The 576,716-nt window shown below is 45.8% G+C and overlaps 1 protein-coding gene, 1 long non-coding RNA gene and 1 other non-coding gene across 4 annotated transcripts; 1 reads left to right on the top strand and 2 right to left on the bottom strand.

The window, feature by feature from the left end:
- The first annotated feature begins 122,281 nt into the window (after nt 1–122,281).
- On the top strand, nt 122,282–381,604 carry GPS1 (G protein pathway suppressor 1). Of its 2 annotated transcripts, XM_085617564.1 has the most exons (15): nt 122,354–122,425; nt 170,343–170,543; nt 237,453–237,545; nt 237,888–238,069; nt 280,462–280,626; nt 281,502–281,637; nt 283,983–284,060; nt 284,224–284,284; nt 284,876–284,961; nt 286,904–286,998; nt 287,468–287,573; nt 332,709–332,789; nt 333,282–333,419; nt 378,971–379,105; nt 380,178–381,604. In XM_085617564.1, exons 1-15 carry the CDS (start codon nt 122,393–122,395, stop codon nt 380,250–380,252), a joined length of 1,665 nt encoding a protein of 554 aa, XP_085473690.1. In that variant the 5' UTR covers nt 122,354–122,392; the 3' UTR covers nt 380,253–381,604. The 2 variants fall into 2 exon arrangements, with proteins under 2 accessions (XP_085473691.1, XP_085473690.1); XM_085617565.1 differs by lacking the exon at nt 170,343–170,543 and having other exon boundaries at nt 122,282–122,425.
- Nucleotides 381,605–396,006: 14,402 nt separating this feature from the next.
- Nucleotides 396,007–504,379, bottom strand: LOC146810525 (uncharacterized). Its single transcript, XR_014966600.1, has 4 exons — nt 504,243–504,379; nt 463,121–463,238; nt 458,320–458,690; nt 396,007–404,029 (listed from the first exon to the last, which is right to left on the bottom strand). It is a non-coding gene; the product is annotated as an uncharacterized LOC146810525 (long non-coding RNA).
- A 38,450-nt stretch (nt 504,380–542,829) lies between these two features.
- Nucleotides 542,830–542,982, bottom strand: LOC146810526 (5.8S ribosomal RNA). The gene has a single exon (XR_014967050.1). It is a non-coding gene; the product is annotated as a 5.8S ribosomal RNA (ribosomal RNA).
- Between the last annotated feature and the right edge of the window lie 33,734 nt (nt 542,983–576,716).

Raw genomic sequence — 576,716 nt, forward strand, 5'->3', positions numbered from 1 at the left:
ATCTGTTTTGTACATTTCGGCCTGACCTGTGCAACTTCACTAAAATTACTTTCCCCATGCTGTACACGTGTACAACTGGCTGTACATCTTGACCTAAGAGCCTGATGGACTGAGGTAGAAAATGCTAATTGATCAGTGGTTGATGAAGTAACCTCCTCGTTCAAACAAGGGTCAAGGGTAGCCTGTGGCTGGGACCCTCTTCTAGGCACACTGTGTTTAGCTTGTAAACAGTTTTTATGGCCATTATCTCCTACTTTGATTCGGGGATCAACCAGAATTGAATATACTACTGTATAATTGTTACATAATGCTAATTGAACTCAAGTGAATGTAATTGTTGACCTTGATACTACTTATGTTTCACACAATGTAAAACTAGTAGAGATATATCTCGACAGTCAGTAAATGTCTGATTTCTCCACTGTGAAATGCTCTTCACTCAGAACAGCAGGCATAATCTATTATGCAGCAACACCACAAGATAATTAGTGCAAAAACTCCATAGTCTATGGGAAGACAGAAACTCCAGAGACAAAGATGCTCTGGTACTTGAAATCGCAGAATTCAGAAAGAATCAAACTCTGAATTGGTCATTATCTGGGGTAACACTTTGATCTGGAATAACATTCCACCAGACCTGAGGGAGCCCCTACCTACGTACAAGTAGCTTAAGAAAGGAATGAACAAAATACTAAATACCCTTGTTCCTCTGTTCACTCCTTGGGCACGCCTGCTTTGCAACTGGAGTTTTTATAGCTTAGCACTTAACTTTATCTTTAATTACTGTAGGAAGCTGGCTCTTTATATGATTACACCTAAGTGGTTATATCATGCAGAGTCCTGATTTCTCCCCAGAAGTGTACAGGGCTCAATGTAAACACATAGTGCTCTATTTGTGGTAGTGTGGTCAAGCAGCCTTAGACCTAACACACCCGAGTGTAAGACATTTGTTATGCCAACAGTGATTAATAAATGACACACGACTCAAAAAGGAGATCCACACCAATTTTATAAAAATAAGATTTATTTTAAGACCATGAAATATGTAAAAAGGTAAGTACATTTTTCCTAAGAAATACTTTTCTCTTTAAAAAGTGGACACAGTGCAATTTTAAGTTCAGCAGTGTTAACCTATAGGAGGAAAACAAGAATACAGTTTTGCAGGTAAGTATACAACTTACAGTCTTGTTTTTCAGGATAAAGACTCAGCACCAGGCGAGGTTCAAGTAAGTAGCTAATCTGCAACTCCAGTGGCACAGGAGTGGCTGGATGCAGGGTTAAAATTCAGAATCCGGCACCGATGTCATCCAATGGAGAAAAGGGGTAATCGAAGAGATACTGCTCACAGTTTAGTGATACAACGGTTTGCTAACCCAGTCTCTGGGGGTTAAGGTAAGCATGGGGGGGGGGCACAAGGCAGCACCAAACGTACACCCTCAGCAGCAAAGGGGTGGACAGGTGCAGAGTGCCAACACAGCGTCGGGCACCCAATGCAAATCAATGGGGGAGATCGGCTTTGAAGAAAGGTTGCAGGCTCAGGCCAGGAGGCCGGACGAAGAAAACCCTCAATTCTCTTGTAAGTAGAGGTACTAGGGAACATAGGAATACAGTTGGTCGTGCTCCCCAAGACCCAGGGGCTTCGGGTGCAGACGTATCCTTAGGCGTTGGTTAAAGTCATACCGGGCTGGTCGCGGTCAGGGGGAGGCTTTGATTTGAGGCTGCACGCGTCGAGGTGGAGTCTAGCAGTGGTCAGCCCATGGTGGACCCTTGCTTAGAAGCGCTGGAGAACCTTCACAGGACGGGTGGCCACTTGGACCCAAGCCGTGGGCGTCGTGTGCAGAGGTGGGTCCGGCAGTGGTTTTGCAGTTCCTCTGGACAGAGGTCTTTGTTCTTTAAAGTTGGTTTCTGCTGGACTGGTCCGCTGTCCATGGGAGATCTTCATCTTTATCGAAGGAAGGCAGTCCTCCCAAGGCTTTGGAAGTAACTGGGCTGTAGGGCGGGTTGTCTTTTCACGCAGGTTCGCCGAGTGCTGCAGACAGGCGGATAAGGCTGGAGCCAAGTCAGTTGGTGTCCCCAGTCTTCTCTGCTGGTGCGACGCTGTATTGTCCGGCTCTTCTCACGTTGTCAGGAATCTGGTTTCAGGGTCTGGGGGTGCCACCTAAATACTAGATTTAGGGGTGTTACAGAGGAGTGGCAGGTAAGGAAAAACTGGTCTCTCACCTGGGGTGTCCACTCCCACTTTTATGCCACCCTCCTGTGGGAGAGGGGCATAGCCCTAGCCCTGATTGGATATGTCCTACCATCGTTAAGATGGTGGGCACTGCAAAATGTGCTTCACTTTGCCTCCAGCATCTGAGGGGTGGAGTCGGCGTAGGGGAGCAATCCTCCTGTTCTCACTTAGGTTTTCCCACTGGTTCTCTCGCCAAAAGAGAGAGTTTGAACCGGGGGATGCCATCTGCTGGGTTCTATTCACAAAGGTGGCAAGGCTTTTGAAGCTTCCCTCTCGAGCACTGTGCTCATCCTGGCAGAGTAGGTGTGACACCTCTGCACAGGATGGGTTTTGTTTCTGGCCTCAGGGGTCCAAAAACATATCTGGCGGTGACAGGCTGTTAACCGTCAGGTTTCTTGCATTCGTTCCTTGCCTAATAACCCACTAAAAACTACCCTTCCCAGGATACATTGCGATGGTTATCGCATTGTGCGCCTTCCCATGCTGCACTGAAAAGGATCAGCTGATCATTCCCGCATATAAGCAGCCAGCCCACCTTTCACAGGTGCTTGGCTTTCTAATCCCGTTTGGACCACGCCCTGCTTTCCTTCTTTCCGAACTGGAGTTTCCTCCGCTGATCTGCCTTGAACACACGCCCGGCTTATCTGCATTGTGAAGTTTGGTTTCCTTCTTTACCTGAGGTGCAATACCGCGCTGAATTCGTCTCTTAAAGATCCTGTCATCCTTTTGCTGCAAAAGCCTCATATGAACCTTGTGACTTTAGCGCGAGGAAGCGCTGCTCATTCCCCCCCTTCTTTGTGTGCCTTTCACAAACCTCCGCGCTTGGCTGTGACCTCCTTTTGTTTGTTAAATCCTTCACGCACAAGTTAGTGCAAATGGACTTCCTCGTTACCCCGAACTTGAACTTGGGTTAAAATTATTGCTGCACCTTGACTGCCTGGAAGAGCGCAATTACTCTTTCTTTCATCCCGTACACAGGAAGCATTTTTTCGGGCTATCACGCAACTGTTATTTAACTCTGCTGCTTTGCTGGTTAGAACTGTGGCACTCACCTGCTCTGAAGCAAACACGGAAATCTTCGGAGTTTTGATCTCGACTGCCTCGAGGATCTGATAGACTGCCTCTGCTTGCACCAATCTGCCAGACACCATCTCCCTCCAGTGGAGAGAAGAGGAATATTTTTTCTTTGGATTTCATATTATCCTCTTGAATGCTTATCTTGGGACTGTGACGAAACAGACCTCGAGACTGGATCCTTTTATGTGTTACTAAGAGACCTATCTGCAACTCAGAGCTATCCTTGTGCAGTGAGTATGGGTTGGCATATAGTGTAATTCGATACCATCTGTTGTATAAGTAGATTGTGACCAGACTTACCTCATTGTAACCCCTTCTCTTTTTGTTTTCTTCTTTTTCCCTGTTTTCTGCAGTCATTTCGAACTTCCTGCCCTGAGACGTAATTTGGTGGTCCTTTAAGGTCTCTTCACTCCCTGAAAGCACCACGCAGCCTTCGGCGTGCCTACGTTACCTGGGCTGGTGGTGCCGTCGGTGAGTGAAGTGGCATCATCTTCGCTCCCGTGGATTTTGGAGATTCCGGAATCCCTTACAAAAAGCCAAGCCCACGAATTCATTATCCCCTGAGCGAAGATGAATACAGGCTCTTCATATGAGGCTCTTATGGGTGATTCCCTTGATAACCCAGACATCACCCTATCCGACCTAGCGGCTACGGTGGTTAATTTACAAACCGAGCTCAAATTAGTGAGGGGTGAGAACCAACGTTTAGTCACTGAATTAGAGACTTTGGAAACCCAAAAACAATTAGCGACTGCTTTGCCTGAGATACACACGAAGCACAAGCGTAGTTACATACAGCCAGGGTCTGAGTGGCAATGCAGCACTTTGAGCAGTACCCCTAGTGGAGAATGATGACCCTGTCCTGTATAACTTACCCCAGTTTAAAGAACGTATGAGAAGCCTTTTTGCGCGGCACTCGTACATGCAGGCTAGTGACAATGAGTTGCTTAATCTCCGACAAGGCTCAAAGGAGTTGTTAACGTATATTACCACCTTTAACAGATTGGTCACGGAAACCCAGTGGCCGGAAGAAAAGTGTACCTCATTATTTTATAGGGGATTAAGAGACGAGCTTAAAGACATCTTATCTCAGATAGTGAATCCACCAGATGAGTGTGCCGAATTTATGGATTTAGTGGTCAAATTAGACCATAGATTGACAGAAAGAAAAGGAGAAAAAAGTAAAGGAGAATACTCTAGTTTCTTTCTTTCTAGATCGGAAAAGAAAGAGCCTAAGGATGCAAGTGAGCCTATGCAAAAAGGCGCAGTAAGGGGTCCCTTATCTGTACAGAAGCGAGAGAAAAGACGAAAGATGAATCTTTGCCTTTATTGTGGTAAAGGGGGGCATTTCACCAAAGAGTGCCCCGTCAAACCTAAGGCTACCGTGAGAAGTACGTTAGTTAGTTCAGGGGCCGCTGTGTCAGCGGAAAACTGATAGGCTTGGAGAGTTTGGAGATTGCTCGTCCAAGTCCATTTCTGTCACAGATCTCCCAGTCTTTGGCCCACACTATACCTACCATATCCAAACATTTTACAATCAATGTGGTTTGTGTCTTACCCTCTCAACATAGAAAGACCATGTCTATATTAATAGATTCAGGGGCCACAGGGAATTTTCTAGACATTACCATAGCCAAGGCTCTTGGTTTGGAGTTCCTCCCCAAGCCACAACCCGAAAGAGTGAGAGCCGTAGATGGAACTGAGTTATCTTCAGGATTGATAGAGTATCACACTCCGGATTTAATTATGGTGTGTGATAATGGACATTCTGCGGTTATCTCGTTTGATTTGATTGATACCCCTACCTTTGGTGCCATACTTGGGGTGCCCTGGTTACAATTACATAATCCCCATATCGATTGGGTCACCAGGAAAGTCACCCTACGATCCCCACATTGCTTGATTGATTGATTGATTGGGGTACTTATAGAGCGCAACTATCACCCTACGGGCATCTTGGCGCTTGCATTGGGAACCCGTCCTGGTTTTTCCCTGTAAGATAACCCATACTGGGTATCCCCAAGGTGAAAGCCAGGCATCCCGCCGCGGGGGGCCGTTGTGGAGATTAAGCAGGCTTGTTGCCCAGAGCTGCATAGTGTGAACTCATGCTTAGAGTGGGCACCGAAGCGAGAATTATCGAGTCCGTGGACAATTGGGTTCTGGACCCTGCCGCGTCGGGAATCGAACCCAGGTCCCAGGCCTGATCTCTGCTTCAGGGTATACCTCCTCTAACCAGTGAGCTACACTTCTCCACTTGCTCCACTGTTATCAAGAAACCACATTTTGGCAAACCCCTTTAGCCTGCGCTCTTGCTAAGGCGGAGGCCGTATTATTGCCCTCTGAGTATCAAGACTTTATAGGGGTTTTTGATGAAGTGAAGGCTGTGGCCCCACCCCCACATAGACCCTATGATTGTCAGATTGACCTGATTCCGGGGGCAGAGCTACCTGTCAGCAGAGTCTACGCTCTAACGGAGCCAGAGACGAGATATTTGTATGATTATTATCAAGAAATGTTACGGAAAGGTTTCATCCGACATTCGACTTCCCCTGTTTCCTCTCCCATTTTTTTTTATTCCTAAGAAGGAAGAAGGGTTGAAAGCGTGCCTAGACTATCGCGCTCTGAACAAAGTCACGGTAAAAAACAAGTACCCTCTTCCACTCATCTCCAACCTTCTGGACCAGGTGCGTAAGGCTAAGATCTTTACGAAACTCGACCTATGAGGAGCATATCATTTGATTAGAGTAAAGGAAGGAGACGAGTGGAAGACGGCCTTCCGCACCAAGGTCGGATTGTATGAATACTGCGTAATGCCTTTTGGGTTATGCAACGCCCCTGCGGCGTTTCAGTTCTTTGTAAACGAAATACTCCGAGAGTATTTAGACATATTCTTCATTGTATACATTGACGATATCTTGATCTATTCTCAAACCGAGAATGAACATGTGAAGCATGTACGACTGATCTTACAACGTCTTCAAGAGCATCAGTTGTTTGCAAAACTTGACAAGTGTCTGTTTCATACCCAAAAAGTGGACTTTCTAGGGTTTGTTATATCCCCTGATGGTATCCATATGGATCCCACAAAAGTTTCTGCCATCACCAACTGGGCTAGCCATAAGACTGTGAAGGAAGTACAATCTCTTTTAGGGTTCGCTAATTTCTACAGGAGATTCATCCACCATTTCTCCGAATTAGTGACTCCCATAACCAGATTGTTAAAGAAAGGGGTGCTGTTTGAATGGGAGGACACTGCAGAAACTGCCTTCTGTGATTTAAAAAGGAGATTCACGTCAGCTCCTGTTATGCGACACGCAGACGAGACCCAGCCATACTTTGTAGAGGCCGATGCCTCTCAGTATGCTGTAGGAGGGGTACGATCTCAGAGAAACCCACAGTCAGGTTCCCTCCATCCGGTGGCTTATTTCTCCAAAACCCTAACACAAGCTGAACAGAACTATACTATAGGGGAAGAGAACTCTTAGCTATAAAGATGGCTTTTCAAGAGTGGCAACACTACCTGTTAGGGTCAACTCACACCGTCACGATCTACTCTGACCATAGAAACCTCCGATTCTTCCGGTCGGCCCGAGCTCTTACCCCCAGACAGATGAGGTGGGTGTCCTTTTTCTCAGAATACGATTTCGTTATTACGTTTCGGCCAGGAACGAAACATGGAAAAGCAGATGCCTTATCAAGATTGGGAAAGACTTACACACATACAGAGGAGACCCCTGTGCCCATCATACCCACAAACAAAATCGTAGCATTGGGAGAAAGACGAGACATTGGAGCTGATGCCTTTTTCTTGCAGTTGCAGCAAGAAAGTAATCTGATAGACCGAGACACTTGGTTGGCTGATCCTTTGCATACAATAGAAAACGGCTTGTTTTTCACTCCGATAGGTTATTTCTCCCTTCCAATGACCTCAGAAACCGGGTCATGAAATGGTGTCACACTTTACCCATGGCAGCACATCCTGGGGGTGAAAAAACCTTGTATCTTTTACAAAGATGGTTTTGGTGGAAAGGCATGTCACAGGACATCTCTAACTATGTAAAAGCTTGCCTTACGTGCGCCCGACAAAAATCTTTGCATTGTGCCCCTGCAGGCCTCTTACAGCCTTTGCCCATCCCTGAGTGCCCTTGGTCCTCTATCAGCTTGGACTTCATTACTGATTTACCTGTAAGTAAAGGATTCACTACTATGCTAGTGGTAGTGGATATGTTATCAAAGATGGCCCATTTCGTTCCCCTTAAAAAACTCCCTAAGGCCAAAGATCTCGCAGAAGTGTTCATAAGCAACATAGTACGATTGCATGGATTGCCATCGATGATTGTGTCAGACCGAGGGCCCCAGTTTGTATCTAAATTTTGGCAGGGCCTGTGCAAAGCTCTTCACATAGATCATAGGCTTTCGTCCGCATACCATCCACAAACGGATGGTCAGACCGAGAGGACCAACCAAACGCTTGAGCAGTTTCTCAGATGTATGATTGACTCCTCTATCAGTGATTGGAGTCAAGCTCTCCCTTTAGCGGAGTTTGCCTATAATAATTCTATGCACTCTGCTACCAAAATCTCCCCTTTCTATTTTGTTACTGGTTGCCATCCAAAACTACTTCCGTTGCACTTACCGCCCCACATGACACAGGTACCCACAGTTGCTGAACACCACAAGTTCCTCACGTCCATATGGGAAGGGACAAAACAAGAATTACAGGAAGCCAAACACTGTATGAAACTACAAGCTGACAAACATAGGCGCCCCTCTCCGACTTATGAGGTGGGTGATCAGGTATGGCTCTCCACAAAAAACCTCAAGATATCAGGCCCTCGTAAACTCCAACCCAGATACATGGGGCCTTTCCCTATAACCAAGATAATCAATCCTGTAGCTATGAAACTGCAACTACCTGAAGACATGACCATACACCCTGTTTTTCACACTTCTCTGCTCAAACCTTTTGTCCCTCCTTCTTGCCCTGAGCCCCCCCCCCTCCTCCCATCATCGTTGAAGGAGAACTGGAATACGAAGTAAGGCGTATAGTTGATTCCCGACGAAGACAGGGAAAAATGCAATATCTTGTAGATTGGGTGGGAAATGCCCCGGAAGATAGAACATGGGAACCTGCAGAGAATATTCATGCCCCTGTACTAGTGAGAAGATTCCATGCCTTACACCCATCTAAACCTAGACCCGTAACTAGGCCGTTAGGGGGGAGAACTGTTAACCGCCAGGTTTCTTACATTCGTTCCTTGCCCAATAACCCACTAAAAACTACCCTTCCCAGGATACATTGCGATGGTTATCGCATTGTGTGCCTTTCCATGCTGCACTGAAACGGATCAGCTGATCATTCCCGCATATAAGCAGCCAGCCCACCTTTCACAGGTGCTTGGCTTTCTAATCCCGTTTGGACCACGCCCTGCTTTCCTTCTTTCCGAACTGGAGTTCCCTCCGCTGATCTGCCTTGAACACACGCCCGGCTTATCTGCATTATGAAGTTTGGTTTCCTTCTTTACCTGAGGCGCAATACCGCGCTGAATTCGTCTCTTAAAGAGCCTGTCATCCTTTTGCTGCAAAAGCCTCATATGAACCTTGTGACTTTAGCGCGAGGAAGCGCTGCTCATTCCCCCCTTCTTTGTGTGCCTTTCACAAACCTCCGCGCTTGGCTGTGACCTCCTTTTGTTTGTTAAATCCTTCACGCACAAGTTAGTGCAAATGGACTTCCTCGTTACCCCGAACTTGAACTTGGGTTAAAATTATCGCTGCACCTTGACTGCCTGGAAGAGCGCAATTACTCTTTCTTTCATCCCGTACACAGGAAGCATTTGTTCGGGTCTATCACGCAACTATTATTTAACTCTGCTGCTTGCTGGTTAGAACTGTGGCACTCACCTGCTCTGAAGCAAACACGGAAATCTTCGGAGTTTTGATCTCGACTGCCTCGAGGATCTGATAGACTGCCTCTGCTTGCACCAATCTGCCAGACAACAGCTCCCTCCAGTGGAGAGAAGAGGAATATTTTTTCTTTGGATTTCATATTATCCTCTTGGATGCTTATCTTGGGACTGTGACGAAACAGACCTCGAGACTGGATCCTTTTATGTGTTACTAAGAGACCTATCTGCAACTCAGAGCTATCCTTGTGCAGTGAGTATGGGTTGGCATATAGTGTAATTTGATACCATCTGTTGTATAAGTAGATTGTGACCAGACTTACTTCTCTTTTTGTTTTCTTCTTTTTCCCTGTTTTCTGCAGTCATTTAGAACTTCCTGCCCTGAGACGTAATTTAGTGGTCCTTTAAGGTCTCTTCACTCCCTGAAAGCACCACGCAGCCTTCGGCGTGCCTACATTGCCTGGGCTGGTGGTGCCCTCGGTGAGTGAAGTGGCATCATCTTCGCTCCCGTGGATTTTGGAGATTCCGGAATCCCTGACACAGGCTGTCTAAAGCCAGTCAGAGACCACACCAGTGTTGATAGGTTTCTAGGGGACACCTCTGAGGTGCTCGCTAGGTATGTTTCAATAAATCCCACACTGGCATCAGTGTGGGTTTATTGAGAGGAGCTGTTTGGTACCAAACACTCCTGGGTTCAGTAAGGCCATCATTGTGTTGGGGAAATTGTGTTGTCGAGTTTCCAGCCCATGTACTCTCTATGGCTTCACTGGCACTTACAATATTAAAAATAGACTTAAATATTGTTGGGGCATATCTACTTGTCAAGAATTCCTGTCATGCGAGGGGAGGAAAACGGTAACCAGCGAAAACGGACCACATCTCCCAGGATGCTTAGCGGTTGAGAGGTTATGTAAACAGGAGAGCTGTTACATAACTCAAGGAAAACACGCCCTTATGTAAACAGGAGAGCTGTTACATAACTCAAGGAAAACACGCCCTTATGTAAACAGGAGAGCTGTTACATAACTCAAGGAAAACACGCCCTTATGTAAACAGGAGAGCTGTTACATAACTCAAGGAAAACACGCCCTTATGTAAACAGGAGAGCTGTTACATAACTCAAGGAAAACACGCCCTTATGTAAACAGGAGAGCTGTTACATAACTCAAGGGAAACACGCCCTTATGTAAACAGGAGAGCTGTTACATAACTCAAGGAAACACGCCCTTATGTAAACAGGAGAGCTGTTACATAACTCAAGGAAAACACGCCCTTATGTAAACAGGAGAGCTGTTACATAACTCAAGGAAAACACGCCCTATAAAGGGAGGAACCGGGAGGTACAACGCTGTCGGATATTGTGTTTACACCGACGTACCTGCTTAGTGAAGAGCAGTGTTCCGGAGTGGTGCTCCAGTAAGGCAAGAACGGAGGTAGGTCGAGTCGTTACTCCCTGGGCCGTGTCTTGCCCCATCGTCACCTGTGAAGGACCCGGAAGCTCTACCGGATAACCATTGAGCTTTGCTTTTGGACTCGGCTGAGTCAAAGCGCAGAGGCGCTTTTGCTGGTTGGAGTCGTAACTCCCAGCCCGACCAGAGATACAGGGACTGCCAGCTGTAAACGCACACCAGGAGGTGTTTGCCGCGTTACAGACTCGGAAGTCCACAGGATCGATCGAGCGGCTGCTCTCGGTTCAGTCTTCTTTGCTTGTGATTGGGGTATCGGTGACGCATCACCAGGAGGTGACTCCGCGTCCCGGTGCAGTCTGAGGAAGAGGTTGAGCGGCTGCTCCCTTCAGGTAGAGACCCCGGCTGGGTGTTTCCCTGACTCCTCGATTCTCCCCAACACTCTTCGTGCCCCTCACAGCCTACCGATTGGCATTGTCGGCCATTTCATTTCTGCCCTCTGTTGGCATACGCCGGGATCGGCGTATATGCAGAGGACGGTTAGGACCATCCGTGCTGTGGGCTGGTAACGTACTTAGCCTGGAGGATTCCAGTAACTATAACCTTTGTTTATTCCTTGTATTATTTTTGCCTTCATTAAAATAACTAAACCTTCACAAGTGGTTGCGTTCTCATTATCGTGTCTGTTAAACGATCCTGAGACGTTCAGGGCGTTACACTACTCATGCAGATATGCTGACAAGTGAGATTATCTGGCACATGCATGAAGGAAGGTTTTTGCGATTCTTTAATTGTGATTATTAAGGAATCGCAATTAAGTAATCGCAAAAGCCTATGCATGCAGGAATCGCTAAAAAAATTGCGATTCCTAAACATTCCTTAATCGCGAGTCGCAAATAAGGAATGCCTTTCCATTCATTCCTATGGGCCTACAGGCCCATAGGAATGAATGGGAATTGCATGTGGAATTTGCGAGTACCAAATAGGTACTCACAAGTTGCGCATGCAATTTCAAGGGTGCAAGGGTGCCAAAAGGACACCCTGTTGCACCTCTGAAATTGTAATGTGCACCCATGTTGCGCACACACATGCCCTAAGGGCATGTGTGTGTTTGTGTAACATGTAGCTTTTAAAAATCCACTTTAGTGCATTTTCCAATGTTTTTGCAAATTACCGACCAGTTTTCTTCTTCGGTAATTTGTGACCCCTAATAGCGAAATCGCTATTTTAAATTGCTTCTAGCATTGCATTTCAGGAATCGCAATTTGCGATTCCTTAAATGCAATCGCAATTTGCGGGTTTTGCATTTGGGATGATGCATCCCAAATGCAAAAATACCGGTCACAAAGGGGCATATTCTGAGATTCTGCCCGTTCGCGACCCGGGTTTAGTTTGATGCATGGGGCCCATAGTGCGTCCTGCCTTAGGGCTTGTATGGCTTGCTAGAGGGGTGACTTACCTATAGCTTAGACAGTGCTGCTTGGCATCATACACAGGCAGTGTGCCATGTCGACTTTGTCATTTTTCTCTGCACCAAGGCATGCAGGCAGCAGTGGCAGTTTGCATGGCCTTGCTGGGGGCGGTCACTATGTGACCCTTTTCAGTCCCAATGCCCTAGGTACAATGGTACCATTTACTAGGGACTTACAGGGGCCTGACGTTGCCAATCGTGGTACAGTTGTTAGTGAATGAGCTCTGGCACAGGGGACCTGGTTGTCAGGGACCCTGTGCAGTTTCAAAACTACAAAATTTTCCAGGCAAAAAGTGGGGGCTAACCATGTTAAAAGAGGCACTTTCTCACAATCACATTCTTTTATCTCTTTGAGAACAAAATATCCAATTTTGAACATGTATATATGTGTACATATACATTTTACTTCAATGCCATTTAGCCCATGTTTGGGACGAGTTGTATTTGTGGTGTTATTTTTAAAATCAACGCTTCAATTTGGCTCTGTTTTTATCAATTTAAACATTTAACGTTGCCTTTAATCTATAAATTACTCTTTATCCAGGGTAGAGCATTCTGGTGCCAACATGATGTTGTCCACTCTATAAATAAATAAGAAGTAAATATTCCCAATCCAGTTGCCTACTTAAGCAGTCAGCAAGATGCTAAAGAGGATGATGGGTGCACTGGAACATTTATTGAGGAGGAGGTGGGAAATCCTTCTCCATGCCTCCTGTTTGCTTTATGCATTTGCCACACAAGGGTGTTGACTAAGTCCTTTTTAATTTTTATTTGAGCAGGTTATCTGTAGCATCCTCACGTCAGTGAAGGGAGGTCAAGAGTTCAACCTGATGTCTGCCACATGTGATATGGATAACATGCCATGGTTAAGGAAGAACATGGCTCAGATTATTTAAAAGGCAAGAGGCAATCTTTAAATCCGCCAGGATCTTAAGTTAGATTGCTATAGCCACTACTGGGTATCAGACTGAGCAAAAAGTATGAAGTTTGTAGCATCCTGTGCATTTGAGGACAAGTGTGGTAGGCAATTGGTTAATTTTATGTGAAGTCAACTACTTGGTTGACCTAGGTGCTGCTCAGGAACTTCATAGCTGGTTACATGTGAATGGGATAAATCTGTACTACTGCAGAGTGGCGATGGCATCAATATTTTTTTCAAACGTCCATGATGAGTAAGTCAGTGAACCTATTGGCAAACTCATGCAAAGAAGAACCAAACCTCCTGGAAAGATGATCCGAAGTTGAATAATGGAGTAAACATCCATCCACATATAACCAGCCGCGGCTGCTGCAGGTAAGAGCGGTGGCGCGGTGGGGCCCGGTGGGGGGGAATTTTGATAGACGATGAGAAGGGAAAATTAATTATTTATGTAATTTCCCCTCGTCATCGTCTGTCAAAATCAAAAAACCCCCCCTCCCCCCCACCGGGCCCTGAGCAGCGGCCGCATACAACGTCTGTCCCGCAGGAAGAGTGCAGAACAGTCCTGATTCAGTTCTTGGGCCTGTAATCACTGACCCCAGAAAGAATAATTAACATTAAAATTGGGCCAGTTACATCTGGAGAGCAGAACTTACAGGATGTGAGATCAGGTCCAAGACTGCATTACGTCAGAGGAGGCCAATATTTTAGACCTGCAATTTGTAAATTTGTCACATGGTCTATGGATGAGTCTGGTTGTCATTTAACTAAAATCATGCCCACTTCATAGAAAGAGCAGACAACTTTGTGGATAAGTTAGAAGGTGCACAATTGCTAGGTACTTCTGAACTGTCCTTCTGGATACAGGCAGATCACCCTTTCTTTTAGTGCAGGGTTCTCTAAAGTCGGTCTTCGAGGGCCGGATCAATGGCAGATTTTTAGCATGCCCCCATTTAGATAAATGTAGTTATCCTAAAATCTGGCATGGATCCAGCCTCCCAGGACCGACTTTGGAGAACCCTGTTAGTGCATGATGAAAATGCTTGATGCCATTGGGTTTCTATCATTTCAGGGTAAAGCCCTTTGGTTTGAAGACTGTTTCTACCTCTTTCCAGGTGTTGATGGACTGTATTCTGCTGTATTATAGAATTTCTGTGTACCATAAACAGATGCTATGCATCCATTTGATTGTACCACCTTTCCAGCAAGTAGAGCCTTCAGAGACCAAACCTAACCATAAAGGCAAGAAAGTGAAATTAGTTAGTGATTGATATATTCTGACATCAGGTGGGAAGTGTGAAGGTCCTGCTGCTAGAGACCAAGGTCCAGCAACCAGAAAAGAAGTCCACAGGGAGTCCTAGATTAATCAGAGGTTATTGGGCCTTGACAGCTCATGCTAGTCGAGCACGAAGGACTACGAAACTGAACTCTTCTCCCTTACACCAGGAAGAGGAGGAAATCAAGCTTAAGAGTGAATTGATAGTACATTTGACTTGTGAGAGACTACAATTTGCTCTTGAGATTTTTCATGCATCTGCCATACATTTCTGAGGGGCAGTGTCATCTAGGGTCACCGATGGGAGATACCTTGGATGGTGATACGGGGTGGAGTACTACAAAAGAGTTATGAACAGGATCACTACTTTGTATACTGGAGTGAACTGTGTATAACTGAGTACTGCTGTGAGATTAAGAAGTACCTTTGTTTTTAAAACGACAAGCACTGGTGGGTGCATTTAAATTATTCTGTCTGTTGGTTGGTTGTTAAATTCTGAGCTTGTGCTCCCCTTACTACCTCCTTGAGAGCCAGTGAAAGCTGGCCCTCGCTACCCAGAGTCAAGTGTGAAACGGATTGCACTTGAAACAATTAGCATAGCCAAAGTAGGATCGGCCCAGGACACCAGTGGCAAATTACCTCATACTGTTAAGGTATCTTGTATAGCGCAGAATCACTCCAGAAGGAGTATCCCTGTGCTGCAGCGGTCCAGCATATTTTTTCTGCCACAGATAGACCTAGCTATAAGAACTGCTAAAATAGCCATGTTTCATGAAATTGTTTGAACGGATCAAGTTTCTGGCAGTGGCGAATGGCAAACAGAAGTTTGCTCCTGTACCTAGAGACCACATTTGAAAAAGAGCAACATCCACTCCTGACTCGATGATTTAGCGAGAGGTAGACATGAACAAATCAGAGGATTCGAGAATATTGCAAGGATGGTAGAAGTGACACCGCTGCCAAGGTAGTTAGAGTCTCCAGTGTACAGTGCTCTGTGACCTGGGCAAAGTAACTTAAAGGTAGCTCGCTTTTGGATATGCAGCCAGTGGAGAGTGTTCAATAGAGGCTGCCGTGTTCTGAATGAATTGAAGATGTGACAGAAGTGAGTCATTAATGCCACATTAAATACTTTGCCATAATCCAAGCGGTTGGTGATAAAGGCATGTGTAATGATCTTGCTGCATTAAAGATAGACCCACCTGAATATTTTCCTAAGTATGCATAGGATCTCGAAGCAGGACCCACATATCACAGTAATCTGAGTTTTCATGCTGAGCGTATTATCTAAGCGGATTCCCAGATTTCGTGCCTTCTGTTTTTTGGGAGTAGGAGCCACTACGAATTTGTGTTGCCTCCAGTCATCCGACCATATCTCTTTTGCTTTGCCAAACATGACAATCTGTCTTGTCCCAATTAAGTTTGAGACAGTTCTGTTTCATCCAGAGGGCTACTGAGCTCATAAATCCATAATATCTTACTCTAACAGCTTCATGATTTTTGGAGATGACTTCCACCAGCTGAGTGTCCTTAGCATAGGATAGTATCTCAAAACTATGGTTAGTGACAACCTTTGTCAGCTGTGCTGTATAAATGTTAAAGAGTTTGGGGCTCAGGGAAGATCGCTAGGGTAATCCACATGTGGTGTCAAAGGTCTTAGATTTATAGTGCGGCAGATAAATGGTGCTTGTGTTCTATGTGACAGAAAATCAGTGCACCAAGCCAAATCCCTTGAATATTTTCCAATTTCACACAGCCTCTTTAACAAGACGGAATGAATGGCCATATCAAAGACAGCTGAGCGGTCTAATAAGGCGCCTCCTGTCCTTACCTCCACTTAAAGAGACACCACCTTTTGCCTTTCTGTTGTCTTTTGTTTTTTACTTTGTGGCTATCTCAAATCTATGAAATAGTTACTCCACATTGCCCCCCTCCTGGCCTACTTTTCTGGATGATATAGAAGACATTTGTCATACATTTGGATTAGAGTGCTGCAACTCTGGTCAAACCCTACAAGGTCCTTGGGAGATATTTATTGGTAAGTGGAGTTTGTATTTATGCGTGACATGCACTATAAGTATAGCATATTGTTCCCAGTAGAATGAGGAATACTTAAATCTACTCTGATTCCCTTTCTCGTTTTGCTACAGTTTTGACGTCTGGTTCTTGGAGTAACTACTGCCCCCTAAGAGAAGACTGAAGCTGTCGAAGGTGGTGCTCGTCTCCTTATTTTCCTGAGCAGTGCTTTTAATGAATAGTACTTTCTCATTGGGGAACTGTTTTTGAGGAGTTTGGAGGAATTCTCTTCGTTTCCCGTGGAACCAGACCTGGTTTCAGGTTAGTGGAAGTCTTGTGCGTTATACTGGGGGTGTTCCTGAAGGAAGTGGCTTAGGTATTTCCCAACCGAGGGTGGTGGGAAAGGTTCGTGGTAGCCCAGATAGGTCCCGGTGTCGTGGGAAGGGTGTAGAGACACACGTCCTGTCTCCGCGGAGAAGGAGTGGGAATGGGCTGTGGCCCAAGATGCCCAAAACTCGGTCCCAGTGCCTGGGTGGTTCCATGAGGGAACACCAGGTCGGAAGCCTAGGCTGTACTAGAAGGCCATCCATTGTCGGGGATCCCCTAGTGTCTGGGGAACTGGATGGGACTGCTTTAACGAGCATCCCACTGGTATCAATGTCTGGCAGCACTGCTCCAGTTGGGAGGGTGCATAACTCCAGAGAAAAGGGTGAGGGGGGGACGCAGTCCCCCAGTGGAAGGACCAGTGGGTCAAGGGCTGCCCGCTCTGAGGTCAGAGTAGCCCAGGACTGACCCTGTTGAGGCCACGTCTGGCCTGGTGGGTCTTCATGCTCTGTCAGGTAGACAGGAGTCTGGGGACCTGCGCCAGGCAGACTCTCACACAGCTCATGAGGAGTGTGTTTCCCTTGGGGGGGGTGTACTCCCCCGGTAGTCCTGGGTTGCCAGGCACAGGTCCAGCCTAAGCGTCCAGCCCATGGGTTGGAGGACAAGGTTCAGGGTGTCACCCCTGACCTGGAGGAAGGGACGACTGCTAACAGTGCCCCTACCAGTTTGTTTTCTGGGGGTGCCGCTCCAGGTGGGAGGGTACAGAGCCCCAGGGAGGAGGACCGGGTGTGGGAGAGACCACCCCAATCCTGTGTCCAGCCTCAGGGTACAGGCCTTGGGCTGGGGGACCAGTTGCAGGATAGCACCCCTGAACTGGTGGGAGAATTGTGCAGAACACCTGCCACAGGTGCCCTGACAATTCCAGAGTCGAGGGAGACTGCTACTGGTGGGGGGATGCAGAGCCCCAGTGTTGTGTGGTGTCCTTTTAATTAGTAGTTAGTTTATTGGAATGCCCTGATGTCAGTAGCATGATGTAGGTCTGTTCCAGGTTGCTTAGTTACTGTGAAGAATGTTGGTTCTCACTTCGTGTTCTGTGCTGACCGGTGCTGGAGGGTCTCTGTTATCCGCACTGGTGGGTTTACTTATTTGCAACTAAAGAATAAAACTACTTTATTCAACCACGGTCTGGGACCCATCTTTACATTGGCGACGACTGGGATTGCACCCACCGTGAAGGAAGAAACTGAGGTCTCCTCTGCATTATTTATTTTTTTTCTCTCTAAGAAAAAAAAAGAACACTGAAGGCATCTGAAGCTGATTTGAGCCGCACTGAGGCTGCTGAGTTTTTCGAGTGAAAAGCGCTTCATTCTTGAATTATTTTTAACAGGTAAAAATTACCTTCAAGCTCTGAGTGACGGTTGATCTGCGGAGCCGTTTGTGCTCGAGCCTCCATTCTCTTTGGTGATGTCCGTCACGTCTTCCCTGCTTACGTCGGCTGTTCACGCGGAAAAAACAAGATCCACCGCCTGATGAAAGCATAGACGTAAGGTGACGTTCGTGGCGGCCATTTTGAATTGGGGAATTTTTTTTTTTTGAATGCTTCGTCCAAGCAGCGAGTTCGTAGCAGCTTGTCGAGTTAGAGGCTATTAAAGTACCTTTTCATCGTATCGGCAGCCACGCTAATTTTCTAAGCTTTTCACAAGTTTGATACCTTTCTGGTATATTTTCTCAACTGAATATTATTCTTTTGTCAAGATTTTACTGAAAGGTACTAGTACGATTCTATTTCATTATTATACATTTTTACGTATAATTTACTGTTGGCGTGCATACTTAACATTGATGTGAATTTTTGAACTTACTTTTTCATATATTGGAATTCGTTTTTTTTTGTTTGTTTTCTGGAATACACTCTGTGAAACTTTAATCTTCCCACTATGGCATCTTCTCAAATGTGTAATCAACCATCAATATTTTTGAGTGCTCCAGGAAATCCTACTTTGACTTGGAAGAAATGGTACAAAACTTTCGAAAATTATATTGTAGCCATTGATGGAAAAAAGTTTCCAGCTGATAGAAAACATGCGCTTCTTTTTACTTATTTAGGTCCAGCTGCCATTGAGATTTTTGAAAATCTAACTCCTATCGCAGCACCTGCAGGGGCAGGTGATTCTTGGGACATTTTCAAAGAAGCTGTCGCTAGGTTGGAAAAACAGTTTATTGAAGAACCTAGTATTTTAATTGAACGTCATGCTTTTAATAAGAGAAAGCAATTTGCTGATGAGACAGTGGAACAGTATGTAGCAGCCTTAAGAGTCCTGGCTGCAAATTGTGATTTTGGCGCAAGTGTTGATATTTGCATAAGAGATCAGTTTGTCTTTAATTGTGAATCGAAAAAGATACAAGAGAGATTATTGGCTTGTCGAAACCCCACACTATCTGAGGTTATTGATATTGCCAAAGGTATTGAAAGATCTATACGTTCATCTAAAGTATTATCTTCGGAAGAGAGTCCAGTCAATACTCCTGTGTGTGCCATTCAAGTTGGTAAAAAAGTGTTTAAGCCTAACATTGTGCCAAAGTCTAGTAAACCATGTTGTTATAGGTGTGGATCCAGGTTTCATCTTGCTAATAGTTTGGAGTGTCCTGCCATTAAAAGAAGATGCACCAAATGCAATAAGGTTGGTCACTTCCAAACTGTTTGCAAAAATGTAAGGACTGGTTCCTCTACCAGTAACACCAGTTTAACAGTAAACTCGGTAAATGAGGTTACTAATGATGTTGAAAATATGATCATCACTTTGTATGATCCCCTTTTTGATGTTAATATGATAAATGTTGGTTTTAAAGCACCTCTAGGAGAAGTTCTTATCGGTGATGTCATTCTTGAGGTAATGGCTGATTCTGGCTCTCCCATTACTGTCTTATCTGATTCTACCTTTGAAGAAAAATGGACAGGTATACGACTTTGTGCCACAGACGTCAACCCTAAAGCATTTGGTAATTTTGATATTGAAATGTTGGGTTATTTTGAAGAAAAACTTAATTTTCAGGGACACTGCATTTTCACGAAAATTTATGTTGCGGTCAATGGTAAGAATATTGTTGGATGGTTTGATCTGGGCAAATTAGGGATAATGTTATGTCCAGGTACTGATACTCCTATTAGATTACGTGATATTACTGTGAATCAGATTTCATCACATGATTGTAACACTGATAGTATTTTATCTAAACATACTGCTGTCTTTGCTGATAAAGTTGGTCAGGTGAAAGGTTTCATACATCACATTAAATTGAAAAAGAGTGCTATTCCTGTACAGCACAAAGTACGCATGGTACCTTTAGGGGTTCGTCAAAAACTCAAAGAGCATTTGGACAATCTTTGTTCTGAGGGCATTATTGAAACCACTAATAGTTCTGAGTGGATTTCGGCTATTGTGATCGCACTTAAAAAAAATGGTGATTTAAGGTTATGTATTGATTTGAGATCACTCAATAAGAACATAATTATTGACAGTCATCCGCTCCCAAGGATTCAAGAATTACTCATGGCTGTCAATAATGCTAAATATTTTTCCATCATTGATCTCAAATCTGCGTATCATCAAGTAATGCTGGATGAGGAATCAAAAGACTTGACTGCTTTCGTAACCCCTTTTGGAGTCTATAGATTTTTGCGTATGCCATTCGGACTAGCATCCGCTGCTAGTGTTTTTCAAAAATTAGTGGATGTATTGTTTCAAGATCTGGTAGGGGTACAGGCCTTTCAGGATGACATACTTATCTTTGCTAAGTCTCACGAAGAACACAATTCTTTATTAGGCAATGTCCTTACCAAATTAGAAGAAAGGGGGATGACTGTTAGCAAAGAAAAGTGCAAATTTTTTGTGAAAGAAATTGATTATTTAGGACACAAAATTTCAGGGGAGGGCATCTCTCCTAAAGTTGATTTGATCAGTGCTCTCAGCAATGCCAAAAAGCCGTATGATAAAGATTCTCTGAGATCTTTTTTAGGACTTGGGGAATATTATGCTAGGTTTGTACAGGGTTATGCTTTAGTTGTTGAGCCTTTGAGACAATTGCTTAGGAAAGGAGTGTCTTTTGTTTGGTCTGAAGATCATGACAAGGCTTTTGTAAAGGTTAAAGAGCTCATTTCTAGAGCTCCTGCTTTAAAAACGTTTGATCCCTGTGGAGAATCGGTAGTAACTGTTGATGCCAGTTCAATTGGTCTTGGGGCTGTTTTCACTCAATTTGTAGGTGGCAAGGAAAGAACCATTTCATTTATTTCTAGAGCCTTGAAAGGTGCTGAGCTTCATTACAGTACAATTGAAAGGGAGGCGCTTGCATGCGTGTGGGCTGTAGAAAAGTTCAAGAACTTTTTATGGGGAAAATCATTCAGGTTAATCACTGATCATAAACCTTTAGTGTTTATGATGGATGGTGTACGTTCTGGCAGTGCTTCTTCCAGACTCATTAGGCTTATTGCTAGGTTACAAGAATTTAACTTTAAGATTGAGCATATTTCTGGAGGGAAAAACATCACTGCAGACTGTTTGTCTAGATTGCCCGCTGAAAATGTCACTGAAGATTCCTTTGTGGATAATCATGAATGTGTAGTTGCTTTGGTGGATGTGTTTAACAGTTGTGAAGGAAAAATTTCTGAAGCTGATTGGGTCAAATTTTATAGTGAAGACATTTTGATTAACAAAGTCAAAGAATTTCTGATCCGTGGTTGGCCTCCTTTCAGGAATCTTGAAGCGGGGTTACACAGTTTTGCACAAATTTCAAGTGAACTTAGTGTTGAAAATGGATTTTTGGTCAGACATAGTGTGTTAGTTCCCCCTGTGGGTCTCAGGAATAAGCTAATAGAATTAGCTCAGCTTGGTCACAATGGTGTTTCTGGAACTAAGAGAGCTCTTAGACAACATTATTGGTGGCCAGGTATGGATGCTTCAGTGGAGAGATTTGTGGATACTTGTGCTGTTTGTGTTCGTTCTGATAAGCATTACAAGGTTTCCACTGAGCCTATTGGTTTACAAGAAATTCCTAAGGGACCTTGGCAGAAGGTATCCATTGACTTTTCAGGTCCTTATGACATCTTAGGTAGGCAACACAGATTTCTTATTGTGTTAATTGACAATTTTTCTAAATGGATTTACCACACTTTTGTGGAACATCCCAACACTGATGAAGTGATTATGTTTCTAGAAAAAGTTTTTATTGTTGAAGGTTTTCCTAGGATACTTATGTCTGACAATGGTGTCCAGTTTGTTTCATCTAAAATGGTTTCCTTCTTAAAAAAGTGTGGCATTAGAGCTGAGCGTGCTCCTTTATATTGTCCAAAAGCCAACGGTCAAGTGGAGAGGGCTAATAGATTTGTCAAGGATGGCATTCAATGTGCTTTGGAGAGTAAGAAGAATGTGTTTGATTTTCTTAATGAGAAGCTTTGGGCATATCATACCATGCCGCATTCAGTGACGGGAGTTTCTCCCTTTTATTTGATGAGAGGAAGAGGGTGTTGTACTCTAGTATCACCATCATTTGAATTCGATGTTCATAAGGATTTTGAGAAAACTCTTGATAAGGTGAAAGACAGTTTAGATGAGGCTGCATCTAAAAATAAGGTCTATCATGATGAAATACACAGGACCAAGTATAAGGACATTAGTGTTGGTGATTGGGTACGCATAATTAATCCTGGTCTGCCACGCAAAGGTTTGTCTAGATTTTCTGCTCCTGTGCAAGTAATTAAAGTCTCTGAAACTGCTGTTCTTTTACACGAAAGAGGGTGGTGGAATAAAAGTTCTATAATTCTTCTTAAACCTGGGCAAGAAAAGTTGTTTAATGCACCTGTCGCAGATGAGTCTTTTTGGGATGTAGGATCTTCCAACGATAAAGGTGCATGTGATTCTAATCTTAGATACTCTGTTGATAGTACACATGTAGCTAGTACTTCTTCTGATAATACTTCCAAGTCATGTTTTGATGTGTCTGTTTCTAATTCTGATGCTCACAATTTCTCTTCTTCTGAGGAGTTGATTCCTGAGAGGGCTTCTTTTGAGGTTCCTGTAAAAAGGATTGTGAAATTACCTAAAAAATTCGAAGATTTTGTTTTAAAATGATTTGTTTTTTTTGTTTTGGTTTATTGGTTTTATTGGGATTTATTTGTAAAAAAAAAAAAAAAAAAGGGGACATATTGTGTGGTGTCCTCTTAATTAGTAGTTAGTTTATTGGAATGCCCTGATGTCAGTAGCATGATGTAGGTCTGTTCCAGGTTGCTTAGTTACTGTGAAGAATGTTGGTTCTCACTTCGTGTTCTGTGCTGACCGGTGCTGGGGAGGGTCTCTGTTATCTGCACTGGTGGGTTTACTTATTTGCAACTAAAGAATAAAACTACTTTATTCAACCACGGTCTGGGACCCATCTTTACACCCAGGGAGTAGAAGAGGGTGTGGGAGAGCCCACCCCAGTCTCCTGTCCAGCCGCAGTATACAGACCCTGGGCTGGTGGGCCAGTTTCAGAATACCATACATGATCTGGCAGGCGGGAGAGTGGACAAAGGGTGCCAGGCACCTGGGGCTACCGCCCCCCACTTTCTGACGCCACAGAGGTTAGAGAGGCCTGAAAGGCATAAGGCCTGGCTCTCATCACTGACAGCTGTCAGTAGCCACTGTGGCCTGCTGTCCTGGTGGACAGAGTTGCCCCTGGGAGGGAGACAGGAGTCACACCCTGGGGGTGGACTGGGCAACACTACTGTGACATTCCCTGATGTGTCTGCCTGTTGGGACACATCTGTGAGCAAAGTATGTTTAGGCGCTGCACAGATGAGGTACACAGGTGAGGAGAAGGGTTCCCCATGGGTCAGCTAAGTGGGCCCGGAGAGTATGGATAGAGGGATCCAATTAGGTTCAGGACTGCGTAGAATGGGAATAAAACCCTGCTGTTGCGGGTCAGGTTCCATGTTCTATCGCCCCAAGCAGGGAAGCCCATCGAGGTATGGATTGGTCTACCCTGGCTTTAGGCTGGAAGGAGGTTGTGTTGCAGATGGCCTCTTTTTGCAGGGTTATCCTTAAACTTTTTGTATCTTCCTCCTATTTTTTCCTGACCTGCTGTTGCTGGTTTTAGGACTCTGGGCACTTTATCACTGCTGATCAGTTCTAAAGTGCATATGCTCTCTGGGTAAATTGTGTTATGGATTGGTATGTTCGTGATTGGCATATTTGATTTACTTGTCAGTCCCTAGTAAAGTGCACTGAGTGTGCCAGGGCCTGTAAATCAAATGCTACTAGTGGGCCTGCAGCATTGATTGTGCCACCCACATGAGTAGCCCTGAAAAGATAACACAGACCTGCCACTGCAGAGTCTGCGCGCAGTTTGTAACTCCGATATCGACTTGGCAAGTGCACTCACTTGCTAGGCCCTAGCCTTCCCTTTTCTTACATATAAGTCACCCCTAAGGTAGACCCAAGGTACCCCTGTGGGCAGGGTGAAGTGTATGTGAAAGGTAGGACATGCCCTGATGTGTGTGGCATGTCCTGATAGTGGAATACTGCCAATTTTGTTTTTCATTATTGAAAGGCTATCTGGCCCATAGGAAAGCATGGGAGTTAAGTTTTAACATCTTATAAATATAACTTCTGTCGTACTTTGGTATTCGGAACCGCGTAGGGGACAGGGCCCTCCCTCTGTCTCTTTTGGTATTAGCGAACCGCAAATGGTAAATGCGGCACGTACGAGTGCTTTATGTGCCGTTCTAGCTACGAATGCACTGTGTACACGTATTCTGCTCAACTACGCGGGTTCCATTTTGGAAGCAGTGGCCATCTTGTCATTGCCCTCACATAGGCTATGATGGAGTTAATACGGGCCTCACAGTACACGGGCTTTCCCTCTGACTTCTCTGTGACCTGGGCAGCTGGCTCTGCTGCCCCGGGTCAAACCGGTCTCACGAGCTCCCCTTCCTCCTTCCACCTGTGATTCGTATCAGGGCTTGACCCGTCATAAAACCCTTTCATTCTACACAATCCCCCGGCTAATCTCTCCCACACCTGCTTGTTCTTGCTTTATGACTTGTTTCCCAAAACAGGAGATGCTCATATTTATTGGGGGGTCTATTTACTTCAAACATGGGATCTGAACCTTCCTGTGTAAATCATTGTGGGCTGGCCGAACTGGAATGTGGGATGGTCATCATGACTCTGCTTTTTCGTTTGTAATGTATGCCTTTATATGACCATATCGTAAACCAAGGAATGTATGCCTGGAGCATGATATTTTGTACTTAAGGAGAAGTCCGTTCCTATGATTTTCAGCAGTCTCCTGAGAACATACACGCTGTTGTACTTCTAGGATATCTGTCATTGGTCTGCAGCCAATAAACGATTCTTTGACTTCACCCAGAAGACTCTGTGTTTCTGTAGGTCCGGAACAGGGTGAAACCCCGAAGTCATAGGGTGTGTGCCCCTGCACCGCTGGGTCTAAAATACCCAGTACTTCAGTTTGGCGCCCAACTCGGGCCGATTTCAGCGGTACCAGTCCAAGCCAGAGGTTCGTGAGGAGCTTCGTGTGGAAATTCCGGAGGAAGGCCGCCACTTCATCGACCCCTGCATGTCGACGTGGTCCGAAAGTCTTTTCTGCGAGGTTCTCCGCGTCCCGACGGCTACGAAGGACTGCTGCCCTGATTAATCGACCTGTTTTGGACCCTTGACGAGTTTGAGAGAGCGAAACAATCGAGAGAGTCTTCTGGTGACGTCATCGATCAGCAATATTCAGTTAAGTATAAGTGGAGCGTCTCCCATTTGTTTTGGTATCCCTCGGGATCGTTTGATTTGATTTGGTAATTGGTGATTTGGTGTTTGCAAACCCCAAAGCCAGAGGACTCGTGTATTCACGAGAATATCGTAATCGATAATCCTTTGACGTTTGGATCTAGACTAGTGAGCGAAGATGCCTGGTTCTGGACTATTTGGTAGATTATTCTGTTTGGGTTGTGGAAAAGATTTCCAGCTGGAAGAATCATGTCCGGTTCCTCCGGTTGGAACTCCAACTTATGAGCTCTATGTGAAACATGGCGTAGGCCCCATTGCATATAACGAAGTGTGGATCCACTACACCAGGAAAGACGGTGTTTTAAAATGGCCCCAAAATGGTAGTTTTGATACCGATATTTTAGATAACCTGGAAATTAAATTGTTTAAGAAGAAAGCCCGGCCGGCGATGTTTGACTCTTTCCGCTTATGGCGAAAGGAAGCCAAACAGAAGGAAATTAAGCTAGCGAAAAAGAATAAGAGAGAGAGAGGTATGTCAGTAATGCAAGCAGCTGTACAATTTAAAGATAATGAAGAGGAGCAAATGAATGAGCAATTGCACAGGCAGCGTAAGTTAGGGATTGACAAATGTTACCCAGCTTTGCCACATTCTAAGCAGGATGAGTCAGGAGAAAGATCCCTTAATGTCGCATTTGTTGAGTTCGCCACCCCCGTATGCTCAAACTGCCACGGCGCCTCCCCAGCTTGTAAATATGCCACCTCCAGTGCATATACTGCAAGCCTTGCCGCAACCGTCAGTTGCTTTGCAACCAGTTCCTATTCCTGTAGCGCAGTCTTCCCAAGCGCCTCCAGTAGTGCTTCCAACTACCCCCGCACTTCCTGCGACTTTGCTTAATCCAGTAACTGCCTCCCCTAACACTCTTCCTTCTACCACTCCAGTACCTGTCTCTACATCCTCTTTTCTTCCCTCTGTTTTTCCCCCTGTTCTCGCCTCAGCTTCTCCTTCAGCGCGACAGCGTTTAGCCAATGTGGTTACTACATTAATGTCGCCTCTCTTTGGGTCATCTGGTGCAACTCCTGGTGTACAGCGTAAGCAGTTGCGCAGCCAATTGCCTAACCCCGATGAGAAAAAGGTAATAGATCACATGGCGCGTAGATGGATCGTTTTTCCTTCACTGTATGATGTGGAATCGGTTGTTAACACTTTCCATCAATGGGATGCCCCGAAACAGAGATATGTATTCGAGAAAATGTGCGAAATTCTCTGTGAAGAATTGGAGGATAGTGGTAGAAATCCGAACCCGCAGGAATTGTGTAGAGTGAGGTTCGATTTTGGAACTGGTATAATTGTGGACCGCGAAGTAGATAAAGCAGTTGCGGTTGTATTGTCCTTAAGGAATGACGATTGCCAACAGTCATTGTTTGAACAAGAGGTCCTTGTGGGGAAAAAGGCAAAAGCGCGACAATACCCTATGAGAGAAGTTCCCCCGGTATGGAAAGAAGCAGTTGCAGCTGTCGGCAATAACCCCGCTGTGCCAGCGCATTTCCAACGTGTTTGGGTGCATGTTCCATGGAAGCGCTCTGAGGTGTTAGCACTTAAGCAGTCCTTGCCTGATCCCCGTAAAAACCCAGCAGGTTATTATAAAGAGTTGTCACAGACGGCAGGGTCATGCATTATGAATCTGGCCGACATAGACATGTTGTTTGGTAATGTTGTTCCACAGCCTCTATGGGGATCAATTCGTAATGTAGATCACAATGCAGAACTAGGGGATACCTGGGCTAACATTGTTGCTGCTGATGCTAGACAGACGGGTGGTGCGAAACCAGAACCTTTAGTAGCTGAATTGCCTGGTAGAATCATCACGTATATGAAGACAATAATGCCTGCGATGCGCGTAAATTGGGACAAGTTATCTGCATGTAAACAAAAGAAAGATGAGACAGTGTCGGACTTCTTTACTAGGTTTGAGGAAACGTTTATTGACCACAGTGGGCAAGATATGAGTACTGAGGGTGGCCAACGGTTGTTTGTGGATAAGTTTGTGCAGAATTTACTCCCTGACCTGTGTAAAAAGTTGAAAGATTCAGAGAGTTCTTGGGCTGTTTCTTCTTCAGCGCAAATACTGGCTACTGCACAGTATTATGAGAACAGAGATAAAGACGAGAAAGATAGAACGGAGAAGAAAACGAAGGAACTAAAGACAAAGGTCCTTTTACAGCAGGCCTATCCACCACGTGGAGGCCTTAATAATTATAGACAACCCCAAGGTGTCTATCACCAACCCCAACAATTTCAGACTAATCAGCAAATGAATGGGTATTATCAACCACGTGTCCCTGTAGGTCCCAACCAATGTTCATACTGCAAAGAGGAAGGTCATTATAAATATAGTTGCCCTAAATTAATGCAACGGAACGGTAATGCGTATGGCGCAAGAGGTAGAGGTGGTCAGCAAGCTCCTAGAGGCAGAGGGCGTGGGAGTGTTCCCCAAAACGCGCGTCCTCTTCCGCCCCAAAGCGCCATTAATAGTTTTGATCAGCAAGCTAATGCGACTAGTAATACGGCTCAGTATTACAATAATGATTATTATGCAGAAGATGGTGATGCAGAGAATAATGATTACTAGGATAGCCATAGACAGAGAGAGGGAGTTGTTTCAGTGCCAGTGGATCAGAGTGGACCGTATGTTGAGGTGACTACAGCAAATGTAACGGAGCCTTTTCTGCTAGACACTGGTGCTGCAAAGAGTTCAATCATGCATTCCAAACTCCCTGGCGCACCTTTGTCTGGCGATATAAATGTTTCAGTAGGTTTTTCTGGCGCCCCGGTTAGGAACCCGATTTCCAGTCCCATGTCACTTTCCGTTGGACCTTGCGAGCTGAAAGCGCCCCTGATCCTGACAACAGGTTGTGGTGAGAATTTGCTGGGATTAGATTTGTTGAAAAGATTGCATGCTACACTGTATTGTTCTCCTTCAGGAGTACAACTTACATTAGGCAAGCAAGTGGTTTCTCCAATGTATTTGTCTAAAAACACGATGCCACCTGAATTGTCATCCCTTCCGGATGTCCTTTGGGCTACTGGTCCCAATGATGTGGGCCTCTTGGAAATACCACCATATGTGGTGACTTTAAAGGCTAATGTCAGACTGCCACGTATTCCCCAGTACAAGATCTCTAATGAAGGGCAGAAAGCATTGTTAGACATTGTCAGCGACTTGATTAATAAGGGTGTGATTGAAGAGACAAGAGGCAACATTTGCAATAGTCCGATTTTACCTGTCTTAAAACGAACGGACCCTTCACAGCCACCTGTTTACAGATTTGTGATTGATCTTAGAGAGGTTAATAAGATTGTTGTGCCTCAGTTTCCGGTTGTCCCTGATATAACTGCCTTGTTAACGATGATTCCAGCCTCTGCTGCATGGTTTTCAGTGATCGATTTAAAGAATGCTTTCTTTAGTATCCCAATTGCAGAAGAGAGCAGAGACATTTTTGGTTTTAGTCTGGGAGGCCGAAGCTTCCGCTTCAAACGCGCTCCCCAAGGCTACTGCGAGAGTCCATCCATATACAGTCAAGCTTTGAAAGCGCAGCTTGATGCACTTGTTTTACCTAGTGGCGCTATCCTGATCCAGTACGTGGACGATTTACTGATCGCTGCGGATACTGAAAAGATCTGTAAAGGAGCCACATTGTCACTGTTGCGCCATTTATCCGCTTACCATCACAAAGTGTCTCTCTCTAAGCTGCAATATTGTCGACAAGAAGTGACCTACTTAGGTCATCTCTTATCGAAGGAGGGAAGGAGACTGACCCCAGAAAGAATTCAAGCCATTGCACAGTTGAGTGTGCCAAAGACACAGAGAGAAGTGCGTGCTTTCTTAGGAATCACCTCATACTGTAGGCATTGGATCCCTAGTTTTTCTTTGTTGGCAAAACCTTTATTAGCATTAACATGCAAAGACACACCGAATCCTATCCCATGGTCTGAAGAGTGTCAGAAAAGTTTTGTGGAATTACGCAATGCATTATGTTCAGCTCCTGTGTTGGGCACTCCTGACTATAGCAAGCCTTTTACATTGTATGTTCACGAGAAAGATGGATGTGCGTTGTCAGTGTTAACACAGCCTTTTGGCGACAGACCGCGCCCATGCGCGTATTTTTCATCCACCTTGGACCCTGTAGCGAGGGCATTGCCAAGCTGTCTGAGAGCGACAGCTGCTGCAGCGATGTCTATCCGACAATCTGCTGGTCTGGTAATGGACAATACATTGATTGTCATGGTTCCACACGCTGTAGACACATTATTAAATAGAACCAAGACACAACACTTGACTAGTGCGCGATTATCAGGGTATGAACTCACACTGTTAGCGAATCACATACACATAAAAAGATGCAATACGCTGAATCCAGCCACATTATTGCCGATTCCAGCAGACTCAGATGAGATTGAGCAACATGACTGTCTGTTCAGGACAGAAGAAGAGACGAAAGGGAGAGTAGATCTCAAGGATACTCCCCTGACTGAATGTGATGGCACTTTATGGGTAGATGGGTCATGTTTCAAGCTCCCTAATGGTGACACGACTGCTGCATATGCTATCACGACTTTACATACGGTCGTGGAAACTGCACGAGTGCCACATAATTCGGCCCAAGCAGCAGAATTGATCGCCCTCACGAGAGCATGTGTGTTGTCTGAAGGAATGAGAGTGAACATATACACAGATAGCCAGTACGCCTTTGGCGTGGCTCATAATTTTGGGCGTTTGTGGAAAGAGCGTGGGTTCCTGACGTCGCATGGAGCTAAAATTCAGAATGGCAAGTTGGTGAATGATCTCCTTGAGTCACTGACCCTACCTTTGCAAGTTGCGATCATGAAATGCAGTGCGCATAGGAAAGTCACAGATGATGTTGGACGTGGGAATGCGTTTGCTGATGAGACCGCGAGAGAGACAGCACAGAATGTGAAGACTAGAATGTATGTTGCAGGCCCCGCAAGATGGGTTAATGATGTGGGAATGTATGAGAACACAATAGAGAGTGTGAAGTCGCTTCAGGCTGAAGCTACAGAAGAAGAGTTAAGCAAGTGGAGAGAGAGTATAGGTAAGTTGGATGAGAATGGTTGTTGGATTGACCTGACAGAACATAGACGATGGTTGTTGCCTGATGCATATGTGCTTCCAGTGGTTACTATGGCACATGGAATGGCGCATATCAGTACGAAAGGTATCTGTAAGTTGTTGGCTCCAGTATGGCAGAATGTTGGGATTCCCAAGTGTGCAGAGAATGTGGTCAAGAATTGCATAGTATGCTTGAAGTACAACCCTGGTAGGGGAACCCCAACTCCGGCCGGTCACTTTGCACCCCCATCATGTCCATTCGAAGTTTTGCAGCTGGACTTTATTCACATGGAAAGATGCAACAACCTGAAATATGTATTGGTGGTTGTTTGTGCTTTTTCCAAATGGGTAGAGGCTTATCCTCTGAAAGATAACACTGCCCTATCCACAGCCAAAGCCCTTGTGAAGGAGTTTTTCCCTAGGTTTGGGATGCCGAGAATGGTATGGTGTGATAATGGTAGTGAGTTTGTGGGTAAAGTGATGAAGAATGTATGTGAAGGTTTAGGCATAAGGCAGAAATTCCACGCTGCAAATCACCCCCAATCAGCTGGACTAGTTGAACGCTACAATGGAGCCTTAAAGCTCAAGTTAGCCAAAATCCAGGCGAGCACTGGTCTTAAATGGCCTGACGCTCTGCCTCTAGCACTCTTGTCCACCAGAATGACGATACACTCACGAGTAGGACTTAGTCCTTATGAAGTAGTCTTTGGCCGCCCGGCCAACGTATGGGGTGTGCCAAGGCCTACTAAGTTCAGTGAGATTGAGCATCCAGTACTGCTCGATTACCTGTATGATTTGACTGTTAAACTGCGTGTTTTGCACCAACAGGTACATGATACTCTTCCCCAAGCCTCTGAACCTCCTGGACACCCCATCAACCCTGGCTCGTGGGTCCTGGTCCGGAATTTCCAGCGTAAGGGCAACGACGAACCTCGCTGGATCGGCCCCCATCTTGTTCTTCTTTCGACAAGATCAGCAGTGCGAGTGAAAGGGAAGAAGCACTGGATTCATGGTACTCACTGCAAGGTAGTTCCCTTGCCTCTGCCATATGACCAGTGGGTCAACGAGGGTATCGCCGACTCAGAGACAGACATTGTACCTCGCTTTGTACCATTCAGTGACGCACGCCTAAAAGACACAGCTTCAGTCCAAGAGAGTGACAATATTCTGCAGGAAGCTGTGCCGCCATCAAATCGACTGGACACCACTGAGCCTGAACTTTTGTTTCAAGACCAAACAGCACCTGGCCGTCTCCGCTATAACTTGAGACCTAGGCCCATGGACAAATAAAGATTTCCTCATTATTTCCCTTTTGACATTTTTTGCTCTCCCATCTGAAGGACTTTCTTGATTTTTGTTTTTCGAACCACCATCCGGGTTCTGCCGCAGGGTCGCGGTGCCAAGACTTTGGGGTACAGGCCGAAGACGCTAGGTCAACGGTTCTGGTTGGTCTAGGGCGTTTCCCTGGACTGACAGGCGTACTCCTTAGCAGAAGAAACTCATCCACCGCGAGCGGCCCGAGTAGAGGATGGAGTTTTGTAGGATGGAGAGACCGATTGAGGAAATGAACTCTCAAACAAGGATGTGTAGAATTGTAAAAAGTAAATGTTTTGTCTTTTTGTGCTTTGTTACACTGTGTAGTATCATGATGTTTATTGTAGGATGTGTGTTTTCTCTGCTCCAAAACCCATTGCACCCACTCAACAGCCTATATCTCTTTCTACTGCCTCCTCTCACTCTTTTCACCCTTTGCCTGAGCACGAACAGACCCGACGATCAGAGTTCGTAAATAACTCGTTTATCCAACTCTTGCACCAGCACCAACTGGTAATGAATACGACCAATTGCTGGGTCTGTGGGTTAATGCCCCATACCACTAACAAGGGTATTCCCTACCTGGTGCTACCGTACAGTTACAATGGATCGTCATGGGCATTCCAAACCATGTTTCTCTACGCCCTAGATACATACTCCCCTCGCCCACCGCGTTCCATCAGACCCATCACCAATAATAAGGCTTTGATGAAAGGAGTTGCCGATATGAGTAGGGATATTAATGCATACTCGTCCATTCCCAAAGAAGAGCTGAGACCTTATGTAGGATGGAACGCGACGGGGTATAGTATCAGTCTGGGTGAAAGACAGCGAAAAATCTCATCTCCAATCTGGGTCGTACCCCACATGGGTCGGTTCTGCTTACAGGGTAATGGTCAGAACCCTAGGGCTCAACTGGGAAGAAGTGACTGTACTGAAACGTACACTTTCCCGTCACAGTTTTCCCCTGCGTTTTTGGCTGCTAAGGGCACATATTTCATCTGTCATGACCGAGCATATACGTGGTTGCCCCCTGATTTCTCGGGCACATGTTATATTGCGAACTTGCTACCGCCGACATTTACTGCTGCCTCTGACTATCACAAGACCAGAGTTGTGAGAGGTGTGATTAGTAAAGAGGACACTGCCGGTCAGGAAGCAGGAGACTTTTTCCTGGGTTTCCTGCCGTTTTGGGGACCTATGGTCAATAGTAGGAACCTGAGACAGCTGACTCGTGTGGTTGAATCCACCGTCAATGTAACGGCTGGTGCCCTTAGTAATTTGACAGCTGAGCTCCAAGCGGATCGCCTTATGACTTTGCAGAACCGCATGGTCCTAGACGTTATTCTTGCAGACCGCGGTGGGGTATGCAAGGTCATCCAATCCAGTTGCTGCATTTTCATACCAGATAATGCTCCAACAGTGTATCAAGCCATCTCCAAACTCCATAAAATATCTGAAGCCATACACGTGGATAAGGGAGATTGGTCACTGATGGGATGGTTCTGGGAATTGATATCTGCCTGGGGTTGGAAAGTTCTGATGGTCGTTGGAATGATCTTAGCCATTCTTTTCCTGTTCTGTCTATGCATACAGTGTGCTCCTGCGATATGTGGCCTCTGTGCTACCTTATGTGTAAGGAAACCTGTATCGAGGGACGAGCTAAGTAATGGGATGATGCTACAGCAACATCTCCATGACTTCGTGAACATTGACCTAGACTCGGATTAAGATGAGTATAGTGATTGCCTATGTAAGGGCAAAAGGAGGGTCTGTCGTACTTTGGTATTCGGAACCGCGTAGGGGACAGGGCCCTCCCTCTGTCTCTTTTGGTATTAGCGAACCGCAAATGGTAAATGCGGCACGTACGAGTGCTTTATGTGCCGTTCTAGCTACGAATGCACTGTGTACACGTATTCTGCTCAACTACGCGGGTTCCATTTTGGAAGCAGTGGCCATCTTGTCATTGCCCTCACATAGGCTATGATGGAGTTAATACGGGCCTCACAGTACACGGGCTTTCCCTCTGACTTCTCTGTGACCTGGGCAGCTGGCTCTGCTGCCCCGGGTCAAACCGGTCTCACGAGCTCCCCTTCCTCCTTCCACCTGTGATTCGTATCAGGGCTTGACCCGTCATAAAACCCTTTCATTCTACACAATCCCCCGGCTAATCTCTCCCACACCTGCTTGTTCTTGCTTTATGACTTGTTTCCCAAAACAGGAGATGCTCATATTTATTGGGGGGTCTATTTACTTCAAACATGGGATCTGAACCTTCCTGTGTAAATCATTGTGGGCTGGCCGAACTGGAATGTGGGATGGTCATCATGACTCTGCTTTTTCGTTGTAGTGTATGCCTTTATATGACCATATCGTAAACCAAGGAATGTATGCCTGGAGCATGATATTTTGTACTTAAGGAGAAGTCCGTTCCTATGATTTTCAGCAGTCTCCTGAGAACATACACGCTGTTGTACTTCTAGGATATCTGTCATTGGTCTGCAGCCAATAAACGATTCTTTGACTTCACCCAGAAGACTCTGTGTTTCTGTAGGTCCGGAACAGGGTGAAACCCCGAAGTCATAGGGTGTGTGCCCCTGCACCGCTGGGTCTAAAATACCCAGTACTTCACTTCCCATTAGGACCAGATAGAAAAATAAAGTTAAGTATGCCTGAACTCAGAATCTAAAGATGCATCTTTTAGCAAAGGTGATTTTTCCATTCTGTGTTTGAAAATACCACTTTTAGAAAGTAGGTATTTTCTTGCTCAGCCATCCTGTGTGACTCTGATAGGATGTGCATTAATTGTCTGGCTTTGGAGTCACAGGGGTTAGGGAGGTGCATTCTCTCAGATGGCCACCGGGGGGTTGATGTGTGTCCTGCCTTTCCGGAATGAGTCCGGGCTGGGCTTAATAGACCTGGGGTACATTCAGAGTAGTGGGAGGATATTTCCCTTGCACCTGAATAGGCCCTGTCTGCCTGTGACAATGCTGTCTCCACCACCTGCCAGGAAACTGCACCAGAGATGAAGGAACTGGTTCTGGCTGGGCACAGACACTCTCTGACTGAGAGGACAAAGGATTTGGGGCTATAAAAAGTGGGGCCCAAACCCCTGAACTTTAGAACTCTTTTGGACCAAGAAGACTGCCAAGAAGAAGAGCTGGAGAAGCTGTGAGGAGGAACTGCCACTTTGCTCAGTGCTTTGCTGTGTTGGCCTGCAGTGGCTGCTTCTGTCTTGGGCAGTGAAAGGACTGGACTGAACTTTCTGCAATCTATTTTTTGGAGCTTCTCCAAGGGCTTGAGGTAGAGCTTGCCCCCTGTTCAAGAAGTCTCAGGAACAGCAAAGACTTCAAGTTCTTCTGCCCTCAGCACTGGGGACTGTGTGTTTTGTGCTGCAACAGAAGAAAAAGCAACCCGATGCCGTCTTTGATGCCGCTGCCGACTCCGTGTCCTGAAGGCACCGCAGAGGGCACCGAAGCGGCCTGCTGACGCCGCCACCGAGCTGCTGCTTGCACAGCGACCTGTGGGCACCACACTACGAATCACCTTGTTTCACAATGCCGCCTTGGAATCCCCGATGACGCTACTCTATGCTGAAATCGACACCGCTGTTTGCACCGTGGTTCGAGGGCACCGCTCGTAAAGTTACACGACGCACCGCCCATATCCAACACCGCAGCCTTGGCCGACCGACCCCGGTGCCATCGACTCCAAGTCGTCAGCCGACGACAGCACTTCAGCAACGACGACAACGCTGCCTCCACAGTGACCTGCCAGCACCGCGACGAGTACCGCATCAATTTGCACCGCCACCTGAGAGCATCGCACGCCACACCGCTACACTTCACACCGCAGCACCCGACGCCTGCTGATGATGGCGCTTCTGACTTCAGTTCGAACAGCATCGCGTGTGATTTCAAGGGCCCGACGACTCTTGCACCTACCTCCGGAACTGACGCCTGCGGATGCCGTGCTTTCGGAAGCTCAACGAGAGGTTGCCGGCGCCCTGCATTTCTAAAGGTACTATTTTGCCGGTCTTCCCGACACTGTAGCTGGCCCGCAACGCCGTGTCAGTCAGAACTATTTGGATTTGTTTGTTCACGACGCTGTGATAGCCCCGGACGGAGCTATCGACTTCAAGGAACTGTTTTTCAAGGTTATTTTGATAACTGAAGATTTCTAAGTACTGTATTGTGGATTTTTAGCATTTTTTGGTCCTATCTTAAGTATATAAAAATATTGGATATTTTTCAAAACTGGTGTGGGGTCCTTTTGTAGTGCTTACACTGTGTTACTGTTGGTTATGTGCAAATGCTTTACACACTGCCTCTAAGATAAGCCTGACTGCTCGTGCCAAGCTACCAAGGGGGTGAGCAGGGGTTATTTTAGGAGTGTAACTCCTGTATCCTGACTAGGAAGTAGGACAAAGGTACTTACCTCTGCCAACTAGAGAACCCCATTTCTTTTTTTTTTTTTTTTTTTTTTTTTTTTTTTAAAAACCTTTATTTTCAAAAGTCTGGACACAGCTATTCAGCCGACAACCCAGAGGTTCGGCAGCTTCGGTAAAGAGGAACAGAGATGCGTCCACAGTACAGTGAAGGAGGAGTGCAAAGATTCCATTTTTTAAATAAACACAAAACACACAACAACCCCCAGCAAGGCAAGAACACTGAATGCCCATGGTGATAGCCCCCCAGGTGAGGCAGGACGCCAATCATCTACCATTTACAGTACCGTGAAAAGAGGAAGAAGGGGGACAGCAGAGGCCAAAGAAGTCCTTTAACCATACTGAGCTGGAAAGAAGGTTAGGAGGAAAGCTGTTCCTCGGGGGGGATCCAGATCAGGGGCAAGACAAATTCCCCCCCTGTATTGGTTCCACCGCCCCCAGATGGCGTGCCACTTCCGAGGGCGGCCTCTAGCGCAGTATACCGTCTTCTCCCTTAGCATACTCCAGTCCATATTTTCTTTCCACGCGGTCAATGTGGGGGGGCCCACGGATCCCCACAATCGCGCTATATCTCTCTTAGCGACCATGTTGCCCAGAGTCACCCATTGGATCTGCGCCGCATTGTGATCCGTGGGCCCCCAGACATTCAGGAGACAACACCGCGCTTCCGGCTGCATAGCAATGCCCGTCACCTCCCCCAGCACTGCATGGACTCTCCGCCAGAATTCCGTGATGACACCACATTCCCAAATGATATGCAGGAAAGTACCCACCATACCACATCCCCTCCTGCATAGGCCGTCCTCCGAGAATCCCATGTGAACCAGCCTTGGCCCCGTCACGTACACTCGATGCAGTATTTTAAGCTGCACCAGCCTCAGACGCGACGGGATCGCAACCTCCTTAGGAGAGGAAACAGCAGACTGCCAATCCTCGTCATCCAACTCGAGGCCATCCCTAGACCACTGGTCCCTCAACCCCAGAAGCATATCCGCCCGGACGTTTATCAGTTTCTTATAGATGAGCGAGATCGTGCTCTCGGGCATATGACCATCAAGGACCCGGTCCTCCAAAGGAGAGGACTCCGGCACCTTCTCACCCTCTATGAGGACTGATCGGAGGGCGTGACGCACCTGAATATAGCGGAAAAACTCAGATGGTCCCAGCTCATACTCCTTCTGCAACTCTTCAAAGGACTTCACCCTCCCCTTAATCAGGACATCTCCGACCCTGGAGATGCCGATCAAGTCCCATTTGTCAAAGCCTTTTGTGTGCCAAAGCCTACCCAATCTCTCAGATTCAAACAGCGGGGTAGCGAGGGTGAGCCTATCCTTCCAGCCCAGCGAGTCAGTTGCCATCTTCCACACACGCACCGCCACACCAGTGGGCCCCGTGAGGGACGAGTCCAGGGACCGCGAATACAACGCCCTGTAATAGTTACCACCACGCAGCAACCACCTGTCCATGGCATACCCAGGGCTGAGGGCCGGGCCATAAAACCCATGATTAATCGCACTTAGCTGGGTGGCCCAATAGTACCGTCGGATGTCTGGAAGCGCAATACCCCCGTCGTACCATGGGAGCGTCAACTTTGCAATAGCTATTCGCGGCCGCCCGTCCCACAGCAACGCTCGTTGGAGGCCTTCGACCTCCCGAAAGTAACTGGCCGGTACCCAATCCAAAGTATTCTGCAGCGCGTAGAGGAACCGGGGAAGAGACATCATTTTGAACAGGGCCGCACGCCCAACGAGGGAGAGCGGCAGCCTCCGCCAGCCCTCCACATCCCGCCTCAGGCGCGCTAGGGGGGGGAGCAGGTTCCTCTCATATCGCACGGCAGAATCCATGGAGATAAAGATCCCCAGATACACGAAGCCCTGCTGAACAACCTGGATCGAACAAGTTCGAGGGATCGGTGGAACCTCGCCACTAAGAACATATAAATACGATTTACTCCAGTTGATAACGAGACCCGAGTTCCTACCGAAAGATGTGAGTACGTCACAGACCACTATAAGTGATTTCTTGGGTGAGGCAAGATACAACAGGATGTCATCAGCATAGAGCGATATACGGTCCTCGTGCTCAGGCGACCATCTAAGTCCCCGTATATCCGGGTGCCAGCGTATCCACGCAGCCAGCGGCTCAAGGGCGAGGGCGAACAGCAATGGCGACAGGGGACAACCTTGCCGAGTACCCCTCCCAAGCTGAAACGGAGTCGACGCCCGGCCATTTACCACCACACTCGCAAGAGGGCCCTCATACAGCAACCTCACCCAGCTCACAAAACCGTGGCCAAAGCCGAACTTGGTCAACACGGCCCACAAATATGCCCATTCCACCGTGTCAAAGGCCATCGTGGCATCGAGAGACGCCACAATAGCTGATTCACGCAGCGTGCCCGCCCTGGCGATTACACCATGAAGGCGCCGAAGATTTAACGCTGTGTTACGGTGCGGGATGAATCCGGATTGATCCGGATGGACCAAGTCACCGATTACCCTGATCAACCGGGCCGCCAGGATTTTAGCCAGAATTTTCGGCTCTGCGTTAAGGAGTGAGATAGGCCTATATGAAGCGCACTTATCTCGGGGTTTGCCCTCTTTGTGTATAACCACAATCGTCGCCAGTCGCTGATCCAACGGGAGGGCCCCACTCCCCCGCGCCTCCACGAACATGGCTCGCAGGTGAGGGGCAACCCTATCCGGAAATAGCTTGTACAGGTCGACCGGCAAGCCGTTCGGACCCGAGGCCTTGCCCGAGTTCAACGCGCGGATAGCCCCCGCCACCTCATCGACCGTTATGTCACCATCTAGATCGTCCCTATCTATATCAGAGAGACAGGGCAATGCAATATCACGCAGGAGGTCATGCGAGTCCTCGGGCGGCCTGTCCGACACTGAGGCATAAACCATACGGAAATAGTCCGAGAAACACTGCACAATCCTCTCAGGTTCCACAATCACCTCTCCCCCCTCTCCCGTCAACTCCGGCACTACTCTATTGACCCGTTCTTTTTTGTCCAGCCAAGCCAGGTGTTTCCCGGCCTTGTCACCAACATCATACAGACGGCCCTGCTGTTCCCTACCGAGGGTCTTAGCGGCATTCGTCACCAGGTCCTTATACTCGGATTGCTTCAAGCACAGCTCATGCAGTGAGGCCTCTGTAACCTCCTCCTCCAGCGCTCCCTCCAAAGCCGCGATCTCCTCCTCAACCTGCAAAACCTCGCCATCTCTCCGCCACTTGGCAGCCACTACAAGGGAGAGGGCTTCCCCTCGCAGCACGGTCTTAAATGCTTCCCACAGCGACACTGCCGAGTCCACGGATCCCTGATTGTCCTTGAAAAAATTATCTACTGTCTTTACCAGCGCGCTGCGCGTCTTGGGGTCTCGGAAATACCAAGGGTTGATAGGGGCCACCCTTCCCCCTCCCTCTCGACCCAGATCCAGCCTGACCCACACCGGCGAATGGTCAGATATGCCACGCACCATGTGCCTGGCCTCAGACACCAATGAGGCATGCGCAGCCAGAGTGAGTAAGTAGTCAATCCTAGAAAGGTTACCATGCGCCCCGGAGTGGAAAGTGTATTGGCTCTGTGTGGGGTGCCGGAGCCTCCAGCAGTCCATCAGGCCAAGCGTATCTAGAAAGTCTGGAAGCCACTTCTGAGCCCCCCCCGTGTCTCTGGGCGGGTATCAATCCAGCAGGCCGGAGCCAACAGCGTTGAAATCCCCTCCCACTACAAGCATACCCCCCGGGAGATCCAGCAGGGCCCTACCCAGATCTGTGAAAGTGGAGGCCTGCAGGGCCGGCGGGACATAAACCGAAACTAAAACCAAAGTTCTTCCTTCCCACCGCCCCGCCACCGCCACAAACCTCCCCCTATCATCAACAATGGTGGAGTCCACCTCAAATGGTAGCGAGGCTCTGACTAGGATGCCCACACCCCTGGACCCAGAGGAGAATCCCGAATGAGCTATGAATTTATAACCCTTCCTATTCAGGGCATAGCACGTATTACCTATAAGATGCGTCTCCTGCAGCAGGGCGACATCCGGCAATGACCGTTTCAAGAATTGCAAAACAATCCCACGCTTAATGCGATCCCCCAAACCATTCACATTCCAGCTTATAACACTTAAACCCCTACCCCCCATCCCCAAACGTAAAGAGGCCCACCCCACACCCGAAGAGCCCCCATGGAACAGTCCTGGAAATAATCACTATGCCTTGCTGAAACAAACCCCCCAACAACAACCCCAAAATCCCGAAACCCCCCCCCCACCCTGCACCCCTGCTGCAGCTTACAAAGCCCCCCCAACTTGCAGTGTGCCTGTCGCCCTACCAAACCCAAAATCTACAAAAAGTACCCTAAGGGAGGAAAGAGCTCCCCTCGTCCTCCCACAACCTCCGTGTTTACTGCAAGTCATTATCTAAAGTCAGTCCGAGTCAGTCCGGTTCCGAATACATCAACCTTGTTCATCCCGGCCACTGTCCCCGTCTACGGCAGTGTCCTCTTCCGTGCGTCGTCGAGGCAGAGCGTCCAGCCATTCATCCGCCATGGCAGGTGACTCAAAGAAGAATGTTCGGTCTTCAAACACCACACGTAGTCTGGCAGGGAAGAGCATGGCGTATTTCAGGTCCCTCTCCCGAAGCCTCCTCTTCACCCCCAGGAAGCCCTGCCGCTGCCTCTGTACCTGCTGGGTGAAGTCAGGATAGAAATTCACCGACGCGTTCTGGAAGGGGACCGGGCCCGTTACCCTCGAGGCCTGCAGGATGGCGTCCCGGTCTCGAAAATGAAAGAGCCGGGCGACGATCGGCCTCGCTGTGGCTCCCACCTTGGGCCGCCCACCAGGCACTCTATGGGCCCGCTCAACTGCGAAGAACTTCCCTAGACCCTTAGGCTGCAGATGATTGAGCACCAAGTCCTCCACTAGCAGGTCCACTGAGATCTCGTCCGAGGACTCCGGGACCCCGATAATGCGCACGTTGTTGCGCCTGGCCCGGCTCTCGAAATCCTCCAGCCGACGGGCTGCGAGATCATGCTCGGTCCGCAACTTACCGGACCTCGGTCTGCAGGTCCGAGACATCATCGGCGAGGCCCGTGGTCTTGATGTCCAGGGATTTGACCCGTTCATTTGTTTTGCCCAAGTCCGCGCGGATCAGATTAACATCCACCAAGATGATATCCACTTTGTGCGCCAGGGCATCAAACTGTCTCCCAATCGAGGTCTGCAGCCCGTCAAGTGCACCCATGACATCCTGCAGTGAGAGCTCCGGGGCCAAGGGTGAAGCAGTCTTCTGTGTATCCGGGGACTGGCTCGGTGCACCCGGTGACCCCTTCTGCTGGGCATAGCGGTCCATGTTATTGGCTTGAGTGTAGGCTCCCCGCCTGGTGGCCTTGGGCTTCGGGCGATCCACCTCTGCTTTGCCCGACATGGTGGGCTCGAGCAGGTCGGGTCAAACAGGACTGCCCTCTCTCAGCGAGAGAAAGCAAGAGTGCTCCGTCTTACGATGGGTCGCCAGTGTGGCATGCAGAGCGTCCAAATGATAATAAAGCAGACGCGAGCACTCCCTGGACTGGGCAGACAAAGGGCGAGAAAGTGAAAGTGAAAGGATAGGGACCTCCGTCCGGCAGTTCACACCTCGCCTGGCCGCTGTTGTTCAATTAGAGGTCGGGCATCCTGCCAACTCGAGCCCCCGGCATCCCTCGGAGATGGGCCTCAATCTTCCGCCATGCATAACTCCGGTTCCCGGTGGGCGATTCGACCTCGGGTGGCATCGATCGCCTCCCTGACAAGTCATCTACACGATGCCATGCATACAAACAGGATTATATACAGGATAGACGACGGAGGGCACGAGGGTCTCGGGAGCTCAAAGCTCACGCGGCCATCTTGGTCAAGCGCTAGGCTCCTCCCCCGAGAACCCCATTTCTAACAACTATCTTCTAAACAAAATTGAAAGCTTAAACTTTTAGTTTGGCCATTTGAATAATTTAGTTATCTCACTCAGCCTTGTCACCTAGGCAAAATCCTTGGGATTGATACTGGATTCCAAACTCAATTTTGACACTTGTATCATATCCATAAAAAACACCAATCATTAACTGGAATTTAGACAAAAATGTTAGATGTTTTCTCTCCAGAGCCCATCTAAAAACATAGTTGAAGCAATGGTCATCTCAGGAATACAACAATGCGCTACTCAATGGCTTCCTTAAGACCCAACATACGCCCATCAAAGCAGCCCTACACTCTGCTGCCCAGCTTGCCTCCAGAGCAAGGAAATTACATTACATTAAACCAGTCCTGGCAACATGAATTGGGTATCTAAAGAGTCATGCAGCACATACACACATTACATATCAAGTATTGCATATGGTCAATCTTGGAACACCAGAGTCACAACCCTACCATCTCTGGGGTAAACAGAGTCCAAATCATCGCTATGACTCATTGTTGCAAAGTGACCTTCTTTTGAACTCACCTGCTAGTAATCTTGAACTCGTACACTAGGACATTGCTATCCATTGCACATAGGAAAAGTCAAAGTATAGATTATACCTCACACATATAACGGTACACCTTTACCAGCTACAGACTTCATTCATAGACTTATTTTTATATTTAATAAAAATCAATCTAATGGTAAAGTCAGATTTTCATTAAAAATATAAGGGGAATGTATTTGTTTAATAGTTACATTTATCCTGCCTGATGCTGCTGGATGCTAATTCACATTAGCTCTCCCACAATTGCAAAGCCAGTGCTTGACTTAAATTTGGTGTAAAAGAGGCGTGAAAACTGCTCCTAGAGCAGAGATAAAGGCTTGATAGTGGGGAGGGGTTTTCTTCTATTTGTAGGAAGATCAGTTTGGGTGGGCCCAAGAACTTAGTAACTTCAAAAGGGCATACTCTGTTGTTAGAAAATGGTCAGTCGCATTTGTAAAACCCTAGATTATGTCCTCCTAGTCAGGCTGGTGCTAACTAGTGGGAGGAAAGCTACCCCTAGAACCATTTTTAAGAGACCATAGAGGAGGGGACGGCTCAGTATGCTGGCCACACCTGTACAAGCGAAAAATGGATTCTCCATCTTGGATTTTCAGAATGAGGGGCACTCTGGACTTGTTTGCAGTAAGGCAAACAGGAACTCTTGAAAAAGTGGGTCGGGTTGCCCTTGGGAAGTTTTAACTCATTAGCTAGGGAGTGCCATGGAGTCCCCCACCCACAGGCATGATAACCTTTCTGGACCTGTGGAAGAACAGAAGAGTGTAGGGACTGCTGTCTGTAAACCGTGAGGATCTCTGAAGTACTAGACCTGTTCCCCTTTATACCCAGGACAAGGAAGTGGACTCCAAGGGTCAGTTGGATTGCCCCCTGAATGACCAGTTACACAAAAAGCTGCAAAAGCCTTTTCCCTACAATTCCCGGCTGATCAGTGGCAATTGGACATTGGACTGGACTTTTCTGGTGGCCTTTGCCTGGCAGTCTGAATGTTTCTAGGTGGCCCCCTGAGGTCCTGGGGGGCTTAGAAGTGGACTACTGTGGTTGCTCGGGCACCAGGAAAAAATGTGAAAACTTTTGAAAACATTTGCTCTAGTGCACCACAGGCAAGGGACCTTACATGAAAAGTACCTGACCAGCAGTTCCTTGGCGTTAGATGGATTTTCAGATTTGTCCCCCTGAAAGGTTCCAGCATCTCTGAAAAACAACAAAGCCCCTTTCTGTTTTGGGACTTAGAAACTTTTTCGAGAAAAAATCTAAAAACATTCCAGGGCCTTTGCAGGGCCATCCTGCAGCAGTTATCCAACTGGCAGTTCTATGATAGCGGCTATAACTTCAGATTTGTCCCACAGGGAGTCAGCTTACAAAGTCCCTTTTTGCATTAGGACTTTGAAACTTTTTAAAACTTTTTGACTTCCAGACTTTGACAGTAGCCAATGCACATAGTGTGTCCTACCAGGTCTGCATCAAGGTCACCCACAAATTGCGCCTAGTTAATAGTCTACCACTTCCATAGACTATCATTCACGCTTTGTTCTTTTTGATGCTATTTTCATCTATCTATAAAAATCAATCTCTCCGGTTCCACTTATTTGATTTTTGTTGTTTTGGTTTTATTTTTCTCTTTATTTTTAAATTTATTGTGGAATTGTATTGTGTTTTGTGGGCCTTTTTCCTACTATATATGCACTGCTTAAATACTTTACACATTGTTTTTTGATTTAAGCCTGACTGCTTCGTGTCACGTTACTGGGGATTGGGCACACGTTTATTTTATGTAATCATGTTACCTATAGCAGGTGCTGGACTTATCCTTTGGGATTTTCTACACTCATAATCCCAATGTACAAGTAAAGATCTAGCATAAAAAGCACCTTAATTGACAGTCCCTGCAAAATATTCAACTCTGGTTAACAATGTGCTGAGACAGGCATGTCCCTCCTAAGGGCTGCTCTTGTACTTGCAGCTCATTCTTTCCTTATTGAGATGCAGGAGTAGAACAATAGTCATCTATTTGCTGTCTCGGGAACTGTCTTCAGTTCAGTACACTTCCACTGGCAACTTTTCTTGGGAATTACAGTGAAGCAGCCTCCGCTTCCTCACATGCAAAGTCCATCTAAAAGTCTTTAACTCTAAAATGCAGCTCACTAGGATAGGGGGTCTTTTCATATTTGTTTCCTTTGGCATTTTATTTTCAGGCTTCTGTCTTGTATCTGGGGTCCTTGCACTCACCATAAGGTAATGTGCAGTAAATGAGAACTGTTCACTGGTAGTGAAGAAGAAGGAGGTCTCTGAGTAAACAAAGGATTCTTTGTTCAGCTGCTGCCAGTACAATCAGTCAAGGATACATGATGGCAAAGACATCATTAAGAACATGGCAATTTCCAGTGCAGCTTGTCAGCCCAACTACTACTGCTTACATCACAAACATGCATTTCATAGACATGTCGCCACATACTATATCAGCATCACAAAACAGCACAGGAGTAACTCATAGAACAAGAGAATACATTAAATTGGACTACGGTATGTCAGGAGTGGTGCCTTTGGTAACAAATCTGTTGAGAGGATTTATCTTCCTGAGTCCTCCTCAGAAAAGGTTTCTTCAATGCTTGGATATACTAATAGTTTTGAGAGTTCTCCCAATGAGCGTTTGGAGGAGATATCCTTGATTGCCTTTTGCTAAGGTATTATTCTTGGTAGCAGTTACAACCATATGTAGTTAGAGGGGACAATGCAGCCCTCTTGTGTGTGCTGTCATATTTCGAGGTGCTTCCAGAGATGTTAATGTTAATATTGTGTCCAGAGTTCTTTCCCAAGATTTTGTCTTCCTTTGACCTGTCAACTTTTCCTCACCTTTTTCTTCAAGTTCTTCCCTTAACTTGTTTCTCCTTCTCACTCACCCGCACGTTGGTGGGAGACCATGCACAAATAGACAGTATACACCGCAACTACAAGTAGTGATTTAGGTCACTGTATGGCAGAAGCAAGACTTGGATTCTTTGCTTGGACACGCAAAGTTATATGTTTCCTTTAAAAGTATACGGTGAACGTTGTTTTTCGTTCACACAATAAGATGAAACAGGTCTGTTGTTAAGGTGAAGTCAATGAGTGGGGGGCGACCTGTTCTCTTTTACCCCCTAACCCCCCATTTGTGGATAATTCCTTTGACCTGGACCAAAAATTGCCTGGCTTTCTCTTCCTGTGGATCAGGAAGAGGGATTGCTCATGTTAGAAGCCAAAACGGCTGTGTTGAACTATTTATCTGATGACTCCTATCAGAAATATGGGAATCTGTCTATGGTTGGTCCGGCAAGGAAGAGGTACAAGCTTTCAAAGCAAACGGGTTGGCTCAGTGGTCTTTTGGCAACATCTGTGATATGGCAAGTGTTGAAGTTTCCACTGTGATGCAGGAACGATTGATATGAGAAATGCCTCTGTCTGGCATGAATTGTGGGTGTACACCTCGTGAATAGTGAAGGGCAGTTCCTTCAATGTCTCCTTTCATGTTTATGTCTCATTATCAATTGCAGAAGGTGGTTTTAGACTATGTTTGTGTCAACAACAGTTCTGTAAAGTACCAAACACTAATCTGTTTTTTACTCACTTCCCAATTCTCCACAATAAAAGCAATGAGTGTGTGTTCTTGACTGCCACCACCTTGGATTTGGAATACCACATAAAAAACGGTAGTAACAAAGGACTGAGATATGTAATGTTCAGATTACTTAATGGTAATCTTCATACCACCATGGATTATCTCACTAGTTACTGTGTGCACTGTCCAACCATCTGCTCCCAGGTGTATCCGGGTGCATCAGTTTCTGCGGGTTAGGAGGTTTGGGAAGCAGTTTAGAACAGGTGAGTAATCACTGTCGCCTGATAGGTCCATGGAAAGAAGGGGCCTGTAAAGTGTGAAAAGAGGAAAAGGGACAACTAAACTCTAAAAGGGGGCCCTATGTTTTGGTTCATGACTCCTCAAAGGTAATGTCTGCAACGAGAGAAAAAAGATTCAATGAAATTAAATATATTTTCCAGGTTCCTCTTTTTGGTCCCAGTGTTAATTAAATGAGGTGGACTCTGTCTGGGACAGAGAAACTCTATTAGCCAGGCTTCTACTTCCATCGAAAGTAGGATAAATCTACAGTTTGCCCAAGTTGTGGTCTTTTGTTTGCTACCAAGTACTGCTCCCTCACAGCCTGAGGACCAGCAGTTTATAGCCAGTTACTTGATTATCATTCGTTGGTGGATGTCCACCAACTGTATGAATTTAAACGCAGAATAAACAAAGTTGCTTCTGGTTTCTCCTCGGCCATCTTTCATGAACTCAGTTCTCTGGTCACAGTCACTGGGGACTCGTTCTAAACCTTCAGACTTAGTCTAAAATGTTGATATTCTGTTGGAAGATGCAAGAAAACCATTTTTCTTAAATTTGATTTGCTTTTGGCAACTGAGGATGCCCCAACCATTCCCTGATATCCCTTGCATTGTTGCGAATACTGGGTCTTCCCCCGGGTCTGGAGGGGTTGGATTTTTAACTCACGAGTGCAAGGACTTAGTTCAATGCACACAATGCGGATAAACAAATACCATTTGAACTACAGTCACACACATCCCACTGCGCATTTCTGCAAGGGTGGTGTTTAAGAGATTACTAACGGTCCCAAAAATGGTTCAGGGACACAGTGGTAATTCAAAGATCAATTCATTAATGAGTAACACTCAGGATCACTAGAAATGGTATATGCATTTTGACATTTTTAAAAATGTAATCAAGAATGACTGAATCTAGTGCACACAAAATTGTGTGGGTAACATCACAGAAGATAAAAATTAGAAAGAGCTAATTGTTTCATGGACAGTGAAAACAACAGAGAAAAACTGAAACATAGTTATCACCGCTTGTTTCCCCAACACCCTCGCTGTGCTATGTCCAGGACCTATGCTAGCTCTATCAGAATCATTAAATAATATGCCTACTCTTGAATTTCAGCTATGGTGCGCATGCCAGCAACAGCACGGTTTGTAGTCTGTTTGGAATAGCTTGCCAGCTATTTCATACACAAGGGAAGAAGATTTGTTCTTTGCAAGAACACAATCCAGGCACCAGTCAGTGAAAGCAAAATGCTTCACAGAGTCTGGGAGCAGTCCTGCTGGAGCGTTCTTCGGTTAGGGTGGAATTGAGCGCTGTGCCAATTATGATCTGCGCCTAGGTGATGTTTCACTCAATCAATGATCAATTCCTAGGGTTTATATAGGGTATTGAACACTTATTCTTATCTTTTAGTTTCAGAATCAAATGGGGATTTTAAGACACTAGATCTAACTGGACTAAACTAGTGGGAAATAAAATGTGTCGCCCATGTAAAAAGCCCGTAAGCATTTGCGTCATCTTCAGCTCATGTTTACTTAAGTGTCTATTTCCAAAACCTTGAGATGTAGCTATCGAGAGGATGTACTAGACTGGTGGTGCCGAATGGTGTCAGAATTCAGGCTAAAGGTGGTTTAGGCATGAACACCACTTTCAAATGTTCTGCGAAAGATCATAACAATGCTAATTGTGTACTAAAGTGCTGACAGGCTAACTAAAATAGAAACAGTAGCTAAAATGGAATCTGCCCTGCATCTGTTTAAGAACTTCAAGCTTTCTACTAAAATGACAGTAATTTAACCTATAAGCAAGTGCCTAAAGTAAATAAAATAACAGGGAACGTTCATAGTGTTTACGACATCTCTGGAAAAACCTCAAATCAGTCACTGAACGTGTTTGTGTATAAGCTTGATCATCATGACTTCATGACACATTTACAGAGCAGATGAATATGCTAGAGATGTGCACTTGATAGAATTACAGTCCATCACTTGTTGCATGTTTTCATAGCGAGAAGAAAGGGGTCTTTGGAAGAGATAGCATCACAACATTATCAAGCCTGTTCATCGCATAAGCATTAATGTGCTAATTTAATCAAGACTTGACCATGGAAATGCCATGACTCGAGCCACTCCAAATGCCTTGACCACCTGACAACAGCTGGTCCAAAGCGCATGTGTTGAGAATAACAAACATTACAACTATAGTAGCTCGGATGCATTGGTTCCCGGTCAAAAGCACATTTTATTTAAACCAATGACTATGAATTAACTATCAACGCTTACCAGGATTTCTGACCAACGCCATCTCTGTTCATTGTCCCTCTGGAAGTATATGCCCATCTCGTGCTTATTCCCTAACTACCCCAAAAAGCATTGTACACGTTTTCTGATAGATCTTTATCAATGGCAGCTGCAGAGGTATAGAACGCACTCCTCTATACTCTCTGTATGATTTCTAATATTACTTCATTATAACAATCTTTAAGAACTTACGTATTTTAATGTATTTTCAGCAGTGTCTGATAAATGAACCTTCTAACTGCATGATGCTTAGTCGAGCGAGCACTCTGTAAGTTTATTCTGTAGACCGCCGACCACATTTGAGGCAGGATAATTTGTTATTCTACCTCTAGCCCATCAATATGCAAGAAAAGTGTGTGTTCTGGAATATTTCCATAGTCTCCACAAGTATGGAGCGAGTTGGGGAGGGTAAATTTAGATCTGTTAGTGACATGCTTTTAATGTTTACAGGTGCTCATGTGTTTGCCTATGGAAAGCTGGGTAGCTTCAACTTATAACTTGTTGGAAGCTATAAGAAAAAATCTGATCCTCACTGGAAGAAGGGGGTTTCAATTTCTGCCAGACACCCTGAAGAGATTGCGGCAGCAAGACATTGATTACAGCGATAGGTGCCACTTTGGTTGAGTGGTGCTAGATAAGAGAAACAGCACTGCAGATTCGAAAGTTGAGGAAGAGGCAGTAAACGAAAAGACAAATCGTATTCTTTGCTCTCGTCACATTACTTGACAATACATGATGAATGTGTGGGTCCTCTCAAGACAACTGACAAAGATACCTAGCGATCAGTCTTACTTGAAACGAGGTAATCAAATAGGGCTTTTAGCAGATATTACATTTAAAGCTATCAGAACCTTAGCTTTTCTTGTTGGGTGCTTGCATCATGACCAGGAGATTGGTGTGTATCAGAAGCTGAAAAACAGAAGTGGGCCAGAGGCAGGAGCCATGGAGATATTCTTTCAGAGGTTATGACGGCTAAGCACAATATTTATAATGGCATTAAAGAAAGGGAGCATTCTTATGCAATTCAGGAAAACACTATGGCGGCATCCCCTTTATCCTTGCAAGTTTCCTTCAAACACAGGTGGATGTAAATAAGAGGTCATATAATGTCAGCAATCAAGCTAAGCCACAATAAAAATCCATGTCAACCCAGGTCTAGTTGATACCTGCGGGTTATTGTCTTGCGCAATATAAATTTTCTATCATCATCATCATCATAGTTGAATACAGTATCTCTGCCATTGTAGAATAAGAACCAGTACCAGGTGGAGGAAGGATATTCTACTGGTTGGAATGTGTTTGTGTATTCCAAAAGAGGTTTTGAAAGCACCATCTTTGGTTCACTTTGTTTTGAGCATCATCAAGCCATGCTACAGAATATTGTTTGACTTGCTGCTGCTGACCTATGGCACCATAAATATGCCTTTGCCGAGACCTACAAAGTAGAAGTCTCCCCTTTGGCAGAGGACGAACAAGTTGATTGAGAAACAGGCAACATGCTCAGTACCCAGTGGTAGAAGGCACTCCAAGTTTATTTATGCATAAAATGTGCCAGAGTTTTCAGGTTAATCATATATTGAACTGAGAAAGTATGAATAGACATTGAAATTCAAGATGGAGACTCACCAAACAAATATTCCCTTTATTGATGCATCTGACATTCACTCTCATTTCACATAATAAGTAAATACATCATTGTTCCAATCCATTCGTAACATCAGCCGTTCCTGCGATTTGTAGTGAAGGGAACCCACTGCCACTTTATAATGCTCCTTGTTGGCTTGAACAGAGCCCCCAGAGATTTCTGGGTGGTGCTGGCTGCAGTAGAGTTATGTTTGTGGTGCCCCAGGGGCTCTTGCAATTGCATTTTTTTATGTTTACATTTTATTTTTGCAAGAATGTCATTAGAAACGAAATACTTCTCATTGATGCTTACTCTGCGTCAACATTCGGCAGGCGTCAGCTAAAATGCAACGTATTACTTCAATCAGGAACCCCAACTACCCACCCTCCCTCACCCCCACCCCCCTCCCCTTCCCGGTGCCTGCGGCTCATGGCCTGGGACTTCCGCAATTGCATTTTTTGATGGCACATCTGCATCTTCATTAATCACTCAGCTCCCAGGATTCTGAAGCAATGATTCTGGTTACTGAGAAGTTCACATTTGAACGGTGCTATGTCACTTGCCTGCATTAGGGAATTTCAGTGAGCCCCATCCAGAGTTCGTCATCATGATTGAGGCCTTATTAAAGGATTGCACTCGGTGCCGGATGTAGAGGAAGTTCAGGATGATGGAAGAGAAAGTTGTTCAACGGAAAGATATTCACTTCTTCAGGTAGCAGGTGGAGAATAAGGTGGTTAAGAATAGACAGCATGATAACCCGGCCCTAAGTGAACTACCAGAGAGCAAGATCTCAACACCTGACATAGCTTTCATTCGTCATAGGCTAGGAGGCCGAAGAGAAACTTCTCTCCTTTGCATCAGTACAGTACAGGGTTGAGGGCAGTGCCCAAACGGGCAAACTAGATGTGTTTGTCTAAAGTTTGCCATTCTTCCACATGCTTTAAAGAGTCGGTGTGTAGGACCGTGCCTCATTGGCATTGTTAGACCCTCTCTTTTTGCCTGGTTTTGATGTCGTTTCTAATGTAGTGCACAGGGTCCCTGCCAACCAGGTGCCCTGTGCCAGTGTTCCTTCCCTAAAACAAACTCCCAATTGGTACTTCTGCCTCTAAGAGTCCCTAGTAACTGGTACTCTGCATACCTAGGGTCTGAGAGCTGAAGAGGGTTCCTTGGGAAACCCTCACTGAGACCATGCCACTGCCCTTGCAGCCTGCATGGCCCTGTGAGGGAGAAAACAACAAAGTCGACATGGTACCCTATCTGAGTGCCATGCCAGCTGACACTGCCTGGCAGCATAGGTAAGTCACCCCTATAACAGGCCTCACAGCCTTAAGGCAGGGTGTACCATACTACAGGTGAGCGCATATCTGAATTAGCAGATATGCCCCTACATTATTGTGCACCATTCCCCAATATTCTAAGTGCCAGTGAAGCCTTAGAGAGTACATGGGCTGAGAACTCGACAACTCAAGTTCCACAGCACCATGATGGCTTTAAAGACTATAGGAGTGTTTGCTACCTAAATACTGCTTTCCATAAATCCACACAGATGCCAGTGTGGTATTTATTGTACCATGTACCCAGAGGTGCCCTCTGAATCCCAACCTACCCTGGGGTGGTCTCTGGCCGTCTATAGGTAGCCAGTCACTACCTAACATGTTTCTCGACGCCTGGGTGGAGAGACCCTGCTCTCTGGCATCAGACACAATGCAAATCCTGGGCCGAGGTGTCATGCCCCTTCCCCCAGGAAGGGCCAGTGCTCGGAGAGGGCAGCTTCAAAGGCCTGCCGTCTTTGTAATGCGACCCCCAGCCTCTGCTGCTTGCAGAAAATGGCAGACCCTGGTTTACACCCCCACTTTGGGTGGGAAAATTTGAAAAGATAGGAGGTGTGCAAATCTGGCAATCCCACCCCTAAGGTGGGGGGAAGCGAGGTGAAGCACACTTTTCAGTCCCCACCATCTTAAGGATGAGGGACCCCTCAAATTAGGGCTAGGTATATGCCCCCTTCCACATGAGGGTGGCATAATAGAGGGTGTAGTCACCCCAGGTGAGGTGCCAATTGGCCCTACCTACTACTCACCTGAAATGCCTCCTAAATTTAGTATTTAGGTGGCTCTCCCAGACTTGGACCCCAGATCCGCGATGACCTAAGTAGCAAGAAGACACCCTGCAGCAGAAGCCAGAAGACGACAATGGCCTTGCCTTACTCACCTGTCTCCAGCTTCAACGAAACCTGCAACCTATTTTGTAGCACAATCTCTAAAACCCCTGGGAGGACTGTTGCCTTCAATAAAGACTCCAATCTCCTGAGGACAGCAGAAACCAACTCCAAAGACTCTGGATCCAGGCAGATCCGCGACGCCAGCCCACGGCCCAAGTCTGAGTGGCTCACCTGTGCAGGAAAATCTCCCCAGATATCCTGACCTCGTTTCCAGCACTGGCTGACCTCTCCTGCTCTCCACAATGGAACCTGCAGTGTGAATGCAGAGGCTCCCTCCCGACTGCGACCAACTCCGGTAAAAGATTCTGACGTCCAAAGGCACCCCTGCACCCGAAGCCCCTGGGCCTTGGTAAGCTAAACCAATGGTGCCCCTACTACCCTGTAAATCTCAACTTACCTCTGTTGTCATTGGTCTTCAACCTACAACCTCCGATGCCATGCCTGCAGCCTCTTTGCCATCAGGAATATCCCCATTGAAAAGCATTGGGCGCCTGATGTTGAATTTGCACCCTGCACCCGGCCGCCCCTGTGCTGTTGGTGGTGTACGTTTGGTGCTGCTTTGTGGCCCCCCCCCCCTGTGCTAGTGCTAACCCCCAAAGATTGGCCCCTTCAACCGAGTGTGGTTCCAGGCACTCCCTGTCTCTATTGGAAAGCATTGGGTCAAACTCTGATTTTGACCTGTGCAAATGGCTGCCCCTGTGCTGGTGGTGGTGCAGTTTTGGTACCTATCTGACACCTGGCCCTTGCTGACTTTTTGCTCCGAAGACTACAATTGTAAGTTTGATACTCACATGTTTAACTGCAATATTGTTTCACCATAGGATAACATTGAACAGTGTGAAAAAGTTTATGTGTCGATTTTTGAAAGTGAAAAATATTTATTATTAAAAACATACTTACCTTATTATGAAATCCAGGGTCTTCAAATAAAGTACAAACAACTAATAATTTTATAAAATTGCTCCGGATCTCCTTCTTGAGTTGTGTGTATTTTATTGAACATGTGTGAACAATAAATGACTCCTCTGTGTTAGGTCTAAGGCTGCTTGCCCACACTATCACTACCACTTTGGGGTTTGCATTGAGCCCTTGACACTTTTGAATCACTCCTGGACTCTGTGCACCTAGTGATAATATCGATCAATAAAGAAACCGTCGCACTCCTTTTAAGTAAATCAGTGGTTCAATCTTCTGCCTGCAAAGTAGATAAGGTAGGGTGCTGAAGATGATCACCTCCTGTTCACAGAGGTGAGAAACTGAACAGTATGTAGAATACCCTTCGACGGGAAGGGCTTAAATCTAAAGCACTCCAGAACTATGAAATCGTTTTCCGAAAGTTAATTCAAGCAAACAATTTGTAATCTTCAACCATAAAGGTTTTATTCGTAAGTTTTATTCCTTCATATGAAATAATGTGATCATGGTGTTTATGTATACCAAAAGTGAAGACTTTTCGAACAGATACAAGTATACAGGCGGGTCGCCAGATTCTAGATTAGTCCCTGATGCATTTCGGGCTGGGTGCCCTTCTTCAGGGGAAATGTTCTGTAGGCTGTGACCTGTGGTATCTAGTAAGCGTGCAGGTGATCCATGGACGCCATCTAGTGATAATACCATATGCAGAGCCAGCTCACTCCTTAGGTTCTTGTCAAGATCAAAGAGATTCCAGGAGGAGGAAGCAGAGGAGGTATTGGTGAACTGATTTTGACAAAGGTGACAATGCCATCACATATTATACTAAATGATAGAGGTCCCAATGTAGACAGTTAGGAAACAAAGGCAATATACCAAGAATTAGTAAAGATTATAGAGCAGTTGAGAAGACTTTCCACTGTTTGGTCCTATAATACGTATTCAAAGTTTTTATCAGTGGTGTTTATAAAGGAGGTTAGACCCTGTTCTCTGTCAAATAGATGCAGTCTTGCAGTATTTTCAAGATACATTGTCATCAGGTCTTATCTATAACCTCTCTGCAGCGGACATCACTTCTAGACATTAGAAACCCATAGAGTACCCACCCTATGGCTTTCTAACTTCTAGAAGTGATGAAGGGGTTAAGTTGTGTTCTGAGGTATTGTGCAGTCTTCCCAGTCCTCTGCATAGTCCTCAGTCCTCAAAGTGTGAACAATCATCCCTGTGAGGCTCTTGATGGTGCTTATCTCAAGTCCCTATTTGATGAATTTGTTTTATTTTGTGGAAATAACCTTTGCTAGACAACTGGGGAATCTAAGGGCCCTTTGGATTATGGAGTCATTTGTAGTAGGTCAACCTGAAGCCTAAATTCTGAGACTAAGGACGAGATTAATTCCTGAGGTATTTTCTGAGTACAATTCATTCCTGGCCATTTTTACTGCTTAATGTTCAGAATAGGCTAAATCCCATAGTTGCATTCACACATTTTCCAATCTGACTGTGTTTGTTTTGTTTACATGTCTTTATTGGTTTATCCAAAGGGGAAGACAAATCAAGACAAGGCAGGAGACAATCCTGAAGTATAAATCGTTTATTTTCTTTTTTATTTATTTATTGGTTTTCACCCCATTTCACCCCATTTTATATATGGCACATTCAGTAGCCAAATGTATGGTACAATCAACACCAAATATATATAACAGAGATACATTGCCCAGTTAGGGCTGGTTACACAAAAAAAGAGTTAATAATACGTTGATACATCACATTATTTCACAAATACGGCTGGTAGTATTAAATCATAACCCTCTATCCCCACCGGAAATGTAACATCAAAAAATATTTATACAAGACCAAGCATCGGATACTACTGAACAAGCTGTGGTTATACCATTCCTACGTTTACTGTATCGAATCTGTAACCGGAGCCTATATTTGAAATCCCAAGGCCCTTTTTTTCCTACCTTTTGTTTTATAAATTGAGGTTTCTAAATTATAAACGGCTAACAACCTTGACCGTTAGTGAACGTAGGAGGGTCAGGGCTGATCCATTCACTTGTTACACATAAGCGGACCAGAGCCATGGCAATGAACAAAATTGCAGTCATAGATCTCGACCTTGTATTTCCTGCCCTGTCAGATCCTACGCCCAAAATTACCAATTCCGCAGTAATACTTATCGACGTTCCTAATATAATAGCCAAAACATTTTCAATCTCTTGTAGGAAAAGACCTAATCCAGGACAGGAAAAAAACATATGAACTGAGTCTGCAGCTTGTAGTCCGCACCTATTGCATTTATCACCCCCTCAAACCCCCCCATTTAGCTATCCTCCCAGGAGTATAATAAAGATCAAAGATAGACATAAAATGCTGGCTCCGGAGTCTTCCTGTCATTAGAATCTGATTTGCCAAATCCAACGAATCCTCTATATTTATTCCATTGTTCCCCAGTTTTTTCTCCCACTTTAAATTCCAAGCGCCAATATCGTCCGGAAATACTTCCAATAGTTGCTGATGAATCTGTCCTATTGTGGATTTTTTCCCTATTTTTTTCAATCAAGGGAATTTTTTCTAGCCATAGTCCTGCACCTGTCCCAGTCCTCCCCAACAAGCTACAGATCTGTAGATATTTAAAAAAATCTTGTTTTAATAAACCAAATTTCTCCTGCAAATTTGTAAAGGATAGACGTTGGCCCTGGTCAAACAAGTCACCCAACAGAAAAAGTCCCTTTTACCCCCCTTTTTCCCCCATCTAAATGTCGCTTGATCCCAAAAAATTGGCGGTAAAAGGCCAGAGGCAGAAAATGAGGTATAGACATTTACATTTGTTATATTCATCTTTCGCCTAATTTGTTTCCAAACTAGATAGGCAGCCTTGAGTACCTTAAACTTAGTCTTTTTATAATAGCTGGGCTCTAGTATCCTTACCAAACAGCTATTAACCTCCTCCCCCAGCCCAAATTCATAAATGGTTGGACTACTAGCAAACGGTACCACAGCCTTAGCCCCAACTAAAAGTGGCCCCATCTGTTGCATCATAGATGCCCAATAATACAGCAAAAAGTGTGGGATACCCCAGCCTCCCCGTTGTCTCGGAAGAATCATCCGTTTGAACGCCCTTCTCGGCCTCCGATAGCCCCAAAGAAATCCAGGGCAGATCCACTCTATCTCTGTAAAACAAGACACAGAAAACTCAAGGGGGATTGTTCTATATAAATATAACAATTTGGGAAGGACCAGCATTTTTAAAACATTACAGCGCCTATGAAGAGAGAGATGTAGATGATCTAATCTTTCCAGATTTCTATTGACCTTATCCATCACAGGTATAATATTCAGGTCCGGAATTTGATCCACCACCGGTGTAATTTTAATTCCCAAATAAGTTGCTTCAGTAACAATTGGCAGATCTACCGGAGACTTACTATGAGAATGAAGCGTCTGGGTTTTATCTATGTTGAATTTATAACCTGAAAATCTACCAAACAGTTCTGCCAAGTTCCTAACTGCTGGGAGTGCCAAAGAGACATCACTAGTAAGCGCCACAATATCATCAGTAGAAGCCAATGTTCTATAGTCTGTACTATTAATTCTGACAGGTTTAATACTAGTGCTCAGATTCAGCTTATTCAGAAATACATCAATGTACAATGCAAACAGCAGGGGGGAGCAAGGCCACCCCTGCCTTGTGCCTCTGCTGATGGTGAATAATCTTGACTCCTGTCCAGAAATACGTATAGCCACTACTAGGCGTACATAAAGGGCCTTCACTGCTTGGATAAATTCTGAACAGAACCCCTTCTATTGCAGAACATACCATAAGAATCGCCAGGAGACCCTGTCGAACGCCTTTTCAGCGTCCAACAGGATCACCCCTAACGGATATTCTGTTGCCTAAGCCCAATTGAGAAGAGCAAATACGCGTCTCACATGATCTGCTGTATCCCTTCCTGGAATAAATCTGTGCTGCTGAGCTGAAACCAAAGGAGTAATAACTTTACCAAGCCAAACTTTTTGAAAAGATCTTGCTATTGGAATTGATGAGCGAAATAGGCCTGTACGAAGAAGGGTACAGCTCAGTCTTATCTTTTTAAAAAAAAAATATTATAATAGTTTTACGCCACGAGTCAGGGATAGATTCCTTTGAGCAGATTGGAATAATAACATAGGATCTTGATGAAATACCTTCCGCAATGTCTGAAAAAATTTCAAAGGGATGCCGTCCGGACCCACCGCTTTTCCAATAGCTAACAACATTATAGCTCCCTCCACTTCTTCCTAGGTAATCGGTGCTGCTAATATCTCATTCTGATCATGTGTGACCTTAGTTGTCTCTAATTCTGAACAGAATTCCTGCATTTGATCGTCTCCACCTATAGTCTCGCCCTCTGCATATAACTGATGATAATATCTACTGAACACATTCAGAATTTCCACTGGAGAGTCCTGTATCTGATCAAGATGATCCTTAATTCTATGAATTCGATTACCAACTTCCCTCAGATGTAATCGCTTTACTAATACCCTGCCTGTATTTTCTCCTATTTCAGGGCATATTTAGCAGCTATCTCCTCACCAAAATGCTTGTGGATTTTCATTTTTAAAACAGCAATTGCCTTTAAAGATTCCTCAATGCTAAAACTCCTTGTTATTTTCCCCTTGAGTTCTATCTCTAATAATCTTAGCTGTTCAATCCAGCTCTTAATCTCCCCAAGTATTCTCCTCTGATTAGCTATAGAATAACTCATGGTCTCCCCCTGTACCCCAACGTTAAAGGCCTCCTAAACCATAGAATCAGAGGCTGTATTTCTATTAATTTAAAAAAACTCTTCAATCCAACTACTCATGTGAGCACAGTATGCCTGATCCAGCAACAATTTCCTTTCAAAAGTCCAAGACTTATGTTTGCTCTAAGTGCTCATAGGTAATTCTAATATTACCGGGTTGTGGTCTGAAATAACCTTAGGTGTGATCTCAATCTTAACAGTCTCAACAATTTGAGTGGAGACAAAAAAATAGTCCAGACGCACTAATTTCTTGTGAGGAGCCGAATAAAAAGTAGCTCCTGGATCATCTCTTTTATGCCTATGCCACGCATCCACCAACCCAAGTTCCCTGACTAAGCCTTGAGTGGCTTTAAAGACTTTAATCTTTTTTACCCCATATGGTATATTACTAGTTATATCTAAATCGCTATCTAAATGTATATTAAAATCTCCACAAAGAATTAGAGGATAGGGCCATAATGCTAATTCAACACTCAGGTAATGCAGCACTTCCGGATCATCTAGATTAGAACCGTAAATAGAACAGACTGAAAAAGGGGAGTCGTTGATCATAATTTCCGCAATGACCCACCTCCCTAAAGTGTCCTCTTTTACCCGTTTACAGACTCCAAGGCTATGCTTTGCCCTTTGGTCATTGTGCCTTGCCTGGTACAAGCGAGCACTTCTAAGCCCAAATCCCTCAACCACCCACGATTGTTCCATGATATATGGGTCTCTTGTAAGCATAGCAGATCAATTTGCATGACCCGTAGGATTTGCATGACCCGTAAGATTTTAGCGGTCATACTTTTCTTTTTCCTATCATTCAGGCCACATATGTTCCATGAACATATACGAATTCTACCAGTCATCATCATATTTAAGATATTCCAACTAGAATCTGACCAGCCCAAACCCAAAACTAGATTTCATAGCGACAAAAAAATGAAATACATACCTTAACCTTAGGTAGCAACAAAGAACAATTTATTTTATTCATTTATAGAGCGCCAGAATCGACCCCCGAAGGGGTATCTCTGCGCTAGGACGGGCGGCATGTGGCGAACAGTCCATTGTAGATTAGAAACAGAAGAGAAAAGTCTTGAGCTGCTTCCTAAAATGGAGTTGGTCCGTACACTGTCTCAACTGTAAAAGTAGTGAATTCCAGTAGCGGGGGCCCAGATAAGAAAGGGACTTGCCCCCCAATCTGGTCTTTTTAATTCGAGGTACCTCAAGTAGGAATTTAGATTCTGAACGGAGAGACCTCCGAGGCTTGTAAAGAATTAATTTATCCACAAGGTAAGTAGAGCCAGAATTGACCAGGACCTTGTGTATAATACTAGAGATTGAGTAAGGGACTAACCCAATATACCCTTGAGGGCTTGGGCAGATAAAATTGAAAAGGTAAACTTGCCAAAAAGGGATTTTGTTTAAGATGTAGAAATTATTTTCAGATTTCAAAGAACTTAATCTATTGATGTTTTGAAATGAATTAACACCACTGTGAAATTAATCAACTTGTCCGATAATCAATCATTAACAACAACACACACGGGGATTTTTCTGTGATTGAAACACCAGAATCTTTATATATTCATCAAGGATAAAAAGGAGTACAGATGGAAACACAAGTTTGAGCAATATTTCATGAAAGCAGGGAACGATATTAAATCCACATTTCATCAAAAAACATCTATTCCAACTTGGTTTGAACAGGGACAAAACTCATTGTTGAGCAGATAGTCTACTGTGCATAACAAATATACTGGAAGTAGATGGTATAGTCGACGTTTCGGTCTTGGGAGGTGTCAATCCGTCAGACCATCTTCAGGACAATAATTGCATAAACAAGACTCCTAAATGAACATAACACAAACAGTTACAACCATGAAAACATATTTTGTGCTGTCAGACTTAAGTACATGATCTAAAATCTAAAATCCAACCCGTGTGTGAGAGAAGGAACTATACATGTGATTGTCTAGCAAACCCAGACTCTGTACAACTACTATTGTTAGCACAGTAATTATTATTAATTAATAGAAAATAATTACATTTTGGGATGAACAGTGTCATAAAACAGAATGTGCTTACTTTCTGAATCTTTTTAATGTTCCCACGCAACTTTAATTAAAATCGTGAAAATATTTTCTGTAGTACTGAAATAGAGAAAAGTAGAAACTTGGGGCCCGATTCACAGAACAAACTTAAGACTAAATCCTAAACTTAGTACCATTCTGGTATTCACAGAATGCACCTAGTACTTCTGGTATTCACAGAATGAACTTACTACTTTTGCTATTCACAGAATGAACTTAGTACTTTTGCTATTCACAGAATGGATTTACGACTCCTAAACTTACGTCCGCACTCGGGCCGGAAATTCCGGCCTGGAGGCGGAGCTTCCGGCCCGGAGGCGGGGCTTCCGGCCCGGAGGCGGAGCTTCCGGGCCGGAGGCGGAGCTTCCGGGCCGGAGGTGGGGATTCCGGCCGATTTAGCTATGGCCGAAATCTCCACCTCCGGGCCGGAAGCTCTGCCTCCGGGCCGGAAGCTCCGCCTCCGGCCCGGAAGCTCCGCCTCCGGCCCGGAAGCTCCGCCTCCGGCCCGGAATTTCCGGCCCGAGTGCGGACGTAAGTTTAGGAGTCGTAAATCCATTCTGTGAATAGCAAAAGTACTAAGTTCATTCTGTGAATAGCAAAAGTAGTAAGTTCATTCTGTGAATACCAGAAGTACTAGGTGCATTCTGTGAATACCAGAATGGTACTAAGTTTAGGATTTAGTCTTAAGTTTGTTCTGTGAATCGGGCCCTTAGTATTTGCTAACGGTAATTCATTGAGATTGCAAGGAGACTGAATCAAAATAGTATCCTACCGGATAGTCTTTGAAAATTTCGACTGTCTGTCGATTTTAGGATGAGAATTAATCTTCCTGTAGTTGTGTAGCTGTATAATAGAGCGAAAAGGAAGTGTTATACAGTGACTGTCCTCTATATTTATTGATATGGTCGTAGCTACACTGTTTGTCGATATAAAAAAAGAGATTAAATTGCTGATATCGACCATACATCGTAATGTGCACTGTTATAGTTCACTTATTATGCCTCTAATATATAACCGTGCATAGTGTTGTACCCTGTTCTGGTACCCGTTTTTATTATTGTAGAAAACACTAACTGAATAAAGTGTTAACCAAAAACACGTGGGTTTACATTAGTACTTGGAAACCTGGGAGACAAACATTAGTATGAGACTATTGCTGGTATTCATATAATTGGGACCATCAATGTTCGAGTCATCAATACATACTAGGTTATCTCAATAAAGGGGTTGACATTTCCCACCCCTGAATTCAAGCGTCAAACAAATATTCAAAAGCAACCTCGGTTAAAAGTGTTCTAGCTGGTCTTGGCAATCGAACAAACCAACTCGGGGATCGCAAAATTAATTTCACCCGTGCTGTAACAACGGCTAATCTAGAGAAAAGAAGCACATGGGTCAAGTTCTACTTACATTTCTGACGTCTGTGTAACGGTACGAAAGAGGGGGTCCGACCAAGTCAAAGGAGCCTAACTTTACTAACCGCCATTGTGTGCTTTTAAAGGCTGACCCTGACTAAGACGGGAAAGTGCAAACAGCTGATGCAGACGCGCATCGATGACTATAGCGTGGAAATGGAGCGGCCATCTTAAAGTGCCCTCTATGTAATGGTCTAATGTGTTATTACTGCAACGTTATTGTTGTATCGTCTCAAAGATGCGAACACAACCCCAGATTACGGAGCTATATCGTTGATAATCATGTGTCAATAAAGTTAAAAACACAAGATAAATCAGATCGTAGTTATAAGATGTTGGAAAACATACGGATTGAACTCTGTGTTTGATGATTGCGCTTGTGATTGTGAGCCAATACGTGGGGAAGCATCAGAATATTCTACATTTTAACAATGTCATTTCCCGTAGTGTATTTATCCATAATGAAAGATACAGTCGATATCTGAGCCAATATGTGGGGAAACATCAGAATATTCTACATTTTAACAATGTCATTTCCCATAATGTATTTATTCATAGTGAAAGATACAATCGATATCTATCAACATTACTTACACGGATTAACGATCGTGTATAACTTGCATGGATTGTGTATTACATTAGTGACATTTGAACAGACAATGTTTGCTAAGTTACTTTGAATTTCCTGCCTATATACATTCTACTTGAAAACAGATGCTTGTATCTAGTAAGTTACAGTGTTGCTATCTACTTGAATATGTATCGAGACATTACAGACCATATCTTGAAAAACAGTACCAATCGAACACAAAGACATCATGATTACTTGAACATCAGAGAAGTGTACAATGTATAAGCAAGAACTGAACTTCACATTATCATTTTAAAGGGCGAGACCAACTAATCCTGATCTATTTGTACGAGCAATAATGTATACAGTTCATGGTCTATCAAAGGAGTCCTATCAATACAAATCTAAAGAAGCGTTTTAAAGCCTCTCTAGACGCTGAAGAACAATGTGTATCTGTTTAGACATCTAGAGATTAAGAGAACCTATCTTATTAAGACTTCCAGAGATGAATATCAGCCATGCAGATAGTGTAGGATTCTCATATCAACGGCTTAAGCAGGCCAAAGAATGCCATTCAGTAGCTGAGTTCAAGCCATGTTTGATGTTATCAGTGCAACAAATCCAACGATTTTCCCTAAGGGTCAGTATGTTGTCCACATTGGTCTGTCTTATCGTGGGTTTGACCACTTCGATTACCCACCAAAGCATTTCTTTCTCGGTGTGTTTCATTTTCATATAATGCTCTACTAGTGGTGCATTCTCCACTTTGCATCTGATTCTGGATTGGTGTTGTAGAATCCGTTTTTTTACCATTTGTGTGGTCTTGCCTATATATCTCAAGTGACACGGGCATTCTATACAGTAGACCACGTTGCTGGTGTTGCAATTTGAGAAAGATTTGGCTTTGTGAGTCTCGCCCTGGAATTCAAAAGATTTGACAGTCTCTGTGCTTGGACATGCTGCACAGTTGCCACATTTATAGTGACCAATTACTGGTACTAGCTGTCGCATATCATCGACTATATTATGGTCTGATGTTCTATAGGCATGTACAAGCCGATCTTTAAGATTCGTGCCTCTTTTGAATGAGAACAGAGGTTCTCTTCCAAACTCAGGTAATGCAGCCAGAAGAGACCAATGTTTTTTCACGATTTTCTTTATTTTATTTGTAGCTGTGCCAAATGTAGTAACGCAGACATGTTCGGGGTCGTTATTTTTGGTTTTATCCTCCAATAGAACATTCCGGTCATTATACCAGGCCCTTTTGAGTGATTTTTTCAATAATTTGTTAGGGTAGCCACGTTGATGTAATTTTTCTTTAAGCTTCTTGGCTTCCAAAAAGTAGTCATCCCTCCTGGAACAATTTCTCCGAAGACGGAGGAATTGACCGAAAGGCAGGCCATCCTTGAGTGACTGTGGGTGGTGGCTATCATATTTCAAAAGGGTGTTACGAGCTGTTGGTTTCGTAAATAAAGTGGTATATAGTGTGTTGTCTGTACCTGCCTTGACTGTAATGTCAAGAAAGTTCATTTGTTTGTTATTGTATTCAATTGTAAATTTCAAATTGGGGTTACGAGAATTGATCCAGGTATGGAACTCAAGTAATAATTCTGTGGTGCCCTTCCAAATAAAGAACACGTCATCTATGTACCGTAGCCAGCATGAAATATTAGCTGTGTACGGATTGGTGGAATTTAAGACGTGTTTCTTTTCAAAATCAGATACATAGATATTTGCTATATCCGGTGCATACACAGCACCCATTGCAACTCCCTTCAGTTGTTGGAAGAACGATTTTTCAAAAAGAAAAAAGTTTTCACATAGGGATATCTTGATACATTCCATGATGAATTCTGTTGGGACCACATGTGGTCTAGGTCTATTCTCCAGTAAATTCTCGATAATCTCTAACACTTCTGTTTGCGGAATGTTCGTGTATAAACTCTCTATGTCCATAGAGACTAAGAGTTCTGAGAGAGGGTCAAAGGAGTGATTGTCGACTACATTGATCACTGCTGTGGTGTCTCTAATGTAGGTAGGGGTTTCCGTAGCAAAAGGACGAATGAAAAAGTCTGCATACTGAGCCAGAGATTTCAATATGGAGTTGCAACCGGAGACTATCGGTCTCCCGGGAGGCATCTCAACATTCTTGTGTATTTTCGGTAAAATATATATTACCGGTACTGTGGGGGATTTGTTAATTAAGAAGGATGCCTCTTTGGCACTGAGCCAGCCACCGTCGAAGCCTTTTTTACTAAGATCGCTGATGGATTTCTCGATGCGTGAAGTCGGATTGTGTGTTAGCTTCTTGTAGTGTGTCCCTACTGAAAGTTGTTTGGTCATTTCAGTATTGTAAGCTGTAAGATCCCATAGGACAATTCCACCGCCTTTGTCGGCTGGTTTTATAATTGTCTCAGTTAAAGATTGAAGATTTCTTAAAGCCTGATGTTCCTCATGAGTCAAATTAGGTCTGGTGTAAGTGGGCTTCTGGAAGAGATTATCTATCTCTGTTAAGATAGCATTTTCAAAAGTGATAACCTCTTTTGCTATCATCGTGTTGATCGGAAAAAAGGTCGACGGATGGTGTAAGCCTGTAGTATCTGAGTCACGTGCAATGATTTTGTTTGCAAAAAAATTCTTTAGTCTGACGGAGCGAAAAAATTTATAAAGCTCCAATTTGGTTTGAAACAGATTGTTTCTGTTCGTGGGTACGAAAGACAACCCTGTTGAAAGCACCGATATTTCAGCTTCGGAGAGTTTGTGTTTTGATAGATTAAAAATAGGAATGGTTTCATTTAAATTTACCATTCGTAGTACTGGTTCCGGGTTTGTCGGAAACCCGGTGTGTAGTGATTGCGGGACCAACCTCTCCTTGCACCCCGTTGTCTCCGCGTTTGGCCGGATCCTCTCCGGTCTTGCCCTAAAAAAGACTGCCTAGATGTTGAAGGCTGTTGGTCAAAAACTTGACGGTAGTTGTTTTCAGATGTCTGATCGCTATCCGTATCAGAATTAGTGTCTGAAAATGTCACTTTTTTACGTTGATCTTGCCTTGGGTTCTGAATTGAACCCTGCTGTTGATAGAAGTCTTTCTGAAGTTAAGGGTAAGTTCTCTCTTTGCTGTATCTTCTGATATCTTTGTGCAGTTTGTCCATTTTTTTGTGGGAGTTGAACTCTTCAAAATCTTTTATTGTTAATGCAATTTTGTCTAGTAGCGCTTTTGCATTAACTATGCTCGAATCAGTATTGATTTTATTCTCTAGATTCTCAATTTCTTTTGTAAGCTGCTTGATATGTTTGATGGCTGTCTCTATGCTGAGTACCATCCATGTACGTGAGCATTTGTTAGATGCAAAACTGAACCCAATCTTAAATTCTTCATCATCTACGAAGATGATTGGAATGTTTCTGATCTGCAAACCGCCAGGTATGATATTCGCATTTAAACAGTCTGTTAGGAATTTTGCATGCAGTTCTGTGCGGACCAGTTTCTTTTTAAGTCTCTCTAATTGATTTAAATCTGATTCATAAGGTAGCGACGCTACTGAGCCTTTGCTGCCTAGTAAGGATGGACCTGCAGCTATCTTGGAGACATATTCATCTGTGTAAGACAATGTCTCTGCTTCAGACATTGATAGCAGTGAGGTTGAATAATGGAGCCCCAAATGAAGGAAAAAGACAAAGGGGGAAGACCAGGCTGCACTTTAAGGTTCTTTCTAACAACCACTTCACGGAAGTGACCCAAAACAGACAATCGTCTGCGCAATAAAGAGATTGAGTAAGGGACTAACCCAATATACCCTTGAGGGCTTGGGCAGATAAAATTGAAAAGGTAAACTTGCCAACAAGGGATTTTGTTTAAGATGTAGAAATTATTTTCAGATTTCAAAGAACTTAATCTATTGATGTTTTGAAATGAATTAACACCACTGTGAAATTAATCAACTTGTCCGATAATCAATCATTAACAACAACACACACGGGGATTTTTCTGTGATTGAAACACCAGAATCTTTATATATTCATCAAGGATAAAAAGGAGTACAGATGGAAACACAAGTTTGAGCAATATTTCATGAAAGCAGGGAACGATATTAAATCCACATTTCATCAAAAAACATCTATTCCAACTTGGTTTGAACAGGGACAAAACTCATTGTTGAGCAGATAGTCTACTGTGCATAACAAATATACTGGAAGTAGATGGTATAGTCGACGTTTCGGTCTTGGGAGGTGTCAATCCGTCAGACCATCTTCAGGACAATAATTGCATAAACAAGACTCCTAAATGAACATAACACAAACAGTTACAACCATGAGAACATATTTTGTGCTGTCAGACTTAAGTACATGATCTAAAATCTAAAATCCAACCCGTGTGTGAGAGAAGGAACTATACATGTGATTGTCTAGCAAACCCAGACTCTGTACAACTACTATTGTTAGCACAGTAATTATTATTAATTAATAGAAAATAATTACATTTTGGGATGAACAGTGTCATAAAACAGAATGTGCTTACTTTCTGAATCTTTTTAATGTTCCCACGCAACTTTAATTAAAATCGTGAAAATATTTTCTGTAGTACTGAAATAGAGAAAAGTAGAAACTTAGTATTTGCTAACGGTAATTCATTGAGATTGCAAGGAGACTGAATCAAAATAGTATCCTACCGGATAGTCTTTGAAAATTTCGACTGTCTGTCGATTTTAGGATGAGAATTAATCTTCCTGTAGTTGTGTAGCTGTATAATAGAGCGAAAAGGAAGTGTTATACAGTGACTGTCCTCTATATTTATTGATATGGTCGTAGCTACACTGTTTGTCGATATAAAAAAAGAGATTAAATTGCTGATATCGACCATACATCGTAATGTGCACTGTTATAGTTCACTTATTATGCCTCTAATATATAACCGTGCATAGTGTTGTACCCTGTTCTGGTACCCGTTTTTATTATTGTAGAAAACACTAACTGAATAAAGTGTTAACCAAAAACACGTGGGTTTACATTAGTACTTGGAAACCTGGGAGACAAACATTAGTATGAGACTATTGCTGGTATTCATATAATTGGGACCATCAATGTTCGAGTCATCAATACATACTAGGTTATCTCAATAAAGGGGTTGACATTTCCCACCCCTGAATTCAAGCGTCAAACAAATATTCAAAAGCAACCTCGGTTAAAAGTGTTCTAGCTGGTCTTAGCAATCGAACAAACCAACTCGGGGATCGCAAAATTAATTTCACCCGTGCTGTAACAACGGCTAATCTAGAGAAAAGAAGCACATGGGTCAAGTTCTACTTACATTTCTGACGTCTGTGTAACGGTACGAAAGAGGGGGTCCGACCAAGTCAAAGGAGCCTAACTTTACTAACCGCCATTGTGTGCTTTTAAAGGCTGACCCTGACTAAGACGGGAAAGTGCAAACAGCTGATGCAGACGCGCATCGATGACTATAGCGTGGAAATGGAGCGGCCATCTTAAAGTGCCCTCTATGTAATGGTCTAATGTGTTATTACTGCAACGTTATTGTTGTATCGTCTCAAAGATGCGAACACAACCCCAGATTACGGAGCTATATCGTTGATAATCATGTGTCAATAAAGTTAATGACCCACCTCCCTAAAGTGTCCTCTTTTACCCGTTTACAGACTCCAAGGCTATGCTTTGCCCTTTGGTCATTGTGCCTTGCCTGGTACAAGCGAGCACTTCTAAGCCCAAATCCCTCAACCACCCACGATTGTTCCATGATATATGGGTTTCTTGTAAGCATAGCAGATCAATTTGCATGACCCGTAGGATTTGCATGACCCGTAAGATTTTAGCGGTCATACTTTTCTTTTTCCTATCATTCAGGCCACATATGTTCCATGAACATATACGAATTCTACCAGTCATCATCATATTTAAGATATTCCAACTAGAATCTGACCAGCCCAAACCCAAAACTAGATTTCATAGCGACAAAAAAATGAAATACATACCTTAACCTTAGATAGCAACAAAGAACAATTTATTTTATTCATTTATAGAGCGCCAGAATCGACCCCCGAAGGAGTATCTCTGCGCTAGGACGGGCGGCATGTGGCGAACAGTCCATTGTAGATTAGAAACAGAAGAGAAAAGTCTTGAGCTGCTTCCTAAAATGGAGTTGGTCCGTACACTGTCTCAACTGTAAAAGTAGTGAATTCCAGTAGCGGGGGCCCAGATAAGAAAGGGACTTGCCCCCCAATCTGGTCTTTTTAATTCGAGGTACCTCAAGTAGGAATTTAGATTCTGAACGGAGAGACCTCCGAGGCTTGTAAAGAATTAATTTATCCACAAGGTAAGTAGAGCCAGAATTGACCAGGGCCTTGTGTATAATACAGCAGACCTTGAACTTCACTCGCTCCCGTATAGGGAGCCAGTGAAGCTTGTAAAGCAAGGGACGGGAGGCAGTCCTTGGGGGAGCGTTGACGATCAGGCGTGCCGCTGTATTCTGGACAACCTGCAATCTGTCAAAGGCGGCCTTGTTAGCGGAGGCCAGCAGGCCATTGCAATAATCCAGACGGCTTAAAATAAGTGCCTGGGTCAGTGTTTTCCGGGTCAAGTCAGGGAGCAGAGGGAGGATGCGGCGCAACAGACCCAACACTTGAAAACATGAGCTAGCTGTCTGAGCAGCGTGCTCCTTCATAGTGAGGGTCTGTTCAATGCGAACACCAAGATTTTTGACGCAGGTTTTCGGAGTGGGGGGTGTACCCAAGTCAGTTGGCCACCAACTGGGGGCCCACAGGAATTGGGCCTCCCCGAAAAGCAAAATCTCTGTATTTCCCACATTCCACTGAAGGAGATTACTCCTCATCCATTGAGAAATAGTTCTCATTCCCGAAGAGAAGGTTTCCTGCACTGATGGAGTGAACTTTGCAAATGGAAAAAGCAGCTGAGTATCGTCAGCATAGGAGATGGGAGTAAACCCACAACTCCTTAACAGGTTGGCCAAGGGAGCCACGTAGATATTGAACAGAGTCGGGCTTAAATAAGACTCCTGAGGTACGCCCTTGGTCAATTCTGTAGGGGCTGAACGATACGGGCCGAGATTGACAGCCTGCGAACGAGAAGAAAGAAAACTCATCATCCACTGAAGAGCCAAATCTCTAAGTCCGATCTCCTCCAACCTCTTGAGCAATATTTGATGGGATACTGTGTTGAACGCGGCGGAAAGGTCCAACAGCACCAGAATTGTGGAATGGCCCCTATCGAGTAGGGCTGATTCTGTGCTGTGGTTAGGCTGAAAACCTGACTGAGAAGAGTCAAGGCTACCCGTCCGTTCGACATAGTTGGAGAGATGTGTGTTTATGTGCTTCTCTAAAAGCTTGCTCAGGAATAGGAGGAGGGAAATAGGACAGAGATTGGAAAACTCAGTCAGCGGGGCCTTGGTGTTCTTGCGGATAGGCATGACCTGTGCTGCTTTCCATTCTAAAGGAACATGGCCCTCTTTCAGGGAGAGATTGGGGAGATGCATAATGGAAGGGGACAGATGGCAAGCACGAGAGGTAATAATCTTAGCCGGAATGATTTCCCGGGGGGATCCTGATATTCCGATACGCATCAGTGACTCTACCTCTGCCTGTGTAACCGGGGGGAAACTCTCCAGTAGTTGAGTAACTATCTGCGCAGGCATCTCAGGTGGTGAGATGATTGTCGAATGCCTCCCTGACAGGACTATTTTATCATAGATAAGCTCTATTTTCTGTGTAAAGAAGGTTCCAATGTCATTGCACAATTTTTGCGTAGGAGCTACTGGGTTCTCACAGGCTATAGGATTAGTAAAAGTTTGGAGAATACGGAAAAGCACTTTAGGGCCATTATGAACCTGATCCAGTTGTAGTACAATATGGGCTTTACGTGCTGCCCTGATTTTCCCATGGTAGTTGGCCAGGGAGGCATAAAACCGACCTCTGTCTCTTTCATCATGAGTAAGGTGCCACCGTTTTTCACAATGAAAAGTAACAGTGCCAACCATATACCCCCTACTCCACCCCCAACCCTTGCCCGCCCAATCCCCCCTTACCCCCTCCACCCAAATGAGACATAAGGACCATAGTCCTTTGTGATGGGAAGTAGATAATCGCCCCCTCCATGCTCTCCCCCCCCCACCGCAGGAAAAAAGAAAAAGAGATGGGGTGCGAAAAAAAAGAGGCACAGCAAAAAGAAATAAAAAAATAAGTCCTTGATATCTATAGCAATAAGGCGCCTTATATTTCCCAGTCCTCATAAATGTTCGATCTTGTCCCAATATCTACCTCAAATTGAATTTAAGAACTCCTTTGCTAACATTTCTGAGACAAAAAATTGGTTCTGATCTTTATATATAATTTTCGATTTGGCTGGATTTAATAAAAAAATCTGTGCCCCCTTCGCCTGAAATAAAGGAATCAGTTGCCGAAGATGCCACCTTCTCTCAACTGTAGCCTGGCAAAAACAAAATATTTGCATCCCTTCCCCTCTCTCTTCCTGTCCGGTCTTGCCAAATCATAAATTGCTTCACGTAATAAAAATTATTAAAACAGATCAAAATTACTCTCTGTCTTTCAGTTGATTCCCCAGTTTTTTTCCGTTGGTTGAAAGGGAATCTATGGGCTCTTAACAGTTCAACTTTCCAGTCCCATTGTTGAAGCTCGGGGAAGGCTTCTGAAAAAACTTCTACTACGAATTGTCGAACGTCGTTACCCGCCACTCCTTCAGGCACTCCCAAAATCCGTAGATTGTTTCTTCTAGAGCGATTTTCCAACTCAACCAACTTGCAGGCTGTATCATCTTTCTGAGCATTCAAAGATCCAGTTATGACCTTCTGCTGAGCTAGCTCATCTTTCAAAACTGATATTCGAGCTTTGGCTTCCCCAAATCTGGTTGTAAACTCAGAGCAAGTCTTAGCAACTGTACTCACGACATTCTGCGATTTTCGTACCGCCCCCTGAGTCCGTAACCCTTCTGCCCTGGTCTCCTCTCAGTGAGCCATTATCCTCTGGTAAATGGTAGAAAGAGTGATTTCACCTTGCGGTGCCATGCTCACTCCGGCTGTCTCTCTAGATGATTCACAATGCCCCGCTTCATCAAACAATTTTGGCGAAAACGAATAGTCCCAGACCAGTGAGCCAACTGGACCCAGAGCTGAGTTTGCCAAAGATGCGGGTTGCTCCCTTTGTTTCCGAACAGTCCCATTGATTAAAGAGACCTCATCACCCGTCTCCTCTTCATCCAACTGCAGACTGCTCGTATCACTCCTATCCTCTGCCCATTCTCTCCCTGGACTCTCATCCCCAGAAGTTTTGGAGGTGTCCGACATGGAATAAAACGTATCCCCCAAATCTCCTTCATTAGCACCACCTATAGCTGACTGATCCATATTCTGTGAGTCCAAGTGAAGCATAAATCTAATCCGAAACAAAAAGCAAAGAAAAACTAGAACTCCGCCCTCCCCCTTAAGCCTTCTTCCTCCCCCACCACTCTCGGGATCCAGCAACACACCGCCCAATTCAAGCTCAAGGTATGCGTGTAAACACCAAAGTCACCTCTAAGGGGCAAGCAAGTGGAGTCTCCGCGAGTCGCAGAAGCCGCAAGTATTTAGGGCATGAAAGCTTACTGAATTCCGTGGTAATCAATTATAAAAACGGGCACCAAAGATCTGGGAACGAGGCACCCTGATTTGACAGGGAGAAAGAGATACGTTCCATACCCAGGATATACCAAAGTTGATGCAGCCATCCCACCTGAAAGGGGAGACGCCCAACACCCGGTGTAAAAGGATATTCTGAAGGGCTGCTACCAGTGCTAAGCCTATCTGGCGCCCCCTATGGGACTTAAGGTGGAATGTAAGAGCATTAAGTAAACCTAAGATGGTGTAAGCTGGGAATCGTGGCAGGTGTGTGTCGAGGTGAGCATCAATATCATACAGAACCTGCGCCAACTAGGGAACAACAGATGTGTCAGAGTACCAGGGGAGCCGCAATCGCGCCAATACAGGGTACTACGAGTGGGGTTCCGCCTGTGCAATCTGGGGGGAATGAGATACCAATAGGTGGCAATTTTAGTGGCTGTATCTATTGTTGCCACATTGCAGGCTGTATGGCGTGCACAATGGTAAATAGCCTCCCATTCCCGCTGTTCGAGGAAACGGCCCAGTTCGGATTCCCATCTGCTATGACCTGGGGATTTAATAACAGACAAGGAGGGGTGGAGGAGGCTGTATATTTCAGATATGAGGCGTGCATCTGAGGTTTTAGATAGCAGCCACCGCTTGAAGGTGGTAAAATGGCATTGAGCATGAGGCCGTATCGTAGGGTGCATCACCCAGTGTCTAATCTGATGATACCAGTAGCGTTCAGATTCAGAGATTCCCTGATGTAAACTGAGGTCCTCGATGAGGCTTAAGGGGCCCCTGTCCCCTGAATCTTGTTCTGTGGGATCATTATTCCTCACATCCCCATGCGAGGAGGAAAGGATACAGCTAAACCCCACCACCTAAGGTTGCCACTTGGACAGTTTTCTACCTGCATCACTAGTATCTTAATGTCCTGGCCCGTACAAAAATAAGCACAATCACCTAAAGCCAGAATTGTTACCCTTAATCTGTTCATCGTTGAAACAGAAAATATGATTAGAAAACACATTTAAATCTATTCTGGAGCTACGTTCATGATCCTTGACTAGTAATTAAAGTAAACAAAGGCAGAAAAGTCATGTTACAAATGAACATTTACTATTTTGTCTATTTAGTATAATGTCCGGGCCTTTGCAGGCTCTTAAAAAAACAACAAATTGCTTGTCTTTTTCTCTTGGAAGGATGGCAACGCCACCACCACCTTATCATGTTGTGGAATTATCACCCTGTTCAGAAACTGTCTGTGGAGATTTTCACATGGTTGCATCTTTTGTTTGGACTCTTTGGACTCCAAGTTCCCAGTAGGGGACCATCCTGCGTCCAACCCCTCCTCATGTTGGGAGTCTGGAGTACATGTTTTGATTGAGCAGAAGTTGTGCGCTTTCACACAAAAAAGTGCTGCCCTTCAAACAGCTGTTTTGTTTATTTATGCAGTTGCTTGAGCTTGAACTTTCAGGGGCTCACACCTGACAATGTAATGCTATCAAAGTGTCTTACATAACTAGATGGTGTTTTTCTCTGGCAGTAGCAAATGGTGGGTGTTAGAATCTGGGTTCTCTGGTTGGCACAGGTAGGTACTTGTGACAAGCAGGGAACCTTTCCTCTAGTCAGGGTAAGGGGTTACCCTCCTAAAATATGCTCACCCTCTAGGGAGCTTGGCGCGAGCAGACAAGGCTTATCTCAGAGCGTTATTTGTTAAGCATTTGTGAACACATACAGTAACCAAGTGACAACACTACAAATGGACACCACACAGGTTTTATATTAAAAATAAGGATTCTTTATATAGAGTTACCACAAGACCATTAAACGACAAAAATACACAATACTGTGACTTTAGATGGTAGAAGGTTGCTTAGTTCTCTTAAGTTCTTAAATGCGACACTTTAAGTCAATGTACCTTTTAGATGCGACACGCAGGGCAACGAAAGTGTTGCAACGATGATGCGATGAAGTTTTTGGTGCAAAGAAATAAAGACGTGAAGATCTTCCTGATGCGTTACGCTTCTCCGATGGTTGCGAGAAGCCTCGAGTCAATGCGTCAGCGGCATCACCCTTTACGCGATGCGACGACAGCGGCCTTGGCAGCGGCACTCTTCTCCGACGTTTGCGAGATGCTTTCGCTCGATGCGATGTTGCAGCGGCGACTCCCATTTACGCGATGCGACGACAGCAGCTCCGACGGCGGCACGCTTCTCCGTGGATGCGAGGCGCTTTTCTTGATGCGGTGCAATGCGACAGCTACGATGGCTGCGATGGCGACACGCTTCTTCCTCGATACAAGACTCTTCCCTTAATGCGGTGCGATGCGTCAGCTACGATGGCTGCGATGGCGACACGCTTCTTCAGCGTTGCGAGACACTTCCTGGATGATGCGAGACGCTTCCGCTCGATGCGATGCTGTAGCGGCGACACACTTTACGAGATGCGACGACAGCAGCTCCGATGGCGGCACGCTTCTCCTCCTTGAGTCGCGCTTCCAGCTCCTTGCGACACGCAGTCCCTCAGAAGGCCCAACAACAGCAGCAGGCACTTCCAAAGAACTTTGGGGAGCTGGGGGGTGAAGTCAGTTGTTCCTGAGACTTCAGCAGGAGGCAAGCTCTATTCCAAGCCCTTGGAGATCTGTTTAAGCACAAGTTGAAATAAAGTCTTTGTAGTCTTTCACATCTCCTTCAGCAGCGGGGCAACCACTGCAGGCCAATCCCCCAGGTCAAGGACAGTACTCCTCCTTACAGCTTTCCCAGTTCCTTCTCCTCAGGCAGAGGTTCCTCTTGTCAAGCAGGATCTAATTTCTTGGGAGCAGGGTCCCAATACTTATACCCCTAATTCCTTTGTTCCTCTGGGGTAGAGGGGCCTTTGCCCAGTCCAAACCAGTTCCTGAGCACTTTGTTGACATGACTCTGGCTTTCTATTCAGGATGCAGGGTAGAGACATCAGCCGCTCCACAGGAGGTGAAGCCAGCATTGTGGTGGCAGAGCACAGCCCTATTCAGAGTCCAGGTGCACTCCTCCCACCCATCTGGATGTCAATCTCTCTATTCACCACCAGGGTACCTAGCCCTGCCCCTCTGGGTTTCCCCAGCCCTGTCACTCACACAAACCAGACAGGCAGATACACATCATAGCAGAGGCGGGCTGAAATGGTTAGGCAAGCAAATACCAACTTTCTAAAAGTGATATTTGCAAACACAGAATATTAAAATAAACTTTACTAAAAGATGTGTTTTATTATTCTGAGTTCAGGCATACTAAACTCGAATTTCTACCATGTTCCCTGGGTCTGTTAGGATCATAGGATGTAACAATTCTAACAGCCCACTCTGGCCTATGGGAACAGGTAGCCTTGCAATAGTGAAAAACGAAAATGACTGTAATTCACTATTAGGACATGCCACACAGATCAGGGCTTGTCCTACCTTATGCTTACAATGCACCCTGCCCTTGGACCTACCATAGGGGTGACTAATATGAAGTTAAGGGAAGGTTTAGGGACTGGGAAGTGGGTGCACTTGCCCAGTCAGCATGACAGTACCAGACTGCACGCAGGTTCTCAGTCAGTCAGTCAGTCAGTCAGAATATCTTTATTCGACTTATTACAAGTCATACAAAGAACGCCTACTATACATCTATTTACATTTCCCACACAAAAAAACCTAATAAACAAACAGAAGAAAAATTTTAGACATGGATAAAATATTTCTATACAAATCTATCACGTAAACATGCTCAAACAACAAGAGAAGTTTTAAAGTAAGCTATGGCTAACAGGTTTCGCCCGCATTGCGGCTACCAGAAAGTTTGCCATACAAAAAGTAACATGTATGTTAGGTAGTAGTTGTAGAAAGAGCAGGGCTGGTCTTACTTGGACAAAACCAGCTTTTTTCAAAATAGGCAACAAATATTTCTTTCTCTGCTCATGGTATATACTACAAAACATAACAAAGTGCAGAGTATCCTGCACCGAAAAATTGTCGCAGCAGCACGGTGGGGCCTGCTCAGGCTTCTGCCAGGTCTTAAATGAACCTAGATAAAAATGTATCAAATTAAATCGGAACTTTGATAATAAAAACCTGTGATATGGGAATGTGACAAAGTTCAAGTAGGGGGCGAGTGAGGGTGTACAAACCAGGAGGTTATGTGCCCTTACTGCGGGTTTCAACACTTCGAGATCCTCCCTCCGTGCTTCCTGCCTATCCCTAAATAACTCTTTGATGGTTACTATGTCCTGTCTCCTAATATTTTCCGGAGATGAAAAAAGATCTGGGCGACCCAGATCTGCAAGGGTTTTAGCTACATATGCCAACCAAGGGATACTGGTGTATTTATCCAAGGATAAGACATCGTGCAAAATCTTGTGGTTCAGAGGTAGGTCATCATTTGTCCACAATTTCAGCCACAAAGTTAGCGGAGCAAGACTCAGGGTATCAGACAGATAGGGCAGACCCACCTCCTTATGGATGGAATACGTTGGGGTGGATTGCGGGACTGAGAGCAAGGATCTAATGAATCTATTTTCTGCTCTCTGAATTGGATCCAGGTTTACGTAACCCCACAGTTGGGAACCATAGGCCGCTATGGCCACTGGTTTGCTCTTGTAGATTTTCAGAAGGGCTTGCATGGGCCTAGCCCCTAGCTTCCCAGCAAAGCCCAAAACCGCTGAGGAGGATCTTATTACCGCCAATCTTTTTGCTCTTATCTGAGGGCCCCAAGTTCCTTTCTGGTCAAATATTACCCCCAAATATGGAAATGTGGACACGTTGGTGACAGGGACTCCCCTGCAAAAAAATGTTTTGTGTCTTTTTTTGTTGCATTCACGCCCCATGACCATCGTGTGTGATTTAGAGGCATTGACCTTAAGGTCCAGCATCTCCATGAAGCTACCAAAAGCGTCCAGGAGATGCTGTAGGCCTACCCCAGTGCGGGCTATCAGCACTGCATCGTCCGCATACAGGAGCGCTGGAATTTTGACATCTCCTGCATGCGGAACGTCGGCTGCCTGTCCCTGCAGGTGACTGCCCAGCCTGTTGATGTAGATGGTGAATAATACAGGGGCTAGAATACAGCCTTGCCGCACCCCCTTAAGGGATTTAAACAGGGGGGTACGTCTGCCATCATTTGTGACTCGGACAGCTGCAAAAAGCTCCTGGTGCAGTTTAGCCATAAACACAACCAAAGACTCATCAATGCCCATCTCCAACAATAACTGCCACAATTTCGACCTATTCACCAGATCAAAGGCAGAGGAGAGGTCCATAAATGCAAGGAACATGGAGCCCTCCTTTGCCACTGTATATTTAGAAATTAATAGATGTAAGTTTATACATTGTTCGATCGTCCCCTTTTTTTCTCTGAATCCATATTGTAGTTCAGACAACCCTCCACGGCTCTCAACGTTGTCATTAAGTCTGGCTAGAAGAACTCTGCCTAATATTTTTACCGTTGAGTCCAAAAGAGATATGGGCCTATAGGAGGCGGGATCATCTCGCTGGCCTTTATTTTTATAGATAGGGACTATGGTGGATGTGGCCCAAGAACTGGGTACATGGTTGTTGGCTGCGTTAAACACTTTCGACAATACCGCCGACCACAATTTGGGAGAGTACATGAAAAAATCAGCGGGAACACCGTCAGGGCCGGGAGCTTTATGTCTTGTTGTAGCCATCAGGGCTTTTTCTACTTCTTCGGGGTTGAAGACCAACGGGTCTGCCACTATAGCAGGTACTGAAACATCTGCAGTTCCTTTGGACCCGCCCTCATATACATTTTTGAAGTGGTTTAGCCATTTGTCGTCGGTGATCACACAGTCCATAAGAGCATTATTGTCTTCAGAAAATAACGGTTGTCTAATGATCTCCCAGAATCTTTTACTGTCCTTCAGTACTGCAGCTGAGAGGAGATTTTCCCATGCTTCGCGTTTAAGGGATTCTTTGCGGTTCTTAATGGCAACCTTGTAGCGTTTCCTTAATCTAACAATATCCTCCCCAGCCCTGGGAGAGGTTTTTAACGCTGTCAACAATGCTCTGTGCGCTTTTGAACAAGCAGAATCAAACCAACGTTTTGTTCCAGAAAATCCTTTTTTTGGCTTGACTAAAAGATCCTTAGCCACCTGGCCACAAATTTCCTCAAAAGCCTCTATAATTTCTTTACCTTGCGCCCCCGATTTTTGACAGATGGCCACTTTGTCCTTTATTTTTGGAAAATTTATTTCATAGAAATTATCCGGGATCACTTTGGCCCATTTCAGTCGTCTGTCTTGGTCGCAGGGTTTCAGGGGGTGTGCTGGTTTAAGTGCTTTTGGCGGTGCTCCCATCTGGCCACCCCAGGCCACTTCAAGTAGTACAGGGTTGTGGTCACTGTAGGGTATTATGACTGTACAATAGACCATAGACCATAGACCGGTTTAAAATACCTTGTGAAACAAAGATGTAGTCTATCACTGAGCCATGGTGACTGCCAATGTAGGTTGGCGCCCTAACGCCCTTATCGGGTTCATAAAGGTCATGGTTTGCTAATAATTCTTCTAACTCAAGCCCCTCTGTAGAGTGTTCAAAGTGGGGGCCCCGAGGGGCCTCCTCGCCCCCCTCAGTTACATTGTCACCTCTTCCCATACAACCCAGGTTACATAGATGAATATTAAAATCTCCTAATAGGATAAACTCATAAACTAAATAGATATTCTGAGACACTTTATTTAAGATATTATCTAGGTTAGCGACATTACTCCCACTGTGTTCGCTGTTCCTAGAGTTGTAAAAATTAATATATATCGTCCTACAATTGTTACTAGTCGTCCTTTCAACCATTAGGATGTTTACGGAATCTGTATTTATCTGCCTATAGGTGCCCTTCAGATCTAGAGAAAACATAATGGCCAAACCTCCTTTAGCTCTGCCCATGCGGCTAGAGACTGCAGGGATAGAGAAGCAGGTGAATCCATCCCACCAGAAATTAGCCGATATGTCCCACGTTTCTTGCAGGGCAATTATATGTTGCTTAGAAATAAAGCTCACACATGCTTTGTCCTGTCGTTTTGCAGATGAGCCAGCTATGTTCCATGTTATAATTTTACAGGCGTTGGTAGGTAACCTCAGCTCTTTTTCCCCCAACAAACACCCCTCAGCTAAGCTTAAGGATCTGACCGCCTTGTTCTGAGCTACCTCAGGTGCGTTCTGTGTTGGAACGATGTTCAGGGTTGACGCTATGCAACCCTCCCCCTGGTATGATAGCCCAGGGTTGTCCAACGGGACATAACTCTCAGGTGTTTCATAAAATGTAAGCAGGCGGAGACCGTCATTGGTGTAACACTGGCTAAGGTTTATTTCGGGTCTAGTTATGGACTCACTTGCTCGGACATTGCAAGGTTTAAGTCAATCGCAGTTGTTTAGATCCGCTAAGGGAGCATACCTATTCCCCAATCCGCCCCCCCAATCAAAAGGGGTAGCTGCCTGACCTTGACCCATAGCTGCGATGTTCCACATAGGTAAAGGGGTATTTGGGCGTATCGGAAAGTAATCGTTTCTCGCCCATGGTACAAACCTATTGATTCGCCCAATGGGATCTTGGCCCATCCAACCCGGGCCCCAACCATTAACGGCAGGGTCTGGTGGCATGGGAGGCCACAAATTTGACTCATGCGCGTGGTTAGATCTTCCGTGCTCAAAGTTAAATATAGGCCCAGGGCGCTCGTTGGGGAATCTATGTCTAAAACCGCCTTCCCAGTTTGGGGCGTTATTCGCTCTCCTAACTCTAGTAGGGTTAGAAAAGGTAGGGAGCTGAGCCTCACTATAGAAGAATTTTAGGGTGAGCGGGACTATAGAGCCGCTTCGCCTTTGGGGTGGGAAGATGTTATTCAAAATTTTTGGGAGGACCTCTGTGTTGGCAAAGTTTATAATCACACAGTCCCCCTTAAATTTTTTGGGATTGGACCCAATCCAAGGTACCCTCCTGGTCATAACAATATCCCTTGCTAAACTATCCATCCCTTGGGGGGCCATGGTCATGTTTGTAGTAAGCCAATGAAGAGCTTTATCCTTCAAGTCCTGTTTCGATTCTATTTTGTTTTGTGCTAAGACTGGGACATTTGCTAGTACTAGCACAACTGGGGAGGCTTCCAAAATAAATTGGGCTGATATATCCTCATGTATTGTCCCAATTATGTCCCCTGATGATGATGTCGGCGCGGCTCCGCCTGCTAGGTCCTGACTGGGAGCCGTTAATAGAGTTGAAACTACTGCTAAGGGCCCCTCTGGCAGTGTAGGCTGTGGGACACTCTCATTTGGTAGAGCCTCTACGGCTCCCGATGCCAATTTTGTGACAAGAGCAGATAGATTGGCCACCTCTACCACCAGATTACTTTGTGCACCCCCCGCCTTCTTAACCTCCGAAGTTAATTTATCCAGTTTACCAATCAAGGGCTTGATGATTGTCCTAATTTTTATATCAATCATATCTTGGATCCGATTAAAGAGTTCATCATCAACAATACGTCTGGATTCTGCATCGGCATCAAAGTCAATTTGTTGCCCTTCACGTCTTGGGGGTGGTGTAGCTGCCTTTTTCCTGCCTTGTTGTTTCCCCCCTCTCTTTGAGTGAGATTTTCTACAGGTTCTCACTGGCCGTGGAACGGGCTGCCCCGGTGACGGTACTTCCTCGATGGAAAATGACTGGTGATTATGCTCTGAGGTATTGCCGTTATTGGCCGACGAGTTAACCAAAACATGAGGATCTTCTGCATCGCTGGCCAAGTCTTGTGGGATATGAACTAGGCTATTCGACTGGGGAAGATCTGGCGGTGTGGTCAGTAACTCTGGAGTAGATGCCCTTGCGGGCGGGCTTTCTAACGGAAGAACTGGCGATTGGCTCAAGCCTAGCGATTGCCTCCTCTCATTGTTGATCTTATTGACTTTTTGAACCACATATGAGAGCATTGTGTTGAGGGGCTCCGTCGCAGCAGATGCGGGCTTTTTCCTTACCATAATGCCTACCTCTTACAAACGACCGAGCCAATTGACCAAGGTATGTGTCAGGATCCACAGGCAGATGGCAGAAGACCTGGGGGTAATGAGGGTTAATAGAGTTCTGTACCTTACTAATCCCAGACGGCGAACCTTAGGGGGGTGGCCTCGCCTCGCCTTCTCGTGCCTCTGAGGGCCACAGAGGGCCCGCCCTTTGCCCGGGCTTAGCCCCGGGCACTCCCGCGCGCTCCCGCGCAGCGAGGCACGTCACTTCTTGTAGGCGTTGGTTAGGAGGAACATGAGGGGCGGGGCGGTCAGGGAGAGCGGGCCAGGTGACTTGGCCTCGGGATCGCCGGGGCTCCTGGGAGAGTGAGTCCCGGTTCCCAGCGCTCGCAGCCCTGTCACTCGCGCACACACCCTGCAGGTAACAACACTCGGCTTGGCGACCTTGGCGATGCGGGACCCGCGAAGCGGGTTCCGCGAGGTGTTGACTGGGTCCTCCCTTCTGCAGCAGCGAATCCTCCTTCCAGGTAACAGCACAGCAAACTGTAGAACTGTAGAGCTTCCCCCACGCAGGTTCTGCAATGGCAGACCTTAGACACATTTTACTAGGCCGCTTCTGTGGGTGGCACAACCAGTGCTGCAAGCCCACCAGCAGCATTTGTATTTACAAGCCCTGGGCACTCCTGGTGCACTTTACTGGGGTCTGATAATAAACCAAATAAGCCAATCATGGAATCCAACAAACATATACATTTTACATTGGGAGCACTTGCACTGTGGCACTGGTTGGCAGTGGCACAGTGCTCTGAGCAGCTAACACCAGCAAAACACATGAGGCACAGCGACAAAAAGTGGAAGGGAGACTCACGCCAAGGTGCCAGGTCTAACACGTGTCCCCTCCAGCTGAAGAGTGGGGAGAACTACCCTACCCCAGGGAGTTCCTCATCACTAAGGCGGAAAAATCTGGACAGACCGTCAGCATTGGCGTGATCTGTACCAGGGCGATGTTCCACCGTGAAATCCATACCCTGTAGGGAAATGGACCACCTCAACAGCTTTGGATTCTCACCCCTCATATGCATCAACCATCTGAGGGGCCTGTGGTCTGTCTGAACCTGGACGTGAGACCCAAACAGGTAGGGTCTTAGCTTCTTCAGCGCCCAGACCACAGCAAATGCCTCACGCTCAATAGCACTCCATCTATGTTCCCGTGGAAGTAACCTCCTGCTAAGGAAGGCTACAGGTTGATCTTGGCCCTCCTCATTAATCTGTGAAAGAACAGCCCCCACAACATGCTCTGAAGCATCTGTCTGAACGATAAACTCTTTGGAGAAGTTGGGAGCCAAGAGCACGGGCGCCGTGCACATAGCAGCTTTCAGGGCCTCAAAAGCTTTCTGACAGGTGTCAGTCCAAATCACTTTCCTGGGTTGCTTCCTAGAAGTCAGCGCTGTCAAGGGGGCAACAATGTTGCCATACCCCTTGACAAACCTCCTGTAGTACCCGGTGAGACCTAGGAAGGCTCTCACCTCTGTCTGGGTTTTGGGCGACTCCCAATTCAGGATGGTTTCTAACTTGGGTTGAAGGAGCGCCACCTGGCCGCTCCCAACCTGGTGCCCCAAGTAAACCACGGAACCCTGCCCGATCTGGCACTTACTCGCCTTGATCGTGAGGCCTGCCCTCCGCAGTGCCATCAACACTTCCCCGAGGTGGCGCAGGTGTTCTTCCCAAGTGGAGCTGAACACTGCGATGTCATCCAGGTAGGCTGCACTGAACGAGTCCAGTCCAACCAACACCTGGTTGACCAACCTCTGGAAGGTGGCAGGGGCATTCTTCATCCCAAAGGGCATAACCCAGAACTGGTAGTGCCCATCTGGGGTGGAAAATGCTGACCTCTCTTTGGCCCACTCGGTCAAGGCGATCTGCCAGTACCCAGACGTTAAATCAAACGTGCTGAGGTAGTTGGCAGCCCCTAGCCGATCTATGAGCTCATCAGCTCTGGGGATGGGGTGTGCGTCAGTCCTGGTGACTGAACTGAGTCCCCTGTAGTCCACACAGAACCGGAGTTCGGGTGTGGCTCTCGGCGCTGCAGCCTTTGGGACCAAGACCACTGGGCTGGCCCAAGGACTGCTGGAGGACTCAATTACCCCGAGTGCAAACATCTTGGAGACCTCCTCCTTGATGCAGGCCCTCACCCTGTCAGTCACCCTGTAGGCCTTGTGCCTCACAGGTGTACTATCCCCAGTGTCCACATCATGGACGCACCAATCAGTGACACCGGGAACCAGGGAAAACAGATCAGAAAATTGTCCCAGCAGCTGGCGACAATCATTCTGTTGCTCAGGGGTCAGGGCGGAAGAGAGGATGACACCATCCACTGACCCATCTTGCTCCTGGGCTGACAGGAGGTCAGGAAGAGGCTCGGTCTCCTCTTCCATCCGAGCATCTGTTGCCAAGAGCATGCCCACTTGGGACCTCTCCAAGTGGGGCTTGAGGCGGTTGACATGAACGACCCTTAAGGGGTTCCTTGGAGACCGCAAGTCCACCAAATAGGTAACTGGACTCTTGCGCTCCACAACCTCAAAGGGACCGGTCCACTTATCCTGGAGCGCACAAGGCTCCACGGGGGCCAAGACCCATACCTTTTGTCCAGGCTGAAGCTCTACCAGAGTGGCATTCTGGTCGTACCACCGCTTCATCTCCTCCTGGCTGGCTTCCAGATTTGCCTCAGCAAGTTGCCTGAATCGCCTAGTCTGATTCCTGAAGGCCAGCATGTAGCTATATACATTCTGGGGAGGTTTCCTGGGAGATTGCTCCCAGCCTTCCTTGACCAGACTTAGAGGTCCTCTCACTGGGTGGCCATACAGGAGCTCAAAGGGGCTGAACCCTAGAGACTTCTGTGGCACCTCACGGTACGGTACGCAAAGAGAAGGCATGGCAAGAGCACGTCCCACTTACGCCTCATGGGTTCTTCCAGACCCATTATCATGCCCTTGAGGGTACGGTTGAATCTCTCAACCAATCCGTTTCCTTGGGGGTGGTAAGGTGTGGTGAACTTGTAGGTTACACCACACTCTTGCCAAAGGGATTTCATATACTTGGATATGAAATTGGTACCTCGGTCAGACACCACCTCTAGAGGGAATCCCACTCGGGAGAAAATTCCCATCAGTGCACGTCCCACCACGGGGGCCGTCACTGTCCTCAGAGGGATGGCTTCCGGGTACCGGGTGGCATGGTCCACCAGGACCAGGATAAACCTGTTGCCCATGGCTGTCCTGGGGTCCAGTGGCCCCACAATGTCAATCCCCACTCGCTGGAATGGGGTACCGACCACAAGGGAATGGCTGGAGTGGAGCCTTCTGCTTCCTTCCACTCTTTCCACTTGCCTGGCAAGTCTGACAGGTCCTGCAGTGAGTGTCTGAACTCCTGTGCATTTGAGGCCAATAAAAGTGGGTGACAAGCCTTTCAAAGGTCTTGTCCTGCCCCAAATGTCCTGCCAATGGCACATCGTGAGCCAGCCCCAGTAGGAAGGCTCTGAAGTCCTGGGGTACCACCAGCGCATGGGCTGACCCAGGCTCAGCAACCTTAGGCTCTGTATATAGGAGGTCGTTCTCCCAGTAAATGAAATGTGACCCAGACTGATCACCTGCGGCCTGGTCTGCAGCCTGCTGCCGCATACCCACGAGAGAAGGGCATTCTTTCTGTGCCTTACAAAAATCCTCCCTGGAGGGTCCTCCTTCCTGCTGCCAATGGGTCAGCTCAGGCAGGTCCCCCAGTTCAGCTATCTGTTCCCTGGTAGGCTCCAGGGCATCCCCCTCAAGGTCTGTCTCCTCCTGAGCCGTGGGAACTTCAGGGGCCGGTTTCCCGCGCCCCCTGCCTCTTCTCTCTAAGGCTGGTCCCTGGGCCTCCCTCTCAGGCTCCAGGACCTCTTGAGCACCTCTACTTGCTGCCATGGACCGTGTGGTGACACACGCCCAATCCGGCATACCCAACATCTCCAGGTGAGCACTCCGCTCCACCTTAGCCCAAGGTGAGCTCTCCAAGTCGTTCCCTAACAGACAGTCTACAGGCATGGCGAGCCTCACAGCTACCTGAAGAGTACCAGAGACCCCGCCCCCACTCAAAGGGAACCTAAGCCACCTTGCAGTGACTCTCTGTGTTGTCAGCGGCAACAACTGGATAGAATGCTCCTGGGACAACCTGCTCTTGAGACACCAGGTGACACTTGACAGCTGTCACACTGGCTCCTGTATCTCTGAGAGCTTCCACCCTACGGCCATTGATGGTCACCCACTGCCTGTATTTCTTAGTGTTATCAGGCAGCTGGGTTTGGGGGACCATCTCACAGTCTCCTAATGAGACAAGGGACATCTCTGCGGGACCCCACCCACCTTGGACTGCCATCTCCTCCCCCAAGGCTACACTAGCCACCTGCCGGGGTGGAGCACCAGTGGGTGCTGGTTTACCATACAAAGGACACTTTAAATCAGAGGCAAAATGCCCCATGTTACCACACTTGTAACATTTTATGGGCCCCTTTTGAACAGGTGGACCTGTCGGGGCCCCGGTCGGTTACTGGGGTGGGGGAGGCTGAGAACCTTTCCCTTGGGGATTACTTTGGGGCCTTCTTGGGAACTCCCTCTGTTTACCCTTGTCCCCCCCACTCTTCTGCTGGGGACCCTGCCCACCTTTAGCGGAGTCTCCACTGGGCCCTTGTGGACCCTGGTACTGACCCAGCGCTCCGCCTCCTCAGCAAGCTTCCTAGGGTTAGTCAGCCTACTATCAATCTATGGTGGCGTAGCTCAGGAAAACAATTACTGGACAAGTGCTCCCATGCCATTAAATCAAGAAGCCCTTGAAAATCATTAACCTTACTACCCTTCAACCAACCATCCAGTGCTCTGCAAAAAAAATCACATACTCAACATACGTACTGTTTGGAATCTTGGTGCAACCCCTCAACCTTTGCCTATACAACTCAGGGGTCAACCCATACCTAGCCATCATATGGGGATAAAAATTATAATCATCTGAATGCAAGTCTAGCAGTGTGTCCCGCCCCTCACTAAGGAACCGACCCCACAACCCCGCTCCCCAATCCTTCTCAGGGACCCGGTGGGAAGACATGGCTACTTCATAGGCTTTGAACCACTGCTCTATGTCATCATTTAAAAAAAAATATTTTACCACATCTTTGGGTATGTACACCCTTGATTCTACTTGCACTGACGGTGTGCTGCCACCAGAGGGAGCATTTTCTAAACTCTGGGCTTTCAGCTCCAACTCCCTCAAAACCTTTTCGTGTTCATACTGTAGCTTTTTTTCTTCTAGGGCTAACTTTCTACTTTGAATTTCAAATTCTAGCTACCCACTTAACTTGAGCTTGGTCAGCTCCAATTCATGCATCCTACACTCTTTTCTATCTGCCAGCTCCTCTGGAGATAGACTTTTACTGGAAACACTGCTACCGGCAGGGGAAGGGGTTCTTCTTCCTCTTGGACCCACTGGCCCATCCAGCTGCTCCTCTGCATTATCATTATCAGTGGCATTCCTTGCTTCTACCCAGGCCCTCAGCGCCTTGTAGAACTCTGCCTTGTTTTTACATCCAGTAGTAGAAACATTAAATTTCCTGCAGAAGAACTTTATCTGTGATACTTTGTAGCTTTCCAGTTTCTCTTCTTTCCATTCCCATTCATTATCAACAGAGACTATGGATGCTGCTTTCTCCACCATGGTTAAGCTTGGCAGTACTCAAAAATAGAAAGTCCCAAAAAGAATCTACCAACAAGTATTGGTTGCGTTAAGGTCTGCCCTCACTAAGTAGTGTTCACCAATTACTGTACATGAGTGTAGGAGAGTAGGGTCTGCTATCCTATGGTCACCCCAAATTTTTGCTTTTTGCTTCACTGTTTTTTGACATATTGAGGCTATGGGCCTGCTAATCAGACCCCCAGCCTGCTGTTCTCTCTACTAAATTGACACTATGCACTCTAGGTGCATAACCAATTGGAACTAGATCACCCTGTGAGCCCCTGTACCAGTGTACACTAGGTACCCAGGGCATTGGTGTATCTAAGGCCTACCAGGGGCTGAAGCATGTATTGTGCCACCCCTGGCCTGGCCTAACAAATTTGACACAACTGGCTGATCACTCAGCTGGGGTAAGTTGGTGTATCCACCTCTTACTTAGGTGTAGTATACCTATACCTAACCTTAAATGGGACACATGTTAACCTATAAGTCACTCCTATGGCAGGCCTTAACAATCCTGAATGCAGAGTGCTTGGTTTCATGTGAGATGGTGCTCTGGCATGAGCTGAGCCTGTCTGCAGTGGTCGGAACAACTTCCTTCTACCGTTTCCAGGTATCGTCATACCATATACTCTTAAGTGCATTATGAACCTCGCGGTTAAATGCTATCTTTGGTTTGGCTTTACCAAAACATGTCGAGTAAGGTGTCATACGAATTGGAATACTAACCCCTCGCCAATTCTGGCGACGGGGTTAGCATTCCACCCTTCTAGAGGGACACGACATGTACAGTACCTGAAACCCGGGTAAAATCAGACATAGCCTCAGCTCCACAAAATGGATGCTGCCACCACAGACACAAGTCTGCCCTCCTGCTGCTGGGAGTCCTTCCAGCTTGGGAGACGTGGACAAAGGGTTTCCTGCCAGGGGAGGTGCGAGCACCACCCCAGACAGGATTTTGTGTATTGCTCAGGTAGGGCTTGAATGGAATCAGACATTCCTGAGGCTCACAAGGGGCCTCGGTGCATATGCCAGTTCAAACCGGTCCTGGGGCACACCAGCCCCGGACCTGGGGCGAGCTGGACAAAGGATTGGGGGTGTAACCACCCCCCTTCCTGGTCCCACCCTTAGGGAGGGACCTAGCAGGTAGTCTGGCCCCTAGAATCCGCTTAAAGGTAGGAGCTGTGTCCTAAGACTTCAGACATCCTGGAATCAACTTACTACAAAGAAGAAGACGGGAACTTCGACGCTCTGCTGCACAGAGGACAGAAGGAAATCTCCCCTATGGTCAGGGAGTGACCATCTTGCTAACGCAAGCACCAACCAGCAACTCGACGTCTGCTTTGCCGCTGCCTCCCGCCGGAGCCCGAGCCCAGAGCCCGACAAGACCTGGACCTCCAGACCTCTCACAGCCCGATCCACAGTCCCTGCAAAGAAGGAGCCCGTGGAGGCACCGAGACACGTGGAGCCAGCCATCTTGAAAGACCCACAACAAGCTGCAAGCGCGACAACAGAGGCTCCCTCCAAGTTGTGCTTTGGGTCCTGAGAAGCCCAACATCCGAGCAGCATCTGCACCAAAGGTGAGCCCTCCAGCATCTCCACGATTTGCGTGGGGCCCCTCTGCACTTTGCATCTCAACGCGCCTAACCGGACCCTGGCCTGTTGGCTAGTGGCCATCTTGGTGACCTAACTTGAAAACTACGACACTGGTCTGGTTGCTCCAGACTGGCCCCTGCTGCCCTCCAAAGGAGCAGCCCCTCTGACCTTGCTGGTCAGAACAATCAGCTTTCTTCATTTTCCACGACTCCTGCTTTTGCCAAGGCTTGTTTGCTTCTTTCGAGTCGCCGACACCGCCGACAGCGAGAGCCTGCGTGGGACAGCTCGTGAACCGACTCCTGGACGTCATCGACCTTCAGGGACCACGTGGCTGCGGAGACAAGCTACACCTCATCACCTGTTTGCACCCGACATCGCATGGTACCTACCTGGTGCCACGCCGGTCACTGGCTAGTGACTGTGAACACTGTCCCCTCTGCTTTCAGGTCTTCTACAACTCCGAGCCACCCTTGGATCCACCGCATCTCTTCTGGACCGACCGCCTGCAGCATCTTTGTCAGCAGGCTCCATTGAACAGATAGACGAAACCCGACGCACTTCGAGACCTATGCACCCGCTTCCTGTGGGTGAGGTAAAGCTGGCACTCCGGTGCCCAAGTGTAGAGAAACATCTCTAGTGTCTGTGTTTTAAGTCTTAAGTTCGTAGTCCATCCAGAAGGCCCTTCTAGCAGTAACTTTTGAACTTTTACGCACCCATTGAAAACCTATGGGAGCCCGCGTGTAACTTTCCTCACTGCACACGCGACCCGTGGACCTCCTGGTCACTAACTGAAGTTAGCTCCTTGTAGGCCCAGCGATTCTAGAGGCCCTAGGCCTTTTCCCTTTCCTGTTCGTGGTACTTATACCACTATTTTAGTATATGGTTTTATCGGCCACCAGGGCCTATCCATATAAAGTGCAACTTCTGTATATTGTAATACTTTCTTGTTTAACAATTTGTGCTCCTGTGCTCATAAAGAGTCTAGGGGATACTTTGAGTAATAAATACATATATATTTTGAATATATATCTGTGTGGTGTCCTTTCATTGGTATAAAGGGGGGTTACATATGGTAAAACAGCCTGCTTAACATGCTTTAACGAGTTTAGCCTCAAAGACTGCTTAGCCTACGCTACCACTAGGGCAGCTAGTCCGAAAAGTTTGACTTACAACCACACCATAAGGGTTGCTTGGCATGGTACAAGGTGGTCACTTTAACTAGTGAACATCATATACCCGGCCAACTTCTCACATTGGTGAGCAGCGGTTGGATTTGAGCTTGCTGTGTTTTACCATTGTAATCTCTTGGTTACCAATTGAAAGATCACATAGGTACCTGTAGGTACATATAAAACAAGATTAGATATACTTAAGTTCTACTGAACTTAGTTGTTGTAGAGCAAAGGGAGTAGCACACCCTGACTACAACCACTAGATAGGTTTAGTAGGAAAACCCAAGTGTAGGTAGTTGCAACACATCCACCCACACTTAAGAGCAATGGCTGGGGCAGAGGGGTCCAATGTACCCATCTCTGTCGAGAGTGACCCCCAGAGGGCACCAACCATCTTTGCTACCCTAAATCAAAATGAGCTCAGGCAGTTGGCAAATATCAGGGGCCTTAAACAGCCCAGGAACCCTACCTCTGCTGAACTCAGAGAACTCTTACAAGCTGATGAAGATCAGAGAGCTCTCAAGAAAAACTCCCAGTTAGGCCCCTTAGGGACTGGAACAGGAGGCCCCCCTTCTGAAGATGCTACTGAGGTACCCCTTTCCAATAGTCACCCCTTAGATGAGAATCATACTACAGAGGATGAAAGTGATAAGGGTACTGATACAGGTGGTAGTGGGGATGAAGGGAGAACTAGCCCAGTGCCAAGTGTTATACGTGGCCCAGCTAACTTAAGGCTACTTGGGACTGACAATGGGGTCACCCCATTGGATCTCCCTAGTGGACTTAACCAGGGGTTTGGGAGGCAGAGGAATCACTCAGGTGACTCTAATGCTTCTCATGCCTCTAGAGGCTCTCAAGGTCGCCCCAGAAGGGGGATGACCAGCCCTCAGAGGAGGGGGCATGAGGCCAGAATGAAGGAAGCTCAGCTGAGGATCAGGAGACAGGAGCTAGAAGTAGCCCTGATGGAAGAAAAACTGAACAAGGCTAGGCAACCTAGAGAGAGTGGGCCTATACCCACTGGTGGCAGCATTGTCCCTAAGGACAAAGATAGGGTCTTTGACAATAGGAACCTGTCCAAGGTTGTGCCCCCCTACAAAAGTGGGGATGATATCCACAAGTGGATGACTGCTCTTGAGAGAGTCTGCAAAGTGCAGCAGGTTCCTGAAGACCAGTGGGCAGCAATCATATGGCTCTCCTTTGAAGGTAGAGGCAGAGATAGACTCCTCACTGTTAGAAAGGAGGATGTCAGAAACTACAGAGCCCTGAAGAGTGTCCTGGTTGATGGGTTAGGCTTAACCACTGAACAGTACAGGTTAATGTTCAGAGATACCCAGAAGACACAGACTCAGGACTGGTCTGAATACATTGAATGTGCCACTAAGGCTTTGGGGGGTTGGTTGCTGGGAAGTAAGGTATCTGATTATACAGGATTGTACAATTTGATGATGAGAGAACAGATTTTAAATAACTGTCAGAACCAGCAACTGCATCAACACTTGGTTGACTCAGATCTGACCTCTCCCCAAGAATTGGGAAAGAAGGCAGACAAATGGGTCAGAACCAGGGTTAAGCAAAAGAACCAGAACCAGGGCCAAGGGGATGATCAGAAGAAAACAGACCAAAAGGGTGGAGATCAGAAATCCAAAGACCAGAAGGCTTCAACAGGGCCCCAAACTAGTACTAACGAGGGTGGGTCCCAACAACCTAAAGGGAAGAAGAAAGAAGGTCCAAAGAAACCCTGGTGCAAATCTTGCAAGAATACAACTCACTGGACTAGTGATTGTAAGAAGGGTGGAGCCCCCAACACTGTTGCCCCTAAGGCACCTGCTCCCAGTACTACTGTTAGCAGTGTTGGTCCACATACAAAGGGTGTAGTGGGAATCACTATGGGAACTGAAGGAGATTCTGACTTAGACAGAACCCTTACACAGGCAGTCTTGATCTGTGATGGGGACATGGATTTGTCCCTGACTGTGAGCCCCAGTAACCTGGGTAAGTAGAGACAGACTCCTTTAATAAATGCAAAAGTGGCTCAAGCCTACAGGGACACATGTGCCAGTGTCACTATGGTGACACCAGGCTTTGTGGACCCTGGACAGTACATACCAGGTGAGAATTACCTGGTGACCAATGCCAGCAATGCCACTACTTCTCATAGTGTGGCTATTGTTAACTTCTCATGGGGAGGGGTAACTGGCCTCAAAAGGGTTGTGGTTAGTGCAGACCTCCCAGTAGAATGTTTGTTGGGCAATGACCTAGAGAGTTCTCTATGGTCAGAAGTGGAGTACAGGACACATGCAGAGATGTTAGGTATATCACTACATGTCCTTGCTGTGACCAGGTCACAGGCCAAAAAGTGCCTTACTGAACCTCAGGTCTTGGTTCCTGGAACAATGGACCAAGCACCTACCAAGAAGAAGAACAGGAGGGTTAAGGCTGTGCCTTCCCCCCTGCCTCCAAGTGATGGTCAGCCTTCCCAGGAAGATGATCTAGAGAACCCTGAAGGAACTGTTCCTGAAGAGCTTGAACCTGACCAGGTTGAGTTTCTGGGGACAGGGGGACCTTCCAGGACTGACTTGGGGCAGGCTCAGTTATCCTGTCCATCTCTTGAACCCCTCAGACAGCTGGCTGCTGCTGAGGCTGCTGGGAATGCTCAAGGTACCCATAGAGTGTATTGGGATGATGGGCTCCTTTATTCAGAGGCTAGAGACCCAAAACCTGGTGCAACCAGGAGGTTGGTTATACCTCTGCAATTTAGGGGCTTCCTTCTCACCTTGGCCCATGATATTCCTCTAGCAGGACACTTAGGCCAGAACAAGACTTGGGACAGGCTTGTCCCTCACTTTCACTGGCCTCACATGAATGAAGATACCAAGGAGTTTTGTCGCTCCTGTGTGACCTGCCAAGCCAGTGGCAAATCAGGTGGCACAACAAAGGCCCCCTAATACCACTACCTGTGGTGGGGGTTCCCTTTGAAAGAGTGGGAATAGATATAGTGGGTCCCATGGATCCTCCCACTGCATCTGGGCACAGATTTATACTGGTGGTAGTGGATCATGCCACCAGGTATCCAGAGGCAATTCCCCTTATGTCAAAGCCCACTTGCCTGGAACCCAAGGAACCCTGCCAACTCGCGCTCGAGTGCGTGGTGCAGGGAAGAACTACTGATCCCATGAGCCTTGTCGAAACCTGACGGAGATGACGTCAGGACGCTCGCGCACGGCGAACTCAAAGAGGTTCCGGGGCACAGAGAGAGTGCCGCTTACTCTTCGCCGAGAACTGCGCTGGACGTCGCGAAGGCTGGTAAGGGTGCCTTGTGCACCAAGCTGAATTCGCTGCTGTTTTTGCTCAGTTTTGATTCCTGGTGGCCATTCTGGACGGAGACTCGGAACGAGAGTCTCTTTGTGACGGGTCCGCTGGATTCGTATCTGGTCCCTTCCCCAGTTAACACCCGAAGGACAGTGCAAGGCTGATATCGGGATTGTTTAGATTGAGACTATTCCTTAGGTGCTATCTTCCCGCGTTGGCGAACTTGGATGACGAAGTTCATGCGGGGAAGAAGGCAATATGGTGACATTGTACTAAAAACTTTCAGTACTATTTCTTGCGGGATTCTTTCAATTTTCCTTGTGGTGGTTGGTATGTCGGATATTCCCTGAGTGAACTCCCGGAAGTCGTGGGAGTGTTGAAACTGCCGTTTCTGTCAAGGCAGAGGGCCCTGTGATGAACCTATTTGTGTGGCATGATGTAATGCAGAGGTGTTTTCAAATCACATGTGCCGGTCATTTGATTATGGAATAATCTAAACCTACGGAACTATATTTTGTGTTTTCTTTTTTCTTCCGATTATACCGCAGGGGTTCAGAGAGTGAGCAAGAGGTCGGCTCTTCCGCTCCCCTGTCTTCAACCAAGTCATAGTCTCCAGGGTAAGGTCTTAGGAGAACAAAAGGGGTGGTGATGGGAGCAACTCAAACCAGGGTGCTAGCTAATGTTATGTTCCCTTTGATATAGATGTTGGAGAGTACATCCTTAAAGGGTCGTGGGTTCCCTAAACAACGCTGAGAGTTCTCTTTCTTTACAGGTACCTTTCTCCTCCGTAGAGTGGGGGTGGAGTTGGGGTAAGCTGGGAAGAAAGATAGGCAGGGAGTTACTGATTACTGTCTCCTTCTGTCTTCACAGGTCTCCCTCCACGCAGTCCCCATCCTTTCCTTCCCCCGCTGGACCACTCCATGGAGTCTGTAATGCTAATTCAGACCATGGTGGTGTCGAGAGAGGGACCCCATTAGAGCAACGTACGATCCTGAGGATTCCGGCCACAACAGAGTAAGCGGCCCACGGTTTATATCCTCCCGGTCGTACGTTGTCCCTCGGGCAGCCATGGCTTCCTTAGAAGGAGTTTTGGCGGCATTACAGATGGTCCAGACCGAACTAGCCGCTTCTAGGGCGGAAACGGCGGCATTACAGGCTACGGTTGACAGGATGCCGAGGAATCCCTTCAACGTAGGGAGCTCCGCCACAGCACATTCAGCTCCCTTGGTAGTGGAGATCCCCACCCCGGTTCCCTTGGCCACCCCAGAGAGATTTCACGGGGAAAGCAGTAAGGTCCAGGTGTTCCTCACACAGATAATGTTACACTTTTCCTGCAAGCCAAAGGCATTTACCACTAACCATGCCAGAGTAGCCTTCTTCATCTCCTATCTGGCTGGGGATGCCGCCCAATGGGCAGTGCCGTTAGTGAAGAGAGATGATCCATTGCTCTATGATTGGGACTCATTTATAAAAGACTTTGAAAAAACCTTCAACCGTCGAGCAGCGACGCTTACAGCTGATAAGGATCTTATGGAGCTGAAAAAGGGGAATAGAGATCTGATAACGTATCTCAATGATTTTCGGCGCCTGGTTACAGAGACTGAATGGCCAGAAGCTAAACAGCTAGCCGTCTTTCATAAGGGCTTAAAGGAAGATATGAAGGACGTGTTGGCCCAGATCGATCCACAACCGGAGACCTGTGAGGATTTGATAAATCTCGTTCTGCGGTTGGATCACCGACTTAGCGAGCGAAAAGGGGAAAACCGCAGAAAGGACAGGGGAACCTGGCGTATGGAACCAGTCCGGCATCCGGAGGGCACACAAGTAGCCCGAGCCGAGCCCATGGAAGTGGGAACAGTGCGTTCCGCTCTCACGAGTGAAGAGAGAGAGTACCGGAGGAAGAAAGGCCTCTGTATTTATTGCGGAAAGAAGGGGCACTTCATCAGGGAATGCGTATTGAGAAACAAAAGCCCAAGGATAGAACCGCGGCGACAAATTGCGGCCACAGCAGAGGGTCCTTCGGGAAACGAGGAAGCTTGAAGGAAAGAGAAGGGGTCTCTTCAAGCCATATCCACATCCCTTTGTTGAGCGGTGCCCCGCCGACTGCCAAACAACACTTTCTTCTTGAGCTCTCTCTGTTAGTGGATGGAGAGCGTTGTGCTATCACGGCCATGTTGGACTCCGGAGCGACGGGGTGTTTTGTAGACAACAACCTGGCCGCCCGGATCGGTTTGTCTCTCTGTAAAAAAGAAATCCCTGAAGTAGTGTATGCGGTGGATGGGAAGCAACTGGAGGCCGGGCCTATTCGTTTCCACACCAAGGCGGTAGAAGTGAGCCATGGGTTGGACCATGTGGAAAAACTCGTGTTCAACGTCATCCACGCTCCACAATATGGGATAATACTGGGACTGCCCTGGTTACGGTTACACAACCCCCGAGTGAATTGGATGGATGAAGCCGTACACTACACATCCGACTATTGCCAAAGGAATTGTATTCCTCCCCCCCAGAGCCCGGCGCGTTTATTGGCCGTGGTACATCATGTGGCCACCGCTGCTGAACATGCAGTTATCTTGCCAGAAGAATATCAGGATTACGCCGCAGTGTTCAACGAAGAAGAAGCTGAGAAACTACCCCCGCACAGGCAATACGACTGCCAGATTGACCTAATTCCCGGGGCAGTGGTGCCCACTGGCAGAGTATACGCCCTCACGGAACCAGAAAACACCTACCTAAGGGAGTATTTGGACAAATATTTGGCGTTGGGATTCATTCGTAACTCCAAGTCTCCTGCGGCGTCGCCACTGTTTTTTATCCCCAAAGCCAACGGTGAGCTGAGAGCCTGTATTGACTTTAGGGCTTTGAATGCCATAACGGTTAAAAACCGATATCCCCTACCATTAATTCCCGTAATGTTGGAACAAGTACAGAAGGCTGTCATCTACACACGACTGGACCTTAGAGGGGCGTACCATTTGGTTCGCATAAGAAAGGGGGACGAATGGAAGACTGCCTTTAAGACGCGTTACGGCTTGTATGAATATCTTGTTTTGCCATTTGGATTGTGTAACGCGCCTGCTGCCTTCCAGTTTTTCCTGAATGACGTTCTCCGTGAATACCTGGATCGCATAGTAGTGGTTTATATCGACGACCTGCTCATCTATTCGCCCACGGTGGAGAGCCATATCCATCATGTTCGAACCATTCTACAAACCTTACAAACACATCATCTTTACTGTAAGATAAGTAAATGTGAATTCGGGGTTTCCACCGTGGAGTTCCTGGGAGTAATCTTAACACCACATGGCCAGGAGATGTCGGAACGGAAGATCACGGCAGTAAGAAACTGGCCAGTCCCTATGAACATCAGAGACATCCAGTGTTTCCTCGGTTTTGCCAATTTCTACTGACGGTTTATCGGCAACTTTTCAGGTTTGGCAGCCCCTTTGACTAAATTGCTGCGCAAGAAAGTCCCCTTTCATTGGACTGAAGAAACACAAAAGGGGTTTGAGGCTTTGAAAGAGGCTTTCGTGACGGCCCCGATATTGGTACACGCTGACCCTGCAAGACCTTACATGGTGGAGGCAGATGCGTCGGATTATGCCGTAGGAGCTGTTCTATCGCAACGACACCCTGAGACGGGTCAGTTACATCCAGTGGCCTTTCGTTCCCGCAAATTAAACCCAGCGGAACAGAACTACAATATAGCGGAAAAAGAGCTGCTCTCGATTAAAGACGCCTTCGAGGAGTGGCGCCATTATCTCAAAGGGGCCCGCCATGTTGTCACTGTATACACTGACCACCGCAATCTTCAGTTCATGAAGGCAGCCAGACACCTATCTCCACGACAATTGCGTTGGACATTGTTCTTCGCGGAGTATGACTTTATTGTCACCTATCGCCCAGGAAAAGACAATAAAAAGGCCGACGCCTTGACCCGCCAGTTCACCTCACTGAATTCCACCGCCCGATCGAACAAAACATTATAGACCCAAGCAAAATTCTGGGTACCACGGTCACTGAACCATTTCTGAGGAGTGTGACCCGTGGCATTAACACGGACAAATGGAAAAAGTGGATATCCCGACATCCGGAGTGGAAGGTGAAAGATGGAGTGCCGTTGCGCAAGAAACAGCTATTGGTCCCAGTACCGGCTCTCCAACGCCGTGTGTTTCATTGGTGTCATACGCTGCCCAGCGCCGGTCACAATGGTGTAGAGAAAACCACAGAGAGAGTACTCCGACAATTCTGGTGGCCTTCAGTCCGAACGGATCTCCAACAATGGGTCAAGGAGTGCAATGTATGCGAACAAATGAAGTCATCTCATGCTCGACCCGCTGGTTTATTGCAAATCATGCCAACCCCTGACCATCCTTGGCAAAACATCTCATTGGATTTCGTTGTGGGAATGCCTATAGACCAAGGGCATACCGTGATTTTGGTTGTGGTGGACTCTCTAACAAAAATGGCTCATTTCATTGCATGCAAGAAGATACCAACAGCAGGCCAACTAGCCCAGATATTACTAGTAAATGTAGTAAGGCTGCATGGGTTACCCCAACGGGTGGTTTCGGACAGAGGGTCCCAATTCACCGCTAAGTTTTGGAAGGAGTGGTGTACTTCCCTGAAGATCTCCCCCGATCTATCCACCAGTTTTCATCCGCAAACGGATGGGCAGACGGAGAGGGTGAATCAGAGTTTAAAACAGTACCTGAGGTGTTACGTTGATAGCACTACAGAAAAATGGGTTGACACCTTGTGGTTGGCGGAAATAGCCTATAATAGTGCAACACATAGCTCCACCAGACACTCACCTTTTTACTGTTCTTACGGGTTTCATCCCAGGTTTATTCCTTTTTTGCACCCCAAGGGAACGGAACACATACCTGAGGTCAAGGTGAGGATTAGGCAGATCCAAAACCTCCTGTCCCAGGCTCAACAAACGTTAAGGAAAACCAAAGAGAGGTATAAGAACTATGCTGATAAAACCAGAAGACAGGGACCGGTATATAAGATAGGAGATTATGTGTGGCTATCAACCAGAAACATCAGGTTTAAAAAATATAGCATGTTCAATCCCAAATACATCGGCCCGTATAGAGTAGTTAAACTCATCAACCCTGTTGCGGTTAGACTAGACCTCCCCTCTTCTCTTCGAATCCATCCTACCTTTCATGTCTCTTTGTTAAAACTTGCAAGGAAAGGGAAAGCTGTTCCCCAGGTACAGGTGCAGGAAGATGCAGAATATGAGATCAGGGGGATCCTGGATTCAAAGATCCACCGCACAAAGCTGTGGTATCTGATTGCCTGGAAGGGGTATGGTGAGGAGGAGAACTCCTGGGAACCTGCTGAAGGGGTCCACGCACCTAGGTTTGTTAGACTTTTTCACCAGCGTTTCCCAAACAAGCCATGTCCTTGTCAGGGTTCTTCGGGAAGGGGATGTACTGTCAAAGCCCACTTGCCGGGAACCCAAGGAACCCTGCCAACTCGCGCTCGAGTGCGTGGTGCAGGGAAGAACTACTGATCCCATGAGCCTTGTCGAAACCTGACGGAGATGACGTCAGGACGCTCGCGCACGGCGAACTCAAAGAGGTTCCGGGGCACAGAGAGAGTGCCGCTTACTCTTCGCCGAGAACTGCGCTGGACGTCGCGAAGGCTGGTAAGGGTGCCTTGTGCACCAAGCTGAATTCGCTGCTGTTTTTGCTCAGTTTTGATTCCTGGTGGCCATTCTGGACGGAGACTCGGAACGAGAGTCTCTTTGTGACGGGTCCGCTGGATTCGTATCTGGTCCCTTCCCCAGTTAACACCCGAAGGACAGTGCAAGGCTGATATCGGGATTGTTTAGATTGAGACTATTCCTTAGGTGCTATCTTCCCACGTTGGCGAACTTGGATGACGAAGTTCATGCGGGGAAGAAGGCAATATGGTGACATTGTACTAAAAACTTTCAGTACTATTTCTTGCGGGATTCTTTCCATTTTCCTTGTAGTGGTTGGTATGTCGGATATTCCCTGAGTGAACTCCCGGAAGTCGTGGGAGTGTTGAAACTGCCGTTTCTGTCAAGGCAGAGGGCCCTGTGATGAACCTATTTGTGTGGCATGATGTAATGCAGAGGTGTTTTCAAATCACATGTGCCGGTCATTTGATTATGGAATAATCTAAACCTACGGAACTATATTTTGTGTTTTCTTTTTTCTTCCGATTATACCGCAGGGGTTCAGAGAGTGAGCAAGAGGTCGGCTCTTCCGCTCCCCTGTCTTCAACCAAGTCATAGTCTCCAGGGTAAGGTCTTAGGAGAACAAAAGGGGTGGTGATGGGAGCAACTCAAACCAGGGTGCTAGCTAATGTTATGTTCCCTTTGATATAGATGTTGGAGAGTACATCCTTAAAGGGTCGTGGGTTCCCTAAACAACGCTGAGAGTTCTCTTTCTTTACAGGTACCTTTCTCCTCCGTAGAGTGGGGGTGGAGTTGGGGTAAGCTGGGAAGAAAGATAGGCAGGGAGTTACTGATTACTGTCTCCTTCTGTCTTCACAGGTCTCCCTCCCCGCAGTCCCCATCCTTTCCTTCCCCCGCTGGACCACTCCATGGAGTCTGTAATGCTAATTCAGACCATGGTGGTGTCGAGAGAGGGACCCCATTAGAGCAACGTACGATCCTGAGGATTCCGGCCACAACACCTTAGGACCACTACAGCTCCTGTTGTGGCCAGGGCCCTGCTGGGAGTATTCTCCAGAGTGGGGTTTCCTAAGGAGGTGGTTTCTGACAGAGGTACCAACTTCATGTCAGGATACTTGACAGCTATGTGGAAGGAATGTGGTGTCAACTACAAGTTCACCACTCCTTATCACCCACAATGCAATGGGCTTGTTGAGAGATTCAACAAGACCCTAAAGGGTATGATCAAAGGATTACCTGAAAAGCTCAGGCGAAGATGGGACATCCTTCTACCCTGCCTTCTGTTTGCTTACAGAGAGGTCCCACAAAAAGGAGTTGGCTACAGCCCCTTTGAATTGTTGTTTGGGCACCCTGTAAGAGGCCCCCTATGTCTGGTGAGGGAAGGATGGGAGTTACCTCTCAAAAAGCCTAAGCAAGACATAGTGGACTATGTACTTGGCCTCCGCTCCAGGATGGCTGAGTACATGGAGAAGGCATCCAAAAACCTTGAGGCAAGCCAGGCCTTACAGAAAGCTTGGCATGACCAAAAGGCTGTCTTGGTTGAGTTTCAGCCAGGACAGAATGTATGGGTGTTGGAGCAAATGGTCTGGACCCCATACAATCCTGGAAAAGAAGGGAGAGGTTACCTACTTGGTGGACCTAGGAACTCCCAGGAGTCCCCACAGGGTACAGGGTACTCCATGTTAACAGGTTAAAAGCATATGTTGACAGGGCAGACATGGGCGTGCTCATGGCTACAGATGAGGGACAGGAGGAAGAGAGTGACCCTCTCCCAGACCTGTTGTCTCAGAACCCTGAAGATGGTTCAGTTGAAGGAGTGACCCTTGGAGGCAACCTCACTGAGCATCAGCAGATTGAATGTAGACAGGTTCTACAATCATTTCAGCATATGTTTTCACTGATACCTAGTCGAACTGACTGGTGTACCCATGTGGTGGACACTGGTGACAGTCTTCCTGTAAAGAACAAACTTTACAGACAACCTGACCATGTCAGGGACTGTATAAAGGCTGAGGTACACAAAATGCTGGAACTGGGTGTCATTGAACCCTCAGAGAGCCCCTGGGCTAGCCCAGTAGTTCTGGTCCCCAAACCTCACACCAAAGATGGCAAGAGAGAGATGAGGTTCTGTGTGGATTACAGAGGACTCAATGCTGTCACTAGGACAGATGCACATCCTATTCCAAGGGCGAATGAGCTCATAGATAAACTGGCTTCTGCTAAGTTTTTGAGCACATTTGATTTGACAGCTGGCTATTGGCAAATCAGGTTAGCTGAGGAGTCTAAGGCCAAAACAGCATGCATTTTCAACCCCAGGAGGACACTACCAATTTTTGGTGATGCCCTTTGATCTGAAGAATGCACCTGCCACCTTCCAAAGGTTGGTGAATCAAGTCCTTACTGGGTTGGATGACTTTTGTGCAGCATATCTTGATGACATTGCTTTCTTTAGCTCCACCTGGGAGGATCACCTGATCCACCTGAAGAAGGTACTTGAGGCTCTGCAGAAGGCAGGCCTCACTATCAAGGCTACTAAGTGCCAGATAGGGCAGAGTAAGGTTGTGTATTTGGGCCACCTTGTAGGTGGAGGCCAAGTTCAACCACTGGAGAGTAAGATACAATCCATCAAGGACTGGTCTCCTCCAACCACCCAGACTCAAGTGCGAGCTTTCTTGGGCTTGACTGGGTACTACAGGAAGTTTGTTAAGAACTATGGGTCCATTGTGACTCCTCTTAATGATCTGACATCCAAAAAGATGCCCAAAAAGGTTCAGTGGACAGTAAGCTGTCAAAAGGCATTTGATGACCTGAAGAAGGCCATGTGCTCTGCACCTATCCTGAAAAGTCCTGACTACTCCAAAGAGTTTATTGTCCAAACAGATACTTCTGAGTTGGGTGTGGGAGCTGTGCTGTCACAACTTAATGTAGATGGTCAAGACCAACCCATTGCTTTTATTAGCAGAAGGTTGACCCCCAGAGAGAAGAATTGGTCAGCTATTGAGAGGGAGGCATTTGCTGTGGTGTGGGCCCTGAAGAAGCTGAGGCCATACTTGTTTGGCACTCACTTCAAGATTCAGACCGACCATAGCCCCTCTTGTGGCTAAATCAGATGAAGGGTGAAAACCCCAAACTGCTTAGGTGGTCCATTTCCCTACAGGGGATGGACTTTACAGTGGAGCACCGGCCAGGTACAGACCATGGGAATGCAGATGGTCTCTCCAGGTACTTCCACTTAGGACATGAAGACGAGACTGGTCAAGGCTAGTTTAATGTCCCTGCATTTGGGGGGGGGGTGTGTAGGAGAGTAGGGTCTGCTATCCTATGGTCACCCCAAATTTTTGCTTTTTGCTTCACTGGTTTTTGACATATTGAGGCTGTGGGCCTGCTAATCAGACCCCCAGCCTGCTGTTCTCTCTACTAAATTGACACTATGCACTCTAGGTGCATAACCAATTGGAACTAGATCACCCTGTGAGCCCCTGTACCAGTGTACACTAGGTACCCAGGGCATTGGTGTATCTAAGGCCTACCAAGGGCTGAAGCATGTATTATGCCACCCCTGGCCTGGCCTAACAAATTTGACACAACTGGCTGATCACTCAGCTGGGGTAAGTTGGTGTATCCACCTCTTACTTAGGTGTAGTATACCTATACCTAACCTTAAATGGGACACATGTTAACCTATAAGTCACTCCTATGGCAGGCCTTAACAATCCTGAATGCAGAGTGCTTGGTTTCATGTGAGATGGTGCTCTGGCATGAGCTGAGCCTGTCTGCAGTGGTCGGAACAACTTCCTTCTACCGTTTCGAAGTATCGTCATACCATATACTCTTAAGTGCATTATGAACCTCGCGGTTAAATGCTATCTTTGGTTTGGCTTTACCAAAACATGTCGAGTAAGGTGTCATACGAATTGGAATACTAACCCCTCGCCAATTCTGGCGACGGGGTTAGCATTCCACCCTTCTAGAGGGACACGACATGTACAGTACCTGAAACCCGGGTAAAATCAGACATAGCCTCAGCTCCACAAAATGGATGCTGCCACCACAGACACAAGTCTGCCCTCCTGCTGCTGGGAGTCGTTCCAGCTTGGGAGACGTGGACAAAGGGTTTCCTGCCAGGGGAGGTGCGAGCACCACCCCAGACAGGATTTTGTGTATTGGTCAGGTAGGGCTTGAATGGAATGAGACATTCCTGAGGCTCACAAGGGGCCTCGGTGCATATGCCAGTTCAAACCGGTCCTGGGGCACACCAGCCCCGGACCTGGGGCGAGCTGAACAAAGGATTGGGGGTGTAACCACCCCCCTTCCTGGTCCCACCCTTAGGGAGGGACCTAGCAGGTAGTCCGGCCCTAGAATCCGCTTAAAGGTAGGAGCTGTGTCCTAAGACTTCAGACATCCTGGAATCAACTTACTACAAAGAATTAGACGGGAACTTTGACGCTCTGCTGCACAGAGGACAGAAGGAAATCTCCCCTATGGTCAGGGAGTGACCATCTTGCTTACGCAAGCACCAACCAGCAACTCGACGTCTGCTTTGCCGCCGCCTCCCGCCGGAGCACGAGCCCAGAGCCCAACAAGACCTGGACCTCCAGACCTCTCACAGACCGATCCACAGTCCCTGCAAAGAAGGAACCCGTGGAGGCAGCGAGACACGTGGAGCCAGCCATCTTGAAAGACCCACGACAAGCTGCAAGCGCGACAACAGAGGCTCCCTCCAAGTTGTGCTTTGGGTCCTGAGAAGCCCAACATCCGAGCAGCATCTGCACCAAAGGTGAGCCCTCCAGCATCTCCACGATCTGCGTGGGGCCCCTCTGCACTTTGCATCTCGACGCGCCTAACCGGACCCTGGCCTGTTGGCTAGTGGCCATCTTGGCGACCTAACTTGAAAACTACGACACTGGTCTGGTTGCTCCAGACTGGCCCCTGCTGCCAGCCCCTCTGACCTTACTGGTCAGAACAATCAGCTTTCTTCATTTTCCACGACTCCTGCCTTTGCCAAGGCTTGTTTGCTTCTTTCGAGTCGCCGACACCGCCGACAGCGAGAACCTGCGTGGGACAGCTCGTGAACCGACTCCTGGACGTCGTCGACCTTCAGGGACCACGTGGCTGCGGAGACAAGCTACACCTCATCACCTGTTTGCACCCGACATCGCCTGGTACCTACCTGGTGCCACGCCGGTCACTGGCTAGTGACTGTGAACACTGTCCCCTCTGCTTTCAGGTCTTCTACAACTCCGATCCACCCTTGGATCCACCGCATCTCTTCTGGACCGACCGCCTGCAGCATCTTTGTCATCAGGCTCCATTGAACAGATAGACGAAACCCGACGCACTTCGAGACCTATGCACCCGCTTCCTGTGGGTGAGGTAAAGCTGGCACTCCGGTGCCCAAGTGTAGAGAAACATCTCTAGTGTCTGTGTTTTAAGTCTTAAGTTCGTAGTCCATCCAGAAGGCCCTTCTAGCAGTAACTTTTGAACTTTTACGCACCCATTGAAAACCTACGGGAGCCCGCGTGTAACTTTCCTCACTGCACACGCGACCCGTGGACCTCCTGGTCACTAACTGAAGTTAGCTCCTTGTAGGCCCAGCGATTCTAGAGGCCCTAGGCCTTTTCCCTTTCCTGTTCGTGGTACTTATACCACTATTTTAGTATATGGTTTGATCGGCCACCAGGGCCTATCCATATAAAGTGCAACTTCTGTATATTGTAATACTTTCTTGTTTAACGATTTGTGCTCCTGTGCTCATAAAGAGTCTAGGGGATACTTTGAGTAATAAATACATATATATTTTGAATATATATCTGTGTGGTGTCCTTTCATTGGTATAAAGGGGGGTTACATTTGGTAAAACAGCCTGCTTAACACTCTTTAACGAGTTTAGCCTCAAAGACTGCTTAGCCTACGCTACCACTAGGGCAGCTAGTCCGAAAAGGTTGACTTACAACCACACCATAAGGGTTGCTTGGCATGGTACAAGGTGGTCACTTTAACTAGTGAACATCATATACCAGGCCAACTTCTCACAATGAGTCACAAAGGCAAGTCCAGAATCCTCACCGCTGACCACCAATGTTAGAATCCGGGTTCTCTGGTTTGGGATAGGTAGGTACTTGTGACAAGCAGGGAACCTTTCCTCTAGTCAGGGTAAGGGGTTACACTCCTAAAATAACCCCTGCTCACCCTCTAGGTAGCTTGGCGCGAGCGACAAGGCTTATCTCAGAGCGATATAGGTTAAGCATTTGTGAACACATACAGTAACCAAGTGACAACACTACAAATGGACACCACACAGGTTTTATATTAAAAATAAGGATTCTTTATATAGAGTTACCACAAGACCATTAAACGACAAAAATACACAATACTGTGACTTTAGATGGTAGAAGGTTGCTTAGTTCTCTTAAGTTCTTAAATGCGACACTTTAAGTCAATATACCTTTTAGGTGCGACACGCAGGGCAACGAAAGTGTTGCAACGATGATGCAATGAAGTTTTTGGTGCAAAGAAATAAAGACGTGAAGATCTTCCAGATGCGTTACGCTTCTCTGATGGTTGCGAGAAAACTCGACTCGATGCGTCAGCTGCAGCGGTGTCACCCTTTATGCGATGCGACGAGAGCGGCCTTGGCAGCGGCACTCTTCTCCGACGTTTGCGAGACGCTTCCGCTCGATGCGATGTTGCAGCGGCGACACCCCTTTACGCGATGCAACAACAGCAGCTCTGACGGCGGCACGCTTCTCCGTGGATGCGAGGCGCTTTTCTTGATGCGGTGCAATGCGATGGCGACACGCTTCTTCCTCGATGCGAGACTCTTCCCTTGATGTGGTGCGATGCGTCAGCTACGATGGCTGCGATGGCGACACGCTTCTTCGGCGTTGCGAGACACTTCCTGGATGATGCGAGACGCTTCCGCTCGATGTGATGCTGCAGCGGCGACACACTTTACGAGATGCGACGACAGCAGCTCCGACGGCGGCACGCTTCTCCTCCTTGAGTCGCGCTTCCAGCTCCTTGCGACACGCAGTCCCTCAGAAGGCCCAACAACAGCAGCAGGCACTTCCAAAGAACTTTGGGGAGCTGGGGGGTGACGTCTGTTGTTCCTGAGACTTCAGCAGGAGGCAAGCTCTATTCCAAGCCCTTGGAGATCTGTTTAACCCCTTCGATGCTCATGACGGAGCGGTTCCGTCATGAGCATCGGTTGAGCTGTGCTCATGACGGAACCGCTCCGTCATGAGCACAGCCCCTGGGGGAAGCGCTGGCGCTCCCCCCCTGGGGCATCGATCGTGCCCCCACAGATGGGGATGGCAGCGGAAGAGTTTCCGCTGCCACCCCCGAGCCCCCCCACGCTTCCTGATGACGTCAGCGCGCACAGCGCGCGCTGGCGTCATCAGGAAGCGTTGGACGCGCTGGAATTCATTTCTTCCAGCGCGTCCAACGGGCAAGGGTCGCTTCCCTGGGGGACAATTTTTGGACAGACTTTTCTGCCCTCCCTGGGGCAGATCGGTCCACTTTCGGTCCGTTTCTGCCCCCAGGGGTGGCAGAAAAGCCCACTAGACACCAGGGATGTCGTAATGGTGATATGGGAAGCGACCCCTTGGGCAAGGGTCGCTTCCCTGGGGGATAATTTTTGCAAAGACTCTTCTGCCCCCCCCGGGGGGGGGGGGGCAGAAAAGTCCACTAGACACCAGGGAATTAGTGTAAATAAAAATGGAAGTGACCCCTTTGGCAAGTGTCGCTTCCAGGGGGCAATTTTTATAATATGTATTTGGCCCACCCGCCCCGGGACAGAGTAGCCTTTTTTTTTCCTGCTGTTTTCTGCCCCACCTGGAACATAACGATTGACCATTTGGGTAGTAACATAGAATGTTGTTATGTGAATTGCAATAGTAATGTTTTTTTTTAACTTTTTTGTTCTAGGTAAAGGCTTTTGCTCTTTTCAGTTTGCCGTGTTTCTGGCGGTTCTGCTGTTTGTGTAGTTTGGTAAGACTCTTTTTTGTACAATGTAAATGTGCTTGATTTCTCTGCATGAATTTTTTTTGCAAATGGTGTAATAATAGCAGTATGTTTGTTTTTTGAGTGTCAAAAACTTTTTGCATTGGTGCTCGATGTGTATTTTGTTGTCTTGTGAGTAATTTGTTTTTTTTTTCTTCTTTCTAGTTTGATATCGTTGGTTTTTGCTGTGTCACTGCAGAGTTGGTTTCTGGTGAGTGCAGCTGTCTCTTGTAATTGGATTGTATAGTTTTTGAGTACATTGATCTTTGTGATAAAGGTACACATTTCTTTACTTACTCGGTTTGCACATTGTTGGTTGTTGTTGACTTGTTTGTGCAGTCTTCTATCTTAGTAAGTATAATGGCTAGTCGCAGGATGACTGCTCAGCAGGTTGTTGGTTTGCTGTTTGAGTCTTCCTCTGATATTGGTTCAGAGACTGACTCTGCATCTGAGGGAGAGGAGGCAGGGGACGATTCTGGCAGTGAGTTGTCTCTCCGTATGGAGTCATCGGATGATGAAGATATTCTTAGTGCGGATGAAGTGCCTGTGTTAGAGGCGGAGACTGATGTGCCGATAGTGCGGCAAGAGGCATCTGGGCTGCAGCCTGGGGCTGCAAGGCTTCCCGTTGGTGTAGTGCGGCAAGAGGCATCTGGGTTGCAGGCTGGGGCTGCAAGGCTTCCCGTTGGTGTATTGCGGCAAGAGGCTTCTGGGCTGCAGGCTGGGGCTGCAAGGCTTCCCTTTGAAAGTGATGACCTCTGGGTTGCCCCTGGCATGGTGCAGCCGGCATTGCCAGAGTTTACTGGTGTTCCAGGGTCTAGAGTGAATACTGAAAACTTTTTGCCGGTCAATTTTTTTCAGTTGTTTATGGACGATGTGTTTTTTGCAGAGATTGTTGAGCAGACTAATTTGTATGCCGAACAGTTTTTGAGGGACAACTGTGCCAGTCTTAAGCCACACTCCAGAGCTACCCGGTGGACTCCCACAAATGTTGAAGAGATGAAGAAGTTCTTGGGTTTAACTTTTTTGATGGGCTTGCTAAGGAAGCCATCAATGTCTTCATATTGGTCTAGCAGTCCCTTGATGGCAACGTCTATTTTTCCGGCAGTCATGACTCGTGACAGGTATTTGCTTCTGCTTCGGATGATGCATTTTGTTGATAATGGTTTAGCGTTGCCACGAGATCACCCTGACTGTGACCGTCTTTTTAAGATTAGGCCTGTCCTTGATCACTTTGTTGATCGATTTTCTGAGATTTATGCCCCTGGGAAAGAAATTGCAGTGGATGAGTCTTTGGTGTTGTTCAAGGGCCGCTTGGTTTTTAGGCAATACATTCCTAGTAAGAGGGCACGCTATGTAATAAAGCTGTATATGCTGTGTGACAGTAGGACTGGATATGTCTCTAATTTCAGGGTGTACACCGGTAAGGAATCTAGGTTTAACCTCCCTGGTTGTCAATCCACTTTTGGAGTGACTGAGAAAATTGTTTGGGAACTTGGAAGAGGATTATTTAACAAAGGCCACCATTTATATGTAGATAACTTCTACACTGGTGTGCGGTTGTTCAGGGAATTGGCCAAAGTGGACACTCTTGCTTGTGGCACAATCCGCTCTAACCGTAAAGGTTTCCCGAAAGAACTTGTTTGTCAAAAGCTTGTGCGGGGACAGTGCAGTGCGTTGCATTGCCAGGAGCTTCTTGCTGTGAAGTTTACAGACAGGAGAGATGTCTACATGCTGACTACCATCCATGATGAAAGCACTGCACCTGTGACTGTTTGGGGTCAGGTCGCTGAAGCGCGCAAACCTGTGTGCATTTTAGACTATAATAGGCACATGGGTGGTGTTGACAGAGTAGATCAGAGGTTGGAACCTTACACTGCTCTTCGTAAGGCTTACATTTGGTACAAGAAGTTGGCTATCCATTTTTTCCACTTGGCAATGTTTAATGCTTTTGTTGTGTTCCAGGATTCTTGCCCTGAGTCAAAGATGACTTTTGCTAAGTTTCAGGAGTCTGTAATAGGCAGCCTTGTTGTAGTGGAACAGGCAAGTGTTCCTAGAGTTGGACTGGTGGAGGATGTTGCTAGATTGAAAGAACGCCACTTTCCAGATCACATTCCTCCCACACCCGCAAAAGATTTTCCCAGTAGGAGATGTAGAGTCTGTTGGCGAAAAGGTTTGCGGAAGGAGAGTCGAATGTACTGCCCCGACTGTCCTTCTCATCCTGCACTGTGTCTCCCTGCTTGTTTTAGAGCGTACCACACACAAAAGAATTTTTGGGAGGATTCTTGAGTGGTAAAGTGAACTGCCTGGTCTGTATTCTTTGGATAATTTGATTCTGTTTCAAGGTTGGTGTTAGTGCAATGTATTTAGTTGCTGATTTTCTGTTAGAAGATTTGTATCTATTTGCAATTTGTTTGTGTTTTTATTTTTTTCTAAAAAAATCCTAAATGTGATGGCGGTGTGTGTAGGCTTGCGCTTGGCTGTTGGTGTGTGTGGACTGGCACTTGGTTGGTGGTGTGCGCGGAATGGTGCTTGGCTGGCGGTGTGCATGGACTGGCGGTGTGCGTGGACTGGTGCGTGGCTGGTGGTGTGCGTGGACTGGAGCTTGGCTGGCAGTGTGCGTAGAATGGTGCTTGGCTGGCGGTGTGCGTGGACTGGTACTTGGCTGGCGGTGTGCGTGGACTGGTGGTGTGTGTGGACTGGTGCTTGGCTGGTGGTGTCCATGGACTGGAGCTTGGCTGGTGGTGTGCGTGTACTGGAGCTTGGCTGGCGGTGTGCGTGGAATGGTGCTTGGCTGGCGGTGTGCGTGGAATGGTACTTGGCTGGTGGTGTGTGCGGACTGGTGCTTGGCTGGTGGTGTCTGTGGACTGGCGCTTGGCTAGCGGTGTGCGTGGACTGGTGTTTGACTAGCGGTGTGTGTGGACTGGTGCTCAGCTGGCTGTGTGTGAGTAGTGACTTTCTGCTGGTCACTACACACACTGCTAGCTGAGTGCCACTCCACGCAATCCATCAGCCTGTGTAGTTGCTGTGTCTTGATTGTGGGCGTGTGAAAGTGATGGGCCCTTGAATGGCGCTGTCTGCTGGTGTGAGTTTTGTTATGTGATGGGCCCGCGGCTGGCGGTGTGAATGGTTTTGTATGTCTCACACGTATGAAAGGTGTATGAATGGCCTGTAAAGAGGTTGGTGCCTTGTCGTGGCTTTACAGCTCACGAGCTGTGAGTCAATGGTTCAGTTTCTTGCCCTTTCAATTATTACCAGTGCATTTCATTTCTGTGAAATCACTTGCTAATACAATTGTATCTACTGAACCATCACTCACCCTCGTGCCAAATCCAACCAGTATGTGTGTGTGCTTGCGGATTAGATGGCTGTGCAGTAATATTTGTCTTTCTGAAGCAGGGTGTACCTTGTCCCTTTTTGGTGAATTTTGTAATGTGTTGCTTTTGTGCCTGGTGGTGCGAATGGTCTTGTTTGTATCACGTATGAAAGGTGTATGAATGGCCTGTAAAGTGGTTGGTGCCTTGACATGGCTTTACAGCTCACGAGCTGCGAGTCATTGGTTTGGTTTTTTGTGAATTTAATTATTGACAGTGCATTTCATTTTTGTGAAATCTCTTGTTAATAAAATTTAATACACTGAACCATGACTCAAGTGTGGCTCACTGGTTAGAGGAGGCATACCCTGAAGCAGAGGTCAGACCCGGGACCAGGGTTCAATTCCCGACGGCAGGGTCTGAGCCCAAGTGTCCACGGACTCGATAATTCTCACTTCGGTGCCTACTCAAATCATGGGTTCACACTCTGCAACTCTGGGCAATAGCTTGCTTAATCTCCACTGCAGCCCCCCTGTGGTGGGATGCCTGGCTTTCACCTTGGGGATGCCCAGTATGGGTTATCTCACAGGGAAAAAGCCAGGACGGGTTCCCAATGCAAGCGCCGAGATGCCCAAGGGTAAGTCGAGCGCTATATAAGAACATACATACATACATACATACTCGCCCTCGTGCCAAATCCAACCAGTATGTGTGTGTGTTTGAGGAATAGATGGTTGTGCAGGAAACTTTGTTTTTAGTTTCTCTGCCATGGTACACTTTCCATTCAAGAATAACCCACCAACTGTAGATATTGTCGAAAACCCATGGGAGTTCATGGTGATGTCTCTCTTGTGAATTCAAAACATTTTTTTATCCCCAATGTCCTGCAAACCTCAAAATATCTGCCACATTTTCTTTGCAATATTATTCCAAAATTCTCACGCTGTAGGAACAATAGTTAATCTGGTTTTGCAAGGGGGGGTCACTTTGGTTTTTGGCCCGGTGCGCGGCGGCCATCCAGGGAAACCTACCAAACCCACGCATTTCTGAAAACTAGACACCCGGCGGCTTCCAGGGAGGTATGGCTTGCGTGGATCCCCCAACGTTTCCTTACCCAGAATCCCCTGCAAACCTCAATTTTTGCTGAAAAAATCACTTTTTTCACACATTTTGGGGTGGGAAAGTAGTGGCATCACCGGGCTCACACAAATTTACCACCACCCAGCGTTCCGCCAGGTCTCCCGGTAAAAATGGTACCTCACTTGTGTGGGAGGCCCAAGTACCCGCGGCAGGCAAGGGCCCAAAACGTAGTGAGGCGACATCAACATTGCCTATCCCAAATGTCCCATCACTACGTTTTGGGCCCTTGCCTGCCACTACTTTCCCTCCCCAAAATGTGTGAAAAAAGTGACAGACCATGGTGGGAGGCAGTCAAGTCACCCCACGTTTTGCGTCCTTTCCTGTTGCGGGCACTAGGCCGACCCGCACAAGTGAGGTACCATTTTTCTCGTAGGACTTTGGGGAATGCGGGGTGGGTGGAAATTTGTGGATCCACGCAGATTCCAGAACTTTCCATCCCAGAAATGTGGGGAAAATGTGGTTTTTTTGTCATTTTTTTACGTTTGCAAGGGATTCTGGGTAACAGACCATGGTGGGAGGCAGTCAAGTCACCCCATCCTGGATTCCCCTGGGTGTCTAGTTTTCAAAAATGTATAGGTTTGCTAGGTTTCCCTAAGTGCCGGCAGGGCTAGGGTTCAAAAACTACAGCTAGTCACTTTGCCAAAAAAGGGTCATTTTTCACTGCAAAATTGAGGTCTGACCACGTTGCGTTTTGCGCCGTTTCCTGTCGCGGGCACTAGGCCGACCCGCACAAGTGAGGTACCATTTTTCTCGTAGGACTTTGGGGAACGCGGGGTGGGTGGAAATTTGTGGATCCACGCAGATTCCAGAACTTTCCATCCCAGAAATGTGGGGAAAATGTGTTTTTTTTGTCATTTTTTTACGTTTGCAAGGGATTCTGGGTAACAGACCATGGTGGGAGGCAGTCAAGTCACCCCATCCTGGATTCCCCTGGGTGTCTAGTTTTCAAAAATGTATAGGTTTGCTAGGTTTCCCTAAGTGCCGGCAGGGCTAGGGTTCAAAAACTACAGCTAGTCCCTTTGCCAAAAAAGGGTCATTTTTCACTGCAAAATTGAGGTGTGACCACGTTACGTTTTGCGCCGTTTCCTGTCGCGGGCACTAGGCCGACCCGCACAAGTGAGGTACCATTTTTCTCGTCGGACTTTGGGGAACGCGGGGTGGGTGGAAATTTGTGGATCCACGCAGATTCCAGAACTTTCCACCCCAGAAATGTGGGGAAAATGTGTTTTTTTTGTAATTTTTTTACGTTTGCAAGGGATTCTGGGTAACAGACCATGGTGGGAGGCAGTCAAGTCACCCCATCCTGGATTCCCCTGGGTGTCTAGTTTTCAAAAATGTATAGGTTTGCTAGGTTTCCTGTTGGACCCGGCCTCGTAGTATGGCCCTACGTGCCCCCGCACCACCGAAACCTGGTACCTGCAGCCCCAAGCACACGGCCCAGCCGACCCTCCCCACCAGGACACACGCACCCGACCCGGACATCCCCGTCCATGGCCTCTCTCCTTTCGGCCACCCCGGGCCCGCGTGCCCACTTCATGCACCAAGATGGCCGCCCGGCCCCAGCGCGACCCGGGCCTAGAGGCGCCACTCCGGCTGGAGGACATCACGCTTCCAGGGGATGAGAGAGGGAGGAGCAGTTTCTATCGCACCTCTGAACTCCCCTGGGACGATGGGTTTCGATCGGCCCTCCGGCCTCCCTGAGGGCTGGCTCCATGCCTGCTGGGTGTCTGGGACTCCTCCCGACCCGGGCCTGAAAGGATCAAAAGACAATGACAGGAAATCCCGACAAGCGACCCCCAGGTGACAAGACCCCTGCCTGCACAGACTCCGGACATCAAAGAGGGGTCGACCTATAACAAGGGGTGCTCTGGGTCTGTCCGGCAGATTCGACGCTGGAACAACGAGAGCCCGCCGACGTGGTCGCGGCTCCTGGAACTTGGACCCACCTGAGCCTGCTGAGTGACTCGCGGCTCCCTGAAGATCGTAAGACCTCCGAACTTGTACCTGAGCCTGCTGAGTGACTCGCGGCTCCTTGAAGATCGTAAGACCTCCGAACTTGTACCTGAGCCTGCTGAGTGACTCGCGGCTCCTTGAAGATCGTAAGACCTCCGAACTTGTACCTGAGCCTGCTGAGTGACTCGCGGCTCCTTGAAGATCGTAAGACCTCCGAACTTGTACCTGAGCCCGCTGAGTGACTCGCGGCTCCGACAGACTCTCACGGTCCCGCCGGAACCCGACTACAACAACGTATCCCCCAGCTCGAGGATTGTGAGCTGTGCGCCGGATACGTCCCTGCCTTGAACCTTTGCCAGAGACTGTCCCGCTACCCCCTACCCCTTCCGAGACTCATTGAGCCCGTGCTCTCCTTGTACATATTTGCAGTGATAACCTACTTGATAAAGATTGATTTCTAAGAACCCACGGTGTGGTCACTCTGTGTCGTGTGGTGCCAGAAGTACGATCCTAGATACGAGATTCCTCCCCCTGGGGAGTCTCCTGCCAGTGCCCGGCTACGGTACTTCGAGGGTGGGTCTCAGGGTAGTCAGGACCCCTTTCCGGGCTCCTCTGAGGTCGCCGTCTAACATTTCCCTAAGTGCCGGCAGGGCTAGGGTTCAAAAACTACAGCTAGTCACTTTGCCAAAAAAGGGTCATTTTTCACTGCAAAATTGAGGTGTGACCACGTTGCGTTTTGTGCCGTTTCCTGTCGCGGGCACTAGGCCGACCCGCACAAGTGAGGTACCATTTTTCTCGTAGGACTTTGGGGAACGCGGGGTGGGTGGAAATTTGTGGATCCACGCAGATTCCAGAACTTTCCATCCCAGAAATGTGGGGAAAATGTGGTTTTTTTGTCATTTTTTTACGTTTGCAAGGGATTCTGGGTAACAGACCATGGTGGGAGGCAGTCGTCACCCCATCCTGGATTCCCCTGGGTGTCTAGTTTTCAAAAATGTATAGGTTTGCTAGGTTTCCCTAAGTGCCGGCAGGGCTAGGGTTCAAAAACTACAGCTAGTCAATTTGCCAAAAAAGGGTCATTTTTCACTGCAAAATTGAGGTGTGACCACGTTGCGTTTTGCGCCGTTTCCTGTCGCGGGCACTAAGCCGACCCGCACAAGTGAGGTACCATTTTTCTCGTAGGACTTTGGGGAATGCGGGGTGGGTGGAAATTTGTGGATCCACGCAGATTCCAGAACTTTCCATCCCAGAAATGTGGGGAAAATGTGGTTTTTTTGTCATTTTTTTACGTTTGCAAGGGATTCTGGGTAACAGACCATGGTGGGAGGCAGTCAAGTCACCCCATCCTGGATTCCCCTGGGTGTCTAGTTTTCAAAAATGTATAGGTTTGCTAGGTTTCCCTAAGTGCCGGCAGGGCTAGGGTTCAAAAACTACAGCTAGTCACTTTGCCAAAAAAGGGTCATTTTTCACTGCAAAATTGAGGTCTGACCACGTTGCGTTTTGCGCCGTTTCCTGTCGCGGGCACTAGGCCGACCCGCACAAGTGAGGTACCATTTTTCTCGTAGGACTTTGGGGAACGCGGGGTGGGTGGAAATTTGTGGATCCACGCAGATTCCGGAACTTTCCACCCCAGAAATGTGGGGAAAATGTGTTTTTTTTGTAATTTTTTTACGTTTGCAAGGGATTCTGGGTAACAGACCATGGTGGGAGGCAGTCAAGTCACCCCATCCTGGATTCCCCTGGGTGTCTAGTTTTTAAAAATGTATAGGTTTGCTAGGTTCCCCTAAGTGCCGGCAGGGCTAGTGTTCAAAAACTACAGCTAGTCACTTTGCCAAAAAAAGGTCATTTTTCACTGCAAAATTGAGGTGTGACCACGTTGCGTTTTGCGCCGTTTCCTGTCGCGGGCACTATGCCGACCCGCACAAGTGAGGTACCATTTTTCTTGTAGGACTTTGGGGAACGCGGGGTGGGTGGAAATTTGTGGATCCACGCAGATTCCAGAACTTTCCACCACAGAAATGTGGGGAAAATGTTTTTTTTGTCAATTTTTTACGTTTGCAAGGGATTCTGGGTAACAGACCATGGTGGGAGGCAGTCAAGTCACCCCATCCTGGATTCCCCTGGGTGTCCAGTTTTCAAAAATGTATAGGTTTGCTAGGTTTCCCAAGGTGCTGGCAGGGCTAGGGTTCAAAAACTACAGCTAGTCCCTTTGCCAAAAAAGGGTCATTTTTCACTGCAAAATTGAGGTGTGACCACGTTGCGTTTTGCGCCGTTTCTTGTCGTGGGCACTAGGCCGACCCGCACAAGTGAGGTACCAATTTTCTCGTAGGACTTTGGGGAACGCGGGGTGGGTGGAAATTTGTGGATCCACGCAGATTCCAGAACTTTCCACCACAGAAATGTGGGGAAAATTTGTTTTTTTGGGCAATTTTTTAGGTTTGCAAGGGATTCTGGGTAACAGAACCTGGTGGGAGGCAGTCAAGTCACCCCATCCTGGATTACCCTGGGTGTCTAGTTTTCAAAAATGTATAGGTTTGCTAGGTTTCCCTAGGTGCCGGCAGGGCTAGGTTTAAAAAACTACAGCTAGACTCTTCGCAAAAAATGTGTAAATTTTCAGTGTGAAAATGTGGTGTGTTCACCTTAGGTTTTGAGCCACTTCCTGTTGTGGGCACTATGCCTACCCACACAAGTGAGGTACCGTTTTTATCGGGAGATTTAGGGTAGTTCAGATTTGTAAAGCAACTGTTATTACCTATTGATTTTTGATGCATTTCTCCCTTCCAAATGAAAGACATTGTGTAAAAAAAAAAAGTCATTTTGAAAAATGACCAATAATTGTCATGCAAGTATGAGTATTCCCAATTTCGAAAAAGTGCAAATATACACTGTTTCTAAACTCTGTAATTTGTTCCCATTTCAGAAATACAAAGGTGTTTTTCATACCAATTTTTCCATGTATACATTTTCACACTATAATTGCTATATACCCAGAACTAAAAAAAAACCATTACAAAATGCTGCTCATTTTTTTACTCTGGGTTCCTTGGGCTCTTGGTGAACCTACAAGTCCTATATATCCCCACAACCAGGAAGGTCCAGTGGATGTAACGGTACATTGCTTTCTAAGAGATGTCATAATTAGAAGAAGTTACAGGTGAAAACGTTGACTCAAAAGGCTGCTTTTTGCAACTAATTTTTAATTTTTCCTATATTTAACTGGTAGTTTCTATAAAGAAACCTTGATGGATCTACACAAATGACCCCTTGCTGAATTCAGAATTTTGTCTACTTTTCAAAAATGTATAGCTTTCCAGGATCCATTATTGTTTTTGTACCCATTTCTACCATTAACTGGAAGGAGGTTGAAAGCACAAAAAATAGCAAAAATAGGGTATGTCCCAGAAAAATGTCAAAACTGTGTGAAAAATGTTGGTTTTCTGACAAAATTCTGTCATTCCCTAAAAGCTGGAGAAATGGTGATTTCAGCCCCACAAACCCTTTTTTGATAGCATTTGCAGAGAAAAACCCAGAAGCTTTCATGTGCAGCCCGTTTTTCCCATTTTTCACAAAAAAACCAAAATTTTGTTGTATTTTGACTAATTCCTGGGAACCCTCTAGGAGAATCCACAAACACTGGGTACCTTTAGAATCCCCATGATGTTGGAAGAAAAGGACGCAAATTTGGCGTGGATACCTAATGTGGTCAAAAAGTTACAGGGGCCTAAGCGCGCACTACCCCAAATAGCCCAAAAAAGTCTTAGCACAGGAGGGGAAAAGGCCTAGCAGCGAAGGGGTTAAGCACAAGTTGAAATAAAGTCTTTGTAGTCTTTCTCCTCTCCTTCAGCAGCAAGGCAACCACTGCAGGCCAATCCCCCAGGTCAGGGACAGTACTCCTCTTTACAGCTTTCCCAGTTCCTTCTCCTCAGGCAGAGGTTCTTCTTGTCAGGCGGGATCTAATTTCTTGGGAGCAGGGTCCCAATACTTATACCCCTAATTCCTTTGTTCCTCTGGGGTAGAGGGGCCTTTGCCCAGTCCAAACCAGTTCCTGAGCACTTTGTTGACATGACTCTGGCTTTCTATTCAGGGTGCAGGGCAGAGACATCAGCCGCTCCACAGGAGGTGGAGCCAGCATTGTGGTGGAAGAACACAGCCCTATTCAGAGTCCAGGTGCACTCCTCCCACCCATCTGGATGTCAATCTCTCTATTCATCACCAGGCTACCTAGCCCTGCCCCTCTGGGTTTCCCCAGCCCTGTCACTCACACAAACCAGACAGGCAGATACACATCATAGCAGAGGCGGGCTGAAATGGTTAGGCAAGCAAATACCAACTTTCTAAAAGTGATATTTGCAAACACAGAATTTTAAAATAAACTTTACTAAAAGATGTATTTTAATATTCTGAGTTCAGGCATACTAAACTCGAATTTCTACCATGTTCCCTGGGTCTGTTAGGATCATAGGATGTAACAATTCTAACAGCCCATTCTGGCCTATGGGAACAGGTAGCCTTGCAATAGTGAAAAACAAAAATGGCTGTAATTCACTATTAGGACATGCCACACACATCAGGGCTTGTCCTACCTTATGCTTACAATGCACCCTGCCCTTGGGCCTACCATAGGGGTGACTAATATGAAGTTAAGGGAAGGTTTAGGGAGTGGGAAGTGGGTGCACTTGCCCAGTCAGCATGACAGTACCAGACTGCACGCAGGTTCTGCAATGGCAGACCTTAGACACATTTTACTATGCCGCTTCTGTGGGTGGCACAACCAGTGCTGCAAGCCCACCAACAGCATTTGTATTTACAAGCCCTGGGCACTCCTGGTGCACTTTACTGGGGTCTGATAGTAAACCAAATAAGCCAATCATGGAATCCAACCAACATATACATTTTACATTGGGAGCACTTGCACTGTGGCACTGGTTGGCAGTGGCACAGTGCTCTGAGCAGCTAACACCAGAAAAACACATGAGGCACAGCGACAAAAAGTGGTAGGGAGACTCACGCCAAGTTGGCAGGTCTAACAGTGGGGGGCAGTCATTAACAGATATGTATTTTTAGGTCTGGCTTGACATTACAACCCTCACTTTTTAGGTCTCCCCTGAGCCAGCGCTTTAGCGCTGCTCTGGCGAGAGATTTAGTAAATGGGGGATTTGGAAGTGCAAACTAGTGCTTTTAGGCCTCCAAATACAGTGCATGTGCGCCGGGCGCGCGCACCATTTGGCAGCCTGCGTGATCATTTCGCGGCCGCTTTGATGTTCTCAGTGAGCCGCGCGGCCACTGAGAACATCAAAGCGGCCGCAAAAGTGCTCACCATTTGCCAGCCTGCGTGCCTCTCTCCCCTACCCCCTCCCTTATCCCACTTCCTGCATGTCGTTGTTTTGCCCGGGGTGTGGCCTGACAGACCAATGCTCTGGTCACCAGATGCCGATGCAGGCCACGCCACGTCAGCGTGGTCACCACTTGTGTAGCTGAGAAACAAGCGTCCCAATGCCCTATCCTTCATCTCGGCACCCAGCACAGCGTAGGTCTTGGCACAGCGCACTAATAGACGAGGCCTGTCGTTGACTGGCGCATTGTTTTTCCAAGCGGCCCTCTTTTAACTTCCGAATCTGAAGTCTGCTGTGAATATCGCCGACCCACAGCCCCCCCACTGGAAGTTTCATACCTCTGCGCAGTATTTCCAAGCAGGGAATACGAGCTGCTGAGACAGATAGAACAGGCCCGGGAATTTTTGTAAACAGACCTGCATATCGGGTCTAGAGTTCACAGGATTCAAAGGGGCTTCCATTCCCTAGCTTAGAATTGAACAGACTGCCACCTTTTGCTTCTTTTGTGTGTGTATGTGGGGATACAGTGTTTACTTGATTCCCACCCGTCTTAGATTGATGCCAGCCATACCACAGGGTAGTACCACTCAGAGTAGCAACATAAACTCGGCAGCAGGCCTCTTCCTCGCGGAAGTAGTGTCAGCTCCACGTAAAGGCAAGCAGTCGGTCTATTTTCTTGGTAAGTGTAACTTTCAGACTGCATGCCTCCACTTTACCACAGCTATACAGTTACTTTTATTATTCCACTCTAACTGTTCCAGGAAAGTCGAAATGCAAGCATGTCCAATCTATGACCATTTGACACCGCAGTTTTTAGTTTAGACTCGACCTCTTATGCTTCTAGTTGCTCAGTGAAATCAAGACTCTATATATTAAATAATATTTTCTATTTTTACCCCCAGTTCTGCCACGTACCATCACAAATTGTTAACCTTGGTACTAAGTGCAATTTTACCCCCAAGGATACTTGTGTTTTGTGGTGTACAGTTAATATAAATTTCTGTTTCTGAGTCTCTCCTTATAGCACCTCTGTTTTTAGATCTGGCATTAGTCATGACTTTTAAAACAAGCATTGGCATAGCCAATATGTCTCTCCTTTGGGACCTTATAAGTGTTTAGCCATGCAACACTTGATGTTGTTGCACCAAGGATATTGTGCTGGAAAACTAAACACTTATAAGGCGAGACCTATTGGCTATGCCAAGGCTTGTTCTTTTAGCATACAATATTATTCCACAATTCTTTGCTTACACAAAAATACATATCTATTCCCATGTAATGCTGAACGTTTTCATACAACATCCCTTTAAAGCCAGGCCTATTGACATTGCCAATGTTTGTTAATCATGTGTTTTCTGCTTTTTTTGTGCACATACCTTCTGGGTAATATGGTTTTCTGTTAAATACAGGCCACTCTGTAATATTGATAAGAATGTTATGCATCGCGCGGGCAGTGCGCGATGCTTTAGAAGTGCATTACTGTATTCTTTTAAAAGTGGCTCACGCATGGAGTGTTCACTGGGTAGAGGTTCGAATGACATGCGTCAGTTGCTGTTCGTTCATCTAGCTGGGAAGACCCTTCATGTGTTGGGTGGAGTATTAATCTAAATAAACTCTACAAATCAAGATACATCTATCTTGCACGTTTATTTCATTTGGCGACGAGGATGGGATGCCACATATGGTTGCTAATACTCTGAGTGCTGAGATGTATTCCTCTACTTTCTCATCTTCTTTTTGTTTCCTTTTATAAAAGTTATGCCGCTCAAGCATAATATTAGGTTCGTTGGAGAATTGTTTTTTTAGACGTGCAACCACCTCCAAATAAACGTTCCATTGCCCGTCACCAGAATGAGATGCTGGAGGTGGAATAGGTACAATACCGTCGAAAATCCTCTGGGCTGCTTGACCAAGGCATCCAAATAATAAAGCGAATTTACGTGCAGGTGAATAACCCACAGCATCAATAGCCACTAAATGATTTTCGAAGAGTCTGTACCACTCTGACCAAATAATTGGTGGGCTCCCTGGTTTGCTTAAAAATGGAGGCGGTGGTGTTATTTGCTGTACATTTGCCATGACGAATTGGAAACCACACAGTATTTAAAGTAGAGAGTAGAGAGTGTATCACCGAGGTTAAACACGCAGGTAATGCAATCACTGTAAATCCCTGGAAATGTAATTTAAAACTGCTTTAAATTTGACACCTGAAAAAAGAAAGCGTGCGTGTCGCTTAAATACAACAAGGAAACAAACACGCAGATTTGAAATTGAAGTAATGCAGGATTATAAGTGTGTGTGTCACTGAGTATGAAAAGTATGAAGCGTGCGTGTCGCTGTACAGTTAAGAGTGGACACGCTGCAATTGAAGATGTGAAATCGACTAGGCGTGCGTGTCGCCGGAAAGTAAATAGCAGACACGCTGACTGACAGCTGATCAAGCATACAAAAACGTCTGGAACTGTTAAAGAGCAGAGAGGCTTTAACGTAAACTCAGCGTTAACTGGGATGCTTCCTTGAAACGATCCAGACTTAAGATGGCGCCACGTAATGTAATAACGTCAGCGCTTGCTTCCTTCAAATGATCCGGACTTAAGATGGCGCCGCGTAACGTAATAACGTCAGCGCTTGCTCCAGGAAATGTTTGTTGTGCTCGTCTCGTGACCAGTAGGTCTTCACGAGGAAGGAGAGCGCGAGCGTGTGGGAGCTCTGTAAAGTTAAACACATCGCCCAACTGTACCACTGGAATATCTCCTTTTACCTTATTAAGGGGTAGAGAAGCACACACTACTCTATTTCCAACGTGGTTGAGAGAAATATCTGGTGAAGATAAAATCAACTTTAAGGATGTGTCTAACAGAGTATACATCAAACAGTCTCAGATGAAAAATAATTTTTATAAGAAATTCAATTTTAATGGTGAGGTCGTCCTGGTTGGAGACTGGGTTTTAATTAAAAAACCAGTAAAAGTTAGAAAGGGAGAGTCAAAAATGTTTATGCCTGAACAAGTTTGCAAGGTCAGTAAAGGAGCTGCTTTTGTAGGGAAGGCTGGTGGAACAAGAGACAACTTGTAAAAGTTTCTCCTCAAGGTGAAATTTCATTAGATATTAAGATTGGTTATGCAATTGGTTGATTCGTGTTAATCTTTTGATGTGTGTTGTATTTGTTCTCTTTTTGTTTCGGTAAGGGGGAAGGTGGTGTAATATTGGTAAGAATGTTGGGCAGCTCGCGATGCTTTAGAAGTGCATTACTGTATTATTGTAAAGGTGGCTCACGCATGGAGTGTTCACTGGGTAGAGGTTCGAATGGCATGAGCCAGTTGCTGTTCGTTCATCTAGCTGGGAAGACGCTCCGCAATGGTTGGAGTATTAATCTAAATAAACTCTGCCAAACAACATTCGTCTATCTTGCACCTTTATTTCACACTCTAACTAAATTCAGAAAAGAGAGAACTGAAGACAATCGAAGTCTCTGGTCTAGACCTAAAAATTGGCGCAGCATAGCTTTATTGATATGCTAGGACTAGTTTAAATCATGCTGAAATCTACTTTAAGTGATTTTTGGGGGGTTTGCTGTTTAAAGTTTAGATTTTATATACTTTAAAATAAAGGCTTTTAATGTTTTCTCAATAGTTGTACAGGGTTTTCAGGAAAATAAATGGGCCGATGGTGACTTTGCGACGTTTGAACTCACAATATACCTTCTGAGGCGACTGGATAATACTGGTAAAATATACGCACACCAACCACGACAGACAACGCGCTTAACAACGAGAAGTGCCGCCCACTGAGAACGTCATAAACAGTGAAGAAGGGCTAAGGAATTTTCAGCCAGTGTGACGAGACGCCATGGCCGCCCTTTTAGATTGGGCTCTTAGGGAGGCGCATTCTGTGACGTTTTCTCGTCAGTGTTCTGCATTACCTTTGCCTCGGAATCGTTCCATGACCCGGAAGTAGAGTTTGAGGTTGTGGCTGCCAGAGAGGAGGAGGATGCCTCTGCCCGTTCAGGTGTTCAACCTGCAGGTGAGCAGCGATGAGCCCGCGGAGGAGTAACGACATCCGTCCATGCTTCGTTTTATATGGCTATCTCTGGGAAATGTCCCTAGTAAATTAACTCTGGACTTCTAACATAGTCAGACCTCATGATGCCTGCCTACTCCTTCTCGTTCCCCATATCTGCCCAATATCGGGTACCCATACGCCTTCTCAAGATAATAATACCATTTATTATTTAAAGGCCTGAACGCCGTACATTTTCAAGTGTTATATACATTTCATGTTTATTAGTGTTGTGTACCGATTCCAGGTATAGCGTACACTCGTGCATTATTTATTGTAATTATTGATATATCGCCTTAACACAACATTGGAATGAAAGAACGCTTTACAAAGTAGGATACCGACGCAGAGGACAGATAGATATTTATTTATATATATCTATATATACGCACGCACATCTAGTAAACATCCCAAATGCCCCAACATATAAGGGACTAAGGACCATGCAAATCTCAGTATACACTCCTATGTGTACGGCACATACACCTAACTATTAACGTCCTTCAACTTTACTTTTCTTGACACATTTTACAGTGGTGCCTAGGAGAGTTCCACTGGACTACAAAGAGCAAAGCTATTTCTGCAGTATAATATGCTTTAGCTCCATTTATATACACATGCGTATTTTTGCACTCAGTAAAAATTTACTTCTTTGAATAAGTAGAGTCTAATCGGTGATATGGAAAGTGGGGAAAATTCTCCTTATCTTGGTCTTTCGTTATGTATCTCGTCTCTATAACCTATTATTTTTGTCAGAAAATTCTTGATGTGTGTGACTCGGAGAATACCTATTTCTTTCTGGGGATGATTATTCTGATATGGTCATTCGTGGATTTTTGGGAAAGTCATCTTGTCTTCCACTTTTAGCGGTTTAATTCCCCACGCTATGATGAAGAGGTTAATCAACCGCTTTTTTTGGCACCCAAGCTGAGGATTAACATAATGGTACTTAATGAGCTTGGCCAGGGATTGGGCTTTCATACAGGTTAATTACGAAAGAAGAGGGACAGCACAGATTGATATGTATAAGGAACCCAGGATACCCTAGCGCCTCCACCACTAACCGTGTACAAAGTTAATTAATTCCTAGCGATTCTTCTCACATCCTTCTCATAAAGTGCCTATCCACTTATGTGCAGCACCAGACTTCTGCACGTAGCCACCTATATTCTTCATTCTGCATGCATAATGTCCTAACATAACTACTGTGCCTAAACTAATGTACACAATATTTGGCTTGGATGTCGCCTTTTTATTCCAAACTCACAAAATCTTGTCTTAAATGCTGAACCAGAGTCTCTTATGCACCTCAGCTTTCTTTTTATGGATTAGCCCCTTTTACTCTTCCCTTTAACGTCTAATCTACACAATGCACTCTGCCTGTGTGCCTCCAGCAGTGAGCTTGTATTTACCTTGACAAGTGACAGTAGAGCATCAAATCATATAGTGACATTATAGTATCCTAAGGGAGAAAATAACTTTATAATAGCATCACAGTTTAAACGCCAGATGCCTGTCTTGTGTGCACACAGTCTTAATGCATTGTGTGGTGTAGCTGATCACAACTGAGTTACTTCTGAAAGGAGTACATCTTAACTTATTCATGTGTCAGTTAAAGATGTTTGTCCATCTGCTGAAGGGTTGCACTCATAACATCTAAATAGTTTATAAAAAACATTAAGTATTGACTCTTGAAGTATCTCAGCCTGGGATTCCGTGCTCTTTAGTCTTTACTGTTGATTGTCCTGGTGAGACCATAGAATTTGTTCCCCCCCCCCACTAACGCCATTGCTTGGCTTTCCTTTCCAGTTTCCTTAATGAAGCTTTATTTTCTCAGAAAAATTAGCTAAATATACTGCTCCTATTTTCACACACAGAACGGGGCTATACATTTAGCGACGAGAAAATAAGAGAGAAAACTGCATGCAAGTATCCACTATTAGTTTAGTTTACTTTAGGTATTTAATAAAGTACAGCATGTGTGTTGGTACTGAAACCATAAATACTCAAAAGGAGAGTATTACGAAAACAAAGATGTTTTGAGTTTCTTTCTTGATTGTAGATACAGGAGGTATTATTTGAGTTCTAAGGGCAAGTTATTCCGTCACCAGTGAACCGGCATAGAACAAGATTTTGCTTTAGTATAGCAAGGCACTGACCTAGGAAGCCTAGCAGCTTGGTTTTGGATTGCTTGAAATCTTTGTCTCAAATGTTTGAATATGTCAAGATGAAGTGAATTGTAATAGTACAATCTGGAGCCTATTATCACAGCTTCTGCTGTCTTTCTGCCCTTCGTGGTAAAAAAGAGGGTGTATTGATCTATGCTTGTGCATATGCAGAGTACAAGGGGAGACAACTGCCATGACCTGAGCGCCTGTTTAGAGTCTAAGTTAATTCCAAAGCTTTGGATGCTGGATCTTGGTTAGACAAAGGAACCAAGAGTAGTTAACTAGCTTACAGGAGTCAGAAAGAGAGGGCACAGTAACCAACCAAGGGGATAGGGTAAAAAAGACAGAACAGCAATACAAATCTACCCCCCCTCCCCGTGAACTGTGCAAAAACCTGTTGGACCACAGGCATAAATAGAAAAATATATATTACATTTATTAAATATGAAATTAAAACAGAAAAAGTAACATATGATAGAAATGTTTCGACAGAAAATCTGAGCCATATGTCCTGAAACATTGGATTTTAGAAAGACTCAGACGATTATATGTGGTTCCAATATATGATGCTGTATCTTTAGGACTGCCAATTATTTTGATATTTTTAATTGCAAGATACATTTTGTCCATATCATATATTGTATGATTTTGTGTTTTTCTATGTGTTAATTCTCATAGTTTACAGGATACTAGAAGGGTCTTGCTAGCACTAATACCTCCTGTTTTTTCCAAATTAATTTTCTACCAATTATTATCCATCCAGCTTTTCACGTTACAAAGACAATATTTGAGAATGTCCTGATAATTTTAGTGCCCTCTGCATACGTTTATCAGTTGCTCTAAAACTTCTGATTAGGTTAGCTGGGGTATAACATAATCATTAAACAGGTGAGGAGAGAGCATGGATCTTCTGAGGAACTCCGGTATCTATATAAATGGAGGAGATATATATGATTGTTGAGGATGACTCTCTGGGATAGATCTCTCGGGAAGCATGAAGTATAATAAAGGAGTTCCCTCAATCCTGCAACTGGCAAGTCTAGAAATAAGAATATTATCAACAGTGTCAAATACTGCCGATAAAGTCAAACAAAGTCAGGGCAGTGAGCCCTGTTATAGATGGAAGAAGAATAGATCTATAATTGGGCATAATTTCAGGATTTAGACTAGACTTTTTCAGAGTGGGTTTGACCATGCCTGCTTTGATCTCATTTGGAACTATACAAGAACTCCGAGAAAGGTTAACAGTTTGAAGTGTGACCTTTTATTTATTCTGGCACTTCGGTCTACAATTTGTTTTATGAGTTAGGTCGAGATGAGAACCCGACCTACAGTTGCTGATCAATTGGTTTATAGTGTGAAGTGATAGATTATGGAACTGATTCTGAGAATATATGAAAGTTTTCTCCGGACCAAATCAGGTGTTTGCTAAGCGAGACTACACACCCGTAAGGGTCTTAAGGCGCTGAGGGGTGTGGGGAGGGGGTTCGCAGGTTCCAGTCCATCAAGGAGGGGGTCTGTCGAAGAGCCAGGTTTTTAGGTTTCTTGCGAAGATGGGGAGCGATGTTATCGGTCTGAGGTGGAGCGGAAGGTCGTTCCAGGCTCTGGTCCGTGGGGGTGGGCTGGCTTCCAAGGGCGGGGGGCTTCCAGGTGTTGTTCCAGGCGTCTGGGCCCATGATGAGTACTTCCGTTTTGTTGGTGTTTAGTTGTAGGCAGCTGTTTTTCATCCATTTGGCGACGGCTTCCATGCCTTCTTGAAAGTTGTGTCTGGCGGTGTTGGATTCGTTGGATAGGGCGAGGATGAGTTGGGTGTCGTCTGCGTATGACACAATGTTGAGTCCGTAGGTTCTGACTATGGGGGTGAGCAGAGCCATGTAGACGTTGAAGAGCATAGGGCTGAAGGAGGACCCCTGGGGGACTCCGCCGCAGGTTGTAGGTGTAGGGTCTGAGAAGAAAGAGGGGTGTCTGACCCGCTGCGTTATGCCGGAGAGGGAGGGGTGGATCCAGTAGAGGGCCTTGTCTTGGATCCCTGCATCGTGGAGTCTGCGTATTAGAGTTCGGTGAGAGACTGTGTCGAATGCCACTGAGTATTAATAATGAAAGTTGAAGAATTATCTTGAATAGCAGTGCATATTTGGTTTATTTTGTATATAAAATAGCAAGTTAATTACAGAACATTTGCTTGTGCATCGATCCAAGTGACAAATTGGAGGCATTTGAGATTTCATCAGTAATTTTAAGTTTCTTTTTGATGGCAGCTGTACGACTGGTATAAAACTCATTACGGGTAGCTTGAATAGTTTTTTTAAAATAAGTCAGTAATTCATTTTTATAAAGTTATTTAAGTTCAGGAGAGCAATGGGATCACCAGTTTTATTCAACTAGTCTGACCTCAAGGTTTAACTCGTGTATTGTTGCTATAAACCATGGTGAGGATTTAGATGTATTCTTTGTTGGAAAATCAGTGCTATTGTATCTGCAATAAAAGTCAACCAATGAATATATTCAGAGTAACTTGAAGTGGGGACATTCAAGTACCTGAGGGCAGGAAATTGGTTCTGTCAAAAGATTTTAACTGACTTTGTGCCAATATCCGGACCTGATCTGTAGGTTAGGAACTATCCTAGGTTTCTGCACATTTGTAAGTGCTAATGCATTATGGAAATATTTTGTCATGGCGAGTGGATGAAGCAATATGGAGTGAATTTGTTGTGCATGAGCCCACAATGTGTCTAAGTTTTGACCCGCAGTGTGAGTGGGTGCATTAGCTGATTGATTCAAACTTCAGTTGTTGTAATGAGTCATCAGAAATTTTTATTCCGTTTATGTAAAACATTAAAGAACATGAAACATAAATTCCAACAATGCAGAATAGCAAATATATTCACAATTAAAAAGAATACGACTGATTAAATATATATTATTTAAAATCCCCCAGTTCAGACTTGATAAAGTGACGTGCAACAGTATGTCATTTACCAAGCATATTTCTCAGTCTAACTGCAGCCAATATAAACCTATGAGCCATCATGCAGTTATAATCAGATTGTAACAATTGCAGGTACAACAAAACTGGTCTACACTTTCTTATATTCAAAGACCTAAGCAGTGGGATAAGGTATTGTTTTTTAGGCATGGCATACAGTTGACAAAAGAAGATAAATGGAGTATAGATTGATTTGATATTGAGTCACATGGGCATGTCTCCAGAGCTGAATCATTATAAGTATATCTGCAATATGAGACTAATAGATGTGCTATATTAAATCTGAATCCAAGCAGATAAAAACGCTGATGGTGCGGTAAAAAGTTCAAATAGAGTTCCATGCAATCAGTGGTTACTGTTAGATGATGTGCAATCATACATTTTTTTCCCCCTAAATTTGTGACTTTCCCTTCTACTTCCTTCTATGGAGTAAAACGTAGCTTTAATTTTTTTTTTTTTGATAAGGTGCTTATATCGGGTGGTCTGGAAAAACATTCCGGCTTCAGTATTAAAGTAACATGTTCCCTAATATAGTGCAACCATGGTACACGTTGGGCATGATCTAGTTGGAGATTGTTCTGGTTCAGAAGAATTTCCTGCTTGGACCAAATAGAGTGCCACAACAGAAGAGGGGCTAATCTGACATGACCCTCAAGGTATGATAAGCCCAGCTCAGTATGGCAAGCATAAACAGGTACACTGGTAGGGACGCCAAAAGTATCATCAGGAACACATTTTCCCTAGCGTGTAGGCAGGAAATATGTGCATGCCCCCATATTCCTCCTCCATGTGTAAAGACAGTACAGCACCAGGCTTTATATATGTTAATTATAGCAACAAAGGGTTTTTATCCTAACTTTCCCGCAAACCTAAAGATTGCTTCAATAGTTTTATCAAATTGTGACTCTGTAAGCCTCTTAAGATGTAACCATAAACATTTCGTATCAAAGTGTACCCCCAAAATATGTGAATGGCAGTACATTTAAGAGTTTAACTCCATTAATAAACTGAGATTTCAAATTTCTTGATGGATGCCCACAGACCATGGTATGTGACCTTCCAATGTTAGTCGAGGGGACAAGATCACTCATACATTATGCAAATTTATTTAACAGCCTCTGCAGGCCCATTGCTATTCTCAAGATCAATACCGTCATCTGCATATAGCAGTGCAGGAATACTTCTAGACCCCGCCCTCAGCACATCTGCCTCCACAAGTGATAGGCTAGCATCCAAATTGTTACTGTACAGGCAAAAAAGAAATGGGGGGGGGGGGGAAGAAGGCACTGCTGTCTTATCCCATGAGTAGTCTTAATTGGTGGGGTGCATTCACCATTGCACCCATACCTGATGCAGCCAGTCACATCCTCATGTGATTTTGCTAGAAACTCAATGGGACGTTTTCCCCCAGTGTTTACATTTTCACACCCAGTTGTCCTCTATTAACACACATGATGGATTCAAGTTCATAAACCCTAAATGCAGGTGTTCTTTCTTAGACAGCGTGTATTTGCTGATAGTTAGATGTAAGTTCAGACATTGCTCGATGGTTCCGAGACCCTTCCTAAAGTAATACTGGACTGCAGGAAAAAACTGCCCTTTTCCGTGACCCAGCACTCTAGCCGATCCAAAAGAATCCAACAGAGTGTTTTGGTTGTAGTGTCAATTAAAGACATTGGTGGGTGGCACAGACGGTAGCTTGGTAGCCTTTCTTAAAGATCGGTACTATGATGAAGTTTAACCATGTCATCGGTGGTCCTGTGACCAAAGTACTCCTTTGGACGTTCACAATTATAGGGGCCCATAGACCTATATGCCCTTTAAAAAGTTCGATTGGTACCCCATCCAGGCCATGAGCCTTGTTGCCAGCGTTACATTTTATGGTTTAAATCTTTTTATTCATGTGTGTATAGGAGAAATATCGTGCTTTGGTTATCACAGTCAGTAACAATAAACAGTCCCCTTAACATAACCACCTCCCTCTCCTGCCTCCCCAGTACTCGCTACGGAAAAAAACAGGTCGTAGTAGCAGCATAGGTAATTCAACATTAAGTGTTCAATTGTCTTTCATTGCCAGGTTGGGGGAAGGTACCCGTTAATTTGAGAATGTGCAGGTTTTTGGGGCAGGTAAGCTCCTGGAATTCTGTAAATAGGAGTATGAGGAATGGGCGCCATATCTCTCCAAGTGAAGCCTTAGAAGTGTAGAGAGATGACGCAATCCTCTCCATCCATAATATATGCCATAATCTATGAAGCCACCTCTTTTATGTAGGTATGTGTCCGGAACTCCAATGGGCAGGGATATTCTGGAGTGCCGCTGCCACTGCTAAACCCATTGACTGCCCTCTACGAGATTTGAGTGGAACGGTTAGCGGGTTAGACAAGACCAAAATCGTATTGGCGGGGAACCTGGGTATTTGTGTGTTTAAGTGTGACTTAATTTCGTCTAGGAGTTTGGTCCAATATTCTGTTAGTCAGGGCAGTTCCACAACAGATGAACAAAGTGCCTTAGCAGTCTGGGCTTCACTCCGGATTGACCCTGTGGAGGCGTACTGGGGTTAGATACCAGTAAGTGGCTATCTTGGTAGCAGTCTCTATACTTGCCGTGTTGCGGGCTATGTGCCTAGCTCTGAAATAGATCTCTCCCCACTCCTTGGGGGACAACATTCTCCCCATTTCTCTCTCCTACCTTGTCTGGCTTGGGATACTCAGCGGTTGAGTAGGCTTGCGCAAAAAAATATATAACTCTGAGATGACGTTTTTATCTGTATTTTTAGTCACCAACCACTTTTCGTACGATATGAGCTGTCTACCCACTACACTAAAGGGTGGTTAGAAGAGTGTAGAAGCCAGTGTCTTACTTGCAAATAATGCATTTTTTCGGTCTCAGGTAGGTTATATTGCTGGCGCAGTTGGACGAATGAGATTATCCAATTCACATCAAATAAGTGGCCCGCAGAGCGTCATTGTGTCTGTCGCCATGCTGTGAATGCCCCTTGATGCAAGCCCGGGGAAAAGTCAGCGCTGTCGAACAGGGTTGTTAGCGTGGAGGGGAATAATGTAAGGCCTTGTCAGGTCGCCACCTGGTCCTTAACCTCCGCAGTCGTTTTAGTGATGGGGGATGCTTGCAAACACTTTGGCCTATGAGCTTTCTTGAGGAAGGGTACCTTCCACAAGGGAATTCCTACTATCTCCCTGTCTTGGACCAGCCAATGTTTTTCCGAAGATTCTATTCCACTCCAGTAGGTAGCGAAGCTGCCCTGCTTGAAAATAATGCTGGAAGTTGGGTACACCCAGGCCCCCCGCATCCTGAGGTAGGTAACTCAAATCTCTTCACATTACTCAACCATTCAAATTAATTAATTTCTTTCTGCAAAGTGAGGATCATCCCTTTTGGTGGTGTGACCGGTAGCATCTGGAAGAGACCTAGAACTCTCTGCAATGCAGTCATTTTAAGAGAAGCAACTCGTTCTAGCCAAGAGAGGCGGTGTTGTTTCCAAGTATTTAAGTACTCTCTAATCTGGTGCACTAAGGAACTATAGTTTAGGATAACAGTCTGGCGAGTTGAGATGGCAAATTGGATTTCTAGGTATGGGATTGATGTGTGGACCAATTGTATGGGGTATTGAGCCTTAAGGCAGGCCATGTGCGTGTGGGATATCGAGAGGGTGAGGGCCTGGGATTTGTTGCCGTAAACTCAATCGCGATGCAGAGCCGAATGCGGACAATTCATTCAAAAAAGCAGGCAGGACGGTGCTGGGATTAGCCAATGAAACTAAGACATAATCGGCGTATAAGCTTATGGTGTTCCACCCCCCTCCGCATTCCCCCTCCCCCCCTCCCCCCAACGCAATTCCAGTAATGTCTGGATTATCTCTGATCCACTGGGCCATGAGCTCCATGTAAAGAGCAAACTGCAGGGTTGACAAAGGGTACCCCTGTCTGGTGCCTCTGTTGATGGGGAAGGAAGCTAGTGTTAAGCTGTTGACCCATACCATTGCTGTAGGCGAGCTGTAACTGCTCCTAACCCGTGCTCTTAAAACTATCGCCAAATCCAAAATGGGAAAGGGTGTATTCCAGGTATGGCCAGTGCACCCGATAAAACGCCTTCTCAGTGTCGATAGTTAGCAACAGGGAATCATCGTCTGAATAAGTAGCTTTATCTATTAGGTGCAGTTTACGCTTTGTGGAGGGGGTACATTGCTTCTGGGGGATAAACTCAGCCTGTTCTGGGCTAATGATGCCCAGCATCTGGGGACAAAGTCTTGCTGAAAGTATACAGGTAAAGAGCTTAATATGTGTTGCAGTACGGTTTGTCAGTAACGGGCTTCGTAAATACTACAATGGCCGCTGTCCGCATTGAAAAGTGGATGGATCCCCGGCCAGAGAATGTATTGAACAGCCTAGTGAGGATGGGGGCTAAAACCTAGCAGAAGATTTTATATAAGGTTGGTGGTAATCTGTCAGGCCACGGGGAGTTGAAGGGTTTTTAACGCGCTATTGCCAAAATGACCTCTTCCAGCTTAATGGGGGAGTCTAGCGAGTTGGTTCATGTTGCCCCCTTGCAAATGTGAAGGCGGTACATTGCTGGTCCAGGTCTTGACCTGAGTAAAGGCCTTAATAAAAATCCCTAAATGCTGAGTCTATAGATCTATCTTCCAGCACTTCCCTACTCTACAGTGTCCTCAGGGAGTGAACTTCTGCTTGTTGCCATTGGGCCCTTTATTTATTGGCTATTGGACGTCTGCATTTTTCTTCCCCTGCGCATAAAGAGTGATTTAACCGAAGAGCTGCATATTCAGCCCTTTCTAAATCTAGGCCTGCAAGTTGTTTTCGCGCAGCATGTAATTGGTGTAATATGCCTGGTTCAGCAATGTATCTATTCTAGCTCTTTGACTTGGCTAACAAACTGATCCCTTTTCTCTTTTCGGACCTTGTTATGCCCTCGCAAGATGGGTATGAACTCGCCCCTTATTATAGCTATCAAGGTCTCCCAGAGTGTAGAAATGGTGTTCTCAGGGTTGTCATTGAAATCCAGATAGGTTTGCATTGCTCATGTGACCTTTGATATGACCTCGGGTCACTGTAAGAGGGTCTCTTGAAGTCGCCATGTCGTTGTGGGTCTCTCCGCCGGAAGGAACTCCATAGTAAGAGTTACTGCATCATGGTCTGATAAAGCGGAGAGTTTATGTCAGAGGCTTCCGTGAGAGTATGTGCGTCTCTAGTCCCTAAAAAAAAATAGGAGTTGTGCGTATGTTTTGTGAGCTTGGGAGAAAAAGGCATATGCAAGCGCTTGCAAATGGAGTTCCCTCCAAAGGTCACGTAACCCTATCTCTCTCAGCCAGTCAATCCACCCTTTGACAGAGCCCCTGTTTCACCATATTGGTGTGCCATCATATCTTTGTCGGTATCCAATACCAAATTGAGGTCCCCACCAAGGAGTATGTGCCTTTCCTGAGAGGACATTACCTCTGACACCGCCGTATAAAAGAATTGTTTGTGTCCTATATTGGGGGTAGATATCGACCCAGCACAAGGGGTTGGTTTCCAACAAACACAGTGTATGCAAGGAGTCTACCTTACATTTCCACCACCCTAGGACCCACTCTGCCTCTAAAAATGTAGCTATTCGTATGGCCACCCCTGCAGTTTTAGTGGATGCCGAAGAAAAGAACTGGTGAGGGAAGTGACGGGATCGATGCCAGTCCCTAACCAAAAGGTGGGTTTTACTGGAGTAAGCATATGTCAGCCCTGAAGTGTTTGAGATAGGACAGTATTGCTCGGCATTTGATTGAGTTGTTGAGGCCCTTCTCGTTCAAGGAAAGGACCTTAAACTGCAAATGAGCCATGTCTGTCAGGTAGGGAAGAGCTATGCAACGATCATCTATTGTGAAGACCAAACTCCCTTGCCTCTTCCCCCCCCCCCCCATCTCCTGGCCCTTGCATGCGTATATCTGTCATCACCTGCCAACATCAAAGCTGAGTACTGTCGTTAAACAGAAGCAAAGCTAACTAGATATGAAGACATAGAAATCACAAAATCAAGTTAGAGCAGGTCCAAAGGTTGGAGGTAGAGGGTGAATGTTGTGGCCCCAGATCCCTCCCCGCCCCAACCCTGCCATGCCAGCTTTTCATTGGATAGCTAATGCAATGCCCAGTGAGTTCATGTGATGTCCTTATTGGACTGGTAACCTGCTAATGACTCCACACAACTTGACGTTCCAATGCAATCGTGGCCTGGTCAGGTTTCACAATCCCAGAGGCTGGATGGTGTCTTGGTCATTGTGGGTGCCTGCGGGACTGTGACCCTCTCGATTCCTGATCGTGAGCCCCATCAGTTGCGCTGTCTATCCCAAGTATCCGGCAAGTCTCTTCTAGGAAACGAAGCTCGTACAACGTGCCTTTGAGGCGGAAGATTAGTCGGAAGGGGTGACCCCCAGGAGTAGGAGACCCCCAATACTCTGCGGATAGGAAGTCGCTGGGTAGAAGTCCCGCCTTTTCTGCAAAGTTATCATGGCTAGGTCTTGATAGTCCCTATGTGTGTCCCCTAAAAGTTAGTAGATGTTTTTCATGGGCCTTTCGCAGAATACTTTCTTTTAACTGGAAATCGTGGGCACAGGCTAGTAAGTCCACGGGTGGAGCTGGTGCAAGCATCGGCAGGCTGACTCTGTATGCTCAGTCAATTTTAATCTCTAGGTCTGGCGGTGCTTCCAGTATAGAAAAGAAGAGATCCCCGAGGTAGAGGGCAAGTTCCGTACCCTCTGCAGAGGATAGCACTCCCTTGATTCGTATATTGTTTCACCTCGATTGGCTCTGCAGGTCCTCTGCCTGGGCCTCCAAATATATCTGTTGCTCCCGTAGGCGAATCTCCTCCTGCTGTAAGTTATCCACTTCTTCATCCCAAGTGTGTTCCTGGTCCTCGATTGCCGAGACCAGCTCTCTGATGGAGTACACATCACATCGGATTTCTTTGATGCCGCAAAAAAGCCCTGGTTTGAGGGCCTGAAGTTCTTCGCATAGAGAGGAGAACAGAGCCTCCGGAAAGGAGCGGGTGACCAGCTCCTCCCCTCCATCAGAGTCTTGAAGTTGACTAGCTCTGCGTATCAACTTCCGATCTTCGGCTGGAGTGCTGGGGGGCTTTGTCAACATTTCTTTGAGGGTCCTGTATTTCTTCGCCCGAAATGATGTCATGGTCCCAGACAACCAATTCAGTCTCAATGCCCCCCTCCACAAGAATACTGTCTGCCACCAGGAGGTGGGTGTCTAGGCCGGCTATACAAGGGGCAACAGTTGTATTCTGAGTGGACTGGGATTCTCGAGCAGCACCGTTCAATATCTGGGACCCCTACTTATTCAATGTGAGAGTTATTGGACCCGATATTGCGTTCCGCCTGTACCGCCTGGTTATGTAGCTATTCGGCCTTGCTATAGGAAAAGTCGGTGGCCTCCATTAACTTTTGGTAGAAACGGACCCTCTAGTGTATTTGCAGCGATGGGAGTGGCCCAGGCCTTGCACTAGGGGGAATCCGTAGATTAAGGGTCAAATCCAAGTATTTGTAGTCGGCAGTGATAGCTCTTGACAGGGCCAAGTACCATGCCTGTCTGGGGGCCTCACTCCTCATTTCAATATTTGCCCGTCACTGTCCTACTGTTACGTGGGTCTCCTTCTCTTCAGGGCAGGACCGAATCCGCCCCCTCCCTCCTCACAGATCGAGGTCCCTCCGCTTCCCCAGATGGATCCTGCGTGGAATGGGGGAGAACAGTCGCCCGGGCACTATGCCAGAGATAAACCCCCTCAATTCAGGTTGATATTGCTATAGGGCGCAGTCTCTAAGTATATGCCAGGGGACCCCTTCTCCAATTTACCGCCAGTGGACAGTAGAAACAGCCCAGTACGCGGGCCCTCTCCTCCTCTCCGCAGTGTACTCTCACAGTCCTCGCCAGCTCAAATACGTGGGCCAGCGGCAAGCAGCAGCTCCAAGTCACCCAGTCACTCAAGCTGCAGGTCTCTCCACCCCAGGCACTCCTATAAGGGCCACCTACTCACTCGAGCCTTTCTGTGTCCAGACGATGTTGCATCTGTCTCCCCGGGCATCCAGTGCCGATCTCTGATCTCAGGCCAGTCCCGCATCGCCGATAGTATCCCTCTCCTGGCTGCACAGCTTCGCGCTCTCGCAGTGCAGCCCAGGACAGGCGGCTGGTAGCTGAGCCTCTGTGGGGACAGGATACACACCCATGGCAGTCTCTTCCAAGGCCAGCGCTGCTGATCACTTCTCGGGTGCACTGGAGGTCAGGCAGTTCACCCCTATCACAGGCGCCTCCCCCGGAGCAGCCCCGCTGTTCCTACAATCGGTGCTGTAGGTCATGTCCGCCATATTTCTGCATTGACCCCTCACCAGTTCACGTTGCCGTCCTCGGTAGCCATTGTGGAGCGAAGGGGGCCGATGCTCTGCTCCGTGCCCCGCCCTCAGCTCGCCCCAAGGGACTATACAGTGGTCTCTGGGCTGTTCTGGGCATCGGGTACAGCCAAGTCTGGAGGCGGGGTCAGAGAGGCAGGCTATGCCCCCCCCCCGCGCTACTTTTTAATGGTAACCTCCACTAAGGTGATCTCAGCTTACTCTGAAGTGGCGGGATACGGAGTTTAGCACCTGAGGTTAGGACTATTATCTGGTGTCGCCACTATCCTACACCATGGAGAAATGTTCCACCCATTTATGTTGTGGGATGACAACATCCACAACTGTATTGTGGGATTCTCCCAAAAAAGGGGCATTAACTGTTTTCTGAAAAAAGTGTCACTTTTTAGGTCTCGCCTGAGCCAGCGCTTTAGCACTGCTCTGGCGAGAGTTTTAGTAAGCAGGTTTTGGAAGTGCAAACTAGTGGCTTTTCAGGCCTCCAGCTTGCGTTTGTGATGTCGTGCACGCACACAGCTGCTATCCTTTCTAGCATCCCTCGCATGGCAGGCTTTCCTCCCCCTCTCTCACCCGTTCCTCCCCCTCCCTTACTGCGTGACAACAGCCTGCGTGATCACTTTTGCGCCCGCTTTAATGTTCCCAGTGAGCCGCCCGGCCACTGAGAATATCAAAGCGGCCGCGAAAGTGCACACCATTTGCCAGCCTCTCTCCGAAATTTAACACCTACAGGACGGCCAGGCCCGCCTCTCTTTCTACTTGGTGCTTTTCAGAAGGGGGGTGCATAATTATGGATGTGCAAAGGGTTATTTCGGCCACAAACTTTTGAAAAACTCAGTTTTCTCACTTAACGTACTTCGAGATTTCCCCTGCTTCACGTCACTGTCTGAATTGTTTTCTCCCAACAGTGAGGTCATTTTCATGCTACCAGCGCCCACCCAAGCCAAACACGTGGTGTGATTCACGCTTATTGCTTTGTTACAGAAATTACAGAAGTGCAGTTTGAAGCACTATACAAAAGTAGGAGCAATTATAACTTGTTAGAAGCCAACCCAGACTTGTTTACCAATTGCATTATGGTACGAGTAGTTCTGCTCGCCCTGTTGTAGATAATTGTTTTTTTACGCAGTTTTGTATATTGCACTTGTCGTTTTTAAGCAGTGTACAACATTGAATTGCAATGCTCAATTTACAGATACCAGAAGGATGGAAGGCTGAGTTTTCCTTGCTGGGATTCAAACGCCCTTGGTCAAACCACAATAATTGCTTTTGTCTATTCCTTCGAGACGCTTTTCAATGGGGGGGGCAGTGAGTTGCATGTGTAAGCGCACTATGCTATAATTTCTCGGAGTACATCTGTGCACTTACTCACCCTCATCCAGCCTTCTTTGCATTTAATTTGTGTACACTCTTGGGTAGCCTATTCATTAATTCATTGCATCGATCCACTCACTGCTTTAAATAGGGATTCATGTTTACATTCACTCAATCACACATCCAGATAACACACACTCCAAGTTAAAAAGAACAAGCATTGGCATAGCCAATAGGTCTCGCCTTTGGGGGCCTTAAATATTTAGTTATGTGACACAATATCCTTGGTGCAACAACATCAACTGTTGCATGGCTAAACACTTATAAGGTCCCAAAGGCGAGACCTATTGGCTATGCCAATGCTTGTTATACCTGCCTTGTGTAGCTGTTCCCAAACAGCCTGTCTTACTGCTAATTTTCTGTTACTAATTGCCTGTTTATACAACCATCTATACTGCTTTACTAGCACCGCCACCCTCGGCACATTCTTAAGGGCTCAAATGAGATTGCTATGTGCCAGTGAGCAGGGGCCATCATACCATTTCTGGGGGTGGGAGGGTCCTTGTGAGAATCATTAAATGCTAGCATTTTATTTAAAGTGTTGCATAACTCACTGAATGCGTTCAGAGTTGAGAAAAGTTCTATTTCGTCTTCTAAACAGATCAACAGTTGGTTACCAATTTTTCCTATAGGGTTATTTAGAAAAGCCTCTGGGTCCACTGTTACCCATTTACGACACATGCCTTTGTTACAGCTGGCTTCTGTGGTCAACATAGTATGAGGAGAGCTGAGCTTTGCCCACAAAGACAGAAAAAAATTGGTGGTTTCTGGTCGCTCACATAATTGTCTATGACCAGGTCCACTGGAATTATGCGACAGGGCTGGGTAAATTATGCGTCAAACGACTATTTATGTGTCGCCTCTTGGGATAGTATTCATTACTTTGTCATTTTTAAACTTGTTAACACTGTCTGGGCATTGGTTGCTACTCACAAGTACCAGTTTAACACCCAAATCCTAAAGAAAGGTGACCAACCTTTGCAGAGGGCCTTTTACTGCACGGCAACGTGTGTCACTGTGTTTTTAGTAACGTTTGAACCGTTTGAGCTGGAAACTGGTTAAAATCTGCATATTATGCAGCAGATGTTGGATTATGTGGCAAATCTATAATTATATGAAAATTGCAGTGGCCGTACAATCCCCTAATTACCGTGGCCCTGTCTACGATCAAGAAATTAACAACCATGCGACTATATTTTTCCAAAAAGATGACAAAATCAGTTCGGCTCTCAAAGCCTTTACCATGAAAAGTAATCTTTTTACCTAAAGAGTTACCAGCAAAATCTAATGCAAATAAAAGCGAATGTTTGCTTATCAGTGCGTTGAGGATGTCACCACACGGACTGTGCTTAAAGTGAGAATGGTCTTAGTTATCACTGCCCAATGTACCACAGGCAGAAGTACTCGAGAAAGAACAGCCTGCAATTAGTTTCCTCTGCCCCCTAAATTGCCACAATGTCCTCTTTACAGCTGTCCAAAAACTCCGCAAGGGCTAGATCAAGGGAGTCTATTATATCTGTTTTAGAAGGGCCAAAGAGATTTATAATAGAAATTATGATAGTAAATGTTCCTTTGGTGTCTAAAAGTAAGCATATGATCTGTAAGGGGGGGGGGTGAGGTGAGATTAGTTTTTTTTGTTTTTAATATATTTTTTATTTTTAAATAACAGAATCAAAATAGCAGTTGGACATGCAGTTTTCCCCACTGTATAAAACAATACAGTACAGGATGCTATGGTCAATTCCACAAGAACATGCGCTTGGAACTGTACATCTTCTACAGCAACACCTCATACATTCACTCCGAGGCATCCCCCCCATCAGTCCGAGGTTTCATCGTCTTGATCCAAGGGCGGGTCACATATGTCACCTCTGAATTTGTTCCATGCCCCCCACACTTTACTCCACTTACGAGGGCATCCCCGCCTAATAAAGACCGATCTTTCCGCTAGCATGGCCTCGTCCATGTCTTTTCCCCATGTGACTAACGTTGGTGTCTCCCCTACACCCCACTTTTGGGCTATATTGCGCTTAGCTATCATTATCCCTAACGTAGAGATTAGTTTTAATGATCCTAGCATCTAGTGTGATGGAGATGAAAGGTAGTAGGTTCCCCTGTGGTGGCCTATTTTAGAATAGTTAGCTGGAGTAGATAAAGCAACAAACCCATCAATGAATATTTGCATTACATACCCAGGTCTCTTAAAGACAGATCATATGACTATTCCTGATAAGATCGAGCCAATCTGAGGAACCTAGTTTATTTAACAACCCAGCACAAAATATACAGACCAGATCTGTTATGAATCCAGCATTCTGGGAGCTAGAAGATATATCCGAGCTAGTTTGTGCTGCAAGATCCCCAACGTGTGCAATTATTCATTCTTCTCCATGCTGTTAAAAGGATAAACATCACCCTGGGGAATGTGTGCATCATCTTGGGAAGATGTCATAACGGCTTCCTGCCCATAGGTCTGTACCACTACAGTGGAGAATCTAGGTATCAAGCCATTCCTATCTTGGCACAGCAGTCCCAAAAGTCCCGATTGGGGCTCTATCCCTCCAGTTAGACAAATAGTAGATCTTATGCCCCTCAAATGTGTCTTACTCGAAAGTCAATCCACCTGTACGAGTGGAGTGAAACAACTATAATTTGGAATTGTGAATTGGTTGCTCAGAGAAGTTACTGACCAATTACAGGCCACCTGAATGGAGTTATAAAAATAGCCCAGTGGAAGTGCTTTGATGCTAGTGTGGGAAGAGCCTTTACTTGACAGCTTATTTAATAAGCCCTCTATATTTGGGTCCCTGAAATTAATAACCACACAATCCCCAGTTTCCCTTTCGGTGCTGCAGCCCACCCAACTGACTCTCTGCACATTGATTATGTTATTATACAGCGTATTGCAACTGTCTAGTACTATGTTGCCATCCAACCAGTTCTCCACTTTGTTCATTATTTAAATAACATCCTCATTTTTATTTATAAGTAGCATGGAAACATTCTTTAGTACTTTTGGTGTTAGTTGCCAAACCCAATTGCATATTCCTCTTTAAAGTGATCACCGGCCCTATTCCTCTTGTCTCCTCTGTACCCAATACAGGTGGACAAGGGACTTGCATCAACCCCCCCACCCCCAATGTGGTATTAAGCGAGGCACTGATTGGCGGGAAACTCCTTAAGCAGTAACAAACTGCCCAATGATTTTGGAGAAACCCTAGCTGCTAGGCAGGCAGTCCCCTTTCCTGCAGTGTCCCCTACCCGGGTGGCCTATTGTCTTGGGTCAGCATTAGTGCATGGGAGACTCAAACCACCCAGGCCAGGAGGCTCACTCCTCCCAGGCCCTTGCTGAATTAATAGCACAACAATACCCTTAAACACCTCAAATTGTTTCAAAGGCTTTTGCCAGAACTACCTCCACCTCCTTAGTGACAGCGGAATGCAGAGGGTTTCCACCATTGGCAATCTTTGTGGGCTGGACTTCAGCTCTGTGACTCCTACTGGCTGAAGGTACAGTAACCTCAACACTAAGTGAGGGAGTAACTTTAGGGTTTGTTTGTTAGCTTTGCAATACGTGTGTTAGCCACCCGCCCACTAGCCTTCTTATTTTTAGGTGGGGATGAGTCCTCATTTCCAATGCTGTCAGTAGGAGGATTACTAGTATTGATTACTAGTTCCTCATTAAGTACACAGGGATTGGAGAATTTCTTTCCTAAATCCTTAGATGAGGCCTGGTATACGGACATAACAGCCCCATTGCATCTTGGGCCTATAAGAGGGCTCTCCTAATGGCCACAGCCTTTATTCCACTCTTTCAATTTCTGAATTCATTGCACTCGCAGCATTTCTAATGAAGCTCGTTATGCTGGTGGTTAGAGGTTGTTCTTTTGATAATCGTAAATGTGCAGCTTATTTCCTTTTATCCATGGTACAAAAAGAATCAGCAGGTCAGTAGATTTAGGCCAAGTAGGAAGCAAACAACTTCAGAAACATAATTCTTTCTCCATTGATGGGCTCTCATTGTCATCTGGGGCTCAGAATCCCTCCTAGTAGATCCAGATATATACCCGGCAGAAAGGCAGACCAGGAGCAGATTGAATCATTGTTGAGGAATGAAGTCCCCAGCATTTGTACAAGCGCACAAGAATTCAGTTCCCTGGCCAGTATGGAAACATATACAAATCAATACCTACAAGGGTAATGGTATCCAAGCAGCTTCATGTGTAATTGGATGGCTGCAGTATCTGGGGGATATAGTGCTGGCTGGTTAAATGAACCACTCAATTGTCGATCAAAGAACCAAGGGGGGATGGCGCTGCCCTGGCGCTGACCGGTGCAGGATGGGCCTGCACGATTCCTGCGCTATGGTGACGATGCAGTGCTTTCCAGCGCTTTGGCTCCTCCCACGTGCTCCCAGCAGTCTCCTCCTGGTGCTTGATGGATTCTGGGGCGGGAAGTCCTTAGTCAGTGCAGGCAGCGAGTTCAGGCATCCCGCGCTGCGGTGATCTGGTGCTTTCCAGCACTTTGACTCCTTCCATTGGTGTCTATCTGGGGCCTCCTGGCGCCTAATGGATTTTGGGATGTGGAGTCCCTAGTCTGTGCAGGCAGCGAGTTCATGCGTAATGAGACATCAGCTGGAGTGTAGTTGTGTCTTCTATTTTTTTACAGGTGCATTTTAATGTCACCACAATATTAGGCTTTTAAAAATAAAATCTGCGGCAAGTACTGATACCAGATAAATACATTTGTGTATGAAAGGGACAGGAGTAGCTGCAGAGCGATTAATTGCCATTAGTTAAATGGTGTGGTTATCTGATTCTGCTGTTTGGAAGTTTTAAGTGCTTAAGGCTGTTCACCTCCAGTTTAGAATGTTGCTGATTCTGTGCACCCTCATAATCTCCCTTCCTTGCAGTCCTCTTTACAATATCATTCTCATGTCTCATAAGTTATATGGGCACTTATCTGCACAACCTCCTTAGGGTTGGCTTGAGTTGATCAGCTCCTGAATCCAGGTGTGATTCTGAAGAGGACTGAAATCTCCTTGACATTGGGGAAGACACCTAACTGTTCTGATGTGTGTTTAAGCTTTACGAATGTAGTCTGGGTCAGTCTAGTACCTTAGAGCACATGGTTTCAAGGATGATAATTGGGAAAGCTAGACTGCAACCTAAGTTGCACACCCTCCTTGTTGAAGCTTGAGAATCCTGTTGTCTGCTTGTTCTTGACTCACTTTTGACTTCATCTGTTATGTTGTACATTTTTCAAGTGACATAGTGCAGTCCACAGAGCTTTGCTGTGAAACCGGCAAAGTGTCCTAGATGCAAATACGTGCGCCCTTGTTCTAAAGCTGTGTGTATACAACCCCGTGAAATCTCAAGATATGGACATTTTTAATCTCAATTTGTTGACACTTCCAGCTGCCCCCTTGTTAAAAAATTGGTGTTTGTCTTCCAAAAGTAGGTGTTTGTCCTCAGAAAGTTGATTTGGTTCTCTCTGAAAACTGGAAATTACCCTTCATTCTTCAACTCCTGAGTACATCGCTGGTCCTTGTATTACAATATATTTTTGTTTATTTTTTAAAGCAGTATTTGTCTTTATATCCTCTCCTCATGTAACTGTTGTGTGCTTTCTGGGCTTCTGCATTTTACTTGGATCACTCTTCAGGAAGCAGGTCATTGTGTCAACTCTTGAGACCATAAAAGACTGTCTAAACATCACTAGTATCTGAAACGAAGTCCTGCTCTCAGTTGAAGCATATTCAGTACTCAGGAGGTGAGATTTTTCTTCCACAGTTTTCTAGGTCTGATAAAGTATTGTGACACTGATGCTTGTGGTTTGAATGATACCAGTGCTTCAGCCTATGATTATTGATTACTTTTGTTATCTCTGTGGTAGCCAGTGCACCCTGAAAATGCAGTTGTTTTGCGATCCGCTCCCTGAAGTCTGGGAAAGCTTTGGGCCCGAACGGGCTTCCCATTGAGCTATACAAGCTGAAACCAGACAGATTAGCACCCTATCTAAAATCTATGTTCGAAGAATCTAGAGAGGCGGGAGTGCTGCCTCGGCAACAGAGACTAGCGACCATCGTCACCATCCATAAAGAAGGTAAAGTCAAATCCGACTGTGCCTCATATAGATCCATTTCCCTTTTGAACGCTGAGCTTAAGATCTTGGCCAAACTCTTGGCTAACCGTCTGGTAAAGGTGATTGGCGGCCTGGTACATCCAGACCAATCTGGCTTCATGCTGCATCGGAACACAGCCTTGAACCTGCGTAGAGTCCATGGGGTGATAGCCAGGGCCCATACCCTTCGGGAGCCGACCGTGATTGTATCACTTGATGCAACCATGGCCTTTGATACCATTGAGTGGCCATACCTATGGGCGGTCCTGGCAAAACTGGGATTTAGCCCGAAATATATTCAGTGGGTGCGTCTCTTATACGCAGATCCCTTGGCTCAAGTTGTGGTTAACAATAAGGTCTCCGTCTCCTTTGCGCCTGGCCGGGGGAACCCGCCAGGGCTGCCCGCTATCTCCCCTTCTCTTTTCCCTGGCCTTGGAACCCCTTGCCGCCTGGATCTGTTGGGACCCAATGATAAGGGGGTTGCGGTGGTCACCCGGCTGGGAGGACCGTATATCCTTGTATGCGGATGACATTTTACTCTACTTGGCCTCCCCCAGGAGATCACTTGCGGTGGTGTTGGATATTCTCGCAGTCTTTGGTAGATTTTCTGGATATTCCATCAATTGGGGCAAGTCCCTGTTGTTTGTCCTTAGTGGGGACCCTCCTGTCCCCCCACGGAACTGCCCAATACAAATCAACCTGGATGGATTTAAAATACCTGGGGATCTTTGTCTCCCTGGACCCATCGGCCCGCTATGCTCAATCTCCTTCCCCCCTCTTCGCAGACTCAAAAGTGACATTGCTCACTGGAAGGCTCTCCCTATTTCTCTCTTGGGCAGAGCAATTCTGTTCAAGATGATGGCATTGCCACGGTTCTTGTATGCCCTGCAAAATGCTCTAGATTTAGTCCCAGCACAGTACTTCAGGGAGCTCGAGAGCCTACAGAGGGATCTGTTATGGGACGGACGGCCTCGAATCGCCTTGAATAAGCTCACGTTGCATTGGTATGACGGGGGCATTGCCCTCCCAGATATTAAGAGATATTATTGGGCAGCCCATATGGCAGCGATCAACCATGGCACTTATGGAAGGGCAGACGACCCAGGCTATGCCATGGACAGGTGGATCCTTCCGGGCGGCACGTATGGCAGAGCGTTGTACTCCCGCCCTCGGCAGTTCCAGTTGACTGGCCCCACGAAGCATTCGGTTCAAATCTGGCATGACGTTACTAATCTTCTTGGGTGGAGGAATAGACTAACGCTAGCCACCCCTCTTTGGGATTCAGAGAAGTTGGGCCACCTGTGGAGGATGAAGGGGTTCGATAAGTGGGATGTCATTGGGATCTCAGCGATCAAAGATGTCTGGGGAAGGGGGGAGATCAAGTCCTTCAGCGCGCTTCAGAGCGAGTATGAGCTGGTGGATGCTGAGCGCTTTCGCTATATAAAAGTATCACACTCGCTTCAGTCCTTACTGCCCAGGGGAGCCGATCCCCCGGAGGCCTCCCCCCTGGAGGATAGAGATTTAGATGGATACCTCCCAGATAGGGCGATATCATTAATATACAGAAAGTTAATCAACCATATGGTAGACCCTCTTACGCATTTGCGAGATAAGTGGATACAGGATGGGGTAGAGCTCGACGACGAGGATTGGCAGGCGGCTGCTTCCTCCCCTAAGGTGGTGACCATCCCGGCACGACTGCGGCTAGTTCAGTTGAAAATCCTTCATAGAACCTACTTAACCGGGCCTAGATTGGTGCGCATGGGGTGGTCGGATGCTGGGGACTGTAAACGGGGATGTGGCCTAACTTTTCTGCACATCATTTGGGAATGCCCGCAGGTTGGCCTCTTTTGGCGCCAGATCAATGATATAATTAACAAAGTATTGCATGTCTCCCTCCACCCTGAGGTAAGAAGGTGCCTTCTGAATATCTGGGAACCCACGATCTTGAATGCTTCACAAACTCAGTGGGCCACTCTGGGGTACATGCTGGCTAAGCGTAATATAGCTCAACTGTGGGGGGCTGCACACCCACCCAAGGTGGAAGACTGGGAGAAACATCTTGATTGGTCTATGTTCAGAGAAAAGACGTGTACCTGGCAAGAGGGTGCCCTAGGAAGTGGTCACTTATTTGGAACCCGTGGAATGCTTTTAGAGGAGAGATATGTACACCACCTAGAAATGTAGACCATGATGACCCTACTCTGCTGTGATGTTCCGCTCATATGTGTTATCTGTATATCCTTCCATTCATATATGATGTAAAATGTATACTGCTTGGCTCCTCTGTAATGTACCAATCTTCAGTTGTTGTTTAATAAAAAGAATGGTTAAAAAAGAAAATGCAGTTGTTTGTTAGCGCTGCTTTTGCCTTGAAGTAATTAAGGCACCGGGGTAGCTAAGTAAAAAAGCACAGATGACCACATCGCCGCCTTTTTTAGGTCTTGCGCCTAGCGCTGCACTGAGCAGCAGTGCTCGCGCGGCGCAAGACATTTAGTGGCTGAAAAACGGGGATTCAGCACTGACCTAGGAATCGCACACGCTTGTGCGTGTGCGATTCCTTTTGTGCTACCCCATTGGCCTTTTCGTGCGTCTTTTTATTAAAGACTGCGGGCAGTTGGCCAAAGGCGGGCGCATTGCTCCGCCCATGGTCTATTGGTGTCTATTACGCACTTGGTGCGCGTAATAGACACAAATAGGCCATGTGGTTTCAATTATCGTGCCCAGAAACGGACGTGATAATTGAAATCACATGCTTGGCTGTGGCGCGCGTGCGCGCTCCACTTGCAGACTTCTTTGTTTTCTCTATTGCGATCGCGTTCATTTTCGTGATTGTTTTCCTTGTTACCTTTCCCCTCACACATATTGCAGTCCACGCCCTTTTCTAAATCAAACAAAAAAATGCTACCCACGTCCAGTCATAAGCGCGTGCAGGTTTGGTGCTGCATACGCGTCCATTCGCCCTATGAAATGATGCAGCAAGGGGGTGTATAATGAAACCTTTTACATGGTATTCCCCCTTAAACATCCATTCACCAGGGTGGTTCACGCGCCTCCCTGTTTGTGGCCCGGCGGCTTGCTTCCAGCCACAGAGACAGGTAGTGACCTCACTGTCTTCGTACATGGTCTGTGGGGTCCGTGTCAGCTAGAAACGATGCTTCAGAGGCTGTTGTGTGGAGCCGAGCAGAGGTGTGTTAACACAAAATCCACACCGCTGCACCTTACGGAGGTCACAAGTCACCTGGACCAGCACTAGGGGTCACTAACCGCTGGGGTCACTGACAGGAAACGGGGCTCAACACTACCTCGCCCTCTCTCTAAAAGAAGTGCTTTGAAGCACTCCCGCTGCTCTGAGTGTGTTCAGCCGCAGTGCCACTTGTGCACAGTGCACTTGTGGTATTCTCTAGTGGCGGAGACCCCATCTCCCCCACACACACAGACACAACGGAACGATATTTACTACCGCAGTGTCTGATTGAATGTGTTGTATCCGTATTTTGTTTTGGTTTCACACACACATATCAGGCAGCCTTTGTGAAAATAGTGTGATTCTGTGTGCGTGTGTGTGTGTGTTACTAACTCCTAAGCTTGACTTTAGAGTTTACATTGAACACTATCATCTCTGTAGCTCCTTGGCTACGAGTTTACCCAGTGTAGGCTTCGCAGCGCTATTGGTCAATGGACATAAGACTGCCGTTTCAAGGGGTCTAATTTTATGTGCCATTACTCTTGGGAGGTTATGTGAGTGTGAACTGCTATGGTAGCACTGCAAACTTATTTATTACGGCTGCCCCCCTCAAACGAAAAATACCGCCGCTCGTTAAAAATAACCAAGGTCAATGTGCGCCAATGTACGCTTTTGCGCCGAGGGGGCGGGGCCGTTCGTAAACTACATTTGGAAAACCCCTGCTATCAGCTACTCGTGTAAGCCATCTCTGCTTTAGTTGATGCTGTGTCAGGGCGTGGGCTCTGAATGTAGTCGCCGAATGGCTATTAAATTATAAACCTTATTTGCTGCGTGAAAGCTATATTGTAGCGTGATCTACATACTACACAAAAAAGGTGTTATTTTGGCCAACTTGTTTTCCTCTAAATTGTAATACCTTGGTATCACTAATGTAATACATTATCTTTATTTCTTTTGAGCCTGAGGTTCGGTACTTTTAGGGATTTCGAAAACTGAGTAAAAGCACAGCACTAATTCGCTCTAAATTGTTTACTTCAAACAATAAGACAGAATATTTTCAATTGTAAGAGGGCGTTTTTAAAGCGCATTACAGCGAGTTTGTCCAAACCCCTGGCTGCTTTCCAGGACTTTAAATTTAGACAGTCTGCATTAAACAACAGAAAGCACAGAGTACTCTGTCTGTGGCATTTGCAAGCTTAATAATAACAAGCATTGGCATAGCCAATAGGTCTCGCCTTTGGGACCTTATAAGTGTTTAGCCATGCAACAGTTGATGTTATTGCACCAAGGATATTGTGCTGCATATCTAAGTACTTATAAGGTCCCAAAAGCAAGACCTATTGGCTATGCCAATGCTTGTTTTTTTTAAACGTTTTTTTATTGACCGTGTTGTTTCACATTACATCATATACCTTTATCATGTACATCCGTACAATACAATGATGTGCTGTGCCCTTTAAGACTTATCCGATCACAATATACTTGCAACGCCATTTTTGTTTTCCTTAATCGTAATCAAATTCCAAGGATCACAGAGAAAAAAAAAGAAAAAAAACAGTCTTAGAAGTTCCCCCTCCCTACTCCTCCCCCCCACCCCCTCCTCCCCCTCGCCGGCAGCTGTCAGTACCACTCTTCAATTAGTAGTCAGGTCGGATGGCATAACTATTTTAATTTGATGTGCGTGCAAGAGGGCCAGTGTTAATTCGTGCTGGGTACCAGTACATCGTGTGTAGGTGGCTGCGTGTTTGTAGTGTCCTCGTTGCCCTGGGTTGCTGCCACTATCACTTCCGTTAATATTTGTCTCCAATCCATCAGGTCGCTCTCAGCATTTTCGTTCGTACGTACTGCCCTGAGGTGGCATTCTTCCGCCACACCCCACTCACTCATAGTGAATTGCGATCCTTCTCTTTGCCAGGACCATGCACATCATCAAAAACTTGTGTTTTATCCGTGTTCCCTTTTTAGGTCTCGCCTAGCGGCGCAGCGCATGCGCCACTCGCCTTGGTGAGATCTGTTGTTGTCGGTTTCTTGGCCGAAGGGGGACAGGAGATGTGCACGCCTACGGGTCATGTGTACGTGTGCACATCTCCTGTCACCTACGGGTCTCCTGCTCGCTCGGATAGATTTGCACGCGGAGACAGCTTGTTGAGTCTCCGCGTCGGCTCAACATCCTGGCCAAATCACTTAACCTTCCCAGGCTTTAAAATCTGTCGCCGTGTCCTTGTATAATGTAACTGGTGCCTATTGAAAGCGCTACAATTACTTCGGGTGCGCACATCTCCTGTCCCTCCCTGTCTCCTGCTCGCTTGGACAGGAGATGTGCACGCGGAGACAGCTTGTTGAGTCTCGGCGTCAGCTCAACATCCTGGGATTCTGGCCAAATCACTTAATCTTCCCAGGCTTTAAAAATCTGTCGCTACAATAACTTCCGGGTGCGTTTGCGCTATATAACAACTGCAAAAAAAAAAAACTCATTTCAAATGTGACGGCGCTTCGGTGTGCACGTCTGCGTTGGCGTGCGTGCCAATTTTCATCATAAATCTTATTTTCGTTTGAAAGTGCCTCTGAGCAAGCATTTCAAACGTTTCTGACATCAATTTATGATGTTAAATGCGGCTTGTAGTATAATGTTCCGAATGAATAGTGCTCTGTACAGCCTGCTCTTTATTTTATTTTTCAGCTTTTATGATGTGCAGCTATCACTTCCTTTTAATTGGGTGTGTTTGGGTGTGTGATACCAACCCAGGTGGGTGTTTTTGTTCCACGGCTGCGTGGCAAAATTTGATAGACCCAGCCTTTGGAATGAGATAGTTTGTATTTTGGGATTTCTGACGTCATGGAAGGAAGCAAGAATTTTAATTACAGCTAAACTATAACCATATTTTCGCTTAGTGCAGTAGCATCATTTCCTCAATCTTAGTTGTAGTCAAAGTGACAGCACACACCCCGTGACTCCAAGAGCGGGTTATTGTGAGTCTTTTGTAATCAGTCTTTATTGAAAATGTAGGCTGCAACATTTATTCTAACAGGCACACATAACCGACAGTTAACCAAAGCTAAAACCTTGCTTTGTTTAAAAAGATCCCCTGTCCGATTGGTTAAATTGAGAGGTCGAAGTGCATTAAAAACAAGCATTTGCAATGCAATAGGTCTCGCATTTACGTGAGTTTAAGCTGTTGGTATTGTAAATGACAATGCCTTTTATTTATGTTTTCTAAACGAAAACAAAAATAAAGGCATTGTTTTTTGCTATGTCAATAGCTGAAGCTTGCATAAGTGCGAGACCTATTGGATTGCAAATGCTTGTTTGGTGTTGGTAGGATGCCCAGTAAGCACCGTTTTATTGAGATGTCTATACGCACTGCTGTTGCCGCACGGAGGGTCTGTACTACCTGGCTCCAGTATGATTGCAGAGGTATGCAGGTCCAGGTTATTTGCAAAAAAGTGGCAGGTTCAGTGCCGCATCGTGGGCAGGTGACGATGCTCCTGGTGTAAATCGCGCTCAATGCTGTGGTGTTACAAATGTGCGATGCAAGTAATGGAATTGGAATCGTTTAAACCAAGCGTTACTTGTCGCTTCAGCCACCTATGCTAGTACTCTCTTCCATTCCCCTTCTGTTAGTGAGGTAGGTAAGCCGTCCACCCATTTCCCCCTAATGACCGTTAGGTCAGCCAGGCGGTCTTCTTTCATCGCGGTGTATATGCGTGAGATCAGTCCTCTGCAGGAGCCCGGATCCAGGAGTGTCAATAGCATCTCTACGGAAATGTGGTCCATATCTCCCTGGCTGTGTGCGAGACCTTTGCATAGTGCGGGAAGTGACCTGCCGGTACCTGGAACCAATTTTGCGCCTCCTTAAATGTGAGACAGGCTCCATTCTGATACAAATCCCCAGCCCTTTCGCATCCTCCCTCGTACCACCTAGAGATGTCTATTTTCGCCTGAATATTTTGAAAGCCCTGTAACCACTGAGGCGGCAGTTAGTTAGCATACGGTGCCCTGCGTAGACCTAGCTTAACAGCCTGTTCCCAGGCCTCCGTCACCTGCTGAAGTATATGGAGGCAGTCTTTTGGAACCCTCGATCCCATCATGAAGTACCTCTGTAGTTGTGTACCTTGATTCCAGTCCCCTAATAACTCTTTGTCTACGTGCGGCCCTCCATGCACCATTGTGCTGCATATTGTAGTAAACCCGCTAAGTAATATAGCCTAAGGTCCGGCACCCCAAGGCCTCTCACATTCATGTCTTGCTTAAGTATTTCTAGCTTGACTCTACTGCGGCGTCTGGCCCGCACCAATGATATCAAAAGGCTATTTAATGTATCAAACATGTGTTTTTGAAGTTTACAGAAGGAATTCTGTAGGACGTATAAGCAGCGGGGCACCACCACTATTTTCAACAGAGCCACTCTTCTCATAATCGAGAAGGGGAATTTGTTCCAGAATTGTATGGACGTGTTTAGTCCTGCAATAACTTTGCCCATGTTGAGGTCAAACTGAGCCTCTGGCTGGTGTGCTATCTGAATACCCAGTAATTTAAAATGGTCGCACTTCCATTCCAGTGCTACTGCGGGATGGTCCCATGGATTGCCACGTGCGAGGGCTCCTAGTGGGAAGAGAATTGTTTTCTTTTGGTTAGCTCTGAGACCCCAGACCGCACCGAATGCGTCCAATACCCTGAGTAATATCGGACTCGCTTCCTCTGGCTGTTTGATATACAAGAGAGCATCGTCTGCATATAAGGAGACCACGTGCAGTCTACCATCTACCTCTATGCCCAATGGCGCCATATGTCTTTAGTACTTCCCAAAGGAACTCCCATCGCAGTGTATCGAAAGCCTTTTCGATATCTAAGGGAACTACCTCTACACGGTGATCGCTTTCGGCCAGGACATTGGACATCCTTCTTAAGTTCATATGTGTGCCTCTCCCAGGTTTGAACCCACACTGATCTCCATGAACTAGTGAGGTTACTACCTTACTCAGCCTGTTGGCCATGACCTTGGCTAGTAATTTGGCATCCACTCCTAGCATAGACCAGGGCCTATACACCGCTGGATCATCCTTGTTTCCACCAGGCTTGGGGTACATTATTATCTGTGCCTCCCTCATGGATTGTGGCAGACTTCTGGATTTTTTTTTTGCCTCCTGTAGTGTTTCCAGTAGGTGCGGGAGCTGGATATCTGCATATGTATGTTAAAATTCCACAGGGAGCCCGTCCGTTCCCCACAATTTGTGACAAGCCATTCCCCGTAGTGCTTCCTGCAGTTCCCCTAGCTGAAGCTCTGCCTCTAGGTCCCCTCTCTGTTCATCTGTTAGTCGTGGGAGGGGAACATCCTACAGATACCCCCCCTTCACTGGGACCCCATGACAGGGGTTCTCGTGATATGTATCAGATAAATGTTTAAAAAGTACAGTGTTGACCCTGGCCTGAGTGGCAGCCTTAGTTCCATCAGAGGGATGCCACATTAATATCAACAGTGAGGGGTGTTCTCGTTTTAAAAGCCATGCCAATAACTGCCCAGATCCATCTCCCTCTCTATGTAATAGTTGCCTGTATTCTCTCCGGACCAAGCAGTCTAATATATCCCAGATCTCCCCCGTTATACGTTGTGCCTTCAGGACTGAGTCATTGGGGGGTACTACATCCTGTACTTCACGTTAAACCCTCGCCAGTCTATCCTCTGCCAGTTCTGTCTCTAGACGTTGTCAGGTGCTGCCCACTCTGGACAAACAGTCCCCTCTAATAACCACTTTGAAAGCGTCCCACTCTGTACTCCTGTTCCAGTGGTTGACCAGTTTGTGGCGAAGTACACAAACAACCTCCCTGAGTTCTTCTCTGAATACTGGGTCACGCAAGACATCCGGTTGTAATCACCACAGTGGAACCCGTGGCCTAATTCTCTTAGGTCCCCACACCAGCAGTACCGGGGCGTGGTCTGACAGAAACCAACCCAGTATTTCGGTCCCTGTCACCTCATCGCATGCCTCCCAAGAGAGCAGAAATCGTTCAAAACTGCTCTGTACCTCGCGGGCAGTGGTATAGCAGGTGTAGCCCCGTTCCCCCACGTGTGTCGCGCCAGATGTCCACACAGTGGAGTCTGCCCATCACCTCTCCCAAGGCCGTCAACAGGTGCGGTTTGGTGTGTAGTTTCAGAGGGTATCTATCCAATAGGCCGTCGAGCACGCAGTTAGTCGCCCACCCATATTAATGGCATCCCAATGTACGGGAGGAGCAGGGTTTCTATATTTTTAAAAAATTCCCCGTCGTCTATATTTGGGGCGTATGTATTGACCAGGCACACCTCAATACCATCAAGCACACCATGCACTATGACGTACCTGCCCTCCACATCTGCCTTATAAGTTTGTAATTTGAACGGGACCTGTGGGGCCACCCATATGGCCACCCCTCTAGCGTGGGTAGAGTAGGTGAACCCAAACAATTGCCCCCTCCACTTCCTGTGGAGTGTCTGCATCTCGATATAGAGCAGGTGCGTCTCCTGTAACATGGCAATCTGAATGCCCCGTCTCCGCATATATGTTAGTGTTCTGTACCGCTTAACTAATCAATTTAACCCCCTCACATTCCACGTTATAATTTTATATTGACCCATATCATCCAACCCATGTCTGTCTCATCTGTTTTGTATGAGTGTTGTGTAGTACCCCTATTGCTGCTGGCGAGACCCTGAAACTGAACAGTTCGAACATCCCTACCCCGGGTAGACACATTACTAACAAAACGTGCATCTCCATGTAACCCCCACCCCTCCTATCCCTACCCTTGAACAAAGTGTGCAAACATACTTCCTTTGCTATAACATCAAAACTCCAATACAGAGATAACGCCACATTTCCATTTTTCATATCTCTCGTGCCACAAATGATCATAGATGCACTCCTCATCCAATTGTCCAACGAAGTTTCTGCCGGGCCAGGAAAAAACTCGCTATGCAGACCTCCTATGTGTCCGTCAGCGACGCCTCCCCTCCCCCCCCGTCCATGGACCTCACATACACTCACTCAACCTACAACTGATCCTGTCCACTCATACTCCAAATCTTTCAAGTATTTAGGAATCTTAATACAAATAGAAGGAAAAGAGAAAAGAAAAAGTGAGTCTAGAGAAAGAATTAACACTAGAAAGAGAATGAGATCATCAAAAGAAGAGATGATTAAAAAGAATTTTAAAAAGTGAAGGAAAAGAGTAGGGGGCTGTATAGGCCGCCCGTCGGGTGCCAGTGCTCAGCCGAATCCGGTCTACCAGTCTCGAAGTGATGGGAACCAACTTCGCTGCAATCCGGCCCTATGCCCAGATGAAATGTTCGTTTCCTAAATGTGGCTCCTATATGGCCAGGTACTTAGTTCTGCTTTACTGGTTCTGTAATTTCAGTCCATACATTTCTCAGGAGCCTCCTGGTTGCAGTGTCCTCCACGATATCACCTGTGCTAGTCTCAGAGCCCGTGGCCGCCACCTCCTCTACTAGGGCTCTGGCAGCCTCCTGTTACGCCTGCTATGCTGCTTGATCAATTCTATGCGACCTCCTGCCCTCACAGTCAGAATCAGAGTGTTACAACTCCAGGGATCCATCCCTTCCGACCACCACCCTTTGTCGATCTTGAAGACTGTCTGGACCCCCGCGGCGGGTATTACCCCTGCACCTCATGGAACTAGTCTTCGGTATCTTTTCCTCTCTCCCTCTGGGCAGCGTCCTCTTGCTTCCATGTATCTCCAGCCAGTCCCAGACCACCTCCGGCATCGTGAAGAAGTGGGCTCTATCAGCATGAAGCACCTTGAGCTTTGCTGGATACAGGAGCATGTATTGTAAGTTCATGGCTCGAAGATTTGTTTCACCCCGATAAAGGAGGCTCTCTGCTGCTGGCGTGTGTAATCTGGGATTATACGTATTTTTTTATTTCCGAGGGTGGGGTCTCCATCTCGTCTTGCAGCTTTGAGGATGCAGTCCCGATCTCTAAAATTCAAGATCTTGGCTATTAGTGTCCTGGGCAGTGCTGCAGCGGCGCAGCAAGCGCCTGGTGCACCTGCCCAACAGTGAAGATGGGGGAACGTTCAGCTGTAGGAAATGCTTCCCTGATCCACCTTTCCAGCAAGAGTTCTGGCTCCTTCCCCTCGACCCCCCCCCCCCCCCCCTCCCCTCCGGAAACCCCACAAAGCGCAGGTTACATCTGCAGGAGCACCCCTCTGTGTCCTCCACAGCCCCGAGCACTGTCCTATTACGTTTTGCCACCATGCAGCCCAACGGGACCCATCCTTGTTCAGTTCTTGACAGATCAGTAGATTCCCAGATGTTCAATAGACAAAGCCAAAGAGAAGCCTCAATGGATTTATGACATATCTGGGAAATGGTGGGCACAACCCTACCCCAGTATCGTTGAAGGACAGGACATTCCCACCACTGGTGCAAGAAGGTACCAGTGGAACCACAGCCACTGGGGCAGACCGGGGAGTCGAGAAGCCCCATCTTAACCAGTGCTGAACTAGTGTAGTAGGCTCTGTGGAGTAGCTTAAGCTGTATAAGCTTAAAACAGGAACGGATAGCCACCTCCCGGGGTGAGGCTAGGGCCTTCCTCCAATCCTCATCGGTTATATCTCCAACATAATCAACCCATTTTGCACGTATTTTATCATGAGTTTCAGGTAAATTATTAAGGATTTTACGATAGGTCAGCGTGATGGCTTTTTCTGGCAAGTAATCATCCAGGAGCCTATCCTCCAAAGGCGAGGAAACAGGCGGGTCAGAACCCTTGGGGATTGCTTTATGTAATGCATTTCTTGCCTGGAGATATCTAAAAGTTTCTCCCTCGTGCAGTTGATATGTGTCTGCAACTCGCCGAACGGAGCAACCCCGCCCCTCACCCATAAGTCCCCCACCGTGGAAAGACCAATCAGGTCCCATTTGTCAAACGTTGGCTGCTTGGAGAGCATACCCAATTGACAGGACTCTAACAATGGAGTAACTCGCGTGATTTTACCCTTCCAGTCCAATGCAGCGGTAGCTGCATGCCAGATTGAGACCTTGGTAGAAGTCTGGGTGTATTTAGGTATGTATCTTGTCCCTCCATAAAGTGCCCTCAAGTAATTCCCTGCAACCATATTTTGTCTGTCCATTCTATATGCTGGGTCTGTGATAAGTCGGTGCGGCCAGTGATTAAGGACCACTAGCTGTGAGGCCCAATAGTATGATCTAATGGCTGGCAAGGCAATACCCCTGTCGTAAAAACCAAAGGAAATGGTGGACGGAGTGTTGAACATTGCAAGCACCCCCCCCCCAGTCAACTGATCTGGGTTTAATCCATCACCGTTCTTTAGCCCACTCTGCCACCCCAGTTCAGACATGGCCATATGCAAATCAGTCTGACCCTGTGCCTCATGGGAACAGTCCAGCCCGAACTGCCAAGCAGAACGGTGATGGATTTAACCCAGATCAGTTTACTGGGGGGTGAGTGCTTGCAATGTTCAATACTCCGTCCATCATTTCCTTTGGTTAATACCCCTGTCGTACCAGCTTTTTGTAAGTTTGGCGAGAGCGATTCGGGGTGTGCCGTTGTTCCAGAGCAGAGTACGTACCTCGGAGTCAACTGACTGAAAGTATTGAGGTGGAACTAAATATGGCGTATCCTGTAAAGCATAGAGAAAACAGGGAAGTGCCATCTTTTTATAGAGGGCAGCTCTACCCAGGAGTTTTCACTAGATTCTTCCCACAAGTTCTACACATCAGTAAGTAACTGACATTCTGTCACTGAGGTTATTCAGTCCTGTTATGCTTAAAAACCCTGTGGGGGTGTTTGAGGTAGTCATTATTCCCCAATCATCTTGCGTACATCCTCAGAACGCTTCCAGTGTCTTTCCATTTATGCCATAAAACTGGTGTAGGATAGAGGAGACATATCTTGGACCATAACAATAATAGCAAATCTGCTAATAAGACTGAAAGCCGAAGGAACATATTTAATCCCTGAGGATGTGAACTCTTGAGGATCTGGATATCCTCAACGGCTTTGTGTCGCTATGGTGATCTGTGCAGGAATTCCCAAATATCATCATTGACCCCAAGAAAGGATATCCTAGTTACATTAGCATCCTACGTGTTTTAAGGTAATTTGGCACAGACTTCTCAAAACACATTGCTGACCCGTCAGATGATTGCTGTTTTCTCACATTGTAAGTTTAAGGCCTGTAAAATACTCCTCTTGGACTTTTTTACATTCTAGTGAGATACTGTTTGCTACTCTGACCTATTGAGATGTTTCTGAATTCACTGACCTAGTGAAGTTTGGATTTCACTGTGATTGTACTGACTTGTTTCAACAGCCCTTATTCGGCTGCTGACCATATTAAAATGTTCTGTTCTTCAGAACTGATAAGGGGCTTGGATAGCTTATGTATTTACTGTGACTGAGATGTATATTCTGCATAAATCTGCTACACCTTTGGTTATCTATATCTTTAGCAGTCTCAATAGAATGTTTAATTTTGGTGGTACTGGAATGCAGAAACCAATATCAAATTTTGTTTCTTAGCTTACTTGCAAAGCTTGTTACTAATTAGGCTAGAATAAAGAAGACCTTTATTTTCAGACAGAGTTGACTTTCATCATTGTATGTGCAACTGTGAGCAGTGTGGTAAAGGATTCATGTAGCTCCTATACCAGCTTCATGTTTTGGACAATGTGTAACAACCATGTGCTGCAAACAGTGTAATCTTTCTCCATGAGCTGTGGGAATATTCAATGGTGCTTCTTCACTTTTGTCAGTAGGGACTACCTGTGCCCTTTCCATCTCTCAGTGGGAAACTGGTGCATCCGTGTGTCCATATGTTACATGTTTGCAATGCCAACAGCCTTTGGCAATGCTGCTCCTCACATTTTGCTGTTTGTCCAATACCTTCTCCACTGTCCAATTAATTTCCTGACACCATTTTCCATATAAATTTTTTTTAGTTTTCAACAAAGCAATGACACATTCAGCTATGAGCAATCAAGTAATTACATAAATTTAAAGAGTTCGCATTAGTTTGGTAATTCTCACAGTGAGGAATTGGCTTTCTGGATATAAATGCCTGATTGAGTAATCTCTATCTTAGAGACTGAGGCTACGACCTCTGGCTCAAGCATGGGCAGGAGCAATGGATTATGGGCTAGTGGCATGACTGGAGATTATAATAAATTAAATGTAGTTCTACTGGCAAGTGTTCAGAATGCCCAGTGTGTGTAACGCAGGGTATGAATTATGAGGAAGGTTTGGTCTGTTTAATGAATAGTATGATTTGAAGTGTGCAAATTTTGAAATGATAACTCTGTTAATAAATTGGGGAGGTATACACTCAGAACCAGCAATAATGCCGCAAAATTGGGCTGTGCCACAAAGTGATACCTGTAAAAATCAGGCACTCCAAAAATCCCTTTCTCAAGTGGCCTAGTGGGTACTTCCCACTTGATACTGGGCTGTGTTCCAGCTGATAACAGCAAGAGTCTGAAAGGTCATAGAAGCATACATTCAGGGGGATCGGTTTGTTTAGAAATAGGTGAATTTGGGTAATACTATAATTTTTATAATTGCAATCTGAACCCCAATTGATAGCGGTAGCTGCATCCATTTGTCAACTTCGGACTTTAACTTATCTATTACCGGGCTAGCGTGTCTTCAATTAAACCATTTCTATAATGTCACACTTTTGTCACCAAATAACTGAGATGGGTCACCATGTGAAGAGGTATGTCGAATTAGATTTGGCAGTGTTGGGGGGGAAGAGCTCAGTTTTTTTCTCGGAGCTCAGAGCATCTTCTGAATGTAATACCTTTCCTTATCGATGGGGGTAGAATGACTTAGAAACTTTTAACAAATAGCACAATATTCTCTCGGTAAAATGATAGGAGCCGCCTCTGGGATGGGAACAAGATCCCTCTTTGTGAATGCTCTTGCCTTCCTCAGTCTACAAGCCGGAGGGTCCAGACCAAAGGCAAAACAAGATGATGGATAGAGACCTCACCTACTGGATGCCCCTGCCAGTCGTAATACACGATGAAAGTATATTGTTTTGGTTACTCTCATTCTGACCTTAAGATTAGCATATAAAAGCTGTACCAGCCTAGTAATGTTCCTTCCTAGGGCCATATGATTTTAAGAAATGGCAACTCTAGAAAGTTAAGACTTGTCAGCTTCTAAAATTGCAGAAAGAACCTCAATCTCAGAATGAATCTGTTGTTGCATCGCAAGATACCTGCACTGGTTATGAAATCTGACCTTGTCTCGAATAAACTCTAATTACTCTGGAAGTGCAATCTCATCTTTATAAGGGGCAACTTAATGGCAGTAATTTTTGCAAGAATCCTATTATCCATTTTAAGCAAAGGCAATGAGTGGTAAGACTGGCATTTAGTTCCAACCTTGCTCACCTTAAGAATAGTAGGTGTTATCGCTACCCTGAAAGAAGGCAGCCCAATTTCAGCACTTCTTTCCCATTGAGGAGATGGGGCGCAGCGATATCTTTAAAAGCTTTGTAGAATTTAGCAGTGAGCCTATCGATCCAGAATCGATCCTTGGAAGAGGAGTTTGCCTAACGGTTAGGGCGCTCGACCTCGGACCTGGGGAACTGGGTTCGAGTATTGTTAATGACACTAAACATCCTGTGATTCTGGGCAAATTACTTAATCTCCCTGTGCCAACAAAAAATGAATGTGTGTCCTCATGTAACGTAACTGGTGCTATGTAAAGTGCTCTGATACCTGATTGGATTCGGGTCAAGTTCGCGCTATATAAAACTCATCAAAGAAAGAAATAATGCCACCCAGTAAGCCCAAAACCTGGAAAACTATGTATTATCTTGATAATCTTGGTCATTTTAATAAAACCATCCAGAGATCGCCTGAGCTGCTCATCGACATTGGCTAGAGCATGTTGTTTTATATACCCTACTACATAATACTGTACTGGACCACTTCAGGAAGTATGTAGTTGGGCATACTAAGATGAACATTCTTAATGAATATCTTCCCTAGCTGTGACTCACACCTTCTTGAGTATTCATGAATTCAACTGGTTGGGGACGATGCGGAGTAACCCTAATTAGATGTGCTATTGTTTTCCTAGGTCACACTCCCTATCATATCTGCAGGTCTGTGTGTATTTGCCAGGAAATTTCACCTCCTGCTCAGCCCGTTCCTTTTATTTCATCAGCACCAGATTGATTTTGCCCAGGGTGCCTGGAAGGGTGTAATCTAAATGTAGTTTATCTAGGGAAGCGAGCTCGACTTTCTGTTTCTGGAGCTGTCTTACAATTTTCAGGAGCCTGGAGTGGTTAGCGATTGCTATCCCATGCACGTACACCTTAAAGGCCTGCCAGACTAGAGTATAAAGTGACTATTGTGGAATAACTCTGTAATTAAGGTTGGTAGTTCCTCTTAAAACACTCTATCACACAAAGCCAGTCTATATAATAGGGCAGTGCCACAGTGTTCTCATGAACCAGTACCACTGGGGAGTGGGCCAACAGTGTATATGGTAAATACTTAACCTTAGACAACCTAGTGGTTCAACCAATAGTCTAGACCTGAATACAGGTCATGTGCAGAGGAATAAAAGGAAAAGATTTCCACTGAACCTTTAATACTCTTCCGGACATCTAAGAAATAATGTTCCACTCTAATAGTCCATACAGATGCCTCATCAGTCTAACATGACCAGCAGGAGGTGGGACAGCTAGATAAAATCACACCCACATATCACGTTTTCGTCACTAAACTGGTGTAGTATTACTTCAGAATCTTTTTTTTTTTTGTAATTTTTTTTTAACTTTATCCTTTTGAAATGCGCTCAATACAGAAGAATCATTGTCACACACCATGACAAGGCAGTAACAACAGGTATTTGTAGTGAATGAATCTGTACTCAGACCTCACACACCAGTACATTTCCAGTTTCCTTTCAGTAAACACTAGTCTACACATCTCACGAGTAATGCAGTACAGAGTAGAATAGTGAAAACGGTATCAATTAAACTTAACCGATGCCTTTGGGGACTATACCCGCTGGTTGTAATGTTGGCGGGGTCGAACTAATCTCGAGGAGGTAGGTCTTTAGGGGATTCTAAATGTCTTTGGTCCTGGATGCAGGGGACTGCAATGACGCATACAATTCACAGTTTGTATTACAATACGTAAGGCTAGCTAGCCAGGCGTTCATTGTGGGGGTAACCTTACTGCCCCAATGAAGTGCAATTTCTCTTTTTGCAAGGAGCAAAGCAATGGCTATGAATTTGCACAACTTCTTGGGGAACCCGTGTACATAACCCAACAAATCTACCTCTGGCAAAGGGATAATATCCTCGCCTGTCATGCGCGACAATATCTCATGAATAGATCTCCAATAATCCCCAATGTTTGCACAATTCCATGTCATATGTGCGAAATCAGCATGTGGTCCCCCACACTTAAGGCAGTAGCGGGGTCAATAGAGTTGATTTTCGCAGGTGACATGTATGCCCTCCACAGATATTTAAAATGTCTGCTTTTGAGTGAAACCTCTTTTGTCTGGGTACAACAATATGCCCAATGTGAGTCTTGTATCGGATGTCCTAAATCCTGCTCCCATGCCTCTCTGACCCTAGCATCCCTGCAAGGAACCAGAGCCATGGATGCTCTATAAAGTTTAGAGATCAATTGATCCCACTCTTTGCTGGTAATCATTAGCATTAGTGGCGGGAAGGACTCCGTTTCCAGTGGGAAGTTAGCAAGTCTCTCTCTAAGCACTTTTCAAATTCTACATAAGACGAATTGATCCATAAAAGTGGCACCACTGAACCTCACATCCTCTGTGCTATTGAACACATGCCCCTCCGGAAACAAATCCCCAAACTTTTCTTGTGAGTAGGAAGTAAGAGTGTGTTGTACCCATCTCTTCTCAATAATGGGGAGCCATGGGTTATTACTAATTGGAATCAGATGACTACAACACACGCCCGCCCGTCACCCGCGCCAACTTCTGCCAAGCCCAACTTGTTGTTGAGACTGTCTGAATATCGCGGGCGTCCCGGGGAAAACCTTGCGGTAACACCGTTCTAAGCAGACCTGGTAGTACTAGGTCAGCCTCAGGTCTGCATAAGGCATCTGGGCATCAGGGTGATACCAGGAGTGCGCAAATTTGCACTGAGCGACCAGATAATGTCTGGAAATTTGGAACCCCTAGCACACCCCTTTCGTATGGCAAGGTAATTGTGTCCCAGCCAACTCTGGCTCTACTTTCTCCCCAAACAATCCTGATAAGATGGGACCGGATAGTTTTGAAAAAACTGTTGGGGAGTGAGATAGGGATGTTATGAAACAGATATAAGAATTTTGGAAGCACCACCATCTTTATGATTGTGACACGACCAGCCATTGACAGACAGCGTTTCAGCCAGCAATCTACCTGCTGCTCTAGCTTATACATAGATGGTCGTAATTGAGCAATATAAATGTCCAGGTGTATCTGAATTCCTAAATATCTAGTTGACTCATCGCACTACTGCAGGGGAAACCCAAAATCCCATTTGATTGTGCCTGATGTTAGAGGAAAAATGACGGATTTACCCCAATTTATGCCACGTCCAGAGAATCCCCCGTGTCGAATAATCTCCCTAGTTAGTGGGTCCAAATTCTCCTTAGGGTGACGAACATAGAGAATGATATAGTCGGTGTAGAGTGAGATTAGTAGACGACCAGTCTTGAATTGGAGGCCTCTATGTAGATGCTGCTCCTCGAAATGCCGGACCAGCGGGTCAAGCGCAATAATAAAAAGTAATGGAGAAAGCGGATATCGTTGCCTTGTGCCGCGGGTGAGCCGGAATTGTGAGGACAGGGTGCCATTTAATCGAATTCGGGCTGTGGGCGAGCTATAGAGGAGTGAAGTGAGCTTGTCAAACCCCTTAGGAAAAAGGACCACTCCAAGGAGTCGAAGGCCTTTTCAGTACCTAATAATACGTCCGCTGCAGGAACCTCCCGCGATATCCTGTGTAGGACTGTGAAAAAAGTATGGAGATTTAATGCCGTCTACCTATGAGGGACAAATCCCGACTTGGTCTTAGAGATGATACGGTCTAACAAGAGGGCTAGCCTTAGCGCAATCATTTTAGTGAGAATTTTGTTATCAAGATTTAAAAGCGATAACGGCATGTATGAACCACACATGAGTGTATCCTTTCCAGCCTTAGGTAAGAGGATTATTACTGCCTCACACAATGTGGGAGGCAGTTCTTTACGCTCTAGCTCTTCATTGTAGACCTCGAGAAGGTAAGGTGCTAAGAGGTTCTTGTAGGCTTTATAAAAATTACGAGTAAACCCATCTAATCCAGGGGCAGTCGAACCAATCGTGGCGTCAATAGCGCTTACAATTTCCTCTGCAGAAAATGGTTCAGCTGAAAATTCCTGCATCACTTTATCAAGCCAGACAAGTGCGATTTCCCAGAATAGTACTCTAAGAATTCATCCCGTATCTCCCGGGTGTCTGTGTCCGACCACTAGAGTAACGGATACAGGGAATACAAGACTGTCCCATCGCAGGCCTCAGGAGGTGCGCCTGGGCCTGTTTCTCTCGCCATAGTGTCGTGCTGTGGTGGATTTGCTTAAACAAAGCGTCTCCCGCTCCGCTGCTTCCATGAACTCCAATAGGAGTGCCAATCTACGGTTCCGTCTAGTCTGGTCAGGCTGTGCTATTTGCTCCTTGTCAAGCGACTCAAGCTGTTGCTCAGTGCTGGATTATGTACCCCTCAATACCACCGAATGTTTAGCAATACAAACTCCGTGCATGTAGGCTTTAAAGGCTTCCCAAAGAATGGCCCACGCCTGCACGGAACCATTGTTTAAAGCAAAGTATTCTACAATAGCGGTACAGAGCTGTGCATTGAACACCTCATCCATCAACGCTTGACCCGGGAACCTCCACTGTCTTTCACAACCCTCTGGTCTTGGATCCCTGACCGTGAGCACCACAGGGGAGTGATCCAAGAACATGCTGGGAAGATGCTTCGTCTCGCGGTACCAAGAAGAAGAAATTGGGGGATACTAACCAGAAGTCTAATCTGGTCCAGGTTTCATATTGTGCAGCGTAATGAGTGTAAGCAGTTTCCCCAGGGCGGCAGAGCCGCCACACATCCACCAGCCCCAACGAGTCACACAGCTGCAACAATGCACGCCGAGATCGTGGCTTAGGGTCACAGAAGCCAGACGTGCTATCTAGTGCCGGGTCCAATAAGAAGTAAAAATCGCCGCCCATGCAAATATAGTCTGCATCAAGCTGCATGAGTTGATTATGGAGGTCATGAAAAAAGTCTGGGTTATCAATAGTCGGCTCATACACACAAGCAAATTCCATTAATAACCCAGTTACCATCATATAACGACCCTCACTATCATTGCGGACTCTGTCCACCTGAAAAGGCAAGTGCCTGTGTAGCAGGACTGCAGTCCCCCTGGCGTATGGGCTATAGTTTGCGAAGTAGCGATTGGGACCCCAAGAGGAAGCAAATCTAGTGGAAGATAACTTCGGCAAATGCTTCTCTTGTAAAAATGCGACATGTACCTGGTGTCTCTGTAGATAGTGTAACACCTGCTTCCCTTTTCTGACATTATTAAGGCCCCACACGTTGTGTGATCAATGAAAGTCCGAGAAAGTGGATAGCCTACCCCCGAAGACATAATGGTAATTCAAGCGTGACTGTGTGTGTGAGTGACAAAGAGTACATGCCCCATCATGGCGTGCATTTCAAACTAAGTGCACTAGAACCCCAAATAGACAAAACACCGCACCCCACGCCCCCACCCATCCCTGCACACCCCCACGCAGGGAAGATCCCCTCTAACAAACCTATAGACTGCATCATGGGAACATAATGTATGGCAAGAAGAAATCAACTTAACGTACATCTCAACCGGGATAGTAGATCAAAGGTGATAAAACACTAGGGGTGAGACCGCTTACCCAATTTTGCATAATCTAAAGCATCAACAGTATATACCTTGCCATAAAAGCAATAAGGGATCGAAAAAAAAGTTAGCTGTAGCACACACGTTACAGTGACTTGGGTCATTCCGATGAAGAGTTCCCCACTAGCCACTGAGCCGCTGTGCGATGGGGAGTCTCTGGAGGGATCCTTGCTCTTTCCGTCGGAGTTCACTTTGTAGTCTTAACAAAACGCCTGGACTGCAGAGGGGGTGTTGAAGACTCTGGACCTGCCGTCCACATCCACCTGATGGCGTGCCGGGTAAATCATGCCATAAAGAAGTCCCAAATTTCTGAGCGTGGCATTTGCTCATGAGTACTTTCTTCTCTCCTCCTGGACCGTAGCTGTGAAGTCAGGGAACAGCGCTAAAGTTGATCCCTGCAGGGTGGTGCCATTCTCTTTCGCCAGTCTGAGCACTGTGTCCCTGTCTTGCAAATTTAGCAGACGAGAAATTATGGGCCTAGGAGGGCATCCCGGGTTAGGGCAGGGACTGAGGGAATGATGTGCTCGCTCTACTAGGAAGGTGACTGTGAAAACGTCATCGCCGAAGAGGTCAGTAAGCAAATTTTCCACAAATAAGTCCATGCGCCCTGTGTTTGTGGACTCCGGAACACCTAGGATGCAAATATTATTGCGCCTGCTGTGCACTTCCAGATCCTCATTCTTCATGGCTACCGATTTGAGGAGTTTATCCATTCGGTCAATTCGTTGGAGGACTGCGTGGCTCCATCTAGGTCCGACACCCTCCCCTCCACATTGTCCAGTCGCCGTACGTGCGTGTCAAGTTTAGGCCCCATGGTGTCCAGACACTTTTACAGGGCATTAAAACGCCCTGAATCCCGCTCAGCTCCTCTGAGCCAGGGGGAGTGTGAGGGGGGGAGGGGGGAGAAAGATCGAACTAGCACCCTCCACTCCCCCCTCCGCCATGTTTGCAGCAGACTCTGGGGACATTGTCCAGGCAGCCAAATTACAATCGGCGCTGCTTTGGGTTCTTGCGTCCCATATCCCAGTCCATTCACCTAGGGTCAGCTGACAAGTGCCTAGAAATGAGGCGGCGGACGATATCACCGGCAGCACTGGAAAGGGAACAGATCCTCAAAATGGCACTGCCTAGGGAGATATTCCAATGCCAGCAGCAGCCAATAATTGTCTTGTGTGAACACTCAGTCCAGCAGAGCCAGTCAGGTTGAGTGTTTTCGCACCGCTCGGGTGTCACCACTTCATAGCAGGAGTCCACTTACTGTGTCATGCCGCTGCCGGCTCGTCTTTGAAGCAGGCCTTAATCTCGCAGACCGCTGAGGAACAGAGCGTCCAGACACATCACGCCTCCGGCGTTTCAATTCGGAGCTCCGATCAGCTCCGCAACCTCGTCAGCTGACGTCAGCTCGTCGAGTGGGCCAGAAGCACAGCAGGGACCAGCAGCGCTCATCTGACCCCCAGCGCCACCTCCATCGTCCCGACCAGTCGGGGGACCGGCCCCCAGGCTTGCCCGCAGCACCTGACGCCGCAGGGCCTCCGGAGGGCAAGCGGGCGGATGAACCTGCAGGGCGCGGTGGACCCTGGCAGTGATGTCTGGCTCTGCCCGCTGTACTGCGATTTGTAAATGAGTCAACGGCCTCCAAGTCGTCCGGATACACGGTAAGCGCATCGGCCGCAGCCGGGATGCGCCAGGCAGACGAGCACAGAGTCGGCCCACGTGTAAGCCTGCAGCACCCCGGACCTGCAGGCTGAATCAGGCAATCTCGGCATTTACGCGCTCGTAGCTGCCTCAGCTCCTCCAAACACAGCAGCCAGGATCTCCGCGATCCGCAGAGCCCAGATTTAGGGCGGATGGCTAAGGATTTATGCAGGATAGGGCCAGGATGTCGGGGTTTAGCAGCAGAGCTTCAGTGCTGCACGACCATCTTGGTCGGTAGCCAGGCCACGTCCATTACTTCAGTATCTTCAAAGAAGTGTGTTCACACAATATTTGGGGAGTATACATTGACAATAGTACATTGGCACTCATCTGTACAGATAAGCCAAAATCAGGCTCTCCTTCTTGGGATTGTTAACCCTCCTACATTTCAGGGTACACATTTGTGAATATATTTAATAACGAGCATGCTAACAAGCAACCAGCCACTTTATCCTACCCTCTCCTACTCGCACTGTAAGCGCCAACTTGTAGTGCATATACCCTTAATATTTGGACCCAAAGCAGCCCCAGACAGGAACTGCATAGGGAAACACTGTGAGACATGCTACACTTACCACCAGCAAAAGTTTGCATTGTTAAAGGAGGCGTTTTTGAAAATGTAGCAGTAGTTATGGTATCAAAGTTAGCACATGTTACATAAGTGTGTGGACAGGTCTATAAGACGTGCAATATGTCAACATATTGATTGTGTCACATTTAAGTACACCACATGTACATATACCAAACTACTTCAGTAAACCGTGAGTGCTATAATCGACCAATTTACCCCACATTGCTTAGGGACACCTCAGAGCTCTGTAAAGTTCATATATCAAACTACTTCAGTGAACCTAGAGTGCTGTAATCCACCGAATTACTCCACATTGCTTAGTGGCACCTCCATGAAATCAGAAGATTTGTGACAGTTCTTTATAGAAAGCTTCTTCCAAAGTTTGAGGTCATCTTCAGGCTTCGTGAAGAATCTACTGTCTTTCACTAACCACTAAGCATAGCCAGATAAAACAGAGTAACTTGGGCTTGCTTCATGCAGGGCCTCAGCAGATAAGCTCTTGGCCTTTTCTACTGCAACCTTGAAGTCCGGGGAGAATAATACCTTTGCTCCCTGGTATTCGACAGTGCTGGAGTCGGTAAACAACGTTTATGACTAAACTTTTTCCCCGCAGGGATTCACAACGCGGTTGTTACAATTACTCCGCAAGTCGGATCAACGACGTGCGAGGGGGGGGGTGGGGGCGAGGATAGGTGTTGGATTTAAAATCCAACACCTTCCCTAGTGTCCGCGCAGACTGGAGTTGGAATAATAAATTATACTATTCCACCATCCAGCGCCCCCCCCCTCCGTTACGACTTGCGGAGAAATAGTATGCGGAATCACAACGCGGTCGTTGTAAGGACCGCGTTGTGAATTCCTGCGGGAAAAAGACTGCGGGACAAAGACATAAATTCGCTGGAGTCTCTTGCCAACCTTAAGACGCGTCTCTCTCCCTAAATTGCAGAAGACTAGTTATGGTTTGGCACACAAGGGCACCTGTTTGAGAACAAGGATCTACACCTCTATTCCACTATGAAGCACTGCTAGCATCTTCCTCTACCAGAGATCTCTGCAAGTAGCGTTTCCACAAAGAGTTCAGGTTTCTCAAAGAGAGGGGATTTGGCAATCCCAGAATACAAATATTGTTGTGCCATGAGCACGTCTTTAGGTCCCCACTCTTTGACCTTGCGTCTGCAATGGAATTTTCAAGTTGTGCAAGCATGTCGTTATGTTTTTATACCATTCTCAAGGTCAGAGATATGCTGCTATTAGCCTGTTATCAAAGCACACTCTCATTTGGTTTAAACGTGGTGTCATGGTGTCGTTCTTTTGGTCAGCTATTTTTCATGTCAATGTGGATAGTTTTCATATCGTCCATTGATGTGGTTAGGGGATTGGTCTGTAGCGAATCCCCACAACCACTGCCTGTGAATTCAGCAATCTGAGTATTTCATACCTATGAAGGTGAGTTTGGGTTGCCTGGCATTCAAATTTTACCATGGTGTGTGCCGCCCGCAGTCATCTACAGATTTACTCATCAAAATAAGATGCCGCAGTCACAATCGCCAACATTAGGGCCGCATACACAGAACCCTTTCAAAGTATGGGCTACCGAAAGACTAGGGATGGCAGTGCACTAATTAGTAGGATGCTCTGCCATTTTGTTGTATTAGGTGAAGGCGGTGCAGGCAATAGGATGCTGATCCTGCTTGGAACGGTAAGGTGTATAGCCACACAAACTGATCCAAAATCATGGTGCTCAGGATGTGAAGGGAGCACATACAGCTCTTTGATGAATAGATCTGGCCCAGTACTGGGGTGGGGAGTGGAGGGAGGGTGGAGTTGGGTTGATAGGTAACATAGCCCCTTTACAGTCTTCTAGTCCGTGTTTTATTTCAGCTGGTGATTGCAGGTGGGGGTCACTGGCACTCATTTTTGGGGACTGGCTCTTACTTTTTCTTATCAGATATTGTCCATGTGCAAGAGAGGGAAAACCACACATAGTGAAAAGGCAGAGGAGGAGAGACTGAAAAACCCCCACAAAGTCAGAAAGCAGGGACTGTTGATAGTGGAATAACAGCCGTGTCGGGTAGTGGATTAAAGAGGCAGGAGGTGAATTCAAGACTGTACAGCCTTGGTATTTGCTCTGTTGATTTTTAATACACAGCCAGAGCTGTGGCTTTTACAAATAAAGCACTGTATCAAGCTCATATCAATGTTACATTAGGCAGCCTACAGGCTACAGTTATTTCATAGCCGGTGTTTCTCCTGGCTAGACCTGCAGTTTGGGCCCACAGTAGGAGATCTCCACTAGGCTGCGCATGTGATAATCAAGATGGCAGCAGAGCTTCTTCCCTGTTGTACGCCACCAGGGGACCATCCTGCCATAGGTATGCTTCTCACTGCGGATTCGCCTCTCCCCTGTGGGCTGCAGCTGTCTGCCTTGTAGTCAAGGTTGTCAGGCAACACCAAAAAGTGACAGTCAAGCAGAGTCTGCTCTCCACCAGCAAGGGCCGCAGGACTGAGCCACTTCTGACCCAGGAGCCGTGCCTACTGGGTCAGCAAAGTGCAAGGATTTTGGGTTGGTGTGATCTGGGCTTGTAGTGGCAGTAAATGCTGGGGTTCAAATCGATGGATGGCTTCTTTTCCAGCAGATATTGAGTGGAATATTGCGGTGAGTGTGGGAGCTGTTGGCTTAGGCACTCATCTTGGTACGAGATCTCCATGCTTGCCAAAAACATTTCTTTGCTGTAGTTGCATTAAGATGGTCTGGTTCCCAGGCTGCCAGGAAGTTTAAAATAAGATATCTTGAAAGATGTAGCCTCAAGTCCAGCAGCGAAGGTAAGATACCTTATTACAAAAGGTTCCAACTTCACGCTAAGGTAATGTTCTAATAGTCAAAATGTTTAGCCTTAATTAACACTGTTGAACACCGGAATTGACAATTGGAAGGGCCAGTGTTCGGATCACTATTCCCAGTGCTTTTAAATCAGTGTCAGGTGTACTTACCATATCGGAACCACACTAGTAATTGAGCCTTAATAAGTGAGGGTGGGAGAGAAGAAAATTGTAATGACTAGATTATTGAAGCTTGCACTGGTAGTGTGCATGGGAGGTACTGGGCAGCGTTTATTGTTTAGGTGACATACTTGAGAACTGATGTTTGAATGTATTTTGAGTTTTTTTTAACCATTATATATTCTAACTGTACTATGCAAGTCTTATTAAACCTGTAATCAGGATGGTGTATCGACCATCGGTCTCCATTGTGTTATTCAGAGCTCCTATCACTTGTATTCTTTTCCTTCTCTCTTCCCCATCCTCCTACAATTTTTAAAGTGTTTGGGGAAGTATTTTGAAAGTATTTTCAGTTGGACAAGACTTTAACTATGTTTTTCCCCTTTAGCAGGCGAGCTCTGTGTCAGGGACAGGGGGTGCAGAAGGTCAGGAAAGGATGAGAGATAGCTCCACCCCAAGCTCGGCCTCCTCGTCAGTGACAGATCTGTACTGCACCCCCCACAGCAGTAGGTCAGACCTCTTCCTTCCGAGTACAGCTGGAGACTACAGCCTGAGTGCCAGCCTGTCTGCTTGCACACTGCTCTATGAGGTATCTCTCAGAAAAGGGCCCTCAACTGCAGGGCCAGAGGGAGGGGGAGGGATACAGAGTGAGCGAGTGTGAGTGATTGCAGCAATGATAACGTCATTGTTGCGATGCGAGGCACAGAGACATAAAGGACAGAGAGAAATGGAAGCAGCATGACTGACTAATCAAGTGAAAGAAAGTGAAGACCGAATCAAAGTTGATTTGAGGTACCGTGCAACAGGAGCACATGTAAACAGTCGGCTGGGAGAGAGTATGAGAGATGTGTGAGTGACCGGTTCTTTAAGGAAAGTTTCATACTTATCAAATTGAGGCTATTGTTGAGGTGGGATATGGTTGAGGGAGTGCACGAGAGAGAGAGAGAGAAGAGGGGTTTCTGTTTAAGTGCTTGGCCATTGCTGTAAAGACTGTCCAGAGAAAAAGGTTGGGAGATCTGACAGTAGTAACATTATTTTCAAGTTCTTAAGGACTGTGTTAAAAGACTGACCTCTTCAAATAATGGGCTTTATGAGCATCATACGTACAGCACAAAGTATTATTGTCCCGTCTAGTGACCTTTGGGATATCTTCTTTGTCTTCTATGCCCTGATTTCCCTCCACACATTTTTATGAGGCTTTTTGTTCCATACAGGCCACTGACTGACAAAATGATAGACTGTACACGCTCCTACACCCACACCTTACACCATGATCTCTAAACACTGTTGCCATAAACGTTTGTGTTTCTGTCATAGCCCCAGACTTTTTCCAGCTGTTTGAATTGTTGTAAATAATCCAAAGGCAGCAGTTCTTGAAGTTCTTTCTGCAACTGTCAGTTCTCGTGTTTTCTCCCCTTCTTTCTTTAAAATGAGTCCTGCTCTCTGCTGTGGAGGCAGTGTATCCTTAAACGTTGGTAAGGCTAGTTATGGGTAGTTAATTGATAATGTTAATTTTTGCCTGGATCAGTATAAAATGTGTTTTTTCCGAAACTACTTTACTGTATCTAAAATAATGGAGATTTTGGGTACAAATATTTTGTCTCTTAGATAGGTCTACTAACAGCTGAATGGAGGGGGGAAGGGAGGTCAGAGAATTATAAGCAGTCACTAACGTATTTGTTAAAGTTTCTGTCTTATTTAATAGAAAACCAATTTCATATATTACCATTACTGAGAAGCATTTCCATCTAACCTTTTGAATAAAATTGCTCAAGATAAAGAACCTTTACAATGTCTCAGAAATCAATTACTAGAATGCCTATCTTTTTTTTTTTTTTTAAACTTCCTTTTCCATGCTTATTTTTTAATGGTGTAAAAGCTGCTACTAATGAGATGTATATCTATAGGGACAGAAATAGATTACAATAGAGAGTTGTATGTATTTTTATTAGCAAACCAATACAAAGAAACCAAGCATTTTAAAAAATTGTGTAAAATTTGATGTTTTGAAATTTTGTAAAACATTTGACATTTTCCCGTACTGGGAGGTGTTATTGGGTACGCTACTTTTTCTCATTGTTAACATAAATTTGGTTGTATGTTTAGTTTACTTTAATTACAATAAAATTATATGGTTTTTGGTTTTCTTGTGTTTTAGTGGAATTTTCGAGCTTGCTACCTTTGAAATTGCCTTTCTTTCATAGTTTTCAGAATAATAGTATTTCATATTGCTTTTTCTTAAAGTTAGTTTTTCAGAAGTTAGTTTCCTCCAGTGTGGTGTCCCAGTTTCCGTTTTCCATTAATTCATTTATTTTGTTTTGTTATAGTAAGTGAAGTATGGATCAGTGATGTACAGCTGTAAAGTTTCTATCACAGATGTGAATTTGTTGCTAGATGTTTCTATTTATTATAGGCTTGTAAAGGAGGGGAGACTCTAGCGTGTTTTGTAATAGCAGCTCTTGTTGGTTCAGTCGTGGATTTTCTTACTCTTTATGAGATTTTATGGTAATCGCAATCATTCATGGTGATAAACTTTATTTTTGTGCAGGTTGTATGTGCTGTACAAAAAGTTTTTCTTAAAATACGCTTTTAACATGTCTGAACCTTGTGTTATGGGACCTCAACCATCACATTCCAAGTTTGATATTTAAGGACATAGGCAGAAAGAGTGGCTCTTGAAGTAGATCAGGTTCTCTTTTCAGCAACCGGTTTTGAAATCTGTTCATAGTCTCAATAATTTTTTTTCATCATAGATCAGTTCTGCTTAAGCTGATTGCCAGGGATTGTTTTGTACACTGGAGTTGGTCAGATATCACCATTATTCCTGGTCACAGATGGCAATGCCACATTGTAGGATTTCATGTGCTTTTCTTCTGTTGTTGATCTTTTTCACAGGTTATGCTTTATCCTTCCTTTACTACCTAACGCTTCCAATACAAAGTACCAGAGTACCAACCAAACCACAGACTAAAACTGCGGGTCACGTTTTGTTTTTTAACTATCTTTATCATAATAATTCTATAATGTTTCATTGCATCCTCTCTTATCCTCTTTCTTCGCTGTTTATTGCAGGTTAGATAAGTAATCTTCTTTGTCTTAATTTAAAATGTTATTATTGATCTATGGCACTGTATTTTACATCCATTTTTAAAACCTTGTCCCTTTTCCTACATCTGTGAAACACTGGTCGTCTGTGCTCCAGTGAAAGGTCCACAGCAAGGGCAGGCGGTATGCTGGTACCCTGATGATAAGCGTTTCTCTGAAAACACAACAATCTCCTCACAGTACCTGCTCTGAAACGAAACAGAAGAGTTCTTTCCTAAGTGTTGAGTTCCAGGGCAAGACAGGAAGCGGGCTCTGGCAATGCTATGTTCACAATGTAGTCCTTCACTGAGCATTCATGACATTATTGATCCCATCGTTGGTTCAGACAGAAATCTCAGAATTTGCCTCTGACCAATAGTTTATCCGAACTAACTATGGTATGTGGTGCAGAAAATAAATCTGACAAACCTATTTCATTGAGAGTCCTATGTGCATAGTTCAACGAGAGAATAAAAAGGACCATATCAAGCTTAAGGCAACCTGGAGTGATATCCCGTTGAAACCAGGCTCAATGTTGGCCCAAACTCTAACCCAAAACAGTAAAGGGGCCAATGTAATCCTGCCCGAAACATAAGGTAAGTTAAGTTCAGAGTGTAGAATAAAACAGGAGCTAGACGAAGGGGGACTCAAAAGACGTCTACTGATATGATTTTCTTCAATCTGAAGAGCAGATGTATTGTGGTATGCTCAAATCCCTGCTCTGTGCAGAGCCGCAGTGACACACTGCTGGTTATAGATTCTTAAGAAGGGAAGAACTGAACCTTTAAAGCTGGACTGCCCTACTGAGTTTCATTGATTAAATATTAATCTGAGGATACCACAACCCTCCCAAGCTTTAAGTGACCCCCAAGATAAACAAAGTTATTCACACAATTCAGGGAATGACCCCTAACTGTTAAACTTATTTTCCTGATCTGCACACGATTATATGTGCCTTCCCAAAACGTGTTGCCAAATCAAGCGTGCCCATATATGAAACAAATGACTCAACTAAGCTACGTAAGACTCTATAAGTCCTAGCCGGCAAAATGGCGTCATCGGCATAAAGTAGCACCGGTACCAGAGTGTTAGCAATTTTTTGCATGTCAACTGTAAATGTAATCAGATGGGGCATAGGTTATTGAGATATAAAATAAACAGAAGGGGTGCCAAAATGCACCCTTGGCACACTCCTCGAGCCAATGAGAAGGTATCGAGATTTTCACCCACTTGACCATACCGCACTGCAGCTGATAAGTTCTCATGCAAAACATGTAGGAAGTTCACAGTGGTGTCCTCGACGTTCATATCCAGCAACTTCAGCCTAAGCTTAGTCCTTTTAACAGAATCAAAAGCTGTGGACAAATCCATAAATGGCAAGTACAGAGGGCAGTGCTTGGCAAATGTATATTTACCCTGGATCAACTATAAGTTTAACCCTTGTTCTACAGTACCCTTTCCTAAACAAAAAATGTATTGAAAAGGAGAAAGGTTATTATTTTGGCAAGTCCAGTCTCTAATTCGCTGGAAAATTACCCTATCTATAAGGTTTACTGTGCTGTCGATGTGAGAAATCAGATGATAGCATTTGGTCAGGTTACTATATCCTTTTTGAAGATGGGGACAATGGTCGAAGTGTCCCATGACATTGGTATCTTATGGCATAAGTAGTTGTTAAATAGATTTATAAACCAGGGGCCCTAAAGATCAATCTTACATTTAAACCGGTCCATTGGGACCCCGTTAGGCCCTGGCGCTTTACCACCAGGGTTTTGTTAAATCGTATCCTCAACTTCCGGGAGTGTAATTTGCAAGGGTGGTACTAAGTGCAACCTGTCCCTCAGTGAACGTGTTAGTGACGTATTGTCAGCTGTTTGGTTTATATGAGTAAAATGTGCTACCCAAGCAAAGTCAACAGAGTGTTAACCGGGGCATCTCTCATTCGGATAGTAACTCCTGCCAAAAATCCTTTGCTACAGCTATCCAAAGCGGACGGCTTCAAGTTTTTCCCAATCTTATCAAGTAGGAAAGTCCCCCTACACCTAAGGGTGAGTTTGTAGGGTTTCCTCACTTCTCGGACTTCCTCTGGGTCCCTGAGGCAAGAACCCTTCTCAAATGGCGGTTCACCGTTGTACATAAACCATCAAGCCACCTTTGGCATTTTGGAGTTGGTGCGATTGGTTTCATCTGGTGTCTCTTAATATTAACACATAAGAATCTATAATAATCTGCGAGAACTTATCCACTGTCCTCCGCCAAACAACCCAAGAGAAATGACAGGTGATTTTTCACCAAAAGGCAGAGTGTTGCCCTTAGACCACACTAGTCTAAAACTATTACTAGAATGCATAGAAATCTCACACCCCGCTGCCGGGGGTTTATCTTACTAACCTTACCTGAATAACATTATGACCGCCCCAACAACAGTGCTGTGAACAAACCATAGAAGAAAATTTCTAGTTGTAAAACAAACAAAAAAAGTTTATTGTGGAAGCCCGTCCATTCCCTCTGTAACTGGGGAGAGTTGTGCTGCCCCCATCAAGTAACAGGCCAAGTCCACCAATGTCTGCTAGGTAAAGACTCAACACTACTCCTATGCCTTTAACAGTGCCTAAAACGACGGGAGCCTTGATACCCATGTCCTTAGAATTAAAGAGTTTAGCATTAAAACCTCCACAAATTATGAATTCTGTCTGGACTACATTTGCTGGTTGAAGTTTGCTTAAAAATGCAAATAGATCCTTAAAATACAGACAAGTCTCCTTGATGAAATCATATTATAAAAATGTATCAAATAAAAATGGGAAAGAGACAAATTGTCCTGACTACACTGAACTTGAAACGCCAAACAGCCAGGCAGTCACAGTCACCTTACATTAAGGTTCAATTGGAACCAGACGGAGAGACCTCTTCTTGCTCTGTCCCGACTAGATGATACAGTGGGCTGGAGTAACAAGCAAATCTAGAGCAGGAAAGTGGAGAAGTGGCACATGTCTCCTGAAAGGCAATTTTATAGGCAGCAATAAAATTGATCCTGTATAGGTCTGTTATCTTTCCCCTAAGGCCTGCTACATTCCAGCTCAAAAAGGAAAGAGGGCTCCTGTTGCCATTAATCTCCACCGAGCCAGACCGGGGCAAAGTTGCAGACCCATTATTGGGCAAGAAAGCGGTTTCCCTGATGGTCAGTCAAGCTCAGATAGAACCTCAAAACGATTAGCAACCGGTACCAAGAACAGATCTCTTGGATGCTCTAAATGGGTACTTGGTAGCCCCTGCTGTACAACCAAATCATCAGGACGGTGGTTTTGGAAGCTATTTGGGGCCGCCCTCGCTGGATTTGGGCATTTGATGGTTTTGATTTGGAGCTAGGAAATGGCAAGGCTTATTAAAATAGCCAAAAGGTACCAAAGAGATAATGCTCCTCGCATGACTGGGGATTGATTTGTCAAACAAAAGCCTTTGGACCAATTGTGGAGATCTAAAGTTAATAACACAATTACCTTCAGCTTTCACAGGCCCAGGGTCAATACAACCAACCCTCCTTGTTAGAAAAATGTTTAGCGCCATATAGAATGACAAGCCCCTGTAGCAAACTGAACAGTCTAAAACCTTATTTACCAGCGGCTCATGAGACTCCAGCTGATCTTCCCATAAGGGAAGCGCTCCTGTAAAAACAACAACGTATAGGCATGCTTCAGGAAGAATGTTGATGTGTGCTGGACGGACCTGGAATAGATTTGGTTCTAGCTCCATCCCAGTTGGCTTGTACTCGCTGATCCTATTGTTGACCTTGTTGATTCTGTTGACCTTGTATACACCCCCCCATCTCAACTATGAGTGAGGGGGAGAGGCTACTTGGCCATAAGTTACAGATGGTATTTGCAGAAATACAGCTTGGACCGTGGGATGACAAAGTCACCTGGGAACTGGACTCTGAAGCACCCCTCATCGCTTTCCCCCTTGACTTGCACTGTTCATGGAAGGCACAGGGAGCAACGTAGGATAAACATCCGTATGGACTCCAACATCCTTACTCACAGGTCTGGGGCCCCCAGTCTGCAAAAGAGCAAGCCCAGTTTCAATAGCTTCTAGGTGATGTATTAAGGAAGTTAGCTTGACCCGCAGCAACTCGTAGAACTAATAGCTTCCATAAGGAGCTCACTCCGGGGATCACAGGTTCCAGCACTGGCCTCCATCAGAGAAGCACGGTTACAATGCCTTCACCTTTTAGGGTTTACAGCAAATTTAGGGGTATTCTGAGGTGCCTAAATTCCGGTGTGTATGTTGTTGTCTATCTCCAGAGGATTCCCACAAGAATGGTTGGGGGGTTGGGGGGGGCGCGACTGCGCCAAGGGAGAGGAAACTAAGTTCACAGCAGTAGATAAGTCGGCTATAGCACCTAAGTTCAATGAGAATCTTTTCTCTGTTAGAGCTATTTCCGTGCTGATCACCACCAAGGCTCCTGCAAACATGAATGGAGGTGCTCTTAGCTGGACAGATAGGTGGGCCAAAAATCATGTTCTTTTTCCCCATCCTAGTCTGCAACAATACCCCAATTGTGCAAACTCAGCTAAGCGCTTCACCTTCTTCGGCATTATAATATCTGAAGCTGGAGCTGGCAGAGAGAAAGTATACAGTTAACTTCCGTGGAGCAAATAAAATCGAAGAGGGGGGGGTCCTAACCCAGCCTCCTCCGGGCTCTGGCGGACGCAGACTGGCCTGCTCTTGGCTCTGCTCCCGCCATGCCCAATTGCGACCTGCGTGCATCCTGCACAGCGGTGCGGCATTGGTGCTTTTGTATCGCTAGGAGAGAGTGTTGTTTACCTCTGCCCTCTAGCTGCAATAGTGAGTGCTGAGACCCATAGTCCCTCTGTGATTCTGCATTGTCCAAAATACCCCCCAAATAGCCAGGCGGCACTGGCATTTTTGTAGCTCTAGTGGAGGGTGTTTGTGTTATCCCTCTGGCTGCAACAGACCCTCTACCATCCTGCAGTGTTGAAAATGTTTTTAAACAATGCAACTGCCATTGGTTGCCTGGTTACATTAGTGGGTCATCTGGCAGCCACAATCCAGCCTGTTTTTTCATGAACCTTGCACAACCAAACCAGATGGTACAAGATCAAACACTTACTGAAGAGACTGACCTTTGCAGAAGATCACTTTTCCCAGAACACCAAGATGGAGATTTCCTGGTGGTTGGGTCACATGGAGATGCAGAACTTTCAAGGATCTTAAAGGCGCCACCCAATGTGATGTTGGTGTCTGATGCCCTCCATTTTGGCTGTGGCGCCTGCTGTGTGGATGTCTCCACTGGTCCGTGATCAGAGGACAAAATTGTGCCTTCACATTACCTACCTGGGTTTGCTAGTAGGCTTATTTGCCAACCTCAGTCTGTTAAGAGATTTACTGAAATGCTATGTCCTCCTCAGGATGGACACCATCTCCGCGCAAGATTTGTAATTCACCTTGGAAAGATCAGATCCTGGATATTGGCTGAGATAGCCAAGGACATCTTGGCACTTCTGGCTGGAAAGAGGTCTTGGTCATAGCGGAACATTTTGCGGAATGGGCAAACATGGTGGCTGACTGGAATTACTGTTTCTTTAGGGTTCCAGGTACTGGAAGTTACACTGGTGTTCCAGAGTCTGGTCATTCAGTAGTGTCTGCCTATGAGGGATTTGTTTGCCTCCCAGTTGATACACAGGTTCCCCTGTTATTCAGTTGAATATTGAATCTGTATGCAGTACGGTCGGATGCTTTTCTGCCATACTGGAGCGAAGAGTAGAATTAAGCCTTGTTTCCATTTCTGGCAGAGTGTTATCTAGTGACTCCAGTCTGGAGGACACAGTTGCGTTTCCCATTTTTCTGTAATTCTTGTATGCTTTCCTAGTTTGCGTGCTGTTTGACTCCCTAGGTAAAGGGGCCAACCTAAGTTTCAAGACATTTTGCTGTCATCCATGGCATGCCGAATTTTGGGGATCTCCGAAACGTGGTGGGCATTTTGTTGAGGCAGTGGCGTAGCTTGGGCAGAGCAACAAGGGCATTGCCCAAGGCACAAAATTCTTAGGAGCCTAAATATTCAAAGAAAAACAATTCGTACTCCTAGCTTTTTCTGAATTTGACATATTATTGAGGATTTACGACCTGTCCAAAGATGAGGGGCGCTATACTTGTCTTGCCCCCGGTTTTGGCAACCCATGCTACGCTGCTGTGCAGATGGCTGCTTTCTTCACTAAACAATTCCGGTCATCGGCTACACTCAAAAGATATTGATAAGTTGATGCCGTTAGAGTTAAAAGGGACCTTGATTCCCCGGGCTGACCTTAATGCTGAATTTACTTTTGGAATTGATATTTGCTGGGAAATCACATTGGCCGGTTTATGCCTTCTGATTGGCTGTTTTGGCAAGCCACACCTTTTGTAATTTAAAAAAAACTGTGCTTTACTAGGGACTACTCTGAAGTTAATAGCGATTTGTTGGCTTTGGCCCATCCGATCCAGCTATTTCTTCGTCAACAACAATTGAATACATGCTCCCTTCAATGGAGGACCTCGGTGTCTTTCTTAGATAAGCATGACCTGTTTCTGATTGGTACATGATTTATGTGACTGCGTGAAGTAGATTTGTAGACCAACACCTTAGTGGAACTAGCATGGTTAACTAGGGAGAACAAATTATCAGTGCTTTGCAGTATGGACAGTGTGTTTAAGATCTGCAGAAATTAGGCTAATTTTAAAAGGTACAGTGCCTAGTTTTGAGGTGAGCCCTTTCAGAGCAGCATTCCCTTGTTTGTGCTCCAGGTTAGTGTACACACCTATGCAGCAGGAAAAGTCATGAGCTTTCTGTGGAGCATGGAATTCAGATGTCGCAATGAGTATGGGTTCCAGTATATTCATTGATTTCTCTGAGAAAATGTATCAAATGAAGACATTGCAAACGGGGGATAGTGGGCTTGTATCTCACAGGAATCACTGTATTGTTTTTATGAAGGCAGCTTGATATTTTTATTCCATTCCAAATACATGTTAGGCAAAACTAAAATTGGAACTTAGTGCTTTTTATTGTTAGATGCTGGTCTCATGAGTTTTTTTTTTGTAGACCAATTTTTTGTCAAGTTGCGCATATATTGCAGAGCTCTGCACCCCAGAGACATCTGCCCAATCAAACAATATACATATGATGACTTTGACTTTTTTTTTCTTCAATGATGTCCATACATATATATATTTATAACAAATAAACTATAAACCCCCTCTCCCCCACCCCTCCCCCGATCGCACAAGGTCTGCACAGTCCTGCCCACCACTTATATGCATAACAGGGCAAATGGATCTCTCCGAGGCCCCCCCCCCCCCTTCATTGCACCCCCACATCCCATGGTGTACCTATGACTTATCTCAATGAATGTGTCTCTGCTGCCGGCCGCGGGTCTAACATCACACCCCGAAAGTCCGCCCAGCATCTCCAAATTTTGTAGTGCTTGCGTGGGCATCCTCTAGCGACAAAGATAGGTTGTTCCAACCCCATGCAGAAGTCAAGCCCATTCTTCCATGCGGCCAAAGATGGGGGCCTTGGCGCCTTCCATGCCCTTGCAATGTCCCTCTTCGCCAGTGTAAAACCCAACTGCATGAGGTGTCTCTTATAAAATATATTTAAATATATTATAAATGTTGCCGCCTATCCCCTCCATAACATGAAGCAGGGCCAACTGTGGTGTACGTGGGAGCCCCCACCCCAGGACCTCCGATAGACAGTCAAATCCCCCCCATCCCAAAAACGATCAAGAGATAAACCGTGCCAGACCGTGTGAATGAATGTGCCATCCTCCCGCCTGCAGCGAAGACACAGGGGAGGCGATCAGCCCTGCTCTCCACAGGTGTGTTCGAGAAAAGTAGACCCTGTGGAGGTACTTGAACTGAACAAGGCGGAGTCGCATAGCTATAGCCGCCCCCCGCGGGGCTGCCAGGGCCTTCGTCCAGTCCTCCTCCTCCAGTCCTCCTCCTCCAATGTGCCCACATCCTCTTCCCAGTCCCCCCAGAGCTTCTGCAGTGTAGAAGAGTAATGTGTAACCAGGGATATGCGGGAGATTTTCCGGTCAGTTAAATCGCCCATAAAGACCTTAGCTTCCAATGGGCTAAATTCCGGCAGTGACTCTAAGCCCTCTAGGCTAGGGGACAGGGCATGCCGAAAATGAAGGTAGCGTAAGAACTGGGACCGTGACATGCGGAATACTGCCTGAAGATCTTTAAAAGATTTGAGCGTCAGGCCCCTCATGACATCCCCTAGAGCTGAGATGCCTATATTGTCCCACCCCCGAAGCCCCTGCAGAGCCGCCAATTGAGGTAGCCGCCCATTATTCCAGAGGGAGGATTCCCGAGTCAAGGTGTTCCACCATCCCATAAGTCGCAATGCCCGTCTCCAAATCAGGAATACCACCCTCGTGACCGCCGGCAGAGAGCCCCTCAAAGGTGCGGAAAAGAGAATTGTATGTAATAAGTAGTGTCCCATGAGCTGCCGCTCAACGGCATACGCCAGGTCTCCTCTATCACCATACCACCACTCGTTGAGGACCAACAGATGCGAGGCTTGATAGTACGAAAGAACATCGGAGGACGCCAGCCCCCCGCAGTAGGAGGACAAGAAGCATGTGCGCAGAGCTACGCAGACCTTTCCTCCCTCCCATAAGAACTGCCCAAGCACTGCATTCACCTGTCGGAACCATTGGAGCGAGATCTGATATGGGTGATTTTGCAGCTGATAGAGGATCCGGGGAAGCGCCACCATTTTGAAGATTGCTGATCTGCCATATAGTGTCAGGGGCATACGGGACCAGGACTTAAGGACTTCCCGGGTCCGTTCCCAAACAGGAGCCAGGTTACGCTCCCAGGAGATTGCGGGGACATCCGGCAGGAACACCCCTAGGTATTTCAGACCCCCGCCGCTCGCTGAACCGAGGAGATCCACGTGCCCATACCAGTCTGCTCTCCCAGAAGCCATATTGTCGATTTACGGGGATTCATATAGAGTCCTGAAGTCTCCCTGAAAATCTGCATAATGCGCAGTAACCGCGGCCCGTCCTATCTATAGCCGTAAGGAAGAAGAGGACATCATCCCCATACAATGCGATCCTGTCGGACCGACCCGGAGTTTATTCAAATCCCCGAACCTGCGCATCTATACGAACCCATGCAGCCAGAGGCTCCATGGCTAGCGCGAGTAAATGTGGGGACAGGGGACAGCCTGGTCGCGTGCCCCGCCCGATGGAGAAGGTAGAGGATACAGCCCCAGCCACCCGCACTGACTCCGTCTGATCCGTTTACAGGAGCATGAGGTAGGAGAGAAGGTGTGGTCCTAAGTTGAGTTGTCGCAATAGAGCAAAGAGATAAACCCAGCTGAGGGAGTCAAATGCCCTGTACATGTCGGCCAATAATAGCGCCGCTGGTTCACCCAACCGCTGGATAGCCGCTATTGCCACATGCGCTTGCCTAATATTGTGCCTGGTCGCCCTCCCAGGCATAAATCCAGCCTGGTCCGTTTGCACCAGGGTGGAGATGTGAGGCAAGAGGCGATTGGCCAAGGCCTTGGCCAAGACCTTTGCCTCCACATTTAAGAGAGAAATAGGATGGCACGAAGCATGCTGCTCCGGTGGCCTGCCCGGTTTGTGAAACACCACCACCTCCGCATGTCTCCAATCTGGTCCTGAGCCTCCTCAATCACGGTGTGAAAGTGAGGGGCCAACTGCACAAAGTAGTGCCGAAAGAATTCACTGGGGATCCCGTTGGTTCCCGGCGCCTTCCTGGGGTTAAGATCTCCCAATGCCGTACCCAGCTCCTCGTCTGTCAGTGGTAGCTCCAGCTGATCCCTCCCCTCATCTGACACTGTTTTGGGCGGTAGGTCAGCGATGAATTTGTCTATAACGGCAGGCGATAGGCATTCTTTGGGCGTATACAGAGCCGCGTAAAAAGCAGCGAAGCTTTCCGCAATGGCTGGGGGTCCGTGATTGGTTCTCCCACTGGTCTCATGATTTTAACATTATATTGAACGTTTGCATCTACTCAAAAGGAGGAAGAGGAGGGTACGAGAATTAGTAATAGATTTTTCGGAGACTAAGGAGAGTTTGTGAAAGTCTATAGCCACAGTGAAACTCTGGAAAAAAATAAGAGATCTGTTTGAGTCTGAAATCAGGGGTGTGGCATTTAATAAAATATCTACTTGTCCATGGGGCAGGTTGCTTCATAAATCTACTTGTCCTGAAACTAAATCCACTTGTCCCTTTTGTGCCATGTATTGCAGAGACTAATTATGGTAGCAATCTCATTATATAAGCGCTCTGCAATAGCGCCTCTGATTATGCCAGGACTCCTTCCATAGTAGGGTTTGAATACTAGCAATTCCCTTATGTTGCTACGTTTCCGCAGATCTACATACTGGGGCTGAAGGTAATGGTAAGCAATATTTCCAGGGTTGGAATGCCCTTTTTAGTCTGTGCAAACCTACTAACTTGAATGCATTAAGGGTTTTCACTAACTCTGCTCTAATTTTTTCCCATACTGAGAAATGCTGGAAATTTACTCCTGACAATGGCAGACATACAACTTCTTCCAGGGTTGGGAAAAAATTGGTTGGAGGGAAAGTGAACTTGCAAACACTCCGATTTTCGCACGAGCAGATCTACACCTGCATATTTGCTCATGCTAAATGCAGTTCAGAAATATTTTCTAGGAGTACAATTTCTTAGCCTACTTCTGTAAAGTCTTGTGAATTCACGAAAGCAGTATATCTGCACTTAATGCAAGGACATGGGTGCACTTTTGAGACTTTATTTAATAATTGGTCCCCTAATTAGGTCTGAAGTTAACATGACCTTTTGTGTTTATTAAAACTCTCTCTCTCTGTCTGACAGAATTCTGTTAATTTACAAGGAGCATATCGACACGCAGGGGTTTTGTTCAGTGCCGGGAACTACTGTGGCAATGTGTGCTTTTAGAGACCAAAAACTATTTTTGCTTTTGCCAGTGTTTGTTATAATGGTGAGGACTGTTAGCTCCCACACGAATTTGGTTTACAAAAACCATGCCAAAACAAGTCACGCATTGACAAAACCCAAAAGGCTGACCAACAAATTCAGACCTACTGGCTTTACTATTGCTTGTTTATTTTTGTTTCCCATAATCTTATGAAAACTGGTTACAGTTATTTTTCATTATGAATATATTTGGGAAATACTGGCATACATCGACCCATTTTACTAAATGATGCTGCAAAGAAATGGTACCTAAAATTTTACAGTAGTTTATTGAAATGTTTTCATTTTTCTGTGAACTTTTTATTTTGAACGGAAGAGGAGAATCAATCTTGCTTTCAACCTTCTGAAAATATTTGCATCTAATCGGAGAGCATTCTGGGAGCATTATACATAGCTTTATATTGCTAAACTTTGAAATCGTGTGTATACATTTTATACTGGAACCACTGTCAGTAGTGCAGTCCAAGCTTACACCATTTACTTAGAGCGCTCACCCTAATAATATAGGCTTTGCAATAATGAACCATAAATACATATTTGAACAACATTGACATATGGACACAAATATTACCTTAACTGCATGCTTGCCTTTCCCTGGTCCATAATGTGGTACTGTAAACTGGCAGCCAAAGGGTTTGTGCTGCAGGGGGTTGGGCCTACTTGTCCCAAGGACAAAATACATATGAAAACTTGTTGCCCTTGACCCCAAACAATATGTCCCAGGCGGCGGGCTATAGGAATTCCACATCCCTGACTGAATAGAGCCTCCCATTGATGATTGCTTCAAGATCCTTCGAGAATCTGTTATTGGTAAAAAATATAGAGCACAGAGGGTAAAGCAGTGGTAAATGGATGACCACGAATTGAAAATGCTCCCAAAGGATAATATATTTTTAATTTTACCCATCCTTCTTGGTGACCAGAAAGTTAATATCTGAAGATGAAGGCAGCAAGAAAAACGCATAGAAAAATAAAGTTTGAGAAACAATTTCTGAATACAATTGACTTTTCTGCCTGGATTTATTTTAAAGTGCAGATAAAAACGGAAAATGGGTTCTTTTTGAGTGATTTTAAATGCTGTCAATCATATCTGTAAGGCCAATAGCTGTGCGGATGAACAGGCAAGGGTATTAAAAAATAAACAAAGGGATTTTAGTAAAGAGACCTAAACAGCAGTTTAAGTCTAAAATTAGCACGTTTACTTATAGGTGCATATTTTATCATCTGAGTGTGCTTATATCTTTGAAACCTATGAGTCATTGAGGCACAAGTGTAAATTAACTGGGTAAATAAATGTAGAAATATACACATTTCAGCTTCCTTTTTTTCACAAAACCGAAGATAAATATGGATAAATGCAGATCAAGTGAGCAAAAAATAAATATAAATAAATACAGATGGATGTGTAAAAAATAAATAAATAAATAAAACCAGGAGCCTTAATTATAAACAAGATATTCAACCTATTCCTTATAGCACCCTAGTGCAATGGCTCCTCCCACCCAATAATGCACCTACTTGCTCCATATGATCATTCAATCATTTGACTAGATCAGATAGGTTAAAACAGGTGGACAGAGGGGATTACACATAAAAAGTAAATTCATTGCAGAAGTCTGAAGAAAGATAATTCCCTACCTACGCCTCTTGATTGAGTTTAAAATGGCGGGCAGAATCCCCACTAAATTCTACCTTATTTATCACCCTCCTTGACACATACAACGTTTTGCTGAGCAGATCATCAAATTTATCCTAGAAAAACAGAAGTCATCATCTAATCACATTTTTCTGTGAGATTTAACGTACTTTAGGGAAACCAAAATTTCTTGTTTGCCTCCCAGCTAGCTTAATGTTCAGAAATGACTTTGTAGTACCCTCCATGTGGGAAATCTTGCATTTGTGATCTACTAGGGAAAGAACAATTATATCTGAATTACTTCTTGGTACTGTTCTCCCTTACCTTCTAGAATAATGGCTACTGGCCGACGGAGAAAACCCAAACAATGGGTCGCTAAATGAAAGATCTAAAAACCCTTTCACCCAGAGTATCATGAACTTGTCAAGTCATCTGAACAATGCTGGAGGTCTTTATGTTGAATAGACTGTGATCTAAGATGAGCTTGCTGCTGAAAAATTAATACAACAAAAAAAACTAAGGATTTAGCACAGTGGTTCTTGAAACTACTTAGTCAAGAGAGATCTGGCATATTAACTCCCCACTGGAGAACCTCGCAAAACTCTGCAGTTAGAGGACGAAAGTTACAAAAACATTTATTTTTTATTCTGAAGTCTTGCATATCGTTTCTGAGCTAAACCATGCTGAAATTTGGCATGAAAAGTTATTAGAAATTATCAAATAGTCAACTTATACTTTTTTCAGTTCCATGCCTACTAATAATTTGAAAACTAAGACAACTGAACAAGATGGAATTCTTTCATCCTGGTTCCCACTTACCTTGTAAATATCAAACTGTTACAGAAAAATAAGTCTGTCTGGTATGAATTGAGAGAAATCTGGCAATTAAAATTGATCTAAACCTAGACCCTGTACATGCTATACAGATTCCATGCCTGCTTTTCTCATCAAAGAAATCTGGGACATTTATCCGGTTGTTCCAGTGGATGTCAAGCGGGAGCAATCTCTCTAGGTGCTATTGGTAACTGCCTTAACATTGCCTAATTCACTACAGTTTAGAAGAAAACAGGAGCACATCCTGAAGCCTTGGACAACTACTATCTTGCATTTAAATTGATCTTCACTGAAGGCTTTGCAAGTGGTGTAGAGAAACAGCACAAATAATTGTTGAAAATATTCTCTTAAATGACTTCTGTGTGGGTTCAGGCTGGAATGCACCAGATACTGCAATGCTACAAATGGTAGATGTTACCCTTCATATCTTAGATAAAGACAACTTCTGCCTTCTTACAATACTGGATTTGTCTGTGGTATTCACCGAGAGTCATCCCTCCCGTTTGAAGGTTCTTATAAAATAATGGTATTCAAAGGCACAGTCCTGAACTGGTTAAAACTATATCATAATAACCATTGTGTATAAAAATCCCTAACTCCTACCCTTTCCCTCCTCCAACAAAGAGTACCATAGATATCAGAACTTCTCCCTACTCTTTTATGTATTAAGCCTTTTGCCTCTTTTCTTAAATAGATAAATAAAAAAATTGCACGACCTCCAACCAATTCTTTCTAATTCCTTTTTAAATAACATTTTATTGGTTTTACAGGCAAGCAACTACACAATGGTGTAATAAGTCATGCTATGAATGCAGTATCCACAGGATCATCCGCATTTGACCACTGCATCTTTCCAAAGTTTAGTCTTTGGGGTATGCGGGAACCCTGGTAGGATACAGTGTTGTGAACCTCTCCGTCTAATACCTCAGTTAACGTGTTCGTGGCAGATTTCCAAAAACCTCCCAGGTTCCAGCAGGTCCAAAACATATGGAGGAACAACATTGAAATAGTCCTCCTGAAAAGATTTTGCCGCCTTAACTCTGATTCTTGAAAAAAAAACTCTGTTTAGGTTGATGCACCACCACTTAAATGAAACTCCTGCAAACACCAATTCTTCTGATCTCTCCTCCAGATTGCTCAACACTGGCACAGAAATAGTTGAATGCTGTGCACATTTTTGGATGTTCTTTGGCTGTCATTGAATTCATCCTGTTTCTGGGTTCATGCTGGATTAGAATTTCAACTTCCAAACTTGTATGAACTCCTTAACAAAAGGGGCACAGTTGCAAGAAATATCAAACCTTTCCTCCCGCCCAAAGAGTTTAAACAAATGGTCCAATCACTAGACTTATCAAGATTAGATTGGCAACTCCTTTGTTGATAGAATCCCAGAGTTACAGGTTGCTCTTTTTAAAGCAGCATTACATTCAGCCTCTAGCATCTGCTGTTAAGAAGTATGACCATCCCACACCAATCTTGATCTCACTGAAATGGCTTCCAATTGAGGTCAGTATTTCTTAAGTGGGCGTATGTTAGGCACCAATCTCACCATTCTGGGATACAAATTTAGAGAAACTATTTGCCTCAAATGGACATCGAAAATGGCAGAGCCCGAATTGCCTTGTGAAAGAATTTACAAATTGCAGAAAGAAAACTCTTAAGCAGTCCTTTTTGGGAGTACACACACAGTGTGGAACTCCATCTCACTGCCACCTGTGACATGATCTTCTTAGTTTCTCTCATCTGTACAATGACTTTACCAAACTGGTCCCTTCTGTTAATCTGCCGAAGATGATTGTCTGTGTATAATGTATATTACAATCATTACAGTGACTTTTCTGCTTTTACCCTCAGCTACTTGGAATTCATTTACTTAGTTGCTTGTAAATGCTTTCCAACTTTGCCTGTGAATGCCCAATTTTGCAATTTATATCTTATATGCCAGTGTCTTATTACTGGACCTACCATGATTATCTATCTTACTACCTCTTGTAAAGCCATCTGTTACTTAGTAACTAGTCTTTGCAGTACCACTAATACATATATAAATCTATACATTTCTAGGTTATGTGCCACTTATTATTTTCCTGTCCTTTTTGAGGGTAGACAGCCGAGAGCAAGACTATTTGTCTAGAGACTAGCTGCGCTATGATTTCTGGAAATCGCACTGCAGTGTCTCTGATTGTCTGCTAACTACTTGTCTTCATGCATTTATCTATTTACTTGGGTACTTTGCAAAGCATTGCTCAACTTCTAACAGCTTCTTTAGGACATTTTTGTATTCTGAAACTGAAGGTAGAAAGCAGAAAAGAGGGGAGTTATAATCTGCCCCGAGTAGCAGTTAGTTTGGTTGTACTTCCATGTAAAAGTCCACTGCGTGCCATAGTTTGGGGCCCAGGATTACCAATGACCAAATGTCTGTGATTGTGCCATTTTAATAGCTGTTGCTAGATCAGGTGCAGTGTTTGCTAGTGAAAGTTTCTGGATGAAATTTAACAGCATATTCATTTTTGCAGGTATTTGGGACCTTTGTTCCAGTACGTGTTTTGTAGAGGGTGTGTGTGTTGAAAAAATATTTCATTGGTTTTCTTACAATTAGTACATTGAAGTTTTTTGAAACTTTATTGAACTCCACTGAGATCAAGCAGAGGGCTCTAATGTCTGGTGTCATGTGATCATGCATCAGTCAGTGAGAATATTTTGGTACGCTTAGATATATCGCGCTATAGCAGTCAGTCCGATCACTGGCCTTCTTGTCAGTTCTGTGTAGTGAGCAAACTGCAGGATTAGGAGGTTTTTCTGAGTATGTATAGCTGCACATCGATGTTTTAAACCACTGCGTGGATTTGTGGTACAAAGTTTAGATTTGCTTTAAGTAATACTCCCACCCCCTTTACCTCCATCCCCTTCCCGTTCTTGACTTTCTATGAAAATACTAATGGTGGCCAGAGGTGTGTGGGTCTGTTAAAAAAGGAAGTGTACTCGTTTCCCTTGTCTCTCACTTTCTCCAAGCTCTTCACTCATTTTTAAGATCTTAGATTTAACATAAATCGGGCAAAGTATGTTTTCCGTTATCTGCTGATGTACACAAACTAGTTCCATCTATGTTGATGTTTGTACAGCTTCCCTTGTCTGTATCCAGAAGATGTGAATTTGGGTGTCTTAGACAAATCTCTTGAAATTAACCCGCCTTTGCTCAAGCGGTTGTGCTAGCTATTGCAAATACTCATTGGATAATACAGATTGAATGCACTATCCTTTCAAATTGTTGAATACGATTATCCACTGAGAATTTGGTGTGTGCGTTTTATTAATGAAGCAGATGAAGTCTGAGGCACTTCGAGGCATCACTTTCCATTCAGATTTATTAGATTAGCAGTGTTGCTAGTGAGGGGATTTATTTGAGCCCATCATTTATGTGTTTTAAATCGGGTCAGTTGATCATTTATTTTCCGGTCTGTTTATATGTAGAGGTTGGCAGTTTCCTGGACTTTCTGTTCTGGCATCTGCCAGGCAAGACCTAGAAGATTGTTTAAGAATTTGAAGTCATATCCTTCTGATTGCTAAAATACCGAAATAAAGAAGAAATAGTTTGGGGTTAGTATACAGCTTACGACCAGGCACCTGAAGAAAAATGTTGCTATGTGAATTGATTCAATCCAGCCCCATGTTATTATTTCTGTGTTTGTACTTATTGAGTGACCAATTTATTTTGGGCATTATTTAAGATGTCTCTCCTCCTGAGTAGCTGGAATACATTTTCAGAAATAAGATTGCATGTTTCATGTGAATGTTTACAGCCGATTATGTGCTAACATGGCCCAATGTCCAGAGCAAGTCAGAGAGTAAGTCCTTGTGCTCACTCTGTTCAGATGGGTTACTCTCCTCAGATGGGGATGGATGGACAAGGAGGGTTTGTAGTAACTTTTAGCTTGTAGTAACTTTTAGCTTGTAGTAACTTTTAACTTGTAGTAACTTTTAACTTGTAGTAAGACCCCCAAGGTCGTGGGTTACTAGAAATGGCGTAAGGTGCCCTAGTAACTATAGGTCAACATGTTTCGCGCCTGCTCGGTCAGCAAGATCCATGGCGCTTCACCACGAGCGGGTGTAGTGAAATAAAAACGGGAATTATAGCGGGTCAAGAACCCATATTAGCACCAATATGCAGACAGACGTGCCGGTGGGTAGTTGTTGCACGACGTTGCTCTCCTGATAACTCCCGTAATAGAGCGGGTGCCCGCACGGTCTAGCCTATGGAGTATCTTCTCACCTTCAATTAGGCTGCGACTGGAGCATTTAAACAATTTAGTTTGAGCTACACCGTGGTTAAACGCAGGTGTTGCCCGCCCTGATCGATTAGGGTTCTTTTCCTACAAAAATGTCAACATGCACCCAAATCTGCTACCAAGCACTGAGATCCACATATGCTAGAACTTAAGTTCGAATAGTAAATTAACACGGTCTTGCAGTTTGGAATTAGGCATCCTTTTCTGTTTCACAGTTTTTTAAAACCTGTTTTAATAAGTTTTTTTTTTTTTTTATTTTATTTTTTTACAATTTTGCTATTTTTTTTATACATACTTATTCAGGTGGCCGGTTGATATAGTCATATAGCAAATAAAAAAGAAAGAAGCTGAAATAAAATGCAAATCTTTAGAATGTAGTGATAGCCATCAGCAATCATCCTATGCAGCATATTGACTGTGGGGCAAAGTGGGGTTTGAATTTGAGCTGCCGTTAAAATATTGCATGCCACTATTTAGTCGGATTGTGTCAAGGAGCCACATTGTAACCCATCTTAGCTGCTGTTCGATTGCGCATATGTATGTGTAAAATACAATTTGATATTTACAAAAAGAAGTCTTTGTCGGGAGTAGCTGATCAAGGGCTTTAAATAGGTCCTGGACATATATTTACCAGTCTACTAGATCAGGAATGTGTAATTCCTATAGCCCGCCGCCCGGGACATATTGTTTGGGGTCAAGAGCAACAAGTTTTCATATGTATTTTGTCCTTGGGACAAGTAGGCCCAACCCCCTGCAGCACAAACCCTTTGGCTGCCAGTTTACAGTACCACATTATGGACCAGGGAAAGGCAAGCATGCAGTTAAGGTAATATTTGTGTCCATATGTCCGTGTTGTTCAAATTTGTATTTATGGTTCATTATTGCAAAGCCTATATTATTAGGTTGAGCGCTCTAAGTAAATGTTGTAAGCTTGGACTGCACTACTGACAGTGATTCCAGTATAAAATGTATACACACGTTTTCAAAGTTTAGCAATATGAGGGTATGTATAATGCTCTCTGATTAGATGCAAATATTTTCAGAAGGTTGAAAGCAAGATTGATTCTCCTCTTCCGTTCAAAATAAAAAGTTCACAGAAAAATGAAAAAAACATTTCAGTAAACTACTGTAAAATGTTAGGTACCATTTCTTTGCAGCATCATTTAGTAAAATGGGTCGATGTATGCCAGTATTTCCCAAACATATTCATAACGAAAGATCACTGTAACCAGTTTTCATAAGATTATGGGAAACAAAAATAAACAAGCAATAGTAAAGCCAGTAGTTCTGAATTTGTTGGTCAGCCTTTTAGGTTTTGTCAATGCGTGACTTGTTTTGGCATGGTTTTTGTAAACCGAATTCGTGTGGGAGCTGCCAGTCCTCACCATTATAACAAACATTGGCAAAAGCAAAAATTGTTTTTGGTCTCTAAAAGCACACATTGCCACGGTAGTTCCTGGCAGTGAACAAAACAACTGCGTGTCGATATGCTCCTTGTAAATTAACAGAATTCTGTCAGAGAGAGAGTATTAATAAACACAAAAGGTCATGTTAACTCCAGACCTAATTAGGGGACCAATTATTAACCCCTTCAGTGCCCATGACGAGCTGGACTCGTCATGGGCCGCGGTGGCGCTGTGCCCATGACGAGTCCAGCTCGTCATAGACCCCGCCCGCTAATGCAACGGCCGGCACTGGGCGGGGAAAGGGGCGGGCACTGAAGGGGTTAAATAAAGTCTCAAAAGTGCACCCATGTCCTTGCATTAAATGCAGATATACTGCTTTCGTGAATTCACAAGACTTTACAGAAGTGGGCCAAGAAATAGTACTCCTAGAAAATATTTCTGAACTGCATTTAGCATTAGCAAATATGCAGGTGTAGATCTGCTCATGCGAAAATCGGAGTGTTGGCTAGTTCACTTTCCCGCCAACCAATTTTTTCCCAACCCTGGAAGAAGTTGTATGTCTGCCATTGTCAGGAGTAAATTTCCAGCATTTCTTAGTATGGGAAAAAATTAGAGCAGAGTTAGTGAAAACACTTAATGCATGCAAGTTAGTAGGTTTGCACAGACTAAAAAGGGCATTCCAACCCTGGAACTATTGCTTACCATTACCTTCAACCCCAGTATGTAGAGCTGCGGAAACATAGCAACATAAGGGAATTGCTAGTATTCAAACCCTACAATGGAAGGAGACCTGGCATAATCAGAGAGGCTATTTCAGAGCGTTTATATAATGAGATTGCTACCATAATTTGTCTCCGCATTACATGGCACAAAAGGGACAAGTGGATTTAGTTTCAGGACAAGTAGATTAAGTTTCAGGACAAGTAGATTAATGAAGCAACTTGCCCCATGGACAGGTAGATATTTTATTGAATTCCTTACCCCTGACTAGATCTTCCTTGTTTTCGTGTTCCTTCTCATCAATGGAGATTTGACTTCACAGCATTTTCCATTCTTCAACATCTCTGGGCCAGTCAGATAAGTCTAATCACTCAAACAGGGTATCTCTATTTTGATTTTAGCTAATAATATGAGGAAATCACTCCTTTTTAATGTTTCATCTTTTGTTTTGAAAGGGCCACTTCCGCGTGTGTGTGTATTGATATATACACACACAGCAATACAGACACAACACCCACACCCATCTAGATAATTAAGACAGTGAATTGTAGATCGTGTTCAGAGATAGATTACCATAACCACGTTTTTTGGGTGTGTCGAGGTAAAATGGATGAAGGCTGCATTAGGATCACCTACCTTAAGACCATTTATTTATTTAGCTTTTTATATAGTGCGAACAAGACCCATACAGGTGACGGAGCGAGTTCAAGCAACAACAGACAAATAATAACGGTATAGTATAGCCTGATATAAACTACAAAACATTACCTATATCATGGAGAACAATATTTGCATACACAGATGGGTGGAAGAAAAGTAAGGAGACCTAGTCTAACAAATTTCCAGCCTGACCGATGTCCAAGGGGTTGAACACTGTAGTGTAAATTATAGGGCGATGTAGAAGCGATAGCAATGCAAGAATCAGGAGCAGGAGGGGGGAACCTGATCGAGAAGCGAGTACATCTTCAGTGCGATGTAAATTTGTTGGATAATATAATTTTTACTTCTTTCTTGAATAGAGAAGTGGAAGGGTTGCATCTGATCTCGAGAGGGAAAGCGTTCCAGATTGTGGGAGCAATTCCGGAGAAGGATCAGTTGTATGTTTTTATTATCTTGAATTGTTGTGGCTTGAGTAGTAGGGAACCTGTACTTCTAGAAGATCTTTTTCCACCAGAGATTGGAGATCTGGGGTGATGAGTGGCTAGTCCCCCTGTTGAGGGCACTAATATTTTTTTGCATGGAGAGAACTTTTTCCAAGGTTTTACCTCTGTATGTAGCCGAGGCAACCATGTGTAAGGTGTAGTTAAAGGCAGTTAGTTGTGGAAGCCAGTCTTTGAAATTAAAGGCGATGGAGAGCTGTGTCATCAATAAGAATTGCGTTTTTAGGCCATTGAGTTTGAGGTGATTACAAGTCAGCTAATGTTGCGTTTTAGTCAAGGTGAGGTTGAGGATATTGATGCCATAGGGCAAAGTGATTTTATTGTTGAGTTGAGTATCATCCGCATACATATGGTAGGAAATGTGGGTGAGTTTGAGGATCTTCGTTAGGGACTCAATGTATAGGGTAAGCAGTTTGGAAGAAAGAATAGGACCTTGGTGTACGCCCAGTGTCACTGGTCGGAAAGAATGTTAATGAGTAGGATGCACCGAGATCTGTTGTGTTGGAAAAAGGAGAACCATTTGAGAACGGTGCCGGAGAGACCCATCCTGTTTTCTAGAAGGTTTAAGAGGGTATCCTGATTGATGGAGTCAAATGCTGCTGACAGGTCAAGTAGAATTAGGAGGCACAATTCATTCTGGTAGAATGAGCATAGGGCATCGTCTGCAATGTGGACCCTGGCGGTTTCGGTGCTATGGTCTGATCGAAAACCTGATTGGTACTGGAATAATCACTAATTGCACTCTGAACTATTTTATTCAGTGCTTGGGGAATTGTGCACATATGGTGTAATAGATAAAATTCGGCAAGTTTAAAGCTATTGACATGTAAATGTGCCTTGGGAGTGAATAGTCATGCTCCCACTTTTTCTTCACCAACAAGCGTCTTTTACATCTAGGCATTCTTTAGAGCTCTATGAAATGTAGATATTGTCCTGCAGTGAGATGTCAGTCAGAATCAATGCAGCAAATACACTTTGGGTGTATTCTAAGGGAAGCATGACAATGTGTGCTTCACTGCCTTGCATGTCCTATTTTACTACAGAAAGTGTCCACGTCTGATCACAAAGGAAAGTGCGTCTCTCCTAAAGTGACCTCCAAATATGTCACTGATATGGACACAGCCACATGTTGTAGAGTGCAGTCAATGTTTTTAACAGTCCTGTAAAGGTTAGGCATACCCTGCACTATTCCATAAGTAACACTACTAAGCAATATATGTACCATAGCATAGCTAGTCTCATTAAATATGGCCAGCCAACTCTTTTCTCCCTAGAATTAAACAGAAAGTCCCCCAGCTTAAGCAGGAGAGTGGGTTTCTTTGCCTCGTCGTCATTGAATGAACTAACCACAAACTACAGTTGTGCAGTCTAATAAAAGCACTGCCAGCCCAGCAGTTGCATGCCTTTTTCCTCCTATGTTGAGCCTAAAATATTTCAAGTTCACGCATGCCCTTCATTCCGTCACAGACAGGCTGCTTGAGGATGCTAAACGACTTTTTTGCTAACCATGTTTTTCTTGGCTTTATATTGCATAAATAACTGGAATCAATTTTTTATATTTTACAACTTGTACTTTGCAAGTAGTACCGCAGATTATTACATTCCATCTAGTTACTTAGCCTTTTTGTTTTAGTCCCCGGTATTGTACTCCTTGTTTTCATAACCTTTAACAATTACCACATTAAATGCTATTATATAATTTGCAATAAAGATATAACCTAACTTGTGTCACCAGGGCAGAATATCCACAACTCTCAATCATTAGCCTCTTCATCAGCCAGAAGGCTGGGGGAAGCAGAAACGGACATACTGTTGCAGTTTTTTGTCACGTATAGAACATCTCTTTAAAGTTAACATGTACATTGTGATTCAGCAGCCCCTCACTCACTATTGCAGTCAAATTTTGCAGAAGAATTAAAAAAGATAATCACCACAATGCATTACCTTGAAGCAGGTTAAATGGTAATTCGCTGGATTATGAGGTAGTACGGAAACTTGAACAGTCATCTTGTTGTTACAGTCTTTATTTGGTTGTTCTTGAGCAGTAGCCCCCCCCAACCCCCACCCCACCCAAAATGTCCGCAGAGACAAGCGCTACTGAGTATTACAGCTACATCTTGTTCTTGTAGCCCAGCTAGCGTGTTGTGAGGTGTTCAATGCTGCCGGTTATGGTCACCCTAAAACTTTTTATCTTCCCTCTTCCAGTTTGCTAAATGCATTCTTGTTGGCTTTAGAGCTCTGCACTATTTACTACTGCTAACCCGTGCTAACCCGTGCTCAAGTGCTTATGCTCTCACCTTAAAATATTGTAAAATTGACTTACCTAATTGGCACATTTAAATTACTGGTAAGTCCCTAGTAAGTGGTACTACATGTACCCAGGGCCTGTAAAGTATATGCTACTAGTAGGCCTAAAGCACTCATTGTGCCACCCAGTAAAGTAGCCTTTTAAAACCGGTCTCTGGCTTGCCACTGCAGCCTGTAGTCCAGTTTTAAACTGCCATTTCGACTTGGCAAAGGAAGTCCTTAGCCAGGCCTAAACCTTCCTTTTTGATATGTATGTCACCCCTAAGGTAGGCCAAAAAAGGCTCTTAAGGCAGGGTGCATTGTGTTTTTACATGTCATGGTAATGAAAAACTCATAAATTATTTTGTCACTATTGCAGGGCACATCCCTCCCATTGGATAACATTGGGTTACCTTATTACATTGAATGAGTGCTAACGTTTAATTGGGAGCAGCTAGGAACACCCTGTTTAGATGTAAATGAATTGTAATTTAAGATACTAATTAATAATAATTTCAGATTGTAAGTCTCCATTTTGAAAACACCACTTTTAGAAAGTTGTCATTATCTTGCCCTAGCCATTTGGTGCCTGCTGCCAAGGTCCTGAATCACATGACTGTGAATAGCTCTGCAGTGGGGTTTGTGTATTCCGTCTGGACACTGAGTCAAAGTGTGAGTAGTTGTTGGTAGGATGGGCCATCCTAACTGGATGGTTTAGGGAAGAGCTATTCCCTGCCCCACTTACATTTCAACAGCCTGCCTTCAGCTCACACAAAGGAACCTGAAACTGGTCTTTTGTGATCCCAGACGTCTTGGAGCCTTGGCAGGGGAAGGAAGGACCATTCCTGAACCAGATGTGAGGGTAGCCCAGGATGCCCCCCTCCTACTTCAAAGGCTAGTACCAGGTATACATATTGGACCACCTGAACCACTCTTCAGTACACTCCTGGATCTGTGGAAGACTTCAGAAGAACTGTTTGGACCTCTGAGGCCTGCCTTGCTGCTTGAACGCAGGACTATCAGAATGACTCTAAGGGCTACTTGGCTGGCTAAAGGGACATAACAAGCTCTAGAGACATTGAACCCTGTACCTGGCCTCTGCTGGATTGAGTCTTAACCCCCCCCCCCTCATGCCCCCCAGCCCTGGACCCTTGGAAGTTGAGTTAGAGGTGCTGCTCCTGCCTAACCCTAAAAGTTAAGACTTAGAAATGTTTTCACCAAACTGTGCTAGAAGGACCGTCAGAAGACTGGGACCTACCTGCCAGTCGATCTGCCCAAGGTGCATCACCAGTTGTCCTGACTTTGCTTTAGCACCTTGATACGTTCTTCTCCGCAGCAGCAAATCCTATTCCATGGGACCTCCGAGCTACAATATTGTGCCTCGTGGAGCCTTCTTCAGCTACAACGTGCAGCTTCATCATGCTGGAGGGTTTTGACTTCCAAAAAGTTGTCCAAGTCCGAAGATAAAAGTCTTAACTGGGCTCGATGGTGATGGGTTCTTCATCGATGACTACGACCTCCTAGGACTGGAAATTCAGCTTTTCCGACTTATAGCTTTTTTCTGCTAGTGTCAACTGCTTCACAGAGATCTCGTCCAGCGGCTCTCAGACGACATCTCTTCGTACACAGGCTGCTGCCTTGCTCTGTTGAACTCTTCCTTCTCCTGGACATTTCTTCAGCATTTTTGTAAAGTCGAAAGTAAGCCAAGACCGAGCTAAATCCACCATGTGTACCCAAGCTGTGCTCCATCATGGTCGGCATTAACTTTGAACTTTCCCTGGTCTCGTGAAACCAGATACCTGTGGCTTGCACTTTGATCTTTTAGGCACTGAATTTCACAAAATAAAAATCACAAATCCGGTACTCCAGATTCAATTCAGTTCATTTTGGTGTCATTTTATTTATTAAATATTTCTCTTTTTCAAATTTGGCTTTTGATTTTTCTTGTGTTGCGTTTACACTTAAGTATTTATGCAGCACATAATTAGTAATAACACAGTGCCTCTAAATTAAGCCTGAATTTTTTTGTGCCAAGCCACCGGAGGGTAAAGAACAGCTTAAATTAGTGACTTTTGTGGTTCACTCTGACAAGAATTGTGGCTGTTGTTTCAGTAGGGTTTTCACCCCCGACTCATCCAAAACCAATTTCTGACACTTGTTATCATTTTTAATATCTACTTGTCGTTGTACAGATAGATCCTCCCAATGATACGCTATGGGGAATTTCTGCAGTCTTTGATGTTCTTGTTTGCGGAGGATTTGGTATTCTGCTGACGGACAGAGGTTAGATGCACCGTACCATTTAGTGACCAGCAGGGTGGTAGTGTGTTCCCATGCTATGGTGGTATTTCTCCTAACACAAATGGCAAGTCTAGGAACTTTTCTGCTGCCTTATCTATTTGAGGCCTATTAAATCCTATTAAAGACTGTCAGTAAACATACCCTTAGCAGACTTAGCAGCTCTGTCACACCCGTAAATCTTGTGAGGATCTCAGTGACATCGCTCTAGTATTGTACCAATGCAGGACATGACCATAGCATGTCGGTAAAGCAGGTCTCAGAAGTATGACATCTGGGAAGTGCGTAGGGGCAGTCAGGTAAATCTTATTGAGTTTCGTCTGAGGTAAAGTAGGCAAAGTAGTCTCTAAGTAGTATATAAAACTGTATTAATTGGAATCTCCCCTTACTGGAGACTTTATGTCGTACTGGATGACCTTTTCCAATTCTCTGGCGTTCAACACCATTTTCAGGTTGGTTTCCTATTTATCTCCAAGCCCAGATAGTTCTTTGACAGGTTGTTTTAAGTTTGTATCTCTCCCATGATTGGTAACGTTTGAAGTAGGATATGTAAGGGAGTTCTTGGATGTGTTATTTCCTATTTTGTACTTAATGAGGCTATTATCTATCCATAAATAATACATTTCCCTTTATGTAATCCATAATCATCCACAAATGCCAGAAAAGAATGCAAATTGCCATCTTGAAAAAAGTCTCCCACCTGTGTAATATTAACCTTCAGACCATTTTGCTAAAGCTCTGGATGCTGTCTATCCTGTTATGCTTTGCAGGCCAGTTAGTGGAAGGACAGGTTCCTGTTATGATTTGCACGCCAGTTAGTGGAAGGACAGGTGTGTTGAGCACTTGCCCCAGCATCAGGGATAGCTCAGTCCCGGGAACTCTGAAGGTATGAGCACCAAGCTAAAACACCATAGTGCCAACTGAACAGCAGGAAAAAGGGACATATGTAGAACCTCTGTGGCAACCGCTTCTGGGGCTATTCAGTCTCTTCTAACGAGCAACCGGCCAGCCTTCCACTGGAGTTGGTTGAAAATATAATCTTTTACCAAAATCTGAGGGCAATTTGTAGATGGCTAATATTGCTTCCTGTTTTTCCTAATGAGTTGTCACTGACTTTGGCACTATTCAGGGCAGATTGGTAAAAAAAACCAGTAGTTTTGTCTCTGTGATACTTTTGCTGTAGAGCCTGGTCTGCTGCCAAAAAGGGCAATATTCTCCAAAATTTAACCTGAGCTTTCAGTGATTGCATTGCCACTTCAAAGTTACCATCCAGAACATCAGCCACTGTGTGAAAGATGTTTGCTCCCAAGTACTCAAAAGCTTTCACCACCCGTCAAGGCTCCTTCACCTATTAAGCACAACAGTTGTTGTCAGGGGACTTAATAGGAAAACACATAAATTGGACCTGTTGATTATTTTAGTCTTGAGACTTAATGAAATAGTTCCAATGCATCTACTATGACACTTACTTCTGCTGTTACAGCATTAACATATATCTGCATAAACCAAGTCAAAATGGGTTGTACCAACTAGGGAGAATCCCAATTCTGAACCTTTATCTCTCAACCAGCCTGCTAGGAGCTCTGTTGCGAGCGCAGACAGCGGGGTTGGGAATGCTGGTTGATAGGGAGGGTACGCCTGTCATGTGCTCTTACAGATGCTGAATGGAAACAATATCACACGCCCCTTCTTTATCCTGGCTGTTGGGTTGGTGCATAGAATTTCAATTCAATTTATTCTGCGTCTCTTAACCCCAAATTTCCCCAGTACCGCCCACACGTAGCTCTAATTCAGGGAATCCAAATGATTTTCTACATTTTAGTTTAAACAAGTTGATCTGGGAAAATGGTGAGGGTCGTCGATAATGGCTAATAATAGTTGGAAATTGGCAGAGGTACTGTGCCTCAGGATGAACCTGTTCTGATCTTCATGCACCAAGTTTGGAGGTTCTGGAAATATGCTATTTGCTACAATTTTTTTTATAATTCTATAACCAGAATTAAGAATGGATAGGCCAATATGAGGCTAGCTCGATCTGTTGCATCCCATTCCAGTTTAGTTATGGAAGTGATAAGCGCAGCTCTACTAGTTGTGGGCAGTATCCCTCCTTGAAATGCACATGTCACGTAACGCTTCCCTAATTTAATTTCTTCAATAAGTGGTGCGTCTATTGCCTTGTGAAGGACCGATGTAATCTTGGGAATCTGCACCTGTCAATTGTAATTCTCTAACTATGCCTTAGGTTCGATAGTAACGCTATATAAAAATTGATAGTGTTAAAAAGCGACTATGGGAGTGCACAGACTTGATCAATTTTACCAGTAGCCTACCTGATTTGCCCACCATGCTGTGCATACTTTCTGTATATCTTGCGTAATTAAGGCATCTTAAGTTTTCCATCTATTCATTGTGTTGACATTTGAGCTTTGTAAGTGAGGCGCACTGTTGCATGTGCTGTGTCAGCTGGGTCTCCACAGCACATATTGCTGTTTCTATTCTGGGCAATGCGCTGAGCATAGTTTTGTGTGCTCCTCCTGTATGAGTCTGAATGCTTCAATCAATCGATCAATCAGGGGTTTATAAAGCGCACTACTCACCCGTGAGGGTCTCAAGGCGCGGGGGGAGCAGGTCTTGAGGCTCTTCCTGAAGGTGTGTAGAGTGGGGGGAGCGTCTGATGTTGACTGGGAGCTCGTTCCAGAACTTTGCTGCGACGTAGGAGAAGGCTCTTCCGCCTGCTCTGGTTCTGCGGCTGCGTGGGGTCTCTGCCAGGACTAGGTCGGCGAAGTGGAGTTTCCTTTGGGTACGTGGAAGGATTTGTAGGTGTGGGTGAGTAGCTTGAAGGTTACTCTCTTCTCGATGGGGAGCCAGTGGAGGTCTTGTAGGTGCTGGGTCATGTGTTCGTGTCGTGGGGTTCCGAGGACGAGTCTGACTGAGGTGTTCTGGATGGTTTGGAGCTTGTGTAGCAGGGTCTTGTTGATTCCGGCATAGAGGGCTTGCCATAGTCCAGTCTGCTGGTTATGAGTGCGTGGGTGACGGTCTTTCTGCATTCGGGGGGATCCACTTGAAGGTCTTGCGGAGCGAGTTGAAGCAGGTGGAGGCGACGGCGTTGATCTGGCGGGTCAAGGTGAGAGAGGAGTCTAGGATGATGCTGTGGTTCCGGGCGTGGTCAGTCGGTCGGGTTGGGTGGGAATTGTTCAGTGTTTTCCTCCATAGTGTACCTGAAGATTCGGTCTTCAAACATCATAGTTTGTATGTGCCATGTTGGTATGGGTTATAGTCTGCTGCCAAGAACATAGGCTGCATACCCATTGTGCATACTAAACAATCTAATCTTGAGTAATCTTTTCTAGACGGGTATCTAATTTTCTGGTTATCCATTGATGATAATTAAGATTATATGCAATCATTCAGATCTTTAGCATGTAGAGTAGTCGGTACTGTGGAAAGGGATGAGGCTGATCTGTCCAAAGTAGTATATAGTACACTTTTAAAATGTCCTCCCAGGGTACAGAGACCACCAAGCGCTTAGTTAGGATGGACCAGAAAGTGGCCTGATCGGAGTTTGATGCATAGATCTACCCAAGACTATCTGGACGCCACCCAGTTTGCCTTTCACCGACACATATCCACATCTGTCTTCAGCTTCAAATGGTACCCCATTTCTTATCCAGATTAATGCCCCCTGAGCATAGACTGAATATGAACACTGCAATTTATGCTCCTACCCTAGTGAGATGCTTTTCTTGGGCAAATAATATTTGACTCTTCCACCTAGAGAGGGAAGAGTGAACTCTGTACTGCTTCGTTAATGCATTAATTCTCCTAACATTCCAGGAAGGTAACTTGTATTGAGTCATGAGTTACCATGTATTGAGTCATGAGTTACCATGTATTAAGTGGTGTGAGACTAAGTTGCAGACCATGTGCCATTTGTACGCCCCCCACCCCTTCAGGAATCATTCTAGTTTTCTTTACAGTGAGAGAAAAGAAAACATGATTAGCCTATATTTATCATATGCCTGACCCTGTTGACTAACTAGGAATCCCAACCCTCTCCCCTGACTTTCAACTATTATAAGGCTATCTTAGCTCTCCCTTAGACTAAAACTGGGTTACCTTATTACACTTAAGTGATAACTTTAGTTTGGAAACAGACAGGAAGGTGCTTCTTCCACATATTTGAATTGTAATTTGAATTCCTCTTTAATGGTAAAGTTGAATTTTAAATTACTATTCTGAAAATGCTTTTAAAAACTTGCCATTTTTCTGCCTGAACCAAATGTGCCTTTCTTCCAGTGTCCAGATTCCAATGACTGTGAATGGTTCTCTGTGGTGTGTATTACTTCCAGACATGGGTACAAAAATGCTTTGGGTAAGGGGCAGGGTGTCCCTCACCGGAGCGGAATGTCCGGTGGGGGGGGGGGGTGTAGTCAGCCTTCCTGAACCTTAAGGAGAATCCTGAGGCCTGTGGCTACCCTCTTGCTGACTTCTGAGGCTTCCTGCCATTGACAAATGCAGCTCACACCTAGGCCTGCCTATCCTTTGTTATCTAAAGCAGTTTGGAGCCAAACCTAGGAAAGGGGGAAGGTTAAACAAAGAGGCTGTCTCACCCACAGACTGGCGCTGGGTATAAAAATAAAACCTTGAGAACCTCTCATCAAAACACTCCTGGACCTGTGGAAGAATCGGAAGAATGACTGCCCTGCAGTCTGAAGAAGGAAGACTGGGTCTGCTTGCCTTGAACCCAGGATCCCTAGAAGTGACTTCAGGGGTCAGTTAGCTGACCTCCTGTTTGAGCTACAGGGCAGGGATGTGGAATTCCTTTCGGCCGAGGCCCGGGACACATTGTTTGGGGTCAAGGGCAACATGTTTTCATGTGTATTTTGTCCTTGGGACAAGTAGGCCCAACCCTCTACAGGACAACCCCTTTGGCTGCCAGTTGACAGTACCACATTATGTATCAGGAAAGGGGAATGTCTGTAGTTAAGGTAATATTTGTGTACATGTGTTAATGCTGTTCAAGCTTGTATTTATAGGTTCATTAATGTAAAGCCTTTATTATTAGGGTGAGCACTAAAAGTAAATGTTGTAAAATCGGCCTGCACAACTGAAGGTGGTTCCAGTATAAATGTGTACACACGTTTTCAAAGTTTAGTAATATGAGGCTATGTATAATGCTCCCAGAAGCTCTCTGATTATATGCAAATATTTGCAGAAGCCTGAAAGCAACAGTGATGATTCTTTGCTTGCAAAATAAAATGTTCACAAAAAAAATGCAAGTAGGAAAAAAAACATTTTGCTAAACTACTGTAAGATTTTAGGTTCCATATCTTTGAAGCATAATTTAGGAACATGTTGATGAATGCTTGTATTTCCCAAAAATATTCATAATGGAAAATCAGTGTAACCAGTTTAAATACGGTTATGGGAAACAAAAATAAGCAAGAATTGGCAAAGCCAGTATGTCTGAAATTGGTGGTCAGCCTTTTGGTTTTGTTAACGCGTGACTTGTTTAGGCATGGTTTTTGTAAAACCTTATCGGTGTGGGAGTTGCTGGGCCCTCACCATTCTAACAAGCATTGGCAAAAGCAAAATAAATGTTTGGTCTCAAAAAGCAAACATTGCCACAGCAGTTCCGGGCACTGAACAAAACTACTTTGTGTGCCAATATGCTCCTTGTAAAAGAGCAGAATACTGTCACTTACGGTGAGGCCAGCTGATAGACCTAGAGAAATAGAGAGACAGGGTTTTATTAAAGACAAAAGGTCATGGATAACGCCAGGCCTATTCAGAGACCCAATTATTAAAGAAAGTCTCAAAAGTGCATCCATGGTATATATCCTTGAATTAAGTGTGTGTATGTGTGTGTGTATATATATATATATATATATTTATATATATTACGTGAATTTACTGAAGTTGGCCAAGAAATAGTACTCCTAGAACATTTTTTTGTGGATTGCATTTTACCATGAGCAAATGTACGTGTGTAGATTACCTCATGTGAAAATCTGACTGTTTCAAGTTCACTTTTCCGCCAACCACTTTTTTTCCAATCCTGGAGGAAGTTTTACGTCTGCCACTATCAGGAGTACATTTCCAATCTTTTTTAATATTTGAAAAGATTAGAAAAGAGTTGGTGAAAACCCTTAAAACATGCAAGTTAGTAGGTTTGCACAGACACAAAAGGGGATTCCAACCCTTGAACTATTGCTTACCACTACCTTCAGCCCCAGTATGTAGACCTGCAGAAATGTAGCAACATAAGGGAATTGCTAGTATTTAAACCCTACTATGGTACGAGCCCTGGCATAATTAGAGAGGCTATATTAGAACTCTTATATAAGATTGCTGCCGTAATTTGTCGCCGCATTACATGGGACAAAAGGGACAAGTGGATTTTGTTACAGGACAAGTAGATTCATGAAGCAACCTGCCCCATGGACAAGTAGATATTTTATTAAATTCCACACCCCCTGACAGGGACACAATAAGCTTCTAGAGGCAACCCTGCAACTGACCACCGCCACCCTGACCTACCTGAGCATTCTGCTGGAGTGAGTCCTGGTACCCCCCCAGGTCTTGGAACTTGGATGGCACCAGAATGTATTCCTCCTACAAAGAACCTGCAAAAGCTGTGCTCCTGGTAGAAATCCAGAAGTTTAGGGCTCTTTGCGCACAGACTACTCACATTAGCAAAGGTCACTCCTCATCTACCAGTGCCAAGTTACAATGGTGACTTGCACCAAACAGTGACTACCTGCACCTCCCGCCAATGTGAAGCTCCAGGGACGACTGCTCTTTGCGCCGACCATGATCTCCTTGTGGGCCCTGCCTATGCAAAGCTCCAGCTGAGGCTTCTTCCATGGACACGGTATTGACGAAGAATTAACTCTTCACTGAGATGAACCTGGTCTCTGTATCCGACCCGAGCTCCATCGCGATTGGCTTAAACTTGTGACTTAGACCCTGTCCAGCCCGACCAGACACCCCCGAGTGGAGCTTTGTGCTTTTTTGCACTGTTTTCACCTAGAAATTAAAACAATCATTACTCAGGTTTTACTGATTGGATTTTTATCGTTGTGGTGTAATTTTATGTATTCAATTTTACTTGTGGTTTGGGGATTTTTCTTGTGTTTTAATTTTACAAGTGTTTTAAGTGCTGAATAAATACTTTGCACATTGCCTTTAATTTAAGCCTGACTACTTTTGTGCCAAGCTACTAGAGGGTTAAGCACTGTTTTTAGTTTAGTAGAGGTTCATACTGACCAGGGTTGTGAGTTTGGCTTCCACCCCTCTCAACTATTAACCCAATTTCTTGCATCCATAAGTTGCACTTCCCTGCATGGAAATTGAACAGCACAAGCTCAGCGGGTTTAATTTGCCTACAAAAGTAGTGGATGTTGCAGCTCAGCAACCGTCTACCAAATACATTTATTCTGGCAATTGGATAAAGGTCATGACCTGGTGCCGAGACTCAGGTTGACCAACTTAAGGCCAAGCGGTCAAGAGTTGTCATCTTTGTTTTCTCACTGGCCAGGTAATGCTTTGCGTTGTGCACCGTTAAGTCATTTGTTGATCCTTTCAGCCTCTGTGTTTGCCTGACCGTCCTTCAGTGTTCAGGCCTCTGTGATGCATTTCTTAAAAGATCTTGCATATATGTTCCTTCTTGCACCCTTTATTTTGCCCCAGTGGCACCTTAACTTTGTCCTGCATTCTTGATTTGTATGCTCATCAAGCTTATACAGCTTTGCCCACTGAAATTGCTGACTATTACGATGATGATCCTCTTTGCAGTTACTTCTGTGTGCTGTGTGAACGACCTCCTCGTGATACCTAGACAAATTTGTGTTGCAAACTTGTTCTTCCTTGCTGCCAAAGGTGGTGTTGCCCTTCCACATTGGACAATCCATCACTTGCCCTTTCTAAAGAGGAGGAGAGGCTTCACAGGTGGACCCAAAAAGAGCTGTTGGCTTTTACATCAAGCGCACTAAGGATCATCATGTTAATGACCAGCTTTTAAACAGGTTTGATATTGCTTACAAGGGAAAGGCACTTTCTAAGCAAACCTCGTCTAGGTGGATAGTCCGGTGCATAAAAACATGCTGGCGAAAAACAAGCCTCTTGAGTGCCTTTTGGGTCATTCCACCAGAGCCAAGGCTGCCTATGCGGCATTGGCTAAGGGTACTTTGGAGGGGAACATCTGCCAACCTATTACATGATCGTGCGTACATAATTTCACCAAAAGATTTCTGCCCCCAAATTCATGTAGGGCACATCCAGGCATGCCATGCCGCCTGATCACCATACTGGTGCCCAGGGTTTTAAGTCAGTTGGGAGGGCAATTTCGCCATCTTGGTCCTCCAAGGGTTCCTGGTGTGAGTTCACTCCTCAGATCCTCCACTGGTCGGAAAGTACTGCTTTGGTATACAGAACGTGCAGAATCTTCAGAAAGAAATACTCCTCAGAAGAACAAGTTAATTACATTTGGTAATGTTCTTTCTGATGAATACCTTAACCACACTGTCCTCACTGCCCTCCATCCTCTCGTTATTTCAAGTGTACGTTTAGGGATTTAGAAAAAGTCCCAAATTAGATTTTTCATGTTGTAACTCTTGCAGTGTGTCATGGTTGATCTACTTGTGAAGGGTGTGTAAAAGTGTCAAACTATAACATGTCCGTGTTCAGGTGTGGCACCTACTTGCGGCTCAGTGCTGTCACGTCCGAAGGCGTAGTGAGGTCACTATGGTGCCACCAATTGACACGTGGCACCACTTGCTAGGAAAAAAAATCCAGATTCAGCCTGGCTTCTTTAATGAGGAATCTGGAGTTGGATAGAGCATCCACAAGAGAGTGTTGCTGAAGTAACTGTTCCTCTAAGCGTGTGTCCATCTGTTTGCCCACTTGCAAGTGCCTGTACACATTAATATGTATCTGTTTTAGCAGTTGCCAGTGTGAGTAATTGAAGGGTCTTCAGTGCAGCCATAGAAAAAAATAGAATGCTCATTCACACAATGCAGGCCTTCATACAGCCACACCACCCCTTTAAATGCTTCGAGTTCTCCATAGCCCAGCAGTCCTCTGTTTCAGTATTAGGGGGTATTAATATGTTGGGTGACATTGATGATTTTCTTGCCCCCTTGTCAAACAGCAGAGAAGTTAGACCATTTTACAAAGTGGTAGGTATCACCTTGCACCATTTGGATACGTGAACCTACTGACAACAGGCCAGCAGTGTGGAGGATTAAAGCATCCCCGTTTGGTTTGGTCTTGCTTTACAGATTTTTCCTCTTTAATGTGCTTCAAGTCTGAAGTTAAAACCCTTGACAGGCCAAAGCTCCAATCCATCCTTGAGGCTAGATTTACTTGATCTCATAGCCTTTCTGAGATTCCGAGAGGGCTTTATCATTTCGCAGGATTTCACTTGGTCCTGTTGACTTAAAGTGCAATGCTCAACTAATGTTCCTTAACAAACAGTTTCTTGTGGGAGAAAATAGGGTTCTGTTGCAGTACGCCTCCCCCCACATACACTTAACGCCAGGCTTTTGATGCAACTTTTACTGTACAGTACTGGGCCTCTGCAGGCAAGGTTCCCAGTACCAGTGTTCTTTCTCCCCAAAAATGTCCCCAGCTGATACTTCTGCCGCCCCTTAAGTCCCCAGTAATTGACTCTCTGCGTACTTTGGGCCTAGTGGCTGAAGCGGGTCCCCTGGGACCCCTTCACTAGTACTATCCACTGCCCCTGCAGGCTGCATGCCCCTGTAAGGTGGAAACATGGCCAAGTCGAATTGGCACACCTTATGTGTGTCATGCCAGCTAGTACTGCCTAAGATACAGGTAAGTCACCCCTCTAGCAGGCCTTATCCAGCCCTAAGGCAGTGTGCACTATTAAATGTGTGGGCATAGCTGCTTAAGCAGATATGCCCCTACAGTATTCGGGTCTATTCCTTAACATTGTTAGTGCCGGGAAAGCCATAGAGAGTACATGGACTGGGAAATTGACAACTCGAGTTCCACAGCACCATGATGGCTTCACTGAACCCAGGAGTGTTTGGTACCAAACAGCTTCTTGTAATAAATCCACACTGATGTCAATGTGAGATTTTTTTAAACCATGTACTCAGAGGTGTCCCATGAAAACCAGCCTGCCACACAGAGACATGTTTCTGGGCCCTCCAGAGAGCCTCTGCACATCCTGGGCAGAGGTGTCACACCTCCTCCCCCAAGATGGGCCAGTGCTCGAAGGGGAAGCTTCAAAGGTCTGCCGCCTTTGTAATGCGACAGCCAGCCTCTGCTGCTAGCAGCAGATGGCAGCCCCCAGTTTACACCCCCAATTTTGGCGGGAAAAGTGAGAAAGGCTAGGAGGTGTGCCCACCTTTGAGAACTCCACCCCTCTGGAGATTAGGGGACCCCTCCAATGAGGGCTAGGTCTATGCCCCTCCCACAGGCGGGTGGCATAATAGTGGGTGTAGTCACCCCGGGTAAGGTGTCCATTGGCCCTACCTGCTTCTTGCCTTAAACACCCCCTAAAGTCAGTATTTAGAGTGCTCCCTCAGACCTAGAAACTAGATCTTGGTGATCTAAGAAGAAAGAAGACATCCCTTCAGAGAAAACTGAAGAATACTACTGCCTTGGCCCTATCACTACCAGCCTGTCTCCAGCTTCGATGAACCTGCGACCTGCCTTGCAGCCAGCGACCTCTGAAAATCCTGGGAGTACTGCTGCTTTTGAAAGGCTCCAATCTACCGTGGACAGCAGCCATGTCCAGAAGAAATCCACTTCAAAGGACCCCGGATCAAAGTAAGTGGATCTGCCTCTCCTGCCCACACGGTGCCCACGACCCAAGTGTGAGTGACTCACCTGTGCAGTGAAGTTTCCCCAGCGATCCTGAACTCTAGTCCAGCGTTGGCTGACCTCTCCTAAACCCAAAGAGGGTGCATGCAGTGTGAATCCAGAGGCTTCCCCTTACCACGACCGGCTCAGGTAAGAAGACTCTGATGTCGAAAGGCACGCCTGCAGCTGAAGCCCATGGGCCTTGGTGAGCTGAATCGCTGCTCCCCTTACACGTTGGTCTTCCTTCTGCTTCCGCCGGTGCCACACCTGCTGCCTGTTTGTCAACATCGGAATCTACATTGAGTAGCATTGGGAGGCCAATGCTGAAATTGCACCCTGCATCCGGCCACCCCGGTGCTACTGGTGGTGTATGTTTGGGGCAGCTTTGTGGGCCCCCCGTGCTTAACTTAACCCGGAAAGCATGGCCCCTGCAACCTATTTACTTACCTGCAAGCAGTGTGGCTTTGAGTACTCCCAGTCCTAGTTGAAATGCATTGGGCCGAACTCCAATTCTGACCACTGCACCCAGCCGCCCCAGCGCCGCTGGTTGTGCAGTTTTGGTACTCACCTGACCCTCCCCCCTTGCTGACCTTTGGTCCCAAAAACTGGAACTGCAAGTGTTTAACAGCAATATTGTTTTCAATATTGAACTGTGCAGAAATTGTTTTAAGTGTCAACTTTTTGAAAGTGAAAGTATTAATCTTTAAAAATGTACTTACCTTATTACTAAGATCTTGGTCTAAAATACAAAGTATATTTTTCTAAAATTGGTGTGGATCTCCTTTTTGTGTTGTATGTCTTTTATTGATCCATGTTGTGCAATAAATCTCTTACACCCCTTTGTGTTAGGCCCAAGGCTGCTCGCCCACTCTACCACTAATTGATCACTTTGGGCTTTTACATTGAGCCCTGTACACTTTTGGGGAACCTCTGAACTCTGTGCACGGTATAACCACCTAGAGGGCATACCATACTCCGAGCCAGCTTCCTACATCTTGCATTACTGTTTAAAACTTTTATGTAATGTTTCTGTTTTATTTTGTTATAATTTATTTGGGCCACGATTTATATATTGGCGGACGGAGTTTTATCTGGTGGCATGGCGGATTACTTTACGACTGCCATGCCAAAGGTACTCTGCCGGTCTAATTTAGATTTGTCCATTGGGACAGGAGACATACATAGGATTTCCTGGAACCGCGGTTCCTGAACATGTGTTGAAAATTTAATGGATGGCTCGGTTTGTTAAACTTCCAATTCCCCCCACCCCCCCCCTCCCTCCCCCCCCAAATCAAAACCCCAAAGCGGGTTCTAGTTTTTTGATGATAAAAAAAATACTGCCCTCCTCGCCATGGGAGGTATCTCTCATAGCGAGGGTGGCATTTTTCAGTCTCCAGTGCCCCTTATTGCCTGCTGTTTCCTGGCGGTGATTGGCAGTGAAAACTGACTTGTATGTCTGCCTATCTAAATTAGGTGAGCCGACTTACAGGTCATCCTCTGACTGCCCTTACTGAATCGGGCAGTTCAAGGGGTGTAACCATAGCAGAGCCGGAGTAGTCCCAGCCATCATTACACCTAAGTTGAGCCCGCATTTAAATCTGGCTGCCAGAGCATTATGTTGGCAAAAAGGGTACTCCTCGCTAGGTCAACCGATTACCCTTTTCTCCAACGTATAAATTAGGCCATTAGTTATTATTATGAACCTTTATTTTCATTGTTTCGTTAACTATTGCTGCTGTTGTTTTGTTACAACACACATCTCATGCACCTTTCTCAGAAGGTGACTTCGCCTCTCAGTCTGAGCTAGGTAAGGGTGGCTAAAAAATAGCGAAAAATAGTTTACCAAGGTGGGGTCTCTCTATTCAGGCAGTGTGGAAGATCAGCCATAATGCTCATCTAAAATGTGTAGTTCTCAAACAGGCACCTTTGCAATCTTTTAGCTAGGCAGACTTCCTCCGACTACTTTTTAGGTCTCGCCTGAGCCAGCGCTTTAGCGCTGCTCTCGCGAGAGCTTTTGTAAATGGGGGATCTGGAAGTACAAACGAGTGCTTTCAGGCCTCCAAATACAGTGCATGTGCGCCGGGCACGCACACCATTTGGCAGTCTGCGTGCTCACTTTCGTGTCCGCTTTGATGTCCTCAGTGAGCCTCGCGGGCACTGAGGACATCAAAGCGGACGCGAAAGTGCACACCATTTGCTTTCGCGTACTTCTCGCTCCCCGTCTTTATTTCTCATCTTTAACCCCTCGCGTTTTCCACTCTCAGGCGTTTCTTCTACTTAGCCTCATATTCGCCTCTGTGACTGTTCTGTCACTCCCACCTGTTTCTCTCTCGTTCCCTTTTCATGATTTTACCTTTTGTCCCCAACAGCCGGGCCGTGGGCTTATTACCACCTCCGTGATTGCGCGGACGAAAAACAATCTTGTCGCCTAAGCAGAGCCACCCCGGACTGTGTTTTTACGATGTGCTTAACTGCAGTGTTGTCCAAACGACTCCCACCGCCTTATTCATGTGCGTTCTTATACAGAGCACCAAAAAATGCAAGCAATACACCAAGGGCACCTTCCGGAGGCCTGTCTGGGTTCCCGATGGATGATTCAGCGGGAGACGGGCCTACAGGCTTCATTGCCTAGTAAAACCATCCCCGCTCACTGTGGTCCTAGAAAATACAGCCAAGCATGCCCCCCACTTCATAAGCAACACGCATGCACAGATCTGTGCGCTTCCTATGGAACTGCTGGCGTTCACGAGCCGCCTTATAACAGTGCTGTGATATTTGCAGACCGTTCTGCAGTGTGAAATGGTGTCCGTCTGCAAGCCCTAGGCACGAAATGTCACGGCATCGGCGAGGTTTCTGCTTGACTAAATTCTTCTACATGTATTTAATTCTGACTCTAGCCTCTTCATGGAGGAGATGTTTGCAGTGCCTGCAAGCATACACCAAGGGCACCTTCCGGAGGCCTGTCTGGGTTCCCGATGGATGATTCAGCGGGAGAAGGGCCTACAGGCTTCATTGCCTAGACAAGCATTTGAAATGCATTAGGTCTCGCATTTACGCAAGTTTGAGCTATTGACATTGCAATTAACAATGCCTATTGGCATTGTCATTTACAATGCCAATAGCTTTAACTCGTGTAACTGCGAGACCTATTGCATTGCAAATGCTTGTTACTGGTGTGGCTGGAGGATATCGTATGGACACCAGACTGGTAAAAGGAATCCGCTTTCTATTTTAAACCAGTTAAATATCTTTCTATTCTTGTGGTGGAGAAGCTTAGAGCATATAGTAAAGCTAGCCTCCAATATTTCAATAAAATGACAACATTCTTGTCTAACCAGGCAATCTAGATGTAGAGGCCATTATTATCCAGACCCTTCATATGGAAAACATATTGTCGAGCAAAACTCAGTCGCACATTTTGATTGAGTCTGTAAAATGTTCATTTCAAAATTTAGTTCTGTGAATATCAGTGAATATAGATAGGGAATCCTCATATATCATCAGTTCAGCTATGCTCCCTGAGAGAAGGCAATACCCAAATAAAATACACTGTACTAAACAAAGAGTTCCTATCGACTACATGGCTACATTCTCACCGAGAGATCAAGCCAAGGGCCTAACTGAGCTCTTGACTATTAGTAACGAGTAACACAAATGTCAAACTTTTTCGGCTGAGCAACCTGGTTTCAAATTCCACATCTTGGGAGGCTGGGCGCAATGCATCTACAGCCCTTAGACTGTCACATATAGTAGGCGAAGTTAGCCTGAACAAAAATCCCTGGCTGCTGCAAGTGACAGTTATACTAAAACAGTGCAATGCATTTAACATTTTCACATATTTCTCTTAAATGAGTGTCTCAAGATTCAACTGATCAGTGGTTGATTTGGCCGATCGCACATGAGGGTGATGGGTGTATAGCTGTGAACGATTATGGTCCTATAATTAATGAGCCACATCCACTGGAATGACTCATGCAGGCGCTAGCAACGTTTATATTGCCTATTATTATACTGGCTATTATAAAGTGGTTCTTATATTGTAAGGTCGTTTTTCAGGTGCTTCATCGTTGAAGCATATTTATTAGAGGACAGCTTGATACATAACGATGTGTGTGCAGCAGACCAGTTCTGGTCTTGTGGACGTATGGAGAATGGCTCCTCCTAATGTCTCTGATTTTACTTTTTTTTTTTCGCTAGACATATAACAGACCGGCACATTTAGATTCTTTTTATTGCAAGTATGCTTACATTTCCGGCTTCTTGTCACCTTATTTTTAGCCGACGATGTGCCTATTTACATGATGCACTGAGCAAATTATCCCAGTTCCTCCAACTGGAATAAATCCTTTAACTGGAAGACCAATATGTCTTTGTTAGTAGTGTTTACTAAGTTAAAACAAGCATTGGCACAGCCAATAGATCTCGCCTTTGGAACCTTATAAGTGTTTAGCAATGCAACAGTTGCATAACTAAATACTTATAAAGTCCCAAAAGCAAAACCTATTGGCTATGCCAGTGCTTGTTTTTGTTTATTACTGCTCTGTAGTAATGGCGGCACCCGTACTTTAGCTTAAACATCTTAAGCTAAAGTCGGGTGCCGAGATTGCTTCAAAAGTAAAGAATTGTCTATTTCTTCAAGTGCCGGCTTCGAGAAAGGACTGCCGTGGCGGGGCAAAAATGCTACTGCCGGCCACAGCTTGCAGTGCATGTGCACGAGTGGTGCGCGCCCAGCAGTAATCACGCCATATGGCGCCTCTGCGCAAGCCCGCGCACATGCACTGCATGCTGTGGCCGGAGGTAGCATTTTTTGAGGCCCTTACTTTAAGTCTCGCCAGACCAGCGCAAGCGTTGGGTCAGGCGAGACCTAAAAAAATTGACTCAAACGTTTTCTTACGAGCTCATCACTGCCGATTGGACGGGGGCTTAAATACCAACACTTCCTGATCTTGATTCCACCTCTTGCCTCTTTTCTCCAGACTTCGTGCAGCTCTACAGCGCAGCTGTCTGGTTTGGTAACGACATCTTGGAGACGTTTTGTAAGCTTCCCTGGGATTGCATTCCGCCTATTGCTTACCATTGAATTGGCATTTTATTACTCACGTTTGCATGCTTTCTGTTTGCTACCTGTATTTGTTTTAGGCTGTCCAGTTTGAGCTTGTTCCTCCATGAAGCATAGCCTATTTACTGTATTCTTCCACAAGTGCTCAGTTTCTGTAAACAGGCCTTTAAATCCTGCTCTCGTCTTGTCACATTTGCTGTGCATTCAAAGACTGAGGTCAAATGTCGGGCTCGGTCTTCCAACGGACCTTGGTGTTTACTTTTTTTTGCTGACTTCAAAGTGAGAGCAACTATGTTGACAGTTTTGCTGGGTACTAGGGGTGGGAAAAGAAAGGTTTTATTTTCTAGCACACAACAAATTTGAAATGTCTGTAAATGATTTGTGCAAATCTATCAATTAGGAAAGCACAAATGAAGCACCTTCTTTGTAATTCTGAAATATGGTGGAAACCAATATTTTAATACAATCAAAAATCAATACACTAGGTAATGCCATTTTCACACATTTTGAGTGCTGTATAGTTTTATCAGTAAATCTTTAGGTGCGAATATAATTGTAATTTTTATTGAAAATGTGTTGCCTGTAAAGGCTGTGCGCTACCACACCATGCATACTCGCGTTTATGCCAATTCCCTCCATTCTACAACACTACTCCATGCTATGCCGCTCCATTCTACAGCACTTTACTCTACGTTATGACCTTCCACGTCCCTTCACTCTGACACTCTACTCTACACCACTCCACGACTCTACTGCACTCCATTTCACTTTACTCCACTCCATTTCACTTAACTCCACTCCATTTCACTTTACTCCACTCATTTCACTTTACTCCACTCCATTTCACTTTACTCCACTCCATTTCACTTTACTCCACTCCATTTCACTTTACTCCACTCCATTTCACTTTACTCCACTCCATTTCACTTTACTCCACTCCATTTCACTTTACTCCACTCCATTTCACTTTACTCCACTCCACTTTACTCCACTCCACTTTACTCCACTCCACTTTACTCCACTCCACTTTACTCCACTCCATTTCACTCCACTCCATTTAAATTTACTTCGCTCCATTTCACTTTACTCTGCTTCACTCCATTTCACTTTACTCTGCTCCAATTGACTTTACTCTGCTCCAATTCACTTTACTCCACTCCCATTTACTCTGCTCCACTCCATTTCCCTTTGCTCCACTCCATTTCCCTTTGCTCCACTCCATTTCCCTTTGCTCCACTCCATTTCCCTTTGCTCCACTCCCCTTTGCTCCACTCCATTTCCCTTTGCTCCACTCCATTTCCCTTTGCTCCACTCCATTTCCCTTTGCTCCACTCCATTTCCCTTTGCTCCACTCCATTTCCCTTTGCTCCACTCCATTTCCCTTTGCTCCACTCCATTTCCCTTTGCTCCACTCCCCTTTGCTCCACTCCACTCCCCTTTGCTCCACTCCATTTCCCTTTGCTCCACTCCATTTCCCTTTGCTCCACTCCATTTCCCTTTGCTCCACTCCATTTCCCTTTGCTCCACTCCATTTCCCTTTGCTCCACTCCATTTCCCTTTGCTCCACTCCCTTTCCCTTTGCTCCACTCCCTTTCCCTTTGCTCCACTCCCTTTCCCTTTGCTCCACTCCCTTTCCCTTTGCTCCACTCCCTTTCCCTTTGCTCCACTCCCTTTCCCTTTGCTCCACTCCCTTTCCCTTTGCTCCACTCCCTTTCCCTTTGCTCCACTCCCTTTCCCTTTGCTCCACTCCCTTTCCCTTTGCTCCACTCCCTTTCCCTTTGCTCCACTCCCTTTCCCTTTGCTCCACTCCCTTTCCCTTTGCTCCACTCCCTTTCCCTTTGCTCCACTCCCTTTCCCTTTGCTCCACTCCCTTTCCCTTTGCTCCACTCTATTTCCCTTTGCTCCACTCCATTTCCCTTTGCTCCACTCCATTTCACTTTACTCCACTCCATTTCCCTTTACTCCACTCCATTTCACTTTACTCCACTCCCTTTCCCTTTGCTCCACTCCATTTCCCTTTGCTCCACTCCATTTCCCTTTGCTCCACTCCACTCCCCTCCACTTTACTCTGCTCCACTACACTTTACTCTGCTCCACTCCCCTCCCCTCCGCTCCGCTCTACCCTGCTCCGCTCTACCCTGCTCCGCTCTACCCTGCTCCGCTCTACCCTGCTCCGCTCTACCCTGCTCCGCTCTACCCTGCTCCGCTCTACCCTGCTCCGCTCTACCCTGCTCCGCTCTACCCTGCTCCGCTCTACCCTGCTCCGCTCTACCCTGCTCCGCTCTACCCTGCTCCGCTCTACCCTGCTCCGCTCTACCTGCTCCGCTCTACCCTGCTCCGCTCTACCCTGCTCCGCTCTACCCTGCTCCGCTCTACCCTGCTCCGCTCTACCCTGCTCCGCTCTACCCTGCTCCGCTCTACCCTGCTCCGCTCTACCCTGCTCCGCTCTACCCTGCTCCGCTCTACCCTGCTCCGCTCTACCCTGCTCCGCTCTACCCTGCTCCGCTCTACCCTGCTCCGCTCTACCCTGCTCCGCTCTACCCTGCTCCGCTCTACCCTGCTCCGCTCTACCCTGCTCCGCTCTACCCTGCTCCGCTCTACCCTGCTCCGCTCTACCCTGCTCCGCTCTACCCTGCTCCGCTCTACCCTGCCCCGCTCTACCCTGCCCCGCTCTACCCTGCCCCGCTCTACCCTGCCCCGCTCTACCCTGCCCCGCTCTACCCTGCCCCGCTCTACCCTGCCCCGCTCTACCCTGCCCCGCTCTACCCTGCCCCGCTCTACCCTGCCCCGCTCTGCCCTGCCCCGCTCTGCCCTGCCCCGCTCTGCCCTGCCCCGCTCTGCCCTGCCCCGCTCTGCCCTGCCCCGCTCTGCTCTGCCCCGCTCTGCTCTGCCCCGCTCTGCTCTGCCCCGCTCTGCTCTGCCCCGCTCTGCTCTGCCCCGCTCTGCTCTGCCCCGCTCTGCTCTGCCCCGCTCTGCTCTGCCCCGCTCTGCTCTGCCCCGCTCTGCTCTGCCCCGCTCTGCTCTGCCCCGCTCTGCTCTGCCCCGCTCTGCTCTGCCCCGCTCTGCTCTGCCCCGCTCTGCTCTGCCCCGCTCTGCTCTGCCCCGCTCTGCTCTGCCCCGCTCTGCTCTGCCCCGCTCTGCTCTGCCCCGCTCTGCTCTGCCCCGCTCTGCTCTGCCCCGCTCTGCTCTGCCCCGCTCTGCTCTGCCCCGCTCTGCTCTGCCCCGCTCTGCTCTGCCCCGCTCTGCTCTGCCCCGCTCTGCTCTGCCCCGCTCTGCTCTGCCCCGCTCTGCTCTGCCCCGCTCTGCTCTGCCCCGCTCTGCTCTGCCCCGCTCTGCTCTGCCCCGCTCTGCTCTGCCCCGCTCTGCTCTGCCCCGCTCTGCTCTGCCCCGCTCTGCTCCGCTCTACTCTCCTCTGCTCCACTCCATTTCACTTTACTCTGCTCCACTCTACTCTGCTCCGCTCTACTCTGCTCCGCTCCATTTCACTTTACTCTGCTCCGCTCTACTCTGCTCCGCTCTACTCTGCTCCGCTCTACTCTGCTCCGCTCTACTCTGCTCCGCTCTGCTCTGCTCCGCTCTACTCTGCTCTGCTCTGCTCTGCTCTGCTCTGCTCTGCTCTGCTCTGCTCTGCTCTGCTCTGCTCCACTCCATTTCACTTTACTCTGCCCTGCTCTACTCTGCCCCGCTCTACTCTGCCCCGCTCTACTCTGCCCCGCTCTACTCTGCCCCGCTCTGCTCTGCCCCGCTCTACTCTGCCCCGCTCTACTCTGCCCCGCTCTGCTCTGCCCCGCTCTGCTCCGCTCTACTCTACTCTGCTCCACTCTCCTCTGCTCCACTCCATTTCACTTTACTCTGCTCCACTCTACTCTGCTCCGCTCTACTCTGCTCCGCTCCATTTCACTTTACTCTGCTCCACTCTACTCTGCTCCACTCTACTCTGCTCCGCTCTACTCTGCTCCGCTCTACTCTGCTCCGCTCTACTCTGCTCTACTCTGCTCCGCTCTACTCTGCTCCGCTCTACTCTGCTCCGCTCTACTCTGCTCTACTCTGCTCTGCTCTACTCTACTCTGCTCTACTCTACTCTGCTCCACTCCATTTCACTTTACTCTGCTCCGCTCTACTCTGCTCCGCTCTACTCTGCTCCGCTCTACTCTGCTCCGCTCTACTCTGCTCCGCTCTACTCTGCTCCGCTCTACTCTGCTCCGCTCTGCCCTGCTCCGCTCTGCTCTACTCTACTCTGCTCCACTCTCCTCTGCTCCGCTCCATTTCACTTTACTCTGCTCCGCTCTACTCTGCTCCGCTCCATTTCACTTTACTCTGCTCCGCTCTACTCTGCTCCGCTCTACTCTGCTCCGCTCTACTCTGCTCCGCTCTACTCTGCTCCGCTCTACTCTGCTCCGCTCTACTCTGCTCTACTCTGCTCCGCTCTACTCTGCTCCGCTCTACTCTGCTCCGCTCTACTCTGCTCCGCTCTACTCTGCTCTGCTCTACTCTGCTCTACTCTGCTCCACTCCATTTCACTTTACTCTGCTCCGCTCTACTCTGCTCCGCTCTACTCTGCTCCGCTCTACTCTGCTCCGCTCTGCTCCGCTCTACTCTGCTCCGCTCTGCCCTGCTCCGCTCTGCTCTACTCTACTCTGCTCCACTCTCCTCTGCTCCGCTCCATTTCACTTTACTCTGCTCCGCTCTACTCTGCTCCGCTCCATTTCACTTTACTCTGCTCCGCTCTACTCTGCTCCGCTCTACTCTGCTCCGCTCTACTCTGCTCCGCTCTACTCTGCTCCGCTCTACTCTGCTCCGCTCTACTCTGCTCCGCTCTACTCTGCTCTGCTCTACTCTGCTCTACTCTGCTCCACTCCATTTCACTTTACTCTGCTCCACTCTACTCTGCTCCACTCTACTCTGCTCCGCTCTACTCTGCTCCGCTCTACTCTGCTCCGCTCTACTCTGCTCCGCTCTACTCTGCTCCGCTCTACTCTGCTCCGCTCCGCTCTGCTCCGCTCCGCTCTACTCCGCTCCGCTCTACTCTGCTCCGCTCTACTCTGCTCCGCTCTACTCTGCTCCGCTCTACTCTGCTCCGCTCTACTCTGCTCCGCTCTACTCTGCTCCGCTCTGCCCTGCTCCGCTCTGCTCTACTCTACTCTGCTCCACTCTCCTCTGCTCCGCTCCATTTCACTTTACTCTGCTCCGCTCTACTCTGCTCCGCTCCATTTCACTTTACTCTGCTCCGCTCTACTCTGCTCCGCTCTACTCTGCTCCGCTCTACTCTGCTCCGCTCTACTCTGCTCCGCTCTACTCTGCTCCGCTCTACTCTGCTCCGCTCTACTCTGCTCCGCTCTACTCTGCTCCGCTCTACTCTGCTCCGCTCTACTCTGCTCCGCTCTACTCTGCTCCGCTCTGCTCTGCTCTGCTCTACTCTGCTCTACTCTGCTCCACTCCATTTCACTTTACTCTGCTCCACTCTACTCTGCTCCGCTCTACTCTGCTCCGCTCCATTTCACTTTACTTTACTCTGTTCCACTCTACTCTGCTCCACTCTACTCCGCTCTACTCTGCTCCGCTCTACTCTGCTCCGCTCCGCTCTACTCTGCTCCGCTCTACTCTGCTCCGCTCTACTCTGCTCCGCTCTACTCTGCTCCGCTCTACTCTGCTCCGCTCTACTCTGCTCCGCTCTACTCTGCTCCGCTCTACTCTGCTCCGCTCTACTCTGCTCCGCTCTACTCTGCTCCGCTCTACTCTGCTCCGCTCTACTCTGCTCCGCTCTACTCTGCTCCGCTCTACTCTGCTCCGCTCTACTCTGCTCCGCTCTACTCTGCTCCGCTCTACTCTGCTCCACTCTCCTCTGCTCCACTCTCCTCTGCTCCGCTCCATTTCACTTTACTTTACTCTGTTCCACTCTACTCTGCTCCACTCTACTCCGCTCTACTCTGCTCCGCTCTACTCTGCTCCGCTCTACTCTGCTCCGCTCTACTCTGCTCCGCTCTACTCTGCTCCGCTCTACTCTGCTCCGCTCTACTCTGCTCCGCTCTACTCTGCTCCGCTCTACTCTGCTCCGCTCTACTCTGCTCCGCTCTACTCTGCTCCGCTCTACTCTGCTCCGCTCTACTCTGCTCCGCTCTACTCTGCTCCGCTCTACTCTGCTCCGCTCTACTCTGCTCCGCTCTACTCTGCTCCGCTCTACTCTGCTCCGCTCTACTCTGCTCCGCTCTACTCTGCTCCGCTCTACTCTGCTCCGCTCTACTCTGCTCCGCTCTGCTCCGCTCCGCTCTGCTCCGCTCTACTCTGCTCCGCTCTACTCTGCTCCGCTCCGCTCCGCTCTACTCTGCTCCGCTCTACTCTGCTCCGCTCTACTCTGCTCTGCTCTGCTCTGCTCTGCTCTGCTCTGCTCCGCTCTGCTCTGCTCTACTCTGCTCTGCTCTGCTCCGCTCTGCTCTACTCTGCTCTGCTCTGCTCCGCTCTGCTCTGCTCCGCTCTGCTCCGCTCTACTCTGCTCTGCTCTACTCTGCTCCGCTCTACTCTGCTCCGCTCTGCTCCGCTCTGCTCTGCTCTACTCTGCTCTGCTCCGCTCTGCTCTGCTCCGCTCTACTCTGCTCCGCTCTACTCTGCTCCGCTCTACTCTGCTCCGCTCTACTCTGCTCCGCTCTACTCTGCTCCGCTCCGCTCTGCTCTGCTCTGCTCTACTCTGCTCTGCTCTACTCTGCTCCGCTCTACTCTGCTCCGCTCTACTCTGCTCTGCTCTACTCTGCTCTGCTCTACTCTGCTCCGCTCTACTCTGCTCCGCTCTACTCTGCTCCGCTCTACTCTGCTCCGCTCTACTCTGCTCCGCTCCGCTCTGCTCTGCTCTGCTCCGCTCTGCTCTGCTCTGCTCCGCTCTACTCTGCTCCGCTCTACTCTGCTCCGCTCTACTCTGCTCCGCTCTACTCTGCTCCGCTCTACTCTGCTCCGCTCTACTCTGCTCCGCTCCGCTCTGCTCTGCTCCGCTCTACTCTGCTCCGCTCTACTCTGCTCCGCTCTACTCTGCTCCGCTCTACTCTGCTCCGCTCTACTCTGCTCCGCTCTACTCTGCTCCGCTCTGCTCTGCTCTGCTCTACTCTGCTCTGCTCCGCTCTGCTCTACTCTGCTCTACTCTGCTCTGCTCTACTCTGCTCTGCTCTACTCTGCTCCGCTCCGCTCTACTCTGCTCTGCTCTGCTCCGCTCTGCTCTGCTCTGCTCTGCTCTGCTCCGCTCTGCTCTACTCTGCTCTGCTCCGCTCTGCTCTACTCTGCTCTGCTCCGCTCCGCTCTGCTCTGCTCTGCTCCGCTCTGCTCCGCTCTACTCTGCTCTACTCTGCTCTGCTCTACTCTGCTCCGCTCTACTCTGCTCCGCTCTACTCTGCTCCGCTCTGCTCCGCTCTGCTCCGCTCTGCTCCGCTCTGCTCTGCTCCGCTCTGCTCTGCTCTGCTCTGCTCTGCTCTGCTCTGCTCTGCTCTGCTCTGCTCTACTCTGCTCCGCTCTACTCTGCTCCGCTCTGCTCCGCTCTACTCTGCTCCGCTCTACTCTGCTCCGCTCCGCTCCGCTCCGCTCCGCTCCGCTCTGCTCTGCTCTGCTCTGCTCTGCTCTGCTCTGCTCTGCTCTGCTCTGCTCTGCTCTGCTCTGCTCTGCTCCACTCTGCTCCGCTCCGCTCTGCTCTGCTCTGCTCTGCTCTGCTCTGCTCTGCTCTGCTCTGCTCTGCTCTGCTCTGCTCTGCTCTGCTCTGCTCCGCTCTGCTCTGCTCTGCTCTGCTCTGCTCTGCTCTGCTCTGCTCTGCTCTGCTCTGCTCTGCTCCGCTCTGCTCTGCTCTGCTCTGCTCTGCTCCGCTCTGCTCTGCTCTGCTCCGCTCTACTCTGCTCCGCTCTACTCTGCTCCGCTCTACTCTGCTCCACTCCATTTCACTTTACTCTGCTCCACTCCATTTCACTTTACTCTGCTCCACTCCACTGTACGCCACTCCGCTGTAATCCACTCTATGCCACTCCAAGCTGCTCTCTGCGATGCCATGCTGTGCTCTGCTCCACTCCATGTAGTTCCTTATATGCTACTTTGCTCTGTCTCTCTCTGCGCCACTCCATTCCTTGACACTCTACTGCTCGACACACTGCACCATGGCTAAAACACATTGGGAAAGCTCTTGCATAGGCCATATCAATTGTTTTTTGCCAATGCTTGTTTGCCTTTCTCTTTCACTGTGGTTCAGAGTCCGATGATTAAAATAAATTCCATTGGGTGCAGAACAATGTAGAAAAATATCACTTGACCCAGGGAAGCAAGTTGCAAAATGTTGGTGTGTCTTTGAACTTGCAACAGAAATTATGTGAGAAGTCCACACTTGTTGAATCTGATCTGACTACAGCTTTTTTAGTTGCAGCAAAATTTGTTAAAATCTTCGGTGAAGAGCTGCTCATTATGCTGGCTTTGTCCTAGCTGAACATGGACCGAAGTGTTATAACGTTACAACCATTTACTAACGCCGCCTGGGAAGATGAGCTACAATATCTAAGCTTTTATAGAATATCTGGTTTTTGCTCCTACTATAGTTGTTTTATTTATTTTACTTTTGATGGGTGCAGCAGCACTCTAAAAATATTGCCATTGGAATATGGCGACCTTTCTGAGACCTGGAAGCCACAATCCCCTGGCATAACATCCTATAACAGTATCTAATTCAGATTATAAAGGTTCAGTAGATGTCTATTCAATCAGCCAGTAGTATCCACAAACACAGATCAACCATGATTTTGTTTTCCTGCTCTCAAGCACAATCTATCTTTTGATGGCCATAGGTTATTGTGAAAGTAAATTCTCTGTTGGCAGTTCGTTTTTTGGACATACAGAAGTCCTTTGACCTGCTTAAATGGGAGTATCTTGAAGCCATCATGAAGGAAAATCATTTCCCATTCTAGTTTCCTTTGTTAATCATGTCTTTGCATCTGCCACTTCGACTGGCTTGATCCATACCAAACTCTGTGTGTAGTCTCAGTGGATTGAAAGGGGCACCTGGCATGGTTGTCCCTCTTTTCAATTCCTTTTACCACTAGTTATTTAGCCCTGTGCAAGGTGTAGTAGGTTAGATAAACATTTATTTGTCTAAATGCTGAGGGGCTATTCAATCAAGCTGTTTGCCGATGAGATTATATTTTCCCTACTTGTCTGATTGGTAATATTGGGACTATGTTTTCTTTGTTAGAAGAGTTTTGCAATATGTATGGATATCAGGTGATCAGGATCAAGGGTGAAGTAATTTTATGCAATAGAGATGTTCACTTCCTTCTGAGCTATAGGGTCAGGATCTGGATTTGGGTTTTGTGGAGCTCTGGGTACCCCTAAAATGCAGAGGGTATTTGAATTGTGGGAAGCTTTAAAAGAAGATGGAGTTTGAAACATGGTAGCATGTGTTCCTCTCCTGGTCGGCAACAACAACCTAGTGAAAATTACTCTTCCACAGTTTTTATTTTTAATTTTTTTTAAATTTAAATTAGTTCGAGACTGACTTGTTGGCTTAAATCTTTTTTCATCCATCTAAAATTTTCTCATCTAGATGGAAAAAGACGAGTAGCAGGACAGATCTTATCTGCTAAGTTGAATGCTCTATTTGGGCGCTACAAAACATATAAAAGGAATACCCGACTCTCATTTCAAAGATAGTAATATATTTAGGAATTCTTGAAATTGGTAGTTAATTTTAATATGCCCTGTTTAGTGTAATCACTAAATGGTTGAGTGTCAAAGATACCAGGTGTTATAAGAATATTGATTTGAACTCTCCATGCCTTTTGTCAAAGTTGTGGACTGTGTGACAAAGTTGTGCACTCTTTGGTGAATTTTAGAAGCCTTTCTCTTTTTGGTTGAATCCAACTTGTCCAATCTGCTCCAATACATTATGAGTCTGGTATTACTCCTTGTACAAGACATTTTACACAACAGAATGACTAAATTAATTTTTTGATAGATACTCTATTAAATGTGTTTACTTTGCCAAATCACCTGTAATAATTAGATACATCTCTTATGATGGACTAGAATTATTTTTAAGTAAGTTAAGAGAAATGTATGAGGTTAAGAATGAACCAGGCCAGTGAACTGCATGTGGATTCATTGCTAGACACCATCGCTTTGGTGGTGGGACAGCCAGTGCTTTTTTTCCAATTTAAGATTACTCATTAATGGTGTCCGTGGAGATTTCGTCCCCTGCTGCCTGACTGAAAAAAATGTAAACTCGTTATGTGAAGCCAAAAGCTATCCACTATACTATGCTCCTAACATCCCTCTGCTGGGGATCCCTACACTGTCCAGAATAGTCAATACCAGATGTCGGACCAAATGGTTGGAAGAGGGAGTTACCACAGTTGGTATGTTTGTAGAGAACAATTTAATGGACCATGAAACTTTTGTCCGGGAGCAAGCCCATTACTCCAGCCTGATCACCACCAGCACTAATCGCAGTAAAAACATATTCTCTCTTTTAAAAGATCTGGTCACTCCCCCCTCGGCATCAGGCAGTATTATATCCTCCAGCCAACAATGCGAGGAGTTGGCTAACTTCTTCCTCGAAGGTGGAGGGCATCTACCAGAAATTAGATCACACCGTAACTCGAGGCACCATCGGGAAGAACTCGTACATCTGCACTGAGTCAGTTTCTATTACATCACTACGTACAATCCTCCTCAAAGATCTGGAGGGATTAGTGATCAAAATTAAATCAGGGTCTTCAGATGACCCCTTAAGACCGGACGCTTTCAGGAAAGTGAAACAGAATTGGTATGCAGTTCCTAGTGGTGGCGCAGGGTATGATTAAGAAACAAGGGGTGCCAGGGTGAAAGTAATATGGTACGCAGGAGAAATAAACACTCCTTGTGGAAAGGAGACCCTCACACACCCAACAAGCGGGTGTCTTGCTTCATCATCGGGTCTTGCTCCTTATCGGGTCGGCGGTGCAATGCCCGATCAGGCACCCAGGTGGGGCCTTCTTAGCGGAGATCTTTTTTTCCAATGCCGATGGGTGAAGTGTGTAAGAGGTTCCTGCTAGTAACTCGTGTAGGTGCAAGTGAAGTGTGAGGTGAGTGAAATAAAACAGGAGTAAGTGATCCACTCAGAACTATTTTAATGAAACGTGGTCACTACCCTGATTAAAACCAAAGTGAAACGCACATTCTCACCTTTAAGTGTATGAGTTAATGTGCTAAAAAGGTCAACCTGTTTCTTGCCTGGGTCTCCTACCGAAATGCCTGGAATTATTCAATCTATCCCTCACCTCGCCGGTGGTCCCAAAATCCTGGAAACACGCAAAAGTGGTCCCCCTACTTAAAAAAACACTTTATTAGATACCTCCAAGCCAGAAAATTATCGTCCAATATCATTGCTTTCATTTTTATCAAAAATCTTGGCAGCCTCTGTGAATTCGACGTTAATCATTTCTTGGAAGCTAATCATATACTTGATAGCTCCCAAAATGTTTTTCGACCACGGTAAAGTACCGAGTCTGCACTGCTGACGGTGGTAGAGAAACTAAGATCTGCCGTGGGTGCTAGCATGACCTCCGCTTTGGTCCTGCTGGATCTGAACGCAGCGTTTGACACGGTCTCCCACGAAATCTTGCTCCACCGTCTGGAGGAGATTGGGATTAGTAATAAAACCTTGTCATGGTTCGCCTCCTTCTTGGCTGTGTGGTCCTTCCAAATGATAGCCCCTCCTTTCGCCTCCCGTGTCCATCAACTGCGTTGTGTGGTCCCTCAGGGCTCTGCGCTGAGCACCACTCTTTTTAATAAATATATAATATAAATATATAATATATATCTATCCATCTATCCATCTATCCATGACTCCCATCTCTGGAATAATGAATGGTGGCCCCCAGCCCTTGGAGTCCCTCCGGCCCCCAAACCTACAGTGAAAAACTTAGGCTTTATGCTTGACAAAGACCTCACCTGTGAGACGCACGCCAAGTCAGTGGCAGGAAAATGCTTTGGGCTGCTACACGGCCTCAAACCTATTCTCTGTCTATTTAACGCCCAAACACGGCAACTGATCATCCAAGCCTCCATACTGGCTCGTTTGGATTATTGTAATGTACTTCTCCTTGGTTCTAATAAGTCCGTGCTGAACGGACTACAGCGGGTTCAGAACGCTGCAGCACGCGCCATTTTCGCCCTCCCTAAGTACAGCCATGTCTCCAACCTTCTTCTCCGCCTGCACTGGCGGCCCCTTGTACACCGAATACACTTCAAGGCTCTCTGCACCACGCACAAGATTTTGACCGGCATCGGCCCAGATATTCGTAGCGACATGTGCACCCTTTACTCCCCTCCGCGTGCGCTACGGTCAGCAAACCTCATCCTTGCGCATATCCCACTCATTCGAAGGGCAAGATCTGGCGGTCGCTCCTTCAGGCGACTGGCCCCTGCCTTATGGAACTCCCTTCCCCTACACATCCGCAGCACTTCTGATCACCAGATCTTCAGACGACTTGTGAAGACCTGGCTTTTCTCTCAACTCTAATCCCTCCTTTGTCTCCCCATTCTATCTTGCCTCAGTGCTGGGACGCCTCCTTGTCGAGGCAGTCATGCGCTTTATAAGTATTTTAATCTAATCTAATCTTCTATCTCCTCCACACTAGCATCAGCAGATATGTTAAAAATACCTGGTCACCAGATGTTACAGAACCCCAGACACATGATTTGGTATACATGCTGTATCTCACTTAACTAGGTGGTTGTATAGAGGTATTCGTACACACACTGCAATCCCGCCCCAGGAGCTAAGAGACAAATGGTCTGATAATATTGGACGTGTTCTGGAAGATGAAGAATGGAAGCGAATACTGGAACACCTTAATAAAATATCCTGTAACCCCAAGTTTAAACTAATCCAATACATGTTCTTACATAGAGCGTAGTTGACTCCGCACAGGCTGAGCAAGATGTTCCTCGTCACAGCGGATGTATGTCCCAGATTTTATACACAGCCAGCTGACTTACTTCAGATGACATGGGCATGCCCCCGACTAACCCCTTTTTGGACAACGATACTCAACATTCTTAGTGAGGTAGCATTGGTTAGAGGAGGGAATACAATCGAATACTGCATACTGGGGTTGTGCAAAAAGCGCAGTAAGCAGGGAGTGCAGGCTAGGTTTGCCAATTTGATGATAATTCTGGCGAAACAATCAGTTAAGATGCGTTGGAAGTCTGCATTGCCCCCGACGGCTTTGGCTTGGCATGGCATGGCATGGTGAGGTTGTTCGTTGGGGGAGGGCTGAAATTATGGAAATCAGGAGGGAGGAAAACAGAGAATTGCGAAAGAACCCAATTGCTTTGGAATGGGACGCTATGCTGGAGTTGTTTATATCTGCTGAACCTTTGTTGCATTGAAATTCTATATCACGTCAAGGCCGTGTAGTATAATTATAGAGTCAATAACCAACAGACCCCACACGATCCCTACGGAACTGTAATATGTAAACGTGTAGGATGAGTGCCTGGATTCATGTGTCGTATATTTGTCTGCCATTCCTGAAGCTAAGTTTGTACAGTCACGAGTCTGGAAGTTTCTGTAGTTAATTGACATTGGGAGGGGGTGGGAATACTTGCCGACTAGGACTTACTGCTACTGTATCATTTATGATCTGTTGGATTGTTCCTTTTGTTCTTTTTTAGTTTGAAAACTTAATAAAATATGTTTTTTAAAAACGTGATAGAAGCCACTTACTCTGACTCGAAGATGGGATATTTTTTTTACTAGTGGACAAAACTGGTACTTGCACAAAGCAAAGGTAGCTAGAGTTTGATCAGAAACATTTTTCTGAGGAGACATATAATGTATGATTTCATTTCCTTGTTTGAGGACGTATTCAGTGTATATAGTAGTTGTTCAGTTTCTAGGTATTTTGCTACTATTCTAATTAAGTTGATGTTGTCTCTGACTGCTTTATTTGGTTAGATTAGATTTATGGACCCATGACTGCCTTGCTGCACACTGCTCCGTTGAACCAAATCTTATGTAAAAAGAAAACTGTTCTCTGTAATAAAATAGTAGGTTTCTTATATATGTTCAATTTAATACATTTCCACTCTGATGTAAGTGGCTGAGAATGCTCTGGATTGCGGTACCAGTGCTAGATGTAGTACCTTTTGGACCTGCTTTCCCTGTTTTTTTGAGGGCATTGTCTCTCGGTAAATACCTGGATTCTTGCCTGCACTTTATACTATCTTCCTAGTTTACTTCCTCGGTCTCTTTCAGAGTTTCTTTTCTCTGCCATCTCTGGTGTTGTAACTGGGCTGCCACTTCTCTTACATGGCTGGTTTTACAACAATCATGCTTTTCATTTTAATCAAAAGCCGTTTTGAACGTATGTAACTAGCTGGAGGATAGACGCATTGACTGATTCATCGCCGCCCCAGGCTGCTGACTGTTTCTTTTCCATTAAATGGGTCTCTTGTTAATCAGGTCTTGCTTAAAAGCACATAGTAGCTCATTACACTATTGTGAAACGTTGAGAATACGTAAAACGTGTATTTGAGCAAATCTGTCTGTGCTCTAAGCACACACCAACTGTACCTCTTTAAAAAGCTAAATTAAAGTCAAATGTCCTCTTGAATGGGATGGACAGTGTACCAAGATCTTTTGAATAGTAAATAGATCTCTAGGGTCATTTCCAAGTGCTCTAATTTAAATAGTAAATTAGACTGGGCCTGGTTATGTAGTGAAAAGCAGTCGCCTTAAATTAGCTACAAATCAAATGTCAATAATTAAATTTGTGAAATCCCCCTTCTCAGTGATGGTAGGGTTGCATATCTATCTTCAGGAGCTCAAGGTTTATCCAGTTCCAGCTCTGCATTGAATATATCGGTGCATTCTGGGAATTACATTTGTTCTTGCTTCAGATGAACTGAATTGACTAACATATGGCAATCATTTGAAGAAAGAATGCTGAGAACTTGATACATGTTGTCCACCTGGCAGGGAGAGATGTGACAACACAGAGAATGGATATTCCTGGAGAGAGAAAAAAATAAGAGTTCTTGGTGCTGTTTGACTGGCTGAAGCCAAGCCTTCTGCTGTAAATAGCTGCAAAGCAGTCTCTCATGTTCTTGAAAATCATGATTTTCTTTTCAGACCTTCTTTACCTTCTTCAGAATGACCAATTTCTGTCCCGAGCTTTTAATGTTTTAGAGAGAGGAAGTTAACTCTTGGATGGAGGAGGTCTCTCTGCAAGAGGAAAACATATTTCTGGTTAATTAAAACTGGAGTCATTGTCTTTGAAGTGTCAACACAGCAAAGATTATTTTCCTGGACAAATAAAGCACTAGAGGAAGGGAATGTCTGCAGAGAAGCATTCCTTATGCAAGTCATTTGTACTGTGATATAACGCCTGTTAGTCTTTTTCTTTGTCTTCTTGGACCTTCGAGTGCTCTTGTATCAGGGTTTGGTAGTCCGTTTTCTACGTAGCCATATGATTTCTCAGTTTAGCTGTCCTTAATGTCTGTGATTGACCTAATCTCTGAATTAGCCTGACCGTTTCTTTTATTTCTTTATTTTGGCAGACTTCTAAGTCACACAGCTACCCCGAGGGATTTCCCAGCGCAGGATACATGCAGACAGTGATAACCCCAGCTGATAGCTAGAAGAGCCAAGTTATCAGATTTTTATGAAACGCCAATAAGGAATTACAGTTCCTAAAGGTGATCGGGAGAGAATTCCAGAGCTTGGGGCCAAAATAGGAAAAGGAGCGTCCTTTGATGCGGGTTAAGCGGAACCTTGGCGTGGTGAAGAAAGAATGACTGGCAGACCTCAGCAAACGCGTAGGCCTATAAGGAGTCACCAATCCTTGAATTTATGCTGGAGCAAAACTATGTTTGGCCTTGAACATGTAGCAAAGTGCCTTAAATTCAATGCATTTCAAAATTTTTAGCCAGTGCAATTCCTGGAGCAGAGGCGAGGTAGGGTAATGTTTTGGTAAATGAAAAATTTGCCAGGCAGCAGCATTCTGAATGATCTGGAGGAGTCTAATCAACGTCTTGTCAGTGCCTAGGTACAACACATTGCCAAAATCCAGCCTGGACATGACCATGGCCTGAATGACTGTTCTCTGTGCCTCGAAAGGTATTAGCCAGAAGATCTTTTCAGCCATTTAAGGGCTAAAAAACGGACAGCAGTGACCTTAGGTATCTGTGGCTTCAAAGAATGTTTGTCATCTATGATGAATCCAAGATTCTTGACCTTCGTAGATGGGGAGGGTAGGGGCCCCAGAGATCCAGATTGTTGCCTAAGACAAGGATCTCCGTTTTTTTCACATTTAGTTCTAATGCATTTTTATTCATCCATAAGGAAATATTTTTCAGGTCTACATGGAGCAGCGAAGGGTCCTGTCGATGGGCAGCTGATAATGAGAAGATGATCTGAGTGTCCTCAGCTTAAGGAACAAGCATTTGCAATACAATAGGTCTTGCATTTAAGCGAGTTTGAGCTATTGGCATTGTAATGACAATGCATTTTATTTATGTTTTTTTTTTTAAACCTATATAAAAGGCATTGTCATTTATAATGCCAATAGCTTAAACTCTCGTAAATGCGAAACCTATTGCATTACGCTGCGTGCACATCGGCAGTCCGGGCAAGTGCACATCTCCTGTCCCCCTTCGGCAACCAAGTCGACGACAATAGATCTCGCCAATACATCTACATAGACATTCCATACACACAGACACGTGACCACATACACAAACACACACAGAAATACACACAGGTGTACACACAGAAATACACACAGGTGTACACACACGCATAGGCACTGCCACCTACACAAGAGTAAACAGATATACTTTTCTACGTAGACAGACAAGTAACTCGAGGCACAACAGACACAAGCACAAAAGTACACATGGAATGGAAGCCCACAAATACAGAAAATGCCAACATGCACACACTTATACCCAAACACCTGCAATTTACTGTTGTGAAAGCAGATTTAGAGGCACATGCGCACAAGCATCAATTTACACAAAGTTTTACCAATACACAGGCACATGCCTAAACGCATACACATCAACACACAACCATATGCAAGTATAAACAAATATAGAGACATACAACCAGATGGCATAGGCATAAAGACACAGGTCTACATTGGCACACCGATACATACATGCACTAGCAAAAATACTCCACCTGCCAACTTACAGACACATCCTATATACAAACAACTCCATATGTACTTATTTGTACACATTTATACACCAAGAAATACACAGATACACTAGCACTTATGTACATGTCAAAACATATAAACACAAACGTACACATACAGACTCGTACTCAAAGACTTACACACTTGACCACGGGAAAACACAAGCATAGACGCGTATGCAGGCACAAACACACAGACTCACAGGCACACAGACTCACATACACACAGACTCATAGATCCAGACACACCATCCAACACATCTAGACACACACACACACCTAAACGCGCACACACACCTAAACGCGCACACACACCTAGACGCGCACACACACCTAGACGCGCGCACACACCTAGACGCGCGCACACACCTAGACGCGCGCACACACCTAGACGCGCGCACACACCTAGACGAGCGCACACACCTAGACGCGCGCACACACCTAGACGCGCGCACACACCTAGACGCGCGCACACACCTAGACGCGCGCACACACCTAGACGCGCGCACACACCTAGACGCGCGCACACACCTAGACGCGCGCACACACCTAGACGCGCGCACACACCTAGACGCGCGCACACACCTAGACGCGCGCACACACCTAGACGCGCGCACACCCCTAGACGCGCGCACACCCCTAGACGCGCGCACACCCCTAGACGCGCGCACACACCCCTAGACGCGCGCACACACCCCTAGACGCGCGCACACACCCCTAGACGCGCGCACACACCCCTAGACGCGCGCACACACCCCTAGACGCGCGCACACACCCCTAGACGCGCGCACACACCCCTAGACGCGCGCACACACCCCTAGACGCGCGCACACACCCCTAGATGCGCGCACACACCCCTAGATGCGCGCACACACCCCTAGATGCGCGCACACACCCCTAGACGCGCGCACACACACCTAGACGCGCGCACACACACCTAGACGCGCGCACACACACCTAGACGCGCGCACACACACCTAGACGCGCGCACACACACCTAGACGCGCGCACACACACCTAGACGCGCGCACACACACCTAGACGCGCGCACACACACCTAGACGCGCGCACACACACCTAGACGCGCGCACACACCTAGACGCGCGCACCATCAGACAGACACACACACCATCAGACAGACACACACACCATCAGACAGACACACACACACCATCAGACAGACACACACACACCATCAGACAGACACACACACACCATCAGACAGACACACACACACCATCAGACAGACACACACACACCATCAGACAGACACACACACACCATCAGACAGACACACACACACCATCAGACAGACACACACACACCATCAGACAGACACACAGACACCATCAGACAGACACACACACACCATCAGACAGACACACACACACACCATCAGACAGACACACACACACACCATCAGACAGACACACACACACCATCAGACAGACACACACACCATCAGACAGACACACACACCATCAGACAGACACACACACCATCAGACAGACACACACACCATCAGACAGACACACTCACAGAGAGTCAGGGGTCAATACAAGCCCGCTAGAAGAAATGGCTGCGGAGAGAAATAAGCATAAAGATACATATAACCATTAAGAAACAACAAAACGTAATACTGGAAAGCAAGCACCCATGCAACTGGTATCGAACCCTTCCAGTGCCACCCTTCCTCATCGCTCCCCAGAATAGTTTTAAACATAAAATACATCATACGGACTAGCAGTTCTTATTTTGATCGTGCTAAATCCTGAACTGTCCTGATCCTGTCCTCCCAGCTTGTGGAGGCACCCCTGCACCACCACCACCAACTCTTAGTTGGCAGGAACGGTGACCGGGTGAGCTCAACGTGCTCTCCCCTCATACAACAATCCCACCACCCACCACTGACCAGAAAAAGCACTGAGTTCCTCTGCCGTATCACTGCACAGCTGATGTTACTGAGGGACAAGACCTTGCCAGCTATGACACACTGGGAGCGTAAGCCCAACTTCCCTCATTGCCTCATCGTAGCCCACAGCTTTGTTTCGGAAAACACCCATAAACCAAGCGCGGCCGCTAAAGTTAGCGGACCGCGCTCCAAAATAATTAGATAAATAAATAAATGCAAATGCATCAATACAAGCCCGGTGTAAGAAATGGCTGCGGAGAGAAATAAGCATAAAGATGCATATAACTATTAGGAAACAACAAACGTAATACTAGAAAGCAAGCACCCATGTAACTGGTATTGAACCCTTCCAGTGCCACCCTTCCTCATGGCTCCCCAGTATAGTTTTAAACATCAAAGTACATCATACGGACTAGCAGTTCTTATTTGGATCGTGCTAAGTGAAAGCGTGCGGTGGGAGCGCTCAAAAGTGAAGAGACGCCGTGTGCGTGCCCATCTCCTGTCCGGGGGCAAGCTGATAGAGACGCCGTGAGCGTGCACATCGGCTGTCCTGGCAAGTGCACATCTTCTGTCCCCCTTCGGCAACCAAGTCGACGACAATAGAGCTCGCCAAGGCGTGTAGCGCATGTGCTGCGTCGCTAGGCGCAACCTAAAAAGGGTTAGCCCACACTTCTCAATAACATCAGCTAGAGGGCAAACGTAGATGTTAAAGAGCAAGGGGCTCATAGTGGATACCTTAGGGACTCCAGAGGTCAGGGCTAGAGTCTTTGATCTGGCACCAGCCGAAAAAATCTGGAAGGCGTGATTCTTTAAAAAGGAGCTCACCCACTCCAAAGCCAGGCCTTCTATGCTCGAGGCTTCAAGTCTGTCAATCAGAATAGTGAGACACCGTATCGAAAGCTTCGCTCAAGTTAAGCAGAATGAGAGCAGCTGTGCCACCAGAGTCCAGATGTTGTCTAAGACATTTAGTCACCCCAAGTTTAGCAGACTCGGTGCTGTGAGCCGTCCTAAAGCCAGACTGCGAAGAATGGAGAAGTCAGTGAGTCTCAATAAAAGTGGAAAGTTGTGGGTTGACATGCTTTTCCCAAATTTTGGAGAAGACTGAAAGAAGGGAAATAGGACAGAAACTTGACCAGCAGGAGGAATCCAAAGGGGAGAACCAGATCATGTTTTCAGTTCTGGGGAACGATACCTGCACTCATAGGGTCATTGAGTAGTTTAAGTTTGGCAGGGGGAACATGGTCCAGCGGAGAGCCAGATTTAATGGATTGCAGAGTATTCTTTAAAGAGGTCGGATACAATTAGGATCATGCCCTAATTCAAAGGGACTCCTCCAACTTAGTTACTGTAAAAGGACCATCAGCATGGCTTCCTGTAGAGCTAGTCAGATGCCAGCAACTCTCCGCTTTCATAGCCTCCACAGCGGAGACAAGATGTTATTAGCCACCGAGAATTCTTTCACCACCTTAAAAAGAGCCTTCTGACAGTGTTGAGAACTGACAATCTTCTCCATGAAGTACTTAGCATGAGCCTCTTTACAAAGGGCATGATATCTTGTCAGTGCCGCCACAAAGATTTGGCCTCCTCCACATAGATTTTCCTCCACTTTCTTTCTAGTATTTTTTATTGTTACTTTACAAGGCTGAGGGAGTCCGTAAACCAAGGAGCAAGGGGATGCGATCTATACATCTGTATTGAGGTAAGTGGCAAAATAGTGTCCACAGCCTCATTAAGCCATAGGTGGACAGAGATTTGGTCACAGTCCAGGTGAGAAGTGACGGAAGGTTGCGCTTTAATCAATTTATTCAATACAGGAATATTGAGTTTCAACCAATTCCTGACCTTGGGTTTCAACACCGGTTGAAAGATGGAGACGAAGTAGACCCTTACCTGACTGGATTAGAACTATTCCAGTTATCACTTTGGTACATTCATCATAGCATAATTAAAATTGTATGTCATTATTAACCAGCATTGGCATAGCCAATAGGTCTCGCCTTTGGGACCTTATAAGTGTTTAGCTATGCAACAGTTGCATAACTAAATACTTATAAGGTCCCAAAAGCGAGACCTATTGGCTATGCAAAGCGGCCGTGCGGCCACGAAAGTGATCACGATCAAACGAGTGCGGCCGCGAAAGTGAAAGTAATCGCAGTAAAGCGCGGCACGTGTGCCCGCGCACATGCACTGTAGCTCTAGGCTGGCCTGGTAGCACTTTTTGGAGCCCTCTCAATAAGTGTCGCCAGACCAGCGCATGCGCTGGGTCAGGCGAGACCTAAAAATGACATTCTTTTGAACGTCTCCACAGAGGAAATATCTTTACATGGGAGACTGCCTGTTACAGTCCTTGTATGCATGTCACAGTTTACGTCTTTGATTATAAAGACACAATGTGCAGTGCACACAAACCCACTTTCCACTACAGGACACACCCTATGTATTTATCGTCTATGGACAATACTAAAGGCACATGGCACAGACTGTTACAGAGTATAGACTTGTATAGTTACCTGGCAAAGAATTTCTACTTTAGTTGCCCACAAGCATACTCCTCACTACTCCACCTACTCCACATGATCTTGCACTGGTGTCCTACCTGACCCCTTCATCCCCACAAGGTACAACATTAGCTGTTTTTCCCACCAGTCTCCTGGCCCCTAGCCCACTTGAGGTTCAGTTCTGTTGTCATTATAGTCCTTAACTTTACTTGACACATTCATACATCTCCTCTATGAAAGCCCACTGCTCAATGCCATACTTCTCAACTTAGTACCCCGACTACCTTAGCTCTTTACTCAGGTTTACCAGTGTTGTGAAGTCCTTGCCCAATATCTCCAATTGTAATATCTCCAATTCAGGCCCCCTACAGAAATAAAAAATAATCTAAAGTATTGCTTAACTAGGTGAGCCAAACTGTGATGACTCATTTTCCATATGTAGAGCTTGGCAAAGTGGCCATGATTTTTAGTGGGGAGAAGAAACTGTGTAGTTAACCAACATTGTGCCAAGACCGTATATATGACTGCTTTAAAATACAAACTCAGTGGATCTTTTGTCCATATAGAGAATACATTTTACACGGTTGGTTTGCCATGGACCTTCAAATGACTTTATTCCCTATAGTAGCATAAACAGGTTCTTGATAGAAGGCCTTTATGGCAAACTTATTTTTTTGTTTTAGTTATTTAGTTGGTGCATTATCTGCATAACATGTTTAATGACTAGATGGTAAGTGATGTAGAAGTATGTGCATTGAATGTGTAAAGAGAGGTGTTTTATGGACAAGAGAAGACTAAGCCTCATTGGTGGCATGAGGATGTGTATTTAGGCAGAAAATGTAAGTAGGGTGGCAGCAAATAGACTTATCTAAGCAGTGGACATTGTGTTACAGTGAGTTGCAAGTAATGTGGTCGGTGCTGCTGGATTTTGGAGTAGTGTGTAATTGCTTGCTTTCTTCCCCTTTTCACGTCTGTCACACTTTCTCCACCCACGTTTTTTCTTTGCTGATATTTACTGTGCTTTGGTTGTTTGTGTGATCAGTTTTTGGGTGAATGCTCCTTGCGGTGACGTAAGCTGCCAGTCTAGGTTGGGGTGGCCAATATTCAGGCAAGGAAATGTTCTGAATGAGATGTCTGTAGTTTGATACATTTTGTTTTGATAAAACCTGTGTGCCTGCTGTCAGTTCTGGTGTAACAGGCCCTTGTAATAACATAGGCTGTGAATTTGTCCACTGTGAGTTGATAAGTTCTTTTCTTTGCAGGGTGCAGTGGAGCCTATGCAGATTGATGCTGACCCCCAAGATGACCAGCAAAATGCACCTGATATCAACTATGTGGTGGAGAATCCTACCCTGGTACATGTTTGTTGGATAAGGGACCTTTGGTGGTTCTTTTGAAATAGTCATTATTTTGCTGCATTTTCTTGCCTTCTAGCAGTTTGCTTCCTTGTGCTGCTGGTAGTCCTTATAGTTCCATATCTTCAGATGTGGTACTTGACCTTATGCAGGGCTCCTTTTTTATCCCCTAGGCATGTATGTTTTGGCCCCTCAGTACTGACCCTTTTGTACTGGTGCCCCTCAAGACCTATCCAATGCCATGTTTATAAGCTCCCCTGTAGTGGTGCTGCCCTTAGCTTTTCCCCAGTCTTCAGCCTCTGTATTTCAATTGTTGACATTTTCCTTGTGTCTCCCTTGCAGGATCTGGAGCAGTACGCCTCCAGTTACAGTGGTCTTATGCGCATTGAGCGGCTACAGTTCATTGCTGACCACTGTCCACAGCTGCGGGTAGAAGCCTTGAAGATGGCTCTGTCCTTTGTGCAGAGAACGTTTAATGTGGACGTGTATGAAGACATCCACCGAAAGCTAGCTGAAGCCTCCAGGTACAGCAAGTGAGGTTGTGTTATCTGTTGGCATTGTTCTAATTTTTCTTTCTCAGTAGCAGTATGTCCGCCTTTCTCCTCGAACCAGCTGTCTGGATTTGTACAAACCCCAGTGTTACTTGTTTTGTGTGTGTCCTCCTATCACCATGGTGTCTGCAAATCTTGGACCATTTTGGCACACTCTGTCTATCTCATGGCCCATTGCATTTACTCACCCTTAGCCTCCAACGCTCTGGTCGTATCAAGGGGGAACCTCCCCCAAGTACCATGACCTGGTGTAATCATGGGAGTATGATGAGTTATTCTTGTTCCGCCACAGCCCGCATAGTACCATAGCGCCTATGTGGCCCATTTGATGAAATCCTGCCATACCTCCACCAACCTTCGTGGTTTACGTTCTACCTCCATACGGCTAGTCCACTTAGCCACTTTTAACCACTCTGTAGGGTGTGGGGGGGACTGGGACGGACCAACGTTTACAGATCTCCCGCCTGGCTAGAAGCAACAAGTAGAATTCCAGACCCCTTTACTTACGATTCAGAGTATTACCTGTAGTAGTATCGACCCCTAGGAGTACAAAGGCAGCAGTAAGGACAATGGGTTTCCGAAGGATGCCTCTTATAGTGGTTTCCACGACCTTACAGTATTCTTTTATCTCTGGACATGTAAAAAATATATGTTTATCGTTGGCTTTTGGAAAGTTGCTTCGTTTACATCTGGGAACAGGCTGCAATGCGAACTTAGCCACTCTCTGGTAAGTCCAATACAACCTATTGATGACAAAAAATTGATGTCTTTTGAGGTTTGCAGGCGTGACAATTGAATGTAACAAATTCAATGAGTCCTTCCAAAGGGGTTCTATATTCCCTTCCTGTAGTACGTCCATCCAGATCACATGGGGAGCCACCAGTTTATTTTCCTCTACCTCCAGGAATTTCCAATACCACATTACAACCTCTTCACTTTTTAGACCGACATCCTGGAGGTGAGCCTCCAGATCCCATAGCCCTCCTATCTCCAGGGAAACTGTTGAGAGCCAAGATTTAAGCTGAATATATTTAAATCTAGATAATCTATTGCCTGTTTTCACGCTCAACACCTCCCAAGGTAAGAGACCTTCTGCCGACATCAAGTCTTGCCACATAGATATTCCTGCCTGCTTCAGAGGAAGGCTCAACCCATCCTTCATACATTCTGGTGTCCCTGGAGAATCCCAGATTGGTGCAAATTCTGAGTAATACCCAATGTTTAACATCTTTCTCACCCTGTACCGAAGTCTTAATGCTGTCTTTAAAACCTTCAACCTTACTCTTTTGAAAACCTTTGGGGCCCCAAACTTATATAAAAAAGCTACTGGTTCGAACTAGTTGATCATTTCCCCCCATAGTTTTCCCTAAGTGGAAAAATCGAGCTCCCCCAGAAGTACCCAAAGGTTTTTAAATTGGAACGCCATGCAGTATAGATTAAAATCTGGGAGGGCCAACCCACCCTTCTTAAGGCGGCACTTTAACTTTTTCCAGGTAGGCCGTATTCCACGGGATGCCCAGATAAAACTGGTTATTTCCCCCTGAATTTTATCCATAGCTTCCTTGGGAGATGTAAGTGGGATACAATTAAATAAATGTCAACTTTGGGAGGATTGACATTTTTACAAGGTTCACCCTCCCATGGATGGTTAACGGTAAATTCTTCCACCTGGATAATGACCTATCGACCTCTTTGGCGACCCTCTTCAGATTGCGTAGTGGGATCTCATCTATTTGATTGACTATGACAATCCCTAGGTATTTTATCTCTGCACACACTCCCTCTCCCCAATCCTCCATATTCCAGCACGTTACCTCTGTTTTAGAGATGTTCTTTTTTATTTTTAAACACCAATTTTTTTTTTTTTGTTTTTTTTTTTTTGTTTTTTTTTTTTTTTTTGTCCTCATCTCACCAAAAACTTCCACAGATTTGACAAGCCAGGTTTTGTTCTCGATTCCTAAGGGCCTCTTTGGCTCACTGTTTCAGTGAAACACAATTTTATTGAGTTTTTTACAAGTTTTAGAGCATATGAAATTCACAGCTGCATAACATAAAATTCTGTATAGGTACTCTGGTGACATAATAGGGTAACCAAGCTGTAAACATATACATACGAAATTATATATTATAATTTGTAATACAGCGGTATATCTGGTATAAGGAATAAGAATTACACCTGTAAATAATCTCTCATACTGTACAAATCTCATATCTACTCATGAACTATAAACTATTACTCTTTAAACTAATAATACCATCCTCCCCCGCTTCTCTGGCATCCTATATAAATGACTTTCATGGTAGATTGTGTTCTCTCATTTGAAACCATACCGTTTTCTGATTAATGTACATGTATAAGCTCCTGTGTATTAAGAGTGTTTAAAATATATTAATTAGATGGGTTCGGTCATGTTAGCTGGTATGTACGTGGGGGATGTCGTAGCTCTATAGGATGTTGGAGTTGCTAATGGGTCTATAGCTTTTATTGATTCTAGCATCTGATCCCATTCCATAGAAATGGGTAATTTACGTAGTCCGCAAAATTCTTCTTGTTGAATAATCACACTCTCTGCGGTGCCCCAGCGAATCATTTGTGCTTGCCATGTAAGTGGTGTAGGTGGGGAGGCCGATTTCCATCTCATGGTGATTGCTCGCTTCGCTATGAGGATGGCCATGTCCGCAAACCTGTAACAGACTTTGACCTTTCGGACACCGGTGTAGTCCCAACAGGCAACTTTCTGATGTCGCCCAGACATCAGTACCAGTGATTTCTTGTACTGTATACCAGACCATATGGCAGAAGCCTCGTAGTCACGGGCATTCCTATAACATATGAAGTATATCAGCGTCCGCCTCCTGACACCTAGGACAAGGGATTTGTGCATTCGGATACGTTCTATTAAGGCAGTGTGGTGTAAGGTATGCCCTATGTACTGTGTATATTTAAATTTAGCGTCTCTAGATACTTTTTTTAGGGAATTCCAGTATGGTAGCCCATTCTTTATTAGTTAAGTTCCTGCCCACATTCTCGGTCCTTTTTGTTCGGAGTAGGGTGAGTTCTGTTTTAGAGATGTTAACTAAATATCCGGATACAGCCCCAAATTCCTTTGTCAACTACTCCGCCCTAGGTAATGTTCGGGGGGGATCGGAGGTATAGATTATCAAGTCGCCAGCATATAATGCTATTTTGCTACTGGAAGGGAGTAAGTGAATAGGGACTATATGGTCATCTTTCCTTAGAAGATGTGCCAATGGTTCGATGTATAAATCTAACAAGAGAGGTGACAGAGGGCAGCCATGCTTTGTTCCTCTTTGGATTTTAAAGCTCCTTGTCAAGGAACCATTTAAAAGGTTTTTGGCTGTGGGACTCTCTGATATAACCTTTGGAATGTCGAGATAGAACCAGCACTAAATCCCATTGATTCCAAAACCGCCCACAAGAATGTCCAGCTAGCACGATCAAATGCCTTGGCAGCGTCGATTGTGATCACTGCCAAGGGAATCAAACGTGTAATAGCAAGATCAATAGTCCTGATTAATGACATTGTGTGTTCTTGAATCTGTCTTTTCGGAACAAAGCCCTTTTGATCCACGTGGATCAACTGAGGAGCCAACTTTGCCAATCTCTCAGACAAAATGCAGGTAAAGATTTTATAATCCACATTTAGCAAGGAGATTGGATGATATGAGTCAGCCTTCCTCGGATCCTCCGCGTGTTTTAGAATCGGAGCAATTGTGGCCTCCCTCAATGAGCTTGGGATCCTTCCTTTCCCCTTATAGATTGAATTAAATAATAACTTCATTTCTAGAACTATTTCGTCTGTAATAAATTTATTTAACTCAACCGTTATTGTGTCTGGTCCCGGCGCCGTCCCATTTTTTTATACGCAAGTGCTGCTCTCTGATTTCTCCCTCGGTGATTGGGGCATACATACTTTTCCTACCCTCTGCTGTGAGCACCGGAAGTCCAACACTGCTTAGCCATTACTTTAGGCTCCCCTCATGTGGGCACACCTCTTCCGTATATAATTCAGAGAAGAGTGAGACAAGCCGGGCCTGCATTTCCTCCTCCTTATTCGAGATGTCACCCTGAGGGCTGATGATTAATTCACTGATGTAATTTCGGAACCTCTCAACCCTCGACTTCCATGCTAACAATGCTCCAGCCTTCTCTCCAAACTCAAATTGTTACATACGCCTTGTTGCTCACTGATCTCGACATTTTGCCTCCAGGTTGATTTTATAATTTAATCTAGTTTACTCCAGCTGGTTCAATATATTCTCTCTATCTCGGTTGTTCCCTGCCATTTGCTGTAGTTTAACCTCTAGCATCCCCACTCTCTCCTCCAATGTTTTCAACTTTGCTCTATCAACCTTGTTCTTTTAAGTAACCTGGCTTTGTAGAACCCCACGTACGTATGCCTTAAAGGTGTCCCAGATTACTTCAATGGAGGCCGAGCGGGCATTATCCAGGAAGAATTCCACACTTTATTTTTTTTTTAAAAGAAAATGGACACATCTGGATCTAATAAGTAGACCTTTTCAATGTCCATCTTGCATTGTGGCTTACTCTAACTCCTGTTAATGTGACATAAACCGCAGCATGGTCTGAAATATGCCATGGAGATATAGTGACCTCTTTTATTTTCCCAGCCCAGGCTCTATCCACTAACAAATAATCTAGCTTAGAGAAGTGGTTATATTTGTTGCTGTGGAAGGTGTATCTTTGTTTTTGCCCCCTTGGTTATCTCCATGTATCCATTAATCCCATCTCATATAACATATGCTTAAGGGCCTGTCTTGTCCTTGGTGCTTGAGCTCTGGTTCCCCTCCGACTAGTGGACCTGTCCAAGATTGGATCCAACAAGGTATTGAAGTCTCCCCCATAATTAAAGGGGAGGTTACCCCTAGTAGGCTCCATTGCAGATCCGTTACGTGCTGAGGGTCATCTATGTTTGGACTATAGAAGCCAGCACAAACAAACTCTGTACCAGAGCAATTGAGAGTTGCTAGGACCCACCTTCCTGAACTGTCAGTTTTGGTTGAGATAAATTTGTCCCCCGATCCCCTCGTAATTAATATTGCAACTCCCTTACAGTATTCTACTTGGTCTGATACTGCATAGCTTTCAATCCATCTTAATTGAGTATAAAGACCTCTACTTTCGCTCGCCGTTAAATGAATTTCTTGTAGAATGACTACCTGGGCTTTAGAGTCATCGAGATATTTCATCACCAATCTCTGTCTATTTTTAGATCTAAGGCCATTACGTTCCGAGTAAAAAATTTGTACATTTTTATCATCCCCACCTATCATTCTCAAGTCGGGCGATCTTTGTCACTTGATAATCTAAAGTGATCTGTTACAATAATGGTCCAAGACGATACTGAGGGCTTATATTTTTTTTGTTTTTTCCCTGTGCTCACCACCCAGTGCCCTACCCCCATCCTTTATCCCCCCTTTCCCTCCCTTGGGAACCCTCCCTTGACTATCGGGCATGGTGCCTGTAGGGCTGCAGGAAAATGGAGAAGTATTTTGATAAACTTTAAACCATACCAGTGAAACCCCCCCCCTTCTCATCCCGCATCACTGTGCTTGCTGTATCTTCACCTTCTCAATATGAGGTGATTCTCCTCAAAATACTCTACCCTTTTTCATGGTCTCTACCAGACTATCTGCTTCTTCTGCTGTCCGAAAATTGCGCATCTGGTTGTTCCACATGAAGCGGAGCATCTCCAGAAATTTCAGATGGGCCCTGGCCCCAAGCCTCCATTCTCTTGCCCAACTCCCACTGCTTCTGATCGGTTGCGCGACCTGACGGAGAAAGTGAAGTTGTCAACTGTGTATGGGCCATTCCTCAAGGCTGCTGTTAGAATGGCCTCTTTAACCGCATATGAGAGGAAGTTTACAAGAATCTTTCTTGGCTTCTGTCTTTGAATATTCTGCTTAAAGGGGGTCCCAATGGACACGTTGTCTCTCATGGTCCAAAATAATATCCGACCTCTCTTCGGCTTCTTGGATATTCAAGACTCTCAAGTCGTTTCTTCTTGAGTAGTTCTCAATCCTTTCCAGGTCCTCCATGAGTCCTAAGTTTTCTTTAACCAGTGCTCCCAGCCCATCTGTGTTTTCGGCTATGTCTTTACTCATCAGTCCTACCTCTTCCTCTAATGCGCTGGTCCAAACAGCTACATCTTCCAATTTTTGTGCGAGTGCTGCACAAGAGGCTTGTATATCTGCTTGATTGACCTCCGATGTCCTGAATCTATTTCTTATTTCCTCTTTCAGATCCAGAAGAATAGAGGCCAGGGAGACTTCAGACTAAGTTCAAACCACCTGTCTCGGCTATCTGATGGACTACCTGATGTTGTTTCTCCACGCAGTCTTCCTCATCTGTAACTGCCAGCACTCTAAAACTATTCCATGTTGATATCTGGAATTCACCACTGACTTCTGACCCCGGTCCACTGCCTGCTTCTACACACCCACTGCCCCCCTGAGCCTTATTAACAGCTATCGGTGTGGGATTCGCTTTTTCCACTTCAGTCTCCTTCTGGGATACAGTTAATGCTTTCCAACCCTCCTCCCTCAATATCGTTGTTTGGGTCAAGACTTAATAAAATATTTTGAGGGAGGGAGTGACCTTTACCTGGGGGGAAGATGGGGTGAGATTATTTTCCCCCTCCCACGTGGACTCTTCCCCAGTTGCCTTGTAGACTTCCCAGCTTCGTTGTAGCAGACCCCCCTACCTTGCCAATGCCCTTATCGCTGGGGCCACAGTGGCTAAGGGTAATTCTAATGCAGAACTTTCCCCAGTCGATTTCTCAATTGCCCGAGTGCGCAAGGTATACCTGGAGATCTTTTCAGGATTGCACATACTTTCTCCTGGGACACAGTAGGTTATTCTCCATATGTAAGCACCGTTGTGCTTGCTGACCTCCTTTGTCGACTCTCCAGCCTTCACTCATATGCTGGGATTCAGTAACCTGGCTCTCTCCATCCCCTCCTTCCTCTTGACGACTTTTGCTGGTTCCGCCTTCGTGTGTGAGGGCTCACGCTGCTTGAAAACTGCGTAGCTGTATTGCAGCCCTCTCCCACGCTGGTATCGCTCTCCTTGCCTCGGGGTGTGCGCTGACCACAGGCCCCCACCGAGGCTGCATCCAGACACCCCTCGGCTCACAGCAGGTACGCTATCTAAAACACACTTTTGCCCGTGTTCGTTTTGGTAGGTAGCAGGGGGTCACACGCCAGCTCGCGGCCGCCATGTTTCTCCCACCAAGTGTTACTTTTCACTCCGACTTGCACAACCCTTAGTTTATAGTCTTGTTTTTTTTAAATTGTTTTTATTGATCCCCTCCCCCCCCCCCCCCAAACAAACAGAGGGACATAATAATCACAGGGTCACTCTGTGAGAAAGTGGCTCTGTATATACTGTTCCCAAATAGGTACAGGGTGTACAGAGTCCACAGTCCCCAGAGGTTTGGCAGAGGCTAAAGTTAGATATAACCTTACTCTCTAAAGTGGTAGCTTGGTCGAGCAGTAAGGCAGTATCAGAGGACAGTGTAAAGCATTTTGTTGTACACACTCAGTCAGCAAATGGTTTCATACACTCAATAACTGAACTCTAGGCCAATGGTTTATGTAAAAAAGATATGCTTGTTTTATTTTAGAACCAACAGTAGGTATTAAAGTATACTTTCACAGAATGAGATGCTTTAGGTAAATACTTTTGCAATATGCAATTGGCTTTTGTAGATGGCTACAGGTTGTTGCAATTGGCAACACAATTTCAAACACAATAATGCATTGAGTTCAATGGAAGTTTCAAGTTATTTGCAATAGATTACTTTCAGGATTACTTTTGTAACTCCAGTACTGAGTCCGAGATTCAGTCCTGGGACAGTTCTTAGAAACAAGTGATAAAAGTAGACTTAGTTACTGTTCTGATTTTTAGGCAATATTTTGCTATTTTAAAAGTTGACAGAAGAAATTTCATAGAAAACAGTCAATGATTCCCTATGGAAGAAAATTCAAGTTGCAGTTATAGTATGTTCTCATTACTTTTGTAATCCAGTACTGGGAGCCTAGACTCAGTACTGGGACCTCTATCTAAAACAGGTAAGTAATTAAGTTTTCACCGTGGTACGATTTTTAAAGAATATTTGAAGTTTGCAAAACTCTACACTTAGAAGAAATTTCACAGAAAAACAGTCAATAATTTCCTATGGAAGAAAATTGGGTTACTGGTAAGTACGGTTGTGAATATTTTTCAGGGTCCGTGCTGGGCAACAAGATCCTTGAAACAGTGGTTCTGCCACTCTTAAAAATCAAAAGAACATTTTCACAATTGTATCTCTCCAAATAGATGAGAACAACCAACATATGAAAGAAAAAAAGACCTTTTATCCAAACCGAACAACGCAAAACTCGCGTCTTGTATTCACGATATTTATCTGTTTTTTGAAAAATCAGTGTGAACTCATTACGTTACATATATCTACACGGAGCCCCGTGCGCCTGACACCGAAGGTTAGTGGTGCTCATGTCTTTAATAGTAGATACCTGAGAACATTAAAAGGAAGTTTTGATAGGTTGCAATTACAGCCATCCCCTTTCTTTATTTAACAGGAATGGTTTATCCTTGAAGTAAGCATATCACTAACGGCACGTGATTGAGACTGTAGTGCTTCCTAGGGTGAAATCGCCCCCAAAGGTGAGCAGGGACTCTGATCTCTCCACTTTAAATTTTCCATCCAAACCACGCAATATATCTAAGTATCCACCCCAATTTGTTTTTCCTGCACAGGCTACACACAGACCTTCCTGTTAGTCCTGAGGAAGACCCCACTAAGACGTTTAAAATATTGCGTTTTTTCAGGGTTCGAAACGTCGACGCTTAATTATCAAGTGTTGAGAATCACCCAGGATACTATACTGATTTAATCGCTTACTGGGTTGATATTTTCTTTTTCTTCATTTCGCACTGTGTTTAAATATAATTTTTCTATGTAGTATATGTTCATGTATTCTGTGGAATGTTTTGTGACATGTAAATATTTCAATGCATGTGCACTTTGTAGTCCTAAATGTTAGCTCAAAAGAACTAATCTGTGTGTATGTAGATATATGTAACGTAATGAGTTCACACTAATTTTTCAAAAAACAGATAAATATCGTTGAATACAAGACTCGAGTTTTGGTTTGTTTGGTTTGGATTAAAGGTCTTTTTTTCTTTCATTTGTTTGTTGTTCTCATCCATTTGGAGAGAGATAATTGTGAAAATGTTCTTTTGATTTTTAAGAGTGGCAGAACCACTGTTTCACGTATATTAGTAATCCCCAGGTTCTGCACTAGACTGGGCTACCCCATTGCTTTATATCGGGCACCAAGATCCAGCACTGGGATCTCTCCTAATAGCAGGTGAGTATTTTCGTTTTCGTTACTCTGCTGATTTTTGGTGAATATTTTAAGTTTTAGAAACTCCACACTTAAAAGAAATTTCAGAAGAAATCAGTCAGTGTTACCCTATGGAGATAATTGAGGTAAAGACCTTTGGGTAAGTACTCGACTGGCAGAGTTAAGGTTCTTGGCACAGACTCAGGGGTCTCCCAGGGTCAGGTAGGTACAAGTGTTACACCCTCAGCGGTGCAGGGTCAGCCTGGTGCAGTGTGAGTTTGGCCCAATGTTATCCTATGGGAGGCCGGGGGGCCTTGGTTGGTGGCTACTGACTAGCAGGCCACGTGGCTGTGGGAGCTGGGCTCCTGGTCACTTGCTCAGGGCAAATGGGGAAGTAGATAGGTTTAGAGGTTACACTGCCAGGGTCACTCGGGCGGCTGGGTGCAGGGTGCTTTTGAGCCTTCGGGCGCTCAATTGATTTCAGTGGGAAAGCTCCTGGTTGAAAAAAGGCTGCAAGCTCGGGGACGAAGATTCTTCAGGTGCCACCACCACTTCGAGAGGTAAGTTGGGTAGTTGGAGGATAGGTAGGTACCCAGGAGTTGGGCACATGGGGCCACAAGGCGCCGGGTGCAGGGGTGCCTTTTGGTGTTGGGAAATCTTACCCTCTGTTGATCGCGGGTTGGGGGGGGGGCCTGGTTCTGAGGCTGCAGGCGTCGTCAGGAGCGTCGAGGGAGGTCCTTGGGTGCCGGACTCAGAGTCACAGTCGCCGGGGGGTCGTCCTCGTGGTCTTTGTTCACTCCGGCACAGGCCAGGCTTGGCGGGTGCAGAGTGTGGAAGTGCAAGAGAAATGGAAGAGCAAGAAGTCAAAAAGGTCTTTGACTTCGCCCTGTTCATTGCGGTCTTCAAACGAGACAAGGGAGCATTGTGATTCAAGGCCGGGCTCAGTGGTTGAGTCTGCGCCTGGGCCAACTTCGTACCTCCCTGGAGCCAGAGCGACTCCCGCTCAACTTTAGGATTTTTATGAGGCCATGCGCCTCATATTTGAGATGCCTATCCCTGCCGGTGCGCCTTCGTGTTGAGAGGAGCCCCAACTGGTTCCCCATGATGGATCCGCCTCCGACACCAGTCGGGCCCCTTGCATCTTTGGATGGATCTGTACCAGCTCCGGTCGTACTGTCTCGACCTTCCCTGGTGCCGGTGCCGATGGTCCTGACACAGCCATCACCATTCTGATCCCTGACACCGACATGTGTCCGGAGGGGAGTTGTCCAGCGCCGAATGGAGCCATGCCTTCCAGGCCATAGCTTGAACCCTATTCCTAGGGGCTAGGACTCGGTGAGGATTGGTACGGTTCGCTGGACACTGAAGATTACCAGCTTTTAGATCCCAACATGGACTGGTGTCAAGACTTGGGGGAGGCCATTAGACTGGAAGAGTGGCTGAGGTTCTGGACCTTAGCCTGCTGTCAGTGGCTGTCAAGACTAACGTCTTGAGACAGGTACTTCATTTAATGAAGCCCTTACAGACGTCCTGCTTGGCACTTGGTACAAGCCCAGCACAGGGGCTCCTGTGAACAGAACAATTGCCCGCCGCCACTGTTCCATCCTGCGGGATTTCAACTTCCTTACCCTACCCCAGAGAGGTTGGTGGTCCAAGCCTGTACTTCCTGTACTGCCCCACCGAATAGGGAATCAAAAAGGCTGGACTCCTTAGGCAAGAAAATGTTTTCTTCCACCAGCGTGGCTCGGCGGTCTGTGAACACTGCATGCCTTTTTAGAGGAGGCCCGTACCATACTTTCCAAAGCTGTTGCTGACTGGAGAGATGCAGCTAAGTTCATGATCAGATATGGACTTGATACTATCGACTTTTTAGGCTATTTCCAATCATTGTTTATAGACATGCCCTTTGATGGCTCCTGTCTCCTCAGAGACTAATATTCAACGCTGGAGCGCTTCAAGGACAATAGCTCTACGGCCAGGTCCTTGGGCCCTCGATTGCCTCTCACCACCCCAGTCCCCCTTTCGCGGCCACGGAAGGGGCTGCCAGCCTGCATCTTTACATGCCCAGGCACCACGGTACGCAAGCTTCCAGTCTCTCCGTGACCGAGGACGCAGTAGCCACAGACCTCGTGGGTCAGGCAGCAAGAGGTCAGGCTAGTACCACCCTCCCTCCTGGCAGCTGCAGCTTCCAAACCACTTTAGTATGCCCTCTTATCTTCTGCACCCAATGAGAGGCAGGATAATCCACCACCAGCCACAGTGGATGTCTAGAACATCAGATAGATATGTTCTTCAAATTATCCGAAGGGGCTATTCCCACTTCTTCGTGACTACTCTCCATATATGCCACCTGCTTGCGACCAGCTGACGGAGGACCATCTTACCTTGCTCCATCAAAGTGATGGCTCTCTTGGCCAAGGGTGCCATGGAGAGGGTGCCAAAGGCAGAAGTCGTGGTTGCTATTCCTGCTACTTTCTGGTGCCCAAGCAGGACAGAGGCCATTGTCCTATCATAGACCTGTGCCCTCTCAAGTTCTTCCTCAAGAAGAAGTTCAAAATGCTCATGCTCGCTCAGGTCTTGTGTGACCTGGATCCGGGAGCCTGGATGATCGCTTTGGAGTTGCAGGACACATTTCCACATTTTCGTCCTGCCTGCCCACAGGCACCCCCTGTGGTTCACGGTGAACTACAAGCACTTTCAGTGTGCTTCCTTTTGGCCTTACCAGTGCCCCTCGGGTGTTCACCAAGGTGATGGCGGTTGTTGGTGTTCATCTGTGGAGATCCGGGTGCCAGTCTTTCCCTACTTGGACGACTGGCTGTTGATGGCTTGCTCTCCACAGGCTGTCGTCTCCCACCTACAGCTGATCTCCTGAATTTGCTAAGGTTCACTATCAGTGTGCCAAAGTCACAGTTGCTTCCTTTTCAGATGCTCCCTTTCGTTAGTGCTGTTCTGCACACTGTGCAGTTTTGTGCTTATCCTCCTGAATGCAGAGTCCAGGATCTTCAGGCTATGCTACCGATGTTTCAACCTCTATCCTGGATTTCGGTAAGACTGACTCAGTCTGCTGGGATTCATGGCCTCGTGCATCCTGCTAGTTACACATGCCTGCTGGCATGTGCAGGCTCTACAGTGGGGCCTGAAGTTCCGGTGAGCGTAGCATCAGAGGACTCTCTGACATAGTCCAGATCTCAGAGGAAACTGAAAAAGATCTGCAGTGGTGGTTAATGAACTGGAGGTCTGGTTAGCGGCAGACTCGTCTCCCTTCCCCAACAGATCTCTCAGTGGTGATCGATGCGTCACTCCTGGGATAAGGGAGGCCACCTGGGAGAGGTGGAGATCAAAGGCCTCGGGTCTCCAGTGGATTCGGGACTCCACATTAACCTTCTGGAGCTCCGGCTGTTCTGGCTGACATTGAAAGCCTTTCTACCCTCCAGCATGGGAAGGCTAGTGTAGGTGTTCACAAACAACACAACCGTCATGTGGTACTGCAACAAACCGGGTGAGGTGGGATCATGGACCCTTTGTCAAGAGGCTCTGTTTCTTGACATGGCTGGAATGTCAGAGTACAACCCTGGTGGGTCAACACCTAGCACACTCTGAACGCTAGAAAGGACAAACTCATTTGAAGGTGCCTAGTGGATCACAAATAGCTTCTCTATCTGGAGATAGTGCAGTGTCTCTTTCAGCAGTGGGGATAGTCTTGGTTAGATTTGTGGGCCACCGTAGAGAACACTGATGTTAGCAGTTCTGTGTGCTGGAGTTTTCAAGGTGGCTCTTGCTCGAAGACCGTTTTTATCTCTAGTGGAGCTTAGACCTTCTGTATGACTTTCCACCCATACCGTTCCTGCCGAGAGTTCTCAAGATCTAGAACGACCGGGCCAGAGTCATCTGTGTGGCTCCAGACTTGGCTCAGAGGATTTTGAATGCTCCCGAACTGGCCAATGCTCCACCTGAAAGTGTGGAGATTGAGCAGCAATAGTTAAAAGCTTTCGGCCTTAAATTAGAAGTCTGCAATGTTCTTTTGGCAACCAGGTGTCCTTCCACCAAAACAGTATATGCCTGCAGTTGGGGCAAGTTTGTGGCATGGTGTGCTGAGGAACAGGTTGATCCTATTTCTACTCCCCTTTCTCCGGTCTTTCTCTTCATCCTTTCCCTCGCATAGCAGAGCTCTGCACTGGGCATCTTAAGGGGCTACGTTTCTACTATCTTAGCCTTTTTGCTGTTGCCCGACTAGCCATCCCTCTTCAAATCCCCTATTATAGATATGTTCTTAAAAGATTTGCAACATTTGTTTCCTCCTCCACTCTTCATCCTGCTGATCCCCAGCGCAGGCCTCAGCCATATTGGATCAAGCTCCTCCTTAGACAGGCTTCGGGCTCCGCGGCGGGACCCCGGCAACCCCCCACACTGGACGGAGGGTGACAGGTGAGTACGTTGTTCCCCCCATCTCCGCCATGTATCTCAGGGACCACGTCCCGGAGAGCCTCTGGCTGCCGCGCGTTCGCCCCGGGGCCCTAAGCTCACATACGGGAAGCCGCATCAGGAAACACCGAGGCTTTGCCCCCGGGTTAGGCCGCGCTCCACAGTACCAGTGTGGTTAATTTCCTTGGTCTCCTCCTGTTACGTTTAAAAGTAATAACAAGGGGTGCTATAGGAGCCTCCTCTTTATACACAGAGGCACCGCCTCCGTTAAAAGGGACTGTCGTATTCTATTTGTAGTCATCTTTAACATCCCACAAAGTACCTTGTAGCATATTAAACTACCACGGTAATTGTGAGATTTCAGGGGGTGATGGGTCACACACATGCTTCTGTCTGCCCGTCTCTCTCCTGTACTCCGCTGCCCTCGTTCTGCACACCCGTTACTCTTTTCTTTTGTACCCCTCTGCCCCCCGCTGCGACCTCCTTTACTTATGTGCCCCCTTTTTTGCTTCTGTACCCCTTTTTTGCCTTGTCTCCAACCCGCGACCGCTCCGCTGCTCCCGTCCCCGCCGCTGCTTCCCCTACGGCCCCACCCCCTCTGCGCCCATTCGCTGCCCCTGCCACACGCCTCCTGCCTCCCAGCTGCTCCTCCCTCCCAACCTCCCCATATATGGCAGCCTAAGGCAAGCCCGTCTGCGCCCGTCCGCGCCTGGACTGCACCCAGCACCAGAACCCCTGGCCCCTGCACCAGCCATGAAGACCGCCTCCGCTACGAGGCCAACACCCTCGTCGCTCTCAACCCAGGAAGGACCCACACCTGCTGCAAGGCCGCCCTGAAGCGCACCCACGATCCCTTCGCCTGCTGGAACTGCAGCTTCTCCTGCCTCGAAGGCGCCGAGACACCCGCCACGACGGAACCCAACCAGCTCAGATGCATCCTGATCAACACTCGCTCCGCATGCAAACACGCCGTCGAGCTCTGGGACCTACTCGACACCACATCCCCGGACGTCGCCTTCCTGACCGAGACCTGGATGAACGAAGCCTCCTCTCCAGACATCGCCATAGCCATCCCCGATGGGTACAAGATCACCCGCAGAGACCGCACCAACGGAGTCGGAGGAGGACTCGCCATCGTCCACAAGAACAGCATCAGGATCTCAACAAACACCAACGATACTCTCAGCACCGCTGAACACATGCACTTCCAGATCCAGACAGACCCCAAGACCACCCTAAGAGGCACCCTTGTCTACAGACCGCCAGGACCCCGACCACAATTCTGCGACTCCATCGCCGATCTCATCAGCACGCACGCGCTGACCACCACCGACTACATCCTCATCGGAGACCTGAACTATCATCTGGAGAACAACAACGACAACTCCTCCTCCACCCTGATCGACAACCTCGCCAACCCCGGACTCAAACAGCTCGTCACGACACCGACCCACATCGCCGGTCACACGCTTGATGCCATCTTCTCCTCAAGCCCCAACATCACCTTCAGCCACGTCTCCGAACTCACCTGGACAGACCACCACTGCATCCACTTCTCCTTCCGAAAACCCCTCACACACTACCGCACCCTACAGATCCCCCGCCGCTGCTGGAGCAAAGTCACTGAAGAACAACTACAGACAAACCTCGCACTTAACCCACCGACCAACCCCGACGATGGTGCATGCACCCTCAGACGCTGGATGGACGACTGCCAGCTGGTTCAACCCGGAACTCCTAGCATCAAAGGGCACCTGCCGGAAATTGGAGAACAAATGGCACAGCGACAAGACGCCGGACAGCCGTGCTGCCCACAAAGACTCCATCCGCAACCACCACCACCACCACCTCATCAGGACTGCCAAAAGGACCTCCTTCAAAGACCGCCTTGACAACAACGCTCACAACAGCAAGGAGCTCTTCAACATCGTGAAGGAACTCTCCAACCCCAGCTCCAGCGCCAACGACATCCCGCCGTCGAAAGCCCTGTGCGACTCCCTCGCCACCTTCTTTCACTGAAAGATCACCGACATCCATGACAGCTTCAACCCCCCGATGACCCCTACAGGCCTCGACACGCCGGATCCACCGCACCCCACCGACCACAACTCCCTGACAACCTGGGCCAACGTGCGCATCGAGGACACAATCAAGACCATGGGCACAATCCACTCCGGCTCCCCGTCTGACCCTCTCCCACACCACATCTTCAACAAAGCCGGCAGCTCTATCGTACCACACCTGCGCAACATCATCAACCTCTCCTTCGAGACCACTACCTTCCCTGAGAGCTGGAAGCACGCCGAGATCAACGCCCTACTAAAGAAACCCAAGGCGGATCCAAGCGACCTCAAGAACTTCCGTTCCCAGCAAAGGTCATCGAGAAGATAGTTAACATCCAGTTCACCGTCACCTCGAAGACCACCGCATCCTGGACCCCTCCCAGTCAGGATTCCGCTGCAACCACAGCACCGAGACCGCCTTCATTGCCGCCACAGACGACATCAGGATCCTGCTAGACAACGGCGAGACAGCGGCCCTCATCCTCCTGGACCTCTCTGCCGCCTTCGACACCGTGTGCCACCACACAGTACGCACGCGCCTCCAAGACGCAGGGATCCGAGACAAGGCCCTGGACTGGACCACCTCCTTCCTCTCCTGCAGAACTCAGAGAATCCGCCGCCCCCCGTTCCGGTCCGAAGCCTCCGAGATTATCTGTGGCGTCCCGCAGGGATCCTCTCTCAGCCAGACGCTGTTCAACGTCTACATGGCACCACTCGCATGCATTGCCCGACAGCACGACCTCAACATAATCTCCTACGCCGACGACACACAGCTGATCCTCTCCCTCACCAAGGACCCCCTCACCGCCAAATCCAACCTCCACCAGGGAATGAAGGCTGTCGCCGACTGGATGAAGGAAAGCCGACTTAAGCTGAACTCAGACAAGACGGAGATCCTCATCCTCGGGCCCAACCCCTCAGCATGGGACGACTCCTGGTGGCCCGCATCACTGGGGACACCCTCGGCTCCTACGACTCGAAACTCACCATGACCAAACAAGTCAACGCAGTCTCCTCTACCTGCTTCAACACCCTCCGTATGCTCCGCAAGATCTACAAATGGATCCCGACAGACACGAGGAAAACAGTCACCCAGGCCCTAGTCAGCAGCAGACTCGACTACGGAAACGCCCTCTACGCCGGAGCCTCGTCCAAACTCATCAACAGGCTGCAAAGAATCCAAAACACCTCTGCACGCCTGGTCCTCGACGTCCCGCGCCGCGACCTCATCACCCCCCACCTAAGGAACCTGCACTGGCTCCCCGCTGACAGAAGAATCTCCTTCAAGCTCCTGGTCCACGCACACAAGGCACTCCACAAAACCGGCCCAGCCTATCTCAACAGTCGACTCTCCTTCTACGTACCCAACAGGAAACTCCGCTCCGCTGACCACGCCCTAGCGACGGTCCCGCGCATCCGTAGAACCACATCCGGAGGCAGGTCCTTCTCCCACCGCGCCGCCAAGACCTGGAACACCCTCCCCCTCAACCTACAACAAGCCGAAGACCTGCTGACCTTCAGGAGACGACTCAAGAACTGGCTCTTCGACCAGTAGTAGCAGCACCCCCCCCCTTTCTCCCCCTCCCCCCCCCCCCCCAACCCCGCCCCCCCAGCGCCTTGAAACCCTTACGGGTAAGTAGTGCGCTTTACAAATTAACTCATTGATTGATTGATTGACCTTATTCTAGTCCTAACATTTCTGATTCTCCAATATTGGGGTGTCTTTCATAGATTCACATGCTTGAAAATTCCCCGTCTTCGTTGTGGGAGTCCCACGGTACATAACATAGCCGTGTAGCAATAACATAACCATAGTATAGGTAAGAAAAAACCATAGAGTAGCATTGAATCCTAGAGCTTTATAGAACGAAAAGCTTGTCACCTTTATAACCTATCAAAGTCATTGTGAATAGTCCAAACTCCAGCCAATCAGGCGCTAGCACCCTCTGGAATGTTCTCCTCAGAGGCTCAGGCCCTCAGATTATCTACCGCACGTCGTGTGAAGGGAGTCTCCCTGAGCTCTGCTCAGTTTTTTTTCTAATTTTTCTTCTCAAACAACTATTTTTGTCATATCTACAACCAAGAAGTCCCTCTTCAGATCCTGTGGGACATGTGGAAAACAGCGACTTCATTCTGAGGACCCTAATAAGAAGTGCATTTATTGCCTCTACCCTGAACTCCAGGTAAAATATTGTAAAATTTGCAGGACTTTCTCACAAAAGACCTTAAAGGACAGAGAGGGGCATCTCCTTCTGTGGCTCCAGAAGTTGAAGACTATGGATAACCCCCTGTCAGATGTGGAAAGTGTTTTCTCGGTCCGGACTATTTCATCCTTGAAGAGAGCCAGTGAGTCTGAGAAGATTTCTCCTAAGACTAAGGTGGTGAAGAAACATCATGATGTTAAGTCCACAGACCTGCCTTCAACATCAAAAGGGGTGTTTCCTGCCCCTCAGAGTCCGTCTTCACCTTCTACGTCCCCGAGATTTGACTCTCAGGCGTCCAAGACTCAGCCAGTTTTTTAGGCAAAAACTGCTCAGACTATCTCGTCGACGAGCTTGTCGTCGGTCCCTCCGTCGACGAGGACTTTTGTCGTTGCCTCAACGAGAACGGCTTCAACTTCTTCGTCTATGATGCCGGCTATAATCCTGTCGTCAGCGATATCGCCGTCGATGTTGGTGTCTGTGAAGGCAAGACTTCTGTCGTCTACGGTGCCTTTGACTTCGTCGACGGCGTCTTCCAAGCATAAGAAGCATTCATCGACGTGCTCTTCATCATCGACGAAAGGGTCAGCTTCGTCGTCGACGGCGCCTTTGGCGGCGGCTCAGCAGCAACATCTCTCGTCGACGGCGCATTTGAAGGCTACTGGTTCTCTGCTTCAACGCCGGCAGTCTTCTTTGGATGCCTTGATGCCAATTCAAACGGCTTCTCATCATCCCGCAGAGCTGTTTTCTTCTGACGCTGATGACGATGATTCAGAGGAGGTGCACAGGTTTCAGGCTGCTCGCAGTCCCTCTGAGCTTCTAATTAAATGTCAGAATTTTGATGACGACCAGGAGTGTGAGGATTTTTAGGACCGTACTAACCAACCAGCACCAGATTTTACCATAGTGCAAATGCCTGTCCCTTATTTCCAACCTTCAATTCATGCTGGATAACTATTAGTCGTTTTCCAAACTCAGGCCAGGCCTCTCCAGCACCGCAAGCACCTCTTCCACCGCCGCTTCCGGCAGAACCGCTTTCTACGCCTTCTACATCCATTGCACGGTTACAACACCAGGTCACTCCTCATGTCATTGAGGAGGATAATGAGGAGGATGATACTGACAGAGGAGGGTGAGCTGGATGATAGATGCCTCCTCTCGGAATGGGACAATTATCGGATTCAAACACTGTCCCCCACCGCTCCAGCTCCTCTCGATTCTCAAACCGGTGGACATAGGTGGATTTCATGTCCTCATGGAAAGAACGGCGAAGCGATTTCACCTCCCTATGGTCACTAGAGGAGGATTGTTTCTTGTATGACTTTAAAGATCAGCCACAGAAACAAGTTCGGGCTATTCCCATCATCGATTTTATTTGGCAAGAGTGTCTCAAGTTCATGCAGAACCCTAATTCCATTCCTGCTGTCCTGCCACGACTTGATAAAAAGTACAAGGCCCCTGCAAATTCGCCTGCTTGTCGTATTGCACAGCCCAAACCTGATTCCATTATTACTCGGGCAGCACAAAGTCGTCCCAGGAATTCCTCGTCTCCATTATCGGCTCCTCCGGACAGTGAGGGCAGACGCCTTGATGCTATTGGTAAGAAGTTCTCCACTATGGCGGCAACTACAGTCTGGGCGGCCAATTCTTTAGCTATTCTCGGCTGTTATGACCGACAAATGTTGTCTGACATTGCTTCCCTTGTAGATTTAATGCCAGAACCTTGTAAGGCTGAAGCGCTAAATTCTTCAGGCAGGGAAAAGGATTTCCTCGGAGATTATTGATTGTGCTGTTGATGTATCTTCTACTGGTTTTCGTCAACTGGCAGGCGCTGCAGTCCTCAGGAGGCAGGGCTGGTTAAAGGCCACTTCTTTCCGTCAAGAGTTGCAGACAAAGATTTTGGACATGCCTTATGACGGTGAATCACTGTTTGGCCAACACATAGATGATGCCCTTCATATGATCAAGAAGGACGCCGACACTGCTCGTGCTCTCGGCACTCTTCAATTTAAAAAAACAGCCCTTTTGGGGTGCGAGGGGCCGTGGCTACTCCTCTTCCTTTCGGGTAGGTTCCAATCAGTACCGACCAGTAAAACTCTTTTCAAAGCCAACAACGTTACTCCTCCCGGAATCAACAATCGTACAGACAACCGCCAGCGGCATCTTACAGACAGTACAGAGGTAAATCCTCTTATAGAGGAAGGGATTCCTCTAAGAAATAATTACTTTTTCCATCTGCCATTCTGATACCTTCCACCCTCTCAAAGTTTGGAGGTCTAATCTCCCTCTTCTACTCCAAATGGTCACTGATTACTACCGACCAATGGGTTTTGGATATTGTGCGCAGGGGGCACGCTTTAGAGTTCGTAAAGTTCCCTCCCAATTATCCACCCAGAGGTCCTCCTCCTGCCCATCTGAAGGAACTTTTAGGTCAACTCACAATCTTGTTGAGAAAAGGCACGATCGAAGTGGTTCCGAAACTACAAAAGGGCAGAGTATTCGGTTCAAAGTTCTTCCTTGTACAGAAAAAGTCGAGAGAATGGTGCCCCATTCTAGACCTACGCTCCGTGAACAAATACCTCAAGAAGCAATCATTCTGAATGTTGTCTCTTCAGGAGATGCTTCCTTTACTATTCCAGGATGAGTACATGTCCAGATTTAGAGTGGCTGAGAAAGATTTCCAATTCAAGGTCCTTCCATTTGGCGTTCGTTCTGCACCCCGAGTGTTTCCCAAGGTCCTGGCACCGGTGGCAACTTATCTTCGTCGACCAGGAGTACAAATTTTTCCCTATCTCGACGACTTCCTTCTAAAGGCACGGTTGTTCGAACTGGCATCCCGACACACTCTACTTTTGCCGGTCCCTCTTCCAGTCTCTGGGCCTTACGTTCAACCTGGAAAAGTTTCAATTTGTTCCCGCTCAACTCAGGACGTTCTTGGGGGCCATCCTGGACACCAAACTGGCAAAAGCCTTTGTGTCACACGAAAGGCGTCAACGCCTTTGCAACCTCCCTCCGGTTAAAAAGGTCCGTTTCTGTTCGGCAGTTGAAGTCTTTCCTAGGGATGTTGTCCTCTTGCATTCCCCTAGTCCCTCACTGCCGCCTCAAAATGAGACCCATCCAGGAGCAACTCGACAAGCAATGGGCTCAAGTTTCAGGATCCTTCAACGATCTGATCAAGGTCACATCTTGGATGAAAACGGCTCTGTTCTGGTGGATTCTCGAAAACAAACGTCTCTTCAGGTCTTCCGTTTCTGGTGGACACCCCAAGTTTCACTCTTACAACAGATGCATCTCTCGAAGGGTGGGGAGCGCACCTTCAGGGCCTCACAGTCAAAGGACGGTGGGATACCCACTCAAGGACTTGGCACATCAACCTTCTGGAGTTACTTGTCATTTTTCTGGCGCTGAAGGCTTTTCGCACCATCATCCTGGGAACTTCGGTGTTGATCCGGACGGACAACACAACATGCATGCACTATATAAACAAACAAGGGGGCACACAGTCCATTTTGCTATGCCTTCAGGCTCAACAAATCTGGGACTGGGCAATCCAGCATCAAATCACTCTGACGGCAGTGCATGTTCCAGGAGCGTCCAACATTCTAGTGGACTCTCTGAGCAGGTCAACCTCTTCCATCCATGAGTGGGAATTACATCAACCCACACTGGATCGCATCTTTCGGTTATGCGGCCCCCGAATCTGGATCTCTTCGCAACCAATCTGAACCGCAAATGCCCGTTCTATGAAGTTGGCTTCCTCAACCAGAGTCGTGCGGGAATGCTTTTTTGATGAACTGGTCAAAAATATATGCCTAAGATTTTCCGCCGATTCCTCTGGTCCCCAGGGTTGTTAGGAAAATGAGGAGAGAACCTTGCCGCATTCTGCTGATAGCTCCCAGGTGGCCTCGACAAATATGGTTTATGGAACTCCTGCTCCTGTCGCAGTGTGACCCGATTCTGATCTGCCCACTTCCGGATCTTCTGACAATGGATCAGGGACAGGTCTGTCATCCTGATCCGGCATTTCTTCGTTTAGCGGCATGGAACCTGAGCACTATGAGTTTGCCAACTTAAACATTCCTTCAGACTGCAGAGAGGTTCCTGCTAAGGCTAGGGCAGCCTCCACTGTGAAGACATACAAACTCAAATGGAAACGGTACTGTCTGTGGTTTGACTCTGCTCAAGTACCCCCTATTCATTCTACACCAGATCAACTTTTGCCTTTCTTTTTTCATCTAGCAAAATCAGGCCTCTTGCATTCTACTCTTAAAGTTTTTCTGGCAACAATCTCAAGATTTCGACAGGATGGTTCCACCTCTCTTTACTCCTCCAGAGTAATTCAGCAGTTCTTAAAGGGCCTTTTTCGGATGTTTCTCACCAATTCGTCGACCGCCTCCTCCTTGGCACTTAAATGTTGTATTGACACAACTCATTAAGCCCCCGTTTGAGCCAGTCCATAAGCTCGATCTCAAATTCGTTACTTGGAAGACTTCGCTGCTGTTGGCTCTCACTTCTTCACGTAGAGTCAGTGCCATTCAGGCTTTTACTACTAAACCGCCTTTTCTTTAATTTACCAAGGACTCTGTCTCGCTCCGCACCAATCCGGCCTTTATCCCCAAGGTGCCATCTGATTTCCATCTTAATGAGCCGGTCATTTAAAAAAAAAAAAAAAAAATCCCTAATCCTCAAACATTAGCAGAAAGGACACTCCATTCTTTAGATGTCAAAAGATGTCTGAAATTTTATCTTCAAAGGAAGGTAACTATCCGTAAGACTGATCAACTTTTTGTAGCCTACGGACGGATGCGTAAGGGGCATCCAGTCACCAAACAGACTGTTGCACGCTGGATATCTACTACAATTGCTTTTTGCCAACAGCAAGCTGGAAAGCCACTTACTGCTTCTGTTTGAGCGCATTCTACCAGAAAAGTTTCCTCTTCTACTGCGCTGTTTGCTGGTGTGCCTCTTCAACACATCTGCAGAGCTGCAACATGGTCTAGCAGGCACACCTTTACCAAGCACTACTTTCTGTAAGCTGCTGACAACTCTGACACAGCCGTGGGGCAAGCGGTCCTACGTAATCTCTTTAAATAAGGTGAGCCTCTGTTGCTTCCCTCCTCCTGTATACAAGGTACCGTTTTCTATATGCTTCAGTATCTCTATCGTACTGTGTTTTATGATTGATTTATATGTTCCTTGCATTATCTTGGTATCACTGCTAACTACTCTTATTCAAGCATGTGAATCTATGAAAGACACCCCAATACTGGAGAAGAACAAAAGTTACTTACCTGTAAACTGTGGTTCTCCAGTATTGGTGTCTTTCATAGATTCACATGTGACCCACCCATCTTCCCTCAGAGGCTCTCCTCTTCTGCTTGACTCTTTTCTCACTCTTGTGCTACGAAAATCTGAGGGCCTGAGCCTCTGAGAAGAACATTCCGGAGGGTGCTAGCGCCTGATTGGCTGGAGTTTGGACTATTCACAATGACTTTGATAGGTTATAAAGGTGACAAGCTTTTCTTTCTATAAAGCTTTGATTCAATGCTACTCTATGGTTTTTTTCTTACCTATACTATGGTTATGTTATTGCTACATTATGTACTGTGGGACTCCCACTTCGACGACGGGAAATATTCAAGCATATGAATCTATGAAAGACACCAATACTGGAGAACCACAGTTTACAGGTAAGTAACTTTTGTTCTTTCCCTTTGAACCATTGAACAATTGTCCTCTCAGGCTACCATTAAGAGGGCCTTCCTTGTGGCGATAACATCTGCCCGGAAGGTCAGTGAGCTTTAGGCTTTGTCATCCAAACCTCCTTACCTGAACATCTACCCATATAACCTGCCAAACGCGGTCACTCCTTTCCATGTAGGTCAGTCCATCACCTTGCCTACCTTTTACACTCTGCCACATCCTTCTAAGGATCCGGAGTGACTTCACTGACTGTACTCATAAAGAGCGTTGTCATTTGACCTTGACTGAACAAGATTGTTCTGTCTAGACAACCCACTGTTTGTGGGGTATATTGGAGCAAAGAACAGAAAGGCTGTGCAGAAGCGGGCCATCTCCCGATGGACTGTGCTCTGCACTAAGATATGCTACACATTGGTCTAGAGGCAACCCCGGAGGGCTTGCGTTCTCTTTCCACCAGAGTCAAGGCTGTGACTGTAGGAGAGTAGGTTCTGCTTCTTATAGTTAACCCCACTTTTTACTGATGCTCCACTGTTTTTCGTCTTAGTCTGGCTGGGATCCTGCTAACCAGGACCCCGGCTTAGCTGCTTTCGCTCTAAAATTGATTGCATGTACTTTAGGTACACTTCAGATTGGAATCTGGGGTACCCTTATAAGTCCCTAGTATATGGTATACTATATGCCCAGGGCATAGGTACCCCAGAGGCCTCTCGGGGGCTGCAGCATGTATTATGCCACCACTGGGAGACCATTCAAAACGATACAACAGGTCTGCTACAGCAGCCTCTGTAAGGTGGTGTATGCACCCCTTACTTAGATATAGGTTTAATATATCTATCCATATGACTGCACATATAAACCTATCAGTCACCCCTATGGCAGGCCTTACCAATCCTGAAGGCAGGGTGCTGTGTTTTATGTGAGAGGGTGCACCTGCATGAGCAGAGCCCCTCTGCAGCCTTTGGAACCTCTATTCCGGGGTTGTTTGTGATGCAGCCATACCATATAGTCTTAAGTGCATTATAACCTCGCGGTAAATGCTAACTTTAAAGCGGCTGCATGGAAACATGTCATGTTTGTTGTGAAACACCTTGGAATCATACCTCCACACCAGTAACTGGTGTGGGAGGTATGATTCCACCCTACTAGAGGGAGAAATATGACGGCACCGGTACACCCGGTACTGACTTGCAAGCCCTGGCATCACAAAATGGATGCTGCCAGCCACAGAGACAAGTCTGCCTTCCTGCTGCTGGACGGATCTCTGGCAGGGGACGGCTGGACAATAGGTTTCCTGTCACAGGGAGGTGTGACCACTTCCCAGACAGGCTTTAGTGTATTGGGGCTGGGTGGGTGCACACCGAGAGTGCTTTGATGTCTGCACTGGGGGCACATTTGGTGTCCCTGTGCATAGTCCAGCTCATACTGGTTGCAGGGGCTATCAGCCCCTGCTCTGGCACAAAACTGGACAAAGGACATGGGTGTAGCCACCCCTCTGTCCTGACCCTCCCATAGGTGGGTCTCCAGAGTTTGTCCCACCCCTTTCTTGGGTATAAAGTAGGAACATCTGGCTACAGGACTTTAGATATTACCGGGACTAAACTCTGCTAACAAAACCAAGTATCCTTCGGCGATCTGCGCTTTGCTGGACAACTGAAGAATCTCCATTGGAGTAAAGGAGTTACTCCCCTGCAAGGGGAGCTCGCGGCTGTGTTCTCACACTGCACGCGTCCCCCGTGGGTCCCCTGCGTCACTACCTTGGGTGGTTCCTTGGGGTCCCGGCGGTTCTATGTGATCTAGGCACTGTCTAGTCAAGTTGGGGTTGTTATACCACTTTTTTAATATATGGTTTGGTCGCCCCCTATGGCCCACTGTGTATTGTGCAATTTACTGTCGTTTTAGTGTATTAATATGGTGTGCCTTGTTCTCTAATCTCATAAAGAGGTTTGTAGAGAGTGTTTAGAAATAAATACATACATTTTATATATATACCTTGTGTGGTTCTCCTTTCATTTGGTAGTTCAAGAGGTTATAATCTGGTAAACCAAGCTGCTTTACATTCCTTCAAAACTTAGCCTGAAGGCTGCTCTCCATAGCTACCATTAGGATAGCTTTCAATAAAGGTTGTCTTTAAACCTATCATCAATAAGGGTGTTAGGACTGGTACAAGGTGCCCACTTTAATTAGTGGACAGCATACACCAGGCCAACGTCTCACATTGCTGTGCAGCGGTTGGGATTCAAGCTTTCTATTGCTTTACCAGATAATCTCATTGAGTGACTAACTGAAAACCACTATAGGTACATATCAACAAGACTAGAATAAAGTAAGTTCCTATGAACTTAGAGTTGGGTAAGCCAAGGGTCTAGCACACCCTTTCTCCAACTCAAGAGTTTAGTAGTTCACACTAGGTTAGGTAGGTGCAACACCACACCATACAACACTAGTATGTCTACAAGAGCAGAAGCCAGTGGCTCCTTGCTGAATAAGTATGACCATCTCTCATTTCAGGAATTGAGAAATATGTGTGCATCAAGAAAATTGAAGACCGGAAAAAACCCTAGAACTCAACGCCTCATAGAGGCTCTGCTTTTAGATGACCTCAGAAAGACCCCAGGGTCTGATGAGGCCTGCAGGTTGGGTGGGGCAGCAGAAGAGGAAAGGCCAGGAAGTGAAAACATCGAGGACCTAGACTCTGATGCTGACCAGGAGGATCAAGATGATTCTAACTTGGACAATCTTATTCCTCCTGAAGGTGAGGGAGAAAGGCCTCAGTGGCCCTCTCTTTACCACACCTGGAAGGGTTAACAGTGTACCAAGAAGGTCCAGATCTCCTTCTCAGGAAGCTACTAATTCTGGTACTTCTGTAGGGACCTCGGTTTCTCATAGGACTCCTGCCTCTCATAAAAGGGAGTCCTCTTATGAGAGGAAGTGCCAACTGCTTGACTTTGAGAGAGCTAAGCTCAGACTCAAGAGAGAGCAAGTGGCCCTAGATAGGGAATCCCTGAAACTTCAGAAAGCTTCTCAAAGGTTGGGGCTAGAGCCCCATGGTGGCAGCAACAGTGTCCATAGAGGTGGAGAACATACTCATGGCCATAGGAACCTGAACAAGATTGTCCCTCCCTACCAGAGTAGGGATGACATGCCCAAATAGATAACTGTACTGGAGAGGGCCTGTAAAGTACAGAGGGTACCTCAGGAGCAGTGGGCAGCAATCTTGTGGCTTTCCTTTGCAGACAAAGGTTAGATACAAGCTCCTCACTGTTAGAGAAGAGGATGATGATAATTACAAAGCCTTGAAGAGTGCTCTGATTGATGGGTTTGGCTTAACCACTGAACGATACAGGAGTTCAGAGACACCCAAAAGACACAGACTCGAGACTGGGTTGACTTTGTAGATTGTGCTACTAAGGCTCTGTAAGGCTGGTTACTTGGCAGTAAAGTGTGTGATTTTAAAGGATTGTATAATTTAATTATGAGGGAGCCGATCCTTAATAATTGTCAAAATCAGTTGTTGCATCAGTTCCTGGTGGACTCTGATCTGACCTCTCCCCAAGAATTGGGCCAGAAGGCAGACAAATGGGTCAGAACCAGGGTGAGGCAGAAGGTTCAGAACCAAGGTGGTGACTCCAAGAAGCAGGATTCTAAAAACTCTGATAAGGGTGCGCAGAAGGGTAAAGACCAGAAGCCTTCTCAAAGGCCCCAATAATCTGCATCTGGTGGGGAGTCACAATCCAACAAGGGAAAAGGCAAGAAAAAACCACGGTGTCAAATCTGTAAACAGAAGACCCATTTGACAAGTGATTATACCAAGTCCAAGGACTCCACTCCAGCCACCATTGCCCCTAAGGCAACTGTTCCCCCTAGTTCAGCTCCAAGTGGTGGTACTCAGAATAAGGGTGTAGTAGGGTTAACCCTGGGATCTGAGATGGACTCTGGCATAGTCAGAGTTCCTGCTCAGGCAGTACTGGTCTGTGATGGAGGCATGTATATGGCCTCCCTATTTGTCAGTCCTAGTAATCTGGGCAAATACAGACAGCAGCCTTTGATAAATGGAAAAGAGGCCTTGGCAATCAGGGACACAGGAGCAAGTGTCACAATGGTGACACAAGCTCTTGTGGCTCCTGAGCAAATCATACTTGGTGAGATGTACCAAGTGACCAATGCTAGCAATGTCAGGACAGACCATTCCTTGGCAGTTGTTAATGTCACCTGGGCAGGGGTAACTGGCCCTAAGAAGGTTGTGGTAAGTGCAGACCTCCCTGTTGAATGCTTGCTTGGCAATGATTTAGAAACTTCAGCTTGGGCTGAAGTGGAGCTCAGGACTCATGCAGAAATGTTGGGAATCCCTGCAGATGTGTTTGCTACGTCCAGGTCACAGGCAAAAATGTCTAACACTGAACAAGCCCTGGATCCTGGAAAAATGTACCAGTCTCCTTCCAAGTAAAGGAGCAGTAGGGGTAAGGCAATGCCTCCCCCCTGATTCAGAGAACAGATCAGTCTCTTGAGAGAGATGATCTTAGTCGTGAAAAAGGAACTGTCCCAGATGAGCTTGAACCTGATCAGGTTGAGTTCTTGGGGACAGGGGGGCCTTCCAGTCAGATCTGAGCTAGGAGCAGCTGAGCTGCCCTTCTCTTGAACCCCTCAGAAAGCAAGCTGCTGATAAGGCTGCTGGGAGTGCTAGTTGGGTCCCATAGGATCTACTGGGATGATTGACTCCTTTACTCAGAGTGTAGAGACCCCAAGCATGGTGCCACCAAGAGGTTGGTTATGCCTCTGAAGTTTAGGAGCTTCCTATTGACACTAGCACATGACATCCCTTTAGCAGGTCACCTTAGGCCAAAACAAGACTTGGGACAGACTTGTCCCTCACTTTCATTGACCTCACATGTCTGAAGACACCAAGGAGTTTTGTCGCTCCTGTGTCACCTGTCAAGCCTATGGTAAGGCAGGTGGTACGACAAAGGCCCCTCTGATACTACTACCTGTGGTGGGTGTTCCCTTTGAGAGGGTTGGGATTGATATAGTTGGTCCCATGGATCCTCAAACAGCATATGGGCACAGATGTATACTGGTGGTGATGGACCATGCCACTAGGTATCCAGAAGCTATTCTCCTTCGAACCACCACAGCACCTGTGGTGGCAAGAGCCCTCCTAGGAATCTTTTCCAGAGTGGATTTCCCTAAGGAGGTAATATCAGACAGAGGTGCAAACTTCAGGTCTAGTTACTTGACTGCTATGTGGAAGGAGTGTGGAGTGAATTATAAATTCACCACCCCTTATCACCCACAATGCAATGGGTTAGTTGAAAGGTTCAACAAAACCCTCAAGGGCATGATTAAAGGTCTCCCAGAAAAGCTTAGGCGCAGATGGGACATAATTTTGCCCTGCCTTCTCTTTGCCTGCAGAGAGGTTCCACCTAAGGGAGTTGGTTACAGCCCATTTGAGCTTCTGTTTGGACATCCAGTTAGGGGTCCATTGTGTCTAGTGAAGGAGGGATGGGAGTTACCTCTCAAACCCCCCAAACAGGATATTGTGGACTATGTACTTGGTCTCCGCTCCACGATGGCTGAATATATGAAGAAGGCAAATAAAAACCTTGAGGCTAGCCAGGAATTGCAAAAGGCCTGGCATGACCAAAAGGCTGTGCTGACTGACTGTTTACCAGCCAGGGCAGAAAGTATGGGTGTTGGAGCCTGTGGCCCCAGCAGCCCTCCAAGACGAGTGGAGTGGCCCCCATACCATCATTAAGCAAAAGGGAGATGTTACCTACCTGGTGGACCTTGGATCTCCCAGGAGCCCCCATAGGGTGCTCTATGTCAACAGGCTCAAACCATATGTTGACAGGGCTGACATGGCCTTGCTCATGGCTACTGATGAGGGACAGGGGGAAGAGAGTGACCCCCTCCCTGACCTGCTCTCACAGAACCCTGATGATGGTTCAGTAGATGGTGTAGCCTTAGCAGTCAGCCTCACTGTCCAACAGCAAACTGATTGCAGAAAAGTTCTCAAGCAGTTTAGCCATATGTTTTCTCTGACTCCCAAGTCAAACTACCTGATGCACTCATGAAGTGGACACTGGGAACAGCCTGCCTGTTAAAAATAAGATTTACAGACAACCTGACCACGTCAGAGACTGCATCAGGGCTGAAGTCCAGAAGATGTTGGAATTGGGAGTTATTGAACCCTCAGATAGCCCTTGGGCTAGTCCAGTAGTCTTTGTGCCTAAACCTCACACCAAAGATGGTAAGAGAGAGATGAGGTTTTGTGTAGACTACAGAGGTCTCAATGCAGTCACTAGGACTGATGCCCATACAATCCCTAGGGCAGATAAGCTTATAGACACTTTGGCCTCGAGCAGATTTCTGAGCACAGTTGACCTAACAGCTGGCTACTGGCAGATCAGACTAGCTGATGATGCAAAGCCAAAGACCGCATTTTCTACCCCTAGTGGGCACTACTAATTCGTGGTAATGCCCTCAGGTTTAAAGAACGCACCTGCCACTTTTCAGAGGTTGGTGAACAAAGTCCTTACAGGCCTGGAAGCCTATAGTGCAGCATATCTAGATGATATTGCTGTCTTTAGCTCCACCCGGGAGGATCACCTGGTCCCGTAAGAAATGTTTTGGAGGCCCTGTAGAAAGCAGGCCTAACTATCAAGGCCACCAAGTGCCAGATAGGGCAGAGTCAGGTTTTGTACCTGGGTCACCTTGTGGGTGGAGGCCAAGTTCAACCATTGCAGAGCAAAATCCAGACCATCGTGGACTGGGTTGCTCCAACCACCCAGATTCGGGTCAGAGCTTTCTTGGGCCTGACTGGGTACTTTAGAAGATTTGTCAAAGGTTATGGATCTATAGTGACCCCTTTGAATGACTTAACTTCTAAGAAAATGCCAAAGAAAGTTCAGTGGACAGTCAGCTGTCAAAAGACATTTGATGACCTGAAGCAGGCCATGTGCACTGCTCCGATTCTGCAAAGTCCTAACTACTCCAAAGAATTAATTGTCCAAACAGATGCATCTGAGTTGGGGGGTAGGGGCTGTGTTATCACAATTGAATGATGAAGGTCAGGATCAGCCAGTAGCTTTTATTAGCAGAAGGCTGACCACCAGAGAGAAACGTTGGTCAGCTATTGAGAGGGAGGCCTTTGCTGTGGCTTGGGCTCTGAAGAAGCTGAGGCCATACTTGTTTGGCACTCACTTCATTGTTCAGACAGACCATAAGCCCCTCTTATGGCTAAAACAGATGAAGGGTGAAAACCCCAAACTTTTGAGGTGGTCCATTTCCCTACAGGGGAAGGACTATACAGTGGAACATAGACCTGGGAGTAACCATGCCATTGCAGATGGACTCTCCAGATATTTCCACTCAGAACATGAAGACTCAACTGGTCAAGGTTAGTTTAATGTCCTTACTTTGGGGGGTTGTGTAGGAGAGTAGAATCTGCTTCTTATAGTTACCCGCACTTTTTGCTGATGCTCCACTATTTTTCTACTTAGTCTGGCTGGGATCCTGCTAACCAGGACCCCCTGCCTAGCTGCTTTCGCTCTTAAATTAATTGCATGTACTTTAGGTACACTTCAGATTGGATTCTGGGGTACCCTTATAAGTCCCTAGTATATGGTATACTATGTGCCCAGGGCATAGGTACCCTAGAGGCCTCTCAGGGGCTGCAGCATGTATTATGCCACCCTTGGAAGACCATTCAAAATGAAACAACAGGTCTGCTACAGCAGCCTGTGTAAGGTGGTGTATGCACCCCTTATTTAGATATAGGTTCACTATATCTATCCATATCACTGCACATATAAACCTATCAGCCACCCCAATGGCAGGCCTTATCAATCCTGAAGGCAGGGTGCTGGGTTTTGTATGTGAGAGGTGCACCTGCATGAACAGAGCCCCTCTGCAGCCTTCAGAACCTCTATTCCGGGGTGGATTGTGATGGCAGAAATACCATATACTCTTAAGTGCATTATAACCTCGCGGTAAATGCTAACTTTAAAACGGCTGCATGGAAACATGTCATGTTTGTTGTGAAACGCCTTGGAATCATACCTCCACACCAGTAACTGGTGTGGGAGGTATGATTCCACCCTACTAGAGGGAGAAATATGACAGCAACGGTACACCCGGTGCCAGCTTTGCAAGCCCTGGCATCACAAAATGGATGCTGCCAGGCACAGACACGAGTCTGCCCTCCTGCTGCTGGACGAAACTCGGCAGGGGACGGCTGAACAATAGGTTTCCTGTCACAGGGAGGTGTGACCACCTCCCAGACAGGCTTTAGTGTATTGGGGCTGCGTGGGTGCACTCCGAGAGTGCTTTGATGTCTGCATTGGGGGCACATTTGGTATCCCTGTGCATAGTCCAGCTCAAACCGGTTGCAGGGGCTATCAGCAATGTTCCCTCTAATTATTTTCCTCTGCGTGCGGCAGAGTAAGGTCTCTGTGCGCTGCAGCCAAAGCTATGTGCGCCAAGAACCTGACCGCGCGTGTAGACCAGGGCTTTGAGTGGGATGAAAATACTCGGGGATCTTTCAAAGGGGCGTAATCAATGCAATTAGGGTGTGGCTTAAAATCAATTAAGCTATAAATATGTGCATCGCATAGTGTGCCACCCTACTGATATTTTGCTGCTTCTGTCATTGCATCCAGATATATGATACAAGTAACATTACACCTACAAGAAGCCAAGACTATTGGCTTTGTCAATGGTTGTTTTTTGCATCAAGTTGTATATAATATTGAAAATGCTTCCGCTCTTGTGGTTGGGGTTGTGGCTTAATGCTCTAGCTGTCGATTTAGGAGATGGGTTTTTAGTCTCGGGTCAGCCTAACATCCTGTGATTCTGGGCAAATCAATTAATCTCCCCATGCATACAAGAAAATATATATTAATAAATCGTGTAAAGCGCTCCAATACTTTTGGGTTGAGTTCGCACTTTATAAAAACTTACTGCATTTCTTTTCAAAATGCATGGTAGAACCCATAACAGATGGAGAAAGAATGAGGAAAATAGAGGGAAAGAAAAAGGGAGGGCAGAAAGGAAGAATGAAATATAGGAAATATGAAAAGAAGAAAGAAACTGCGACAAGGAGAGGTCAATAAAAGGATGGATACAAAGGTGAAAGGTTTGAGAGATGGAAGAGTAAAGTTATATTTGCATGGGTGGGGACACGCAAGAAAGGATTGAAGGATGAATGTTTGGATAGATAGATGGATGGAAACCTGGACGGAAGGGTGAAAGGATGAAAGGATGGGTGATTGATAAAAGGTGGGTGAAATGATGGATGGATGGGTGGATGGATGGATAGATGGAATGGTAAAGGAAGGATGGATGGATTAGATGAAAAGACAGATGGATGGGAGCATGAATAGATAGGTGAAATGGACGCTGGATGAAAGGCTTAAAGGGTGGTGAGATTAATAGATAGGAGGGATGACAGGACCTCTTATAGGGAAAACTGACCTTACTAGCTTCACTCTCCTGATGGTTTTGAGGTGCCAATCGAATTGCCTACCCCTGTGTCCACAATACGTCTTCGACAACAGCGAAAAGCTGTCTATAGGTGAGACCTGGAGTGTGAGACTGACTTAAACTCATCAGCAACCACCCACTGGCTGCTCTGAGCAGAGACAACTGAGGGGGGACTGGGGAGCAGGGCACAGAAACACGTGACCACATGCAGGAGGTCCCTGGGCCATGACCATCTTTCTACCTCAGAAAATCAGATGTCACTCAGACAAGGCCTCCGTGTTCTTTCCGTTACCCTTTTTCTCCATAACGTGATCTTTTTGTTTAATATACAATTAAAATAACACTTAGTGGTGAATTTTCCCTGCCATTCACCTTATATTTTACTCACAATCAAGGCACAAGCAAATGCTGTGCATATACAGTATTTTATTTTTGCCGTGAAATATCCACATGGGCTCTAAGCAAGAAGACAGCTATTTTGTATGGCCGGATTCACAAAGGCCTCCTTTATAAAAGTGAATAATCTACTTCCACCAGTTTCTTGGCACCTTTGGATGTCTTTTTGCTTTCTAGGGATTCACAGTCATCTACATAAGTCAGGGAAATCTGCATATTAACAGGAGGATTCGAGCTGAGCAATATTAACTCTCTAGGTGGGAAATTCCACAAGGTGTGATTCAACTAAGTGGAAAATCACCACCAGTAAGGCAGGCAGAAATGTGATTTGGACCTTAAACTAGTTTGTTTTCTTTTATAGGCAGAACAGAAGTTCAAAAAGTGGGGGTGTCTGAGAAGCAGTCTCAGAATTAAACGTGACCCTACAACCAGGCATTCTCGTCCATTTGCCCAGGGCGGCAGAAGTTAAGGGGGCTGAAACCCTGTTATTACAGTCGGTTGTCAACCCCACGCCCCCTTAACACACCAAGCCACTAACGCTTCATAAAAACATACGAGCAGTTATGTTATGTTATCCGGATTTACAGAGCGCGCAGCTGCCCCAGCAAAGGGGCGTCCCGGCGCTATAAAGGACAAAATAAAGGACACAAGTAATACCAAAGACAAGAACACAGCAGCACTAAGAATCCAGAGGAAAAAGGAAGGTTTTAACAGCCTTCCTAAAGGCAAAAAGTTCGTTAATTGTGCGGACATGGACAGGAAGAGAGTTCCAGAGCCCGGCAGCAAGTACTCTAAAGGAGCGGCCGCCGGACCTAGCTCTCTTAAAGCGCGGGACTGTGACCAAGTGAAGACCCGAGGATCTTAGAGACCGCGAGGGAACATAAGGCAGAATAAAGTGCTCCAGAATCTGAGGAGAAGAGTTAATTGTATTTACTATGTGGCAGTGTGAATACTCATTTACATGGGCGACCTAAGGTATTCTTTCTAATTATTCAATGTTTTCACTTTGAGGAATTACCGAACCCAGTTTTTCCTAGTTCGTGAAAGGGGTAGATAGGATTTACAGTAGGAGAAAGTCACTCTGGAGCCAATGATAAATTTATTGCATTTTAGTGAGTAAGTTTATGTAAGGACTTTGGGGTATATCGCCAATGGAAATGTTTGAGAATGTCCACAACGGACTCCGATTGTGGGTGTTGGAAACATTTTTAAGGGCGGCTGCTTTGCCCCTCTTCCTGACAGCATTCATGTTCCCACCTGGGACTTAATTTGCAGCAGTAGAAAATCTCCATTAATGGTGCAATGTCCACCCCCCTGAGCACACTTTACAAGTTCAAAACTCCCCTTCAGCTCATTTTGAGAATCCGAATGTGGAATTTTAAAAGGAAAATGGCTTTTCTGCACAGCGAAATTACACGCAGGTGTGCTGAACAAGTAGGGTTTCGGCCTGTTGCCTTTAGGCAGTGTTTGTGAAACTTTAGCCAGATGTGACGTTTCCTCATGCACCTCATTGGGGGCTTGGCAATGCACATATGATCATGTTGATTCTGTACACAGGGCTTAGCTACTTACTACTTTCACACCCTATTATTTTATAGCCTTGCAAACTGTGTGCAATGCGTTCTGCGTGCGCATGCTGGGTCTCAAAAAACAAACCGGCCCGCAGGCCCAACTTGCAAGTAGGAAAATCACGAAAAAAACACATTCATCATCTGGTATTACAGTACTGATGTCAATTGTTAATAATACATTGTTCCTGTGAAGAACTTCCGTACAATGCCTTTCCTGTTAGAGGCAGCCATGACAGGGCAGCTGAACAACAATACTGCTGCAGAGTTAAAAGGTCAAAGCCAAAAGTCAAAGTCGACAATAAAATTGAATCCTCTCAGGCGAATAGTATTGCTTAAGGTGTGCAATATTTTAAATTAGAAGGGAAGAGGAAATTGAAAACTGAAAATCACGATGGACAAAAAAAGAGAAGTAACTTAGGACAGAACCACACTACCCGAGAAGGCGTCTTTTAACCTTTAACCCCTAAATTATAATACGGTCAAATGATGAACCACACATTCGGTGGGGCCGCTGCGAGGAACTACAACTGCCCCCACTCTGAAGGTACTCAGCAAAACAGAAAAACACGGCTTTTCAGTAACACATCCACATACACTCTGACTCGAAAGCCAATCCCCGGAGATGCAGTGTTATAAACGTATCTATCGCTTCTCTGTATAGCAGTACTGTTATCAGGTGTCTGTGTGACCCGTGCAGCGCATTGATGCCTCGCGGCAACAGGGCACTATATATCAAATAAAAAATTCCATAAATAGATTAGGAAAGGGGCGGGTGTTTCAGGCAGGAAGTTGGACGTCGATAAGGCTATACTGAATAAAAGACTGCCAGTAGATACTTAAGACAACCTATGCATAGATTGCTTCCAGGTCACGAAGGCTCTTCCTCGAGGCACTGATTGTCTCGGGAATCTGATCTAGACCGGGTTATCGAGCTAGAAACAACCTTGTAATGTGCAGCTCGAGCCCACCCCGTCCTGCGACTGTCAACACAATAAAATATAGAGTCAATTGTTGTCAAATGGCAACCGTGCAAGACAATAAAATGCAACCGGCTCTTGGGAAGTTCTGATGAACAATGAAAGCTGTGCTTCCCTGGCCAGCATGCGAGAGGGAAGGGCCTTGTCCCCCACCGCTGCACTGGAAGCAGGGCATCTCGCTATCTAGCAACACTGACCTTCATAAGTCAGTCAGTCCTAAATATAAAGAGCCGTAATGCCTCAGTGTCCGAGGAATACCCACTATTATTTTGAGCAGGATAAGAATAACACCATAGCCATGAGAAATGCACCCTGGGAAGAACCCTTCTGGGGTCAGTGGGACTGTGATTGTGTCCATGTTTGCCCTAGTGACGGTCAGGAGCTGAATGGAAACTGTTTGCTCCAGTGTAGCACCGGCACTTCTTGGAAGTTGTCCGCTTAAACATAAAAAATGTACAACGGAAGCAAAATGGGCTTTAAAGCATTCGCACAATCATACCATTTTTGCACGCACAGGGCTAAATCGAGCACAAAGCATACTGCGCAAATATCTGCCCTAACACATTTGCACCCGGAATCTGCACAACGCGTGCTTTACACGTCGTGCTTCTGGACTTGCTACATTTTTAATGGATCCCGGCTGTGGCTGATTGTGGGCCTTTGTGAAAGGATTCCTGTTAATCACAGCGCCAGTCATGCGCTGCAATTAACAGGAATATTTTCACAATGGCCCACAATCAGCACCCAGCCGCGCTCTATTTAGAAAAGAAATGCAGCAAGTCTGAAAGCACGACATGTAAAGCACACGTCGTGCTTTTGGACTTGATGCATGTCTTTTCTCAATAGAGAGAGGCTGCGGGCTGATTGTGGGCATTTGTGTAAGTATTCGTGTTAATTGCAGCGCATGACTGGCGCTGTGATTAACGGGGAATCCTTTCACAAAGGCCTCAGGCAACCGGTAAATTGCTGTTTTTCGCCGCTAGCGTTATAAAAGTGGGTGACGGCGAGAACGTGTGCACGCTTCAAACGGGACACTGCGCGCTCGGTGCTTTAAAGGTGCGCAGGCACGCATGTTAGAGGGAACACTGGCTATCAGCCCCTGCTCTTGCGCTAAACTGGACAAAGGATATGGGTGTAGCCACTCCTCTGTCCTGACCCTCCCATAGGTGGTTCCCCAGAGTTTGTCTCACCCCTTCCTTGGGTATAAAGTAGGAACCCCTGGCTACAGGACTTTAGATATTACCTGGACTAAACTCTGCTACAGAAACCAAGTATCCTTCGACGATCTACGCTTTGCTGGACAACTGAAGAATCTCCCTTGGAGTAAAGTAGTTACTCCCCTGCAAGGCAGGCACCTCAACGCATTTGATCGGTTTGCGTCTATGCAGCTCCCGACAGACTCCGAAGATTTTGGAACACAGGAGGTGGGTTCCCAAGCTTCCTCGAGGTCTATCAGTGCTCTCAGCAAACCTGAGACCCAAAGCCCTCGTGGGGACCGTGCAACTCGAACCCCTGGACACGGTGCACATTTGCAGCAGCATATGCTTTTTGGCGAGCTCGGAGGCTGTGTTTCGGACTACGTGTAGTCCGGACCCAGAGCGTGTGATTCCCACGAAGATCACTGGCCTACATTCCACGAGTGTAGGCCGTGAACTGGATAAAACTTCTCTACACAAGCCCCTCAGCCTGCATAAGAGTCAGTGGGTTCTCTTCAGGACCAATACCAATCGGACACTGCATGAGACAGGGATGTCCCCTCTCCACACTCTTGTTTGCGCTGGTGGTTGAACTATTGGCAGCCAAATGAAACGACACTACAGCGAGTTAGTCATCTGCTATACTGCAGGTTGTGTGTTGATTTCTCTCTGTGCCAGTGATATGACTGGGGGGAAAGTATGGCAGAGCTGTCTTGGTCCTAGAGGAAAAAGTGGCATGCTGGATCAAGCTTCCACTTTCACTGGCTGGTTGAGTAGTCATTAGCAAAATGGTGATTCTCCCTCAGTTCCTATACTTTTTCACAAATATTCCAATTCCTCTCAACAGAATTATTTCAAACATTACCTTAGTTCCTGACATGGCTGATCATGGCTGGTTGCAACGAAGGCTGACATGGGAGGCACAGACATTACCTATATAGTAAAGGGGGATTTTGCGGCTCTTCATTTTCACCTTTCCTGTTAGCAAGCACAGCATGCATACCACTGGTATCATCCTCAACCTTATCTAATACAACTGGCAATTGAGGCGCACAATGTGCGGCCTATCCCGCTTACCTTCTCACTCTGACTCCCCCACTGATATACGCTTCACTGATATAGATACAGTATGCTGCAGTGCGTGGCATGGCATGACCTCTAGGACAGATATAACCTCCCTTTTCTCAACTCTCCTTCTGTCATGCTATCCGGTCATCCCTTGATACCTTTCACAAGTGAACTTTAAGCACAAGCTCAACTACGAAGGCTACAGCTGTTGCATTGGGGTGACTTGTACCAATAGAGCACCTTTCTAGATGAAGCCACCTTCCTGGGAGCATCATGTCCCACGACACTTGATGCTTTTCTCTACCACTGCCTCAGGGCTATATTTGACGCTAATATACCTGCCTTTCCGAACGAGCCACATACTTTCAAACCACTAAATGCCTTGGTTGGTAGCCCAAGTCCTATACAGCGCCAAACAAGCAGGTGACCCTGCCACATCTCATGGCTCTAAAGCTAAGTTGGACAAGGCGCTACATATACAATTGACTGACAAAGAGTGGGAGTTTTGCTGTACTCAGTCCGCACAACACCAAGTAGTAGGCTCTATATTATTCAGTACACTAAATATCTGCGCATGATGATCTACACTCTGAGTCTTTGCAAAATGGGCTTACCATCGCATTTGATCTGATGCTGAGCCATAGAAACAGATTTCATCCACCAGACCGGAGTGTCCACCAGTGCAGCGATATTAAAGTGAGGTTTTAGCCACACTGGCTACTTTGATTGGCAAAGCCTTGACACCAGATGGCTCTTCTGGGATGGGTGATGCTAATCACTCAGTCAACGTGTAAACTAGTGCCCTGTCCTTGCTGTTACCCAAATAGCAAATTTCCAAATTCAGGGGCAGAGGCAGGGACCCCTTGCGGCAGAGCTGGCTTTCAGATTTACTGAATTGCAATGAGCATGTACAAAAGTATGCAGATCCACAACCCTGGACTGCTTGGCCAGGAGACATCTGGAGCACCTCTGCACTTTTGCCTTCTAATAGAGCCCTCTGGCCCTACCGGTCAGCAGCCGACCAAATGAGCTGCCATCGGATGGAGATTCTAAAGTTGTTGAGGTGCAAGCAAAAACAACACCGAATTGATATAGATTACGCAGTGAGCCTGTAATAGCTATGGTTACATTAGATTGTCGTTGCCTGGTCCAAGGATCTCTATGCACTTCCCTGATTTCAGCCAACTTGTACTTGTGATTGTCGTTGACCTGCATAGAGTTTAACATTTCCTGCAATTATTTTGTTTGCTTCCTCTGCTTGGGTATTATTAAGCATGTCTACTAAAAAAAAACAATAAATACAAAAAATACAAAAGCCTTCTCTGTGCAGGTGCGTAGTCGCTGCAAAATTACTAGGTTCTGGCTCAAAGGACAGTATCTGTCTTTTTCTGTGCAGGGGGCGGGGTGAGGAGGACAAAGCCGATCAAAGTACAAGGTTTCTTTTAAAATCCATACGCCTTCTAATCCAGACAGTTACCTTTCCAATTTTTCCATCTCTTTTGGGCTTTAAGTTTGCAGTCAGGTCATGATGTTTTATAGATTGTCCTATAGATCCTCTTCCACATTTGTGTGGTTTATAGGTGTTGCCTTAAATGAAGAGGAGTTGGAGAGTAGAGTTTTAGAGAAGGTGAGGGAAATTGACTTTGTACGAGGCAGATGCAGTTTCTCCCTGGCCCAGTAGCAGGCATCTCCAGTTTTGGGTCTGGAGCCCAGGGAACTGAGGACAGACAGGAAGATATTCCTTTGTGCAGATTTAAACCTCATTCTTCTTGATCCTATTTTGTCCAAAAGTTGAACATCACATGCCTTGGGGAAGGTAAGGACATACATTTTAGCAGCAGAGCCCAGGCTTTACTGTTGAACATCGGGATGGATCATGGAGCACATCTAGTGTTCTCACAGTTTGTCAAGTTCACTGGGGACAAAGTTGAACAGGGCAAGGAAACACTGCTTTTCCGAGGATTGCAAGGACTTCTGTTGGTGCTTTAAAGCACAGTAGATCTTTTTGGCTTGCTTTGTTTTATTAATCTAATCTCCATTTGATATATACATTTAACATTAAGCTGACCAGTGCGGAAAAGCTATCATTTGCAGCATTCCACCTTAATATCTACATTAGAATATCATAGTCAAAATGTGAGGACCAAAATATCAACAAAGTAGGTATGTAAAGGTTTACTTTACTCACATGTATGTTATCTGGACAATAAATATATATTCAAAGTGCATAGAAGTAGATTTAATAATAATTATATTTTGGTTCTCTGTATCTTTGCCACAATATTTTCATGGCACAATGTTTCTGTAGTCAATATTGTGAGGTACGGCCAACGTCATTAGTCTATGTGGGTACAGTTGATAAGAATAAGAGAACTGGTCATTCTGAAATGAGGTGTATTCTGTGATACAGCTCTCCGTGCTGCCTGCTTACTGCATGGAAAACCCTTTGGTTTAGTTTCTCTGTACAATTTTCTTTGCCTAATCCCCAGTAGATTTTGTGATTGGCACTGTTTGCAGAAGAAGTGTTAAACATTTTAATCAAGGTTATAATCATAAAAATGTGAAACTTCAACATCTTGAGTGATTACTGCATCTTATATGCTTTTGTCCAACTCTGCAAAAGTCTTGACGAAAACTACTAATACCAGTTTTTCTGTCTAAGGCACAGACCTGTGTGAAAGCAGTAACAGTGATTTTTACCATCACCACACCCGCGGATCTGGTCAAATTTGCCAAATTTATGCTGGTGGTAAGAACCTGCCTTATAAAAAACACTCTGCAGAGACCCAGTAAGGACAAAAATTAAATACACAACCAATTTATATGGATGACTTTGTATTAAGCTTGATCTTTTGTACATAGAAGACTTGGCACTTTATTCTGCTCATTGGCACATGCTTCAACCTGCAGGTCTTGGTCAAATCAGCGGATCAGTCGGGCACTACAAAACTGCACAAGGTCGATTTTTATATTTTGCTGTGCTTTGCGTTTTACTAACGAATAATCTCTACAAAAGACCTAGCACTTTACTCTGCTTTCTGCACTCATTTTAATATCTATACAAAATACCCAACACCTTATACTGCTTTTGTGCACATGTTTATAGCACTGGGACATGGATGATCTCTCAGAGGGGTGTTTATGTTTGACTGTTTTTCTTAAAGAATTACTCTTTATATGACGGATTAAACTTTTGACTTATGGGCACATGTCATGAAAACTTATACTATGATTTTACTGGCTGGAAACTTACAATGATTTTAATAATTCTCGCAATAACGTATTCATTCATTCACTGCAACATTTAGAAAATCTCCTAAAAAAATCCAAAATAAAATCCTGAATTTCATTTTCATTTAGAATATTGAGTTGCTGCGTCAGTGTTTGGAAACATGCTTGATTTTCAGCAAAATGTCTTAATCATTATTCAAAGACATCATAATTAAAGATTTGTGAAAAGGGTTTGATATGAATCCTTCCATTCAATTGTATTAAATCGCTGTATCACTTTGAGAGCCTACACACAAGTCTTGCAAGAGGATTTACTCATGAAAGTCTTGATGGCTTTCATTATCTCCAAAACATTAATTTTGCTGGTTTGTCTAAACTCTCTTTTGAAATTTTCTTAAGCCCAATATATTTTCTATCATATTTGATCATTGGTCTGTGAGTTAACTAAGAGGTTATTGTTAAATTTAGACAAGTGTTAAAAGTTTTAAATACAATGATGTTTACTCCCTGACACCAGTGCTGGTTTGAGAAATATGTGCAATACATAGCCACCTGTTAATTTGACATGTATTAAAATGTGCCAAAGGCATTTTTGTATTAATTGTAATGTTATACAATAGTTTGACCTGACTGGGTTATTCTTACCCCATTCTTGGTTTCTTTTCAGGGAGCTTCAGAATGTGCCTGATGCAGTCCCTGAAGGGGGGCTTGAGCCACCACCGCTTGATACTGCCTGGGTGGAGGCCACTCGCAAAAAAGCACTTTTGAAACTCGAAAAATTGGACACAGATCTGAAAAACTACAAAGGAAACTCCATCAAAGAGAGTATTCGGTCAGTACCCAGGGGCGGTAAAGAACCTTAGCTGAGGGGCCCAAGTAGTTTATATGAGACATCTATTTAGTGAAGCAAACAAGTTAAAAAGGCCCAATATTGAGGTGTCTGAGGCCATTGGTGGGATGGGGCAGTGATTATCTAAAATGACCTTTCAGGAGAGGAGGTGTTGCAGATTGGATCTGCAGGTAAAGAGTGAGAGGAAGGGGAAAGGTTGTATTTGTAAGCTGTATTGTTTGTGAATCATTTGGCATCCTTTATTGATGAGAATAGTACTGCTATTTCCATATATGTAACAGATTGCTTAATTTCCTTTTTTCTCTGTCACCCCAAATGCCTTCATGTGCCTGCTGAAGTACTATAGTACCCTAGATACTGTAGAACTACGGCAATATAATGTGAAGTAAGAAAAAGCCAGCCAGAGAAAACAAACCAATTAATTAACATAGGTCTTCTGTTCTGAGTGAGAAGAGGTTTGTCCCATTGAGTCAGCTGCTTGGTTGGTTTGTGTAGCACAAGAGTGAACTGCATGTACCTGCTTGAGTTGTGTTCTTTGGTATATACCATTAGGATTAGAGTTATGTCTGTAAGATTTTTTCTGTACTAGGTAAATTTAAGTCTGATAATAGTGGGTTCACTTGGGTTAGGAAAAGTGAAGTTGGTTCATTGCAAGTTGAGACAGGTTGCATCCTACAAGGGGCAAGTTGGGTTTTATTAGTTTATTTTACGTCTGGTTCCGTTTCGTTGAGCATTTTGGTTTTGGGTGTATTGGATATATTTAGATCATGTTAGGTTTCGCTTGGTCACATTAGGTCATGATTTGTTGTTGTGGCAGAGTATGCTTTACCATGTTTTGTGCCTCATTTGTCTCTCAGGAGAGGACATGATGACTTGGGTGATCATTATCTGGACTGTGGAGACTTAAGCAATGCTCTGAAGTGCTATTCCCGAGCCCGTGACTATTGCACCAGCGCAAAGCACGTCATCAATATGTGTCTCAATGTCATCAAGGTAGGAAGACCAAACCATGGCACTTAATATGTTCTCCTGCATTAGAATGAACACCCAACTACATACTCTGCTGCTCACATGCGATCTGTGCTTAATCAAAGCCGCGATTTAATCTAACCCAGACTCATAAGAGGCAGTCTCAGAGATCGTCAATTCCAACGTTCACTACTACGCAAACCCTGCTTTGCAAATGCCCATCCATATATATCCAGACCTGTAATGGGCTGCATACGTATCTGGCCATAACAGCTGAATACCTTTCAAGCATTAAGCGACTGCCTTCCGCATATACTGTTCACTTCATAAATATACAATCCAAAAATACACAACTTCATAAATGTATTACATATAAGATGTGTGGTTTTTTTTTTTTTTAATAATCAATCTTATTGGTTTTTGCAGTCACATAAACAAAACTGAACATAGAGCACCATCTACAGTGATCGTTAGCACAAGAATGTGTTATAGCTATTTGAATGAGCTTATCAGACTCATAAAACCTAGCCCATAATATTCCCTGTTGCCCTAGAACTTGGCATCTTTCCATGGGTATCCCCTAGCAGCGTAATTGGGTCCTTGAGTTTCGTGCCCCAGTCCATTCCAGTGTGCCACACGAAGGGAATGGGTAAGGCAGTAGACCTTGATTTGAGGGCAATGTCTCTTTTGGTCAAAATGCTAGCCATGCCAATCAGGCGACAGTCCTGCTGACTGTCTCCCACTTCTTTGAGAATTCCAAGCAAGGCCTGTGTAGGTGGGCAGTCAGCTCGGCATCCCAGCACCCGTGCCAAGGTGCCCATGATCTGTTGCTAGTATGACGCAATTGCATACACCAACTGACCACATGGAAAATATCTGCATTTCAACATTGACAGCGGGGACATTCTGGTGGGGATTTGACCCCACGTGCCAGAGTCATCGTGAGGTGAGATATGTTTTGTGCAGTTAGTTTAATTGTAGGAGCCTGAGTCTTGTTAATATTGTGTTTTACCGGAAAGCCATGCGTTCTAGGGTCCAGTCAAGAGCCTGTAAGGGCCAGATTAATTTCTCCCACTGCTGCTTCAGGAATGAAAACCTGTCCGGGGTGTAAAGGACGAGTGTGCAGTAGTTTTGGGAGATGCCACTTGTCTCCAGTTTGCCAATCTGCAGTTTGTCTTGTAGCGGGTTGTGTTCAAGGAGTACTGCTAGTTTGACTTTCTATATATTTCGGGTGGGTCATTGTTGGCAGTATTTATTGATATCGGTCTTGGACAGCGCGAACCATGTTTGTAAGTCCTGAAATGAACGTCTCTTATCCCTTTTCAGATATCTCTAAGTTGGTGATGCCGATCCTATCCCAATTAAAGCCAGTGACTTGTGCAGTGTGTGTGGCGCCAGCCCTGCCACAGAGGGGTTTGTTGTGTCAGGGTGGTGCCCCCCCCCCCCCCCCCCCCCCCCACCCAACCAGTTTCCCATAGAGCTGCACGCCAGCACCCAAGCACCACCTCAGCAACTTACAGGGAGGTTCTGTGGAAGCAGGTTCCCATACAGTAATCCCATCAGGCTCTCCATGCTAAGGAGTGGGAGTTCAGTTCAATACACTGAGTCTTCCCACTAGTCTGCCAGCCAATCGTTAATATCTCCACCTCTTTGTTGATCAAGGAAATAGGTCAATTTGATGCACATCGGTAAGGGGTGTGATCAGGTTTAGGGGATGAACACAGGGGTGGCTACATCCATATCCGGAAGGACGCAGCAGATCTCCGCTGCTTTAGTGTATAGATTGAGTAGGTGGTGAGAGAGCAGATCTGCGTATGTGTGGTAATAATCCAGTGGGAAACGAAGTCTTCTGCCTCCCTATTTGTGATTGATACATTTATGACTAAAACAGTAAACCTCTCTCCATTCCTCCGCAAGCATAGTCCGTCAATGCAGAAGAAGGGGTTCGACTAGACCTTGGAGAGACTTGACTAGGTAACCCAGACAGGCATCTAATGTTCACCGAATAATCATCCACTCCGATTCACCCAATCGTACTTCAGACATGTTCCAGTAGATTAATAGTGATTGTTGACAACAGTACTATAGTATCTTGCGCCCTAATCTTGCAACACATATTTAAGGCTTTTTGTTATGGTTATCAACTCCAGGTGTGGAAATAGTATGGTCTAGCAGAACCTCCACTTTTCCCCCAAAATGTTTACTTGCCTATGCAGGGGGGCCTTACTTGCATAAATACATTGATTTAGGTCTACTTCTAAAATAACACTGTGGGTTTCTCTAAGCAATCAGGGGGGTTTTGTAATACATGTGCCGGAGGATGGCAATAAGATCTTGTGTTCCAGTATATCTACTTTCTTCCATTGCAGGTCAGTGTCTACCTCCAGAACTGGTCCCATGTACTGAGTTATGTGAGCAAGGCTGAGTCTACACCTGAGATTGCAGAGGTAAATGTACAATCCCTTATTTGTAGTTGGTGTGGGACAGTTCGGAAATTCAGAGGAAGGAAAGCAGCACCAGCCTATTGGTGAGAATTTTTGAGAAATCAAAACCTTGGGATGGTAACCTTTGTTTCTCTATCTCACTTCTCTTATGCCCAAATGCTAACAGCAAAGAGGCGAGCGGGACAGCCAGACACAAGCTGTGCTTACCAAGCTGAAATGTGCAGCAGGTAAGTGCCTACTTTTATTGTTATTGGTTTTCGGGACATTGTCATATGGTGTGTACTCTGTGCCTTAGAGCCAAACTGTATACCTTGTCTATGGGGTTGTAGCGCACCCTTTGCTGTTCAGTATCTATATAAAGTGCTCCATAAAATAGGAAGTATGTTGCTCTGTGTTACTGTGTATGTGTTTTAATATTTCAGTGATCTCGGCTCAGTAGATTTGGGTTCACGCTGCTTGAAAGGGCTGGGTACATAACTTGATCTGTTATATTTTAAATGTTGGATGCGTAAGTGAGCGCACTGGGCTAAGGTGGTGATAACGTGCTTTGTGATTGGGGATAGGAGAATGCACACCAAATGTAGTGCACAGGAGTAGGCTAACTGGTTAGTTGGCAGGAAAGCGCAGACTGTCCTCAGTGGTTCGTAGACTTTTCCTGCTTTTGGGCAAGTTGATTCTGTTGGTTTCATGACTCCAAGTGATGTGCATTTATTGTGCTTTGTGGATAGTGTCCTAGATGTTGACGGGGGTGGGAGGGTTGTAGTGGCGGAGGAGGGAAATGCTTGTTTCTTACTTAACTATAACTTTTCACTTTTCAGGCCTAGCAGAATTAGCTGCTCGGAAATATAAGCAAGCAGCAAAGTGCTTCTTGTTGGCTTCGTTTGATCACTGTGACTTCCCGGAGGTAAGATGGTTAGCTTACTTTTTGTCTGCTGCCAATTCCCTCAGCCATTCACTGATTAGTTGTGCCTCTCTCTTTCTGAGCTCCCCTCCTTTTCTTAGCTCCCCTTCATTTTGCGCCTTTACATCTCCCTTTTCCATGCCCTGACTCTTGAATGAAGTTTAGGACAATCATCACATTGTAACTTGGGAATGTGACCAAGTCCCATCATCAAATTATATATCTGAGGTACAATTTATCTTCATTTTAATCTTGATATAGGAAAGATGGTCATTCCTGTCAGTTCACAGCTTTGCTCAAGAATGCAGTTGATTTTCATCATGTTCTGAATCGAGATGTTTGTTGTCGCATGTTCTGCCTCAAAAATGCTTAGATACCAGATTAAGGACTTCAGGTTAGTGTCATTACTGAATGTATGCCAAAGGCATAATCAAAATTAAGACCCTCTAAAGGTTTGTAATGAATTATTGATTTGGATAGTTGGCTATTATGCTCAGTGCTGCACCATGGAGTAGACTTTCTTTTGGGGCGTTCAGTCTTTCAGAGCACTGAAGTCTTCTACTGAAATGTGTATGTATTTGTTAGAACAGACAGTGCCATTTTTAACAGGTCCAAGTAGCTGTCCGGCATATAGGGCAATCTGTTGGGGGGGAGAACAGAGTTCCATAAACCAATGCGAGTATAACAGGAATGTAAAATAATCTGTTTGGAGAATAAAAACAACACTTAGACACATATTGTACAACAAAGTATATACAATCCAACAGAAAATATAGCTCTGCTTATTTACATTATGAGGCCCTTGCATGGAAAATGCTTAAACTCTGTGGCCTTCTGTTTTCATGAAATGTTATTTTAGTACAGATTTAAAGTCCTATAGTGTAGGGCTCCCCTAATGTTCAGTGGGAAAGCATTCAAGTGATTGTGATCAAGAAGGTGAACGGATTAGAATTTGGATATAGTACAGGGTGGTTTAGTCTTATAAGGAGGTGTTATTGGGAAAGGTAACTGCAAGCTGACCCATGTATGGCTTTGAAGAGTTTATAGAAGGCTCTGTTCTTAGCAGAGGGGCTGCCAGGTTGATGTTGGTATGATGAAGTGGGGTAGTTTCTTTGGAGATTTAAAAGTACTGTAGTGGCAAGACTAGAGATTAGAACTTTGTCAAAGGGAAGCAAGATGTGATGAGGAAGGCCCAGTAATAATTATTGCAATAGTCAAGCTTGTTAATAACAGTTTGTTGATGATTGATTGTGCGGAAAGGAATAGGAGAAAGGAATCTGCATATAGATAAGTTATCTAGATGCAGTGGCAATTGAGGTAATAAAGGTTTCCGTCTGTATGGAGGACTTAAAGTATTCCTAGATGAGGCAAAATTGAGTATATCCAGCTTTGTGGACACTGACTACTAATTGGTGAGTAGGAATCTGCCAGATTGTCAATCCACAGCGAACCATTGGTTTGAGAGGTAAGAGGAGAACCCAATTAAGATAGAAGTCAGTAACATTTGATTGAGATGATGGTGACTGAGGTAGGGTGGTAGAAATATTGTATCATGTTTAATAAAGGGGAGATGCCATGTGAGAGATGTCATATTTCTCTAAGAAGGGTGAGAGGTCATGTCGTGAAGAGAACATTAGGACCCAGCAGGACTTCCCAACTCAGTGGATACCAGTTATTATCCCAGCGACTGGACAGGAAGTGTGGAAAGGATCATGGTATTTTTCAGTTTAGGGCAGCACAGAGGAAGGTCTGCTGCCCCAGTGGTAAAGAAGAAAGTAATACCGATAGCAAGTGTGCTAAAGAATAGAAATCGTGTGTCCTATTGACTGGGTGGCAAAAGGGCAGGTTGGAGAAAAAGAGAGCTTTGATGACATGGACAAATCTACCTTGGATATAGGAATTGGAAAAGACTTAGCTCATTTGAATTCTGTTTTTCCTCCTCTAGCTCCTGTCTTCCAATAATGTTGCTGTTTATGGTGGTCTCTGTGCTCTTGCAACCTTTGATCGCCAAGAGTTACAGCGCAACGTCATCTCTAGCAGGTGTGTTGTGGAGGCGCTGAAGGGAACTGAGAACTTTGGTGGGAAAGGGGCCTGTTTTTAGTAGTGACGTCAGGGATTGCTCTAGAGAGGCAACAACAGTAGGTCTCCTGAAAAGGGTTGGGCAGTTAGATTAGAAAGCATTACATCTGTGGCTGTGCTAGGGAATATATAAAGGTGCTAGATGAAGACTCTGTGGTGTGTGTGTTAAAGGCTTTCTTAACTAAGGAACAGTGGGTGGGAAAAGGGGTGTGTGTGTAGGCAGCATACTTGAAGATTAATTGGTAATGATGGAGATGGTTTTCATATAAATGTAGGTGCGAGTTTGGAGCATTGAAGACGGTGCAGCCCTAAATAATTTCTAGGGAATGTTGTTGTTGGCACGCAGTTCTCACCAGATAATGTGTGGGAGGGGTGCAATATTGGGGGAAGGAACCACATGACTCTGCTCACAAATTTGTTTTGTTTTCAGTTCTTTTAAGCTGTTTTTGGAGCTAGAGCCACAGGTACGCGATATCATCTTCAAGTTCTATGAATCAAAGTACGCCTCGTGTCTGAAGATGTTGGATGAAATGAAGGTGGGTGATGGTGTTCTGTGGGCAATCCCCACACTATAGTGGTGTGGTGGGAAATCTTCAGTGTAGAGGCAAATTGGGCAATTTTTGAATGAAACGATTGTTTGTTTTTCTCACAGTGATTTGAATGTCATTGTGTTTACATCTGTCTGTGCTTAAGTTAAATCTCTTGGCGTTGATTGTGTGTGTGAAAACCAAATGTATTGTGAAGGCAATAGTGGCTACCCTATGTGATCTTAAATGCACTCAAAGTGATGCATTGACAATGGCCCGTTCAATCAGATTTCCATATCTGCTCAGAATCCAGGCCTTGAAGCCTGGCCCAACTCCCAATATATCTGTGTGGTCCAGAAATGTCCACTTGATTTATTCAGTCAAATGTCTTCTAGTTGTTCAAGGTAAGCAGGTAGGTAACTTTGTAGACGTTGTCCACGATATCCATGGCCTTTTCAGTGTTATCCCCAAAGTTTCTTCCTGGAATCAATTCAGACTGATTTTTATCCACCAGTCCTGGCAGCAATTGGCCCAGCTCAGTTGCCAATACCCATGTAAAGATCTTCGCATTGGCATTTAGCAGGCATATTGGTTGCATTAGGAGTCGAACCTCATTGGTTCCCTCCCACGTTTTGGTATAACTGTTACTCTAGCTTCCAACATGTAGCAAGATACACGACCCTGGCCACAGAATGAGTTAAATAATTGTGTCATAGTTTGGATAAGTACTGTGCAGTAGGGTTTAGAGAATATTGAAAGAAATCCATTAGGTCCTAGGAATTTGTACAGTGTAGTTTGGAAATATATGCAATCATTTCCTCAATTCTGATGAACTGGTCTTTCTGCCTGATTTTTCATGAGGGATTGCACTTTAATCTCCTCCAAATTCACTTAGTTGCTGTGTTGGTCGGATCCTCCGCCCTGTAGAGGTGACCGTATTATGAGCTGCCGATAGTGTCAGCTAAGCTCCACTCTTGTGATCCACATCTTCTCCTTGCCTCCCTTGATTAATCACACCCTGTCTTGTGTATTTTGGCTCGCAGCTTGCAAGCTAAGAGTTTGCCTTCTTTATGTCCTTCGCTGTAGAGCTTTTGTTAGGTACTGAGTAACATGTACTGTTGAGGTGGTGATTAGATATTCCCTGTCAGCCTCTTGCAACATGCCCCACAGTGCCTTGATATCCTCCTCCCTGCTTTCCTTCTCTGCCAAGAATATTTTGTCTCTTCCAGCGACACTTCACTTCGAGTCTCCTAGCAGACTCTCTCTGAGCTTCCATTGTCCCTTGCTGTGTTGTTGTGATGAGATCTGAATTTCCGAGAGGGTTAAATAGGCTATGTCAATGTTGAGGATCGCCTTTTCTTTTAAAAAAGAAATTTAAACAATTTTTTTTGAGAAAAAAAAAACAAACCATAACTCAGCAGCAGTAATGACATTTGCACAGTGACCTCAGCTGGAGGATTATACATTTGGGCATTGTAAATAAAAGACAATACATCAGGGGTACCAAAAATAACACAGAGCAAATGGTAGGTCGGTACAAAGAGGGTTACATTTACATGTTTGGATCGGGAAGCACCCCTCACACACGCTGTTTCTGTTGGTCCGGAGGTTTCATGTCACAGCGCCTGCCGCCTCCAATAAAGCCAGTCTATCCCGTCTAAGTTCCACCGTAGGAGAAATACAGTTACCCCAGTATTGGAACTTTCATAGATTCTCATGCTTTGTATCATTCCCCGTCGTCGGAATGGGAGCCTCGGTAACAAAAATATATATATATATATGTATAACCATAGAAACAAAAGAGAAAAATAGGCCTAGGCCTCATCTCATTTTGTAGTATATCACCCTCTTTGTGTAAAAGAGTCCAAACTTTTGCCAGGACCAATCAGCACAGCCTCACCCTCTGGAACCTTCCTGAGAGAGCTCAGAGCCTCAGATTTTTCTACCGCACGTTGTGCTAGGGAGTCTCCACTGAGCTCTGCTCAGTTTCTCAGAATTTTACTATTAGTCATCTTTATTTGCCATCTTTTGTGACATAATGTCAGAAAAGGAGAAGAAAGCTTTATTCAGATCTTGTGCTTCTTGTGGGAAGAAGAGACTGTTTGTGGAAGATAAGCATGAGAACTGCATATACTGCCTGAACCCGGAACACAAGGCCACAGACTGTAAAATTTGTCGGACCTTCTCTACCAAAACCTTGAGAGACAGAGAGGGTCGGTTGCTGACGTGGCTGCAGAAGCTAAAGACCAGGACGGAGGTTCTCTCTTCGGATGAGGAGGAATCAATCTCTGGTACCTCCTCCAGGAGATCTAAGAAGAGGGGTAGGTCATCTCCCTCCACCTCTGCGGAACCCCCTCTCAAAGCCCCTCACGGGATCTCTGAAAGGTCTGAGGAGGCTGGTCCCATGAAATCTCCTCACGGCAGTGTAAAGGAGAGGCAGGGACGGGCTGCTGGTGTGGACGTAGCCCTTAGGGACAAGAAGGAGGTTGCAACATCTTCCCCTCCGTCCCAGAAGGAGAAATCTGTGAAGAAACATGCTGCAGAAACTCCTCAGTCAGTTCCAGTGAAGAAACAGCGTCCGTCGACGCAGGCTAAAGCAGGTACGTCGACGACGATCTCCATAGTTAAGACTGTTTCCATGGGGTCGTCGACGAGACCGTCGACGATATCTACTTCATCGTCTACGACGGCTACTTTCTCGTCTTCGACGGCGGTGTCGACGACGAAGACCACGTCGACGATGACGACGACGAGTTCGTCGATGTTGCTGACGACGAGTTCGTCGACGAGACCGTCGACGGTTGCTCCGTCGACGATGAAACATGCTCCGTCGACGAAGAAGAAGGCTCCGTCGACGACTGCCCCGTCGACGACGATTCCGGAACTGTCGACGTCCTCATAGTCGACGACGATTCTAGCCCCGTCGACGACAGTTACCCTTCAGTCGACAAAGTTGTCGTCGAGTTCGTCGACGCAGGGCATCCCTTTGCCATCGACTCCGTCGACGGGACCGTCGACGCGACCGTCGACGACGAAGAATTCGGGATTTGCCATTCAGAGATTAAAGATTACGCCGGACATGACTTCTCCTAGGCGGGTCACGCCTTTGCCACCATCCATGCTTCTCGATGACTCGGAGGAAGAGGATGGGCAGTATGGGGACGCCTACAGCCCTTCAGACCTGAATGTGAAACAGCAGGACACGGATACTGAGGACTTTTATGGTCCAGAGGTGCAGGTGGGGCGGCAAAGCTTGACACAGGAAGTACACCCCCGCTCTCTGAGGCAGGATATGATAGCCTTGCCAGTGGCTTTAGTGACGGATTTGCAAATGATGCTGCAAGACTATAAAGCTAGTTTTCTGTCATTACCAGATCTCACTCCGGTGCGTCCTTCTACGTCTGTAGTGCCACGTGACATAGCAATGGACTTGCCGCCTCTGCCAAGGGACATACCTCGTACCACTTCAACGGTGGTACCGTTAGTGGTTCCTCAACCTTCAGGTACGGAACCGGCCGATCAAGACACACAAGATTTGGATACAGATGAGGACGACGAGGGGCAGGTGATCCCTCTTACTGATCCAGGGGATCCGGATGGGGGACCCTGATGACACTGGTATGCAGGATCCGGATGCTGTGGGCCGGGAGACAAATATATCGCCTCCAGCAGATATTGGTGGTTTCCATAATTTGATGGAACGGGCATCCAAGAGGTTTGGTCTGCCCCTTACAGTGGAGCAGTCCGACTGCTTCCTATATGACTTTAAAGCACAGTATAGGAAGTCGGTCAGATCAATTCCCATCATAGAACATGTCTGGGATGAGGGAATTAAAACGATGCAGAATCCGGCGACGGTCATTCCGGTTCTTCCCCGGCTGGAGAAGAAATACAAGGCCCCTGAGGGCAGTCCTGCATGTCTCCTAGGACAACCTAAGCCGGATTCCGTAATATCACAAGCCGCACAAAGCAAGTCAAAGAATCCGTCCACTCCGTTAACCACGCCTCCGGATAAAGAAGGCAGGAGGCTGGACAATGTGGGAAAAAGATTCTCCACCATGGCCAGCTTGTTGGTGCGTGCGGCTAATTCTCTAGGCAGGTACGACCGCCAGATGTGGTGCGACATGGAGCCGTTCATGGACCAGCTACCAGAGTCGAGTCAAGAGGAAGCCAAGCAGGTTCTGATGGAAGGGGAAAGATGCTCTTCGGAAGTCATTGACTGTGCGATGGACATAGCCTCTACTGCTTTAGGGCGTTGGCAGGGTCAGCGGTCTTGCACCGTCAAGGCTGGTTGAAGGCGACCTGGTTTCGCCAGGAGGTCCAGAATAAGATCTTGGACCTTCCCTTTGACAGGGAGATGCTTTTTGGTAAGCATGTGGATGACGCCCTCCAAAGCATAAAAAAGGACACAGACATAGCCAAGTCCTTGGGGTCTTTGAACTATCGCAAAGTGCCATTCAGAGGGGCACGTGGTCGGGGGTTTTCTAATTACAGAGGAAACCAACGTCAATATTCCGCACAATCAGGACAGTCCTATAAAGGTCAATACTCCAGCCAACGCCAAGGACAGTCTGCGTCTTTCTCTCGACAGTCCCAGAGAGGACGTCAGAATCGTCAGGGACGAGACAACGCCAAGAGGCAATAGCGGCCTCCTGGCTCTGGCTACTGTTCCTCCCCTACCAAGAACACCGGTCGGGGGCAGGATATCATTTTGTCTGGACAGCTGGGTTCTTTTAACATCGGACCGGTGGGTCTTGAATATTGTTCAGAGTGGCCATACGTTGGAGTTCCAAGATCTTCCTCCAACAAGAGCTCCGGACGCCCATCCATCGAAACATCTCCGACTATTACTTCTCGAAGCCCACCAACTTTTCATCAAGGGGGTGATAGAGCCCGTACCTCTTTCACAAAGGGGCAACGGGTTTTATTCCAGGTTCTTCCTGGTTCGGAAGACGGAAGATACATGGCGTCCTATACTAGACCTCAGGGAGCTCAACACCTATCTCATCAAACTCTCTTTCAGGATGGTCACTCTCCAGGATATTCTACGACTACTCAATCCGGGAGATTTTTTGGCGTCCCTGGATTTAGAGGATGCATACTTCCATGTTCCGATCCACCCAGCTCACAGGCAATATCTACGCTTCACAGTAGGCAAGAGCCATTTCCAGTTCAAGGTGCTTCCGTTTGGCCTTCGGTCGGCACCCCGAATATTCACGAAGATGCTGGCACCAGTCGCTGCTTTTCTAAGGAAGCAGTCCTTGGAAGTGTTCCCGTACTTGGACGACTGGCTCGTCAAGGCTCCGTCGTTCAAGGCAACGTCTCAGGCCGTGTCAACTTGCATACGGTTGTTCGCCCATTTGGGTCTTCAGCTCAACATGTCCAAGTCGGTGCTGATACCCTCCAGGTCACGGAAGTTCCTTGGTGCTATTCTGGACACGAAACGATGCACGGCTCGTCCGTCGGAGGAGCGTCAAGGCAAACTGACCACTTCCGCTCGCCAAATGCTGCACAGGAGATATGTATCGGTTCGACGGTACAAGTCCTTACTCGGATCAATCTCATCCTGCATACCTTTAATACTGTATTGCAGGCTTCATATGCGTCCTCTGCAGGAGGAGTTGGACAAACAATGGCGCCAGGCAGAAGGGTCGTTCAACGACAAGGTGTGGATAACACCTGCTATGCGCAAAGCCTGCGAATGGTGGCTGGTGAAGGAGAACATCGCAGGAGGATTAACGTTCCGGATCCCTCCTTCTCCTATGGTGGTGACCACAGATGCTTCCCTAGAAGGATGGGGAGCTGTCCTCCAGGAGCTTCAGGTCAGCGGTCACTGGAGTCCAGCAGACACACTACGCCACATCAATCTTTTGGAGCTGAGGGCCATTCACTTAGCCTTGCTGGCGTTCCTTCCCAGACTTCAGAATCGTGCAGTGCTGGTCCGGACAGACAACACGACGGCCATGCACTATATCAACAAGCAAGGGGGAACAAGGTCGCGGACTCTGTCCAAAGAAGCTCAGATGATCTGGGATTTTGCGATCTCTCACAAGATCACTCTGCAAGCCGAGCACCTAGCAGGGTGTCTCAACATCACAGCGGATGCTCTAAGTCGACAGACGGAAGTGACTCACGAGTGGGAGTTAGATCAGGCCACGCTGGAGGCAGTGTTCAAGAGATGGGGTACTCCGACCATAGACCTCTTTGCGTCCCCGGAGAACGCCAAGTGCCGGTTTTACGCAAGCAAGGTTCCCCATCAAGGGTCTCTGGGGAATGCCCTTTCGATTGCTTGGTTCGGCGCATTTTGCTACGCCTTTCCTCCCATTCCCCTCATTCCTCGTTCTCAGGAAAGTCAGGGCGGAACAATGCAAGATGATTCTTATTGCTCCAGCATGGGCGCGGCAGTTCTGGTTCACGGAACTCCTGCTTCTCTCCCAGGATCGCCCGATTCGCTTGCCACTGATTCCATCTCTGTTGTCGCGAGATCAGGGGCAGGTGCTCCATCCGGATCCGAAGTCTCTTCACTTGACAGCGTGGCTCCTGAACACAGAGAATTCCGTCATCTGAATCTCTCCAAGGAGTGCAGGGATGTTTTATCTCAGGCGCGGGCGCCAAGCACTAATAAGACATATAGGGCAAAATGGAAGAGATTTTGTCTATGGTGCAACAGGAATAAACTCCATCCTTATAAGTCCCGGCCACATCAGGTTTTGCCTTACATCCTGTCTCTGGCTAAATCAGGTCTGGCGCACTCTTCGGTCAAGGTACATCTGGCTGCCCTATCCCGTTTTCGACGGAAGACATCGGGGCCATCTCTATGGTCCGCAAGGATTGTTAAGCAGTTCCTTAAGGGGTTATTTTGGATGTTTCCTCCGGTCCGACCACCCCCTCCTATCTGGCAGCTTAACCTAGTACTGGCTCAACTGATGAAAGCGCCCTTTGAGCCAATTCACAAGGCGGACTTGAAGTTCCTGTCGTGGAAACTAGCCCTTCTCTTGGCATTAACTTCGGCTAGGAGGGTTAGTGAACTCCAGGCTCTCTCTATAGTGGAGCCTTTTCTGCAGTTCAAGAGGGATGTGCTGAGTTTGAGAACCAACCCAAAATTCATCCCGAAGGTGCCTTCGGAGTTTCATTTGAATGAACCCTTAATTTTGAACTCCTTTTTTCTGCGTCCTTCCACCCAGGCGGAACGAACATTGCATTCTTTGGATGTCCAGAGATGTCTGAAATTCTATCTCGAGCGCACACGCTCTTTCAGAAAGTCTACTCAGCTATTTATTGCCTACAGTGCACCACGGAAGGGATTGCCGCTCGCCAAAAGTGGCATTTCCCGCTGGATCTCCAGTGCAATTCAATACTGTCATCAGGCTGCGGGCAAACCTTTGGATAAAAGGGCCCGGGCTCATTCTACGAGAGCGATGGCGTCTTCAGTGGCTCTCTTTGCTGGAGTTGCGATCAAGGACATTTGCAGGGCAGCAACGTGGAGCAGTGTACACACCTTCACGAAGCACTACTGCCTGTAATCGGTGGGACGAGAGGAAGCTGCGGTTGGTCAAGCAGTCCTCCGGAATCTTTTTCAATGAGAGGTGAGCTTTCCCTACAATCCCTCCATCCTGGTAAGCACATTTGGTTTCAGTAATGGTTGTTTTATCATGTACACTGAGATGAGTTTGTAAAGCCATGTGTTTTCCGAAATGTGCTTGTCGTGATTTACTGCTTGCTATTCTGATACAAAGCATGAGAATCTATGAAAGTTCCAATACTGGGGTAAGAAAACAAGTTACTTACCTGTAACTTTGGTTCCCCAGTATTGGTAACTTTCATAGATTCTCATGCGCCCACCCACCTCCCCTGGGAAAGCTCTGCCGGTTTACTGAGGTAGTGGCTGTTGGCACAACGGCTACGAAAATCTGAGGCTCTGAGCTCTCTCAGGAAGGTTCCAGAGGGTGAGGCTGTGCTGATTGGTCCTGGCAAAAGTTTGGACTCTTTTACACAAAGAGGGTGATGTACTACAAAATGAGATGAGGCCTAGGCCTATTTTTCTCTTTTGTTTCTATGGTTATATATATATATATATATTCACTGAAAAAACCATGGGTTTCACACACGTTATAGTTAGGAAATAGCATTTAAAAAACCTTAGAAATTCAGTGAAAAAACCATAGGTTTCACACACGTTATAGTTAGGAATTAGCATTTAAAAAACCTTAGAAATTCAGTGAAAAAACCATAGGTTTCACACACGTTATAGTTAGCTGGACATTTTACTCATAAAAAACCAATGAAATTCCCCCGTTATAGTTAGTTCAGCTAACTATAACTCGCGCGCCCGCAATGCACTGCTGATGACGTCACATATTACATCACTCATGACATGGTCAGTGACATCACTCATGACATCACTGATGACATCTCAAATGACATCACTGATGACCTCACTGATGACATCATCCAGTGAATGTGTGTTTTTCTGAAAATTAAATATGTTTTATATATGTATATCTCAAGGTCGATGGAAGAATAAATGGGTATATTACTGTCTAAATGGATGATTTCTTTTTGAAAAATTGATTGTGTAACTGACTGATTAAGTGTATCATAGTGAATACATGGCTTAGTGAGTAATGTTTAAATATATAAATATCTGTATCATTTTTTCACTTTGTGTATAAGTGGCTGCATGGGTTGGTGAGTAGCTACATGGGTGTCTATATAGGTTATTAGTTGGTTTTTTGAGTATCAGTATGAGTGTCTGCATGGTTTGATGGGGGGTATTACGTAGTGCATAGGTGCATGAATGAGTGACTCACTGTTTGTGTTGAACAGAGCATGTGTGCAGGACTGCATGGGTGGATGTGTGTGTGTATGGGTGTGTTAGTGAGTGAATGACTGTCTCAATAGTGTCTTTATGAGTAAGTACATATGTTTAAAACTAGTATATGTGACTATTGGTTTATATATGTGAGTATATGTGAGAGTGAGAGATTGAAAGAGTTCCTGTATGAATAAGTATGTATTTCTATAAGTGATTGTTTAAAAGACTAAGTATGTGTAAGTTTCCGTAGAAGTAAGTGTGGTGGTGTGTGTATAACTGTATATGCAAGTAAATGTATGTTTGATTCTTTATTAGCATGAGTGACTATGTGTGTGAGTAGCTCTATGGATGAGTGGCATTGTGTAACAGGTCTATAGGTGTATGAGTACATATGATAAGTGAGTACATGTATGAGTGACTGTATTGGACTGTTGGTGAATGAGTGGATGTGTATGTGGATCTTAGAATTACTGAAGAGGTTGTTGTAACTGTTATTGGTATGTCCATTCTTATGTAAATTTTAGTCTCTATTTTTGAATGTGTGTATCAAAGGTTTTATTAGGGGAAGAGGAGGTCTGCCACTCTATCACAAGGATGATGTCATCAGTGAGGTCATCAGTGATGTCATTTGAGATGTCATCAGTGATGTCATGAGTGATGTCACTGACCATGTCATGAGTGATGTAATATGTGACGTCATCAGCAGTGCATTGCGGGCGCGCGAGTTATAGTTAGCTGAACTAACTATAACGGGGGAATTTCATTGGTTTTTTACGAGTAAAATGTCCAGCTAACTATAACGTGTGAAACCTATGGTTTTTTCACTGAATTTCTAAGGTTTTTTAAATGCTAATTCCTAACTATAACGTGTGTGAAACCTATGGTTTTTTCACTGAATTTCTAAGATTTTTTAAATGCTAATTCCTAACTATAACGTGTGTGAAACCTATGGTTTTTTCACTGAATTTCTAAGGTTTTTTAAATGCTAATTCCTAACTATAACGTGTGTGAAACCCATGGTTTTTTCAGTGAATTTGCAAGGTTTTTTAAATGCTAATTGTTTTTTTTTTCTTCTATTTTTTTAAACATATTTTTATTTTTATTTTCTTACCTTTTATAAAGACTATGGTTAAATTTTTAAAATTCTTTAATATGTTTATTTTTAATATATTTTTTAAAATAAACATGTAAAATTTATTTGCAGTACTTTTTTTTTTTTGTTTTTATTATTTTTTTAGTACGCGTACCGTAAGCTTACGGTAAGCGTACGGTTTACGCAACGCCCGTAATTTATCTACGCTGTTTGCGTATAGTTACGCAATTTGCGTAGCCGCGCGTACTCCGCGTGGGACGCGTACGCGTGTACGCTACACGCGCACGTTACGCGGAAGTGTCGGGTAGTGACTGTTATGCGCATGCGCGCAAGCGCGTGTCTTTTTTACGCGCATGCGCACTTTTGCCGTAAGCGTACCGTAAGCGTACCGTAAGCGTACGGTAGGTCATGTGAATATGAAACACAACTTTTGATTGGTTGAAACTACTTTCAGTTCTAGAACTCTCCTACACCACACCCATTCCCCTGTTTCTGCTTGTGATCCCTTAGGAGAAGGAGCTGGGTTGTCTTTGTGATACGATGGCAGAACAGCAGAGCTCTTCTGAGAGTGAGGCTAGCACTAGCAGCACTACCTTGAGGCAGAGAGCGAGGAAACAAAAGCCCTCTTACGTATGGGATTATTTTACTTTTCCTGAAGGCCAGCAAAAGGTAAATGCACCTTTAGTAACTTGTAAGCTGTGTAAGCGTGTACTTTCAAGAGGTAATCCTGACAAGAAGTATTCCTTTGGGAATCATACCATGAAGAGACACCTCAAGGATGTACACAGAAGGACACATGCTCGACTTTTTGGAGGTAACTCTTCAGAAAGTCAACCAAGCACATCCACAGCAGCTCAGCCTGGACCATCATCTGCAGGGCTGACTCCTTCTTCTGCAGGTCAGGTGAGCCCTTCATCTGTGGGGGGAGCATCTCCTTTTGCTGGCCCTCTGGAAATTAACCCTCGGTTTGCGAGGGTTGATATTCGATGCGCCTCTTGTCATGATCTAATTTGTCATAGGGAGACCAGTGTTTCCCTAGTGAACAACAAAATAGATCAGCACACTTGTCGCTTTGACTAATTTTCCCAGTCTTTCTTTCCTCTGTCCCTGCATGAACACAACGGCTCTTTTAAGAGCCAACCTTATCTTTCATCTTTTTTTTACATATGTTTTTTAAAAACTTTTTTTATTTTTTTTTTACCGTACGCGTACGGTACGCGTAATTTTTTATTTTTTTTTAAAAAAAACACTAAAAATCAATTATCACATTACAAGGTCCTTGAGAGACTACAATTATTATTATTGACTTACCATACCCACTCAAAAAAATATTTATTCATTTGTTTTAAAAAAAAAATGCTTGAAAAATGGTTCTAGTTTTCAAAATTTTTCTATATCAATCTGAAAAAAAAGAAAAAAGTATTATTTTTAAAACATTTTATAATACAGTACACATATTTATATATTTTTCAAAAAATATTTTTGCCTTATTTTTGCTGTTTTCAGAATATATTGCATTTCACTATAAATTGTGAAAGCAATTGCATTCATCATTTTACAGCGGGCAAAAAAAAATAACAATCTCAAAGATTGTATTAAAAAAGCCCAGAATCTCTTTTTACTTAAACTTAACATTATAGAAATGCATAATATTCTAAAAAAATATCATCTAATACCAATACTTATTTCTTTAAAATACCGTCTGATATGTTTGTTTCAGAAGTATAATCACAATATTATATCTCAAATAACTTCACAATACATCTGATTCCATTTCCTTTAGGCCAAATAGTAATTTAAAAAAATTTTTGGGAATAAATTTCCAACGGTAATCCAATAAAATTCTAAAGTTTAATTTGTCCAGATCTCACCGATTCTCTGTAACATTTTGGTTCACGAAAATTTTTTGAATAATTTATTAAGTCCACAATAGAATTGGTTACTTTTCCGCATGGCCAAATAGTAATTTTTAAAATCATTTTTGAAAAAATTTCCAATGGCACTCCAATAACATTCCAAAATTTAAATTGTACAGATGTTACCGATTATCTCTAAATTATTGGTTTTTGAAAGTTTCATTAAAAATTAAAAAAGTCCACATTACAATTGGTTATCTTTCCATTAGGCCAAATGATAATTTAAAAAATCTTTTTTTTACAAAATTCCAATGGTAATCCAGTAAAATGGTAAAATTATTTTGTCCAGATCTTGCCAAATCTCTCTAAAATTTAGGTTTCAGGAAGATTAGATAGGAATTTGCTAAATCAAAAGGCAAACGTTGTTTGAAAATCAATTGGGAATCATTACACAGTGTCCAGCCTTTTTCACATTTAAGATAAACTGTGTAATGTCCAGAAGTAACAGTAGGTCCATCATGGAAAATTATTGCAAAAGTTACAAAAGTTTTTCCTGAAATTGATAATTGCTGTCCTGTAAACTTCTTTATTAAAGTATCCAATTTTGAACCATCAGCTCTACATCGTTGCATCATTAAAATTACATACTGTCCGTATTCCTTTAAAATTAATGTTGAAAACATGTCAGATTTACACTCACCGCATTTCATGCTATGATTAGCATCTTTAACTAATTTTGCAAAAGTGACTGTTTTACTCTCTGGCAATGTCAAATAAATAAACCTTTCATTATCAACATTAGAGCCACATATATTATAACAGTTTTCACAACTATGTTCCCATTTATAAGAGAGACCAAACATATTTTCAATGGGAACCCCTTCTTCTTCCAGTACCTGAAGAAAATACATCAGAAATTCGTGTGCATCTTGCTGTTCATTTTGAGAAAACTGTGTTCGTCCTGAACATATATCTAAAAGTTTTCTAATTTCAGTAGCACTTTCTATTTGAGTTTTATCTTTACTCAGCTTTTGAAAAAGGAGACTCAGCTCAGAACAGAATCTTTTTCCCTGATTTACTATTATCTGCTCTTGCAAACTTTCCAGATAAAATGCAACATTCAGCACTACATTTGCGTAGCAGTTGACACCAGAGCTATTTTCAAAATGACATCCTACAACCTGTTCTTCATTTTCCTTTTTCTTTTTGCTTGCAATTACATCACTCCTCTTTTTTTTCCTCTTCTCTACATCTTCATTACAGATATTCTCATTTTTTCTTTTACGAGAAACTACACGTTTCTCCAACACAGGATACTGACCTAAATGAGGAGCATAGCTTCTTCTTAATCTATTATACTCCTTTACACAGTTTGTATCAGCACTAACTTTTGAATCATCAAAGTCTATCATGAATAAACCTGATAATGTTTTCACTCGTGACAAAGCAACATATGCCATACCTTCTTTGAGCACAGTTGAACCAATGTTCACAAATGCACAATCTACAGTCAATCCTTGAGACTTGTGAATAGTTACAGCATATGCTAGAGAAAACGGAAACTGCTTCCTACGTACATATAAGTCTTTCACAAGCATGAAACGAACTGTACAACGACAAATATCTTTAACTTCTTCTATCTGATCAAATTTTATTTTTAAACATTCAATTCCATCTTTTTTCTGATAATTAATAAAACCCACAACTCTTCCCATAGCTCCATTAACTAAACCTTTTTCAACATCCAAATTTCTTCTTAAAAATACTCTACAGTTCATGCAAACATATAGATTTTTTTCTAATCCAGCTGTTTTGGAGATGTTCTTCTCTAGTGAGTCCAATTTATTTTTCAGTTTGCCTGTTACTGTGACAGTAATTCTTCCATCCTCAATTTTGTCCACTGCTTCCAATTTCCTGATCTCTTCCTTTTCCAATTTCAAAAGCTCCTCATTAAATATTGAGCATTCACGTAGAGTTGGCATTAAGCAGATGACACTTTTGTTTTCTGCAATATTCTTGTATATTTTCTCTGCAACTATTTCTTCCTTTGGAAATAAATTATGTAGCGGCGTTATGCTTGAGGAAAACATGGCGGCAGCTAGGTGAGCTGTCGCAGCACTCTAGCCGAGCTCCTGTCCATGCGGATAAGCAGGATAAACGCGTGTTTGTATCGCGGGTCCGTAAAATGACACCGCTCCTTTGTTAATACCTCGTTGTCTTATGTGTACGAGGAGAAGCGTCTTTCTGGCTTTTGGCTCTGGGTCCGACGCCGTCATTGTTGCCGCCGGAGCTGTTGATCTGCGGGCTGATCCCCGCGGAGTTACTGCCGCTGCATATGCTCCTCCCTCTGGTCTCAGGTCGGATGCTGCGGGGGAGAGGCCAGGACTGCCAGGACTGCTGGTTGACTGTCGAGTCCCGGGGCAGGTCATTCTCGGCTTGCAGCTGTGGGGTCTTGCTGCACTGGAGCTGCGCCGAGGAAGGAGGGCCCGTAGCCTTCTTCAGGGACCTCGCAGGGAGGAATTTCATACGGATATCGCCTCTGAGCTTGGTAGGAGGGAAGGGGGGGGTGTGGAGGAGAGAGAGAGGGCTAAGCGCGCAAGAGATGTGTCGAGGTATGTGGAATCTCGGGGGGAGATAGAGTTGGTGCAAGGGGGTTCGGGCAGGTCGAGGAGCCCAGAGGAACCAGTGGAATTTGTGCCTGCTTGTTTAGAGGCCCCTGACATTAACTCTGTTTTCAGGTTGCTGCCTCCCCCGCAGGACGTCGTTAAAGCTAGTATTTCCCCTGTAAACTTGGAGCAGGGGGTAACGAGAGCGGGGGAAGGTGCTTTAAATATAAAGGTTAAAACTGTTGGTGTGACCGTTGAATCGATCGAGGGGGGTCTGAATTCAGAGGTGTCTTTGAACTTGAACCAGACAACTCAAAAGACTCAAGGGGCCCTCTTTAAAACAAGAGTCTCCTCATATCTCTCAGGTGAGGTTAAGGCAAAACGTGTTTTTTCTAAAAAAACAGTAAAAACAGTAAAAAACCCTAAGATCGTTAAAAATATCAAGGTAGCTAAAAATACAGCTAAGAATACTCCTAAAAGTATAGAATCTAGGATAACGCCGTCCTTGCGGTCCTACTTTAAGGCTACTCCACAAGTCCTGCGTCTTCCCGATCAGCAACTACTTGAAAATACTTCTTCCATGATGGCGTTGCAGAACAATCTTGAATCTTCAGTATTGACTACAGACCCGATTATTCTTTCAGGGCCTGCTAAAACAAGCGTCTCACTGTTCCCGGTTGGAAAGACAGATACGAATTTAGAGGAGGATGTTGAGGCTGGGGATAATACCGGTACTCTTTTAGTCCTCCCTACTCAAAGTTCCACACCCCCTGTTGTGAGTCTCAGTGCTTTGGGACAACCGTCAGCCCTCTCGTCCAATATCTCGCCCGGTGTCTTGCTCCAAAGTACTAATGATGGGTCAAATTCGATGGGTTTACCGAGTGTCATACCATCGACTACCTTACTACAAAACCAAATAGATCTTCCATGCTCCACAGAGCCTTTTTCCTCCTTGTCATCCTCAAAGCATTCGGCTATGGAGCTTTTACCAACGATGAATATCCCTGAGTCTTCGTTATTAGGGTCATCACATAGTATCGATTTACCACAGGAAGATGGTCGAGGGGGTACAGCTTCTGCCTCTGCTTCAGATGGTCGAGGGGGTACAGCTTCTGTCTCTGCTTCAGATACGTACTCAGCTGGCGGGGTTGATCCATCTTTGGCTTCATACCTCCAGACGATGTTTTCATCTTTATCAGCAGACATTAAAAAAGGCTTCGAGGCCTCGGCAACTATCCAATCTGAAATTCGGAATTTTTGCGAGTCTCTAGATAGTAAACTAGTCAGCCTCGCTACAAGAACGGAAAGATTGGAGGATAATATGACAGTCATGTCTTTGCATTTGGATGACGCCAAATTAGATATTGGTAAGCTTAAAAAGGAGGATCTGATGTTGGCTGAGAGGATGGAGTCTTTAGAGAATAATGCACGCCGTAATAACCTCCGTATTCTCAACATTCCGGAAGGTAGTGAGGGGTCAGATATTAAGCAATATATCACCCAACTGCTAAAAGAATCCCTGAGATTAGATCAGTCGGTTGAGGATCTATCTCTTGACATCCAGCGTATCCATAGAGACCCCTTCAGGAGGAACCCTCAAAGGGAAAAACCAAGGAAAATACTGGTGAACTTCCGCACTTACACTCTGAAGGAATCTATCCTGAGTTTGGCCCTAAAGCAGAAGTCATTGAGTGGGAAGGGGTTCAACTTTCAGGTTAGATCAGACCTATCAAGGGCCACTCTGGATAAGCAGTGGGAGTTCGGGAGGAGGTTGGAGGCATTTAGGAGCCTTGGCGCAGTGGCCCAACTAGTATTCCCAGCCGCCCTGAAGGTTATGCATAATAACACTATGCACAATATTCGATCTGTGCAGGCGGCTGATGAACTCCTAATTTCTCTGGGGAAGAGTAGAGATAAGAATAAAGATAAGGGGGCCTCAAGTTAAGAGCAGAGCAGAGTAGAGTATGGTTTTGTAAAAATGGGTCCATTCATTGCTATAGGGAAGGCTATAAAAAAAAAAAAAAAAAAATAGAGGAATTTCTTTTGTACACTGCAGGATTTATAATATAATATAATATATTGGCTTTTCCTATTTTTTCCTATTTTTTCTAATCTTTTTCTTCTTCTTTTCTTCACATCTTGAGGGCGTAAATATATCAGCAAAGATAGGTCAGGACAGGACAGGAGCTTAGTAAGAGTGCTATCTACTGGTTTATCCAGATAGATAAAGCAAGGGTTTTCCATGGGGTGGGGGGAGGTTTGGGGGGGCACGAGGGGTTGGTGCAAGTTAAAATTTTAAAAAAGTCCTCTTTTCTTGCCCAGTGTTATCTTTCACTGGTATGGAGAATCATAGTTTTGCAGGGGAAAGGTAGTACTGTTAGTAGAGGTAGAGGTTTTTCTTTTTGTGACCATGAGGTGAACACCTGGCTGGGGAGTGGAATTTGCTGTTATGGATAAGTTTAGAGTTCTTTCATGGAACGTTAATGGCTTGCGCTCCAGTCCAAGAAAATGGAAGATTATGCAGTATCTTCGAGATTTCGATGCTCAAATACTTATATTACAGGAAACTCATCTTACAGAAAAAGAGATTCTTTCTTTAGTTAAGAAAAATAGATGGGTTGATTTCTGCGTATCTACCACACAAAACTCTAATACTAGAGGTGTTGTAATTATTTTTAAAAAATCATTAAAAGCAAGGCTAGTTGACAAACTTACTGACTCTAGTGGGAGGTGGCTCATTGTTTCGGTAATTATAGCTGGGGTCCGAGTTACCATAGTAGGTTACTATGGGCCTAACCAGGATGACCCATCAGTTCTGGGTACTGTGTTCTCCCATCTGCTTCTTTATCCAGAACCGATTATCCTGGCTGGAGATTTTAATGTGGTCTTGGACCCTCTTCTCGATAAATCTTCATCTAACAGACCTATATCTCCATCTAAAACTAGGTCTTTTTTACTTGATAAAATGAAGGAGTTCGGATATGTGGATATATGGAGACTTAAGTCTGGTCTAAGACAGGGCGTCTCATTTCGTAATTATAAATATCAACATCAGTCAAGGATAGACTTAGCATTGGTCAGTCAGGAACTAGTTAAACTGGTACAAAAGGTTTATTATCTTCCCTTTCATCTCTCTGACCATGCTGCTCTATGCCTTGAATTTGCTGGGTTGTCAGAGACCACAGTTAGAACTTGGTCATTTGACCGCTCATTCCTCCATGCTCCAGACGATATCTCTTTTTTAAGAACCGAATCACAGTATTTTTTTGATAACAATACTGGCTCAGCTTCCTCCGGTTTTGTATGGGACGCGTTTAAGGCTTTTTTGCGGGGGCTAATTACTAACAAGGTCTCGTATAAAAGAAAAATTTATAGAGACACGGTCACCTCGTTGGAAGCTGATATGGCTAAGGTGCAGGAGAATATTCTGCTACATTCTGACACTCCACCAGAGATATTGGAAGACTGGCAAAATAAATTATCTGTATTAAAGGGGGAACTGAGCTCCATCTTGAATTTACGAGTTCTTCAGAGATGGGAGGCCGGTAAGATGGCCCATTTTGAATATGGAGAAAGTGCAGGGAAGCTTTTGGCTTGGAAAGCGAAAACAGATCGTATTAGAAATAATATAGATCAAATTTCGGTAGAAGGTACGGTCCATTCAGCGGATAAGGATATCAGAAATGCCTTTCGTGATTATTTTGAGAACATATATCACGAGGATAAAAGCATTGATGCACAACAAGTCGAGGACTGGCTGAATGGAGTATCTCTTCCTTCTCTTTCTTCTGTTCAGAAAAATGCCTTGGATAGACCTATCACAAAAGAAGAGGTAACTGGAGCTATCCTAGGTAGTAAGAAGGGTAAGGCATCAGGTCCGGATGGCCTCCCTTCGGAGGTTTATCAGGTTTTATTACCGGCAATAGTTCCCTTCTTAACCCAGCTGTTTAATCAGATTTTCTTGGAGGGAGTGCACCCTCCCCCATCTTGGAATGATGCCTCTATTACGTTGTTATTAAAGCCTGGTAAACAGGCTGATAGTTGTGGGTCATATAGACCAATTTCCATCTTAAACTCAGATTATAAGCTTTTTACATCTGTCCTGGCCAAAAGACTGGGGGTGGTGGCACCTTGTATTTTACATCAGGATCAGCGAGGTTTTGTGAAGGGTCGCCAGCTCTTTGAGCTGACTTATGATCTGATGGGTGCTATCGACATGGCGACTGCGGATTCCTTGCCTTTAGCTGTCATCACGTTGGATGCCACCAAGGCCTTCGACAGGGTGAATTGGACATTCCTGTCGGGGGTCTTGGTGAAGTTTAACATTGGGGAGGCTTTCCGTGGAGCGGTCAGTTTGCTGTATCGGAACCCTACAGCTTCCTTGTTGGTCAATGGGGAGTTGTCAGACCCCTTTAATATAACCCGGGGTACCAGACAGGGCTGCCCACTCTCCCCTCTCCTATTTGATCTATACATCGAGCCCTTTGCCCAACGACTGAGGGATGATGTGGATATCAAGCCTTTTATCTATAGGGGATGGGAGAGGAAGGTAGCCCTGTATGCAGATGACATTCTCATCTTTTCCTCCGATCTGTGTACAGCACTACCTGCGGTCATTGCACAGGCTAATGACTACGGGGGGGTGTCAGGATACCAGATTAATGCATCTAAAACAGAGATGATGACATGGAATGAGGCTGAGCCAGTGGCAGGGGTCCAGCCAAGTTGTTCCATGCGGTATCTCGGACTTACTATCGTTAGGGACATAGATAAAATCGTACCGCTGAACCTAGATATAGTCATGAGGGATTGTAGAAAGCTTATGAGGTCGTGGTCTCTGCTCTCCCTTTCCATCTTGGGTAGAGCTAATTTGGTGAAAATGTTTATTTTGCCCAAGATTTCTTTTCTGTTTAATAATATCCCGTTGTATTTTGAACCTTCTATTCTACAAAAGTTGCAAGGTCTTATTAGTTCTTTTATTTGGAACAAGCGTATACCTCGGATAGCATGGAAAAAGATTAGGCGCCGTAGAGAAAAGGGGGGACTAGCAGCACCCGACTTACAACTATATGCTTGGGCTTTCCAACTTTCCCATGCTAGGATGCTGCTTAAGATGCCGATTAATGTGGGTATAGGAAGCATGCTTGCTGCATTATTGAGGGGAGGGGGTGTAGACCAGCAGGGTTTTCTGTTTAAATTTGGGGATCCTAAGTTTTTTAAAAAGATTAAGTTGAAGATTTTGTTGGGTTTTATAAAAACATGGGTCAAACTAAGAGGTGCAATAAAGGTGGGCTATTTTTCAGGTAGGTCACCATTATGGAACTCTCCCGGTTCCCCGGCATGGCTTCTTGATAGTCTGGCAACACCTTTGAGAGAGGCTGGTCTGGAAACTTGGGGAGATCTCTTTTTTGATGGAGTTTTGCTATCTTGGGATCACCTATTGGCTAGAGTGGGGTCGGGTCTCTCTAAATTCAAATATTTACAGATGGCAAGTTGGGCCCGTACTCAGAGCTCTGCCAAGGGTAGATTTCAAATAGGTGGTGAGAGTAGTATAGTGACCCTGATGATGGACAGACCTCCTGCATCTAAAGAGATTTCGTTCTGGTATAACTTGTTACTAGATGAGGTTGATGGGGAGTTCGTCTTACCTGAGATGTTGTGGATTTCCTCTTTCCCTGGGATAGATCTTGAGAACATTTGGTATTCCTCCTTTAAAATCTTATGGGATATAGTGAAGCCATCGTGGTTGCGTAGGAATCATCTTTTTACGCTACACAGGGCTTATTATTCCCCACAAAGGTTATCCAAATTTTCCACTGAATCCACTGTGGCATGCCCTAAGTGTGGATTGTTAGAAGCTTCTGATTTACATATGTTTTTTGACTGCCCATTGGTGTTACCTTATTGGGACGCCATCAGCTCTTTGTTGACAACATCAGTGGGACATCCAATTGCAATCAACATCTTGCTTGTAATTTTTGGAACATCATTGGAAATTCATGGTCCTGTTAAAAAACTCTTGTTTTATTGTATCCTACTTGCAAGAAGAGAGATCTGCAGGAAATGGAAGGATCCACTGCCACCCACCTTGATAGACTGGCGTTCATCAGTACTGCGAACATCAAAAATGGACTTAGTAAGACCCGGTAACCCCGAAAAACGACATTTTTGGCACCTTCTGAATTGGTCCTAGGTGTGTGTTGGGGTTTTTTTTTTTTTTTTTTTTTCCCCATCGTCCGATGATTAACGCTGCTTGGTCTGCTCTCCCTCCTAGATATGGATATACTCACAGTACGGTTTTCATAAACCGATCATGGGTATTCAATAGCAGCAACATTGCCCCTGTATGGATCAATATCTCGCGGTGCATCCTCTGGAGAGTTGTTTGAATAACACTGAGTGCTGGCTCTGCCTGTGATAGCACTACCAGTTTACCTGTGACAGTGTATCTTACCTTTCTCTTCTCTCCTAGAGCTTCTATGCGATTTTCCAAGGGCAAAATGAGGACAATAAAAGAAAGAAAAAAAAAAAAAAAAAAAAAAAAAAAATAAATAAATAAATTATGTAGCAGCCGACTCTGTAATGCTTTTTTGCCAACTTCTGTGAGTAGTCCAATTCTGATATCTTTCAGAATACTTCCATATTCTTCATCGCTTGCTTGCCTCATATTAGTAGTAAGTTCCTTGTACTCAAAGAAGGACCAAATATTTGTATTTCCGATGCTTCCTAATGACTTCTTCGTGTCTTCATGTGTGACAGTATTAAACACTGGTTGTCCTTTAACTGGAGTAAGTTGCAAAAGATCTCCAAAAACTATGACGTGTTTTCCACCAAATAACATGTCATAGTCTGTCTTCAAAATTTGCTGCATTCTTAAATGCACAAAGGCAAGCATTAAGTTTGATACCATGCTCACCTCATCAATAATGAGAACTTGCATCTTCTTCAATATTCTTGAAACTTCCAAGGATGCTTCTCCAGTTAGCTTGTTGTATTTTGTTCTCATGCTCCACTGGTAACATTAGCAAACGATGTAAAGTGATTCCTTTTATGTTATATGCTGCTAACCCAGTTGGAGCAGTAACCACACAAGACAAAGTAGAATCTGTTTTTTGCTGTAGGTAGCTTCTGATGACTTTTATAAGGAAACTTTTTCCAGTTCCAGCTTGTCCGCTTACATACATCCTGATTGGATGAAATGATGTGCATGAGCACTCTTTTTTTTCATGTAGAAATCCGTGATCAATTTTGTTTTTGATCTCTTCATAAATTTGTTGCTGCTCTTGATTCAGTTGTCTTTCCAAATTTTCTAAGTCTATAAATTCTTCTTGAGCTTGATTCATAGCCGTTTCCACTTCATTCATGGCTATTGATGCTTCATTTTCAACGATTGGTTGTCCTAGGGGATCTTGACTGAGTGTTCCTGAACTTTGGCTGTCCTGAGAACTGTCTCTAGCTATTTCTGCTGCAATTGTAGTTTCCTGTTCAATTTCTTCATTTAACATTTGCAGATAAGTTGAGAATGTACTGCATTGTATGCTGTCTTTGCAAGCATTAAAAGAATCTTCATAGCTTTGAAATTCTCCCAGTAGTTCATCCTCTGTACGCCATGGTTTAAACAACTGTAAAAGAGCCAAGTAGTAAAATTCCTTCTTGTCAGTAGTGTCGCAACTCAGCTTCCTGTGATTTATCAAACTTCCTTTTGTTTGCTTCACCAAACATCCTTCTTCACCAACGACTTTATATTTTCCATTGTTGATGTCTTCTGCGGCTTTCCGTGAATAAATGTAGTTCTGCAGCACTTCATAGAGACACATGTTCTCCAGATGTTGACTTCTCTTGGGATAATAAGTGTCCAACATGTTTGATTTCAAAATATCTGTACTTTCTGGGTCATTCTCGGCCAAATATTCAATTTCTCCTACAGATTTCAGTACCCGATTTCTCATTGCTGCAAGGCCTAAACTTGCCCAAATTATTCTTCTTGACTTCGAGTAGAGACTTGCAGAAGATAACCTATCTGAACATTCGTAGGATCCAATTTCTCGATGCGATAACATCTTCAAACTGAAACTGTACAGCTTCTTACTGACAGTCTTCTCGTGAGAAATCTCTTCCCACATTTCCTTCAATTCTGTTTTTTCTGATTTCGTAATGTAAGACGTTACATATCGAGCAACAGCAATGGAATTGTCAGCTACATACTGTATATCCATGTTAGCGTTCCACATGGATAAAATGACTGGGTTGTAGTCATTTATATTTTTTGATTCTTCTTTTCTTTTAAGGTTGTAGGTATTCTTAGGTGATTTTCTTGTGATAGTATGTCTCACAGCTGACATAAAACTGTTAACTCTTCCATTTGAAAGAACAGGTCTAGGAAATCCAAATCGACATTTAGTGTAGTATTTTTCTTTGCTCTTGTATTTCCGTCGACAGTATTTTCCACACCGATGACTTTGGAAACGTAAAACTTGCTCCTTTAACTTTTTCTCTTCTGTGCTTTTTGGTATAGCACATGTTGCATATTCTTCAATGTAAGATAACACTGCTTCATCAGTATCTGTTCCAAACTTTGGGGCATCCTTGATCCACAACAGCATATGAATATGAGGAGCACCTCTTGCCTGGTACTCTTTTCTCCTAAAGAAATCCACTACTTCTCCAAGAGGTGGATTTTTTTTATTGCAGATGAAGGACATCATAGCCTCAAATCTATGATTGAAATATCTGCAAACATTAACCGGATCCAATGAGCACAGTTCTCCTGCTGTCTTGTATTCGATGTTTTTAATGTTTGAATTTGCCTCTCGTAGAAAATCCAGTAAATCATCCCAAGCGTACTCGGCACAGCTTAGGGTAAGGAACCATGTTGGAGTTCCTAAATTCCGTAACATGCATTTTAATTCACCATGGCGTCGGTACCAATATTCATTTGTCCCACGCTGACAAGCCATCAGATTGATCAGTTGTGTTTCCAAATGATCATCTCGGTGCTGCACTTTCTCCATAAAATCCTTAGCAGACACATTTTGTAAATGTACTCCACTTTTTAAAATGTGATTTACTGCATAAGACAGTGCAGACAAGTCGCTTTCAAATAAAAGATGGAACAAATAAGGAATACTTTGTCGAAATCTGGGATCTTCAGCATATAGTCTTGTAGTCCGATACTCAGAAGCTGGAATCTGTTCTGGACGTTCATCGTATCGTCCTCCTTTTCCTTTAGGAAACAGCTGGGGAAAACATCGAGCTTCCAAGCTCTCCTCCCATACACTCACGGGAGTCCCTTTTGCTTTCTTCATCTGAAAGAGATCAATATTGTCTCCCATAACTTCTTTTGAATGAAGAGGATGTATGCTAAAATGTTCATAAATTTCTTCTTCCTTTGACTTGTCCACTTTTTCAATTTGTCCAGTTGGTGTTTCTGTGTCTTCTTGTAAATCTTCTTCTTCTTCTTCTTCTATATAAATTGATTCATACCATTTGTTATTCCTTTTCAAATACAAATTTGCTCTTTGTACTTTCCGTACATCTACCAGCTCCTGCCAAATCTTCTTATTCTTTGTAGGTACACCATTAACCAGAATAACTAATGGTTCAGTTTCCAAAGTATCCGCATCAATAGTTTCCATATTTTTTTTCAAATCCAAGGGCAAATACACCACTCTACCTTTTAAACCTCTCAGTAAATCAGAAGGAGGTAATTTACCAGTTTTGGTCTCCATACGTACTATGGTCTGGAACGGATGAACACATTGAATAAGTATAGACTCATAAGTATTTAATTCAGAAAGTTCAGCAGGAATAGCATCCAATTCTAAATTATTATGTACAGCTCTGGTCGGCATTCTATTTTCTTCTAACTTGTTGTAACAGTATTTACAAATACGCTGAACTTCACCCAATTCAAAACAATTTTCAAGAAATATATATGTGGCAAAATCCTTCCACTTATAATTATCTTCATTTTCACTCTTTCTGTACAGATCAACATACCTGGTTTGTTTTCTATAATGAGTTCTGCGGCAACAAATACAAGTAATATTTGGTCTTTCATTAGAGATTTTTTCAAATTTTGTTATGTGATCATTAAATGTCTTACTTACAAATGGTTGTACATTCTCTTCCACTTCTTCCTCATTTAGTGTGTCCTTCTCTGCACTGTTTTGTTCAGGACCAAAGTAACAAAACTGAATTTCATCAACAACCTTCTCTACATCTGATACCGTTCCTCGGAACAGAGCCCTATTCAATTCATTTAACTTTATTGCTGGACTTTTAGCAAAATACAACCGTCTCACAAACTTTCTCATTTCAGTATGATGAACAGCCAGCAGCCTAAAATGATGGAAAACACTATTGCACACTTTTCTAGATAGACAAGCCAGAGAATGACCCTGCAAACCAGTATTCTCTCTCACTCTGCATGGATCCAGACTTTGAAGCACCTTAATCTTCTGTTTTATACTTTTTTTACTATATTCTCTTAGAAACTCTCAATTTGTCAATAGATTCCTGACGCACAGTGCAAATACTACTACAATTCCAAGTGTACACTGGGGCTTTAGGACGTCTCCCCATTGCCTCATCTGCCATCACTTGTACCTCATCTCTTGGAACCATTATCTCCTTCTCCATTATGCAACCATTTTTTACTTCGTATGAACGACCTCTGGTGTCAACTGCATGCAGCAAACTATTACTTTGAAAATAGCTTTCTTCATTAAAAAAAGGTTCACTACTTGAACTATGCATCCACTTGCCTAAAAACACTTTACAAAAGTTTGTTCTGTTCACTACTCTTTTCCTTTTGCTATGTGATTTCAGTACATTAACCATTTTGTCTAATGTACGCATCCTATTCAAAATTAATATGAATAGTTTCCTTTTTAATTCTAATGCCTTTGCCGCAATGGCTTCTTTTTCTTTTATAAAACTTTGTCTTTTTCTTATATTTCTTCACATCCTTCATCAAATTAGACATAACTCTTCTCTGAAACATTTTTCTACGTATCTCTTTAAACACTGTTTTTCTATTTATATAAATCTTTTCAGTTGCTGAAGGTATATTTGCATTAACTAAATTGTCAATTTTTTCCTCTCCTTTTTTTTTAAAAACATCCTTTCGAGTACAGACATTTTGTACATTTTTCATTCTTTTGAATATATTTTTAAGAAATTGTTTTTTGTGCTTACCAGAAGATTTTTTCTTTTTCCCAACATCAGCATCTTCTACTAACTTTGGTCCTCTAGTTGTCTTCAAATATAGGTTTTTTTTTAGCGTTTTTTGAACTCTGGATTTTGTAGGCATCTTAAATTTTGTTCACTGCTCTTCAGCAATACCTGAAAAAAACTAAAAAAAAAATTCCTTTATTTTATTTAAATATATTACTACATTTCTTTTCACAATAGTCACAAAACGAAATTTCTTTGCCAATTTGAATGCACACTTACTGCTCTTTTTTTTTGGCAAGTGAAAATCACTTTTACAGACTGACACATTATGAAACCACTTTTCAGATTTTTTAAAAAGCCCATGTCCAGACTGCTACACTCCAGCAAGGGCAACCAGCCTTAGTGATGCTGAATGTATTTGCATTACAGACTGAAACCTCAAAACCCCACTCGCTTCTAAATACTGTGCATGATTATACATGGAAAGGAGCTGGGTGTGTGCTAAGAGTCTGCTTCTGCACCAAAAAAATCGCTCCCCCTTTTTCCTACTAATGCAACTGTGAAATCACCAGAGCAAAACGCAATAAATCTCTGCCTGTAATTCCTATTTGCACACAGAGTCATGTTTTCACATTAGTCCCAAAACGAAATTTCTTTGCCAATTTGAATGCACACTTACTGCTCTTTTTTTTTTTGGCAAGTGAAAATCACTTTTACAGACTGACACATTATGAAACCACTTTTCAGATTTTTTAAAAAGCCCATGTCCAGACTGCTACACTCCAGCAAGGGCAACCAGCCTTAGTGATGCTGAATGTATTTGCATTACAGACTGAAACCTCAAAACCCCACTCGCTTCTAAATACTGTGCATGATTATACATGGAAAGGAGCTGGGTGTGTGCTAAGAGTCTGCTTCTTCCCCCAAAAAATCGCTCCCCCTTTTTCCTACTAATGCAACTGTGAAATCACCAGAGCAATACGCAATAAATCTCTGCCTGTAATTCCTATTTCCACACAGAGTCATGTTTTCACATTAGTCCCAAAACGAAATTTCTTTGCCAATTTGAATGCACACTTACTACTCTTTTTTTTTGGCAAGTGAAAATCACTTTTACAGACTGACACATTATGAAACCACTTTTCAGTTTTTTTAAAAAGCCCATGTCCAGACTGCTTTTTCAGACCACCACCATGTGTATCCTCGGTGACTACCTACACTCCAGCAAGGGCAACCAGCCTTAGTGATGCTGAATGTATTTGCATTACAGACTGAAACCTGAAAACCCCACTCGCTTCTAAATACTGTGCATGATTATACATGGAAAGGAGCTGGGTGTGTGCTAAGAGTCTGCTTCTTCCCCCAAAAAATCGCTCCCCCTTTTTCCTACTAATGCAACTGTGAAATCACCAGAGCAAAACGCAATAAATCTCTGCCTGTAATTCCTATTTCCACACAGAGTCATGTTTTCACATTAGTCCCAAAACGAAATTTCTTTGCCAATTTGAATGCACACTTACTGCTCTTTTTTTTCGCAAGTTAAAATCACTTTTACAGACTAACACATTATGAAACCACTTTTCAGTTTTTTTAAAAAGCCCATGACCAGACTGCTTTTTCAGACCACCACCATGTGTATCCTCAGTGACTGCCTACACTCCTTCAAGGGCAACCAGCCTTAGTGATGCTGAATGTATTTGCATTACAGACTGAAACCTGAAAACCCCACTCGCTTGTAAATACTGTGCATGATTATACATGGCAAGCAGCTGGGTGTGTGCTAAGAGTCTGCTTCTGCACCAAAAAATCGCTCCCCCTTTTTCCTACTAATGCAACTGTGAAATCACCAGAGCAAAACGCAATAAATCTCTGCCTGTAATTCCTATTTCCACACAGTCATGTTTTCACATTAGTCCCAAAACGAAATTTCTTTGCCAATTTGAATGCACACTTACTGCTCTCTTTTTTTGGCAAGTTAAAATCACTTTTACAGACTGACACATTATGAAACCACTTTTCAGTTTTTTTAAAAAGCCCATGTCCAGACTGCTTTTTCAGACCACCACCATGTGTAACCTGGGTGGCTGCCTACATTCCAGCAAGGGCAACCAGCCTTAGTGATGCTGAATGTATTTGCATTACAGACTGAAACCTGAAAACCCCACTCGCTTGTAAATACTGTGCATGATTATACATGGCAAGCAGCTGGGTGTGTGCTAAGAGTCTGCTTCTGCACCAAAAAATCGCTCCCCCTTTTTCCTACTAATGCAACTGTGAAATCACCAGAGCAATACGCAATAAATCTCTGCCTGTAATTCCTATTTCCACACAGAGTCATGTTTTCACATTAGTCCCAAAACGAAATTTCTTTGCCAATTTGAAAGCACACTTACTGCTCTTTTTTTTTTGGCAAGTGAAAATCACTTTTACAGACTGACACATTATGAATCCACTTTTCAGATTTTTTTAAATGCACATGTCCAAACTGCTTTTTCAGACCACCACCATGTGTAACCTGGGTGGCTGCCTACATTCCAGCAAGGGCAACCAGCCTTAGTGATGCTGAATGTATTTGCATTACAGACTGAAACCTGAAAACCCCACTCGCTTGTAAATACTGTGCATGATTATACATGGCAAGCAGATGGGTGTGTGCTAAGAGTCTGCTTCTTCCCCCAAAAAATCGCTCCCCCTTTTTCCTACTAATGCAACTGTGAAATCACCAGAAAAAAACGCAATAAATCTCTGCCTGTAATTCCTATTTCCACACAGAGTCATGTTTTCACATTAGTCCCAAAACTAAATTTCTTTGCCAATTTGAAAGCACACTTACTGCTCTTTTTTTTTGGCAAGTGAAAATCACTTTTACAGACTGACACATTATGAAACCACTTTTTTGATTTTTTTAAATGCACATGTCCAAACTGCTTTTTCAGACCACCACCATGTGTAACCTGGGTGGCTGCCTACATTCCAGCAAGGGCAACCAGCCTTAGTGATGCTGAATGTATTTGCATTACTGAGTCCAACCTCAAACCCTTAAACTATTCTTTTTTTTTCCAGTACACCTTAATTTATCGTGAAAACATAGTCCATATTATTTTACATGTTCCTCACATTTAAATTTTTCCCAAAACAGAAAATGATAAACGCAACTTCAACAAAAAGAATTTCCATTTCTATTATTCATTTCTTAATTTACCATATACATCTCCTCTCAAACTCTAACCTCACCTTTAAAATTAGTTAGTTGTGAAAGAAATGTGGCACTCAAACAGCAGATTATCAGAGCCAGGATCTCTGTTCTGTTCACCTCTCTCCTCTCAGCAGAACCAGATAATGGCAAACTTTCCCTCTATTTTTCCACACATATACATGTAAGTTTCAAATCTCAGTGCTTCCCCCTTTTTTTCAAATGTAATCACACATTTCTATTGGTTGAAAACCAACCCTTTTCCAAAAGTACCCTGCCCCCAACTTGACTTCTGCCTAGTACCCTTCCCCCAACTTGACTTCTGCCTGCTACCATAGCAACAGCTCATGGAACACTGCTGTGTGGAGTTAGGTCAGAAGTTCGCCACACAATGTTTCAATTCCACAGAGCAAGAGTGCTTGACTTTTCAAACCTAACAGCAAATCCATAGTACTGTTCTTTGGTAACACATTTTTTTGTACCAATACAAAACATGCTTCTATTAATTTACACATACAGCCTAGTTTTTATTCTAGAATGGTATGAAACAGCCAATCAGTTCTTTTTGTTTTGAAAAAAATATGTATGCCTCCATTTCCAAACTGTCTTTCTTTTCATATTGCCATTCTACTGAAAGACACCTCCTGAGTGCATCCAGTTCTCCTTTGAAGATGTTCACAGTGTGGATTGTAGGGCACAGCTATATCTTCTGGAGTGAAAAGTTTGCAGAGAAAACAGATATGGTGAGAGACCTTGCTTTGCCAAATGTAGACATTAAATGGATTGGTCAGAGAGGGTTAAAGTGGCACCAATTGATGCCATTGGTGAAATCCTTCATGCAAATCCAACACCCTGACCTCATAATAGTGCACTGTGGTGGCAATGACCTAGGCACTTTGACTGGGGTAGGTCTGGAAATGCTTATGAAGGACACCTTTGCACAACTGTTTTCACTTTTCCCTAAAACTGCCTTTGTGTTTTCCAACATATGCCAAAGGCAAAAATGGAACTGGTCCAATCATTTCTGTCCGCAGATTGACAAAGCAAGAAAGCACGTCAACAAATCTGTTTCTGCTTTCCTCCGTGACTATGGTATGGGTGCCATTTACCACAACAACTTGCGTTATGACATGCAAGACATTTATAGAGGAGATGGTGTGCACTTCAATGATGAAGGGAACAGAGTCTTCCTCTTGAACCTTAGACTCTGCATCGGTACTTACTTGTAGGTACCACTAACAAAATGACTTCATAAACACAACAGCTCTTTTTAGAGCTCCCTAATATCTAAACTCTTAAATCTGCATTTCATTTCTTTTTTAATTTATTTTTTCTTCCGTACGCTTACCGTAAGCTTACCGTACACGTACCCCGTGATTTTTTTAAAAATCAATAAATGTTTTCTTTGTACTTTACAGTCCTTCTTTGACCCCCTCACAAATGTAAGGGGGTCTGTAACTCTCCTCATTGCCCCCTTTTCTTGTTTTCACTCTTTTTTTTCTGAGTGAAACACACAAAATGGCGGCCGCCGCTTCCTGGTTTCGGCCGATTCGAATGTTTACTAAGATCTAACAGCCAATCAGAATCTCGCTCGCGCACGCCACCGTACGCGTACGGTAAGCGTTCCGTAAGCGTACCGTAAGCGGGCTCGGATATATATATTGATTTAAAGGCTATTTTCTCAGAATCTACTGAACAGATTTACACCAAACCTACAAAAGGCACTTCCTTGACCTACGGACTACCTCTCTGCCAAATTTCTAGTAATTCTGTTCAGCCGTTCGGGCTGTAGCTCGTTCTAAAGGTCCTATGGAAAAATGCATGGGAAAAACGCGTTTTGGGACCCCCCTTTTATCTCAGCCCCCGCTTGACAAATCCCCCCGAGACTTTCAGGGTAGGAGCGGAGCATAGCGCCCCACCTATTTTGAGAAATTCGCGAGGATTCATCGACCGGCGCCAAAGTTATTCAAAATAGAGTGTTGCGGATTTCCTATGGAAAAGGGGTCCTAACTATAACTACCTACTGGCGACCGCCAGTAGGTTATATATATATATATATATATTTTTGTTACCGAGGCTCCCATTCCGACGACGGGGAATGATACAAAGCATGAGAATCTATGAAAGTTACCAATACTGGGGAACCAAAGTTACAGGTAAGTAACTTGTTTTCATGTCTCCCCGGTATTTGTTCCACCGTCCCCACTTTTGATCCCATTTCCGTGGACAGCCTCAACCTTTATATACATTTTTCTCCACTATCATAGCGTGGTCCATATCATTGGCCCAATCTCGTAGCCGCGGTATAGTGTCTACCCCCCATTTCTGGGCAATGTTCTTTTTTGCTATGTTCCATCCCATAGCGGACCACGATTGTTCAACTTGGATGAGGTCCGTAGCCTCCCAGACATTCAGGAGGCAGAGCGAGGATCGCCTTTTGATGAAACCAAAAAGTCTTCCAGTCTCACACACGTATTGTGCACGTGGGAATTAAACCTGTAGTCCTTTCTATCAGAGTGTAGGGAGCACCAGGTGTTAAACAGTTGTATTTGAGACAGCCAGTCTTGAATATATGATGTTTCTGTCACCAGACTATTGACTGTAGCAATCACCTGTTCTTCACCCCATCCATTACTGGTTCAGATGTCCTCCTATGCGTATATCTGTTCCCCCTTACTGGATTACTGCTCTCATTGCTTCCTTAAGGAAGACATTTGTGTGTTTGGTGCGGAAAGGTTCATAAACAGTGAACTATAATGATCAACATCAACCACTTGCATAGAGTATCTGGTAGAACTCTTATCACAAGACTAACACTTGGCCTTCTTTGAACGGTCCATTTTTCACCAGCACTACCCTATGAATTGGCTGCCTGTGAAAGAGCAGTTTTATTTTTAACCCATGTGCTTGGGGCACAAGGCCATTTTTACTCCCTGAATGGCCCACACCGTATCATAGATTTAAGTGGTACAGTTCTGGCCATTCATTACGGTCTAAAAATAAGTTTCTTCTGGTTGTTCATAGTTTTTTTTTTTTAAGGACTTGGTGTGGCAGGTCTTTCTTGATTACAGTCGCCTTAAAATGGAAATTGTTGCCAATTCACTAGCGCCAAGAATCTAATCTGTCTAAATTTAGGAAATTGTCGAAGAGACCTGGTTTTTTCCCGGCCTACACAGATTTGGGGCGTTCCAGTCTGACGCTAGTTTTTCTCTTTGTATCACTCGTTGAAGTTGAGCAGTTTGGGATTTTTAGCACCAAGGTACCCTTGTTAGGGTGTATGTCGCATTTAAAAATTCCTAAACTTAACTTTGCTATTGCAGTTTTGTGGTATGAGTAGCACCACTCCTCCCTTCTTAGCCTGTGCACTAGAAAAGAATTGGCCTGGATACCAGCAGGGCCAAATTCTATGTCAATCGTGTTACAGGAGTTGAGTTTCTTGCAGGAAGCATACATCTCCTCAGATTAGTTAGATTAAGGCTATCTTCAGTGTTTGTGCATGTGTTTGTTTTGAGCTGTTAGCCCAAAGGGAGCTCATGTTTGGTGGACATTTCTAGTACCTCTCCATGTGTGGGTATCTACCCCCCCCCCCCCCCCCCCCCCAAACTGTCTTGACTATATAAAAAAAACTTGCATTATATGAAATTATGAAACCTATCTATACTTCGTTGAGTTCCTCCTGTGCCTCTTTGGGTGTTTGCCAGTGTCTTAATGTGTGCACCCTGCTGTTTACCTCCCTGCCTCTTCCCTTCTTTCTTCCCAACATACCTTGTACCTACTTATCAGTCTCTGGGTGGACCAGGACTTTGTTGCAGATGCGGCTATCTCGTGTTGCCTTCCTCAGCGTCTATAGTTTCTTTCTCCAATTGCACATTGTGTTTTGTTGGTGACCGTCCCTTTTTAGTTTGGTCATGAGGTACGTTCTCTCTCTTTGGCTATGTCTTCTGAAGATGGGTTACTTTTATTGATATTGTTGCCTTTCTTCACGTTCCTTTTCATGAACTTGGAGGTTTTAATAGACGTTTCTTCAGTTGTCCCTTTTGTGTCTCCAGCTTGCCAATCCAATTGCAGAAATCTTTTGCATATGACAGGGAGCTTACTTGCTTTGTTGCTCCGTCCACTGAAAGGACTATTCAACTAGATGGCGACAACAATATGTTGGTTTTTACCCTCAAAAATTCAGTTATTGCAGGAAAGTGTTTTCTTTTCTGCAATGTCACCACGAAGAGGTCTTGATATACCTGAAATTTAGTAATTTTTTTCCCCGCTTCTCATTTTTTCTTTTATTTGTTTGAAATCTGTGTGCCCTTGTGATGCCAGTTGCAGATTTGATTGTGCGCAGTGGGTCTGCCACTATTTAGTGTGCTCTAGCTCTCTGGAATCAGTTTCCTTGGGGCCAAGTATATCCCTGAACAGCTTGCACACCTCTCTCCCCCTCCTCTGCTCCACCATGCACTCTGTGAAGTCTTTTTTGTAACTTTTTGAGCGGTTTTCCAAATCCTTCATCTTATTGTGCAAGGCTATGGTTTGCTCTGGCACAGCTTTTGAGGTTCTGTTTAATGAATTCCTGCTCTTCCCTGTTACCTCGGTTTTTGAATAGTGCAAACATCTCTCACCTAATTCGTTAATGCCTTTTTTTCATGTCTTGACCTTCCTGTTTTATGTTTGCTTTCAGCCCTGCAGGGTCTTGCCTGAGTCGCTCAAACAGGAGATTTCATGTTTTGTTGAGGGGTGGGTCTTAGGGTTCCGTTTCTGTTGTTGGTGATGTTCCTTTTTATATCTCTACTTGTTTGCTTTTCCAGGATGGCTCTTGATTTAAGGGAGTGGATTTTGCCTAAAAGTATTTGCTTTTGTGATCTCTCTTCTCTTTGGTAAATGACATTGTTTGTGGTACATGTGACCTTTCTCCAGTCCCTGCTGAGTTCAGGATGTCCATTTAGACAGTTTAGCCACCAATCCTAAGTTGCACCTGGGAGACCAGCTGTGTCCTATTTACTTTATTTCATCTTCTGCAAATATTTCCTGTAGTGTTTGTGTCTTCTCAGCGGCATTGCAGTGCCTGTCCCTCAGCTTTCTTCAATGAATGTGTATTGCTGTTTCAGGCCTTGCTGGTTTGGCATTGCCCTTTTTCTAGTTTTTCTAGTTTACTGACAGGGTTTCTGTCTTGGGTGTCAGTTGGGTTCTCTTTGATTGCTACTTCCTTCCTCATGGAATATCCATCCACATTATATTTCAGAGCCCACTACTGTTGGAGGCCTTCGGATTTCTACGTTATTCCGTCTTCTGGTCTCTGTTACTGTCTAGGTTTAGGGCGATGTGCAAGAATGATCTCCTTTTATCACTCCGATTGTCCCTATGCAAGTCTGAGCATATCTTGGTCTCCACTCTGATATTACTGTCTTTTGCTGTAATATATCCTGTGTGCCTTTACTCTGGAATTTTCCTAACTTAGCATTGTGCCCCTTTCTGTGTCTGGCAAATCCTCCACGGTGCAGTTTTTTATCTTGGGGATTGCATGCATGTATCTCCAGGTTTGGTTTTATGTTACCCTGTGTAGCATTGCTGCGCCCAGGCTCCACCCTGTCCCAGCCTGCTATGTTTGTACTCTGCACTGTGTCCTGGTAACTCTAACCAACCTGCCTTGCCTTGGATGAAATTTGGTCTGTAGGGGCTGGCAGGCCTACTCTGGTCAGGGTTTCACATAGTCAGAGCCCCACTTTTAAGATAGTTCAGTCGCCTGTCTCGCTCCTCCTTGTGCGTCAGCAGTGCTGCTGCCTCCGCTCCTTTCCCCTTTTATGACGTTTTCCCATGTTTACAACTTTTTAGGTCGAAGCTAGAGTCAGCGCGCATGCGCTGCTCCAGGGGAGACTTGTAGTGGAGTATGTAATGGCAGCTCCGCCCACTCTCTGGCCATATTTGCCATTGGCTTGTCAGTGTTCTTTGTAAATGCTGGCGTCTGACTTGTAAGCAGGCTTGTTAGTCCCTTCTTCGTACCGCCTTGTCTCCATTTGTACCCTCCCATGGCGACTGGTTCTTTTATTTCGGTTGTTACACAGTGCGTCTTTTTTTGTCTGTGAGCTCTACTTTCTTTAATGAGTTTTTCCCACTGCAGGCACGCACGACGCGCATGGCGCGCTTTCACTTCCTAGCAGCCCGTCACTTGTTTTTTATCCTTGTCGTGCCTTTCGCTATTTGACCAACGCCTGCTTTTCGTTAGCTGTCCCTGCCATATTAATGCCTTTTTTTAAAGCACCGCAGTGTTGTGCTTGAACTTTAAATATAATTATTTTTTCAATACGCCACAGGCCGCTGCATAACATCAACTTTTAAAATAACGTGGTAAAATGCTGCGCTTTAACTATAGCAATGACGCCCCTTCGCCTATTGTCAGCAGTTCGGCATGACCGCTTTCACTTTTGTGACCGTGCCGGTGTGTTTCCTGGACGTAGGTAGCTCCAGGATCCCTAGAGCCCCTGCAGTCATGACGGATGGCAGCCAAAGGTTTGTTTACTTCATATGATCCTTCATCCGAACCTCTCTCCGAAGGCTTGTTGCTCTTGGAGTGGCTCTTGTTTGAGGGGCTTGGGACTGCTTGTCGGAAACAATAACAAAGTCAGGTTGCATTGGGCCCTGCAGGTTGTGGCTGGATTTCCAGCTTAATGAAACGATGGGCATTCACTTACCACGTTAGTCATTGTTTTCTAGTGAACTGTATATTTTCTACTACTAAATGGAGTGCAATGTCGAAAATATATCGGTTGTGTGTCTAGTGAAGGCCTGATAACTCCCTGCCTTTCATTGGTCCTATTGGGGTAATTAATTGTTTCCTGTTTTTCTTGCGGTCAATAGACGCGTCCTTTATAGCACACAAACACTACTTCACTCAGCCGCCTGGTAAATGACACTATGTGCTTAACCTTTTGTTGTAGTAATAAATCAGAGATAATGTTTTAATGACTGCTAGGTTAGAAAATGCACATGCATTTTCCAAATACTCTGTTTACCCCGTTTAAAGAGTTCAAATAACGAGCAGACGTTGGATGCTGGCAAAATAAATTGGGTGGGTATGGTAGTTAATTTTTTATTTTTTATTTTTTTAAATACATTTTTTTTATTTAATTGCGTCAATGCCATACAATCAATAAATCATCAGTTACATTAGGAGTGCAGCCATATTATGAACAGTACTAAGGAACCTACATCAAGTAAACATTTGTAGCAAAGGGAGCAAATGACACACATCAGTGAAATCAAATATACATTGCAAGCGAATAATACGGAGGTATATAAATAGTGGATGGGGCAATCGGTACAGCTGCCACGACAATTATCTGTATACACAGGAAGTCAATAGGGATCCGCCCCAGGACACCAAGGACAGAGGAGGGAAAGGCACCCACAGCCGAGCTCACTCCTGAGGGGGCTATAGCGTACACCAATTTATAAAGCGTGAATTTCTCATGACCCATCCGTAGGATTGATAGGATGTTCCAGCAAGTATGTCTGCAGTGGGCCCCAGATGTCATGGGGGCGTGAGGCATGTGGGAGTAGTTCAGCATATGTGCAAAGTTGATCTTGCCAAAGGATCATGTCGCCCAACCATTCCTTAAATTTGGGTGCACGCCCACGACCCCACCTACGGGCCACCCGCTGCTTAGCCAATACAAGACAGAAGGAAACGAATTTCCGAGATGCGGCGGGGATATGTTTAGTGTATCCCAAAAGAGTAATAAGTGGTGATCTGGAGATGGGTATAGAAGTCGTATTGTCCAGGGCTGTCAAGACCGGATGCCAAAAAAGAAGTACCTCACGACACTCCGACGCAAGGTGTAAAAAATCGGCATGTTCTGCCTGACATCTGTCGCACCTGTTTGTGTCCCGTAAGCCAAAGTTGTGGAGCCTGACCGGGGTACAATAGCTGCGGTGTAAGTATCTATAGTGGATAATGCGGAGCCTGCTGTTGAAGGAGACCGGCTCCGTCTGCCTGCAGCCGAATGTCCATTGCTCATCAGTGAAGTCCTGATCCAGCTCTAACGCCCATTTAGCACGTGCTGCGCATGGCGGGTAGTCGTTATCAACATATAAGGTATGATAGTGTGGACACCAAGTGTGAAGCGGTGGTAGCACGCAAGATTTGATGCAAAGGAGTCAGGGTACTTGGTTCAGAGGGATACGTGGGGTGACAAGCCTGGATACCATGCCGAAGGCGAGCATATAAAAAGGTTTCCATGGTAGATGGTCGGGGGGGGGGGTCACGACACAGTTGTTGGAGAGTGCGGAATATGCCACCGATATATAGGTCTTCCCAGCACTGAATAATCCGCGTGCGAGCCATCTTCTTAAAAATCCCTTCCTGCAATAGTGCCACCTCTGGGTGATGGGTAAGAGGTAGGAGGGGAGAATAAAGGTAGGACTCAGACGTTCGATCTAAGATGCGGGACCAGGCCTTTATCGTGCAGTCTACAGAGGTGGGGCAACGCCCCGAGGTTCAACATGAGAGTAAAACGCCGTCCAGCTTGATTGGGTCCGCGAGCCAATGCTCGGTGGCAACATGCGGAGTGTAGCGAGGCGAATGAAACCAGAAATGAGCGAAGTGTGCCTAAGCGCTTGTATAGTATAATTTGAAATTTGGGATGTCCAAACCTCCGTGTGTGTAAGGTCGCAGAAGTGTGTCCCATTGAATGTGTGGCAGTTTACCGCTCTATACTAGTCTAATCAGTTCTGATCTGAGGGCATTAAAAAAATTCCGACCAGGGTCGAAAGGGATGTTTGAGGGAAATGCGGCCAGCCATAGTTAAGGGTAGTGCGATCCAGCGTTCGATGCAGCCAGTGACATGTTCCATCGCGCACCCATAATTGAGACGCATAAGCTCATCCCGATCCGCTGTAACGCGGATCCCCAAGTATTTAACCTCGTCCTCACACCACACAATGGGAAAGTCTGGTTCAAAAGGGGTGGCAGAGCGGGTCAGAGGGAGTATTTGTGATTTGGACCAGTTAATATTGATGCCTGATTGTCTGCCAAACTTAACAAATTTGCGCATGAGTGTTTAAATTTTGGCAAGGGTTTTTAATGTAGAGGGTGACATAGTCTGCATAAAGGGAGATGAGGATGGGACAAAGAAGGCAGCTTAGGCCTACGTGATTGTAGTGCTGCCTAATCTTGGCTGCTAGAGGTTCCATCACTAGGGCAAAGAGGATGGGGGAGAGTGGACATCCCTGACGAGTACCACGAGATAGGGAGAAGGAGGGTGAGGTGTGACCATTGATTAACACCTTTGCCGTTGGTGAGCTATACAGTAATTGGGCCCAAGATAGGAAGCCCCTGGGGAGTCCCATGCATTTTAAGACGTTGAAGAGGTAATCCCACTCAACCGAGTCGAAAGCTTTGGAGGCGTCCAGAAACACAGCCACTAGCGCCAATTTGGGATCGACCGTTTGTAGGATGGAGAATAGTGTTCCAAGGTTGTGGGATGTCGCCCTTCCAGGAATGAATCCTGCCTGATCCGGAAGGACTAATTTGTCCAGTAATAGACTTAGGCGATTCACTAGTAACTTAGCAAGTATTTTAGTATCTGTGTTTATGAGAGAGAGGGGTCTGTACGAGTCACAACAGTCTGGTGGTTTTCCTGGATTTAACAGTGACGTTATAAGAGCCACTCTCATCGAGGCAGGAAGGATTTGTGTCTCTTGGGCTTCAAGAAAAACCTCCTTCAGCACTGGGAGTATTTGATCAATGTAGGATTTATAAAAATCAATGGGCAGTCCATCGGATCCTGGGGCTTTGCCAGATTTCATCTGCATGATGGCTGCCCGCAGCTCATCATCTTCAAATGGCGCCGCTAGAAATTCACGCTGTCGCCTAACCAGCCGAGAGTTATGCCTTCAAAATAAGGAGCAAAGTCTGGAGGGGTTGTGCGTTTCGATCCATATAGATTCGCATAGTAAGTGACAAACGTGTTTAATATGTTGTGACTATCCCTGTGGCGAATTCCTGCATCATCAACCACATCAAGCACATAATTGGAGAAACAAGGTTGTTTAATAGTCTGTGTTAAGGCGCGACCTGGTCTCTCACCCTCCCCATAGCGACGAGCGGTGAAATATTTGCCCTGAAACTTCACCTCACGGTCGGCAGTGGTAGTGTAGTCTGTAAGCTTTTCACGGAGCATAGCCTAGTGGGTGCCAGAAGTGGTATTCCACATGTCAACTTCTAGCTGTTTAATCTCGCTCTCCAAATGGGTGAAGTTTCTTCTAATGTCCCGGAGTACTCCGAAGCTCTTGGACATCCCTATACCTCGGACGGTGACCTTAAAGGCCTCCCAAAGCGTGCCCACCTGATCCACAGAGCCCCTATTTCTGTCAAAGAAATCAGTAATCTCTTCCCCTAGTTCGGCGTGGAAGACCGTGTCTAACAGCGTCTTGGGCAACAGTCGCCAGCAGCGCGGAGTGCCTATAGAGTTAGGGGGGATAATTTCAAGGCAAACAGGCGAATGATCGGAATATGTACGGGCCAGGTGATTGACAGAGTGAATCCAGGGGGTCAATCCGCGTGAGCATGGCCAGTAGTCTAACCGAGACCACGTGGCATTGCCAGCTGTATAAAACGTGCCTTCTCTGTCAGTGGGGTGTGTGTATCCCTATGCATCTACAAGACCGTGTTCCTCAATTATTCCTGAGAGTGCCTTGCGGCTGTTGGTGTAGTGTTGTGGTAGAGGGTTAGACCAGTCAGAGGTTGGGCGCAGTGACGTGTTAAAATCTCCCCCCCCATAAAACATGCGTAGATCCTATTTTTAATATGCGACCCCAGAGGGAGATTAAATAGTCTGGATCGTCTTGGTTAGGGCCATAGCTGCAAGCAAGGGTGACCGATTGTGTGCCCAAAGTACCCCACATCAAGCAGCTGTGCCCGGCCGTGTCATTGTATGCACCACCCAGTACAAATGGAGTGTTCTTCTTAACTAGTTTAAGCATACCGCATGAGTAAGTAGAGTATGATGAAAAAGTGTGTGCAGAGGCCCATCTACTACCATAGCACGGGGAGCGATGGGGGTCCATTTGGGTTTCCTGTAGCATGGCAATTTGTACATGGTGTCTTTCCAGATACGCTAATATTTGCCTCCGTTTACGGGGATCACGAAGTCCCCTGACATTCCACGTAAGCAGTTTGATGCTTAGACGATCAGCTTGTACTGCCATAGTATATTGTGGAGGTGTAATTGACGTGGATGTTGTCTTTGAGAAGTAATGCGGTTATTCATGTAGTGTCTGTCGTGCGGTGCAACATGTATCAAGCATTTGACGGAACAACAAAAAACATTCCCAAACCTTCCCACCCTCCAGCAAGAAGAAAAACCTGCCGAGCAGACATCAGAACACATGTCGAGCTTCGACACCACCCCCACCCACAATGGCACCCCAATCGTGCCGGTGTAGTACTGCCCACCCAGTGATTCCCAACGAGTCAGCCATGGCCGTTAAGCCCGGTAAGACTGGAAAAAAAGCCAGAAGGGCCAACAAACAACAACCCAGGAAACAAAAAACCAAGGGGGATCTCCCAATATCCGACTCTACTGTAAAACCATCCCCTGGGTGATAACCAAATCAGGGGCGATTAGAGCGATACGGGGGGGGGGTATAGTGCTCAGCGAAGCATCAATTAAATCTACCAATTACACATAAATGCAGTTTCAGAGATGCAATGATAACATATTCAATGTACAAAGCCACTGGGGCACTTAGCTGTCCGTGATCAGTCAGTTGTATGAAAGGATCCTCCAGCGGTGCAACGACGAGGGGTCCACAGCAAAAACAAAAACCCTTGTTGATGAGAAGTCTGCATCGCATTGTGCAGTGGCGTGATTAAATGAGGACCAAAAAAGAAAGGGGCTCAGTAAACGATCTTCCATGTACAGTCCCGTTGCCTCTTCGCTTCTGGGTGGCGAGGGGGATCGAGAAACGTGATCTTGACGCGGCGATCGTCTCCCAACAGTTTTTAGGAATTCTTCTACCTGTTGTGGATTTGTGCCAAAAAAATGTTTGTCCTCATGGGTAATGGAGAGCTTCGCGGGATATAGAAGAGCATATTCTATGTGGGCATTGTGGAGTTTCTGCTTGACAGGGAGGAATTTCCGACGTGCCTCTTGAACTGCGAGGGTGAAATCGGGGTAAATAGTGAAAGTGTTGCCTTTGAACTGCAGCCGTTTTAATTCACGGGCTTTCTGTAGCGCAGTATCACGGTACCGATAATTAAAAAATCTGGCAATAATGGGTTTTGGGGTGTCGCTGGGCGGAGGACGAGGCCCCAGGGAGCAGTGCGCGTGCTCCACAAAAAGATGAGGCGAAAAGGAGGCCACGCCGAGTGATCCTTTCAGGAGGCGTTCAACATAGTCCTCCATGCGTCCCGTGTTGGTGCTTTCCGGTATGCCTATTAAACGGATGTTGTTGCGGCGGCTGCGGGCTTCAATGTCCTCGTTTTTGGCCGTGATCACCTTCAATAGCTTGTCCATCTGTGTTACCGGGGCTTGCAGCTGAGAGGTGCTATCCTCATTATCTGAGATGCGGCGTTCGGCCTCTTTAAGCTGCCCATCGTGCTAGTCGACCTTGTGTACTAGGAAGTCGAGGCAGTTGTTCATTATGTCCATTTTCCGTGATAAGTCCGTTAGACTATGTTGGACCGCCAAAAGCAGCGTCTTGACGTCGTCCCCAGGAGGTTGAGAGGATGCTGCCATTGGATCCGGATCCGTCGATTCAGAGTCCACAGAAGCTGAGCACGTCGCAGCCTTCTTGGCTTCAAACGTCTGTAGATCACATGTCGGAGGATCATTTGGCCCTTCTCCACCAGGAAGTCTCAGCTCTCTTGGCCAAGGTAGCTATCGATAGGGCGCCAGCACCAGCAGTAGGTCCTGGTAGCTATTCCTGCTACTTTCTGGTACCCAAGAAAGACAAAGGCCTGCGTCCTATCCTGGACCTCGGGGCCCCCAACCGCTTCCTCCGGAAGGAGAAGTTCAAAATGCTAACCTTGGCTCAGGTCCTATCTGCCCTCGACCCTGGAGACTGGATGGTGACATTGGAATTGCAGGACACTTATGTCCACATCCCCGTCCTGCCAGCCCATAGACTTTACCTGCGGTTCACGGTAGGCCACGACCACTCTCAGTTCACTGTGCTCCCTTTCAGCCTTACCAGTGCCCCTCGGGTGTTCATGAAGGTGATGGCGGTGGTCGCAGCTCATCTGCGCAGATCAGGGGTCAGGGTCTTCCCCTATCTCGATGACAGGCTGTTGAAGATGTGCTCGCCCCAGGCTGTTGTCTCCCATCTCCAGACCTTCTGCATTTGCTGGGGTTCACTGTCAACGTGCCGAAGTCACACCTGACTCCCTTTTATCGGTGCTGCTCTGGACCCAGTGCAGTTTCGGGCTTATCCTCCCGAGCAGCGAGTCTGGGATATTCGGGCTATGATGCCGATGTTTCAGCTTCTATCCTGGTTTCAGTGAGAATGACCCTGAGTCTGCTGGGCCTAATGGCCTCCTGCTGGTGGATCATGCCAGATGGCATATGCGGTCTCTGCAGTGGGACCTGAAGTTCCAGTGGGCGCAGCATCAAGGGAATCTTTCAAGTTTCCAAGACGGCACATGGTTGGTTTGGTTTTCATCGCAAGTGGATTTGCGGTCTCCTGTACGCCTTTCTGCCTGTACCACTTCTGCCCCGAGTGCTGAAGAAGATCAAGCGCAACTGGGCCCAAGCCATTCTTGTGGCACCAGACTGGGCATGAAGAGTCTGGTACCCCGAGCTCCTGAGCATGGCTATCGATTCTCTGATCAGACTTCTGCTTCGGGAGGATCTTTTGTCGCAGCAGCAGGGGATGGTCCTCCACCCGAAACTGTCCAGCCTCCACCTCCTTGCGTGGAGATTGAGTGGCGACAGTTGACTTGCTTTTGACCTTCCTCCTGAAGTCTGTAATGTCATCTTGGCAGCCAGGCGTCCCTCCACTAAGATGGTATATGGCGGTCAATGGAACAAGTTTGTGGAATGGTGCACAGCAAAGGCTGTGGATCCCCTCTTTCTGAGGTTCTTTTGTTCCTTCTCTATTTCGCCCAGCAGGTCCCTGCTGCTAAAGGCTACCTGGCAGCCATGTCTGCTATTGTAAGTAGGTTATTTAAAGGCATTAGTTATCTTTCCTCCATCTCATTTCATAATGCCTCAGTGGGACTTGAACCTTGTCTTGACTTACCTTATGTGTGCTCCCTTCTACCCTCTTCACAACTGTCCTCTCAGTCTCCTTACTCTGAAGACGGCCTTTCTTGTTTCCATCACCTCTGTTCACATAGTGAGTGAGCTTCAGGCTCTTTCTTCTAAGCCCCCTTTCTTCTCGGTCCATCCGGACAAAGTGGTGCTTTGAGCGAGGCCCTCGTTCCTACCTAAAGTTGTCACTCCTTTTCAGATCGGACAGACTATTACTTTGCCCACCTTTTTGCCGCCTCCGCACCCTTCCAAGAAGGAGGAGAGACTCCACCGTCTCGACCCGAAACGTGCAAGGTCTTTCTACCTTGACTGCACAAAGGCTTTGTGGGTGCCAAGAAAGGTTGGGCTGTGCAAAAGCATACCATCTCTCAGTAGGTCGTCCTGTGTATCAAGATTTGTTACGCTTTAGCTTTAAAGGAACTTCCAGTGGGGCTGTGAGCTCATTCCACTAGAGCTACGGCAGCAACCACTGCTTTGACACGTGAAGTTCCAATCATTGACATCTGCCAGGCGGCCATGTGGGCTTCTATGTACACGTTCACCAGACATTACTGCCTGGATAGTCCAGTCCGGTGAGACGGCTACTTTGCCCTTTCTGTCCTCCAGGACTTTCTGGTGTGAACTTAGTTCGCAGTCCCTCCTCTGGGGTTGGTATTGCTGGGGTATCTATTCTAAGGTAAGGAATCTATAACTAATAGTCTCTTTCAAAATGAACAAGTTACTTATCCCTTACCGCCCCACCCATCCTCCCCCGCTCTGCGAACTGAGGTCTAGGGATAGAGACTCCCTTGCAGGGCCCTAGTGTGGCGCACCAGTGGTCAGTGTCTTCCATGGCTCTGTGCTTCTGGCGTGGAAAGTCGTGTCTGAACTGACGTTAACGCAGAGGAGCGGCATCTAAGTAGGCACCACGAAGACATCCCGGCGGCCGCGACAATGGATGCGGAGTCGACCGATGCCACCTACTGACGCGCAGGAGTATACCTAAAGAAAAAATTCTCCGGATCCAGTTTGATGCCTGGGGGTAATTCTAAGGTAAGGAGTCTATAACTAACATATTTCTCTTACAGATGCATCATTACCAAAGGTAAGTAACCAGTTCTTCACCCTTGGCTTCACCAGCAGGTTTCCAAATCTCCAGTTCCTTTTTCTGGGTAGTCATGTGTTGAGGTATTTTTGCGTAGATTTTGCACTTTTTTTCACATCTGCTTTTCTTGCTTTACTGGAATATTCATGTCTGGAAATTTGAAATTCCCACAAGTCTGCAATAAGGTGTACTGAATGTTTCAGTAAATAGTAGTTCTTGCTAAGCTTTGCCCTTTCAACCCTGATAGTTACCTCGCATGTAAATGGGGCAAAGAACACTACTTCTCCGCTTCATTGTAGTAGCGAAGGTCTACCTTGAATATAGCAACAGGGCATTTTAATACTCAGTATTGTTTCAATTTGTCATACATGTTCGCTTCAGTGTGTATTTTGAATTCAGCAAACTAATCCTTGTTTTGCCTTGTAGTACATAGTCAGATGATGGATGGAGTAGTGTGCTCACTCCCACTGCTTTTGTAAAGTCCATAGGTGAATGTCTTCTGAGCCTACCCTATCGAGCAGTTCATGGGTTATATTCTTTTCTTGTATATTGGTGTTGGCTCTCCTTATCTGCAAAAAGGCTGAGCTACGCTGCTCTCTACTGTAAATGTCTGTCCTGGGATCCCTTCTTTTGCAGTATCCCTGTGCTTGGATTCCCTCTTCCTGGTGCAGGTGTCATGCCTTGCTTATCTCTCTTTTAAACACTTTAATCTACAGGATCTGAGCTAGGTTCATGTTCCCTACAAACTGTCTGCTGTTGTCACCCTTCATAAAGAATGCCTGTGCTGGCAGCCTGTCAAATAGAATCTTTTCTCTAATGCAGTACATGTCTACTTTAATGTCTGTGCTGACACCTTGCAGATGTTTGTTGGCTGTGACCCCATCCCCAGTATAATGCCGCCTGTATTGTAATCTCCTCTCCGGTTGATAGAGCTGGTGCACTCTGATCCATTACCTGTACTGTGTTCTTGTCTCATGCATATTGTCTGGAATGTCACCCTTCTAACGAAATGATGGTTGATTTACTTACTGATCAGGAGATAGTATGGCTGAACTAAAGATCTTTTTCTCCTTATGCAGGACAATCTCCTCTTGGACATGTACCTGGCACAGCATGTGCGAACGCTGTACACACAAATCCGGAACCGCGCCCTTATTCAGGTTAAACATTCCTATCCTTATAAGCACATGACACGTGGGCCTTGGTTTCTTTACTATCTCTCCGGTAGTACATTTTGGCTACCTTATGTAACACTTATGGCAAAAACACACTTCAGAAACCATCTGTTTTCCTGTAATGGTTCTCTGCTCTGCTTGAGTACCTGTAATTTAGTTCCTTTCTCCAGCTGTGCTGGTCTGTTTGGCACCTTGGTCCTGTTCTTTAATGCTCCATTTTTCTTTATTTGGTTGCTGATCATTTTATGTCAGGCTCCTATTTCTTGCTCTGTTGACTCCTCTGAGTTTGTTTTCTGCTCTCTGGAGGCACATGTGAAGCTAACGACTAATTTCCCTGCTTATGTTAATTTTCTTGGAATCTTTGAAATGTGTTGCCTGCCCTTTCTAAAGGCTCCTGAGTTTGTGGGATTCACTTTCTTGCAGAATCGTTTCTCCTCCATGAGAGTTGTGACTGAAATCAATTTATTTTGTTTCTAGTACTTCAGCCCATATGTGTCTGCTGATATGCGCAAGATGGCAACTGCCTTTAACACGACAGTGGGAGCACTGGAAGATGAATTAACTCAACTGATACTGGAGGGGTTAATCAATGCTAGAATTGATTCGCACAGTAAGGTGAGAACCAAGCAAATGTTGGTGATGTTGAGATCTGGTGGCTTACCCAGTTAGTCAGGTTCACTCAGCAATTGAAAGGACATCTATGTGAGGAATGCTAATTGAGTATTTCCTGTGTGTATGCTTTGGTGAGAAATATGCATGCATTGGGAATCTCTTATCTTGGGGAAACTCAGCATGGGTGTTTATCCCAAGGTTCAAGCCATGTGTGTTTCCATTATATGGGTCATGCAAAGGTATGAGGGCGGGGGGGGGGGGGGCAAGATTCTGTCCTGGCTTGTGTCTTTGGAGGTGGCAAAGAGATGCATGAATGAGGTGTATTCTGGAGGGGCTGAACTACTTGCATGAAAGCTATTTTGGGTACTTGTTGAGTTTTAGTAGCACAATGGCCAGGTGACTGAAGGGTGATGGGGTAGTGGTTAGGGCAGGATAGCCTGACAGTTTGAGGGCTTCATCATTCCCCTCTTTCTGGACTTCATCATGGTGGTACAAAAACAAAGGTATAGTTTTGATGCAGTCAAGAGGGCCTTGAGGGAAAGGGAATTGAAAGATAGTATATTATGCTATGCCAGACACATCTGAGAATTATCATGGAAGGGAAATCATAACATCTTATTATTGTAGAGGAGGCTTGGGACTGGTTCAAGGGATGGCATATAGGTGTCCAGAAAAAGTGAAACCCCAGAGAAGATGGTGGTAACCTGGAAAGCAAGAGAGGACACTACAATGGAGAAGCAACAGACGTTGCGAAATAAAGTGAGAAGGAAATTTGGTTAGATGTGGGTCAAGGAATCCGGCTACTTCTCAAAACGCTGGCCTTAAGTTACAGCTTTGAACCTAACTCACTTGCAATGGGTAAAACACAAGCTGCTAAAGAAGAAACAGACTAAGTTGGCCGCTCACTAGGCAATCAGAGGAAAAGGTAGCTATAACCCGATAAGAAGTTGAAAAACTATACAATGGGTTATACCCACAGCCACCATTCGCCACTCGGAGACCATGGACCCCTTAATCACAAGTAGGGTTAGGGGCGTGGCTGAGCACCAAAAATGGAGGCACAAGCCCCCTACCTTTTACTATTAGTGATTGTATTTAGTCAGCAACAAGCAGCGCATTAATGCTCATTTTATAAAAGCTTTCAATACTTCAGTTTCTTATGGGTACTTCTAACTGCAGATTCCTCACCTTTTGAATATGCCTAGATTGTATCTGGAGATTTCTTCAGAGTAAGAAAGTGCTGTGAGAAAGTGCCATCTTTCTTGCATGGTATGCCCCCACTTTTTGCTGAATTGCTGACGTACTTTGACTGAGTGTGCCCTGGGCTTCTGCCAATCAGGTACCCGGGGCCTATGTTCCTTTCCTAAAACTGTGTGGAACCTAAACCCAATTGGCATCTCTGGCCACATGTCAGCCCCTGGTAAATGGTACACTAAGTACCCAGGGTCCTGTGACCAGAGAAGGCCCCTAAGTGCTGCAGCACTTACTGTGCCACCCTTAGAGGCCCTGGACACTGACACACACACACACACCTCTCTCTCTCCCTCTCTCCCTCTCTCCCTCTCTCCCTCTCTCCCTCTCTCCCTCTCTCCCTCTCTCCCTCTCTCCCTCTCTCCCTCTCTCCCTCTCTCCCTCTCTCCCTCTCCCCCTCTCCCCCACTCCCCCACTCCCCCACTCCCCCACTCCCCCTCTCCCCCTCTCCCCCCTCTCCCTCTCCCTCTCCCTCTCCCTCTCCCTCTCCCTCTCCCTCTCCCTCTCCCTCTCCCTCTCCCTCTCCCTCTCCCTCTCCCTCTCCCTCTCCCTCTCCCTCTCCCTCTCCCTCTCCCTCTCCCTCTCCCCCTCTCCTTGCAGGCTGAGTGTCTGGGTACAAAACAGAGTCGGCATGGCACACATCCCTGTGTGCCATGCCCACAACACACACTGCCCTGACATACATCAGCCACCCCTCTAGCTGGGTGCCAGGTGCATGAGCCCTTTGCCCCTACAGTACCCAGGTCCATTCCTGGGCACTGTAAGTGCAGTGCTGCCATTAAGAGTATATGGTGCTGGGAGGTCGTCAACACGAACTCCATAGCACCATGATGGCAACACTGAGAAGTTTGGTATTAAACTCTCAGCACATTAAACCTGCACTGATGCCAGGATGGGATTTAATGTACAAAGCACGACAGAGGGCATCTTTGAGATGCCCCCTGAACCTAACCTACAATTCACGTCTTGTCTGAGGGGCTGCCTAGGCTGCCACACAGCAGACATGTTGCTGGACCCCTGGGTAGAGAGCCATCCGCTCTCCTGGGCCTTCAACAATGCACATCCAGGGCGAGGTGCTAGGTCTCCTCCCCCAGGATTGGCAGGGGAAGTTTCAAAGGCATTTGTGAGCTTCTCCAGGCCACTTGCTTTACTCAGCAACTGGCCCCTACCGGTTCTGACCCCCACTCTGGCGGGAAGACTGACTGGAAACCCCAAAGAAGGAAAGGAGGTGTGCCAGCCTCTGCCAACCACACCCCTCAGGTGGGGGAGGCGAGGTGAAGCACATCTCCGGGCTCTCCCCATCTTGAAAATGGGAAGCCCTGCCCAATCAGGACTAGGCTACTGCCCCCCTCCCACAGGAGAGTGGCAGGATAGGGGGTGTACACACCCTTGGGTCCCTGCCCTTTACCTACATGTAACGCCCCTAAATTTAGTATTTAGGGGCACCCTGAACCTTCCTTCCTCAGATCCAGATTCCAAAACAGCAAAGAAGATCAAGAAGCAAGAAGACCTGCCGTGCAGCTGCTAACAAGAGGAAGACACCAACTGCTTTGGCCCCAGCCCTACCGGTCTGTCAACCCTCGAACCTGCTCCTGCTCAAACCCGGCATCTCCCGTGGCCAGCAACCTCACAAACCCCGGAGGACCTGGATACCTTGTGACTCTAAGCATCAGGGACTCCCACGAGCAGTGATACTGCTCAAAGCAAGTAACTGACCCCTGGCAGCAGCCAGGAACCGCGAACCCTGCACACTCTGCACCCGCCAAGCCTGGCCTGTGCTGGAGTGGACAAAGACCACGAGAACGCCCCCCTCGCCCCCCCCCCCCCCCCCCGGACCCCGAATCCGGCACCCAAGGACCCACCTCGACGATCCTGACAACGCCTGCTGCCTCAGAGCCTGGGACCCCCCCCCCCCCACCGCGATCAGCAGAGGGTAAGATTTCCTGACACCAAAAGGCACCCCTGCACCTGACGCCCTGCGGCCCCCTGTGCCCTACTCCTGGGTACCTATCTATCCTCCAACTGCCCAACTTACCTCTCGAAGTGGTCGCACCTGAAGAATCTTCGTCCCCGAGCTTGCAGCCTTTGTTCGTTCTTGAGCTTCTCCATTGCAATCCATTGAGCGCCCAACGGCTCAAAAGCACCCTGCATCCTGCCGCCCGAGTGGCCTTGGCAGTGCAACTTCTACTCTAACCTACTTCCCCATTTGCCCTGAGCAAGTGACCAGGAGCCCAGCTCCCTCAGCCGCGTGGCCTGCTAGTCAGCAGCCACCAACCACGGGCCCCCTGCCTCCCATAGGATAACATTGGGCCTACCTCACTCTGCACCCGGCTGCCCCTGTGCCACTGAGGGTGTAACAACTGTACTTACCTGACCCTGGGAGACCCCTGAGTCTATGCCCAGAACCTTAAATCTTCCAGTCGAGTACTTACCCAAAAGCCGATAACTCACTTTTCTTCCATTGACTGGTTTCACTTGAAAATTCTTCTTAAGTGTGGAGTTTCTAAACTTGGAAATATTCACCTAAAATCAACCGAATACCGAAAACAAAATACTCACCTGCTATTTGGAGAGATCCCAGTACTGGATCTTGGTGCCCAGCACTGACCCTGAAAAGTAATTACAACCATACTTACCGCTAACTCAATTTTCTTCCATAGAAAACCATTGACTGTTTTTCTGTGAAATTTCTTGTGTTGATTTTTGCAAACTACAAATATTCTTTAAAAATCGTACCAACTGTGAAAACGTAATTACTTACCTGTTTTAGATAGATTTCCCAGTACTGAGCCTAGGAGCCCAGCACTGGATTACAAAAGTAACGAGAACATACTTTACCTGCAATGTGAATTTCCTTCCATAGGATAACATTGGTGATTTTATTAGAAAAAGTTTCTAAGTGTCAACTTTTAAAATACCAAAATATTGCTTAAAAGTCACAACAGTAACTAAAACGTATTCACTCACCTGTTTCGAGGAACTGTCCCAGGACTGAATTTAGGATCCAGCCCTGGAGTTAGAAAAGTAATCCTAAAAGTAATCAATTGCATTTACTTAGAATTTCCCATTGAGCTCAATGTATTATTGTGTTTGAACTGTGTTACCAATTGCAACAAACTGTAACTATTGCATTCAGAAGATTATTGCCTATTGAAAAGTATTTAACTAAAGCATCCCATTCTGAGAAAGTACATTTTGATACCTATTGTTGGTTCTAAAATAAAACAACCATATATTTTTATATACAAACCATTGGCCTAGTGTTCCCTTCTTGAGTGTGAGACCATTTGCTGACTGAGTGTGTGCAACAAATGCTTTACACTGTCCTCTGATACTGCCTTACTGCTCGACCAAGCTACCACTTTAGAGAGTAAGGTTATATCTAACTTTAGCCTCTGCCAAACCTCTGGGGACTGTGGCTCTGTACACACTACCTATTTGGGAACAGTATGTTCGAGGCATGTGGGCTGCTGAATTCATATCTGTGCATAGATCGCCGCCTAGTGTTGGGTCCGGATGTTTGCACGTTGTTGTCCTGGAAGAGTCTTCGAAGTATCCTGAGATAGGTGACTCCTCCCCTGGACCACAGTGCGCATGGGCATCCTCTCCATCCTCAGATTGTTTTTTTCCGCCATTGGGTTCGGATGTGCTTATCTTGACTCAAGTTAGGAAAATTTATTTTCAGGCCAAAAGGCCTTTAGTTTTCGACGGTACTGTTCCCGATCGGTATCGACAGTTTACAGGCTAGTTTTTCACGGCTTTAACAACTTTTCGGATCCATTAAATCCGACCATCGACCGAACTTCGACGATGGAAACGAGGACCCCATTCAAGCGGTGTCCTGTTTGCCACGCCAAATACCCCCATATCGACGTCCACCCGGTGTGTAACAAATGCCTCTCACCGGATCATAACGAATCGAAATGCATGGCCTGTGCCCGATTTAGATCCAAGAAGACTCTCCGGAATCGACGCGCCGCGCGACTGGAAGCGCAGCAAGCGGCACCGGCCCCGACCAACATCTTCAGCACCGAGGACGAAGATGTGGAAAGCGTGGAAAATATACCCTCCAGCCCCACTTCCGAACACGGTTCCCGATCGGAAGATGTCGATGAAGAGCTTTTTCACAGGGAAGAAGCCGACGACGAGGTAGGAGACTACGATGAGGCCTTAGGGGCCGAAGAAGGTAGCTCCGGTGAGGAGCAAGGCCTACCCGTACAAATTGAGGCTATCCCAGTGTGTCAGTCGACGGCTCCGGTCGAGGGATCGCCTTCGGGCCTTACCCAAGACCAATCCCGCAGTTCTTCGGCCCCGCCCTCCGGCCCGGCCACGGACATACAGCAAGAGCCATTGTTACCTAAAAAAACTGGTTTCCCTACCACGAAACCGAAACCAATCATTGCACCGGTTAAACAGAAACCGAAAGTGAAACTGACACTGGTCGGCTCGAGGACCACCACACCTTCGACGCCAGCCAAACCAGTCGGCTCCGACCGCACCAAAAGGGACTTCGGTGCCGAACTCGCTGCAGCCGATGTCGGCGCCGACCCAAAAAGAAAAGCCGTCGGTACCGTCAAAGCGCCTCGGCCCCCGGCACCGAAGCAATCGGCACCGACCACCAAGGTGAAAATAGCCACTGCATCGCTATCCACCTCGAAGGCAGCGACTACGGTACACTCATCGATGCCGTCGACGGCTCCTACCCCTCCTCGACTCGATGACCCGGTCACTTCGAAGAAGTCCACACCTGCCTCTACGGAACCACTCGGCGCCAAAGAACCGTCGGAGTTCCAGGTGCAACAAGTGGCAGCGTCCTTGCAACGCATCAGGGAAAAGGCAGCCCTCCAAACCTCGTCGGGCTCCGAACTGACACGGGCACAGAAGGCACCTTCGGCACCAGCCAACATCACCTTTGGTTTGCCGCCATCCACGGCGCCGAAAATGTTCGAAATCAGAACCCGCGTTACCCAGACAAGGTCCCCATCTACCGAACACTTGACTACTGGGACATCGCCGTCCCACTTCATCGACGCCGACACCGGCAGGCTCATGCTCCGAAAGCGGAAGATCACTTCAGGGCAAGCTTTGGACTCTTACAGGATCCCGCTAAAACAAAAAATGCCGGCGGAATCGGAACCAGTTCTTTATGAACGCATCCACACCTCTTACACAGATCCATCATTCTGTCCAACGCACTCCGACACTGATGCAGTGGAGGACTACATGGGTGACGACACCACCTACCCCGAGGACATAGACCCTGAGGGGCAGCAAGACTCTGATCAAGTCTGGGATGACCCTGTAGACCCAGGTGCCGCTCTGGATACACAGGACACGCAACTTTATGGCGCAAAAACGTCCCCCACAGAGGACACTGCTGCATTCAACGCCCTCATTGAACGTGCCGCAGCCAATCATGGAGTGCAACTCCACACAGACACTATCGAGGATGATTTCTTGGTGGACACTTTTGCATCCTCCGAGAGGACTGTAAAGACTCTGCCCATGTTAAAAGGTGTCCTCAAGCCAGCAAAGGACATTTTCAAGGAAACCACCAGGGCACGGGTAATAAACCCCAGGATCGAGAAGAAATACAAACCCGCACCTGGGGACCCCACGTACATTAGAAGCCAGTTGCCTCTGGACTCCATTGTAGTTGCCAATGCTCGCAAACGGGCACACTCTGACAACTGGTGATGCTCCTTCCCCTGGACAAAGAGTCCAAGGTTCTAGAGACCTCCGGCAAACGGATTGCAGCCCAGGCAGCAAACATATGGCGCATCGCCAATACACAGGCCCTCCTAGCTCGCTACGACCGCTCACACTATGACACGTTAGAGACCCTACTCCAACACCTGCCAGACGAGTACAAAGAGGCAGCGGAGCTCCTCATCAGGGAGGGACAACTGCTCACAAACGCATCCATCAAGTGTGCACTGGATGCCGCAGACACTGCTGCAAGGGCAATAAACACCAGCGTCATGCTACGACGACACGCCTGGTTACGAATCTCCGGATTCAAACCTGAGGTCCAAAATAACATCCTCAATCAGCCGGTCAACCCCGACTACTTATTTGGACCGGGGGTTGACACCACCTTAGAAAAGATAAAGAAAGACACGGACACTGCGAAGTCAATGGGGGCTCTGCAAACGCAGACATTTCGTAGTGGCTCCTTTCGTCGCCCCGAAAATAGAGGTGCAGGTAGAGGACAGGGTGCACAGCAAACCTACAACAAAGGGGGCACACAGAGTTCCTACGATAAAAACACCGGAGGTGGATATCGTGGCTCCAGCACCAAGGGCAGAGGACGTGGTTACGGCAATACCAGGTCCTCCCCCAAGAACAAACAGTGACGCCCTCTCCCTTCCCCCCGCCCACATAACACCTGTCGGGGGAAGGCTCCAGCGGTCCCTGTCCACGTGGGATTCCATCACCACGGACAGGTGGGTCAAAGATGTTATCCAACACGGTTACTGTCTCGAATTAACCGCCACTCCACCCACCATACCGCCAAGGCACCGTCCTATGTCCTCAGAGCACTTAGCATTATTACAGCAGGAGGTGCTAAGTATGCTGCAAAAAGGCGCAATAGAGGTCGTGCCCGTACACCAGCAGGGAACAGGGGTGTACTCTCTGTACTTCTTAATACCAAAAAAGGACGGGTCACTCAGACCTATCCTAGACCTGAGACCCCTCAACCACTACATTCTCTCAGAGCATTTTCACATGCTCACCCTACAGCAGGTTCTCCCGCTCCTCCGACAGGGAGATTTCCTAGCCACGCAAGACCTCAAAGATACGTATTTCCACATACCCATACACCCCTCACACAGAAAATATCTCCGGTTCACCATTCAGGGGCAGCACTATCAATTCAAAGTCCTCCCCTTCGGAGTGACAACAGCACCCAGAGTTTTCACAAAGTGCTTAGCTACCGTGGCTGCACATCTACGAAGGCAACACATTCACGTCTACCCTTACCTGGACGACTGGCTTGTTCAGGCAAAGTCAGCCCAGCAATGTGCCAGCCACATGTCCCGCACCATTCACCTTCTTCACAGTCTGGGATTCTCACTAAATTACCCGAAATCACATCTCCAACCCGCACACGTACAACAGTACCTAGGTGCGACCATAGACACTCTGGCAGCCACAGCTCAGCCAAATTTAGTGAGGATCAACAGCATGCAAATGCTGCTTTCCAAGTTCAAACCACAACACTCCCTTCCTGCGCGAGTGTTCATGCAGTTGATAGGCATGATGGCCTCCTGCATTTTCATAGTCCCACACGCGAGACTACATATGCGCCTGCTTCAGGAGTGCTTAGCACGTCAATGGAATCAGGCTCACGGGCAATTAAAAGACCTAGTGTTGGTGAGCGGTCGGGCATACAACTCTCTGCATTGGTGGAATCCACAAAACCTTTGCAAAGGCCGACCGTTCCAAGAGCCTGTTCCACAAATAATACTGACAGCGGACGCGTCTCTCCAGGGATGTGGAGCCCATGTACTCAATTACACAGTGCAGGGACTATGGACTACACAACAAAAGAAGATGCACATCAACCTTCTGGAACTGATGGCAATCTTCCTGGCTATGAAAGCATTCAAAGTACACCTGTGCAACAAGGTCGTGTTGATCCGGACGGACAACATGACTGCCATGTACTACATACAGAAGCAGGGAGGAACACACTCTCCACAGTTGTCTCATCTGGCTCAGAGCATGTGGAAGTGGGCCATCCAGAGGAACATATTCCTCATGGCGGAACACCTCCCAGGCAAGGACAACCAGATGGCGGATCTGCTCAGCAGACACAGCCACCAGATGCACGAGTGGGAGTTACACCCATCAGTACTCCAACCATACTTCCAGCAGTGGGGTCATCCAGAGATAGACCTATTCGCCACAAGGGAAAACGCAAAATGCCAAAGCTTTGCCGCCAGGTTCCCACATCCACAGTCGCAGGGCAATGCGATATGGATGAACTGGTCCGGCAGATTTGCGTACGCTTTTCCCCCAGCGCCGTTGATACCGCTAGTGGCATGCAAACTGCGACAGCACTCACTGACACTCATCCTGGTTGCTCCAACATGGGCACGCCAGCCATGGTACACCACCTTTCTGGAACTTTCCGTGGTGCCGCATCAAAGGCTACGGATCAAACCCGCTTTTTTAACGCAGAACCATGGAGAAATTCAGCACCCAGATCCGCAACAGCTGAACCTGGCAATCTGGCTCCTGAAGTCCTAGAGTTTGGCTACCTAAACCTGCCACCTGACTGTATGGAGATCATTAAGGAAGCTAGGAGACCCACTACCAGAGCTTGCTATGCAGCCAAATGGAAGAGGTTTGTCATTTATTGTAATAACAATGACATTAACCCGCTAGACGCATCCACTCAAAACATAATCTGTTACCTCTTACACCTATACCGATGCAATCTGGCATACACCTCAATACGTATCCATTTAACCGCAATAGCAGCCTATCTCCAAAACAGGCAGCACCTCTCTTTATTCAGAGTGCCTGCCATCAAAGCCTTCTTGGAGGGACTTAAACGAGTAATTCCCCCAAGACACCCACCAGCACCAGTGTGGAACCTCAACTTGGTCCTCACCCGACTGATGGGTCCATCCTACGAACCTTTCCACTCATGTGAGATTCAATTCCTCACCTGGAAGGTAGCTTTCCTAGTAGCAATCACTTCATTGAGAAGAGTTAGTGAACTCCAGGCACTAACCATTCAAGAGCCATTCATACAGGTTCACGCAAACAGGGTCGTACTACGTACCAACCCCAAATTCATGCCTAAAGTAATATCGCAGTTCCACATGAATCAAACCATTGAACTGCCTGTTTTCTTTCAGAATCCACAAAATGTCGCTGAAAGGATGCTCCATACACTGGACGTCAAAAGAGCCCTCATGTACTATATAGACAGAACCAAAAACTTTAGGAAAACGAAACAACTTTTCGTCGCCTTTTCCCCACAACACAAAGGCAACGCAATCTCCAAAGCAGGTATAGCCAGATTGATCGTTAAATGTATTCAAATCTGCTATCAAAAGGCTAAACGCACATTAACGATTCCCCCACGGGCCCACTCAACACGTAAGTTAGGGGCCTCCATGGCTTTCCTGGGAAACATTCCTTTACATGATATATGTAGAGCAGCCACATGGTCCACTATACATACATTTACCAAACACTATTGTGTAGATGTACACTCAAAACAGCAGGCAGCTGTAGGACAGGCTGTTCTCAAAACTCTTTTTCAGACCGCTGCAGCTGGCACTGGTGGCCGCCGCTAATGGGAGGTACTGCTATGTATTCTATGCACAGATATGAATTCAGCAGCCCACATGCCTCGAACTGAATATGCTACTTACCAGTATGCATCTGTTCTTGGCATGTAGGGCTGCTGACATTCATATCGCCCACCCTCCTCCCCGGCGCCTGTAGCAGCTGCAGCTCTCAGAATTACTGTATAGCATGGTCATCACTTTCTATATCTACTCCATCACTGCCACAATGGCGAAAAACAATCTGAGGATGGAGAGGATGCCCATGCGCACTGTGGTCCAGGGGAGGAGTCACCTATCTCAGGATACTTCGAAGACTCTTCCAGGACAACAACGTGCAAACATCCGGACCCAACACTAGGCGGCGATCTATGCACAGATATGAATGTCAGCAGCCCTACATGCCAAGAACCGATGCATACTGGTAAGTAGCATATTCAATACAGAGCCACTTTCCTACAAGTGCCCCTTTTTTTTTACATGGTCGCCCCTTTTTTTCACTGGTAGTTGATGCAGTTGTCACAGAAGTGCACTGGGTTCCTTCTGTCCCCGGCCCCCGTGCCAGATCTCTTTCCCTAAAAGTGGACAATTGTTCCCCCAGTTAGCAATACCTGTAAGTAGGCGTGGAGCACAGCCAGGTGAGTCCCACCCCTAAGGTGAGCTGCCTGATGTGCCCCACTCTAGGAAAATTCCGCCATCTTGGTGATGGTGGAAGTAAAGACAGGGTTATGCCCACTTTCCACAGGAAGTGGTCACATAGGGGTTAGTGACCGAAAGAGTGGGTATCCCATTGGCTACTCTTCTCCACTCCACTAACGTCCCTAAATGTAGTATTTAAGGGGCTCCCTGAATCCAGAACTTAAGATTCTACTGAAATGAAAAGAAGACGAGGACACTGAAGAGCCGACCCTGCAAGAAAGACTGCTGTGGACTTTTGCTTCAAAACCCTACCTTCCGCACAGTGACTCGACAGTTGCAAAGACCCAAGTTGTCCTGCAGCTGTGCATCCTCAACAAGCCCTGGAGGGATGCCAGCACTTTGCCCAGCAGCCAGCATCTCCCTTGAGTAGACCAGCTACTCCCCTTCAGCTTGCAGTCACTGATTGCCATTTCCAGGTTAAAGAATCTGCTGTCCACCAGATCCACCAAGCAGTAGCTGCCCAGGAGAGGGTCAGCACATTCATGGAGTTCAGATCCATCTTCCTGCCAAGCCTAAAGATGGCAGGACCTCCACGAAACCTCGTTCACCAATACCCGGGGTACCGGACCCTTACAGCGCCCACCGCTTGTTGAGAGTTCCGTCTGGACTTATGTGACATCACCGACGACCAGCCACTGAGGGTCATCAGCATCGCAGATGCCGGCACCGTGAGTGGCCCAGCTTTGCTGGTCGGAACTGACACCAGAGAGCACCTTGATGCACGAGAGCCAGCTGACCACAGTCACTCTGCTCCTGAGCTGCCTGGCCCGGGCCTGAAGGAACCGATTGCTCCCACGATCCTAACGACTCGAGCCCTTGTTGATAGCTCCCTAACTTGTCCACAAGTCCCCCCTTGCAGCCTCTTTCCAGGTGACCCCCCTCCCCTTTCCTTTAAACCTGGTAGCATGCAAGGCTACCTATTCGTCCAGCACCTCTGCACCCGGACTCACCAGGGCAGATACAACCGTTATGCTGATGAAACTTTGTTTCTTGTCCCCCTACCACCTCACAACCAAAATGGGTCCCACTGAAACACCTCCCAAGTATATGTATGCAGTAAATGTTCTTCCATAGGAAAGCATTGCATGTAAAAACGCACTATTGGTTAACTGTGCTAAAAACTGTAAAAAGTCTATCTCAAAAAAGTACTTATCTGTTATTTTTCAAATTGATGTAGATCTCCTTTTTGAGTGTCTCTCTCATCTATTGACTGTGTGCAACAATGTCTTGCACTCCTCTCTGATAAGCCTGATGCCCCCTTTCCCTCTATGGGCCATTTGGTGATAATTTCATCCCCTGTGTGATGTCAGACAGTGCCTCGGAAGTTCCTGCGCGTGGTCGCCATGTTCAGATGTTTTTTTCCCGCGGTTCCGTCTGGCAGCACACTGGAGGATTTCCAAACAGTCTTGGAGAATTTAGAGAGAAAAACCAAAGACAGAGGAGGGGAGTCTTCTCAACCCCGTCGATAAGCACTGCATGGCCTAGAGAATGCAGAGGAGACGGACAACTAAGGGATTTGGAGAACTTCCCCTTTAAATGCCATGCCAACTGCCACCACAAGTTCGCGCAGAAGTATCCACATGAGACGTGTAACCTGTGTCTCCCGACAGATTTCTATGCCGTAGACAGTGAAGCCTGTGCCGACTTTGTACTGAAGACTTGAGACAAGGTTAAAACAACAACTTGCACTCCACGGCATTGCTGGCACCCACAGACCACAGAAATCCCTAAACGACCTTAGAGCGAGGAAAATGTCGAACCTGAGCCAGCACAATGTTGATGCCGAAAGAGCAGAGGCTGAGCAGACGGTGGCAAAAAGGCCAAGCAGCAGAAGGTAACAAAGACCCCAAAGCACTGAAAGCTATCTCAGTGTCTACGTCGAAACACTGGTCGGCACAAACAGAACGAGCCGCATTGCTCCCGACCAAAGGACCCCAATGTGGGCTAATCTTCATACCAGCCTTCAATGCCAGCAGGCGCAAAGGAGTTAGCAAAGAGAAGGAGGTGAAGGGCAAATAACCGTCGACCCCAAAGAGGAAAGTCTTCTTGATGCCCAACACTCAGTTGAGGTTGAGAAGAAACATGGAGTTTGACTCCTTGAAGCAAAGCATACCACATACCCACAAAACCCTCGGAGTCGAGGGACGTGGGTGACGACATACTTTACATCGAGGAGCCCTCTATGCCGGAGCCGCACAGAGAGTTGCAGGAGGACCTCTTTAATCACAATAAAGAGACAAGGCAAGTTCGATGAATGGCAGGATCGTGGCGCAGAATCCCCAGATAAGGGTGTCAAAAGTTACCCCTCAAGGCCTTCGTTCTTGGGCAACCTGTCCATTTACAGTGGACTAATCAAGAGGGTGGCAGACATGTAGGGGGTCCAGCTCGAGGAAGAGTGGAAGAATCATGCTTCCTCCTGGAGACCCTGAATCCATCACAGAAGGCAAACCTGTACCTACCCATGCTTCTCAGCATACTAGACCAGGGTAAGGAACTTTAAAGGAACCTGCCAGTCAGGGCAATCACCCCTCTAGTGGAGAAAAAATAAAAACATTCCGTTTAGGATCCCTAATACATTAAAGGGAACGTACCGACAGACTCAGTCATTGTTGTGACAACCAGGAAGAATAATAAAGCCCTCACGTCAACTGGGTGACCACCAGAGGAAGAGTAAAAGAATGGACCTCGTGGGTAGAGAGATGGAAAGGAAAGCGGTGACACAATGGAGAATTGGAAACTCCAGTGATCTCCTCAAAAGGTACAGCCACCCTCAGGAGGCATGAATGGCTCAGGGTCTCCATATTCATTACTAAGATGAAGGCATCAGTCATAAACATGCCTTTTACAGGGGAAGACCTCTTCAGAATTGCCATAGATGAAGCACTCCAGCAAATAAAGGACAAAACAGCCAATTCCTTGCAATTCAGAGGATCCTTCAGGAGGAGAGACACAACCCACAGAAAATCAACAAGCAGAGCGGGGGTCTCACCAGCCCTACAAGAATACCATCAGCAAGGCATCAGCCAACAAGCAGCAGTCCAACCGGCTCAACTGCAGTGACCGAATCTGGTGAAGCTGCCCTTTTGCGGGAAACTCAGAGAGCGAGGATAACTTGCTAAACGCGGAACAAGCTATTGAATCTACCGACCAGGAACCCCACCACATAACACCAGTGGGGGGGAGATAGGAGGATTCCTCCTGGAATGGAGGTCAGTCACCTCAGACAATTGGTTTTTAAATCAAATAAGACGGTTACTGCATAGAACTTACCAGACGCCACCTCATGTTTCCCCAAAGACAAGAACCTTGAGGAAACAGGAACTTACATTTGCAAGAGAGGTCGAGAAACTTATTAAAAACAAACCATAGAGAGAGCCTCTCCAGGGGAGGCAGGCGGTGGCTTTTAGTCCACGTACTTTCTACTATCAAAACAAGACTTGACACAGACCAAATCTAAACTTCAGGTACCTAATCAAGGTCATACTTATTATTATTTATTAGGCGCGAAACTAATCATCCTCACGGGGATCTCTCGGCGCCACAATATCGGAAACAACACTTCAAAATCACAATTCTACAAGTAGTAATCCCACTCCTCAGAAAGGGAAATTACATGGTCATCCGAGACCTAAAAGCCACCTACCTACACATACCAATGAACCAGAGGCACAAGAAGTATTTCTGGTTTGTCCTGACAAGATAACCTACCAATTCAGAGTGCTAGCCTTTGGCATAAAATCCACTCCAAGTGTGTTCACGAAATGCCTAATGGTGGTGGCAACACACCTGAGAAGGCAGGCTATACACGTATAATGATACCTGGTTGGTTGGTTGGTAAGGGTAAACTTTAAACAAAAATGCCACAGAGACATGCAAATGGTCATCAACCCACGACTGGTAACGGGATCACATTCCTTTTGTGACTGTCGACGTGGCCCCCACAACCCTCGTGGGAACCAGAGCCAGAGATCAACCCATTCCTTCCCCCACCCCGGCAGCTTTAACCTCAAAGCCTCTTTAGTTTGCCTTCCTACCATTTTGGGCACCCAGTTAGTGGCAGGATTCGGCACCACCTTCTCCAGTGGTAGGAATAACTTCTATGGAATGGGTCTTCCAGACTGTCCAGCGGCCAATGCCCTACAATTCCAACAGACCCTGCCACCCGTACCTTCATTCACTGATCGGCTGACAGAATTACTGGCTCTTCTGGTAAAGGAGCAATCGAAAGGGTGCCGGCATCAGAAGTAGGTCGTGGTTGCTATTCCTACTATTTTCCGGTGCATAAAAAGGATGGAAGCCTCCATACTATCGTAGACTAACGCCCTCCCAACTGCATCCTGAAAAAGGAAAAATTTAAGATGCTCACATTGGCTCAGGTACTGTCTGCCCTTGACCCTGTAGACTGCATTGTAGCGCTGGACTTGCAGAACACCTACATATCACCACCCTGCCAGCCCACATGCTTTACATGCAGTTCACAGTAGGCCAAGAGTAATATCAGTTTGCAGTGCTTCTGTTTGGCATTACCAGTGCTCCTCAGGTGTTCACCAAGGTGATGGTGGCGGTTGCAGCACATCTGCAGAGGTCAGGGATTCTAGTCTTCCCCTACCTCAACGACTGGCTGTTGAAAGTGGAATCGCCAGAGGCAGTTGTATCCCACCTTCAGACTACGGTGGACCTCCTGCATTGCTGGGTTTCAGTCCTTAGCCTGGATTGCAGCGAGTTTGAGTCCGAAGCTGTTGGGTCTCATAGGCTCCTGCATCCTGCTGGTAAAACATGACTGTTGGCATATGTGGACTGTGAAGTCCTAGTGGGCTCCGCATCAGCGGAATATCTCCGACCTGGTTCAGATATCGGCGGGAACTACAGAAGATCTGCAGTGGTGATCACATCAGTGGCAGACTCCTCTCTCTTCCCCCAACCAGAGCTCACAGTAGTGACAAATGCGTAACTCCTGGGTTGGAATGGTCAGTTGGGAGAGGTGGAGATCAGATGACTCTGGACTCAAGTGGAATCTTAAATCCACATTGACTTTTTGAAACTGAGAGTTAATCGGCTGGCATTGAAAGCCTCTCTTCCCTACATCAAGGTAAGGCTGGTTCAGGTGTTCATGGGCAAATCTACCTCCATATGGGATTGCAATAAGCAGGGCTGGGTGGGGCCATGGACCCAGAGTCAAGCGGCCCTGCGTTTCTGAACATGGCTGAAAAGTCAGGGCATTTTCCTGAGCAGATGAACTCAGCAGTAGATGCCTTGTGGATTATAAGTGGTGTCCCCATTCGGAGGTAGTGCAAGGACTCTTCAGAGATTGGGGAGATCCCTGGTTAGGTCTGTTAGCTACCACTGAGAATGTGCAATGTCAGCACTTATGTGCACTGGAGTTTTCAAGGTGGGGGGGTATCACTCAAAGATACATTTTGTTTCGAGTGGAGTTCAGAACTTTTGTATACCTTTAGGCCGATGCCACTCCTGTCCAAAGTTCTCAAGAAGATAAAGAACGACCGGACCCAAGTTATCTTAGTGAGAGTCAGGTTTTCTGAACTTCTGCGATGTGCATTTGTCCTCCGATCAGGCTGCCCCTTCATGAGAATCTCCTGTCGTGGCAGCAGGACAGAGTCCTGCTCCCATACCTCCACACCCTCCATCTACATGGGTCGAGATTGATTGGTGAACGTTGAGAGTATTTAATCTTTCGAATCAAGTATGTGATGTCCTACTGGCAGCCAGGCGTCCCTCCACAGAAATTATTTATGACTGCTGATGGGACAGAGTTGTGGCTTGATATGCTGCCAAATCAGTTGCTCTTCTCTCTGCACCTTTGTTGGAAGTCCTTGTGTTGTAAATCTTTCCTGGCAAGACCTTGCTTGGGGCACAGTTAAAGGGGTACCTTTTATGTCATTTCACCATTCCTGTGGTTGGCGGATCAAAACTCTCTGTTCAAGTCGTCTGTTGTGACCCGTTTCCTGTAAGGTGTGCAACATGTTTCCCCTAAAACCCTTCATTATGCCCCAGTGGGATCTGACTTTAGTTCTCACCTTTCTCATTTGTTCACCATTTGAACCTGTGCACAGCTGCACTCAAGCTGCTGACCATGGAACCTGTCTTCCTTGTAGCTATAACATCTGGCAGGAGGGATAGCTAGTTGCAGGTGCTCTTCGGCCCCCCCCACCTAACCTTTTTCCTGGATAGGTTGATTCTTGGGACCTGTGCCTCCTTCTTACCAAAGGTGGTGACACCCTTTCACGTTAGGGAGACCATCACGTCTTACTTTCTTCACCCCTCCTCATCCTACCAAAAAAGGGGAGACTACTGTTGACTCAAAAATAGCGCTGTCATTTTACATAGATCTTGCCAAAGACTTCTGGATGGCCGATCAACTCTTTGTTGACTTTGCGGGTGCGAAGAAAGGAAAAACAGTTTGAGAGAACCATCTCCAGATGAATTGTCCTATGCATTAAAATCTGCTACACCATGGCTAAGATGGAGTTCCCTGAGGGCTTGCGGGCTCATTCCACTAGACCCATGGCTGCAACCACTGCATTAACAAGAGGAGTCCCAGTCTTGGCCATCTGCCAGGCAGCTACCTAGGCATCGCTGCACATGTTTGCCAAACACTACTGCCTAGACATTCCAGTCTTCCGTGATGGGCATTTTGCCCATTTGGTCTTCTAGGACTTCTTAGTGTAGCAGTCTGCTGACTCTTCCCCGGGAAAAGATTGCTTTGGCATCTACTCTAAGGTAAGGAATCTGCAGCTAGAAGTCTTTATCTAACTGCAGATTCCTTATCCACCCTCTCATCCTCCTTGTTCTGTAAACTGTATTTATCACATTGAAAAGATACTTTAGGACCTCACTTTGGCACACTGGTCACTCTTCAGGTGGGCTCCATGCATCTGGTGCTGAAAAACAGTCAAGAACTGAGGTCTGTGTTCTGTGTTGGCACCTTTATAGGTACCGCACATGTCACTTCCGATGCAGATGACACGAACCCATGTGCAGCTGAATGATGCCACCTACCATCATGCAAGGAGATTGCTAAAAAATATCCATTCTAATGCCTGGGAATATTCTAAGGTAAGGGATCTGTGGCTAGATACTGAACAAGATAAGGCTTTACCAAAGGTAAGTAACTTGTTCGTTTGTCACTTAAGTTCCGCTCGAAGTTGCAAAGCTACTTGCGGTCTCATTCACAGATCCAGTCCTTTGTGAAGTCCTACCACGAGACTTACAGTAATTAGAACTCATAGATGTACCATGAGCACAAGAAGTCTAAGCTGTATTTTACCCCATCTCGCTGCTCAAAACCAGGTGAGAACGTGTGAGGGTACAAGTCAAAAGATCATTTTCCACAAGCATCTTCAGACTCCTTCCCAGGCCCACGATTGGGCCTGTTGCACCCCAAATTTCTCCGGCCATTTTTGACACACAGTAGGCTTAAAGGAGGCCATGCGTCAATTCTTTCAGGTGCTTATGGTACCCTCTGGCATGTCTTTGAGGCCCATGGGTAAGATTGGACATAAAGTAGCTGGCCCTTTCTTGTTGCCAGCTGACTTGTGGCACCTGCTCCTGGGACCATTCTGACACTATCTCTTCCTTCCACTCTAGCCCCTAGGTCCATGCCAGTACCTTCTATGCTGGCGCTGGCCCAGGACCTTATTCTTATGATTTGTAACAAGGAAAACCCTATACGCCCACGTGGACCAGACCATAACTCTTTATGCGTATAAACAAGTCGCAGTGGTCATTGAGTGAGTGGGTATCATCCAAACAATCCGTGAATCCCATAATCAATGCGATTGCTGTACCATTCTAGAGAATTATTCTCAGTGTATAACACAAGCTGCATAAGAAACAAAAGGTCTGACAAGGGTTTCGTTGAATGATATATATTATCCACATTCTCTGCAGTTGTTAATACATCATTATATACATGGTGCAAATGATACACTGCTCTGGTGAAAGTGTGAATATATACAACATAAAAACAAGATACTATTGCCCCAGGTTCAATCAATAACTTCACATTGAAAGAAGGAACATATAGCTAATCAGTGTATACTTATCCTACTCGCACTGGATGCATGAACCTAGATAGAGATGTCGATGTTTGTACCCGCAATAAAAATAGGGGTCTCTTCAGGACTAAGTCGTTTACCCTGCAACCAATTGCAGATACAACAGTCTAATCTATTGGATAAGAAATTACTACAAGACCCTGCCAAAATGGTCTGGGCAAGGCAGAAGACCGAGAGAAACACTGGGTGGTAGTAAATTTATGACAGCGCAATGATGCCACCCAGAAATGTGAGGAAACGTTTTTTTTTTTAACTTTAATTCGAGGTTTGCAGGGGATTCTGGATAAGGAAAAGTTAGGGTATCCATGCAAGCCAAACCTTCCTGGACTGTTCCAGGTATCTAGTTTTCAGAAATGTCTGGGTTAAGTAGGTTTCCCTAGATGGCCGCCGAGCCCAAAAAACGCAGGTGAAACACTTGACTACACCAGGGCGTTTTGTGATCGGTAATTTTTGATGCTGCCAAAATATGTTTTGGGCCTTCATTGCTGCGGGCACTTAGCCCACCCACACAACTGAGGTAGCATTTTTATCGGGAGACCTGGAGGAAAGCTGGTTGTGCCGGCCCAGTCATCCCACAGCTTTCCCTTACAGAAATGTGAGGAAACAATATGTTTTTGTCAAAACATTACTGCACACCCGTCCAATAGTCGATCACAGGTATTCTAGCTGGATTTGGCACAAGGGTAAGTAAATGGTTCATTAAAAAAAACTTTATTCACCAATGACTTTACAAAATACAATCGACAAAAGTCATTTCAACATTAGATAAAAGAACCACTGACTTACAGCTCATGAGCTGTAAAGCCACATCAAGGCATTAACCGCTTTACAGTCCATTCATACGCCTTTCATGTGTCAGACACAGAAAACATTCACACTGACAGCTGCGGGCCCAATACAATACAACATTTACATTTACAAACCGCCATTCAAGGGACCGAATCTTACACCAACAGGACTAACACACCAGTCCCATCACCAAGCACCCAAACATAAGACAACTGACAAACACACCTCAAGCAAGTCAGTACACATACTGGCTACCAGCCACAAACACACTGCCAGTCCACGCGCACGGCCAGCCAAGCGCCTGTCCACACGCTCCGCCAGTCAATTGCCAGTCCACACGCTCCGCCAGTCAATTGCCAGTCCACACGCTCCGCCAGTCAATTGCCAGTCCACACGCTCCGCCAGTCAATTGCCAGTCCACACGCTCCGCCAGTCAATTGCCAGTCCACACGCTCCGCCAGTCAATTGCCAGTCCACACGCTCCGCCAGTCAATTGCCAGTACACATGCTCCGCCAGTCAATTGCCAGTCCACACGCACCGCCAGTCAATTGCCAGTCCACACGCACCGCCAGTCAATTGCCAGTCCACACGCACCGCCAGTCAAGCGCCAGTCCACACGCACCGCCAGTCAAGCGCCAGTCCACACGCACCGCCAGTCAAGCGCCAGTCCACACGCACCGCCTTTCAAGCGCTAGTACACGCACTACCAGCCAAGCCCTAGTCCACACGCACCGCCAGCCAAGCGCTAGTCCACACGCACCTCCACCCAAAAGCGCTAGTCCACACGCACCTCCAGCCAAGCGCTAGTCCACACGCACCTCCAGCCAAGCACTAGTCCACATGCACCGCCAGACAAGCACCAGTGGACACACACTGCTAACCAAGCGCCAGTCCACACGCTCCGCCAGTCAATTGCCAGTCCACACACTCCGCCAGTCAATTGCCAGTCCACACGCCCCGCCAGCCAAGCACCAGTGCACACGCACCGCCAGCCAAGCGGCAGTGGACACACACTGCCAACCAAGCGCTAGTCCACCCGCACCGCCAGCCAAGCGCTAGTCCACCCGCACCGCCAGCCAAGCGCTAGTCCACCCGCACCGCCAGCCAAGCGCTAGTCCACCCGCACCGCCAGCCAAGCGCTAGTCCACCCGCACCGCCAGCCAAGCGCTAGTCCACGCGCACCTCCAGCCAAGCACTAGTCCACACGCACCGCCAGCCAAGCACCAGTGCACACTCACTGCCAGCCAAGCGCCAGTGGGGACACACTGCCAACCACGCGCCAGTGTACACACACCACAAGTCAAACATCAGTACACACAGTCCTTCAATCGAACTCCACCTCTCTCTCCCTATCTGTATCTCTCTTTCTATCTCTCGCTCTGGATTCTGACCCCCATGGAGGCAGAAAGGCCTTAAAATAAGGCTGATCTGCCCCCATGAGCGGGCAGAAAATAGCCAACATATTGCCCCCATAATGTGCAGCGACCCTTGCTCAAGGCCTGCTGTGATCGCTGGGGATTGGCCTGCGGATGCGCTTCCGGTGCCCACGGGAGGAACGCTATACTTGTGGCGTCATCCGCACAGGAGCGCCACAGCTGAGGACGTAACCATTACGTCCATGGCACCCAAGGGGATAAATCAAGCTGTGCTAGTAAGTCAACCCAATTGTTGCGATATAGGCTAGCCACCTGCAATGCAATTCATAGTTTTTGTTTTGACAAAGCATCCTGTACCGGAGTACCTAGTGGTACATGCGCCGATAATTAAGGTCTCTCATAATGGCTTCCTGATTAATCCTGCAAATAGTCAAAGCATATTAATGCCTACAGAAAGAGAATGCTCTATTCAGCTAATAAATGTGTCCTTAAGATCCTTGAACAAAATGTATGCATATGGGTAGGCGCATGCAAGCTTTATGAAACATGGCCTGCAAGATCTTGCCGGCTGTCCCGGAAGACCTCAAGGCCTCACTGTCGTAAGTGATAACTGATGACTAGGATGCAGTGAAGGGTGTCTTAGTGCTGGAATAGACACCACAGGCTGTGTTGGCAGAGCAATTAGCACCAGTGTAATGCATAGAAGGCATGGCTGGATGAGATAACCAGGATTTCAGGAGATGTCCAAACATCCTTTATGGACGTGTCCTTTGACTAGTCTAGATTGTTATGGGAGAATGCTGTTTCAGTGCTTGATTGATTAGTGGGCAGTCTAGCTACAGCACAATTCTTGACACTTTTCTTCCCCCAGTCAAGCTGTTCCATAATTTGTACTGGAATATTAGAGGTTTTTCCAGAAGGCAAGCCTACAGATATTGCCAACCCTCCCAACCTTTTTTTTTTTCCACTGCAGAGGTTGTGATGGTGTCTGAGGTGATTATTCCAGCAGGAATAGCGCTCCTCCAATTTCTCCTCCCCTACTGCAGCTGCTGCTAAGATGTGTTAACTTGCCCCCACTGGCACTTACTTACTGATAGCTGGAGGATATGACCTTTCCTCCCCATCTGCAGATCTATCATGTCGAAAGATGGGTCTTAGAAATCATTCACAGGGGCTAAACTCTACCTTTCAGTTCTGTTTGTAGGAAGCTGCCTCTTTATATAGTGGACTAAAAAGAGGTACACTGTTTAGAGTCCAGCAAACCTCGATTGGTTTACAGAGTCACAGATTGTATCCCAAATTGTAACGCCCTGAACGTCTCAGGATCGTTTAACAGACACAATAATGAGAACGCAACCACTTGTGAAGGTTTAGTTATTTTAATGAAGGCAAAAATAATACAAGGAATAAACAAAGGTTATAGTCACTGGAATCCTCCAGGCTAAGTACGTTACCAGCCCACAGCACGGATGGTCCTAGCCGTCCTCTGCATATACGCCGATCCCGGCGTATGCCAACAGAGGGCAGAAATGAAATGGCCGACAATGCCAATCGGTAGGCTGTGAGGGGCACGAAGAGTGTTGGGGAGAATCGAGGAGTCAGGGAAACACCCAGCCGGGGTCTCTACCTGAAGGGAGCAGCCGCTCAACCTCTTCCTCAGACTGCACCGGGACGCGGAGTCACCTCCTGGTGATGCGTCACCGATACCCCAATCACAAGCAAAGAAGACTGAACCGAGAGCAGCCGCTCGATCGATCCTGTGGACTTCCGAGTCTGTAACGCGGCAAACACCTCCTGGTGTGCGTTACAGCTGGCAGTCCCTGTATCTCTGGTCGGGCTGGGAGTTACGACTCCAACCAGCAAAAGCGCCACTGCGCTTTGACTCAGCCGAGTCAAAAAGCGAAGCTCAATGGTTATCCGGTAGAGCTTCCGGGTCCTTCACAGGTGACGATGGGGCAAGACACGGCCCAGGGAGTAACGACTCGACCTACCTCCGTTCTTGCCTTACTGGAGCACCACTCCGGAACACTGCTCTTCACTAAGCAGGTACGTCGGTGTAAACACAATATCCGACAGCGTTGTACCTCCCGGTTCCTCCCTTTATAGGGCGTGTTTTCCTTGAGTTATGTAACAGCTCTCCTGTTTACATAACCTCTCAACCGCTAAGCATCCTGGGAGATGTAGTCCGTTTTCGCTGGTTACCGTTTTCCTCCCCTCGCATGACAAGAATTCTTGACACAAATTTCCCTCGTTTGTGATAGTGTGGGCAAACAGTTAGGTGTATCAAAGGGTAGTGCTAACCATTTGTTGACACACACAGGCAATAAATGAGACAAACTCTCAAAAAGAAATCCGAGACCAGTTTAGAAAAAGTCTTTATGTCGATTTCGATACTAAGAACTTCGATAGCAAGTGAGTACTTTTTAAGATATTGATTTTAGCAGATAAGTAGAATGTTCACTTAGATGTGTCTTTTCGCACAGTGTTTCTCTATGGGAGAAAAGTCATGTATAGCATATAGTTAATTGTGTTCTGTTTCTGGGGAGTCTCCTTCGGGTCTTGGGGTCGTAGAGAGACAAGTTCCAAAGTGCTGCCAGCAGATTCTCGTTGCCTGCCCTGTGGCATCTGGGTGCTAAAGTGTTGGTCACGTTGGTAGCTGGGCGCGCTACTCCAATAAAGGGAAGGGGGCCACCTAGAAAAAGGTTACAGAGGGGCACTTGGGGACAATTCTGGGGGCTCCCAATGGGGGGCTTGGTCACAAGAGTCCTGGAGACTAGACTGCACAGCCGGTACGTCAGTACCCGGGCTGGAGCACTTGGTGCGGAGTAAAAAGGTTGGCTGGGCTCTGTGCGCCTTGGAACCTTGCGATTGTTGTTCTCGCCGGTTGATATGGCAAAAATCAGGACAGCTGGGCATCTCTCAAAGTTGTTGTATGTGGTGCTGACATCCCTAGACGGCTGCTTTGTCTCAGAGTCTTTGGAGTACCGACTAGACTCTCATGGTCTTTGCTTGCTGCAAGAGGTCTGGTACCCCAGGTATTGGTCCTGTGCGGCTCCAGTTGGTCCTGGTGTCCTCTTACTTGGTGAGGGAACTGAGCTGACCTTCAGGAGCACAGGATCCTCTTCCTGGGGACACGCTTCCTGACTAGCTCATTTCCTGCCTGTGCTAGTGCCAAATGGGTCTGGGACGGGGGTGGCATTTCCCCAGTCTGGGAAAGTCTTTATTGCAGGTGGCAGAGGCCTGTGAAGCCTCCTGCCTTAATATGCTGATCACATAGCCATCTTGCTTGGGGGAGGTGACAACACCTCAGGCCTGCGCAGGCCTTGTTTCTGTCCTCAGAGAGCGAGGGCTCTCCCCTGCAGGGGGTCGGAAAGCTGTCTGTGGTGTCAGGCTGGTCTCCAACAGTCAACCAGCACATTGGCAGTTGGTAGATTTTCAGGGGGCACCTCTAAGGTGCCCTCTGGGTTAATTATAAATCCATCACTGGAATCAGTGTGGGTTTATTGATGTGAGATGTTTGATATCAAGCATCTCTGTTTTCAGTGAAGCCATCATGTAGCTGGGGAACTCATATTTACCAGTGTCTAGCACAGGTACTCAAAATGGCTTCCCTGTTCACTTGTAATATCTAAGAATAATTGACTTGGACATCACAGGAGCATATCTGCTCATGCAAATATGTTCACACATGTAGTATAGTGCACTCTGCCTTAGTGCTGTAAGCCCTGCTATAGTAGGGGTGACTTACCTATATTGAATGCAGTGCCCGCAAGCATGGCACACAGTGGGTGTGCCATGTTGTGTCTTCACTTTTCTCTGCATCACGACACACAGCCTACCATGGCAGTTTGCAATAGGGTGCTGATGGATCTCTTAGGGTTGCACACAAAATGCTGCAGCCCTTATAGACACTCTTTAGTACTCTGTGCCTTGGGTACCAGGGGTACTATTTACTAGGGACTTACAGGAGGTGCTGAAGGTATTGCCAATTGGGGAACAATTGTACAGGGTTTAGGGAAAGCGATCTGGCACTGGGGACCTGATAAGCAGAGACCCAGCGCACTTCTGTCAAAATTGCATCAGATACCAGGCGTAAAGTGGGGGTGACCAACAAGCATTGGTAAATGCACTGGGTTTCGCCTATGTGATTAATAAATGTTTGTACGTTTTATCTTGGTGCGCAGTTGTGCAACATAAATTACTGAAACTCCATAAGTGTTGACTTGTTTATTGTGAATGCATATTGTACAGTAACTGCTGGTAATATAATGTTGAGAGATTAGGTAAAGGGCTGTGGACAAAGAAAATAAATGCGGATAAACTTGCTAGAAACTGAGTTTTTTTGCCTAAAGTACAACTGGGATTACACACGCATAAAAAAATATATATATTTATAGACAGAGCCAATAGATCTTGCGTGGGTTTTGCCAATCATTGTATTTAAATGTCAAGAATTTAAGGCCAAGACAGCACTGAATATCTCAAGCTCACCTACAAGGCTGCATACACTTACCTCACTGAGCTAGCTTATTAGCACTTATTAGACAATGAAGCCTATGGATGTTGGTCAGCTACATCCAGCTGTTTTAAGCTGGTTTCATTGCAGTATTCTGATGGTGATACTGAGCCCTGGTTGTCACTGTATATTATAATCGTGACCCAACAACAACAACAATAGACACATTTCACAAGTGTTTGTTTATTCTTCCAAATGGTATTTAACTACCATCTCCTGTCCTAACACTAGTGTGGGCACTCTCAAGTGCCGCGACAGAATAAACAAAGAAGGAGGCCTCCCATTGGCTGGGTGTGGGGAGAGGGGGGCACAACGTGGATTTGATATTTATGGGGGAGATAACGGAGGTGGCATCCCAACAGCTCCACTTTGTTGTTGTCACCGTCCGCCACCTGTCTCCAAGTTTGGCACCCAGAGCGGACAGACTGTAAACCTATCCTTGCTTTATAGTTTTTAAACTTGAATTAAATATGAATCGGGGGCTAAAAACACATCCCAGCGGGGAGAAATAGAGTTTGTGTAGCTACACAAAAAGCAGTGCTGCTATGCCAAGGAGCAACGACCTAGTGCTCACTTCCCCACGGTGCATCTGGATCTTGATGTCAGCAGAAATGCTATGTCCTTAAGTTAGGGCTGAGCATAGACTGCTATTCATGGTAGAAAACCCTGGGAAGGTGTTTTATGGAAACATTTGCTTTTGCTGCCTGTGGCAGGGCAGCTATTTAAAAATCTGACAATGTCCCAGTATTAAAGCACTGATTCATCCCAACATCTGTGGCTTGTGAAACGCACACACGCTTGCTTTTCTTGACCCCTAACCAATTCAGGGCGAGAAAGCAAAAGACTCACAATTGATGGACGGAATGCAGAACAAATCAAAACATTCACCCCCAGTCAAGAGATCTGGGTTAAATCCATCATTTTAACTGGGGTGGCATGGCATAATGATGGATTTAACCCAGATCTCTTGACTGGGGGTGAATGTTTTGATTTGTTCTGCATTCCGTCCATCAATTGTGGGTCTTTTGCTTTCTCGCCCTAAGTGCGCCAGGTATGCCCAGACGTGGGTCCTGGGCTCACTGTGCTACTGGAATCAAGCTATCCTGGCTGAAGAGGGGTGAAACCCCGAAACCGGTCTGAGGATGCTTGTTTCCGGTCCAGGGAGGACCTGGCTTGGCAGTTTGGGCTGGGCTGTTCCCATGAGGCAGAGGGTCAAGACTGATATGCGTATGACCAGGTCTAAACTGGGGTGGCATGATGAGCAAAATAATGATGGATTTAACTCAGATCTCTTGACTGGGGGTGAATGTTTTGATTTGTTCTGCATTCCGTCCATCAATTGTGTGTCTTTTGCTTTCTCGCCCTAACCAATTCAAGCATTCCATCTATTAAATGTACCAAACGTGCTAAATCTAGCACTTCTCTTGTAGGGGATTTCTGTGTATAGTCCTAATCATATGAATAGTCCCGCCCATGTGCGTGGACCCCGGACCACTTCATTAGATACATCTTCTTAAGTTGTCATCTTCTGCCTTTCTTCAGAAAGGCCTGTATGGACACTTGAGAGATAAAGACAATTATGCAGCCTAAGAAACTAGGCTACACTGGCCATTACTTCATCTTGAAGTGAAAAAGATAGCCAGGTTAACTTTAAGTTTAGTAATTTAGACATAGAAAACTCTCCTTCACAAAACTCCTTTTTCATGATCGAGATGAAAGGAATGGATAGAGAAGCCCCCATTGGCTGCCATTATGTGTCTGCAAATGGGTACCGTGCCTTTAAGAGTCTCCAGAGACCCCCGGTATCCCATGAGGCACAGCCAGAGGCATTTACTTTCAGTTCTTTTTTCCGGCTCCTGCTAGCAGGACCCTGGAGCATTGAGCTCTACCTTTTTTTGGTATATCATAAAAATGAGTGATTATTTCTGGACTTTTAGCAGTTTCACTCGTCTTTGGCCTTAGCTAACTACTGCTGTAGTTTTTTGGCAGTATTTCTGCTGTTTTCTTGTCATAAATGCCATCTCTATTTGACAAGTGCCCTGAATGTGGTAGGAAGAAGGCCAAGTCGTATTCCCACAGAGTCTGTATCCTGTGTTTGCCTGTGTCCCATGTTCCTGACACCTGTGCCATTTATAAGACCTTTTCCAGGTGCACCCTGCATGACAGGGAGAAGATTCGGCTCCAAGGAATGGAGCAGAGGAGACAGAAGGCAGCTTCTTCAGCCTCTGGGAAAGGAGAGGGTAAGTCCTCTACCAAGTCCCATTCTTCGACCTCTGGGGGGCTCCCCAGTAGAAAAACAGCAGAAAAACTACGCCGGTCGACGTCGAGGACGATGATGACGTCGAGTGCAGTTATGTCCACGATATGCTCTAAATCGACCCAGGGCTCTGGGTCCCAGCGACGTTGAGGATCAATGTCGAGGAGAAGACCGTCGAGATCGCCATCGAAGGGTTTGCCATCGACGCAACGACCATCGCCGTCGAGGCATCGTCTCCGTCGATCTGAGTCTCACAAGCAACGGTCGCTGCCGAAGCGGCGTCGCCGATCACCATCGACGTCGAGGAGGAAATCAACGTCTACAAGAAAGTTGACGTCAAGGAGAGGATCAAAGAAGGTTGACGTCAAGGGGTCGATACCGGCGTTCGACGTCGAGGTCCCGTCCCGGGCCTCGCTCAGTGGTGAGCCTATCGTCGTCGACAGGGACTTCGTGTTCGAGACGACGTCGATGCTCGACGTTGAGCAGTGGATCGACGTCGATGGGGACTGATGGAGTATTCAGGGTCCCTTCCTCACGGCCCGCTCGTAAAAGGAGGAGGTTGGTCTCTTCTCCCAGTTCGGAGTATTCACGTACCTACTCTCCAACCAGGTCTCCACCTGCTCCGCTTCCACCGGTCGTCCCACCAGGAATATCACAGCCACCACCGAGTCCTCCTCCTCCACCTACTCCGCCGCCTCCTCCGCTTCCTCCAGCGATTCCTCCACCACCACCACCTCCTTCTCCACCTCAACCTGGGCCCGTGGCTCCTCAGCCCACGCACCCTGTGGAACCTCGACGACTAAAACACGGTCTAGTTTGAGACATAGGTCACATAGACGCCACCGGTCTTCCACAAGATCACGTTGTCGCCATTATGAGAGGTCTCGGTCCCGGCATACAAGGGATACATCTTCCACGAGTACAGGGAGGTACTCCCCTACTCTCACGGACTGTCCCCCACCAAGGGTGTCACCGGTTGATGATATTTCCACCTTCCAGGAGGTTCTGGTCAGAGGGGCTGCGAAACTCAGCATTCCCCTGTCTACCCCTGTGCAGCGGACCTCTGTGATATTCGAGACTCTACAGAAGAGACAAACATCGCGTCCGTTGCTTTCGATGGTGCTGGGTTTGGGGGAACCAGCTATGGAACTGTTCCTAACGCCGTCTTCTATAAAGTCTGCACCCTCGAGGTTGCAGAAGAAGTATCGTCCGCCAGATTCTGATCCTGCCTTCCTCCGGCTGGACCCCACTCCGGACTCTGATAGTGGTAGCTGCACGGAAACTGCATGCTACGGCTCCCACTTCCATGGTGCCCCCGGATAAAGAGAGCCGTAAGCTGGATTCAGTGGGCAGAAAGGCTTGTAACACCGCGGCAACTTCCATGAAGGCGGCCAGCTCTATGGCCTTGCTGGGCCGTTACGATAGATCATTGTGGGAGTCCCTTCAGCAATTTGTGGATCTTATATCCTGAGACAAGAGGGAAGACTTCCAGGAGATTGTGAATGAGAGCCTGATGGTCTCTAACCAAGTCATCCGCGCCGCAGCGGATACTTCATTTCTGGCAGCCCACTGGTATTGCCATGGTATTGCTCTACGACGTCATGCTTGGCTTCGTCTCACATCTCTGAAGCCTGAGGCGCAGCAGCGAATTTCCAATCTCCCGTTCTCTGGCACAACTCTCTTTGGTTCCCATGCGGACGACGAGATGGCCCATATGAAGACCGAAATGCAGAAGTTGAAGGCTGTAAATTTGGAGAAACCTAAAGAACAACGCAAGACCTTCCGTCCTTTCCAGAGGCGTTATTCCTCTCAGAGGTTCCAATGATCTCAGGGTCGTCAGTCCAACCAACAGCAGAAGTTCCAGCGATCTTTTCAGCCGTTTCAAAAACGCCAACAGCGAAGAAGATCTAACCAGCAGTCGGACAGGGGAACAAGGCTCCTGCTGGTCCGAAGCACTGAAGGGTTTCTTCCCCCTCGTCCGTTGTCCACTCCGGTGGGGGGGGGGGGGGGGGGGGAGTGTATTCAAGAACATCTGGCAGAGTGACAGAAAATAACTCAGGACAATTGGGTGCTGAATATTGTTCGCAGTGGATACTTGATACGTTTTATAAGCCCTTCTCCATCAATCCCTCCAACTTGATCAAGATACATGCTGCATGAGTTGCAGAAGGAGGCCAACACCCTCCTAGAGAAAATGGCGATAGAACCTGTCCCTCTAGTATAGAAAGGAACAGGGCTGTATTCACGGTTCTTTCTAGTTCGCAAGAAAGACGAGAACGAGTTCAGACCCATTCTCGACTTACGACAAGCCAACAAATGGGTTCGAAGAGAAATATTTTGGATGTTGTCCTTGCACCCGATCTACCCTCAACTTCATCAGGGAGGCTGGCTATATGCAATAGATCTGCAGGACACATACTTTCATGTGCCCATAGCGAGGAAACATCGCAAGTTCCTGCGTTTCACAGTGGGCAACAACCATTATCAATACTCCGTGCTGCCCTTCGGCCTGAAGCCAGCACCAAAGACTTTTTCCATATGCATGGCAGTGGTGGCTGCGCATCTGAGGAGGAACAAAATATTCTTCTATCCATATCTGGACGATTGGTTGATCAAGGCAGCTACGTTTCAGGAAGCGCAACTGCATTTCAATCGGACCTCCAATCTCTTACTTCGTTTGGGACTTCACATCAACCTCACGAAGTCTGTCTCAACTCCTGTTCAGTGTCTTCAGTACCTAGGAGCTACTATCGACACACGCACAGCAAACGTGTGTCCTTCGGAGGAGAGACGCTCATCGATCCTTCGGAAGGCTCAAGCTCTTATGATCATGCTCGCACCAAGGGTGATGAAAGTATCGTCTCTCCTGGGCTCGATGTCGTCCCGCATCTTCCTCACTCCGAATACACGCCTCCATATGAGACCCCTGCAGGAATGTCTGGAGGATCAGTGGGACCAAACACTGGGGAACTGGGAAGACAGGATTCAACTGTTGCATCAGGCTCATCAGTCCATCCGATGGTGGTGTTCTCCACGCAATCTCCTTCGGGGGATTCCCTTCCACAAGGAGATACCCACACAAACCACAGTAACGGATGCTTCTCTCCACGGATGGGGTGCACATTTCGACCACCTACAGATACAGGACGCATGGTCCCTGAAAGAAACCAAGTACCACATCAACTTCTGGAACTTAGAGCAGTCCATTTGGCGCTGAAAGCATTCCAGTTGTTGTTTCACTCCAGTTCCCTGCTTGTCCAGACGGACAAAACGACAACAATGTTCTACCTCAACAAGCAAGGGGGCTCCAGATCTCGAGTGCCGTCTCAGAAAGCCCAGGCCATCTGGCACTGGCTGGTAGCCAGGAACCTGACCATCACGGCAACTCACCTTCCAGGTGTTCAGAATGTTTAAGCAGACCCTCTCAGCAGACTCATTCACGAAAACCATGAATGGGTCCTAAACGACGAACTGGTGCATGACATTTTTGACAGATGGGGTACTCGAGAAGTCGATGTGTTCGCTACCGCAGAAAACAGCAAATGCTGCGACGTCTCCTCCAGGTTTTACCAACCAGGGACTCTGGGGAATGCCCTATGGATCAATTGGTCAGGCGGCTTTCTCTACGCTTTTCCGCCAATTCCCCTGATTCCGACAGTGCTGATCAAGCTCTCCCAATTCCGGGCCAAGATGATCCTCATTGCTCCGGGGTGGCCCCGGCAGTGGTGGTTCACAGACTTACTCCACCGGTCTCTCCTGCCACATATCCGGCTGCCGTGCAGGCCGGACCTTCTGGCGAAGTTCGGCGTACAGATGGTGCACCCCAACCTCTCGTCGTTGAATTTGGCGGCATGGCTCCTGAGCTAGTACAGTACAGACATTTGAATCTCCCTCAGGACTGTATGTAGATATTGAAAAGAGGCCAAGAGACCATCTACACACACGTCCTATGCGTATAAATGGAAGAGATTTTGCATCTGGTGTGCTTCCAAGGACTTCGATCCTACCTCCTGTAAGGAAGATGTCATCCTTCCTTATTTGTTACACTTGGCGCAATCTGGCCTTCAGTTCCATTCAATCAAAGTTCATCTGGCAGCTTTGACTGCTTATAGGAAATGTCCTTCACAAACTTCCTTTTTTTTAAATCCCAGTCATCAGAGATTTTCTTGAAGGATTGAAGAAAGTGTTTCCTCCCATCAGGCGTCCTTTGCCTCCCTGGGAGTTGAATGTAGTCCTTTCACAACTAATGAAGGAACCGTTTGAACCCATTCATAAGGCTTCTCTTCAGCATCTGTCCTGGAAGACGGCTTTCCTTGTGTCCATTACGTCTGCCCGCAGGGTTAGCGAACCTCAGGCTTTGTTGTAAAGAACCTTATACAGTCTTTCATTCCTCTAAGGTAGTAATGAGGATGCAACCTAAGTTCCTTCCCGAAGTTGTGTCGGAGTTTCATGTAAACCAGACTATTACGTTACCTACACTCATTCTTGCAGTGATGGGGCACCAGCCTCCTGTGTTCATTTCCCCCCTGCCATGAGTTCTTAGGTGTTATCCTTGCAGTCTAACTCCCTTCGACTAAGTTCATGTATGCTGGGAGAAATTTGGTGCCTGATGTGGCGCTCGTCATACTTGCCCTCTGCAGGCTAAATATTCAGATTTGTTGTGCCTTGCAATGGACACAATTAAAGGTATCTGTCTTTTAATCAGCTGTTGTGATGCGTTTTTTTGACCCAAGTCAACTGTTTCACCCAAAGCCCTTTCTCATGCACCAATTGTACTTGGCATTGACATTTATTATGGGCACTATTTTGATCCAATGCATAGTTGCTTGCTGTGGCTAATGATGTTCAAAACTGTTTTACTGATTATAGGAAGATGGCTCTATATAGTGTACCAAAACGAGGTGCACTGTGCAGAAAGTTCAGGTATCCTTTACTAGTGTACAGGAGCTTACTTTAACAATCCCAAGGTGCTCTATTTGTGGTAGTGTGGTCGAACAGCCTTCGGCTTATCAGAGGGTAGTGTTAGGCATTTGTTGCACACAGGGTCAATAAAGGAGACACTTAATAAGGAAATCCGACCCCAATTTACAAAAACAACACACATTTTTATATAAATTTTGATTCCAAGATCGGGTAAGTACTTTTCGAGTTAGCGATTTTCAGAAACGGGGAAAAAACAGCTGTCAGATTTGAGGCATGAGCCTTGAATGCGTTGATGTTATCCTATGGGAGAAACATACACTGCATAGGGTCTTCTGCCAACAACTTACAGGACTGTTATTCTGGACTTTATCGCTACATGTTGAACTCTAAGTGGGGAAGGAGCACACTGCCTCTCATCCCAGAACAGTTCACCCATTGAATTATGATAAATGCAGTATGATTACAAAGTTGCTGTAGTTTTTCACCAAAATTGGTGTAGGTAGTGCTGTTATTTCTAGACTAGTGTTTCTGCGTTTGGCCCTTCATCAGTAGAGAGCAGAAGTAGTAGATAGCAGAAAAAATTCATACAGGGCTACTGAAATGCTGACCAAGTCTTTATAGGGTAATGTACCACACACACAGTCCAGCAGAACCCGAAGGGGGATTTGGCTCCTGAGGGTCTTGAGACCACAGAGACACAGTCTGTTTCAATGGGCTCTGGTTGGGGGGCTCAAGTGCATAGGTGTTTTTTTCCGGTGGCTCGGTGAGCTCTCGAGGATCTCAAAGTTCTTGGTGCACCTGCAGAAGAGGGAGAAGAAACATATCAAGATGACTTTTGGCGTGGAGCTGGCCTCTGTTGTAGTCCCTCGACGTGCAGGTTGGTTTTGGCAGAGGTGCTTGTACTGCACACACACAATCCATGGTACTTGCAACAGGCTCCGGTACCCCGGGTATTGGAACAAGGAGTCTCTGGGGTGTATCAGCGTCTCGAAGACTGTATGGATCAATGGGGCTGACCTGGACACTCTGTAATAGAAAATATTGCAGAACCCTTTTTACATCCAAATAGATTATCAGGTTAAAATAGCTCTCCGTTAATTATGGGACGTTTCATACAGACCCAGCTTCCTTTAATTTTATACCAGATGGGAAGCTGCTAAATCAACTCATGAATAATGTATGTTCCAATATCTGAAATGCATAAATGATCACCTGCAGATTATTTCACATTAGCCAAATGCTGCTGTGTAAATTCTGACACGAAAGCAGACTGACAAGTGTGTCAGGCCTCATTTTATAATTTGCTTGAATTGGAATCTCTTGGCATACTAAGCTTCTTTTTTCTCCGCCTCCTTGATTTGGATAAATATAAGACAAAAGAATATGGAGAGAAAAAAAGATACTTAATGATACTTATTGTTGTGTGTCATGGTAATTTTCTCTCTTCGGTTGTCCAGTTGTAGAGTTTGGTAAAGTATATTTCTTGTCCAGCCTTTTGGTGCTGAAAGTGCGAGAAATCACCTTCACAACACCCATTGAGCAGAGGTATTCAGTACATTTTGACAGCAATGCTAAGGATATACTTACTGGAAAAGACAAGCCTTCGGCCTACCTTTAAATACTAGCAGGTATCCGTTTCTCTCAAGCTTTGTTGCATTGAAGTACATGGTATGTTTGCTCATGTTAGAAAGTCCTAAACACACCTCTTCCTTATTAAAGCAGGGTCATAATTGAGTATGAGACGTGGTAGATTATTTCTCCTTCCATTAGAATGAGCTGCTTGTCTGAGCTTGCTATGTGTGATGTGGGGCTGTGCCTTCTGGTAAACTTTAGGTTTACTGTCTGATTCAATACATTTGAAGGCTGAATATAGGAGCACTATTCCCTGCATTATTTTCAAAATAGTTTTGGTGGTGTTTTCAATCAAATGTACTTTAATAGTAGCTAAATTAATTTGAATTGGCTTTAAAAAAAAAAACCTTGTGCATTTCTCTAAAATATTAATACAAAAATGCAATCTTATGTATTTGAATTTGTTCCAGGAGCCCACACACATGCAGAGATATGTTAATATCTCAATTTTGAAAAAATACCCATGGTGAAGAACTCATTTTAAAAGTAAACAGTTTTTGGTTTCAAGGCGAGGCCCAGGGAAGTACATGCAGGATTACATATATGTGTACAGAGGCAACCTTCATAGAAACTACAGGCACACAAGGTGCTCCCTGGCCCTGCTTGACCGCCTTAACCTTTTGGAAGATACTAGTCTTCTGATTAGGCCTGGCTCTTTCGGACCAGTTTTTTGCTCTACTGAGGCCCCCCCAGCCTACCTCATACTTGTGCCTCTTTGACTCCTTTTTATACTTTCGCACTTTGCTATCTCTATTCTCTCTTGTTTTGCTCAGTCTCACACTCTTTCTGATTTTGTCTCTCACTCTTGGTTCCATTCGTTCTTCCCCTTTTGTCACTAACCCACTTTTTGTCAGATTCTGACTTCGTCTGTGGCTGCCTTTTCTCTTGTATGTCATTCACTGGCTTTTTGTTTGCCTCTTACTTGTTCGTCTTTGTCACTATATTTGCTCTTTTTCTCTCCCCATTTCCTTCATCTTCTATTTTTTCACCTCTAGCACCTGCTCCCGCCAATCGCCCCCTGCCTTAAGATCTTCTTAATGGATAGCGTGGATGCGCTCATCGGTATCCCGGCTAATGCACTATAGGCAAGCCCGTCCACACCTAGCATCAGAAACACTGGTCTCTTGATTGCCAATCCCAGCCCTACAAACCACACATTCACCATTGCCTCCTGCTCAACACCCATTCGCTAGTCAAGCCACGTACTTGACATCTGGGACCTCCTGGACGACCTCTCCCCGGCATGCTATATCTCACGGAACCTGGCTCAACTCTGCTACCGCCCTGGATATAGGTATTGTCCCTTGCACCCCTGCCCCACCAAGACCCAGTTACAAAATAGCCAAGCACGACTATTGGCTGGAATATCTAGCCTTCATTAACAACATTTTTAGCACTTCCACCATGGGCGTCTCACTCTTCAACCGGCCACTTGGACCCAGAACCAACTATAGCCCATCCCATTACCCCCTACACACAAGAAATTAACACTTACCTCCTGCTTGGGGACTTAGGCTTTCACTTACAGGACCAGTCAGACACAGACTCTACCTGCTCGTAGATGACCTCAGGATCCTTGGCCTCACCAAACCAATCAACTGTTCCACCGCCTCAACCCATTTTACATCAACCTCCCCAACATTGAAGTGGATACCCGACCCCTATGACTTGGATTGACCACTACATTATCGAATTCAACATCCAACTACCAAACCAGGTTAAACCTGCCAACATCTGGAAATCCAGATTGCAATGGAAGAAAATGACAGACTAAAATTAGAAGTGCAAACTCATCGCTCGCAGCACCACACAGCCCACCAGCATCACCCAAGCTGTTTCCAATTTATGGACATTATACAATGGGACAAACGGACTCACTCTTGACCCAAGTGTTTGCCCCATGTTGATTGACTCATTCCTTTTTTTTGCCCCACATGCCCCCGCTGCACTTTCCACTCTTTCAGTAGGCATTTTGCCACTTACAGCTGCAGTTCTGGTTAATTAGGCACTGCAGTGCAAGCATCCTTATGCCAGTGTGCAAGAATGAAGTGAGACAGTGTCCGCATACAGATGTTTCTAACTTCAACAACTGGATAACCACCTGTGTGAGCTCCCTGACCCCAAAACTTACCTCCATATTTCCTCCTCCTCACAAAACATTCAGCCGCCTCAATGACCATAACCAACCACAGGTCCAGCTTTCTTCTACCATACCCAGTCCTAGGAAAACATTGGTCAACACTCGCCTTTACTCCAACCTTCTTCTCAACCCTTCTCAGTCGATATTCAGTCAACCACAGCACTGAGAAGGCCCTCAGTGCAGTCATGGACAAAGTACACCTTTTAACTGAGATAGAAGACACGGCAGCCCTCGTCCTCCTGGGCCCCTTGGCAGCCTTCAACACCATCCCACACTTTATCCTCATCCAGCAACTCCACAAGGCTGGAATCCTTGGCCCCTCCCTACAATGGATCCACCCCTTCACCACTAGACACACTCAATCGGTTAGCAGAGTTGCACACAGCTCCTCCTGAGCCCCATCTTCTTCAAGTCTACATGACTCCTTTTGCCTCCAGCGCACAGTCTTGCCCCAGTATTGGAACTTTAATAGATTCTCATGCTTTGTATCATTCCCCGTCGTCGGAATGGGAACCTCGGTAAATAAAAAATATATCATAACCATAGAAACAAAAGAGAAAATAGGCATAGGCCTCATCTCATTTTGTAGTATATCACCCTCTTTGTGTAAAAGAGCCCAAACTTTTGCTAGGACCAATCAGCACAGCCTCACCCTTTGGAACCTTCCTGAGAGAGCTCAGAGCCTCAGATTTTTCTACCGCACGTTGTGCTAGGGAGTTTCCACTGAGCTCTGCTCAGTTTTCTCAAATTTGTCTTTTAGAAATCTACATTTTAACTTCTATAGTGACATTATGTCAGAAAAGGAAAAGAAAGCCTTATTCAGACCCTGTGCTTCTTGTGGAAAGAAGAGACTTTTCATTGAGGATAAGCATGAGAGTTGTATTTACTGCTTATACCCGGAACACAAGGCCACAGACTGCAAGATTTGTCGGACCTTATCTACCAAGACTTTGCGGGACAGAGAAAGGTCGGTTGCTGACATGGCTGCAAAAGCTGAAGACCAGGAAGGAGGTTCTCTCTTCAGATGAGGAGGATTCGATTTCTGGCACCTCCTCCAGGAGATCAAAGAAGAGGGGTAGGTCATCTCCCTCCATCTCTGCGGAACCCCCTGTCAAAGCCCCTCACGGGATCTCTGAAAGGTCTGAGGAGGCTGGTCCCATGAAATCTCCTCACGGAAGTGAAAAGGAGAGGCAGGGACAGGCTGCTGGTGTGGACACAGCCTCTAGGGACAAAAAGGAGGTTTCTATATCTTCTCCTCCGTCCCAAAAGGAAAAGCCTGCGAAGAAACACTCTGCAGGCACTCCACAGATGGCTCCGGTGAAGAAACAGCGTCCGTCGACGCTGACTAAAGCAGGTACGTCGACGACTATTTCCATAGTAAAGACTGTTTCCTTGGTTTCGTCGACAGGACCGTCGACGATGTCTGCTTCTGCTTCATCGTCTACGTCGACGGCGGTGTCGACGACGAAGACCACGACGACGTCGATGCTGATGACGACGAGTTCGTCGACGAGACCATCGACGGTTGTCCCGTCGACTATGATGAAAGCTCCGTCGATGAGCTTGCCGTCGACTAAGAAAAAGGCTCCGTCGACGATCCTACCGTCGACGACGATTCAAGCATCGTCGACTACCTCATTGTCGACGACGATTCACACTCCGTCGACGAAGACTACCGTGCCGTCGACGATTTCATCGTTGATTTCGACGGGACCGTCGACGGCTAAAAATTCAGGATTTTCAATACAGAGGTTGAAAATTACACCGGACATGACTTCACCTAGGCGGGTTACGCCTTTACCACCATCTATGCTTCTAGATGCGTCGGAGGACGAGGATGAGGTTGAGCAGTATGGGGATGCCTACAATCCCTCAGATCTGCATGTAAAGCAGCAAGAGACTGATACTGAGGAGTATTATGATCAAGAGGAGCAGGAGGAACAACAATATGTTCAACAGGAAGTACATCCTCGCACTTTGAGACAGGACATGATAGCTTTACCAGTTGCTCTGGTTACGGACTTGCAGATGATGTTGCAGGACTACAGAGCTCGATTTCCATCACACCCTGACGTTCCACCAGTGCCATCTACATCAGTGGTTCCGCGAGGGCCGGTGGTGGACTTGCCACCTCTTCTTAAAGACATACCGCGTACCTCACCAGTGGTGGTACCAGTAGTGGTTCCTCAAACTTCGTATCCGGCACCTACCAATGAGGATACACAGGATGTGGATACGGATGACGACGATGATGGGCACGTGGTCCCACTAACTGATCCAGGGGATCTGGATGTGGATCCTGATGACACTGGAATGCAAGATCCGGATGCTGCAGGGCGGGAGATGAACGTGTCGCCTCCGGCACATATTGGGGGGTTCCATAATCTTATGGAGCGTGCATCCAAAAGGTTTGGTCTGCCTCTTACAGTGGAACAGTCGGACTGTTTTCTATATGACTTTAAGGCACAGTATAAAAAGTCTGTCAGGTCAATTCCCATCATTGAGCATGTGTGGGATAAGGGAATCAAGATTATGCAGAACCCAGCTACAGTCATCCCGGTTCTTCCCCGGCTGGAGAAGAAATACAAGGCCCCTGAGGGCAGTCCTGCATGTCTTCTAGGACAACCAAAGCCTGACTCTGTGATATCTCAGGCCGCACAAAGCAAGTCCAAGAATCCGTCAACACCTTTGACTACGCCTCCGGATAAGGATGGCAGGCGTCTGGACAATGTAGGGAAGAGATTTTCCACCATGGCCAGTTTGTTGGTTCGGGCGGCAAATTCATTAGCCATTCTAGGCAGGTACGACCGCCAAATGTGGTGCGACATGGAGCCGTTTATGGATCTACTACCAGATTCGAGTCAGGAGGAGGCCAAGCAGGTTCTCATGGAAGGAGAGAGATGTTCTTCTGAAGTCATTGACTGTGCTATGGACATAGCCTCTACCGCTTTCAGGGCTTTGGCAGGGTCAGCGGTCTTGCGCCGTCAAGGCTCGTTAAAGGCAACCTGGTTCCGTCAGGAGGTCCAAAATAAGATCCTGGACCTTCCATTTGACGGGGAAATGCTTTTTGGCAAGCATGTCGATGAGGCCCTGCAAAGCATAAAGAAGGACACGGACACAGCAAAGTCCTTAGGATCCTTAAATTATCGCAAGGTTCCATTCAGAGGAGCTCGTGGACGAGGATTCTCTTCTTATAGAGGCAACCAGCGTCAGTATTCAACACAGTCAGGACAATCATATAAGAATCAGTACTCAAACCAACGCCAAGGTCAATCGGCGTCTTTCTCTCGTCAGTCCCAGAGAGGATGTCAGAATCGTCGGGGACGAGACAATGCCAAGAGGCAATAGCGGCCTCCTGGCTCTGACTACTGTTCCTCCCCTACCAAGGACACCGGTTGGGGGCAGGATCTCCTATTGTCTGGACAGCTGGGTCCTTATAACATCGGACCGGTGGGTTTTGAATATTGTTCAGAGTGGCCATACGTTGGAATTCCAAGAGCTTCCTCCGAGAGCTCCGGACGCCCGTCCCTCAAAACATCTCCGACTGTTACATCTCGAAGCCCACCAACTATTCATCAAGGGGGCGATAGAACCGGTACCTCTTTCGCAGAGGGGCATGGGTTTCTATTCCAGGTTCTTCCTGGTTCGGAAGACGGAAGATACGTGGCGTCCTATACTAGACCTAAGGGAGCTCAACACCTATCTCATCAAGCTCTCCTTCAGGATGGTCACTCTCCAGGATATTCCCCGTCTACTGAATCCGGGCGATTTTTTTGGCGTCCCTGGATTTAGAGGATGCGTACTTCCACGTTCCAATCCACCCAGCTCACAGGCATTATCTACGCTTCACAGTAGGCAAGAGCCATTTCCAGTTCAAGGTGCTTCCGTTTGGCCTTCGGTCTGCACCTTGGATATTCACGAAGATGCTGGCACCAGTCGCTGCTTTTCTCAGAAAGCAATCCTTAGAAGTGTTCCCATACTTGGACGACTGGCTCGTCAAGGCTCCTTCGCTCGAAGCAACTTCTCAAGCCGTGTCAACTTGCATTCAATTGTTCGCCCACTTGGGTCTTCAGCTCAACAGGTCCAAGTCGGTGCTGATACCCTCCAGGTCGCAAAGGTTCCTTGGAGCTATTCTGGACACAACACTGTGCACCGCTCGTCCGTCGGAGGAGCGTCAACGCAAGCTGTTCGCCTCCGCTCGTCAAGTGCTGCAGAGGAAAAATGTGTCGGTTCGCCGGTACAAGTCCTTACTCGGATCGATATCATCCTGCATACCATTAATACCGCATTGCAGGCTTCATATGCGTCCTCTGCAGGAGGAGTTAGACAAACAATGGCGCCAGGCAGAAGGGTCGTTCAACGACAAGGTGTGGATAACACCAGGTATGCGCAAGGCCTGCGCGTGGTGGCTGGTAAAGGAGAACATCGCAGTAGGATTAACATTCCGGACTCCTCCTTCTCCTATGGTGGTGACCACAGATGCCTCCTTAGAAGGCTGGGGAGCGGTACTCCAGGAGCTTCAAATCAGCGGTCACTGGAGTCCAGCGCAGAGCCTAAACCACATCAACCTCTTGGAGCTGATGGCTATTCGCTTAGCCTTGCTGGCGTTCCTTCCCAGACTTCAGAATCGTGCAGTGCTGGTCCGGACGGACAACACGACGGCCATGCACTATATCCACAAGCAAGGGGGAACAAGATGGCGAACTCTGTCCAAGGAAGCTCAGACAATCTGGGATTTTGCGATCTCTCACAAGATTACTCTACAGGCCGAGCACCTAGCAGGTTGCCTCAACATCACGGCGGATGCTCTGAGTCGTCAGACGGAAGTGACTCACGAGTGGGAATTAGACCAAGCCACGCTGGAGGGAGTGTTCGAGATATAGGGCACTCCGACCATAGACCTCTTTGCGTCCCCGGAGAACGCCAAATGTCGGTTTTACGCAAGCAAGGTTCCCCATCGAGGATCTCTGGGGAATGCCCTTTCGATTGCTTGGTTCGGCGCATTTTGCTACGCTTTTCCTCCCATTCCTCTCATTCCTCGAGTTCTCAGGAAGGTCAGGGCGGAACCGTGCAAGATGATTCTCATTGCTCCAGCGTGGGCCCAGCAGTTCTGGTTCACGGAACTCCTGCTTCTCTCCCAGCATCGCCCAATTCGCTTGCCGCTGATTCCATCTCTGTTGTCGCGGGATCAGGGACAGGTGCTCCATCCGGATCCGAAGTCACTACACTTGACAGCGTGGCTCCTGAATACAGAGAATTCAGTCATCTGAATTTCTCCAGGGAGTGCAGGGATGTTTTGTCTCAGGCGCGGGCGCCAAGCACTAATAAGACATGCAGGGCAAAATGGAAGAGATTTTGTCTGTGGTGCCAGAGGAATAAACTCCATCCTTATAAATCCCTGCCACATCAGGTTTTGCCTTACATCCTGTCGCTGGCTAAATCAGGTTTGGCGCACTCTTCTGTCAAGGTACATCTGGCTGCCATATCCCGTTTTCGACGAAAGACATCGGGCCATCTCTATGGTCCGCGAGGATTGTAAAACAGTTCCTTAAAGGGTTGTTTCGGATGTATCCTCCGGTCCGATCACCTCCACCGATCTGGCAGCTCAACCTAGTACTGGCTCAGCTCATGAAAGCTCCCTTTGAGCCGATTCACAGGGCGGACTTGAAGTTCCTCTCTTGGAAGCTAGCCCTCCTCTTAGCATTGACTTCGGCTAGAAGGGTTAGTGAACTCCAGGCTCTGTCCATAGTGGAGCCATTTCTGCAGTTCAAAAATGATGTGCTAATATTGAGAACCAACCCAAAATTCATCCCGGAGGTGCCTTCGGATTTTATCTGAATGAACCCTTGATTTTGAATTCCTTTTTTCCACGTCCTTCGACCCAGGCGGAACGAACATTGCATTCTTTGGATGTCCAGAGATGTCTGAAATTCTATCTCGAGCGCACACGATCTTTCAGGAAGTCTACACAGTTATTTATTTCCTACAGTGCACCACGGAAGGGGTTGCCTCTCGCTAAGAGTGGCATTTCCCGCTGGATCTCCAGTGCAATTCAATTCTGTCATCAGGCTGCGGGCAAACCTTTGGACAGAAGGGCCCGTGCTCATTCTACACGAGCGATGGCATCTTCAGTGGCTCTTTTTGCTGGAGTTGCTATCAAAGACATTTGCAGGGCAGCAACGTGGAGCAGTGTACACACCTTCACGAAACACTACTGCCTGGAGTTGGTGGGACGAGATGACGCTGCTGTTGGTCAAGCAGTCCTCAGGAATCTTTATCATTGAGAGGTGAGCTTTCCCTACAATCCTTCCATCCTGGTAAGCACATTTGGTTCAGTAATGATTGTTTTTCTTGATTACCATGTACTAGTTTTACTGTAAACTGAGATGGTTATGTGAGGCCAAGTGTCTACCAAAATGTGCTTTTGTGATTTTACTGCTAACTATTCTGATACAAAGCATGAGAATCTATGAAAGTTCCAATACTGGGGTAAGAAAACCAGTTACTTACCTGTAACTTTGGTTCCCCAGTATTGGTAACTTTCATAGATTCTCATGCGCCCACCCACCTCCCCTGGGAAAGCTCTGCCGGTTTACTGAGGTAGTGGCTGTTTGCACAACGGCTACGAAAATCTGAGGCTCTGAGCTCTCTCAGGAAGGTTCCAAAGGGTGAGGCTGTGCTGATTGGTCCTAGGAAAAGTTTGGGCTCTTTTACACAAAGAGGGTGATATACTACAAAATGAGATGAGGCCTATGCCTATTTTCTCTTTTGTTTCTATGGTTATGATATATTTTTTATTTACAGAGGCTCCCATTCCGACGACTGGGAATGATACAAAGCATGAGAATCTATGAAAGTTACCAATACTGGGAACCAAAGTTACAGGTAAGTAACTTGTTTTCTTATGGCCTGAGCATAGTCTTGTATGCAGATGACATGCAACACATGCTCTTTTAACTCTCAGAAGATGCACCAACGACACAATCCACATTCCTATCATGCAAGTCCAATATAGACTGGATGTAAAGAAGCTGCCTCACGCTAAACTGCTTCAAAACAGAAGGGATACTTTTAATGAGCACACCGATCTATGGACCCTGGCCTGGTCGGCCGACATCCTAGGATTTGTACCCATCCCATCCAAAGCTGCCAGGAACCTGGGTATCATTGTCAACAACTAATCACCAGCAGACTAGACTATGGCAACACCCCCCTCCCCCCTTCTGAATCTACAAAGGCATCATCACAAAGCTCACCAAAAGAGTGGTTCAAAGCACCGTTTCCGGATGCATGCTGCCCCTCATGAGTATACATCTCCAACCACCTCTACCTCCCAATCAAAGCTGCCATCATCCCTTGTTGAATCCAGAAGGAAATTGAAAAAATGGCTTTTCAGCTAGGATTCTCTCATACAGTGCTGCTGTCTCCTTCTAGGGCAGCTGAATACCCTCCCGAGTGATTAGCATGCCATACAAATCTCGATAACATAAAATATCATAACACACATTTGTTCTTCAGTTACACTATTCACTATGCATATAGTTTGAATGCCAATGTCCAGTCCCCCTTAGCTGGTCTTGAAGGAGTAATAATAAGTTATGGAACACCTCCATTGGATTTTCATGTGAAATTAGTGTGATTTCATTATACAGTTAGTATCTGTGTGTGTGTATTTATATAGTGTGATCCTAGCTCGAAAGCAACAGAGGAGTGTACATTACATGGTGAGTCGGAGATAATCTGCAACATTATGTAAAGCAAGTGGGAATTGCACAAATGCAATTCTTACATTACATTTCACATTTGTTAGGCCCAGGTAGATTAAGGTATTTGCCCAGAATCAAACAATGTTCAGTCAAAAACTGAGGCTGGGACTGGAACCTAGTCTGCAGCTTTACCCGCTAGTCCACATCTCCCCCAGTTATCTAGTAAGATTGAAATTCAATCTGCTGAAAGAATGGTGAAATCCTAACAGGCTAGGTGAAAGACATGACACCTGCTGTGTATTGGAGAGGGGGTTGGTGGCAACCTTTAGGGGCTTCCCTGGTGTGATACAGACCTATGGTCGAAGATGCATGATATATGCCTGAAATCTCCAAATACTGGCTGTTGCAGAGTCATTAAAGGTTCTTGCAACGGTTTTCGAAGTGTTTATTAATGGATCCTCCGCCTATTTATCCCCTCAAATACTTGAGGAAAACTAAAGCTAAGGCAAAAAATGTCAGATATGGGACCATAGTTATAACAACTGATTTAGCGGGGTTTAAGAAATGGAACCGAGTAAGGCAGGTGTGTTTGAAAATGGAAAGAATGGAACTGGTCTGTTGTCTGGCTTTAGACAGGAATGGAAAAGGTGCTGGAAATACCTGACCAGCTATGTGATTGGAAATGGCTAGGCAGCTAGCAGTGGTAGACTTTTGTTGGGATTGGAAGTGGTTCAGATCTGTTGGCTTGCATCCTGTTAGGCTGCCGTGTTTTTTTTAGTGCTGAACTTTCACTTTCATGTTAATGATCTTGAGCTGGGGTGACAATATTTTTTTGTGCTTCAAAGGTCAGTGTTGGGTGATGTATTTCCCATCTTTTGCAGATTCTTTATGCCAGAGAAGTTGACCAACGAAGCACGACCTTTCAGAAGTCATTACAGATGGGAAAAGAGTTTCAGCGACGTGCCAAAGCTATGATCCTCCGGGCGGCAGTGCTACGCAACCAAATACATGTTAAGGTGAGCAAAGTACAGGTATTGGAAAAATGCTCTGGACATTTATAATTGGAATATGACCCTTCAGATTCTGCTCACACCAAGTTTAAGCTTGTCCCCTAGACCACTGGTGCACTATTACCTTAAGTGTCCCACGATCCATCTTTAGGTGCAAGACCATGCTTGCAGACAGACTTGTGCCCACTGGTTGTCTGTCATTTACTGAAGTTACCTCAACTGTGATTCCTGTCCTCTGAAGCTCTTTGTGCCTTAATTATTAAAGCTATTTATAGCTTCTTGGCCCTCTAGATGCTGTCCTTTGAAGTGCTGTGTTTCACCTCTTGTAGCCTGTTTTTGCTTTAAAAACTGTCCCCTATGGTTTAATTGGTTTCTTAACATTTGAGACATTTTGTGATCTGTCTTTGAAGCATGCTGTATCCCATCCCTCTCGCTGCTGAGGCACCCCATACAGTCCACTGATTCTTTTAATGTTTGGTGTTTGTGCCAGTATTGTATGCCCCCTACTGTCTGCTGTCCCTTGAAGTGCTCTGTGCCCTTCAGTAGTTTGCTGGTTCCTGAGACACCCTCTCCCTCATTTGAGAGCCTTAGGCACTCTTTCTCTTTTCAGTCAATACTTCTCACTGAAGTGTTCCTTCACCGCCCTTCCCAAGCCAATTGCCACATTCTTTGTGGTCTCAAACACCAGGTGCCCCCTGTCCTACTTGGTAAAGTTATGCACATTGCAGTGTGCGGCAAATAAGCTCACTTGGAAATAATCCTTCTCACTCTCTTTCTGGCTTGTTTTGAGTAACCACACATTCCTCTGTATATTTACCCTGTTGTTATTGGACTCAGACTCTGATGTGCCCTTTATCCTCCTTGCAAGTATGAACCTGCTTTTCCAGCCCTGGGACCTACTAAGATTCTGCCATTTCACAACAATCCTGACCTTCAGCACCCTCGCTATTCCTCTACTGAGATTTGCTCTCACAGTACACCTCATGCTTGACCTACTACACCGCCTGCTACTTCATACACAGCTGTTCCTTCACCCAGGAATCTCCACTCACTACAGATATTGGTTTTATTTCCCCAGTCTCCTCCAAGAGAAGGCAGTCAAGGTGAGCTCACCCCAGCGAACAGTCAATCCCGAATGAGCACCAACATGTAAAGCACTTAGTCTTCAACAAATGAACTTCTCCCTCCCAGGATGGTGTGAGCTTCAGTGGAGGCTTCCCGGATGCAACAAACTGAGACCTGCAGCCCAAGTTACAAAGCTACTCCTCCCCTCGCCATCCTTGTAGCCCACTGGAATGTAATGGGGAAGAGAGGGCTGGACTCTGCTAGTTTATGGACAAAGGTAACTAATTAAAGAACAAAAATGAAAAGAGCAAGCATCGTGGTCCGTGTACATGGCCTGACCAAGATCGTACCCATTTCAATGAGATTGAGAGGCACTCAGCCACCAGTGGCCCACATATATCCATTGGGTAAACTGAACATCCTCACTGCCCACTGATGCTCATTGCTTTCATTTGGGGCAGTAGAAACAGCAGAACCATTTAGGATTGGGGTTTACCAATGTTGATCGAAGGCTGTTGCATTGCTAGAACCACAGAAGTTCAGCAGTATTGAAATCTGTGAGAGAAAACTATGTTACAGAGGTAGAAAGTCTCTATAGGAGGGAGTGGAGCACAGAGGCCAATTTGTGAAAGAACACTTCTAGGAAATTGATGGAGGGCAGAGTGGAAATGGAGCGGTGGAGGGAGGGGAGAGGATGGGCAATTGTAACAACAAAGGGGACGGGAGGATTACATTCTGTGGTATTGGTTCTTCTATAATGGATTGGCACTCAAGGATGTTGGATCACAGTGCAGGGAGTATGTGGTCCTTACTGGTGTCTCTGAGAAAGTGTTCTGGCATTATTAGATTTTAAATCTGAAACAGTCTTTTTTTCAGAGGCACTTGTCCTTGCATTTATGCCACAACTAGTGCTGTAAAGTCAGAGGTGCTGGAGGTCTGTCTCCTCAGATTCTTGCTCTTTCAGCAGGTATTGGCTTTGCTGATTATCAGCTTTTAATTAGTCTCTTGCGCACACTAAGGTCTTTACATCAGACATCTGTGGCACAGCCATAAGACAAGTTTTTGACTCCTCTATGGTTGGTTTGTTTTGATGTAACTTGGCTGCATCCCTTTTTGAAGGGTTTAAAAGCGGCTGTTTGGGTCAGATCCACATTCACACTCTGGGTCTTTCCTTCAAGCACCTTGACATTTTCCAAGTTCTGGAAAACTCAAATAAGGCTCATTTGCAAAAGCTGGTTCCATGTGGCCTGATAGGAGAAAGTGTTGTTTTGCACTTATTTCAAATCTTAAAAGTTCAATCTTTTGGTGCATGAGAGCAGTTCCTCAAAGCTCTTCGCAGATGTTTGGGTTTGTTTGCTTCTTTTTTTTTAATGTTAGTTTTTATTCCATTTCAATATTGTTCTCAGTCTTGAATTAAACTTGTTGGTGTGTTTAAAGACATAGCCTGCTGTCTTTGTGACCCATATGTTTTAGTGTGATGTGACATTTTATGCTGCTGTTTCAGACATCTCAAGGATGTTTCATTTGCAAATGTGATGAAAGGTAGTAACCTAACAAACTTTACAGATCGCACAAGGCATTGAGAAGAGAACCTGGCCTGGAAGGAAACCCGATGAAGATGGTGTAGTTCAGTGCTAAAATTATGTACATAGAAAGAGGCATGTCTTATGTGAACAGCAGTCTCACTTTTCATGTGCAGCATTTTTCTCTGTGCAACTTGTAAATCTAAAGATAATATGCTATAGAAGAGGAGTACTCGTAGCATGTGTGTCTGTAGATACAAATGCTGTTCATACTCCCATCTAGTATTGGGCATGGACATTTGTAACTTGTTTTTCTTCAGAGAGAGGTCTTTCAAGTCATGAGATATTGTGGCTGCTCCCTCCATGTAAATGTGCATGATCATAGACTCCATTGTTAGATTGCTTTTCTCTGCCATCAGGCTTGGACATTTCTTACTGAAGCTCAGGTTTTCAGTGCCTTTTTAACATCTAATGACACCACTAACTCGACATCCATCAGTAGGAGAGTAACTGGATCGGACCCACGGGGCATCTGCCTCATGGCGGGCCCAGTCTCCTTCCACTCCTGATTAGAGAATGTGCCGTCAGAGATGATGAATCGACCCAACGACCACCATTAGCTCTCTCCCCTAAGCACAAGAAAGACTGTCTGGCATGTCTGTACTTAAGATCAAAACAGGCTGTGAGATATTGAAGAGCCGAGAAAGGACAAGTATGGAGCAGAAAAACAACCTTGGAAGCCGAAGACTGCAGGTCAAAGCCACTCGGCTCCAACACAAGAGAAGGCATAGATGAAAGAACATTCTGGTTCCAAGGAACTGGTGCCCAAAAACATTATCGGGAGAACTACTGAGGAATAGGAAGATCCTATCCTCGAAAATTTGTAGCAACTCCTGGACAAAGGTCAAAGGACAATTATTATTAACCTCTGATTTGAAAACTCATCACCTCTACAAATAGATTGCTTGAGTTGAAGGAGCCCACCATATTACTACCAAAAAATAAACGTGGTACACAAAGGTACCAGTCCACCATCACCTCAGACTTATTCACTACAGCATTCGTCACACCGTTCACCACCACCACTGCAATCTCCCACAAGGTCTACACACTCGCACTCAGACACAGGGAATCTAAACTCATATTCTTCTGCTGGAGACTTCAGGGAACACATGTACCACCCCCATATTCATGGCAAACTCGTGGCAGGATTACGCGATCGACCCTCAGGACGACACTGACCTAGAACATGTACCTAATAAGCCATCCTATCCTGATAACACTGCAAACTACCAGAGCCTCAACTAACGGGCAGCAGCATTTCATAAAGTAGATATGCATATATCACCAAGGATGATGACTTTTTGGTAGAAGCTTTATCCAGTCAGAAAGGTTTGTTCATTACTTACCTATGATAAAGTCTATGCTCAAACCAGCTGCAGAGATATAAGACCCGGTGAAAGCAAGGGAACTTACTCCATGAGTGGTGTGGAAGTTTGAATCATCCACCTCAGACCCACTGTACACCCTTCTCCTGACTCATTAATCGTTGCTTCTGCTAAAAAGAGTGTTGCAGCTAAAGCAATAGGAGATTTCCCACTTTCTGATAAAGAAAATAAAGGCATTGATGCTGCAGGGAAAAGGGTGGCCATAGTAAAAGGCAATCCCTGGCGGATATCTAACTCAGTGAGGTTATCCTCGCAGTACAATAGGGCCCTCTGGGTGATCTGGAGGATCTCCTGCAACATCTATCAGAGGCGTTCAAAAAGAGAAGGGAGGAATTATTGGGTGAGGGCAAATTAATATCTAAAACAACAGTTAGGTGAGGGCTACGTGCTGCTGACACCTCTGCAGAGGGCATAAACTCATCTGTTCTTTTATGCTGACATGCAGTACTGCACATTTCAGAATTTTGTAAGCAGCAAGGAAGGGGCAGTTCCAAAGTTTCCACTTCTGAACAGGGACAGACTTAGCCAAAATCAACAACAAGCATATCACCATGAAGTTGGCAGAGGCTACAGTAGAGGAGCCTGTAAAGGAAACCTAGTCAAGCAAAGAGGTAGAAGTACACCTGCAAATGGTGTCTCAACCAGTAAACAGTGACTGTCACCACATTCCCCTGGTCATTCAACACTAGTTGAGAGCAGACTTCAAGGGTTCTTGACAGATTGGCAGTAAAACACTTCGGACAAATGGGCCCTCTCCATCAAGGAGTATGGTTAATGTTTCAAATCACAGCAACCCCACCAAACATACCTTCCACGCAAACAAACCCTCAGCTCTCAACAGTTACTTCTCCTCAAGGAAGAGCTAAAAGCACTCCTTGCAAAGGGGACGATCGAGCCGCTTTCAAAGCAACTTCAAGGGAGAGGAGTGCACTCTGTGTACTTCCTCATTCCAAAGTAAGACAGAGCACTCGGGCCAATCTTTGACCTCTGGCTTCTCAATAGATACAATATGTCAGTACATTTTCATACAGTCACACTACAGGATGTCATATCATTCTGACAGGAAGGCGACACTCGATCTAAAGAATGCTTGCTTCCACATTCCCATATACCCTGCTGACCACCGCTGTCTGCGTCTCGGGTTGGTGGACGCCATCATCAATTCAATAGTCTACCTTTTGGAGTCACCACAGCGCCAAGGGTGTTCAAAATATTCCTAGCTGTAGTAGCCACACCTCTAAGGTGTCAAAGCATTAATGTCTTCCCTACCCCACTGGTGATCATCACTACAGACACATCGTGATGCCCTACCCCTAGAGCATGTTCTGCAGCAAAGTGGAAGGGATTTGTCCAGTACTGTAGTACGCACCACTTTGATCCCCTAAAGCGTACAGTACAAAACCTGGTATGCCACCTTCTATGCTACCCTCTACACTTACAAAAGCAGGATTAGCTTACATGTCTATACGACTACACGTAGCAGCTATTGCTGCATATCTACAGAACAGGGAACAACAATCGCTCTCCAGAATCCACAATGTTAAAGCATTTATAACAGGTTTAAACCTCCCAGCAGCTCTAGTCTGGAATCTTAATGTGGTACTAACCAGACTTATGGGCCCACCGTACTCAGAACTTTATTTCAAACATCTGCACCATCCAATGACTAGCACTCCTAGGAGATAACTGCTTTGCAGTCTATGTAAAGCATGTGCAGACACACATGCTAATAATGGTTTATATTGCTTACCTTGTAGAATCTATTCATAGATATAGTGCTGGAGATTTACATGATCCCACCCACCTCGTCGGAAGTCATTGGTTGTCTCAGATACTGTGATTGATATAAATTATACATATACTCTTTATTTACACTTACAATGCATGGTCAGCATTATGTACTATTTCTAGGTCTATTAACATATGCACATTTCAGATATGCACATTGATAACATATGAGTTTATTCGGGATCAAATAAGTAAAGGTAGTCGTACTTTGGACTACTAATGTTATTATTGGTAAAATGCTGTCGGTTCTTACGCCATCTATTGCAGGATTTGCAAAAGTATTTAGTGGCCTACCAAAGGTGGTGCACGGTTACCATAAGTTAGCTAAGAATGGGAGTCAAGCATTAAAGGTTCTGGAGTTACCTCAGGCAATTAATGTTTCCTTTAGTTATATTGTGAACCTGCTTTGCAACCTTTCATTGTATAGGGTTTTGCTTGAGAAAGCATTTTCAGTGTTCAATATTTGTGTTCGCTCCTTTGGACACACTCCGTGTCAAAAAATATTATAAAATACTTAAAGGAAGAATATAATCTTTCTTTCCAGATGAAGAAAATCATTTACCCTAATCGGCTTCTTAATAATAACAAAAATGTTTTTCACTAATTTTCTATAAGAAAAAAAACTAATTTATTCAAGTCTTTCTTGAAATAAAGTTGGCAATTCTAATTACAATCTATAAATCTACAAATCCTCATCCAAAAAGATCTAAATGGAAAGATATGAATAGTATCTATGTATGCCGAAGCCTTGCTCCTTCAAGTAACCTGTTGCTGTCTGAAATGATAAAAAATATATTGTTGCTTTGAATTACTTCTTATATCCAGCATGGTCAAGGTACTTAATCAGTAACAAAACGAATGTCCTCATCTATGTGGCTCTACTTCTATATGGTCCTCTGCTTGGTGGCCTCAAGAGCTTGGTCTTGCCCCCTCCCCAGTGGGACGTTTCTTAATCATGAACTCCTCTTTGATCATTTTTCCATCAGGCCAACAAGGTAGTCTCCTCCTGTTGTGTAAAGTGATCCTGTGACATCCACATGATTGCTGCAAAACAGTGGTCCAGCAAAAAATTATCGCTCATCCTGATTATGGCAGTTCCCTATGTTGAGGTCTGTCTGTTTTTCACATTCATGATCTGCAGATGGTACAAAATGCCGCTGCCAGACTTATCACAGGACTACCTCTTCACTCCTTCCTGCCTTTTTACTTCACTTCTTTGCATTGGCTCCAGTTGCCAGAACTGACCCTTTATTTATTCATTGTATAGCGATAGCCCCATGCATTTCTTGCAGAACCCAGCATTTGTCAGTAGCAAACGTATTCTCTCTCCCTTATCAAATCAACTTGTGCGGGAGGCTCATCCTTCACGCACATAACAGCGAAACACTGGTTTGCCTATTGAGATTTGCACTGATCCCGTTCTGCTTTTCTTCTGGAAAAAGTTCGAATCAGGTTTTAGAACATGCAGCTGCTGTGTTTTGATGTACCTTTTCTGATCACTCTAAAAATTCTTTTCATTTGATTTCAATCATCATTTTTAACGTAAGGTGCAGTAATTAGTGAACAGTGGATTGTCTGTTCTGGTCCAAGAATGTTTCTTTACACACCACTGGTAGAAAATCTAATCCGGAATCGATGCAAACCCACCTTATGTAGTAACATCATAATTTGTTTTGGTAAAGTAGTGCGACAGCCTTAATAAATATTCTTTCAATCTGAATATGCTAACACCTGAAGAATTAACAAACCGTATTAGGAAACTGACTTCCCAACTCTGGAGATTGAATTGGGAATTATGCAAAAGTATAATCAAGGAAGTGTTAGGTACCTCATTGGGAGAGGTGACTATTCAGTTAAAGTGATAGGAGTATAAAAGAGGAAATTATAATTAAAAAAACAAATGGTGTACATGTAGTGGGGGAAATACTGATGAGAATGCCTGAACTCCTGGAAGTAATTCCTCGTTGAAGCTAGCAATTAATTGGACGTAACGATAAATATGAGCAAGGTTTAACTGCAATAGATGTAATATTAACATCAGAGCAGATTACGTTTTTTAGACTAAGATCCCAACAAAAGCACCAAAAAAACAGGCCAGGAGTAGTAAAATAAAAAGAATGTGCAGGGACCATGACCTGTCAAAATAAACAACTAAGAAGATGATCTGATCTTTTACAAAAATTAATTTTGTTATAACAGCTGCTTCAAATTCTTTAAAATGTTTTCAACTACATGATAAACATATGACTTGTGGTATTCAGACTTCCCTGAAATCTCGTTAGAGGAAAAGCTAATGTATGTGGAATTCAAATTAAAAAGCAGTTTTTAGCTGCCTGTTTAGAAAAAAAACATTAGATTAATGGAGACAGTGAGTTTGTCACATGGCTGCTGTAGCATGGCCGTAAAAAGGGCCCCGCAACCCCTGTGGTGCGGGGGTCCCCCAGGGTTGCTTATACTGGAGCGCCCCCCGCCCCCCTCAGTCCCTACTGATGTGAATGGGAGGGTCCCCTTCAGCATATCTTGCTCGTTTTAATATGCCACTGTGCTGGAGATTGCATTCTATGCACACTGCTGCCATATGTTAAGCCCAGACGTTGCTATACTAAAAAAAAAAAAAATAAAAAAAAAAAAAAAACTACAATCTAGTTCGGACATACTTGAACTCCAGGACGTCTGAACTACAATCACTGTCCATTGAACTCCTGTGACCATTTGACTACAGCTACAATATTAAGACTCATCCTTAGCACCGACTCTTCAAATTTGACCTGGAATGGAGGGGCTCCCTAGGCCAGGTAGAATAAGAATGACTTGTGTGGATTATGGAGAGCATGCCCTTCTGGCTTTATCCTGAGTGCAATTTAAGCTCTCCTGATCAGACCACCACAGAGTTTGCAATCTTTGCTTACCATGGGACTACAAGGATTCAAACTGATCAGTTTACCAGGTTTTCAAAAACAAACAAAAGTCAATCCGCTGCAGGATTTCCACCTTCTCCTTTTATCATGCCCTTAGTCTCATCCTGACGTTCCTGATGTGCGCTTCCTTTGAGCCCTTGCACAACTGTCCTCTCAGGCTCCTTACCATCAAGACGGCCTTCCTGGTGATAATAACATCTGCCCGGAGAATCTGTGAGCTTCAGGCTTTGTCATTCAAGCCTCCATACCTGAACATCTACCCAGCCAAACTGGTTCTACAAAGTAGAGCTTCCTTTCTGCTGAAAGTCATCGCTCCCTTTCATGTAGGGTCGTCCATTACTCTGCCTACTTTTAATGCTTCGTCACATCCCTCTAAGGAAGAGTAGCAACTTCACCGACTGGACCCAAAAAGAGCGTTGTCATTCTACCTTGACCACTTGAAATAATTCAGGTGAAAGACCAACTTTTTGTGGGGTATGTCGGAGCAAAGAAGGGAAAGGCTGTGCAAAAGCTGACCATATGCTGATGGATCATGCTCAGCATTATAATCTACTAAGCATTGGCCAAGAAGCAACACTCTGAGGGTTTGCGTGCTCTTCCCACTAGAGCCAAGGCTGCGACCACTGCGTTAGCACATGGAGTCCTGGTCCTGGACATCTACTAGGCAGCAATGTGGGCTTCCTTGCACCCCTTCACAAAACACTACTGCCTGGACAGTCCGGTCCTTTGGGATGGGCACTTTGCCCGATCAGCCCTACAGGGCTTTTTGGTGTGAAAAGTTTTTGCAGACCTACCTCCGAGTCGTTATTGCTTGGGCATCTATTCTAAGGTAAGGAAACAGAGGCTTGAAGTCTCATTCAGATGGACAAGTTACCTTCAGTAAAGCCTTATTTGGTAGAGAGCTGCAGATTCCTTATCTACCCACCCATCCTCCCCGCTCTGCAAACATGTTTCTACTGACAAGAATTTCCCTTTTCAGGGCCCTAGTTTTCCACACCAGTGGTCAGCGTTCTTCATGACTCTGCACACCTGATGTGAAAGTTGCAAAAAGTAACTGACGTCGGTACTGTGGGGTGGCGCCTATATTGGCACCTCGCACATCACTTCTGGCACGGAGGATGCCACGCAGCGCCAATCGATGCCACCTACCAGCACGCCGGAGTACTGCTCATGAAAAGTTTCTGGATTCAGTTTGAAACCCAGGGACAGTTCTAAGGTAAGGAATCTGCAGCTAGATAGTCTCACCACAAAAAGTTAGCGAAGGTAAGTAACTTGTCTGTCAAGGAGTATGTTCCCACTCCAACGAAGGATGGTACACTCCTGCATATCCTCAACCTTAGCCCACTGAACCATTACATTCTGTCGGGCATGTCAAGATGACAACTCTGAAGGATGCCATTCCTCTGAACTGCACAGGCGACCACATGAATGCCCTCAACCTCAAGGATGCCTAATTTCACATCTCTATTCACCTAGCACACTATTAATACACCAGGTTTGCGATAAGTGGAAAACACTTCCCTCTGAAAGTTTTACCCTTTGGATTAACAACACCCCCAAGAGTCCTTGCAAAGTTCCTAGCAGTGGTCGCAGCCGAGATGCGCCATTCATTTATTTGTATATCTAGACAATTGGCTGATAAAGAGCAGCAGTCGTCGGCCAAGCCTAGTACTCTGTCAGGCTGCTGTGTCATTCTTGCACAGGCTAGGGGTTACAATGAACGTTAAAAGTCCCAGCGCTGCCCTCCAACGATTCAGCTCTTCTTGGAATCACTTTTAAACACTGTCAAAGTCAGGCATTTCAAAGGCTGCTAATTCTTCTTCAGACTTTGTGCTCTAATAACTATCATAACCCTGTTGGTGATAAAGGCCAGCTGCATCAAAACAGTACCACTGGATTGGCTTCACAAGCATCCACTACAGGTGTGTCTGTGAAGGCACTGGTCACAAGTGACAGGTCCGTGGGCAGATCTAGTGTTGGTAGAGCTCCAAGTGCAGGACTTTCTTAAGTGGTGGAATGAGAACTTGTTGCAGGGCAGCCAGTTTGTGGACCCTCAGCTGAAGGAGACCATTACCACAAATGCCTCACTCACTGGGTGGAGGGCATATTTGAACGACATGACTGTTCAGGATGCCTGGACGCAAGAACAGCAAATGTCCTATCAACCTTCGAGAACTGACACCACTCCAGTTAGCACTCAGTGTTTTATACAATCATTCGAAAGTACACAGTCTTCGTGAGGCGATGAGTATGACTGTCATGTATTACAACCAGAAACAAGGGGTGCTCCCTTTCCACAGCTGTCTGTTTTAGTCAACTGATTTGGCACTATCCATTCGTCATCCGATGCAACTCCTAGCAGAGCATCTACCCGGGGCGGAGAACAACTTTGTGGGATGTGAATCCCCAACAATTACAACAGTACTTCCAGAAATGGGGGACGCCCAAGGTTGATATATTCTTAGCTGAAGAAAACACAAAATGCTCAAGCTTCGCCTCCAGGTAAAAAAGAATAAATTTTTGGTACAAACATTATAAAGACGTTAGTCTAAATAGAGATGTGGGTCCAAATTCCCCCACACCGATCTTCATGAGGTGTGCAACCTCTCCGTTCCAGTCGACATCTTCGGGGATGACTCCAGACCATGATGATCAGGGGGACCCATACTACGATCCAGTAGATGTGCCACAAGACCCCACCCCTACAGGATCCCCTGCCCATGGGACGATTATAATAATCCAGACATTCCAGATGTCCCACAAGATGACCTTTATCCATCCAGGCCATCTCCACCAGAAGACTCGTTAGGTTTTCACCACCTACTTCAGAGGGCGGCACATTATCACGGGGTAGAGCTACACACTGACCCAGTAGAGGAAGATTTCCTCCTAGACACCTTTGATACTGCACATAGGTCTACTTCTATACTACCTATGCTCAAAGGGGTAAAAAAACATGCGCCAGAGGTTTTTAAAGACCCAGTCAGGGCTAGGGTCCTAAACCCACGCATAGAGAAAAAGTATAAAGCTGCCCCCACAGATCCTGCCTACATCAAAGGGCCAGCGCCACTGGATTCCCTAGTGGTATCCACTGCACGGAAGAGGTCAAATTCCCAGGCGTCAGGCGAAGCACCACCGCCTGACATAGAGTCAAAGCTCCTGGACGCGTCAGGAAAACGCACTGCGTCACAGGCAGCCAATATATGGCGTATCGCCAACACTCAAGCGCTATTGGCCAGATACGACAGAGCGCATTATGATGACCTAGAAACCATCATGCACCATCTCCCAGAAAAATACAGAAATGGGGCCAATGAATTAATTCAAGAGGGTAAGACCATAACTAACACCTCTATTCGCTGTGCTTTAGACGCAGCAGACACAGCCTCCAGGGCCATTAACACTAGTGTCCTCCTCCGTCACCATGCTTGGCTGAGAGTTTCAGGCTTTAAACCGGAGGTACAAGCCTCCATATTAAATCATCCATTTGATCAAGAACATCTATTTGGTCCAAAGGTAGATGAGGCCCTCGAGAAGAAAGACACAGATACGGTGAAATCTATGGAAGCCCTACAGTCACACCCTCCTAGGCGCTCCTTTCGCCGCTCTTCCTTTCAGGGCACGGGCAGAGGCTACTCCTCAGATAGCGCGTCCATGTCCTACAAATCCCCTGCTCGATCCACCTTCACAAGGGGTTATCAAAGAGGTAGCTATAGAGGCAATAACAATAAAGGCAGAGGCAAAACAAATACCGCCCGCTCTGCCACACCGCCTACCCAATGACTTTCCCCTTATCCCTCCAGACCATCCCACTCCGGTCGGGTGCAGACTACAAAATTTCCTTCACGTCTGGGAGTCCATCACATCAGACAGATGGGTGACCCAAATTATTCGTTCAGGGTACTGCCTAGAATTGACATCTACCCCCCCCCCCCCCCGCCCCCCCAACATTCCACCCAGACAACGCCCAATGTCTCAAGAACATTCCACGTGACTAAAACAAGAGGTAATCTCCCTCCTACAAAAAGAGGCGATAGAACAGGTCCCCGCCAATCAACAAAATTTAGGGGTCTACTCACTATATTTTCTGATACCAAAAAGAGACGAGACTCTACGACCTATCTTAGATCTCCGGCCTCTAAACACATACATACATTCAGACCATTTTCACATGGTAACACTTCAGCAGGTACTTCCGCTCCTCTCCCAGAACGACTTTCTCACCACACTGGACTTGAAAGACGCATAATTTCACATTCCAGTACACCATGCCCACAGAAAGTACCTCAGATTTGTAGTGGACAGGCAACACTACCAGTTCAAGGTGCTCCCATTCGGGGTCACAACAGCACCAAGGGTATTCACCAAGTGCCTAGCGGTAGTCGCGGCACATCTCGGAAGACAGCACATTCACGTCTTCCCATATTTGGACGACTGGCTGATAAAAGCCGCGTCCTACAACCAATGTGTACACCACACCGCCACTACAATCCAACTACTTAACCAACTAGGCTTCACGGTGAACCACCAAAAGTCCCAGCTAACACCATCCCACATAAAGCAATACCTCGGTGCCACCATAGACACTTCAAAAGCCATAGCCTACCCCAATCCGGCCAGGATTGCAAGCATTCAGGCTTTGCGTCAAAAATTCATACTTCAACACTCCCTCCCAGCAAGAGTGTTTATGCAACTGATAGGGATGATGGCCTCTTGCATTTTCATAGTGCCTCATGCAAGACTCCAGATGCGTCCACTCCAAGAGTGCTTAGCGCGCCAATGGAACCAGGCCCAGGGGCAACTGACAGATCTGGTGTTGGTAGACGGTTGCACCCATCGCTCTCTGCAGTGGTGGAACACCACCAATCTTTTCAGAGGTCGACCGTTCCTGGACCCGGTTCCACAAATAATCCTAACAGACACATCGCTCTCCGGCTGGGGAGCTCATCTATTACACCTCACAGTGCAGACCACATGGACGCCGCAACAAAAGTTACACCACATCAACCATCTGGAGTTACTGGCAATCTTTCTAGCCCTAAAATCCTTTCACACTCACATTTTAGGCAAGGCAGTCCTTATTCGCACAAACAACATGACGGCCATGTACTACATTCAAAAACAAGGCGGCACACACTCTCCACAGCTCTCTCAACTAGCACAGAGCATATGGAGATAGGCAATTCCACACAAAATCTTTCTCCTAGCCCAACATGTCCCAGGAGTCCAAAACACCATGGCAGATCTGCTCAGCAGACAAACGCAGCAGATCCACAAGTGGGAACTTCACCCGCAGGTTCTTCACCCGTTCTTTCAGATGTGGGGGCATCCACACATAGACCTCTTCGCCACCCACGAAAACAAAAAATGCCCAAGCTTCGCCGCCAGATACCCACACCCATTGTCCAAAGGCAATGCGATATGGATGAACTGGTCAGGCAAATTTGTGTACGCCTTTCCACCTCTCCCACTTATTCCATTAGTGGTGCGAAAGCTACAACAGCACTCCCTCACACTGATTCTAGTAGCTCCAACATGGGCCAGACAACCGTGGTACACCACGCTGCTGGAACTCTCGGTAGTGCCACACCAAAAGTTACACCTCTCACCATGCCACCTAACCCAGAACCATGGAGAGATCAGACATCCGGACCCAGCTCAGCTCAACCTTGCGATCTGGCTCCTGAGATCCTAGAATTTGGATACCTTAACCTTCCCCCTGACTGTATGAACGTCATCCGAGAAGCTAGGCGCCCTACTACTAGAGCCTGCTACGTGGCAAAGTGGAAAAGATTTGTTGTCTATTGCCATAACAACACAATCAACCCTCTAGACGTATCTATACAGCGCATCATATGCTACTTACTCCATCTACAAAGGTGTAACCTAGCATATACATCCATCTGGCTACACCTCGCAGCAATTGCCGCCTACTTACAAAACAGACAGCACCTATCACTTTTCAGAGTGCCTGCCATTAAAGCCTTCATGGAGGGCCTCAAACTAATAATTCACCCCAGAGTACCGCCCTCACCTGTGTGGAACTTAAACCTAGTTCTCACAAGACTAATGGGACTGCCTTTCGAACCTTTGCATAAATGTGAACTGCAATTTCTCACATGGAAAACCGCTTTCCTTGTAGCCATCACTACCCTTAGACGGGTCAGTGAGATACAAGCACTTGCTATACAAGAACCTTTTCTCCAAATGCACCCGAACAAGGTTGTCCTCCGTACCAACCCAAAATACCTACCCAAAGTCATTTCCCCCTTTCATCTAAACCAATCGGTAGAATTACCGTTTTTTTTTCTCGCAACCTCAAACTATTGCAGAAAGGGCTCTACACACACTGGATGTTAAAAGGACCTTACTTTATTATATCCAGAGAACACAACCTTTCAGAAAGACAAAATAACTGTTTGTCTCTTTCTCTCCACCACATAAAGGCAACCCCATCTCTAAATCAGGGATAGCTACATGGATTGTAAAATGCATACAGATTTGCTACCACAAGGCAAAACGCACGCTATCTGTTCCCCCTAAAGCCCACTCTACACGAAAGATAGGGGCTTCTATGGCTTTTCTAGGGAACATTCCATTAGATGATATCTGCAAAGCAGCTACATGGTCAACACCGCACACTTTCACTAAACATTACTGTGTAGATGTGCAAACCAAGCAACAAGCTAGTGTGGGCCAGGCTGTACTAAAAACACTTTTTCAAACTACTGCAACAGATACCGGTGGTCGCCGCTAGGGTTGGGAACTGCTATATAGTCTATGCAAAAGTGTGTAATCTGCAGCTCATATGCCTCAAACGGAATATGCTACTTACCAGTATGCATATGTTCTTGGCATGTAGAGCTGCAGATCTACACACGCCCACCCGCCTCCCCGGCTACCTTTATCTGTTCCAGTCTATCTTATTTAGATACAACACACATGGGTTTCTTCACTATTATTACTACGCTCCATCTTTCCCTGTTGGCGAAAAACAATCGGAGGATGGAGCCGAAGCCCATGCGCAATACGGACCAAGGGAGGAGTCACCGACCTCGTGACTCCCAAAGACTTTCCAAGAGGAAAAACAAACTGCAAACATCCGGGCCCAACACCAGATGGCGATCTATGCAAAAGTGTGTAGATCTGCAGCTCTACATGCCAAGAACAGATGCATACTGGTAAGTAGCATATTCCTTATCAGACGCGAGCCATTCGCAAAACAAAGCAACTCTTTATTGAATTTACTAAACCCCACTTTGAAAATATAGTTTTAAAAATGGGTCTTGTGAGTTGGATAATCAAATATATGTAGGTATATCTAGGTATGTTATGCTACGGTAAAACAAACTGCAATTGGTGCCTAGAGTACATTCTGCTTGAAAACAGGGAGCTACAACTACTTTCCTAGGTAACATGCAAATTGGCTATACATGTAAGGCTGCTACTTGGTCAACTTAACAGATGTTCATAAGCATTACTCTGCGGACATACACACCCGCCAACAGGCACAAATGGGCAAACTGTGCCCAGAATTTTGTTTCGAACATCGGTCTCATCTGCTAGCTACCCAATACTCTATGGGAATGCACAGCTTTATATTGTATGCAGAGCATGTGATAAATAGCAGCACCCGCTACAAACAGAAAATGGTACTTACTTTGTAATTATCCGTTTATATCTTGTGGTGCAGTGATCACCCTCCCAAAATGCAAGCTTATGCTTCCGACGTTTTTTTCTCACAGCGTACTCTCATTCAAAAAGCATCTGTACACACTTACCTTTCTGCTTTGCTAGACTCTAGTTACCTCACTCACCTGTTTGCAGAGTTTGGCGGGACACAATCTAACGTGGAGTCATTGTCCTTGTGCTTTTTGGTTTCTCCAGTTTTGTTTTTCGTTTTTCAAACGTTGGTATAAACGTTGTTCTCCAATTTTGCAATATTAAAAACTCTGCAAGCACGGCTAAATACAACTTTTTGCAATGACTAGAGCTCAGGCCCAAATGTGGGTAGCCCAATAATATTAATTATGGGTCGTTTGGCAAATTTAAATCTAGCACAGTCTGATAGTATTGCAATATTTTGCTGCCCAGTAGTTTTGAGCATCAACATATTATATGCGTCCAGCTGCTCTCTCCTTGTAGTAAACATTGAAACAATTTGCTGCAGTTTTCTGAGTTTATTCTATTTAAAAACACTGGTGTTCTGTACAAAAACTATTTATTATAAAACTGCATTCTACAACATTTTGCTCCTTTCAGAATCAAGACATTTTAACAATTTATAATATTCCATGTCTCAGTTGAAATAGTCAAGTTTTTGGTTGTCTGCCATGTCTGAATTATTCTTGGATGAACATCTATCTTTTTAATTCCACAGCCTTTTTTTCCAAACCTTTACTGATCTTTATGGAGCTGTCGCTATGAAATCCCCAACTAATGCCAATCTAACCGTTACTGTCTTAGGATCTAGATCCTTTAATAAGTATGAAATTCGATTGTAAGACTATAGCATACCTTTTTTTTTTTGTTGAAAATCATATATGCCGTTCAATATATGCTCGTTTCCATGTATTATGGTTTAAAAAGTTTATCAGATAAGTATAATTATTCATTCCTAGTCTTGCACTATGGTTTTTAACAAAAGTGGCTGTTTTTCTAACAGTGTCTTCTAATTGAGTAGATAAATTGAGACATGGAATAACATAATATCTAAACATTTGCTCTTTCATTTTTAACACCTACATCAATGTTTTATAGGAAACATTTTTGGGCACCTTAGATAAGCTCAAAAAGTTCCTGATTTTAAAATAGTTATCTGCTATGTTATAAACCGGATGTATGTTATAAAGAACATTTTGCAAAATTCGTAAAGTAGTATTCATTCACGTCAGCTAGGGCCAGCCCGCCATCAATTGCTGGTTTATACAATATCTTTAATGCCAACCTAAGTGTTTTATTGGCCAATATAAATGGAAAAAACAATCCCTGAAATTTTCTAAACACCTTTGTTTCAAACACACGGAGGTGCTGCAGAAACAAATTCAATAACCGTGATATATAATTTAATTCAAAAAGATCTATGTTCATAGTTGTGTATATTCCCAAATATCTTTTTGATTTCTGGTTAACCATAGGCCGCAGTTGTCTGTAGTGCAATTGCATACCAAAATCTCAGTCTTCTAAATATTTATATCCGCCCATCTCCTGAAATTGATAGTAAATATTGAAAACCCCCTGTGAATCCTCCAAATCGGTCTTAAAAAAAGGACGAATCATCAGCATCGGCTTCATTTTAGACATCTGATCGGTAGGGACTTTAACCGATCATTCCTTATGGCAATAGCAAGAGGCTCAATAAAAGACACAAATAAAATCTGGGACTGTTAACATCCTTGACTGGTTCCCCACTTTTACATATCAACATTGGTGGAATTCATAACCATAGTCCTGGCCTCTTCATACATATTGGATAATGCCTCAATGAGCTTAGGTGGAAATCCAAATGCTTTTAAATTTGAGAAAAGGCTCTCCCAAATGACAAGTTTAAAGGCTTTTTCCGCATCAAGTAAAAAAAATATATCTGGGCTGGGATCCGTTTATAATTTTTAAAAAAATCTAATTCCTCAGTTAATTAATTTGTGTTAGAAGATAATTGTCTTCCAGCTATAAAACCATGTTGATCTGTATTTATTAACTGTCCAGCAACTTGATTTATTCTATTAGCCAGTAATTTCATTATCATTTTATAATCTGTATTCAGGAAGCTATTCGGCTTATAGAAATTTAACCTTTCGGCATCCTTATCTTTTTTTTAAGGAAGCGTACTACAACAGTATCAAACCAGCATTGGCATTGCCAATAGGTCTAACCTTTTGGCTCATGTAAGTGTTTAGACATGCAGAACATTATCCAGAACACAGCATCTATTTTTTAGGCGTGTGGGCGGTCTCTCTTGCTTTAGGCATTGAATGGTAAACTTCCTGACTTACACTGGCACTGAAACGGCAGATTAAGTTAAAAAAAATCATATTGATGTAGAAAACCTGTACACCCCGATGGACGCTGGTAAAAACGAGATATGAGATATATGAAATATGAATAATGAGCGGTGTCAGTGGAGTTACACATCCATGTAAGCACCCAAGAAAGGCACTGACACAGAAGCCAAGTGCTGGATAATAAACACATAGGAGACATCATATAAAGAAGTGTACAAGAGCAGTAAGGACTCAAAAGACGGCAGCAATAAAATCAGGGTAGGTTCTGATTGGTTGGTCTCTGTATACCAACTTGCCATATGTGATTCCAGGAAACCGCACCCTCTGGAAAAGCTAGTTTGTTACAAGATGGATGAAATGAAAATAGAACAAAGAGAGCATGAAGCACAGTGAGGGAAAGAACATTGGTAGAGGGAGCATAGATAAGCGATAGATAGATAACAGATTGCTTATAGATAATAGAAAGATAACAGATCGACAAACCGATTAATTAACAGATCAATAGATAACCAGATAGATCGATAACAGACAGATAGATGTTAGACAACAGATGGAAGACAGATAACAGATCGATAGATAACAGATCGATAGATAACAGATCGATAGATAACAGATCGATAGATAACAGATCGATAGATAACAGATCGATAGATAACAGATCGATAGATAACAGATCGATAGATAACAGTTTAGATAGATGTACAGATGATAGTTTGTATGGTGTGCACGTAATATAGTGCAATACAGGATCTTGTTGGTGCAGTGCCGTACTATGCTGTCTGTGTTTTTCTGCAGTGTGATGTAGCACAGTATAGCAGATGGTACACCTCCATGAGGCGAAGGTGAAGTACGGGTTGAATTTTGTATTGAGGAATAGAAAATCCTCCAGGAATAGTAGCAATACTTGCAGTGATCTCAGAATAACATTGCATGTACCATCTTTTTTCAGCTTAAGTGTTTATCTTGTCGGAATTGTTGAGACTGGTTTAAAAAAAAAACTAAAAAAAACATGGTCTTCATATGTACAGAGTTTGCACCCTAGAGAGTCCCTTGCTCTTCATCAGTAGGGGAAATCTGAAGGCCTGACTATGAGCTTTAAAGAGCTTAGAAATAAACGAAAAGTTCAAGTCGTCCCCTTTGCTGATGGGCTTTTGGAGTATGCTGTAAAGCACTCCCATTTTTCACATGCTCCTAAAACAAGAATTAGAAAAGCAGTGTAGAACGTGACACTAACCGTAATAGAATTGTGCTTGAAAGTAGAGAGTGGACAAGGCATAGGGGTGCAAACCTGAGACGGGTATGGTTAGGCCAGGTATGTTTGGAAACAGTGGGAAAAAAACACCTGACAAAAACATAATAATCCGACCAGTGGATTTTTAGCAATTTTAAAATTGAAGTCCTCAGAAAAACTGCACGAGGGCGCTCAAGACCATTTGATGAAAGGCACTATTATTGAACCAGCTGGTACAGATTTGTTGCAATCAATCAGCAGTGTCTTAACAAATGCGAGTTGTGAGCTGGAAGCCTTTTTTTTCTGTGTTTAGATTATATTTTTAAATCGCTGTCAGGTCGCAGCAAGCACCTGGAAGCCTGTGCTTCATCGGCAGGGCCGGACTGGGAACCGGCCCTGGCAAAGTACTCGCCCTTGGGGAGGGGAGGTGCCGCCGAGCTCTTAGCCAGGGCCGGTTTTCGGCCGATTTTGTTACAGGGCCGCTTTTGCAGCTATGCTTCAAAAACGGCCCTGTAACAAAAACGGCCCCCAAGGGTCCAAAACCGGCCCCCACCCGAGCGGCCCACCGGGGGATTTCCCGGTGCCCGCTACGGCCAGTCCGGCCCTGTTCATCGGGTATGTTTGTTACAGTTTGAAGCACGGGCCACTAAAGAACCAGCTGCAATCCGGGGGCACTGAAATACACAGTAGAGTTTCTCTTTTAAATTGTATTAACAAAGTTGACAGAGTTTGGCTGCACTGCACACTGGTGGAAGCTTGGCACGCTGATCCTGATTAATTACTGCAAAGTATTGTTTAGCCAGAAATGAAAACCTTGCTTGGGCAGTCTCATAACAATAAAAATCGTTCCACAACAGAAGCAGCTGTAAATACTGATCATTTTCACCAAACATGCATGGGTGTAGAAGCAAACTGGGTTTGTCAGTGTGAAAAGAGAAGTAAATTAAGCCGAGGCAAAAGGAAAAGGAATGCATGGAAACCTGGACGACCAGTAGGAACATTGTAGTATTCTCATGTTCTGCTGTTATGCTCACATTCACCTTATCTCTAGCTGCTCAGCCAGTGTGAGTGTTCCAGGTAGAATGTTGGTGTGAGTGACATGAGTGGAATGCTTGGGTGCCTGGTGTGACTGGGTCAGTTGGAAGATGGGCTGAGCAGCTAGGAGGCTGTTCCTGGTGGGGCTTGTTCTAGCTTGCTGTAACTTCTACTTATGGACTAATAAACTACATAAAATCATCTCGGCTACGTCTGCTTCATCACCTGAACATGTGGGCCAGCCCACTACATTTTTGGCGACGATCTGGAGCTCATCTCACGCACTAAAGGTAGTCTGATGTCAACTAAAGATCTAGAGTACAGCAGGACTATGTGTAGGAAAGAACCTACTACATGTACTGATGAAGAGCAACAAGAATAAAGCAACACAACAAAAAGAAACTGGTCAAGCACTCCTCGCAGCCCCACCAGTGTCCACTACACCGGACAGCCCTAGCCCAAGCGTGCTGTGAAGTCATCTCAACACCTGGTAATAAGTCATTAAAGCTGCCTACGTCTTCGCCTCTACTAAGGTCTACAAAGCAACAACAAAAGTCTACGCTGCAACTACAAACGTCTACAGTGCCTCAAAAACTATCTACAGTGCCTCATTAACTAAGGTAACCAGTGGCTATCTCAGTTTTTGCCTCCAGTGGGAAGTGCAGTGTTTCTGTTGTCAGTAAGGCTCATTCATGACTGTGTTATGGTGCAAGATTTTGCCTTTCTGAGGGATTGGATGTGTGACATTCTTAACGCTTCTCCCTGCCAGCGCTGCATAGGCATGTTCTATTTGTCCTGTTTTAATTTTCAATTACTGGCTCTTTGGTGTTTTCGCCGGTTCTCTTTGCCTGCTGCAAGTGTGGAGACCTACACGGTGAGCAAAGTGTATTTTCAACTTTGTTTTTATCAGTATTTGTTTTCCCTACTACGAGGCCAGTAATAAATAACAGTTGTGCTTTCATTTAAACGGCTTGCGCACTCTACTTTGTCCTCCTGTGCCGCGTGGATCCGCTCCAATGCCATTCATGACGTCTTCGTTCCTACTGACCAGAGCTCTTTGTGATGTCCGACTTCAAAGCTGCCTTTGGACGTTTCTCAGCAGGTGCGCGCCGTGAGCCACTCGGCGTACGTCTCCTGTGCGTGCCGCCATCTGGTGGCCGGGGGCTCCAGTCACTCAACGTTGTTTCCTATGTGCCCAGGAGTCTATTTTGCCAATCACGTTTTTCACCGCAGCGTGTTCACCTCTTCCATTTCCCTCAGGGTTTTTACTGCAACGCACCGGCTTCTACTGCTACGCACCGTAAGTCTAACGGACTATCGCTACAACGGTCGATGGTGGGTTCAGGTACTCTCCAATGTACAGTATCTTCAACAGATGGGTGAGTCACTCTTGCACCCAAGCGCTGTTTGTCTGGAAGGGAAAATTTTTAGCCGACGTCGTATCCAGTTGTTTTCTGACCACACGGCACTATCATTTGAAAGTTTAGGCTGACTTCCAGCGTCGCTGTTTGGAAAGCTGCATCTTTTGGTAGTGTGAAGAAACTCCCTTCTGGATTGTATGTTAAGTGTATTGGGGCATAAAGTACTTGTTCTGCATTCAATAAGCTTACAAACAGTGGACTATCTTTTGAAAATGGACACGCTTCTAAAAATAAGTGTTACATTATCAATACTACTGAGTTCTATAACTGAATGTGGGCACTGTTTGAATTTGTTCCTAGCTTGTCCTTTCGGGTGAGACTTCGCTCTCCGGTGTCCGTAAAGTGTGTTCAAATGTCTCATTGAAGATACTTGATCCCTTTCTAAGGGATGGGAGTGGGTCTTAGTTTTTCAGATGTTTAATCCCTGTCATTGGGATGGGAGTGGGTCTTAGTCCCACATCTCTTTTTCACGTTTTTTGGTACTGTTTAAGGGGTGTTTACCTTTGTTATTTTTGGTATGGGTTTTAGCCCCATTTCCAAGTCATTGGTTCTCGTACCATGTTGGACATATATTTCTTTTTACGTCATCCCTTACACTACTTGGGTTTGATGTATATCCTTTCTTTTGGATGTGTGTTTTGGGTGTTAGTCCCATTTACACGTTTATTGTCATTATTTTGTCCAGTGTTTTTACGTCGTCATGTAGTGTGTGTAAGTCACCCTGTGCTTCACCTCGACGTAATGTGTGCATGTGCGACACTCTGCTGCACCTGTGTTGTTCTCGTACTGCGCATGTTTTTGGGTGTCAGTCCCATGCAACGTTGTCATGTGTGTGTAAGTCGCCCCGCGCCTCACCAGGTGTTTTTACGTCCTTATGTGTGTGTGTAAGTCACCCTGTGCTTCACCTTGACGTTGTGTGTTTGTGCCACACTGTGCCACTTTTGCTGCACAGGTTCTTGGGTGTCAGTCCCATGCAACGTTATCTGCTTCACTTGGGTGTCAGTCCCATGCAACTCTACATGCTACACTGCTTCTGTTTTGGGTCAGTGTCCCTTACTTGAGGGGTAGCGTTCAGTTCTTTTGCCACAGTCTCCTCACGTGAGGAGTACTTCCTTGGGTGCCGTTCCACCCATTGTATTCTAGTCTGGGGTTACGTTTTCCCCTTATTTGGTGTTGACTGGGTCAGTTGGAAGATGGGCTGAGCAGCTAGGAGGCTGCTCCTGGTGGGGCTTGTTCTGGCTTGTTCTAGCTTGCTGTAACTTCTACTTATGGACTAATAAACTACATAAAATCATCTCGGCTACGTCTGCTTCATCACCTGGACATGTGGGCCAGCCCACTACAAACATTCAAGGCAATGCTGAAACAGAAGGAAGGGCAATCACACGCTGTACAGTGTGATGGCCAACCAAAGTGTTCTCTGAGTGAAATCATCAGAAAGAGAGCTAAGCACACAAAGGAGGACATTTACAGAAATGAACCAATAACAAGCCAACATTTCTGAATGCCATATGAAACAACCAATGGCAACTGGTGGGTGGCCCAGAGCCCATAGAAGAGGCTGTAGCAGGTCGATTGAAGCGCGACCTAAAAAGAAGGAATACTTTCTCCCTGTAGTATGTGGTTTGCAACCCTCGAAATATACTGGTTTAAAATCTTTTAAACTTTTTTTTTAAAATTGCGCTGGAAAACCATCTGTGCCGCACGTTTTCCTTCCATTCAAAGATTTCACCACTTCATCAACTTCTTTTTGTGTAAATGGCTTCATCAACGCTTGCACCGAGCTTCAACCCAGTGTCGGATTTCGAAGGCTATCTAAAAAAAAATGCTGCATCTTAGAAATATCAACTTCTTGCCAGATCTTTTCATAGTGCTAAAGGACCACATCATCAACGGTTTTACAGTCTGTAATTCGGGTATTTGTATCCTAAAGTGACCTAGTTGTGTTTTTAGCTGACGTTTCCCATGTCTTCCAGGCTAAACACTGCCTTGAATACTCACTCTCTTCATATACCTTCTGCATATAAGCTTTACTCGACACACAGATCTATTCCTAAAAATGATTCTGCATCTGCTGCTTTGCTTGATCAATGCTTTGATGGTGAATAGTGCTCTTGCTCACTTTGGCACTGGGAAGACCTGGCTTGGCAGTTCGGGCTGTACTGTTCCCATGAGGCACAGGGTCAAGATTGATTTGCATATGGCTGGGTTTGAACTGGGGTGGCGTAATGAGCTAAAGAACGTTGATGGATTCCACCCAGATCTGTGACTGGGGGTGAGTGAAAAGTTTTGGCGCTCCGTCCATCATCTCTTTGTGTTTGCTTAATAGTACTAATATGCCAGAAATAAATATCATGCACTTATTTTTTTTAAACAAACTCCAAATTATTCTTTATACATAGAATTGCTCTTTTCCGCTTCAGATCATAATTAATATATAATCTCTAATAGTGGCCTTAAAAGGATCCCGGTTCATCTCCAAACTTGCAGTGTGTTCATTCTGCAAAACAAAAACAAAATATATATATTATCTCTGCCAAGGTTCTTCTTCAGATTTAATTTGTTAAACGCCATCTACTTCTAAATGCCTACAATATGCATCTCTAATAAAGAGTGATCTGAAAATCCATTTGGATGCTGTATATACTGTTTAAGGCAAAATATTCAAGATATTGAAAAATAATCTAGTCTTGCTGCACATGTATATCTACTGTACACACAGATATATTACCACTGATTTGGAGATTTGTCTCCCAGGATCAACTAGATTTAACCTCTTCTGATAGTCTTGCAATGCCTTGGCCGTTCGAGGTTTATTGTTATGTAAAATTGAAAGCACCTCCTAAAATTACTTTACCAGGAATTATAAAAGACTGAAACAACTCTATTAACGGTGATGGATGATCTTCAATAGGGTCATATATTGTAGCCACTGTAATAGGTAAACCATCCACTTGTCCATTCATTCATGCCCATGCACCCTCCTTATCTGTTTGAGAAGCACACAAATCCAACTACAATTACTTAATGATTTATATAGCTACACCTCTGTGAGCCGCTCTTGATGAAACAACACACTCAAAGTCTGCCCACCTATGAAACATTGAAAAATCACCTAACTTAGCCTGCTTTATCAGAATTCTATCTGGAGAATAGCTTATCAATTTTTCATGGCTTTTGTCTTACACTTATTATTTAAACAATTAACATTAAACAATATCATCTTCAGTTTATCAAAATCTATCATCCATCATTATTTTAGGACTTCCCATCCACAGTGATCTTTACTATACATAATATATATAAAATGCCAAATTACTACATATCCATGACTGTGTATAATTACATTCTGTTATATGTATCCTCCATTGCATATCTGCCATGTCCCAATTTTATACTTCGCCATTTTATTTTATTTTATTTTTTTGGGAAAAACTTTATTGTGCAAAATAGCATTGTTACAAATATGGGCCTACAACCATCAGGGCCGGCTGCTAGTATATGCATATCAATTGCAGGATGTCACGAAGCAGCGACTGATCCCCAGAGGCTAAGCAGGATTACAGGAGATATTCTAAGCAACAAAGAAACAATGAATCAAAACTCAAGGCGAGAAAAAGTCTAGACGGTATCGAGCTCCGACGGGGGGATCCCACCATACCAGGTAGAGAATCAGGAGGACAATAAAGATGACCGGGGGGGGGGGGAGGTAGCGGGGAAGTCAGAACAATCAGCCAAAAGGTACAGTATTCCAGGAACCTCAGGATCAGGGGGACAGAGAAATGTCCGGAGTATCTACAAAAGGGGGCGTACAGATGTTACCTCGGTAGGTGTTCAACTGACCCCAAATTCTACCCCACGCCCCAGGCTTGCCCCGAACCAGATACACCGTCTTCTCTCTGAACATACACCAGTCCATGTTCTCCTTCCATACTGACTCGGTGGGAGGCCGTCGGGAACCCCGAAGCTGCGCAATATCCCTCTTTGCAATCATGTTCCCCAGTGCCGCCCACCGGGCCTGGGCGACGTTGTAGTCATTCGGCTCCCATATATTCAACAAACATCGACAAGCCTCAGGCAACAGAGCGACACCAGTAACACACTCCATTACAGCATGCACACGATGCCAATATGCTGCAACCTCGCGACACTCCCAAAGGATATGAAGGAAGGTGGCGCTCATTCCACAGCCGCGCTTACACAATCCATCCGAAGAAAAACCCATCATAACCAAACGAGGACCCGTCACATAAACACGGTGAAGAATTTTGAGCTGGACGAGACGGAGACGGGCAGGAATGGCAACCTCTTTCGGGGAGGACAGTGCGGACTGCCAGTCTTCGTCATCCAACTCCAACCCGTCTCCGGTCCAGGCCTCCCTAAGACTTCGCCATTTTAAATGTATATAAATCTTACGAGTAAAGAGCATCCTGTATATAAAGTGCATGAAAAGAAGTGAAAAGGTGCATGAAGTGAAACTACAGTAGCACCTTGTGTAAAAGGTCCTATAATTTTCCACCCTTATTTTTGAAATGCCATCTATACCTTTGAATTTTTTTCCAGTATCCATCTTCCTCAAGGTAAATACATGTAAATACTATCCATAAAGTACATGTATATAGTGCATCTAATCTTCAAAAATCAAGTGATTGACTTTGCACTATTTGATTAATCACTTGCCCATTTTTTATTGTGGCTGCAAGTTTTCCCCATTTTTAAATTGCACTTTCCCTGCCCATCCCACCCTATCCTTCCCTGCCCGCCCGCTGTGACTACAGAGCATCCCCTGCTTCTACCAACTGGTACCATGTCGTCGTACCAAACGTTCCCTGCTTACGCACTCCTCCTTGACCATCCAATATCTCACCATCTTATAGATGTATTCCTTCAAACCACTAGGGTTTTGCTGTATTTCATTCAAGAATACTTGTATTTCTTCCATTGACCCCAAACAGATAAAATCGACCTGTATACAAAAGTTTATATTTTACAGGTTGTACTATAGTAGCCTGTGCTGTTGCTGAAAGAACAGTGGTTAATGGAGATTCAAAATCCCTGCGCCTACAGGCTATATTATTGTCAAACCTCATTAACATCGAGGGATTTTTCATGTAAAGCCTTTATTATTATCTTTTCTTTAATCCTAAAGTCAGCAAAATTAGCCACCACTGTTTGAGGCTACTTGGCATTGGTGGAGCATGAAAGGGAACTTGGTTTCCTTGCTTAATTAAGTCCTTTGAACAGCCTGGACGAACATATTGTTGAATCAAAGTCTCATAAGATATTGTCCTGGATTCACATTCCTTACGTTGGGGTATTCTCGATGGTCTCAATTCAGATTGTCTGGAGTGATTTTCAAGCTCCTCCTGTTTTATTTTTTTTTAAACACATCTTTTTATTGGCTTTACAAAGATATTTAACTGATCACACCTCGAGAAGTACAGGACAGTATGTCTGACAACAATTACAGTGAGCCCCTAACCCGGTTCAAGACATTTAGTTTGCAGCATATTGAGAGTACTCATTATGTTCCAGTCATGTATGTAAGTGGAATATGCAATCCAGGCTCTCCAGATTTTACCACGTTTTTTGGGGCAGTCCCTAGCTTTATATACGTAGCGTTCAGCGTTGACGGCATTAGTCCATTCCACCGGGCTAATCGTCCTTTGTGGGCCGTGCCTCCACTCTCCAGTGGTCGGCAAGGTCTTTTCTTGCTAGGAGGAGGGATGCTGCTACCTGCAATCTAGTGTATTTACTACCCCCTACCCCCACTCGTCCATGAGCTCCAGCAGCTTCATTTTGAGCTCTGGTATTACCGGTCACCCAGCGACTTGGAGAGAGTATTGCATATGGTGCGCCAATATGTTTGTAAGGGCGAGCACTCAGAGATTGTGCGGTAAAACGTTCCCAGCTGTGTTTTGCAGCATAGACATTTTGGGTCAAGGGCATGGTTCATTTTGTTCAGCCTACTAGGGCTGAAGTAAACCCTGTGTAGGTATTTTTGGGGAGTTTTTTTATCGCGCAAACTCAGCCCGAAGGTAACCGTGTGCTTTACATGAGCACCAGTTGCATTACAGACGGGACACATTCATTTGTGTTAGGCACGGGTAGAGTAAGTGATTTACCCAGAATCAAGGGATGTTGGGAATCCCTGCTGAGACTCTAACCCAGTTCCCCAGCTTTGAGGTAGACTGCTCTAGCCGTTAGGCCACATCCTCTCCCCCTATTTAAGATGCATTAGCATGAAACACACAGATACTGCCAGCATCCTTGGGGCCACCTTGACTTCCGCCTTGTCTTCCTCCTTTTCTTCCTCCTCTTGTGTGCCTAGGTCTTGTTCCCATCATTCCCTCAGTGCTAATATGGGGTCTGGAGTGTTGTTGACTAGAGAGCGGTATATCTTATAAACGCTATGTGGGTCATTGTGATATGTGCCTCAAGTGGGTTGTAGTCCGGGACCGCCTATTTGACTGTCTCTGTATCATTCCAGGGCATCCCCAAGTTGTAAGTATCAATAGAATTACGACTTGTGCATGTCTACAAGGTATTGGAATGTGCAGAGCGCGCAACCCTTCCAGATGTCTCCTAATTTCGAGATACCAATGGTATCCCAGGTGCGGAATCCCTGCAACATGAATGTGTGGTGGAGCCAACTGCCAACTAGGCCTGGGCGGTAAATTCCGTTCCACTCGCGTAATTTGCGTAATTTCGCGTTCCGTGGAGAACGCGGAACTGACCCAAATTCTTTGTTCCGCGGAATTTTTTTGCTTGTTCGCGTTCTCAAAATGCGTGTTCGCGAGATATTTCCCCCCGAGCACGCAAACAGCTTTCGCGAACAGGAAAAAAGCATTGCGAACAAGCATCTCCGCGTGTTCGTGGAATTTCTGCTTGCTCGCGGAGATTTTTTACCATTTCGCTGAGCTTTGCGTAGTGCGACTGTGCAAATTCCGCCCACCCTTACTGCCAACCCACAGCGGTGTCTCCCTGGTTGGGATTCCATGCCAGCGGATCCACCTTAGTGCCTGATGCCAACAGGAAAGGGATGTTTGAGTTGCTGGAGGAAGACGTGCCGGGTGCGCCTGTTGGGCAAGTTGAAGATTCCACAACACTCCAGGGCGAGGAGTTTTTTTAGCCATAGCTGGGTCCACCTGGTTGCCGAATATCCGGTCATAAATCCACATCATGTCCTTGCCCAATAACGTAGTTCAATGTTGACCACTCTGCGACCACCGTCATAGGATCCCAACTCAGACTTGTGGAAGGCTATGAAGGGAAACACACCCCCCCCCCCCCCCCAACTTCCAAAGGAACTTTGAATTCTGCTTGTAGAATATGGAAGAAGGCGAGTGGTATTTCATGGGGATAGTTTTGCAGCGTGTATAGCAGCTTGGGCAGGGTGATCATTTTGAATAGGGTTCCCCTGCCAACTATCAACAAGGAGTGGCGTTCCCGTCCATCCATGTCTCGCAGTACCTGGGCAACCAAAGGCACAATGTTTTCCTCTCAGTCCTTTTAGTTGGTGTGTGTGATGTATACCCTGATAAAGTGGTGTTCGGCCGATTGCAATGTGGTGGTGACCAAATGTCTTCAAACGCCCCAGTGACTGGGAAGTAAATGGTCTTGGTCCCTGCAGCCAGGAACATTCTACATAAACCCTCAGTATGTGCATTAGGTGCTGGAGGGATTCTCTGGGTCACTGAAGTAGAGCAAAGTGTCAACTGCACACAGGGAGATTCTGTCCTCTTAGCCCCTGGGCCATCTAAATCTACTAAATTTGATGTCCCTCCTGATCCACTCAGCCAACGAATCTATTACTAGGGCGAAGAGGTGATGGGTGCAATCCTGTCTTGTACCGCTGCCAATGGCAAATTCTTGGGAGAGCGTTCTGTTGACTCTGACACTTGCACAGGGCTAAGAGTATAGGACTGCTACGTACCAGGGCTAAAGTTCATGTGGGCTAGCAGCTTGAACATAAACTGCGCCGGACGTAGTCAAAAGCCTTGCCAAAGTTTATGGACTCCAAGGCCTGGAATATCCCTCTGATGTCCATCAAAGCTATTAAATTGTGTAGCCTTCGTAGGCAGTGGGGTGTGCTATGTTGTGGCATCAAGCTGTTCCGGTCTGGGTGTATCACCAAATTACTTTAAGGAGTCTGTTCATCAAGACCTTGAGTTTTGTCTCCAAGTTGATCAGGGAGATCGGCCTGTATGATGTACATTTGTCCTTCAAGCCGAAGGTTTTAGGATCACTGAGATGGTGGCGCCCTTCAGGTCATGAGGTATTTCGCCCTGCTCTAATGCTTCGGAGTACAGCCCCAGTAGCAATGGTTGGGAGGCATATTTTTTGTAGAATTTGAGTGGATAACCGTTAGGGCCCAGGGCTTTTCCCTTTGGAAGGGACTGAATAGCCATTTACAGTTCCTGTTCTGGGAAGGGTTATTTATTGTTGGCAGTCAAGGTCTGACAGTCTCGGACGATGAGGTCCTCTAGAATTGGATGGTCACGTTCTGCTGGGGTTAAGGGCGGAACTTCTGTATAGAGGTAGGCTGCGAAAGAATTTGCTATCTCCTGAGCGTCTGTCACACTGTCATGTTGTGTGTTTGAATGACTGATACTAGCCTGAGTTCCATGTCTCTAGCCAGTGTAGGAGCATGCTCTCTTTGTCCCCCGGGTCATAGATCTTGTATTGGGTGGCCACATAGGGCAGGGAAGCTGAGTCCAGGAGTCGCTGTCTCAGGGTCAGGCGCCACATGTCCAGTGTGTGCTGCGTGTGCATGTCTGGCTGGTCCCCCCTGCCTCACTCCGCCTCAGCATTCACTTCCTTGAGGGCTGTGAGTTTGTTTCTTCTTCTCTGTTTGGAGTGAAATAATCTGTCCCCTCAGGACCGCCTTAAGGGCCTCCCAGAGCACGGCGTAGGACTGGACCTTACCTTTATTGGTGTTGATTTGCTGCTGCAGGAAGTCGACTAACACAGCGTTTTGTAACCACCAGGCGATCAGTCTCCAGAGATGGATTGCTTCATCGACACCATGATAGTGGTATGATCAGTCTGGGCCTGAGGGAGGATGTGGGCGGTTGTTACATCTCCGGCCTCCACCGATGGGAGAAAAACGTAGTCGATGCAGGATGAGGGGCAGTGGGCATGGGAGCAGTAGGTGTATTCCTTAGTGGAGGGATTGAGTAGTCACCACGTATCCACCAGGGCCTGCGAGCGGGCCCAGGTGCCAAGTGTATGGATTTACGGGGTGGAGCCAAGTTGGTGTCGGCTTTGGGGTTCATGATATTGTGTGGAAATGACATCACCTAGTGCATTGGAGGTGCTGGTGAACGGCCCTTGTGGACCAGGAGTCTGGTCCACCCTTTCATCTTTTGCCAGTGGGCAGTGTTTGTGCTCCATGTCCAGCTAGAGATTGGAGACTAGGGCGGTCTCTCCAATATTGTCCTTGTTGCTTGCCATGACCGCACTGATGAGTGCAACCAAGGCCATGGCACCGGTCCACTGTGACTGCCCCCTAAAGCCGCTCCCACATTCTTGGAGTGATTTAGCTGGTTGATACTCAGATGGATTGGCAAGTCCATGGGTGCCTGAAGGGCAAAACACAGATCGTGGAGGGGAGCCAGCACTCTGCTTTGTTAATGTTAAATCTTGCTATCCGCACTGCTCAAAAAGGATGTTTTCTTTTTTATTATTATTTCCATCAGACGATGAGCTGCATTTAAGCGATGCAGTACACTGGTAGAAATTCGAAAATGGGCATGCAGGACAAATCCAATCTACCTTTTGACTGACAAAATTGAGGAAAGAAATGCAGACCTCTACTCAACAGCCACAAAAGGCGATATAAAATGTACTATTAAAAGAATTTAAAAATTATATCACTGCCTTGCAACCTGATTTTGCAGCCGCACTGTCGGACCTTGACCATTCAGTACTTGAAACAAGGCTGGATCATGCTAAGACCAACGTCATGCAACAAGGGCACGAGCATGAGGAGTTGGGGATAGAGTGATGGCACTCAAACACCAGCAGGCAGCTCTTGATTAAACCAAACACCATGAGAATCGTTCATGATAAAACAATATACAAATTGAGGCATTGGTACGCCGTAAGCAACCTGTAGTTGGAAAGGCACATGCACGCTTTGTTTCTCACATACTTTGAAAATGCCAGAAGACCGCAAAGTAGTCTTAGCTCGTGCTCCCCCTCTTAGATCGCACAAAGAGGAAATCCTTTCCTTGGCTAGAAAATTTGAACTAACTGTATTCAAAGGCGACTGTTATCACTCTCTTCCAAGATATTTTGATTCTCACTTTGGCAGGAGACTTCAAAGATGTGACGGCCAGCCTGCGCAAACCAAATATATTCCATATCAGTGTTGTTTTCCAGTTCGCCTGATCTTAATATTGGGCAATAAAAAAGTTTCGTCCAGAACACTAGAAGAAGGTAAAGAGATACTGAAGCTGAATTCTTTAACAGGGGCAGCCATCCATCCGAGTACAGTGACAAACCGGGAGGAGAGAAACGAATGGAGACAAACAACCTCTGGGAGAGCATGAGAAGCGGCCAATACATTAGCATGATGGCAAGAGCAAGAAACAGAACAAGGATCTATCTGGAAGGACTGACCACAGAGTAGGTGAACGATATCCTTTATAAAACGGAATGGGGGTAGAGGAGGGGAACCCGGATTAGTGTAGGAGGCTGCCTTTCTGTTGTCTGCTGGTGGCCACTAGCCGCCAAGTTGCATGTTCATATACAAGTTTTTTTTTGTCTTTTTGATTTGGTAAAAGCAAGGTTAGTTGAAATGTTTCTATTACGCACTTTAAAACACAGGACATTGGATATCATTACGCATGACGGTGGCATAGTGTCTCGGGTAGCGAAGGATGCAGGCATTACATTCATTATTACACGGCACATGACTGTTTAATGGTACATCCTTCATTTACAAGGGTTGAGCTCTTCAATGAAATGTAAAGCGCCTTTGAAGTGGCTGAGCTTTAAGGGTGGATGTAGCCATTCGTCAAGAAACTCACTTGGACCCTAACGTCTGAATTAGCGGGCGGTCCAATTAGTACCCACTACAATTTCAGTCCCCCCGCCCCAAAAAGACAAGTGGGAGGCGCTCTTGGTCAAACTTTCAGTTGCTTTCACGGTGGACAAAAAATACTCTTGTTAGGGAGGGTAGCGTTTGGATACCTGGTAGACTAGGTTCAAACATGATCACTATTTTCGATGGTGATTAAAAAAAAAAAAAAAAAATCATGAAAGCGGGCTCCATGCTAAAACATGAAGCATGCACCCGTGTTGTAAACCTAAAAGCGGGCACGGTGCTTAAACATAAAGCCTTTGATTATACTTGTTTTTGGAGGGAAAACAATTTACTGGTATCCTACTATGTGTGTGCTCAAAGTTATTTTTAATATAGTTTAAATGTTTAACTATAACTTTTACTGCCCTCGTTTTATTGCTAAACCGCATCTCCTGCTCTTATCGCTGCAGTGTTAACTGTAGTCTAACCGCTGCGGGTTGCGCTCTCTGGTCAGACGCCGGGTTTTCCCATTTGTTATGGAGAGAGCGGGGCCGTTAGAGTAGCGCCTGCCTCACTCCCGGCTGACCACCATCTTTAGGGAGCTGACGGTCCAGCCTTTCTTGCTGCTGGTCTCTACTTTAGATGGGCGAATCACGGGCGTGCAGCGAACTTGCACAGCGGTCTCGCCAAAAGGAAGCTTGTTTGCGCCTGGCGCCGGCCATGCTGCTGGTTTTGGACCAGTTATCTCAGATCCAAGTCCTAGAATCTACTACAGCCATGACGCTCTTATCAGGCTACAGCGGGGGCATTGCCCTTATTCTTAAATCCAGCCTCAAGTCTTTCATTCAATTGAATACGGACATCGAAGACTGTGAAGAATTTGATTTTAAAATTGAGCTGTTTGGCCAACACTCATTTAATGGAATCTTACTCTATCCATCGTCCACCTAAATCCAAGGTTACGTTTTAGATAACCTTGGTACCTTCTTAGCACGCAAAGCCAGTCACCCAAATTTTACGGTGATAGGGGACTTTCATTTCCATCTGGAAAAATTCGCTGACGCGGACACAAAAGCTCTTCTAGATCAAATGGATAGCGTAGAGATGAGACAACTTGTGTTGTATTCAACCCGCACGGCAGGACACTGCTGAGATAAATATTTTACTAACAATCCCTCAATAAGCTGGACGGGAACGCTGCCTATGGTCTGGTTCGACCATAAGGCTGTTCTATTCGATATCCAATTGCCATATAGCTTCTTAAGGCACCCAGAGAACTCTGTCAGTCGCCCTTGGAAGAAAGTGTAGGCTAGCTCTCTAAACCAGACTTTGCAAAAAATCGCTACCTAAAAGTCTACTGATACCGATCAAGCCAACGCTCAATACCACTCCTGGCTTGACTCAGCCTTGACACAATTTGCACCCCTAAACAGAGTCATTGATCAAGAAGAACAACATCAGAACCCTGGTTTAACGACCCCTCGAGAGTCTAGAAGCAACTATGTCGCAAACTTGAGAGGAAGTAGCGACTTGAAGAAAACCTAACCACTCAAACGGATTATAAGACCTCCCTTCAAACTTATAAAAAACATATTCTAAGGGAAAAGGCTCTACATTTTTCCAAGGAAATTACAGCGGCAAATAGATGTCACAAAGCCCTGTTTGCCACAGTAAAGAAACTAGCAAAGTTGCCAACCGTGCCTGAAATTAGTATTAGTCAAGACTTCTGCAACTGACGAGCAGAATCCTTCCAGCATAAAGTCAAGTCTGTCTTTGACTTATTTGTACAACAGGACAATCATTCGGCTCATACATAGACAGAACTCATAAAATCTTAATCAACCTCTCTTGTTAAAATGCAGGATCTTTCTGACTCAACCCCCCAGATCCTCTCCTCCTTCTCCACTTTAACAGTGGAACAAACCACCAAACTTATTGCTGCTACGAAATCGGGTTCCCCTTCTGATCCATGCCCTCCAAAGATTCATCACATTTCCCCACAAATTATAGCCATTCCATTAACTATGATTTTTAATTCAGTGTTCTCCACAGGGCACTTTCCTACAGAGTGGAAGAAAGCATCAATACTTCCTTTGTTAAAGAAGCCTAACTTGGACGCTAAGGAGCCCCTCAACTATAGACCGATATCAAGACTCACTTTTCATGCAAAAGTAATTAAAGAACGATAAATACTGAACTATCACCCTTTATCAATGATAATGCCATCCTGGATTCCTCCCAGTTTGGATTCTGGGCTCAATAAAGCACAGAGTTAGCTCTCATCACTGCTACAGAGGAGCTCAGACAGATTTTGGACAGCGGGGGGAACGCAGCTCTGATCCTCCTGGACCCGTCAGCAGCCTTTGACACTGTTGATCATGGGCTGCTGCAGGACCGGTTAAGATCATCGGTATCAAGGGCAAGACGCTGTCCCTACTACGCTCCTTTCTGTCCAAGAGATCTCAGGAAGTTGCCTTGGGGAACATTGTATCACCCCCTTTCCCCCTGCTGTGTGGGGTTCCCCAGGGCTCTTCTCTGAGTCCAGCCTTATTTAACCTCTACATTACTCCTCTTGCTAGCCTAGTAAGAAGCTATGGTTTTGCCATCGTGTCATACGCGGACGGCTATCAGATCGTTGTCTCGTGAGTAGCTCCGCTAGCCAGACAGCATCTAGGTTGTGACTGTATGAGCCATATAGCAAGATGGATGACAGACAACTGTCTGAAATTGAACTCCTCCAAGACTTAAGTCTTGCTGCTGGGGAATAATCCCATCATTTTGGACAAACAATTGGTGGCCGGTTCAACTTGGGCCCCTTACCTAACCCAGTGCACAAGGCTAAAAACCTAGGTGTCATTTTTGACACCATGTTGTCCTTCGAGGCACAAATAAATCTGGTCATTTCTGCTTGCTTTATCATGAAAATATTGAGGGAAATCCTTCCTTCTATACCCTTGGATTTAAGGAAGACGGTAGTCTGTGTTGATTTCCTCAAGACTGGACTATTGTAACACACTCTTCTCCACTGCTCCGAGGCACAGTATCAATAAACTTTAAATGGCCCAGAATGCAGCAGTAAGAATACTCTTGGGCATTCAGTTTCCACAGCCCTGGTCCGACTCCACTGACTACCTGTGGCCAAGAGGATTCAATTTAAATTATGTCACGTTCAAATCTCTTAACAAAATGGGGCCCACACAACTGAAGACATTTCTAAAGCCATACATTCCAACCAGATCCCTTAGATCTGCCGAAATGGGAAATTTAATTGTTCCTAGAGTTAACAAGGTTAGATGGGGAGGAAACAGTTTCTCTGCTACACCTGCCAGCCTATGGAACTCCTTGCCTACTGTGCTGAAGAAATAATCCAACCTCCTTAAATTCAGAAAGGGCCTAAAAACGTGTCTGTTTACAGCATAATTTAACTCTTTGTTCTACTCTTGACCAGTATTTATCAAAGGCAGCGCCTAGACACCCCAGGGTATTTGTTGCGCTTTACATATTTCTCATCACCCATCATCATTCATTCACCACAACCACCACTACCACCTCCACGCCCACCCCGTGCAGCAGCCCGTGCAGCGGCACCGTGAAGCGAGCACTATGGTGATAAAATGCAACAGGCAGGCTTACACTCCGTATAGTGATTACAGCAGGTCATGCACGCTCCCTAGGCTCGACCTAAAAATGGCCTCCTTCCACCAATCTCCACCACCCTCTGTGCCTTCCTGACCCCTTTCCTGAAGCTGTGCTCATTCATTTCATTGGAACAGAGAGGCAGCACTGCACCAACAGGGTCTCTCAGAGCCCAGAGTAGCCTGGAATTCTTTTATGATGTAGCAACAGTAAATAAACAACTTTTGTTCCCACTGGCATGATGTTTTAGCAGTGAATAACCAGTTTAGAATCTGGTATTAATGAAAGTGGTGCACATTGTGAATTACGTATTAACATTTTTCTGCTTCAGTTTTACTTATGTGTCTTTTGTGTGGAAAGACCACATCAGCTTTGGCTTTTCCCTATCTAATCGTATTGGTCACCACATTAATCTAGCACTTTAGCCTGCTGAGGGAGACTGTACTGGTCATTAAAGGTCCCATAGCTAAGTTTCTTACCGGAGCAGCACGCTTGGTTTGCTTTTAGAACAATCCACCCACTGAAGGGAGAACGTTCTAAATGAAACTATGAGAAACAGCAAGGCGAACACTAGACTATTGGAGCAGGTCATTTGTACCAGACAGTATTTGGCTCTCTGACAATTTTCTGTCTTCGGTGGAGCTAACAACATTTCAGTTTTCTAATATGTCCTATGGTTCTTACTATTTCTCGCAATTCATTTTTATTGATTGTAATTACCAGTGAGAGATGGACCTCCAGTGTAGGCTATGCACTGGAGTTAACACAAGAATTCACCAGACCCCACGGCGAAATCTCCGATGTCCCTGCATCCCAGGACCTCTGCAACAAACTCAGCTCCTTCCACCACAAGATCAGGACTTTATACCACTACATCGACAACCAAGACCAAGGCACCGACCTTACATCTTCCACCAGCAACGCCACCCAGCCGACCCTACTCACCTAGACCTTAGTCACCACAGAAGATACTGAAAAGACTATGAAGAGCATCCACTCCAGAGCACCCACTGACCCTTGCCGCCGCACATCTTCCATCGCACCAGACTACGACGGACAATCAACTGCACCTCTGAAACAGGCGCGTTCCCCGATGAACGGAAAAGCGCTCCACAGACCCTACGGACCTCAAGAACTACAGGCTAACGCACTTCATAGAAACCAACAACATCCACGACACAGTCAGTAAAATAACTTTATTCGATCTTAAAATAAGATCATAAAAGTACAATACAGTACATCCACCAGTGGCATCTTACAGTTAACATGACATTCAATAGTATTTTACAAAACATATCAACTCAAAGTACACAAAATCAGAGTTCTACATCAATAACAATTATAAAAAAATTAAAACACAATTTATACAAAAACTAAAAACCATCCTTGACTGGTCTCCCAATAATCCAATTCATTATGTAATACACATGGTTCTGTGTAAAAACATCTTAATAGAAAATGTAAAAAATGTGATCAATTGGTTTATTAAAAAACGATAGATCTCCTGGTCATAATCGCCAAACAGAAATAAGATGCAAGGCAATATCACCAGTGCTTTAAATGGGCCAGTACTCACCGGTACTGAGTACCGGCACTTCTTATTTTTAGCACTCGGAGTACCGGCACTTCTCTGCTGCCAAGGAGAGTACCGGTACTCTCAAACGCTAGGTGCAGTGGCTGCTAGTGCTGGTGACCTGTCTGACAGCCAAGGCATGTCTGTAGCCGTGACTGGTGAGCTGAGCCCCCGCTGAACTATTCAGCAGGGGCTCATTTGTATACCGTCCTGGTGTTCACCATCATGCTGTGTTGCAAACACCGGATCTAGCCAGCCCAGTGACAGCGCAATTAAGAAAGCAAAAGGTTACGAGGTTAAAATAGCTTTAATCCTACCCGATTCTTTTGCCTGAGTGTGTGCTTATATTTTTCTGTGTGCCTGTTTTTGTGTGAGGGAAAAAAAAGAGAGAGAAAGGGAGAGATTCGGTACACTGTTGGGAGGTATATTAAAAGCGTGTGTGCGTGTGTGCGTGCTTGTGTGTCTGTCTCTCTCCAAGCAACAGTATGGAAGCTGCAAACATTATATAACAAGGAAATGTTCAAACATCACCGCGTTTGACTGTCGTTTTGTGTTATCGAATTAACCTGTTTCATTTATAGAAACGCATTTCTCATGTGTTTTGGTATGTGCTGCAACTAATATTGAAGTCAATAGATATCAGCATGTCTTGCTCTTAGCCCCGCCCCTATTCCCGCCCTCTCGCCCCATTTAAATGAGTACCTGCACTATTTTTTTCCCATTTAAAGCACTGAATATCACCCAAAGGGATCAGAAAGCATTTGGCAAAAGTACAGAGCAGGGTGACTGTGTAAATTTATATTTCCATATAAGTGGAACAACACATTTTTTATGGTGCTTCAAGTAAAATTTACAGAAAAAAATAAATTCCAAATTGGTTTCTGAGGAGGTTCCATCACACGGACAAACTGGCAATTCATTCGGAGAGTAAATTCCCGCGGGGTAGCCCATAATACAAGGAATGAGATTTAATCGAAATCTCACCAATAAAAAACGGTGGCGCATATTAGTAATAAAAGCCAAATAGGAGTTGGAGACCAAAGGGATAAAAGGTAACTCGGAGTGTAATTTTACCATAGTTTTATTACAATTTCTTTCATGCCTATCATTCCATCTGCTTGTTAGAAAAAGATTTTTAATTTCAGCGTTTGAGATCTTTTGACAATTAGCTGGATCCATGAAAAGATATTGAAGTCCCAAAGCAATTAATGATTATTTTACATATTGGATCCAGGGAACACTCTGTGTCTGATCAAGGGTTAAATAATCCCTAATAATATTTTGTGTTAGGGCCACAGTTTTCTTTCTCCAAATTGAATGCCATAGTAAAACTGGGGCAAAGCAGATTACTTCTGATATATATGGTGCATTCAACTCTTTATGCAGATTAAAATTATAACAGCTTTTAGGTAATGCTAAATGTTTTTTGTAAAAGCAGTCTTATACTCTGTAGGGTGTCAACATTTGCCATTCCCGAAATCCCTGCCCCATATGTAGCGGTTGTGATTTATTTTGCTAAATAGATCTTTTGTATTGCCTCTAGTGGCTTAGAGCCTAGTTTTTTCATAAAAGAAGATATGGCCAGAATACTTCTTTCTCACTTAGTACATCTGTTAGCTACTATATTTGTCCATGAGACTGAGCTATTAAATAAAACACCCAAATATAAAAAGGTTTGAGTAATTTCCACTCTACGGCCTGCAATATGAAAAGAGGGAGATCTTTTGGGCCGTTTCCCCATAATCAGAATATAGGTTTTTGTTTTATTTACCAAAAGGTCCAATGAAGCCATATAGAGGACATACTCATCAATAAGCTTTTGCAGTGTAATCCATGTCCTGGCTATCAATACTGCATCATCTGTGTATAACAGTATGGGTATGCGCATTCTGTTTACCATAGGGACATCAATTGTATAATTTACCACTGCGGATTCAACCCCGTTTGTGTAAACAGAAAACAAAAAGGGAACCAGGACACAGCCCTGCCCGACTACCCTAAGGATAGGGAACCATCTTGTGCATTCCCCGTGGCTACCATACTGTACACACACTGATGATTCGGAATTCAATTGTCTCATGAATATTATGATGGCCTCATCTACACCCATTTCCTTAATAATTCTCCACAATTTGGAGTATGAAATACAATCGAACGTTGCAGTGGGATCCACAAAAGCCATGTAAATTATGCCTTCATTAGCTAGGGTATATTTCGCTGCAATCAATTTCAAATTTAAACAGTGGTCTATGGTCCCTTGCCATTTTTTAAAACCGTATTGTGCCGAAATTAAAATATTTTTTCCAGTGGCCCGGTACTCCAATCTATTTAATAATAGACAGCCCATCAACTTAACTGCACCGTCCAAAAGAGAAATGGGCCTGTAATTTTTAGGCAATGAGTTATCACCCTTTTTATATATTGGAGGAATAATTGTCTTCTTCCAAAAGTCGGGAGGCCTAACCACCGCAATTGTATTGAACACATTTGTAAACAGTGTTATCCAGAGGTCTGAGTTATCAAAAAAGAAATCTATAGTGGCTCTGTCTGGACCCGGAGCTTTGGCACTACAACATTGCAGCAGATCACATCTCACCTCTGCCATAGAAAATGTTATGGAGGTTTGTGTATGGTTAGTTGTAGATTTTCTCCTTCAGAATCAAACCCAAATATATTAGTATGGTGGGAGACCCTAGAGTCCTCACCCACGTGTACTTCTAAATTTGGACCTGTATCTTGTTTCAGAAAGGGAGAGTTAATTAAAGCCCAAAACTCTCTTGAATTTTTAGAGAGTACTGCATGTTAGAGAGTTTCCCAAGCCTCCTGTTTCAAAGCACTGAGTCTTACCTTCCTAGTTTCCTTATATTGATAACGGAGATAGCTGACCCTATCCTTATCTCTTGAATTATTTCTTAGTGCCATATGTAATTTGCTGAGAGCCTTGGAGCACGCGGTATCAAACCAACAAGGCTCCGTTGATTTAGAAGGCGTCTTGGGAGACACTAACTTACTTTTTACGACACTCCGTATTGATTCAAAGGCCTGCCGGATACTCGAAGGATTGGTATACATGTTGAGGCAAGTCATAAGTTCTTTTTTTTGTTGACCCAACTACATTAGGTATCAGTTCGTCTTTATTCATCCTGGTCCATTTAAGAACAATACCATTCCTTCTTACTATAACAGGCGCAGGAGTTCTCCTATCCGATGGGTTAAAACATTCTTTCCATTGGAATAGGGAGGCAAGAGCAGCATGATCGCTAAAAGCTGTAATAAAAGTTTTAACATGGCTAAAAAAGGACTTTAGGGAAGCTGATACCACCATGTAATCAATAGTCAAACCTTGTATACTAGACCCAAATATTTTTTTCAAAAGACCAGTGGATTCATCAATTGGATTAAGGATTACCATATTGCTTATGGTCACAAGCATATTCAGCGATTTCCATAGGGGTTATGGAGAAAATGAGGTGGCACATTCGCCTCTTCATCGGATAGGCCACATATTGGTTTCGATACCCTAATACAACTATGAGCATTAAAGTCACCCATCCATACTATATTTAGAGGGTGGTGATGGTTAGTCATGGCTGCCTCAATCGCCTCCTCAAGTGAATCAATCACCTTAGTCATATAACCTTCAAACTTGTTATAAAAATTATATCCTCATCTTCAGGGCCATCACCCACTATAAGGTGATAGTAAAGGGATTCATTATAAATACATATTTTTTTAAACTTTTAATGTATTTCTAATTTGAGTAAGTAAACCCCCTCTTGCTCTGCCCGACCTAGAGGGAATTGCCGGGATATGGAATATACGAAATCCATCTATATGGATGGGGACCGTTTTCCCATGTTTCTTGAAGGCATACTAGATCAAATAGGTGTATAAGCCTGATCCATTCCAAATCGCCCATCTTAGATCTAAGCCCCACTATATTCCAATTTAATGTTCTTACTGTGTCTTTGTTTCAGATGGATAACTACCCATTAGAAGGTTATCTACAGGGTGAAGAGATGTTGCCTGACCCACACTATCTGCCTCTTGTCAGTCACATGCCTTAAGACCTTCCAAGACAGTAAATGTATTGTTTAATGATATAGACCCATGATGATTATTTTTATCTTGTACACTTGAGGAAGGCGGAGTGGGACTACTACCATAACCTGAGCCCAGTAGCTTAGCTCTCGGGGGGGGGGGGGGGGGGGGGGGGGGGTCTATAAAAAAACCTAATGGTAATGAATGATTGAGTGGTCACCAAAGGGCAGTTGGGTAGTGTATCTAATAAGTATTTCACAAGGCATTTGTAATTGAAATGTAATTCTATGCAATCCCCTTCATACATTCCCTCTCATGTAAACCACCCCTCATAAGCTGAGTAAGGCTAAAGAGTCTTCAATTCATTTTAGTCTGTCCAATAATGGTTTCAAAAGTCAGGAGATAGTTTGTCTCTGATGGATAACTATGGCAGAATCATTCCTAGCAACAGTGTTCGATTTCAGCGGTTTTGACTTGGGGCAATTGGAGAGTGAGAAGAATTTCCGGCGATCAGGGGGGTGCGAGTTACAACTGTTAAAGGCGGCATAACGTACTGACCATTTCTTTCATCCAGCTCTATTTCCTTTGATAAGGCATCCACAGCTATTGAAAGGAATTAATCTAATGTATTGGCAGTCTCAGCCCCTGGAGCACAAGATTTAGCCTTCAGTTTGCCCATGGTGCTTTAGAAATAAGTTTAGCTGGTGATAATGTTAAAATATTGAGTACAAGAAAATCCGAGTTAGAGGGGGTCCAGCCTCTCCGACGGGCATGGGTACGCCCGCTCTTGGCCCGGGCTTTGCCACGGACTGATGATGCGCTTTTAAGCGTGTTTGAGGGCGCAGGGGGAGATGAGCAATCAATGAAGTCCCCAGCGGTGCCCAGAAACGCGGCGCGGCTTCCCCCAGCATCTGCAGGCAATCCAGTGGTGTGGCAGGTACAATGCAGCAACGTCCGCCGCGCGCCGAGGATGCACTTTTGAGGGTGCAGGGGGAGATAGGAAATGAAGGCCCCTGCGGTGCCCAGCAACACGGAGCGGCTTCCCCCAGCAGCCGCAGGCAATCCAGTGGTGTTGCAGGTACAATGTGACTCATCTCAATCCGGATTCCGCAGCAACCACAGCACCGGGACTGCCCTCCTAGCCGCCACGGGCATCATCCGCACCCTCCTTGATCAAGGCCACACTGCAGCCCTCATCCTACTAGACCTCTCAGCAGCCTCCGACACAGTCTCCCACTGCACACTCGCCGCTAGGCTCAACTATGCCGGCATACTGGAAACCGCCTTAAACTGGATCATCCCTTTCCTTTCCAGCAGAACACAAAGAATACGACTCCCGCACTTCCTCTCCGAACCCACAGATATCATATGCAGAGTACCCCAAGGATCCTCCCTCAGCCCCACGCTCTTCAATAGCTACATGGCCCACCTTGCAACCATTGTCCAAAAACATGGACTTGGCATAGTATCCTACGCCGATGACACCCAGCTCATCCTCTCCCTCACAAAGGAACCCAACATCACCAGGCTAAATTTCCATGAAGGAATGAAGAACGTCGCATCCTGGATGACCAGCAGCTGCCTGAAGCTCAACACAGAGAAAACAGAAGTTCTGATCCTCGGATCCACCCCACCGCATGGGACGACACCTGGTGTTCCAACCCTTGGAAGCCCTCTGACCCCCACGGACCACGCCCGCAACCTCGGCATCACAATCACCATGAACCGACAAATCAACGCCGTTTCCTCCACATACTCCGCAAGACCTTCAAATAGATCCTCCCCAAATCCATGAAGACCATCACCCACGCACTCATCACCAGCAGGCTGGACTACGGAAACGCTCTCTATGCCGGAATCAACAAATCTCTCCTTCACAAACTCCAGACCATCCAGAACGTCGCAGCCAGACTCGTCCTCAGCATCCCACAACACGACCCCATCACCCAGCACCTCTGAGACCTCCACTGGCTCCCGTCGAAAAGAGTTACCGTCAAGCTGCTCACACACGCCTACAAAGTACTCCACAACACTGGACCCCAATAGCTCAACAAAAGAATCTCCTTCCATGCCCCCAAGAGAAACCTTTGCTCCGCCGACCTAGCCCTTGCCAAAATAACCCGCATCCACAGAGCCAGAACCGGGGGCAGATCCTTCTCCCACATCGCGGCCAAGACCTGGAACGAACTCCCCCTCGGCATCAGACGAAGCCCTACACTGCGAACCTTCAGAAAAGACCAAGACCTGGCTCTTCGGATGACCTAGGAGCTGCCCGAACCCCGCCCCCCATCTAGCACCTTGAGACCCTTCCGGTGAGTAGTGGGCTTTATAAATCCCTTGATTGATTGTAGTGCTCAAATTGCAGTTGCCGTGCGCATCCCATTTTTGCTGCTCATTTCTTTTCTCGTTCCAGTGTGCTATCTCAAAGGTGATTCAGACACAAAAGTAGTCGTCTTTCTGAGAAACAGCAGAAATCCAAATATTTCTAATCTTGTCTCAGAGTTATTGGTGGGAGTCTGGATTCAGCACTTCATAGAGGCATGGAAGGATTCTACCTCCAACTCCTGGCTACTGCAGAAAATCCAGTGTTTGCCTCCCTTCCACTAGATTCAGAGATCAAGAAGACTCCTCAGCTTCAATGTCTATAAATGAAGACTGCATTCTTTCAAGCAGTTCAAGGCCTTCAGGTAAAGAAAGCAGCACTCTAAGTTCCTCTGGCAGAGAAAGGAAGGGAGTATACTCTATAGTCGTCCTGGTTCCCAAGTTATCAGCAGGATACAAAAAAGCTGATTACGTTGAAGAGTATTTACTACTGGGTAAAGGGTATCCATTTCAAAATGGAAACATTCCATAGAATAATCCCATTAATCCCGATGAGGATATGATGGTGACCATAGACTTGATGGACTCCAATTTTTACATCTTATTGGCAGCCAGATATCTACTGTATTTGAGGTTTTGCATCCAGGAGAATCACTTACAGTTCCAGGTACTTCAGTTTGGGCTCCAAATTGCTCGCAGGGTATTCATAAACGTGGTAGCTCAACTTCATCTTCACAGATGGTGAGTGTACCCCTTGTCTGGATCACTGGCTTCTTCATGCCCTGATGGAGACAAGACGCTGGAAGGTGTGGAAGCAGTCAGCACATGTCTAAAGAGACATATCCAAAAGTCAGACAACACCTTCCTAAAAGCTGACATTTATAGGAGCATGTTTCAGGACTTGTACAGAAATGGTGTCCCTTTCTGAAGTCAGGGCATTGAAGAGCCAGCATTTATTGACCTCACTTTTGAAGGTCCATCAAGTAAGGGCAAGAATATAACTGAGAGTACAGGGGCATGTGGCATCATGTGTATTCACTGTACGAACATGTGTGCACCTTTGAGTCCTGTTGAGGCATATTCAGACCCTTTTAATCCCGGTATCTCAGGACTACAAAGCCCTGAGCCCAGTGTTACTTGAGGCCAAGGCACCGCTTCATTGGTGGCTGGTTTCGGTGAAACTGCATCCAGACCTTCCAAATATCATAACAAACAGAAGCCAGCTCCTTAAGATGGGGAGCTACCCTGGAAGACATGGCAACAGAGGGACACTAGTCACTGACTGAGATTTGAAATTCAACTGGTTTGGAAAGAGTGGATAGCAGTCCTTAAGGCTATTAAGTTATTTTCTCATATTCAGAATCTTTGTGTATCAGTGTTCTTGAACAACAAAGGCGGCAGCATCATGTATAAATCGCTGGGGATATTGTCATATTTCAGCACCCTGGGGATACTGGTAAGGCATCCAAGTCAATAAATAGAACACCACCTGTTCACCTTGAAGGCTGTTCAAGTAAGGGATTTAGACAACATCCAGGCAGATCTGTTGAGCGGGTTTATCGCCATCCTAAGAAATAGTGCGCTCATCTCACATTATTTCAGGAAATATGCAGAAGGTTCAGAACCCCGTACTTAGATCCTCCCAGAAGAGTGCTCAAGTTTCCCTTATTGCTCCATAAATTAAAACCAACAGTGGGAGCATTTTGGTGACGAGGCAAGTGTATTGGTAGATGCGTTGATAACCGAAAAAGCCTTAGAAACTCCTTTGTCTTTGGCACTTTCCCTGTGTTTCCCAAGTTGATGTCCATGAACAGCAGAAGGATGTATATTGGTGTGGTTCCATTTTGCCCTGCATGTCATGGTTTCCCCTCCTATAATCCCTATCTCCGTGTCATTCTTGGAGACTTCCTTCAAATCCTTCTCCTCTTTGTCTCATGAGGTTTCAGATCCCAGGGAGGTTTTCCCGTTTGGTATGGAAACTGAGAGTGCTTGGCAGAAAAAAGCAGTTCTGCCTCATTAAAACAAAGCCTTTCAAAATGCTCTCAAGCCTTCCAGTCCTTTAAACATGACCTCATCTTTAGAAAGTCTTTCAAAAATGATCCTGTGTTCTTAACTTGTCACCTTTTACAATATTAATGTTCTTGATCATTTTCACTTCCTTTGAATACCTTTAACCTGTATATTTATGCTCTGGGACACAATAGGCACCCATTAAGGTGCTCGGAGTACCATAGGGGTCCTCGGGGAGTGGGGTAGCATTAGCTCTGAGACTGTTAAAGTGGTTTTCTTTATCTCACCTCTCAATTAGATCCATTTCTTCTCTTTGGGATTTGCCAATAGCTGGCGTTCTCTAGTCTCTCCAGAATCATTCTTTCAAGGTTGTGTCTTTGATGGACATTTTCCCCTTTAACTGCATTTATGGCTTATAAAGATGTGAAATGCTTTGAAACCCTGTAAGTGAAAAGTTAAATTCCTCATCAGGAAGACTGACTTTTTGATAGAAATAAATGTTAGCGCAAAGGAAAATTGAATTTGGTACATTATTGGTTCATCTTCCCTTTCTTTTCTTCCTGCTAAAAGTAGTGTTGACTTTTTCAAGAGTCAGGCTGTGTTTTTCCAGTATTTGTTTAAGTCTCCATCTTTAGAAGAAGAACGTCTTCATGCTTTGGACGATAGGAGAGTATTTTTAGTCTAGCTAGACATATCATATTCTTTGTGCTAGTTTGATCTTTTACTGGTGATTTTTGGAGTATTTGTCCAGGGTAGGAATTAGGACTTGGACAATTGCACTTATCGATAAGTGCACAGAACAGCCTAATGAAAGAGCCTCGTTTGTGGCCCTGCTTGCCAGTCTACAATCTAATTAAAATTTCGAATTTTAGTGGAGGCATAAAAGATGGAATTTGCATATCTTGGATAAAAGTTGCTTTAAGCTAAACCAGTAGGTCAGGCCAGCTTTTCAACTAGCCATGCTGAACTGCTAGCCGTGCTGAACATGCTGAACTGCTGGGAAGATATGCAATGCAGACTTTTTTTACCTAGCTACCTTCCCATATGAACAATTAGCTAATTATAAGCACTAATCCAGTGGGCTGAAGGTTATTTTGGCAAGCGTTGTCTAGAGCTACTGCCACTGAATCTGATATAGCATCATAATTACTAGACCCTCCGCTTCACAGACTTCTAATACATAGTAACATGTAACAATGAAATAGCAAATATTACCCTTTAAGTCTGGAAGCCCCAGTTTTCGATCCCTCTTATATGGTTCAAATGCTGGTTGTGGGAATATCTTCCAATTTAAAATGTCAATGCCATCCAATGAAGATAAGCACTAATATCAGTGACCAATTCAACATGGATCTCACAAATTCTGGATAAGAGGCCGTTTGTAGTAAACTCCTGTCCTGACTGACTGCTAAGTTGTGGTCAGGCATAGTGAGGCAGTCAGGTTTAAATATGGCAAAGAGTCCACATCCATGAATGTACAACCATTAAGAACTGTATTATCATAGGGTGTAGAAAAGAAAATGTACCCAAGGCACTATTTAAAGGAGGAAATTAGTGAAAAATTGGCGTTTTTTAAAATTGGTCTCCATTTCTGCTGTCAACCCAAGTTAAAGCAGGAATTAGATCATTCCAACTTAGACTGGCTTCTGAAATTTGCATTTCTTGTTTTTAGCAGTGCTAATTGGTATTTATACAGTTGATGCTGGTTCCCTGTTCTTGTGACAGGTTTTTATAATCTTTTCAACACATCGTATTTTCAATTTCTTTTTGATTCTATACCTCTCCTGAATATGTTGTGAGCATTATTTTTGGGTTCTAAGGGCCCACGCAGCCAAAAGTGTGTCAATAAAATTCCAAAATGTCAAATGTAAGAACTTGTGATGTGTATGTGTGTGTGTGTGTGTATATATATATATATATATATATATATATATATATAAAACCTACTGGCGGTCGCCAGTAGGTAGTTATAGTTAGGACAGTGTTTCCATAGGAAATCTCAAAATTCTATTTTGAATAACTTTGGCACCGGTTGACGAATCCTCGCAAAATTTTCAAAACTAATGGGGCGCTACGCTCCGCTCCTACCATGAAAGTCTCGGGGTGATTCGTCAAGCGGGGGCTGAGAAAAAAGGGGGGTCCCAAAACGCGTTTTCCCCATGCATTTTTCCATAGGACCTTTAGACACAGCTACAGCCCGAACGGCTGAACAGAGTTACTTGAAATTTGGCAGAGAGGTAGTCTACAGGTCAAGGATGTGCCTTTTGTAGGTTTGGTGTAAATCTGTTCAGTATTTCCTAAGAAAATAGCATTTAAATCAATATATATATCTGTAAGCGCGCTCCGAGCGCGCACCGTAAGCTTACCGTACGCGTACGGTGCCGTGCGCGAGCGCGATTCTGATTGGCTGTTAGATCTTAGTAAACATTCGAATCGGTCGAAACCAGGAAGTGTCGGCCGCCATTTTCTCTCTCGCACTCTGAGGGGGGGGGAGGAAAAACAAAGTTGGATAACATGAAAAGGGGCAGGCTAGACAGCTCCTGGCCACCTAGCCTTGGTCAGGGTGTCCCTGAAGGACCCCCAAGGCCAAAAATTAAATTTTATTTTTTGTTGAAAAAACGCCGAATGCGCTTACCGTACGCATACGGCAATAAATAAATAAATTTTAAAAAAACTCCACATTTCCCCCCCCCCCCCCCCCGTGTGTAAAACGTGCCTGCAGGGCACCTTTTGTGCATGGCATATACTAATATAGTGAACATTTAATAGATAACCTTTCACAACGAGCGCATCGTGCGTACATGGCCCATCCAGCGTAACGCGTGCCCACCGTGCGTGCACGGCACTAACTGCGTAAAGTGGGTGCGCGGTGCGCACCGCGTGCGCACTGTGCGCGCACGGAACGAACTGCGTGAAGTGGGCGCGCACGGCACGAATGGCGTAAAGTAGCTTAGCATTTAAAAAACCGTACAAATTCACTGAAAAAACCATAGGTTTCACACACGTTATAGTTAGGAATTAGCATTTAAAAAACCTTGCAAATTCACTGAAAAAACCATAGGTTTCACACAAGTTATAGTTAGCTGTACATTTCACTCGTAAAAAACCAATGAAATTCCACGTTATAGTTAGTGCAGGCAACTATAACTCACGCGACCGCAATCCTCTGCTGATGCTAATACTGTATTTAGACACTTATTTGCCCATGTCTTCTTCCATTAAATTTTAGCTATACATATATCACAAATATTTTTTTTTCATAAAGACACATATGTCATCAGCAGAGGATTGCGGTCGCGTGAGTTATAGTTGCCTGCACTAACTATAACGTGGAATTTCATTGTTTTTTTACGAGTGAAATGTACAGCGAACTATAACTTGTGTGAAACCTATGTTTTTTTCAGTAAATATATATATATATATATATATATATATTATTATTATATTATAAGGTACACCCAGTTGTGAGCCGTCCACTAGTTAACCCTCCAGACTTCAGAAACGTTAACAGTTGGAAATGGTGAGTGTTGGTTCTATCTTGCTGATTTGTGCATCACATGAAGTTTGGGGCTTAAAAATTCCAATGTAGTCACTAGTAGAGGTGATGAACAATATTGTGGAGAACCTCCTAGAATCCAAATCCGGAAATATGTAGCAAATGGTCAAATGTGTATTTTGACTCGCCTCCAAAGCTAATAGAGATGTTAAAAGAGGTCGTTGCATTGGGGATGGTCATTCGGATTTTGAGGTGTGGGATTGGGAGAGAAGGTTTGTTTTGAGGGTAGCAATTCAGAGACAAACTGTGGGGCTGGATGGTTGTAGCCTTCTGTTATTACATGACTTGAATCCTGAGACACTTGCAAAAAGGGGCCCTTATGTTGATTAAAAAAGAGATGGTGGCGAGTAGTTTATCAGTGGGCTTCCTACTGCGGATCATAACGGAGCTTCATGGGGAAGCGTCTTTTTTACTCTCTAGCTATGATTGCCGGGATGCTGCTCGAGAACCTGGGTACCAACACAGGGTCACTAGGCTCATGAAACTGAAGGGAGAATGCTACTGTCTGAGGGACCTGTGGGGCAAATGGGGCCTCAATCAGATGGACTTGGAGCTATTTTCCCTGGCGAATAGTACGGAGGATAAAGTGACGTCTGTTAACGACAGTGATGCTGAATGTTTTTTTAACACTCAGTTCCATCTTTTCCATATCTTTCATGCCAAACTGTGTGTGTTGTATGTTTTTGCATACCGAAGATGTGTGTTTCTGAGTCATCTTACTTTGCAAAACAGACGTGAAACTTACAATAGGAAAAAACGAAACATCCTTATATTGCATAATGTTATGATATGTGAAGTCCTTTAGATATATAAACAGCCATTTTGATGAAATATTATTCTTGTACCAGAAACATGCGTCCTAGACTACATCATTGATTTGGTGTAGCAGACTGGATTTATTGTGCAGGCTTTTCCACAGGTGTTGAACTGTGTCAGTCACCCATTGTTTTTGCATCGGGGTCTTTAGGTGTCCTGGCATTGTCCTACTGCCAAGTTTGAGCTGTTGGGAGGAGTGCGTTCTACAGCTTTTTCTTGCAGGTATTTGAGGTGTGTGTCTTCACTCACATTTGTACAAGAGGTAGAGAATCTTGATGATGTTTCTGAGTGTTTTTTTACTGGCAGCCAGTGAAGGCTTCTGAACATGGCTCATGTCGCTGATTTTTTCTTTAAGCCAAACAGTCTGCTTCAGCGCTTTGCACTTGCTGCATTATTTCAATTTAGTGGGCTGGCAATTCTATCTACAGGGCATTAACAAAGCTTGACCTTTAGTTGATCAATACTAAGAGGATATAAAATGGAGGGTTTTTCTTAGGAGTTTGATTTGGTAAAAAGATACTTAACTCTACTGCTCCTGCTTGTGTGTTCATTGACATCAGCCTCCCATTGTACTCTTGGGTTTCGCGCTTTGGTTTTCATGGGTTCCGCACTTGCCACAAAAGGTAGGGATGGCAGCAGGACAGCCATTGTTTTTTTTTGTAACTCTTTTTATTAAAGCTGATTCGACAACATGGCATGGTATCACAGAATCATTGCAAAATTGGCAGCAAAACAAAGATTCGGCAGAATACATTGACTTCATACAGTAGGAATTACACGGTGAGGGAGACATCTGCTTCCAACAATTGGGGGGGGGGAAACAGATATTACCACGGTATGCGTTCCAGGGGGCCCAAATTTTAGACCACTTACGAGGGCAGCCACGAGCAATGTATACAGACTTTTCTCGTTGCATACACCAATCTAGGTCTTTTCCCCAGTCCGCAACCGCGGGTGCATGTGAGGCCCCCCAGAGCTGCGCAATATTTCTTTTCGCCACCATGCATCCGAGTGTGACCCATTGCATGGCATAATTATTAAGGTCAGTTGGTTCCCAAATATTAAGGAGGCATCTGGGGGCTTCTGGCTGGATCTCAATTTCTAGCACGGCACTCATTATTTCGTGTATCTTACGCCAGTAGTCCTGGATCAGTCTGCAGTGCCATAAAATGTGCATAAAAATGCCCGGTTGTGTGCACCCCCTCCTGCAGTTCCCATCTGCCTGACCCCCCATATGTACCAGCTGGGGCCCCGTTATGTATATTCTGTGCAGTATTTTCAATTGCACCAGTCGGAGCCTCGCTGATATTGCGACCGTTTTAGGGGACGAGACCGCCTCCTGCCATCCCTCATCGTCCAGTTAAACACCATCCTCCGTGCATTTCTCTCGCAACAAGGCCAGGGGGTCGGTCATGTTTATAAGCTTCCTATAAGTCAGGGAGATAGCCCGCTCAGGCATGTGCCCGTCCAAAAGTCTGTCCTCTAATGGGGAGCTGTCCGGTAAGGGGGCGTCACTAGTGATTGCAGTGCGTGTCGAACTTGAAGATACCTAAATAACTCAGACTCTGCTAATGAATATTGGCTCTTAAGGTCGCTGAACGATTTCATTCCCTCCGTACCCCACAGGTCTCCAATCTTGGAGATGCCGATCAAGTCCCATTTGCTAAAACCGTTGGTGTTACCCAGGTAGCCTAAGGCCTGTGAGTCCCAAAGCGGGGTGGCGAGTGTTAGTTTATTGCACCAGCCTAATGACTGCGTCGCAGCGTGCCAGATTTTTACTGTATGTTTGGTGGGCCCTGTGAGCGTGTATTTTGCCGGCTTGGAGTACAGAGCACGGGCGTAGGTCCCATTAGGGAGGAGCCAGCGGTCCATCCGGAACCCTGGAGCGTCAGGGGGGCCATAGATGCCGTGGTTTATGGCTGTGAGGTGAGCAGCCCAGTAATATTTTCTGATATCAGGTAGCCCAATTCCACCATCATACCAACTGAGCGTAAGTTTTGGCAAGGCAATGCGGGGCTTTCCACACCACAGGAGATCTCTCTGAAGACCTTCTATCTCGTTAAAATATGAGTTGGGGACCGGGTCCGCTGCATTTTGTAATGCATACAGGAAACGGGGCAAGGACATCATTTTAAACAGGGCAGCCTTGCCTAGTAGTGAGACAGGCAGCGACTTCCAATGTATGATGTCACTTTTAAGTCGTTGCATGGGCGGGCCCAGGTTGCGGTCATGCCTAAGTGCCGGGTCAAGAGAGACAAATATACCCAGGTATTTAAATCCTTCAGTAGCAATTGAGATCGGGCAATTTCGAGGGAGCCGCGGAGGTTTCCCATACAAGACGTATATTAGCGATTTCTGCCAGTTAACTCGGAACCCAGAATATCTTCCGAAAACTTCGAGGATGTCGAACACCACGATCAGCGACCGATTGGGAGAGGCAAGGTAAAGAAGTATGTCGTCGGCATATAAGGAGATACGATCCTCCCACCCTGCCGACCACTGCAACCCTCGAATGCTAACATCTTTACGGATCCAAGCTGCTAGTGGTTCAAGGGCCAGAGCGAACAACAGAGGAGATAGGGGGCAACCCTGTCGGGTGCCACGACCTAGTGTAAAGGCGGTGGATTTTTTGTTGTTTACTATCACCTGTGCCAGCGGTGTGGTGTAAAGGAGCTTTATCCAGCTGACAAAGACCGGGCCTAGTCCCACTTTTGTTAGTACCGCGAAAAGATAGGGCCATTCAATGGTGTCGAACGCCATAGTGGCATCTAACGACACTATGATCGCGTCCTCTCGTATAGTAGATGCCCTACCCAACACCCCATGGACTCTGCGGAGGTTTATTGACGCGTTTCGCCTAGGCATGAATCCTGATTGGTCAGGGTGTACAAGGTCTCCTATAACCCTCACAAGCCTGTTGGCTAGAACTTTTGCTAGGATTTTAGGCTCAGCGTTGAGCAAGGAGATGGGCCGATAGGAGGAGCAGTCAGTCTTGGGTTTACCTTCTTTATGGATGGCAACCAAGGTCGCTAGACGTTGATCGAAGGGCAACACCCCCTCCTCTAGACTAGCGGAGTACATAGATTTCAAGTAGTGGCTCAATTTATCTGGGCGAAGCTTGTAAAGCTCGATAGGGATACCATTCGGGCCGAGAGCCTTGCCCGGGCGCAGTGCTCGTATTGCCAGTGCAATTTCCTCCGTGGAGAGAGGGCTATCTAGGAATTTACGATCTGCCTCCGGAAGGGTAGGAAGGGAGATATCCTCCAATAAGTGGAGGGAGTCTGTGGTTGTATGCGGGGCGGCTGAGTTGTATAGCGTGTGATAATGGGTTGCAAACTGGTTCGCTATCTCTTGAGGATCCCTTATAGAGTCACCCCCCGCCCCCCTGAGTTCAGGCACCAATCGGCTGGCGCGCTCCCTCCGATCCAGCCAGGCAATCAATTTCCCTGTTTTATCTCCTAAATCGTAGATGCGGCCTAGTCTTTCCTGAGCCATGAGTTTAGCGCGGTCAGTAACCAGCGCCCTATACTCGTCCTGGCGGAGTCGGAGTGCATGCTGTGCTTCGGGTGTAGGGTTCGAGCTAGCGTCCTGCTCAAGTTGGTAGATATCCTGTTCCGCGTCGGATATGTCCTTCAGTCTCTCTTTTTTGGCTCCCGCTATGAGGGACAGGGCCTGGCCCCGTACCACCGTTTTGAAGGCTTCCCAAAGTGTCTGAGGGGAGTCAACTGTGTGTTCATTGTCCGTGAAGTAGTTATCAATAGATTTTATGAGGTCTTTGCGTATTTTGGGGTTTTTGAGATGCCAGAGATTTATGGGGGCGACGCGCCCTACTTGTTTGTAGTCCAGTACAACGTGAGCCCACAGAGGGGAATGGTCCGATATTCCCCTAGCGAGATGCCTGATCTCATGAAAGTTAGTGACTTGGGAGGCAGGGGCAAGTATATAGTCCAGGCGGGAAAGGCTATGGTGCGCATTAGAGTAGAACGTGTGTTGTTTTTTGTCTAAGTGGTACGCCCTCCATATGTCCACTAAGCCCATTGCGTCTAAAAAGCTAGGAAATGACTGCGCCGCCGGTGGCAGCACTCGGGGCGGGTGTCTATCCAGCTCCCCCGATATAACGGAATTGAAGTCCCCGCCGATTATGAGTAGCCCCTCCGGCAGTTTAAGCAATAAAGCACTAAGGTCATTAAAGGTAGTCAACTGTAATCCCGGGGGCGCATACACAGAGAGTAAGATTATGGTATAGCCCTCCCATGTGCCCGTGATAGCGACATATCGGCCCCGGTCGTCTATATACGTAGACTCCACAGACAATGGGAATGATTTTTTCGTGAGAATGCCCACCCCTCTTGAATTGGATGTGAAGCCTGCATGTGCAACCATTGAATATCCCCACCTAGCCATTGCCCCACATTTATTGCCAATTAAATGTGTTTCCTGAAGCAGGACTACATCAGGGGAGTGTCGTTTTATGTATTGGGACACTACACCTCTTTTAATTTTGTCTCCCAACCCATTGACATTCCAACTTAATATCTTGGCTTCTCTATTTCGCTGTGTGGCCATTTGCATGTCAATAGATTATGCATCTTCATTACACATTCAGGAACTATGCTGCCGAAAACATACATAGAAAACATAACATTAGCGAACCATCCCTCCCAACACCCCCCTCCCTGCTTCCCTGCACTCTGGGCTTCAAACTGCCCAGCTGAACATAAAATGCAGAGTGCCTGTCGCCCATGAAAGGAAACAAAGTAAATTAGTTAAAGAAAGAACGAGGGGGGAGACCTTGGTACTCCGTCATCCCCCCCTCCCAGTGCGGCCAGTCCCCTGAAGCAGCGCGCACGGAGGCCCAATGGCGCATCAACAGTCAGAACAATAAGGACTTGCGCAGTTCAGGGCCAGCAGGTCCGAGGAATCCCCCAGCAGACACATGCTTACCACGGAAACCAGCTGCATCACAGTTTGTTAAGGTGTTGCGATGGCGGCGTCATGTCCCAGTTAGCTACAAGATGGGCCAGGTTTCCGAGGGTCCCCTCGCCTCTCGAGCCAGTCTGACGCGGCTTCTGGAGAGTCAAAAAATTGGGTTTTCCCATCCGCTTCCACCCGCAGTCGCGCAGGAAACAACATGGCGTACTTCAGTTCTCTCTCTCACAGTTGCTTCTTAATATCTTGAAACGAGCGTCTACGCATCTGCACCGCGCGAGTAAAGTCAGGGAAAAATGAAATCACTGCATTCTCAAGTCGTATCGGGGAAGCCACCCTGGCGGTTTGGAGGATAGCGTCCCTATCTCGGTAGTTCAACAATCGGGCCAATATCGGGCGAGGTGGGGCTCCCGGTCGCGGGCGACCTCCCGGAACTCTGTGTGCCCTTTCAACAACGAACAGTTTGGAAAGGCCTTTGGGCTGCAGTTTAGTAACGATAAGGTCCTCAATAAATAGGTCTACTGTAGGGCCCTCCATTTTTTCGGATACCCCCAGGATGCGTATGTTGTTGCGTCGCAGCCTTCCTTCATAGTCGTCGAGCTTATCTTCAGTGGGTTGCCGAAAGGCCTGTAGCTCTGTTACCTCAGCCTGCACCTGAGAGACACCACTAGAGAGATCCGCCGTGGTAGTTTCAAGTTGTTTGACTTTTTCGCGGTAATTAGCGAGATCCGCTCGTATCAATGACATTTCTGAGGTGAGGGTATCAACAGACGCTCTAACCCCGGTTATGGCTGCCAGGAGATCTTTCATGGTGGGTTCCGGAGAGTCCTGCTCCGCCCCGCCGCGGGGCATGTCGCCCATTGTTTTCTTGTCTGGCGGGTCTGACTTCATGCAAGCGTAGCGGTCGAGCTTGCTTTGCTGGGACGCCCTTGCTCCCTTCACGTGAGACATAGTGGGTCCCTTCGTATAGCCCGTGGTAGAACGCAGAGGGGCAAAGCGAGGGACGCCAGTCGGGAGATGCAATGGACATACGTCACCCAGCCCACGGTGCGAGTGTGAGATGCCACCCGATGGCGTCTTGCTATAGTAAGCGGGTGAGAAGCGCCTGGCCGAGGTTATGGGCCACTGTCACAGAAACTAGGGCCTCGCCACCAATATGCAGTCCCCAGGATCTCAAAAGCCTATATGGGGTTCTCCACAGTAGAGTTGGCGCTTCTCAAAGCACAAGTCCCCCCCGGTTTAGGTGCAGCGCAGACATCCGAAGTTCCCGACCAGCAGACATTAAGACTAGCAGGCCAGGCACAGAGCAGTCTCCTGACTCCACTGCCGTGCGCCCCCCCCCCCGCCTCACCTGATGTCGGTCAGTCTTAATCACACCTCACAGCAGGTCCCCCGGCAGCAGCACTCAATCCCGGTCCCTCAGGGGGGGGGACGGGCAGAGCATCTCCTCACCGGTTCCAGCGCCGCTGCGAGCACTCTGCAGTGTCGTCCGTCCGCCGGAGGGAGGGGGGGGGAACGGAGGTCTTCTCCGCTGCTGCCCAGGGCGCGACCCGCCGGAGATCCAGGCAATCAGAGAGGCTCCACACCTCGCCTAGCCGATAGAGCTCCGTGGGCCCCCGCAAGGTTCGTTAACGGGGGGGTGGGGGGTGGGGGGGGGGGGAGCACAGGCAACGTCAGCTGCTATTCTCCGCACTGGAATGGCACCCCCCGCCGAAGTCACAACGCCGGCAGCCTGGACGAGATGTTCACCGGCTCGGCTACTTCCGGTTTTGGTGGCCGCCGTCTCCTCAGCGCCACCCCGGCAGGCAGGCTCACCGCAATCCCCGGCTCCAGAGGCACCTCCGGGCCCAAAGTATCGGGACCCGCCGCAAAGCAAGTTAAGCAGCTCCAGCGCTCCAGATGGGTTCTATCTGCTCCGTTTTCCGCGGGGATTCCGATTTCATCGGCCAGCGCCAGGATTTCTAGCAGGATTAATGTCTGGGAAGAGGTTCGTGACGGAGCTCAGAAGCTAAGCAGCCATCTTGCTCCGCTGCTAGGCCACGCCACAGGACAGCCATTGTTGAGATGTCTGTGATCTAGGTTCAGGACATCTGTTTTCGAGTCTTTCAGTTTGTGGCTGTTTCCTTTCTTCTTGCCTCAATCATGTTGGGGCTCTTGGTTATGGCTCCGCATTTGTTGGGAAGTCTGGTGACTCTAGGGTATATCTGCATACCATCCACTTAAAGGGGTGCGTGGTGAGCAGAGCAATTCCACTAAAGATCAATACAAATGTTAACGAGGGTTGGAGGGGGGGGGGGGGGAGGATAAAGAGGCCCTCCTGGGCATGGAAGAGGAGTTATCCCTGACTCCCGCTTTGTGTGCATCCCTAAAGGAAGGATTAAAACCATCTATCTAGCTGTCTGCTCTGATGTGATATCCAGTGTTTGGAGTCTGGATAGTAGGATGTTATTCTCTGTTGTGTCTAATGTAAAGGGAAGGTCTAGTCGTATCCGTATGGTTACGTGAGCCTTCATCCAATAGTTCAAGTACATTGTCCCCCTCATTTACAAATGCAGTCTCCACGCCCTTTTTGGGTCTGATGTAATGATTTACATTTAGGGCAGATGGATCCATTCTAGATTTTTTCCACATGACCACAGCACCCAGCAGAAACAGGATTCAAGGTGGTTTTTGTTTAGTAATCACTTGGTTCGCCCCATCACATGCCTATTATTTGTGGAGTACTTGATACATTTGTGTCACATGCACTTTCAGAAAATTCTTCCCAATAAAAATGCTATTAAAATTTTCTCCTTTTCATCAAGTCTTTCATTTAGGAAGAACAGCCTGATACAGGCGGAGTCTAAGAAGAGCCTAGTATCTTTTTTTAAAATCATTTTGATCCTTCTCATGAACATTGAAGGCATTTGAAATGTGTTTACACCCATCCCTTAATCTGTGCTTTTCAAGAACTTTGTCCTGGTGTTCCTTGATGCCCATAGTTGCTTTGAAACGCACCACCCAGCAGAGAAACTGGAAGACATTTCCTGAAATCAAACGGATTTCTACAATTTAACACACGTAGAAGACAATTAATGAAGATGATTGGTTACACCTCACCCAATTCGGAATTTCTGTTAAAAGGAAGAGAGCACTTATCCCCCAATTTCTTTTTTCAGTTTTAGGTAGTTATTCAAAACGTTTAGTATATTTTTTACGTGCAGCTTCAGGAATAGGACATGCAGATAAATTTAAAAATATTTTAATACATTTTAATTGCAGGCTCTCGAGTAACATAAGTTGAACATGTTTAAGCAGAGTGTAGACCTTCTATAATCATTGTACGAAAGCTGCTGCAACCAGCCCTGGATACCACGTAATGCTTATACCTGCCAATAAAGACCTATTAATGTGCGAAGAATGGACATTAGCTTTCTTGTGCTACATCTCTGTTTCTAACCCTTACCACCTCCTGGATTAAATCTTGACTGCGCTCTAGTTCACTACCAGTGAAATGCATGACTTTACAACACATGCAATTACCATGTACACCTTTACCACACAGATGCCTTTACCACACGTCTTTACCTTGTATGGTAAGTACAGGTAAGGATATATTTTTTTTAAAATAATGTATAAACCCATGTATGGGCAGTGGTAAGATGAGGTTAGTAGTAAATTAAAAACTATGTAGATGCCTTTAACACACATGCCTTTGCCATACTTGGTAAGCATATGTAAGGTAAGTGTATATTTAATTTATAAAAAACTTAATTTATAGCCCTATATATGGACAGTGGTAAAGGGAGGTTAGGAGTTTTTCATATATTTTAATTACTATTTTTTAGGGGTGATAAAACCCCCATATTTATAATCTACTCCTAACCTCCCTTTATCTTTTGCCACCCATAAACCCTAAAATTACTACTATCTCCCTTTACCACTGCCTACCCTTAAACCCTAAAATTACCCTTACTTCCCTTTACCATGGCCCACCCCTTATCGCTAAAAATACCATTACCTCCTCCTGCTACCACTACCAATACTGTTACCCTAAAATTACCCTTAACCTCCCTTTGCCATGACCAGCATCTAAACCCTTTTTTGAACAAGCATTTGCAATGCAATAGGTCTCGCATTTGCGAGAGTTTGAGCTATTGGCATTGTAAATGACAATACTTTTTATTTGTGTGTTGAAAATCTGCAACGGGTGCGTAAACATGCAGTGTGTTCTATTAGTTGTTGCTTACGAGAAGCAAGGCTGGCAGTAACCAAGACTTTTACTGCCAGCCATGCATCATAAGCAAGGACTATAAGTACAAAAGTACCTGTTTACGCACCACTTACAAGTTTTAAAAACACATAAAGGTATTCTAAATTGCAATGCCAGTAGCTCGAACTCTCGCAAATGCAAAATCTTTTGCACTGCAAATGCTTGTTTAGGTTATGTTATGTTGTTATGTTATGTTACTAGGTATTTGTTAAGCGCGCGGCTACTCCTAGGAGTGTCCCGGCGCTGAGCACGAGACCCGTAACAAAAACCAAAAAAAGCTAGCTGAGAAAAGAGCCCTAGAAGATGTTAAAACAGCAGTGTCTTAAGTTTGCGGCGAAAGCATAAAAGATCTTTTTCCTGGCGTAGATTGACAGGGAGTTTGTTCCATAAAGACGATACCAAAACCTGAAAGGAACGGCCGCCCTGTCGTGAAAGGTAAAACCTGGGCATACGGAGCAAGTGTGCAGAGGAGGACCGTAGCGAACGTATAGGCACGTAGTGAAGACAGCGGGCTCTTAAATAGGGAGCACCGATGTTATGGGAGGCCTTAAAGGCAAGAACCAAAGCCTTAAAATGAATTCTTTTACGAATCGGCAGCCAATGAAGTGTTCTCAGAAGAGGGAAAGTATGTGTGTGTCGATCAGCAAGAAAAATCGCTCGAGCGGCAGCATTTTGAGCTACTTGGAGGCGGTTAAGAAGAAATTCCGGTATTCCCAGGTAAAGGACATTGACATAATCAAGTCGGGACAGGATCAGAGCCTGCACCACTGTCCTTCTATGGGATTGCAAGAGTAGAGGAAGAAAATTCCGCAACATCCTGAGCAGGGCAAAGCAAGTGACTACCACAGACTGTACCTGGGTGCTCATAGAAAGTTTATTGTCTAGTTTAACCCCAAGATTTTTTACAGTGGTAGCCAAATTTGTGGGCGGAAGCATGTTAGATGGCCACCAGTCACGCCAATTTTCATCTGGAGGACCGCCAAAAAAGATCATTTCAGATTTATCTGAATTGCATTTCAGGTGATTGGTAGTGAGCCAACTGAAAACTGCTGAAAGGCAGAGCTTGATCTTGTTACCATCTAGGACTTCATCCCTGGCACAGGTGAAAAGTAATTGAGTATCGTCTGCATACGAGACGATTTTTGCATCGAATGATTCAGCCAACGTTGCCAGGGGTGCCACAAACACATTAAAAAGGGTAGGACTCAAGATGGAGCCCTGAGGGACTCCAACATTCATAGCATCTATGTGAGCCTCAAAAGGTGGGGACCAGACAGTTTGTTGTCTGTTTGTGAGATAAGACCGAAACCACTGCAAAGCAAGATATCCGATACCGCACCTCCATAGACGATCAAGGAGAAGGTCATGGGGTACGGTATCGAAAGCTGCTGATAAGTCAAGTCAAGTTATTTTGACTATATAACCTTACTTTTGTTTTTAGGCTACTTATGCATTTTTGTCTGGTGTAGGTTCTCTAAAAAGCTATTAGAATCTGCGCCACCACAAATACTTGGTGAACAGCGGCCTGAATTTAGCAAAATTAAAGTATCCTGCGATTAAATGAGTAAACCTGTTTTTGCTAAACTGGTAAATAAACACCCTCTATCATTACTTTTTACACATCATTTAATGTGTTTCAGTGCATTTCCTTTACATACATTATTATAAGGGGAACAGCACACCTCCCCATTCTTGAAACACTTTCTTTTATTTTCTCTTTTCATTGTAGAGAACCCTCACATCTCTCTAGCTTAGTGGCTGCACCTAAAACTAGCCCTGACCGTAGACATTTTGCTGTGATCTTAAAGCTCTTTTTAAGCCAGAGGCATTGGATTATATGCAGGTGTGATTGGTTGCAGGATCACTGTGGGTGGCAGTGTTAACGGTTGCAGGAATAGTGCTGGAAGCAGTGTAAGCTAATCGTGTTGAGTATTCATGTCGTGGGTGAAGCCCAGAGAGCCTGATCAGTCTATGCATGAAGCAAAGGAGTGGTAAGAATGCCTTGCGGTCTGCCCTGGTGCAGAGGATGTCTGAAGTTTACACAAAAAGTCATGCCTTTATTGGTCTAGTCGTCTTGGACTGAGGTCATAAAGCTGAGTGAATGTTGATACTTTCCTGCTGTGGTGATGCAGCCCACCCATTGCTAGTAGGACAAAAGAAACACACTGTTTGAGCTTGGTTTCCCATTTCTGGCAGGTGGGCTTAACGGGCACTTACTTGTGTGGCGGTAACAACGACTGCACGGTGCTGACTGGAATCAAAAACTTCACTCAAGCGTAAAAGTCACTCATTTTCACCTAAGAATGTACGCTGATTTCAGCCTTTCCAGTCAGTTTTGAGAATTCTGTTGTCATTCTCCTAAATGGCTCAGTGCTTTGTACAGAGGTGAATGGGACATCGGGAGCAGAAAAAAGCGATCAGTTATTCGACCAACGAACTGTTTACTAGTGGATTTTTTATTTTATATTGCGAGAGCCAAGTGCTTGTAAAAATATAAAATAAAAAAGACATGCAAAAAAATAGATTCTTTCATACTTTAGTCTGAAGAACTTGCGCAGCCGCTGGCACAGATATGTATAGTCATGGAAAGCCTCTGCTGGAGAAGATTTCTCTCAGAATAGGTCCCGCCTCAGGATTTGTTTGGAGGAGCTGAAGTTAGTTTTGCAGCGTGAATCTTTCTGGATTCACTATGCTGTGAAATATTCCGCCATCTAGTGGTTGGGTCCGGAATTGTAGTCTTTTTTTATTTTTTTTCGTGGCCCAGGTGGGCGTCGACATATCACCATTTGGTGTCCTTCATGACGTCGACGCGCTTCCTCTGGAAGCTCCCACCTTTGGTCGCCATATTCAGATTCTTTTTTCCTCCATTGGGTCTGGATCGTTGCCGAAGAGTTCCAGAGTTTTTGGAAGAGGACTCGAGGAATATCGCAGAAAATCAACGAAAATCAAGTTTTCAACTACACCGTACTACAGGTCAGGTAACCGGAGCGACGAGGGAGAAGGTTTATGACTAAGATCTCGACGTTCTACGAAGAATGCACTTGCAGGGGACTCCCTGAGTGCGGGGATTGACAAAACACAGTTCAAGTTTTGCACCAATTGCCACCACAAGTACGCCCAGAAGGATCAACATCCAGTCTGCAACCTCTGCCTACCGCTCGACCACAGCAGTGAAGACTGCAACGTGTGCTCGGCGTTTACACCCAAGACCCTCGGAGTAAGGGAGAGGCAGAGAAGGGCGAACCACAACATGCAGGGGCAGGGGCCACCTCCATCGCTCCGAGACTTGGGTCTCTCCAGTGGGGAGGAGGACAACATCGCCGAAGGACCGGAGGACTGCACAGTCGTCGAGGTCCATAAGAAGACGTCGAAAGAGGTAAGGGAGTTGTCGACCCCTAAACACTTGAGTGACACTCGAAAGGGTGAAGCTAAAGCCCTGAGCGACACTCGTAGAAGTGAAGCGAAGTCCTTGAAGGGAGCTCTGCTGCCCAAACACTCGATGAAAGCAACAGCTACCAGGGACAGTCAGCCGAGGGGATCCTTCAAAAAGGACTCCCAATCGGCGAAAGCACTCGATAAACAAAGATCGTTGAAGGTTGCCCTCGAAAAGGACACCTTGGCGCTGAGAAAAGAAGGGCCGGCATCGTCGTCGACTGCCCCGAAGAGAAGTGCTCCACCCCTCGACACCGAACATGCTGCCGAGATTGAGAGGAAGAATAGGAGGCTCGAGGCAAATGGCGAGCATCCTGCAGCAGAAAAAGGACTTCGACGAGAAGATGAGCCAATACACCATCCCGCCGAAACCCGCGCTCGAAGCCGAAAGGGACAACGAGGACGCGGAACCACCGAAAACGGCTGAACCAGTCGAGGAACTGGGAGAAGACTACTATTTCGAGGGAGAATGCGATGAAGATCTTCAATCCTACCGGGACTCGACATCCTCGGAGGCACAAGACATAGAATGGCAAGATCTCGACACTGAATCGCCGGAAGAAGGGGTAGATACTTATCCTTCGTGGCCCTTGCCGCCAGACGACTTTGGGATCTACAACATGGTCGTACAGAAGGCTGCACAGACTTATGTAGTGAAAATGGAGGAGGAGAAGCCCAAGGCATGTTTCCTCCTGGTGACTCTACTGCCTCAACAAACTAGGAGCCAATTCTTGCCCATGCTCTCTAGTGTGCTGTATCAAGGAAGAGAGGCCTTCAAGGAACCAGCAGTATGCAAAGCTGTGACCCCTGGAACTGAGAAAAAGTACAAACCTTCTTCAAAGGACCCGGCATACATCCAAGGGTCAGTGCCAGCAGACTCCATAATTGCAGCTGCGGCTAGGAAGAGGGCCATTGTACCCACTAATGCCAGACCACCTCCAGACAAGGAGAGTAGGAGGATGGATCTCATAGGGAGAAAGGTGGAAAGAAACATGGCAATACATTGACGCATCGCAAACTCCAATGCCCTGGTCAGCAGGCTCGCATAACAACACTGGGATAAAATGGGGCAGCTCCTAAAGCATCTACCAGACCAGTACCAACAAAGAGCACCTCACCTGGTAGAAGAAGGAAAGAACATGGCACCACATGCCTAAAGTCGGCATTGGATGCTACAGAAACATCGAGCAGGCTAATGATGATAGGAGTGACCAAGAGAAGACACGCATGGTTCAGAATTTCTGGATTCAAGCCAGAGGTGCAAAGCAACATCCTAAATACACCTTTTAATGGCGAGCAACTGTTCGGCGTGCCAGTTGACGACAAGTTGACGCAGCTCAAGGAGGACAACGAAACAGCAAGGTCCATGGGAGCATTGCAGTTCAAGGTATGAGAAGGGGCACACCCACGAGATGGCCAGGTGGTAGAGGAGGTATTGTGCCTACCACATCGCACCAAACGTTTCAGCAGGGCTACCAAGGGAACAACCAAGGATAGCAGCAGCAGGGACAGCAGCAACAGAACTGGAAGTACCAGCCCCGGGGACAGTCCTTTAGAGGGAGCGGAAACGGACGAGGACAAACAAGAAGAGGAGGCCAACAGCCCTCAACCAAGTGACTCCACCGTGGAACAGACCCCCACCCTAGAAGCACCTCGGGGTGGGCGGAAAGACAAAGAAAAAATCCAGCTGAACGTTCAACGACAAACAGTGCCTCGAACACTGAACACCGGTAGGGGAAAGAATAAGAGACTTCATCCAGGAATGGAGGAAGGTCACATCGGACAAATGGATACTAAACATGATACAATACGGATACTGTATGGAGGTAGAAAGACAACCTCCTAACAGAAAACCAAGAAGCAAGGCACTCTCAGCAAAGGAGCTCTCGCTCTTGCAGTTAGAGGCGCAAGAACTGCTCAGCAAGGAGGCAATAGAGGTGGTACTGCAAAACCAAAGGAACAAAGTGGTTTACTCAACTTACTTCCTGGTGCCAAAGGTGGACGAAACACTAAGTCCTATCCTAGATCCAAGGTTCCTGAACAAATTTATAAGAACTCAAAGGTTCAAGATGACTTCCCTACAAGAGTTGATACCACAAATACAACAAGGGGACTTCATGGCTACTATAGATTTAAAGGACGCATACTTGCACATCCCCATCAACCACAAGCGCCTGCTAAGGTTTGTGATCAACCAAAGCCACTACCAGTTCACAGTACTGGCATTCGGCCTGAAATCCGCACCACAGGTGTTTACAAAATGCCTAACAGCTGTCGCAGCACATCTACGAAGGCAAGGAGTACACGTATACCCCTATCTCGACGACTGGCTTGGAAAGGCAAGTTTGTAAAGTCAATGCAAACTACACATCCAGCAGGTCATACTAACACTGACAAGAATGGGTTTCTCGATCCATTGGGAGTAATTGTCAACAGAACCAGAACAAATTAAGATATTCTTAGGGGCAGAGATCGACACCATACAGGCCAAAGTGTTCCCCAGCAGGAAGAGAACATTGGCGATACTGAAGGAAACACGTCATTACCGCAAGGGGCAAGTTCTGACAGTGAGGACAGCGAGCAAGCTGAGGAGAATGATGGCGTCATGCATTCACCTATTCCAAAACAGTTGACTACACATGAGGCTATTCCAGGAATGGATACAGCAGCAATGGTCACAGGCAACTGGGAGTTGGGAGGATCTAGTAGTTGTCACACACGAAGTCCATCAGGAAATAGCGTGGTGGAACGAACAAAACATATTACAGGGGAAACCATTCACACAACCAACTCCAACAGTAACCATCATGACGGATGCCTCCCAGCTGGGGTGGGGTGCGCACATGAACAAGCTCAAGGTGAGGGGGCTATGGTCGCAACAGGATGCAGTCAAGCACATCAATTACCTGGAACTAAAAACTGTGTTTCTAGCCTAAAAGCATTTCAGACGGAGCTATACTGAAACAGGGTGTTGATCCAAACAGATAACACCACAACCATGTTCTACATCAACAAACAAGGAGGAACACAGTCAGTAGCACTATCAAAGCTAGCACAGGAGATATGGACATGGGCCTTTCTATTGAGGACAGACCTTCTAGCAATACATCTCCCAGGGAAGGACAACTTGGAAGCAGACAGACTCAGCAGGCAGACGTCAGCATCCCACGAATGGGAGACCAACCAACAGAAATTACAGAAAGTATTCCGGAAGTGGGGTACATCGCAAATAGACTTATTTGCAACACACCAAAATGCAAAATGCCAACACTTCGCATCCAGACCACCGGTCACAAGGGAATGCGCTATGGATAAGTTGGTCAAAGACATTTGCATACGCTTTTCCCCCAATACTACTGATACACAGGGTGCTCAGCAAATGCAGGGTCACAACATGTCACTGATACTAATAGCACCTCAGTGGACCAGACAGACATGGTTCTCACAACTAGTGGAGATGGCGCAGGCACCAGCACACAGATTCCCAAAGCGAAGGGACCTTTTTAACAATGCAGAACGGAAGGGTGCTGCACCCAGAGCCAGAGAGCCTCAGCCTGGCCTCATGGCTCCTGAAGACCTAGAGTTTGCTATCCTCAAACTACGGGCGAGCACAATGGCAGTGCTCAGGGAGGCAAGAAGGCCTACCACAAGGAAATGCTACGTTGCAAAGTGGATCAGATTCTCAGAATAGTGCATTAGTGAAAAATTGCAAAGAAAAATCACAAGGGACTCAACAGTGCTAAAATAGTTAACGCATCTACTGCAAAGTAAACTAAGCTACACATCCCTAAGAATGCACTTAGCGACGATTGTGGCTTACACAAGGGGAGAAACGGGGAATAGTTTCTTCACCTCACAAGTAGTAAAAAGATTTCTAGAAGGAGCAAAGAGGATCGCACCTCCAAACAGAATGCCAGCACCAGCATGGAACCTCAATGTAGTGCTGACCCAATTGATGAAAGCACCATTTGAACCAATGCACAAGGCTACACTGCACATGCTCACGCTAAAGACGGCCTTCTTAGTGGCTATCACATCACTACGAAGAGTGAGTTGCAGGCGCTAACTTTTAAAGAGCCCTACCTGCAGAGTCACAGTGATAGGATTGTCTGCAGATTCACAGTGATAGGATTGTGATGAGAACAGACCCACACTTCATGCCAAAGGTGGTGTCTCGGTTCCACATCAACCAAACCATCCAAATACCTCGTTTTTTCCAAAAACCAACCACAAGCACAGAGAGGGCGCTGCACACACTGGACGCCAGGAGGGCGGTGATGTACTATATAGAGAGGACATAGGAGTGCAGAAAGACAAAGCAACTCTTTGTTTCCTTCACCAGCAGTTTTCTGGGACGACTAGTTACCAAAAATACCATTGCACGATGGATTGCACAAACCATACAATTATGCCACAAACAAGCAGGGCAACTGTTACAAGGAGCAGCTCATGCTCACTCGACGAGGAAGAAAGGAGCAACAATTGCGTTGCTGGCCAACACACCAATTCAAGACATTTGCCAAGCTGCAACATGGTCTTCAGTGCACACGTTCACTAAGCACTACTGTGTGGATATCCAAATGAACAAAGAAGTGCAAGTGGGACAGAAGGTCTTACAACACATATTCAGTAACCAGTGCTCATCTTCCACCCATCCACCACAATAAGGACAAACCGCTACAAAGTCTATGCACAGCATAGTGAATCCAGAAAGTTTCACGATGCAAAACGTTTAGTTTCTTACCTGTCGGTGTAGTTTTGCAGCTTGAAGACTTTCTGGATTCCCTAGCGAACCCACCCTCCTCCGCCAGAAAGATGAGACAGGAGGAGAAAGGGATTCAAATTGAACAAGACTTTAGAAAATAAGAGGGAAAACAAGAATAACACAAGACAGTAAAAAAGAATCCGAAGATGGCGACCAAAGGTAGGAGCTTCCGGAGGAAGCGTGTCTACGTCACGAAGGACACCAAATGGTGGTATGTCGACGCCCACCTGGGCCACGGAGAAAAAAAAAAGAGAAAAAAGACAACAGTTACGGACCCAACCACTAGATGGCGGAATAATGCACAGCATAGTGAATCCAGAAAGTCTTCAAGCTGCAAAACTACACTGACATGTAAGAAACTATACGTTATCCGGCTTCGGTAATTAGAGTACGGAGGGAAGTGCTGTGTCAGAGCTGCTGCGCTGAAGCCGGTCTTAGTGGCTCAGAAACAGGATGTTACTTATCTGCATATGTGAGCTGTAAACAACATTTACGTTAACTCTCTCTGCCTGGTAAAGAGGAAGGGGTTTGGATGGGCTACAAAACCCATAAATGACTTGGTTGTTTTAAATTATTGGTAAGCTTCTTCAAGCTGTCGTATGCCCTGGACTCCTAGCTGGCACGCCGACACCAGTGCAGACGTCAATGCCCATTTTATTAGACTCCTGTGAGTGATGTGTGTGGCAGCCACCACCGCCATTCTGACATGCCTAAGGCACATAGCTATTTTAAAGAACAAGGGTCCTTAGTTTAGGAATCAATAGTGCGATCATTTCAACATAGACTACAGTGAGTGCTATGGAGAGTCTTCCAATGCCCAGCCGGACAGAGGAACATTTATTCAAAGCAATGCATAGGGAATAAACAGAATAAAGGAAGCAACAAAGGTTGAAACATAGGCACAATCTTGTACCGAGCTAAAAGGGAAAGGATTTCACAAAATAGAAGAGGGGGAGAAAAGAATAGTATAGCAGGCAAGCCCTTTGGGAGCAAAAAGGCAGCTTACATTTAAACAATAATCTTAAGTAAGCTCATACCAACAAAACACCACATTATGGTTTATACAATGGTTAAAATGCGGTGCTGTTAAACAAGTCGACGTTTCGATCCCTAGCTCCTAATACAGTGGGATCATCATCAGGACTAAAAACTAAACAGTTGCCTGATATGGTTTGGACGCCTTGAAACGGGCTCAGTGGGGGCCCAAATTGGAGGAGATAGGTTTGAAGGGTCTCGGGGGCCACCTTGTCGGATTAGAAATAACATAAATGGCTTCTGGTCTGGAGTTTAAGGCCCGTGTGGGCGGAACATCTAGAAAGTTAATGCAGGGTTGGGAAAGCGGGAGGGGCTGTCTGTCAGCAGCGGAGCTCAATAAGGCTGCAAAGGGCAGAGGGATTTAGAACAGCGGACAATGGCTGTTTGTTCGTAGTGCCGGAGCCGAAGGGAGCAAGGGGGTCTGCTTTTCCTTAGGAAAAGCAGACCCCTTGCTCCCTTCGGCTTCCGACGACGCCACTGAGCTCCGGCACTACGAACAAACAGCCATTGTCCGCTGTTCTAAATCCCTCTGCCCTTTGCAGCCTTATTGAGCTCCGCTGCTGACAGACAGCCCCTCCCGCTGTCCCAACCCTGCATTAACTTTCTAGATGTTCCGCCCACACGGGCCTTAAACTCCGGACCAGAAGCCATTTATGTTATTTCTAATCCGACAAGGTGGCCCCCCGAGACCCTTCAAACCTATCTCCTCCAATTTGGGCCCCCACTGAGCCAGTTTCAAGGCGTCCAAACCATATCAGGCAACTGTTTCGTTTTTAGTCCTGATGATGATCCCATTGTATTAGGAGCTAAGGATCGAAACGTCGACTTGTTTAACAGCAACGCATTTTAACCATTGTATAAACCATAATGTGGTGTTTTGTTGGTATGAGCTTACTTAAGATTATTGTTTAAATGTAAGCCGCCTTTTTGCTCCCAAAGTGCTTGCCTGCTATACTATTCTTTTCTCCCCCTCTTCTATTTTGTGAAATTCTTTCCCTTTTAGCTCGGTACAGGATTGTGCCTATGTTTCAACCTTTGTTGCTTCCTTTACTCTGTTTATTCCATATGCATTGCTTTGAATAAATGTTCCTCTGTCCGGCTGGGCATTGGAAGACTCTCCATAGCACTCACTGTAGTCTATGTTGAAATGATCGCACTATTAATTCCTAAACTAAGGACCCTTGTTCTTTAAAATAATTGATTACCCGAGGTCCTTAGGTTACCTGATCGGGTCCCCTTGTTACTTGTACTCCTAAGGCACATAGCTGGCACGCCGACTGCAGTGCAGATGTCGATGGCCATTTTATTATCCTCCTGAGAGTGATGTGTGTGGCAGCCACCACCGCCATTCTGACCCAAAAAAATGAAAAGGTAAAGAACAGAAGCGCCTTGCGACAAAAAATACAAGCATTTGCAATGCAATAGGTCTCGCATTTACGCAAGTTTAAGCTATTGGCATTGTAAATGACCATGCATTTTATTTATGTTTTAAAAACCAAAACATAAATAAAAGGCATTATCACTTACAATGCCAATAGCGCAAACTCGCGTAAATGCGAGACCTATTGCATTGCAAATGATGGTAGGCATCACGGACAATGGGAGAGCTGGTGAAAATCGCGGGTGGGAGCTGGGAGGGAGACGGCACGGACAGCAGGCAAGGGTACTGGGAGGGAGACGGCACGGACAACAGGAGGGAGTGAGGGGGGTAAACAAGGCACAACAACTGGAGGGAGGAAGGGGTAAAGAAGGCACCAAATCATGTTGTGCCTGCAGTAAGAGAAACTGAATGAAGAAAATAGTGCTCCCAGTCTAAATAACACGTAGTGTGTAACAGCCAAAGTGAAGGGGCCAGTCGCCATGGGTGACAAATGAAGAGGAGGCGGTACTAAGTAGGGACTAACAAGCATACTAAGGAATCAGAAGCCAGCATTTAGTACAGACAATGACACAAGCCAACGGCAACTATGGGTGGAGAGTGGGCGGAGCCTCTATTCGTTAGTCCACCCCAATAAGTCTCGCAGAGCAGCGCATGCGCGCTGGCTCAAGCTCGACCTAAAAAATAACAGTATTATTATGGAATCATAAAAAATACCACGTGGTAAAGGGATACATGATAAATGCTGTCTCCCCTTCCAGGGTAAAATCAGTTGAATGAAGGGAGTAATTTGTTTATCCAGTTGGAGGTGAACAGCTGCTTTAACAGGCAAATAAGAGTTTTTACAAAGCACTGTGGATAACCACGATCAGGCTCGACAGCCATTCAGTGTTCCCTGTGTTCAAGCTGCAGCTGCCTCTCAGGACATTGCCCGTGAAGCTATGAGCAGTTGGCAAGCTTGAGTGCTAGATTTTCTGTTTGCAAAACATATTTTTATATCCAACAAGAAGTGCTTACCCATTGCAAGGAAAACTATGATCTCTTTAAGCGTTTACAATCAAAGTGGTTTCACCCAAGTGTCTGCTTCCTGCACAAACCTATCATCAGTAATCAAGATGAAAGCCTTAAGAAGAGCACCTAATAGGTACCAGAGAGAAGGATTTCTCCTCATCCTCTGAAATAATGCAGATTTAAAAAGTGACGTGTAAGATTAAGTGCAGCATTTCTATTTAAAACATAAAAGCAATCAAGGTGGTACATACGATATGGACTCTTGAGGGCAAAACAAACCATTACCATCAGCAGAATGGCAATAGCATATAATCTGTAACCCTGACAGTGGGAACCCCATTCTGCAACCGGCCATGGCAGAGAGAGAGATAGCTGGGTACTGTTAACCATAAGGACTTCCATCCAACTAGATACTATCATGTTGCAGTGGCCGTGGATTACGAGAATCTGCCCACCATGGCATTGGTACCTTCACAGGCGAATGAGGTCATCTGTGCCTTAGTGGTTGCAGCAAGCCCCCTCTAAGATCAATGCTGGTCACAGATCCCTAAGTTTTCAAGCATGAACAGGAGATTAGGAGAAAACAACTTTCTCTGAAACTGCCGAGTTAAAGGCATTGGACAAGCTCAGGACCCTTACCAGCACCGTTCTGTGTTTAAGTTTTTGAATCTCCCAGATTGGTATGTGGTGGGGATGGTTGCTTCCCTGAAGGGTAAACCATCAATCAATCAATCATGTGTGAATTGAGCGAAACTTCTCACCCATAAGGGTCTCAAGGCGCTTGGGGTGGAAGGGGTGCACGTTCCAGTCCATCAAGGAGGGGATCTGATGAAGAGCCAGGTTTTGAGGTTTCTTGCGAAGATGGGGAGCGATGTTGTCTGTCTGAGGTGGAGCAGAAGGGCATTCCAGGCGCTGGCCGCGAGAAAGGAGAAGGAGCGGCCTCCCGATCTGGTCTTTCTGGTGCAGGGGAATACGGCATAGGAGAGCTTGGCTGATCGTAGGGTCCTTTGGGGTGCGTGGATGAGTCGGCTGTTCAGGTATGCTGGTCCAGTGTCGTGGAGTGCTTTGTGTGCATGAGTGAGCATCTTGAAGGCGACTCTAGCCCCAATGGGGAGCCAGTGGAGTGTGCGCAGGTACTGGGAGATTTGGCAGTGTCTTGGCAGGTTGAGGACCAGTCTTACGGCGGCGTTCTGGATGTTCTGTAGCTTGCGGGCAACGTATTGGTTATTCCGGCATAGAGTGCGTTGCTGTAGTCGAGTCTGCTGGAGACCAGGGCGTGAGTGACGGTCTTTCTGTGTTCGAGGGGGATCCATTTGAAGGTCTTACGTATGAGGCGGAGGGTGTGGAAGCAGGAGGACGAGACGGAGTTGATCTGGCGGTCCATTTTGAGTTCGGAGTCCAGGATGATTCCCAGGTTGCGTGCGTGGTCTGTGAGGGTGGGCGGGCTTCCGAGGGCGGGGGGCCACCAGGTGTCGTTCCAGGCATCGGGGTTAGGGCCCATGATGAGTATTTCTGTTTTGTTGGTGTTTAGTTGTAGTTAGCTGTTTTTCATCCATTTGGCAACGTCTTCCATGCCTTATTGAAAGTTGTGTCTGGCGGTGTTAAGTTCGTTGGATAGGTAGAGGATGAGTTGGGTGTCTGCGTATGACACAATGTTGAGTTTGTAGGTTCTGATGATGGGGGCGAGCGGAGCCATGTAGACGTTGAAGAGCATAGGGCTGAGGGAGGACCCCTGGGGGACTCCGCTGGTGGTTGTTGTAGGGTCCGAGTGGAAAAGGGGGAGTCTGACCCGCTGCGTTCTGCCGGAGAGGAAGGAGCGGATCCAGTCGAGGGCCTTGTCCTGGATCCCTGCGTCGTAGAGTCTGCATATTAGGGTGCGGTGAGAGACTATGTCGAACACTGCTGAGAGGTCTAGGAGGATGAGGGCTACAGTTTATCCTTTGTCCAGTAGGGTGTGGATGTCGTCTGTTGCGGCAAAGAGGGCGTTTTCCATACTGTGTTTTTTTCTGAAGCCGAATTGGGAGGAGTCGAGGATGTTGTGCTCTTCGATGGATGTGGCGAGTTGGCTGTTGATGGCTTTCTCTGCGACTTTTGCTGGGAACGGGAGCAGGGAGATGCGTCTGTAGTTTTTGAGGTCGGTGGGGTCCGCCGAGGGTTTCTTCAGGAGGGGGTTAATCTCAGCGTGTTTCCAGTCATCGGGGAACGAAACAGTCGCCAGGGAGCAATTGATGATTTGGCAGAGCATGGGGTGCGATGGTGTTGGCGGCTCTGTTGAAGATGTGGTGGGGGCAGGGGTTCGTGGGGGCCCCGGAGTGGATTGACTTCATTGTCTTCAGTGTGTCTTCGGTGGTGAGGTCTGTCCAGTTGTCATTCGCTGGCTTCAGTGTGTCGGGTGATTGGTGAGGGTTCAGTGTGTTGGTTGTTTTCGTCGAACTGTCGTAGACGCTCTTGATTTTGTGGTGGAAAAAGGTGCGGAGTTTGTCGCAGAGGTCTTGTGAGGGAGGGATGTCAGTAGACTCGCTGGTGGATTGGCCGAACTCCTTGATGATGTTGAAAAGTTCTTTGCTGTTGTGCGTGTGTGTGGAGATTCTGTCTTCAATCGCCTTTTTCCTAGTTTTTCTGATGTGTTGGTGGTGGGCGTTGGTGGTGGCTCTGAAGTTGTTGTTGGCTTCTGTGGATTTGGTGTTCCTCCAGGCCTTTTTGAGGTGGCGGCAAGTGCGTCTGGACTCTCAAAGTTCGGTGGTAAACCATCTAGCTTTCTTGGCGTGGGTGTTGTTGTTTTTCTTGAGGGGGGCTATGGTGTTGGCGCTGTCAGAGATTAATTAGTGCAGGGTTCGGGCTACGTTGTTGGGGACGTCGTTTTCCACGATGGTTTGGTGGAGTTGCTGAGTGAGGAGGTGAGCTGGTCATCGGTGATTCTGGTCCAGTTTCTTCATGGGAGCAGGTGCTGGTGTCTGTGGATGGTGGGTGTTCTGAAGATGAAGTAGACGCATTGATGGTCAGTCCATGGGAGTGGTGTGGCTGAAGGTGATTGAGTTTCCTGTAGTGAAGAGGGGGTCGAGGGTGTGTCCTGCTGAGTGCGTGGGTTCGGTTACGATCTGGCGGAGCCCAATGTTGTGGAGGTTGTCCAGGAGGGATGTGGTGTTGGGGTCCAGTTGGTTGTCGAGGTGGAAGTTGAGGTCTCCCAGCAGGGTGTAGTTGGTGAATGGGATGGGATGGCATGCGGGGAGATCATGTCCGTGATGGAGTTGGCAAAAGGTCTTTGGGGTCCAGGGGGTTGGTAGATGAGGGTTCCTCGAAGGGTGGTGGTAGGGCTGGCCAGTATCTTGAAGTGAAGGTGTTCCATCAAGTCTGTGGGCTCATAGGGGAGTGTGCTCGGGTGGAGGGTGGATTTGTGGACGATGGCGATTCCTCCTCCCGGGCGGGTGGGGCGGTCCTTCCTGGAAATCCTGTAGCCTTAGGGAATGGCGATGTCCGGTCCCGAGGTGGTGTTGGTCCAGGTTTTGCTGAAGAACACTACGTCCGGGGTGGTGCTGTCGAGGAGGTCCCAGATTTCGGTGGCGGGTTTGTAGAGGGATCAGACGTTGAGGAGGATGCATTGCAGGGTCTTTGGTTCGGTTGTGTTCTTGTGGGCGGGTTGTGCTGGGTGTGTGTTCTTGGCAGTGCTGTAGGTGTGCTGCTGCGGTGGTAGCTGAAGGGTCTGTGGATGTCGGCCAATGACGCTAGCTTGCAGTTGTTGTTGCGACCTGAGTTGAGTGCCGCTGGGTCGTAGAGTTGGCGGTGCAGAGGTCCGGGGTTCCTGGCGTTGGTCGCGGTCGGGTCGGGGACGTGTGCAGACGGGCTTGCACAGCCATGCAGCGGCCGCCATTAAGTTGGGGTCGGGGAGTGCTGGACAGCTGGGAGGCGGGGAGGGGAACTGGAATGGGCTGGTCGAGTAGGGGGGGAGGGGCCGCGTGGGCAGCAGCGGCGAGGGGAAAAATTGGGCAGAAAAGGGCCAGAAAAAAAAGAGGAAAGAGTGGCATAAGGCAGAAAAAGTGTAAGAAAAGTGGAGGAAAGACAGAAGGAGAGTGAAAGGGGGAAATTGAAATGATGGAAAAGCGAGTGAAAACGGAGGAAAGACACAGAAGGATAGTGAAACGGGGGAGACTGAAATGAGGGAGAAGCGAGTGAAAACTGAGAGAAAAAGCAGAGCGAGAGAAAGGAGACAGAGGTCCACTGTACCACCAGGGATGAGGTGCAGGTAAAACCTGCGGATAGAGGAGGGCCTCCAACACTCGAGAGTGCAGGGGCTTGGGGGAAGGCCTCACTTAATGGTGGAGCTGCGAGGGAGGGAGAGCAATTTCACTCCCTCCCTCGCTTTGTCCTTAAGCATAGAAAAAGAAACAAGAATAATTATTCTAATGTGCTACTGCAAATTTAGCAATTTTGCGATAGTAAGGTCCTCACAGTAATACAATTACTAGACATCCCTGCTTTTAACAGCAATTAATACTCTTGGAGGCTACACTCACATTTTATATCAAAAAGTCCAAAAAAGAGATCTTGGTGAGCTGACCTATCAACATCACGTTACTGGCAAAGAGCTACACCTATGATGAAGAATGCCACCTTGTGTGTGTAAACGGTCCATTTCCTTTTTTTTTCCTAATTTTTATTAAAGAGAACCACATAGAAAATAAGTTTAGATGATAACCATTGACAGCATATAAATGCAAAGTAGGTAATCCTCACTTCCCTCTATAGGCCTTAGTACTTAGTTAGTGTTCATAATTTTTTGTTGGCAAGCTGTACTATCAATCAATCAATCAATCAATCAGTTTTTAAGCACAACTACTCACCTGCAAGGGTCTCAAGGTCTCAAGGGGCTGGGGGAGGCAGGATGGCTGCAGGTCCTGTTGGGCACTAAGGTGCTGTTGAAGAGACAGGTCTTGAGATCCTTCCTAAATTGGGTCAGCAACAGGGATAGCCGGAGGTGGAGCTCCAGGTTTTGGCGGCGAGGTAGGAAAAGGATCATCCTCCGGTTCTGGTCTTGCGGATCCAAGGGACGGTGGCAAGGGCCAGTTTGGCAGAGATGTCTGGTCGGTATGTGCAATGAAAGGCAGTGGTTCAGGTATGCTGTTCCAGCATCGTGGAGGGCTTTGTAGGCATGTCTGAGGAGCTTGATAGTGACTTTTTTTTTTGACTGGGAGCCAGTGGAGTTCTTGCAGGTGTTCGGTGATGTGGCTGCAGCGGGGGATGTGAAGGACCGTTCTGGCTGTGTCATTATGAAAATTGAATGTTCTGTAGTTTTCTGAGGAGTTTCTGTGTGATGCCTGCATAGAGTGCGTTCCTGTAGACGAGTCTGCTGCTGATGAGTGTGTGGGTGACTGTCTTTCTGACCTCAGTGGGGATCCATCTAAAGGTCTTTTGAAGCAGGCGAAGAATGTGAAAGCATGATGATGAGGAGACGGCGTTGATCTGGAGGTTCAACGTGAGCGAGAAGTCCAGTATGATGCTTAGGTTTCGTGGGTGTGGGGGGGGTCCTAACACGGTGGGCCAACAGGAGTCTTCCCAGGCAGAGATGTTGGGCTCCAGGATGAGGACTTCAGTCATATCTGAGTTTAGCTTGAGGCAGCTGTCTCTCATCCAGGTGGCGATGGCCTTCATCCAATCGTGGAAGTTCTTTCTGGCGATTGTGGGCTTGTTGATCAGCTGGGTGTCGTGAGCGTAGGAGACTATGTTGAGCTCGTTGTTCATGACTATGGCTGCGAGCGGGCCCATGTAGACGTTGAAGACGGTGGTGTTCAGGCAGGAGCCCTGGGTAACTCCGCAGCTGATCTCCGTGGGTACTAAGAGCCTCATTTCCTCTCCCTACCTTAAGTTTATTCTCCACTATTACCTATACCCACCCTCCTCATTCATTCAGAGTCCAAGGATGGAGTACATTCACAGGTAACCCTAATATGAAAAACTATATACAATCTTGGATTCTCAGTTGAACTACCCTAAATCTTTTTTAATTTCATACAAAATGATTCTGTTGCTGGTGGGCATTCTTGACTCCAGTCTTCAAAGTCCTTCCCTGCTACAGAGAAGTTAATAGTCATCACCCAGGCCCTGGGACACTGGACCCAGGGATTACTTGTTAGAGGACATTCATCAATGGACTTTCAGTGCACTTGGTCAGTTAGTGGAATTTGTTCTGGCCCTAGTGCCATACTATGCATTGCTGAACAAAAATCCCAGTGAGTCACTAGTCCCTAAGCAATGGTCCTTAAACAAGAGCAAAGGGACAGAATTGATCCTTGGGAACCTCACAGGTTAACCTTTTGCTATATCGTTCTAGTATCATTTAAGCCTTAAACCCTTATTGAATCCCTATATTAGGCAGTGGTTCAGAAGAAGCTCCCACTATAGGAATGGTTGGAACTCCTGCTTAAGAGTAAGAGTGGGTGGAGCTCGCAGAGTAGCACTACGTGGAGTTGCATAAAAACTCAGTAGAATTCTGTAGAAGTTCCGCAAACTGGCGGAGTTGCTCCACTCGCCCATACCTAACTTACCCTTCTTACACTATCCTTCTGGTGCTCAATGAATGCCTGCACTGTCCTACTTTCAGACTGGTGTGCGCTGTAATGATGATGATCCTGCTAACACGGAAGTGGTTCTGCCGCTAACATGCCGCTCCTGTGTTGTGTTTATCCTGCTCATTGCGTAGCCTCACTGTACATGAACTGCTAAAAATGCTCTATTGTTGCACATACCACGGTCCAATCCACCTGAGGTCTTTAGCCTTCCTTCGTTCCTAACCCCCTCATCCAATTGAGCCCTCTGACCTTCTTTCTGTCACCCTCCTTTCCTACCTCAGATGACCCCTGCCCCATCGTTCTCTTTTGTCGCATCCCTAAATTAATTATCTGTAAATCCGTGAGTAGGAGCCGCAGAGAGGACCACAACAGCAGAAACGGGGCTAAAATCATCCTGAAAAACATTTAAAATTAAATGAAAGTTCTGCAAAGCCCTTACCTGCGATGCGACGTGGCAGCGGAGGGATGAGGGTGTGCGGAGAGAGGAGCCCCCTCGGCCCCCACACCGAGCTCGGTTGCGGTTTCTGCCCCCTCTTCGGTGCTCCCCGGTCTCCTTCCTGCTCCCTGAAGCCTCACCTCCCGAGAGTCCATGGCAGCGGACAATGTGTACATGTGTACACTGCGCAGTACAAAGAGTGATTCGTTCATTACAGATGTCTCCGCAGACCACAACGTGCAAAAGAGCTTGCAACTCCGGCTCATGTGCAGTTGAACGTACAACTTCCGGAACACATTTGTTCTTTTCCGTTATCACAGCAAGGCATTTTCTTTAGGGGGTTGTGGTTTTCATGTTTTGGGTGGATAATGTTTCTTTTTTAAGTTCAATAAAAATGTTATTAGTCAATGAAAAAGAGTAAATCAATACATAACATCAATTGGGAGAGGGAAGGTGGGGAAGAAGGGGAAAAAGGGAATAACAGAATGCAGCATGTAAAAGAGAATATACAATAAAAACAATGATCATGGGCATTTGGACATTTGAAAATTTGAACATGGGCATTTGAAAAAGAAGAGAAGAGATAAAAAACAGTATATTAGAAAATCCTGGATGTGAAAAGGGTATCATGGGGGTTTAGAGACGTCTTGTTGAGCAGGCGTTGGACGAGAAGGATGGGCAGTACATTTATCTAAATACAATGTAATGGGGAGCCATAGTTCTGCTCGCTTAGTTGCTAATTGAACAGGAAAAACAAAAGCATTATCGAGTCTATGATTGTGACAAACATTGTACCACCACCCTTTGAGAGAAATATTAGATGCATTTTTCCAATTAACAGTAATCTGCTGAAAGGCTACAGCTAATAACAGATCTACAATGTGAACATACATATCTACATTATCCCAACCTGGGGATAAACTACCCAAGAAAAGATGAGTGAGAGAAAAAGGAATGCAGGCATGAAAAATAACATTGACTTGAGCCCACACCTGTAACCAAAAGTTATGCACATATTTACAGAGAAATATCATATGAAATAAGGTAGCATTGGGGGAGCCGCATGACCAGCATGTGTCTGGGGTAGTAGGAAAGCGTTTGTGTAGTGTAGAAGGGGTATGAAGTAGTCTGTTGTAAATAAAAAATTAAGGATTGCGTCAGGGAGGCTGCTCTGGAAGTTTTACGGAGTTTTGCCCATATCTTATCCCAAAGAGATATCGGCCATTCTGTTTCAAAATCAGTCTTCCATTGAATCTCAACCTTGGATTTAGGTCTGAGAGATTGGTGTGAGTGAAGATATTTATAAATAAGGGATGCTTTGGGAGTCGTACGTAGGAGAGAGTGGAGTTGGAAAGTGGGGGACTTTTGAACAGGGGAAGGAGAAGAAGAGCCCGAAAGCCTCTCATAAACCTCTAGAACGGTGTTCTTAAGTAATAAGTATTTAGGGACAAAAGAGAGAGGTAGGCCAAAAGAAGAACTAAGATCAGAAAAAGAGAAAAAGATGGAATCAGAGAAGAGCTGCGAAATCCATATCAAACCTCGGGATCTCCATGATTTCCAGTAGAAGGGTTTATTACCAATTAGAAGATGTTTATTATGCCAAATGGTGGAAGAGAGGAACTCAGCAACAGTCGTAGGAGGGCCAGGGGCATCAGATAGCAAGAGCTTAAGGGTATATTTGTGAATAGGGGTGGGATTCAAAGAAGGTTTACGAGAAAAAGCAAGATACTCTGTAAAAGAAAATGGAGAAAGGAGAGTACGTTCAACCTTAATCCACAAAGGGCAAGGAACAGTAATATCTTCTAACCAGAGGGAGGCTTGACGTAGCAGAAAGGCCTTCTGATATGCAGGAAAATCAGGGAAGTTAACACCACCCTCAGAAGCGGGACGAATAAGTCTAGCAAGAGACATTCTGGATTTTTTAGAGCTCCACAAAAATGAAGATAACGTTGAGTTAATCTTTTTAAAGAACTTTATTGGAATAGATACCGGAATATTGGATAGCGTATAAAGAATGATGGGAGAAATCATCATTTTAATGGTATCAAGACGGCCCCACCAGGAGAGGTATAGGGGGTGCCACCTTGCAGTTAGGTCCGTAATTTTTTGTGTGCATTTAGACAAACAAAGAGAGACAGTGTCAGGAATAGAGGGGGTGATATATAACCCCAGATATTTAATGTGGGTGGGGCACCAAGTAAATTGAGATTCACAAAATTCTTGCTTGAAAGTGAATTTGGTCAAGGGCAGGATCTCACATTTATCATGGTTAAGTTTATACCCAGAGAGGGAGGAATAATTTCGAACTTCATCCAGAAAAGCAGGGACAGATTCCGTGGGGTTAGAAAGAAAAAGTAAGATATCGTCTGCATAAGCAGCGAGTTTAAGATGAAGGTCCGCAACCTGAAAGCCATGGATAGCGGGGTTTTGACGTATTCTGGATAAAAAGGGTTCTAAAGCAAGGTTGAAAAGAAAGGGGGAAAGGGGGCAACCCTGACGAACGCCTCTACCCAGACTGAAATAAGAAGAAATTTGGCCATTGGCAACTACTGCGGCTCTAGGGTGCGAGTATAGCAGGGAAACTAAAGAAATAAATTTAGGGCCAAAACCAAACCAAGTAAGGGTGTGAAAAAGATATCGCCACTCAACTCGATCAAACGCCTTTTCGGCGTCAAGGGCAATCGCTGCAAGTGAGTGTTGACAGCGGGAAGACTTTGATAGAATATTAAATAAAAGTCTGGTGTTGTCCGTAATATGTCGGCCCTTAACAAACCCGGATTGCTCTTCACCGAGAAGATCAGGAAGTAAGTGGTCCAATCGGACCGCCAATACTTTAGCAAAAAGTTTATAGTCAATATTGACTAAAGATATGGGCCTGTAGTTTTTGCAATATTGTACATCTTTCCCAGGTTTAGGTATTAAACAGATATGAGCATCTGAGAACGTCCCTGAGGAAGCACCTTGAGCAATAAAAGTATGGAGAATGGAATGCAAGCGTGGGATCAACAACTTAGAGAAATGAAGATAAAATTCAACGGTAAAACCGTCGGGGCCAGGAGCCTTATTAAGTTTAAGGTGTTGCAAAGCAGCGAGCAGTTCCTTTTGTGTGATGTCAGATTCTAAGGAGGAAAGGTCAAAAGGAAAAGTGGGTGGCGTGTGAATGGTGGAGAAAAAATGAGCAAGGGAGTTGGGAGAGGGTTGAGTTTCAGATGTGTACAATGTTTCATAAAAATGAGAGAACGCAGCCAGAATATCAACATCCTTATGCTTCAGGGTATCATTCGAGTCGTAAACAGATTCAATATTTAACTTATTGTGCTTAATCTTTAAATAATTAGCTAGGAGCTTCCCTGCTTTATTCCTACCCCCATAAAATTTGGCAGTAGATTTTAACAAGTATAGGGAAGCGTCCTCCGTAGATTTCTCATTAAATTTCAGTTTTGCAGCAACAAGGGCTGTCAAGCTATCCTCAGAGTGGGAGGTAAAATATGTGTGTTCCAAATTCTTAATTTTTAAAAGGACCTGTTTGGTGGACCATCTGGCAGCCCTGCGTTTATTCGCAACGTACCTGATGATAAAGTCACGTGCAGCCGCTTTAAAAGCATCCCAGATAGTGTGTTCCGGGATATCGGTGTGATCGTTAATCATAAAAAATTCATCAAAAAAGGAAATGAAATTAGCCGTAAACTTAGGATCAGTTAGGAGCGAGTTATTAAATCTCCATCTTCTGGGACCATTAACCTTAGGGAACACATCAACGCTCGTAAGGACGGGAGCGTGATCCGAAAGTAATATCGGGCCTATCTCGGAATGTAATAGTGATTGAGCAAGGTTGTGGGAGACAAAAACATAATCAAGTCTTGACTGGGAGCGATGACAGGGAGAGTAGAAGGTGTACTCCCGCAGTTTGGGATTGCAAAGGCGCCAGGAGTCCACCAATTTATGCTGTGAGATAGCATGGCTAAATAGCTTATGGGGCTTGTTGGGAATATAGGGGGCCATGGATTTCCTATCAATAAAGGGATGCAGAGGTTGATTACAATCCCCCGCAAAAATAAAGTTGTGATCCATAAATTTAGTTAGGAGTGGAGAAAAATCAGCCCAAAAGGGGGACTCACCCATAGTTGGGCCATAAACATTAAGAAGGGAAATTGGAACACCTCTGAGTGATAGCTTGGCATAAACCCAACGACCCGAAACATCCGATTCTTGGGTAAGAACCTGAAATGACAGAGACTTGCGACAAAGGATTGCTACACCATTCCGTTTGCCATCACCCTGTGAGTAAAAGAGTTCACCCACCCATCCACGCTTGAGCTTAACTGACTCTACATCATTTAAGTGCGTTTCTTGTAGGAATGCAATATCAACATTCAATTTGGCTAGGTGTGACAAAATTCTTTGACGCTTGATCGGGGAGTTAATACCCTTCACATTCCATGACAAGATATTCAAGGACATAACAATAATCTATTTACAAAAAATGTGAAAAAACATGACCAAAGAATGAAAAGCCCATGTATTGTAGAAAAGACATGAAGAAAGAAGAAGAAAGAGAGAACCAGTGTGGATATGCTAGAGAAGAAGAGAAGAAAAGGATAAATGAGAAACTGAAGAACAGGTGCATCAGGGGGAACAAGGAATGTAACTCTTACATAAGCAAAAAATTCAGTCAAAGATAGCATGCTAAAATATAAACATGTGAACAAGAATACGAACAAGAGAAGAGGAAGAAGGGAGGGATACAGGGAAAAACCATCAAATGCGCAAGGAAAACAAATAAGGGAATGGAGAAAGAACATACCTACGAAGGAAGGGTACGAGGAAGGGTGGAGGAGGGAAGGAGCCACATGGGTGGGGCAGCACATCCAGGAGCAGCAAGGCGGGGACCAAGAGACATCATCAAACACGGGGAAAAATTCCTGTAAGACGAAAAAGGAGAACAAGAATTGAAACAAATCAGGAAATCATGCGGGAACCATGACTAACAAGAAAACAAGGGACAACTATCATGCATAAACAATAACAGGCCAGCAAAGTAAACTTCTGGAAAATCAGATAAATTCGAGTGAACTGCAGCTAAGAGAAAGTCTCTGAAAAAGTACAGGATAAAATGCAGCAGCCATATAAGGATTATGAAAGTATTAGTCAACCATGGGCAGAGGATGATGATCCGGAGGCATCCATGGCAGACGACTTGTGCGCATTGATGAAACTTTGTAAGCGCACTGGGTCTTCATAGGTTGTAGTCTTGTTGTTATGGGTAACTTTAAATAGACATGGGTGATACAGGCCATATCGCGCACCCATCGCCCGTAGATCTGCTCTTAGGCTCAGAAAAACCTTACGATGGGTGGCTGTGGCTTTAGCATAGTCCTGTGCGAAAAACAAGGGCGTGCCAGACCAGGCTAAATTCGGAGAAGATTTAGCCGCCGTTAGAACCATCAAGAGGTCAGTGTATTCCAAAAAGTAAATAATGACCCCTCTAGGTCTCTGTGGGGAGGAAGCAGAAGAAGGTGGTCGACCCAGCCTGTGAGCACGTTGAATGTTAAGGGCCTTGTCCGGTGACAGATGCAAAAGCTTGGGAAGAAACGACTTGAAGAAGGCGATTGGATCAGATCCCTCAAGTCCCTCAGCCAGGCCATAAATACGGAGATTATTGCGCCTATTCCTGTTTTCCAACTGTTCCACTTGTTGTTGAAGGTCTGAAACTTGAGACTTTAGGTTTGAGACCACAGAGGATGTCTCTTGAAACGACTGAACAGATTTTTCCATCGAAGTTACCCTGGTTTCCATTTGCGACCAATTATCCGTAAGGACCTGGAGTTTAATATTGGTTTCTTCCATGAAAGGACGCAAGGACCTTATCTCTTCTAACAGCAATTCCATGGATACTGGTCCTGAGTGTTTTGGAGGTGAAAGAGAATTTGACTTGAGTCTTTTTGTGGTAGATTTAGAATTATCCGGCGTATTCTTGGAAGGATCCATTGGCGTGTCTGAGCCAGACGAATTAAGAGAGTCTTCCAGTTGCGAAAAAGCAGAGAAAACCTTAGAGTTCTTCACAAGCTGTGGTTTGGTCGAACGAGGCAGGTGCGACATTGATTTAAGTCTACCCATGTAGTAAAGTCGCGGAATGACCGACACAGTAGATGTCACAGGAGCAAAAATGAAGACAACACAAAATATAGCACAGCAGTAAAACGGGGGAAATTGAATATTTTATGAGAGGAATGCGGCCAATTCCATAGCACTTAAGTAAGAACAGTCGTCAATGCATATATGAAAAAGCAAATGAAGCCATTCATGGGGAAATCAAGGTATTATGTATACGGCATATATTGCAGGATCTGCATCAGCTCACCGCATAATGTAAAGCGGGTTTAATCCACATGACAAAGGATGACATGAAGCGCCTCGTGACACAACTCTCAGGAATCCGCAGTGAGCAACGGTACCAATAGTAAAGAGCAACCAGGCATGCTTCATATAGACATTTCACCACTCGTAGGCGGGTTCAGAGAGCAGCCTTGGAAACCAGCGTAATAGCATTCATGTGGAGCGGGGACGCTTCATGAAGGGACGCTATGACTGCGTAGCGCAGAGGACGAGCAGTTCCATAATGCAGAGACTCGGTGCAAGGGAACAGAAGCAGATGGATAACTTATGAGCCCACTAAAAGTGTATAGTTAGGCATTCAAAGCGCTGGGTTAACGGTGAAATAATCTCCTCAGAACGCGCGTCATTTAGCGAATCCAAGATGGCGGCCGCATACGAGAAAATCTTGGCAGAACTTACAAGTTCCAGTTGCCGTGTCACGAAGGCATGAGAAGATTCCCAATGACGCTTGACTAGGTCAGGGCATGTTCCGACACCTCCTCAGTCGGTCGCCTTCAGGAGACGTAGGCAGGAACCGGCTCGTCTCTCAGCGCCGCCTCGGAGCTCTACTCGAGCGCCGCCATCACCCTCAGGCGCCAAGCCACGCCCCCTGGATAATGTTTCTGACCAAGTGCAGAATTAACGGTGAAGTGCAGTCATAGAGACTCTCGGAGTAACGCCCATTACCCAACAACCTACGTTATTTATGATAGTGCTAAATGCTAACGGTAATCTCCACTATGCCGTGTAGATGAATTTTTACTAAACTCCGCCCTCCAAGTGCAGTGCAGTGCGGAGTGACAAAAACTCTGAACGCCCTCGGCGGAGCAGAGATTAGTGCTAAACCATGTGAACTTTGAATTAAATAATCTGGCCTGTAGGTGGCAGTGTATTTCCCAGAAATATGTGCAGCTACATGGTTGGGGAAGTGTTTTAATGTATTTTAATTGTTAATTTATATTTAGTATTAAAGTATTTTAATTTCTGGATGAGGTATATTTTTTATGTAGATCTGGTTCTTTGGAATTAATGTTTTCTGGATGATTTTAATAATAGTGTATTTAGGAGTTCAACACCCACAGCCCTTGCATCCTCATTAACATATAAGATCCCACATCATGGGCAAGTCTGTCAGACTGACCTGGAACTCTGAATTTCATGATCCAAAGCAGCGACTAAACCACATATTGGTGAGGCAAATTGGTCACAGAACACTGCCCACATGGTTATATTCCATATAGGTACCTTATATAGGTGCAGGTAAATATCACAACCTTTCACCTATATTCCTCCCTACATTACATACATAACAGTTCTTAGGCACTGACCTTTTACCTAGATATGACACTGCTTTCAGAACGCGGGTTTTTCCCTGTTTCGATGCTCTTACATTATGCATGAGGCTTCTTTGAAGCACAGCAGGACACACAACAGGACAAACATCTCCTGGATAATATCTATGTTAAAGTTCAAGCCCGACGTCATCCTATAGGCCGACACAGTAACCAAGCAAGGTAGGACCCCAGGGAGACCTGTGGGTATATATACATCGTGCCTTGCTTAGAAAGACAGAGGAGACTGTGACTTCCTTGCTGACAAACTGACCAGAGACGCTGAGGTTCCTACATCCAGACGCTCCAGCTAACAGTGGTCTAACATCCCTCGCGGGGTGTCCAACTCGAGACAAGGACGGGGTCCCACATTCTCTAATTCTCAGGTAATGGGATTGACTATATCCTACAGGGATTCTTGGCATAACACCTACACAGATGCTAGGTACATTTAGGTACATCTAGTTAGGGAGACATTGTAGGAGTACGCACTTTCTTATGTGTTTTATGTACTTATATATTCATGATTACTGCAAAATGGTAGAACCGTACAATCCTTTTACTCTCGTAGTATTGCTAACCATATATCTCTGCTACTGTCTAATGGTTAATGGTTGTTACAGCTCATATATTCTACACTAGAATAAAAACTGTTCAATAAATACTTATTGAAATGCCCTGACTCTTTATTCTGTGTATTTCTGAGACAAACTAAATGAGCACGAGTGACTGAGCGATCAGGGTTTTCATGTTGTGAGGTTGCCAGAAACTATTCTCTCCCCGATAAGAGGAGATTCTAGTGGCACTGTGAGCTAGCTAACACAAATAGGCTAACGTATCCGGTGGGGTGCTCGGAACCAGTCTGCCACCATACCCACAGTTTGTTATCCGAAACGCGCAGATCCTGTATAGGTAATATAGGAACTACACGACATGGCGCCGCCAAAGTTGGTTGGGTACTTATTTAACAGTAGAAACTGAGTAGGCGAAAAAGATCCTATTTATTATCTGTTGGTTATTCGAGCTTGAAGGAGACAGTGTTCCTAAAATTGTGCATTAAACCCTTATCTTAGTTCCCTTGAACAAACTTCTTTTTTACAAAAATGACTGAGGACAGAGATAACCAAGTAGTCGATCTGCACCTCTCAACAGGAGAAGAAGATACAGACTCAATACAAATTGCACCAAAATTCAGGGATACAATCACCCTAAAACTGTTAGAAAATGGTTTAGTAGCTTTCGTGATTGAGGCACGTAAATCAAACAAAACAGGTATTTTATTTGTGGGTTACATTCCCGGCAGCAGATGCAAAAACCAAGACATTCCACTCTTAGACAGAGGGTGATGCACCATTGGAATATGGCCCATTTGAGGACATAGAGTCAACTCACATACCAGGAACACTTACACTGGTTTAAAGGTGCCCTATCCCGAAGAAGGGTAAAATTAGGCCCACTCGGAGGAGAGGGGGCAACATGGCCGATATTAACAGCCTACACAGCACATCCTGACATTGAACCAATGCCACAGGCAGACTTACTCATACAACACAAGGATTTAATTAAAACTTGACGCAATTCGTCATGAGGACTTTCACAGTCTATCCAACAACAGCTGCAACAAATGGAACTCAATCACAGGGTACAGCAACTAAAATCACACCACAAACTTAATGGGCAAAATGTCCCCAAAACGTGAACAAATGTCATTTTGGATAGCTCAGAAAACAACTCCGCTCGAGGCAGTATTCCCAAATACTACCCCATATGAAAAACACAGAATGCCAATAATCTGCTTGCCCATGGGGTTAGCACCCACTTGTAGAAGATTGTACCACTTGGGGTACAGTCTTTGCTGCCATATATACCAGAACTCATGGTATTTCTTCGTTAGCGGTGGTACCAGACGTATTAAGACAAATACAAAACGAGTACAGAGCAGAGCCTGCTCTGAATTTAGGGATGAAGTTACTAGGTAACTATAACCAGGTATCAGCCATAATACTAGCTAATATTAAAGGGGAAGCAGCTTCAGTGGCAATCCGCTAGCACCTAAGGGAGTTCAGTCCTATAGATCAACAACACAAATTACCCAAAATAATTTAAATTGCATATGCAGAATTAGGCAGAGACAGTTTGGGTGGGAAAGCTTAAAACCACAACTGATGGGCAGTCCTGAAAAGGACACTTCAAAGCAGACTCCTGCTGCTTCTAAAAAGAAGTGGGATAACAAAAAACAACAAAAGTTTAAAGGAAATAGATCTCAATCCCGAGGCAGATCTCCTCCACAGGAGCCCTCTGAAAAGAGGTACAATCTCAGGAATAGGGATAATATTAGGAAACCTGATAGGTATCGGGATGCTGATACACGTTCCTCTCATTCCTTTCAGGGTTCATCAAAAAACTCAGAGAGGGAAGGACGGTCAGAAAGACAAGAAAAGCATACAAAGCCTAGAAACAAGCAGCACGCTCAAGATTATATTTCCAAAAAAGAAGAAAAGCCAAAGCAAAACCTACAGTTCAAGAAAAAGAAAGTTGCAGGTCTAAAGATCAGACATGACCAGAATTCTGAGGACTTGACTACTGAACAGGGAATGGGCTCTGACGATAATAGACAGTGCGGCAGAAGTAACAATAGCTTGCCAGAACCTGATGGAATTTCTGGTGACAGCGGACTTGAATGATTATATCACGGTGGACCCACGTGATACTAGGGTGAGTGTCCCACATAAACTATATGAAATAACATTCCAAATGGAGGGGGACAAAAGTAGGAAAGTGAGAGGTCTCTTTTGGAAGAACCTTATGTTTGGCTATAACATTTTGTTAGCTGAACAAGATTGGCTGCCAGTATTCGTCATGGATTGCCCTAAAGGCGAAACAGTAATTCTACCAGCCTTCTCAGATCACATTCCCAGGCACTTGCAATATAAATATGTGCAGGAGTGGGCTGTAGCCCAGGCTTCGGCATTATACAAAAACCATGTTGGATGGGATGAGGATTCAACTCACCACATAATTCCTTTAAAAAACACTCCAACTGCACAAAGACAGTATCCAATAAAGCAAGAAGCTAAAAAAAGGTCAGGGAAATCTTAGATCAACTTGAATACTTGAAACTTGCACCTCTCAAATGAACAATCCTTTGTTTCCTGTCATTAAACCTGACAATACATACCGTCTAGTTTTAGATTACAACATTTAAACACTTGCACTAAGACATTTGCACTCCAAAATGCACACAGTGCTGCATTAATGAATAACATTGTGCGGAAGAAATATAAAGCAACGCTTGATATCTCAAATGGATTCTTTTGACAAAATATAGCACCTGAAAGCAGGTATTTGACAGCATTCTCAGCGCTAGGGTCTCTCAAGCAATTTCTGCGACTGCCCCAAGAGTATGAGATCAACCTGGGGTTGTTTTCTGCCAGAGTAACAGAGTTACTCCAAAAATTAGATAAAGAGGCATTGTCCTATGTGGATGTTATTTATCTGATGGACGATGACCTGGAGGAACACTTGAACAGAGTTAATACTATAATTTTGGGATTTGCATCTGAGGGCTGCAAATTCAACTTTAAAAAATCTAAAATCGCTCACCTCAGTGTCTTGTTTTTAGGATATGAGCTTTCAAGTAAAGGAAAAAGCCTGGCAGGACATTTTTTAGAAAGTGTGTGCTGCTCCAATCTCCGAAATCATTGAAAGAACATTGGTAGAACATGCATTTTGGATTACACAGAAAGAGTAAAACCTTTCTACGACATAATAAAACCTGATTTCTCAGCGAGAAACTGGCAACAGGGACATACAGATACACTTCGTTCCTTACAAGCTGACATGATAGCTTCCAAACACTTGTAGACACGCGTAAACGTACGCCACCTGGTGATCTGCATAACTGCAGGTCAATCAGGGTGCACCTATCTAACATATAATGAAGGTGAAACAGTACCAATTGCATACAAGTCACATTTGTACACTAATGCTGAGATGCTTTTTGCATCCACAGAAAAGATTCTGACAGCGGTACAGACTGCTGTAGTGAGAGAAAGAGCACTGGCTCAGGGGAAAGGAATAATAGTAGTGACTCCAGTTCCAGCCTTAGAGGCTGCGACAAAGGCAGGCGTCCCTAACGCTAAAGCCTTACATCCAAGATAGATACAATGGGATAATTACTCTCACTGCAACAGATGTAGAAAGCAGGTACGACCCAAATTTAAAGACACAAGCATTCCTGTAATAAGAACAAGAATATCCTCTACCTCATGAAATAATGCCTCTAGATCAGTATGAATATATTATTTACACTGACGTATCTGCTCAACTGGCCATAGGGAGTAGGTAACAATACAGTGCAGCATGTGCTATCTTTAACGGTCACATGCGGGATGGAAAGTTCCATCAGAGTTGCACCAAAATGCAATCTCTAGGAGACTGAATGGCAGAGTTGGCAGAATTAAAAGTTCTAATACTGGCACTAGTGAATACTGATCGAGAATTCCCCACACTAATTGTGTGCGATTCCTTTTCCTGTGTGCAGTCTTACAATGAATACTTGCAAAACTGAATTCAAAACGGGTTCAAAGATGCAAAATGTGGCACAATTAAGCATATAATGCTATGGGAACAGGTAGTGAAGTTTAAATCAGAATTACCAAGGGCTCACGTGATTCATACACTGAGTCATCAGCATGATGGCGTTCACGTTGAAGGGAATTCATTGGCTGATGAAGCCGCAAAGGTGGCTGTACGTACGGCTTCCGTAGCTGCAATCACTCGTTCTAAAACAAGAATAGATAGTGAGATTATGGCAGCTTTTATTGCTTCACGCAAAAACAATGGTGCAGTACCAAAAAGATTTCCACTCAAATACTCCTACAAGTTAGAGGCCAATAAGATTCCATTTACTCAGATTCCTGGAGTAGGGGATAGAGGAATTCCAAACATGGATCTTAGGTTATGTTTCATTCTAGCTGCAAACGAAGATATAAGTTCTGCACATGCAGGAGTTACGGTGACAGCTTCTTTACTGAAACAACACTATTCGTGGCCTTGTTTAATGAAACAGACCAAGGACTATGTCTTGAAAGGTGACATCTGCCAGCAGATGAAAGGTTCCACCATTGCATGTCCTGCGCTGACACCATTGTTAATAGCTGACAGACCACTAGCGTGTGTCTACCTAGACCACTGCGCCCCCCTAAAAAGAGATGGGGCTAAAAGATACGTCATGGGAGCAGTGGATTCCTGCTCCAGATTCCCATGGGTGTGGCCCCAGCGCTCGACTGACGCTCGAACTGTCATCCGAGATTTGCGAGTCTTTATAGGCACATACACAATTGGCATATTATATTCTGACCAGGGCCCCACGATCAGCTCTAGGGCTTACAAGGAAGCCATGGGAAGTTTGGGTGTAGCATTTCAGTACTCATCTCCATACCACCCCGAGGGAAGTTCGGTTGTTGAGAGAAAAAAACGAGACTTAAAGCAATCATTGACAGCTATAATATTAGGCACGGGTGAAAGTTGGGTAAAACATCTTATGGAGTCCAGAAGGCCCTTAACAACATGCAAACAAGTTCTCTAGGGGGTGTCACTCCTTATGAGGTTCTATATGGGACAAGAATGTGGGTACCTGATCTTGATTGTGAAGGCGTAGTGGCGGATGAAAAGCCTTTTGACATCCATGATCGTTTGGCTGTTTTACAGGATCTGAATGAATCCAGGACAAAACAAAGTAACGTCCACCTGAAACAGACCACCACTGGGAAAGTCAAATCAGTCACAGCAAGACCTGTCTGGATCCCAAACATCGGGGATCTGGTCAGAGATAAAATAGCGGACAAGAAAGAATTTGGGCCATTATACAAAAAACCTGTACCGGTACTAGACATTGAAGCAACAAGAACTGTACTTCTACCACCTCTTGCTGGGAAAAAGGAGAAACGATTTGTCTCAATTGACCTAATCAAACCACACTATGTGGCCGATACTAAGCAGGAGGCCACGTGGACTCCAATGTAGCAGACGCCCTCCTCTCGCTACAATTCAAGAAGTTCAAACGGAAAGACTCATCACATTCGCAGAACCTCCTGTACGGAATGCTTTATTATGAAACAATGCTATGGAACTCGTTCCCCTTGAACCTGAAGTTCAACTTCAAACTCAAACTCAAAATAACACATAAGTTGCAATAAGACCAAATACTGATGTTTATGTCAATATGCCTCTACAAGTGCAAAGTACGATTTCAACAAATCCTGATGCAATTCCAAAAATTGATCGAACTTCTTCTGGCTACTTCATAAACTTTGACACGTTTCCTTGAATCCAAGTGAACCAGAAACGACGCCAACCCAAATATCCCGCAAGCAGCAAGTTAAAGACGTTTTGAACTTACACAAAATAACTTACCTGGTATAGCCGTGGGTAGAACTATGGATAATTACTGGGGTGCTTTTTTTTTCTTTTCTGGTTAGGCTTAGTAATAGTTTTTAACATGCTTATTAATGGACAATACATTAGGCAAAGCTCTACAGCCCAAAAGCTGAATATAATTTTGAAACCACATCAATCTGCTCATCGAGAACAAAGAGACTTGTCATCAGTGAACATTACAGCAGTTCCTGTACCGGATGGTATAGTTTGGGACAAGGTTGATTTCGATATATTTGGCCCAACATAAATTTTAAAAAATCCACATTTGTTCAAAATATCATTGAGTGATATAATTACTCAAGTACATTTTCCGATGAGTAGGACTTTGCAACTGTGAATAACATATTGTCTGATTTAGAAAAATCTGCTGCATTTTCTAATAGTGAAACTTTGGAGAGCTCAGCAGATTATGATTCAATGTATTGTTATCAACATTATGGTCATCATTTTTTGCATAAATCTGCTAATCCTAGAAATGTGTTCACATACCACTAGTGGGAACATTGTCCAACACCGCCAAAAGGCTGTTCAAAAATATTTGCACAAAAGTTTCCATATTTTTCAGGGTTTAATATGTCAGACCCAGCCGCATATTAGTATAGGGCTGCACCAACATCAGCAAAGAAAAATATGTTAAACACCAAGCAAATTTACTCTGCATCCTTTATTGCCCAGTTGTCTGAACAAGGGTATGACTTCTTAAAGGACACCATAGACTTGAAATTGGTCTAGGGTACTAGAGAATGGTAAGTTCAGGGGACAGAAGCTTTGTTTAGAGCATGCCTTATCCCTCAACAAATCATGTTTTTGAGCGAGACAGTGCAACAGACATCTTGCCAAAGACTTGAACACACCTCAGCTGCCAACGGAAAATTCATCAATAGGTCACAACCAATAGAGGAAAGAGTTTTCTCCAAAGAGTTAGAAGTAGCCAAAACCATTCACTTCGATTGGTGAATTCTTATCTGAGCATCAATACTTCTTATCAAAGCGACTCCATACCACTCCGAGTTCTGGGATCACGGAACCGCGAATGCTCTTCAAACATAGATCGGATCTATGTTTGAAGAGCATTCGCGGTTCCGTGATCCCCGAATTGGTTGTGACCTATTGATGAATTTTCCGTTGGATTGATTCCCACTATATTGGACACTTGATGAGACTTTTCGTTCCAATACAGAGTGATCCTAAGTTGATGTCGTGATATTCGTTAGGTTCTGGACTGGATCGGACCAAACTCCAATCCTTGCCCTGAGGAAGCCCGCTGTTGGGCGAAACGCGTTGGCTGTTTCTCTGCTGCTTGTTCAACCAACAACAATTAAAAGAACCTATTCTTTCTTTATGTATACTTGTTTTTTAAATACGCTACGTACCATCATTATTGTTATTCTTTTATTGTATTGCCTCTCTGTTAAAGGATTTTGGTTCTCAGTGGTACAAACTGTGAGTGTGCTTTAAGTGGATTGCTCCTATGCCAGGACATTCTACTGCACAGGGCTTGTAATGGTTCTGTAGCAAACCTGTCCTGTTATCTGAGGGGTGCTCCAGCTGCCGTGATTACTCAAGCATTTGGGATACTTTCGAATGGGAGTTACTTAATGCTGAACGATCAAGGCTGCTGTGGAATGCTCCCGGGCATTGCATATCTGGTAACCGTTAGCTCCAGGGTTACGTGTTGTATGCAAGTATTGTTACCACCGACACACAGGGTCAGGGAGGTGCCATTATGGCCTTCACTGAATGTTTCTTTATTACAGTTTGATACTGTAGGCAGAATGAAAGCCATGCTTTTACAGAAGTATGTGCCCTTAACCTCCGCTCGAGAGACTTTTGAACTCGAGATCGCAAGGTCTTCAGCTGAAATTCAGGCACTTATTAATACTAACTGCCCTTTCATTTCGTAGAACTGGTGAATCGTATCTTTAACATATCTGATATGACTGGCATTGTCTACCTATTTAAAACCATAGGTTCTGGACTTCTAAGTACCTTTCAGACGGTACTTGGAGTTCTACCAAACTTCATACACTGTGTATTCGGAAGCATCTTTGGAGGTGTACCGCTGATCCTGTTTCTAATAGCAGGTATCCTGATAGTCTTCTATCTGCTACGCAATGGATGTCCCAGTCACCAAGGCGATGGAAAGAGCAATCCTGGAATGGAAATACCGTGACCGAATGGCACAATACCTAGGCATGCCTCGCCTGAGACAACTAAGTGCATCTTGGTTTCTGTCATTTCGACCAATCTGGATGGACTGCATCTTACCCGTCCTCCGATGCCTGTTTTGCAGAGACGAATGCATGTTAAACCGTTATTTATTTATTTATTTTTAATTTTTTTTGTCTTTTTTGTTAAACCTTTATTTGACACTCCCATCATGTGCGCAACCGGACGTAGATGCTCTACTGGACCCGATAATGGCCCATGTTCTGCATTGTCCTCAGCGCATTCCAATGTTGTTGGCGGAATTCCTTGAGCCACCACAGGTTGTAACTGCACCTGTTGGTATGAAGATCGGCTCCTTCACTGACACCCAGACTTTGGACGGAGCACAGGCTGCCCCAGCACCGGCTGTGGAAAGTGTGGAACATCATCTGTGCTCAATTGACGTGCTTTGCAAGGTGCTACAGGGGCCGTCTACTGTGGAAGCAAGCAACGAAAATGTTACTTCTACCAGCCAGGACACAAACATGTTTTAAAACTAGCTCAATTTGGAACTCAGATACAAAATTGACATTGCTTTCATTTATTGGGCATAATTGGCAAGCTAATACTTATAGTGGTTCGGACTATAACCACGGACACTTTTAGAGCAATAGTTTGCAAACATTTTTCTTTTAACATTTTTTAAACTTTTTTGAAGTTTTAAAACATTTTTAGCAATACGAACGTTTTATGAACTTTGAGCTTACCTATTTCTAGTTAGGCTAGTAGTACGCTATAGGTTACATATGTTGCCCAGTCGGAAGAGGAGTGGGTGTTATATTCCATAGAGGTACCTTATATAGGCGCAGGTAAACATCACAACCTTTCAACTATATTCCTCGCTACATTACATACATAACGGTTCTCAGGCACTGACCTTTTACCTAGATACGACACTGCATTCAGAATGCGGGTTTTTCCCTGGTTCGATACTCATACATTATGCATGAGGCTTCTTGGAAGCACAGCAGGACTCAAAACAGGACGAACATCTCCTGTATAATATCTATGTTAAAGTTCAGGCTCGACGTCATCCTTTAGGCCGACACAGTAACCAACAAGGTAGGACCCCTGGGGAGACCTTTGGGTATATATATACATAATGTCTTGCTTAGAAAGACAGAGGAGACCGTGACTTCTCGGCTGTCGCACTGACCAGAGACGCTGAGGTTCCTGCATGGCAGACGCTCCAGCTAGCAGTGGTCTAACATCCCTCACGGGTGTCCAACTCGAGACCAGGACGGGGTCCCCCATTCTCTAATTTTCAGGTAATGGGGTGGACTAGATCCTAGAGAGATTCTTGGCATAACACCTACAAAGATGCTAGGTACATTTAGGTACATCTAGTTAGGGAGACATCGTAGGAGTATGCACTTTCTTATCATGTGTTTTATGTACTTGTAAATATTCATGATTACTGCAAAATGGTAGAACTGTACCATCCTTTTACTCTTGTAGTATTGCTAACCATATATCTCTGCTACAGTCTAATGGTTGTTACAGCTCATATATTCTACACTAGAATAACAACTGTTCAATAAATACTTATTGAAATGCCCAGACTGTTTATTCTGTGTATCTCTGAGACAAACTAAGTGAGCACAAGTGACTGAGTGAAAAGTAGTACATTGTTTCCACGATCCTGAGGGATCAGGGTTGTCATGTTCTGAGGTTGCCAGAAACTATTCTCTCCCCGATAAGAGGAGATTCTTGTGGCACTGTAAGCTAGCTAACGCGAATAGGCTAACGTATCCGGTGGGGGTGCTCTAAACCAGTCTGCCACCAAACCCACCGTTTATGTTATCCGAAACGCACAGATCCTGTATAGGTAATATAGGAACTACACAACAACATCTCATTCCTAAACTTTTATCATAGCTCAGTTGTTTTTTTTATTATTTTTCAAATCGCTAAGCATGTACACATCAAAAAGTTAAGAATATATACATAAATCTTTCATGAGCTATTAAAACATAGGGAATTACCATGCTATTGACTTGTGTAACTATCAATACGGTGCCTGTGCAGTGCCACACAGAGGTGGTTAACAATTTATTAAATGGTTAAAGGTGTGTGAAACTGCTACCCTGGAACCCTCCAACATTGCACCCAATGTATAATGAAATCACTGGTGCCACAGTATAATCTGGAAAGGAAGGAATCCAAGAATCAATTATGAGAGTGATGTTAAGGTGTAACTACAGCTGCAAAGAGACACTGGACTCTGAGTGAGCAGGATGGAGAAGATGATAAAAGCATACTGCCTCTCTGTTTTAAAATACTCTCTGGGGCATGTTCTGTTTATTTGTTTTGTAGAAAGATGCTCTTTAATAACATGGCAATCTACCACACGTCTTCTTTCCTATTCTGGAAAGAATGTAAATAATAAATGCCTACATAGTATCAGTGTCTACTTACAAACTGATATTATGCCTTTCTTTCCTCATCTGGAGTAGACAGAGGGTGCAGGTGATCGCAAGATATTTTGGATTATTGAAAGACATCTGATGGGCCTGGTGCATCTGTTTTCTCTAATCGGGCACCCCACTGCCTCCTGAAGCCTAGCCAGGAAGATACATAAACCACTGGTGTGTTTACTCTCATGACCCATGATTTCTTTCTGAAGGGTACTTCTAACTGCAGATTCCTCACCATAGAATAGTCCCCAGACACCGGACTGGATATGGAGGATTTTGTAGCACTGCTCCTACTGTGGTAGGTAGTGTTGCGTGGCTCTGCGCTGACTCCAAACTGCGCTGGAAGTGATGGAGTGGAGCTGTATAAATGTGGTACCCCCGCACGCTGAGTTTAGTTTCTTTTTTTCCACATTTTCTGGCACGGATTTGGAGGTCTGCTCCCTCTCACCTTTGTCGACCTTCTGCTCACTCCAAACAACTCTTTGTACAGTGTGCTACGGAATGATGCCCTACTGAAAATGACCAGATGTACGCCTTGCTATGACTGCAGGAAGCAAATGTTCGTCACGGACCTGCACAAAGTGTAGCTTTGGTGCCTTGACTCCAGACACCACTCAGTGTAAGGTGACTAATGTGGACTAATGCACTCAAAAGCGATTTGAGATGGAGAGGTACATCGCTGAAGACAAAAACAAGTTGCAGTCTTTGCGAAGATCACACTACTCTGTGTCGTGGGTCCAGTCATGGGGCTAATCCCGTGACTGCACAACTTGCTGCTCAACATAGTCCGTTAATCCCAAACACAACCATAAGAAAGCAAAGCAGATCTTGTGTCCATCTCTTCACTCTGAGTCCAAAGAGAAGGTGCGGGAGCATCAAGATTGAAGTCGCACTCCCAGCCTCGGTTGGCCTCGAGATGTCCAGAGTTCCTGGAGTCATTGTCGAACCTGCAGCCGATCTTGCTCTTGAAAGAGGGCATGCTGTCAATCTTTATTTGACTTCTGGTTCACTCTGGAACACCTTCAGGCCCCATCGAACCACCGTGGCCTTCATTCTAGTTACTATCAGCGGGTCTTAACTGGCACTGTCTTTCCATGTGGGACCAGTTACTGGACCCGACTGACTGACCCCAGAGATCTATGCCGGTCCATGTCGCGCTAACTCCAATAGTGACTTCAATGGTGCCGGTATTGGACTTTGAACTAATGTCGCCCCAAGCTCGACTGTTGTCACACTATGAAGTAACAGAAGTGCCGCCTATTGTCATATAGACTACCCCTAATTCAGTGACTCCACCATGATGCTACAGTCAGCAGAGGCTCCATTTTCTTTTTGGTTCTGAATCAAGACCCTGACTTTGTACCAGAACTACTTAGGATAATGATGATGATGGTAAGTGTCATGGCTTGCTTCCATCTCATTATACTGATCATGCCTTATACCTTGATTTGCAAAATGCCAATGCGCTTGATACCTCTCCTGAAACAGAACTGTGCACAGCACATAGTCCACTAACAGAAAAAAGTGCCTCATTTGCACTAGTGGTTTGGAGGGTATCAAAACCTCCATTACTGGATAAATAATGGCACATATTATCTGTTCCTACTCTCTGCATGGAGCTCAACTTCCAGCCAATGTCTGTGCACACTCCATCACGGCTAAGGTGCATCATTGAAATTCTGTGAAGTGCCGCTATTACCTGTTCCCACTCTTTGCAAGGGGCCCAACCTCCAGCCAATGTCTGGCTAACTCCATCAGGGCTAAGGTGCATCACTGATATTTTGTGCCGCTCTGTGGGTATTGTACAATTATACTGTCTATAGTAGGCTCTCAATGCTTCCTCCCAGGTGATGCAAAATGTGTCCAGAAAGTTCTGCACAACTTTATTTCCAGGGCTAATCTGTTCAATGCTGCATTACGACCCCTTTCACATTCTTAGTTGCTGTGCAGTCTGTCTGCTAAGAAATATAATAGCCATGGCATAAGAATAAGATACAGGTGTCTTTATGGCTCTTTCCAATTAACGCCCTCACTCCATTTGACACTATTACCCACGGATTGGCTCCTTTTTTGAAGAAGAGTTCTAATGACGTAGCACACACATACAAAGAAGGGAGTGTGGTGCACATGACCCCTGTGCATTTTCGGTACCACTACGCAAAGTAGTGAATTCAAGCAGTTGGAGCAAATTCTGGGTCCACCATTAGATGTCCGGATGAGCATATGGACTTCAAGCAACTTGAGTTTACATAAAAGTAGCTTTATCCTTTCATTGCATTGAGTGGCAGGGCACTTTGAAGCCATTAATTGTGAATCCAGAAAGTGCAGTGACATCTTAAGCATTTGTGGAGACCTGGACAACAATTATCTTGGGATTCCTGGTTCAGAGTATCTATGACCTTTCTACCCCTTTTCAGCTCATTTAAACCCTTGTAATGGCAAACAAAATTTAATTTTATGCTAAACCTTCAGAAACAGGGACACGCAAAAACAGCCAAACTTCAATCTACTTACTGTCCGCTATCTCAAAAGCACCAAAAGAAAGTTTGAACAAGGATTTAGAGATCTGTTTCTTTTTGAGTTGGGATGTAGATTAGTTTACTTGCAACAAGAACATGTAATGTCGAATTTGGTGTCCAACCATCATGTTACTTCCATTGTAAGGAAAACATAATAAGGTGACTTGTTAGATGCTTAGTCGACTAGTGCATAATATCAAAGTAAGATACATGCATATAGTACTTGAAATTGTACCTTTAGTTGGCAAATGCCATTTAAATTATGTGGTGTAGAGCGAAAAGAGGACATTGAGAGACAAACATGAAATAGAGAGGAGAGATTTATGCAAAGGTAAAGAGTTGTGAGATAAAAAAAAGAACTGATGGTGAGATTGAGCGATCTAAATGTAGAAATGAAGGAGGTTGTCTAATGGAAACATGAATTTATATGAGAAAGAGAGAGAAGCAGACCATTTGTATGGGAATACAGCACCGGCAAGAAATAGGACCTCTTGTGGATTTAAAACCACTGCTCTCTTCGTAATCACAGTTCTGTGTGATATAATCCAATGTGCACTGTGTGCAAATTTGTTCTTTTACGTTTGGGGGTTCACTAAGCCTTTGTTTATCCCCTACTTGGTGAACCCCAAATTTGAGGGTTTAAACTGATAACCATGTGCCGCACCACCAGGTGAAATATGGACCCCCCTGGAGAGGGTCATTGGGTGGAGACAGCGTGGAGTCTTGTGACCCATGGTCCTTCCCCGCTTGAGCCAGCACCTTAAGCATGGCCCTCTCGCCCACAGGAATCGTATGACATGTATCGAGTTTAAGCTGTATCATGTCCTTTCGAGGACGCAGATGATCCTCTCCCACCTAAACCAAGACAAAGGTGGATCTAAAAACAGGGGGTGAGGCCAGAGGTCCCCTAAGTGTACTCCAAATATTCTGCTACATTTCATGTCCTTATTGCCTGCAAAACCCATCAGTCTGACTGCGATCTTCAGATGCTATGTCACCATGCTGGTGTCCCCACCCTAGTGTATGTAGCCCATAACCCGACTTTTGCTAAAGGTATATCAGGGTGCTGAAAAATATGCCAATGCTTTTGTATGGTGAGAACAAGGAGTAAAACAGATGGAGACATTGACTGGCACCTTCATAAATATGAATGAAAAATGTGTTCTAGTAATTGTCAGCATTTGTGCTCCAAACCCATATTTCTCAACACTATTGGAGCCACAGCACACTTTTTGGAATGACAAACTAACGCAACCCACCTGGTTGAATGGCGACGGGGATTTCTTTTTTTAGCTTAAATTCAGGATACCGTTATCCATACCCTTGTGTGTACATACAGCACATTTTCTTTAGAATTGACCAAAAGGAAAACCTATTTAAAACCCACTCTATTTACACAGTTTCCTGCCAATGTACCCTTCTGCCCCTATAGGGGCAAATGTAACGCCTATAGCATTGCGAATCCCACTGCCCTACCATCTTAATGCGATCGGCGGGGCTATACCCTTAGTATTCTGCTTCATTCATGTCCTTATTGCCTGCAAGCCCATCACCGTTTGACTGCAATATTTGGATGATGTCCCCACCTTAGCATAAGTAGCCCAGTGCCAAACTTCTACTAATGTGTGCGAGAATGCAGACAAGTGTATGGAAAAGCTTTTGGGATGGTGGGAACAGGAGGAGAACAATATGTAAAGATCACCTGCCCTTTCTTAAATTATGGGAATGGTGAATGTTTTCTAATAAATTATGACCTTTGTGCTCTAACCCGGTGTTTTCCCAAAACTTTGGAACCACAGCACACTTTTTAGAATGATAAGCGTACACAACCCGCCTAGCTGCAATGGCGATAAGGCGGGTGAGGTTTAGCTTAACTAAAGCAACCTGTAACACTCGTTTACAGAGAGCACATTTTCTGTTGAAATGACTAATGCATTTGCACAGATAGTTTTCTTGATAAAACTACGGCAAACAAATTAATAATGTGTCAAATCTGGTTTCAGTGAATGTTTACCTTTTATGCATCTGCCAGTAAGTACCTTGATTTGTTTTGGCTGTGTTAAAATTGATGCTTCCTTCACACTTCAGGATTACAAGAAATATGCTTAATCTTTGGCTTTCTTTTTTTTTTTTGTTAAAATTTTTATTAGAAACCGTTGGTACACAATGAAATACAGACAAGGGCCTACAACCACCAGGGCCGGCCGCTATGGAGCCCGAGGGCCCGCAGTGCAACACCACACATTCAAAGGAACCAGAGGCAAAGCTCCCGGCAGTTCGTGAGCACATGTAACAGGCCGCGGCCATTGGCCAGTGGCAATCGGAAGAAACAGTTTCATTTTTTATTAAATATAAAACACACTCAAGGCAATGAGAGTCCGAAATAGCAGCGCGCTCTTCCCAGGACGGGGAACAACGTACAGTGTCCAAAGCAGTTCTTGTCTGGAAGCGGTAGAGGGGGGCAACGGGAGAGCAAAGCATGGAGCACACCTCACACCATCCTGCAGAATACGTGGCTAGGGGGACAAAGCAATATCGATCTCTAATGACAGAGGTGGGGTGCAGATACGTCCTCGATATAAATTCCATGGACCCCATACCTTAGTCCACTTCCCTGGTTTGCCTCTCGCCACATACACCGTCTTTTCCCTGAACATACACCAGTCCATATTCTCCTTCCATACCTCGATCGTGGGCGGCCTCGGGGAGCCCCACAGCTGTGCAATGTTACGCTTAGCCACCATGTACCCCAAGGTCACCCACTGCGTCTGTGCCACATTGCAATCATTCGGTTCCCAGACATTCAACAAACACTTCCTAGCCTCTGGCAACAGAGCAACGTGCGTGACCTACTCCATTACGGTGTGGATACCGTTCCAAAATCGCACAACCTCCGGACATTCCCATAAGATATGGAGAAAGGTACCCGAGAGGCCACATCCCCGCTTACACAGTCCATCCATCGAGTAACCCATGCGCAGCAAACCGGGCCCAGTGACATACACTCTATGAAGGATCTTTAGCTGTATGAATCGTAAGCGGGCCGGGATCACCACCTCTTTCGGGGAGGCCACCGCTGATACCCAGTCCTCATCGTCCAGTTCCAAGCCATCGCCCGTCCATGCCTCCCGCAGACGGAGCAGCAAGTCCGCGCGATCATTAATGAGTTTCTTATAAATCAGAGAGAGATGGTGCTGTCGGGCACGTAGCCATCCAACACTCTATCCTCCAGTGGGGAGTACTCAGGGATAGCAGCAACGTCTGGAAAAGCCGAACATAGCGCATGGTACACTTGAGCATACCGGAAGTACTCTCTATCGTTTAATTTATATTCAGTTTTAAGCATTTCAAACGTTTTGAAAGACCCCTTCGCCCAAAGATCACCCACCTTACATATACCAATCATATCCCATTTCTCAAAGCCTTTCGATCTCCACAAACAGCCCAACCGCGCAGAGGCATACAACGGCGTCGCCCGAGTCAAGCGATCCTTCCACCCCATCGCAGCATTCGCCTCGTGCCACACACGTACCGCAACCTGCGTGGGTCCTGTCAACCGCGTGTCCGGGGTCACCGAGTACAGCGCTCTATTATAGTCTCCGCCCGGGAGCAAAAATGTATCCATCTCGAAGGCTGGATTCAAGGCAGGAACGTATATCCCGTGATTCACCGACGCCAACTGAGACGCCCAATAGTATAGTTTAATATCGGGGAGGGCGACCCCCCCATCGTACCAAGGGAGCGTCAACCTGGCGAGAGCAATCCGCGGCCGCCCGTCCCAAAACAGTTGGCGCTGAAGACCCTCCACCTCCCGGAAGTAACGGGCTGGCACGACATCTAGGGTATTTTGCAAAGCGTATAGAAAGCGAGGTAGCGACATCATTTTAAACAATGTCGCCCGTCCGAGTGGTGAGAGCGGAAGTCGGCGCCACCTCGCGACGTCGGCCTTCAATCGCTGGAGGGGAGGGAGAAGGTTTCGCTCATAATCTTTTGCTTTCTTGACTGCTGAGTGTGCCCAGTCGATTAACAGATATTTCTTTACATCTCACGTTTCTGAATGCAAAATGAAAGGAGATTGCAAGCACCAATCCCAGGGCAAATGCATAGCATTTTAGCATATTCTGTCAGGGGACATAGCCTCACCTTCGCCCTCTGTGGTGTGATCTGAACTGCTATGAATTTGAGTCAATGAAGGCCTCTGCAAATCATGTGTACCCTGGTCCATCTTGTGATACACATCCGCTAACTGTGATAACTACTATGCTCCCTATCCATGGTACTTTGTCGTAAATCAGTGATGTTGTCAACAGCAGGGCCTTTGCTGGACTGTGTGAGAATATTCACATGTATGGCATTTTGAACCAACATGGGGGGTGTCTCACACAACGCGCTTCTTGTGACCCCTGTTGCTTAATCCAGAAATTAGACCTAGTTCAATTGGTTTATCCCACAAATTAATTGCCTTCCACCAGAATCAAAGACCTGCCTTGTTTCAGCTTACCTTCTAGTTACATTGTAATTAACATATACAACATTTAACTCAGCATAAGACTGACAGCCTTGCCATACCTCTAAATGTCTGAGGTGGGCAGCTGAAGGAAAAGACACAGGCAGTGTGCAAAATTATAATGGCTCTAAGCCATAATGACCAGAAAGACACATCAAACCCGCAGAGACACCTTTGAGGTCTGCTCACCTGCCTGAAAATCTGCTTCCCTCTGGTCCTGAACTGGGAACATTTCACAGAGAGGTAACATCCACTCAGCCTCTTAAACTCTCAATGAGATCAGCCGGGGAAGCTGCGACTAACAACATTACAGTTGGTTGCCCAGGCTTGTTGAAAGTACAATTTTATTCCTTTATTCGGAGCCTGGGTGATAATAAGGTTGGAGGAGTGGAACTAATACCTGCATTTGAAAACATGCCTAGCTGGTGCTGAGGTGAATGTGCTGCACTGCCTCTAATGTGCCTGCCCCATGTTAAGACTTTTACCAGATGCCCAACACCTTATGGGAAAAAGCAGGGTCCGGCTGGGTGGAGTACGTGATACCTAATGGAAGGGTTGAAAATCCCCAGATGCTGTAAGGAATTTTGCCTACTTCCTGTGACATCAAGCTCTGGTGGAACTGCCAAATACTGAGGCCTGGAGACCAAGGTTGATATCCCGACACTATAAAACCTGCTCAAGTAATTATTTCCTTAAGTCCCAGAACTGTGACATTGGTGCCCATGGAATGACTGCACCCCCAATGAGTCTCCCACTGATACGCTGAACCGGTATTGTAGACTAAGCTGGCAGGAGACTTGAGATAATATGGTGCAGAACTTCTAATGCCAACCGCAGCGTAGCTGTTGGCCACTGCTGATGAGGCCTTGGACCCAAAGTAGCAGAGATTGCTCCAGTGGTAATGGTGCAGGTCTTGCACCAAAAGGACTTATGCACCTTCAAAGATACCATAATGAGCGTTAACCCGTTGGGCTTTACCTTACCATTCTACTCTTAAAAATAAGCTAATGACGGTACTGGGACTCAGGCTGCAGATAAACTGTGGCCCAATGTGGGTTTGTTGTGGCGAAATGAAAATGTTATTCGCAATGTACTAATGGAAGTGGGATACCATCAATACCACTGAGGTTTTTTTTTGCCTACACACTCCTGTGTCTGCCCCAGGCAGCGCACATTATGCACGGTGTAGAAGGGGCCCTCTAATGCAGCGGAGACCTGTGTTGTAATCTGCTGGTTCATGCTTGAAGTTTCATCTGACAGCTCAAACTGACCACACGCCTGCTGCACAGCACTGCTACTTGGTCATCAGACATAATTAATGTGCCCTTCTTCCTACCTGGCTTAACGTCCGATTCTTTCATCTTACCTGCCTCCCTCTAGACAACTTTTGGTGGAGAAAATTGCTGCAGGTTTATTAGCATACCAAATATGCCAACATGGTGGGTTATCTTACAGGTGATCCAAAGGCAAGCCGCCCCTCACGGCCTACCACCTGATGGTGTTTCTTTAAAGTTTAACCATACGGAATATCGGACTCTGCGAACCATGAAAACCGGTGATACACTCACCTTTTAAGTAAGCTGACTTGCGTGACAATAGTTTTACATGCGGCAATGTGGTAACCTAACATAAAATGCGTTCGTTTACCGCGAGATGTGTGACACTTGGCAGGACTGGGGATGTGCCTAATGCGGCACTAAGAGGTTCGCCTTCTTACAGGGGCACACGTGCGCCATGTGCAGCCGCATTCTGGTCACCTGGCAGGAGTGCAGGCCCAGCAGGCAAATCTCAGCTGTGTACATATCGCATCTGTTGAGGCAGCGTCCGCTCGAGCTCAGCGTTAACTCAGAACCGGGCGTCTTCAGACCATATGTACAAAGCCAGCGTTGGCTAGGCAGCACCCGGGGCAGCTGTACATGTGTGTTTGTATGATCACTTAGAGTCTGTGAGGAGTGAGATATGTCATGTGACGGAAAATTAATTGCTTATATTTTAGAGTGACCAGATCCTCAAAACAAAAAAAACGGGACAGTTCATAGACATAAAAGTAAGACTACAGTTTGCAGTAATGGTTGACATAAAAGTAGGACTATTTGATAGCTGTCATAGACATAGAAAAGGGACTAAAATTACAGCCGCCTCCACAGACACAGATGAAGAATTACAGACAAATCAGATGTGTGACACAGACACCAATGGATTGTTAAGCTAACAGCATGTGCATTATAGGATGTTGGGTTTTTGGTTTAACAATGCCAAGAACGGCATTCTAAATAGTAACTTGCACCAGCAAAAATGGCTAAAAAGCTTGCCCCATGCCAGAAGTTGAGAAGGGGAAGAAGGAAGAGAAAGGGAGACAAAAGGTACTATGATGCGGGAAGGGCTGAGGAGGTAGGCCTGTCTGTGTCTCTGAGATGAGGGGAGGGATGAGACAAGGCCTGTCTGAGCCTCGGAGATGAGGGAGGACTAAGAGAACGCTTGTCTGTGCCTCTGAGGTGTGGGACGGGATGTGACTCAGTGGAGAAGTGTGGGGTAGCGGCCAGGGCAGCTGACTTCGGAACACAGGGTTCACGGTTTGATCCCCGGCTCTGGCGGCAGCTCAGCTCAGCACAATGTGACTCTGGGCAATAGCTCACTTAATTTCCACGACGGCCCCTAGCGCCTTGAGACCTGTAACGGTGAGTAGTTTGTGCTTTACAAATACGGATTTATTTACTATGGGCCTGTCTCTGCCTCTGAGATGAGGGCGGGGGGACGGGGACTGTGACATTTCTCAGGTACAAGGTTAACTCTAAAGTAGATGAGGTATGTTACTGGTGATGTCCACTCTGTGCACGCTGCTGTCGTACATATTTGCCTCCAGTTGAGCAGCTTTAAAAACACTTCTAGCACTGCGTATGCATCCACTCTTAGCTGTGATAAAACCCATGAAATCATAGTGCTCAAAAACATTTTCCCGAGTGCATTTTGGGGAGTGCCTTTCTTCAAGGGGCAGTTACTGTCCAATTACAAGCCAGCATTTTTGGTTGTCTGGTAGAACCGTCTGGTGCCCAGCTTCCTCCCAGGTAGGTGGTCTAAGTAGTGTGGAGAAGAGTACTACATCACAGATGTGTTGTAGGTCAAAGCAAGCAGAGCTCGCCTCCGATTCTGTGTATCTCACACAACCTTGTCCCATGAGACAACTGCACTCGTACACGTCTCACCGCTTCTAGGCCACACAGGGCCTTCAGATGTAGTAGAAATACTACCCGAGCAGGTTTGGAGGCTGCAGTAACTTGACCACATCACCAGTTGCGCACGATACCCGACGATTCCCCCCACACTCCATTCAATCAGTCATGCACCCTGTGCCCTCCCAGCGCTTCGAAAAAAGGCAGTTTGCTGAAGCCCCATACAGCACTCTACAAATACCAGGTGACATGACAGAAGTACCCAGGCTTTAAGCGGGATGAAAAAACTGGGAGGACTCTCAAACGGGTGTGGCCAAAGTAATTAAGGAAGTGGCTTAAAACACATATGCTAAAAAATCTATGCTTACCATAGTCTCCGGCCCAAAACATTTGCTGCTTCTGTCATTGTATTCAGATAAATAATACAACATGTACAGTCCTGCCAAGTATCACGCATCAGGCATGAGACTAACACATTTCAGTGTGGTACTCCGCATTACCACACTGAAATGCATTGTCATGCACATACATAGTCACCCTCTCAGCACTGTCATCGAACCTCTGCTGCCTAAAAAAGTGGGGCAACTGGCAGCGCGCAGCCATGGCATGTGCATGCAGGCTTGGAGCTTGCCTCGAGGCTCACACTCACTGATACAATGTATGTAGCATAAAACATTCTCCTATTGTGGTCTGGCACCACTGGGGGACGTCACATCCTGCTGCCAGCCGGGATTTCCGTTTGTTGCAAGGGGTTGGCTATGCAGGCTGAGCCAAATTCAAGAACGGCACTCATGAGCCTCGCGCTGCTTGCTACAGCTTGCAGCGGCCCAGGCCACGGCCAGTGTGCTGTCAGCCCCCGACCCTGCCAAATTCAATTAATTATTGCCTTACTTAGCCGAGAGAGACGAGAGGTTTCAGTGACCATCACCCGGGTGACCGGCAAATTGCACGGTGTGATAGCCTTACATGTTGACACTCATAGTTCCCTGTGGATTGCAAAGTATGACTCACTGCACAGCCTGGACCACACGGCCTGGAGGCGCTGAAAGAGCAGCAAACCCAAATTGCCAGGGCACGCATTGGCTCGTGGCCTGAGCCTGCCAGTGCCTGCAGCCAGGCCAGCCTTGGCAGAGTGTGTCGCAGCCCAAGTAAGTTTAAGTTATAAGCCTGGGTGCCACTGGCAGCACGCGATCAGGCAGCTACAGCGCCTGCCAGTGTTACTCAAAACGATGAAATGGGTGGCAAGACTGACGCCGTGTGAAGTGTGTTTTATGTTTTTGGGAACTCTCTAACATAGGTTCCCTGTTGGGCTGGGTCCCTCACATGACATCAGAGAGTGGCCACGAGTCCTGATGTTCTCCTGACTTTAGTTGGCTGTGAAAGAGGGGGGGCACCTCAAAGGCTGGCAATCTTTATGTTGATTTTTCTGCAGGCCCATCCAACAACAGTAGCCACCAGAGTGTTGTTAGAGCCTCACACATCTTTTTTGGGCTGGATCCCACCTTGGAGAGAGGCACAGGGTCACTCATGTGACGTCAGAGGGTGGCCCCGAGTCCTGATGTTCTCCTGACTTTAGTTTGCAGGGAAGGAGGGGGGCCAGCACAAAGGCTGGTAATCTGTAGGTTTTTTTTTCTGCTAGCCTATCCAACAACAGTAGCCACCAGAGTGTTGTTTGCAAGGTCTCGCACATCCAGTTTGGGTTGGGTCCCACCTTGGAAAGAGGCCCTGGACTGAATGATGCTCTCTGCGCAGCATCATTAATTACGAAGGAGGAACCAGAGGGTCCAGTATAAGTCAGCAAGGCTGAAGGGACAAGCCTAAAAAAAAAAACAACCACAAAAAAATTAAAAAACAGCTCCTGACTTAGTGTGCAGAGAGAGCCTTGATTTAATATATTGCAAGGGAGTTTCCTGATATTTGTATGATTCTATGTATATTTACTTAGACATGAGTTTAAATGAAAGTTGTTTAACCATTATTTCTTACGCTTTGCAGCAGTTAACATAGAGTTTCTAGTTGCTCAAATGGGTGTCATATCTGACATTTTTAAGTTTCTCTCGTTTTCATAGTTTGATTTTGCTCGCAAGAAAGTGTCACTCATAGTCGTTAAAATGTCACTCATAATTACTCTGAAATTATGAAAATGTCACACATAGAAATCTGAAACATTGGCAGCTATGCATGTAGCATTACACCTACAACAAGCCAGGACTATTCGCTTTGTCAGTTGTTCTTAGCTGCATAAGATAAATAAGCAACAAACTTGGGCTTCGTTGTACATAACATTGAAAATGCTTCAGTTCCGGGATGATGAGACTGTGAAAGAACAAAAATGGAGAGCCCAGTAGAGACCCGTCTCAGCACCTGTGCTAAGAAAGCAGAGAAATGACCCGTGTTTTAAATAGTGTTTCAGTGCAAGAAACTATTTAAAAACCAGGACGTTTCTCAGTTTAACCCGGGCACTACACAAAAACCAGGACATTTCTCAGTTTAACCCGGGCACTACACACAAACCAGGACATTTCTGTAATTAGGGGCAAAGTGTCAGTACACCGGGACACTGCTCTGAAAACCGGGACCGTCCGGGGAAAACCGGGACGCCTGGTCACCCTATTATATTTGGATTTCGTGTTCCCGGTCACTGTGTACAGATGCTCGAGCATAGGCCCGCAGCTCAAGGGGGCTGAGGGGCCGCTGTGGCATAGCTAGACCTTTGGCCACCGGTGGCCACCGTATGTGAGGGGGTTGCTGGCTAATCCCCCTGTTGCCACTCTGCTTTGAGCCATATTTAGTAGCTGTGTTTAGTATCAAACAAGCCTTTTCACCCACTTCAGAGCACTTTGACACAATACATTTGGAATGTCAGGTTGCAGTCATGTGAGTTAGATGTATTCTTCTGGCCATAAATCCTGTTAGGAGAGCTACCTGCTTCTCAAAATATATCTTGTATTTTATCTAAGGGAGAGGATGTGGCATTATGGCCAGAGATTTAAACTTTGGAACTGGGGAATCAGGTTCAAGTCTTGGTATGAGCTCAACATCCTGTGATTCTGGGCAATTCACTTACTCTTCCTGTACCTAAATGTTTTTTTTTTTTTTTTTAATGAATGTGAACTTGTGTGATGTAACTGACGCTCCTGTGTAGGTCTCCAATTACTTCGGGTCAAGTTTCCGCTATATAAAACTGCAACAACAAAAAAAGTCCTGTCCCTGCTCATCAATCGCTTCCATCCATGTTCTTACAGCCGAATAGAACAGAAGATCACAGGGGTTAATATTATACCAACCCTGCAGCACTCATGTGATGAGTCTTGAAGGATGAAAATCAGATCCTGCAGAGATTCAAACCGAGGTTACGTTTGGCCTTTGGCACCCGATGCCTTGACTGCTTGAGCTACCGTACACTAGACTGTGTTTGATAAAACTACATCTGAACTTTGTATAAAAAAATTGCTTATTTTAATATGTTGTTGTTGTATAAGCTTTATTCGACGGATAATTATTTTAATATCACTTTCACTTCAAAGCTCTGTGATTGTACAGGTTTATCGGAGCCAATGACGTGAAAACCACAAGCAATTTTTATTGGGTCCTCGAGGCTGACCCTGTCCCCCCCCCATAAATGTAGTGTTTCCTACGACCCTCGCTAAGCCCTAAGCCCTAACTCCTGAGTATGGGAGGACCATCTGTTCACACCTGATCCTTGCACTGAAAGCGGCCTGTAGGATGCCACATCAACAGCATCGCCTGCTTTCATAGAGATCAATACTGTAAGGGGCTCCCTAGTAGAGTCCGGGAGGGAGCCGCAGGCCGGCACTGCAACGAACAGCTCCACCAATTTAGGGGCCAGGATAGTCACTTAGGTTTGGTAAAATTCCACTGGCAGGCCATCTGTCCCCGGTGACTTACCTCTGGCCTGGTCCTTAATGGCCGCCCATACTTTTGATTCTGTGACCGATTGCCCAGTGCCTCTCTCTCTGCTGTCAGTTGTGCCAGTACTGCCCGATCCAAAAATTCCTTTAATCACTCTGGCTGGGCTGGGCCTGGATCACTCTATAGCTCTTGTTAGTGTTGGGTAAACACTCCAAGTATCTCCTCCTGACAGAGTGATTTAAGGGTCCTATAATGACATGAGTGTGTGACGGGCTTCAGATTATGAGTGGGTTGCACAGGAAGAGGTGCTTGTAAGTGCTTTGGTTCTGATACAGCCGGGCTATGTTGCTGCAGTGCACATCAAGATGGAGGCCCATTGGCAGAGCTGCATGTATGGGCTCGTATTTTAAAACAGAAGTATGATGGTCAGGATTGAAGTGCATTGGCAGAGCTGCTCTCAAGGGCCTCACTATCACATAGAAGGGGACCATACTTTGTGTTAGCTAGGAGGGCAACTTTTTCCAATCCTGTGCTGATTTTATATAATAATGCAATACATTGTGAGGCTGTGGCCAAGGTTCACTTAAAAAAAACAAGTTCAATAAGCTTTGTTGAGGGAAAACATATTGGAAAACTGCAAAATGGGAACTTGTACAGAAAAAGGATAATACATGAGTAAAGAGAAAAGATGGCTAAAATATATAATGCTATAAATGAATATATAGAGTGACCAGTGGCGGTTGGAAGAGGTAACACTGGGGGCCGTGAGGCGGGGCAAGGGAGGGGCTGGGGAAGTGGAGTCCGACATACGACGGCAAAGGTGAACGTAAATAAATGCCTGCTGTCGTATGTCGGACTCCACTACCCCCCCACCTATCCCCCCGCCTCACCGCCCAGAGCGTTACCTCTGCGAGCCGCCACTGATTAGAGTCTGTCATCAGCACGGCCACGCTGCACGGGCCGTCCGAGACTGGAGGAGGCTGGGCCCACCCTCTGGCATCTTTCTCCAGGGTCAGTGCCCTAGTGTTTTGTTCTCTTGTTATAGAAACCACCTCTCCTGTCTCATTCGACTGACTCGACATGGGCAAAAAGAAAGTCACTTTGTCCAAGCCGCCCCACCCTCCTCATATTCCCCTCCCTGCAGCATAGGCAAAATGCTCCAAAGAGCTATGGGATCATGTCAACCGAAATTGAACTAACAGAGAGGAGACTGTCACTGGGAACCCCTGTTTACCATCGTGTTGGGGCTCCATTGCTGCTAGATCCCCCAAGGGAGGACAATGTGACGGCTCTTCAGCAGGGTGACCAATTTAGTGGCCGATTCGGAAACGGGTAATGATGTGACTTTATCTCTGACCTGCTCTCAGCTTGGGGCCAGGAAGAAGCAAAATACCAGCCAATCTCGGGCTGCCAAACTTCCCAAAGTACTGCCTCACTATCTTGCCTGGACATGTCAGGCCTGTAATTGAGCCAACCGGCTCTTCAGTTCAGATACCTGCAAAGGCTACCATTCTGCCCTGTATAAAGGAACAAGCTAGCCCGCCAACCTGGGTGACTGGCCCTTTGGAATCATTACTTGGGAAATTTAAAGACCTGCTGGTCAAAGAGATTGTCCCGCTCCACGATAGGTTAATGTTAATTGAAAAAGCCCTGGGTAATATTTCAGCACGCCAAGTATAAGTGAACACATCTGTGCTTGACGTGGCTGCTGGTGCCCATATCTTAACTGCTCATGATTGCCACAACACAGAGCCTAGTAGGCTAAGCCACCACAATCATGTTCTTAAAGGGGATGTGACTGGAGCCAGTACATCTACTTGTGTTATAAAACCTGTAGACAAACCATCAGAAGGGTCAGAGTCTCCACACATTGGGGTTGGTTTGCCTTCTACTTCCTTTCAACATGGTGCGGTCAAGAACGGGTTAATAGCCTCTAACTTTTCAACCACCTCCAAAGGTCTACCAGTGATAGACCTCCCTCCAGCCTCCTGTCCTGTGCCTGTGCTAATTGGTGTTCCAGAACTGCATGCAGACCAGAGGAAGGATCAAGTTAATTTAACTAACATATGTCTTAATTGGTTGAGGGATCAGAGGCAGTAACCTCCCTCAAGGGGAGATAAGATCTTGTTTACAAGAAGAGTGAATTAGTTGGGGAGGGGGACAAAGCTCCAAAGTGGTGATTGCCTAAATATACACTTTAGATCACCCAGGATTGTTCATATCCTATTTTGCCCAATCAGTGGCCCATAAAAAGGTCTAAGATGAGTTAGTGCCATTGGGGTATTTTTACAGACCCCCCCAGCATAAAGGGGCATGATTATCCATCCCACAATCTGCATTTAGTCCAACTAGGGCTTGTATGCATTAATCAAAAGACACGTATGGTTTTAATGTACCTATTTCCAATAGATTTGATGTATTAGATGGGGTTGAATGACTGGAACCAAGAGGCTATGGCTCAGTGACTTCACATTCTTCCATGAAAAGAATTTGGAAGCTCCTGAGGGCAATAGGATTGTCACAGTTGATGTAGTGCGTGATCAGGGGGCTATTTCCATAGTGGTAGGAGACAGAGGGCCAATTGTCCCAGTGGGCAGCGGTGAATGGAAGTTGGTAACCACCTGCCTTGACGCATCCCAGGGATATTGTGCGGGCTATGGGCAGCAGATCACATAGGGTAAAGATGTGCCGTTTGCCCATGTAATCCAGCTAGTTGGGTTTGTTTGACGAAACATGAAATCACAACCCGACCTATCAGATGGAGACAGTGTTTGTGATGGCCTGTTTGCTCCAGCCAATTCATGCACTAAATCCCTCTATGGTAAGTCCAAGTTCAAGTTACTGTTCTGGAATATTGCAGGCTTCAACTCTACGCTTAACATTCCCAACTAGGCTACCTTTATTGACCACCATGCCATCTGTTTCTTCCAGGAAACATGGGCCCTTAAGCCTCTATATCGGGATGGCTACGTTAACTTTCACAAAGAAGCTGCCTCAAGGGGCAGGGACAGACCGTCTGGAGGGTTGACCACTTGGGTTTGTGCAGACATTCCTGGCATAATAAAAGGGATCTCAGTGACATCCCTTGATATTTTGTGGGTGTCTATAATACATTCAACCCATATTGTATTTCTATATAAGGTCTATTTTAGACTATGGGGTTTTGTCCACGAATCATCCACATTGGAGGTGTTACTCTCTCACTTGACAACTGCTCCTGGAGCTGCCCTAAAAATTGTTGGAGGTGACTTCAATTGTCAGTTTGAACCCTTGAATGATGAAGGAGGGTTGACTTGTATGAAAAAGACACGGTGTGGGGAATCCCCAAGCTGACCTTAGCACCAATTAAGAAATGGATAGCCCTGGCATTACAAATAAATGCCCTGACACTAAGTGCAGGGCTTCGAGCTGTGAACGGGAGATCTCTATCTGACAGCCAGTGGAAGCACACCTTTAATCGGCTACCAAGCACTAGTCTTATTGATTACATTCTAATAGACGTGCGTCTATGGCCCCTTCTTGTTGACTTTGCTGTGAAAGATCGGATAGAGAGTGAGCACAACGCCCTCCAACTTGAGATAGATTCCGCTATTTTAGGTTTGAAGCCACCTCAGGAGGATTGTATAGAACTAAATATAGTTGTTACCAGCAACAAGCGCAGAGTAAAATGGGATAGAGTGAAGAACTCAGCTATGCAGATGGGCAAGATTTATATTTTGGTAGCCACAATTTTAGGTGACATACGTATGTTGGGGTGGGACAGCGTAGGGAAATGGTATTCAACAGCTATCTCTCTAATACACAACAAGCTGTTCGATGACCTGAAGGCCATATTTTATGCTGAATCGAGGAAACCCTGTAAGCAACCTCCCTTGCAGCTGTGGTTCAATATAGACTGGAAGAATGCTAGACAAGCTCTATCGCTAGCGATCAATAAGAAAGACCGGCGGAAATCAAATACTTGAGGGCTGTGTACAAATCCACCATCAGGACAGCTGAAGTAGAATGTGAACTAGAATGCTGGAAGAGCATTCTGATTGCAGTCAATAATAAAGATTAACGTAGCTTCTGGAATCTGTTTTCAGTGCGCTGCAAAGGGAGGTCTGGCCCAGCCATGTCGAATATTGCTGCAGCTGACTGCGTCTTACACTTCGCATCCTTGTATTCATTGGAGGGTGGGGGTGATTCTCACTAGCAAGTGCTGATGCTCGGCAATTTATTGAAGAAAGAATGTCATTTGTCACAGCAACCAATTTTCAATTCTATTTCTCGAGAGGTTGCAAATGCAGCATTAGGCAAAATAAACTGTAACAAAGATCCAGGACTGGACAAAATCCCTGGTGATCTTTACAGGCAAAACCAGGATGTATGGGGGCCGGATTTTATGGCATTATTTAACATCTCAAAAGGAGCAGCCATTCCCCTAACGTGGTCAGGGGCTGAAATCATTCCCATACATAAAATGGTTCCCCTGAAGACTGACGTAATTTACAGACCAATCAGTCTGATAGACTGTTCCTAGAAACATTTTTGTATCATACTCCCAACTTGACTCCATATCTGGATGGTAGACTTTAAGATCATAACCCCCTTCCAAGCAGGATTTAGAAAGGGAGTCAGAAAAATAGTTCAAGTTTTTCGTTTTCTGTTAATCTATTGGAAAACTGTGGTCCTGGTTGGTGGTAGTCTGTACATTGTTTTTGTCGAGCTACTCTCAGCCTTTGACATGGTGCCTCAACTCAATCTTTGGCGAGTTTTGTCTACCATGGGGGTCCCTTCAGATCTATTGGCTGTTCTAATCAGGCTCCATCTAAGCAATTATGTTCAAGTCCGGTGCGTAGCAATAGGCAAATTAATGGCTCCCTTCTCAGTGGACCGTGGGGTAAGCTAGGGATGCGTGCTGGCCCCCACTTTTTTCCCCCTTTTATATGAATTACCTTATTACCTTACTGGATGACTGTGATGGTGATGCACCTAGATTGGCAGATAATAAGGCACCGGCCTTAAGGTTTGCAGACCTTATTAATTTCAAAATCCCTTATGGGCCTGCAGAATATCTTGCATCACTTTGAGATATTCTGTGAGCAGTGGAGCTTAGAAATAAATGTTGCCAAAACTAAACACATGATCTTAAATCAGAGTTGTTCCACACCAGGTAACCCCAAGCTCCTAGTTGTCCCCTAGAGAAGCTTAAAGTTTTTGATTATTTGGGGCTGACACTAAATGAGGGTATGGATTGGTGCAATCACATGGACAAGTGGAGACTGAAATGTGTACGGCTAAATGGGGTACTATTAAGAGTTTATATGTGTGAATATACTTTATTTAGATATATAAATATCCTTAAAAAGAATACCTCGAATTTATAACAGCAATACACATATTAAAAAAGAAAACCTTAGCATAAGAGCAGTGATTGTTAAAAACTTCTAATTGCAATAAAAACTTCGCTAATATATAAATGGTAAAAGAATTTGGTGTGCAAAATGCAATGACAAACATAACGTCTAGAAGACGTTTGATTTCAAATGTTTCACAGACAGTCCTAGGAGTAATTCAATACTTCATAAAAATGACAACCGATTGTGCGAAACATCGTCAAATATAAGTAGTGTTAGCAGCATTTTAAAAATTACAAGATGAAATGAGGTAACTCCTAAAGAAGCTAAATGACATGTCAATCCCATTATTGTTTAAAAGTGCGGTATGCATATCGTAAAAAGGTTGTAAAAGCAATATTTAGACCTATGTTTTCGGGCATAAAAGCTGCAATGATTGCTTGTCTGCGTGTCCGGATTCCCAGCCTGTTCCACTCACTTTTCAATTTATGTCTGCGTTGTGGCATAAAAGAGGGACAGAGGCAAACTATATGCTCCAGGGTTTCGGGAGACATGCCGCACCCTCTGCACAGTACATCCTCTGACAGACGGCACCAGACGGGCAAATCTTTTAGGAATTGCCAATCGCCCAGTCTGGCAGCCATAAAACTGATTTTTAGGTGCAGGGGGTAGGTGCAAGATAAGTAGGATGCGGGGGATAACCGGCCATACGAGGACATTATTGCCCAGGCATGTCTGCGTTTGGCAAATAGAGCTTTGTCAATAATCAGGGACCTCATTCGAATGCATTTCTTAATACTAGTTTTAAATACTGATTTACTAGGGTTGAGGTCCCATAATGCACCTGCAGACATTTCATGGATTGAATCCTCAAAAAGACGCCTATAAGCTCCACAAGGATTTTTCTGGGAAATATCCAACCAAATTAAAGACTCCAATGAGCCTATGTTTGCTTGTCTCAATTTGTGGCACAGGTTTAAATACGTTCCAGTGGCAGAAATTTCATAATTTAGTAGACCCAGTTCGAGTCTAATCTGTGCAGCAGAGGCAGATTTGGGTAAGTGGAGGATTTTTTTGTAGAGTTTCATCACATATTGGTTAAAGGAGGAACTTAATTTCCCCCTAAAGATCTCAACACCATATGTCAGTGTCGGCCCTATTTTTGCTCTCATAACTTCCAGTAATGGGGCCAAGCTTGGGCCAGACAGATTTTTTGAGAGCTTACAAAAGTTCACCTGTAGGTTCATGGCTTTTACTGAGATGACCTTATGCTGTTTATTAAAGTTGCCCCTGGAATCAAAATTGACCCCAAGATATTTATAAGCGTTTCCTATTGTGAGACTCGAGTTTTTAAATAGCCAGCCTCCTCCACGGTAACATTTTCTACCAAAAGTAACCACTTGGGTTTTCTTTAAATTAATCTCTAGACCATTCAAGGTAGTGTAAATTTCCAATTTGTTTAATAGCCTTTGCAGCCCTACTCGTGTCAAACTGAAAAGGACCAGGTCATCGGCATATAAAAGATTGCTTATTGGTACACCTCTCATCTTAGGCGGGTGGCAGTTTATTTCTTCGAGGGAGGATGGCAAATCAGCTATATACAAATTAAACAAAAGGGGGGCCAACACACATCCCTGTTTGACCCCTCTGGTTGTCATAATTTTCCGAGAGAGATGTGTGCCAGTCCCCAGCTTCACTCGTACCCACGTGCCAGAATGAAGTTGGATGATCGCGTCCAGAAGGTTATCTGGGATCCCCCATTTTTTTAGCTTCTCCCAAAGAGCGGCCCTTGGTACCCGATCAAATGCAGCTTTAAAATCTACAAAACAACAAAAAACCATCTTAGAAGTGACTAATGCTTTGTCGACAATAATAGACAGTGTCAATAGGTTGGTCACAGTTCCGGAGTTAGCAGTAAAGCCAGTTTGGTTCATCGGAATCAGATTATTCTGCTCTACCCAATATCTCAGTTCCTCCAATAGTGTTCCTGCAAAAAGCTTGGCTTCAATGTCTAACAGGGCTATTAGTCTGTAGTTATTTGGAGAGGCATGAGAGCCTGACTTATAGATCGGATGGATTATTGCCCCTCGCCATGAATCCTGTATGATTGAACTTGTCAATGCACAGTTGAAGAGATTGGTTAGGTATTTCGACCATAGAACAATGTTTTTCTTAAACAAGGACTGTGGTAGACCATTTGGACCCGGAACGCCGTCTGATCTTGCTTTTGATAGCACTTTAGTGACCGTTTCTTGGGTGACCTGTAGATCTTCACTTCGTGGGTCTAGGCAGACCATGGACCTGCTCCTGTTCGTTTGTGGGTTTGTTGGCGGTGGATTAGGGACACATGAAACTGTAGATGCAGAGACTTCTGAGGCCCTAAAATGATCTGTCAAGTAAGTGGACCATGCAGCTTCTGCAATATTTGCTGACCCAAATCTAGATGTGGTAGAATTTTGGCGGTTGATTAGGGCCCAGAATCTTTTAGAATTGCAGCTTTTACTCTCCCATAAAAGTTTGCACCAAAATTGGGCTAAATGGCGCCGTTTATCAATTTGTATTGCCTCCCTGAATAATTTTTGGGTAGTTTTGTACCCATTCAAGAACTCATTATTTCCTGGAGACATCTTAAGAGACCGCAAAGCTTTATCTCTGGATTTCTTCAATGCCCTTGTTTGACTGGAGATTTGGAACTGGCGGCTAAAGTAAGCTTCGTGAGCACGTTGTTTAGATGGAAAACGACTGATCAATTGGGAGCAGAAGGACGACCACGCATCAGTGGAGTAGACCACTTCGTCAGTGCTTTCTGTTATAAATGTCAAGCATGCTTCCATGATATTTGATCTAATGTCGTCATTCCATCTTAGCCGTTTTAGGTTTTCTGTGTAAATTCCTGGGCATGTCGATGAAGCAGGTTTATGGAACTCTGGCTGTATATTGAGGGTGACCACTTGAGGGCGGTGATTGCTTTCTGATCGAGGAAGAATGCTATAATTGATCAGGTGATGGAACAGCGCTAAATTGCAGATTGTATAATCTAAGTAGGAGCATTTGCGGCCATTTGACCAGGACCAGTTGGGAGGAGTATCATTCATAGATCTGCCATTCATTACCCAAAAACCAATACTTAAGAATTGCAGCACACAAAGCTCCCCAAGGCCACAGTACACTTGGTTTGGGGGTTTGGTCTGTGCCTTGACTTCCGTGGTTGTAAATGAAAAAAGCCCTTCATAGTCGATAGGATTACCCTGGAAGAGGTTAGTATTGAAGTCTCCAGTGATGATATAATCTGAATGGGGATAATCCACCACCAAGTCACACACGATTTTCATTAAACGCGATAGATGGACCTTTTTTGAACGGGAGTTAGGATTAATATACACATTTAGGAATAAGAGAGATCGCTGTTTGTTCCATGCATTAATTTTAACACCAAGTAACCAGTCTTCGTCAAAGTTCAGTGACTCAACCGGGCCTTTTAGATTGTTTGAAGCATAAATCGACAGACCACCTTTAGGGTGGCCATAGAGACAGGATCTAATTGCCGGTTTCCAAAATTCTATAAAACCAATAACTGGGCTAGTTTGAGAGGCCCAGGTTTCCTGAAGGGCAATTAGGTCATGACCAAAAATAAAGGAATGGATCTCTAAATTTGTGATTTTCTGAGAGAGACCACTAATGTTCCATGAACATATGGTGAGCAAAGACTGCGACTGAGGGGACGGAATGGTTATAGGAAAAGGTAGGTGGCATGTTGATTGAACTTGAGCTACAGGATGTTCGTCACATGGTCAATCTGATTTATTACGAGACAGGGCGGCTGGTAGCCACCCCCAATCAAAATTATTGTCCAAATTCTGGAGGTTAGACCGACCATCTTCAGTCAATTGTTCTGAACCTGAGGCGTTTTTAAGTATTGAGTATGGCCTACTATTCCCCCCAGGTCTGTGACTGACCGGACTTAAAGTAGGGGGCTGTTGGGATAACACTGTAGGGTAACCTGGTGTGGAGTAGGGGTAGATTTTGATCCCCCATTTCCGAAATGTGGCCTTTTGATCTAAAAATAGTCGTACCCAAATGGTAGACTTAAAGGACACCACGGTTACCTCTGAAGGTTGAATACCCCTTGGAGGGACAATTCAATTGACTCGATGTCATCCGAAATCAAAGCCTCAAAGCCCAGGACACTGTTTACTAGTTTAATTATATTTGATCTTTTAAGTATGTCCTGCCGACCTTTTGATTTGTATTCGGGGGCAAGGAGAATTTTTAAAAACTGTGTGTCACTATTAGCGATATCGGTGATCCGGATTAAATTGGGCTGTAAGGATTTGGCACTTGGGGAGTCTAAATGCACTCTCTGAGATTGGAGAGGGGCCCGTGTGCCTTGCCCGGATGTCCGGGTGTCTGTCAATAAAATTGATGTATTATTGAAGATTGGATTATGAAGAGTGGGTCTATGTCGAGATGGACTTGGCATACTGCTAATTGGGGTTGAGGTATTGAGACTAATGAGCTCATTGTAATTATCTCATTAGAATTGCCTCTTGGTTTGTTTGTGACCGGCTGGGACTCTAAGAGCCCATTTTCTACTGATGGGCTGCTTCGCTCAAGACTGCTCAAAGGAATCTGTTGGTTGATGGTTAAGGTTGTATCTACCTTATGGGGGCTTCGAGAGGAACTTGTTGACGTTACCGGAGATTGTGAAGAACTTAACACCTTCAGCGCTCATGACGGAGCCACTCCGTCATGAGCCACGGTTGCCGTGTGCTCATGACGGAGCGGTTCCGTCATGCCGCGGCCGTTGGCGGCCGCTCCGCCCACGCGGCGCTGTTTCCCCGCCTGTGCGGGGGGACAATGCAACTGGGCGGAGTCATGACGGAACCACTCCGTCATGAGCACAGCTCAACCGTGGCTCATGACGGAGTGGCTCCGTCATGAGCACAGCGCCACCGTGCTGCCCCCCCACACCCCCCAGCGCTGCGGCGGAATTCCCGCCGCAGCGAAGGGGTTAAGGAATTTTTGTTGGTGGCAATTGAAAACAACGGAAATAATTTAGGAAGATCAACTTTTGTAGTGAGTCTTGATTTATTCCTTTGTTTTCGCTGACGTTTGCGCTCTCTCTTACTACAAGGTAGCGAGGGAGGGTGGAGCGTTTCTAGGATACTGGGGGCAACAACAGCTGAATTAACATTTGACTCTACCATATTTCTGTTAATGAAATTGGAAAGCCCATTTGCTGACTGAGGGCTTGTGACAACTTGTACCAATGGAACCACCGGACATGAAGAACCTTGGACTTGGTGAGAGTCATCCTGATGGTTGAGCTGTGTCATTGAAAGTTTTCGTTCCCCTCTAGTCTGTGACCCAGTGGTCGTTGGTAACGGGGTATTCACCGTATCTGATTCGTGCGTCTGAGATGGTCGAGAGGGTTGATCAGGCCGAGACAGAACACCACCACCCTTCAGCAATTTTACTTCGTTGAGGACACTAGTTAGGAAGGCTGGAAGCGAGGAAAGGGAATCAATAATAGGTGAACAACAGCAGTCTGATTGAACCAATTTTGAAGATGCTTGCGCACTCGTTATTAGATTGTTCAGTTTGTCCAACTTACTATCGATCCCTGCTGTAAACAAAGCTAAAGTGTTCAATAGATCCACCTGGGTGTCCAATTTGTCCGAGTGATAATTTAGGGCCGTGACTGTGGATTGAAAAGTCTGAAGTAATTGAGGCCAGATGGTCGTAATTGTAGCGGCATCATGGTGAGGCTCCATTTTAGATCTAAAATTGGGTGTGTTGTTAGGTAAATTGGAGGGGTTCATAAAAGAAAGAGACAGATCAACTAGCCGTTGATCTTTTAATTCTGTTTTTTGTGAAACCTTTGCAAAGGCAGAAGTTGCTACTTGAGGTGAGAGTGGACATTGTTGAAATTTAACTTGGTCTGGGCTCCCCTCCAGAAAACTTAAGACCTGTTGTGTACCGGGACTGGATGTATCAAAGATGGGAATCAAGTCTTTATGTTCGTGGAAAAATTAAATTAGAACGAGGTACAATGGGAGGCATCTCAGATTCCTGGGGGTTATGTAGTGACATAACCAAAAGATTCTCAGATTGGGGTACATGCGAAGCTTGAAGACTTAAATTGTGAGTTGAACTTCAAAAAAATTGTTGATTAGAGTAATATTCTTGATTAACAGAGTCATGGAGAGGAGGAGACTGACTTGGTGAGGGTTGAAGGTGACTTAAGACCGGTGTTTGCGTTGTAATCGTAGAACATTCTGAAGGATGTTTCCGAACGTCGAGAGCTGACCCAAAGATGAAAACATCCGGGTCATGAACCGAGGTTGTAGATGCATTAGAAAACAAATGTGACAATTGTATATTTGGCTCAGAGACTTTGTTTAGATCACAAGACTTAGTTGCCTCGGGTGCTTTTTTAAAATAATCCGGTAACGAATAGGATTATGAGGTGCTCACAGAGGATATATGAGATGGTTGTGTGTTACTTTTGTTGGTTTGTTGCCGTCCCTTTGGTAAAACCAGGTGGTCTGATGCAATCGCCGTGGTGGCTAAAGCTGACTCCACGACTGCAGCCAACCGTTTTGATTTCTTTCGTTTTAAAACTGGAGGTGCTTTTCTTATATTCCCGGATCTCATCGCTCTGTTGTTATGCGGGGCTTATCAAGCGAGACTTATAAAATCTATTGATTTATCGAATGGCTCGCTCGAGCCCTTTGTCTGGCACACCCTTGATTGCCAGCTGAGCCAACCAAGCTGGGGTGGTTTTGCAGGAACAAGAGGGGGCGAGCAGAACCAAATTGCCTCCAGAACAAGCTTGCTAGGTTTATCCGAGCTTGGCCGGGACAAGAAGAGCAGAGAGAGCAAACTCAGCTGACTATAACAACATATGCAAGGGCACCCCCCGCTTACTTGGTCCCAGCACAACCGCTTGCTTGATCCCTTACCCGTAGCTTCCCATCAAGTGCTCCCAACTGGTCCAGAGGGAAGACCCTCAAACCTAAAACCCCCGCTAAGCTCCCAATGCCCTGACCCCCCCAAGACTCCGCGCCACAACTGTCCGGCTGTCAAAACCAGTGAGGATCACCGGAAAAGTCACGGCGGTGAGGGGAGGGGAGGGGAAAGGGAGGGGGGCAGGGACAGCGGAAGCGGGCCGAATTCCCCCTGGGCAGTAGGAGCAGTGCTGGTAGCAATGGGCTAGGGAGGGTTGGAGGGTACGGGGGGAGCAGAACCAAGGCTGGCAGAGCTTTGCTGACTGGCGCGCAATCAGGCGACCACGGCGGCCGACTGCCCAAGTTGACAGGGGGGGGGGGAGGCCGAGCAGGGCGGTGGGTGTGATCTAAGGAGCGGGGCTGGCCAGGCGAGGTAAGAAACCGGAGAGACCGGAACCGGAGGCAGCCAGCAGGAGAAAAACGAGAGCATAAAAGGCCACAGGTGAGAGTGAGAGCGGGGAGCAGGGCACAGGGGGAGAGGAAAGGCAAGAGCACTATGCGACGTGTAGAGGAGCTTGGCGTGTCAGGGCAGGAACAGCCATACACCCCAACGCTCCCCGAGTCGACTTACTAAGTACTTACTGAGTACTGCTCTGCCAAACTCCTTGGGGCTAACAGCAGGCGCTACCTGTCCACTGCCTGTCCGCCCTCTACCCTCTGCCACCGCCGCAGCCACCAGTCTCACCCACAAGATCAGCAAACTCTACCGAATCTCTGCGGCGATTCAATTACTCACAGACTCTCACGGTCACAGCCTCGATCTCAGCCTCGTCGTTAGCCGCCGCCGACACCACACCGCTCAACTCGACTCGACTTGACTCGGCTCCACCCAGCGCTCGTCTGACGCCTGACGCTTGCCAGGTTCAATGCTCCACCCCCGAAGTTTGCGGCCAGTCCAAAAATAAGAGTTTATAATAAATCGTCATATCAATTAATTTTTCCAGCTATGCAAATTTACCAGGTACAGATATTGGGCACTGTGATGTATGGTTCGGAACTGTGAGTGTCACAAAAATGTAATGAATTTCTAAGTCCCAGAGAATCGTTTTTTATGCCAATTAACAGGTCTCCCTATGAGTACCGCACTAGTCCCGCTGAGACTTGATCTGGGTTTGCGGTGTATCTCTGAGGAGCCCATTTGGACTGGCGATGGATTAGTCTACATGTGCACTTTCATCTTATGTGGATGACCTTAGGGATGTGCTGAGGTCTCCGGGCACTCAAAACATTCCCTGGTTCAGACATGTGAAAGAAACCCTTGCAAAGATTGGGCTTTGTGTTCTATGGGAAGCCCGTGCGATCCCTCCAGTCCTTAATAAATGCATGATTAATGGCAAGATGATTTGGGAAGGATTAGCGACGAGGATTGGCAGGAGGCCCTGATGTCCCCTCGAGAGGCAGCTATAACACAAAAATTTAGGTTGATGCAACTTAGGATACTACACCGATCATATATGACGGGAAAGACCCTAGGAAAAATAGGTTCCAGAGTTGACGATCTCTGCCTAAGGGGATGTGGCCAACAGGCCACATTTTACCACACTCTGTGGAGCTGCCCAAAAATATGTGTCCTGTGGGAGGAGGCATCGGAACACATGCACAGGCCCTACATAAGGAAATTGTCCTAACGCCACACTTGGGATTATTGAATATTTGGGAGGCAACTGACCTTACGGAAGTGGAAAAACAGTTCACAACGCTAGGATACACACTAGTCAAATGGGAGATAGTGAGAGGGTGGGGGGGAGCTTCCACACCACGCGTCCACACATGGGCGAAAGAGCTTGTTAGATGCATGCTGGCGGAAACAGAAGTCTTCGTAGCAAGGGGGTGCCCCAAAAAATGGGATCAGAAATGGTCAAAGTGGAATAAATTTCGAGGTCATCCTGTGGTGTCCCCAATGGTAGAATTGGAAATGCGTAAACGTACAGAAAGTGCAGATTGTATGTAACGTATGAATCCTGTTTACTAAATGTCCAGCTCTGGAATCTGTATATGTTAAACAGTATCGTCCTTATTATGCACATGATTATGTTATTAATTAATAAAAACTTTTAAATAAAAATATAAATTCAACGATAAAAAATAAATGCATGATTAAAGAAAGTTATCACCAGTACAAGTTGGGTTAGGTACTTTCAGATTTTACCATTAGCATTATGGTTGAACGATTCCTTCAAGTTAAAGTATTTTATAGTCCAGAAGAATTTCTTGATGGAATCGAGCCCGCGTTGGCTCGCAAGTTGTATGTGCAGCTAAGGTATGGAACCCTACCAATCACCTCATACACCAGCAAATGGTCGCAGAACCGTGGCCTAGTAGGATGTTCTTGCCTTACGTGTGGGGCTGACCGGGAATCCCTTGAGAATGTTTTTTTATTCTGCCCCACATATTCTTTACCCAAGAAAAAGTGGCTTATTTCAAATGCTGTGGTCATGACACTAGATCTCATAAAGATGCTCTTCGAATATTGGGGTCCGTTGTGAGACAGCTAATCGTATTTGCTGTATCCTGTTTTTTACTGGCAATGTGGAGACTAAGGCTGTGGGTGGTACAGGACAGGATACTCCCAGTTCCCCTATGTATAGGCAACGTTGATCTTATGCTGATGTTATTTATAAGTCTTAAATATATAGACCAGCTTCTCGGCCTATGTCCCTCCAGGTTCCTTGTAGATGGCCAAATGATTTAATCAGTTTGATTTTAAATGAATTAAATAATTGTTTATTATGTCTAATTTAATGATGAAATAAAATTTTATTGTGCAACTGTGTATATTATTTTATATTGTATTTTCTCTGTACTTTTATGGCATCTTTGTTTTTGCCAAATAAAGTTATTCTCAGGAAATGAAAAGGAATATATACAAGATGTACTGTAACACTAAGACCATGCTAAGAAATAAGTATTTTGCATCATAAAGCAAATGGCATTTTTTGCATTTTTAAAACTCTAAGTAGAAAATAAAAAGAAAAATGCTGGGGGATGAAGATGAGAGGAAAAAAACCCGGATCATAGGTTAAATGGGACAAATGGCAAAAATATGGTGAAATTAGGGACACAAAGAAGTGAAAGGGATTTTGAAGAATCAAAAACAGAGATTTAAGGAGGTTTGGGAATTTCTACAACTCTAATATTAATGATGATCTGGTTTGAGAGATAGGATCCCAAAGGAAGCCATAACAGGGATTTCTTAATGGCTACTCACAGCGAGGATGAGTAAGCAGTGTCTAATCCGTGATTATGACAAATCAGGTTCCACCAAGCAAGGAAGGAAATATTATTAGCGTTTATCCAATTGGAAGAGAGAACCTGTAAGGCTACCACCAGAAGAAGATCTAACAACATTCTGTCTGCCTTGCGGCCTGGCCCTATATCCAAACATGCACCAAGAAAAAGATGAAGAATGCTGTAAGGGACAGTGATAGAGAAAAGTTGAGACAATTTGAGCCATATCTGCTTTCAGAAAGAGGAAACTTTTGGACAAAGAAAAAACATAAGGATACAGTCACTGCAAGAATTTTTACAGTTCCAGCAGCTATTTTGAATAAATAAATAGGGGTAAAAAACAACCTATTATAAAAAAAAACATAGTCTGAGTAGTACTGGCAGAACGCAAAGTAAGGTGTATTTTGTTTCAAACTTTGTTTTATAAGGTAACCGGGAAAAGGATTCTAGATCCTGCTCACAAGACTCTTCAATTTTAGTTTTAACCCTGTCTGAGCAGAAATTTGTTTATATAATGTAGATGCCTTGGCTTCAATAGAAAAATCATAGGGGGTAGTAAGGTTGTTAAGGGAATAAGAAGAAATAGAGGAAGGATCAATAACATTAGGTCTAAAAGGATTGTATATTTCATATAATATGAAGATGGAAAATGAAAGCGGGTACTTAACTCATGAACAGAAAGGAAATGGTCGTCTTGAATGACCTGGAATATTGAAATAAGGCCTATAGATATCCAAGGAAGCCATTTAAAAGTCTTGGGTGCTTTGGTAATACTAGGATTGTACCAAATAGGGGTTAATAACAACAACAGAGAAGCATTGTAGACACCGAAAATTAACTTTTTGAAAATATGACTGGAAAAAAGTTATAAAGGAGAAGACTTAGACCTAGGTTTCTGAGCAATGAGGGAGAATTGAAGAAAAGAGAAAGGAGAAATTAAAGAAAGTTCAAGGGAACGCCAGAGCGGGTGAGAAGAGGAAAAAGGTGTACATAGTGAAGTCCAAATCTGTTTGAGGGTAAAAGCAGAATGGTATTGAATAAAGTTAGGAAAGTTGACTCCACCAGATGATTTAGAGTTTGCAACTTTGGATAAGAAAATCCAAGCTGGTCCCTTGTTCCATACAAATTTAGATAAGATGCCATCAGTAGACTTAAAAAAGGTAACAGGTAATCAGAGGAGAAGCATCTGTAAATAGAAACGAATGATGGGCAAAAGTATCCTTTTAATGGTTATGCAATCTTCACCACCAGGAAAGATATAGAGGGGACCATTGAGCGGAAAGGGTAGAAATCTTTTGTTTTAGGGTCTCTATATTGATTTTAATAGTATCTTTGATAGAGTGGGAGTATAGTATTCCCAGACATTTGAATTTGGAGGAGTGCCATAGAAAACCGGTTTCCTTAAACATATCTTTCAGGCAGAATTTATCGAGTGGCATTACTTCAGATTTATCGATATTAAATCGGTAACTGGAAACCACAAAATAGCAACACGAGCTGAAGAAACTCAGAAATAGTAGCTTGGGTATTGGAAATGTAAGGAAGGTTATAATCCGTGTAAGCAGTACATGAAAAATGTCCTAGCTTTCGTAACAGAAAGTTTCAAGTCTATTAAGTACACAGAGGCGAGGATTAGGCATATTCTTTCTTCTTTATGTGATCAGCAGCCTTTTTAATAAAGCATAAACAACACGAGGACTACATAACCCATGAGTCCTCTGTAAAAACATCAAGTTAATAAACTAACAGCAACTGTCCAATCGGGAGGCTCCTGCCTCATTATCTGGATATGACCCTCGCTGGACCTCCTCTTTCTTCCTTAGACAAGGCCGACAGTGTAAGTTCAACCCTATTGCTTTGAGGACTCTGAACCTATGAACATAGAAAAGGAGCCATAAACACTGCTTGCAGCGAACGTCCATAACAGAGCATCTCTAAAGCATTTATAACCTCTATAGCAACTTTGAAGATAACATAGTATCCCTATATGAAACAGGCGAGGAACAAGGAGAAATCATTACTTACACCGCGACGTAGAATCCATCAACCCGGGTAGGTCTTGAGCTATCGTGTGGGACGGCTAATCCTCGCCTCCGTGTCTTTAATAGAATTGAAACTTTCCATTACAAAAGCTAGGAAATGTTTCATTCTATGTCAGGACCTGGAGGCGAGGATAAAGCTAGTTTAAATGAATTAATTAATTGTTTTTTTATGTCTAATTTAATGATGAAATTAAATTGTATTGTGCAACTATGTATATTATTTTATATTGTATTTACTTTTATGGCATCTTTGTTTTTGCCTGATTGTGTCATTCAAAGGAAAGGAAAAGGAATATATACAAGATGTAATATAACACTAAAAACATGCTAAGAAACAAGTATTTTGCATCATAAAGCTAGGGCCCCAATGGAGGAGACTGGCTTAAAGTAAAACCTCTTGAAGGTTGAATCTGAAGACCAGTCAGCCGCATTTAGGATATCCTCCAAACGGGCTCCCAGAGTGAAAGCTTTAGAAGTCATTGTGCTCCAAAAACTGCTGTATCAATGCCTGCTTCCAGCATCACCCATCGGACCCATCTCGCAATTGATGGGGCTGAGACTGCCCTAAAGGGCTTCCTCAGTGTGATGAGCAAGTGTCGTGAGTCTGCTGTCATGGCCTTGTAGGCTTTGACTCAAAAACAACAAAAGAGTAACTATTATATCTAAAAAATAGGACAGCACAAGGAAAAACGTATTTCTTTAAAAGAACCCTCACTCATCAACCTGGTTGCTGACATGCTTCATCATTGGGTTCCCACCAGAGAGGCAGAATGCGTCCCTGGTGTGCTACAATGCCTGAGTTACAGCGGAGCAGGTTTTTTTTTGTGCAAGGATGTGAGTGTTGTGAATTTTAAAAGGTGGCAGGTTTTGACCAAAACTAATTTTAATGGTGGAAAACCGGCGACCGCTAAAAAGGGTGTGACGGACTTTGACTGGCTGGTTAGGTTAACCAGGACCGTCCGATTTGGTACAATGAGTGATAGAAAATGGTCAACATGTTTCAGCTTAACTATGCATATTCGCTAAGCATTCATCAGGACCGAGAAAGTTCCAAGCAGATTTTGCGATTCAGCCCTATTTAAAAAAAGCCCTATTTTAAACTTCCATAGGTAATATGATCGTTGTTTTATCTGTTGATAGTTCCCTTTTTTTAGTTTTCCCGTCATACCATTAACTACGATAAGTACATTAACAATAGAGCTGTCCCCACCAACAACACGTCTTCGTGGTTTCGTGCTCCACTTGCTCTCAAGAAAAACTTTTTTGAATACCAAGGAGAGCTATACTTACAGTCGACGGGCACTTCGATGGGCAGCACCTTCGCGCCCAGCGTGGCCGGGTTGTACGTTTTTGACTTTGAGTGCAAACACATTTTATCAGCATGGAACCCTTATGCACCCTATGTATCTTTTTGGAGAAGATACATAGATGACGTGCTGATCATCTGGCAAGGCACTGAAAATTTACTCTTGGAGTTCTTCGATTGGGTTAACACATGTGACCCCAACCTGAAGTTCACGCATTCCTATAAAGAAGACGAGATAGTCTTTCTCGACGTGGTTATTACCAAAGTTGGGAACCAATTCCAGACCAGGACGCATCATAAAACCCACGGCCAAGAACAATCTTCTCCACTTCTCCAGCTACCACCCTCGCCCATTGCGGGAGAATCTCCCCTTCGGCCAATACCTACGGCTCAGACGCAACTGCTGAGAAGTCACGGACTTCAAAACACAGGCTGAAGACCTCACAGTCAAGTTGAAAAATAGAGGCTACCCGGATAGGATCCACAAAAACAGCTGTAAGAGGGCGAGGAATCAAAATAGGGAAGCACTTCTAGAAGAAAATCCAGCAAGAACTATCGAGACTCCACCTCTGACGTGCGTGACTATGTACAACGCAGCTTCCAATGCTGTCAGTAAATCTATCAAGAAACATTGGAAAATTCTGGAGAGCAACAACCACTTTTGGGAGAAGCCTTTGTTCTCCTATAAAAGAGCAAGGAGCATTAAGGACACACTCGTGCACACACGCCCTAGAAAATCGGACAAGAATACAGACAGGACGATCCTAAGTGTATGGGGCCTTCCCCCAGTAACGGGACACTTCCCCTGTGGGTCATGCAGTGTTTGTCACCTAACCTCCACTACGAAACAACCATCACTGTAACCTGGCAAACAATGGGTGCAAAAGTCCCACACGAACTGTAATTCCACCAATGTGATATACCTGATCGCATGCCCTTGTGGTCTCAGGTATGTGGGAATGACAGCACGAAAAATAAAACAACGGATTTGTGAACATCGGAGCAATATTCGCTGTCGCAAGAGCACCACAAAACTCACAGAACATTTCCTACTGTCCAATCACACTACGAACGATCTGAGTTGGACGATTATCGAACAGCCTTATGTAGGTTCAAACAACCACCAGATGCTCTTTGAAAAAGAACAGCGGTGGATTTATCGTTTGTCCACACACCGCACAGGACTAAATGACAATATCCCTTGGGGCACAGTTCTTAAACGCTAATGAATAACGACCATTTCCTTTCTGAACAGCGCTATCCAGATCTATAGTACATCCTTTTGATTAGGGACACAGACCCTTTGGAATGTATTGCACCAACATTTCCCCACCATAAGCTGTATCGTGTCAATTTTAATTCAAAGCAGATTTTGCGATTCAGCCCTATTTATAAAAAGCCCTATTTTAAACTTCCATAGGTAATATGATCGTTGTTTTAGCTGTTGATAGTGCCCTTTTTTCAGTTTTCCCGTCATACCATTAACTATGATAAGTACATTAACAATAGAGCTGTCCCCACCAACACCACGTCTTTTTGATGCTTAATTCTGTTCCAGATGAAACTGAGTCAATATCACTCCAACACAGTGCACAGAATGGGATTTTCTTAAAATCTTAAAATCTGTTTACTGAGTCTGACCAATTAGCATTTGCTCCCACCGAACTAAATTGGTTTTTCATACATTGTTCTTATATTTTGTTCTCGAGATAGACTAATAAAGCTTAGTCTAATACCCACTTCCGCGCAGTCTAGTTGTTACCAGATCGTAACCCGGACGTAACGCGTCACACGCACTCCGCCGGTGTCACGTGAGCGCTAAGCAAGCATTTCTATTCGTGACTGCCGCTACACGGCAACATTCGGGCCGAGGAGGATAGCGCTAGGTGCCTTGCGGGAGTATGTGAGCATAGAAGTAAGTTCACTGGGGGTCCAGGACGGGTTCCCTTTGTACTCTTGCTCCATTTCTCGACATTTACGTGTTGGCTCCTTTTGTTTTAGATCCTATCAGCATACCGATCCCCCCTCCCGGACCCATGATGCAAAACGAGTCCAATTCCTATGTAAGCTGCCATGTTTTCCATGCTAGTAGCGTCCTTCCACATATGCATAAATATACCCATGCGCTTCTACCCACCTGCTTAGCGCTTTTTTAACACTTGTGTATGCTTTCGAGGAGCACGATTTATTGAGCACCAATAGTAATGATTATATTACACATTCTATACACGCATTAATTATGCGCGCAATCGCCTTCATCGAAAGGGCTGAATATACTACAGTGGGTTCTTCTGTAGTTTTGACCCCTCCGTTAAAAAGGGATGAAGTTTATTTTCGGAGTGGCTGTATTGAATGGACACGGATGCCAGAGATAAGGATACTATTGTTGTCACAATTGAAAACGCTTTCCTTACTCAGCATGGGTTTGCTTAAGCGTACCAATACCTTCTGGATAGCACTGCAAGAATTGACCACTGATTGTATTGTACATATTCTATGTGTGTCATGTTTCTTTATCTTACAGAGTCTAGTGGCCTAGGAAATCCCAGGAGGCCCAACAGGTAGAACCGTGAGTTTTACCGTTCACACAGTTCCATAGGTTAGGGTGCGCCTTAGCGAGCGCACACCGCCATGGAACTTTCTCGGTCCTGATGAATGCTTAGCGAATATGCATAGTTAAGCTGAAACATGTTGACCATTTTCTATCACTCATTGTACCAAATCGGACGGTCCTGGTTAACCTAACCAGCCAGTCAACGTCCGTCACACCCTTTTTAGCGGTCGCCGTTTTTCCACCATTAAAATTAGTTTTGGTCAAAACCTGCCACCTTTTAAAATTCACACTACTCACAACACTCACATCCTTGCACAAAAAAACCTGCTCCGCTGTAACTCAGGCATTGTAGCACACCAGGGAGTCATTCGGCCTCTCTGGTGGGAACCCAATGATGAAGCATGTCACCAACCAGGTTGGTGAGTGAGGGTTCTTTTAAAGAAATAAGTTTTTCCTTGTGCTGTCCTATTTTTTTAGATATAATAGTTACTCTTTTGTATTTTTTTAGTATATTCCCTAGGGGGAACAAGAGTGACTTTCCCTCTCTCTCCTGTTGTTTTCTATATACTTGTAGGCTTTGATACATCAAACAAAACAGAGTTTGGGAACCTCCGGAAATGCCGGACAGGAGATAACCCGAGACTGGCATTTGGTGCGTTGGGTAACAAAGAAGGTGACTCCCTCAGGGGTAAACGAACGTCCAGAAATATCTAGGGCTCTGACATCTGAGACTCGTCTACAGGATACCAGACATAATAGCATTGCTAATTTAGAGGATAGCTGTTTCTGCGACAGATCTTTATTGCTTGGCCATTCTGACAAAAAGTTCAAAACGTTGTTAACGTCCCGGAGCACTGAGTATCTTGGTTATGGGGGAAGTAATAAGCGAATACCCCACAGCAGTTTTCTAAACAATGGATGATCTGCCACCGGGAGGTTTGCCACTGATGTATGCCCTGCTGAGATCACGTACCAAAAGGTACTGACCGTTCTATACGCTAGACCCTCTGAGGCTAGAGAGGCTAGAAAATTCAAGACATGGACAATGTGAGCCCCCACGGGATCCGGACTCCGTTAGAGGCACCAACCCATCCAACGTGACCAAGCTGATCGGTACCACTTAACTGTTCCATCCGCCCAGGCTCGAGAGAGGAGGTCCACAGTGCTTCTCAAAAGGCCCAGGATTTGCCATCTAGACCGGTAATCCTCCACGCCATGAGCGGGAGAGAGTCGTTCGCTACCAAAGGGTGAATGTTGCCGGTCAGATCGCTCAGTAGATGAGGCGACAGGTGTAGACGGATTGGAGAAGCCCAAGAAAGTTCCATCTGAACTGGAAACCAAACTTGTGATCCCAAAGCCGGGGTGATCACCACCAAGTCCGCCTCCTGTCATCGTACCCGCGTCGTCAGCCTCATTATCATCGCGAAGAGGGGAAACACATAGCCGCGTTCTACCGCCCAATTCTGCAGGAAGGCATCTGTGGTTGCTGCTCCCGGATCTGGTCTCCAGCTGAAGTACCGGGGAAGTTGATGATCGAGGCAAGAAGCGAACAGGTTGGTTGTGAAATGGCCCCAGAGAGCTTGGAACGGCAGGCGAAACAATTTCCAAAGGCTCAAATCGCATAGGTGGCGTGACTGCCAGTCCGCTATCTGGTTGGCTACTCCTGGAAGGTGCTCTGCTGTCACCAATACCTGCTGTTCCAGGCAGTACTCCCAGAGGTCCTTGGCTAAACCCCCCAGGGCTTTGGAACGCGTTCCACCCAGATGGTTGATATAGCGGACGGCCACCACTTTGTCCATTTTTAGAAGGATACAGGATTGGGCCCGATCTTTAGTTCAACATCGAACCCCGAAGGCTCCTGCCATCAACTCCAGACAGTTAATATGCAGAGATCGTTCCTCAGTGGACCAGATGCCACCTGTGGTGAACTCTCCACAATGGGTACCCCAGTCAGAACCGCTGACATCCGATTCGATTACCAGGTCTGGTTGGGAACCAAAGATGGCTCGTCCGTTCCAGGCCTCCAAGTGTCAAAGCCACCACTGCAGTTCTTCCCTTGCTTCCTCGGAGAGGGGAACCCACTGGGCGTACGTTAATCCCCGATGCAAGTGGGATGCCTTGAGTCTCTGAAGGGCCAGAAAATGCAGGAGGCCCGGGAAGATAGCTTGGATTGAAGCCGACAAGAAGCCGACTACTCTGGTGATGCTGCGGAGGGAGGTTTGGAATTTCCGTAAAATCTGCCGCACCTCGTGACAGATCTTCGCAATCTTCCTGGAAGCGAGATTCAGAGTGGACTCCACTGAGTCGATCACAAACCCTAGGAAGGTGATCAACAGCATCGGTAGGAGACTAGACTTCGCTTGGTTGATTACAAACCCCAGAGATTGGAGAAGCATCACTGCCGACAACAGCTGTTGTGCCAAAAATTGGGGGGACTGGTTTATAAATAGCATGTCGTCGAGATACACAATCTTGCGCATGCCCTGAGACCACAATTTCTCCACTACAGGGTGCAGGACCTTGGTGAAGCACTAAGTTGCTGACGACAGTCCAAATGGTGAATTTAAAAGTCTGACCTTGCCACTGGAATTGGAGAAACCGATGATGTGGCGAAAAATTAGGGACCATAAGGTATGCGTCCTTTAGGTCGAGAGGGATCATCCAATCATTGGGACGCAGAAGGTCGTGGAGAAGATAGATGCCCTCCATCTTGAAGTGGTGGCAGTCCAACCACTCATTGAATTCCAAAAGATTTACCACTGGATGCTGACTTCATCCTGTTTTTGTACCAGGAATAAGTTGCTTAAAAAACCCCTGGGGTGGGGGGGGAGGATCACCGAGTAGCCCGCTTCCTTAGAAGGTCTAGAACCTCTTGATCGATCCAGATTCTCTGCCTGAAAAATTAAGCGGAGGGGGAGGGGAGGGCTGGATTGGGGAACAGTAGAACTCCACGTGGAACCCCTGTACCGTTTGTAGCACCCATGCATCGGTCATAAGGGCCCTCCAGTTGTACAGAAACGGTGCCAGCCTGCCTCCCAAGCAATGGCATTAGATAAGCTCCAAACCTGAAGTGAAATACAGAGTTCACACCTCAAGGGCCATTGCGTTGTCCCTTGTGACAGCCTCGGCCTCTGGTGGGGTAGAATCCTCCAAAACGTGACGCATCCTGCCATTGTCCCCTCTGCAATTGCTGCCCTCTGCCGGAGGCAGGTTGAGAGGAGCGGCCGGCCAAGTGCCCCCTGCCACAGCCTGCCACGCTGAAAACCCGTGCATTGAAGATGCGCTTTAACGTGGATTGGGCCTTATCCAGTAAGTTGAATGTGGAAACCAACTAACTAAGTTCTTTTATGAATGGGTCGCCGAAGAGACCCCCTTGAGCTACTTGGCCTGCCTCAGATATGCCTAGTTCCTCTAGCTTGGGATCCAGTTTGATTAGCAGTGATCTGCGCCTTTCAGTAGAAATGGCGCAGTTGGCGTTGCCAAGGAATATCATTGTTCTCTGATCCCAATTGCAGGGGAATGAGAGGGCCGGACGCCTTGGTATCTTCCGCCATATCGAAAATCTTCACTAAAGGGCCTGTGATATATATGAGCTTCAGCTTATCTTGGCAAGCCCGCCAAGAACAGTCAATTCCCTTTTTCAGGTCCTTCATATACTTAGGAAAGTCGCCATCTGTGCATCGATCTCCGGGGTGACCACTACCTTACCCACTAGTGAAGGATGGGGGCATTCAGCCCTAAGGTGGGAATGGACCTCTTGTTCCACTGCCTCCCGCAACCTCCCCGCCACGCACTTAGCCACTTTCTCACAGGGGACCCATTCTGAGGAACGGGGACGAAGAAGCTCCTCGAGATTTAGGAGATATAATTGGGGATTCCTGGAAGGATCCGCCACTTGACATCTCTCCCATAACGGAGACTTGGAGAGGCGCCAGGATCGATCACGATCCGAATCACCATCAGAATCTGCATGGGAATCATCAAAGGGCTGGGGAGGGTCCGCCAAACCCTCATCCTCCGGTGGCAGAAGGTCTTGGGGGGCTTCCGTCGGAGGGGCAGGGGGCTTGGCTCCCAAGAACGCCTGCTTTAGCCTGTGTAAGGCCTCCAGGTCCATGCCCTCTTCGTGGGAGCGTTTGCAGGGGTTCACCTCAGGGGGAGGAGCAGTGGCCTGCTCTGGAGGTTTGGGGGATGAGGGCCCCAGAAGGTCTTCCCTCGGCACGAGGGGTTGCAGGCATCTCTGAGCCAAATCCATTAGGCACTTCCCCAGAGGGGCCACCACTTCTGACACCGTCCTGAAGATGGAAGCATCCACCGCATTACAGAACTCATCTGTGACAGAGAGGTACGGCATGCCTTCCTCCTCCTCATAGTAATCATCAAAACTCTCCATGAGGTAAGCATCTCAAGGGGTTTGAGGCACCAAGGAAGGTATCAGGTAAGATGTTATAGGTGGCCATCCACCAGGTAAGAGGGATATCTGTGGCTTGGATTGGTCAAAGGTTCAGGGACCCCTTAGGGGAAAAAGCAAGAGCTGTGGGATGTGGACGTGGCAAGCAACACTCTCTCTAAACCCATTTATTGGCCTTATAAGGACAATCTCACTTCCAATCCCACCAGGGTTAATATGGCCTAGGTGGCCCACGCAGACTAGCACCCTTTATTTCAATGGGCTTCCAATATTAAGCAGCCTGGGAACGTCTGCAAGGAACAAATCGCCTGCAATCCTTACCCCGCGGGTGTAAAAAAGAATACGAGGCTGGCGGGGAAACTGACGCGCTCAGAGACACGGAAAGTGGCTCTTGGCACTGTCTTGAAACTAACACGCTTTCCGTCCCGTGCTCTAAAGTAGTCAGGACGTCCTAGAAAGGGTGCAGGAGGCGTGCCCTTTGGTGGCCGGCGGACCACCGTGCACTCTGCCTGGCTTGACAGGCACTATCCTCACGAGAAAATAAACCCCCGCGTAAGACCGACTAAGCCCTCCCACGTTCCCAGACACGAAGCGGAAGCTTCATGAGCTGAGAAGAAAACCAAGTTAAACAAAGGCAACACTCTATACCAAACCATAAGGAATCTCTAGGAGCAGTAAAGGCACTTAACTGACACTGGCTGCCAGCAGCGAAGAAATAGAGGGGTCCAATGAGTGTCATAGCCAGATAATGAGGCAGGAGCCTCCTGATTGGACAGTTGCTATTGGTTTATGAACTTGGTGTTTTTACCAAGGACTCATGGGGTATGTAGTCCTTGTGTTGTTTAGGCTTTATTAAAAAGGCTGCTGGTCAAATAAAGAAGAAAGAGTATGCCAAATCCCTCGCCTTTGGGTCCTGACATAGAATTTAATATTGAGTTGACTACAAGTAAAACCAGTAAGATTTTTAGATCTTTTTATGGTTTCTAGGAAAGGCGCCAAAGCGAAGATAAAAAGTATAGGTGATAGGTGCAGCCCTGTCTGGTTCCTCTAGTTAATGGAACGCATTTAGACTCAAGACTATTGGTGAAAACCGAGGTGGAAGGAGTTGTGTAAAGTATTTTGACTAACTGAAGAAATCTGGGATGATACAGAGCCATTGAAGGGCACTAAACATGAATTCACAATTAACACAATCAAAAGCCTTCCTGGCATCCAAAGTGACTGATGCCAGTGGGATCTTACAATGATAAGCCCCGTGTATGATATAAATAGGCGATACAGTTATAGGTTTAAACCTATAATAACTGATAAAACCCCACCAAAAGGAAAATAACCCTCACCAGTGTAAACATATAAACACTGAAAAAACACCACAAACTAAATGCCATTCAAAGAAAGGAAAAGGAGAGTGAAAGAGTTCTTTTTATTTCTTCCTGAAGAGGTCAGTACAATGTAACTTTGTTATACAAAGCAGCAAGAAAGACTGGGCTAACACTATGCTTCTTGAGTTTTGTTGTTTAGGTATGTCACTAAAATATTGTTCCTTTTTTCTTTTTCTTTTTTCAGTTTTATGGTATTTGGTCTAAAGATGCAGGGTTTAGAAGCATGTTCTAGGTCTTGTTTAATTATTTTATAAAATGTAGAGAATCAGGAAATAACAAAATCATGGCTGGTTTCATAAGAATCTTTCCCAATATGTGCATCACATTTACTCACAGAGAATGGGTAAAACCCCATGATATATCATCCCCCTTTTCTAGCAAATCAGTTTTCATAGTAGGTGAATTGCCAATCACCCCAGGCTTTAAACATTCAATGCAAGGTGTAGTGACAGGTATATGTGAAAATAGTGCTGTCACTGGGATTGTGATGAAAACATGACACCAGACTTTTGGAAAACATGGAGCACAGTGTCACTTGGAATGCTGCTGCAAAAAAGTTCTTACCAAATTCAACAAAGATTGGAGTGATATTGTTTGTATTTGCAGTGATTTAGCTACGTATGTGAAAAGGTTGTGCAATGACCTGTCAAAATCGATACCTGAGCTGAAGTGCTTTGCTGTAAGAGATCATTGCCACTTTCTAGATGGTATACTGAAAGCCTCTTCACAATCTTCAGAGTTAATGAAGAATGCTATTGACTTTTTAGTCCATTCTGGTGCACTGTTTAGTTATGTGCAGTAACTAAAACGCAAATATTTCTCATTTTGAGCTTTGGGTGTCATCAAAGAAAGTCTTCCTAACTGTGTCATTTAGCTGGTGGTTCTCAGCCCTAGAAGCCATGAATGCTATATTAGCCATGTGGCAACCGTTTACAGAATCTTTGCTAAGTGATGATGCCAAAGGCAAGAAATGTGAAGATCTTCGGTTGCATAAAACATGCTCTTTTACCAAGTGTTCAACATGATTGGTGTAGATGTGAAGCATCTCCTTGAGAGTAGGCTGGGCGACACTTTTAGTGACTTGGCACTGCAACATGTTCCATGTTAGAGTGCTTGCCACTTGGTTAGCAAAGAAATGTTGAGGTGCAATTCTGGACATTTTATTTTACAATGTATGAGAAATCGCTTGCAATGATACATAGAAATATCCCTTCACCAACCATGACATTTGAAGTCAATGAAGCCTCACTGTGGTACTCTGCACAAGTTCTAGATCCCTTCCGTAAAAAGGGGAATTTTATCCAGACTTTCAAAAGCGCTGCTTCAGTTTTTACCACTTCAATATTTGTTCCAGAACCTGTCACAGAGACTTGTAATCTTCAGGTGCATCAGCATTGGCATGGAAAGTTATGTCAGTGGCCAGAGTTAGAAAATTGTCTACTGGCTGTTTTGGCATTGCCTGTCTCAAGTGCCAATGTTGAGCGGTCCTTTTCACAGATAAAAGTTTACATGGGAAGGAAAGAGTGAGCGTGCATGACCAAAGACTCACTGAAGAAGTATTGTATGGTGTACTGCAATATGTTTGATTTGTAAAAATGTATTTAGACCTCATATACACAGTACGTACACTATCAGTGCAGAAAGCAAATAGTAATAAAAGCAAAACTTTCCAAAAACACTGGAAAAACACTGTTGTTTTTTAATGGCATGAAAATGTGTAACCACTGATAACCACTTTTTTAAAGGTATTGAAATCACTTGAAAACACTGAAAGAACCCCACCAGAATTTACCAATAATAGACACTGAAAACAGGAAAGCCTAGATATAAAGGAAGGTAGGGAATTGTCTGAGGTGTTACGGCCTTTGATGAAGCCAGACTGCTCAATGCCAACAAGGAAGGGAATAATATCATTGACACGAAGGGCTAATGTCAGGGATTCATCTTCACACACCTTGCGTAAAACCTTGACCTGCATGATTTGTTTACATTCACAAGGTTCTCGTACTAATCATGTGGCCATATGCCTATAAAAGTGACAATCAAAGTAAACCACTTATGTAATGTTCAATTATGTTTAGTAGATAGTATTTGTAGCATAATCTACATACTTGTTATGCAAACTGCATATTTGGTCAATGTGTAGCATAGTCTGCATATTTACTGATAGAAAATATTCCCCAGTATCTTTGTGAACAGTGTCTGGTATTGTATTGTAATTGTATTGTAATTGCATTTATTTAGCGCTTACTACCCCTGACAATCAATCAAGCATCAATCACGCATTTGTATAGCGCACTACTCCCCCGGAGGGTCTCAAGGCGCTTGGGGAGGGGGGGTCCACTACTGCTCGAACAGCCAGGTCTTGAGCTGCTTCCTGAAGGCGGGGTGGTCTTGGGTCAGACGGAGGTGGGTTGGGAGGGAGTTCCAGGTCTTGGTGGCCAGGTAGGAGAAGGACCTTCCTCCTGTAGTGGCTCTTCGGATGCGGGGGACGGCGGCGAGGGCGTGGTTGGTCGATCGGAGCTGGCGTGTCGGAGTGTAGAAGTTGAGGCGGCTGTTGAGGTATCTTGGGCCTTGGTTGTGGAGAGCTTTGTGTGCGTGGGTGAGCAGACGGAAGGTGATTCTTTTGTTGACCGGGAGCCAGTGCAGGTCCCTCAGGTGACCGGAGATGTGGCTCTGTCGGGGGATATCGAGGATGAGTCTTGCTGAGGCGTTCTGGATCCGCTGGAGTCTCCTCTGGAGTTTGGCGGTGGTTCCGGCGTAGAGGGAGTTGCCGTAGTCCAGTCGGCTGGTGACGAGGGCCTGGGTGACCGTCTTCCTGGTCTCGGTGGGGATTAACCGGAAGATCTTACGTAGCATGCGCAGGATGTTGAAGCACGACGAGGAGACGGCGTTGACTTGTCTGGTCATGGAGAGGGAAGAGTCCAGGATGAAGCCCAGGTTGCGTGCGTGGTCTGTGGGTTTGGGTGCGCTGCCCAAGGCAGTGGGCCACCAGGAGTCGTCCCAGGCGGAGGGTGAAGAGCCCAGGATGAGGACTTCTGTCTTGTCTGAGTTCAGTTTCAGGCGGCTGTTCATCATCCACTCGGCTACGTCTGTCATCCCTTTGTGTAGGTTGGCTCTGGCGGTGGCGGGGTCGTTGGTGAGGGAGAGGATCAGCTGGGTGTCGTCGGCGTAGGAGATGATGTTGAGGTTGTGTTGGCGTGCGATGGCCGCGAGGGGGCTCATGTAGACGTTGAAGAGGGTGGGGCTGAGCGAGGAGCCTTGAGGAACGCCGCAGATTACTTCGGTGGCTTCTGATCTGAACGGGGGGAGGCGGACTCTCTGTGTCCTTCCGGCGAGGAAGGAGATGATCCATTCTAGTGCCTTCTCTTGGATTCCGACGTTGCTGAGGAGCTGCACTAGGGTGCGGTGGCAGACAGTGTCGAATGCCGTGGAGAGGTCCAGGAGGATGAGGGCCGCAGTTTCTCCGTTGTCGAGCAGGGCTCGGATGTCATCAGTGGCTGCGATGAGGGCGGTCTCGGTGCTGTGGTTGGCCCGGAAGCCGGACTGCGAGAGGTCGAGGGATCCGTTCGTCTCGAGGAAGGTGGCAAGCTGCTTGTTGCTGGTCTTTTCGATGACTTTGGCCGGAAACGGGAGGAGCGAGATGGGGCGGTAGTTTTTGAGTTTGGTGGGATCCGCTGATGGTTTCTTCAGTAGAGCGCTGAGTTCGGCGTGCTTCCAGCTCTCTGGGAAGGTAGCGGTGTTGAAGGAGGTGTTGATGATGTCCCGCAGGTGGGGAGCGATGATGGCGTCGGCCTTGTTGTAGACGTGGTGAGGGCAGGGGTCGGTTGGGGATCCGGAGTGGATGGAGTTCATCGTGCGGATGGTGTCTTCGGTGGTGATCGGGGTCCAGGCGCGGAGGGTGGTGGTGGGGGTCGTTGGTGTGGTCATAGGGTGCGTCGGTTGTGTGCTGAAGCTGTTGTGTATGTCTGCGATCTTGCTGTGGAAGTAGGAGGCGAGGGAGTTGCAGAGGTCTTGTGATGGGGTGATGTCGTTGTTTCCGGCGTTGGGATTGGAGAGCTCTTTGACGATGTTGAAGAGTTCCTTGCTGTTGTGTGCGTTGTTGTCCAGTCGATCCTTGAATGAGGTTTTCTTGGTGGTGTGGATCAGTTGGTGGTGTTTTCGGGTTGCGAGCGGTTATGTTGTCTGGTGTAGGGTCTCTGCGCCAGGTTCGCGCGAGGGCCCGGCAGTTCTTCTTGGAGCTCTTGAGTTCGTCGGTGAACCAGGGCGCTTTCTTACTGCCGGGTCTGCTGGGCGGGGTCCTCAGTGGGGCGAGGACGTCTGCTCAGTTGCTGATCCACTTCGTGAGGATGTTGGCGGCCTGGCTGGGCTGCGGAGCCGGCGGGGGGGTCTTGGCTCAGGGCTGCGGCGAGTTGGTCGGCTGTGATCTTATTCCAGTTTCTGCGTGCGACCTGTTGCTGGTGGTGGTGGGTCGTGTTCTTTTTGAAGCTGAAGTGGACGCAGCTGTGGTCCGTCCAGTGGAGTCCGGTTGCGTGGCTGAAGGCGATGTGCTGGCTGGATGAGAAGACGGGGTCGAGTGTGTGTCCGGCGTAGTGGGTGGGGGAGGTCACCAGCTGCTTGAGGCCGAGGTTGGCGAGGTTGTCCAGCAGGGTGGTGGTGTTGCGGTCGTTGGTGTTCTCCAGGTGAAAGTTGAGGTCCCCGAGGAGGATGTAGTCAGCGGAGGGGAGGGCGTGCGGGCTGATGAAGCCGGCGATGTCTTCGCTGAATTGTGTGCGTGGTCCCGGGGGTCTGTAGATGAGGGTGCCTCTGAGGGTGGTCTTGGGGTCGGTGTGGATCTGGAAGTGCAGGTGTTCGGCGGCTGTGAGGGTGTCGTCGGTGTTGGTTATGATGCGTATGGTGCTCTTGTGGACGATGGCGATGCCTCCTCCGGTCTGGTTGACGCAGTCCCTCCGGGTGATCTTGTATCCGTCCGGGATGGCGATGGCGATGTCGGGCGCTGAGGAGGCGTTCATCCAGGTTTCCGTGAGGAAGGCGACGTCTGGGGATGCGGTGTCGATCAGGTTCCAGAGTTGGACGGCGTGTCTGTGGACGGAGCGGGTGTTGAGCAGGATGCACTTCAGGTGGTTGCTGCTGGTGCTCGATTTGGCGGGTGTTGGTGCAGTGCAGGTCCGGATGCTGGAGAACTTGCAGGAGTGGCAGCTGAAGGGTCCGTGGGTGCTTCTCGGTGTGGCTCGGTGGCATCCGGGGATCCGGCCAGTGTTGAGTGCGTTGAGGTCGGTGGCGTCGTACGTCTGGCGGGTGGGCTGGGGTCTGCGGGGGCCAGGCGGTCTGGCGCTGGGCGTGGTCCAGGCGCGGACGGGCGCAGACGGGTTTACCTTTGACGCACCTTCGGCGCTCATTCGGTGCTCCCGCTGCGCGCGTCCGCTGCGCGGTCGCTCAGGGGGCGTCATGAGTGAGGAGTTGGGAGGGCGGGTCAGCTGGGTGGCGGGAGTGGGGCGGCCAATGGGCAGGAGGGGGGCGGAGACACCGGAGGGCAGTGGCGGGAAGGAGGACCGAGGGCGGCTCAGCGGCGGCTGGGTCGTCCGGCGGCTGGAGGGAGCTCACAGGTGGGGGAGGGCAGCAGAAGGGGGGGAAGAGGGGTACAAAAGGCAAGAGGGGAAAGGGGAACAAATGCAAAATACACAGGCGGAGGACAAGGGGAAACAAAAGGCACACAGCAGATTACAGAAGGCAAAAGGGGAAACAAATGCAAAATACACCAGGCGAAAGACAAAGGGGAAACAAAAGGCACGCAGCAGATGGCAAACCGCGGCAAAAAACGATGGCAGTAGCACGAAGTGCGCAGCAGTCAGCAGGGCAGAGTACTGGCAGCAGCGGGCAGGAGCAGCGGTGTGTGGGGGCGACCTCGCCTGGAGCAGGCTCAGCGGTCGCTGACAAGGCGTTGAAGCGCTTTTTCGGCGAGTAGCTCGCTACTCTGGGATCCATAGAGGATTAGTGTTGAATTAGTATAGTGAAACATGCAAGTAATTTTTAGCCAGTTATTTGGATTCGGAATGATAGCAGATGGATGGAAGAAGAAAAAAGGTTTGTATTTATATAGCGCCTGTTACCCATGATGGGGTGTTGAAGCGCTTTTTTCTTTCTTAGTTTTTTGTGAGTACCATCCTACTCCGGAAACCCATAAAGGAGCAGTGTTGAATTAGTATGGTGAAATATGAAAGTAATTTGAGTGGTGGATATTAGTCAGTTATTTGGAGTTTAGAAGGATAGCGGAGGGATGGAAGGAGAAGAAAGGTTTGCATTCATATAGCACCTGTTACCCCTGATGGGTGTTTAAGCGCTTTTCTGGCGAGTAGCAAGCTACTCCGGAACCCATAAAGGATTCGTGTTGAAAATTAGTATAGTGAAATATGAAGTAATTTGAGTGGTGCATATGTTATTCAGCTATTTGGATAGAGATGGGTAGGTGGCGGGATAGAAGAGGGAAAGAGGTTTGTATTTATATAGCGCTTGCTACCCCTGATGGGGTTTTGAAGCACTTTTTTGGGGAGTAGCACACTACTCTGGAACCCATAAGGATTTGTGTTGAATTAGTATGGTGAAACATGAAGTAATTCGAGTGGTGGATATGTTATTCAGTTATTTGTATTGAGAAGGGTTGGGGAGACGCAGAAAAGGGAAAAAGGTTTATATTTATATAGCGCTTGTAACCCTGATGGGGTGTTGAAACGCTTTATTGGCGAATAGCACGCTACTCTGGAACCCATAAAGGATTAGTGGTGAATTAGTATAGTGGAATCTGGAATTTGAGAAGTGAACAAGTTAGTCTGTTATTTTGATAGAAAAGAATAGTGGAGGGATAGAAGCGTGAAGGATTTTGATTTTTTTTTTAGGTCATAGCAGTAGGAGGAGACTATTGGATGAGTTAAAAGGGGTTTTGTAGGGGAAGAGTCAGAGGGAAGAGTTTAGAAAGATTTGTTTTGGGGATCGGTATATTAAAAGAGGTGTCAGATGATGCAAGGAGGGGTAGAGTAGGAGAGAGTATAGAAAGGGTTATTTTGGAGATCATAGTAGTGGTATGGGGTTTGGAATAAATGAAAGAGTGGATGTAGAGGATATATTGAGAGATGTATAGGGTGAGGATGGGGTAGTGCATTGGAAAGAGTAGTAGAAAGAAGTTTGAGATGAGTCAGAAAGTTGGGCTAGAAGATTTATTGAGAGAAGTATAGGCTGAGAAATAGGGTAGTGCATAGAAGAAAGTGATCAATATACAGATCCATAAGTACATTGAAAGTATATAAATGCATAAAGGAGGTAAGTATATGTAGATTAAAGATATTGATAGAGGTACAGGATGAGAAATAGGGTAGTGCAATGGATATGCTTTTCAGGAGAAAAGTAACAGACACACAGATCCAAGTACATGGAAAGTATATAGCTGCACAACGGCAGCAAGTACATGTAGACCAAAGATGATTATTTCTTTTTTTAACAACATAATTATTCTACATGTTTATACAAAGCAATACACAAAGATAGGTACATATCTATTGTGAAAATAAATGCTTATATACAGAGGGATATGCTGTAAAATTATGTTTGCATATGGTGATTATGCAGGGAAGAGCCAATTCTTGAGTAGTTTTCTGAAGATAAGGTGGTTGTCGGTGTATCTTATGTTGGGGGGTAAAGAGTTCCATAGTTTGGCTGCTTGAACAGAGAAGGATGTGCCACCCACGGTTTTCTTGTATCTTGGGATTTTGAGGCGAGATGCCTCTTTAGAGCAGAGGTTCCTTTGTTGAATGTGTTTGGTGATTTTATTCCTGATGAAGAGTGGTCCCATTCCATGTATTGCTTTGTGAGTTATACAAAGTAGCTTGAACGTGGTTATTCTGGCAACCGGTAACCAATGCAGGGCTTTCAAGGCAGGTGAGATGTTGACTCGCGGTTTGATATGCAAGAGTAGTCTGGCAGCCGAGTTATGAATCGTTGTAGTCTTTTCATGGTTTTTAAAGGTGATCCGTGGTAGAGGCTATTAGTGTAATCGAGTTTGGACAGAACAAGGGAGATGGTAGGTTGGACCTTGTGTGGAAATCCCAAATGAGGGAAAGTTAGTCTCAGTTTTTTTATAGTGACAAAGTTTGATCTTGCTAGTTTGTCCACTTGGGCATTAATCGATAGCTTGGAGTCCATGGTCATTCTGAGGTTTCTTACTTCCTTCGATACTTTAGGCAGTAATGCCAGTTCATCAGGCCAGGCGGCAAGCGGGTCATAATGTTTCCAATCGCCATACGTGAGTATTTTGTGTTTTGAAAGCATTCAATTTGAGATGGCTCCAAGTCATTCACTGATCCACGCCTCTGAGACAACTGAAAATTAGGGATTTTCCAATGTCTTTGGGGCATTCCAGTTGAAGGAGTATTTGCGTGTCATCTGCATAGTTATAGCACGTGAGGTGAAATTGATTGATCAGTTCTGGTAATGACTTCATGTAAATGTTGAAAAGCATGGGCGAGATGATAGAGCCTTGTGGGTCCCCTGCTTTTGTGGAGTATGGTCTGGACGAGAAAGGTGGGATATGGATGACATTAGTTCTGGCAGCAGAGGTTGTTAAAATAATTGCCTTGAAAGTTTGTGGTGGACAGGGGTCAGAAGGGCTGCCGGCATGCCTGCTTACTTTGACCAGGTCCATAAATTCATCGTGTGAGATGTGTTGGAAGGAATGGAGAGACTGGTCTAGAGTATTCTTGGCTTGTTGTTTTGTACAAGGGTAAGTGGCGGTGCTTTGTTTCTATTTTAAGTATGAGTCCAATGTGTCAGTTTTGTCCTGTAATGATTTGCAAGTTTTTCTGTGAAATCTTGAGTAACAGGATGCGTTCCTTCTAGGCAATTTGGTTTGCGAAATTCATTGAGTATTTTATAGAATTCTTTATTTGCACATTTAGGAATTTGAATTCTACCTGAATAGTACCTTTTCTCAGCTTTTTTGATAGCTGACTTGTATAATCCGTTAATTTTCTGTAGGAGAAGTTTGTCTTGTTTGGTGTTTGTTTTGAGCCAGGTACGTTGCAGCTTTCTAAGTTGTTGTTTTATGTCTTTTATTTCAATGTTTCTCCAAGGCTCTTTTTTTCTTTTGTTCTGTTTAGTGGTATCAAGATGTCAAAAGCTTCCTGTAGCCACTCATATAGCTTTTGAACAGAGTTTATTATTTACAGATGTGTACTGGATGTTAGTTTTAGGTGAGTCGCTTAGTGTTGTTTTATGTTGGAAAGCAAGCAAGTGGTTTACTGCTGTTTCAGAGCACCCTCTGATGTAGAATATCCCTGTTGCTGGGAAGGAGGGGGGCTGGTTTCACTGACTTGTTAACACAAAATAGTGGCTGGGGGTGCACTGCTTAACATACAGGTCGTAGCACAGACAAAAGGAGAAATGTGGAGGGAACAATTGATAGTCACGGGGAATGAGAGGGAAAAGTACAGAGTTTGGACTGCTAATTCCACAATTCAACAGGTTAAATGGAAGCAGTTCGGCAGGGAAAACCACAAGTTTAAACACAAAAACAGCTGATAAATTATGCAATCACGGGCAGGTTAAAACTACAATTTTAATCTGTAACAACCACAGGCAAAGACAGTTAAAGAAATTTTAAAAAGAAGAGATGATGTGATCACGGGTATGGAAAATCATTTCTTAACTTTTTTAGGAACGAGACGGCAATAGTCTGCCTCCTTACCACTTCCTGGACTCTGCTTGGCTCCAACTCACAAGATGGAGGAGAATGATTTGGGGTGCACCCAGCAAAGCCTTAAGGGGCCTGGGTACGTTTGAGAGGAGGGCTCAGGTTTGCTTGGAGCTGAGGAACCAATCAGCAGTCCTATGTCTGCTGGCCTGGGAGTGGGGCTGGGACTGGGGAGCTGCTCCTCTATTCAGAAATCTCCTAGGAGACAGACAGGCTCAATCCACACTTTGGACTTCTGCAGGTAAGGGCCTAACAAACTGTCCTCTAACAATAATGTTTGTATAAAAACTTTGCTCACTCTGCTAGCCAAAAAATGAAATGCGCAGTCCCTATTAAACACAGTTTAAACAGCTCACAGCAGATTACTGCTGTCTCAGAGCACCCTCTGATGTAGAATATCACTGTTGCTGGGGGGGAGGGAGGGGCTGGTTTCACTGACTTGTTAAAACAAAATGGTGGCTGGGGTGCACTGCTTAACATACAGGTCTTAGCACAGATTAAAGGAGAAATGTGGAGGGAAAAACTGATAGTCACATGGAATGAGAGGGAAAACTGCAGAGTTTGGACTGCAAATCCCACTATTCAACAGGTTACATAAAAGCAGCCATGGGCAGGGAAAACCACAAGTTTAAAAACAACAAAAGGTGATAAATTATGCAGTAACGGGCAGGTTAAAACTATGATTTTAAACTGTAACAACCACAGGCAAAGACAGTTAAAGAAATGTAAAAAAGAAGAGATGATGCAATCACGGGTAGGGACATTCGTTTTTTAACTTTTTTAGGAAGGAGACAGCACTAGTCTGCCTCCATACCACTCCCTGGACTCTGCTTGGCTGCAACTCACAAGATGGAGGAGAATGATTTGGGGTGCACCCAGCAAAGCCATAAGGGGCCTGGGCAGGTGTGAGAGGAGGGCTCAGGTTTGCTTGGAGCTGGGGAACCAATGGTCTGGAACTGTGGAGCTGCTCCTCTATTCAGAAATCTCCTAGGAGACAGACAGGCTCAATCCACACTTTGGACTTCTGCAGGTAAGGGCCTAACAAACTGTCCTCTGACAATACTGTTTGTATAAAAACTTTACTCACTCTCCTAGCCAAAAAACGAAATGCACAGTCCCTATTAAACACAGCTTAAACAGCTCACAGTAGATTACTGCTGTTTTAGAACACCCTCCGATGTAGAATATCCCCGTTGCTGGGGGGGGGGGGGGGGGGGGTTTGTTGCTGGTTTCACTGACTTAACAGAAAATGGTGGCTGGGGGTGTGCTGCGTAACATACAGGTCTTAGCACAGAGCAAAGGAGCAATGTTGAGGGAAAACTGATAGTCACAGGGAATGAGAGGGAAAGCTACAGAGTTTGGACAACTAATCCCACAATTCAACAGGTTAAATGGAAGCAGTCAAGCCCAGTGAAAACCACAAGTTAAAACACAAAAACAGGTGATAAATTATGCAATCACGGGGCGTGGCTTAGCGGGCCATGATGGCGGTCGCACCTTGAGAGTGCTAGCAGACTCCTCCGCCATCTGCCCGCAATCCGCCTGTTCAGCCCTGCGAGTAATAGCCGACTCATCTGCTGCACCCCTGACAGCGATACTGGCCGTGGGAAGCCCAGTGAATCGCCACATCGCTGCACACGGCCGGCCTGTCGGGTGCCTTGCTCTAAAATGGCGGTGTCCGCGCTTTGAGCGGAGACTTTTGCAACTCCCGGATTGTGCTGCCTGGGCTCATACCTGCTTGTTTGTCCTGTCGGAGGTGCCCTTGGGAGCGAGGTGACTGGTGGTGTGGGGTCGAGCTCCTTGGACATGACGCCTGCCTGTGTTCTCCTCCCCCCGACTGGCTGGGATCCTGCGTGAGCGGCCGTTGCTTCTGGTTTCTGCCTGCTGGCCCTGGGTTCGATGCACCGACCTGGGTTTGGGCCGCTGGCCGTGGCTTAAAGACGTCTGAGGCTGCGCTCCGGCTACCCTGCGGTATTGCCGCGGTACTGGCCGCCATTTTGGGAGGAGGGAGACGGGGATTGGCGGCACCTGAGGCCTGGCTGCCGCTCTGTGGTGTACGCGGCTGAAGGTTTGGAGGCCGGCGAACTTGAGTGTCTGGTGAGTACCGGAGGTAGAGGGGTCCTGGAACTGTACTGAGGAGGGCCCCCCACGCACGCAGTCTGCCTGATGGGAAAGTGCATGGGCCTTTTGCAGCGTGCATTGGGACCTGGCCCCGCTGTTTTTGTCCCCGCCTGCTGTGATCCCTTGGTGTTGATCTGGCCAATTGGGGCCCCTGACGCTGCTTCCACATTAACGCCTGGGGCTGTTGTAATACACTCGGCGGGAAAAAGCCTTGGAGGAGGTGGTTCCGGCCGTAACACCGAGCGGCGTGAGGTTCCCGGGAGGGCCCTCCGCCACCCCCTGCCCTTTCCGGCTCATTGTTGTATCTCTAGAGACCCCTTCGCTGCCTTTGGACTTTGGCCTTATAGATCCTGAGGCTGTCCCTCAGCCGGGCTGCTGCTGAGACAGGGTGAGATCCAGGGGAGGTGGAATTGGCCGCATGTGTTGAGCAGTGTGAGAACCTAGAGAGGAACCTCCTCTGCCATCCCCCTGCCCTCGAGCTGCTCTTGTGGCACCTGGTGTGGTTTGTGGGCCCCCTACCACAGAGGCCTTGCTGCCAACCCTGAAACTGGACCTCTGTGCCGCTGCTGCCGATGGGGGATCTCATCTGGAGGATGGAACCGGCCGCATGTATCGAGCGGTGTGAGGTCTTGAGGGGCCTCCTCTGCTGCTCCCTGTCGTTGTCCTGCTCCTGTGGCCTCCGGGTCTGACGGTGGGCCCCACTGCAGTGTCCTTGTGAGACCCGAGCCACGGCTGTGCTGCCTCCTGAGTGCTGTGGCGAAGGGGAGGTGGGTGTTCGGCCACATCCATCAAGCGGCGTGAGGTCCTCGGTGGGGCCTCTCCCGCCACCCTCCGCCCCTCTGCATTGCTCCTCTGCCTGCACTACATCGCCTCTGGTTGGGAGTGCAGCTGGAGGGATAAACCGGCCGCATTTGGCGAGCGGCGTGGGTCACGGAGGGAGCCTCGTCTGCTGTTCCCCCTGCTCCCGATCTATTCTTGCGACATCTGAAGTGACCCGTGGGCTCTAGTGTGGGGTTGGACCCCTGTGCAGTTGTCCCTGGCGTGGGTCTCCCCAGGAGCGGTGTAACCGGCTGCATGTATCGAGCGGCATAAGGTCTTTAGAAGGCCTCCTCCACTGCCCCCTGCGACTGTCTTGATCTGAGGTCATTTGGGACTGCTTGTGGGCCCCTGCTGCGGAGAACTTTGTATCGAGGCATATCCGGGCCTCTTGGCCTGTTGGGTGGCAGACATGGGTCATGACAGGCCAACCAAAACTCCGGCTACCCAGACTAGAATGGATCGTTTTACTACCACGGACTCCGGGGCGACTGGGGGAGGTGCCGAAAAGGATGCACCACCAGCTGTGGACCTGTCCACCATCCTTCATGCTATCCATACCTCACAGTCCTCCGTGGAGGGCAAGATGCTGAGGTCTGGGTGGATATGACTCTCATCTGACAAGACCTTCGGAACGCCACGGCCCGGATCAAGGAGACCGAATCCCGGACCTCCACTGTGGAAGACGACGTTCAGCAACATAAGGGGCAGGTCGCTCATCTCCAGTCTTGCACCCAGGAGCTGCACTGGCGGGCGGAGGACGCAGAAAACAGGTCCCGCCGTAACAACCTTCGCCAGGTGGGATTTCCGGAAGGTGCGGATCAGGGCTGCACGGCGGACTTTCTTGAGAAGTGGTTGTGCTCCTGGATCCCTGAGGGTTCTCTCTCCCTGTGGTTCGCGAGAGAGCGCACCTCTCCCTTGCCCCCAGGCCAGCTCCGGTAGCGCCCCCCAGACCAGTGATAATGCGAATCCTCAACTTTAGAGACCACAACTCTGTCTTGGCTGAGGCCCGCAAGCAGCAACACCTCAGGTATGACAATCATGCAATCATGATCTTCCAGGACTATAATCGAGAGGTCCAGAGCCAGCGTCGCTCGTATGGAGAGGTCAAGCAGAAGCTCCTTGCTCTCAATATCCAGTACTGGCTCCTCTTCCTGGCGCGCTTGCAAGTGGTGTTTTCCAACAAGACCTTATCCTTTGACACCCCTGATGAGGCTTGGACTTGGGCCATGGAGGAGCGCCCCCTACGAGACAGAGACTGCAATCCATCCCCCAGGGGTGCGGCTGGGGGATGTGCCTGTCAGGAGACCCCTGCCCCCCTGCCTCAGCACAGCCGCTCCCGTAGGCACTGTGGCCAGAGGTAAGCCTGCTCGGATGCCCCGCTGGGCCCCTCTCAGCAGCCGACACCTCTTCCTGGAGACCCCCCAGCTGTGAGGCGGTCTGGCTCCTCCGGCTGCCTGGACCTTGGGGGTGCTTCGCCTCAACCATCTTTGCTGGATCTGCTGGATACAGACCTATCACGTTGCCTGACGCTTCTCACGGGCACTGCATGAGTTCGTCTCTGACTGCCGGGCACAGCTCCGCAGCCGAAGACGGCACATCGGCTCACCACCACTTCACTTCCTGATGGACTTAAATATGCACATCCTGATATGAGGATGGGTTCTCCACGCTTCCCCATTCCCAAGCATTTTAGTTTGGTCTTTTGTTAGTTTCTTGTTGTTTGGACGACAGATGCTTCCGTTCCTGAAGTATAGGGTGGGGGGTGGGGGTTGAGTTGGGTTGGGGAGGGGGGACCGTTGTCCCAAGTTTTATTGCACCAGCACTCACATGATGCCCTGCTCCACTCCCTGTGGGACGCAATGACTCTTCTCTGGGTACCCAACCAAGCCTCCTGGCGACCCAGCTCATGGCCGAGCTTCCCTGTAGATCTTTGCCCCGCCACTGAGACCGTCTGCCACTATGCCTGATACGCCTCTGTTAGGGGCTTCCCTGTGCGTAATGTCCTGGAACGTCAACGGCCTTCTAGACCGCTTTAAGCGCATGGCTGTCTTGCGATACGCACAGTGCCTGGGGCGGAGGTCCTATTGTTACAAGAGACGCCTCTGATGGGTAATCATGCACCTTCTTAGTGCGATACGGATATGACAGGGTTTGGCACTCGGGCTTCACCCGAGGCTCCCGTGGGGTGGCGATCCTGGTGAAACGTTCCCTTTCTTTTGTCACTACGTGAGTCATTCACGATGCACAGGGCACCTTCGTGGCACTAAGTGGCACACTGAATGGTGACCCTCTCAACCTTCGATGTTATCAAAGACCCTAGCAAACTCCTCCGACCTCCTGAATTCTTTGCCCTTGGGCCCCACTTTCCTCGGGGGAGACTTTAATGAGGTTTCTTCCCCTGACTTGGACACGACAGGCCCCCCGTCCCAGAGTAGACTCGCACAGGCGAGGCAGTTGACGAACTGGTCTGAATCATTGGGTCTCTGCGACGCCTGGCGCATCTGGCACCCACACTCCAAACAATTTACACGTACCTCAGCAGCTCACCACACGCAGGCACGTATCGACATGATTTTTGGCCCCTCGACTGATTGTCTCAAGATCCAAGATGTGTCCATCCTCCCCTGTGGTATTTCTGACCATTCCCCGGTGATACTCAACACGGGCTCTCCTCTCGCTTCACTGCATCAGATGTGGAGATTAAACGCTTGGTTCCTTCAAGACAAGGAATTCCGAAAGGTGGTGGGACAGGAACTCAAGCATTATTTTCTGATTAATGAGGGATCGGTGTCTTCACCGGTCACCCTTTGGGAGGCCAGCAAGGCCATGATTAGAGGGGCGGCCAAGGGCCAAGTCAAGCGCCAGCGGCAGGCGCAATTGGAGAAAATTATCTCACGAGAGGCGCAGGCACTACGCCTTGATTGATCCTCCACTCAGACCACGGACGCCTCCGAGGTAAGGCTTCTTGCTCATATTCATACAGAGCTTTGGCAGCTTTCTCTGGATGCGGCTAAGCTCCTCTGGCGCTCATCCGTGGCCAGGGTGTACGGTTGGGGCGACAAAAACGGCTCAATTCTCCACAGGCTAGCCACCTATCCCAGGGCGAACCGCATAATCCCTAAAATCATAGCTTGGGACGGTTCGGTGTGTCACTCCACATCGGAGATGGCCCGCGCCTTTGCCTCCTACTATCACCAACTCCATGCAGCCAAAACTCCAACTCTCTCTCTCTCGGGCTTGTTGGGGCCTGGGAACGACTGCCTTCCTTGCCTGGCCTCCATTGTTCAGGAGGATCTAGACCACCCTATCACCCAGGAAGAAATTGGGGAGGCAATCACCCTTGCCTTCTGCAGCAAGATGCCGGGCCCAGATGGCCTCCCTCAAGAATATTACGCTCTATATCGTGAAAACCTTGTTCCTCACCTGGCAACTCTGCTCCGGGAGGTGGCTGAAAAGGGTTCCTTGCCTCCTGAGACGGATCTGGCCACAATAGTGTTCCTCCCCAAGTCCCAGCCACCCTTGCCACGGTGTACAGACTACCGTCTCATCTCCCTTATTAACACAGAACTGAAATTGTTTGCCACGGTCCTCGCCCAGCGGCTCAAACCCCACTTGTCCGCGTTGGTCCACCCTGACCAATGTGGATTCAGCTCTGGAGGCTACAACTGGCTCTGGCTCATCGTCACTTGCTTACCACCTACCTAGCGATCCTCCTTGTAGACTTTGAGAAAGCCTTCGATTCGGTGGACTGGGGATTTCTGGAGGATGTCCTTGCCGCGATGGGCTTTGGTCCCCGCTTTCGAGGGCACGTATTCTGGTGAATGGGGTCCTATCGGAGCCCTCCTCGGTCCGCTGGGGAACGAGGCAGGGTTGTCCTTGGCAGCCCTGATACGATCAAATGAACACGTGCAGGGTTGGGACTGGCCCAACACAGAGACTGACAAGATCGCCCTTTATGTGGATGATGTCCTCATTTACTTAGCAGATCCCGCCCAAACAGGCCCACATTGTCTCCATAGCCTACGTTCCTTTGAGCAGGCCTCTGGCCTCTGGCTGAACCTCAAAATGTCGGCTCAGGTTCCTCTCCACTTGTCTAGAGAATGCTTTGATTGGCAGTCCACTATACCGCTCCGCCGCCAATCGTTCAAATACCTGGGGATATGGGTGACTCTACTCCCCGAGCTCAGCTGGGCCCTCAATGTTACTCTCTAATGAGGAAGGCTAAGGCAGACCTCCAGAGGTGGCAAACACTGCCCCTGAACCCCATGGGGAGAGTTGCCCTCTTTAAGATGATGATCCTCCCCAGGTTCCTTTACGTTCTTCAGAACACCCATCTCTGCTTTCCGAGGGCCTGGTTTCGAGAACTGGATAGCATGGCCTCTAAGTTCCTCTGGGGGAAGGGAAGGGCCCGCCTGGCTCTGAACGTCTGTAGGATTCCCTCCTTAGATGGGGGCCTGGGGATGGCCCACTTATACCTGTACTATCTAGCCACACGCCTGCTATCTATACACAACTGGTTCAATGGGGGCTGGTCTGATCCGGCATACAGGCTGGAGTTAAGTGAGTTGGATCTGACCAGGGTCCAGTCACTGCTGTATGGGGATCCCATTCCATCCCGATCACCAGAGGTGACATGTTCCGCGTTGCTAGCATGGCGGGCCGCACTATGACACACTAAGTGGACAAATAAACTGACTCAGTGCACGCCCCTGTGGCAGGGTAATTGGCTCAGGGAAGTTAATGGTCTGCAGGATTTCAAATCTTGGGACATTATAGGTGTTTCACAATTGGGGGATGTGTAGGTGGGCAACCACATGCGTTCCTTTGAGGATCTTCAAACTAGACACTCCCTGCACCAGTCACAGTTTTACAGATACCTTCAATTGCGCCACGCTCTTCATGCACACCTCACGACCGGCACACGGCTTCCTGACCATAGCCCGCCTGAGGCACAGATTATGCTGGAGGACCTGGGGAAAGGTGGCATCTCTCGCATCTACCGAACACTGATCAATAACACCCCGACATCCCTAAACCGACTGCGTATTTAATGGGAGGATTGGGTGGGCACTCTGGAGGAGGTGGACTGGTGTGATGCCCTTAAGGCCCCCAGGACGGTCACCGCTTCTGCCAAGCTGCGGATGGTACAGCTTTACTATTTACACGCAGCCTACCTAACCCCTGTGCGCCTTCACCGAGCAGGATTTAGCCCGACCCCTGCTTGCACTAGGTGCGGCCATGAGCCAGCCGATTTCTTCCATATGGTATGGGCCTGTCCACGCTTGATGCGCTTCTGGAGCATTCTTGAAGAGGAAATCACCGAAATCGTGCGAGGAAGTCCCGCACGATCCAAAACACACAATTCTGGGCATCACTGATGGGCTGGATGGGTCTAGAAATGAGAAATTGTTTTTTACTACGGCAATGGTGGTGGCTAAAAGGGACATAGTGGTCTCCTGGAAGAGACCTGACCCCCCAAGCGTTGGACGCTGGTGAACTGGGGTTGACTGGTGTGCTGCGCAAGAAAAATCTATGTATGAGGCACGCGGCTGTCCTAAGAAATATTGGAGGATCTGGGGGAAGTGGTTGGGGGGATTGGCTTAGTCTCGCTGGGAAAGTTCAAAGATATATTGCCTTGTTTCCATCTGTCTTTGTAAAATGGGTCAATCAGAACGTTGTTTGTACTCCGGTGTCGTGATGAATTGCTGGTGTCTTTTGTCAAACCAATAAAAATGTGTTTATCAAAAGAAATGATGCAATCACGGGCAGGTTAAAACTACAATTTTAAACTGTAATGACCACAGGCAAAGACAGTTAAAGAAATTTTAAAAAGAAGAGATGATGCAATCACGGGTAGGGACATTCGTTTTTTAACTTTTTTAGGAAGGAGACAGCGCTAGTCTGCCTCCATACCACTCCCTGGACTCTGCTTGGCTGCAACTCACAAGGAATGATTTGGGGTGCACCCAGCAAAGCCATAAGGGGCCTGGGCAGGTGTGAGAGGAGGGCTCAGGTTTGCTTGGAGCTGAGGAACCAATGAGCAGTCCTAAGTCTGCTGGCCTGGGGGTGGGGCTGGAACTGGGGAGCTGCTCCTCTATTCAGAAATCTCCTCGGAGACAGACAGGCTCAATCCACACTTTGGACTTCTGCAGGTAAGGGCCTAACAAACTGTCCTCTAACAATACTGTTTGTATAAAAGCTTTACTCACTCTCCTAGCCAAAAATCGAAATGCACATTCCCTATTAAAGACAGTTTAAACAGCTCACAGCAGATTACTGCTGTCCCAGAGCACCCTCTGATGTAGAATATCCCTGTTGTTGGGGGGGAAGGAGGGCTGGTTTCACTGACTTGTTAACACAAAATGGTGGCTGGGGGTGCACTGCTTAACATATAGGTCTTAGCACAGAGCAAAGGAGAAATGTGGAGGGAAAAGCTGATAGTCACGGGGAATGAGAGGGAAAACTGCAGAGTTTGGACTGCAAATCCCACAATTCAACAGGTGAAATGGAAGCAGTCAGGGGCAAGGAATACCACAAGTTTAAACACAAAAACAGGTGATAAATTATGCAATCACGGGCAGGTTAAAACTACAATTTTAAACTGTAACAACCATAGCAAAGACATTTAAAGAAATTAAAAAAGACGAGATGATGCAATCACGGGTAGGGAAAATCACTTTTTTAACTTTTTCAGGAAAGAGACAGCACTAGTCTGCCTCCTTACCACTTCATGAAGTCTACTTGGTTTCAACTCACAAGATGGAGGAGAATCACAAGAGTATGTAATGTTCAATTATGTTTAGCATGTAGGATTTGTAGCATAATCTACATAATTGTTATGCAAACTGCATATTTGGTGTAATGTGTAGCATAGTCTGCATATTTACTGATAGGAAATATGCCCCGGTATCTTTGTTGACAGTATCTGGTATCAACACATGTCAATAGCACTTTATTCAGTAAACATGTGTCACTAACCCACTCCTAAGACACGTTGACTAACGGTCGTACGAGGAAGGCTATAAAAAGAGCGTTCCTCCATTTGCCTGCGCTTGGCTTAATTTGACCGCGAGGAGTCTTTCACCCTCGAGGATCAAAAGGACTACGTCGAGAAAGACAGGAACAGAGGAGCTGGCTCCAGCGTGTTCCACTTTTTCCGCGATTGTTCCAGAAGGCGGGAAACTAAAAGAAGACTCCGCTTGGCTGCGTGAAAGGACATCCAAGAATACAGAAAACGTTCTTTCAGTTAGGTTCACCGCTTGTTGAGTTTGACACCTGTTTAATGTTTGTGACATTGAGCTGAAACCTGTTTAATGTTCATGACATTGCGCACCGGCTGAATAGTTGAAAAAGGTTATGGAAAAGGTCATAGACATTGCACGATCTAGTGGTAACTGTGGATATTGTGACTAAAGTGGATATTCTAATTATTCCGCATATGCTAAAAAGAAAGGAGTTAATTATTGTACAAAATCAGATGCTAAGACGCATTCATTATTTAACCCGCAATCAGTAGTTGTACAAGGTAAGAATACAAATAGATTCCATTACGGTGTGGTTGGCAACACATGTAATATTATTAATGTTCTTTTCCGTGTCTCTTCTTCACAATAGACACAACTCTGGCATAATTGCAATTTGTGCAAGGTGGTGAGAGACGTTATCTCACATAGTATATTCGGTTTGTGAAACAACATGCTTCTTACTGGTTCTGAAGTACTTGTTGATGCGGAAATCCTCCCAGGATCAAATGAATGAAACTCACCAGACATAGCAGGTTTGCTCAGAAACAGAGCGAAATGTATTTTGTTGGTACCAAATGCATGCATCATTGCTAATTAGCAAGGAAGAAGTCAGGTCTCCTGCCTTAGGGGCTCACAGACTGCTTCTTCCCAGAGTGGCTGGTTTCTGGGTGCTATATACATTTAGTAATGCCATGTCAGCGGAACTAGAATAAGGCACGAAGCCAAATATGGCTACCAGGGATGTGCAAGATCTGCACCATGCCAATTATAAACAGCTGGATATGGGCAGACCAGAAAGACTGGCTTGGCCCTGTGTAAGAAATTTACGCACCCAGATAAGGAAACTATCATGAAGTCAGGACAAGCAAAGTGACCTCTAAGGTGGTTCAGAATAGCTGTTGAAGCTTGTCCAGGCAAGGTCAGATAGGAAGCCCTTTGGCGCTACGGGCCTCATGTTAGTGTGATATATGTAAGCGTGATATCTTTGTATTGCATACATATGAATTTATATGGATATACATATATATTATTCAACACTTGTCGCTTACTAAGAAAATACAAGACCTGACACAAAGGTGAATTACACATTAGGTTTATTTTGTTTATAATTATTATACAAGCATTACATATCAAGTGTGTGATTTAACATATATTCCATCTTATTCAGCTACAGATCACAGTTACCCAGCATAAGAAACCCGGCCGGTCCTGGTGCTAGGAAGTTGCTGTGCCTTTTTTCTCTTGTCTTATCTCTTCCAAACCCCCTTCCCTCTTGGAACATCTGCCAGAGACTCCTGTTAATCTCAGTAGTTTTGAGAGGTGTTCTGGGCGGTCAGAGAATTATTCATCACTCCTGCAGTCTGCCTGATATTCAGGTGAGTGGTCTCAAGCTAACATCTAAGATCTTGGAAAATGTTTTGCAGTTTGTATTAGTCAAGGAAATGGGCCTGCAGTTTTTACAATCAACCAAGTCCTTGCCTTTTTTTGGGATCAGACAGATCATGGCCTCCGAAAATAAGCCAGCAGATGATCAGAAAACAAGAATATGCTGAAAAAGGAAGATGTTTTGGGACCATATGTTTAGACATTTTACAATAGATCTCAGCTGTAAAACCATCTGGTCCTGGAGCTTAGTCCTTTGGGAGTAGGGAAATGACAGATCGTATCTCAGCACATGAAATATCTTCCTCAAGCGGGGAGAAATCGAACTGTGGAGTCTGGAGTTTAAAATCACTTTAATTAGGCTAACCTTCCTGAAAACTGTGATCTGGAATAGATTGACCCTGGGACAGGTAGCCTCTTGTAATGCTACCAAGAACTCAGGTTGGGATTGAGACAGCTTGAAATGAGGGGAGATGCTTGTTTGGGGGCAGAGGTCATCATTATTTGCAGGTGAGTCTTTGGGGTTGGCTCTGCGGTTGGGTGTGATTGTGGGCAGGGGTGTGCTCAGGAATGGGTTTGTACCTCTCCCTGTTTCCATAAATGTATGTTACCAGCCAATGTATCCGGCAACATGATCCAAGGTTTCAGGCAGAGCAGCTTCCATCTGAGTAACATGATTTAATTTCCTGTGATGATTCTAAATAAGAACAAAGTCACATGACATGATTTCTAGTAACATCAACATGCTTATTAGTAGTTTGGGAAGCTGAATAATCTGACCACTTTTTGGTCACAGAATATTGGCAAGTATCCACTTGCAGCTTTTTCTATTTTTGAACAACTTTATTGACATTTTTAATTCATAGAAGCAAGATACACGATCAGGATTCATATCGTGTGGACCTCTGTTTCCCAATCCTCCCTTTGTCGTCTGCATCCACAAATATATTCCATGTGTATCTATGTCAACGTTTGGTGGTATTACCCCGTTCAGCTCCATGCTATGATGTCAATGACAACTAATTAATGACAACTCCTCTCCCTCCTCCCCGGGTCATGGTTCCCAGTTGTCAGTGTGCGTGTTTTAAAGGGTTTTGATTTTCTCAGGGATTTGGTATCTAGCTCCCCACCCATTTGCTTTCACACATCAGTCGTTTCAAAGACCAGCCATATTCCCCACCGCTACATTAACTCTCCTCTGCTTCTGAGGTTTGTGGGACCCTCCCGCTATCATAGCTGCCCATGCTTGGGTATCATCCTGAAGCTTTTCATTCCTTTGGACCTGTTTCATATGCATCAGTTCTGCAGTCGCTCATTCACACATTTTCCGCAGCCACACATCCAGCCTTGGGGTGGGGGGACAGAGCTCAACTTCGCAATCACAATATGCCTCTTCACCAGTACTAACCCGAGAAGAACAAACCGTCTACTTAGTTTCTTAGTCTTGGGAGTGAGAAGCAGTCCCAACAGCACTGACTGTATTTCCCTGTGGATTATCCTCGCCTACAGACCACCCGGGCCCTCGGCATCGACACCATCACCGACCTCATCGCACCCCATGCCATCGCCTCCATGGACTACATACTCATCGGAGACCTGAACTTCCACCTCGACAACCCCAGCGACCCCAACTCCACAACCCTCCTAGACAACCTCGCCAACATAGGACTGAAACAACTTGTCACCACGCTGACCCACAAGGCAGGACACACCCTGGACCTCATCTTCACAGGAGGCAAATGCGTCCATTTCAGCCACACCTCGCAATCCCCAGGGACTGACCACCACTGCGTACACTTACTCGTTGACAATTCCAAGCCGCCCAAACACGCTCCGTGCCCTCTGCGAAGGAACTGGAGTAGCATATGCTTGTCTCAAAGATTAAGCCATGCATGTGTTAGTACACACGGCCGGTACAGTGAAACTGCGAATGGCTCATTAAATCAGTTATGGTTCCTTTGATCGCTCCATCTGTTACTTGGATAACTGTGGTAATTCTAGACCTAATACATGCCAACGAGCGCTGACCTCCCGGGATGCGTGCATTTATCAGACCTGCCACCCCGAAGTCTTCCCAGCCGACCCTAAGCCGGTCGCGGCGCACCGCCGTGGAGGAAATGCGCCCTGCGGCGGCTGGGTAGGGCCCGGGCGCCGGTCCCGCAGAAGGGATCTGGAACTCCTTGGCCATCGACCTTCCTGCCGTGTTGAATCCTCTGGGCAGACTGCACGGACCCCACTCGTTTACCTCCTGACGGTTTCACTCCCTCTTCAACTCTCTCTTCAAAGTTCTTTTCAACTTGCCCTTACGGTACTTGTTGGCTATCGGTCTCGCGCCCATATTTAGCCTTAGATGGAGTTTACCACCCGCTTTGGGCTGCATTCCCAAGCAACCCGACACCGAGAAGACCCGATCACGGCACGCCGGAGGCCGCTACTGGCCTAACACCGTCCGCGGGGTGAGCCTCGATCAGAAGGACTTGGGCCCCCTGAGCGACGCCGGGGAGTTGGTCTTCTGTACACCCCATTTCCTGCGCCCGCTGCCAGGCAGGGATTCGGTGCTGGGATCTTCCCACTTCACTTGCCGTTACTGGGGGAATCCTGGTTAGTTTCTTTCCCTCCGCTTAGTAATATGCTTAAATTCAGCGAGTCACCATGTCTGATCTGAGGTCGTAGTCGGAGGAAAAATGCCAGAGCGTCAGAGGGAGCCGCCGGGGAGGACAGGCCCCTGCCAGAGCAGGGGCCTGGCATACCGGCAGCACGCACGCCCTCTTTCCCCGGACCGGATCTGGAGGGAACCCAGCCGCGGAGGTGGGCACCCGAAGCGCGTGCGCGCGGCAGCCGGTGGGACACCAAAGACAGCCACGCGTGGCACGCAGCCAGGCGCCCCAGGACAGGCCCCGGGCGGACTAGTCGCCAGGCCCCTTCTCAGGGGCCAGGCACGCCGGCGGCGTACCTCCACAGCAGGACCCGGAGAGGGACCCTGCCACAAGCTATCGAGGGGGTATGACCTTTTAGGGGGGACAAAGGGGAAGCAGAGCTTACCCTGCGTCAGCCCCAGCTGTGTCCCGGGGAAGCCCCAGGGCGATTGACGATCGAGCGACCCTCAGACAGGCGTAGCCCCGGGAGGAACCCGGGCCGCAAGGTGCGTTCGAAGTGTCGATGATCAATGTGTCCTGCAATTCACACTAATTCTCACAGCTAGCTGCGTTCTTCATTGATGCGCGAGCTGAGTGAACCAACGCCAAGAGTCACAGGCAACTTTTCGAAAACATTCACCCACCTGTGGGCTCAGGAGAGGCGGGAGGAAGGTGACGCCGTCCGTCCACCGCCCGCGCAGTGAGACAGCCCGGGCGCCCCGTTCAAGGCTTCCACTCTGGGAGCCAGACTGCACCGTTGGGAGAAAAAAAACATTATCAGGCGCTCGCCCGGGAGTTCCCCCCCACCCACCCTCGGGCGAGGGAAGGGGCTCCCGGAGCGACGGGAGCAGGCAGCCCCGCAGCCTCCGGTCCCTCCCGGAGTAACCAGGAGGGACCACGTGAGTCTTCAAACCCCTCATCCTGGCCGCACGGGACCAGGTCGAACTGGGTACCTGGCAACGAGGGAGGGTCGCTCTACCTGCACATCAGGTGTCCGTCGCCGGGCAGCCCCGAGCCATGCAGGCGGGCTGGCTTTTTTTTAGCTCACCCCACCCCACCCTTGCCCAAGTCGGAGGCGCCAGAAGGGAAGAGCCAGGCAGCTCCCCATCCCACACGCCTCCCACTACCGCTGTGACCCTCCCAGAGAGGGACTGGGGACAGGGGCCGCCCCCTGTACCCGGTCCCTTGCCTGTCGGTCGGGTCCACCCCAGTGGAAGATGCCCGCCGAAGGCCCGGTCCTCACCCGAGCATCCCATGCGGCCACGGACCGCTCTGCCGGCCGGGGTGCACCAGGGCAGGGCCAGGCCCTTTGCCTATGGTGTGTGCTTGCAGGAGGCAGCCAAGGGCTTCGGGCTGGCGCCATCGGTCGCTTGAGCTGCTCTGCCGTTAATGATCCTTCTGCAGGTTCACCTACGGAAACCTTGCTATGACTTTTACTTCCTCTAGATAGTCAAGTTTGATCGTCTTCTCTGCGCTTTCCGCCACAGAAATGTGAGGAAAATGTGTTTTTTTTTTTACAACTTTTTAGGTTTCCAAGGGATTCTGGGTAATAGAACCTGGTGAGAGCCAGTCAAGTCACCCCATCCTGGATTACCCTGGGTGTCTAGTTTTCAAAAATGTATAGGTTAGCTAGGTTTCCCTAGGTTCTGGCAGAGCTAGGCTTCAAAATCTACAGCTAGGCACTTTCCAAAAAAGGGTCAGTTTTCACTGTAAAAATAAAGTGTAACCACGTTGCGTTTTGGGCCGTTTCCTGTCGCGGGCACTAGGTGTACCCACACAAGTGAGGTACCATTTTTATTGGGAGACTTAAGGTAACACAAAACTTTAGAGCAACTGTTATTACCTATTGACTTTTGATGCATTTCTGCCTTCCAAATGAAAGACAATGTGTAAAAAAGAAGTCATTTTGAAAAATGACTTATAATTCTCATGCTAGTATGGGTACTCACAATTTTGGAAATGTGCAAATATCTACTGTTTCTAAACTCTATAGTTTGTTCCAATTTCAGAAATACATAGGTGTCTTTCATACCAATTTTTCCATGAATATGTTTTCCAAAATTAATTGCTATATACCCGGTACATAATAAAAATCCATTGCAAGACGCTGCTCAGTTATTGGCTCTGGATTCGTTGGGTTTTTGGTGAACCTACAAGTCCTATATATCCCCACAACCAGAAATGTCCAGCGGATGTAACGGTATGTTGCTTGAAAACAGCTGTCATACTTAGAAGAAGTTACAGGTGAAAACGTTGACACAAATGGCTGTTTCTTTCAACTAATTGTCAATTTTTCATATATTAACTGGTTAGTTTCTACAAAGAAACCTTGAAGGAGCTACACAAATGACCCCTTGCTGAATTTAGAATTTTGTCTACTTTTCTAAAATATATAGCCTTCCAAGATCCATTATTGATTTCATACACATTTCTACCATAAACTGGAAAGAGGTTGAAAGCACAAAGATTAGCAAAAATAGGCTCTGTCCCAGAAAAATGCCAAAACTGTGTAAATATTTTTGATTTTCTGACAAAAGTCTGCTTGTCCCTGAAAGCTGGGGAGATGGTGATTTCAACACCACAACCCCTTTTTTGATACCATTTGCAGGGAAAAAAACAGACTCTTTCATCTGTATCCCTTTTTCCCATTTTTCCCCCAAAAAACAAAATTGACCTGTATTTTGGCTAATTTCTGGGTCCCCTCCATGGGAATCCACAAGACTGGGTACCTTTAGAATCCCCATGATGTTGGAAAAAAAGAACGCAAATTTGGCATGGATACCTTATGTGGCCAAAAAGTTACAGGGGCCTAAGCAGAATCTACCCCAAATAGCAAAAAAAGGCTTAGCACAGGGGGGGAGGGGGGGGGGGGAGAAGGCCTAGCAGCAAAGGGGTTAAATCATGTTGAAAAGATGTTTGTTCCATGCCTATTTATTTTCCAATTTCTTCTGGAACACCAAGTGGTACATCCAACATCACACAGTACAGCCAACATGTGATTAGTCACATACGTGATTCCTTCAGGGCTCTGATCATAGTCAATAAACTCCTGAAATAATATGTCAATATCCTCAATAAAAGGCTGTCCAAACCTCAAAGAAGGTATGCACATAGGCGAGAAAAAGTTCCTCTAGTCTAGTAGTTGAGACAATTGTTAACTGTCCACAGATCATCAATGCTCGATGCCATAACTCCTTAAATCAAGACTTGCGGTTGGGAATATGGGAATAGTCACACAACCAAATCGATATGCTTAGCCCGATATTCTGTTTGCGTACCATCAAAATGTAGCATAACCGGTTAACAAGAGGTAAAAATTTAAAATATCCCAGCAGTCAACGCAATTTGTTAGAGAATCAGTTTCCAGGTGTTGGTAACCTCGCCAGTTCCTACAAAAATGGAAGATATGACGAACTTCCAATTACCGCACGTAGTGTGACTTTTGGCTGCTGGGCCAAAACAAAACATTTAATTTTTTTTTCCAGCGGAATCGGCAGTTTGAAGCCTTGGCTCCCGCGCTTCAGTTGTCTGCCCCCGGGTGGGCAAGGTTCCAGGGGCATGTGTAAATAGTTAGGAAGAGGGCTCATTGGGCCCCCCTCCTAGAATCCCTAAAGCCCACCTGTGGCATTTTAAATCATGTATGCGAGGGTTCCCCTTCTGGGCACCTCCCCAGGGCAATTGTTTTAATAATGCAGGGGTCATGCGCAGCCCCCCTGCAACTCCGTGGACCACCATCACCCTGGGAGGGACCAAACATAACAGAAATGTGGGGGGCCGAGCGGCTCCACCGAAGCCCTGTGGACCACCACCTCCCCGGGCAAAGTGCAAAAAATGTGTAAAGTGGGGGGGGGGGGGGGGGGTCGCGCAGTCCCCTGCAGCCCCAGGGATTGCCACATCCCGAGACTAAATATATTATTAATTTCGGGGGTTCCGGCCCCCTGTAGCCCCGGGGACTGCCACCTCCCCAGGGCAAATGCTAAAAATGTAAAGTGGGGGACCACCACCTCCCTGGAGCTAAACCAAAGAAAGGAGAGGGGCCGAGCGGCGAACTGTGCCCCCCTCCTGGAACCCTAGATATGGCCCTGGGGACCACCACCCCCCAGGGCCGGCTCCAGCAGTGTGCCCACTCCCGGGACATTGCAGTTTGCTATGGCTTGGGAGGGAACACCCCTCCCGCCAAGCCATAGCAAACGCTTCGCTTTCACCAAGTGATAGCAGAAAATGATGTTGCTTTCTGAAAGCGGAGCATGTCTGTTTCCCTGCCCGCTGTACAGCGAGCAGGGAAACAGACAAATTGATTTTAGATCCAGGGAACTGCATGTTAGCAGCACCCTGTGTCTCAAAGCAATGCCGGCTCCCCCAGGAGGTGGGAAGCAAGCAGGGACTGCGGAGGACCTTCAGGTTCTCCCTGAGGTCCCCAACTTTTAAAAAGTGAGTGCTCTGGGTGGGACGATGGCACCCAAAGTACATGCCGGGCCATGGGGGGATACGGTCCCTGGGGCTGAAATCAGCCCAGGAGGGGGGCCGCGGTGGCCACCTCCCACTTTAAAAAAAATATTATAAAAAAAGGAGCAGGCCCCATGGGATGGGCTCCATGGGGCCGAAAATTGCCCGGAAGGGGGGTGCTCATATATAAATATATATATATGTATATATATATATATATATATCTATATATCTATATATATCTATACCGAAAGCTTCAGGAAGGCGCTCAGCTTGAAGTCAACCATCCGGTCTGCATTCTTACTTTCCTCGACCACCCATGAGGTATTTTCTGCCTGACGCGTTTCAATGCATAAGCATCTTAATCATAGGCTGCACACAATCTATACACGAACCTACCAACCCAGGCGTAGCAGGACGACACCAACTCGAGCCGAAGGACCCGAGGAGTGCCGACAGCAGCCGTGAGGTAGGAGCTGTATTCTACAACGAACGAACGCTGGGTAGAGGGGTATGCTACAGACTTGACTTGAATAGTGTGACCACATAGCATTTATCTTAAGCTACACATTTTCACAAGTCTACAAATTGACAATTCATTTGAAATTCGAGGGAATGTCAGCCGACACGCTAAAAGATCGTGAGGCCGCCGCTACAGCCATGTTTGATGACGACAATACGCCAAATTCAAACTACGTAGCCCATAATGCACCAGCAACAACAACTAATACCAGTCTCCGTGACAAATATCGGAGCTTAGAGAAACTTATGAAAGGAGAACAAAGCAAGTGGTGGGAGGGCCGCTCCTTACAGCGATATCTGGATGTCGGCAGAATCCCACGAGGGCTTCGCATACTAATCGCCCCAAGTTATGAAACACCTGATCCCCAGATGCTTAAGGAGTGGGCAGAAACCAATTTGGATTCTTCCAGAAAACTAGTGATGCTGCTAGTAAAATATGCCGAGTCAGACCGTCTTAAGCTACAGACGCAAATTGACACTTTGAATGGCGAAATCGCTGGCATGGATCAGAAAACGGAATCTGAAAAACTAAGAGAGGAAATGCGTTTACGTTTAAAGAAAGAAGAAGACAAGATCAGAGAACGTAAAACCTACAAATACCACCGCGACAAAGCCGATTACGAATGCGGTCGCATTTTCACTTTCGCAAAAAAATACGAAAATATGAAAATTTCCAAATTCAATATGGTTTCGCAAACAAGATCCACAAATTACAAGGGAACGCAGCAAGTTGCTTCATCAACATCGGACCTAAGTTCCGCAGTAGAGAGCGAAACAGAGACAGAGATTCGTGATAAAAGAGTCCCAGTAGCCATATCTCTTGCGGAGGAGCTCGATTTTTTAGTCGAAGAGAGAAAACAGACACTCCGACCAAAAAAACAGTCGCAGCAAATAACAACAAACAAACAATCAAACGCAGAGAAAGGAGAAGGGCAAAGCAAAGGAAACACGTCCAGGCGGTACCAAACTCGCAAGTGGAATCGGAAATAGACAATGTTCCAGTTCACATGCAGAATATCACTGTGACAAACCTTACATCATTGGCCCTTAACACCGCCGAACTACAATTACTATCACTGGGGCTCTCTTATTGCCCAGAAAGCTCTTTCAATTATGCGGCGACCCGAATTGATGTATACAAAACTATTCGCAAATTAAAACTTAGAAAATACCATCTGTTGAAAGGAACTAACCCAATAACCACCACATCAACATCGCCTTGCCGTAGTGAATTCTCCCAAATCTATGGTCTAACAAATGAGGACATGCCACTACTCAAAGATATGCAATCATTGGCCTCAAGCACTGGCACTCAAGAAGAAGCAACCACTACAAACCCTGTAGAAGCTGAGAAATCAAGAAGCTCATCTAAGTTCAAACCACGCTCAGTCTATGTACCCATCATGCCAAGGGATGCCATAGATGTATACCATGAGCAAGTAATCTTGGGTTTAAAAAATCTGAATGTAAAGATCAACAAAACAAATCATGAGATCCTCAACACCAAAAAGCGAAAACACAACATCAAATATAATCAACTCATGAAAAAGTTGTCTAACAATCAAGACATTGTGATAAGGAATGCCGACAAGGGCGGAAATCTAGTAATCTGGTCCAAGGAAGATTACAACTCTGAAGCGCTTAGTCAACTCTCAGACACCACATGTTATCGCAGAAGCGATCCCTTTAAACTCAAGGCGAACAATGAGAGCTACTACAGCAAATTGATGGCGTGGAGAAGCATGGGGCTCATCAATAAAGATGAATATGGTTTTCTACGAAACAATACTCCTACCACCCCTGAAATTTACTTCATATCCAAATTACATAAAAACTCAATTAAACCTCCAGGGCGCCCTATTATTTCAGCAAAAAATAGCCTAACAGAAAACACGTCTCAATACATCGACTATTTTTTGCAAGAATATGTACAGGCACTTCCTTCATACCTTAGAGACACCACGGATTTTTTAACCAAGATCTACAATTTCAAGTGGAAGGAAGGATACCTTCTAATTACAATGGATATCACAGCGCTTTATACAAGCATCAATCACTTGGATGGTTTGAAAGCAGTCCAGCATTATCTAGATAAAAGAGCACTCATCTACAAAGACCACAGCAAGATGCTTATAGACATGATTGACTTTTGTTTACACAACAATTTATTTTTATTTCAGAACAGTGTCTACCAGCAACTACGAGGTGTGGCGATGGGCGCGAGCTTTTCACCCAGCTACGCCTGCCTCCACATGGGGTGGTGGGAAGAGCATGTTCTACACAGAAACTTTTCGTACATCCTCAACAATAATGTAAAATGTTGGTGGCGTTATATTGACGATCTATTTTTAATTTGGGATGGAACTGAGTTGGAAGCAAAATCTTTTGTTGAAAAGCTAAACACAAACAATATTAATTTAAATTTCACTTATGACATCAGTGCTTCGAAAGTAACTTTTTTAGATGTTGAAATTTATATACAAAACTGCAATATTGAAACAAAAATCCATCGCAAACCCACGGCGGTAAACTCAGTCCTTCACGCCAACAGCCAACATCCCAAACATTTGGTTCATAGCATTCCCTATGGTGAAATGATTCGGTTAAAGAGAATCTGTAGCACAAAAGAGGAACTATTAAAAGCACAACACATTAGCCGCCTAAGGTTCCTCGAACGTGGCTACTCCAAAAAATGCATAGATGCAGCTATTACCAAATGTGCAAAGATTGATAGGACAGCTCTTCTCAAAATTAACGGCAATGAACCACCTATCTCCACCCCCAACCTTACACCTGGCTCCAAAAATGATGAATTTCGGATGATTTTAAGATATAGTAGACAAAACTCTGAAATCAATAAAATTGTACAGAGCAGTTGGCCTTTGATCAGAAATGACCCCATTTTAGGTCCCACTGTTCCTGCTAAACTGTCCATTACGAACAGAAGGGCACCAAACATGCGCGACCAATTGGTACAGAACAACCCTACGACCAAATCCAAAGTCAGTTGGCTCAATCAGCGAAAGGGCTTCTTTAAATGCAGTAGTTGTAAAGCCTGCCAATGTGGGGTCAATACACTAACACACAAAACTGCATTTAGTGATTATGAACACACCATTAACAAAGCCCTCTTCTGTAAAACTGAATGTGTTGTTTACGTCCTTGAGTGCCCCTGCAAGCTGAGGTACGTGGGAAGCACCAAGCTGCAGGGACACAAAAGGATATTACAACACATCCGAGCAATAACTAACAAAGATCCCACATAACCTGTGGCTCGCCATTTTGCTGAACACCATCACTCCAACCCCAAACTTCTCAAATATTTTATAATTGACAGTGTGCCATTAAACAAACGGGGCGGTAACAGAGAAAAGAAACTTAGACAATTGGAGACCTGTTACATTTTAGAACTAGACTCCAAGAGCCCCAATGGCCTGAATGCAAACGAAGACATGTACACCTATCTATAACATTGATCAACATACATGCTAAACAAACTGCAGTACCCTCAAACCATTTGACTTTACCTCCTTTGATATATCTCTGTAACACAACATATCAGTGGTTGATATCAGACACTTCCTGATGTACCTCAACCTAGTCGCTCTTGGTCCTGACACAGATGATTAACCCAATTCAGGACACGAGAACACTTGCGGCCTCACCATCGTAAGAAGTCCCAATAAAATGCAGGATATCCAAAATACTTACCTAGCTTTTAAAATACACTTATTTTTCGGTTACATTTGGGTGTATTTTATTGACCTTTTTGGCAGAAAGGCCTTTCTGCTGCAAATAAGATGAACTACACCCACCCTTGCACTTATCTTTTTACACCATATTCCTTTCCCTTTTTTTCCATATTTTTCACTCATTCACAAAAGCGTGTTGTAACCTAGGGGCCAATTATTGATCTCATTGAATTAAAACTCATAAATACCATCTAATACTGACAAACTCACACATATAGAGATAATATGAACACAGATATGGTATTTAAACCGTAATTGTGCTGCGAGAATAGAAGGATTTTTAAACAGAAGTTGAGATTAACATATACACAGTTTTATCCACTTTTTATCCTCTTTTCAAACATCTCTATAAAAATTTTAAACGAAACCTATATTTGGTCTTTTAAAATTGTTATGTGTGATTGATGCTATTTATACATATTTATTTATTTATGTACCATATGCATTTATGAATATGTGTTTATGATTAATGTTATTTATTGCTATTTTTGCACACATGTACGGCTGTATATGTACGGTTTCTTTGAGATCACGGTATTTTACCGAGATGTGTTCCAACAAGCCCAGAATGTAAACGGTTAAACTTGCACTACTAGCACTGTCACTTTAACTTTAAACGGAAGCTGTCAGATAAAAAAAGAAAAAAAGTGGTGAAAACTTGTATTTAAATGATCAGGTGACTTCCTGGCGTGTCATGTGATCAAGGCTCCACGGAGTCGAAACGCGTCATGGCTGGCTTACCTCGAATGAAATAAACTATCATTACGAGCATCAAACTGTGATCCGTGCTCCTTTCTGTGAACTTGCGGGCGCTTTCCAAAGAGGTGGCGTAGGAGTGCTCTGGATATATATCTATATATATCTATATTCACTGAAAAAACCATAGGTTTCACACACGTTATAGTTAGGAATTAGCATTTAAAAAACCTTGCAAATTCACTGAAAAAACCATAGGTTTCACACATGTTATAGTTAGCTGTACATTTCACTCGTAAAAAACCAATGAAATTCCCCCGTTATAGTTAGTGCAGGCAACTATAACTCACGCGACCGCAATCCTCTGCTGATGCTAATACTGTATTTAGACACTTATTTGCCCATGTCTTCTTCCATTAAATTTTAGCTATACATATATTACAAATATTTTTTTTTCATAAAGACACATATGTCATCAGCAGAAGATTGCGGTCGCGTGAGTTATAGTTGCCTGCACTAACTATAACGGGGGAATTTCATTGGTTTTTTACGAGTGAAATGTACAGCTAACTATAACGTGTGAAACCTATGGTTTTTTCAGTGAATTTGCAAGGTTTTTTAAATGCTAATTCCTAACTATAACGTGTGTGAAACCTATGGTTTTTTCAGTGAATTTGTACGTTTTTTTAAATGCTAAGTTACTTTACGCCATTCGTGGCGTGCGCGCCCAGTTAACGCAGTTCGTTCCGTGCGCGCACGGTGCGCTTCGCGCACCGTGCGCGCACAGTGAGCACGCGGTGCGCTCCGCGCGCCCACTTTACGCAGTTAGTGCCGTGCACGCACGGTGGTCGCGCGGTGCGCTGTGCGCACCGCGTGCCCACGTTATGCGGGATGGGCCATGTACGCACGATGCGCTTCGCGCACCGTGCGCACATGGGTGACATATTATGCGCATCGTTGTGAAATGTATTCTTTATTATTTTCATATAATGGATATGCCATGCGCAAATGGTGCCCTTCGGGCACCATTTGCACACGGGGTGGGGAGAGTGTGGATAATTTTTTTTTTTTTTTTTCCGTACGCGTACGGTAAGCGTAATCGGCGATTTTTCGAAAAAAAAATTTTTTGGGGGGACTTGGGGGTGGTTTGGGGACCCCTATATCACTAATGGGTGGTTATGATCTCAATATACTGCCCCTTTAGACATTTTTTGGCTTCATTTTTGCTGCCCCACTCAGAGTGCGAGAGAGAAAATGGCGGCCGCCGCTTCCTGGTTTCGGCCGATTCGAATGTTTACTAAGATCTAAGAGCCAATCAGAATCGCGCTCGCGCACGTCACCGTACGCGTACGGTAAGCGCACCGTAAGCTGGCTCAGATATATATATTGATTTAAAGGCTATTTTCTCAGAATCTACTGAACAGATTTACACCAAACCTACAAAAGGTACTTCCTTGACCTGAGGACTACCTCTCTGCCAAATTTCATTTAATTCTGTTCAGCCGTTCGGGCTGTAGCTCTGTCTAAAGGTCCTATGGAAAAATGCATGGGAAAAACGCGTTTTGGGGCCCCCCTTTTATCTCAGCCCCCGCTTGACGAATCCCCCCGAGACTTTCAGGGTAAGAGCGGAGCTCAACGCCCCACCTATTTTGAAAATTTCGCGAGGATTCGTCGACCGGCGCCAAAGTTATTCAAAATAGAATGTTGCGGATTTCCTATGGTAAGAGGGTACTAACTATAACTATCTACTGGCGACCGCCAGTAGATAATATCTATATATATCTATATATATATATATATATATATATATATATCTATATATATCTATATATCTATATATATATATATATATATATATATTTCTTTTTTTTAAATTTTTTTACAGCCCGGACCCCAGGGGATGGGTTCCCCGGGGACCAAATTGCCCAAGGGAAGGGGGGCTGGCATGAACAATAGAAATGTAGTAGTTTAAAAACCAACCCACGTCTGGCCCCGGCCGAACACCCAACTTCCCAATCCAGCCTGCCTTGAGCTTTTCAGCCATTAATCAATCATTTTGTTTGTAGATTTGAAGATCGCTACTTGTCACCCATGAGGGTATCCAGGTGCTGGCAGGGTCCAGTTGATTAGATGATTAGCTAGGTCTTTACGGATGTCCAGAACTCTGGAAGATATGGGGAGGTCTGTAGATAAAAAGGTAGCTTGTTCTAGGTCTTCGCTGCAAGGTAGGAGAAGGCTCGCTAGATAATGAAATCACTGGCACCAGCAGTGTGTGATCCAGATGAGAAGGGAGATATGCATTAATTACGATAAGGATGTTAAGGTGTAACTACAGGATGAGGCTCAAGGGCCTTCTTGGCAAGGTTGGTACTACTTCCCGAGGTATTGCTTTGTTTCTGGTGAGCCAGCAGGGAAGGCACTATTTGACCTCCCTGCAGACACGTCTGGGACACCTTTAAGGCAGGTCTGTCTGTGCCCGTCTACACTTGGCTTGCTTATGAATCTGCTGCACCTGCTGATTTGATTTTGGGCGCCTGACCCAATTTTCCTCAGCAGAGCTGAATGCCTTTGAAATACCCTCCATTAGTTTTCCCATTCCAAGTGTATTGGTGGTAAACTGCCCCGGGGATCCAAAGCAGGTGGGTCCAGGGACTCCAAAGACAGCTGCTGAGTGAGAAGGCTCTTCCCAAACATTGATGGTAGTGGTGGGAACTCATTTCAGATGATTTGGAGGCTTTATGTGCGGCAGGATCCTGGTTATTTGACTTCTCCAACTCTGACTTGAAATTGTAATCCATGATGACTACACGATTCTGTCAGTGGACAGTGCAAAGAAATGCAGGGGTGTGGTGGTGACCTTAGCATGCTTTCACTCCACTATACTTCAGGAACACGCATCTTGAGATGCGGTAATGCCTGGAATGGCTTACTCCGACAATGCCGTTACCGATTTTACTATGTTATTGCCTAATAGGCCCAATAAGTGGGATACCTTAACAGTTTTCTGCAGCCAAAATATTGTCCATTTTAACGGTCATCTACAAGACCCCTCTGACTTCTCCACCATCTTCTTTTCTCCTCACCTATAATTGTTGATCAGGTGGTGTTTTGCCCAGAGGCAGATCCTCTGTTAAGGTGGAGGAAGGCCACCCCCCTTGCTGCGAGCGCAGCACAAACACACAGAATAATAACATTTTCATTACCATTTTATTATTCTGTTCTTCTAGGCACACTAGTGCAAGACGGTGGGGTGGACAGGCAGATTCCTGCCTATAGCAGGATGCCTGCCTAGTACGCATGACAGATTGGCCGACTGTCTACAGCCGGCCAATCTGTCATGCACACTTCAAGTGAGTAGAAAGAAAAAAAAACTTTCCTTTTCTCACATAAGGGTTCTTTTTGATTAATATGTATCAAAAAAGGAGGACGAGTCTTTCTTGTATTTTTTCATCTATCTCCTCCTTGTTTCCATGCACACTTCAAAGTCTGCAATCCCTGTGCTGTGAAATAGCTAAGGGATAAAAAATTAGCTAGCATTCGCGCCAAGAATTTTCAATTCTATTAAGGACACGGAGGCGAAGATTATGCTTTCTCTTTCATTTACTGCAAACAACAGCAGCCAATAAGATCAATTATAACAATATAACACAACATTCCCAGAATGCTTAGTGTGATCAGAAACAATAACCATAGAGACTAGCTCTATATAACAGTCCTCAAACCGGAACACTTCCTCTTTCTTTTCCCAACGAGCAGAGTCCAAGTCTGTAAGTATGAGTCCAAGAAAAAACGGAAAAGCATCCAAACCACTACAGGATGCTGAAATCACAGGAACCGTAAAACTTGAAATTGAAGGTCGTCGGACCAACTTCTCCGAGGACCCCACCAAGGTCTAATCTTCTTTCTGATCAGCGCCTGAAACAGAAATATCATACTCGTAGTAATTGTCATCAACTGGTAAATCAGAGTGGGTAACATGACACTATGAATCATAATAGTTAGTCTGTTTTACCTGGGTGAGATAATCTTCGCCTCCGTGTCCTTAATAGAATTGAAAATTCTTGGCGTGAATGCTAGCTAATTTTTTATTCTATTGCAGGACCAGAGGCTTCAGATTATGCTAGTTTAACGCTTATCTAACACCACAGAGGCTACATCGTCCACAGGTTTATAATAAAATTGCTTGAAAGTAGAACTGGATGACCAGTCGGCAGCTTTCATGATATCGTGTATACTGGTACCAAGCATGAATGATTTGGAGGCCATAGCACCTCTAAGTGAATGTGCTCCAAACAAATTAATGTCAATGCCTGCTTCTGACATAACAAATCTCAGCCATCTGGCAATAGGAGCGGAAGTAACAGGTTTAAACGGTTTCTGTAAAGCAATAAGTAACCTGGAACAACCAGCAGGGCAGAGTGATTGTGTACAATCTTCATATACCTTAAGACATCTGAAAGTTTCTCATTCAAAGGAAACGCATTGTAATCAATAGACCTGGAAAAAGTTTTGGTACGAGCAGTGATAACAAAGGACACTCCTTCAGGTGAAAAAATCCTACCCCCTAAATCAAGCACTTTAACATCCGACACCCTGCGGCAGGAGGATAAACATAACAACATGGCTAGCTTAGCTGACAATTGCTTACGAGACAATAATTCATTATTAGGCCATGCATCAAACAGATTCAAAACTTTTTAAACATCTCACAAGGAAGTATACTTAGCCTTAGGTGGATTGGTTACGCAAATTCCTTTCAAAAGCTTGCACACCACCGGATGCATGCCCACAGGCCTGCCATCCAGTTGCGAATGACCTGCTGAAATGCTGAACGAAAGTTATTCACTGATCTATAAGATAAACCTTCAGCGGCCTTTTGAGAGAGAAAATTAAATATGTGAGAGATATCTGCTTCCACGGGATCCAGGTGTTTCTCCAAGCACCAACCCAACCAAGCCTTCCAGGCAGACCCGTATCTCTTTCTGGTTGAAGGGGCACAGGCTTGTTGACTAAAACTGGAAGCTTGCTCCGTAATTCCTGGCAACAACCACTGTTGCCGGAAAGCCTCCATGCCATCAGGGATAGCTGCCCCGCCAGGACTAACGGGCGGAGCTCTCCCTGAGGGCCCTGGAGCATCAGCGGGAAGCTCCGGAGGCAAAGCGGGTGATGGAGCGCAAAAACCCTGGTAACGGGGAAAGCAAACCTGTACCGATATCTTCCCTTCGTCACAGACCCGACATCACACTAACTCATTTACACATGCAGTCATTGGTGGGGCCCATAACACCAACACTCACACTATCCATTCACCGGTCTGCACACAGTTGGAGGGATGAGCGGTTCAAGCGCTTGACATTTGGGGGGAATACCTTATATCCTATAGGGAAAGAAAGGTTAATTTACAGACTATACCTCAATATCCCTTCCACCTACAGATCTCAATCCTAAACATCAAGGCACTCCTCCCACGTGGCCAATGGACCAAATAGTTGGATTGGTTGATGGTGATCTAAAACCTGCTAAAACACATTTTAAGATTTAGATCTTACCCTTCTCAATAAATCACAAACTCATTTTTAATCAATCAATATCTGTTTATCTAAATTTTCTTAGCAAAGTTAAATTTGCGTTTGGAGAGTTTATATCAAATTTCAATTAAATCGCAGAACATCTATTCTGACTATCTGAAGTCATCTAAGTCTGTCATCATTCGTCAAAGCAAATTAATGTTCAAGTTCTGTGCTCAGCACACCACAGTCTCAAAGATCGGCCAACACCAGAGACGTGTAAGCATCTAGCAATGCCCATAGAATTTAGGAAAAGTTTGTAGTCAACAAGTAATTGGGCAGCATCCGGACCATTTAGGATTTAGGAACACAGCAGTCACCCTAAGTAGTGGAGTTCGCGTAGCATCGCCGTCGTCGTCGTGGTCATCGGTCAGTAGGGTAGGAAGATTGGTAGATCCCTCTCAATTCTACCATGTACTTATATAACAAAATCACAGTAAAAGTTACATTTTGATAATTTCGTTCAGTCATGATTGGTTGGTGGAGATCGTCCGATGGGGTTTAGCACAGTTTGAGGGGTGAGGTCACAGTTCAGTTCATACCGTGGCCTTGCCTTAGTACAGTGGGTTACGGGTCATGCAGAGGCTGCAGTCATCTTTGTCGCACTTGCACTGCTTGCTCCGCACCTCGTGGGACAGTGGCCACATCGTCATGTCGCATCGGCGGCCATTTTATAATTTAGGCCCAAACGCCAACTTAAGCGAAACAAACACAAAAGAGTAATTAATGCATAGAAATAATAAATCTAATGTTAACCCCTTACTAATCCCTCTATGTGCTTGTATTTATCTAGCGTATAGCGTCATTTAAAGAGTTTATATTCACCTCTTTACGTTGTCTTCTCGAGCAACATTACAGATACCTCACAAAAGCAACATATACCATGCAATACTCTATTTATTACATATACTAATGTTAGTATGCGTACAGGGTTTAGTCATAAAGGTTATTTAGCCATGCAAAATGCAAATCCCACATATATTTTGTATATTAATAATGTTGATTAATAAACATGCAAAACACATTTTAATAAAGTATTATAGTTAATAGATTATTCAATTAGTGATCTCATGCAGAATAGGGGGGTATACAAAATGTTGTACTACCCGCTCCATCAATCCCCCCTTTGGTGATTTTATCATCACACCATTAAAATTTTGTTTCAATTTGTCACAAAAGTTAAATGAATTCCTTTCAGTTAATTTACATCTCTGTTTCCCCAATGTATTCTCTTCTAGCTGTTTTATACATGCTTTCCTTCATCTCTTCTAATTCTACTTCTTCAAAATCCCTCTCTTGTCTCTTATTTTGCCTTCTTTTCAAATTTTCTCTTTTTAACTTTTTCTGTATTTTCTTTCTTTTATGAAACAGACATCCTAATCTTAGAATTAATACTATATAAATAACACAGGTTAATGGAAATAAGATCCTACCTATAAAGGTACCACCTAAGTTTAATAAGAAATCCTTAATAGAAGAAAGTTCTTCCCAATCTTTTCCCAAACACTTTCAATCTCCAGTGGTGTAATTTCCTCATGCAATTCAGTTATATTTTTAATGTAGATTTTCAGATCTTTACTTTCGTCAGGAATGTAAGTACAACAATGTTGAACTTTCAGCATTCCACAGACTCCACCCTCTTTTGCAATAATATATCAAGGGCAAGTCGATTTTGCATTACCATAGCACACATGGCAACCATTTCAGTATTTACCAATAAAAATCCTCCAGCGGTGCTTGTTGACAAGCGATCCACTACTGTTGATAATTTTCTAATTTTGTGTGCATTCAGAGAAATTCCCACTGCTGGTATCAATGCTCCAAAAATGTCTCCTACAATTTCTGACCAAGATTCTCTCTTTCTACGAGCTAATAGACTACCTAACTTATGTACACCATCTTCTCCTCTTCCCATGTGGAATATCTTTGGAAAGACCAGACCTACATAACATGTGCCATACCAATGGTCTGGCAAATGATAATATGCCTTGTTCCCGCAGATAAAATATAACCCAGGAAAAACTGGATCATTTCCTCCTTTAAATCCCCATCCACTCATGATTCGGTATGTATCATGGCATTCACTATTACCTTCAAAGTAATTATCATATGCAGTTTGAGTCCTTCTAATACACAATTTCCCTTTCTGAGGCCAATCTAAAGCCATAGTTGGACTAGCTTCTCCCTTCAAATGTTTTTCCATTGCAACATCCCAAACTGTCTTTTCCTCTTTTCTCTCTCAGATGCTTTCTTTTGTATTTTCAGTCTCCTTTCTTCAACCATATCCAAGAACGTCTTTTCTTCTTTCTTTAAACTGCAAGTCAAATTATTTCTAAAAATATATTCTAATGTTAGTTCTTTAGTTTCTAAGAAAAATTCACCTAACACCTTTGCAGGCTTTACCTTATTTAATTTGTTAATCGCAGGTACTTGTGAAAATATGTTATCTATATCTGAAAAATAATATTCTAATTTCCCTATTTGGTAAAACAAACTAGCTATCACACTACATGTTATTCCATATGTTACAGGGAGGTGATGATAGGTCACTCCCTCCGATACAGATGCAGGTAACTGCATACAAACGTAGCAATCCCTCACATCCATTGTCTTAACATACTCATACAAAAGTTTTGAAAACACATTGTTAGAGAAATCATTTATAGACCTGTCTTTGTGTAGATAGTTTTTATCTATTCTAGTTGGATATACTTTCTGAACCTTCTCTATGTTAGTATTAGTTTTATTCTCACTATGTCCTTCTATTGTGTCTATTGTAACCTTAAATGAAATCAGCAATGCTAACACACTCCATAGAAGCATTAGTAATCCTGTACAACAACAACACATTTTAAACCATCTCTTTAAAAATACACATTTAGCTGTTCTACTTTTAGTGTTTGCCATTTTGCAAAATGACCAGTGTCTTTTGACTTAGCCTCTTCTACTTCACAACTAGTCTTGTCTAACCCAAGGCTCTAAGCACCTACTTGGTTCTATCAGTTTATGTCTTTTTCCTGTATTCTATTTTCTTTCCATTAGCAGCACTTTTTCTTGTTCAGTTTGCCATTTGATCGTCTTTCACTTTTCTCTCATAGTCTTGATACAGAACTTCCTGAACATCCCTCTCTTCTCCGATGTCGGACAAGATAACTCTCAGGATTTCCGATTCTTCGTCTTCCTCAACCACTTCCGGTACAGTCACCTCTGGATTTTCTTGGCTGTCCGCCTCTTCTTTTATTTCAGGCAGGGCCACATACGACCATTCTGGCGACTTATACTTCTGGTTGGGCTTTCTTATTCTTTTGTTTTCGTCTGTTGTAGTTATTTTCTTATTTTTCAATTTTTCCTGGCTCGATACTTCATTCACCTGCTCTGCTCTTGGTGAATTCACACATGTAAGTCGATATCTTAATCTCTTTATCTTGTTAGGCCAGATTTCATCTCTTGCTGATCTTTTCGTTTTACTTCCTTTATCATTCTTCTCAGCTCTCCATGCTCTTTTCCTCAGGACTCGACCTTCTGGTACTTCCTCATCACTTTCCTCTGTTTCTGTTTCAACTTGGTTTTTGCTTTCAGTTGTTCTTCTTTCCACCACTTCTTTTATTTTCCCTACTTCTGTCCCTCCTCATGTTTCTTGCATAATATCTTCATGCTGACTAGCTGTCCCTTCTTCTAACTGGATGTTGGAATCCCCTACAACTCCTCGGGGGTCTTCCGCAAGAATCTTTCCCTCACTTTCTGTATCTGGCACCTGTTCATCTATTTTTGTTACTTCAGGTGGAATTTCTCTCAGTTTATCATCAAGAATTTCTTTATCAATAACTTCTCCAATTGTCTCTTCATTGCTTTTCTCCTTTCCGGAGCATATCGGTATCTGTTCAGTCTCTGAGTCTGAGCTGGTATCAGAAATCTGCAACCTCCTTCTCAAGGGAATATTCTCTGGGGCAAATGTCAAATTTGGCTCTGTCTCCCCCCTTTCAGGGTCTTCTCTTGTTCTTACTTCTTCAGCATCCGATTCAGAGCTACTTTATGACTCGTCATAATATTCTCGTTCTTGATTATCCACTGGATTTGGGATTCTCAATGTGTGACTAGCATGGATCCAGTTCTTGATCCCAGCACACTTCACAGCTGTTGTTGTGGTCAAAATCACTTGTTGTGGTTTTCCCCAACGTGGGACTAGACAGTTCCTTCTTCTGTGTACTTTGATTCTCACCCAGTCTCCTGGGCTCAGATCATGAGCTTGCTTCTTTTCAAGGGTGGTGGCATCCGATCCAACCTGATGAAACACAGAATGAACTGCGCCAGCCAGCCCCTTACAGTAATCCAACACCAAGTCATCAGATATAGGCAACAGCTTGTTGACTGGTATGAATACATGGCGCATTGCTCTTCCCATGATTATCTCATGGGGACTCAAACCTGTGGTTCTATCTGTAATTGATCTAATAGTCATGAGTACCAGAGGCAAGACATCAGGCCATTTCAAACCTGTGGCTAAACACATTTTTCCCAATCGATTTTTGATAGTGCCATTCATTTGTTCCACCACACCAGAAGCCTCTGGGCGATAGGCACAATGTAGTTTCTGTTGTACATTCAATGCTTCACAAATCAATTTCATGATCTCATTATGGAAATGCTTTCCTCTATCTGATTCAATGGTAACTGGGAACCCGAATCTAGGGATGAATTCCCTCAAAAGCAGTTTTGCTACAGTAATTCCATCACTCCTTGTGGGATATGCTTCTACCCATCTAGAAAACAAGCAGACCATTACTAGAACATACCTTAACCTATTACAAGGTGGCATCTCAATGAAATAAACCTACATTCTGGTGAAAGGCCCTCCTTCTCGACCTATCGTTCCTAGGCTTACCACTTTTTTTCTTCCTGGATTGAACTGCTGACATATAAGGCATCTTTGACAAAGGCTCTCAGCTACAAGTCTAAATTTAGCATTGTACCACGTTTGCTTGAAGGACCGGATCATCGCGTCCCTCCCTATGTGTCCCTGTCCATGATACATCCGTGCCATGGTAGACACCATGCTATCAGGCATGACTGGTCTTCCATCTCGATAAACCCACACATGATCTGTTTCCCTTGGTGCACATCCTGCTTTTACCCACTGTCTCATTTCCTCGTCTCCTGCTTCTTCCTGCAATTACCTCACTTCTTCCCATGTACCCACAATGTTAGTAAACATTAGTGGCAAGGAATTCATTTCCCTCTCTTTAGCCCTGTTCACTGAATTCTGATTACGAGCACAATATTGGGCCATATCGTTGGCATACTTATTCCCAACCGCGATATAATCAGCGGTTTGTACATGAGCAGCACACTTCAAAACAGCCAATTGCTTTGGCAGATGTATCGTCTCAAGCAACTTTCCAACCACTTCAGCATTCTTTATAGGAGTTCCACTTGAAGTCAGAAATCCTCTCTGCAGCCAAATCTGGCCAAAATCATGCACAACACCAAAACCAAACTGACTATCAGTTATTACAGTCACTCTCACATTCTTTCCAGTCTTGCATGCTCTAGTTAAAGCTATCAGTTCAGCAACCTGAGCTGATTTTACTCCTTTCAGGTAAGATGCTTCCATTACTGCTGCAACTGTGCACTCTGCATATTCTGCACTCAGATTTCCTTCGACTGTTCTCACACATGACCCATCTACAAACATCACAAAGTCACTCTCAGACAAGGGTACATCTTTTATATCAGGACGTGGTTTTGTACAGAAATCCAATATATCCAAACAATCATGATCCACTTCATCCCTGACTTCAACATTTTCAGCATCAGGTAGTAGCGTTGAAGGATTCACATTCAAGCATCTTGCAAGGCTCACATTCGTTGCACCTAATATGACTTTCTCATACTTAGTCAGCCGACTATGTGTCATGGATTGAGTGCGACTTCTTGTCAAAAGGATTGCCACATCATGAGGTACATATACTCGTACAGGATATCCCATTGCAATTCCTTCACTCTGTTCCAGGTTCTTACAAGTGGCAGCTACTGCTTTCAAACAACCTGGCAAAGCTACAGCTACAGGGTCTAGCATAGCTGAAAAATATGCAATTGGTCTTCTCAATTTTCCATGTTTATGTATCAATACTGAGAGTGCACATCCATTCCTCTCACTGCAGTACAACTCAAACTCCTTCTCATAATCAGGCATCCCTAACGCTGGCGCTTCACACAAACTGTCTCTCAATTTCTTAAATGCTGTTAGTTCTTCCCTATCTAAGTCAATGGGATCTCTCACATCACTTCTCGTCAGGCGTACCAAAGGTTTTGCGATTAGGGAAAAACCACTTATCCACTGACGACAATACCCAACCATTCCAAGAAACATCCTCACTTCTCTTTGCGTCATTGGGGCTCTCATTCCTTTTATTATCTTGATCCTGTCTGTTGTTATTTTCCTCAATCCCTTTTCAATTTTGTGACCTAAATATTGTACTTCTTTCTGACAAAATTGCAATTTCGATGGTGACACTTTAAGTCCTCCATCTGCCAAATGATTTAACAATGCTATGGTGTCCAGTACACAGGCTTTTCGAGTTTTCGATGCCACAAGCAGGTCATCGATGTACTGAACTAGCACTGAATTCTCGGTCATTTCTAAATCTTCCAAAGACTTTTTCAATATCTGATTGAATATCGAGGGGCTTTCCGTATACCCCTGTGGGATTCGGCACCAAGCCAAAATACGTTCGCCAAAACGAAACGCAAAAAGTTGCTGGCTATCATGGTGCAACGGGATGGAAAAGAAAGCGTGACATAAGTCAATTACTGTGTACCATTTTGCATCATGAGGAATCTGATACAAAATCACAGATGGATTTGGTACAATAGGACAGCATGATACTACAATTTTGTTTATTTTTCTCAAATCCTGCACTATCCTGAACTTTCCATTAGGCTTTTTCAGTCCCATGATTGGTGAATTACATGGGCTACTCATTATTTCTCTCAAAATTCCTTGTTTAATCATTTTCTCAATTATATGGGTTACTCCTTCAATTATTATTTCAGGTGTCAATCTATATTGAGGAACGTTTGAGTAGCTTATTCCTTCTTTCACTGTTACTTTTACGGGATCCACATTTCTCATCAATCCTACATCTTCTCCTGTAAAATCCCAGACTTCTGCTTTCACTGTCTGTTTTAATTCTTTTGGTAATTCATCAGGGTTGAATACAGCATAGGCTTCAGTAATCTCTGTTTCCATGTTAGCCATAGTCATTTTATACAGTACATCTTCATCAGGTGTCTCAAATGCTATACCATCAGGGGTACAAAATATGGAGCAATTCATTTTGCACAACAGGTCTCGTCCTAATAGGTTTACAGGACTTGAATCGCACACGACAAAGCGGTGCATTTCGGAAAATTTCCCTATATTGACCTTTACTGGTTCTGTGAGATACGTTTTGATCTGTCTGTTGGATACTCCAACCACTTGGATTGTTTCATCCGAGAGAGGAAGATTCTTAACATCAGCTGACCTAACAGTTGATCGAGTAGCACCAGTATCTACTAGAAAAGTAATATTTTCATCATTTACCTTTCTATCTACAAAAGGACCTGTCTGGTCTACTTCTAGAGTTGCGACAAGTACGCACTCTTCTTCCTCCCTTCGGCACGGTCAATAACCTTCTTCTGACTCACTCTCATCGCGTTGTAGCCAATACTGCGAAACAGCGCTAATGCGCGGCAGCTTAGTTACCTGTTCTTCGTTGTAGAATCCTGTCTCATTACTGCATTTCTGTGAATTTACGCTCTGTGGAATAGGCGGTTTTCGCACCTGATTCTGTTGGGTAACAACCTGCTGCTGTCGCTGCGGTTGACCACTCACCTCTTTCTGCACCTGCGGATTCAATGATGCATTATCACCATAAGTATTTGGGGGAAATTTACACTCGGATTTCCAGTGCCCTATTCTTCCGCAATTATGACATGGCCATTTCTTTTTGGCTTCTTCAATATTAAACTGTCCCTTTCCTTTTCCAGTATTAAATCTAGGTTTTGGTCCTGCATTATTTGCTTGTTCAATCAGCTGAGCTTCCTGTCTTTCTGCCACTTTTACTTGTGCCCACATAGCCTTTGCTTTCAATTTACGCTGCTTGGCCTCAATTTCATCACTAAAATACTTTGCAAGTCTTAATACTTCATCTATTTCCTTGTTTTGCCAATCCACTGTATGCTGCTTAATCATTTCACTAATTTCAGGACGTAGTCCATATACAAATCTGTATACAAAATGACTTAAATCCTTTTCTCTCAAATTTTCGTCACCGCTAAATTGCTTAAAGGCAAGAATTAACCTTTCATAATATGCATGCACTGACTCCTTAGCTTCTTGATGAGTTCGGTCTATTTTCACCCAATCAGTCTCTTTTGGAGGTACTTTGTTTTTCAAAAAGGTAATTACTTGTTAATATTTCTTCATCACCTCTGGATCAGGGGCACCTGTCTTTGGATCTCTAGGGTATTCTTTTGTAGGCCAGTCTATTACTATTTTACACTCTGTCCATAAATCTGCTGGTACTATTATCTCAAAAAGGCTATTTAAATCAATCCATAGAACTTTTGATAATTTTGCAAATCTGTCCACCTGTCTATACCACTCGACTGGCTTCTCGCGTAGTCGAGGGAAATCATTTGTAAATGACAAAATATCTTGCCTAGTCCAAGGAACATGTACATATCCTCCTCCTGGAATTTTTCTCATAGGGCATTCTGTCACTATCTTTTCTTTTTCTCTTACTGGGAAAGCTGCAAACGTTTTTTCTGAGGCATCATCTCGTTTTCTAAACCACCTACTTCTCCATTTATTCACATCTCCCAATTTTCTCAAACAAATGATTATGTCTTTAACCTGGATTATTCGTCCTGTGGTGTTCAAATTTTCAATATCTTTCTCAGTTAAATCTACTCGATAGGGTTTTTGTAAAGCCTATACTTTTTCAATGTCTATACCCATTTCATTTGCTACTTCCTCTAATCTTTCATGTAGATTCTTTGCTCTCCAAGTTATACTTTTGCATAAAAAGAGTAATTCTTCATCCTGATAAGATTTACATTTTTCTGTGGGGATAGTCCCTACTACAATTTGGCCACATCTATAGATTGAGATTCTCTGTATTTTCTCTGTAAACTCCTTAACCATTCACTCAATTCTTCTGAAGTAGGACCTACTGGTTTTTCCTCATTACCTCGTTCTAGGTCTCTTGGGGTCTCTGATACAGAATCTGTAGTCATTATTAGTCTTTCAACTAAACCTGAATTTGCTATCAAATTTTTAGGCGTACTCTGTTCTGATGTACTTACTGTTTGTCTCCATGGGTTCTCTTCTGAATTTATCCTTGACCTCTCTGTCTGTTTATTACTGTTATAAGGGACCGTTAGACAGTGTTCATTATCTTTCTGTTTATCAAAAATAGGCATCACTGGACCTATAGTTACTGGAACAGTTACGGGTTCTAAGTTTTTAGTCAACTCTCTAATCTTTTCGGTTAATTCCAAAGTTGTTTTTGCTAATTCTGCTGAATTTTCACTACTTACCTTATTGTCCTGTTTTCTCTCTATTTCTCTGAAAGAATTATTTTTCTCTAACTCTTGGGGTACTGCTTCAGTATTAATGATTCGCAGAGTCTCTCTCATTGGGGCACTTGGTGTCAACATATTAGAATCTGGTTGATACGGGGGTGGATTTTTATAAAACATGTCGTCAAGAACATCATCCTCCGAATCATTCACTCCATACCCTCCTGATTCTATATTATGTCTCTTTCCGTACACTTTCTACCACTAATTTCTTCTGCATGTCTCAGAGGAAACAAACCATTAGCCATTCTGTCATCATGATTCTCCTGTCCATGTGATCTACCGAACATGTATCTATATCTTCCGCCACTACTCTGTCTTTCTCTGTCATGCATCTCATCTTCCCATTTCGTCAATGCTTCAAACTGTGTTGGTCTAGGTCTCGGTTCTAAATTCATCATTCTTTCTCTCAAATTTCTCAAAACCGCTAAATTAAATGAACCATGCTCTGGAAATGCCAAAACTCCATCATCCTTCGTGTACTTCGCCCAATTGTCCAACCAAATACAAGTATGATATCCATATTTCGCAACCATAACAGATGCGGGTGTTTTCGGTGGGGGAAGCAACTGCCCTTCCCTAGTCACAATCGGTTTGTCCTTTTTAAATAATTTCTTAATTTTTCCAAACTAGGACTTTTTCTCTTTTTCTGGTGGATCGTAATACATCATTTTTTCTTCCGTGTATCACTAGTCTTTCCTTACGACTATTCTGTTGTTTTAACCAATTGTAGCGCGACTCACACTAACGCACCAATCCGGAGCATCTATGTCACTTCTGCAATTCTTCAATCCCAGCGCGTCTCACACTTACGCACCAATCAGCAGTGTCTACGTCACCCTGTAATTCTTCACTCCTAGCGCGGCATACACTGGTACATCAATCAGGGGCGTCTACGTTTCTTACTGACTAGCCAATCCCAGCGCGGCTTTTCTGACATCAGCTTTTCTCGCTGTCGCAGCTCCTGCTCCTGCTGACCCCTCCTTTACAAAAAATTATCGGTAACTTTTTCTTGCGTTCTTTTTACTTATCTGTTAGTAACAACATAAAAACGCCACCATTGTCCGCTTCGCTAACCAAAGAATAGTTAATGACCTTTCTCACAAGATTTCCGTCTTTCCCGAGAGCAGCGCTTACCTCTGCCCTACTACGGAATCGTTACTTCTGTTGATAAAGTAGCACATCCCTCTACTTCACCCTACTAGCAAGCATCAGCTAACCATTTCTCCAGAATTTAAGACACCTAGTTGAAGACGTAATGCTCCTGAGAAATAAAACCAGAGTTTCACAACTAACCTGAATGCTATTTCATTCACGCACTTTCATACGGAAAATGTAGTTCATTCACACAGAATTCTGTCTTTCCTGAGAACAGAGAACAGTCTGTCCAACTACAGAATTATGACACTCGTTAATAAAGTAGCACTTCACTCTACTTTATCCTTTTAACAAGCTTAGGGAACACCCATTACCTTTCCAGTGATAAGCGTTATCAGAGCTCCTTATCTGGACTCCTGGTACCTAAGACCAAAATTTCACAGGTGACCTTCGCTACCATACACTCCTCTCATACAGTAAATATCCCTAATGGCAACACACGACGATGTTCCCAAATCGAACCCTGACAATGCGTTGTGCAACTCCAATCGTCACACGTTCTTCCCTGTGCACCTACAGGGCATCCACAATTCTGTCTTTCCCAAGAACAGCGCTTACCTCTGCTCTACTACAGAACTGTTACAAACTTCCGACTTCCTACATCCCAGAAGCTGTCAAACAACATTGAACTCGACGTAACTCAACATAAAGTGTTAATACATAAACCAATACTAATCAATAAGCAATTTACAAGCAATAATCACCAAACCAAAACAATAAAACCATCATCCTGCTACCAGAAAAACTGATGGATCGCAAAAACCCTGGTAACGGGGATAGCAAACCCGCACCGATATCCTCCCTTCGTCACAGACCCGACGTCACACTAACTTATTCACACATGCAGTCATTGGTGGGTCCCATAACACCAACACTCACACTATCCATTCACCGGTCTGCACACAGTTGGAGGGATGAGCGATTCAAGTGCTTGACATGTGGGGGGAATACCTTATATCCTATAGGGAAAGAAAGGTTAATTTACAGAATATACATCAATATCCCTTCCACCTACAGATCTCAATCCTAAACATCAAGGCACTCCTCCCACGTGGCCAATGGACCAAATAGTTTGATTGGTTGATGGTGATCTAGAACCAGCTAAAACACATTTTAAGATTTAGATCTTACCCTTCTCAATAAATCACAAACTCATTCTTTATCAATCAATATCTGTTTATCTAAATTTTCTTAGCAAAGTTAAATTTGCGTTTGGAGAGTTTATATCAAATTTCAATTAAATCGCAGAACATCATATTTACCTATTCTGACTATCTGAAGTCCTCTAAGTCTGTCGTCATTCGTCAAAGCAAATTAATGTTCAAGTTCTGTGCTCAGCACGCCACAGTCTCAAAGATCGGCCAAGACCAGAGACGTGCAAGCATCTAGCAATGCCCATAGAATTTAGGAAAAGTTCGTAGTCATCAGGTAATTGGGCAGCATCCGGACCATTTAGGATTCAGGAACGCAGCAGTCACCCTAAGTAGTAGAGTTCGCGTAGCGTCACCATCGTCGTGGTGGTCATCGATCAGTACGGTAGGAAGATTGGTAGATCCCTCTCTATTCTACCATGTACTTATATAACAAAATCACAGTAAAAGTTACATTTTGATAATTTCGTTCAGTCATGATTGGTTGGTGGAGATCGTCCGATTGGGTTTAGCACAGTTTGAGGGGCGAGGTCACAGTTCAGTTCACTCCGGTTTCTTTTGTAAACGTCCTTTGTTTTGTCACTTGGCTGTTGTCCCACCGTGGCCTTGCCTTAGTACAGTGGGTTACGGGTCATGCAGAGGGTGCAGTCATCTTTGTCGCACTTGCGCTGTTTGCTCCGCGCTTCGTGGGACAGTGGCCACATCATCATGTCGCGTTGGCGGCCATTTTATAATTTAGGCCCAAATGCTAACTTAAGTGAAACAAACACAAAAGAGTAATTAATGCATAGAAATAATAAATCTAAAGTTAACCCCTTACTAATACCTCTATGTGCTTGTATTTATCTAGCGTATAGCGACATTTAAAGCGTTTATATTCACCTCTTTACATTGTCTTCTCGAGCAACATTACAGAGACATCTCAAAAGCAACATATACCAAGCAATACTCTATTTATTACATATACTAATGTTAGTAGGCGTACAGGGTTTAGTAATAAAGGTCATTTAGCCATGCAAAATGCAAATCCCACGTATATTTTGAATATTAATAATGTTGATTAATAAACAAGCAAAACACATTTTAATAAAGTATTATACTTAATAGATTATTCAATTAGTGATCTCATGCAGAATAGGGGGGGGGTATACAAAATGTTGTACTACCCGCTCCATCACGGGCAATCGCATGCCATTTCCAGGAGAACTGGGAACCACTGCTGCGATTTCCAAATCGGAGTATTCAGCACAATCTTCGCTTCTTGCTGAGAAACCTGATTCGCCACTCTGGGTATCAGGACAAATGGGGGAAAGGCGTAGTGAAGATTCAGGGACCAATCCTGAGTGAAAGCATCCGTTGCCTTCGCTAAGGGGTCCGGCCTCCAGCTGAAGAACGCCTCCAACTGAAAGTTCAGTCTGGAGGCAAAAAGGTCTGTGTTGAACGGTCCCCACAGAGATTGGATCTGGTGAAACAGGGGTGGATGAAGTTTCCAATCGCTGTAATCCTTCAAATGGCGTGAGTGACAATCCGCTACCGCATTGTCTCGTCCCGGAAGGTATTCCGCAATCACCGATATCTGATGCGCTAGGCAATAATGCCAAAAGTCCTTGGCGATCTCCGCCAACATTGGGGATCTGGTACCCCCTAGTTTTTTTATATAGCGTACAGCTGATATGTTGTCCATTCGTTAAAGAATACAACATGAAACCTTCCTGGGGGAGAGAGTGCAAATCGTAAATGAGCCCGCCAGGAGCTCTAGACCAGTGGTTCCCAAATTTTTGACTCCTGAGGACCCCCATTGAGTCACCACTGGAAGCCAGGGACCCGCAAGCAACTTGTATGATTTACATTTCAAACATTAAAACAGTAATTCGAAAACAATAAACACGCGTGTTACACAAAACAAATACTCGAATTACTAAGGATTTTAGTACTTTATATTAAAAGAATTTGCAAAAAACAGGAAGGTTAGTGCTGCATCTCCGTGACTAACTTTTAAATGGTTGGTTTTATTTCGCAGTACGAGGCTCCTGCCAGGGCCAGACTGGAAACCCAAAGCAGCCCTGGCAAATGTTTTCAGACCAGTCCCCATACAGTGCACACCAAGTGCAGTGAGTGAGCCTGACCACTACAAAGGGGGCTTTGTGAGGCTCTCCCCCCAAGTAAATTTGGGAAGCAATGGTGCATTCTACAACAAATTTATCATAATATATTGAATTGTATCAGTTTTTAAAGAATAGTAAATGATGACCTTACTATGCACCAGGATACGGCAATCTTTGTTTGGGTTCTTCAATGATTCCCATATTATCACCCTCCAACAGTGCCTCTCATCTCTCCATAGCCCCTCTATCACATGTATTTCATTTGTTTTATAGCATCTATCATACCATTGAAGGATGTCAGAGCACTTTACATTACACACATATAGGGGCAGATTTACAAGCCCCTTGCGCCACGGGTGCATCACAAAAAGTGACGCACCGGTGGCTCATTTTAGTGCCCCATATTTCCAAGGCAGGAAAAGCCACCCTGCATGACTTTTCCTGGTCTTGTAAATATGGCCCATTTGCACACAGCACTTTGCGTAAAAGGGGCGTTCCATGGGTGTTGCTGTGGGTGTTCCCACGCAACACCCATGAAACCAGACACATTTCCAGATTTACTAGAAATCGTAAATCTGGAATGTGTCTGAATGCTATGCCTCCCCAGGGGAGGAGTAGGGAGGCGCAACGAGGAGAAATGTATTCATTTCTCCTCGTTTGTTTCCTCTTTCTATGCATGTTGCACCTCTGGTGATTGTTTATGTGCAGGAAGGGACACCTTCCTGTACATAAACAATCAGTAAAACAATGACGTCTTGCAAGTTCTATGTGGGCTAATGCAGCACACTTAGAAGTTGAAAAACGCCATTTCTGATTGTTTGTGCAGGAAGGGAACCGTTCCTGCATATAAACAATCTCCCCACGACGCAGGCATCCTTGCACCATGGTGCAAATGTGCCTGTGCAGGCGCATGGCAGCAGTTTGTGCGCCAGCGCAGGGGGAAGCACAGAGATGCAACATATTGTTGTAAATATGTTGCATCCCTGTGCTTGGAAAGTGACCAAATGGCTTGCGGCACACACTGAGTCACTTTCCTTGTAAATCTGCCCCATAGAGACAATGATTCATATGTGTAAATCAGTGAATAGAAAATGTTACATAAGGCAAATGCGACTACAAGGTGTAGGATTCACATGTCATTCACAGTGGCGGCTGGTGCAGAGGGGCGAATGGGGCGTTGCCCCACTAGCCTCTGGACGAGGATCGGGGAGGAAGACAAGAAAGACACCACACGCAATGCAGCAGCCTCAAAAGAAGTGCTCACTGCCCGTGTGTCGATCACAATAAACAATACAAATTAAATTCACTCTGACTCTGTTTTCTTCAAGGGACGGACGGCGACGAGGTCACAGCAGGTCAGAGACCTCCTGCGCATGTGCTGGCCGGGTCGAGGAATATTGCTCGCCCTGGAAGCACATGCGGAAAGAGTGATGTCATCATGAAGGGAGAGACAAAAGAAAGCGGAAAATGCCTGGTTTCAAATGGGGCGCCTATGCTGCACCCCAGGCGTCTTCAGCATCGCACCACTGAAATCAATGGCAAGGGGCAGGGCAGTGGGTGGCCACAACCGGACCACTCCCCTTGCCTTCGCGCTAATCCCAGGCCTCCTGATTGGTCAATGGGAGGCGGGAGCTTGTGCATTGCTCAGGACTGACACTGGCACCGGCCACATTCACAGCACCGCACTGCAGAACACTCTCCCTCCAGCCTCTCACACGCCACAGGCCCTGATGTGTTTCTTGAGCAGAGATCAATGTCACTTGGTAAGTGGATCGTGCAAAATAAACAGTGCAGTGGGTGGCGCTCATGAACATTCACGAACGATGCAGGTTGTGTTGCCAAAGAGAATTATAAAATGTTGGGTTCCTCCTGAGGGAACCGTCATAACATTAATGTAGAGGTGCTGTCAACACTCGGAACAACAGTATTGATGTGGCATAACATTCACAGTTTCAATTATGTTTTAACAGACATGGCATGGGGGAAATTACAGCCTCAATGCCTAGCATGCCCTCTTCTCTCATTAAATTATGCTTTTCATGATTTACTTCCTCTGCGCTATTACATTCTCTCGCTAGCCAGGCTTTTATTACAGTTTTGAGAGGAGGTGATAATGTGGAAGATTGACTGTGGTGGTGACTGCAGTGCAGAAGTCTTAGAGTAGCACGCATGTACAGTACTTTCAGAAATTCCCGAATGTGGCTTGGGTGGTTTAATTTATAGATTTGTGCGCGCACGGAGTTGAGCTTTGGCTGCCAAAAGGAGGCATCAGGTATTGTTTCTGTTTGGCAGAAGTCAGTTGAACCCTCCCGAGCCCCCCTCCCACCACCGGGCACTCAACTCGGACCTCCACGCCTAACCACCTTCAAATGTCACCAGCCGCCCCTGGTCATTCATACTAGTAGGCATTTTTAAAGAGTGCTCGGTCTGGAGAAGCACAAACTCAGGATTCAGAACATAACACAGTGGTTAGCATTGACTTTAACAATAAAAATGTATTTCCACCCAAATAAACCTTTTTTAGAAGCATCAGGATAATGAAAGAGTTGGAAAAAACATATGTTTCTAACTTGTACCATGCAGTTTGCAAGCACCTCCTTGATGACAGTTTATAGGTCACTGTGCTAGATTACGATAGTCACTTAAGAACTGCACAGTAACAAAAGAATCTCTGTGACAAAAGCAGTAACCCACTAACCTATGCACATAAAAAAATGTTTTTTAAAATGCTTGGTACACGTTCTTTGCAGTAGGCATATTAACCCTCTGTGCTACATTAGATAAGTCAAAGCTGCCATTTGACAAAACTCTCATCTCTCTCCAGCAGGCACATTAATCACTGATGTTATCTTGACACTTTTATTGTTGCTGGAAAACTGCTAATTCTACAAGGAATTTTGTTGTGCTTTGAAAATTACTGCCTGAGGACCCCCTGAGTGTGTGTCACGGACCCCTGGGGGTCCGTGGACCACAGTTTGGGAAACACTGCTCTAGACAATTGATATGAAGTTCCAACTCCTGGAGAGACCACCTGACCCCGGTAGTCACCTCTCCACAGCGGGCTCCCCAGCCCGACCTGCTGGCATCTGACTCTATGATCAGCTCGAGGTGAGATCCGAAGATCGCCCGACCATTCCATGCATCCACGCGGGTCAACCACCATTGAATTTCTATTTGGGCTTCCTCCGTGAGCGGAACTAGGTCCGAATAAGAGAGACCCTTCTGGAGAGGTCTGATTTTTAGACGCTGTTGGGCTCGATAGTGTAAAGGCCCCCGGAATATCGCCTGTATGGACCAGGCCAGTAGGCCCACCAAATGGGCGATCGCCCTCAGGGACATCACCTGCGTGTCCAGAGTCTTTCTCAGTTCTCAGGTAGAAGTAACTGTGCTGACTGCGTATTGATCACAAATCCCAAGAACTCCAGGGATTGCGTCGGAGTGAGCACCGATTTCTCCTTGTTCACCACAAAACCTAGACTCTCCAGGAGAGACATAGTTATCTGAAGATGAAGGGATGCGAGGTGCGCTGAGGGAGCCATAATTAGGATATCATCGAGATAGATTATGAGATGTATACCCTTTTCCTGAAGGTGCGCAACTACCGGCTTCAGGAGTTTGGTGAAGCACCACGGAGCCGAGGAAAGACCAAAAGGCAGGACCAAGTATTCCAGGCACTTGCCGCGCCACAGAAATTGTAGAAATCTGCGGTGGGGAGGGAAAATGGGCACTGTAAGGTATGCGTCCTTGAGGTCGAGGCGGACTAGCCAGTCCGCCTGCCTCAAGAGATCTGCTAGAATATGGATACCCTCCATCTTGAAATGACAGTAAAGAACAAAGCAATTGAACCCCTTCAGGTTGAGAACCAGCCAAAAACCTCCACCCCTCTTTTGCACCAGGAAGACGGTGCTGCAGAAGCCCACCGGACCGCCGTCCTCGCAATAGGCGTGCTTCTGTAGCAACTCATCTAATTCTTGATCTATAAAATGCACGTCTTGTTGGGAAAAATATAGAGGGAGAGGAGGAGACCCTTGAAAAGGAGTTTGATAAAAGTCTATTTGGAAGCCCAGCACTGTTTGAAGAACCCAAGCGTCCTGAGTAATGGCCTGCCAATTGTGAAGGAAATGGCGAATCTGATCCCCCAGAGGATAAACAGACAAAGGCATTAGGCTTACCTGACGTAATCTGGAGGCGGGAGTTTCCTCTCTTGCCACCTCGGTGGAAACCACGACGGTTGGAGCGTCTCGTTGGATAGAAGGTTCCGCCTCTGGTGGAGTCTTGAAAGTCTCCGCGGCCTCAGCCGTAGCCACCTCTCGCAGGACCGTGATGGTACTGGCGGCCTGGCGAGTGGCCCCTGCCTCGCCCGGCCCTTCCAAAAGGGCCAGTAGTGAATACTCTTTTGATATTCGATTGGGCTTTGTCTAAACTAGTGAAAGTCCCTACGTATTTGGAGACGTCTTTCTCAAAACGGTCTCCGAACAGCAAGCCGTCCGCCAAGGGACCCGGCTCAGCCCCATCCAACTCCGTCAAGTTAGTGTCCATGCGCATTAGGAGAGATTTCCTGCACTCGGCTGAAATGGCGCAATTTGCATTGCCTAAAAAGCAAATAGCACTTTGGGTCCAACCTGCGAGGATGTCTGTGTCAATCAAAGCCCCAGACTCTTTGGCCACCAGAGCCATCTCCAAGATCTTAGACAACAGGCCGAAGGTATCCAGTAACTTATCTTGGCACCCGCGCCAAGCCCAATCGATGCCTTTCTTAGGATCCTTCTGGAACTTTTTCAAGAAGGCCAACATATTAGGGTCGATATCCGGGGTTTCCGCGACTTTGTCAGGAACATCCGGACGGGGGCATTCAGATCTTAGGCGGTTTCTAACATCTCTGTCGAAACTGCGACGCAAGTTTTGATGGATGTAGTCCGCCACCTCCGGAGGAGGGGCCCAATCAGAAGACCTGGGATGTACTATATCTTGGGGATTGAAGTCAAAGGGGGTAGAAGGCTGATAAACTGGAGGAGATTGAGGGCGTACATCTGACTTTTTGGCTTTTTTCTTTTTGGGGGACATAGTGTGACTGGTGGAGTCCGTGTCCGTGTCGGTATCTGTATCAGTAGCCGCCTTGGGTGCAGAGGGTTGGGAGACCCCGAATAAGGGTCATCTCTGGCCGACGGGGGGGTAATTTGGTGATGGTTTGTGCATGCGGCCAATTGGACACTTTGGAAGACCTAGATTTACCCCCAGAGGATGTAGAAGCCTGCGCGTTATCTTGCTGCAATATGCCATGGCGCTTCGCAAAAGTTTCTAGTTGAGCCGTAATAGGCTTCAGT

This window comes from Triturus cristatus, chromosome 7 (assembly GCF_964204655.1).
Source record: "Triturus cristatus chromosome 7, aTriCri1.1, whole genome shotgun sequence".
Lineage (NCBI taxonomy): Eukaryota > Metazoa > Chordata > Amphibia > Caudata > Salamandridae > Triturus > Triturus cristatus.

What these genes read in the sequence shown, in the direction of transcription:
- GPS1 (XM_085617564.1), top strand. Translation starts at nt 122,393, where the DNA reads ATGCCTCTGCCCGTTCAGGTGTTCAACCTGCAG. An exon ending in CAAGCTGAAATGTGCAGCAG is followed by an intron (nt 284,285 to 284,875) that starts GTAAGTGCCTAC and finishes TTCACTTTTCAG; the next exon opens with GCCTAGCAGAATTAGCTGCT. An exon ending in ATCACTGTGACTTCCCGGAG is followed by an intron (nt 284,962 to 286,903) that starts GTAAGATGGTTA and finishes TTCCTCCTCTAG; the next exon opens with CTCCTGTCTTCCAATAATGT.